Source organism: Anomaloglossus baeobatrachus, chromosome 12, assembly GCF_048569485.1.
Source record: "Anomaloglossus baeobatrachus isolate aAnoBae1 chromosome 12, aAnoBae1.hap1, whole genome shotgun sequence".
In the NCBI taxonomy this organism is placed as follows: domain Eukaryota; kingdom Metazoa; phylum Chordata; class Amphibia; order Anura; family Aromobatidae; genus Anomaloglossus; species Anomaloglossus baeobatrachus.
This window is the reverse complement of record NC_134364.1, coordinates 20,450,456-20,969,114: the sequence shown is the minus strand read 5'-3', so window position 1 is coordinate 20,969,114 and position 518,659 is coordinate 20,450,456. Positions and strand designations below refer to the sequence as shown.

Here is a 518,659-nt window from a genome sequence, read left to right as displayed (position 1 = left end):
CCTCCCATACACGTATTGTCTCTCCTTTGTGTTTGTGTGGAGTGTGTATGAGTTTTGCTTTTTTCCCCTGTCCGTCTTATATGTTATTTGTGTCCAGCCCACCCCTAGGGTGGGGGAACTAAGATCAGGGCTCGGACAGGAGTCAGGGTCACTCTGAGGGCTCAGACCTGGCTACCATCAAGCCTACCTCTGAGATAAGGGACAGAGCAGGGACCCCAGTCTGAGGGCCAGTATAGGTGTCCTTATTTAGTCATTTTATACCCCATGATAGTTCCCTTTATTTTTTGAGTAGTGTGTGTATACACACACACACACACACACACACACAAACAATATACAGTATAGTGAGATTGGTGCGGCGAGCACCCTATATATTATTTGAGCCTTTTCTCTAAAAGGGTTAATACAGCACTGGCAATGAGCCAAAGTGCAGCATTTATGACCATGACCGCTTTTCATTTTGTCATTATGTCATGAGTAATTCCCTGTGACCTTTAATCCTTTGTGCAGGGACATAGGAGTTTAAGGTGTGTAGCCGTCATATGACTGACTATCGCTGTGCACTGTCTAAACTTACAGATATCAATATGTTATTAATAATTTATTATTTATAATTGATAACACAGAAAGCAGTATTGTAAGTCACTAAGTGCAAGGAAGAAGAAAAAAAACTAAAGCTATATTTACCAGACAAGTTCAGAAGTACACGTAAATACATTTAATGCACGCTAACCCTTATATCAACCATGTGGGGAGATTCTAAATGATATCTTCATTTAGATCAGATAGGTGCAAATGCAATAATCAGAGTCCTATTTTCATGAATAGTGTTGTTTTTGCATTGTGCCAAGTTCTTCTTTAAGGCTGTGTGCACACACTGAGTTTGTTGTTGCAGATTTGGTGCAGTTTATCGAGCAGCTTGTTGCCCAGATCTGCATGTCTTTCCTTCCCCAGCAAAGTCAATGAGAATTTTGAAGTGCTGTACATACGTTGTTTCTTTTTTCCTTGCAGTTTGGGAGCAAGAAAAAATCTGCAACATGTCAATTGTTGGGGCTCATGCGCACATACCCGCTGAATATTCTGCAGCGATTTGACAGCACATGTGTGTGAGACGCCCTGGACTAGTCAGGTCGTCCCAGGTAGTCACATACACACACCACTCCTTCCCCGAGTAGGTGACAGCAGCCAACCAACAAACCCTTGTCACCATCCTCCAGGTTTGATGTCCACACCAGGGGGCGGAGCCAGGTGGTTGGCTCCACCCACCGAGGAGTTCACAGGCCTGGAGGCGGGAAAAGACAGAAGTTCTAGAGCAGTGTGAGGAGTAGCCTTGACAGTGAAGGAGGGAGGTTGAGTTCAAGAGCAGACCTGTGTCCAGGCCTGCCAAAAGTCTACTCAGGTGGCTGGGTTGGAGCCCAGTCACCTTTGGCAAGGAGGCAGACAGTGGCCGACTGCAGGAGCTGGGATTACAGCCGGTGGAACCGTAGGGACCGGGGTCGGGCGGTGGCCCGCCGGTACTGAACCGGGGAACCGACTGGAAACTGGAGCCCCAGGAGGGGTACTCAGACCCAGTACAAAGACCCGAAACGACAGGGCCGAGTCAAATCAACTGATTGAGGACTGGACTTAAGGACCTATCCCACACAAGACCCGTTAGAAGACAACAGCCCAACCATACAGGGTAAAGCCACCGCCCAGGCATAGAGACCCAAAGGGCCAGCGTCTGCGGACAAACAGGGCTCTTCCGACAATCAGCAAGCCGGGGAGCGGACTACCGTTGCTTAGGCATAGTAGTCAAACATTCATATAACAGGTGCAGGAGAAAGGCGGAAACCACCAACCCGTTCAGGGAGAAGCTGCAGCCGGCTGCGGGCCCCGTTCATCATCCCGTTTGCTTTACCAGAGACTCCAGTGTATTGTGTCATAGTGAGTACACCAGTGTCTTCGGGCCACGCACCGCGCCGCACCAGCATACGCCCGCATCCGCTCCCACGCCTCTGCACCTCACTCGGGCCCCTGGGACCATCACTCCCCTCCCCACGGAGGGGTCAACACCAAGCTACGCAACACCGTCCCCGGGAGGCCTAGTCAACGTCAGCGGTAGTGTCCATTTATTCACCACGACCCGTGGGTGGCGTCACAAACTTACCACCCTTACCAAGCCACCGTGGCCCCGGCCGTGGAACTCCCCACCGTAGTCCCTGCGTGTAGCGCCAACCCCCTTGCAGAGCGACGTGACCCCCGGGTCCGTGAGAAGCTCGAGCCACCACCCACCGTACGAGCACGGATCCAAGCGGCTCGTCGGTCGCAGCCGAGCCCGCGGGGTGGTACATGTGCACTTCAAATCGCTGCAGAAACACTGCGTAATGGATGCAGTTTTTTTGTAGACAAAAGCAGATTTCACGCGCTATGGCTGCTGCCCCCACCATAGACAGAGTGGGAGCTACATTCAAAGCGCACGGAATAATTGACATGCTGCTTTTCTGAATGCACGGATTTGGGTCAAAATTTTAGCACCCAAATCGCTACATTCAAAAAAGCATCGTGCGCATGTGTCATGCACAATCTACATAGATTGTGCAGGGGACGCAGGATGCATGCATTTACGCTGCAGTGCAATACGCAGTGTAAATGCCTGTAAGTACGCAACGTGCGCATAAGCCCTTAGCGCATTTTTTTCCTGCGTTTTTAGCTCTTCCAGGCATTGATGTAACAAAAACGCATTCATTTTTGGTGTGTTTTCCTGCCACAAGGAGTATTTTTGGTGTAGAAAATTTCTGCACCTAATCTGCAGCGTGCGCACATACCCTAAAGTTGCACCTATTTTCTATTTGTTCTGGGTTTTGTTTTACCTCTGTTCATAATTATGGGCATAACTTATTTTAATCCAGATTTTTGCAGCTGATTCTTTTTTTATTTTAAATGTACTTTCGTTCCCCCATCTTTTTTTTTGTATGCTAAAAATTTTTGTGTAAATGTTAAAGTTGCATCTGACTTTGTGTAAAAAAAATAGCATTTTGTAATTTCAAGTTCATGAACAACATGTAGAATTTTGAACAGAATTTGGCACAAAAAAATGTAACTTAATAGCACAAGACAAGAAAGAAAAATGACTTTAAAAAAAAACTGCAAATGATAAATTGGGTCCTTAACCCCTTCACGACCGGACGATTTTTCGCTTTCCGTTTTTTTTTTCGCCATTCTTTTTCTGAGAGACGTAACTTTTTTATTTTTCAGTCAATATGGTCATGTGAGGGCTCATTTTTTGCGGAACGAGCTGTACTTTTAAATGAAACCATCAGTTTTACCATATAGTGTACTGGGAAAACGGCAAAAAAATTCCAAATGCAGAAAAATTGCAAAAAAAGTGCGATAGCACTATTGTTTTTGAGATATTTTATTCACTGTGTTCACTATATGGTAAAACTGATGTATCTATGTGATGCCTCAGTGCGAGTTCGTAGACACCAAACATGTATAGGTTTACTTTTATATAAGGGGTTAAAAAAAAATCGGAAGTTTGTCCAAAAAAAGTAGCGCACGTTTTACGCCATATTCCATGACCCGTAGCGTTCTCATTTTTCGGGATCTATGGCTCAGTGACAGCTTATTTTTTGCGTCTCAAGCTGACGTTTTTAACGGTACCATTTTTACGCAGATGCTAAGTTTTGATCGCCTTTTATTGCATTTTGCGCAAAAGCTGTGGCGACAAAAAAACGTCATTTTGGCGTTTGGAATTTTTTTGCCGCTACGCCGTATACTGACCAGATTAATTGATTTTATATTTTGATAGATTGGGCGTTTCTGAACGCGGCGATACCAAATGTGTGTATATTTTTTATTTTTTTAACCCTTTAATTTTCAATGGGGCGAATGGGTTGTGATTTGAACTTTTAGGTTTTTTTTTAATTTTTTAAAACTTTTTTTAACTTTTTTTTTATTTTACTAGTCCCCCTAGGGGGCTATTGCGATCAGCAATCCGATCGCTCTGCAGTATCTGCTGATCACAGCTACACAGCTGTAAACAGCAGATACGCTCTCTTTCTCTTTTGCTGTGCCGCTGGCACAGCGAAAGTGAAAGCAAGTCAGGTGTAGTACAGGAGTCATCACATGACCCTGTGCTACCAGGACAACTATCGGAAGTCACGTGATCGCGTCACGTGACTTCCGGTATCGGGCGGTAAGTAAAAGTTTATCGCGATCGCGCTTATAATGGCGCTGTTACGTATTGACAGCGCCATTTAAGGGGTTAATCGGCACGAGCAGATAACGATTCTGCTCGTGCCTAGCAGGCACACATCTCAGCTGTGAAAATCAGCTGAGATATGCGCCGATCGCGGCATGCTGCCGCCGGAGGACCGCGGGCAGTAACATTATGACATTTAGGACGTAATTTTACTGCCCGCGGTCGTTAAGGGGTTAAGCCCCCGTCACACACAGCAACCTCGCTAGCGAGATCGCTGAAACATCACAGGTTTTGTGACGTATTAGTGACCTCGCCAGCGATATCGCTGTGTGTGACATGTAGCAGCGAGCGGGCCCCTGCTGCGAGGTCGCTGATCGTTACAAAACGATCAGGACCTTTTTTTGCTCGTTGGTCTCCTGCTGTGCAACATGCATCGGCGTGTTTGACTGCGGGAGAACGAGCACCGACTCTGTGTTAGCAGCGTACGCTGGTAATCAGGGTAAATATTGGGTACCTAAGCAAAGCGCTTTGCGTGGTTAGCCGATATTTACGTGGGTTACAAGCGTACGCCGCTTACAGGCTGCCAGCGCTGGCTCCCTGCACACGTAGCCAGGGTAAATATCAGGTAACTAAGCAAAGCGCTTTGCTTAGTAACCCGATCTGTTCCCTAGCTACGTATACAGGAAGCCAGCGCTGGCAGCCTGTAAGCAGTGTACGCTGGTAACCAGGGTAAATATCGGGTAACCAAGCAAAGCGCTTTGCTTAGTTACCCGATATTTACCCTGGTTACCAAGCGCAGCATCATTACACGAGTCGCTGGTGGCTGGTCGCTGGTGAGATCTGCCTGATTGACAGCTCACCAGCGACCATGTAGCGATGCACCAATGATCCCTGCCAGGTTGGATCGCTGGTGGGATCGTTGCTGAGTCACTACGTGTGACGGGACCCTTAGGGCAAAAACTCAGCTTTGCAGTTCAAAACTCAAATGGCAAAAACAATTGACATGTCAATTGTTTTTTGCCATTTGAGTTTTGAATTGCAAAGCTGAGTTTTTGCCCACATTTCTGCCACAAAAAGGCACCTTTTTGAACAGCATAGTGTGCACAAGAAACCCAAATTCCCATAGACTTTGCTTGAAAAGCAGAACACATCCATTTTGGCATTAAACACTGCAGTTGAAAAAGCAGGTAAGAAGCAACGTGGACACATAGCCTTAATGTACAATGTACATAACGTCTGTTACCCCGAGCACTACTTTATCTCGCATAGTAATATTGATTTCATGCAGACATTGGGGACTGCCATGGGTCTTACTACAGGCCACACATTCAAATCTATTTCTTATCACCAGCAAAAAAAGCTTACAACTATTACTGCATTATTTTATGAAAAATGGCTGTTCAAAGAGTCATAAATAAACAGGAGAACTTCATATATTATAAATGTAGTACAGAACTGTGTCTTATGGTTGTAAATCGGGCAGCATAGCTATAAAAGGAAATGTTATTTGTCCAAAGATAAGAAAAGATATGAAAGTTGTATGAATCAGAGACTCTTGACGTTACTTCTCTCTGATGCAATAACATAATCAAGGTCTGCAATATCACAATATTTCATTCTCAGACACACATCAGTGTATATATATATATATATATATATATATATATATAAAAATGTATATTAAAATGGAAATGGGGCCATACAGGGTCCGGACAGAGTAATGTCCAAATCCCAAGCTTCTATGCACACACTGCCTTGGACTTTTGCAAAAAGCATAAAAAAGAACAAAACATAGAAATCCTGCATTATCTGATTTAGAATTTTGTTTAAAGAGACTTTGGACACTGTATGGACTCTCTTCTTGGGCAAAGTGGGGACTGTCTATAACCTTTAAAGATTTCCACAGTAAGTATAAATTAGCACAAAGTCCCTCCTCTCACTATATATACCTGCCCCTTCCTGGTTATGCAGAGTCTCCACCTCCTCATTATATTCTGTGTATTTCCCCCTGCGCTGCAGCAGATAACACACAGACATCTGAGCTCAGCCTGTGGCCCCCACCATGACACTATGGGCTCTGATATCAGGGGCCCTCCTGCTGCTGCTGGGCCTGGCTGCTATCTGCTTCCTACTGTACTGCGCTTACATCCAGTACATCCACATGAAGTACGACCACATCCCCGGACCCCCCAGAGACAGGTGAGGACACTGTTATAAACTTTTTAAAACTTACTGACAGGTAGTATATTTACTGACATATCACAGTGCTGTAAGTAAAGATACTGACAGTTAATAAGTGCTGAAAAGGGAGAATTATATGTATTTAAGATACAATATTATAATATATATAGAATTTAAGCAGTGGTCTTCAGTTGATATGAAACTATAACTCCCACCAATCTCCCTCAAAGCTGTTTGTTTGTTTTTTTTTAAAGGGACCTTGTCACCAGAAAAGTCAGATCCACATGTGCTTATCAAACATACCCAAAATCCCTGATTGGTGGACATGTTGTGAGGGTGGCCAAACGTTTCACAACTTTTTAGAGTTGCTACTTTTGAACTGTTATATGAGATTTTACTTTTTTTGTTATTTATGTGATATTTGATTTGTTACTTTTTTCTGTTATTGATGTGATATTTGATATGTCATCTCTAAATTTCACAGCTTTTTAATGGGCCATTACCCTACAATAGTGAAGCTGACTGAAAACAATGAACTTATCTATGATTATTTCCTAGACTGGTAAGTAAATGATGGGGGGCGCTGCTATACAAAAGTCTATACAAAAAAAATGGTGGTCAAAAGAGGTACTGCAAGTGTCAGAAAAAAATTGTAAATTCCGAAAAATACATGTAAAGTTTGAGTCCAAAAAGCAAAAAAAAAATTCCTCATTTTAACACCAAGGTTGATTCTGAAATTCAGATAATTTTGTAGCGGTTTTTAGGTTCCTACTACTGTGGTTACATGCTGATTTGCTATTGTATAGGACGGAGAAATATGGCCCCGTCGTACGGATTAATGGCTTCCACACAGTCTTTGTACTTGTTTCCAACCCTGAAGCAATAAAGGTAAATTACAATGGTAAAACGAGGATGCAAACATTAAAGGGATTGTTCACACCAGGAAAACATGTCTGCTTGATTTATTGTAGGAACTTCTGATGTCCACAAAACACCCGAAGGACAAATCTTATGAAGATATATTTTATTTATTTGGTGTCAGGTGAGTGATAATAATGGAACAAAGTATTTATATGACTATGTATTTTAAGTTTCCTTATTTATTATCTTTTTGTTGTCTTAGATTTTTGGGAAATGGATTATTGACTGACAGAAATTACGACCGCTGGCACAAGCAGCGCAGACTCATGGATCCCGCCTTCAGCAGACCGTGCGTATAGTGCTGAATATCTCATTATCAAGAAACTCGGCCAGAATTAGCACAATTAAGATGGCTGCAGTCATAAGACTAAAACTTATTGTGACAATGTCTTCCAGGTATTTGATGGGATTAATGGGAACATTCAATGAAAAGGCAGAAGAGCTGATGGAGCGTCTGAATGAGAAAGCCGAGAAGAAGTCAGAAGTTGTAATGCACAACTTGTTGAATAGAATGACCCTGGATGTAATCGCCAAGGTTTGCTCCACCTGCACTACTAATATACTGCCCCTATATACAAGAATATATCTACTGTAATACTGCCCCTATATACAAGAATATAACTACTATAATACTGCCCCTATATACAAGAATATATCTACTGTAATACTGCCCCTATGTACAAGAATATATCTACTGTAATACTGCCCCTATATACAAGAATATATCTACTGTAATACTGCTCCTATGTACAAGAATATATCTACTATAATACTGCCCCTATATACAAGAATATAACTACTATAATACTGCCCCTATATACAAGAATATATCTACTGTAATACTGCCCCTATGTACAAGAATATAACTACTATAATACTGCCCCTATGTACAAGAATATATCTACTGTAATACTGCCCCTATATACAAGAATATAACTACTATAATACTGCCCCTATATACAAGAATATAACTACTATAATACTGCCCCTATATACAAGAATATATCTACTGTAATACTGCCCCTATGTACAAGAATATAACTACTATAATACTGCCCCTATGTACAAGAATATAACTACTATAATACTGCCCCTATGTACAAGAATATATCTACTGTAATACTGCCCCTATATACAAGAATATAACTACTATAATACTGCCCCTATATACAAGAATATAACTACTATAATACTGCCCCTATATACAAGAATATATCTACTGTAATACTGCCCCTATGTACAAGAATATAACTACTATAATACTGCCCCTATGTACAAGAATATATCTACCGTAATACTGCCCCTACAGTTAGGTCCAGAAATATTTGGACAGTGACACAAGTTTTGTTATTTTAGCTGTTTACAAAAACATGTTCAGAAATACAATTATCTATATAATATGGGCTGAAAGTGCACACTCCCAGCTGCAATATGAGAGTTTTCACATCCAAATCGGAGAAAGGGTTTAGGAATCATAGCTCTGTAATGCATAGCCTCCTCTTTTTCAAGGGACCAAAAGTAATTGGACAAGGGACTCTAAGGGCTGCAATTAACTCTGAAGGCGTCTCCCTCGTTAACTTGTAATCAATGAAGTAGTTAAAAGGTCTGGGGTTGATTACAGGTGTGTGGTTTTGCATTTGGAAGCTGTTGCTGTGACCAGACAACATGCGGTCTAAGGAACTCTCAATTGAGGTGAAGCAGAACATCCTGAGGCTGAAAAAAAGAAAAAATCCATCAGAGAGATAGCAGACATGCTTGGAGTAGCAAAATCAACAGTCAGGTACATTCTGAGAAAAAAGGAATTGACTGGTGAGCTTGGGAACTCAAAAAGGCCTGGGCGTCCACGGATGACAACAGTGGTGGATGATCGCCGCATACTTTCTTTGGTGAAGAAGAACCCGTTCACAACATCAACTGAAGTCCAGAACACTCTCAGTGAAGTAGGTGTATCTGTCTCTAAGTCAACAGTAAAGAGAAGACTCCATGAAAGTAAATACAAAGGGTTCACATCTAGATGCAAACTATTCATCAATTCCAAAAATAGACAGGCCAGAGTTAAATTTGCTGAAAAACACCTCATGAAGCCAGCTCAGTTCTGGAAAAGTATTCTATGGACAGATGAGACCAAGATCAACCTGTACCAGAATGATGGGAAGAAAAAAGTTTGGAGAAGAAAGGGAACGGCACATGATCCAAGGCACACCACATCCTCTGTAAAACATGGTGGAGGCAACGTGATGGCATGGGCATGCATGGCTTTCAATGGCACTGGGTCACTTGTGTTTATTGATGACATAACAGCAGACAAGAGTAGCCGGATGAATTCTGAAGTGTACCGGGATATACTTTCAGCCCAGATTCAGCCAAATGCCGCAAAGTTGATCGGACGGCGCTTCATAGTACAGATGGACAATGACCCCAAGCATACAGCCAAAGCTACCCAGGAGTTCATGAGTGCAAAAAAGTGGAACCTTCTGTAATGGCCAAGTCAATCACCAGATCTTAACCCAATTGAGCATGCATTTCACTTGCTCAAATCCAGACTTAAGACGGAAAGACCCACAAACAAGCAAGACCTGAAGGCTGCGGCTGTAAAGGCCTGGCAAAGCATTAAGAAGGAGGAAACCCAGCGTTTGGTGATGTCCATGGGTTCCAGACTTAAGGCAGTGATTGCTTCCAAAGGATTCGCAACAAAATATGGAAAATAAAAATATTTTGTTTGGGTTTGGTTTATTTGTCCAATTACTTTTGACCTCCTAAAATGTGGAGTGTTTGTAAAGAAATGTGACAATTCCTACAATTTCTATCAGATATTTTTGTTCAAACCTTCAAATTAAACGTTACAATCTGCACTTGAATTCTGTTGTAGAGGTTTCATTTCAAATCCAATGTGGTGGCATGCAGAGCCCAACTCGCCAAAATTGTGTCACTGTCCAAATATTTCTGGACCTAACTGTATATACAAGAATATAACTACTATAATACTGCCCCCTATGTACAAGAATATAACCACTATAATACTGCCCCTATGTACAAGAATATAACTACTATAATACTGCCCCTATGTACAAGAATATAACTACTATAATACTGCCCCTATATACAAGAATATAACTACTATAATACTGCCCCTATATACAAGAATATATCTACTGTAATACTGCCCCTATGTACAAGAATATAACTACTATAATACTGCCCCTATGTACAAGAATATAACTACTATAATACTGCTCCTATGTACAAGAATATAACTACTATAATACTGCCCCTATGTACAAGAATATAACTACTATAATACTGCCCCCTATGTACAAGAATATAACCACTATAATACTGCCCCTATGTACAAGAATATAACTACTATAATACTGCCCCATATGTACAAGAATATAACTACTATAATACTGCCCCTATATACAAGAATATATCTACTATAATACTGCCCCTATGTACAAGAATATATCTACTATAATACTGCCCCTATGTACAAGAATATAACTACTATAATACTGCCCCTATGTACAAGAATATAACTACTATAATACTGCCCCTATATACAAGAATATATCTACTATAATACTGCCCTTATGAACAAGAATGTAACCACTATAATACTGCCCCTATGTACAAGAATATAACCACTATAATACTGCCCCTATGAACAAGAATATAACCACTATAATACTGCTCCTATATACAAGAATATAACTACTATAATACTGCTCCCTTTGTACAAGAAAAAAACTACTATAATACTGCTTCCTATGTTCAAGAATATAACTACTATAATACTGCCTCCTATGTACAAGAATATAACTACTATAATACTGCCCCCTATGTACAGGAATATAACTACTATAATACTGCCTCCTATGTACGAGAATATAACTACTATAATACTGCCTCGGTATAGCTATACACGTTTCTCTCGCTTGTATAACTATACATTATATTGCAGCTTTTTGTCTCTTGTCTGTGTTACTGTACAGGTGGCATTTGATATAGACCTGAACACTCTACATGACGACCAGACACCTTTCCCACGAGCCATTTACATGGCTATGAAGGGCATGGTGGAGATCAGGAACCCTCTTGCACGGGTGTGTATATAGAACAGGTGATTGAAAGAACACAGTATGGTGTCTAGTGATGGGGTAGAGGGGATGCTGCATGGCACTCAGGTTTTCTCTCATCATTTTTTTTTCCTTTTTCTTTTTTTACTTTCAATTGTATCAAAATATTTAGCTCTATGACATTATTATTCTGATTTTTTTGACAGCTTATGCCCTCAAAACAAAAAATGATCCAAGAAACCAGAGAGTCAATCCGACTACTGCGTAAGACGGGGAGGGAATGCATCGAAAAGAGACAGAAGATGGTGCAAGACGAGGCGGAGGTCCCTACTGATATACTGACTCAGATACTCAAAGGAGGCGGTAAATATGTCACATGCCCTGTATTTATGTGGTCAAATCACTGCAACTATGAGGTCAGCATAACCTTATACTGAAATACTTTAAGCTTTGGGGTCTTTCTCTTTCCAATCTGTGTCTCTGGGACTGTGACCTCCTATGTTATGATGACTCCTTAACATCATCATTTGAGTAACAGTAATGATGAGCGGGCACTACCATGCTCAGGTGCTCAGTACTGGTAACTAGTGATGAGCGGGCACTACCATGCTCAGGTGCTCAGTACTCGTAACTAGTGATGAGCGAGCACTACCATGTTCGGGTGCTCAGTACTGGTAACTAGTGATGAGCGGCACTATCATGCTCAGGTGCTCAGTACTGGTAACTAGTGATGAGCGGGCACTACCATGCTCAGGTGCTCAGTACTCGTAACTAGTGATGAGCGGGCACTACCATGCTCAGGTGCTCAGTACTGGTAACTAGTGATGAGCGGGCACTACCATGCTCAGGTGCTCAGTACTCGTAACTAGTGATGAGTGGGCACTACCATGCTCAGGTGCTCAGTACTCGTAACTAGTGATGAGCGGGCACTACCATGCTCAGGTGCTCAGTACTCGTAACTAGTGATGAGTGGGCACTACCATGCTCAGGTGCTCAGTACTCGTAACTAGTGATGAGCGGGCACTACCATGCTCAGGTGCTCAGTACTCGTAACTAGTGATGAGCGGGCACTACCATGCTCAGGTGCTCAGTACTCGAAACTAGTGATGAGCGGGCACTACCATGCTCAGGTGCTCAGTACTCGTAACTAGTGATGAGCGGGCACTACCATGCTCGGGTGCTCAGTACTCGTAACTAGTGATGAGCGGGCACTACCATGCTCGGGTGCTCTGTACTCGTAACTAGTGATGAGCGGGCACTACCATGCTCAGGTGCTCTGTACTCGTAACTAGTGATGAGCGGGCACTACCATGCTCGGGTGCTCAGTACTGGTAACTAGTGATGAGCGGGCACTACCATGCTCGGGTGCTCAGTACTGGTAACTAGTGATGAGCGGGCACTACCATGCTCGGGTGCTCAGTACTGGTAACTAGTGATGAGCAGGCACTACCATGCTCGGGTGCTCAGTACTGGTAACTAGTGATGAGCGGGCACTACCATGCTCGGGTGCTCAGTACTGGTAACTAGTGATGAGCGGGCACTACCATGCTCAGGTGCTCAGTACTGGTAACTAGTGATGAGCGGGCACTACCATGCTCGGGTGCTCAGTACTCGTAACTAGTGATGAGCGGGCACTACCATGCTCGGGTGCTCAGTACTCGTAACTAGTGATGAGCGGGCACTACCATGCTCAGGTGCTCAGTACTCGTAACTAGTGATGAGCGGGCACTACCATGCTCAGGTGCTCTGTACTCGTAACTAGTGATGAGCAGGCACTACCATGCTCGGGTGCTCAGTACTCGTAACTAGTGATGAGCGGGCACTACCATGCTCGGGTGCTCAGTACTCGTAACTAGTGATGAGCGGGCACTACCATGCTCGGGTGCTCTGTACTCGTAACTAGTGATGAGCGGGCACTACCATGCTCAGGTGCTCAGTACTCGTAACTAGTGATGAGCGGGCATTACCATGCTCAGGTGCTCTGTACTCGTAACTAGTGATGAGCAGGCACTACCATGCTCAGGTGCTCGGTACTCGTCACTAGTGATGAGTGAACACTACCATGCTCAGGTGCTCGGTACTCGTAACTAGTGATGAGCGGGCACTACCATGCTCGGGTGCTCAGTACTGGTAACTAGTGATGAGCGGGTACTACCATGCTCGGGTGCTCGGTACTCGTAACTAGTGATGAGCGGGCACTACCATGCTCGGGTGCTCAGTACTGGTAACTAGTGATGAGCGGGCACTACCATGCTCGGGTGCTCAGTACTGGTAACTAGTGATGAGTGGGCACTACCATGCTCGGGTGCTCAGTACTCGTAACTAGTGATGAGCGGGCACTACCATGCTCAGGTGCTCGGTACTCGTCACTAGTGATGAGCGGGCACTACCATGCTCGGGTGCTCAGTACTGGTAACTAGTGATGAGTGGGCACTACCATGCTCGGGTGCTCAGTACTGGTAACTAGTGATGAGCGGGCACTACCATGCTCGGGTGCTCAGTACTGGTAACTAGTGATGAGTGGGCACTACCATGCTCGGGTGCTCAGTACTCGTAACTAGTGATGAGCGGGCACTACCATGCTCAGGTGCTCGGTACTCGTCACTAGTGATGAGCGGGCACTACCATGCTCGGGTGCTCGGTACTCGTAACTAGTGATGAGCGGGCACTACCATGCTCGGGTGCTCAGTACTGGTAACTAGTGATGAGCGGGCACTACCATGCTCGGGTGCTCAGTACTGGTAACTAGTGATGAGTGGGCACTACCATGCTCGGGTGCTCAGTACTCGTAACTAGTGATGAGCGGGCACTACCATGCTCAGGTGCTCGGTACTCGTCACTAGTGATGAGTGAACACTACCATGCTCAGGTGCTCGGTACTCGTAACTAGTGATGAGTGGGCACTACCATGCTCGGGTGCTCAGTACTGGTAACTAGTGATGAGTGGGCACTACCATGCTCAGGTGCTCGGTACTCGTCACTAGTGATGAGTGAATACTACCATGCTCAGGTGCTCTGTACTCGTAACTAGTGATGAGCGTGCACTACCATGCTCTGGTGCTCGGTACTCGTAACTAGTGATGAGTGAGCACTACCATGCTCGAGTTCTCAGTACTCGTAACTAGTGATGAGCGGGCACTACCATGCTCGGGTGCTCTGTACTCGTAACTAGTGATGAGCGGGCACTACCATGCTCGGGTGCTCGTTACTCGTAACTAGTGATGAGCGGGCACTACCATGCTTGGGTGCTCTGTACTCGTAATTAGTGATGAGCGAGCACTACCATGCTCAGGTGCTCGGTACTCGTAACCAGCAGTTGGATGCTCGGATGAACACAACTCGAGTACCGAGTATTATGGAAGTCAATGGGAAACCTGAGCATTTTTCATGAATATTTTCTGGAAAAATGCCCAAGTTCCACATTGACTTCCATTACACTCGGTACTCGAGTTGTGTTCATCCAAGCATCCAACTGCTGGTTACGAGTACCGAGCACCAGAGCATGGTAGTGCCCACTCATAACTAGCTATGAATACAGAGCACCTGAGCATGGTAGTGCCCGCTCATTACTTAGTTACCATTATTGAGCACCCGAGCATGGTAGTGCCCGCTCATCACTAGTTACGAGTACAGAGCACCCGAGCATGGTAGTGCCCACTCATCACTAGTTACCAGTACTGAGCACCCAAGCATGGTAGTGCCCGCTCATCACTAGTTACGAGTACAGAGCACCCGAGCATGGTAGTGCCCACTCATCACTAGTTACGAGTACTGAGCACCCGAGCATGGTAGTGCCCGCTCATCACTAGTTACCAGTACTGAGCACCCGAGCATGGTAGTGCCCGCTCATCAATAGTTATGAGTACAGAGCACCCGAGCATGGTAGTGCCCACTCATCACTAGTTACCAGTACTGAGCACCCGAGCATGGTAGTGCTCGCTCATCACTAGTTACGAGTACTGAGCACCTGAGCATGGTAGTGCCCACTCATCTCTAGTTACCAGTACTGAGCACCCGAGCATGGTAGTGCTCGCTCATCACTAGTTACGAGTACTGAGCACCTGAGCATGGTAGTGCCCGCTCATCACTAGTTACGAGTACTGAGCACCTGAGCATGGTAGTGCCCGCTCATCACTAGTTATAGACATAGCTAATGATCCTTTATAGCAGAGTTTTTTAACAGCACAGATCGATACATGGCTGCCATAAAATGCATACTGTACTCTAGCTAGAATCTCCTCTAAGAAGTAAGTACACCCCTAGTGTGCTACTGGTACTCACAGATCAAAGCTGCTTTTCTAGCTGCATGGATGAGCGCCTGTGCAGCTTGTAAACTCCATCCTGGCACAGAGATGGTCGCATTGGTCAGCGGAGTGGAGATGAGTAGACAAAGACCTGGGATGATATCAATGTCACGTGACCTGAGGGGGCGGAGCTTGTGTGCAGAGACTGGGAAAGAAAGTGAAACAGACCATCTCCTCATGTGGCTTGTGCGCTCTGAACTTGGGGAGTGCTGGGAGGCAGTTGTAGTCCTAGTTAATATATACCCTCTCTGCAGAAAATGTGTTTTATTACTGCAGAAATTGCATATTCCTGCTCACTAAAAATACTCTGCTTTATGGTCCGGGCATCTCACCAACTACGCTGAATTTCTATTCAATTTTTACAGCTTTGGAAGATGAATGTGACATCGAGGTGATAATAGACAACTTTGTCACTTTCTTCATTGCTGGTAAGTATCAATAATACTATAGACATTTAGTGGACCGCAATATACTCACCAGAAAAGGGGGTGTTAACAGTTTACAACCAATGATATTCTAACACAGGAGATGGCATAACATGGGTCACTTGCCTCTTCAGGTTTCTTCCATGCCCTGAATTAACCCTCCCTATCTTTGTATATCTTCACCACCGTGCGGAGCTGCCGCCCCACCACCGTGCGGAGCTGCCGCCCCACCACCGTGCGGAGCTGCCGCCCCACCACCGTGCGGAGCTGCCGCCCCACCACCGTGCGGAGCTGCCGCCCCACCTACACCCCACCTACTGTCTCCTCCCCAAAATCCTTTAGGATGTAAGCCCGCAAGGGCAGGGCCCTCTTCCCCCTGTGCTAGTCTGTCTATTGTAACGTGTACATGTATTCTGTATGTAACCCCCTCATGTACAGCACCATGGAATCAATGGTGCTCTATAAATAAACAATAATAATAATAATAATATATAGAATGTGAGTCTTTGTCTATGTTTCTGTGTTTTCTCTGCCTGTAATGTCCAGGAGTGCATTAGAGAAGAAGCTTCCCCCATCATTCTCAGTTACTACCTTTCTAAATACATTCCTGACATATATGTAAATTCAGTTCCATGTTGGGTGCGACTGTATGGAGCTGCTGTTTAACCACTTAAATATCGCTAACAATCCTGGACAGTGGCATGTCAGTGGAGAGATTGCGCCACGTAACCATTCTGCTCCCCTTCTCCTATCGGAGTTGCTGATAGGCTGCTCTGGCCATCACCGCAGCGCCTCCGGATACAGAATCTTGCTGCACCATGCAGTAGAATGGGGACCCTGACAACCTAGTGATTTTCCTATCAGACTCTGTATAGTGGAAACTGCTTCTCTTAAACATGGATATCTCCAATTAAGACACACTACATTGGAGGACTTCACCCCGTAATATATCTTTTGGTGAAACATCAGTATATAGGATTGCAGACGCCTATACTATATATGCATATGTCAGCTCTACATTATTCTGTGAAGTGTCGTGTCCCAAACTCTCTCTGGTGAAAGTTGTGTTTAGTGCTGCTTTTTGTTTGGTGCGGTTGTGGAGTTTACTCCTGCTGTTCTTTACTTCCTTCCTGCTCTTGTTTTCCTCCTGAATCTCTTATTGTCTTATGCTATGTGCGTGCGTGCTGTGTGACAGATGTTTGTTTTTTCCCTTGTCTCTTTTTTTCTGTGGTTTCAACACACTCCTGTTCCATCCCTCCCCGGGGGAGGGAGAGGGAGAATTAGATCAGGACTGGAGTCAGGAGTAGGGCCAGAAAGGAGACTCAGGCATCTCCACCATCAGGAGTATACCTGAGAATAGGAATTGCATAGGGCTCCCTAGCTTGAGGGACAACTTAGGAGCCCCGGTTCCTCGCTGCCCCAAAGTCATCATGACAGTGTACTTCATTAATGTGGAATCCATTAGATAAGTTTATTATTGTCACTCCTGATGAAGCCGTGTTGTAAGGTGGGAAACACGTTGAGCGGGGTTTTTTTTAAATCTCTTTTTATATATCTGTAGTTTTTTTGTTTATCCTGTTGTCTTGGTAGGGCCATCTAGGGAAAGCTGACGTGGAGCGAGGGCACCGCTATACCCTTAAGGGGGCTTTACACGCTGCGATATGGGTATTGATATTGCTAGCGAGCGTACCCGCCCCCGTCGGTTGTGCATCACGAGCAAATCGCTGCCCGTGGCGCACAACATCGCTTACACCCGTCACATGGACTTACCTTCCCTGCGACGTCGATGTGGCCGGCGATCCGACTCCTTTCTAAGGGGGCGGTTCGTGTGGTATCACAGCGACGTCACACGGCAGCCGTCCAATAGAAGTGGAGGGGCAGAGATGAGCAGCCGGAACATGCCGCCCACCTCCTTCCTTCCTCATTGCTGGTGGACGCAGGTAAGGAGATGTTCGTCGTTCCTGCGGTGTCACACATAGCGATGTGTGGTGCCGCAGGAACGAGGAACAACCAGCGGCATGCTCAACGATCGACGATTTTTGACGTTTTAGCAATCGTTGATCGTCGCTCCTTTGTGTCACACGCTGCGATGTCGCTAACGACGCCGGATGTGCGTCACTAATGACGTGACCCCGACAATATGTCGTTAGCGATGTCGCAGCGTGTAAAGCACCCTTTAGGGTGTTTAATTTCCGTTGTCAGTAAGATTTCAGTAAGGAAATATTTTGCTTTCCACTGTATCTAATGGTTCATATATCTTTATTTGCGGCTTACCTGGTGTGCTGATAACTAGTTTTTATGTTTTTGTGCACTTTGTTGCCACAGAGTTTGTATATCAGTGAAGTATTTTTTTTTTTACATTTATAGATAATTGTAATATTTATGTAGTTCTAGGTATACCTATTTTGTCAGCCCTTTTATGTTTAGTGGTATGGCCATCACCGCTATCTTTAGGCTATGACCGCACTTTGCGTTCACCTACTTGCAGTTCTAAACACAAGTTTTTGTCTTAATTGATTTAGCCAAAGTTGCCTTTTCCAGAAATTTAGCACTAAAAACGCATGCGTATTTACCGCGTTTTAGATGCGTTTTCAGCGCTTTTTACATGCTTTTTCACCTGCGTTTTGACAGATGTGTTTTGAACATCTAGAAACTGATAAATAAAGATTAAATAGTCAAACAGAATGAAAAAAGGAGAAAAAAAAGCAAAACATATATAATTTTTGAATTATTTAATAAATTTAATAAAATAGTTATTTCATGAAATTATAGTGGTTTTATAATATTTATTGCTAAAATAGCAATAAAATAAAAATTTTCAATAATTTAATTGTCGGACTATGTGTGTATGTAAAGGGACATATTATTCCAGTATTTTAATGTCTGAAAAGCATGCGTTTTTGAAGTAAAAAACGCAGTGTTTCTGCACCTAAAAAGCAGGTAAAACGCAGGAATTTTGATGCTTGTTGCTTTTTTAAACTTCTCGTTGACTTCAATGTTAGCAAAACGCTGCAGAAATGGCAAAAACAATTGACATGTTGCTTGTTTGAACGCATGGTTTTTGCCACAAATTATGCAAATTAAACGCAGCGTTTTAAAACGCAAAGTGGGGTCTAGAAATCTACATTTTCCATAGGTTATTATGGAAAAGCAAAACGCATGCCTTTTGGCATGAAAACGCTGCAGCTCAAAACGGACCTAAAAGCAGCTGAAACGCAGGTGAAAACGCAAAGTGCGGACACAGCCTTATAGTCCAGAGAAGACCGGGTTTCATAGGAGATTATTGTATGGTAAAGTGAGTGGTGCCGTTCAAACACTACAACGTGCCCCACAGAAATCAAGCCCTTTGACTTTGTCAATAGAGGGATTAAAAAAAAAAGAACTTTTGATTCTTTGAAGAAGGGCAAGAAAAAATAAAAGTGCAAAAATGAAAAGTTGCTGGTTTTTACGGGATTAGTGTATGCTGTCTCTTTACTCAGGGCAAGAAACCACGGCCAATCAGTTGGCATTTGCCGTCCAGGAATTGGCCCAAAATCCTGAGATTCTGCAAAAGTGAGTTATCCTGTTTCCTAATGGTAAACTTTGTGGGGGAAGGGTAGTGAGGGAACATTGTAGAATAGCTACCCGAATATTAAGATATCTATACAGATGGGGTAAATGTGCAAAAATGGCAAGTCCTCATCTATAATGATCACCGGGGATATGAGCCCGGGTCACATAACGACGCAGTCAGTACTTTTCTCTTTGCTTTCACAGGGTCCAGGCTGAGGTGGACGAGGTCATTGGTTCGAAACGAGACATTGAGTATGACGACCTTGGTAAACTGAGGTACCTCTCCCAGGTAAAGGAGGACGTAACCCGCAGGCTAATCATGCATAATGTAATACCAGAACAAGCCAGCAGGTGGTGCTGTCTCCCCACGTTTTGCATCAGCTGAGGCTTGCACACTGTAAGGCTCTGTGTGCACACTGCGTTTTTTGCCGCAGATTTGCCGTGGTTTTCGCGGCAGAAAAGGTGCGGTTTTTGTTCCTAACCTTGCTGCAGTCCTTCCCCAGCAAAACCTATGGAATACAAAAAAATGCTGTGCGCACACTGTGGGTTTTTGGTTTTTTTTTTACCTCTAGGTTTTGCTGCAGAGTTTCTGCAGCAAAAAGAATGAGCATGTCACTTCTTTTCCGCAGGTACCTGCGTTTTTTGCTATAGAAAAGGTAAAAAAAACGCAGGTACCAACCTGCGAAAAAAAATGCAGCAATACCGTGGCAAACCTGCGGGTGCGTTATTACCGCAATTTTTGCAGTGGGTGCGGTATGCTGCCAGAGGGTGCGGATTTTTCTTAAGAAAAAGCTATTTTCCAGTGCGCACAGGGCCTAGCGCAACTATTACTGTTCATCATGTAGTCCCAAAACAGTATAAATAACGCTGTTATATTTAGGCGGCATTAACTTTTTTTGTCTTCTCCAGGTACTGAAAGAGACTCTGCGGTTGTACCCCACTGCACCGGGGACCTCCAGATTATTGGAAGAGGATATGATTGTTGAGGGTATCAGGATTCCTAAAAACACCCCAGTGCTGGTATTTCTGCATTTTAATGTCTTATTTAGAAGAGCTGTACTTGCTGTCAGTGAATGGGATCATTCTTGTTCATAGTCGGAGGCTTTGACCAAGTCCTGATGGCTTTGTCACTATATATCGTTGCAGTATGGAGTCCAAAATCAGGAGAGGGATGTTTGCTGCTGTCAGAGATCTAATGTGAGGCTCATAGGACCTAATGCAAAATCTGTAATAGTCCCCACCTACCACGTGCCATTTATAATATTGGTGCCCTCTCTGTGTAACCACTGCTACTAATACTCATTTAATGGGTGCCCTGTGTTTAGCTCATAGAGGATTGCCAAGAGTGATACAATAACCAGTTCAGGATGGGTTTCAGCGTCTGTGTGGCGCCCCTGAGGCTCTGGTCGCCACAGGGTACTGTACCTCAATTAAGGTGCGGTATCTATTTCAGGTAAGGGGGGGGGGTAATCACCGGTGTTCCACATTCACATACTACATACAGCTTAGGGTGCTTTCACACATCCGTTTCTTGCCATCAGGCACAATCCGTTTTGCTCCTGATGCAACAGATCCATCTCAGATTGTGGTAAAACTGATGCGATGGAGCCAGTAAAAAAAAATGGATCCGTTGTAGCAGTTTGTACTGAGAATCCAGCTGTGGCCGCGGGTAACCTGAGTGACATCACCGCTGAAAGCGCGACTCACTTCAGTTGCTCCCTGGAGCTCACAGCGAGCGGCGGTGTTCTACGGCCGCTCCTGTCAGCTTCTGATGTAGCAGAGCTGAAAGAGTTGTGGGACCTCATATGGATTACGCCGGACCTGGAGGGGTTTTTGGGAATTTTAATAAAGTGGTGAAAGAGGGTGTTTTTTTGTCTTTTATTTCAAATAAAGGATTTTTCGGTGTTTGTGTTTATTCACTTTCACTGCAGATTAATCATGGAAGATGGCTCATAGACGCCTGCCATGATTAACCTAAGACTTAGTGGCAGCTATGGGCTGCTGCCATTAACTCCTTATTTCCCCGATTGCCACCGCACCAGGGCAATTCGGGATGAGCTGGGTAGAGTCCCGGGGCTGTCGCATCTAATGGATGTGGCAATTCCGGGCGGCTGCTGGCTGATATTTTTAGGCTGCGCGGCTCCTCATAATGTGGGGCTCCCATCCTGAGAATACCAGCCTTCAGACGTGTGGCTTTACCTTGGCTGGTATCAAAATTGGGTGGGACCGCACACCATTTTTTTTAAAATTATTTATTTCACTGCAAGATGTAGACTCGCCCACCAACGGCTGTGATTGGTTGCAGTCAGACGAGCCCTCTCACTGAGTGACAGCTGTGTCACTGCAACCAATCATAGGCGCCGGTGGGCAGGGAAAGCAGTGAATACGAGATGGAATAATGAGCGGCCGGCATTTTCAAAAGCAGGAGTAGCCGCCGGAGCAGTGTGACAGCTGTGCAGCGCCATGCCGCGCCGGTGATCGGCGAGTATGAGAGAGGGGGTGAGAGGGAGAGACCAACAGACAGACAGAGCGAGAGACCGACAGACAGAGGGAGAGAGAGCGACAGATAGAGAGAGAGAAATTTTCTAACCAGAATGGAAATTACGCATCTGAGCAAGCTCAGTTAAGAAAATCGGATCCATCAGTGCAATGAGTTTTTTGCCTCCTTACGTCGGATCCGATGCCCATAGGTTTTAATTTTACAACACGCCGCGCGGTGCCGGATCCGGCCCGTTTTTTTGCCGGTGACAAAAAACGTTCCTTTGTGCGTCCTTTCCAGCAGCTGGACACAGAAAGTCAGATGAAACGCGATGCTGTGCGGCACAATGGCACAATCTGGCGCTAATGCAAGTCTACGACGAAAAAAACAAATCCGGCAGCAACAGACGCCGGATCCGGTTTTTCCAGAAATTGCCAGATTGTGCCTGATGGCAAAAAACGGATGTGTGAAAGCACCCTTAGGAGCCTTCACATAGGCTGGGTTGGCTCAGGGTAGGCAGGGGGTGGTCATAACCGTCATGGGACTTCCCGATCACTGAAGCCAACCACCTAGGGGGCGGGTTCCACCTGGAGTAGAATTAGGCGCAACACACGCACATAAAAAAACACCAGACCCCTCAGGACCATAGTTCTGGCAAGACATTTCTGGAAAACTTAGACTTCACGGGGTCCTGGGCTTGGAGCAGGAGCTCAGCCAGGTTACCTAACTGAGGAGGGGGACACCCTAGAAATAGGACACTCTCTCTCCTCTCTCAAAACACCGGTGGTGGCCCCTTACCGGATTTGACTGGAGCCCATCACGGCAGTGACCAGTGACGGGGCTGGCAACTGAAAGTGATAGTAAACTACACCCTGAACCCGCAGAGAGTGTGTTGGCTCGTCCTTACCGGCACCGCCGCCCAGCGCTTAGGCGCTAATGGCCATTAAGCACCTCATCATCCACCTGGGCCCACTCTGCCTGTGGGGAGCGACACCATCCCAGCTGCCTTAGCACATGCCCCAGAGAGGAACCCGGCAGCGGCGGCTACTCCTGGCTGCATACCACAGGTGGCGTCACGACAAACTTTTCCCAATACCCCGCTTCTCCCACCATTTACTGTACGCCTCGGGGCAACGGAACCGTTTAAGGCCACCCCGTGACAACACCTGACCCGACCCGAAAAGGCCTGGCGACGAGTGGGTTAACTGCCTGCCTTGTGGGGCGTTACAGTTGTAATGCAGGATGTTTTCATTCACTGACAGAAAGCAGAGATCTTGTGCAGCCAAATGAGAGTAGGGTATGTGCGCACGTTGCTTTTTACCTGCTTTTTACCTGCTTTTTTGCTGCTTTTTCTTCTGCGCTGTTTAATGCCAAAATGGATGTGTTCTTCTATTCAAGCAAAGTCTATGGGAATTTGGGTTTCTTGTTCACACTATGTTGTTCAAAATGCTGCCTTTTTGTGGCAGAACTTTGGTCAAAAACTCAGCTTTGCAGTGCAAAACCCAAATGGCAAAAACAATTGACATGTTGCTTCTTTGAAAAGCTGAGTTTTTGACCAAAGTTCTGCCTCAAAAAGGCAGCATTTTGAACAACATAGTGTGAACAAGAAACCCAAATTCCCATAGACTTTGCTTGAATAGAAGAACACATCCATTTTGGCATTAAACAGCGCAGAAGAAAAAGCAGCAAAAAAGCAGGTAAAAAGCAGGTAAAAAGCAACGTGCGCACATACCCTAAATAAGTATACATAACATACACCAGCTGATATCTCAGCCCTTTCTTATTGTTTCCTATAGGCCTACTCCTATGTCACCGGGAGGATGGAACAATTTTTTAAGGATCCTCTCACCTTTGACCCTGACAGATTCAGCCGTGACTCCCCAAAGTGAGTGATAAGCAAATATGGATCATAGAACAGGCCAGACTAATGCACTGCATAAAACAATTGGTCATACTTAGGCTATGTTCACACAATGCGTTTTTGCTGCATTTTTATTTATTATTATTATTATTATCATCATCATTATTATAGCATCATTTATTCCATGGCACTTTACATGTGCAAAGAGGTATACATAATAGGGACAAGTACAATAATCATGAACAATACAAGGCACAGACTAGTACAGGAGGAGAAAGGTCCCTGCCCGCGAGGGCTCACAAGTCTACAGGGGATGGGTGAGGATACAGGAGGCGAGAGGACAGAGCTGGTCGTGCAGTGATATAGTGGACTGAGGGTTACGGTAGGTTGTAGACTTGTCGGAAGAGGTGGGTCTTCAGGTTCCTTTTGAAGGTTTCCAAGGTAGGTGAGAGTCTGTTGTGTTGTGACACAGTTCCAGAGTATGGGGGAGGCACCGGAGAAATCTTGCTTGTGATTGTGGAAAGAGGAAATAAGAGGGGAGGAGAGAAGGAGATAATGTGAGGATAGGAGGTTACGTGCAGGTAAGTACCGGGAGACTAGGTCACAGATGTAGGGAGGAGACAGGATGTCGATGGCTTTGTATGTCAAGGTTAAGGTTTTGAACTGGAGTCTTTGGACAATGGGAAGAAAGTGAAGGAATTGGCAGAGAGGGAGGTCGGAATAGCTGGGGGAGAGGCGGATTAGTCGGGCAGCAGAGTTTAGGATAGATTGTAGGGGAGTAAAGCGGGCTTTACACGCTACGATATTGCTAGCAATTGCTAGCGATATCGAGCGTGTAAGCACCCGCCCACGTCGTGTGTGCGATATCGTGCGATCGCTGCCACAGCGAACATTATCGCTACGGCAGCGTCACACGCACTTACCTGGTCGGCGTCGTCGCTGTGACCGCCGAACAATCCCATTTTGCATTTGGCATCACCGCAACGTCACTAAGTGGCCGGCCAATCAAAGCGGAGGGACGGAGATGAGCGGGACGTAACATCCCGCCCACCTCCTTCCTTCCGCATTGCCGGTGGACGCAGGTAGGAGACGTTCCTCACTCCTGCGGTGTCACACACAGCGATGTGTGCTGCCGCAGGAACGACGAACCACATCGATAATCAACCATTACCGATTTTTGGTTTTGGGACGACCTCTCCATGGTGAACGATTTTCACCATTTTTGAGGTCGCTGGTAAGTGTCACACGCTGTGATACCGTTAATGACGCCAGATGTGCGTCACTAACGACGTGACCCCGACGATAAAACATTAACGATATCGTAGCGTGTAAAGCCCCCTTAAGGCCCTGTGCGCACTAGGCCATTTTACCCGCGGTTTTACCCGCGGTTTTGCTGCAGAAATTTCTTGAAAAATGTTTGTACTCTTTCTGCAGACATTTCCCAGCAAAACCTATGGGGAAAAAAATAGCTGTGCGCACGCTGCGTTTTTTTCTCAAGAAAATTCTTTCTGAAGAATTTCTTGAGAAAATTTCTTGAGAAAATGAGAATGTCACTTCTTTTCCGCAGGTACCTGCGGTATTTCACTCCATTCACTGTAATGTAATCGCGAAATACCGGGGGTATACCGCAGGTAGCAAATGATGTGCGGTATACCCCCGGTATAGCTGCGATTTACCTGCGGTAATGTTCATCGCTGCCTGTGGTTTTGCAGGAAGTGATGTCATTATGCCAGGAAGAGGAAGCGGAGCAGAGTAAACACACACATCGCACTCCTTGGACACCGCACAGAAGCACTTCCGTGTCACGTCCGGCGGGTGCCCGTGCAGTCTGTGTCCCGCTCCAGCCCCGCCGCTGCCAGCACAGCAGTGTCTGCCCGCAGTATCAGCAGCTTGTCACGCTGCAGAGCAGGCAGACACTGACACACAGCAGTGCGTGCAGCCGCGGGGATGCCGAGCGCTGCTGTCAGGAGGAGAGATGAGATCATTACCTGCTGTGACGATCTCCTGCCTCCTGACGTCACCGCGGTCACTGCTGTCTATGCCTGTCTCGCGAGCGGCCCGAGACTGTCACTAGCGGTGACGTCACGGGCTTTCGCGATACTGCTGACAATGCGGCGGGCATAGAAGTCAGTGACAGCGCTGACGTCAGCAGTACAGGAGATGATCACAGCAGGTAATGATCTCATCTATCCTCCTGACAGCAGCGCTCATCATCCCCTGCAGTGACCTGGGCTATTGATGTTAGCTCAGGTCACTGCATTGCTCTCCCAGCCAATGGGGAACATTCTGTTCTTCATTGACTGGGACAGTGACTATGGTATGGATCGCCGTGGGACCCCCCTCCTTTATTGGATTACGCCGGACCCGGATTTGATTGTTCTTTTCAATAAATTGGTGAGAGAGGGAATGTGGGGAGTGTTTTTTCACATAAAAATTTTTTGTTGTCTATTTTTTATTTCTTACTGACTGGGTTTGTGATGTCGGGTATCTGATAGACGCGTGACATCACAAACCCCAGGGCTTGATGCCAGGTGACATTACACATCTGGCATCAACCCCATATATTACCCCATTTGCCACCGCACCAGGGCAACGGATGAGTTGGGGCGAAGCGCCAGGATTGGCACATCTAATGGATGCGCCACTTCTGGGGCGGCTGCGGCCTTCTATTTTTAGGCTGGGGAGTAGCCAATAACAGTGGACCTCCCTAGTCTGAGAATACCAGACCACAGCTGTCCGCTTTACCTTGGCAGGCGAGCCAATTTGGGGGGGACCCCACGTTTTTTGTTTTAAATTATTTATTTAATGTAAAATAACAGCGTGGGGTGCCCTCTGTTTTGGATTACCAGCCAAGGTAAAGCTGCCAGCTGTGGTATGCAGGCTGCAGCCATCTGCTTTACCCTAGCTGGCTGCAAAAGATGGGGGACCTCACATCATTTTTTTTTTTTTAATTATTTATTTATTTTATGGCTAACTACAAGGCTAGGCACCCTTTAGTGCCACATGAAAGTCACTAAAGGGTGCCAGCTTAGAAAATGCAGGGGGGTGGAACATTATATATGCCTTTCTCATCTATCTATCTCTCTATCTATTCATCTATCCATCTTTTCCTCTATCCATTATCTGTCTGTCTATCGATTATCTATCTATTATCTATATTATTTATTGCAGTTACAGCATAAAAAAAACGCAGGGACCAACCTGCGGAAAAACCGCGGTAAAACCGTGGCAAAACAGCATGCATTTTTCCCGTGGTTTTGGTGCGGTTTTTTACCGCAGGTGCGGTAATCTTCAACTCCCAGAAGTTTCTCAAGAAATTTTCTTGAGAAAAATCACTTTTCTAGTGCGCACATAGCCTAAGAGTGTTAAAAGAGAAGGCACAGAACACAATGCTGTAGAAGTCCAGGTGGGCGAGAATGAGGGCATGCATTAGTGTTTTTGCTGCTTCTTGGTTAAGGAATGTATGAATCCGGGAAATATTTTTGAGTTGGAGTTTATGCACATACATGCTAATAAAAATCTGCATTTCACAGTACCAGTAAAACCTATGAGATGCCAGAAATCTCATGCACGCACACTTGCTTTTTTTTCCCTGACTGAAATGGAAAAGATTTTGCTGGATTTTTGAAAGAAGCAGCAGGTCAGTTCTTTCAGCTTTTCTGCTGCTTTTTTTCCCCCATTGAAAGATTTGAGAGTGAAAAAACGCAGGTGCGTTTTTGGTGAAGGAAACAAACTTTATTTAAATATCTACTGAAGACAAATGACACACCAAAAATGCAACAAAAATGCAGAAAAAAACCCCACAGCAAAAATGCAACGTGTGAACATAGCCTTATAGAGGGGACCCTGCCGAAGGTTGTGCGCTGGATCCAAAAAGCTTCAAAAAGTGGCGTTACACGGTGCGATATATCGTGCGATCACACCCGCCGCTGTCGTTTGTGCGTCACGGGCAATTCGTTGCCCGTGGCGCACAAAGTTGTTAACCCCCGTCACATATACTTACCTCCCTAACGACGTCGCTGTGGGCAGCAAACATCCTCTTCCTGAAGGGGGAGGAACGTTCGGCTTCACAGCGACGTCACACAGCGGCCGCTCAATAAAAGCGGAGGGGCAGAGATGAGCGGGACGAAACATCCCGCCCACCTCCTTCCTTCCTCATTGGCGGCAGGCCGCAAGTAAGCTGTGTTCGTCGTTCCCGGGGTGTCACACGGAGCGATGAACAACCGGCACGTAGAAGAAGGAACGACATTATGAAAATGAACAACGTGTCAATGAGCAACGATAAGGTGAGTATTTTTGCTCGTTAACAGTCGTTCGGAGGTGTCACACGCTGACCCTGACGACATATCGTTAGATATATCGTAGCGTGTGACGGGGCCTAAACTGATTCCAAGATTTGATTGTCCACTGCAGAAATTGGGATTCAATAACACTTAAAGGGGTTGTCCATGTGAAGGAAGTGACCAGCCCCGGTCAGTGCGCCAAGGAGACTCCATGTGCAGAAGAGGCTGTGGGCGGGGGATACATGACACTTACTTGCTGCTTCTGGACCGTGCCTATCACCCCTGCTACTAGTCATCGACACTGACGTTCGCTTAGCCAACCAGTTTTGTTTACTTTTATTCTTCACACCGTTATGACAGACATGGCCTTCCTTCCTCTCTCTGTGGGTTACTAGTCTTCATTCTGTCCCCGCAATCTCGAACCTCATCTCAATACTCCGGGGTCTGTGCAATCTTCCTCCTTATGCCGCCCGCACACCTTCGTCTGTTTCTGGACCCTGGCAGCTTCTCTAGCCGGATGACTCTCTAAACCTTCTGGGGTAAGCTGTAGGCTCCAGACCTCCAGAGGTCACTTCAGGGTTCCCTGACTGACCCTCGCACCGAGATCGCGTGCTCTCTCTTTTGAACCCGGTTCTAGACTACCCTGCTCTCTCTCCTAGCCATCCATCCTGCCAATCACTTGACATAGCTAAGACATAGCATGCTTACATCATAGTACACGCCCTACCTATTACACATGCAAAGAAAAATTGATTCATATGACAACATAGAGGAAGCAGTCTCCTACCGAGAGGGCTGTGGAGGACTAAACTTTGGCCACCCACTGACTTCAATGAATGCGGTGTAATACTATATTTGTCCTGCAGGGGGAGAAGGATAAAGCAGCCAAACCACTGGCTAACAGCTCACAATCAGGAAATCTGTTTCAGGAAGGAGAGTTTACCTAAGTGGACTTCCCCTTTAAGCCATGATATACAGTATATAAGTAACTTACAAAATGTTTTAAATGCCTTTTATTTTCCTCCCCACAGACCGTACTTCACCTATTTCCCGTTCTCCCTCGGACCGCGGGCTTGTATAGGACAAGTATTTGCACAGGTACACCGATTTTTTATTTTCGGTACTATTCTTCATTTTCAACCTATTCATTTTAGAGAAATTGTGGCTGCAAAATATAAACAAAAATGTTCCATTCACTCCGAGCAAGCAGAGATCTGAAGAATCGAAAAACAAAGTGTATTAGAAAGTTGTAGAACTTTTCATTATAAAACGATTTAGGTTTTGTTAAAGAAAACTCCTTAGAGATCAAAAGGTCAAAAACTTTTTGGAGGGATAAAAACATTTTTCTTTTTTTTTTACTGCAGATGGAGGCAAAAGTGGTGATGGCGAAACTTCTGCAGAGATTCGACTTCCGGCTGGTGGAGGGGCAGTCGTTTAAGATCCAGGATACAGGAACTTTGCGCCCCATGGATGGTACGAGGTGTCGTCTCAGAGTCAGAGAGAAGCAGTAAAGCCCAGCAGAAAAGTGTGTTTTTGCACTTTTTTTGTATGCACCAAAATTACAAATTCTAAATATTTGTCCATCATCATTCAGTGTTCTGCTTCGTTTTTATGTTACTATGAAGGAATTTGACGGGCAAAACTGATCATCTACGTTCTCTCAATTGAATGGTCTGCAGGGGGGGGCTTGACAAAGGAATTCTTGTTTTGTGTCATGCTCCATCCATTCCGGCCGAGCAGTGCCCACTGAGCTTTATGCTCCCCCCCTCCCCTCCCTGCAGGGACCATATTATGGCACGTGGGGTCTGTGGCTCTGTCCTATGCACCTGGTACAGAGGAGCGAGCACGAGCCCTGACACAAAATAGCAGTGTTTCATGGAGTGTTCCTTTTATATATTGTACCATTTTACTATTTACTTGTAAGCTCGCCTAAAGGGGTTCATTACCCCGAGAATTTGTTCTTCTAATTTTTCATTCAATGATTTGCCAGGTCAGTGCATTTCTGAACGCCTTGGGTTAGGTCTTGTAGAAATCTCCACTGCGGCCAGAAGCTATTCTGCAGCTAATTGCGAGGTGATGGAGTAATACTTTCCCTAACAGCCGCTAGTTAAACAATTACAGAGAATTATTGTCCAGGCTTTGATGTTTCATTCCAATGAGCAGGCTGCATTAACCCTTCCTCATCTGCAGAGGAACCCATCCACTGTACTAGTGGGATTAAATCTTTTCAGGACTTGGAGTCTAACTGGACCTTCTGACCTTGTGTAAATATGCATGAGCGTGTATGTCAGGAGGAAGGGAAGACCAGCAGGTGCCAGACATTTCTCTATAGGTTGGGCAGAGAGATAAGCACAGCTGGGGCAAAGTATGGGGTTTAAACAATGATTTATGGATTTATACCCCCACCACTAGGAGGAGCTCACTAGCTACAGATTATACAGCCACCACCAGGGGGGAGCTCACTGCATATAGATTTTTACATATACAGCCATCACTAGGGAGAGCTCACCAAATACAGATTTATACACTCACCACTAAGAGGAGCTCACTACATACAGATTTATACAACCACCACTAGGGGGAGCTCACTACATACAGATTTATACAGCCACCACTAGAGGGAGCTCACTACATACAGATTTATACAGCCACCACTAGAGGGAGCTCACTACATACAGATTTATACAGCCACCACTAGTGGGAGCTCACTACATACAGATTTATACAGCCACCACTAGAGGGAGCTCACTACATACAGATTATACAGCCACCACTAGAGGGAGCTCACTACATACAGATTTATACAGCCACCACTAGAGGGAGCTCACTACATACAGATTTATACAGCCACCACTAGAGGGAGCTCACTACATACAGATTTATACAGCCACCACTAGAGGGAGCTCACTACATACAGATTTATACAGCCACCACTAGAGGGAGCTCACTACATACAGATTTATACAGCCACCACTAGAGGGAGCTCACTACATACAGATTTATACAGCCACCACTAGAGGGAGCTCACTACATACAGATTTATACAGCCACCACTAGAGGGAGCTCACTACATACAGATTTATACAGCCACCACTAGAGGGAGCTCACTTCATACAGATTTATACAGCCACCACTAGAGGGAGCTCACTGCATACAGATTTATACAGCCACCACTAGAGGGAGATCACTGCATACAGATTTATACAGCCACCACTAGAGGGAGATCACTGCATACAGATTTATATAGCCACCACTGTGTGGAGCTCACTACATACAGATTTATACAACCACCACTAGTGAGAGCCCATTCCATACATATTTATACAGCCACCACTAGAGGGAGCTCACTACATACAGATTTATACAGCCATTACTAGAGGGATCTCTCTACATACGGATTTATACAGCCACCACTAGTGGGAGCTCACTACAGATTTATAGAGCCATTACTAGGGGGAGCTCACTACATACAGATTTATAGAGCCATTACTAGGGGGAGCTCACTACATACAGATTTATAGAGCCATTACTAGGGGGAGCTCACTACATACTGATTTATAGAGCCATTACTAGGGGGAGCTCACTACATACAGATTTATAGAGCCATTACTAGGGGGAGCTCACTACATACTGATTTATAGAGCCATTACTAGGGGGAGCTCACTACATACTGATTTATAGAGCCATTACTAGGGGGAGCTCACTACAAATGGATTTATACAGCCACCACTAGAGGGAGCTCACTACAGCTATCACTGGGGGGAGCTCACTACATACAGATTTATACAGCCACCACTAGGGGCAGCGCACTATATACAGATATATACAGCTATCACTGGGGGCAGCTCACTACATATGGATTAATATAGCCACTGTATCTATTTACATGACATTTTTCACTACAGCAGTTTATGGTTTATGGAATGTACTTGATGTTGCATTTAGCCTTCATATTGACTGCAGTGGAGAGATCCAGCTGAAAATATGTGCTGTAAGTTGTATTTGCTATCACAGGCTGTAACATGAATCCACTGCTCTCTCCACACCTAGCAATTCATTACATCAACCACCACCCGCGACCTGCTAAAATGAACATCTGTACAGCACATTAAACAGGTGGAGCTGTGGCTGCCGCACGTGTACCGGAGTCTAAGGGGCACTTTGCACACTACGATATCGCCTGCGACGCCGGATGTGTGTCACTTTCAATTTGACCCCACCAACATCGCACCTGCGATGTCGTAGTGTGCAAAGTGCCCCTAAGTCTTGTGGCAAAGCACTTTAAAGGGTCGATATTTAGTTTTCGTATTGCTACCTCCAATAAGTGGCACTAGAGACCTCTTCCTCCCTGTTTATTTAAATTCACAGCTGAGAATTGCATGGCTTATAAGTCTCCTTACGTGACTTAGTGGTCTCAACAATGAGATAGTTTACCCCTAAGAAATGTGGGTGGCACATGTTGAATTTGGAGTATTATTTCCTGGGGTACTGTATGTATATTTTGGGGCTGCTGGTGCCATATGTTGGGGTAGGTTGATAGCATGCATTAGGAATGTGCATGGTACATGGTGAATGATAGATATACAAAGTGACATCAAGGAAATTCCAAGAAGTCATGCATTTGGCGTCCAATTTAAAGCACAAATAGCACATATGACTGTCTTTATTAGATCCTAAAATTCATATAGCTATCCAACCAATTCTCTGAATTAATGCAGACCCATACCTAAAAACAATGCCCAAATAATACCGCAATACAGTTTACAAATAATATTGCTGTACAATATATAAATTATAGGGTCCAAATAATACTGCTATAGATTATACACGTAATACCACCATATAGTGCACTAATAATATAATACGGCTATACAGTTTACAAATAATACTCCCCATATAATACCTTAAGTCAGTATACAAATAATACACCATGTAGTTGCCTAAATAATACCGCTATATAGTGCTCATATAATACTTAATATCGTATGTTGACCATAATGGCATAATTTGACAGCAGGTAGTCCTCTGAGGAATATGTCAACCCCCCTCCCAATTCCTTATAGTAGTATTAGTTTGGAGCCTCAGCTCGGCTTTCTAGGACCCTTAGGTAAATGTTTTTCATGCACGTTTTTGACTCCATGAGATCATAGCTGACACCGGGATTAATTTATCTCCAAACCAAATGTTCCCGGGGCCACGGAAATATTTCCAACTAGTATTCCATGTGAAGATTTGCCAGGAAAGTTGGGTGTTACCAGATGAATCACCTGGTGACATCAGAGGCCCCAGCACCTTCCTGTAAAATTACGGACGTGTTGGTGAGAAGAGGCAGAGACGTCAGGAGCGCGCGGATTTATTAAACTTCTTCATATAACAATGTTTTTTCTTTCCTGTTGACGTAAGAAATATAGATTATTACCACCAGTCACCTATAATGGAACTGGACTGGTACCAGTTTGACAAAGTTGGAAACCTACGATATCAGATATGACCATCTCATGGCAGAGTCTCAGTCTCCCACTTTGCTGAAATACTCTGTACTGCTGCCAATGGCTGCTCATCATTACTAGTCTGGGACCTTGTAGTTATCAGGAAGGAACAGAGACATCATAGAAGTATACAGTCACCAGGAGGAGGTCCCCGCATACACAGCGGATACCGATAACAGCAAATAAAAGAGTTTGCCCTGTCAATATTTGCATGTGAGAGTTAGTCGACAAATGCACAAACCAATCATGACGTGTACCAGGGCTATAAATACAGCTGGTGCCGCCCAGGGCATTGGTGCATCCCTAAAATAGCACTTGTGCCCTTAATATACTCAGCATGATCTGCTCATAGACGGCACTTTATGTTCACGAGATGGCTATATAGAAAATATGTCATTTTATATATATATATAGATATATATATATATATATATATATATATATATATATATATATTCACTGTGTATATACAGTATACTGTATGTGCATACATATCTATCTATCTATCTATATATATATATATATAAAAATATATAATGTATATATAAATATATATACTGTATACACTGTATATATATATAAAAAAAAAAATACATATATATATATATATATATATATATATATATATATATATATATATATATATATAAAATAATACCGCCGGAGTTTCCAGATTTAAACTGCCATATAGTGCGTACGCAATAATAGCAATCAATATCCAAGTAAATCTATTATTCTTTCCTTGGAATGAATGAATATGCTGCTATGCAATGCCTACAACTACTCCAACCCAAATAGTATCCCCATAGAGTTTGAACAGCTTAGCCACTCTTTGATGTGATTCACTGGTCTGTATCAGATAATATCAGCTCTGTGATGTATCCGTCATCATCTAATGGAGTCAGCAGAACATATCCAGAATTCACTTTTTAACGTCCAACAGATGGTTAAATGACCCAGGAATGTACCGTGATCGATGGCTCAAGGCTCAACCTACCGAATAGACTCATATACACGAATGTGAGAGTTTCCTAATTGATAGATTCCTTTCCTCAGTTCTCATCACACATTAAATTTTTATCTGCTTTTTCTCACCACTAGGGGGCAATCAATACACATTAGTATAACCCTGAGCCATTTCTAAAAATACACTGGTGATACACTCACATCTATAGAAGAGAAGGTGACTTTTTACTTGTCTGATCCCTTTTTTTCAGATAATCGGGGGCCACATGATGAGGTTTAATTTATGCTGTTAATAACCAATACAAGACTTTTTGTCTGATCTAAGAAAGGGAACACCTGTTTTTTTGGGGGGGTCACGAGACTATTGCCTTAGGGTCAAAGAGCAGAAAGGGTCAATAAGGTAAAGAGAAGCTGATGCTTGTGGTGGGGGTATAAAGAACGTAAATCTGCCATCCAGGTATTCCTATATCTATAGGATTGAGTGAAAATCCTAAATTCATCTATGTTATCTTATCTATAGTCTTTTCCTGAACTCTGAGGCTCAGGATGAACCATGTTATAATTCCTTTGGATGAAAGTTTCCTCTTTTATCCCATTATAATACCCTTTATCTCATTACAGACGAATGCATTATGCAAAAATAAACGAGATAATATAATTAAAATCCATGTAATGAGTCAGGTCGGGACATATTACCCCGGAAGCTGCAGTCATCTAATTAAGATTATACATAAATGCCTTATCAGATTAGCCAGGGGGGTTGTGCATCTGGAAAACTAATAACTTTGAGATGACAGACCCTGCTTGGAATATTCTACATGGTTGCAAATAGCAAAAAAAAAAAAAAATTGGGAAAGGGGGAGATGCAAAGAGGATCAACAGGACCAGGGGCGAATTCAGGGCTTTAAAGGAAGTTTCCTAAATGGGTTGATGTTGACCTTAATACTTACAAAATTCCCTAAAATTACGGACTTTGCCAATTTTTATATTTTTATCCATGTTTATGGAGAGATTTTGGGGGTTGAAATACATGTAACCTGACAAAATTCTGACTTCCTTTAGCGTCCACTAGGGGGAGCTGACTGCACTGGGATTTTTCAAGATGTGTCACACGTAGTGATGTCCATATGTAGCAGACTGAAAAGACAAAATGTGCTAATAGGGTACAAACATTACAAACATTTTTAGGAAATATCAGATGTGCTCACCTGATGCAGATGTGAAAAATAGTCACAACTGCTATTGAGAGCGTGAAGGTTACGGCTGCAGCAGGCACCACGAGGAGTTGGCATCAAAAGATAAATGTATATGTATGATTTATCTGAGGAAGGCGATGTGATCTCTTAAACATGTAATAAAATCACAATTTAACCATTATTGCTGATCATCTTCTTATGACAGCGCAAGAATCAACTTCTATTTTATCTTTTGACATGTAGTGATGGGCGGACTCGCAGGTAGCCGGAATCGGCAGACATAACCGGATTTAAAGAAAAAAATAAAAATCTGGCTCCAACATGGGATTGATCCCGGGTATCTTGCCGTATAAGTCTATGGGTTCCAGAATTCGGCGATTAAAAATAGTGGTAGAAGGGATAGGGGGATAGGAGTGTGAGGAAAGAGTTAACCTTTTTCACTGACTTAGAAAATAATAGAAATTCATTCTCCCTGACAAGACCGAACCAGACTTATTTGCGTAATAAACTGTGAGACCAACTTCAAGGACGCAGAATGTTTTGACTTAGAGACGACTGAAAAACATCTTGTTATTGGAGTATAAGTCATTATATTAATTTCTCTTGCTGGGAATATGTAATTCACGCCTTTAATGAATATGTATGTTGCATAGTTACGCCCTAATCAACTTTGTATAACTTTGTAATGTAAACAATACCAATACACTTTCTATTCGGAGCCGCACATCTCCAGTCTTATGTGTATAACGGCGTTCGCTTGTTTTCATTGAGACGGAGTAGCAGAGGGGGGGTCACCGGTACCTTCTCTGCATTCGGACATCGCTGGCAACAGCTGTGACCGTTAGGTCAACCTAACATTATCTGGCGCCCGAAAAGCAGGGACCCGTGTTTCTAATCCCAGGACGCAGTGGACTATCTTGCCATTCAGAGGAGGAGTGGACCAGACGTGGGGACCAGAAACACCTGGCCAGGTAAGAGTTGAACCTTATTCTTCTCTTTATGCTCCCCACATCTGATCTCCCCTCTCCTCAACGCGCAAAATGGTACACTGTGAGTAGAAACTGGGTTATTGGCGGGTTTCCACTGAACTCTGAGAGAGCCTTGCCAGCTGATGTTTTCTGTGCCTTGTTTGTTTGTTTCTCTGTGTTTCTCTGCCTCTCCGTGTGTCTGCTCTCCTGCGCTTTACTTCTGTGCTGTTGTCCTTGTTGGTTGTCATAGATCCCATACATCAGTGAGTGTTGAAAGGGAATAGTGTACCTGCTCTGTCCAATGGATGTGATATTCACTGCCCTAGTGTTAGTGGGAATAGCCCTGTTTGCCATTGCTATCGGATATAGAGTGTATCTCTGTTACAAGAAGGGTAACCCAGCGCCATTCAACATTCTCAGCCCCCTCTGAAGTTAGGACACCACCTTTCAGTAGGAATACACATCAAGAATCAGTCTTTGGGTACTTCCAGGAAAGGTGGTTCTAGACCTCACCTTAGGTAGGAATACAAAAGGAGTTAGTCTCTGAGTATCTCCAGGATAGGTAGGTTTAGTCCAAAGGACGTTCAAGGGTCTAAAAGCTGAAGAAGATAGAAGAAGAAGAATGGGCAACGAATATCAAAAGACAGAAGAGCTGGATGCACCCTGCAACATCTCATTACGTGTTATCATGGCAAAAGAACAGCCAGTCAGTCCAAGGAAGTTTTCAAGACATTTGGATTGAAGGGGAAGGATCAATTGGACCCCAACAAATGGGATACAATAACAGCTACTAGAGCAGGAGTGATAGCAGATAAATCATGGACTGAACTAGTCAGAACTCTTTCTGACATGGCAAAAACAGCCCACGATCAAGGTTGGATATACCATGAAGAATCAGACACATGGGAAGAAGCTGCGAAGAAGGCTAATAAGAATCAGCAGCCTCCTCCGTACCTGTCAGCTACTCCTGGAACAGCTCCAAAAATAGCAGGATCCCCGGAATGGACCTGCACAAACTGTAGCCAACAAAATCCGGACTGGAGTGAAACATGCCTAGCCTGTGCAGCCCCACAGCACAAGCTACAAGCCACAAGCCACAGCACCAGTGCCTCTTTATCCCGTAGTGGAAAGAAGAGCAAAATGCTCCAGACCCGACTAGAAACCCAGTCAGTTTTTCACGTTACCTGAACCAAATACAGGTCTCCTACAGAAGCACTTGGTTGGACATGGAAGGTTTGTGTAGAGTTAAAATGTCTCCCGAACTGTATGCCAAACTCACTGCCCACCTGACAGGACATGCTCCGGACGATACCCGTAATGTGGAATCGGGCCAAGACTTCATGATAAGACTCAGTCTCTTCTGCGCCCAGGAGCAAAGAACTAAGGGCACAATGGGACCAGTGCATCAAGGTCCTGTGCAGAATGTCAGCTTATTTTACTACAGATTGATGCAGTCATTCGCAAATGAAGGGCTGGACTTACAAGCGGGTGCAATACGTCGCCTGATGGTAAGATCCTTCATGGATGGAATACATGCACCTCTGGCAGAAAGATTGAAAGCGTGCTGCCCAGAATGGAGGAACATGGAAGACATAGATCTTCTAGTCAACAAAGCAAGTGGCTTAGAAACCGACGCAAAGGATAAAAGGAGCAACAAGAAAGTTGTCATAGCAGCAGTGGACGGCCAGCCAGAAGGTACAAGAAAGAAGGCTCCGACCTGCTACTATTGTGGAGTCAGAGGACGTGATCAGAGACTGTAGAAAGAAGAAGAGGGACACTCAAAACCGACCCGAGAGTCAGGAGGAGAAGACTGCCTGACTTGCGGCAGCACGGGATAGGGATGCCAGAGGTCCATTTATACATGTCCCCCTTCACATTGGCAACAAGGAAATAAGAGCTTTGGTGGACTCAGGAGCCTCACGCTCCTGAACCCCAGGAACCTAGTGCCTGAAGGATCCATCTCATCTGAAGCTACTGTAGTATCCGGATTTGATGGACAAGCCCAGATAATCCCAATAACACATCCACTGAAGGTGAAACTGGGACCACACATGTTCGTGTCTAAATTCTTAGTGTCCCCCCTGGGTGGAGATGCCCTAGTGGGAGCCGATCTACTATCAAGACTACAAGCTCAGATTGTCTACAATGAAGATGGATCTGCTATCCTGCAAATTCCAAAAGATATCCCAGAAGAAGTCCTGTGCACTCTCCAGATGATAGAAGATCAACCAGAATCTGATGTTACACGTGAAGTAAACACGGATCCAATACTTCTACAAGTTCCTGCAAAACTCTGGTCCACATAAAAAACTGACCTCGGCACACTACCCGTGCCCACAGTAAAAGTTTCAGTCAAGCCTGGAATTACGCCACCGCAGCTGAGACAATCCCCCCTCCCGCTACCTCTCGCAGTACATCTACCAGTACGTGGATGATTTACTACTGTGCTTCCCTAGTGAAGAGAAATGCTTACCTTTCTGGCAGAAGTAGGATGCAAAGCAAGCAGAGATAAATGCAGACGGTGGATTCCCAATGCGTCACTACTCATGCAACCGCTGTATGATTGCACAAAGAATGTTCCTTTTTCCCTTACAGAAGAAGCTTGACAAAACTTTCAAAAGCTCAAGGAACTAGTGATTGATGCATCTGCTCTGGCACTACCAAACTATGATCTCACCTTTAATCTGTTCGTAGCAGAGCTTCAAGGATTTGCCGTAGGAGTACTCACCCAGAAGACGGACAAACATCACATAATCGGGTACTACTCCTCTCAACTTGACGACGTCACAAAAGCAGCACCAACCTGTGTCCGTGCCGTTACAGCAGTTTCAAATATACTGCAGAAAGCATCTGAAATCTCACTCGATTTCCCGACTACCATCCTTACCAGCCATGACATCTATGCTGTTCTCAATCAAGTGCAGTTGAAACACCTCTCCATGGCAAGACAGGTCAGACTCCAGTGCACGCTGTTGCTACCCCCAAACATCTCATTTGCTCGAGTTACAAGTCTAAACCTTGCTGATCTGCTGATCTTTACAAGTTTAGAAGGGGGGACAGAAGAGAGGACAGAAGAGAGTGACAAACGTACCAGTGCACCATTTGATCATGATTGTCAGGAACTCATTGAACATGAGGCAAAGCCCCTGCACAATATACAGGCAACACCGCTTACAAATCCAGACTTTGAACTTTTTGTGGATGGTAGCAGATACGCTGATGAAGCAGGCAAGTTCCACACCGGATTTGCAGTAGTGACTCTATATGCAGTCTTAGCCAAACAACCGCTACCTCCACGCATATCTGCTCAAGAAGCAGAACTTCTTGCCCTCATCTGGGCAATTGAGTTTCTGGAAGAACGAACAGCGAACATCTACACGGACTCAGCCTATGCACACGGCATTGTGCACGATTTTGGCACTATCTGGCAGACAAGAGGATTCCTGACAGCAACAGGAAATCCCATCAGGCATGGAGCTTCAGTGAAGAAACTAATGGAAGTAGCCTTGATACCAAAACAGCTAGCAATCATAAAGGTTGCTGCCCACACCAAGGCTCAAACACCCGAGGCAAGGGGAAATCGCTTGGCCGACCAAACAGCAAAACAAGCAGCCTTACTCCCTTTGAAGGAGACGGAAACAGTGTCAACGACGGAGGAAGAAATGCAGAACCTCTTTGAGACACAAGAAAACGCCTCTGAGGAAGAAAAGGCCGGATGGCGGGCCAAGGGGGCAGAAAAGGTGGAGGGGATTTGGCGCTTAAACGGACTTCCCGTCCTGCCACGCAGTTGGTTCCCTGCCATTTTCCAAGTACTCCACTATCCCACACACGGTAGCACAAACTCAATCATGAACCAGATGCAACCATATTGGATAGCCCCCGGCTTCAGACAATACGCCTCCCAGAGAATAAAGCATTGTCACATCTGTCAACAACACAATCCAGGCCAGCTAACTAAATCCCTGCAAAGACACATGCCAAAGACGTTTGCCCCATTTCAAAGAGTATAAATAGACTATATACAGTTGCCAAAACATGGCATCTACGAGTTTGTACTTGTCTGTGTAGACCTCTTCTCAGGATGGCCAGAGGCCTACCCTGTCAGTTCAGCCACAGCCCGAATTACAGCAAAGAAATTGGCCTGTGAGCTGGTGCCTCAGTTTGGACTCCCTGAAGTCATAGAGTCAGACCGAGGTACTCATTTCACTGGACAAGTTTTTCAGAACACCTGTGCCCTGTTAGGCATGCAGTCAGCCTTACACACGCCTTACCACCCACAATCATCAGGGAAAGTGGAAAGGTTAAATGGCACTCTAAAGCTCAAACTAGCCAAGGCAGTGGAGGAGACTGGTAGACCATGGACAGAATGTCTCCCCATAGCTCTTTACTCTGTAAGGACCACCCCGCAGGGAAAGCACAGGCTCTCACCATTTGAAATACTCTTTGGTAGTGCACCCAGATTAGGATGCTACTTCCCGCAGGAGTTACACCTGCAATGTGATAGCCTAACATCTTATGTTGTTTCCCTGCAGAACAGACTAACTGAAACCCACCAAAGGGTCTACTCTTCTCTACCTGATCCTGATGCCATTCCAGGAACCCACTCTCTAAAGCCTGGTGACTGGGTCTACCTAAAGAAGCACGTGAGAAAGACCCTTGAGCCACGATTCGATGGGCCTTTGACTGTCCAGCTGACCACTCCAACCTCCGTCAAACTTGAGGGGAGATCGACATGGGTCCATGCCAGCCACTGCAAGAAGGCCTAATACTGCTGATAAGTATTTCTATGTGTACTCCCTTTTTGGGGCCTTCTACACCACGGCAGAATTCATTTGAGACCCATCATGAAGTGTTAGCTGAAAAAACTTGAGATCACAGACTGCTGGATATGTACACACGCACTTGTGACAGCCTCTTCCATGCCATACTTAGCCATACCAGTCCCAATAAACAAAGTGTTCCAATGGGGAGGCTGTTACAACAGACTATCAGTGTTCCAAGTGTTACTCTGTTTACTAGTTGCTTATGTAGTGTTCAAGTTGCTAATGGCTTTGTTTTCCCGCTGCTTGAAGCAATGTAGATACAATGATTATTCAGCACCCGTAAGAAATCACTAATATGCCTTTTTTCTCTTCTCTACTCTTTCCTCTAGAAATCACCTTGGCGTATCATGATGAGACTCCTATCGAGAGGCATGCAGGCAGTCCTGGGTGACGGATGTGAGACGACACTCCCTGAGCACACCCGCGGCTCAGAAAGTATCTGGAGGCTAGCCTGCTTTCTCTATAGTCCAAAGCTTCTCGATGGCCCCCTGTCCATCAATCACGCCAATAGGGGGGATTGTGAGGAAAGAGTTAACCTTTTTCACTGACTTAGAAAATAATAGAAATTCATTCTCCCTGACAAGACCGAACCAGACTTATTTGCGTAATAAACTGTGAGACCAACTTCAAGGACGCAGAATGTTTTGACTTAGAGACGACTGAAAAACATCTTGTTATTGGAGTATAAGTCATTATATTAATTTCTCTTGCTGGGAATATGTAATTCACGCCTTTAATGAATATGTATGTTGCATAGTTACGCCCTAATCAACTTTGTATAACTTTGTAATGTAAACAATACCAATACACTTTCTATTCGGAGCCGCACATCTCCAGTCTTATGTGTATAACGGCGTTCGCTTGTTTTCATTGAGACGGAGTAGCAGAGGGGGGGTCACCGGTACCTTCTCTGCATTCGGACATCGCTGGCAACAGCTGTGACCGTTAGGTCAACCTAACAGGAGCACGTGCTGTACTTACCGAGGCTCAACTGCTCCTGCGTCCACCCATTCAGTTCCGTGACCTCGCATTAGCCTTCATGCATATGCACTCTTTTACCCGCCCACCGGCATTTGTGATTGATTGCAGTCAGACGCACCCCCACCCTGAGTGGCAGCTTGTCAGCTGACTGCTTCCCATCACAGACGTTGTATGTGCGTCTATCGTAGTATAAAAATAAATGCATCTTGAGGCATCCTTACCCTTATTCGCAGATTCTGTATATAGCTGTGCATCCTTCCTCTTGTATCTAAGATAAGCAGCAGTCGGACACATCTCTCAGGCACCACTGGTGGAAACGGTTGGGGAAGTCAGAAATAGCCCAACCAACCTATTTCAACATTGGATCATTGACAGATCTGGTTAAAATTTCTACTCCCTCTGAATAAAGTGTCATCCACTAGGTTTGAGCCGATGCCGGAACTGGCCCTTCTATCCTTAAGCAATATTTCGATCGCCAACTTCAAGGGAAGCCTGTTAAGGCATTTTTTGACGGGGCAAGGAGATTAATCCCAAGGTACTGGAGGCAGACCAAAGTGCCCTCGCGGGCTGAACTGGTGGCCGAGATTAACCAGATCTATAGGATGGAGGAGCTGGTCGGCCAGGCGTCTGACTCGAGGGAGCGAGTGTTCAGGCTGTGGGCGCCGTGGATTATCTATAGAGAGACACCAGACCTGGTACTATGGCTTCAAGCTCCAGTTGGGGGTGTGAGACCTCTGTGATTGTCCATTCCACAAAACAAAAGTGCCGGGGGCTGCACACGACCCAGATGAGACATCTTCTTGGTCCTTCTTTTCTTTTCCCTCTCCCCCTACATTTCCTCTTTTCTCATCTTTCTTTCCTCTTTGTACATTTTATGTTTACATTGTTAGACAGGATTGCCATCTCAGGGACTTTGTGCATCTACGTTGCCTCCCCTTTCTAAACGAGGCTGCATACATTTTTGTATGGGGGTCGGATTGTTGGTCACCCAATGGGCATCATCTCCAAAGCAAAGCTATTACATGGGTGATGATGGTCTGACCTGAAGTGTGTAATCAAAGGAATTATTATGCAAGTAGAAAAGTGTTGTATTACTTATTAGCTCCAGGATTTGAGTTATTCTACTCTATATCATATATTGCCTATCCTATAACTTGTAAACATGTTCTTTATTCAAATAAAATCTGATTTACACAAAAATTTCTACTCCCTTCTTAAGCCTTCTCCAAATATATACTGATATCAGTGGGAATTCATGTAATACTCATATTAGTGCATGGGATGAGGTCATTGGAAGAGGATCCAAAAACACACCAAGATCACCGGACAAAATAAAATGAGTCTCTTCTGATATTGTTTGTAAAGCTCTTGAAAGATGGAGCACTGATTAATCATGAAATGAGCAGCGGCCCTCGCAGATCTGCAAGCAAATGGGACCTGGAGGTTTAGGCTATGTGTCCACGGTAGAATGTACCTGCGGATTTTTCTGTCTGAAAATCCGCGACTTTCGCGGCAAATCCGCACCCGCGGATTTGCCGTGGATTTGCCGCGGATTTACCGCGGATTTGCCGCGGATTTTGATGCGGATTTTTTTTTTTTTTTTCCCCATTCAAAACCAAAAATCCGCACCAAATCTGCACCAAACAATTGACATGCTGCAGATTTTTCCGGATCAAAATCCGCGGCAAATCCGCAGCGGAAAAATCCGCAGCATGGACACAGCATTTCCAAAATGCCATTGAAATGGCTTGGAAGTGCCGCTGCTGCAGATTTTCGGGAAATCCGCGGCAAATCCGCGGCAAATCCGCGGCAAAATCCGCGGTAAATCCGCAGCGTGGGCACATAGCCTTAAGCTGGTGTCACACTAAGCGACAGCGACAACGACGTCGCTGTTACGTCACCATTTTCGGTGACGTAACAGCGACCTTGTAAGTCGCTGTTATGATCGCTGCTTAGCTGTCAAACACAGCAGAAGCAGCGATCATAACGTCGCTGTGCTACATTGGCAGAGAGCAGGGAGCCGCGCTTAGCGCTGGCTCCTTGCTCTCCTAGGTACAGTACACATCGGGTTAATTAACCCGATGTGTGCTGCACCTACATGTCACAGTGCAGAGAGCAAGGAGCCGCGCGCACTGCTTAGCGCTGGCTCCTTGCTCTCCTTGCTACAGTATACATCGGGTTAATTACCCGATGCATACTGCAGCCACATGTCACAGTGCAGGAGCCGGCACTGGCAGCAAGAGCGGCGGAGGCTGGTAACCAGCGTAAACATCGGGTAACCAGGGAAAGGTCTTCCCTTGGTTACCCGATGTTTACGCTGGTTACAGCTTACCGCAGCTGCCAGTGCCGGCTCCTGATCGCTTCATTTCGTCGCTCTCTCGCTGTCACACACAGCGATGTGTGTGTCACAGCGGGAGAGTGACGACCAAAAAATGAAGCTGGACATTCAGCAACGACCGGCGACCTCACAGCAGGGGCCAGGTCGTTGCTGGATGTCACACACAGCGACAGCGACGGGACGTCGCTGCAACGTCACAGAAAATGGTGACGTAGCAGCGACGTCGTTGTCGTCGTCGTTATATGTGACACCAGCTTTAGGGACTTTGTATCTGTCTTGTTTGTTGTAGGGATCATCTCTGTGTGAGGAGTACATTGCAAGCTGTAGGTGAGAGGCAAACAGAGGCTCTCACCTACACAAACAGGGATTTATATAAGTACACCGTTATAAGTAAAAAAATAAACTCTTCTAAAACCAGCAGGTGTCCTAAATGGGCAGATGAGATGAGGGGCCATAGACGTTCCACAATCATGGCCAAAACCAACATATGACTTTTGATGGAGCATCTTTTGGACAAGTTGGATTTTTTTAATTTTAATTCTAGGGTTTTTCTGCTTTTGTAGAATCAAAAGGTAGCGTTCAACTAAAAAAAAATTAATTACATTTTTTCCTGTCAATGATCACCATCTTGTCGCTGTTTTGAAACTACGAATCCATTGTCACCATGTCTCTGCGCCTGCTATGAAGTTGTAGTGTGGCACCAGCAGGAGAGTCAAGAGTTGGGAGATTTCTTTGATATGTCCATAAGCGAGAACAACCACTGATTGCTAAAATGAAAAGACCTCCTTGTGCTTTCCTCTTTATGGTCCAAAGTTGAGGTTTCCCAACTACAATGACCTTATTTATACCCTTATATCAGCATTATCCATCTCATGTAGACCCAACAAAGTCATGAGAGTCTTGCACCACCTTTTCTCTATTAGTTACTCCATGAGTAAAGGCCCCAACACACATTAAACTAATGCCTAAAGAGTAAAATGACCTCCGACAGATGATTGTTGGGGGAGTAAAAGATCCGTCATATCTAATTTTGGACTGCCTATCCTTTTGTTCTCAAGGGATAAGCCCAGAGATATTTTAGCAGCAGCTCTTTCATGGAGAATGCAGAAGATGGCAGAGTGAGCGCTCCTGTGTATGGGAGAGTTGGGCGAGATACTGTAGCTGCCGACCAATTGTCTCCCCCATGCTAGCTAACCTGTATGGGGGGGTTTAGGTGTTCCCTCTAGAATCATGACCAAATCTAAATTATGATTTTTGAGGAGACATCTGTTGGATAAGCTGGATCTTTCCAGTGCAGTTCCGTTTTTTCCATCCTTTCATAGAGTCGATCAATAGTTTTATCATTACTCTTCTCAATCAGCTAAAAAAAATCTTTCAATCTTTTGACATATCGGTGGTCTCTGGAACGACAACTCTCGTGTCTTCAGTTCTGTGGGATGTTGTAGTTTGACACCAGCTGGATAGGCAAGGGTTGGAAATCATTGTCATAGAGATGTGTCCATGAGCTAAGACCACCACCAATTGACTAAATGAAGATGCCCCATCATTCTTGCCTTTTTATTGTCCCAAATTGATAGTCCCCACCGCCATGATTTTATATATGCCCATACATCTGCATGATCCATCTAATGTAGGTTCAAAAAAGTCAGGAGACTCTTCCACACCTATTTTCTACTTCTTAGGCTGGACTCAGAAGAGCGTATGGCATCGGATGCGACAACATCGGATGCGATATGCTAATGACTCCCGGCTCAGGCTCTGCTGCGAGCGTGAGGCGAGTGCAATCAGGTCACAGCTGTGAAGCTGAGGGCGGGCGCTGTGGAGAAGAGGGAGGGGTTAATCCCCCCATCTCCTCCATTGTCAGCCTATGCGTATATCGCACTGCACTGGGATAACATCCGAGCTCAGTCCGATGTATCTCTTGCACCCATTCACTTGAATGGGTGCGAGGGATACTGCTCTAGCAGAAAATGGCAGCATGCTGCCGCTTTTCTTGCATCCATAATCTGGATGCGAGAAAAGCTGGCTAACTGCTTTCCCTCATTGACTAACATAGGGGTGAGTGCAATGCGAGATTTTCTCGCATTGCACTCCTACGATTTTCACGCTCGTGTGAGCGTACCCTTACTTCTACTTACTTACTTACTTCTACTGTATATATTATATTGGTCCACTAGGATTCTCATACAGGTCCAAGTGCCACATCCAACTATCAGCACATACTTACCAACACCTGCATTTCTATGGCATCAACAGAACATTATGGGACATATACCGGATGCCAATTTGTACCCATTTTTGTGTAATGAAGAAAATCAATTATTCTCCCAGTCGTGAGTTACTTAATGAGTTAATACAAGGGCCACTCTGTTTTATCTTTGGGCAATCAAGATCCTTCAATACTCCAAGGTCCCACCATATTCTCTGCACAGTGATTACCTTACATCATAAAGTAATGAAGAGCTCCATTAAGGTGATTACTTAACTACTTAGCACAAGAATATGGAAGCATCTACATGAATATACATTAAGTTAGGTTAATGGGTGAGGGGTGGGCTATTGTCCCCATCTTGTACCTGGTAGGGAAGTAGACAGGGGGGCTCAATGTATCATTCAGAGGAGGGATAAGATAACAGCAAGTCACTTATCTCCCTTATCAGGATCCATTCACCAAGATAATCCATTCAACAGCTGCAAGCAGTGATGGCCTTATGGGCAGGACAATTTTCTCCAAAGGTCCCATTGTCCAATTGCTTACAAAATACGAATGTGCCCCTGGTCAAACACCACTTTTATCTCGGTGTTGGGCCTCATTTCTTATGTGCATGAACAAGTTCAGCGTTGTATGTATCCGTAATATGAAAACATAGGAATCTATGTACCTATACTGTACCTCCACACTGCAGATTTATTATCCCCTTTATGGCTCCCAAAATAAATACAAATAAAACCCTAAACCTGTAACTCACTTAAAAAATATAGACCCCCCCAGACTAGACCCACTAAATACAGTATATAGATGTGACGCCCTGGACTAGCCAGGTAGTCACATACATACCAACATACACACCCCCACCCTAGACAGTTACAACAGTCAACCAAAAACCCTTGTTGCCTCCCTCCAGAGTCTGATGTCCACACCAGGTGGGGCGGAGCCAGGCGGTTGGCCCCACCCACCGAGGAGTTCACAGGCCTGGTGGCGGGAAAGCAGTCAGAGGAGTTTAGGAGGTGGAAGAGAGAGTAGTTAGAGAGGTGAAAGTGAGAGGACAGGAACTGCAAGTGTCTGGGTCAGAGCCCAGGCACTGACAGCAAGGTTGTCAGACGGTGGTGGCCGTCTGCAGGAGTTAGCGGAACTCTGCAGAGCCGTAGGACCAGGGTCGGGCGGTGGCCCGTCGGTACCGAACCGGGGAGCGGAGTGAAGCTAAGCACACAGGCAGGGCCATCGGACCCCGACCAGGCTTGGAGCCACCGACAATAGTCAAATCCGAGTGTGACAGGAACCCCAGGGGTTTCCCAACAACCAAGACCCGACAGAAGGCAACAGTCCACACCGAGAGGATATACAGCCATCGCCACAGGCTAGAGATCCAAGGGCCAGCGCCTGCGGGCAAAACGGGCTCCTACGGCACCTATACGCCGGGGAGCGGACTACCGGTGGGCAACCACAGGAGTCAGAACATTCTAAAGGGTGCAGGGAAAGACAGCCACCATCAGCCGTCCGGGGAGAGCACAAACACTGCAACCGGCTGCGGGACCCGTCCATCCGGCCGTTTGGTGTACCAGAGACTCTGTCATTGATTGCCTGAGTGAGTACACCAGTGCCATCCGGCACCGCCCCTGCAACCCAGCCATCCAGTCTCCCCATTACACCATCGGGCCCCGGGATCACCAACCCCTACCCACGGAGGGGACAACATATTAGCTGCTCCCTACCATCTCTCCCAGGATCCCCGTCACCAGCAGCGGTGGTGCCATCATCACTACGTTCCGTGGGTGGCGTCACAAACTCTCACCCCAAACAAACCATCCCTTTTCACTCACGGGTGAGGAGCGCTGCTCGAGTCCCCGGGTCCGGCCCACCGCTCGAGCCACCGAGCAGCAACAGCAGAATCCCCGGACCCGAGCGTGGCGAGCGCGTCCCCTCCGCCCGCGACATAGACCACAGACCAGATTCTAATATCAAATATAGACCCCAAAGTAGACCCCTAAAAATGCTAACCAGACTACACCCCATAAATACAGACACCAGACTAGACCCCAAAATAAATACAGACCCCTGACTACACCCCCTAAATGAATAAACCCAAAACCAGGCACCCTAAATAAATACAAACCAGACCCTGAAATAAATAGAGAACCCAGCCTGGACCCCTAAATGAGTAGAGACCCTTAAAATAAATGTACACAAGACCACACCACTTAAATGAATACAGACCAAAGCAGTAAATAGAGACCCACAACAAAAACCTTTTAACTATAGACCCCCCCAGATCAGACCCTCAAAATAAGACCCCAGGCCAGAACCAGTAAATAAATTAACACCCCAGACAAAACCCTCTAACTAAAAAGTGGCCTCAGTCCAGACCTTTAAAATATAGATCCCAGACCAGACCCTCCAAATTGATACAAATCCCAGACCAGTAAATAGAGACCACAGACGAGACCCTCTAAATAAATACAGATCCCAGACAACACTCCCTAAATAAATAGACCCAAGAGCAGACACCCTAAATAACTACATAACTGAGTCAAGACCCCTTGAAAATTGCAACCTGGTCTCCCTGAATAAGAACAGACCATAGACAACACTCCTTACAAAACAGAACTCCTATGTTTAAATTAGACTTTGTGAACATGTGGCGCCCCTGAGGCTCTGGTCGCCACAGGGTACTGCACTCCACTTGGGGTCTAGTACTGATCATGGATCCAAAGGAGGTCGGTGCCAGTTTCACTATCCACAACCACATACACACACAGGTTGCCCTTTTCCCCACTGGGGACTGGGCTAGGGTCGGGTACCAAAGGGGTCGCCTACAGTGTGGCATTTACAGGAGAGTCATCATAACTGGGGCCCCAATCCACTAGCTTAGGACCTGGGTGGGGGGAGAAGCAGCCACCAGGGTGAGTTAGGAGTCACACACATAGCAATATAGGGAGTTCTCCAGCAGGAGTGACAGTGAGCAGACATCTTTCCCGGTAGTTCCTGTGGGACATAGGAGTTTAACGGTTGCTGTGGAGGATGCCATGTCAGTTCCCCTGGGATCAGTGCAGTTCAGAGTGCAGCACCCTAAGGTGGTGCAATTCCACGATGCATCACCAGACTCTGCTGGACGGAGAGGTTCTATGCTTCTCCGACCACACAAGTTACCAGAGCCAAGTGGCACCTAGGATTCCGGGGACTCGATCACGGTCAGACTCAAGGGGATCCACGCTACTGGAATAGGGAACAGTACTCTACCTAGTACGGAAGAGACTCTAAGTGCTTCAAGCCACAGGGACCGCACTACAAAGCACAGTAAAGAAGGGCCCACAGAGTACTGCACCGGTTCTGACCTCCTACGGATTCAGGATCGACCTGAGCCCATCACGGCAGTGACCGGTACCACTGGGCTGGCAACTGAAGTTGTGAGTAAAGATACCTTGAACTCGCAGAGACTGTGTCGGCTTGTCCTTACCGGTGTCGCCGCCTCGAGCTTAGGCGCCAACCGCCATTATCACTCACATCATCCACCGGGGCCCGCTCCACCTGTCGGGAGCAATACCATCCCAGCTGCCATAACACCTGCCCCGGCAAGGAATTCTGCAGCGGTGGCTACTCCCTGGCCGCATACCACGGGTGGCGTCACGATAAACATTCCCAACCCCTCCACTTTCCCATCATTTGCTGTACGCCTCAGGGCAACGGAACGGGGCAAGGCCAGCCGTGACATCGCCTGACCCGACCCGCGACTGCCCAGCAATGAACTGATTAACCACCTGCCCTGTGGGGCGCTACAAACAGGCAGATACACCAGATCAAACTTCCCAAACAACTGCAATCCCCAAATCAGTCCTCGGACCTGACTCCCCTTTCTTTTAGTGACAGGTGAATAGTTAGGATCTATTTGTAAATATGCGTATCTGTGAGGCAAACCCTGGGATATGAAGATGAATTATGACTTCCAGTCATAATCGCTCTCATCACTCCATGGCAGTGCCCCCTCCCTTCTTGTTCTCAGATGTCCAGCATCTGTGAAGGTGTCACATCCCATGGCCATCTCCTGTGATATGGAGATTAGGTGATGTGGGAACAATGGACACAGGATGACTCCCTGCCGTGACCCTGTGGTAGGGGCTGCTATCTAATTAGCAAGGCTATGGAAGTATCCAGACAGAACGACTCCAGTAAAAAATGGTTCATATCTCGCAAGCCATATTTCCGATAAATATGGCAACCATAAAAATGGTGTCTCCGCATGCGGACGATGCTGGCACACCCTTTTTATGGGAGCAGGACCTGGGGAAATACCCCAGGCGTGATATCAGCCAATGGGGAACTAGTAGGCAAGTCATGAGTCCTCTCGTTCTGTAGCTAAATTCATAGCTGTCACAATGAGAGCGTTGGCGTCCGCCTACGACGCTCCCAGGCAAAGTTATGGCCCATATTCCATGTTGGGATATTGTCCATAACTCAAGCCAGGGGTGGAGCAGTGCTCCCTCTGAGGTCACGAAGGTAGGAGGGGACCTGGATTTGCCCAGGTTGATAACCCTACTTCGGCCATTTTCCAGCGTTCTTTCGCTGGGGGTCACGTGTAGGAAACATCTGTGGGAAGGATCCTAGAAACCTGGCCTACAGCGCCCCCCTGTGGCCAGACGCACAAGGTAACTGCTGGAACTGTGTATGCCTGTTTGTAACCCATGCTTTGATTGTAACTGTACTCTGACATATGTATATTCTGTAGATTCCCTATTGTATATATTGTAGTTCTAGTGTGCTTTAGGCTGATTAAATTATATAATTAATCTTGGGCTGTTCTGTTATCTCGATCTTGAATCCCACGTCTGTGTGTTCGGCTAATAGTTACCGTGAAGCGGTTGGTGGCAGCGAGTTGTGCCAAGGATTATTGTGGGGAGGCCAGTGAGATTCGAGGAGGTTTTATATATTCCGCCCGCGGAGGTCGGGGGAATATATACCCTACTCTCACCGGGGACCCTTCAATAATCGGCATAAGTAGTATAGCGGCCTCCTTGCTTATTGTCGGGCAATTCCATAATTGGCCTGACTATAAGAGGGGCGCTAGAGAGCGCGTCACGTGCTCTGTCTGTCGGTCGGGAGGTATAAAGGAGGGGTGACCCCCACTTGTTACCCCCCGATTGTGACGTACTGGTAGCCAGCGCGGGGGATTTCTGAGTGACCCCCCCGGTGGTTCGTGACATATTGGTGGCATAGCGGTGGGATCGAGATAATAGTGTGTGTGAGTGTGAGACCCATACTCCCAGACACTAAAGACTGCCTGCAGCAGCTGTGGCTGCTGGGGTCTTCAGACTAGCTCAACACTAGAGTGTCAGAGTGCAGATACTGTAAGGTGTGTGGAGGCATCAGGTGTCAGTTCTGTGTCAGTGACCAAAAGTCTGCAAGAATGGCTGATGGCACCAGGAGCAGAGCTAGGCAACTGGCCAATGCTAAAGCAGGAGCCGAAGAGAGGGAGGACGGTGCTGTGGACAGTAATGAGGAGGTTGCCCACGAGTCCTCCAGGAGCTCGACGCCAGAAAACAGCTCTGCAGAGGACATTGCACAACCTGGCACTGCTGGACAAGATGAGGAGCAGCTCACCCAAGGGTCCTCAACGAGCCAGATGCCAGCCCTCCGCTCTGCAATGGACAGTGAATCACCAGGCTCCGCAGCGGGCCGCAGATCACCACGTGCCATTCCACCGAGCCTGGGAGGCTCGGATAGCCTTCTTCAAATGGCTATGGCCCTTCTCCAGGCTGGAGACCGGGAGGGCTACAGGGAACTCATGGCAGAGCGCAGGGCAGCGTGTGAGGCTGCGGAGCGGCAGGCAGAGCGGCAGGCAGCGCGTGAAGAGCGCCAGGCAGAGCGTGAGGCTGCGGAGCGACGGCAACAGGCAGACCGGGACCACCAGCTGCAGCTAGCTCAGCTCCGGCCCTCATCAGCCACACGTGACCTTCAAGACACCAAACTTCCAAAGGTCCGTGTTGAGGACTTCCCAGTGCTGGAGAAGGATGGAGACTTGGACTCTTTCTTGACTGCTTTTGAACGGACTTGCTTGCAGCACCATCTGGACAAGGACCAGTGGGCCAAATACCTGACCCCCCGTTTAAGGGGTAAGGCCCTGGAAATCCTTGGGGACTTGCCTGCTGAGGCAGATCAGGGCTACGACACCATCAAGCGGGCCCTGATCCAACAGTACAACCTCACTCCAGAGTCCTACCGCAAGAAGTTCCGGAGCCTACAGAAGGGACCAAAGGACTCCTGGGCTGACCACAGGCGGGCACTTGCCCGAGCTGCCGACCACTGGACCCAAGGCCTGCAGCTTTCCACCGGACCGGAGATCCTGGACTTGTTCATCACGGAGCAACTCTTGTGGAACTGCCCTGAGGATCTCCGCCAGTTCATCCGAGACCAGAAGCCAAAGGGGTCCACGGCTACAGCTGCCCTGGCCGATGACTACACCAACAATCGGGCTCCTGAGGCCAGGAGAGCAGCCACCAGCAGCACCTGGAGAGGGGGTAAGATGAATTCTGCGACTGCCCCACCTGCCCCTAGACTGCAGGGGGTGTCCCCCTCAACTCCCCTCTCCAGGCCCGTGGCAGAGCCAAGACGGTGCCACCAGTGCAACCTACCTGGACACTTCAAGGCCATGTGCCCTCAGCGTCCCAAGGCCCCGGCTCCGTCCCCGTCCCAAGGGCCGCCCAAGGTGTATTGTGTGGGTGGGGGTGGTGGTAGGTCCCTGGACAGCTTCCAACCTGTCACCGTCGGCCGGTCTGTGACCATAGGACTGCGAGACAGCGCCTCGGAGGTGACTCTGGTGCGGCCTGAGATGGTGTCCCCCCAAGACTTGATCCCTGGAAAAACCCTCGCTGTCTCCGGGATTGGAGGCATTGACCCGGCGCTGCCTGTTGCTGACATTTATGTGGACTGGGGCGCAGGGCGAGGGGTGAGGGAGGTGGGGGTAACTGATCGGATCCCCGCAAACGTGCTACTTGGGACAGATTTGGGGCAGATAACCTCCCAGTTTGGGCCCCCACCAAGGGCTGAACCTTCAGCCAGTACGGACATGACTCCTGACAATGTTAATGTGTTATATATGAATGATGTGAGAGAGGGGGGAGTGAACTCTGATATTTCTGCTTGCACAGACACCATAGACACACACACAGCTGCAGCTGTGACAGGGGAGGGGGTCAGAGAAAGGTGTGACAATGCCTCTACAAGTAATCAGCCTGTGAGCTGGGATCTGCTGCCCTCTGCAGGGATAAGCAGAGAGCAGGGTGCTGCAGGGGGAGGACCAGTGTGTGGGGTGGGGGCTACCACAGCAAATGTGGGGTCCCCAGAGATTTCACAGCGGGGTTCTGTTGCTGCAGGAGGGGAACAGGCAGGTGAGATTGGGGCCGGTCCAGGAGCGGAAGTGCTCCCAGGTAAGATCTCGGTGCATGGTTCCCCCACAACCGGGGTGTCAGGAAGCCAGGTCGGTCTGCCTGAACCGGCGACTTGGTCAGGAACGGAGGAGGAGCAGGCACGACCCACGGTCGCAGCGGCTGTGGCCGCTGTCACCCGCAGTGGGAGTGCTGGAAGCCAAGGGGCCTCCCGGAGGTCCGATAGCTCTTCCCCTTCTGACCAAGTGGCAGCCGAGTCAGGTGGAGGCCAGGACACAGGTCCCGGGGTACTGACCGAAGATGTGACAGTCTCGTCGATTCTGGCCACATCTAGTCAGGGGTTTCAGGCAGCGTTAGAAGCTGACGACAGCCTGAAAGCTCTTAAGGAGCAGGCGGCACAGCCTCCCTCGGACTCGGACCCGGAGCGAGTGGTCTGGGACCAAGGACGGCTGTACCGGGCCACGGTCCAGCAGGGTTCACCGGAGGCGTGGCCCAGGGACCGACAGTTGGTGGTACCCTATCCGTTCCGGACGGAGTTGTTGCGGATCGCACATGAGATTCCGATGGCCGGACACCTAGGGATCGCTAAGACCAAGGCCAGGTTAAACCAGCATTTCTACTGGCCAAAAATGGGGGCCGATGTGGCTGCCTACTGCCGTTCGTGTGAAACCTGTCAGAGAGTGGGGAAGGCGGGGCCACGCCCCAAAGCCCCACTGGTATCTCTGCCCATCATCGATGAGCCTTTCAGGAGGGTGGCTGTGGATCTGGTCGGCCCGCTGGCCATCCCCAGCAGCTCCGGGAAACGCTTCATACTGACGGTAGTGGACTATGCCACCCGGTACCCAGAAGCAGTGGCCTTGTCGTCCATTCGGGCTGACAAGGTGGCCACCGCATTGCTGGAGATTTTCTCCCGAGTGGGTTTTCCCCAGGAAATGCTCACTGACCGGGGGACCCAATTCATGTCCCAGCTGATGGAGGCCCTCTGTAAGCAAGTCCAGGTGCGACATCTGGTGGCCAGCCCGTACCATCCACAGACTAATGGCCTGTGCGAGCGGTTCAATGGCACCTTAAAGCAGATGCTTAAGATGTTGGTCGACTCCCATGGGCGTGACTGGGAGCGGTATCTCCCACACCTGTTATTTGCTTACCGGGAGGTTCCACAGGCCTCAACAGGATTCTCACCGTTTGAGCTCCTGTACGGGCGACGTGTGCGGGGCCCCCTGGCTCTGGTGAAAGAGGCTTGGGAAGGGGATTTGGCCACCCCTGGAGTGTCGGTTATCGAGTATGTCGTGCGCTTCCGGGACAAAATGCAGGCCTTGACGCAACTGGTACACGACAATATGGCTCAAGCCCAGGCCGATCAGAAGCGTTGGTACGACCAGAACGCTTGTGAGAGGACCTACCAAGTGGGTCAAAAGGTGTGGGTACTGGTCCCCGTACCACAGGACAAGCTTCAGGCAGCCTGGGAAGGCCCATACCTCGTGTACCAGCAGCTCAACCCTGTGACGTACCTGGTCACCCTGGACCCTGCCCGTGGAAGGCGGAAGCCCTTCCATGTGAACATGATGAAGGCACATCATGAGCGGGAGGCATGTGCGCTCCCCGTGTGCAACCTGCCCGAGGAGGGAGAAGCGGAAACCCTCTTGGATATGCTAGCCCAGGTTAGGGCAGGCGGATCCATTGAGGATGTGGAGGTTGGCCACCAGCTCTTGGAAGACCAACGGTCCCAGCTGTGGGCCACCCTCCTCCCCTTCCGGGGGTTGTTTACCAACCAGCCCGGAAGGACTGACTTGGCTGTCCATCACGTGGACACTGGGGATCATCCCCCGATCCGGCGTTCAGCATATCGGGTCTCCCTGGAGGTGCAGCAACACATGCGCCAGGAGATTGACGAGATGCTGAAGCTGGGGGTGATCCAGGCATCCAACAGCGCTTGGGCCTCGCCTGTAGTCCTCGTCCCTAAGAAGGACCGAACCACTCGGTTCTGCGTGGACTACAGGGGGCTCAATGCTGTCACGGTCGCTGATGCGTACCCAATGCCACGCATCGATGACCTGCTCGATCAGTTGGCCGGGGCTCAGTACCTGACCATCATGGATCTGAGCCGGGGATATTGGCAGATCCCCCTGACTCGCAAGGCCAGGGAACGCTCTGCCTTTATTACCCCATTTGGACTGTACGAGTCCACGGTGATGCCATTCGGGATGAGGAATGCCCCTGCCACCTTCCAGCGGATGGTCAACACCCTGCTCAAGGGACTTGAAGGGTACGCGGCCGCGTACCTGGATGACATTGCCGTCTTCAGTCCCACCTGGGAAGATCACCTAGAGCATCTAGCACAGGTGCTCAGGCGGATCCACCAGGCAGGTTTGACCATCAAGCCGGGAAAGTGTCAGCTGGCCATGAGCGAGGTCCAGTACCTCGGTCACCGGGTAGGCGGGAGAACACTGAAGCCCGAGCCTGAGAAAGTGGAAGCCATCGCATCCTGGCCCACCCCCAGGACCAAGAAGCAGGTGATGTCCTTCTTGGGGACCGCTGGGTACTATAGGAGGTTTGTTCCATGCTATAGTAGCCTGGCAAAGCCCTTGACGGACCTCACCAAGAAGAAGCTGCCCTCTGCAGTCGATTGGACAATGGACTGCGAGACAGCCTTCCGGGCCCTAAAGGACGCCCTGTCCAGCCCGCCCGTGCTACAGGCAGCCGACTTCACGCGGCCGTTTGTAGTACAGACCGACGCCAGTGACTTCGGCCTCGGTGCGGTGCTCAGCCAGGTGGACTCTGCGAGCCAAGAGCACCCAGTCTTGTACCTGAGCAGGAAGCTGTTACCACGGGAAGTGGCCTATTCCACGATGGAAAAGGAGTGCCTGGCCATAGTGTGGGCCCTGCAGCGTCTGCAACCCTATCTATACGGGCGCCACTTCATCGTGGAGACGGACCACAATCCCCTCAGCTGGTTGCACACCGTCTCTGGGACGAATGGGCGATTGTTGCGATGGAGCCTTGCGCTCCAGCAATACAACTTCACCATTCGCCACAAAAGGGGCCGGGACCACGGTAACGCAGACGGGCTGTCCCGACAAGGAGAGGTCGCGGACGGGCGCACGGGGGAACACCGGAGTGTGCTGCCCCCTAGCGCCCTCAAAAGGGGGGAGGTGTGAGGCAAACCCTGGGATATGAAGATGAATTATGACTTCCAGTCATAATCGCTCTCATCACTCCATGGCAGTGCCCCCTCCCTTCTTGTTCTCAGATGTCCAGCATCTGTGAAGGTGTCACATCCCATGGCCATCTCCTGTGATATGGAGATTAGATGATGTGGGAACAATGGACACAGGATGACTCCCTGCCGTGACCCTGTGGTAGGGGCTGCTATCTAATTAGCAAGGCTATGGAAGTATCCAGACAGAACGACTCCAGTAAAAAATGGTTCATATCTCGCAAGCCATATTTCCGATAAATATGGCAACCATAAAAATGGTGTCTCCGCATGCGGACGATGCTGGCACACCCTTTTTATGGGAGCAGGACCTGGGGAAATACCCCAGGCGTGATATCAGCCAATGGGGAACTAGTAGGCAAGTCATGAGTCCTCTCGTTCTGTAGCTAAATTCATAGCTGTCACAATGAGAGCGTTGGCGTCTGCCTACGACGCTCCCAGGCAAAGTTATGGCCCATATTCCATGTTGGGATATTGTCCATAACTCAAGCCAGGGGTGGAGCAGTGCTCCCTCTGAGGTCACGAAGGTAGGAGGGGACCTGGATTTGCCCAGGTTGATAACCCTACTTCGGCCATTTTCCAGCGTTCTTTCGCTGGGGGTCACGTGTAGGAAACATCTGTGGGAAGGATCCTAGAAACCTGGCCTACAGCGCCCCCCTGTGGCCAGACGCACAAGGTAACTGCTGGAACTGTGTATGCCTGTTTGTAACCCATGCTTTGATTGTAACTGTACTCTGACATATGTATATTCTGTAGATTCCCTATTGTATATATTGTAGTTCTAGTGTGCTTTAGGCTGATTAAATTATATAATTAATCTTGGGCTGTTCTGTTATCTCGATCTTGAATCCCACGTCTGTGTGTTCGGCTAATAGTTACCGTGAAGCGGTTGGTGGCAGCGAGTTGTGCCAAGGATTATTGTGGGGAGGCCAGTGAGATTCGGGGAGGTTTTATATATTCCGCCCGCGGAGGTCGGGGGAATATATACCCTACTCTCACCGGGGACCCTTCAATAATCGGCATAAGTAGTATAGCGGCCTCCTTGCTTATTGTCGGGCAATTCCATAATTGGCCTGACTATAAGAGGGGCGCTAGAGAGCGCGTCACGTGCTCTGTCTGTCGGTCGGGAGGTATAAAGGAGGGGTGACCCCCACTTGTTACCCCCCGATTGTGACGTACTGGTAGCCAGCGCGGGGGATTTCTGAGTGACCCCCCCGGTGGTTCGTGACAGTATCATATCGGACTCTTACAGGATCCACTCTCAAACAAGGGGGCACATTTGATTTGCAGCTCCTGTATTATTACAGAATATTAATATTTTGCAGGTTTGTGTTTCTTGTGCTGCTGAAGGTTAATAGACTTCTGTAAATATACCGAGTGCCCCGCGGCCGGCAGCTTGTGTCCAGGAGAACGCTGCCAATCACTCGTTTATTTTGGCCAGCAGACGTTCTGTGAAAGTGCTGCACTGAAACTGCTAATGCCGCCTTCCCTCCTACCAGTGTGGAGCATCTGGTCAATACCCATCGGTGCCAACAATGAGTGACTGCGAATAACGTTGTAATAACTGGGATTATTATATCCTTATATAGTGACAGATGTCAGTGAACGAGAAACCGTGATCTATCAGTCCCTGGGAAAGCTGGGTGTTATCCAATATGGGTGCCATCAGGAGCGTAACTTTACTGGGGGCCGTCACAACGGAGACTCTGCTATATTCAAAGTCATTGATTTGATATATGGGCGCGCACATTATAGAATTTATATTAGAGTTCAGAAAAAAAGGGGAAAAGAATTTGTTTGGGATTTGATTACATTCACCTGTCATAGACCCGTCACTCATGTGCCCCATCAGGTCCTTCCCTCCCTCCAATCTTTGCTCTTCAGCATTAGTATAACTTAAAGCTCATGGGTCCGAATGCAAAAGCTCCAATGGCGCCCTCAAATATTGCAAGTCTTTAAAAGCACTGGTCTGTTCATATAGGCCAAAGGGAATTTAGGGGTCCCCAGGCTCCAGGGCCTGGGCGCAATTGCAACCGGTGCACCTATTGTAGCAACGCCCCTGCTCATCTGATTATTATTGACGTGCGTCGCACCCCACATGACAGCGTGGGACCTAGTTAGCACCAGAAGATCTGAAGAGTAAAGGGGGTGTTACACTCAGCGATATCGCTAGCGTGGGTACCCGCCCCCGTCGTTTGTGCGTCACGGGCAAATCGCTGCCCGTGGCGCACAGTATCGTTAGGAGCCATCACATGGACTTACCTGCCTAGCCACGTCGCTGTTGCCAGTAAACCGCCTCCTTTCTAAGGGAGCGGTTCGTGCGGCGTCACAGCGGCGTCACTAAGCGGCCGCCCAATAGAAGCGGAGGGGCGGAGATGAGCGGGACGTAACATCCCGCCCACCTCCTTCCTTCCTCATTGCCGGCGGCCTCAGGTAAGCTGCAGTTCATCGTTCCCGAGGTGTCACACGTAGCGATGTGTGCTGCCTCAGGAACGACGAACAACCTGCGTGCTCAACAATAAACGATTTTTTAAAAAGGAACGACGTGTCAACGATGGACGAGTTGGTATTTTCCATCGTTAACAGTCGTTCGTGCATGTCACACGCAACGATGTCGCTAATGATGCCGGATGTGCGTCACAGAATCCGTGACCCCGGCGATATATCGTTAGATACGCCGTTGCGTGTGACGGGGCCTTAAAGGCCGCTTTACACGCAACGACATCGCTAACGAGATGTCGTTGGGGTCACGGAATTCGTGATGCACATCCGGCCTCGTTAGCGACGTCGCTGCGTGTGAAACACACGAACGAACGTTAACGATCAAAATTACTTACCTAATCGTTGATCGTTGAAGCGCCGTTCCATTCCCGATTATCGCTGCTGTTGCAGGACACAGGTTGTTCGTTGTTCCTGCGGCAGCACACATCCCTACGTGTGACACCGCAGGAACCAGGAACATCTCCTTACCTGTGGCCGCCCGCAATGAGGAATGAAGGAGGTGGGCAGGATGTTCGGCCCGCTCATCTCCACCCCTCCGCTTCTATTGGGCGGCCGTTTAGTGACGCTGCTGTGACACCGAACGAACCGCCCCCTTAGAAAGGAGGCGGTTTGCCGGCAACAGCGACGTCATTAGGCAGGTAAGTATGTGTGACGGGGACTAACGATATTGTGCGCCACGGGCAGCGATTTGCCTGTGACACACAAACAACGGGGGCGGGTACGCTCGCTAGCGATATCGCTGCGTGTAAAGTGGCCTTTAGCGTAGATCCTGGCACAGAGCTTCTGTGGTATCAGAATACAGGGGTATCATTTTTTTATTACTTTTTAACCCCGTCCCTTTATTTTGCTTAGAACATAATAAATGTATTTTCGGGGCATCTATGATAAACTCTGGTGATCGTTGCAAATGTGCAGAAAAACAAATTTTGAGGAATTTGCACATCTCCAGCTTCAAGTTGGCCACTATTCTAGCTATGAATATACATTTGTGCACGAAGGAGGTTTTACCCTTCAGAACTAGGCCGGAGCTATATGACGACACAGAACGGCCAGTGATCGCAGACGCAGTGTGCCAGTGCTACATGCCAGGACTGCGGTGTACGGAGGAGCTCCATCATCACAGGAAAGCGATTTCCGTTACATTTTCCAAGTAGCGGCTGATTTTTCTTATACAATACTGAAGTTTCTCAAAATAAATGCTAAATAAGACAAACCGATCCAGGAATGCGGCACTGAAGAGATCAATCAGTAGAGGTGTGCGAGGCGTCCATCTTTGAGGATAATCATGTCTTCAATCTTCATAGCTTTGAGCTTCACTCATTTTCCTACCAGTGAAAAAAAATAGTTGAGTGAAATCTGAAGGTGATTGAAAGTTACAGAGCGAGCCAAAGTGGAAAGCGAAGAAACATTGTGTAATCATGGGTAATGTAATTCATCAGGACACCAGATTGTGGCTTCTTACCGCCGTTCTCGAGCTGCAGCAAGGAGCTGCAGAGGCACAAACTTGCTTCCAGGGAAGGGGTTAATAGAATTCTGCCATCTTTATAGATAGATTATTGTCTTATCATAAATTACTGCATATTAAAAGCTGCAGCCGTTCTTGAGATATTGAAGCTTTTATTTTGCTTACAGCTTGTTGACCGACCACCGCTGATCGACAGCAGAACATGCACATGGCTTACAAGCTGTTTTCTATTATGCTTGTAGGCGCTGCGCTAAAGCCGGCCAGGCTCGCTGGAGTGGCTGTTAACTCCTGAACCTGCTCAGCTATGTACAATGACAGGGTTGTCAGTCTCCATTTTATTTTTTTCTGGACACCTGATCCAAAAATCACAAGCAGCAGCAAACCTTTAAGGACACATGCCAAACCCATTTATATAGGACACTCCGCTAAATACACCTTATACACAGGAGGCCGGCTTCTCATCCCCTTCCTTATATACAGGCAGCAGTCTTCAGCCCCTTATTATATACAGATGGCAGGATTCTCGCCCTCTCCTTAGGCCCTGTGCCCACGCTGCGGATTTTGACACGTATGTTCAGAAATCTGCAGCAAAATCTGCATGTCCATTGTGAAGCCAGCAAAGTCTATGAGAATTCAGAAGTCCTGTGCCCACGTTGAGTATTGTTCCCTTGCGTATTTGGTGCAGATGTCTTTTTTTCTGCACCAAATCTGCAAGGAAAAATAAGCAACGTGGGCACAGCACTTCTGAATTCTCACAGACTTTGCTGGCTTCCCAATGGACATGCAGATTTTGCTGCAGATTTCTGAACATACGTGTCAAAACTACACAGCGTGGGCACTGGGCCTTAAAGTCAGGCGGCAGGCTTCTCTCTCCCCTTCCTTATACAGTGTGTCCACCCATATCCTGTCCACCGCCATTAACTTGAGAACGGCGGCATCTATAGGCATAGAAGTGGTGTCTAGGTATAGTAAAGTAGCCATGCGCTACACAATGAAACCACCTATAGCGCCACCTGGTGGAAAACAACGGAGTTAGCATTTTTATCTCGAAAACAGAACGAGATAGAGAAAAAAAGTGAATTACAAAGTTGTAGGGCATCATCAATTCAATACGAATCGACACCTTGCATACAGAAATGCTATGATTCGAATGTGTAAAACTCACAAGGCTGTGGATGTGAAGCGATACCTCATGGAGACCTTCCTACAAGTCATTGGGTATGGTGGCTGTGTGGAGTGGCCTCCGCTCACCTGACCTGACCCCACTGGACTTCTTTCTGTGAGGTCACATCAAACAGCAGGTGTATGCGACCCCTCCACCAACATTGCAGGACCTACGACGACGTATCACAGATTCTTGTGCAAACGTGTCACCTGCCATATTGTACAACGTGCAGCAAGATACAATATGCTGTGCAGAGTCCAGATGTGCATTGCAGCTGACAGTGGCCACTTTGAGTATCAAAGTTAAATGAGCGCCATATGCGTGACCAGCATTCAATGTTTTTTTTTGGTGGGGTCATGGGTTTCATATCATAGCATTTCTGTATGCAAGGTGTCGATTCGTATTGAATTGATGATGCCCTACAATTTTTTAATTCACTTTTTTTCTCTATCTCGTTCCATTTTTGAGATAAAAATACTAACTCCGTTGTTTTCCACCAGGTGGTGCTATAGGTGGTTTCATTGCGATGCGCATGTCTACTTTACTATACCTAGACACCACTTCTATGCCTATAGCTGCCGCCGTTCTCAAGTTACTGGCGATCGACAGGATATGGGTGGACACACTGTATACAGGCAGCAAGCTTCTCACCCCTTATTTATTTTCAGGTGGCAGGCTTCTCACCCTCCTTATATACAGATGGCAGGCTTCTCACCCCCCTCTTTATATACAGGTGACAGGCTTCTCACTCCTTCTTTATATTCAGGTGACAGGCTTCTCACCCTCCTTATATACAGGCTTCTCATCCCCTCCTTATATACAGGTGGTTGGCTTTCCCCCCTTCCTTATTTACAGGCAGCAGGCTGCGCACCCTCCTTATATACAGATAGCAGGCTTCTCACCCTCCTTATATACAGATAGCAGGCTTCTCACCCCCCTCCTTATATATATTCTGCAGGCTTCTCAACCCCCTCCTTATATACCGGCGGCAGGCTTTTCCCCTCCTTCCTTTTATACAGATGGCAGGCTTCTCACATAACTATGTCCTCCATTGCTGGTTGGGATAAGGTCACATATAACCATTACCTCACACACTAGTAGGTGGCATTATGTTGCACATATAACATGTCCCCTCTCCCCATCTTCTGGGGGACATGAATGATTCTGCTCCTGACCTTCCTACTCTGCCATTTTCTCCTCAGATTGGGTTCAGATACTTTTCCCTTATTTGTCTGCGCTCAGCACCTCAGTGTGAAGCCCCACGGGTGTTGTATCGGTGCATACCTTCAGGGACTCCACGTAGCTGGTTCTGGTCACAGGTAGGAGATCTTCTTTGTAGTCGTGACGCCACTCTCAGTATTGCGGTCAGTGGGGACCGCCACTGCAGGTTGAGGGACGCCTGGGGCTGATGGTGAGTGCAGTTAGTTGGAATAGCCTCCTGAGAGTGAGGCAAGCCCCAGGGCCCTGTGTAAGTTTGTAGTACCACAAGGCGCAGAATAACTCCACACAGGCAGAATGTCTTTCAGGGTTTTTACTCACTTCAGGTGATAGGGTGAGTAACCCGGGCGTAGCTGGGATGAACCAGATGGGAACCAGGTATCCTTCAGACTGACTTTATGAGGGTGACTACTGACTCGCCTTCCTTAGCCCTTGGTGGTTTGGGGTGACCCCGACTTTGAGTCCCTATGGGGGTCACCCAGGGAAGATGCTGCAGCCTCTCTCCCCCTTTTGTTTGCCGTGTGCTTGTTCCCCGGACCAGGCCACTCCAGCTGCTTGCCTCCTGTGACCTATGGGCCCTCACTGCGGTTACGTGGCTGCGGCTTTTGTGGTGTTGTGGTGTGGGCTTTGAGAGCCCCACACCGGCAGGTTTAGCAAAAGAAAGCTGGATCTATCTCCGCTTCGGGATCTGCCGCCCGGTTGGGCCTGGTGCTCTCTAGCAGTCTCCTTACTTCCCACTCCGTGCACTCTCTAGCTGAAGCTGGCTTTCAGGCAGCACTCCTAGTTGACCGTTCTCCCCCGTCTGTAGCCACTGCGCGGACGCTGTCAGATTGCACAGCTCCAGGGATCTGCTCCTCACTTGAGCTCCCTGGACTCTACACTGAACTGGCTCACTGCTCCTCCTCTCCTGTTCTTGCCTACGCCACCTAGCAACCAGACTCTCCACCACACCCCTTGAGAGGAGATGGAGGCTTTTGGCCCCCTCCACTATTCCAGTGAAGGTCAAGGCTTTGCCCCCTCCTGGGATCCCCAGGGGTCCTCTCATAGGTACATGTGTGAGACCTGATCACTATGCGCCTGTGTTCCACACCCCTGTCAGCCTTCTGGATTACCTGTATTGTACTGTCCCCAGCATGGGTGCAGTACTCAGTGGTGCCTGACCAGGTCAGGGGCGCCACATCAGCTGTCACCTCTACACTAACAGCTCTTCTGATTGGCTGGTGCTCTTCTCTGCAGTACAGTGATTGGTGGACATCTCACGTCTCCTGTTACCTCAGAGCATGTGGAGATCAAACTTTGAAAAAAATATAAATGTCACACGCAGATTTTGTTCCTATCAAACACTATAGATGTCAGATAAAAAGCATCAATTTTTATTTGCAAAGTTATCAACCCCATAAAACTTTCTCTATGATCAGAACATGAGGTAAAATGGCCGCCTAAATTTATGTGAGAGATGACTTCACTATTAGACGCCTGCCTCCCCTATGATAGGAGCGTGATATAAAATGGCCGCCTCACATGATACAAAATGGCTGCCTCGGCTAATATAACAAAATGGCCCCTGAAGTCTGTAGTGTGAATATTTTACCCTTTTCAGACACTTACGTTGTGTGCCAGTGCTGCCAGCTGGCAAAATCCCACAAACTTCAATCTTTCCAACACATTCTCCAATTTAATTAAATCTTGCTTTACTGAAGTAAATTACATCAATTACGTTTATTTTTTTAACATCCAAAATCTAACGTTCATCCACAAATAACCTAAAAAAATAAGCATAAAAAAGAAGGAAAGAAAAATATTTACAGCGATAGAAAACTAAAGTAAAAAAACCCTCTACATTTCTTTATGCATTTTTTAGTTAAATTGTCATTATGTATATTGAACAAATTACAAAAAAAAATAATAATATATATTAAAGCTTAGTGTATATCCGCTACAGGAATCCACACCGTCGCATTTACAATCACAAACGTTTGCACAGACACCTCGTTTGACTCAGGGAACATCATAGTCTATGTAACACCACACATTACAGTTATTCGCCAAAAAGCCTGCTTACATAAATATCAATATATCAATGGAGCTGTTAGCTACAGGTCAGTAATAAGAGTTGTGTTGGTTGCTATAAGCAACGAAGGACATTCTTAGTATAAGAAGCTTATGTGTGAGGTAATATGATTTCTGTGGAGAGACGGAGAGAGACAGACACAGAGAGAAAGAAATGCAGACAGAGAAAGAAAGGCAGACAGAGACAGAGAGAAACAGAGAGAGAGAGAGAGGCTGATGGAGAGAGACAGACATAGACAGAGAGAGAAAGGACAGAGAGCTGGATAGAGAAAGACAGAGACAGAAAGAGAGACAGAGACGAGAGACAGAGAGTGAGAGACATAAAGAGAGACAGAGGGAGGGATAGAGACAGTGAGAGAGACAGAGAGACAGAAAGACAGAAAGGCAGACAGGGAATGAGACATACAGACAGAGACAGACAGAGATAGACAGATAGAGAAAGACAGACAGAGAGAGACAGACAGGGACAAAGAGACAGACAGAGAGATAGAGACAGAGATAGAAACAGAGAGACTGAAAGACAGAGAGAGGCAGACAGGGAATGAGACATACAGACAGAGACAGACAGAGATAGACAGATAGAGAAAGACAGACAGAGAGAGACAGACAGGGACAGAGAGACAGACAGACAGAGAGATAGAGACAGAGATAGAAACAGAGAGACTGAAAGAGAGGCAGAAGGATAGACAGAGAGCAAGAGGCAGACAGGGAACGAGACATGCAGACAGGGAGATAATGCCCTGTGTCACACAGAGATAAATCTGCGGCAGATCTGTGGTTGCAGTGAAATTGTGGACAACCAGTGCCAGGTTTGTGGCTGTGTACAAATGGAACAATATGTCCATGATTTCACTGCAACCACAGATCTGCCAAAGATTTATCTCTGTGTGTGGCGGGGCCTATAGAGAGTCAGAGAGAGAGACAGAGAGCGAGTGAAACAGAGACAAACAGAGAGGCAGACAGGGAGAGAGACACAGACATAGAAACAGACAGAGAGAGACACAGTGAGATACAGAGACAGACAGAAAGATAGAGACAGACAGAGAGAGACTGACAGAAACAGGCAGACAGGGAGAAAGACAGACATAGAGACAGACAGAGAGAGACAGACAGAGAGGGAGAGAGTGGGAAAGAGGCAAACTGCGAAAGAGACACTTAGTTACTATCCCGGGAAGTGCCAGGTACCACAGCTAGTAAATCTAATATATAAAGCTGAATGTGTGTGTATGTGTGTGTGTGTGTATGTATGTCTGGGATTGACATCTGCACCGTCGCAGCTACAGCCACAAACGTTTGCACACTTACATGTCTGGACCCTGAGAGCGTCATAGGCTATGTTTTGAGGGGAAATTTTTACCCCGCGCTTTACAGTTATTCACCAAAAAACCTGCCTCCATTAAAGCGAATGGAGCTGGGAGCCACAGTGCAGCCAGAACTTCAGAAGAATGCGCAGCCACGCCCTTATATGGAATGTTGGCGTGTCACAATGCAGCCAGGGAAAGAGGCAGACACAGACAGGGTAAGAAACAGACATAGACAGGGTAAGAGACAGACACAAAGAGACAGACACAGACAAAGAGACAGACTGACAAGGAAAGAGACAGACAGGGAAAGAGAGGGAAAGAGAGAGAGACAGGTTAAGAGACAGACACAGACATGTAACTAGACAGACACAGACAAAGAGACAGAGACAGACACAGGGAAACAGACAGACAGGGAAAGAGAGGGAAAGAGACAGACAGAGGGAAAGAGACAGACAGGGAAAGAGAGGGAAAGAGACAGACAGGGAAAGAGAGGGAAAGAGACAGACAGGGAAAGAGACAGATAGAGAAAGTGACAGAGATAGATAGACAGGCAGGGAAAGAGATAGATAGACAGGGAAAGAGATTGAGACAGACGGAGAAAGAGACAGAGACAGTCAGAGACAGTCAGGGAAAGAGACAGACAGACAAAGAGATAGAGAGAGAGACACAGAGAGATATATACATTTCTATCTATTTGTTTTGTGGTTTTTGTGTGCAGAATACATTTTTGTTAATACATTCTATTTTGTTAACAGCAGTTATTAACCCGGGCGAAGCCGGGTAGTACAACTAGTAAATAAATAACTCTGAATTTCTTTATGTATTTTTTTGTTAAATTGTCACTACGTATATGCCACAAATTACAAGAAAATAATCAAAAAAATAATAATTTATTACAAATACAAAACATAAATATTTTTTTTTCATGGTTACAAACATTTTTCAAAGAAATAACATTTTCTGACAATTTTTTCTGGTAATGTGCCAGTCGGAAATGCATCATCGTCACCTGTGAGTCCTTGACTCCTGTTCTAAAATTTGCTCAGCCCTTCTTTATTTTTTTTTTTTATTGGTTATGATCCTTACCATTAAACAGGGGGTGAGTGTCAGCTTACATGTTCCGAAATTTAATTTAATTTTCCACCCTGCTCCAACACACCTGTCTTATCAATATATCACCGCACCAGCGCCTCTCCCCTCCCCCCAATAAATGCCCAAGTCACTTAATTTAACATTTTAATCAGTCGCACCTTCAAAATTTCATATACAAGTATCTACCAAAATAGTGCATTGTAATTTTAGGGCTTGATCACATTGATGTCTTATTTATGTGCGTTTTTCCACGTGCAAAAAAACCCTGCAATATTCTACAGTAACAGCAAAATGATGAGTTCAAAAGCCTGAACGTATGATCAGAAGTGTTTTGTTTTTACATAGAAATAATAGGAAGATTGTGCACTTTAAAATACAATAAAAATACAAATTAAAAAAGGGATAAGGCATAAAAAAATCAGTACCTGCTAATATTAACATATGTAAATGAGTCAGAAAGAAAAAAAGGGCAAAAGGGGATACTGTTAGGGGAGGGATGTTTCCCCCCACATCTTAGTTTAGCCCCAGCTGAGTTAGTATGAGCTATTAACAGGAGTGGGTAAGGGAAATGACAACTAGGCTGAACACATCTTTGCTTCACAAAAGTAGTTCCTACCCTAGTACGAGAAGATAACTATTTAAATACTGTTCCTATGTACAAGAATATAACTACTATAATACTGCCCCCTATGTACAAGAATATAACTACTATAATACTGACCCCTATGTACAAGAATATAACTACTATAATACTGCTCCTATGTACAAGAATATAATACTGCCTCTATGTACAAGACTATAACTACTATAATACTGCCCCTATATTCAATAATATACCTACTATAATACTGCCCCCTATGTACAATATAACTACTATAATACTGCTCCCTATGTACAAAAATATAACTACATAATATTGCCCCTATGTACAAAAATATAACTGCTATAATACTGTCCCAATGTACAAGAATATAACTACATAATATTGCCCGTATGTATAAGAATATAACTACTATAATACTGCTCCCTATGTACAAGAATATAACTACTATAATACTGATCTTATGTACAAGAATATAACTACTATAATACTGCCCCTATGTACAAGAATATAATTACTATAATACTGCCCCCTATGTACAATAATATAACTACTATAATACTGCCCCTATGTACAAGAATATAATTACTATAATATTGCCCCTATGTACAAGAATATAACTACTATAATACTGCCCCTATGTACAAGAATATAACTACTATAATACTGCCCCTATGTACAAGAATATAATTACTATAATACTGCTCCTATGTACAAGAATATAACTACTATAATACTGCTTCTATATTCAAAAATATAACTATTATATAATACTGCTCTATGTACAAGAGTAGAACTGCTATAATACTATATGTAGAAGAATGTAACTTCTATACTAGCAGTAATTTTAGCCTATGAACACTAATGGTCGCTCTTCCGAAAACAAGAAGTAACCTTTATCGGTCTAGTATTCCAAGTTGCCTGAAGTCTTCCTCATCCTCACTGATTAGAGGTCATTGTCTGAGCTGCTTCTGTTCCATCTCATTTGTGATATCAGCGCTCCACAGATGTGTAGATATGGGGGCTGCAGAGATATCAGCTGCACCTGAGCCGCCGGTACCTGAGTGGGCTCAAAGCCTTTCTGCCCCATATGAATAGCTTGTGGTCAGTGAGGGGACAGGTTACAGATTTTGTGTTGGGTCCCAGGAGCTTCAATTACAGCTCTGGATATAACATGGGCTGCAGCAGCGGTGATGAGGTGTGGCGCTCTGCCTCATCCCTCCTGCATGTCGCTGTGACCCCATCGCTTCACGTAGACGCTGTACTCCTCATCTGGTACGAGCTGGAGGGCATTCTTGGTGAAAGCAGTAAGATAGCGGCCTGTGGGGAAAGGTGGCAACATTAAAGGGGGTGTCAAAATCGGTAAACAAATTACCTACCTATTAGTAAGAGGGTGCCGGATTAGGGAGCCCCATCTATTAACCAAGAAGGTGGGCTCTCTCTTTAGGACATGACCTCTCCATAAAACAGCCACATTTACACCAGGTAAACAACATTACATATGAATGGCAAGGATGTGAAGTCCGTCTCTTTGCATTTAGAGACTTGTGACAGGATCTGGGCCAGAATTTCTCTTTACCGTCTGTGACTCCTCATATTAAACGCATTTTCCTTTCTGTTGGTGCTTCTAGGGTTAATGGCAGTTTTCCTTTCCAGCAGCTTCAGATACCTGGTCTCTGGTGCTTCTGAGTGCTGACAACTCCCTCTCCCTTTATATAGTCACATCTCACAGTAGAGGGTGCCAGTTATTCTAAATCCATTCTGTAAGCTAGGCCTGGAGGTGGAAGGAGCTGCTGGAGCCCTCTGTTGTTGGAAGCGGTGTAGGCTGCAGTCCTGGTGTCTGACAGAAGCAGTGAAGTTGGACCTTATCCTTTGTTGTCTCCCCTGTCTGTTGTGCTTTCCCTTCATGTTGTTTTAGTGCAGTGTGAGACTAGCGATCCTCACCTGCTAGCTCACTAGCCAGGGATATCTTAGGGCTTTCTAAGGTTTCAGGTATCCTGATCGGCAACAGGTGCAGAACCTGTATAGGGCTTGCTAGGAATGCAGGGTTCAGCTGCAGGTGAGTACAGGTAATGTCCCATCATCCCCCTTCCTAGCTCCAGAGCTCACCGTTGTTAAAATGTCCCCGGAGTACCCCTTGTTTTTTTGTGGTGAACCCCCTGTTTGCTGTGTGTCTTCACCGTGCACCGCACCTTCCCCAAGCCCGTATGTGACAAAGGAACAGGTCTCCTATAAGTGGAATTAAAGGGTTCATTGAGGTGAAGTAGAAGTTAAAAGAGGGGGTGCCGAAGGCAAGATGCTCATTTATGATTTATTGTTTACTAAAGTCTGGTATACTGTATCTTTCTGGAGGACCCAGGATCGCCCATGCTTTACATGGCCGGTCATATGGTCACAAAGCAATTCTTCATGCCTCCTGCTGGGGGTCCTGCAGGAAAATTAAACACTATAAACATTCGAAAACCCCCAAAATATTAATAGGAAAAAAAATGGAAGACATTTAAAAAGTGGAGAAACACCCCCCCCCCCACACACACACACACACACGCACACACACGCATACACACGCACACACACGCACACACACGCACACACACACACGCACACACACACACACACACACACACCTGCTGCTTGGAAGACTTCCCCATGGGATTGCTAAAGCTCCTTAGGACAGGAACAGAGGCTCCAAATGTCCCTAAACCGTGGTATTCCAAACACAAACAGCCTGGCCCTGAGCCGAGATCCCAATCACAGCATATTCGTGCACGTAACCCTCACATGGGGACACGGGGCGTATGTAATGTATTGCAGAATTTCTCTGCTGAGCACTTTTCCAAAAATTAAAAGTGTGTACAAAGAGTTCTGAGATATTGTCAACACCATGAGCCCTGTGGCACATTATGTGCTGGCAAGTAATAAAAGCCTCCGTAATATAATCAAAGCGTCCCACTGCCAGGATCCACGTATCTGCACGAGCCATCGCACACCCCAAATATAATTACCAGGATAACTGCTGTGATAGGGATCTAAAGAGCAGCGACATGCTGGGAAACGCCGCTACAATGAAATGATCAGTAACTCAGCGCCGAGACCTCGTAAAGTGAAGGACTATCGGAAAATAACAGGAAATTGGATTAAAAGGGAAATTGAGGGTGAAATAGAGCTAAAATATAGAGGAGAGGAGGAGGAGTGCATGTCATACATGGATTAGGGGTGAAACCCAACGGTAAATGTGTGGCGTTAAAATCAATCTTAATCTTAGGTGTATAGCGGTATTATTTATACATTGTATAGAACGGTTACTACAGTACTTTATGCACTGAGCTTTTCTTTGGCCATTAAATGGCGGTACTATTTATACATTATATTGTTGTGTCATGAGAATAATTATGAAATTATTATTTGGCAATTGTACGGCGATATTATTTAAACATTATAGGACATTGTTATTGATTACTTTATGCATGGACCAGTTATGGGTCACTTTATGACGATATTATTTATACATTTTACAGCTTTATTATTAGATTATTTTAGGTATGAAGCTATTTGGTCACCGTATGACAGTATTATTTATATATTACATAGCACTTATTTGGTCACTGTATGATGATGTTATTTATATATTATATGGCACTTATTTGATCACTATATGAAGGTATATATGTATATATATGGTATATATTTTAATGCACAATGCATTTATATTAAATGACTTTATGCATGTGGACCTGTTATTTGGCCACCGTATGACGGTATTATTTATATATTACATAGCACTTATTTGGTCACTGTATGATGCTGTTATTTACATATTATATGGCACTTATATGATCACTTTGACAGTTATACTCAATTACTTCATGCAGGTACCTGTTATTTTGTCACTGTATGATGGTATTTTATATATATATACACATACTATGGCACTTATTTGATGATTTATATATTATATTGCACTTACATTCAAATACTTTATGCAGGGACCTGTTATTTGGCCACTGTATGATGGTATTATTTATATATTATATGGCACTTATTTGATCACTATATGATGGTGTTATTTATTATATGGCAGTTGTATTCAATCACTTTTTGCTGGGACCGGTTATTTGGTCACTGTATGATGGTGTAATTTATACATTATATCGCTTTATTATTACATTACTTTATGTATTAAGCGGTTAGTCACTGTATTATCATATTATTTATACAATATATTGCAATGTTATTAGATTACTTTATGCACGGACCTGTTATCTGTTATTTGGCCACTGTATGACGGAATTATTTATACATTATATAGCATTATTATTAGTGTCATTATTTGTGAAGCTGTTACTTGGGCACTACATGACGGTTAGATTTAAACGTTACACAAATTAACATTATCTTAATGTATGAAGCTATTTGTTAGCTGTATAGCAGTATTATTTATATATTTTATAGCATAATTATTAATTACTTTATGTATGAAGCAGTTATTTGGTCACTGTATGGCAGTGTTGTTTACATATTAAATGTCACTCCACTTCTATTAGATTACTATATCTATGGTGTTGTTATTTGGTCACTGTATGGCAGTATTATTTAAGTGTGCTATTTACCTAAGCATTGTAAGGCAAAACTATTATTTTAGCAGTATTTGGTGGTGTCTCGGTATTAGACGAGTGTATGGCAATATTTTTAGGTCACAGTATGTCCCTGTTATATGGGCGTTGAACTGTATGGAACTTACAATTATGGACTGTATGGTTATTTGTACACTATGACAGTACACTATATGACGGAAGAAAATACCAGTCCCCGGCTACATACCAGTCCATGTCTTCTGCTGACTAACGACAAAGTTTTGACACAGTGGACGACTGTCGCAAAATTCGGCAGCCTCTGCCACACTGTGCACGGATAGCAGACATCCCTGGTGATTATAGGATGGCCAGCATCTGAAATCTCCGTCTGTAGCATTCATGCGAAATCCTCTCCGCTCGGTGTAGTCTGGAAAACAGAGCCAAAGAGGATTAGGGTCATGTATGGAGGACTGGGTTTGGTTTTGGCAAACATAACTAGTGTATCTAATATCATACATATGTGAAAATCAATAGAAGACCCAAAGTGTTGATGTAGGGTGGAACAGTCTTGGAGTTCTTCAGTATTTGGTTTCTGCGGTGCACAGTCAACATATTAACATTTGATAACTTAGTGTAAACACGCAATAGGGTGAATGTATGCTCACCAGGTCAAATAGTACAGTAGATGGAATGATGCATACTAATGGGACATGTGGAGGACACTACTGATGGGACAAGTGGAGGACGCTACTGATGGGACATGTGGAGGACGCTACTGATGGGACATGTGGGGGATGCTACTGATGGGACATATGGAGGATGCTACTGATGGGACAAGTGGAGGACGCTACTGATGGGACATGTGGAGGACGCTACTGATGGGACATGTGGAGGACACTTCTGATGGGACAAGTGGAGGACGCTACTGATGGGACATGTGGAGGACACTACTGATGGGACAAGTGGAGAATGCTACTGATGGGACATGTCTAGGACGCTACTGATGGGATATGTGGAGGATGCTACTGATGGGACATGTGGAGGACGCTACTGATGGGACATGTGGAGGACGCTACTGATGGGACATGTGGAGGACGCTACTGATGGGACATATGGAGGACGCTATTGATGGGACATGTGGAGGATGCTATTGATGAGATTTGAGGAGGATGCTATAGATGGGACATGTGGAGGACGGTATTGATGGGACATGTGGAGGATGCTATTGATGGGACATGTGGAGGACGCTACTGATGGGACATGTGGAGGACGCTACTGATGGGACATGTGGAGGACGCTACTGATGGGACATGTGGAGGACGCTACTGATGGGACATGTGGAAGACGCTACTGATGGGACATGTGGAGGACGCTATTGATGGGACATGTGGAGGACGCTATTGATGAGATTTGAGGAGGATGCTATAGATGGGACATGTGGAGGACGGTACTGATGGGACATGTGGAGGATGCTATTGATGGGACATGTGGAGGATGCTATTGATGGGACATGTGGAGGACGCAATTGATGAGATTTGTGGAGGATGCTATTGATGGGACATCGGAAGGACGTTATTGATGGGACAAGTAGAGGATGCTATTGATGGAACATGTGAAGGACGTTATTGATGGGAAAAATGAGGAGGACGCCATTGATTGGATATGTGGAGGACGCCATTGATTGGATATGTTTGTTGGACACTATTAATGCTGCAGACACTACAAATGGAGCATATGAAGTACACTAATGATGGGGCATGTGGAGGACACTAATGATGTGGCATGTGGAGGACACTAATGATGAAGCATGTGGACGACACAAGTGGTGGGGCATGTGGAGGACACTGATGATGGGGCATGTGGAGGACACAAATGATGTTAAACGTGGAGGACACAAATAGAGGACACTACAGCTGGGGCATGTGGTGGACAATGTCAATGGGGCATGTGAAAGACACTATTGAAGGAGCATGTGGCAGACAGGGGATGTAACAGTCACTAATGATGAGGCATGTGGCCACTATGGTTGGCACTACTAATAGGTGACACATGCTACATTTTTTGCCAGAACTGCGCCATCTTTCTAGTAAGGTAGTGTAGACGTAACTTACTATGTAATTGATGCTCTTGGCTTTGAATCATCCCCGACTTGTACATGTTTAACACGTCTTCAAAAGCCTCCAGGGTCTCATTTATGCCAACGTGTAAATCCCCTGCAACGAAAACAGTGTCAGAGCCTGTAAAAAAACCTGTAAAAAATCTGTAGCCCACCCTGCACCTACGGAGGAGATGACAACACCTGTCATATTCATGATGTCTTCCAGCAGCGGCTGCAAGACAGGAGGAGCGGCGTGAGGTAACAGGTAAGTGAAGAAAAATCTGCAATACAGAAAATCACTGTTACCCATAAATAATGAATAACTCCCAAATATGCAAACGCACATAAACCCTGCCGAAACAGTCTTGTGAAAAGTGCCCCCGCCAAGCGGTGTCACCGTCTACAGGAGAGTTTATTACTGAATTTAGAGCGGTGTCACCCTGTACAGGAGCGGTTCTTACAGAATTTAGAGTTTTGTTTGCTATTCGTTGCCCGTGAGATGGTTCATTTGGGGGTCAACATTATACCTATATGCATTATAGAGGTTCCTCTTCTCGTTGGACCTCATGCATCTCCCCGTCTCTGCGCAGCTCATGGTAAACGTCTTGGCAGGGAAGGTGAGAGCGCAGTCTGCATCCTGTCTACACGCCGGCTCCGTGCTGCTGGCATCGTCCATGTCAGTCACTTTCAGGCTTCCATCCACCAAGACAAACTGTCTGGGCTGGAAATCCAGGAGGACGATGGAACCCATGGGGGAATTTGCCAAATAATGTAGCAACTGCACCAATTCCCAACAGACCTGTTCAAAAACAATCAAAATAAGAGTAAAACTATCATGGCGTTGATGAATAAGAAGGGCTGGAGAGGAGAAGCGTTACTAAGGAGAAGAGGGGCAGCTGGCCATAGCAACCAATCATCTTCCAGCTCTTATTTTCCAGAGGCCGTTTTTTAAATGAAAGCTGGAATGTGATTGGCTGCTAAGAACAACATCTCACAGAGATATAGAAATCTCCATGGTTTCTTGTAGCACAGGCCTTTCATTTCCCTCACACTTATGCATGTTCAGCTCGGCTGTGCATACATGTTATTTCAATGGACAGAGAGTTAATAAATGGCTGACCAAGATATATATAAATATAAAGTTCCCATTCCTCCTGACCAATCACAGCATCTATCTTTCACTTTCACTATGTTGTTATGGTAAATCCTAAATGGTTTTCCGCACCACACTTTCCAAATGTTTGGTTGACGTATCCGTTAGGCCATGTTACTGTGTGCGGAAACGCTGCATTTTCAGCATCTGGAAACGTACATCACCCATGAGCTTTTATCAAATCACCTCATTTTGCTTGAGTGGCGTTGAAAATGGCGACAGTCACTTTTAACAGCCATTAAACTCTTGCATTGCGCGATCGCTGTGTACCAGTTGGTTGCCATAACAGTTGGGGGACTGCTGAAGACCCTCATGTTTGCCATGTTAGAACTCCAATGAACACGAGCCATTTTATTGCATAGGGGATCAAAATAGAAGTGTCACAAGCATAAAAAAACAGAGTAAAAAAAAACCAGAAAATAAAAAAAAATCCCAGAAAGTGAATGTAATAAAAAAAGTATATTCACTTGTCAGAATTGCTGTTTTTCGAACACCACACTTTCTCCACGAAATGCAATCAAAAGCAATTATACATATAAAATATATATATATGTATATATATACTGTATATACGGTATATAATGATACCAATATTGCAAATTAACACAAAAAAGCCCTCCAACTGAAAATGTAAAAATTACGGGTTTCGGAAAATAACAAGAAAAAAAACCCAGTTATTCCTTACAAAGTTTGAGATAGAAAAAAACCCTCAAAAACATATTAAAAAAAAAAACTATACAAATTTGCCCTGTGGAAAACAAGGAAACGTCCTTTTAACCACATAATGAACACCTTAAAAACGAAACCCAAATCACTGTGGAGGACATTGTGTTTTTTTTTTCCCCCACACTTCGTATTTTTCATTATATGATAAAGTGAATGGTGACAGCGGCATTTAACAGTCGCCGACACGGGGGCGCATATATTTTGACTATATTATATAGCACAAGTGATCAGATGATCGCAGGTTATAGTCCCCTAAGGGGACTAACAAATACTGTGAAAAGTCAGGAAAAAAAACAACACAAAAGAAAAAACAAAGCAAAACATAAAAGTTCAAACCACCTCCCTTTTGCCCCCCAATGAAAATAAAGCTAATACATTTTTTTTTAAAAAATACACATATGTGGTAGTGCTGCATTCAGAAAAGTTTCATTTATCAAGAAAATAATTAACCAGATCAGTAAGTAAAAAAAATAACAATCAAGATCGCCAAATTTACGATTTTTTTGAGGGGGTCACTGCAATACCACAAAAACTTCTGTAACAAAAGATCAAAACGTCACATCTGTTCAAAAATGGTATCAATAAAAACATCATCTCACCCCTCAATAAATAAGCCCTCACACAGGTCTATAAACCCAAAAATAAAAACATTATGAGTCTTGTAAAATGTCGACAAGCCCCAATTATTATTATTATTATTTTATTTTTTTTGTTTTACAAACTTAATTTTTTTCCCCCTAAAATGAGAAAAACTGGACGTGTTTGGTATTACCTGGTATTGCCTTAATTGTATTAATGAGGAGCATCATATTCTCAGGTAATTTGTACCACATAGTTTACGACGAAAAAACAATTCCCGAAAAAAGTCAGAATTATGTTTTTTTTTTATTTACAATTTCACGACACTCATTTTTTTTCCCATTTTCTAATATACTATGTGGTAAAATGAATGGAGCCATCCTAAAGTACAACTCGCCCCATAAAAAACAAGCCCTCGTACCTCTATGTGGACAGAAAAATTAAACGTTATGGCTCTGGGAAGAAGGGGAGGAAAAAAACGGAAACGCAAAAACGGAAACTGGCAGCTTCGCGAAGGGGTTAAAAAGCTCATATGAAGTTTCCTGCCACGTTCTCCATTTTTAAAGATCTCTGCTTGTTGTCAGTGAACAGCAGCTTCTCGGTTGAGGGTTTTTTACACTGGTGTTTAGCAGCACTGTACATTGGGAGGATTCCTTGTGGTGCTAATGGGGGCTTGGGAAGGGGACATTGCCAAACAAAGTGTCAAAGTAGCCTTAGTTTCACGCTTCGGTTTCCATAAGTTAATATGAGGAATGTGGAGCCATAAAAATTCCCTTTCTGCCCTCTGCATCGTACAGTATAATGGCTTCCGCCTGACCTCTGACCTGTTTACAGGGTCACTTATACAAACACTGATCTGAGCTGTGAATTGTAAATGGCGCTCACCCACCCCCTGTGTCCCTGCAGAGGGGGGATTGCATGACGTTTAGCAGGGTGTTTGCACAAACCTCTATGGTAATCCCTTTTGCTTTGGGGGAATCCTTGACTCATTAACCATCACACAGCTGGAGGGAGATTACATTGGGCAGAGGTGCAATGGGCTGTTTGGATGGTTAATATCACCTACCATGCCTGGCCACTGGAACAATCACCATTGTTTGCCTTCACTTACTTTAAATCTCTCCTCCCAGGGCGTTTGCAGGAGCTGAATCATCTCCAGGGGAGATCCAAGTTCCAGCATTGCTGTGACCCTGATGTCAGAGGGGGCACTATTAACATAGCACTGGCCATGTAGCTGCAAAGAGAGAAAGAACTGTAAAGAGGTGGGCAACCATGAGGACATGCATTAAAGAGCTACTGCCATCTATAAGGTCACTCTAGAGGTATAATAGTGAATCCACATCTGTATCCAGGCTTGGACTGGCCCACTGGAGAGCAGGAGAATTCACTGGTGGGCCCCTTTGCAGTAGTACATCATAGGTATCATAGTATCATAGTTTTTAAGGTTGAAGGGAGACTCTAAGTCCATCTAGTTCAACCCGTAGCCTAACATGTTGATCCAGAGGAAGGCAAAAAAACCCCAATGTGGCAAACAAGCTCCAATGGGGAAAAAATGTCCTTCCTTCGTCCACATCCGGCAATCAGACTAGTTCCCTGGATCAATACCCTGTCATAAAATCTAATATACATAACTGGTAATATTATATTTTTCAAGAAAGGCGTCCAGGCTCTGCTGAAATGTTAGTAGTGAATCACTCATTACAACATCATGCGGCAGAGAGTTCCATAGTCTCACTGCTCGTACAGTAAAGAATCCTCGTCTGTGATTATGATTAAACCTTCTTTCCTCAAGACGTAGCGGATGCCCCCGTGTTCCAGTCGCAGGCCACGGTGTAAAGAGATCTTTGGAAAGGTCTCTGTACTGTCCCCTCATATATTTATACATTGTGATTAGATCCCCCCTAAGCCTTCGTTTTTCCAAACTAAATAACCCCAAGTTTAATAACCTGTCTTGGTATTGCAGCCCACCCATTCCTCTAAATTTGTGAATGTAATATTTGCATGTATATAGAGGTGCTCAACCATGCGTACATGCGTTAAAGAGCCAGTGCCATCTGTGAGTCATGAGGTCTGAGGTGCCTCTGTTATACCTGCATTGGATTAATATAATAGTGAATCCACATCTATAGCCAGGCTTGGACTGGCCCACTGGAGAGCAGGAGAATTCTCTGGTGGGCCCCTTTGCAGTAGTACATCATAGATAAATTTGTGAATGTAATATTTGCATGTATATAGAAGTGATCACGGGCGGCGCGGTGGCTCAGTGGTTAGCACTGTAAGGTGGCTCAGCGGTTAGTACTGTAGTCTTGTGGTGGCTCAGTGGTTAGCACTGCAGTCTTGCAGCGCTGGGGTCCTGGGTTCAAATCCCAACAAGGACACCATCTGCAAGGAGTTTGTATGTTCTCCCCGTGTTTGCGTGGGCTTCCGCCGGGTTCTCCGGTTTCCTCCCACGCTCCAAAGACATACAGATAGGGAATTTAGATTGTGAGCCCCAATGGGGACAGTGTTGCCAATGTATGTAAAGCGCTGTGGAATTAATAGTGCTATATAAATGAATAAAATTATCAACAATGAGTATGTGTTAAAGAGCCAGTGCCATCTGTGAGTCATGAGGTCTGAGGTGCCTCTCTTATATCTACATTGGATTAATATAATAACAGTGAATCCATATCCTGTAGCGAGGCTTGGACTGGCCCACTGGAGAGCAGGAGAATTCACTGGTGGGCCCCTCCACAGTAGTATGTCACTTAACTCCCTACATAATCAGTAGTTGGCACAGTACACATATCACTATGTACAGACAAAGGAAGCGTATCATCATTCATTTTACAAACCGCCCAGTATATTATATAGAAGCAGAGGTAAATGAGTGACTGTAATAATTGCATGTGGTTGATCAGTGCCCCCCAGTCACTGTTACAGGCGGGCCCCTGCCGCCCCAGTTTGACACTGATGAAGAACAAGAAAGGCTCCACCACTTTGCGCAATCACAATGAGTCGATTCATTTTTATATTTTCACCTTTTTTGTTTATTTTATTTGTGCCAAATGTCTTTTTTTAATGTCCTCCTTTTTTAAAATATATTTTATGTGTTTGCTTGTTTTTGGCACAGCTTTTCTTTTCCAGATGTATGCGGCTGTCACAAACCACCGGGGGGGTCACTCAGAAATCCCCCGCGCTGGCTACCAGTACGTCACAATCGGGGGGTAACAAGTGGGGGTCACCCCTCCTTTATACCTCCCGACCGACAGACAGAGCACGTGACGCGCTCTCTAGCGCCCCTCTTATAGTCAGGCCAATTATGGAATTGCCCGACAATAAGCAAGGAGGCCGCTATACTACTTATGCCGATTATGGAAGGGTCCCCGGTGAGAGTAGGGTGTATATTCCCCCGACCTCCGCGGGCGGAATATATAATATCTTCCCGAATCTCACTGGCCTCCCCACAATAATCCTTGGCACAACTCGCTGCCACCAACCGCTTCACGGTAACTATTAGCCGAACACACAGACGTGGGATTCAAGATCGAGATAACAGAACAGCCCAAGATTAATTATATAATTTAATCGCCTAAAGCACACTAGAAACTACAATATATACAATAGGGAATCTACAGAATATACAGTTATGTCAGAGTACAGTTACAGACAAAGCATGGTTTTCAAACAGGTATGCAATTCAATCAGTTACCTTGTGCGTCTGGCCACAGGGGGGCGCTGTAGACCAGGTTTCCAGGAACTCCCACAGATGTTTCCTACACGTGCCCCCAGCGAGAAGAACGCTGGAAAATGGCCGAAGTAGGGTTATCAACCTGGGCAGATCCAGGTCCCCTCCTACCTTAGTGACCTCACAGGGAAGCACTGCCACTCCCCCTGCATGGATCAGAATTATCCAGCAAAGGGGATTTTGGCTATAACTTTGCCTGGGAGCGTCGTAGGCAGACGCCAATGCTCTCATTGTGACAGTTATGAATTTAGCTACAGAACGAGGGGACTCATGACCTGTCTGCCAGTTCCCCATTGGCTGATATCACGCCTGGGGCATTTCCCAATGTCCTGTTCCCATAAAAAGGGGGTGCCGGCATCGTCCACATGCGGAGACACCATTTTTATGGTTGCCATATTTATCGGAAATATGGCTTGCGAGATATGAACCATTTTTTACTGGAGTCGTTCTGTCTGGCTATTTCCATAGCCTTGCTAACTAGCTAGCAGCTCCTACTACAGGGTGACGGCAGGGAGTCATCCTGTGTCCATTGTCCTAAAGCCACCTAATTTCCATATCACAGGACATGGCCATGGATTTGTTGCTAAACCAGTTGTGACAAGGGAAGGGGGTAGTGACACCAGGAGAGGGCTTCCTGACATGACTTGAATGTCATGATTTATCGTCATATCTCCGGATTTACCTCACACCTCCCCCCTTTTGAGGGCGCTAGGGGGCAGCACACTCCGGTGTTCCCCCGTGCGCCCGTCCGCGACCTCTCCTTGTCGGGACAGCCCGTCTGCGTTACCGTGGTCACGGCCCCTTTTGTGGCGAATGGTGAAGTTGTATTGCTGGAGCGCAAGGCTCCATCGCAACAATCGCCCATTCGTCCCAGAGACGGTGTGCAACCAGCTGAGGGGATTGTGGTCCGTCTCCACGATGAAGTGGCGCCCGTATAGATAGGGTTGCAGACGCTGCAGGGCCCACACTATGGCCAGGCACTCCTTCTCCATCGTGGAATAGGCAACTTCCCTTGGTAACAGCTTCCTGCTCAGGTACAAGACTGGGTGCTCTTGGCTCGCAGAGTCCACCTGGCTGAGCACCGCACCGAGGCCGAAGTCACTGGCGTCGGTCTGTACTACAAACGGCCGCGTGAAGTCGGCTGCCTGTAGCACGGGCGGGCTGGACAGGGCGTCCTTTAGGGCCCGGAAGGCTGTCTCGCAGTCCATTGTCCAATCGACTGCAGAGGGCAGCTTCTTCTTGGTGAGGTCCGTCAAGGGCTTTGCCAGGCTACTATAGCATGGAACAAACCTCCTATAGTACCCAGCGGTCCCCAAGAAGGACATCACCTGCTTCTTGGTCCTGGGGGTGGGCCAGGATGCGATGGCTTCCACTTTCTCAGGCTCGGGCTTCAGTGTTCTCCCACCTATCCGGTAACCGAGGTACTGGACCTCGCTCATGGCCAGCTGACACTTTCCCGGCTTGATGGTCAAACCTGCCCGGTGGATCCGCCTGAGCACCTGTGCTAGATGCTCTAGGTGGTCCTCCCAGGTGGGACTGAAGACGGCAATGTCATCTAGGTACGCGGCCGCGTACCCTTCAAGTCCCTTGAGCAGGGTGTTGACCATCCGCTGGAAAGTGGCAGGGGCATTCCTCATCCCGAATGGCATCACCGTGGACTCGTATAGTCCAAATGGGGTAATAAAGGCAGAGCGTTCCCTGGCCTTGCGAGTCAGGGGGATCTGCCAATATCCCCGGCTCAGGTCCATGATGGTCAGGTACTGAGCCCCGGCCAACTGATCGAGCAGGTCATCGATGCGTGGCATTGGGTACGCATCGGCGACCGTGACAGCATTGAGCCCCCTGTAGTCCACGCAGAACCGAGTGGTTCGGTCCTTCTTAGGGACGAGGACTACAGGCGAGGCCCAAGCGCTGTTGGATGCCTGGATCACCCCCAGCTTCAGCATCTCGTCAATCTCCTGGCGCATGTGTTGCTGCACTTCCAGGGAGACCCGATATGCTGAACGCCGGATCGGGGGATGATCCCCAGTGTCCACGTGATGGACAGCCAAGTCAGTCCTTCCGGGCTGGTTGGTAAACAACCCCCGGAAGGGGAGGAGGGTGGCCCACAGCTGGGACCGTTGGTCCTCCAAGAGCTGGTGGCCAACCTCCACATCCTCAATGGATCCGCCTGCCCTAACCTGGGCTAGCATATCCAAGAGGGTTTCCGCTTCTCCCTCCTCGGGCAGGTTGCACACGGGGAGCGCACATGCCTCCCGCTCATGATGTGCCTTCATCATGTTCACATGGAAGGGCTTCCGCCTTCCACGGGCAGGGTCCAGGGTGACCAGGTACGTTACAGGGTTGAGCTGCTGGTACACGAGGTATGGGCCTTCCCAGGCTGCCTGAAGCTTGTCCTGTGGTACGGGGACCAGTACCCACACCTCTTGACCCACTTGGTAGGTCCTCTCACAAGCGTTCTGGTCGTACCAACGCTTCTGATCGGCCTGGGCTTGAGCCATATTGTCGTGTACCAGTTGCGTCAAGGCCTGCATTTTGTCCCGGAAGCGCATGACATACTCGATAACCGACACTCCAGGGGTGGCCAAATCCCCTTCCCAAGCCTCTTTCACCAGAGCCAGGGGGCCCCGCACACGTCGCCCGTACAGGAGCTCAAACGGTGAGAATCCTGTTGAGGCCTGTGGAACCTCCCGGTAAGCAAATAACAGGTGTGGGAGATACCGCTCCCAGTCACGCCCATGGGAGTCGACCAACATCTTAAGCATCTGCTTTAAGGTGCCATTGAACCGCTCGCACAGGCCATTAGTCTGTGGATGGTACGGGCTGGCCACCAGATGTCGCACCTGGACCTGCTTACAGAGGGCCTCCATCAGCTGGGACATGAATTGGGTCCCCCGGTCAGTGAGCATTTCCTGGGGAAAACCCACTCGGGAGAAAATCTCCAGCAATGCGGTGGCCACCTTGTCAGCCCGAATGGACGACAAGGCCACTGCTTCTGGGTACCGGGTGGCATAGTCCACTACCGTCAGTATGAAGCGTTTCCCGGAGCTGCTGGGGATGGCCAGCGGGCCGACCAGATCCACAGCCACCCTCCTGAAAGGCTCATCGATGATTGGCAGAGATACCAGTGGGGCTTTGGGGCGTGGCCCCGCCTTCCCCACTCTCTGACAGGTTTCACACGAACGGCAGTAGGCAGCCACATCGGCCCCCATTTTTGGCCAGTAGAAATGCTGGTTTAACCTGGCCTTGGTCTTAGCGATCCGTAGGTGTCCGGCCATCGGAATCTCATGTGCGATCCGCAACAACTCCGTCCGGAACGGATAGGGTACCACCAACTGTCGGTCCCTGGGCCACGCCTCCGGTGAACCCTGCTGGACCGTGGCCCGGTACAGCCGTCCTTGGTCCCAGACCACTCGCTCCGGGTCCGAGTCCGAGGGAGGCTGTGCCGCCTGCTCCTTTAGAGCTTTCAGGCTGTCGTCAGCTTCTAACGCTGCCTGAAACCCCTGACCAGATGTGGCCAGAATCGACGAGACTGTCACATCTTCGGTCAGTACCCCGGGACCTGTGTCCTGGCCTCCACCTGACTCGGCTGCCACTTGGTCAGAAGGGGAAGAGCTATCGGACCTCCGGGAGGCCCCTTGGCTTCCAGCACTCCCACTGCGGGTGACAGCGGCCACAGCCGCTGCGACCGTGGGTCGTGCCTGCTCCTCCTCCGTTCCTGACCAAGTCGCCGGTTCAGGCAGACCTACCTGGCTTCCTGACACCCCGGTTGTGGGGGAACCCTGCACCGAGATCTTACCTGGGAGCACTTCCGCTCCTGGACCGGCCCCAATCTCACCTGCCTGTTCCCCTCCTGCAGCAACAGAACCCCGCTGTGAAATCTCTGGGGACCCCACATTTGCTGTGGTAGCCCCCACCCCACACACTGGTCCTCCCCCTGCAGCACCCTGCTCTCTGCTTATCCCTGCAGAGGGCAACAGATCCCAGCTCACAGGCTGGTTACTTGTAGAGGCATTGTCACACCTTTCTCTGACCCCCTCCCCTCCTGTCACAGCTGCAGCTGCGTGTGTGTCTATGGTGTCTGTGCAAGCAGAAATATCGGAGTTCACTCCCTCCTCCCTTACATCATTCCTAGATAACACATTAACATTGTCAGGAGTCATGTCAGTACTGGCTGAAGGTTCAGCCTTTGGGGCGGGGCCAAACTGGGAGGTTATTTGCCCCAAATCTGTCCCAAGTAGCACGTTTGCAGGGATCCGATCAGTTACCCCCACCTCCCTCACCCCTCGCCCTGCGCCCCAGTCCACATAAATGTCAGCAACAGGCAGCGCCGGGTCAATGCCTCCAATCCCGGAGACAGCGAGGGTTTTTCCAGGGATCAAGTCTTGGGGGGACACCATCTCAGGCCGCACCAGAGTCACCTCCGAGGCGCTGTCTCGCAGTCCTATGGTCACAGACTGGCCGACGGTGACAGGTTGGAAGCTGTCCAGGGACCTACCACCACCCCCACCCACACAATACACCTTGGGCGGCCCTTGGGACGGGGACGGAGCCGGGGCCTTGGGACGCTGAGGGCACATGGCCTTGAAGTGTCCAGGTAGGTTGCACTGGTGGCACCGTCTTGGTTCTGCCACGGGCCTGGAGAGGGGAGTTGAGGGGGACACCCCCTGCAGTCTAGGGGCAGGTGGGGCAGTCGCAGAGTTCATCTTACCCCCTCTCCAGGTGCTGCTGGTGGCTGCTCTCCTGGCTTCAGGAGCCCGATTGTTGGTGTAGTCATCGGCCAGGGCAGCTGTAGCCGTGGATCCCTTTGGCTTCTGGTCTCGGATGAACTGGCGGAGATCCTCAGGGCAGTTCCACAAGAGTTGCTCCGTGATGAACAAGTCCAGGATCTCCGGTCCGGTGGAAAGCTGCAGGCCTTGGGTCCAGTGGTCGGCAGCTCGGGCAAGTGCCCGCCGGTGGTCAGCCCAGGAGTCCTTTGGTCCCTTCTGCAGCGTCCGGAACTTCTTGCGGTAGGACTCCGGGGTGAGGTTGTACTGTTGGATCAGGGCCCGCTTGATGGTGTCGTAGCCCTGATCCGCCTCAGCAGGCAAGTCCCCAAGGATATCCAGGGCCTTACCCCTTAAACGGGGGGTCAGGTATTTGGCCCACTGGTCCTTGTTCAGATGATGCTGCAAGCAAGTCCGTTCAAAAGCAGTCAAGAAAGAGTCCAAGTCTCCATCCTTCTCCAGCACTGGGAAGTCCTCAACACGGACCTTTGGAAGTTTGGTGTCTTGAAGGTCACGTGTGGCTGATGAGGGCCGGAGCTGAGCTAGCTGCAGCTGGTAGTCACGCTCTGCCTGGCGCTCTTCACGCGCTGCTTGCCGCTCTGCCCTGCGCTCTGCCATGAGTATCTCGTAGGTATCCCGGTCTCCAGCCTGGAGAAGGGCCATAGCCATTTGAAGAAGGCTATCCGAGCCTCCCAGGCTCGGTGGAATGGCACGTGGTGATCTGCGGCCCGCTGCGGAGCCTGGTGCTTCACTGTCCATTGCAGAGCGGAGGGCTGGCATCTGGCTCGTTGAGGAACCTTGGGCGAGCTCCTCCTCATCTTGTCCAGCAGTCCCAGGTTGTGCGATGTCCTCTGCAGAGCTGTTCTCTGGCGTCGGGCTCCTGGAGGGCTCGTGGACAACCTCCTCATCGTCTCTGGCCTGAGCATCGGCCATTCCTTTGGCTTTGCTCCTGGTGCTATCAGCCATTGTTGCAGACTTTGGTCACTGACACAGAACTGACACCTGATGCCTCCACACACCTTACAGTATCTGCACTCTGACACTCTAGTGTTGAGCTAGTCTGAAGACCCCAGCAGCCACAGCTGCTGCAGGCAGTCTTTAGTGTCTGGGAGTATGGGTCTCACACTCACACACACTATTATCTCGATCCCACCGCTATGCCACCAATATGTCACAAACCACCGGGGGGGTCACTCAGAAATCCCCCGCGCTGGCTACCAGTACGTCACAATCGGGGGGTAACAAGTGGGGGTCACCCCTCCTTTATACCTCCCGACCGACAGACAGAGCACGTGACGCGCTCTCTAGCGCCCCTCTTATAGTCAGGCCAATTATGGAATTGCCCGACAATAAGCAAGGAGGCCGCTATACTACTTATGCCGATTATGGAAGGGTCCCCGGTGAGAGTAGGGTGTATATTCCCCCGACCTCCGCGGGCGGAATATATAATATCTTCCCGAATCTCACTGGCCTCCCCACAATAATCCTTGGCACAACTCGCTGCCACCAACCGCTTCACGGTAACTATTAGCCGAACACACAGACGTGGGATTCAAGATCGAGATAACAGAACAGCCCAAGATTAATTATATAATTTAATCGCCTAAAGCACACTAGAAACTACAATATATACAATAGGGAATCTACAGAATATACAGTTATGTCAGAGTACAGTTACAGACAAAGCATGGTTTTCAAACAGGTATGCAATTCAATCAGTTACCTTGTGCGTCTGGCCACAGGGGGGCGCTGTAGACCAGGTTTCCAGGAACTCCCACAGATGTTTCCTACACGTGCCCCCAGCGAGAAGAACGCTGGAAAATGGCCGAAGTAGGGTTATCAACCTGGGCAGATCCAGGTCCCCTCCTACCTTAGTGACCTCACAGGGAAGCACTGCCACTCCCCCTGCATGGATCAGAATTATCCAGCAAAGGGGATTTTGGCTATAACTTTGCCTGGGAGCGTCGTAGGCAGACGCCAATGCTCTCATTGTGACAGTTATGAATTTAGCTACAGAACGAGGGGACTCATGACCTGTCTGCCAGTTCCCCATTGGCTGATATCACGCCTGGGGCATTTCCCAATGTCCTGTTCCCATAAAAAGGGGGTGCCGGCATCGTCCACATGCGGAGACACCATTTTCATGGTTGCCATATTTATCGGAAATATGGCTTGCGAGATATGAACCATTTTTTACTGGAGTCGTTCTGTCTGGCTATTTCCATAGCCTTGCTAACTAGCTAGCAGCTCCTACTACAGGGTGACGGCAGGGAGTCATCCTGTGTCCATTGTCCTAAAGCCACCTAATTTCCATATCACAGGACATGGCCATGGATTTGTTGCTAAACCAGTTGTGACAAGGGAAGGGGGTAGTGACACCAGGAGAGGGCTTCCTGACATGACTTGAATGTCATGATTTATCGTCATATCTCCGGATTTACCTCACAGCGGCCGATTCAGCAATTGTGATTTTTTTTTTTTGGCTCCAGTCCCCTCAATTTTGAATTTTTTATTAAACAGGTGACTTTTTGCTGAATGGTTGTTCAATTGAGTTTTATAGATAATTCTTCTTGTGTTCAGATGAGAAAGACCTTATCCAAAGTCTGAGAAAACTGAGTGACAACCCATGTAAGGGCTCGTGCGCACGTTGCGTAATATCATGCGTCCTGTGTCCCCTGCACAATCTATGATGATTGTGCATAATCCGTGCGCACGTGGCTTTTTTGAACGCAGCGATTTGGATGCTAAAATTTTGACCCAAATCCGTGCGTTCAAAAATGCAGCATGCGAGTACAGTGCGATGTTTCACACGCTCCCATAGACTTGTATGGTTGCGTGTGAGCCGATACACGCTGATAAATGCAGCATACTGGAATTATTTTTCATGCCGATATGGCCTGAGAAATCAATCGCAGATGAAATGAATCATAGGTTTGCACTGGAGTAAGGCGGGCTTTGTATACTTTATTAAATTTGAAGGGGTTTACAATAACAGGGGAGGGGGTAATTGAAGTATTTAAAATGCATTCTTAAAAATATTGTTAAAATAACAAAGAAGGGGAAGAGGAAGGGAAGAAAGGGTAGGCTAAAAGTGGATGGGAAGGGGTATTGGAGGGGAAGTGGGAATGGAAGGAGTTAGGGACTATAAAGGGGGAGGAGAAAGGGAAGGAGGAAGACGTTGAGGTAATTCGTTAAGTTTCAAAGTCAAGCAAGATTATAAACTCATATTCATTTAGCACAGTATATAAACACATTCGGAAATAACATATTACATTTATATTATTTAGATAATGTCAAGGAACTAATTCAAAACAAGGTTTGGCATGTATTTCTGGGATCAAAGAGACCATCTTATTTTATATCTTTATTAGTTTTTTTTCTTTTAACGCAATATTATACTCATATAAATTATGAGCTGAAACCCTGTCCGTAACTTCTGAAATAGATGGGATTCTTTCTTCTCTCCAGTTGGCTGCTAATAAATTCTTAATAACTAAGAAAATGTGACAGACAATGTATCTATACTTTTTCTCATATTCTTCTAACCCTATGGAAAGAATGACCAATTCTGGAGTAAGATTTATATCTTTTGTAGTCAATTGCTTTGAGAGGTCTCTGACTTTCTTCCATAAGGGTTTAAGTAAAGGACATCCCCAGAAAATGTGGATAAAGGATCCATTTTTCCCGCAACCTCTCCAACATAGTGGTGAGTTTTCAGCAGAAAACTTGCACAACTTTAGAGGGGTATAGTACCATCTGGAATACACTTTATAATATGTCTCCTGAAGAGAAGCACAGGTTGCAGTTGTAAGGCGGGCTTTGCACGCTGCGACATCGGTAACAATGTGTTACCGACGCTGCAGCGATAGTCCCCGCCCTCGTCGCAGGTACGATATCTTGTGATTGCTGCCGTAGCGAACATTATCGCTGCGGCAGCTTCACATGCACTTACCTGCCCTGCGACGTCACTCTGGTCAGCGATCCGCCTCCTTACTAGGGGGGCAGGTCGTGCGGCGTCATAGTGACGCCACACGGCAGGCAGCCAATAGAAGCGGAGGGGCGTAAACATCCCGCCCACCACCTTCCTTCCGCATAGCCGGCCGGGACGCAGGTAGGAGATGTTCCTCGCTCCAGCGGCTTCACACACAGCGATGTGCGCTGCCTGCTGGAACGAGGAACAACATCGTACCGTCGCAGCAGCGGCATTATGAAAATGTCGGACCCTACACCGATCATACGATAACGACGCTTTTGTGCTTGTTAATCGTATGTAAAAGGCTTTACACACTACGATGTCGACAGCGACGCCGGATGTGCGTCACTTTCGATTTGACCCCACCGACATCACACCTGCGATATCGTAGTGTGCAAAGCCCGCCTAAGAGTAGTCAGATGTTTTATTGAATTGCACTCGTCCGTGCAAAACACAAGTGGAACCGAGCCCTTAGTCAAACTGTTTCGATTTTTTTTTTTTTTTTAAATATCAGGCTAAAAAAAATTTTTTTTGGAAATTTGTTCAAACTGTGCCCCCTAAAATTGGCCAGAAATGGATATAGTCTTATGACATCATTGCAGACTACACCACTATAAATACGGTGCCCACCCTATACACTTTGGGGCAAACTGATTGACATTGCAGTTTGATATTTCTCTCTGACCACCACTGAAGCCCCCCTCCTCTGTCCAGAGCTAAGTGGGGGGATGGGATGGGGGGAGTATAAAGATGACAGCAGGGAGGTGAACCACAGAGTCACTAATTACTTCTCGCATGTTTACAACTGTTACTTATGGGGCGGCTTTGATGTGTGGACGCTCTAATGATCCGTAATATCAAGAGGGGTCTACAGCAGAGCTCCTAGAATATGATAATGGGGTCTCATCTCATCACTTGGGTGACCAACCTCTGCCCCAATAACGTTTATGTAAAGCGCTGCGGAATATGTTAGCGCTATATAAAAATAACGATTATTATTATTATTCATTGTGTCAAGCATCTGTATCTAGATTTATTCAAATATTTAGGCTATGTTCGCACGTTGCGTTTTTTACCGCGTTTCTGCAGCGTTTTTGGCAGCAGCGTTTTTGGGCAAAAATGCATGCGTTTTTGATTTCCAGCAAAGTCTATGGGAAAAGCAGAAATCCTGTCTGCACTTTGCTTTTTGTTCAGCAGCGTTTAATTTGCATATTTGTGGTCAAAAACCATGCTGAAAAAGAAGCAGCATGTCAGTTGTTTTTGCCATTTCTGCAGCGTTTCCTTAACATTGGAGTCAATGAGAAATGGCAAAAAGCAACCAAAATCACAATTCCTGCGTTTTTCATGCTTTTTACCTGCTTTTCAACTGCGTTTTTGGCTCCAAAAACGCATGCTTTTCTGGCATAAAATTAATGGGTTCTAATGTTCCTTTACACACACACAATAACCGAAAATTTAAATGCTAAAAAATAATAAACTTTAGCTATTTTTCTGTTAAAATGTGCATAACCGCTATTATTACATTTAAATTGATAATTTCCCATTTAATTTTATTAAAAGTTAATTTTATAATTTTTTTCTCTTTTTTCAATCTTTTTGACTATTTCAACTTTATTTCTCAGTGTCTTGATCTCAAAAACGCATCTGCAGAAACGCAGGTGAAAACGCAGGTAAAAAGCGCTAAAAACGCACTAAAAACGCGGTAAAAACGCATGCGTTTTTAGCGCTAAAAAATGGTCAAAAGCCATTTGGTCAAAAACCAAGGGAAGGAAAACGTGCAGAATAAACTGCAGGTACTCCGACGCAACGTGCGCACATAGCCTTACAACAGATTTGTGTAAATAAAAAAATTCAATTTAATATTTACCCAAGATTTACTTTTTTTGGCACAATAGTTTGTTTTTGGCTCTACAAACCACTAATCTTTACCCTCAAAAAAAAAATAAATAAATACAATATAATGTCCCCCTCCCCCAATTAGAGGCTTCACAATGCAGATTATAATCCAGTCGGGACCGCCAAGGTTCTGTTCACACGAAGTTTTTGGAGGCATTTGAAAACGATGAGTCTAGGAGCCGCATTAGGAAACTTATTTTTTTGGAGCAGTTTCTCTTTTTCCGAAATGTTTTGGAATTATTAGTTTTTCAAAAGAGTTTTTTCTTTCTCGTTATTTTGTTTGCAGCCTCCTGATTGGACAGTGCCTGGTTATGGAATAGATTCCATGAGGATCTGTTTCATGCCCTCTCTTTTCTTTCCCCATAGATATTATTAAAAAAAAACCCCCAAAAACATTAAAAACCTAAATGAACAGTGGAGTGGATTTACCAGAGAAAAGAATAGGAAGTTTTCTAAGGCTAGGTTCACATTTTCGTTGTTTAAAATCCGTCAGGTCCGTCATTGCGACTGAGCGACGGAACCGTCGTCTTTTAGATGTCAACTGACGCAACGGATGTGTTATTTCACAGGATTCCGTTCACAGGAATCCTGTGAAAAAACGGATCCGTCGCGTCAGTTACATCCGCTGTGCATCCGTTATGATCCGTTTGTGTTTGGGACAGCCCAGTGGGCGTGCCAAACATGTTGGGCATGCTCAGTAGAGCATGATGGAATCCAGCGCTGTATTCCGTCGTAAGACGGATTACGACGGAATCCAGCACCATAGTCAAACATTACAAGCTTGACGGACTGCGGCGGATTCCTGTGCGGTGCGTTAATTTTGACGACCCAAAAAAAGTTACATTCTGCGTTGTTTCCGCCCGGCGGTCAGTCCAAAAACGATTGACTGCCATGCAGCGGATGCAACGCAAGGTCATCAGTCGCAATCTGCCACTCATACAAGTCTATGGGAAACAACGGAATCCGCCAAACGGATTCCGTTGTTTACCAGAGCCACGGATTGTGACTGATACAAATTGACGGAAATATGAACCTAGCCTAAGGGTTTTTGAGGAGGATTTTGGGGCTCCAAGAAGATCCTTATAAAGTTCAGTATTTTTTGTTCCTTGTGGCGTTTTCTTGTCTGGTGACCCTTCACCTTTAGATGCGACGTCATTAGGTCACCGATCAGCCACGTCATCTAATAAAACAATTTGTATGTCTACGAACCAGTGACCCCTGCACCAAAGCAAATAATCCCCCATAATTTGTAGCATCACAATGCAGATATTATCCAGTCTATAACCCCATTTTTTATACGTAATGCAATGACCTATTCGCCCCCTGGATGTGGCCATTAGTGATGCAGAATATTTTGGCGCTATAGAAATAAAAATAATTCTTATTTACCTGGATTATCCCCGGGTGTCGGAGGATCTGCAGCAGAGCAATCTCCTTCTGCAGCTTGTATGTGGCCAGTCGGTGGCATCCAGCGTGGTCCCCATACTGTTCCACGCAATGCTTCACGTCACTACCTTCCCCGTGGATGGACTTGAGGGCGATGGATTTGCCATTCAGTAAAGTTCCTTTTACAACCACCTTGGTAAAACCTGATCCGATATAATCCAGTCCTGTAATATGGGCAAGATCCTGACAGGTGAGACTCTGAGGAACCTCCATAAATTTCATGGCCTCCTCTTGGCCGGTCCCTTTAAGTTCCAATAGGATGTCATAAAGAAATACCAAATCCTTACGTCTTTCCGTAATTTCCCGTCTCATTTCCCGGCTGCGTTGGGAATACAGAAACGGCTCGTAGGAGAATCCTCCTGGGAACGAGAACTTCAGATATAACGTTATGAGAGCCAGGCCGGCTGCAGAGAAGATGATTTGTGCTTTCATTGTGCTCTTCTGGGCAACTTGTCACCTCTGTCCTCTTACTGTAAATGAGTTCATTAGGAAAGCAATGCCTGCCCCTGTTTGGTTTAATGGGGTGGGTTAATGGGACTGTGGACACCCACTGAGGAGGGTCTAATAAAACTCATCCCTTACCTGACCCCAGGCTGCAAACTTTTGATCCCTGAATACAGTCAGCTCTGTGCTGCCACCTAGTGGGTATACGTGAGAACTGCAGCGGAAAAGATGCAGCAGGAACATTACAGGGTCCTGACAAAACACACAAGACAGGCAAATATTTGCGGTTTTATTATCACAATCCTATGGTATTTTCAGCCTCTTAAAGGGAAACATTGGGATGTGTGTGACAAAGTTTCACTAATCACATTGCAATTAATAAAACTGGAATAGTCAACATTTATCGGAAGTGCAATAAAATATCAGGTTACCTGCGCAATAAAAATCTCATACGAATACGTCAAGAAGATTAATTATTGTATAACTTAAAAATATCTGCAACTTTAAATTTACTTTATAATACACTGTGTGTGATGTACCTCACAGAGCTGAGAGTTTGCTGCAATGTATCAGTGCAGGCAAGAACATCAGTTTTGTACTGCTGTTCTTATTCCATAATTTCCTGGACTGATACAGTGTAACAAACTCCAGCTGTATGAACAGAACATGAAAAATGTTGCAATTCTACCAAGCAGATAATTTAACATATAAACATGGGCGGCACGGTGGCTCAGTGGTTAGCACTACAGTCTTGTGGTGGCTCAGTGGTTAGCACTGCAGTCTTGTGGTGGCTCAGTGGTTAGCACTACAGTCTTGTGGTGGCTCAGTGGTTAGCACTGCAGTCTTGCAGCGCTGGGGTCCTGGGTTCAAATCCCACCAAGGACACCATCTGCAGGGAGTGTGTATGTTCTCCCCGTGTTTGCGTGGGTTTCCTCCGGGTTCTCCGGTTTCCTCCTACACTCCAAAGACATACAGATAGGGACTCTCGATAGTGAGCCCCAATGGGGAGAGTGTTGCCAATGTATGTAAAGTGCTGTGGAATTAATAGCGCTATATAAATGAATAAAATTATTATTATTATTATAAACACAAACTGTGGCTGTTAGTGCCACCTGGTGGCTGTTAATACGTACTACAGGCAATAATTTACCTACAGTTTCTTTTATTATTAGTGCCTGACAATTTTTGCTTTGTGAAGAAGACCCCATTATTGAGATTGAAATTTCTTAAATTGAAGCAGCCCCTGCCTATCATGGCACCTTTGGCTGTAGGTTTGTATGTGGACATCTTCTGATTTCTTAATGAAAACCTGAATTGGACAGATGCAGAAAAACAAACATTAAAAATAACAAAGGTGGGAGGATATATTTTTTAGATAAAACATTTGAGTAAACTGATGAAGATATATTTTTTCAGTACTGTTTGGTGGAATTATTTCGCCACTTTTGAGTCTCTTACATTAGTTCTGTGTGATGATATAAGTGAAAATATTTCAGTCTTGTGTGTGCGGTATTATTTAGGCACTTGTGCTAGTATTTCAGCAATGTATGATTGTATTATTTAAGAATTGTGGGGTGCTATTATTTCAGTAGTGTATGTGGCTTTCATTTAAGGACTACATGGCGGTATTATTACAGTACTGAGTAGTGGTATTATTTAGATACTGTTGGTGGTATTACTTCAGTATTGTATGATATCATTATTTAAAGGGAACCTGTTACACAAGTTATGTTACCCAAACAATGGGCAGCACAAATTAGAGCCTGATTACACGATTCCAGCCCCCTACATTTTCTCTGGAACATTCCGGCATTTCAGAGAGTATATAGTTAGAAGGGGACGGCACCGGTATAGTCTGATCTCTGCCTATGATGCTGACTGATTTGTGCCAATGATGCTCCAGGTGAATGATAGGTCTGTCGCTATAGGAGAGATCTGACCATCACCTGCAGCAGCACTAGGAAAAGTGGACCCCACCAAACTAGTCTCGTCTCTGCCTATCATCATCGTCCGGATCTTAAAGGGAACCTGTCACCAGATTTGGCAACTATAAGCTGCAACCACCACCAGTGGGTCTTATATACAGCATTCTAACATGCTGTATATAAGAGCCCAGGCCGCTGTGTAGAACATATAAAAAGACTTTATAATACTCACCTAACGGTCGGTGCGGTGCAAACTGGTCAGATGGGTGGTGCCGTTCTCCGGTACCGGCGCCTCCTGTTTCGGCCATCTTGGTCCTCCTTCTTCTGAAGTCGGGGTGCATGACGCGTCCTACGTCATACACACAGGCCGGTATTGAGGTCCTGCGCAGGTGCACTACAATACTTTGATCTGCCCTGCTCAGGGCAGATCAAAGTGCACCTGTGCAGGACCTCAATGCTGGTGAGGGTGTATTACGTAGGACGCGTCATGCACCCCACCTTCAGGAGGACAAAGATGGCCGAAAGAGACGCAGGAACGGAAGAACAACGCCACCCATCTGACCTGTTTGCACCGCACTGACCCCCTAGGTATTAGAAAGTGTTTTTTATGTTCTGAAAAAATAGGATTATCACTGGCGCTCAGATCAAAAAACCTGTCACTGCACGATTGATTAAAAAGTTACACTAGAAAAACTTTGATAAAGTGTACAAGAATGAAGGTGCTGGTAGGCAGGGGATACCGTGTGAATATCTCCAAAAGGTTCAAGTATATAGTTTATAGTATGCGCTACTGCACTACACATTCAATTTACACATAAACACACTTTATTTACCTGTTATATTGTGATTGAGGCACTGAATGGCATTTAAAGTGTTAATACTTAGCTTATGATGGCTTTAGAAGCTAAGTATTAACACTTTAAATGCCGTTCAATGCCTCGATCACAATATAATAGGTAAAGTGTTTTTATGTGTAAATTGAATGTTTAGTGCAGTAGCGCATACTATAAACTTTTTATGTTCTAAGAGCCTGGGATCTTATACACAGCATGTTAGAATGTTGTATATAAGAGCCCAGTGGTGGTGGCCGCAGCTTATAGGCCCAAACCTGGTGACAGGTTCCCTTTAAAACTATAATTTACTCTGAAACACTGGATATAAGGGCCAGGATGGGGAGCATTCTGTATGTCCCCCATGCTGAGCCTTTGTGTCCCCCATCCTGGGTCATTGTGTCCACCCTTGCTAGGCTCTCATGTCCCCAATCCTGTGCTCTCTTGTCACCCATCCTGAGCCCTCATGTCCCCCCTTCCTAGGCTCTCATATCCCACCCATCCTGAGCCCTCATGTCCCCAATCCTGTGCTCTCTTGTCACCCATCCTGAGCCCTCATGTCCCCAATCCTGTGCTCTCTTGTCACCCATCCTGAGCCCTCATGTCCCCCCTTCCTAGGCTCTCATATCCCACCCATCCTGAGCCCTCATGTCCCCAATCCTGTGCTCTCTTGTCACCCATCCTGGGCCAGGGGCTAGAATTAGGACCATAGATTATTGGTTTATGGTGGCAACTGGCTGAAGTAATTAGTGTAAGATCCAATTAAGGGACATAATTTCTGCTGTAATATACTGCATTTTAGTTTTGAGGGTATTGTTTTCCATGGACGGAAAAAAAGGGAGGTCCTGATACTGTGCAGGGGACTTTTCTTCTTTGTCTGGCAGTGTACAGTAGACGTTGGGGGAAAAAGTGGGGAACGTGTACAAGAAGGGGTCAGCTATGGATGTGTGTGGTATTTTCTGCAGACGAGTCCTGGCTGGAAAAAGTGATAGAGGTCTGCGCCGGAGACAGATGGACACGAGGTCGTCCTTTCTAATTTCAGCAGGTTCCTTTAGTACTAATTTTCAAAACTTGTAGAAAACCCTTTAATACTATTCATCATACTAAGAAGTGACTGCGACAATGTGGACCTGACAGAAAGCAATAAGACTATACACAAAGGTAGGAAGGGGAAAGTATTCCAGCATGGTGTGATGGTATTATTAATGCATTATGTTGCGGTAGTATTCCAGCATGGTGTGATGGTATTATTAATGCATTATGTTGCGGTAGTATTCCAGCATGGTGTGATGGTATTATTAATGCATTATGTTGCGGTAGTATTCCAGCATGGTGTGATGGTATTATTAATGCATTATGTTGCTGTAGTATTCCAGCATGGTGTGATGGTATTATTAATGCATTATGTTGCGGTAGTATTCCAGCATGGTGTGATGGTATTATTAATGCATTATGTTGCGGTAGTATTCCAGCATGGTGTGATGGTATTATTAATGCATTATGTTGCGGTAGTATTCCAGCATGGTGTGATGGTATTATTAATGCATTATGTTGCTGTAGTATTCCAGCATGGTGTGATGGTATTATTAATGCATTATGTTGCGGTAGTATTCCAGCATGGTGTGATGGTATTATTAATGCATCATGTTGCGGTAGTATTCCAGCATGGTGTGATGGTATTATTAATGCATTATGTTGCGGTAGTATTCCAGCATGGTGTGATGGTATTATTAATGCATTATGTTGCGGTAGTATTCCAGCATGGTGTGATGGTATTATTAATGCATTATGTTGCGGTAGTATTCCAGCATGGTGTGATGGTATTAATGCATTATGTTGCGGTAGTATTCCAGCATGGTGTGATGGTATTATTAATGCATTGTTGCGGTAGTATTCCAGCATGGTGTGATGGTATTATTAATGCATTGTTGCGGTAGTATTCCAGCATGGTGTGATGGTATTATTAATGCATTATATTGCTGTAGTATTCCAGCATGGTGTGATGGTATTATTAATGCATTATATTGCTGTAGTATTCCAGCATGGTGTGATGGTATAATTAATGCATTATGTTGCGGTAGTATTCCAGCATGGTGTGATGGTATAATTAATGCATTATGTTGCTGTAGTATTCCAGCATGGTGTGATGGTATTATTAATGCATTATGTTGCGGTAGTATTCCAGCATGGTATGATGGTATTATTAATGCATTATGTTGCGGTAGTATTCCAGCATTGTATGATGGTATTATTAATGCATTATGTTGCGGTAGTATTCCAGCATGGTGTGATGGTATTAATGCATTATGTTGCGGTAGTATTCCATCATGGTATGATGGTATTATTAATGCATTATGTTGCTGTAGTATTCCAGCATGGTGTGATGGTATTATTAAATGCATTATGTTGCTGTAGTATTCCAGCATGGTGTGATGGTATTATTAATGCATTGTTACGGTAGTATTCCAGCATGGTGTGATGGTATTATTAATGCATTATGTTGCTGTAGTATTCCAGCATGGTGTGATTGTATTATTAATGCATTATGTTGCGGTAGTATTCCAGCATGGTGTGATGGTATTATTAATGCATTATGTTGCTGTAGTATTCCAGCATGGTGTGATGGTATTATTAATGCATTATGTTGCGGTAGTATTCCAGCATGGTGTGATGGTATTATTAATGCATTATGTTGCTGTAGTATTCCAGCATGGTGTGATGGTATTATTAATGCATTATGTTGCTGTAGTATTCCAGCATGGTGTGATGGTATTATTAATGCATTGTTGCGGTAGTATTCCAGCATGGTGTGATGGTATTATTAATGCATTATATTGCTGTAGTATTCCAGCATGGTGTGATGGTATTATTAATGCATTATGTTGCGGTAGTATTCCAGCATGGAGTGATGGTATTATTAATGCATTATGTTGCGGTAGTATTCCAGCATGGTGTGATGGTATTATTAATGCATTATGTTGCAGTAGTATTCCAGCATGGTGTGATGGTATTATTAATGCATTATATTGCTGTAGTATTCCAGCATGGTGTGATGGTATTATTAATGCATTATGTTGTGGTAGTATTCCAGCATGGTGTGATGGTATTATTAATGCATTATGTTGCAGTAGTATTCCAGCATGGTGTGATGGTATTATTATTGCATTATGTTGCTGTAGTATTCCAGCATGGTGTGATGGTATTATTAATGCATTATGTTGCGGTAGTATTCCAGCATGGTGTGATGGTATTATTAATGCATTATGTTGCGGTAGTATTCCAGCATGGTGTGATGGTATTAATGCATTATGTTACGGTAGTATTCCAGCATGGTGTGATTGTATTATTAATGCATTATGTTGCGGTAGTATTCCAGCATGGTATGATGGTATTATTAATGCATTATGTTGCGGTAGTATTCCAGCATGGTGTGATGGTATTAATGCATTATGTTGCGGTAGTATTCCATCATGGTATGATGGTATTATTAATGCATTATGTTGCTGTAGTATTCCAGCATGGTGTGATGGTATTATTAAATGCATTATGTTGCTGTAGTATTCCAGCATGGTGTGATGGTATTATTAATGCATTGTTACGGTAGTATTCCAGCATGGTGTGATGGTATTATTAATGCATTATGTTGCTGTAGTATTCCAGCATGGTGTGATTGTATTATTAATGCATTATGTTGCGGTAGTATTCCAGCATGGTGTGATGGTATTATTAATGCATTATGTTGCTGTAGTATTCCAGCATGGTGTGATGGTATTATTAATGCATTATGTTGCGGTAGTATTCCAGCATGGTGTGATGGTATTATTAATGCATTATGTTGCTGTAGTATTCCAGCATGGTGTGATGGTATTATTAATGCATTATGTTGCTGTAGTATTCCAGCATGGTGTGATGGTATTATTAATGCATTGTTGCGGTAGTATTCCAGCATGGTGTGATGGTATTATTAATGCATTATATTGCTGTAGTATTCCAGCATGGTGTGATGGTATTATTAATGCATTATGTTGCGGTAGTATTCCAGCATGGAGTGATGGTATTATTAATGCATTATGTTGCGGTAGTATTCCAGCATGGTGTGATGGTATTATTAATGCATTACGTTGTGGTAGTATTCCAGCATGGTGTGATGGTATTATTAATGCATTATGTTGCAGTAGTATTCCAGCATGGTGTGATGGTATTATTATTGCATTATGTTGCTGTAGTATTCCAGCATGGTGTGATGGTATTATTAATGCATTATGTTGCGGTAGTATTCCAGCATGGTGTGATGGTATTATTAATGCATTATGTTGCGGTAGTATTCCAGCATGGTGTGATGGTATTAATGCATTATGTTACGGTAGTATTCCAGCATGGTGTGATTGTATTATTAATGCATTATGTTGCGGTAGTATTCCAGCATGGTGTGATTGTATTATTAATGCATTGTTGCTGTAGTATTCCAGCATGGTGTGATGGTATTATTAATGCATTATATTGCTGTAGTATTCCAGCATGGTGTGATGGTATTATTAATGCATTATGTTGCGGTAGTATTCCAGCATGGAGTGATGGTATTATTAATGCATTATGTTGCGGTAGTATTCCAGCATGGTGTGATGGTATTATTAATGCATTACGTTGTGGTAGTATTCCAGCATGGTGTGATGGTATTATTAATGCATTATGTTGCAGTAGTATTCCAGCATGGTGTGATGGTATTATTATTGCATTATGTTGCTGTAGTATTCCAGCATGGTGTGATGGTATTATTAATGCATTATGTTGCGGTAGTATTCCAGCATGGTGTGATGGTATTATTAATGCATTATGTTGCGGTAGTATTCCAGCATGGTGTGATGGTATTAATGCATTATGTTACGGTAGTATTCCAGCATGGTGTGATTGTATTATTAATGCATTATGTTGCGGTAGTATTCCAGCATGGTGTGATTAATAATACAATCACATAATGCTGAAATACTAAAGCAACATAATGCATTGTATTGTTATTTCAACAGTATGGGATTATATTAATGCATTATATGGCAATAGTATTCCACCTGTTGTGATGGTATTATTAATGCATTATGTGGCGGTAGTATTCCAGCATGGTGTGATTGTATTATTAATGCATTATGTGGCGGTAGTATTCCAGCATGGTGTGATTGTATTATTTATACGCTATATGTTAATCTGTTTGACCATGACTAACTAGGAAAACAAACATTATATTAATGTGAGATTTGTCACAAATTGCACCAAAAAACCACCAATTTGTAAAATGTGGACAGAGACTGAATTGCTTGAACCTGAGTCCATTATCAGATAAAAATAAAACATCGCACTTTGACACCTTTTGAGGCAGAATAATATTTTACTATACATTATTATTAGCCCACACAGCTGCTATCTGGTTGCACATAGTGATATATTGTAACGCAGAATTTGCTTTTGTAACATTTAGAGTCAGGGGAAGCCGGCGGAGGTCTGGATTATTACTGCTTCTACTGTGCGAGGACTTCAGCCCTATGGTACATATAGTGTGCGTGACCGTCCCTCCTTCCCCCATAAACATCAGCCCCTTCCTGGTTGCACAGAGCCGTCCCCTCCTCATTATATTCTGTATTTCCCCCTGTGCTGCAGCAGATAACACACAGACATCTGAGCTCAGCCTGTGGCCCCCACCATGACACTATGGGCTCTGATATCAGGGGCCCTCCTGCTGCTGCTGGTCCTGGCTGCTATCTGCTTCCTACTGTACTGTGCTTACATCCAGTACATCCACATGAAGTACGACCACATCCCCGGACCCCCAGAGACAGGTGAGGGCACACACCGGGCACAAGCTTTCCTGCACATCTTGTAAAAGGTTTCATAACTAGTGATGAGCGGGCACTACCATGCTCGGGTGCTCAGTACTGGTAACTAGTGATGAACAGGCACTACCATGCTCGGGTGCTCAGTACTGGTAAGTAATGATGAGCGGGCACTACCATGCTCGGGTGCTCAGTACTCGTAACTAGTGATGAGCGGGCACTACCATGCTCAGGTGCTCAGTACTGGTAACTAGTGATGAGCAGGCACTACCATGCTCAGGTGCTCTGTACTCGTAACTAGTGATGAGTGAGCACTACCATGCTCGGGTGCTCAGTACTCGTAACTAGTGATGAGCGGGCACTACCATGCTCGGGTGTTCAGTACTCGTAACTAGTGATGAGCGGGCACTACCATGCTCGGGTGCTCAGTACTCGTAACCAGTGATGAGCGGGCACTACCATGCTCGGGTATTCGTAACTAGTGATGAGCAGGCACTACCATGCTCGGGTGCTCTGTACTCGTAACTAGTGATGAGTGGGCTCTACCATGCTCAGTACTCGTAACTAGTGATGAGCGGGCTCTACAATGCTCGGGTGCTCTGTACTGGTAACTAGTGATGAGCGGGCTCTACCATGCTCGGGTGCTCTGTACTGGTAACTAGTGATGAGCGGGCACTACCATGCTCGGGTGCTCTGTACTGGTAACTAGTGATGAGCGGGCACTACCATGCTCTGGTGCTCAGTACTGGTAACTAGTGATGAGCGGGCACTACCATGCTCAGGTGCTCGGTACTCATAACTAGTGATGAGCGGGCACTACCATGCTCGGGTGCTCAGTACTGGTAACTAGTGATGAGCGGGCTCTACCATGCTCGGGTGCTCAGTACTCGTAACTAGTGATGAGCGGGCTCTACCATGCTCAGTACTTGTAACTAGTGATGAGCGGGCACTACCATGCTCGGGTGCTCTGTACTGGTAACTAGTGATGAGCGGGCACTACCATGCTCGGGTGCTATGTACTGGTAACTAGTGATGAGCGGGCACTACCATGCTCGGGTGCTCAGTACTCGTAACTAGTGATGAGCGGGCACTACCATGCTCGGGTGCTCAGTACTCGTAACTAGTGATGAGCGGGCACTACCATGCTCGGGTGTTCAGTACTGGTAACTAGTGATGAGCGGGCACTACCATGCTCGGGTGCTCTGTACTGGTAACTAGTGATGAGCGGGCACTACCATGCTCGGGTGCTCTGTACTGGTAACTAGTGATGAGCGGGCACTACCATGCTCGGGTGCTCTGTACTGGTAACTAGTGATGAGCGGGCACTACCATGCTCGGGTGTTCAGTACTGGTAACTAGTGATGAGCGGGCACTACCATGCTCGGGTGCTCTGTACTGGTAACTAGTGATGAGCGGGCACTACCATGCTCGGGTGCTCTGTACTCGTAACTAGTTACAAGTACCGAGCACCCGAGCATTGTAGTGCCCACTCATCACTATTCCTGCCCCTCACTTTGAAGTGGAGTAGTACTGAGCATGTGCGATCACTGCTCCCTTTACTCTCTATAGAGTTGGAGGTCGCACATGCTCAATACAGCTCCATTCACACAAGGGATTTTGGAACTCTTGTTCTAGAGATCAGTGGGTGGTTATAGCCTTCAATTATAAATTTATCATCCACCCTGTGTATGATTTTATATATATAATTTTTTTTTTGCAGTTTTTTACTGGGTAGTTTACCCACTTTGATGAGGTCAATGAAGGATGACGACCTGGTGCATGAACTGTTTCTGCGCTGGTGAGTCTGATACCGTTACCTGAATTACAATATTTTAACCCGGTTATCCCATAGCTATACTCCATGCATCTATCCTGATGGTTTGCTACAATGTATCAGTGCAGGAAACATGTATCAGGTTATTGCACTGGGGATGATCGAGACTTGAAACATTTGTAGCAAACCACCATCTGTGAAAAGTATTGTCTGTACAGGTTCTTTACTCTCTGCATGAAATACGTTATACCGCCACCTAATGGTTGAAGCCAGTTGCTGGGTTTCTTTGTGCTTCCTTGCCAGGGCTCAGACATATGGCCCCGTCGTCCGGATCAATTCCTTGCACAACGTGATGATTCTTCTCACCAGTCCTAATGGAGTAAAGGTACTGGACTAACAATGAGTCATTTAAAGGGGCTGTTCAGGATTAGAAAATCAGGTCTCCTTTCCTCCATAAATGGCACCACCTCTCTCCGTGGGTCGCGATCAGTTTTACTGACTTACCTGGCTGAGTTGCAATACCCTACACAACCTGTAGACCGGGGTGGCGCTGTGTGTCTTATAATCCTGGATGTAAAAACATTTCTTGATCCTTTTTTCTTATTATAATTCTACACAGGAAATTCTGATGTCACCAAAATACACAAAGGACGTCATCTACCGGCGGGCGTTCAGCCTCTTCGGCGTACGGTTGGTCAGATGGCCAGCGCCATCCAGTGGTGAAGCTTCTTTATGGAATTTCAGATGTATTTACCCTTTTTTCTTCTCCAGGTTTCTGGGGAACGGTTTGCTGACTGATTGCAATTATGATCATTGGCACAAACAGAGGAGAATCATGGACCCCGCGTTCAGCAGAACGTAGGTTAAAGGGATCCTCTAGACAGAGCCATGGAAATAAAGAGGATATTGTAAAAATGATCAATTGCGTTTGTCAGGGGGTATGTATGAGACATCTACTGGTGTCAGACATTTCAGCAATGTACTACAACCATGTTGAATATTCAGATATATGGAAGGAAACATCAGGGGGCGCTGTACAGCCGGACCTCTACAGAAGGTTAACCCTGCAGCCATATTGATGTCATCATGCTCGTCTATGTACATTATAAACGGCTTCCATCCATCCTTTCTTCCTTCAGATACTTGATGGGACTGATGGGGACCTTTAACGAGAAGGCGGAGGCGCTGATGGAGAGATTGTCGGAAAAGGCGGACAGCAAATGTGAGTTCTCCATCCACCAGATGATGAGCAAAGTGACGCTGGATGTCATCGCACAGGTAAACTAGGCCGGTGCTGGTCCTACCGGGCCCCAATAATGAAGGGGAATCCTTTGGATAGGGGGGGGGGCAGGAGGCTCAACTTAGGGGTCATAACCCTGGTATAACCAATTTTATGAATCACAGGTGGCATTTGGGATGGACCTGAAGGCTCTGCAGGACGATCAGACTCCATTCCCACCAGCGATCTCATTGGTGATGCAGGGGGTGGCAGAAACACGAAACCCACTGGCACAGGTCGGCAAAAGGAATGGACAACTATTGGATACCCTGTCAGTGTATCTAAGCCTATCATGTGTAATACTGTCTGATGAACTATGTATTCATTGTTGTGTGAAACAGTACATTTACTCAGCAGAAAGTATCTAATCTTATGTATGAAACTGTCTTATGATCTGTGTATCTAATCATAACCTGTGTGATACAGTCTGAGCTGTGTACCTGATTCTATCATGTGTATACTGTCTGATGAACTTTGTATTTGAGTGATACAGTCTGCTGAGCTGTGTATCTAATCCTACCCTGTGTAATCCTGTCTGCTGAGCTGTGTATCTAATCCTAACCTGTGTGATACTGTCTGAGCTGGGTATCTAATCCTGTCTGCTGAGCTGGGTATCTAATCCTGTCCTGTGTGATACTGTCTTCTTAGCTGTGTATCTAATCCTGTCCTGTGTGATACTGTCTGCTGAGCTGTGTATCTAATCCTATCCTGTGATACTGTCTTCTTAGCTGTGTATCTAATCCTATCCTGTGTGATACTGTCTGCTAAGCCGTGTATCTAATCCACTCCTGTGTGATACTGTCTTCTGAGCCGTGTATCTAAGCCTATCCTGTGTGATACTGTCTTCTGGGCTGTGTATCTAATCCTATCCTGTGTGATACTGACTGCTGAGCTGTGTATCTAATCCTCTCCTGTGTGATACTGTCTTCTGAGCTGTGTATCTAATCCTATCCTGTGTGATACTGTCTTCTGGGCTGTGTATCTAATCCTATCCTGTGTGATACTGTCTTCTGAGCTGTGTATCTAATCCTATGTGATACTGTCTGAGCTGTGTATCTAATCCTATCCTGTGTGATACTGTCTGCTGAGCTGTGTATCTAATCCTATCATGCGTGATACTGTCTTCTGAGATATGCGTCTAATCCGATCACGTCCGATACATTCTACTGAGCCGTGTAGCTAATCCGATCAAGTGTGATACTATAGTTGCACTAGTGTATCTAAGTATATTGTGTATCATGCTATCTACTGACCTGAAGTATCTAAACCTATCATGTGTGATAGAATCCTTGACAATGATTGGCCTGTTCACTATTCAGTACACCCCGGGAAAACGAGCTTTTATCAGAGAGGTGCAGGAGAGCGTGAGACTGCTCCGCCAAACGGGGAAGGACTGTATAGAAAGGAGGCGGAAGGCGATACAAGATGGAGACGACGTCCCCGCTGATATATTATCACAGATACTTAAAGGGGCAGGTAAAGAACAGCAGCTATGGCCATTGCTATAACACTAGGTGGCGCTGTATTATATGTCTATAGAGAGCCGGGCCGTGCTTTGTTCTGGAGTCTGAGTGACTCTGTGACTATATGATTGCCCCGTACCTGTGTATAATGGCGGCAGTATATTAGCTGCTTCCAGGACCCCAGCTACACAACGAAGAATTCAGGAGGAGAAGAGGACACAAGATAAGGAATAACTGTTGTCTTCTGAATCTTTACAGCCGCGGAAGATAATTATGACCTGGAACGTTTACTGGATAACTTTGTGACTTTCTTCATAGCAGGTGAGTCTAATGCTATATCCGGTAATGTCAGATTGTCATTGCTGTGACGTCTCTGCGGGGAGTGACCTATATACTGGATTATCATTCTAGGCCAAGAGACCACAGCAAATCAGCTGTCTTTTGCAGTGATGGAGCTGGCATGCTATCCTGATGTACTGGAAAGGTGAGTCCAGCAAATCCTGTGCTTATCATCTGGAGCTGCACTCACTATTCTGCTCGTGCAGTCACTGTTTACATACATTACTGTGAGGTAAATCCGGAGATATGACGATAAATCATGACATTCAAGTCATGTCAGGAAGCCCTCTCCTGGTGTCACTACCCCCTTCCCTTCACACAACTGGTTTAGCAACAAATCCATGGCCATGTCCTGTGATATGGAAATTAGGTGGCTTTAGGACAATGGACACAGGATGACTCCCTGCCGTCACCCTGTAGTAGGAGCTGCTAGCTAGTTAGCAAGGCTATGGAAATAGCCAGACAGAACGACTCCAGTAAAAAATGGTTCATATCTCGCAAGCCATATTTCCGATAAATATGGCAACCATAAAAATGGTGTCTCCGCATGTGGACGATGCCGGCACCCCCTTTTTATGGGAACAGGACATTGGGAAATGCCCCAGGCGTGATATCAGCCAATGGGGAACTCGTAGACAGGTCATGAGTCCCCTCGTTCTGTAGCTAAATTCATAACTGTCACAATGAGAGCATTGGCGTCTGCCTACGACGCTCCCAGGCAAAGTTATAGCCAAAATCCCCTTTGCTGGATAATTCTGATCCATGCAGGGGGAGTGGCAGTGCTCCCTGTGAGGTCACTAAGGTAGGAGGGGACCTGGATTTGCCCAGGTTGATAACCCTGCTTCGGCCATTTTCCAAGGTTCTTCTCGCTGGGGGCACGTGCAGGAAACATCTGTGGGAGTTCCTGGAAACCTGGTCTACAGCGCCCCCCTGTGGCCAGACGCAACAAGGTAACTGCTGGAACTGTGTATGCCTGTTTGTAAACCATGCTTTATCTGTAACTGTACTCTGACATATGTATATTCTGTAGATTCCCTATTGTATATATTGTAGTTTCTAGTGTGCTTTAGGCGATTAAATTATATAATTAATCTTGGCTGTTCTGTTATCTCGATCTTGAATCCCACGTCTGTGTGTTCGGCTAATAGTTACCGTAAGTCGGTTGGTGGCAGCGAGTTGTGCCAAGGATTATTGTGGGGAGGCCAGTGAGATTCGGGGAGAGTTTATATATTCCGCCCGCGGAGGTCGGGGGAATATATACCTTACTCTCACCGGGGACCCTTCAATAATCGGCATAAGTAGTATAGCGGCCTCCTTGCTTATTGTCGGGCAATTCCATAATTGGCCTGACTATAAGAGGGGCGCTAGAGAGCGCGTCACGTGCTCTGTCTGTCGGTCGGGAGGTATAAAGGAGGGGTGACCCCCACTTGTTACCCCCCGATTGTGACGTACTGGTAGCCAGCGCGGGGGATTTCTGAGTGACCCCCCCGGTGGTTTGTGACATATTGGTGGCAAGCGGTGGGATCGAGATAATAGTGTGTGTGAGTGTGAGACCCATACTCCCAGACACTAAAGACTGCCTGCAGCAGCTGTGGCTGCTGGGGTCTTCAGACTAGCTCAACACTAGAGTGTCAGAGTGCAGATACTGTAAGGTGTGTGGAGGCATCAGGTGTCAGTTCTGTGTCAGTGACCAAAAGTCTGCAAGAATGGCTGAGAGCACCAGGAGCAAAGCCAAAGGAATGGCCGATGCTCAGGCCAGAGACGATGAGGAGGTTGTCCACGAGTCCTCCAGGAGCTCGACGCCAGAAAACAGCTCTGCAGAGGACATTGCACAACCGGGCACTGCTGGACAAGATGAGGAGCAGCTCGCCCAAGGGTCCTCAACGAGCCAGACGCCAGCCCTCCGCTCTGCAATGGACAGTGAAGCACCAGGCTCCGCAGCGGGCCGCAGATCACCACGTGCCATTCCACCGAGCCTGGGAGGCTCGGATAGCCTTCTTCAAATGGCTATGGCCCTACGCCAGGCTGGAGACCGGGAGGGCTACAAGGAACTCATGGCCGAGCGTGAGCGGCAAGCAGCGCGTGAAGAGCGCCAGGCAGAGCGTAACTACCAGCTGCAGCTAGCTCAGCTCCGGCCCTCATCAGCCACCCGTGACCTTCCAGACACCAAACTTCCAAAGGTCCGTGTTGAGGACTTCCCAGTGCTGGAGAAGGATGGAGACTTGGACTCTTTCTTGACTGCTTTTGAACGGACTTGCTTGCAGCATCATCTGAACAAGGACCAGTGGGCCAAATACCTGACCCCCCGTTTAAGGGGTAAGGCCCTGGATATCCTTGGGGACTTGCCTGCTGAGGCGGATCAGGGCTACGACACCATCAAGCGGGCCCTGATCCAACAGTACAACCTCACCCCGGAGTCCTACCGCAAGAAGTTCCGGACGCTGCAGAAGGGACCAAAGGACTCCTGGGCTGACCACCGGCGGGCACTTGCCCGAGCTGCCGACCACTGGACCCAAGGCCTGCAGCTTTCCACCGGACCGGAGATCCTGGACTTGTTCATCACGGAGCAACTCTTGTGGAACTGCCCTGAGGATCTCCGCCAGTTCATCCGAGACCAGAAGCCAAAGGGATCCACGGCTACAGCTGCCCTTGCCGATGACTACACCAACAACCGGGCTCCTGAAGCCAGGAGAGCAGCCACCAGCAGCACCTGGAGAGGGGGTAAGATGAACTCTGCGACTGCCCCACCTGCCCCTAGACTGCAGGGGGTGTCCCCCTCAACTCCCCTCTCCAGGCCCGTGGCAGAACCAAGACGGTGCCACCAGTGCAACCTACCTGGACACTTCAAGGCCATGTGCCCTCAGCGTCCCAAGGCCCCGGCTCCGTCCCCGTCCCAAGGGCCGCCCAAGGTGTATTGTGTGGGTGGGGGTGGTGGTAGGTCCCTGGACAGCTTCCAACCTGTCACCGTCGGCCGGTCTGTGACCATAGGACTGCGAGACAGCGCCTCGGAGGTGACTCTGGTGCGGCCTGAGATGGTGTCCCCCCAAGACTTGATCCCTGGAAAAACCCTCGCTGTCTCCGGGATTGGAGGCATTGACCCGGCGCTGCCTGTTGCTGACATTTATGTGGACTGGGGCGCGGGGCGAGGGGTGAGAGAGGTGGGGGTAACTGATCGGATCCCTGCAAACGTGCTACTTGGGACAGATTTGGGGCAAATAACCTCCCAGTTTGGCCCCGCCCCAAAGGCTGAACCTTCAGCCAGTGCTGACGTGCCTCCGGACAATGTTAATGTGTTATCTATGAATGATGTAAGGGAGGAGGGAGTGAACTCTGATATTTCTGCTTGCACAGACACCATAGACACACACACAGCTGCAGCTGTGACAGGGGAGGGGGTCAGAGAAAGGTGTGACAATGCCTCTACAAGTAATCAGCCTGTGAGCTGGGATCTGTTGCCCTCTGCAGGGATAAGCAGAGAGCAGGGTGCTGCAGGGGGAGGACCAGTGTGTGGGGTGGGGGCTACCACAGCAAATGTGGGGTCCCCAGAGATTTCACAGCGGGGTTCTGTTGCTGCAGGGGGGGAACAGGCAGGTGAGATTGGGGCCGGTCCAGGAGCGGAAGTGCTCCCAGGTAAGATCTCGGTGCAGGGTTCCCCCACAACCGGGGTGTCAGGAAGCCAGGTAGGTCTGCCTGAACCGGCGACTTGGTCAGGAACGGAGGAGGAGCAGGCACGACCCACGGTCGCAGCGGCTGTGGCCGCTGTCACCCGCAGTGGGAGTGCTGGAAGCCAAGGGGCCTCCCGGAGGTCCGATAGCTCTTCCCCTTCTGACCAAGTGGCAGCCGAGTCAGGTGGAGGCCAGGACACAGGTCCCGGGGTACTGACTGAAGATGTGACAGTCTCGTCGATTCTGGCCACATCTAGTCAGGAGTTTCAGGCAGCGTTAGAAGCTGACGACAGCCTGAAAGCTCTAAAGGAGCAGGCGGCACAGCCTCCCTCGGACTCGGACCCGGAGCGAGTGGTCTGGGACCAAGGACGGCTGTACCGGGCCACGGTCCAGCAGGGTTCACCGGAGGCGTGGCCCAGGGACCGACAGTTGGTGGTACCCTATCCGTTCCGGACGGAGTTGTTGCGGATCGCACATGAGATTCCGATGGCCGGACACCTAGGGATCGCTAAGACCAAGGCCAGGTTAAACCAGCATTTCTACTGGCCAAAAATGGGGGCCGATGTGGCTGCCTACTGCCGTTCGTGTGAAACCTGTCAGAGAGTGGGGAAGGCGGGGCCACGCCCCAAAGCCCCACTGGTATCTCTGCCCATCATCGATGAGCCTTTCAGGAGGGTGGCTGTGGATCTGGTCGGCCCGCTGGCCATCCCCAGCAGCTCCGGGAAACGCTTCATACTGACGGTAGTGGACTATGCCACCCGGTACCCAGAAGCAGTGGCCTTGTCGTCCATTCGGGCTGACAAGGTGGCCACCGCATTGCTGGAGATTTTCTCCCGAGTGGGTTTTCCCCAGGAAATGCTCACCGACCGGGGGACCCAATTCATGTCCCAGCTGATGGAGACCCTCTGTAAGCAAGTCCAGGTGCGACATCTGGTGGCCAGCCCGTACCATCCACAGACTAATGGCCTGTGCGAGCGGTTCAATGGCACCTTAAAGCAGATGCTTAAGATGTTGGTCGACTCCCATGGGCGTGACTGGGAGCGGTATCTCCCACACCTGTTATTTGCTTACCGGGAGGTTCCACAGGCCTCAACAGGATTCTCACCGTTTGAGCTCCTGTACGGGCGACGTGTGCGGGGCCCCCTGGCTCTGGTGAAAGAGGCTTGGGAAGGGGATTTGGCCACCCCTGGAGTGTCGGTTATCGAGTATGTCATGCGCTTCCGGGACAAAATGCAGGCCTTGACGCAACTGGTACACGACAATATGGCTCAAGCCCAGGCTGATCAGAAGCGTTGGTACGACCAGAACGCTTGTGAGAGGACCTACCAAGTGGGTCAAGAGGTGTGGGTACTGGTCCCCGTACCACAGGACAAGCTTCAGGCAGCCTGGGAAGGCCCATACCTTGTGTACCAGCAGCTCAACCCTGTGACGTACCTGGTCACCCTGGACCCTGCCCGTGGAAGGCGGAAGCCCTTCCATGTGAACATGATGAAGGCACATCATGAGCGGGAGGCATGTGCGCTCCCCGTGTGCAACCTGCCCGAGGAGGGAGAAGCGGAAACCCTCTTGGATATGCTAGCCCAGGTTAGGGCAGGCGGATCCATTGAGGATGTGGAGGTTGGCCACCAGCTCTTGGAGGACCAACGGTCCCAGCTGTGGGCCACCCTACACCCCTTCCGGGGGTTGTTTACCAACCAGCCCGGAAGGACTGACTTGGCTGTCCATCACGTGGACACTGGGGATCATCCCCCGATCCGGCGTTCAGCATATCGGGTCTCCCTGGAGGTGCAGCAACACATGCGCCAGGAGATTGACGAGATGCTGGAGCTGGGGGTGATCCAGGCATCCAACAGCGCTTGGGCCTCGCCTGTAGTCCTCGTCCCTAAGAAGGACCGAACCACTCGGTTCTGCGTGGACTACAGAGGGCTCAATGCTGTCACGGTCGCCGATGCGTACCCAATGCCACGCATCGATGACCTGCTCGATCAGTTGGCCGGGGCTCAGTACCTGACCATCATGGACCTGAGCCGGGGATATTGGCAGATCCCCCCTGACTCGCAAGGCCAGGGAACGCTCTGCCTTTATTACCCCATTTGGACTGTACGAGTCCACGGTGATGCCATTCGGGATGAGGAATGCCCCTGCCACTTTCCAGCGGATGGTCAACACCCTGCTCAAGGGACTTGAAGGGTACGCGGCCGCGTACCTGGATGACATTGCCGTCTTCAGTCCCACCTGGGAGGACCACCTAGAGCATCTAGCACAGGTGCTCAGGCGGATCCACCGGGCAGGTTTGACCATCAAGCCGGGAAAGTGTCAGCTGGCCATGAGCGAGGTCCAGTACCTCGGTCACCGGGTAGGTGGGGGAACGCTGAAGCCCGAGCCTGAGAAAGTGGGGGCCATCGCATCCTGGCCCACCCCCAGGACCAAGAAGCAGGTGATGTCCTTCTTGGGGACCGCTGGGTACTATAGGAGGTTTGTTCCACGCTATAGTAGCCTGGCAAAGCCCTTGACGGACCTCACCAAGAAGAAGCTGCCCTCTGCAGTCGATTGGACAGTGGACTGCGAGACAGCCTTCCGGGCCCTAAAGGACGCCCTGTCCAGCCCGCCCGTGCTACAGGCAGCCGACTTCACGCGGCCGTTTGTAGTACAGACCGACGCCAGTGACTTCGGCCTCGGTGCGGTGCTCAGCCAGGTGGACTCTGCGAGCCAAGAGCACCCAGTCTTGTACCTGAGCAGGAAGCTGTTACCAAGGGAAGTTGCCTATTCCACGATGGAGAAGGAGTGCCTGGCCATAGTGTGGGCCCTGCAGCGTCTGCAACCCTATCTATACGGGCGCCACTTCATCGTGGAGACGGACCACAATCCCCTCAGCTGGTTGCACACCGTCTCTGGGACGAATGGGCGATTGTTGCGATGGAGCCTTGCGCTCCAGCAATACAACTTCACCATTCGCCACAAAAGGGGCCGTGACCACGGTAACGCAGACGGGCTGTCCCGACAAGGAGAGGTCGCGGACGGGCGCACGGGGGAACACCGGAGTGTGCTGCCCCCTAGCGCCCTCAAAAGGGGGGAGGTGTGAGGTAAATCCGGAGATATGACGATAAATCATGACATTCAAGTCATGTCAGGAAGCCCTCTCCTGGTGTCACTACCCCCTTCCCTTCACACAACTGGTTTAGCAACAAATCCATGGCCATGTCCTGTGATATGGAAATTAGGTGGCTTTAGGACAATGGACACAGGATGACTCCCTGCCGTCACCCTGTAGTAGGAGCTGCTAGCTAGTTAGCAAGGCTATGGAAATAGCCAGACAGAACGACTCCAGTAAAAAATGGTTCATATCTCGCAAGCCATATTTCCGATAAATATGGCAACCATAAAAATGGTGTCTCCGCATGTGGACGATGCCGGCACCCCCTTTTTATGGGAACAGGACATTGGGAAATGCCCCAGGCGTGATATCAGCCAATGGGGAACTCGTAGACAGGTCATGAGTCCCCTCGTTCTGTAGCTAAATTCATAACTGTCACAATGAGAGCATTGGCGTCTGCCTACGACGCTCCCAGGCAAAGTTATAGCCAAAATCCCCTTTGCTGGATAATTCTGATCCATGCAGGGGGAGTGGCAGTGCTCCCTGTGAGGTCACTAAGGTAGGAGGGGACCTGGATTTGCCCAGGTTGATAACCCTGCTTCGGCCATTTTCCAAGGTTCTTCTCGCTGGGGGCACGTGCAGGAAACATCTGTGGGAGTTCCTGGAAACCTGGTCTACAGCGCCCCCCTGTGGCCAGACGCAACAAGGTAACTGCTGGAACTGTGTATGCCTGTTTGTAAACCATGCTTTATCTGTAACTGTACTCTGACATATGTATATTCTGTAGATTCCCTATTGTATATATTGTAGTTTCTAGTGTGCTTTAGGCGATTAAATTATATAATTAATCTTGGCTGTTCTGTTATCTCGATCTTGAATCCCACGTCTGTGTGTTCGGCTAATAGTTACCGTAAGTCGGTTGGTGGCAGCGAGTTGTGCCAAGGATTATTGTGGGGAGGCCAGTGAGATTCGGGGAGAGTTTATATATTCCGCCCGCGGAGGTCGGGGGAATATATACCTTACTCTCACCGGGGACCCTTCAATAATCGGCATAAGTAGTATAGCGGCCTCCTTGCTTATTGTCGGGCAATTCCATAATTGGCCTGACTATAAGAGGGGCGCTAGAGAGCGCGTCACGTGCTCTGTCTGTCGGTCGGGAGGTATAAAGGAGGGGTGACCCCCACTTGTTACCCCCCGATTGTGACGTACTGGTAGCCAGCGCGGGGGATTTCTGAGTGACCCCCCCGGTGGTTTGTGACAATTACTGATCCTGAGTTACCTCCTGTATTATATTCCAGAGCTGCACTCACTATTCTGCAGGTGCAGTCACTGTGTATATACATTACTGATCCTGAGTTACCTCCTGTATTATACTCCAGAGCTGCACTCACTATTCTGCTGGTGCAGTCACTGTGTACATACATTACTGATCCACAGTTACCTCCTGTCTTATACTCCAGAGCTGCACTCACTATTCTGCAGGTGCAGTCACTGTGTATATACATTACTGATCCTGAGTTACCTCGTGTATTATACTCCATCCAGAGCTGCACTCACTATTCTGCTGGTGCAGTCACTGTGTATATACATTACTGATCCTGAGTTACCTCCTGTATTATACTCCAGAGCTGCACTCACTATTCTGCTGGTGCAGTCACTGTGTATATACATTACTGATCCTGAGTTACCTCCTGTATTATACTCCAGAGCTGCACTCACTATTCTGCTGGTGCAGTCACTGTGTATATACATTACTGATCCTGAGTTACCTCCTGTATTATACTCCAGAGCTGCACTCACTATTCTGCTGGTGCAGTCACTGTGTATATACATTACTGATCCTGAGTAATCTCCTGTATTATACTCCAGAGCTGCACTCACTATTCTTCTGGTGCAGTCACTGTGTACATACATGTAGTGATCCGGTTACATTCTGTATTGATCTCCAGAGCCGCACTCACTGTTCTGCTGGTGGATGTGACATACAGACAGTTTCTGCACTTACAATTTCCTTTTGTAATCAGAGTCCAGGGTGAAATAGACGATGTAATCGGCTCAAAAAGAGACATTACATACGAGGATCTGAACAAGCTGCAGTATCTGTCCCAGGTAAGTGTGAATTGTCGCTTATATCGAAGGTATCTCATATTTCTGATATCTTTCTAATTTTGTCCTAGATTCTCAAAGAGACCCTGCGATTATATTCCACGGCCCCGGGAACATCACGTCTTCTGGATAAAGAATTAGTGATTGAGGGATTCAGAATCCCACCTAACGTCTCCTTGGTGGTAAGTGGCCAGACAGGAGGGTGGACTACACGGCTCAGCCACACATCCAGGGACCAGGTTTGAGGCAGCTGCTTTCTCTGCACATTTGGTGCCACTGCAATAGTATCAGATGATTCTCACTAATTGCAGAATGTAAAGGCCCCTAAAGTGTAAATCTGTAGAAAGGTCCCCGGCCTATCACGTGCAATGCTGGTGTTATAAATGGTTGAAGGATCCGTATGAGAGAGCAACACTAAGGGTCCCGGTGCCTCTGCTACCCCCCTAAAGATACATAGCTGATTAAACTGCTTTAACAGATGTAAAATACATAAAGATGTTCCCGCTATTAACCTCTGGTGTCATCCACTGCACAGTTTAATTCCTATGTCTATGGTAGACTGGAGCAGCATTTTAAGGATCCTCTCATCTTTGACCCAGATCGATTTAGTCCTGAATCCGAGAGGTGAGTGCATACAGTATATATGCTTTATATTATCCTCTAGTACGGGGGGCTCCAACTACAACCCCCCCCCGCGTGTAAGCAGACTCCCTCATGTAATAACGCATCTCATTGCTCCCAGGCCTCACTTCACCTATTTCCCGTTTTCCTTGGGGCCCCGGTCGTGTATAGGACAGGTGTTCTCACGGGTAAGGACACATCTGCACTGTGTGGGATCAGGCTGCAGACCTGCTGACTGTCTCCCAGTACGGCCCGGTCCACGGCCGCTCACAGTCAGGGATTGCTGGAAACTGACGTATTCAACAATTTTTTTTTTTTTTAATAGATGGAAGCAAAAGTTGTGATGGCGAAATTTTTGCAAAGATTTGAGTTCCAGCTGACAGACGGCCAAAGCTTCCACATCATAGACACCGGGACTCTGCGACCAAAAGATGGCGTCATGTGCCGGCTGCGGCCGCGAAGTGCCAAGAAATAAATGGCCCCTGAACCTTCACTCAACCTAATCTCATTTAATATTGTCATAAAGAGACTTAATAATTATGGAGTCTCCGTTCTTTGATTTGTTGTTCACTCCCTGGCATGAAGTGTAATCCACTAACCTCTAAAACGGATTACCGGAAGTGGGGCGGAGCTTAGGGTCTCTACCGGAAGTGGGGGCGTGGCTTTGCTGCGCTACAGGAAAGGGCAGTTGATGAGAGCAGGGTCTAGGGTCTCTAGAGGTAGTGGGGCTTTGCAGCTCTACAGCAAGAGGCAGTTGGTGCAAGGATTAGGGTCTGTAGAGGAAGTGGAGGTGGGGTTTGTGGCTCTACAGTAAGTAGCAGTTGATGGGGTGGGGCTTAGGGTCTCTAGAGACAGTGGCGTGGGGCTTTGCTGCTGTACAGGAAGTGGCAGTTGGTGGAGGTGGAAATATGGGTCTCTAGAGGAAGGGGGCGTGGCTGTAGCTCTACAGGAAGTGGCAGTTGGTGGAGGTGGAAATATGGGTCTCTAGAGGAAGGGGGCGTGGCTGTAGCTCTACAGGAAGTGGCTGTTGATGGGGTGGGGCTTAGGGTCTCTGCAGGAAGTGGGGGCGTGGTTTTGTGGCTCTACGGGAAGTGGCAGTTAGCGGGGCTTTGTCTCTACAGGAAGGGAGGGTGGCAGTGATGGGAAATCTAGTTCATTTTGGTGATTATTCACCATGAACTAGTTCACTGAAAAGATTAGTTCAAAAGATTAGTTCATTTAGTTCAGTATTTCTCTCCACCCTGTCCTGTGAGGAGCGGACAGGAAATGCATCATGTGACCGTGAACTAAATGAACTATATGAACTGAATGTTCTATTGAGAATGAATCAGGACAGCCTAGTTCAATCTGATGCATCTCACTGAGCCCAGCAGCGCCCCCTGTGTAGAGTGTAGAGTACTGACTCATAATGAATGTGTATGAGGGAGCTGAGAAGCAGTTCAGCAGCCACCATTTTGAGAACAGAACAGGAGCCAGTGGTAAAGATTTTAGCAAGACTGATCTTCTAGGCTACAGGAGGCCCATCCCCTACAGGAGGCCCATCCCCTACAGGAGGCCCATCCCCTACAGGAGGCCCATCCCCTACAGGAGGCTGATCCCCTACAGGAGGCCGATCTTATCACACAGACAGGTGAGGGGCATGAACCACACACAAACACTCTCTCTCTCATACACACATATGAGCTGTGTCTGTCTACTGTGCAATTTCAGTTTTATTAATATTATTATTACTATTATATTTGTATTTGATGTGAGGTATAGTGTTTTACTACCTTCTTTTCCAGCATCAGGAGCTATAAAGAGCGAGTATGAGAGCAGGAGCCTCCTGGAGCTGTAGAGGGGTCTGTCTCTTCACACTGCTGTTTAGTTCATAATGAACTAATCTCTGTCAGGATGGTGACTAGATGAACTAATCTCTGTCAGGATGGTGACTAGATGAACTAATCTCTGTCAGGATGGTGACTAGATGAACTAATCTCTGTCAGGATGGTGACTAGATGAACTAATCTCTGTCAGGATGGTGACTAGATGAACTAATCTCTGTCAGGATGGTGACTAGATGAACTAATCTCTGTCAGGATGGTGACTAGATGAACTAATCTCTGTCAGGATGGTGACTAGATGAACTAATCTCTGTCAGGATGGTGACTAGGTGAACTAATCTCTGTCAGGATGGTGACTAGGTGAACTAATCTCTGTCAGGATGGTGACTAGGTGAACTAATCTCTGTCAGGATGGTGACTAAATGAACTAATCTCTGTCAGGATGGTGACTAGATGAACTAATCTCTGTCAGGATGGTGACTAGGTGAACTAATCTCTGTCAGGATGGTGATTAGATGAACTAATCTCTGTCAGGATGGTGACTAGATGAACTAATCTCTGTCAGGATGGTGACTAGATGAACTAATCTCTGTCAGGATGGTGACTAGGTGAACTAATCTCTGTCAGGATGGTGACTAGGTGAACTAATCTCTGTCAGGATGGTGACTAGGTGAACTAATCTCTGTCAGGATGGTGACTAGATGAACTAATCTCTGTCAGGATGGTGACTAGATGAACTAATCTCTGTCAGGATGGTGACTAGGTGAACTAATCTCTGTCAGGATGGTGATTAGATGAACTAATCTCTGTCAGGATGGTGACTAGATGAACTAATCTCTGTCAGGATGGTGACTAGATGAACTAATCTCTGTCAGGATGGTGACTAGGTGAACTAATCTCTGTCAGGATGGTGATTAGGTGAACTAATTTCTGTCAGGATGGTGATTAGATGAACTAATCTCTGTCAGGATGGTGACTAGATGAACTAATCTCTGTCAGGATGGTGACTAGGTGAACTAATCTCTGTCAGGATGGTGATTAGGTGAACTAATTTCTGTCAGGATGGTGATTAGATGAACTAATCTCTGTCAGGATGGTGACTAGATGAACTAATCTCTGTCAGGATGGTGACTAGATGAACTAATCTCTGTCAGGATGGTGATTAGGTGAACTAATTTCTGTCAGGATGGTGACTAGATGAACTAATCTCTGTCAGGATGGTGACTAGATGAACTAATCTCTGTCAGGATGGTGACTAGATGAACTAATCTCTGTCAGGATGGTGACTAGATGAACTAATCTCTGTCAGGATGGTGACTAGATGAACTAATCTCTGTCAGGATGGTGACTAGATGAACTAATCTCTGTCAGGATGGTGACTAGATGAACTAATCTCTGTCAGGATGGTGACTAGATGAACTAATCTCTGTCAGGATGGTGACTAGATGAACTAATCTCTGTCAGGATGGTGACTAGATGAACTAATCTCTGTCAGGATGGTGACTAGATGAACTAATCTCTGTCAGGATGGTGACTAGATGAACTAATCTCTGTCAGGATGGTGACTAGATGAACTAATCTCTGTCAGGATGGTGACTAGATGAACTAATCTCTGTCAGGATGGTGACTAGATGAACTAATCTCTGTCAGGATGGTGACTAGATGAACTAATCTCTGTCAGGATGGTGACTAGATGAACTAATCTCTGTCAGGATGGTGACTAGATGAACTAATCTCTGTCAGGATGGTGACTAGATGAACTAATCTCTGTCAGCATGGTGACTAGATGAACTAATCTCTGTCAGCATGGTGACTAGATGAACTAATCTCTGTCAGGATGGTGACTAGATGAACTAGGTCACTCTGAAGATTAGTTCATTTGAACTAGTCACTCATGAACTACCCATCACTAGAGAGTAGGGCTTTGCTGTTTCACAGTATATGGGGGACATGCATGTCTCTCTCTTTGGTGGGTGGGGGCCTGTACAAGACTGAAGGTGTAGATATGTCGCTCTACAGTAAATTGGGGCAGGACTTGGTCTCTACAGGAAGAGGGAAGGGTCTTTGCGTCTCTGTGCCATTCTCCTCTGTGTCTCAGTAAATACACTCTTAACATAGAGGTGGGATTTCAGTGCAGGGGAGGAACATCATTGTACAATGGCAGAAGTACTGTATGTGTGGAAGAGAAAATAATTTCCAGCAAAGAGATATTAGAAATTGCTAAACTTTCCATTTAAAACTGGCAAACTGGTTCCAATAGTAAATGCTTATAATAAATGCAGAAAATTCCAGGATGTCGCTGATCGGAAAGCAATGGCTGTGGTGAGACTACAGCTCCCGACGTGCCCGCTGGGGGTTGTAGTCTCACAATAACTGGAATGACACCGATTGGAGACTAATGTAGATGTTGAATCTTTACAGGGGCTACAGCTGATTCTCAGCAGAGTTCCCCTTTATCCGGACCTCTATGGATCAGTATAGCAGATTTATTGCAGGAATTTACAAAGTATCTTCATGGAGTCCAGTAAAAGGATCCCGGCTAACGGCCAATACCTGGATCATGCGGGAACAGAACTGTGCAAACTGAATCTGTGCCGCCGCTGAGATTGGGAAAAGTCGCTAAAAATCGAAGGCCAGTTTCCTCGGAGTCATGAACTGTTTGACCGCGTCCTCGGTCAGCAGCTTCCTCCGCGCCTGGTGCTCTGCAATTATCGGCTGTAACGTTTCTATCAGGATCTTCTTCAGTTCTCCGGTGAGTAACGCTCCGCTGGTGTAATCCTGAAGGACAGAAGATTGGTAAAGTACAGCAGGCGTGCACAGATCTAGCAGAGCCGAGCATGCGGCACTCACAAAACCAGGGGTTTTACAGGAATTAAGTCATTATTCAGGGTGCACAAAATAAAGTGCTAAATCACAAACTCCTCATCTTTAAAACACCTTAAAATACAGACTTTTTATTTTAACTGTTTATGATTCAAACCAAATAATTGATTGAATACATTTTCCATGTTATTATACAGTCATATAGGTACCTAATATGTGCAGGTTTTTTGTGGTTTTCTGTTATATTTAAAGAGCATTATAAAATTTCATCCTTTATTAATATAAATATTAAAAAAGAAAAAAACAATGGTTTTTCCTTCAAATATTACAATCTACTCACTAAGGCTAATTTCACACATCAGTTTTTTTCCATCAGGCACAATCCGGGAAAAAACGGGTAAAGCAGATCCGGATCCATTTTATCCCCATTGATTTGTATTAGCGCCGGATTGTGCCTGATGGCCTTGCGTTGCATCTGGCTTTTGCCGGATCCGTCATAATTGCCTAAAGCGGCGGCAGGAGGAAACGTATCTTGTAACGTTTTTTTGTCCGGCAAAAAAAACGCACCGCGCCGGATCCGGCGTATTTTACAATGGAAGCCTATGGACGCCGGATTCGGCGTAATGCGGTAAAAAACGGATGCACCTATTGTGAATGGTGGATCCTGTGTATAGAGGTGATATTGGCCTTTGTAAAGGAGGAGGAAATGAGCTGTGACATCATGTATTGGAAATGGTGGATCAGGTGTTATCTGCTGTATATACAAATGTTATCAGTCATTGTACAGGAGGAGGAGTACGTGAGCTGTGACATCACCCATCTCAACTGGTGGATCCTATGTCATCAGTCATTGTAATCCTGGCCTCACCTGATAATGAGCCTGCTGAAAACTCTTCCTTAAAGGACAGGAAGTAGCAGTCTAAAATAGCCCCAGTGACCAGTGGAATAATTGCAAGATTAGTAATAATTTTTTAAATATAGATATATTGTGATAAATACAAAACAAAAATAATAAATGCATGTAACAGAAAAAAGTAAAGCCCAGGACTGAGCACTGTAAATGATCAGAGCTTGGTCTTTACCAGATTAAGTGATGGTGCTGGGTAAATGTACGGGGTAATCAGTGGTTTCCCAGTGTTTAGGTGGTAAATGCTCCAAGTCCCATGAGGCTCTGACAGGTGCATGCTGATGCTTATAGTTCCAGTGTATGTGCAGTAATGGCCTCCGGTGACGGCCCCCCAGGCACCCCCCCCAGGCATCCATACATATAAATCTGCTTTTATCTCACCTGCTTGATCTTTTCCAGCTTCTCATCGTCTTCTAGGAAGAAGGTCAGGTACATATAACAGACATCGACTTCGCAGTTGCCGCCATATTTCCGGTGGTCCTCGATTGTATCTTTGCCTCCAGAGAATGCGTGTTTATTGATCTGGGAAAGGGTTAATGACAATTAAACTGACAGTCACAAATCGGGCTCCTCCGTCCTCTCTGCAAGACATTGATGGGGTCGCGCCGTGACATTGATGGGGTCGCGCCGTGACATTGATGGGGTCGCGCCGTGACATTGATGGGGTCGCGCCGTGACATTGATGGGGTCGCGCCGTGACAATGATGGGGTCGCGCCGTGACAATGATGGGGTCGCGCCGTGACAATGATGGGGTCGCGCCGTGTCCTGATCACTTGGATGCCTTATGTTGGAGAAGACGGTGCTATAAGGCAGCACACAAAGGGGGATTTTACCAGTGACTTTGTATCACTCGGCGCCGATGATTTGCACTTGCGTCGTCGGAAATATAGCACAGGCGCAGTGCACTTTCACTGCAGAGGCCGAGTGTCTGGTCAACTGCTGCCGTGTGGATGAGAGGACGGGCATAAGCCGGTCAGGGGAACATGGATCCCCGAATGTAAAACATTTTTTGATTGTACTTTGCAAAAATGTGGCCGACCCTTTCAATTTAAAATGACACCTGCTCCATTCTCAGAGCCGTACCTTATTCTTGATCTGCTTGGGAGTGTCTGTGAGAAATATGGATGAATTGGCATCGCTGGCGCTCATTTTTGTCTGTGCCCCTTGCAATGCAGGAAAGAAGGTTGAATGCATCAGGGCTGGTTTAAGGTAACTGATCCTGGGCGCTACATCCCTGGTCATCCTGAAGTATGGATCCTAAAAGGGAGGACAATATTTGAAAGCTTTTTTTTTTTTTTGCTCGCGGATCATACATTAGTGCAATAGATTTTTTTATACTTTTTCACAGATTCCACCCCCTCATTATATGCGCACAATAGGCTGTTCCACACTAAACACAGTAATTTTGACTGCGCTGGAGAGGAACAAACCACTGCATGCAAATAATAGGGGTCATTCGTGTGGGCGGGTTTTGAAATAGTGCCCTACCTGGTCGATGGCGCAGGGGATGAGACACTGAATGTCCTTTCTGCCATTGAATATTTCTGGGAAGGAGCTGCTGAAGGACGGGGCGGCCTGAATGGCTGGAAAACTGATTTTACCTGAAAGACGAAGGGAATTTTGTTTACTTACCGTAAATTCCTTTTCTTCTAGCTCCAATTGGGAGACCCAGACAATTGGTGTATAGCTTCTGCCTCCGGAGGCCACACAAAGTATTACACTTAAAAGTGTAAACCCCTCCCCTCTGCCTATACACCCCCCCGTGCATCACGAGCTCCTCAGTTTTGGTGCAAAAGCAGGAAGGAGGAAACTTATAAATTGGTCTAAGGTAAATTCAATCCGAAGGATGTTCGGAGAACTGAAAACCATGAACCCAGAACAGTTCAACATGAACAACATGTGTACACAAAAGAACAACAGCCCGAAGGGAACAGGGGCGGGTGCTGGGTCTCCCAATAGGAGCTAGAAGAAAAGGAATTTACGGTAAGTAAACAAAATTCCCTTCTTCTTTGTCGCTCCATTGGGAGACCCAGACAATTGGGACGTCCAAAAGCAGTCCCTGGGTGGGTAAAAGAATACCTCGGTAATAGAGCCGTAACACGGCCCCTTCCTACAGGTGGGCAACCGCCGCCTGAAGGACTCGCCTACCTAGGCTGGCATCTGCCGAAGCGTAGGTATGCACCTGATAGTGTTTCGTGAAAGTGTGCAGACTCGACCACATAGCCGCCTGACACACCTGCTGAGCCGTAGCCTGGTGCCGCAATGCCCAGGACCCACCCACGGCTCTGGTAGAATGGGCTTTCAGCCCTGAAGGAACCGGAAGCCCAGAAGAACGGTAGGCTTCAAGAATTGGTTCCTTGATCCACCGAGCCAAGGTTGACTTGGAAGCCTGCGACCCTTTACGCTGGCCAGCGACAAGGACAAAGAGCGCATCCGAGCGGCGCAGGGGCGCTGTACGAGAAATGTAGAGTCTGAGTGCTCTCACAAGATCTAACAAGTGCAAATCCTTTTCACATTGGTGAACTGGATGAGGGCAAAAAGAAGGTAAGAAGATATCCTGATTGAGATGAAAAGGGGATACCACCTTAGGGAGAAAATCCGGAACCGGACGCAGAACCACCTTGTCCTGGTGAAACACCAGGAAGGGGGCTTTGCATGACAGTGCAGCTAGCTCAGACACTCTCCGAAGTTATGTGACTGCCACTAGGAAGACCACCTTCTGCGAGAGGCGTGAAAGAGAAATATCTCTCATTGGCTCGAAAGGTGGTTTCTGAAGAGCCGTTAGCACCAGGGCTGTGGAGTCGGAGTCGGAGTCGTGGAGTCGGAGTCGGAGCTCATTTTGGTGGAGTCGGAGTCGGAGTTGGAGTCGGTATAAAATGCACCGACTCCGACTCCTAAAATATATAATAAATTGGGGACAGGAGTGCAATGCAGAATGTGCTGAATATTTTACTAAATAATAACATTTAGTATAATGCTTATATTTAAGTGAAAAATTTATTGTAGTATAATGTGAACATCAGACATTTAATTGTTTTTATGATACAATAATCAAGATATTTGGATAGAACATAAAATATTTATTGGATACAACTTTAGAACACAAAAAACTAATAAATTGTAAATATGTAATATTATATATATATACACACAGTGTATATACACACACAAGATATATATGTAATCTACTGTATATTACATAGTGTATTACATATTTACAATTTATTACAGTTTTTTGTGTTCTAAAGTTGTATCCAATAAATATATTTTATGTTCTATCCAAATATCTTGATTATTGTATCATAAAAATTATTAAATGTCTAATGTTCACATACACATATTCATGTACTACAATAAATTTTTCACCTAACTATAAGCAATATATGTAGGAGTCGGAGCCGGAGTCGGAGCCGGAGTCGGAGTCGGAGTCGGAGCCGGAGTCGGAGTCGGAGCCGGAGTCGGAGCCGGAGTCGGAGTCGGAGTCAGTGCAAGAGAATTTGAGGAGTCGGAGTCGGAGTCGGAGTCGAAGGTTTGGCTTACCGACTCCACAGCCCTGGTTAGCACCCTGTTCAGATCCCAGGGTTCTAGCGGACGCTTGTAAGGAGGGACTATGTGGCAAACCCCCTGCAGGAACGTGCGTACCTGCGGGAGCCTGGCTAGACGCTTTTGAAAAAACACAGAGAGCGCCGAGACTTGTCCCTTAAGAGAGCCGAGAGACAAACCCTTTTCCATTCCGGATTGAAGGAATGACAGAAAAGTGGGCAAGGCAAATGGCCAGGGAGTAAACCCCTGATCAGAGCACCAGGATAAGAAGATCCTCCACGTCCTGTGGTAGATCTTGGCTGACGTTGGTTTCCTGGCCTGTCTCATAGTGGCAATGACCTCTTGAGATAACCCTGAAGACGCTAGGATCCAGGACTCAATGGCCACACAGTCAGGTTGAGGGCCGCAGAATTCAGATGGAAAAATGGCCCTTGAGACAGCAAGTCTGGTCGGTCTGGTAGTGCCCACGGTTGACCCACCGTGAGATGCCACAGATCCGGGTACCACGACCTCCTCGGCCAGTCTGGGGCGATGAGGATGGCGCGGCGGCAGTCGGACCTGATCTTGCGTAACACTCTGGGCAGCAGTGCCAGAGGAGGAAACACATAAGGCAGTCGAAACTGCGACCAATCCTGAACTAATGCGTCTGCCGCCAGAGCTCTGTGATCTTGAGACCGTGCCATGAATGCCGAGACCTTGTTGTTGTGCCGGGACGCCATTAGGTCGACGTCCGGCTTCCCCCAGCGGCAACAGATCTCTTGAAACACGTCCGGGTGAAGAGACCATTCCCCTGCGTCCATGCCCTGGCGACTGAGAAAGTCTGCTTCCCAGTTTTCTACGCCCGGGATGTGAACTGCGGAGATGGTGGATGCTGTGGCTTCCACCCACAGCAGAATCCGCCGAACTTCCTGGAAGGCTTGCCGACTGCGTGTGCCGCCTTGGTGGTTTATGTATGCCACCGCCGTGGCGTTGTCCGACTGAATTCGGATCTGCCTGCCTTCCAGCCACGGCTGGAACGCCTTTAGGGCTAGATACACTGCCCTTATCTCCAGAACATTGATCTGAAGGGAGGACTCTGGCTGAGTCCAGGTACCCTGAGCCCTGTGGTGGAGGAAGACCGCTCCCCACCCTGACAGACTCGCATCCGTCGTGACCACAGCCCAGGATGGGGGTAGGAATGATTTCCCCTTCGACAAAGAAGTGGGAAGAAGCCACCACTGAAGGGAGGCCTTGGCTGCCCGAGAAAGGGAGACGTTCCTGTCGAGGGACGTCGACTTCCTGTCCCATTTGCGGAGGATGTCCCATTGAAGTGGACGCAGATGAAACTGCGCAAATGGAACTGCCTCCATTGCTGCCACCATCTTCCCTAGGAAGTGCATGAGGCGCCTCAGGGGGTGTGACTGACCTTGAAGGAGAGATTGCACCCCTGTCTGTAGTGAACGCTGTTTGTCCAGCGGAAGTTTCACTATCGCTGGGAGAGTATGAAACTCCATCCCGAGATATGTCAGTGATTGGGTCGGTGTCAGTTTTGACTTTTGGAAATTGATGATCCACCCGAACCTCTGGAGAGTCTCCAGAGCAATGTTCAGGCTGTGTTGGCATGCCACCCGAGAGGGGGCCTTGACAAGAAGATCGTCTAAGTAAGGGATCACTGAGTGTCCCTGAGAGTGTAGGACTGCTACCACTGTTGCCATGACCTTGGTGAAGACCCGTGGGGCTGTTGCCAGGCCGAAAGGCAGTGCCACGAACTGAAGGTGTTCGTCCCCGATGGCGAAACGCAGGAAGCGCTGATGCTCTGGTGCAATTGGCACGTGGAGATAAGCATCCCTGATGTCGATTGATGCTAGGAAGTCTCCTTGGGACATCGAGGCAATGACGGAGCGGAGAGATTCCATCCGGAACCGCCTGGTTTTCACGTGTCTGTTGAGCAGTTTGAGGTCCAGAACGGGACGGAAAGATCCGTCCTTTTTTGGCACCACAAACAAGTTGGAGTAAAAACCGTGACCCCATTGCTGAAGGGGAACAGGGATAACCACTCCTTCTGCCTTCAGAGTGCTCACCGCCTGAAGAAGAGCATCGGCTCGCTCGGGGGGCGGAGATGTTCTGAAGAAACGAGTCGGAGGACGAGAAATGAACTCTATCCTGTAACCGTGAGACAGAATGTCTCTCACCCATCGGTCTTGGACATGTGGCACCCAGGCGTCGCAAAAGCGGGAGAGCCTGCCACCGACCGAGGATGCGGTTTGGGGAGGCCGAAAGTCATGAGGAGGCCGCTTTGGGAGCGGTTCCTCCGGCGGTCTTTTTAGGACGTGACTTAGACCGCCATGAATCAGAGTTCCTCTGACCCTTCTGTGGCCTGTTGGACGAGGAGAATTGAGACCTGGCTGAGGGCCGAAAGGACCGAAACCTCGATTGTACCTTCCGTTGTTGAGGTCTGTTTGGTTTGGACTGGGGTAAGGACGAGTCCTTTCCCTTGGATTGTTTAATGATTTCATCCAATTGCTCGCCAAACAGGCGGTCGCCAGAAAATGGCAAACCGGTTAAAAACTTTTTGGAAGCAGTGTCTGCCTTCCATTCACGTAGCCACATGGCCCTGCGGACTGCCACTGAATTGGCGGATGCTACCGCCGTACGGCTCGCAGAGTCCAGGACAGCATTCATGGCGTAGGACGCAAACGCCGACGCCTGAGAGGTTAAGGACACAACTTGCGGAGTAGAGGCACGTGTGACTGCATTAATCTCAGACTGACAAGCTGAGATAGCTTGGAGTGCCCATACGGCTGCGAATGCCGGAGCAAAGGACGCGCCGATAGCCTCATAGATGGATTTCATCAGGAGCTCTATCTGCCTGTCAGTGGCATCCTTGAGTGATTCACCATCTGCCACTGCAACTATGGATCTGGCCGCCAGTCTAGAGACTGGAGGATCCACCTTGGAACACTGAGCCCAACCCTTGACTACGTCAGGGGGGAAGGGATAACGTGTGTCATTAAGGCGCTTAGTAAAGCGCTTATCCGGAAAAGCTCGGTGTTTCTGGACTGTATCCCTGAAGTCGGAGTGATAAAGAAACGCACTCCGTGTACGTTTGGGAAACCTAAAATGGAATTTCTCCTGCTGAGAAGCTGACTCCTCACTCGGAGGGGCTGGAGGAGAAAGATCTAACACCTGATTGATGGACGCTATAAGGTCGTTTACTATGGCGTCCCCTTCAGGCGTATCAAGGTTGAGAGCGGCGTCAGGATCAGAGCCCTGATCTGCCACCTCCGCTTCATCCTCCAGAGAGTCCTCATGCTGAGACCCTGAACAGTGTGATGAAGTCAAGGGAAGCTCCCAGCGAGCCCGCTTAGTCGGTCTGGGACTGCGGTCCGTGTCGGAGACCTCACCGTGGGACCTATGAGTCGACCCAGGAGCACTCTGCTGTGCCGACCGAGGGGGGCCTGGGGGCAATGATTCAACAGTGCCCGGGGCCTGTGTTACCGGTCTGGACTGCAAAGCTTCTAGTATCTTAGCAGACCATCTATCCATAGACTCAGAAAGTTTGTCAGCGAATACTGCAAACTCTGTCCCTGTCACCTGGACAGTGGGAGCCGGTGGTTCCACCTGGGCCGAGGGTCCCACCAGTGGCTGAGACTCCGGCTGGGTGAGTGTCACAGGGGCCGAGCATTGCACACAGTGAGGGTAGGTGGAACCTGCAGGTAGCATAGCCGCACATGAGGTACAGGTTGCAAAGTAAGCCTGTGCCTTGGCACCCTTGCTTTTTGCGGACGACATGCTGTTGTCTCCTCTTAGCGTAATCAGAGAGGGTATATAGCCAAAAGCAAATAGTGCGGCCGTACAGAGTAAATGTATACGATATAAGCATATAAATATACACTTCGGCACCCAGGGGGGCCAGCACCTAGTAACAGGTGCGGCTTACCGACCGCCCTCAGCGGTTGTGTGACCACCAGATTCCCTGCCTGGGCCTCCCAGAGCTGTGGAGCTCGGTGTTATCTCCCCTCTGAAGTTCTTCAGCGTCAGAAGTGCTGATAGGAATGGCTGCCAGCGTTCTGAGAGGAGGAGGGAGCCGTGTGCGTGCCTCAAAGTGCGGGAATCTGGTGCCCCACGGTGCTCAGTGAGGGGGGAGGAGGATACTAAGTATGCTCCAGCCCTCAGCGCTGACGTCCAGTGCAGCGTCCCGCCCTTACCCCTGACTGGCAGGCCCGGGGGCGGGAGTATGCGGTACTAGGCCGCAAAAGCCGGGGACTAAAGTTATAAGCGCGGCCGGCAAACAAGCGCGGTCAGCGCGGTAGTCCCGGCGCACAAACACACCCAGCAGCTGCTGCAGCGTCCATTACACAGGCGCTCTATGCGCCGTCCCCAAGGGGACACAGAGTACCTCATAGGAGCAGGGCCTGTCCCTGACGATACCCGGTCTCCTGTCCAGCAGATTCCCTCAGGGGCTGCGGAGGGAGCACGGTCCCAGTGCCTGGTGACCGGTTAGGATCCCACTTCACCCAGAGCCCCTAAGGGATGGGGAAGGAAAACAGCATGTGGCTCCTGCCTATGTACCCGCAATGGGTACCTCAACCTTAACAGCACCGCCGACCAGAGTGGGGTGAGAAGGGAGCATGCCGGGGGCCCTGTTATGGGCCCTCTTTTCTTCCATCCGATATAGTCAGCAGCTGCTGCCGACTAAATTGTGGAGCTTGCATGGATGTGTGCCTCCTTCAACACAAAGCATAAAAACTGAGGAGCCCGTGATGCACGGGAGGGTGTATAGGCAGAGGGGAGGGGTTTACACTTTTAAGTGTAATACTTTGTGTGGCCTCCGGAGGCAGAAGCTATACACCAATTGTCTGGGTCTCCCAATGGAGCGACAAAGAAAACAAGATATTGAAAAGCAACAGGAACGATAGACAAATTTCAGGGCACTAAGGCGAGGACAACTACCCCCAGCAGATTGCTCACACCAGGGGGTGTGCACACAATAATAATAATAATATAATAAGTTTTATTTCTATAGCACCAACATATTCCGCAGCGCTTTACAATTCAGAGGGGACTTGTGCAGACAATATGAGACAATAAAAAATAACAAAATTAAGATACCAGGAGGAGTGAGGGCCCGGCTCGTAAGCTACAGTCTATGAGGAAAATGAGGTGATAGGCTAGTCTAAAGAAAGGTTTTTAGGGCCCAGTTAAAGGTGTGGATGTTGGGAATTAAGTGGATTGTTCTTGGTAGTGTGTTCCAGAGCATAGGCGCAGCTCGTGAGGAATCTTGAAGACGGGACTGGGAGGTTTGAATTATTGAGGATGTCAGTCTTAGGTCATTAGCAGAGCGGAGGGCACGGGTGAGGTGATAAACAGAGAAGAGAGAGGAGATGTAGAGCAGTGCGGAACTGTGGAGAGCTTTGTGGGTGAGAGTGATAAGTTTATAGTGGATAGGCAACCAGTGCAATGGCTGGCACAGAGCAGAGGCATCAGTGGAGTGGTTGGAGAGGAAAATAATCCTGGCTGCGGCATTCAGAATGGATTGGAGAGGGGAGAGTTTAGTAACACGGAGACCAATTAGTAAGGAATTACAATAATCCAGGCGAGAATGAAGGAGAGCGACAGTAAAGGCTGCTTTACACACAGCGACATCGCTAGTGATGTCGCTGCCGATCACACCTGCCCCCGTCGTTTGTGCGTCACAGGCAAATCGCTGCCCGTGGCGCACAATATCATTAGTCCCCATCACACATACGTACCTGCCTAGCGACGTCGCTGTGGCCGGCCAACTGCCTCTTCAGGGGGCGGTTCATGCAGCGTCACAGGGACGTCACACGGCAGGCAACAAATAGAAGCTAAGGGGTGGAGAGCAGCCGAAAAAAGACACGCCCACCTTGTTGCCGGAGGACGCAGGTACGGTGTTGTTCGTCGTTCCTGGGGTGTCACACATAGTGATTTGTGCTGCCTCAGGAACGACGGACAACCTGCGTCCACAATGAGCAACGATATTATGAAAATGAACAAAGTGTCAACGATCAACGATTAGGTGAGTATTTTTGATCGTTAACACTCGCTCGTAGGTGTTACACGCAATAACGTCGCTAACGAGGCCGGATGTGCGTCACAAATTCCGTGACCCCAACGACATCTAGTTAGCGATGTTGTTGCGTGTAAAGCGGCCTTAAGAGTTTTTGCAGAGTCAACGGTAAGAAAAGGTCGAGTTCTAGAGATGTTTTTTGAAGTGGAAGTGACATAAACGAGCGAGTGAACGAATATGGGGAGTGAAGGAGAGATTGGAGTCAAATATAACCCCAAGACAGCGGGCGTGCTGCTGGGGCGTAATGGTAGAACCACACACAGAAATGGTAATATTGGGTTTCGGAAGGTTGGGAGAGGGAGGAAACGTGAAAAGTTCAGTTTTTGGCAGGTTCAGTTTTAGATAGAGGTAGGACATGATGTTGGAGACAGCGGACAGACAATTGCTAGTAATTTTCACTTACCAATGCAGTCGCTGTCCGTGAAGCCAAATATCCCTTTAACTTGGTTGAACGTTACATGTTTCTGGACTCGAACAACATTTTTGTAGAAACCTGAACTCGCCCTGTTGAATCCATAAATATATAATGTTACAAAATGTTCATGATCCGTTGGGTAACCCCCAAGACTCTTTCAACTATCCCCATACCAGGGGGACCTTCCTGCCTACTGAATTTAGATTACTCCATAATACAGTATACAGTGAGCTCCCCCAGTGGTGGCTTCTGCCACACCACGAATGTAAGGCTGTAGGGTTAATATCCCTTTAAATTTTGATTCAAAAAATTCTCTCACCCCATATATTCCAGGTCGGAGAAGATGAAGGTTTTATTAACATCGAAGCCGCACGCTATAATGTCCTTGGCGTTTTCTATAGTATACTGATAAACTTTCTCTAAGGTCAGGTCTTTCCATAGATACTTCTCATCATCGGTCATCTGGACGACCAACGGGACATTAAATACTTCCTGTAACCACCTGTAATAAAAAATAAAACTTGTTATCCCCTCAAAAAAAGACCCTAAAGTGAAGGTAAACGTCACATGCTGGAGGGGGAACCCTCCCTTAATGGGACAGAACTATAAAATTGTTTCTCATCACTATAAAGAAAAGGCTGAAAACAGAAAGCAATAGCATAAAGTCACCTGCAAAGTTTAAATACAAGTTGGTGCCTGTATAAAAACTCCGCCGCTGACTAGCTCTTATATGAAGGTTTAATTAGTAAAGAACGGCGACTTACTTGGTGAAGATGAATGGCACAAGGTGACCGACGTGCATCGAATCTGAAGATGGACCTCTCCCGGTATAGAGGTAAAATGGCTTCTTTTTCTCAACCGCATCCAGAATCTGGTGCATGTCCCTAGTAAATAAATATATATAGTGATTACTATCTGTGCTGGGTATGTAGACTTTCGCAACCATTTAATTTTTGCTCCAGGTCATCCATAGATAACAAAAAGCAACTTTACAAACAGGCGTTATTAACAATCCCCCAACCGTTTTAGGTACGGAGCCCCAATGTAGACCCATGTGTCGCCATGGTTACAGACTACAAACAAACCCTTTCAGGCTAGTACTTATAGTCTGCCAATGAAGTGATGATACATAAGACTTGGTCAGCGCTGGACGTCAGTTCACCATTTCCCCTGCAGAGCAGCGCTCCTGACAACACACTGTGCAACAAAGGGCAGGTCAGCTCCATTCAAGTGAAGGAGGAAGACTACATACCCCAGCACAGCTGCTTGGGCATGAGCGCTGCTGTACAGAAAACCTAGATGAGGAGGCATCACTGCTCCTGCTCGGAGGCCGCTCAGTCCTCAGGATCAATGATGGACCCTCGAGGTTAGACCCCCTAAGTACAAAATGGTTACAAAACTTGAGGTTCCTTTAAAGAATACATGTACCTGTGAGAAAAGAAGATTCCTCTCCGTAAGAAGTGGTGCGCCTTGTTCCCCGTAACTCGCTCGATTCGATCAATCAGATCCTTGTCGATTTTGCTGCTTCCAAACCGAACTGCAGGAAAGTTATAAGAAATATATGGTACAAAGCCTCTCATAAAAGAGACACTGCTTTCAGATGAACTCAGGCAAGACACTGGACAATGCAAGGAGCAATGCAAGTTGGGAGTTCCAGTACCTATAGTGCTGGCAGAATGACGATCAAGAAGTTACATTGCAGGAGAGTGGGGACAGTTTTCAGACACGACACGGGTATTGTGTATCATTCTCACTTACCTATAAGTTTATCGTAGTCTACACCCTTGGCGCTGCCGGTTTGCACGGTCCAGGGATCCACAAAGTCGTCCCCGTCATTTGCAGCGGGCAGCCCGTTGAAGGTATTTGGAGTGTCATTGGTGGGTGGGGAGCCCGGCTTGTAGTCCTCTCCTGTTGCATTCTTATATTCGACTTTCAGAGCCAGCAGAAGCTTCACCGCAGCATCAATGTCGTCCTACAGCAAAAAAACAAGGTGTGTTATCTAAAAAGCTTCTCCAGGGGGGGCGTGTCCTGGCTATGAAGGAGTGAGGACGTGACTTGTCTTAGCTCCTGCCACTGGACTTTATAACTGATGATCCACGCAACTGAGGACTCTGTAACACAGGCTATGCAGCGGAGGAGACGAGGGAGATCCCAGGGGTGCAGCAGCAGAGCTTCACAATCGGAGGAGAGAGGGATCAAGCACTTTTTATCCAGGCCGGGGCAGAGAGAAGCTTCACAGGTGGCACCCAAGATGGCTGCTAAGGCTACACACGAGGTGAGCTCAGCGTGCAGCAGTGAGATGGCAGCTATGGAGATGCAGGGAAAGGCTCAGCAGCTGACGGGACTGAGAGGAGAGACCACCCGGAGTGAAGAGGAGATACAGAAGATAAGGCCAGACAGCCCAAGATTGCAGGTACAGGGGAAACCCGGAGTGAGAAGCACGGGGGAAGTGCCTGCTGATACAAACAGTAGCCCTGAAGCCTGGAGGCCTCTGGAGGGGGAAGTAACGTCCTCTCTTATAACACACATGCAGGAGTGTGAGGAATTTCAGGAGGGGGGACACTGCACTGCAAATGAGTTACAGGTCCCTGACAGAAGTGAGACTGTACCCAGGGAGAAGCACAACATAAATCTAAAGTTACCAGATGCAGACAAGCATGCAGGAGTGTGAGGAATTTCAGGAGGGGGGACACTGCACTGCAAATGAGTTACAGGTCCCTGACAGAAGTGAGACTGTACCCAGGGAGAAGCACAACATAAATCTAAAGTTACCAGATGCAGACAAGCATGCAGGGTCAGGCCCAGCCATAACAACAACACAAGAGTCAGGAGTTCTGACAGAGCTTAATGAGATGCGGGCACGTTTCTCAGCTATACCCACCAGGGAAGATATGGAGGCATATATAACCAGGCTGGAGCAGGCGTACCGCACAGAGCTGTCAGCCCTGAAGGGGGAGGTGGAGAGAGTGGACACCCAGAGTCAAGTGCAGGCAGCTAAAATTCAGAATATGGAGGACACTTCACAGGCCCACGGGGCACTATTAGAACAACACTCCCGCCAAATACAATACGTGGTTGAAGCAATGGATGATGCTGAAAATAGGGGCCGAAGAAACAATCTCCGAGTGCGCGGCCTGCCTGAGTCTGTCGAGTCCAAGGACTTACATGGTACCCTTCAACTGATCTTCAATAATATTCTGGGTGAACCATCAAGCCAACCCCTGGAATTGGATAGAGCGCATAGAGCGTTGGGCCCCAAACCAGCCCAGAACGACCGACCTCGGGATGTGATCTGTAGGGTCCACCGCTATGTTATTAAGGAGGCCATTCTGTTTAAGCTCCGCAGTGGAGTATCACCATCGTATGAGGGGAGCCAAATCCAGATTCTACAAGATCTATCCCGTTTTACCTTACAAAGGAGAAGAGCTCTTAAACCTCTGCTGGACATTCTCCGCTCATACGAGTTTCCATATAGCTGGGGGTACCCCTTCCGCCTGCAGGTTCGGCACGCGGGACGAATGCATGTTCTTCGGTCTCCGGCGGATTTACCCTCGTTCACCGCGGCCTTGGACATTCCATTAGTGCCTATAGAGGACTGGCCGGACTTTCCAATGGGGGGGGGGGTCACCGTCCCAGCCGGTGATCGGATGCGTGGCTCTCATAGAGAAAGAGGAGGGAGGCCGGTCTGATGTATAAGAGAATGGTGGATTAAATTGTTCTAGTATGTTTTTGGTTATAGGATCACAGTACGATGGAGTCTATCCTCTGGTCCTGATGGGAATTTCGCGTTGTGGGGTTATTGTATCGCCCTGGACAGGGGGGTGGGGGGTTCCCTCCTTCCATCCTGGGTGTAATGGGGGGCGCCCCTCAACATTATAAGGTACAATACCCTCTCAAAGCCCCTTCTCCCTTCTTTATACAGAGCTTTAGTTGCAAATCAAAATATATATAGTTAAAAGCTGTTTTTTAGTCCAGGGCAGGGGGCTCCTTTGTGGAAAGTTCCCTCCCTGATTGGGATAACACGCCACAGGGTAGTGGCGTAGGATTAACATCCCTGGTATATAGAGATTCTTATTTTTCTGCATTTACCTCTAGTCTATTTGACCAAGTATAAGGGTCACGTTACGACCCTACAGGCAAGAGGTGCTTTGACCTTTTTGCCTACGGTACTCTCTCTTTGTTTGTAGTTTCCTTCATATACTTAATCCTTCTACCCCCCCCCCCCTCCTTTTTTTTTTTTTTTTTTCTCTCCCCCTCTCCTAACCTTCTCTATTCTCTCCACCCACACCTCTCTTCCCATCCCCATCTTCCCGGTTCCTCACCGTTCCTCCTCTTCAGAATGACGCAGATTACCTTTGGCTCATTGAATGTGAGAGGCCTCAATGTCCCGCAAAAACGGTCTCAGGTATTCTTTGACATGCATAAGAAACGAGTCCATATATTATTGATTCAGGAAACACATTTCAAAACTGGTCACCTCCCTAACTTTAAAGACAGATATTACACCAAATGGGTCCATAGCACCAACCCAGAGTCAAAATCAAAAGGGGCGTCTATAGGCATCCATAAAGCCCTGGTGCACACGGTTCTGGACACGAGAGTGGACACTGAGGGAAGATTCATTTTTCTGAAAATTAATGTTAATTCATCTATCTTTACCATTGTCAATTGGTATTTACCAAACAGAGATCCGGCGACGTCCTGCTCCTCTCTCCTGTCATCATTGGATGAATTCGCAGAAGGGACCGTGATCGTGGGTGGCGATTTAAACTTCACTTTGGACCCTAAGGTAGATACAACTTCGGGACACAATTTTCTCTCTCTCAGAAAGCTAACAAAAGTTAAACGCTCAATACAAGAGCTTCGATTGGTAGATGTGTGGAGAACGTTACACCCAGTGGAGCGTGACTACACATACTTCTCCCCGGCTCACTCCTCGTACAGCCGCATAGACCTGTTTCTTGTGAGCCAAAAGGCTCTGACTTGGCAGATACAGGCCTCTATAGGCAGTATATCCTGGTCTGACCACGCTCCTATATTCCTGAGCCTTACTATCCCAGATGGGGCAGGGAGGCCTTGGTCTTGGCGGCTGAACGATAGTCTGCTTGGGGATCAGGGGTGCATGAAGGATCTACAGAACACGATTGATGAATTTTTAGAAATACACTCAGAAGACCCCACAGCCCTTCCCGTGCAGTGGGAGGCACTTAAATGTGTGTTGAGAGGGGTTTTGATCAAACATGGGGCTAGGCTTAAGAGAGAGAGAGCCCAAACCATTTTGTCCCTACTTCAGAATATTTCAGATCTGGAAAGGGCCCATAAGAAGACATTATCACCTTTGACACTGGCGGAGCTAGTCAAAAATAGAGAGGAGCTTAAATCGATTCTCGACCGACAGTATGAGCGACATAGGACTAGAATAAAAAGATTCCTCTATGAGTATGCAGATAAATGTGGTAGACCACTAGCTAGGATTCTACACCCTAGGGGAGACCCCAGCCACATTCCCATGATTAAACAAGCAGACGGCTCTTCGACTCAGAACCCAACTCTCATCGCGGAACAGTTCCAAAAGTATTATAGAGACCTATATAACATAAAGGGCAAATTTGGAGACATGCCACATGACGCATTAGAAAATAAAATAAACGACTACGTATCCAGAACGGCCCTACCGGTTATACCCAGTGCTGAGGTTGAAAATTTAGAGACGGACTTTACAGAAGCAGAAGTGGCATCTATCATTAAAGAATCTCCCTCAGGCAAAAGTCCGGGTCCAGATGGGTTCACCCCTAAATTTTATAAAATATTCCAAACTCAGCTATCCCCGTTCTTGACTAAAGTATTTAATTCCATCTCAGAAAATTCCCAATGGGTGGCGCAATCTCTCGAAGCCCATATATGTGTTATCCCCAAACCGGGGAAGGATCACATGTTAGTTACAAATTACAGACCCATTTCACTGATCAATCTAGACCTAAAACTTTTTTCCAAAGCCTTAGCCAACAGACTTGCTCCTTCCTTGCCCGGGATAATACACACAGATCAAGTGGGGTTCGTACAAGGTCGGGAGGCGCGTGACAATACCAACAAACTGTTCCTCCTGATGACCCGGTCGAGGGCTCATTCTCTTCCCATGTGTTTACTCTCAGTGGATGCGGAGAAGGCCTTTGACCGGGTCAGTTGGAATTTCATGATGGCCGCTCTAAAGCAGGTGGGTTTGGGCAAAAAATTTTTAGATAGGATTGCGTCCCTTTATTCGAGACCCTCAGCAAAAGTTAGGACGAATGGGTTTCTGTCGTCATCGTTTCAGGTCCACAATGGAACAAGGCAAGGATGTCCATTGTCACCTCTGCTCTACGTCATTGTCATGGAGCATCTAGCGGTCGCCATAAGAAATAATGCTAGTATCCATGGGATAGAGGCCGGGGGAGAGAATCGCAAGTTAGCTTTATTTGCTGACGACCTTCTCATGTTTATTTCCCAGCCACACATATCCTTCCCGTCTTTGCTCAAAGAGTTCGAGGAGTTTGGTAACTTAAGTAATTTTAAAGTGAACTTCTCTAAATCGGAGGCTATGAATGTGACCCTGTCGGCGGAAGATCTAGCCCGTACAACCCAAAATTTTCCCTTTAAGTGGCAACCGTCAGCTATAAAATATCTGGGGGTAGTTGTACCTCGGGATCCAACAAAAATTATGCATCATAATTTTCTACCCCTGTTAGAGAGGACAATTAGGGATTTAAAGAAGTACGACAAAAAAAGACTATCGTGGTTTGGGCGTATCAACGCTATTAAAATGGATGTTCTTCCTAGGTTTCTTTTCTTGTTCCAAACGGTACCTATTCAGCTGCCGGGGAGTTACTTTTCCAAAATTCGGACGGCTTTGTCAAGGTTCGTTTGGGGGAATAGGAGACCTCGGACAAGCATAAAAACTCTTACCAGACACAAAAATAATGGAGGGGCAGGGCTCCCAAATTTCCAGTTATACTACAGGGCAACTATTCTAACGAGGATAATGGATTGGCACTTCCATAGGAACTCGAAACAATGGGTCGCGATCGAACAGGACGGATTGGGAGTCCCTTTGCACTTCCTCTCATGGATGGGAAAGGAGAGTAGGTCACAGATAGAGAAGGGAATGGAGTTTATTTGGACAGTGATGGGGACGTGGGACGGTGAGGTTAAGAGGGGTTCTCTCTCACAGGGGAGGGGTCCACTTACCCCCCTCTTTGGCAACCAGGAGTTCCCTCCGGGGCTTCATTCCAATAAATTTCTGGGATATACTCGGGTGGAGGAAACTCGTTTTTTTCATGTGCTCCAGGGAAATACCCTGCCCCCTTATGCATCTCTACGGGCCACAGGGAGAGAGGTTTCCTGGATAGAATATATGCAGCTGAAATCGTTTCTATCCAACCAGGACAGGGAGAGGAAGTTGAGGACCCCCCCTACTCCATTTGAGAAATTGTTCTTGCAGGGTTCGTCACCTGGGCATGTCATCTCTCTTATTTATAAAATGCTGAACCAGAGAGACATGTCGGACAAACCCAAATTTGTCTATAGATGGGGAGAGGAACTGGGAGAGGACATTTCGGAGGACAGATGGAGCAGGGCGTTTCTGTGGACCCACAAACTTTCTCTGGCTTGTGCCGCCCAAGAGAAAAACTATAAAATTCTCACAAGGTGGTACCAATACCCGACCAAATTGCATGCTATCTTTCCCTCAGTGTCCGACATGTGCTGGAGATGTGGTACAGAAAAAGGGTCTATGTTACATATATGGTGGAGCTGTGCTAAATTGCAACCATTCTGGGACTCAGTGTTTTCTCTGTATAAAAAGATGAGTGGGGGTGAGGTGGAGAGATCTCCCCAGGTGGCCCTCCTCTCTATCCTCCCAGGTTCATTCAAGTCACAAAAGAGGGACCTGCTGCGATTTTGTTTAGCGGCAGCCCGTATAATTATTCCCAGATACTGGAAACAGACTAGATGCCCCACGTTAGCTGACTGGGTAGAGGAGATGGCAAACCTCCAGAGAATGGAGGAACTCACAGCTGAACTTAATGGGCTCACGGAAAAATTTATCACAGTGTGGGGACCGTGGATTACGTTCATGGAGTCTCCTGAGTTCACGGTGAGTCTGGCAGGTTATTTGGGATGAGAAATGGTGACATACCTTGTCTTCCCCTCTCCCCACACACTTTTTTCCCCCACCCCCTCTTTACCCTACTTTCTTCACTCTATTTGATTCCTTCTTTTCTAAGCTTATATCTGTTGTTTTTTTTTTTTTCTAGTTTTCTACTTTTTCTTAAATGTTTATTCAATAACTTAAAAGGGGATTGTTTTATGCTGAGAGTGGTCTTGTCAATTATCAGGAAGACATGTTTAGCTGGAACTCTGATTTCTAGTGTATGGTTTGTCATGGAGTGTTAGCATAAGGATAGCTTATAGAGTTCCAATGAAATCTACAATGTGATGTTATTTTTGTCATTCCGAAACTGAGAGATCACTGTTTATGTATTATAATCTTTATAAATGTTCAAGATGTATGCTTGATTTATAAACTTAATAATAATAAAACAGATTTGAAATAAAAAGCTTCTCCAGCTCAGGGGACCGAGAGGTAGGGGAGCAAGTGACGACGGGCAGGGGAGCAAGCGACGACGGGCAGGGGAGCAAGCGACGACGGGCAGGGGAGCAAGCGACGTCGGGCAGGGGGGCAAGCGACGACGGGCAGGGGGGCAAGCGACGACGGGCAGGGGGGCAAGCGACGACGGGCAGGGGGGCAAGCGACGACGGGCAGGGGGGCAAGCGACGACGGGCAGGGGAGCAAGCGACGACGGGCAGGGGAGCAAGCGACGACGGGCAGGGGAGCAAGCGACGACGGGCAGGGGAGCAAGCGACGACGGGCAGGGGAGCAAGCGACGACGGGCAGGGGAGCAAGCGACGACGGGCAGGGGAGCAAGCGACGACGAACAGGGGAGCAAGCGACGACGGGTAGGGGAGCAAGCGACGACGGGCAGGGGAGCAAGCGACGACGGGTAGGGGAACAAGCGACGACGGGTAGGGGAACAAGTGACGACGGGTGGGGGGCAAGTGACGACGGGCGGCCTCCAGGGATGAGGAGTAAATCGCAATCACAATGATGAAACTGTATGAGATTATTACATCCTCTCAGACCCACTAGTGGCCACTGCAGGAGAGATGTGGTATTACATCACACCTAGTGGAATGAATAGACGACCAGTCACCCATAGATGTGAGTCCGGCAGACTGGAGGCCTGAGGCGGAAATTACACCAAAGCTTTCTTAATAGGGAAGAAAAGTTTCTAATTTACTTTACTTTTAAAATGGAGGCCCCCAATTACTCAGGATTCGCTGCTGATCACTTCAGGTCCATGACCATGATATCGAGGGTCACGTTAATCCTATTCAAATTGCAATTGAGCATGCGCCATCTATAAGACGTCTATGGGACTGAGAAAGCCAAGAACAGCGCTCTGCTTCTCAGACAGTCCCACACTCAAAGAATGGAGCGGCAATAGCACGTGACCGCTGTTCTCATTATTTATGGGGGTCTCAGAGGACACATGGAGAACCTAAAGACACATGGCGTACACACACAGAAGCTACAGGCACATGGCGTACACACACACAGAACCTACAGACGCGTGGCGTACACACACACAGAACCTACAGACGCGTGGCGTACACACACACAGAACCAACAGACACGTGGCGTACACACATGCAGAACCTACAGACACGTGGCGTACACACATGCAGAACCTACAGGCACATAGCATACACACACACAGAACCTACAGACACGTGGCGTACACACACACAGAACCAACAGACACGTGGCGTACACACATGCAGAACCTACAGACACGTGGCGTACACACATGCAGAACCTACAGACACGTGGCGTACACACATGCAGAACCTACAGGCACATAGCATACACACACACAGAACCTACAGACACGTGGCGTACACACACACAGAACCAACAGACACGTGGCGTACACACATGCAGAACCTACAGACACGTGGCGTACACACATGCAGAACCTACAGACACGTGGCGTACACACATGCAGAACCTACAGGCACATAGCATACACACACACAGAACCTACAGACACGTGGCGTACACACACACAGAACCAACAGACACGTGGCGTACACACATGCAGAACCTACAGACACGTGGCGTACACACATGCAGAACCTACAGACACGTGGCGTACACACATGCAGAACCTACAGGCACATAGCATACACACATGCAGAACCTACAGGCACATAGCATACACACACACAGAACCTACAGACACGTGGCATACACACATGCAGAACCTATATACGGGTGCGGTACACACAATACTTACTTTTGTTGCCTTCTCTGTTTTCAATACCCGGACTTTATCCCCTTGCTCTGACACCCGGTTATACAGCTCCAAAGGTGAGAGTGTGCCTCCGGATCCAGGGTCGGCCATGATGGTGTGAGGAGAGAGAATCCGCTCAAATGTCCAATAAATCAGCAACACCGGGGATCCCTGAAAAACCTGCAGATAAAAGTCCCATCTGAAGTGTGATAATGATCTGTAATGTAGCATTATACATATATGTCTGTATTAGTATACAGAAGATCAATTACTCCTTCCCCCACAAAAAATAAATATACTGCTACACATTTTCTTCTATGTGCTTCATGGACAAAAGTATGTGAACCCCCTTCAGATCAATTCTTGTGGGACGATTGTGTGCTGCCTCCTGTTCGCTGGCGACTTATAACCACTTGTCAAGCTGAGAGCACCGAATCCTCATACAGAGAGATGTTGGCTTATCCCTGCGGCAGATCGCAACACAAAGGCCGAGAGGTCAGCGCTGCTCAATGTTGTGTCCCGGCGGTTGAGAGAACAGATCACAAGGAGCGAATAAGTTTATAGTGATCCATTTTGTACTGCAAGTGAATCTGGAAGTCACACACTGGGCCCCCCGGGCGGCTGCAGCCTCTCCGCGCCGGCCCCCCCCAGGCGGCTGCAGCCTCTCCGCGCCGGCCCCCCCCAGGCGGCTGCAGCCTCTCCGCGCCGGCCCCCCCAGGCGGCTGCAGCCTCTCCGCGCCGGCCCCCCCCAGGCGGCTGCAGCCTCTCCGCGCCGGCCCCCCCCCAGGCGGCTGCAGCCTCTCCGCGCCGGCCCCCCCCAGGCGGCTGCAGCCTCTCCGCGCCGGCCCCCCCAGGGCGGCTGCAGCCTCTCCGCGCCGGCCCCCCCAGGCGGCTGCAGCCTCTCCGCGCCGGCCCCCCCAGGCGGCTGCAGCCTCTCCGCGCCGGCCCCCCCCAGGCGGCTGCAGCCTCTCCGCGCCGGCCCCCCCCAGGCGGCTGCAGCCTCTCCGCGCCGGCCCCCCCCAGGCGGCTGCAGCCTCTCCGCGCCGGCCCCCCCCAGGCGGCTGCAGCCTCTCCGCGCCGGCCCCCCCCAGGCGGCTGCAGCCCTCTCCGCGCCGGCCCCCCCAGGCGGCTGCAGCCTCTCCGCGCCGGCCCCCCCCAGGCGGCTGCAGCCTCTCCGCGCCGGCCCCCCCCAGGCGGCTGCAGCCTCTCCGCGCCGGCCCCCCCCAGGCGGCTGCAGCCTCTCCGTGCCGGCCCCCCCAGGCGGCTGCAGCCTCTCCGTGCCGGCCCCCCCAGGCGGCTGCAGCCTCTCCGCGCCGGCCCCCCAGGCGGCTGCAGCCTCTCCGCGCCGGCCCCCCCAGGCGGCTGCAGCCTCTCCGCGCCGGCCCCCCAGGCGGCTGCAGCCTCTCCGCGCCGGCCCCCCAGGCGGCTGCAGCCTCTCCGCGCCGGCCCCCCAGGCGGCTGCAGCCTCTCCGCGCCGGCCCCCCCAGGCGGCTGCAGCCTCTCCGCGCCGGCCCCCCCAGGCGGCTGCAGCCTCTCCGCGCCGGCCCCCCCAGGCGGCTGCAGCCTCTCCGCGCCGGCCCCCCAGGCGGCTGCAGCCTCTCCGCGCCGGCCCCCCCAGGCGGCTGCAGCCTCTCCGGGCCGGCCCCCCAGGCGGCTGCAGCCTCTCCGCGCCGGCCCCCCAGGCGGCTGCAGCCTCTCCGCGCCGGCCCCCCCAGGCGGCTGCAGCCTCTCCGCGCCGGCCCCCCCCAGGCGGCTGCAGCCTCTCCGCGCCGGCCCCCCAGGCGGCTGCAGCCTCTCCGGGCCGGGGCTCCTGCACGTGGATCACACTCCAGACGTTTTGGGGGTTTTGTTTCCATTTTTCTATCAGGAATGTCTCCATCCTCGCATTTCCCTCATTCTAGGACCGTTCTTTCCCGGTGATATCGTTTCCATGCGGAGGACAGCACTATATGATCCATCGCTGCCATATGGGAGACTGTGCTGACGAATACACCGGATCGGTAATCCTGCCCTCCCGGGTATCACACACGGACACGCCGCCCATACACAGCCGCTTTACCTCTCCTCAGCCGCCACCTTGCCTTCCCCGTGTGATACAGCAGCCGGTGTGTGGATTCTGGATGCTGCAATCCCAGGTTCCGCCCACCGTGCACCCCGTAATACAGTCCCGTGGAAACATGACGATGACAAAGGTTCCTACACCCTTCTCAGGATCCCCAGTGCGGAAGAGGAGGTGATAGAACTGACAGGCGGAGTGGAATAGATTCCCAGTATACGGGGCTGCGAGTAACAGATCGGAATTCTTTGTTCGGTGTTCATGTTTCCAGAGGGAAGAAATTTGTTGCTGGACATGATCAGTGTGTGTGTCAGTGATGGACTGGAGCGGTTCTCAGCATGCGCAGTGCAGCTGTCACTGAGTGAGTGGAGTCCCTGTGTGTGTACACTGGAGAGAATGATGGTGTCCAGTGTGTGCACTGGGGGGAGATAATGGGGCCAGTGTGTGCACTGGGGGGAGATGATGGGGTCCAGTGTGTGCACTGGGGGGAGATGATGGGGTCCAGTGTGTGCACTGTGGGGAGATGATGGGGGTCCAGTGTGTGCACTGGGGGGAGATGATGGGGGTCCAGTGTGTGCACTGGGGGGAGATGATGGGGGTCCAGTGTGTGCACTGGGGGGAGATGATGGGGTCCAGTGTGTGCACTGGGGGGAGATGATGGGGTCCAGTGTGTGCACTGGGGGGGAGATGATGGGGCCAGTGTGTGCACTGTGGGGAGATGATGGGGGTCCAGTGTGTGCACTGGGGGGGGGGGAGATGATGGGGTCCAGTGTGTGCACTGGGGGGGGAGATGATGGGGCCAGTGTGTGCACTGGGGGGGAGATGATGGGGCCAGTGTGTGCACTGGGGGGGAGATGATGGGGTCCAGTGTGTGCACTGTGGGGAGATGATGGGGGTCCAGTGTGTGCACTGTGGGGAGATGATGGGGGTCCAGTGTGTGCACTGGGGGGAGATGATGGGGGTCCAGTGTGTGCACTGGGGGGAGATGATGGGGGTCCAGTGTGTGCACTGGGGGGAGATGATGGGGCCAGTGTGTGCACTGTGGGGAGATGATGGGGGTCCAGTGTGTGCACTGGGGGGAGATGATGGGGGTCCAGTGTGTGCACTGGGGGGAGATGATGGGGGTCCAGTGTGTGCACTGGGGGGAGATGATGGGGTCCAGTGTGTGCACTGGGGGGGAGATGATGGGGTCCAGTGTGTGCACTGGGGGGGAGATGATGGGGCCAGTGTGTGCACTGTGGGGAGATGATGGGGGTCCAGTGTGTGCACTGGGGGGGGGGGGAGATGATGGGGTCCAGTGTGTGCACTGGGGGGGGAGATGATGGGGCCAGTGTGTGCACTGGGGGGGAGATGATGGGGCCAGTGTGTGCACTGGGGGGGAGATGATGGGGTCCAGTGTGTGCACTGGGGGGGGGGGATGATGGGGCCAGTGTGTGCACTGGGGGGGAGATGATGGGGGCCAGTGTGTGCACTGGGGGGGAGATGATGGGGTCCAGTGTGTGCACTGGGGGGGAGATGATGGGGTCCAGTGTGTGCACTGGGGGGGAGATGATGGGGTCCAGTGTGTGCACTGGGGGGGAGATGATGGGGTCCAGTGTGTGCACTGGGGGGGAGATGATGGGGTCCAGTGTGTGCACTGGGGGGGAGATGATGGGGTCCAGTGTGTGCACTGGGGGGGAGATGATGGGGTCCAGTGTGTGCACTGGGGGGGAGATGATGGGGTCCAGTGTGTGCACTGGGGGGGAGATGATGGGGTCCAGTGTGTGCACTGGGGGGGAGATGATGGGGTCCAGTGTGTGCACTGGGGGGGAGATGATGGGGTCCAGTGTGTGCACTGGGGGGGAGATGATGGGGTCCAGTGTGTGCACTGGGGGGAGATGATGGGGTCCAGTGTGTGCACTGGGGGGAAGATGATGGGGTCCAGTGTGTGCACTGGGGGGGAGATGATGGGGTCCAGTGTGTGCACTGGGGGGGAGATGATGGGGTCCAGTGTGTGCACTGTGGGGAGATGATGGGGGTCCAGTGTGTGCACTGGGGGGAGATGATGGGGTCCAGTGTGTGCACTGGGGGGAGATGATGGGGTCCAGTGTGTGCACTGGGGGGGAGATGATGGGGCCAGTGTGTGCACTGTGGGGAGATGATGGGGGTCCAGTGTGTGCACTGGGGGGGGGGGGGAGATGATGGGGTCCAGTGTGTGCACTGGGGGGGGAGATGATGGGGCCAGTGTGTGCACTGGGGGGGAGATGATGGGGCCAGTGTGTGCACTGGGGGGGAGATGATGGGGTCCAGTGTGTGCACTGGGGGGGGGGGGGATGATGGGGCCAGTGTGTGCACTGGGGGGGAGATGATGGGGGCCAGTGTGTGCACTGGGGGGGAGATGATGGGGTCCAGTGTGTGCACTGGGGGGGAGATGATGGGGTCCAGTGTGTGCACTGGGGGGGAGATGATGGGGTCCAGTGTGTGCACTGGGGGGGAGATGATGGGGTCCAGTGTGTGCACTGGGGGGGAGATGATGGGGTCCAGTGTGTGCACTGGGGGGGAGATGATGGGGTCCAGTGTGTGCACTGGGGGGGAGATGATGGGGTCCAGTGTGTGCACTGGGGGGGAGATGATGGGGTCCAGTGTGTGCACTGGGGGGGAGATGATGGGGTCCAGTGTGTGCACTGGGGGGGAGATGATGGGGTCCAGTGTGTGCACTGGGGGGGAGATGATGGGGTCCAGTGTGTGCACTGGGGGGGAGATGATGGGGTCCAGTGTGTGCACTGGGGGGAAGATGATGGGGTCCAGTGTGTGCACTGGGGGGGAGATGATGGGGTCCAGTGTGTGCACTGGGGGGGAGATGATGGGGTCCAGTGTGTGCACTGGGGGGGGGGGAGATGATGGGGTCCAGTGTGTGCACTGGGGGGAGATGATGGAATCCAGTGTGTGCACTGGGGGGAGATGATGGAATCCAGTGTGTGCACTGGGGGGAGATGATGGGGTCCAGTGTGTACACTGGGGGGAGATGATGGGGTCCAGTGTGTGCACTGGGGGGAGATGATGGAGTCCAGTGTGTGCACTGGGGGGAGATGATGGGGTCCAGTGTGTGCACTGGGGGGAGATGATGGGGGTCCAGTGTGTGCACTGGGGGGAGATGATGGGGTCCAGTGTGTGCACTGGGGAAAGATGATGGGGTCCAGTGTGTGCACTGGGGGGAGATGATGGGGTCCAGTGTGTGCACTGGGGGGAGATGATGGGTGATCTCCTGCTTCATCGGGACTATGGATGTGATATTATGCAGTGGAGCAGTGTGGTGATCTCTCATTACAGGGGCTTTACAGGTTCATGGAGAGTTATGTTCTTGCACAGCTGGAGGCCTGGAGCTGTGGGGATGACTTTGGGGCTGTATTTGTTTTGTGGGTCTACATATTTTTTTTTCTTCTTAAAGGGCCTGCCTTTGTTGTGTGTTTTTGGGGCTGGGCCACGGTTGTATATGGCTAGGGGGCTGCCTAGGACAGGGGGGGGGAGGTCTGTATTTGTTTTGTGATGATGCTCTGAATTGTAAAGCGCTGCGGAATATGTTGGCTCTATAGAAATAAAGTTTAATATTATTGATGCAGGATCTGTATTTCTTTATGGGGTGAGGCTCAAGGTCTCTTATCTGTTTATGGGGCTTACCTGGTTGTTTATGTGTTTTTTGGTCTGATTAGGGGGTCTATACTAATTTCTTGAGTCTATATTCATGTTTGATTGTTATGGGGGGGTCATGTATGTAAATGGGGGGGGTCATGTATATCATTTGTGATTCAAATGCCATAGAAGTCGACAAATATGATGTAAACTCCCTATCTATTTTCTGTAATTAATAAAGTCTTTTGATCTGCCATTATCTAGGGTCCCTCCTTTTTATTTCCAAGAATGAATTCATTAGTGGCTTATGACGACTCTGATTCAGAGACCGAAGATGATAGACGCCACCATACGACCCAAGTCACCGATGCTCCTCCCATGCATGTTTTGCAGCACCAGCCACAAAGTGATGCTTCCCTGCACTCTACAAGCCTTGCTGCACCGTTTGGCTCCTCGTCTTGCGGCACGGACTTCACGCTGACAGATCAGTATCCTGCGCAAAGTGCAAATTATAATCCTACATATAAGAGGGGACTGAGTAATTCTGCAATGAAGGCCTCCATCTTGTCCTATCAGAAACGACCTCAGGCCAGTGGTGGGGTGGTGGTGAAGCCTTACGTACCTAAAAGACGTAAACTGGAGCAATCTAATATGGCTGCAGAGGTTGAGAGTGATGAACCCACAGGGTCGCATGATCACATAAGCCACTCTGCCAGGAATATCTACAGAGTCTCTGAGTATCTCGGACCTCATTTATCCCTAAAGTACAGCAGCAGTGGGATTCCTAAAAAGCTGATTTTCCAGATGAAGGAGCATGCGGGTCCAGTGAACCGGGTCCAGTGGTGTCCGGTGAAACCTTCCAGTCATTTACTGCTCTCCGCATCGATGGACGGAACGTGCAAGGTAATAATATTACTCCTATATACATTGTATAGCTATTTAAAGGGTTTTCCCATCCGAAAAAGTGGTGACATATGGTGATGGTTTGACCTCTGGGACTTTGCTAGTCCCGAGAACCAATGTTTTCTTGTATGGTGATTTCATGGCCACCCACAGCAATTTTCAGGTATATGGAGCTGTGCTACAATTCCCTGCACAGTGGGAAGCAAGGGTGGCGCTGTGCAGGGAGCTCCGGCGAAGGGGATGCAGCTGTAAACCAACTGCGGCTCCTTCATTCCCAGTATTGGTGAGGTTAGACCCCCTCCGATCATAAATGCTAGATCTCTAGAATATGGCATCACTTTATGAGATGGGAATACCCTTTTAACATGATATTGACTTATTTGAAGGGAATCTGTTACTCTGCAAATGCCGAGGATATAGGGTATTTAGAGGTTTACTTGGCATTGTATGCCAATGAGAGGGGGTGCACCTTTGGTGTGGCCAAGTCCACCGATACACCCATTCAATTTGCAGCCTTTCAAATCTTGCCTGAATTCTGCAGTCGAGCGTACATGGTGTTACTGCTGACTGTCATCACTGGCTCCTGTCTGCAGTACAGCACCGAGTGGCGGCCACAGACAGGGGCCAGTGATGGCAGCCGGCAATGACACTGTGAGCGCGGCTGCCGTGTCTATAGGGCACTTTACACGCTGTGACATCACTAACGATATATCGTCGGGGTCACGGTGTTTGTGACGCACATTCGGCGTCGTTAGCGACATCGCAGCGTGTAACACCTCTGAGCGACCTAAAACGATCGCAAAAGAGGTAAAAATCGTTGGATTTGGAGAGGTCGCACCAAAACTAAAAATCGTTCACAGGTGAGTAGCGAGGTTGTTTGTCGTTCCTGCGGCAGCATACATCGCTATGTGTGACACCGCAGGAACGAGGAAACTCACCGTACCTGCGTCCCGCCAGCAATGAGGAAGGAAGGAGGTGGGCGGGATGTTACGGCCGCTCATCTCCGCCCCTCCTCTGCTATTGGGTGGCCACTTAGTGACATCGCTGTGATACCGAACGAACCTCCCCCTTATAAAGAAAGCGGTTCACCGGTCACAGCGACGTCGCTAGGCAGGTAAGTCCGTGTGACGGGTGTTAGCGATGTCGTGCGCCACGGGCAGCGATTTTCCCGTGTCGCACAACCGATGGGGGCGGGTACGCTTGCTAGCGATATCGGTACCGATGTCACAGCGTGTAAAGCAGCCTTATGTGGAGGAGCACAGCCGTCAATTGAGTTCAGGGCTGTCAGTCAGATATGACAATTGGCAACTCTGCACAGATACTGCCTTGATCGCCGTCACTCAACAAATGACAGTGCTCAGTATGCCGACTGAGGGGTGTAACGGTGCACTGAGCTCTTGATCTTGCCAAGGGTGCACAAAAGCCCCTCATTTGTGTACAAAATTTTGCAACATGCCATAAATTGGAAAATTAATGTTAAAACTCAAGTCTAAGCAGTAGGAGCAAATTAAATATTTGTATTTCATATACTGCTTAGAGATGACCGCTGTATACTTTTCTACACCGTTCGGCTTCAGCTGAAAATAGTAGCACAGTACTGTAGAATAGGCATTAAAATGTCTTCCAGGCAGTCTCATGTGTACCTTCTCGGGAATACTTGTAGTAAGCCTAAATTTTGGCAGCACCTGCCCTATTGGGGTGAGACTGGCCAGCCATCTTACGAATGTAGGAAGCCTCCCAACCTACCCTTGATGGTGGAAGTCAGAGGAGACAAGGATTGGACTGCCACTTTCAGCATGCTCGATACCTTTTTTGGTTTTCTGCCAGTTGAGATATCTAACAGCAGCTTAGGCCGGGTACACGGATGCGGCGCACGCCACTACAGTGTATACAGTACACTGGCAGCGCAACAAGCGCTGGTCATGTGACCGGAGCATGTGACCGGAAGTTGCGGCACTGCCACTGTACTGTATCATACTGTACTGGCGTGTGCCGCATCCGTCAAACCGGCGAAAAGCTGGATATGTGTACCCGGCCTTACCCCCTCCCCATTCAGCATAATACGACATGGTGCTGATATTATATCCCATGGGTCTTTATAATGTGTTTTTCACATGGATTTAAGTATGAATTCTGCTCCAAAATCCACATCAAAACTGCTTCATACACTATTGAATTCCCTCCTCGATTTTGCTCTGGATTATCCGATGTGTTAAAACCCATAAAGTATCAGTCCTGTAAAAAATGATGACCCTTACATTACTTTTTAAGTGCATTTTGAAGTAGATTTGCTTTCAAGATCCATGTCAAAATCTGCATGAGCTCAACCTAGCTATGTTCTCACAGATATTACTGGCAGGAAAATATAGCTTAAAAACCATGTAAAAAAAAAAAAAAACTAAAAAAAAAAAATCCTCCTGATTTGTCATGTCTAAAATACACCATATCCATTCGCAGGTGTGCGCCTCCTAATAAATGTGGTGCATCGATCATCTCTCATGCGCCAGCGTAAACACTGTTTGCTAATCAGGACAGGAGAACATTTTTGATGTAATGTCTGGCATAAATAATAAAATTTGGGGTTTTGTTTATCTTCTACCTCAAGAGGGCGCCATTTGCTTAAAAAAAAATTATATATTTTTTCCAAGTGTTCGGTATTATTAGTGACTTCGGCAGCGTTTCATGGTCAAACCTTCCACCAGTGTCCCATTGTCATTTTGCATTAAAAACATGTCGCGCATTTCTCCAGAATGTACTGGTTTTGATTAGTCGGACGCAGCATGGAGACATTTATTAACATCTTCATGGTGGCCAACACCGCGGGCCTAGAGTCACTAAACTGCTTCACTGAAGTAGGTAACTTGTTGCTAGTGGCAACCAATCAGATTGCAGCTTTCATTTTGTAATCTGTATTTGAAAAATGAAACGTGAGTTCTGATTAGTTGCTATGGGTGACCAGATGAGCGATCTCTGTACACCAGGCCCTGTGTAGATAACGACAGGGAACCATATTCATAGAAGCCAAATTATTAACACTAGAACTACTGAGGTAGTCATTTTGACTACTTTGCACCATGTATTTCTGTATAGGTGTCACGAGTCCAGTAGTTCTAGTGTTAAGAAGGGACATCGGAGAGACTCCACAGGGGAAACTAAAGAGCGACAATTTATAGGCTGTATGCCCATCCCATATATCTATCTATCTATCTATCCCTCTATCTATCTATCTATCTATCTATCTATCCCTCTATCTATCTATCCCTCTATCCCTCTATCCCTCTATCCCTCTATCTATCTATCTATCTATCTATCTATCTATCTATCTATCTATCCCTCTATCTATCTATCCCTCTATCCCTCTATCCCTCTATCCCTCTATCTATCTATCTATCTATCTATCTATCTATCTATCTATCTATCTATCTATCTATCTATCTATCTATCCCTCTATCTATCTATCTATCTATCTATCCCTCTATCTATCTATCTATCTATCTATCTATCTATCTATCTATCTATCTATCTATCTATCTATCTATCTATCTATCTATCTATCCCTCTATCTATCTATCTATCTATCTATCCCTCTATCCCTCTATCTATCTATCTATCTATCTATCTATCTATCTATCCCTCTATCCCTCTATCTATCTATCTATCTATCTATCCCTCTATCTATCTATCTATCTATCCCTCTATCCCTCTATCTATCTATCTATCCATCTATCTATCCCTCTATCCCTCTATCCCTCTATCTATCTATCTATCTATCCCTCTATCTATCTATCTATCCCTCTATCTATCTATCCCTCTATCCCTCTATCCCTCTATCCCTCTATCTATCTATCTATCTATCTATCTATCTATCTATCTATCTATCTATCTATCTATCTATCTATCTAATATATATATATAATAATTAATTACCTTCTCACCCCCTGTGGGTGGTTATTTGTCCTTCCTCATCCTCGGGTCCTCTACCAGAGGCCTGGGAGTTTGAGGGTTCTGCGCAGGATCTTAGTTGTTCCTGCGCTTTTCTGGACAGAGAGCTCAGATGTTGCTCCTGGAATCTGTTGCAGCCATTTTTCCAACTTAGGGGTCACTGCTCCAAGTGCTCCTATCACCACTGGAACCACTGTTACCTTCACCTTCCACATCTTCTCCAGTTGTTCTTTAAGGCCCTGGTATTTCTCCAGCTTCTCATATTCCTTCTTTCTGATGTTACTGTCATTAGGCACTGCCACATCTATTATCATTGCTGTCTTCTGACCCTTGTCTACTATCACGATATCTGGTTGGTTAGCTACCACTTGCTTATCCGTCTGGATCTTGAAGTCCCACAGGATTTTAGCCCTTTCATTCTCCACCACTTTTTCTGGGGGTCTCCCACCTGGATGTAGGGGGACTTAAGGGGGCTTTCCACGCTACGACATCGCTAATGCGAACTCGTTGGGGTCACGGATTTGGTGACGCACATCCGGTCGCGTTAGCGATGCCGTTGCGTGTGACACCGATGAGCGATTTTGCATCGTTGCAAAAACGTGCAAAATCGCTCATCGGTGACATGGGGGTCCATTCTCAAAAATCGTTACTACAGCAGTAACGAGGTTGTTCCTCGTTCCTGCGGCAGCACACATCGCTGCGTGTGACACCGCAGGAACGAGGAAGCTCTCCTTACCTGCCTCCCGGCCGCTATGCGGAAGGAAGGAGGTGGGCGGGATGTTACGTCCCGCTCAGCTCTGCCCCTCCACTGCTATTGGGCGGCCGCTCAGTGACGCCGCTGTGACGCCGCACGGACCGCCCCCTTAGAAAGGAGGCGGTTCGCCGGTCACAGCGACGTCGCCGGGCAGGTAAGTATGTGTGACGGGTCTGGGCAATGTTGTGCGGCACGGGCAGCGATTTGCCCGTGTCGCGCAACAGATGGGGGCGGGTACCCACAGTAGCGATATCGGGACCGATATCGCAGTGTGTAAAGTAGCCTTTAGCCCATACACTGTACAGATATTCCTGTATACAATTCCCGCTACTTGGTTGTGGCGTTCGGTGTACACTGTTCCTGCTTGCATTTTGCATCCTGCCACTATATGTTAGATTGTTTCCGTGGTTTCTTTACATAGTCTACACCTTGGGTCTTGTCTTGTGTGGTAGATCCCTGCTTCTATGGATCTGGTACTTAGCGCCTGCTCTTGTGCTGCTATGATTAGTGCCTCTGTGCTGTCCTGGAGTCCAGCTTTCTCCAGCCATTGGTAGGATTTCTTCATGTCAGCCACCTCCATTATCTGTCTATGGTACATCCCATGCAGCGGCTTGTCTTGCCATGGCACTTCATGTTCTTGTTCTTCCTTCTCGGACTGTTGTTGCTGTCTTAGGCTCTCCTTCAGCATTTCATCTTTTGGTGCCATTTTTCTGATGTATTCCTGGATACTTCTTGTTTCATCTATGATGGTGGCTTGGACACCTATCAAGCCTCGACCACCCTCCTTTCTGTTGGTATACAATGTTTGGGTGTTTGACTTGGGGTGGAGACCACCATGCATTGTGAGGAGCCTCCGGGTCTTCACATCTGCAGCTTCCATTTCTTCTTTTGGCCAGCACACTATGCCAGCAGGGTATCTGATAACTGGCAGAGCGTATGTATTGATGGCGCAGATCTTATTCTTCCCATTGAGCATATATATATATATATATATATATATATTAGTACAGACCAAAAGTTTGGACACACCTCATCTCTAGAACAACTGTTAAGAGGGGACTTTGTGTAGCAGGCATTCATGGTAAAATAGCTGCTAGGAATCCACTGCTAAGCACAGGCAACAAGCAGAAGAGACTTGTTTGGGCTAAAGATTACAAGGAATGGACATTAGACCAGTGGAAATCTGTGCTTTGCTCTGATGAGTCCAAATTTGACATCTTTGAAACCAACCACCGTGTCTTTGTAGAAAAGGTGAACAGACGGACTCTACATGGCTGGTTCCCACCGTGAAGCATGGAGGAGGAGGTGTGATGGTGTGGGGGGGCTTTGCTGGTGACACTGTTTGGGATTTATTCAAAGTTGAAGGCATACTGAACCAGCATGGCTACCACAGCATCTTGCAGCGGCGTGCTATTCCATCCGGTTTGCGTTAGTTGGACGATCATTTAATTTTCAACAGGACAATGACCCCAAACACACCTCCAGGCTGTGTAAGGGCTATTTGACTAAGAAGGAGAGTGATGGGGTGCTACACCAGATGACCTGGCCTCCTGTCACCAAACCTGAACCCAATCGAGCTGGTTTGGGGTGAGCTGGACCGCAGAGTGAAGGCAAAAGGGCCAACAAGTGCTAAGCATCTCTGGGAACTCCTTCAACACTGTTGGAAGACCATTTCCGGTGACTAAGGGGTACTTTACACGCTGCGACATCGCTGCCGATGTATCGTCGGGGTCACGTCGTTAGTGACGCACATTTGGCGCCGGTAGCGACATCGCAGCGTGTAACACAAATGAGCGATGCTCAACGAGCACAAAAACGTGAAAAATCGTTGCTCTTTGACACGTCGTTCATTTCCATAATATCGGTGCTGCTGCAGGTACGATGTTGTTTGTCGTTCCTGCAGCAGCACACATCGGTATGTGTGACGCCGCTGGAACGACAAACATCTCCTTACCTGCGTTCACCGGAAAAGGAGGAAGGAAGGAGGTGGGCGGCATGTTCCGGCCGCTCATCTCCTCCCCTCCTTTTCTATTGGCCGGTGGTTCAGTGATGCTTCTTAGAAAGGAGGTGGTTCGCCGGTCACAGCGACGTCGCAGAGCAGGTATGTGCGTGTGAAGCTGCCGTAGCAATAATGTTCTCTACGGCAGCAAGCACCACATATGGCATGTGCGACGGGGGCGGGTGCTATCGCGCTCGACATCGCTGCAATCGCTAGCGATGTCGCAGCGTGTAAAGTACCCCTAACTCTTGAAGCTCATCAAGAGAATGCCAAGAGTGTGCAAAGCAGTAATGAAAGCAAAAGGTGGCTACTTCGAAGAACCTAGAATATAAGACATATTTTCAGTTGTTTTACACTGTTTTAAGTATTTCATTCCATATGTTTTAATTCATAGTTTTGATGCCTTCAATGTGAATCTACAGTTTTCAGAGTCCTGAAAATAAAGAAAACTCTTTGAATGAGAAGGTGTGTCCAAACTTTTGGTCGGTACTGTATATATTAGACACACTTCTGATATGCGCCATTTTAATCACAAATAGTACATATGACCACCTCCAAAACACCTTAAATTGAGTAGAATCTTAAATGCGTACAGACCCCCATGAATAAACCAGATCCCCTAAAAAAGATCCTAAAAAAGATCTCTTAATACATATCTCTGGCTTCGCCCCATTAAAATAACAGAAGCTAAATAAAAGGAGACCCCCTAAATAAATTCTAGACTCTCTCTAAATCACACGCAAAGCCCCCAAAATAGACCATAGATCCATAAATAAATATATATCTGATCCGTTTAAAACACAACCTCAGCACTGACCCCTAAAACTAAAGAACCCAAGTTAACCCCCTCCCCCCCCCCCCAAAAAAAAATTCTGTCAACGGCAGACCAGAGCCCCTAAAGGAATACAGACCTAAAACAAGACCCAAGGAGTCTTTAGGATGGGCTCTAGCAGCTAGGCCGCCATCAATCAGTCCCTTGTTAAAAGAGCGCCTCGATTTGGCGGAGGTGGGGTTGGACACCCCCTTTAAGCAGCCGTTTAGTGTTTCGTCTCCTGCTTTCTTACATGTTGCCTGCATAGCTGGTATAGAAGGAAATTACCGTAAGCCATTCAAATAATTTATCTGTTGTTTATTTTGCGCTCGCAGGACACTTAGTCTTAATGATGGCTGAATTGCCGGCTGTTTATTTTGCTTGTTCGCAGCAGAATAATCGTTACTTTTCTTATGAAGTGTAATTTCTCTCTCTCCTACAGAAACGCCAATAAGTTCCCCAATAAATATACATTTTTGAATTTTTCTCTTTTGAAGAGTTGTTAAAAAAATGATATTCCAGCAGAGCTGAGTTTGTCACAGAGTTGCAGTGCTATGGCATTGTTGACCCAGTAATGTAGCAGAGCTGAGGTTGACGCAATCCAATGCAGAGCATAGTACCCAGTGATGTAGCAGAGTTGGGTTTGCCACATAGTCCAATGTAGAGCTAAGGCTGCTTTCACACATCCGGTTTTTGCAGTGCGGCTCAATCCGGCTGAAAAACGTATGCAACGGATGCGGCGAAAAAAACGGATCCATTGCATAAGTTTTCCCATGCAGCCCGTCCGTTTTTTGACAGATGCAGCTTGATACTGAGCATGCGCAGTTCAAAAAACCGCATCCGGTGGCCGGATGCGTTTTTTGCCGCAGGACGCCGCATCCGGCGTCCATAGGCTTGCATTGTAAATCGCGCCGCACACAAAAACGTGCCAGGCAACGTTCCATCCGGCTGCCGCATGGGCTAAATATGCCACATCCGGCAAAAAACGGACGCAACGCAAGGCCATGCGGCACAATACGGCGCTAATGCAAGTCTATGCGGGAAAAAACGCAACCGGCGGCAAAATAAACGGTTGCGTTTTTTCTGCAAAGTGCCGGATTGTGCCGCTCAGCAAAAACCGGATGTGTGAAAGCAGCCTAAGTTTGTCACAGAGTTGCAGTCCTATGGCACAGTTGATTCGGTAATGTAAGGGAGCTGAGGCTGACACGGTCCGATGCAGAGCAGAGTACCCAGTGATGTAGCAGAGCTGGGTTTGTCGCAGAGTCCAATGCAGAGCTGAGTTTGTCACGCAGTGCAATGTATAATTGGCTAATGTCATAGCAAAGTACTCACAGATGTAGCAGATGTACAGGGAAATGGTGTGGGCACCAATCCGCGGCCCATGCGGGCGTTGCGATCCGTGCTTGGTCCGTGTTGCACAGACGTCTCTCGACACTTTCCTGATCATCTTGGCTGACAAGTAATTCGCTCCTGAGAGGCCAGGGGTTAAAAATCCGTTTTTTGCTACTCGCCTGTTTAACAAACAAGGGCAGACTTCATTAATTTTCAGCTCCATAGTCTAGAAATGATAGCGCAGGATTTCCAAATGTAATTAAAACAGACCATTATTATAACTCTCGGAGGAGGCTCAATTATGCCCTTCTATCGTGCCAGGGAGGATTGCTGCCTGCCAGTCACTGTGTCACATTTGATGACTTTGTTTGCAGACGTATGCAAATCCTCCGCTTGTTTATGAATTGACAATGAAGCTATAATTTCTTGCAATTAGCGGATTGAACGCCGCTCGTTAATAAGCCAAGGCTGAGAAATCACCAGAGGTGTGCGAATGTATAGATATACATCACCTGCCTCCAGGCCTCGGATACGTCCTTACCAAGTGGGGCTTTACTGCAAAAGCCGCAGGTGACGTCACTTCTGGCCACGTTCTAGCACTGCAAGAATTTCCTAATTAGTATTTGCGAACACGATTATCTAGTGGCCGCCTTATTAAAGGGTTACCAGCTTTTAGAAATATAGTTTACAGCCACCAAATGGACCATGGGAAACGGTAGACTGGAGATGTACCTGTCTTATATGGGAAAATGTTTACGTGTGTGCATGCTCCGAGACCTTTCCAGGGAGGGGAGGAGGTGGGCTGTGACATCATCTATTGTGAATGGTGGATCCTGTGTTTTCTACTGTATATAGAGATATTATCAAGTCATTGTACAGGAGGAGTAGGAGGAGGTGAGCTGTGACATTACCTATTGTGAATGATGACTCGTGTTATCTACTTTAGGCCTCAGTCACACTCACGTGAAAATCACGCACGTGCCGAGAGACACATATTTTCCCTGCGTGTTGCGTGTAGGTAAGTACATGTCACCGGTACGTGCGTGTCACATGTGTTCTACATGTGCTATCCGTGATAATACACGGAGAACCGGTAATTTGCATACTCACGTGGTCCTTGCTGCTGTCCGTGATGCTGATCTTCAATCTCCGGTCCTGCCGACTCCCCGCTGCTGCTGCTTCCGGCCGCAGTGAAGTGAATATTTAATGAGCATAATGAGCGGCAATCGGCAGCAAGTGACAGCAACGGCAGAGGCAGGAGGGCTGGAGAAGGTGAGTAAAGATTTGTTATTTTTTTCTCTGACACGTGTCACACGGGACCGCATCCACACTACATCCGTGTGGTATGGGTGCGGGCCGTGTGACACCTGTGATGCCGGAGAAAAACGGACATGTCACCCTGAGAAACAAACTGACACACGTAAGTACGGAATGGACACGTTCCGTTCCAAAATACTTACTTGTGTCCAAACCATTAGGAATACATAGGTCCACGTGTGTACGTGACTCCAGTACGTGAGAAAACTGTCAAACACGTACTGGAGGCACGAACGTGTGACAGAGGCCTTATATGGAGGTGTTACAAGTCATTGTACAGGAGGAGGAGGTGAGCTGTGATATCACCTCTTGTGAATGGTGGATCCTCTCTTATCTACTGTATATAGACGTGTTATCAGTCATTGTACAGGAGAAGGAGTAGGTGAGCTGTGGCATCACCTTTTATGAATTATGGATCCTGTATTTACTGTATATAGAGATATTATCAGTCATGGGGAGGAGGTGATCTGTGACATCACATATTATGAATGGTGAATCCTTTGTTAACATCTTTATATACCGCAAATAACACAAGATCCACCATTCACAATAGGTGATTTCACAGCTCTCCTCCTCCTCCTCCTCCTGTAAAATGACTGATAACACCTCTATGTATAGTAGATAACACCGGATTCGTCATTCACAATAGGTGATGTCGCAGCTCACCTCCTCCTCCTGTGCAATGACTGATAACACCTCTATATACAGTAGATATCAGTTCTTGTACAGGAGAAGGTGAGCTGTGACATCACCTATTGTGAATAGTGGACCATGTGTTATCTACTGTATATAGAGGTGTTATCAATCATTGTACAGGTGGGGGAGGTGAGCTGTGACATCCTATTGTGAATGGTGGATCATGTGTTATCTCCTGTATATAGAGGTGTTATCTGTGTAATCCTTTCTGTGATGATGATATGACCGCTGAATTTTCTCTACAGAACATTCTCATTGGTCATAATGAAAACGCCACAATTTCTGAATATTTTTTTTTTTTTTAAATATAGGTTTCATTAAAAAAAATACTAAAAAGTTTAAAAAAGCTATTTTTTTTAATTTAAACAGTGGATCATTTTCTGATGACACATTCCTTTCGTGTTTCAGTTCTTCACCATTTTCAGGATCTCTGCTTGCTGTCATGGAGGGCAGTCATTCTTTTATTGCTGACAGAGAGAGGACTCTATTACAGACCTAATACTACTCGCAGCAGAAGGTTTGTTTCACTGGTATCCAGTGCTGACAATCCTGCGCTATAATCCGTGACTCCAGGCTGATTGTAGCACATTGGGTCAGCAGAGAGGCGCGCGCTGCGGTGATAAATATTCTGTCCCTGTGGATTTTATTGACTTTTAATGTTTCCCGTTCACTAACAGGAAACTGAGATGGAAAGTAAAGAATTGAGCAAAAAGTCTGAGATCTCTGAGTATTAACAAGAAAAACCCTGTTGCATAAAGCAACCAATCACAGATCAGCTATCATTTACTGCTGCGGCCTTTAAAATAATAGCTGTGCTATGATTGGTTGCATATGCAACCTAACTGCCACCCTATATTACATGGTCACTCAGTCTGCACTGATACATTGTAGGAAACTAAGGCCATGAGAGAGGTTGTGCTGCTGTGTGCAGCTCCCATAGGATCTTCTAGACTGGATCTCATTGTATCAAATCCTCAGCAGTGAAGAGTTAGGTCTTACATTCACTGACAGAAAGCAGAGCTAACCAGGAGTCAGAAAGTGCTCCACCAATCACTGCACTGCCGAGAGAAGTTTTAGCCAGTCAGAATGTTCACCACACAGCAAAGAGAAGCAGAAGCCAATTAGAGCATTGCACAGAAGAGCCAATCAGGAACATAATCACCTCATAGCAAAGAGTAGCATCAGCCATTCAGATCATTGAACACAAGAGCCAATCAGAAGAATAACCTCACAGCAAAGAGAAGCATCAGCCATACAGAGCATTGCACATGAGCCAATCAAAAGAATAATCACCTCACAGCAAAGAGTAGCATTAGCCAATGAGAGCATTGCATACAACAGCCAATCAGAAAAATAATCACCTCACAGCAAAGAGAAGTAGCAGCCAATTAGGGCATTACAGGCAAGAGCCAATCAGAAGAATATTCACCACAAAGAAAAGGATCAACCTATCAGAGCATTGCACACAAAAACCAGTCAGAAGAATAATCACCACACGGCAGAGAGAAGCATGAGCCAATCAAAGCATTGTACACAAGACCCAATCAGAAGAATTATCACCACACAGCAGAAGTGGCATCAGCCAATCAGAGCATTACACACGAGAGCCAATCAAAAGAATTATTACCACACAACAAAGTGAAGCATCTGCCAATGAGAGTATTGTACACAAGAGCCAATTAGAAGAATAATCACCTCACAGCAGAGGAAGCATCAACCAATCAGAGCATTGTACACAACCCAATCAGAAGAGGCGTTAGTGCAGAGGTGGCTTCTGAGGTGCTGACCATGGACGAATGAGAGAAAGAATCTTCCCCATAAGAAGCCGATCCCAGGAGGAGGCCGCAGAGCAGGAAGGTCGTGTGATCTGTGGTAAATCGTCTCCCTGGTGGGTTATAGTCACTGGAAGGATTTTTTTTGAGCCTGTTAAAAATGATGACTTTGTGGTGTGTAAAATGCTTCAGTGAACGCTCTGTTATATGGTGTTTTCCTTTTTTTTTTTTTTTTTTCTATTTCCTGATGCGTTTTATTAACTCTTTTCTTCAAAGTTTCCTGTAAACACTTTTGAGCAGATTTTTGAAAGGTTTTATGAGGTAAAAACGTGGACAAAATGCTTCAGCGTCTTTGTGGTGTATTTGTAGCCTTCCCGTCAACTTTTGTTAAGTATGGAGCGGCTTCAGAAAACGCCTGAAGAATGGTGCGCTCACTTCCTGCTAAATCATGATCATATTAATTTTTATTTCATAAAGCATTAGTGCATATGAAAATAGGCAACTTTGTATTATATCTTATCAGAGAATTTCTATGTAGATTGAAGGGGGTGAGGAGGCGGTGCTCTGCCTCTAGCTCCTCCCTCTGCCTCTAGCTCCTCCCTCTGCCTTTAGCATCTCGCTCTGCCTCTAGCTCCTCCCTCTGTCTCTAGCTCCTCCGTCTGCCTCTAGCTCCTCCTTCTGCCTCTAGCATCACCCTCTGCCTCTAGCTCCTCCTTCTGCCTCTAGCTCTTCCCTCTGCCTCTAGCATCACCCTCTGCCTCTAGCTCCTCCCTCTGCCTCTAGGTCCTCCCTCTGCCTCTAGGTCCTCCCTCTGCCTCTAGCTCCTCCCTCTGCCTCTAGGTCCTCCCTCTGCCTCTAGCATCTCGCTCTGCCTCTAGCTCCTCTTTCTGCCTCTAGCATCACCCTCTGCCTCTAGCTCCTCCTTCTGCCTCTAGCTCTTCCCTCTCCCTCTAGAGCTTCCCTCTGCCTCTAGATCCTCCCTCTGCCTCTAGCATCTCCCTCTGCCTCTAGCTCTTCCTTCTAGCTCTTTCCTCTGCCTCTAGCATCTCCCTCTGCCTGTAGATCCTGCCTCTAGCATCTCCCATCATCATTGCATTGAATCTTATCAGCACCAACTGCCATCTCCTATCTCAGTAATGGGAAAGTCTTCATTGAACACAGATTTTCCCTCAAAATTGAGGATTTTTATAATGATCAATTCTGGCAGAGAGAATCAGATTTCTCTGATAAGATTATTCCAAAGTTGCTTATTTTCATGTGCACTATTGATCTATGAAATAAAAAGTAAAACCACGGTTACACTATAAGCATTTGCCGTCTTTGGAAACCTGAAGCAAAGTAAAAGCGACTAAAAGACTGAACATAAGGACAGCAAGTCAGAAATGCCTCAAAAAACACTCTGTCTGCAAATGGCCTAAAACTCTAGCCAACAAATAAGGAGGGGCATGAAGCCTGCCGCTTGTATATAAGGAGGGGCATGAAGCCTGCCGCCTGTCTATAAGGAGGGGCAGGAAGCCTGCTGCCTGTCTATAAGGAGGGGTAGGAAGCCTGCCCGCCTGTCTATAAGGAGGGGCAGGAAGCCTGCCGCCTGTCTATAAGGAGGGACAGGAAGCCTGCCGCCTGTCTATAAGGAGGGGCAGGAAGCCTGCCGCCTGTCTATAAGGAGGGGCAGGAAGCCTGCCGCCTGTCTATAAGGAGGGGCAGGAAGCCTGCTGCCTGTCTATAAGGAGGGGCAGGAAGCCTGCTGCCTGTCTATAAGGAGGGGCAGGAAGCCTGCCGCCTGTCTATAAGGAGGGGCATGAAGCCTGCCGCCTGTCTATAAGGAGGGGCATGAAGCCTGCCGCCTGTCTATAAGGAGGGACAGGAAGCCTGCCGCCTGTCTATAAGGAGGGGCAGGAAGCCTGCCGCCTGTCTATAAGGAGGGGCAGGAAGCCTGCCGCCTGTCTATAAGGAGGGGCAGGAAGCCTGCCGCCTGTCTATAAGGAGGGGCAGGAAGCCTGCCGCCTGTCTATAAGGAGGGGCAGGAAGCCTGCCGCCTGTCTATAAGGAGGGGCAGGAAGCCTGCCGCCTGTCTATAAGGAGGGGCAGGAAGCCTGCCGCCTGTCTATAAGGAGGGACAGGAAGCCTGCCGCCTGTCTATAAGGAGGGGCAGGAAGCCTGCCGCCTGTCTATAAGGAGGGGCAGGAAGCCTGCCGCCTGTCTATAAGGAGGGGCAGGAAGCCTGCCGCCTGTCTATAAGGAGGGACAGGAAGCCTGCCGCCTGTCTATAAGGAGGGGCAGGAAGCCTGCTGCCTGTCTATAAGGAGGGGCAGGAAGCCTGCTGCCTGTCTATAAGGAGGGGCAGGAAGCCTGCCGCCTGTCTATAAGGAGGGGCATGAAGCCTGCCGCCTGTCTATAAGGAGGGGCATGAAGCCTGCCGCCTGTCTATAAGGAGGGACAGGAAGCCTGCCGCCTGTCTATAAGGAGGGGCAGGAAGCCTGCCGCCTGTCTATAAGGAGGGGCAGGAAGCCTGCCGCCTGTCTATAAGGAGGGGCAGGAAGCCTGCCGCCTGTCTATAAGGAGGGGCAGGAAGCCTGCCGCCTGTCTATAAGGAGGGGCAGGAAGCCTGCCGCCTGTCTATAAGGAGGGGCAGGAAGCCTGCCGCCTGTCTATAAGGAGGGGCAGGAAGCCTGCCGCCTGTCTATAAGGAGGGACAGGAAGCCTGCCGCCTGTCTATAAGGAGGGGCAGGAAGCCTGCCGCCTGTCTATAAGGAGGGGCAGGAAGCCTGCCGCCTGTCTATAAGGAGGGGCAGGAAGCCTGCCGCCTGTCTATAAGGAGGGACAGGAAGCCTGCCGCCTGTCTATAAGGAGGGGCATGAAGCCTGCCGCCTGTCTATAAGGAGGGGCATGAAGCCTGCCGCCTGTCTATAAGGAGGGACAGGAAGCCTGCCGCCTGTCTATAAGGAGGGGCAGGAAGCCTGCCGCCTGTCTATAAGGAGGGGCAGGAAGCCTGCCGCCTGTCTATAAGGAGGGGCAGGAAGCCTGCCGCCTGTCTATAAGGAGGGGCAGGAAGCCTGCCGCCTGTCTATAAGGAGGGGCAGGAAGCCTGCCGCCTGTCTATAAGGAGGGGCAGGAAGCCTGCCGCCTGTCTATAAGGAGGGGCAGGAAGCCTGCCGCCTGTCTATAAGGAGGGGCAGGAAGCCTGCCGCCTGTCTATAAGGAGGGGCAGGAAGCCTGCCGCCTGTCTATAAGGAGGGGCAGGAAGCCTGCCGCCTGTCTATAAGGAGGGGCAGGAAGCCTGCCGCCTGTCTATAAGGAGGGACAGGAAGCCTGCCGCCTGTCTATAAGGAGGGGTAGGAAGCCTGCTGCCTGTCTATAAGGAGGGGTAGGAAGCCTGCCCGCCTGTCTATAAGGAGGGGCAGGAAGCCTGCCGCCTGTCTATAAGGAGGGACAGGAAGCCTGCCGCCTGTCTATAAGGAGGGGCAGGAAGCCTGCCGCCTGTCTATAAGGAGGGGCAGGAAGCCTGCCGCCTGTCTATAAGGAGGGGCAGGAAGCCTGCTGCCTGTCTATAAGGAGGGGCAGGAAGCCTGCTGCCTGTCTATAAGGAGGGGCAGGAAGCCTGCCGCCTGTCTATAAGGAGGGGCATGAAGCCTGCCGCCTGTCTATAAGGAGGGGCATGAAGCCTGCCGCCTGTCTATAAGGAGGGACAGGAAGCCTGCCGCCTGTCTATAAGGAGGGGCAGGAAGCCTGCCGCCTGTCTATAAGGAGGGGCAGGAAGCCTGCCGCCTGTCTATAAGGAGGGGCAGGAAGCCTGCCGCCTGTCTATAAGGAGGGGCAGGAAGCCTGCCGCCTGTCTATAAGGAGGGGCAGGAAGCCTGCCGCCTGTCTATAAGGAGGGGCAGGAAGCCTGCCGCCTGTCTATAAGGAGGGACAGGAAGCCTGCCGCCTGTCTATAAGGAGGGGTGAGAAGCTTTCTGCCTGTATTTCCGGAGGGGCGAGAATCCTGCCTTCTGTATTTCCGGAGGGGCGAGAATCCTGCCTTCTGTATTTCCGGAGGGGAGAGAATCCTGCCTTCTGTATTTCAGGAGGGGCAAGAAGCTTTCCGCCTGTATTTAATGAGGGGCGAGAAGCCTGCTGCCTGTTTGTAAGAAGGGGGCAAGAACCTTGCTTATAAAGAGAGGGTAAGATGCCTGCTGCCTGTGTATAAGGAGTGGGCGAGACGCCTGCCGCCTATGTATAAGAAGGGGTGACACGCCTGCCTATAAAGAGGGATCGAGAAGGCTACCGCCGACGTATAAGGAGTGGACGAGAAGCCGGCTGCCTGCGTATATAGGAGATGGCGAGATGTAGTCTGGCACTATCTGACTGTTATAACCTGTGGATATGACCTATATGAAGAGGTTGGTCTCCTACTTGTTAGTGCAGCTTTTCTCACAAACTTGACAGCATTTCTGTCTATATAATGACTGCTGATGGAGGAGCATGTGACCAGCCCATGTGAGCCGTGGCCAGTCTCTCTCTCATGGTCCCTACTCTGACCGTGACATATGGATGCTGTGGGTTTATTCAGCCATGCTTTTTCCCTGTAGTGGCCTCTTTTTGAGAGGTGTTGTATTACATACAGAGCTGATATACAGTAAGGCGACCCTTGACATCTCATCATGTGACCAAGCTAATGGCGTCCCTATCTGTAATGTTTACACATCTTATAGTGACCCCCTTAAAAAGTACTTAGTACCAGAGCGCCCATTCTATCCGTGTGGCTTAATGCTGCTGCTCATTGATTCGCCGCCATGTGGGAATGATGACAAAATCCTTTTCATTTCTTTTATCTTCGCCCCGGGATTGATGTTGATTCTTTGTTGCTATGACAACACAAGCTTCCACAGCTCTGGTGGTAATGAAAGAATATGTTGGGTTGTTTTTTGTCCTCTAGTCGGCACCATTAGCACACTTTTTCGGTATTTTCTCCAGCTGATCCTTTATCTCGTTCTGTCAAATAAAGAGCATCTCCCCATAGAATAAAAAAATCCTCTGTAAATAGAAGTTGCCAGCCGCCGTTCACTATTGCATTACCGTTAGCAGTTTGGATCTTCATTCTATTAGTTTTGGGGAAAGCTGAATGACAGCTAGTAGTGAAGTCATTATAACCAAGTTAGGCTACTTTCACACATCAGTTTTTTTCCATCAGGCACAATCCGGAAAAAACGGATAAAACAGTTCCGGCTCCGGATCCGTTTTATCCCCATTGATTTGTATTAGCGCCGGATTGTGCCTGATGGCCTTGCGTTGCATCCGGCTTTTGCCGGATCTGTCGTAATTGGTTAATGCGGCGGCCGGATGGAACTTCTCTTGTAACATTTTTTGTCTCTGACAAAAAAACGCATCGCGCAGAATACGGCGTGATATGGTGTGATATACAATGGAAGACTATGGACACCGGATCCGGCGTAATATGGCAAAAAACGGATGCGGCCGCCGGATCCGTTTTTGTAAACTGAGCATGCTCCATTTTATTGAAAAAAAAACGGATCCAGCAAAAGAACGGACGAAACGGATGCACCAGATCAGTTTTTTATGGATCCGGTATATCAGATCCGTAAAAAAAAAAAGGATCAGGTACATCTGTTTTTGCATATTTTGCACCGGATCCGTTGCATCAGGCACACGCCGGATTGTGCATGACGCCAAAAAACTGATGTGTGAAAGTAGCCTTACTAGCATTCAGATTTACGTGAGTGGCAGAAGTACCTTGTTATGTAGTAATTATACCTAAAAAATATCACAAGAAATATCCTGGAGTGTCCCAGTAAAAGTTGGGCATTACCTGCCACCCTGAAGAGCTTGCCTGTTTTCTGGGCAGACAGATTCTCGTCACTCCTTGTTTCTGCAAATGGCCCATGGTCCGAGGGAGAAGGTGCAGGTACTCTGTAAATGATTGAGTCTGATCTGGGGTCAGTTAACAGGACAGCCTGTAGACGGGTAAAGTCTGTTTGTGGTTTTGCAAATGGGTTGGGGAATTTGGATATTTTGTATAAATTGGGTTCAAGGAAGGTTCTGGTCCAGGGTCTGTAAATTGAGGTGTCTTGGCTGGAAAATGTGTGTGTGTGTGGGGGGGGGGGGGGTGTTTCTGGTCTTTGGGGTGGAGAAGACAAGTTTTTGGCCTATATACAAGAGGGGTCTGGCGTCTTCAACCTGAGGTTGGGGTCTGGGGGTTGTAACCAGGGCCTTATGGTGTTTGTGAATGGAATGGTTTGGGGTTTGTAAACTGTGATGGTTGTTTTGAGTCTGAAGCTTATACATGGAGGTTGGGAAGAGGGTTGATTGAAAGAATGTTATTTAGTGTCTGTACCAATGAAGATCTGTTTGTTTTTTTTTGTTTGTTTTTGGTTTTAACCTGGTGTGGCTCTCCAATGAGAGGGGATTTTGCTCTGTGGTCTGTGAATGGGGCGTTTTTTGTCTAGGCCTGGGTCTGGAAATGGGGAGATTGGGTAAGAGTCTGGTTGGTTATCTTGTTATATAGTAGGGGCTGGTGCCTGTTTTCATAAGGAGTCTTGGGGGGATTCTGGTCTTGGGACTGTAAACAGGTGTGGAGGTCTGGTGTATAATGTGGTTTTAGTTAAAAAATGTTAAAGGGCATCTGTGACCAGGTTTTTGCTCCCCCATCTGAGAGCAGCATAATGTAGAGACAGAGACCCTTATTCCAGCGATTTTGATAAAATCAGTGTTTTTTCTGCTACACATCTAGCAGTTAAACAGAGCTCATGAATATGCTGGACTACCTGGCAGCACGCCAAGTAGTCCTCTAATGATAATCTACTGCTGATTAAACAGTGATTTTATCATAGCTACACTAAGGAGCCCAGTAAGCAAAACGCCGCTGGAATCAGGGTCTCTGCCCTACATTATGCTGGTCTCAAAATTAGGTGGCAAAAACCTGGTGACAGATTCCCTTAAACTGCTTTTGTTTCTGCAGCTTACACACTTCACATTGCAATGCTTGCCCTAAGTACCCGGTGACATTCACTGTTAATTCTGACAGCCAGATCGGATTCTAAGTTCAGTTCTGATCTTATCAAGTCATAGTTGAGCTTAGACTTGCATTCATGAGAAAAGATGGAGGACTGGAGACTTAGCTAAGCAGGGAGCCAGCTACCGAAATAGACATTGAACAGTATTGAGCAGCTTGCAGTGTATCATAATGCATGCATGCTACAGAAGTTTAAAAGGTTAATGATTTAATGCAAAAGAACAAAAATGTTTGTTTTTTTTCCCCCACATAACATTGTATGTTGTTACGGGGGGCTGTCTGATATTAAAACCTAAAGGAATATCAGACAGTCAGGGTCCACCGTGCAAAGACTCTGCTGCAGACTATGGCAGAGTGCAATACCTCTGTTAAACTCACAGAGGAATATAATTAGTAAATAAGGCAATTCCTCCCTTACTTGGAGGGTGTGTGGAATGATCTCTGTTAATGATCACAGAGACAAAAGCAGTGAGTGTGAAATGGCACCTACCTAGGTCCGCTCTTCTAGTGGTGCAAAAGAGACGGACAGCAGCGTAAGCCGCACAAAGCTCCTACCTGCGTTCGCTCCACTAGTGTGCGAGGACACGAACCACTAGATATGGCACCTGCCTAGGTCCGCTCTTCTAGTGGTGCAAAAGAGACGGACAGCAGCATAAGCCGCACAAAGCTCCTACCTCTGTTCGCTCCCCTAGTGTGCGAGGATACGAACAACTGCCAGACGCAGTATAAGGAACGTTACCCTAGCGGCAACGTCCACCTACGAGTAGAATCACAAGGCCCAGCCGGACCATGTGCCTCAGGCACCTGCCTATGTCCGCTCCACTAAAAGGTAAGGATACGGACTCCAGCCGAAGCTGTAAGGTATAAGAACGCTACCCTGCCGGTAGCGCTCACCTAACATAGACAGAGAGATGCCTAGAGGGACGTGCACAGGGCGTCTACCCTCATGCATGAACCAAGAGGACTGAGCGCCGGGCGGCGTGCGTCAGGGTCTTATATAGACTTTGTGCCTCATCCAAGATGGAGGACACCAGAGCCAATCCGCTGCCAGAACGACAGGAATGACATCACGCTGGCTTATCACCGAGCAAAGCGTCACAAGCACATGACCAGCGACCAATCGGCATAGAAGGTGTCAGAGACATGTGACCACGTGTCACAAGCACATGACCAGCGGCCAATCAGCTTAGAAGGTGTCAGAGACATGTGACCTCGTGTCAGCGATGATGTCACCCGCACATGTGCAATGGCTCCAAGATAGGACTTAGTCTCCAGCGCTTGCACATGTGCAGTAGCAAGAAATCCGAAGATAGTCTCCAGAGCCACAGCAACTGTAACATATGTGGAATAAAACCTATAATAAGCCATCTAGAAATAATAAATGCCATTTGTAACAAATCTTATGGAATGTAACGAGGGAACACAAACTGTTAAACATCGCACTTCCTTGCTGTCAACTATTTGTGCCGCTTGATTAAAACAGTTTGTCAATGCCTTTTGTCAGCACCATATGGCGGTCCAAGTTTCACAAATGTTTCAAATCTATGAAGAGAGACCAAGCGGTAACCGGGTGGAGGAATACACGGCTACAGCGTGGTGGAAACATATGTTACTATACCACCGTAATCATGACCTAATCAGCCAAAGAACATTCTAGAGGGATTTATCACATAATGGAAAGCCGGGTACGAAATGTTTAACACTTTATGAAACAAATGTAGATGTGGAGTCACCTGTAGTATTGATCGCAGCTGCATTCATGGTCATTTCATGGTTTAAATATAAGTCCCCTCATTCTGGCCCCATTATGGTTCTCATATTCTCATAGAGATGCATTGAGAGCTTGTGATGTAACTTGTGACTTACCGCCAGTCTGAAGTTTACACTCACAAGATGGTGCCGTGGGACCGGAGCAACACTGAAAAAAGGTACAGACATTGGAAGGGGAGTATAAGACCAGGGGCAGGGACTTAGATTTAAAGCACCACTACAGCGCTGAAAAAATTTACATGCTGGAACTGTGCTTTACTGTTTCTCCAATGAGTCCATGCTCCTTTTCCAACACTCTGCTATTTGGGTGTAGCTTATCACAACCCTCACCCGGTACGTAGTGGTTTGTAAATTCTTCCTTCATTTGGTAACGTCCTAGTGACATCTAAGGATTTAGACTGAGAACTGTCGCACCATTGGGCCTTCTAAGACGAGATACAAGAGTGCTGACTCGATGTCAGCACAGCGAAGGTCTTAATTAAGGCATAGATGTCTGGCATGATAGTATTCGTATTGAGCTTTGAGTGACGGGACAATGCACAGCAATTCTAAAGTAGGGTAGTGTATCAGCGATCAGCAGGGTCAAGTCACTTAGGGCTCATTCAGACAAGCATATTTTCTAGCTGAGTGCCATCCATGACAGCACATGGGCCAGTTGTTGACAATTTGCTAGCCGATGGATTGTGTGGAAAGAAGAAAAGTGGCAGCATAAGTTAGTCTGGTTTAGTTCATTCAATAGAAGGCCGATCCTGTATCCGTCCATGATGTAGGATGAACATTTTTAATACAGTCTTCTCAATCCTGCCTTAAAGGTGTTATTGGAAGGGAGCGTTACCAATGATGATATGACCCCCTCCCACCAAGACTTGTACACTTGCCCTATCCTTCTAAACAGATCACATATGCGATAACCTACAAATACTACACACTTTTCGCCTGGTCATCATGTTTTTGACACCGCAAGTTAGTGGCTCTAGACAATTCAGGATAACGCATTTAGTCTGAATGCCAAAAATAAAATCTAAGAAGAAAAATAAATCCCAAAACATAAAAAAATGTAAATGGCAAGCATTTTCCCCCTAAAAATATAGACATATTTTAATTGTTCCGACTCTTACGCACACGATGATATTACATATTTAGAATTCCTTGCGTTCAATCTTCTCGTCTCCCAAATATGTAATAAAAAGTGATACAAACTTTTATGATTGCCAAAATGGTACCGATAAAATCTAAAGCTGATCCCAAAGGAAAAAGACAAAAAGGAAACAAACGTCACATGGCTCCATTACCGTAAAGTTAAAATATATAGTCTCAGAATCAATTTTTAAGTTTTCAAAGGTAGGAACAAAATAAATTTGCTCTCACGGTAAGTGCACTTACCCACAGAATAAAGTAATCATGTCATTTCTTCACAGTAGAAATTAAATTAAAAACAAAGCTATTTTATTTTTATTTATTTTTTTCTCATTTTCAGTACATGATATGTTAAATAATATAGTAGTGGCTTTACAAACAAGTCGTCCTGCAAAAAAACAAAAAAATAGAACATATGAACCCTCCTACAACTAAAAATGACATAAAAAAGGTTAATGGTTCTTGGTAGACGGGGAAAAAAACAACCAAAAAACGAACAACATACGAGATACGACAAAGGTCGGTTTTACAATGTAATTAAGCTTTCGCTCTACAGTAAGGTGGTCTACCTCCCATATAGGCGTTATTACAAGTAGACCGCTCCTTCAATTTCCTATTTCTTTAATTAAAGTGATGGTCACAGGTTATGATAGGAAATTTTGGTCGTACGATGATTGGTACCAGATTTGTAAGGGTTAAAATTGTTTTTAATTTGCCTGAAACAAAGTGGAAATGCATAATGAATATGCGAGAACATGCCTCCGATACAACCATATGCCACATAGTGCTGCCGCGGCGGAATAATATCCTTGTGGTCTTCCCGCACCCTCTCCGGCGATGCTGTTGTCATAGTTACGGGGATTGTTGTGCAATTTGTCTGGAGATTTTTACTTGTTTATCCGTTGTGTCTTATTTATCCCGAAGGCAACCCCTTCTAAGCGAAGAGACAGTGCGGCCTTCAGCTGTTATAACCTAGGGAATGGCCCCTTATATAATGTGTGGATTAACTGAGCCCATCGCTCTTCAATTTCAATATACTGTATTATAATTTTTCTTTTGGTTTTGTGTGTGTGTTTTCGGTTTTTTTTGCTGGCTTATAAAAGGTCTTTTTAAATAAGTTATCCAGTGAACCATGCTTTCGCATTGGGACATGAGAGGCGCTACTGAAGCGACCGCCGATTTGTAATTTAGCAGGTATTGCACATGTCATGGTCATGCTCTAATTAACAGGACAAGTGCTCAAGACCTGGCAAATGGTTGCCCATCGGCATGTCGGTTGTGCCTCCCGGTGGCAGAAGTCCTCTGACCATCATGCATTGGATAACCCTTTTATTGGACTTTTCCCAAGATTGAAAGTTATTTGCTATCCATGGTAGAGATTGCTGTGCGTCCAACCACTGGGACCATTAGGGGTACTTTGCACGCTGCGACATCGCAAGCCGATGCTGCGATGCCGAGCGCGATAGTCCCCGCCCCCGTCGCAGCTGCGATATCATTGTGATAGCTGCCGTAGCGAATATTATCGCTACGACTGCTTCACATGCACTCACCTGCCGTGCGACGTCGCTCTGGCCGGCGACCCGCCTCCTTATTAAGGGGGCGGGTCGTGCGGCGTCATAGCGACGTCACACAGCAGGCGGCCAATAGGGGCGGAGATGAGCGGGATGCAAACATCCCGCCCACCTCCTTCCTTCCGCATAGCCGACGGGAGCCGCGGTGACGCAGGTAGGAGATGTTCCTCGCTCCTGTGGCTTCACACACAGCGATGTGTGCTGCCGCAGGAGCGAGGAACAACATCGGACCGTCACGTCAGCGTAATTATGGAATTCGCCGACGCTACACCGATGATACGATTACGACGCTTGCTAATCGTATCATCTAGGATTTACACACTACGATGTCGAGAGCGACGCAGGAAGTGCGTCACTTTCGACATGACCCTACCGACATTGCACCTGCGTGATGTCGTAGTGTGCAAACTACCCCTTAGAGATTCCAACGAGGACAATCATTCCACCACTGCTGCATTCATTGCCTATGGGGCTTCCAAGAGAAAGCAGAGTGCAACGCTCAACCGTCTCCAGTAGTCTCATGAGCAATGAATTGAGGCCGAGATGTGTGTAGCAACCCCATTTTTCGAATCTCTGGGGGTCTTAGCAGTCAGACCCCCTAGTTAATCAGTAAGTTATCCCCGGTAGTATGGATAAGGGGATAACTTTCAATCTTGGCAAAAACCCCATTACTAATTTTGGCGCTACCCACTTGTCTTTTTCTTTGGCATAAATCTTGTTAATTAGATATCCAAATATGTCCTATAGAAAAAACAATTGGGGAGAAAAACGGCAAGAAAAAAAAAAATCATACCCAAATCATGCTGCTTTCTGGAGGAAATATAAATGAATTCTGCAAAAACTGTGAATCCAATGTAAAAATTCTTAAGCACAACTTTATTTTCCTCGATTGTTACAAACTAAAACTCGAACTTCCAGTTTTTTTTTCGTGATTTTTTTTTTATGTCATGAGCGTTGAGAATAAAACGCCTTACCCAGAACGTGCTGTGCTTTGACGCATGACCAGATAGCGAGCGAGCAGTGTTTATGTTTGCTGCAAGGTGTGATGTCCGCTGTATCATCTGATCTTATTCCCACAGATGATAAAACATCATAGGCTAACTTAATGACTCTCACCTGTAAAAGAACTTATTTTAATAATATTCCACTGGAGAATCACTTATATTGCAATTCCCTAATATAATTTTCCGAGCGCATTGATTGATGTTGGTCAACGAGGGGACTTCGATGTGAGCAGTCAGTATACAGATTATCAAGGCCAAGCTGTCAAAAGTGTCAGGAGCCGCTCATCTCCAGTGACAGCCTGTCATTTCATTATGATGCGTGGCATTTTAATTTTCGGTCTCAGGGCAATCATGGTAACATCTAATTAGTTTATATTCACATTCACCGGCACTGTCAGAAGAGACACGAAAATGTGACGCTGCCTCTAATCTTTTCAAACAGCAATACCACCCAGTTTATAAATACATTCGGCTGTAAACAGAATACCGTTATATAAGATTAAGGGCAATTCCTGCTTGCAACTTTCTTAATTCATTACCATTTTCCAGAACTTTTAGTTTTGGAACGATTTATCCTGGCCGACATTATAAGGGGAAGGTGACGGAGTTTTGGCACAATGTGTAATACGTGTGGGGACGGCAGGTTTTTGCGGACGCTGGGAATGTACTAGAGCTTTAGTGACATGAATACTTTCCTGATTTCCTCTGTGCTGCTATAAAGTATATAATTGCACTGTTGTATCAGGGCAGGATTTGGAGGACGTCTATCGTTGTCCAGTTTCTATGACATCCACTTCTCGTCTTGTATGCTCAGTAGTCCTGGCCAGCAGAAAACAAACCTTTCCATGGTATTATGTTTTTATTTATAGACTGAATTCATTATGCACTGTATCGCCAAAAATATGCTCCCCCCTGCACATTCCTCCTCCAGGAGGTCTTATGACCTCCTGTTCCAAATATATAGACATTAATATAGAACTCTACTCTTCTGGGAAGTATTTCTACAAGATTTTTTAAATGGCTGTGAGAATTTCTGGCCCACCTCTAAGAGCATTGGTTAGGTCAGACACTGAGAGTGCCAGGCTCATAATCTCCCTTCTAATTAATCCCAAAGATGTTGCATGGGGTTAAGATTAGGGTTTTGAGCAGTCAGACATGTTCTTCCATCCCCAAACTCCCCAACCTTGTTGTTATGGGACTTGTGCAAAAAAAAAAAAAGGTTTTCCACCAAATCTGTAAACTGCAATTATTTCAAATGTCTTGCATGCTGAAGCATTATGATTTTACTTCACTCTAACTAAGGGGCCGAGGCCAACGACTGAAAAACAAGTCCATAGCATTATCCCTCCACATCGGGTACAATGCACTCCTCTGCTCTAGAGTCTAGTGGTGGCAGCTTTACTCCGCTCCCTTCGATGCTTGGCTTTGTGCTTGGTGATTTACGGTTTGGCATTGTGCTTGGTGATCTATGGCTGATGCAGCTACTCAACCATGAAGCCTCTGGTGGGCACAGTGTTTGTGCTGATGTTATTACAGGAGGTCTGGAGTCTGCAGTTATAGGGTCATCAGAGCGGTGGGGACTTTCATGCCCTCTGCTCCTCAGCACTCAGTGACCGCGCCTTGTAATGTTATGTCATCTCCACACTGTGTCTGAATTGCTACTGTGGTCTCAAAGCTTCCAAAGTGGTAGTGTAGCGCCCCACGGGGTAGGTGCATTTAACCTACTCGTCGTCAGGCCGTCAACTGTCGTGGTCACTGGCGGCCTAGCCTGGCTCCGTCGCCCCGAGGCGTACAGAAGATGGCAGGGAAGAGATGATGGGGGTAGTTGTGAGTTGTTTGTCGTGATGCAACCTGTGGTATGCAGCCAGGGAATGGGCCGCTGCTGCTGTCGCTGTCCTCCGGGGCAGATGGTAATAGCAGCCAGGGATGGTATCGCTCTCCACAGGAAGAGTGGGCCCCGGGGAGGATGATGAGGGGAGTAGTAATGGAGGCATGGAGCGGCAGTATGGGTAATAAAGAGTCAGAGTCTATAGCTGCGGTTCCAGGTTGTTTACTCACTTTTGTATGATGCCGCTCACCCAGCTAATACCGTTCACTCGCTATGATGGCTCCGTCGAACCGAATCTCTTTAGAGATCAGTCCGGTTTGGTGTTCGGTGGGTTTCTCCTTGTAACGCCTGTCTGTGGATCCCCTGGCTTGAAGCTACGAGGGGACCCTGGGTTTCATGAGATGTACTCTTGTCCTTATCTGCAGGTGCCATATGGCACTATGCTGTTGGGCGCTGTGTTGACAGGGAAGCTTGAAACTTTCCCTGTCCAGGCAGATTTTGGAAAACCAAGGTGAAGTATGATCTTCCCTAGGGTCCTGCCGCCCTGTGTGGCGTTGGTTCCGAGGGGAGCAGGTTTACTCTCCCCACAGCAACCGTCTGAACTTTCTCCTTCTTCCCACCGGAGCACCTGTGAGGCACTTCTGCTCTGTTCTGCTCTCCTGCTGGAGATAGAACTCACTAACTGTTGTGTTGGCTCCTGACCCCCCCCCCCCCCTACTGGCTGCTCCTCCCCCCTCCCAGGTTCTAAGCTAGTGGGTCTGGGGCCCCTGTTGAGGGCATCCTATAAATGCCACTCTGTCGGCGACCCCTTTATTACCCTAACCTAGCTCAGTCCCCAGTGGGAACAGGGCAACCTGGTGTGTATTTGAGTGTGTAATATGGTGAAAGTGGGACTGACCGTCTCAGGAACCGGGTTTAGCATTACACCCATTGTTGGGTGCAATACTCTGTGGCGACTGAAGTCTCAGGGGCGCCACAGTAGCACCCCCTAATGTCGGCTCTGAGGGATGATTCAGGAGTGTGGCAGCTGTGGTACCACACACTTCTCTGGCCCCAGTGTACTGTACTAAGCAGGCAGCAATAATCTCTGCATTGCACTCCTATGAGTAGAAACAACATAAAGCAGCAGTATATGCCCATATTGTGAACCCTAGGATCATGTATTGCTGTGTGCACCGTATCACGGTCTGTAGCACTATACTCCTCAAGCAGCCGCTTCCTCTAATGCTGCAGATTAACGTGCAGGTTCCTGGACACACGTCAAGCTCTGCTTTCCCCAGGGAGATGCGCATCCACAGCTGCAGCTTTGTACCTCTGCTCCCTGCTTGTCAGGTCAGGTACTCTCTTTTCACACTCCAATTTCTGATAATCTTGTTTGTTATCAGAGCAGAGGATCCCTGGGGGCCGGACGAGACTTTCCTTCCCGACAATGTGCACTGGGCTCAGTAACACCATATGCTATAATAGTTTTTTCCTGAACATCAGAAAGTTTTGTTAATCGTTTCATATTTTGCTTTTAGTTCTACTTTTTAGTGCTGTTTTCCTTGTGCCATATTAATGTAAATGTATTATGTATGCATCTTGTAATACAAAATCCTCTGTGCTGCTGTGGGCGGTCACATACAGAGTATACTAGTCTCATTTACACTTTTTACATCCTGACACTAGTGTCATCATTGCATTATCTCATGAATGGACAGATCGCTTCCTCCCACCATGTCCACCTCCCCTCTGCCAAAAGCTTTCGACCTTGCTCCTTTAATATTGCAACTTTGTGACGTCCCACCTGTCTTTGCATAAGTCCTATAGAAGTGAACAGCACAGCACAAACCTTCCCTTGGCCGCAGCAGAACTCTACATCTTATAAGAGGTCAGTGGGTGAAATCATATCCTTCTAGACAACAGCTTTGTTTCCTTCTCGGAAGGAGTTAATTTCCTTTTTATTTTCTATGGAACTTTGCCAATAAACCTCCATAGACAGTTTGTACCCCATCCCTCAAAAGTTAATAGGAGGCTTTTGAATGGAGAACTTTGTCCAGTCGTTCCGTTTTTATATTTATTCACCTTTTGAAAATAATGTTACTATGCAAATATTAGTTTCTAAAAATTACCTACCGTTTTGTGTCCACAGCTCACTCTGCAGATCTATGCGTCTCCATGGTAATAGACAACAATCCTGCATTCACACTGCCTTCTTCCTGCAAATGCACTAAAGACGTAGGATGTATGACCGCAGGGTCAGACTACAGAGGGCTTGTTTGTTGTCTGTTACCATGAAAACGCTCAAGTAGACAGAGAATGGCAAAACTATTCATGAAGACCATTTTGCCTTTTTTTTTTTTTTTTTTAAAAAAAAATTTTTTTTATTACTTTAGCATTGACTGCAAAGGTGAAGACAACCTGACAGGCATCATGAATCGCGCACCTGCCAAACTGGGGAGAGGGGCTAATGATGTCTAAGAGCAAAATGAATAATGGATTCCGCTGCCTACGCAGGAGCATTAAGTACGGGACTAAGCTGAGAAAATGTGAACAAAAAAATTGCAAAAATATTTCGGGACTGATGTACAGCAAGTCTAGGAGCAGAAACAATGGAGGAAGCTGTCGGGTACATGTGTAGGAAGGTCACAGGCAGATGGAAAGACCGACCCTATCAGAGAAAAGGAAGCAGCAGGAAGGCCTTTACTTTCGCCTTTTATTAGCCTTGGAGTTAGGATCCGGCGGTGGTAATCCATTATTATGCCTCATTGATACGTTCTCTTTTTCTCTGCGGCTTTTGACCCAAGATCGAAAATAAAACCTGCGAATAATAGAGGCTTGTGTAACACACTGGTATAGAGGCTATAGGAATCTTAGCAGCAAGTTTATAATAGCTGCCGTGCTGGCATCGCAACTCCCCTCTTGTACAAAGATATGAAAAGTCTATTTATAGATTCAGATTAAATACTGAATTAAGGGCCATTAATGAAAAAAAAACCCTTCGATGGTGCAGTTTTACCAGGCTGGACCTCTGGCTGTAAATCAATTGTTGAGGTCTCATGGGGAAACCCCATTAAAGTATCGATTTTTGGGGATTTGGTCACTGCTGGGGGCCTCAGGTTGCTTTTGCCTGATTTCCATCTCCAGCAATAGCCATAGATGTGAGATTGTTCTTCAATTTAACCTAAAAGCTTCTCCATCGTACATTGTAAAGGTATTCAAAGTTTGAGGGGTTGTCCATTACTCGAGATGTATTCAAGGTCTCTGATTGCTATAAGTGAATACAAACTTTTTTGTTTAGATTTAAGGTGGTGTCACACACAGCGACAACGACGTCGCTGCAACGTCACCATTTTCTGTGATGTTGCAGCGACGTCCCATCGCTGTCGCTGTGTGTGACATCCAGCAACGAGCTGGCCCCTGCTGTGAGGTCGCCGCTCGTTGCTGAATGTCCAGCTTCATTTTTTGGTCGTCGCTCTCCCGCTGTGATGCACACATCGCTGTGTGTGACAGCGAGAGAGCGACGAAATGAAGCGAGCAGGAGCCGGCGTCTGGCAGCTGCGGTAAGCTGTAACCAAGGTAAACATCGGGTAACCAAGGTGGTTACCCGATATTTACCTTCGTTACCAGCCTCCGCCGCTCTCACGCTGCCAGTGCCGGCTCCTGCTCTTTGCACATGTAGCTGCAGTACACATCGTGTAATTAACCCGATGTGTACTGTACCTTGGAGAGCAAGGAGCCAGCGCTAAGCACTGTGCGCGGCTCCTTGCTCTCTGCACTGTGACATGTAGCTGCAGTACACATCGGGTTAATTAACCCGATGTGTACTGTAGCTAGGAGAGCAAGGAGCCAGCGCTCAGTGTGCGCGGCTCCCTGCTCTCTGCACATGTAGCGACGTTATGATCGCTGCTTCGGCTGCTGTGTTTGACAGCTAAGCAGCGATCATAACAGCGACTTACAAGGTCGCTGCTACGTCACCATTTTGGTGACGTAACAGCGACGTCATTGTCGCTGTCGTTTAGTGTGACCCCAGCTTTAGAGACTGAGTCAAGGCCTCACCGGAAACGTATCTTGTACTATTGTTTTTTTTTAATCCGCATAAATATGCATCATAGATGGGTTTAACTTAAAGAGAACCAACCACCAGGATTTTGCGAAATGTACAAAAGAGAGTGCCATACTGGCACTAAGATGCTGAATGCAGGCATACCTGTTGTAGAAAGATCGGATACTTGGTTGATGAAATATCTTTAATCAAAGTTGCAGACATGCACTGCACTTTGACGGTTGCAACGGAGCTGACCTTTGTGGGTCGGGTCCTCGGTGTCTATTCCTCCTCCGGCGTCCTCCTGTCTTGCCCACTTTTCTTTATTTGAAAATCGCGCTGCGCCGCTATTGCTGTTGTTGGCGGCACGTGCGCATTGCCACAGTAATTCTGTCTGCATTAAAATGGCACCAGAGCCTACGCATGCACGTACCGCATGGGGACACTTGAGGGGGATTATGCCCTTCTGGCACGTAGGGGCTTTGAAAATGGAGTCTGCAAACTATTATAGTAAAATCTGTGCTTCAAGAGTCACATATTGCTCTTTCCCTCCTTCACAAATCTCACTGTGTAGCTAAGCAGTTCTCTATAGCCACATATATTGCCACATTGAGCAGATACTGTGTCACAAATTTTGGTGCCATTGTTACCCATTTTCCTCTGTGAAAATGTAAAGTCTGGGGCGAAGACAACATTTTTATGGTGTAATTAATTTTTATTCACCACCAACGTTATAAAATTCTGTAACACACCAGTGGTGTCAATGTGCTCACTGTGCTCCTGTTACCCTTGTGAATATTGAAAATTTGGGGCAAAAACAACATTTGTGGGAAAAATTTATTTTTTTCATCTTCACGGGGCTCAATGCACTAAAATTCTGTGAAGCAGCTGTGGATTCAAGGTGCTCACCAAACATCCAGAGAAATTACTTGAGTGGTGTAGTTTATAAAATGGGGTCACTTGTGGGGGGTTTCCCCCTATTTAGGTACATTAGGGGTTCTGCAAACGCAACATGGCGTCCACTATCTATTTCAGCCAATTTTGCACTCTAAAAGTCGAGTGGCGCTCCTTCTGGGCCCTGCCATGCACCCAAACAGTAGTTTTGCAGCACATATGGGGTATCTGTGTACTCAGAAGATATTGCACAACAAATTATACGGTGCATTTTCTCCTGTTATCCTTGTGACAATTAACCCATTCACTACCTCAGACTTGTATCTATATATATGTCCTAGGTCGTGTCCCCTCAGTAACCACGGGCTCTAGCTGCGAGCCCGCGGTAATCCCCACACATGTCTGGTGATCTGATGTGCAGACGCACGGGTGGAGCTCTGTTCATGGGAACTGCTGGACTACATCGTGGAACGTCGTGGGAACTGCTGAACTACGTCGTACCGGCGTGGAAACTTACATTTCTAATAAATTGGTGAACAAGGGACAGGGTCTTGTTTTTATTTCCCTCTTTTTATTTTATTTATTTATCCATTTTTTTTTTTTGCATTAGTCAAGGATCCCTTTTTTTCTTACTTGATCCATTTGAAATGGAAGATAAATAGCAATCCGTTAACGGATCTGTTCTTCATAGACTCCAATGTAAAGGATCCTGTATAAACCTTTTATTTAACAACGGACAAAAAAGTTTTGTTTGCAAAACTTTTTTGCCAACTGATCTCTGCAGGATCTATCTATTCTAGCGGACGATTACTGGACATGTGAACTCAGCCTTACATTGCTCTTTAGCTGATTCTAATCCATTTATTATGGAGGTGCTCTTTTTAACATAAAATGCAGATCTAGGTACAGTTACCTGCTTTATGTATCATATTTTATCTGTTACTGTACCAAATCTAGGATGATAGAAAATATATTCAATCTACCTGTGGACAATTGTGGTGATCTAAAGACCTGCTTCTGTGGCGCCCCTGACCTGGTCAGGCACCACTGGGTACTGCACCCATGCTGGGGACAGTACAAACAGGTAATCCAGAAGGCTGACCGAGGTGTGACTACACAGGCGCATAGTGATCAGGTCTCACACATGTACCTTTGAGAGGACCCCTGGGGATCCCAGGAGGGGGAAAAGCCTTCACCTCCACTGGAATAGTGGAGGGGGCCAAAAGCCTCCATCTCCAATCAAGGGGTGTGGTAGAGAGCCTGGTTGCTAGGTGGCGTAGGCAAGAACAGGAGAGGAGGAGCAGTGAGCCGGTTTAGGGCAGAAGTCCAGGGAGCTCAGAGAGGAGCAGACCCCTGGGGCTGTTGCTGTCTAACAGCGCCCGCGCAGTGGCTACCGACGGGGGAGAACGGTCACCTAGGAGTGCTACCCGAAATCCATCTCAGCTAAAGAGAGAGCACGGAGTGGGAAGTAAGGAGACTGCTAGGGAGAACCAGGCCCAAACGGGTAGTAGGTCCCAGTGCAGGGATAGATCCAACTTTCCTTGCCAAACCTGCTTGAGGGGGTACTTTATGCCCCCAAGAACACACTAAAAGTCCGCAGCCACGTCGCCACAATTAGGGCCCATAGTTCACAGGAGGCAAGTAGCTGGAGTGTCCTGGCCCGGGCTACAAGCAAACGGACGAAACGAAGGGGAGAGAGGCTTGAGCATCTTCCCTGGGTGACCCCCATAGGGACTAAAAGTCGGGGTTACCCCAAACCACTAAGGGCTAAGGAAGGCGAGTCGGTAGTCACCATCAGAAGTCAGCCTGAAGGATACCTGGTTCCAGCCTGGTTCATCCCAGCTACGCCCGGGTTACTCACCCTGCCATCTAAAGTGAGTAAAACCCCTGAAAGACAATCTGCTTGTGTGGAGTTATTCTGCGCCTTGTGGTTCTACACCTCTACACAGGGCCCTGGGGCTTGCCTCACTCTCAGGAGGCTACTACACCCGACTGCACCCACCATCAGCCCCAGGCATCCCTTAACCTGCAGTGGCGGTCCCCACTGACCGCAATTCTGAGAGTGGCGTCACGACAAATAGAAGATTTCCTACCGGTGACAAGATCCAGACTGACAGCGGAGTCCCTGAAGGTAATGCACCGACACTGCACCTGTGGGGCTTCACACTTCATCCACTAACTTGGTGATTCCTAACCTTATTTCCTACCCTAAAATATGTTTTATAGTCCTAGGAACTCCCAATGTTGTCCCTTTTTGGAGAAGCTTGGTGTCAGATTCTTGCCCAGCATTGATACTTTAGCTCAGATATGTTTACTGCTTTGAAAAGCATTTCTGAGCAGGATGTAAGGAGTTTACATTCCATATTAAAGAGTGACAGATCTTGTTGCTGTGTTTAAGAAAATCCTAATCAGGGTTGAAGGATCACAGGCTGGGAAATATTGCACTAACTTGATAAACATATTCCACTAAGCACATTTAGGTCAGTGCTGGAATATGTGATTATAGTCTCTACAATTCATGAGGTTACTGCCAGGTGAGCCACTCTGCCTAACAGCTGTTGCTGGACGGCTGTCTTTTCTCTAGAGAAAATATAGTTTGCATATCATACATTCCTGCCAACTTTCTTTTCCACCATGTTGCTACTTCTTAACATTTGCTACCTAGAGACAGGCGCGCAGGAATCCTTCATGTCTGTGTGTGCTGTATATGGGAGACTGCATGGCAGCTAATCTCCACCCACTAGCTCAGAGACAACTGAAACTTAGAGATAGAGGTGCAGAAGGGAAAAATGCTCAAAAATGCAAGTGATTGTGTTATTCTACTTATATACACATGACAACTTATTCGGAAAAGTCACCCGAAACACCAGCTTTAAATCTGTGGTTATGCAGGGGACTTGGAGCTGTACATTAGACTGCTAAGATAATCTTTGTGCATCATTTTGATATTTTTAGATGAAGGTTTATAATGAAGGACCTTCTCTAATTCCTTTTTATTATTTTTATCTGAGATACTGTGTCCTGTCCCTTTAAGGAACCTGCAGAGCAATTTTACATAAGCGCATAGTCAAACCCTTTAAATAAGGTAGCGGTAATTATTTTCTAACAGGAGTTGATACATTTGAAGATGATGTTAAGCCGCTCAACAATTAATGCCGATTGACAGTAAAAGAAGCTGCAGCCGATAACGGGGAGCGCGGATGGGAGGGGGGAATTTGCATTGTCAGACGGTTATATAAGGTTGGCTTCACAATGCTGAGGGGAATTTATTCCTAATCTGAAAGCTTCAAGTTTAAATGGCTTCTGCTTCTTTCATCTCTTGGGAAACGTTCGGCTCATTTCATTTTCCGTTTGAAGGCAATTCAACACATTTTCTTTAGCAGGAGCTGCGCATTCCTCTTTAAATGTCCCACTTTAATTGCTTGTAAATCGCCTACTTGGAGCTTGTGCCAGTGGACGGTCGCAATTGTAAAGTATCATTCACAAAAGAGAAGAATGAGAGCTACAGCCACCATCAGACGCTCCGCAAATGTGTCGATAGCTTTGTGAATGGAAGTTCTGTCTGGTTAGGTAGCACTGAGGGTGTCCAATGGTTGCAGGTGCAGCTAAGATCCAGTGCCCAAGGGTGTCAAAGACCTCTTCAGCCACACAAGATAATACCAATGTTATCAATAGCACCTTGTAGGTTAGGGCTTTTGTGAGGATCGGTGTCACAGGTGACAGACAGTCATATGTTTTCTGCTTAGAAGGCTCCCTGACTTTTCATTGTTCTTGCTGTCAGTATTCATTGGTATAGTTAGGTTTCCTGCTGGATTCATCGCTCCCCTTTCAGACCTAGCAGGAGCTCGCCTTCCTCCCAGCTGCTGATCATCAGTATTCTCTTGGTGCTTAAATAACCCTTCTTTCCTTTTACTTGTGCTGGGGATATTTTTCAGTTCATTCATGCCTTGGTTGCAAGCAGGTGACTTGTACTCCTCTCAGGTGTGTCGTTGCTGAAAACTTTGCTGAACTTGTCTTCTATAGTGTTTAGTGGGGTTGATGAAGAGCTCATCCCGTCCGTTCCCTATTTAAGGACCAGTACTAGGGATACCTAGGGTCAGGTATCCGGCTGGGTGCATAGGTGCGGAACGTATTTAGGGTGGTGAGAGACCCCAGCGACCAGCAGTTGGTTAGGTCAGGGGGTCACCATCTTTCCCTTCCCTATACACAGGGTTTCCCTTCCATTTTGCCATTCGCTTGGTACTTCCCCGTACCTAGAATCACAATCGAGTAGCGAGGAACTTGCTCAAGACCTCTATAGCAGCCTCCCGCAATGGTGGCCATTACTTTGCCATTTTATTGTTGCTCTGTGTGGGTGGGAGGCTGTGTCCTCAGACTCTGCCCAAGGGTCTACAGTAGATGAACATTCATGGGGAGTGAATAAGGCATAGATGTGGCATAGCCTATGCAAAGAAGTGTGTGTTTATGTAAATAAAAATCTCTTGAGCATCACAATCCTCAATCTCCCAGAAAAAAAGAAAATGGCAACAGTGTCATGGCAAATTTGGTGTCCCTAATATGTCTTGTGCAATGAGAACCTACTAAAGGTGTCTCATTGTCAAATAATAGGGTGAAATTGGTTTGTGCCAAAGATGGAGAAATTGACTAACAGAATGAAGGATTTCTTTGATTAAGTGCAGTATAGAATATGGGGTGTAGCTGTAGGGGCAGCAGAAGGATCCTATACTCCTGACCCTTATGTCAGAGGAGGTAAAAAATTGCTATTTCCCCAAAGAAGATGGCAGAATTTTGTTTCCTTTGGCTGGTGTAGAGTTTGTATTATTTCCAGCTATTTTGGGACTTGTCCACTGCCCTTTATATTTGTGCTTGTCACTTCTTTTTTTTTTTTTTTTTTTTTATTATAGAGAAAGGTCGCTTACATCACTGGCAAGATTGTTTTTGTCACCATAATTCACGCGCAAAGAGTAGATGATCATTACATAGTATGTAACTGTTCCGGCGATATTAAAGGGTACCTGTCACTAGATTTGCCGACTATGAGCTGCGGCCACCACTAGAATACTGTATGTAAGTGCACAGGCCGCTGTGTAGAACTTAAAAATTACTTTATAATACTCACCTGAGGGACGTTGCGGTGCAGACTGGTCGTATGGTTCTCTCCGTTCTTCGGTATTTTCGACTCCTCTTTCGGCCATCTTTCTCCTCCTTCTTCTGAAGCCTGGGTGCATGACGCGTCCTACGTCATCCACACAAGTCAACACTGGGGGTCCTGCACACTTTGATCTGCCCTGAGCAGGGCATATCAAAATTTTGTAGGGCTCCTGCGCGGGACCTCTATGCCAGCTCGAGTGCATGACGTAAGACGCACCATGTACCCAGACTTCAGAAGAAGGAGGACAAAGATGGCCGAAAGAGGAGGCGTCGGTACCGGAGAACGGAGACGACCATACGACTAGTTTGCACCGCAATGCCCCTCAGATGAGTATTATAAAGTGATTTTTACGTTCCACACAGTGGCCTGGGGTCTTATATACAGCATTCTAGAATACTTTATATAAGAGCCTGGGTGGTGGCACTGGTGGTGGCTTCAACTTATAGTCGCCAAATCCGGTGACCGGTTCCCTTAAGAGCAGGGACATAATCCACCACTGCTGAGCCAGGAATATTGGGTGGAGAAGCCAAAAATGTCTTCATTTAAAAAAATAAATAAATAATTCCATGTGTTTATTTTAAAAAAAAAAACTTTATATGCTTAAGTGAATATATATATGCTTAGGTTTCAGTCATAGGGGCAGCACCTTTGCTGGCATCAGTCACTGTCACTCAAGTTCAAACATGATTCTTTTTTTTAACTTGAGCTTGCCCCCAGCATTGTAATTGCTTACACCACAGGTCCTTCACCATCACTTCTCTGCTGAGCTCCGCCAATTACAGTCACATGATCGTGACATCAACACAGGTCCTGCACAACCACTTCTCCAATGTTGAGCACTACTCTGCTTTTGAAATATGGTTGTTTCTTCTCAAACTCATCCAAGACTTATTTGTTGTTAAATATCTTTACTTGAGCAGCAGCAATTAGGATAGTACTATGAGTAGACAAACTGGCCCCCTATGTAGAAGAATACAACTACTATAATACTGCCCCCTATGTACAAGAATATACTGTAGCTACTATAATACTGCCCCTATATACAAGAATATAACTACTGTAATACTGCCCCTATATACAAGAATATAACTACAATAATACTGCCCCTATATACAAGAATATAACTACTATAATACTGCCCCTATATACAAGAATATTACTACTATAATACTGCCCCTATATACAAGAATATTACTACTATAATACTGCCCCTATATACAAGAATATAACTACTATAATACTGCCCCTATATACAAGAATATAATTACTATAATACTGCTCCTATGTACAAGAATATAACTACTATAATACTGCCCCTATGTACAAGAATATAACTACTATAATACTGCCCCTATATACAAGAATATAACTACTATAATACTGCCCCTATGTACAAGAATATAACTACTATAATACTGCCCCTATGTACAAGAATATACCGTAACTACTATAATACTGCCCCTATATACAAGAATATAACTACTATAATACTGCCCCTATGTACAAGAATATAACTACTATAATACTGCCCTCTATGTACAAGAATATGAAATATATAAAATACGAGAATTTTCATATTTTTTACATCTTTCACAAATTTACTCTGCTTTTCTTTATCTTGGATTTCTATAATGTTTTTTTTAGTTATCAGTTTACATTTATCGTTGCTTTGTAATGATGTATGTCACCCGCTTGCACAGTGTGAGTGTTGTATTATCAGTAGATTCTTTCGTGGCAGATTTTTCCTGCGATTCCTTTAAGCAGGGGTCAGCTCTTCATTTTTCATTATCTCTCCAGAGTCGGGGAGAGTTTATAACTCATTGAATGCTTTAGCTGTGTAAGAGATTTATATCTTAATGTTCCCCGTGGGAGGTGATAGCGCTGGTCGTGAGTCGACCATTCATACATCGGTAATTACTGTATCAAGAAAAACCTTCAGAAGGAGACAGATCTGTAACTTCGGTTTTTGATGGACTCCTGTAATGAGCCTCATGATGATGGGCATTATCTATTGGCCATGACTGGCTATTAGTCTGTCCATCTATCTCTGCCGTCTTCACGGGTGCCCATTTCATTATGTCCAATTAGGCATAGGTTGGATGTAAGAAATGAAAACTGGCCATGGCATGTAGGGGTTAAAAGGTGGCGACAAGAACAGAAAAAAAAATGCATCCTGAAAAAAAAAGTACAATTTTGATGAAATATTCCATGAGTGCACAATGTGATTCTTAGCTCTCAGCACATCTCGCTTCTTTACAAACCCTGAACATTTTTTTTATATTGTTCACTTTATGGGGTTAATTTTGTAAGACTTTTTCGATGAGATTTTATCTATTTTTGTTTACGTTTCTTCATTTTAATACAGAGGCGTTGGATGACAATATTCGGTCTTTCCAATCTGCGACCTTCACTGTCCGCACAACGTGGCAGCCGCCTGTAAATTTAGCAACCGCTATTTTATGCGAAACGACCTTCCTGCAAGTTGTCACTCACGAGCGGACGTCGATACTGGCATATTTATTTCCAGGGGAGAACCATATTTTAGGTTTTCACTAGTAACATCCACTTTTTCTAATTAAACTTTAGCAGAGAATCTGACTTTCTGGAGTGTCTTATTCTCTTAGTTTTTCAGAAATATATAATTTTTTTTAAATCATATTTAAAGGGGAATTTCATTGTTCTGGTCAACAAATGTAAAATCCACCATTTTTTATTCAATTAGGCTTTTGTTTTTTTTTAATCACTTCTCTACAGAAAGCAACAGATTGTGAAATGGAAACTCTAAGCAAGCTAATATTTATGGATCTGGTATATTCTGGATGCAACTTTAGTATTTTGAGTGTGGCGTTCTTAAAGGGATGAGCACCTGATTTGTTCTTGAACATGTTAATATCTTTTTTGCAGCGTAAAAATATTAAGGTATTAATTTTTTAATGGAGAATACCCATGTTATTAAGTAATGTTTTTTGCTATCACTCTGTTCTCATTCGGTGGGGGTCTCAGAGGTCAGCTGCAGTGATAGTGTTGCAGCCCCTTCACTGTTTCTTTATCGTAGCCCCCCAGCCGTCCTTTATGCAGGAAAATGCAGCTCTGTCATTGAATTCAGTAGGGCTAGTGGCGGTACCTTTTATAGCCGGATGGCCAGGAGTGCGTTGTGCTGACAAATGGAACACCTAAGCCACCTCTCTGCTTCTTCACTTGTACAATCAGCGGGGTCCCTGAGGTCTGACCCCCATTGCTTATAAATTGAAGGGAATATTCTTTTGTTTAGTTCTGTTATCCTGGGTGATCTATGCAAGCTATAATAAGAATCAAAGTAAATCCTAAGGCTCAGTCTGCGGCAGATCATCTACTTGCTGATAATTTCCATATAGTGGTAGTTTAATAACTTTGAACTGCACACAGGAAACATTGACTACAAAATCCGTTAAAATGACCCCTAGGTATTAGAGGAATATTTGGAATACATTCGCTTTTAGATTTGCTATTAATTGTTAAAGAAACACAATGGGCAACACTGAAACAACGAGTGCAGGTCCTTAGTGGCAGAACATGACATTTCATTTTTACATATTCCTTTAAAAAAAAATGAAAGGAGGGTTTCTAAAGGCAACTTTACACGCTGCGATATCGGTGCCGATATCGCTAGTGTGGGTACCCGCCCCCATCGGTTGTGCGACATGGGCAAATCACTGCCCGTGGCACACAACATCGCCCAGACCTGTCACACTACTTACCTGCCTAGCGACGTTGCTGTTGCCGGCGAACAGCCTCCTTTCTAAGGGGGCGGTCCGTGTGGCGTTACAGCAACGTCAATAAGCGGCCGCCCAATAGAAGCGGAGGGGCGGAGATGAGCGGGACGTAACATCCTGCCCACCTCCTTCCTTCCTCATTGCCGGCGGACGCCGGTAAGGAGAGGTTCCTCGTTCCTGCGGTGTCACACGGAGCGATGTGTGCTGCCTAGTGATGGGCAGTCCAACTCTTTTTGGTGATCCGGTTCCCATGGCTCCGCTCACCAAAAAGAGCCGGATCTTTCAGATCGTTCTCAGCTCCTTATTAAATATGTGTTCACCCCAGGTGAACACATATTTAAGATTATAGTGACACCGCTGAAACCCCGCCCACCCATGGCAAAACCTCGCCCACTTACAAGTGACCAATTAGATTGTTGAGTAGGCGGAGTTTAGCCGCGGGTGGATGGGGTTTCAGCGGTGAAAAGAGCTTTGTGTCGGATCGTTCGCGACCGACACATCACTAGTGCTGCCACAGCAACGAGGAACTACATCGCTACTGCAGCAGCAACGATATTCGAGAATGGACCCCCATGTCACCGATGAGCAATTTTGACCGTTTTTGCGACGATTCAAAATCGCTCATAGGTGTCACACGCAACGGCATCGCTAAAGCGACCGGATGTGCGTCACAAATTCCGTGACCCCAACGAGATCGCTTTAGCGATGTCGTAGCGTGTAAAGCGGCCTTAAGAATTGATTTTCTTTTATCATCCAAATTTGCAACCTTGCAATGTACACTCAACATTGAAAACACAACACCAATCCACGCTTCCCGTCCCACCACAGCTACGCCCATTAATGTACCTGGAATGAAGATTAAAGGGGTCCGATTAATGTACATTATGCCGTCCCACACTATAAACCCAAAAATAGGACCAGTGTGATGTTACTTCGTGAAGACCTTCATGGCATTGCCCACTTCATTTCCAGACCAATCTCTGGCTATCATTTGCATCCAAGACAAACGTGGGATTCATCGCTGAAGTGGATAGATACCCAATCCCAGCCTCTATTGCTTTATTTCAGCCTCCAGTCTCCATTTGTAGACAATGTCATGGAGAGGCCTTCACTCGGAAGGGTATTGCTCCTGCTCTTGGGAATATGGTGCATGGGACAGTATTTCTGACCATGGCACTAATATTTAATACTGTTGTTCCATTCAGGAGGGCCAATAGAGTAATTCTAGCAAATAGGCATATTTGTTTTCAGCAGCAGTGTGTTACAACCGCCACAGGGGACAGCGTGCAGCAAGGCGGCATAGTAGGTGCATGATTGGAGCTGTATTTTACAGCGAGACTTTGTGCAGACACTGAAACAGCAGGGGCTACTGTGAGATATAATGTCTTCAGGCATAAGTTTTTTAAAAATTAAAAATAAGCTGGCAGAATTCTGACTGTGGCTTGGGATGCGACTATAGTAGAATAAAAAATTAGTAAAATATTTACAAAGTTATATGACATAAGAAGATTGATGTGGGAAAAATAGAGCGACACATCCTGCCTTGTGCTGTTTATATTACCTTGTGCGGATTTTATCCAGTACTACAAAGGATCCGTCACCTGCTGCTACAAGCCTTCGGAAGACGCCAATTTGTGGAATCCTTCTGTGTTTCATTCAGTATTGGTAAGGACTAAAAATAGTTCAGAAAACTGTCATACTGTCATGGATCTGCGCTTCAGACCCCGTGCTTTATTTCTTTGCTCGAGAGGAAGCCGGTGACTGAGCGTTGATATTCTAGCGGCATCCCCTCTGAGCGGAGCGCCAAATAATTTAATTTTAGTCTGTTAAGAATTTTTTTATTGTCTTGCAGAACATTCTGTACTTCACACAGCCGAAGAAACGAAATAAGTGTTTACATTATTTATGTCACGCAAGACCGACTGCAGCTCTGCACTGCGCACAAGTCGCACATAGCAGACGCCCGTCATGTGGAATAAAAAAAAATATCTTGTCTTCTGGTCATCAAAACTCACTGTGCCCCATAATATTTATCATAGTCCTGTATGTAAACTAAATGCTAATCATCATCTTGTAACTAGGGGGTGGTATAATAGCAATTATATTCTTGCACATAGGGGGCAGTATAGTAATATTTATATTTTTGTACCTAGATGGCGGTATTATAGTAGATATATTCTTGTACATAGGAGCAGTATTATAGTAGTTATATTATTGTATATAGGGGCAGTATTAGAGTAGTTATATTCTTGTATATAGGGGCAGTATTATAGTAGTTATATTCTTGTACATAGGGGCAGTATTATAGTAGTTATATTCCTGTACATAGGGGGCAGTATTATAGTAGTGATATTCTTGTACATAGGGGCAGTATTACAGTAGTTATGTTCTTGTACATAGGAGCAGTATTATAGTAGTTATATTTTTGTACATAGGGGCAGTATTATAGTAGTTATATTCTTGTATATAGGGGCAGTATTATAGTAGTTATATTCTTGTATATAGGGGCAGTATTATAGTAGTTATATTCTTGTACATAAGGGCAGTATTACAGTAGTTATGTTCTTGTACATAGGAGCAGTATTATAGTAGTTATATTTTTGTACATAGGGGCAGTATTATAGTAGTTATATTCTTGTACATAGGAGGCAATATTATAGTAATGTTCTTGTACATAGGAGGCAGTATTATAGTAGTTATATTCTTGTATATAGGGGCAGTATTATAGTAATTATATTCTTGTATATAGGGGCAGTATTATAGTAGTTATATTCTTGTATATAGGGGCAGTATTAGAGTAGTTATATTCTTGTATATAGGGACAGTATTATAGTAGTTATATTCTTGTACATAGGGGGCAGTATCATAGTAGTTATATTCTTGTATATAGGGGCAGTATTATAGTAGTTATATTCTTGTATATAGGGGCAGTATTATAGTAGTTATATTCTTGTATATAGGGGGCAGTATTATAGTACTTATATTCTTGTACATAGGGGCAGTATTATAGTAGTTATATTCTTGCACATAGGGGCAGTATTATAGTAGTTATATTCTTGTACGTAGAGGCAGTATTATAGTAGTTATATTCTTGCACATAGGGGCAGTATTATAGTAGTTATATTCTTGTACATAGGAGCAGTATTATAGTAGTTATATTCTTGTACATAGGGGCAGTATTATAGTAGTTATATTCTTGTACATAGGGGCAGTATTATAGTAGTTATATTCTTGTACATAGGGGGCAGTATTATAGTAGTTATATTCTTGTATATAGGGGGCAGTATTATAGTACTTATATTCTTGTACATAGGGGCAGTATTATAGTAGTTATATTCTTGTACATAGGGGTAGTATAATAGTAGTTATATTCTTGTACATAGGGGCAGTATTATAGTAGTTATATTCTTGCACATAAGCACAGTATTATAGTAGTTATATTCTTGTACATAGGGGCAGTATTATTTTAGCTATATTCTTGCACATAAGCACAGTATTATAGTAGTTATATTCTTGTTACACTGGTTTCTCATTGCGGTTTTGTTTCTTTATGGTGATTATCTTGTCTTGCAGGTGTGGGATGCCGTGGACTCTGGTAAATCTCTATGCACAATCTCTTGCCACCGGGCCGCAGTACGAGATGCACAGTGGTCACTCTGCGGAAAGAAAATCCTTACTGGGGGTTTTGACTGCTTCTTGCATTTAACAGATGTAGAAACAGGTCAGTTGAATCAGATGTGACAACAGATCACAATGTTACTTGGTGTCTAGATGCGTTTTATGAGGTGAATATCTCCTGCTCCTCCCAGAATCCACCATGAATCATCTGACAAGGTAATAAATAGAATGCTAAATATTGTAACGACTGACACCGAGCAGATGTTGGGGAATGTAAGGTTTTGCGTGGACCTTAGATGATGGCTGTATCGGTGATCACTTGAGGGGGTTTTTACACTAGAGATAAACCAGTGTTTGTGTTTTTTGTGTTTTTTTGCCTCTGAGTGATTTATAGTTCATTGTCCTTTAAATTTAACACCAAGGCTTTTAGCTCTGTGACGTTACTGTGATTTCTACTTGACTGTGATCTCATCTGATTTTGTACACACAATTACCTTCTCCATTTCGGCGCCTCGCTTTACTGCGTGGCAGCACTGGTAGGCTAATTACTAAGTCAGGTGCAATTTGTTACATTCTGTCAGTACAATGCCGGGTGTGAAAACATGACAGGACATCAGAACATGCGACAGCTCCACCAGCGATACCGACATACGCTGCCGAAATATACTTCATACAAGGCAAAGCACACGTCCGTAACACAGAGAGTGCAAAGTACCAAATACCGTATATTCTGTATAAATAATAATAAATTAAAAAAACATTAAATCTGATGTATGTGGGTGTTTAACTTCTCCAATATTTCTCAATCTGTGGTTTCTGAGCAGATCTGTGTCCAGGCTGTGGTGGAAGCTGCTCTCTCCTCCAGCACCACTCAATAGATGAAATGTCACTAGGTCTTATAAAAACTGAGTCGAATTTTTATTTGACCCCAGGTGGCGATACTCATCAGTTACTAACCCATTAACACTTCATGTTTATTTAGCATCCATGCTCGATCAGGTTGTAATATTAAACTCTATGTACTTTTAGAGGTAAAGCTGAAACAAATTTGTAGTTTACCACATGTAATGTGCTAATTCTGAATACTGCACTACTGGCCTAAAATGCCACCTCCCCTCCTGCAGCCCAGAAGCTCCAAATCAGCCAACAGACAGACCTAGCAAGACAGCTTTCTTCTCCAGTGTGTGCTGTTCCTTTGCTAAGCCAGCCACCTTCTGTCTCTATATCAATTGAGACAGAGAAGGGCGTTAGCTTAGCATTTAGGCTTGGCCATGGTAACAATCCCCTTCTCTGTCACAATTAATGAATGGAGCCATATTGTGGTGGTGACACAATGAAGGTTGCTGGCCCTGGCTCATATTTCTTATCTATACTAGCCTGCTTTTGTACAGCAGCCTTGATATAAAAGGGGGCTGGCTTAGCTATTAAAGGGAATCTGTCAACAGGTTTTTGCTATGTAAACTGAAGCCAGCATGCTGCAAAGGTTAACACAGAAAATTCAGGGATTGTCTTTTCAAGGTTATATTTTTTTTCTAGTTGCTATGTTTGGTTAAAGCAACAGGACCCTTATCATTGCTGGACTACAATGTGAACGCACACTGCAGTCCGACACAATCTCTTTTGAGAGCCTGGTGTGAGTGGAGAAGTTCATTCAGCTCTACTACATGACTAAATCTAACAATTCTGATTGTGTCAGAACAGCTGCACCCAGTAATCTTCAGTGATACATCCTTGGATTCAGGATCTCTTTGCCTACATCATGCTGCTCTCAGATAAGGTAGCAAAAACCTGCTGACAGATTACCTTTAAGTTTATCTAGATAACCAGCCATCTTGTCTGTCATTTCTGATGCAAGGAAAGTGAAGGGAGTATAAAGGGGGCTGTCTTAACGAAGCGTTCTCCCCATCGATCACTGTTTACTGTTCTGCAGTGATGACGTCATGTGGACAAATGAGCTCCCTCTAGTGGTGGCTGAAGTGATGTCACAAGAACACATGATGCGCCCTCTAGTGGTGTCTGAAGTGATGTATGATAGGCACATTATGGACTCTCTAGTGGTGCATAAGTGATGTCACATGAACACATGATGAGCTCCCTCTAGTGGTCTCTGAAGTCATGATATCACGTGGCCACATGATGAGCTCCCTCTAGTGGTGCATAAGGGATGATGTCACATGGACACATGATGAGCTCCCTCTAGTGGTGCATAAATGATGATGTCACATGGACACATGATGAGCTCCCTCTAGTGGTGCATAAGTGATGTCACAAGAACACATGATGCGCCCTCTAGTGGTGTCTGAAGTGATGTATGATAGACACATTATGGACTCCCTCTAGTGGTGCATAAGGGATGATGTCACTTGACACATAATGAGCGCCCTCTAGTGGTGCATAAATGATGATGTCACATGGACACATAATGAGCGCCCTCTAGTGGTGCATAAGGGATGATGTCACTGGACACATAATGAGCGCCCTCTAGTGGTGCATAAATGATGATGTCACATGGACACATGATGAGCTCCCTCTAGGGGAGGCTTCAAGTAATAGAGTTGCAGTGTTATCTCTATCTATGCAGATTTGGAGCTCTGTGTAGGAATATCTGGTGCCAGAACTAGTTAATACAATTGCCAGGAGGGTGGATTGTGACATCAGAATATGTCACTGCAAACACAAGCTGTAATGAGACTCGAATGCCTTTATAAATTACAGTGGGCGCCGAGTCGCACGCCGCCGCTTATACGGCGCAGTCTTCCTCAGCTGTCAGACACTTTGCCAAAGGTTTTGTTAATAAACTTTTTGTATCAAACTGCGGTGTTCATAATTCCATACATAATTACATCTCAAGCAGCGTCGGCATGGTAACCCGCACCCCCCTTTCTTTAATATCGCTATGCAATTTTCCGTAGGGAAATTAAGTGAGTCCGTTCACACATTTAGTTTTGTACATTAAAACTCGGGATTGAATGCAATTTGCTCTTAATTTGATGCATGGATGAAAAAAAATAAAAAGGGACCTGAATTCACACACTGACTATTTTAATAGTTAATTACTAAAGAAGTTGTGGAAGTTAATCAGTCATTTGCACTTTTTTTTTTTCCTCTTCAAAGGGGAAGACCTATTCACTGCCAAGAATGACTGCAAGATTAGTGCCGTCCGGTTTCACCCACGCGACCCAAATATGTTTATATGTGGAGGTTTTTCTCCCGTGATAACTGCCTATGACATTCGGATGAGTAAGGTAAGGAATCTGTTCGTTGATAAATGGATTTAATAATACCGATTGGTCAGAAGTGCGATCCTTGAGCTTAGCACTAATGAGGGCTGGCATCGGATCTACTATATGGACTACAAGTCTCCAGTACCGTATTTTTCGGACTATAAGACGCATCGGACCATAAGACACACTCTGGTTTTAGAGCAGGAGAATAGGAAAATAACATTTTTAAGCAAAAAATGTGGTCATGACACACTGTTATGGGACGAGGATATGCTGCTGACACTGTATGGGGGTAATTTAAAAAGAAAAAAAACGGCGTGCGGTTCCCCCAATTTTGATAACCAGCCAAGATAAAGTCTCACAGCTGGGGGCTGGTATTCTCAGGCTGGGGAGACTCACGTTATTGAGAGCCCCCCAAGGCTAAAAATATCAGCCAGCAGCCGCCCAGAATTGCCGCATCCATTAGATGCGACAGTCCTGAGATTTTTCCCAGCTCATCCCTATTGCCCTGATGCGGTGCCAATCGGGGTAATAAGGAGTTAATGGCAGCAGCCCATAGATGCCACTAAGTCCTAGCTTAGTGATGTCAGGTGTCTATGAGACATCACCTCTCCACTATTCTGTAAGTGAAAGTAAATAAATACAAACACATAAAAATCCTTTATTTGAAATAAAAGACAAAAAAACACCCTCTTTCACCACTATTTTAACCCCTAAAACACCCAGGTCCGATGTAATCCACACGATGTCCCACGACGCATCCACCTCTGCTACATCTGACAATCACAGAGAATTGCCATAGAACACGACTGCTCGCTGTGAGGGTCAGGCCGCAAGTGAAGTGAGCCGCCAAGATCAGCAGTGACTCCAGCCGTCACCGCACATCATCTGACTTGAAGTCACCGGGGATCTCGCGGTGACTCCAGCCGTCACCGCACAGCATCTGACTGAAGTCACCGGGGATCTCGCGGTCACTTCAGCCGCGGCCGGATTTGCGGTAACAGGTGGAGGATTCCCGCTGCATTCTCACCTCTCCTCACTCCATGCAGTATCACTCGCTTCCTGTCTGTGCCAGCAGCAGCACCGCTGACCTGTGTGGAGCCGTGTGTACAGCGATGACGTCATCCCTGCGCTCACCACTCTCTACACAGATCAGCTGGCCGGCAGACAGGAGTACACCGCGATGCCGCAGGGGAACAGTGAGTATACCGTACTTATTCACTGCCCTCCGCGCTAATGATGGTGCACGGGGGGCAGTGAATACAGCCGCACATGATCACTCCTGGCTGTAGTTGCCTGGGTTGATCACGCGGCCCGGCTGTTTAGTATGCGCGAATCCCCCGCCCATCATTCCACCCACCTGTCAGCGCCGGCTTCAGGGCTGAGAGATGGGTGGGATGATGGGCGTGCATATCAAATGAGCGGGCCAACGTGGTCAGGGTAGTTCTGCTAAAGCCTGCTCCTGCCTCTGATGACCCCGCTCCACTACCACCGCACCCGCCTTCACCCTCTCCACCACCACCGCACTGCAGCCATCGGACTATAAGACGCACCCCCCACTTCCCCCAAAATTTAGGGGGAAAAATGTGTGTCTTATAGTCTGAAAAATACAGTATTTGTCCCACCTGCCTCTGCATTATTAAATCATATATGGGAGAAATACAGTAAAGTCTGTGCGGTCTGATAATATCTGCATTTTCATATTATAAAACTTGCTTAAAAATTTATTTTTTTATTTCTCCTTTAAATGTAAGTAAAGACATTTTCTTTCACTTTGATAAACTTTCAATATCAATGTACACAAGAAAAGAAAAGCGCAGGGAAATAAAAGGGTTGACAAAGGCGCTCCTCCGTGCAATATATGCAAATTGGTAAATTGTAACTTCAGAGGCGTCGTCATAGTTACTACTCTGCTAATGATACTTGTTTTTTTAATACATATAAAAAAAGTGCCATTTTCCCCCAGTTTTCCACTATTTGTTCTTTGTATGTTCATGATTCAGGGGCGGCTGCAAGTTTTATATAAAACCCGATGCAGCGGGAGAAACCATGATTAATTCTGGGGATCAGGTAAGCTGAGGAGGCGACCGATTGCTTCATGTATTTTGGAAGAAAATTTAGAAAATAATAATTAGCGCTCGTTGTGACAAAGGGTTAAAGGGAACCTGGCATCTGCTGTGTGTGTATGTGTGTGATAAAGCAGAATGATCAGGTGCACTAGGTAGCTTTTTTAGAGGCCGATTTAGCTGTTGATCAGGGGCTGTCACATATTTGCCTCTTTCTACCCTCACAAACAGGATAATTGTTTTTTTCTTCGGCGCTCCATTGGGAGACCCAGACGATTGAGACGATTGGGTGTATAGCACTGCCTCCGGAGGTCACACAAAGCAATTACACTAAAAAGTGTAAGGCCCCTCCCCTTCTGGCTATACACCCCCAGTGGGATCACTGGCTCACCAGTTTTCAAGCTTTGTGCGAAGGAGGCACACATCCATGCATAAGCTCCACTGTTTAGTCAGCAGTAGCTGCTGACTATATCGGATGGAAGAAAAGAGGGCCCATACTAGGGCCCCCAGCATGCTCCCTTCTCACCCCACTTGCGGTTTGTAAGGTTGAGGTACCTATTGCTGGTACGGAGGCTGGAGCCCACATGCTGTTTTCCTTCCCCATCCCCCTGAGGGGCTCTGAGGAAGTGGGATCTTTCCGGCCACCAAGCCCTGAGGCCGGGCTCCATCCACAGACCCATAGAACCTGCTGGATGTGGAGCGGGAGTGCCGTTCAGGGACAAGGCCCTGCAACTTTCAGGTACTCTGTGTCCCCGTATGGCAGGCCACGCACACTCCAGGCTTGCTGGGTGTGCTAGTGCGCCGGGGACTGTAGCGCTGTGCGCTGGGCTTATAGTCCCTGCAGATTACTGGGGGACTTTACGTGTGGGGACCGCCGCGCCGACCGCCCCTGGAGCGGCGGCGCAGCTGCGACTTGTAGTGCGCCGGGGACGCGCCGACCGCGCTTTTACGGCGGCGGCGCTTCTAACTTTAGTCCCCGGCTTTTGCGGCCTAGCGCCGCTTCGTTCCCGCCCCCACCCTGTCACTCAGGGAAAGGGAGAGACGCTGTTCTATAGCAGCGCCGAGGGCTGGAGCCTTATTTGCATTCTCCAGCCCCCTTCACTAGACACAGTGGGCGCCGGGTTCCCGCTCTTGTCTCGGGCACGCCCTCGGCCCGCCCCCTCCTCTGGACGCCGGCAGCCATTCCGGCACGCAGAGCGGGAAAACGGAGACAAGCGCTGAGCTACCAGCACAGGATTCCGGCGCCACACAAGCGCTTTTGTGCGGGCGGTAAGCGGCAACTAAAGTGCTGACCCACTAATGCCGAAGTGTCCTGTTGTACTTTTGTACGGTCGCTATTCAGGATGCAGACCTAGAAACAGCAGCAAAAGATCAGGGGTGCTAAAGCACAGACTCTATATGCTGCTTGTCTTGCATGTGCTGCAGTGTCATGTGTCCTTTATGCTTGTATGCTTTACATTGCACTGTAAGGGCTATTCTTGGCTGTCTACCCGCCTAGATGGCTAGACAGCGGCAGCAAACAGCAATGGTGCTAAGGCACAAGCTTTCAATGCTGCTTGGATTGCATGTACTGCAGAGTTTATTTTCATGCTTGTACATTCACTGCATGTCGCTATTCTTGGCTAATGCTCCTTGATGACTAGACAACAGCAGCAGAAAAGCAAGGGTGCTAAGGCACAAGCTTTCAATGCTGCTTGGATTGCATGTGCTGCAGTGGTTATTTTCATGCTTGTATGCTATACATTCACTGTATGTCGCTTTTCTTGGCTAATGCTCCTGAATAACTAGACAACGGCAGCAGAAAAGCAAAGGTGCCAAGGCACAGGCTTTCTATGCTCCTTGTACTGCATGTGCTGAAGTGTTTATTGTACTTCATGCTTGTATGCTATACATTGCACTGTACGGTCGCTATTCTTGGCTAATGCTCCTAGATGGCTAGACAGCAACAGCAAAAAAAAAAAAAAAAAAAAAAAAAAGCATGGGTGCCAAGGCACAGGCTTTCTATGCTGCTTGTACTGCATGCGATACTGTTCCAGGACCCCCAGTGTGTGCAATTACTCAACGGGGTCTCTGCTACAGGTGGCCAAAAGAACCACCTGTGATCCCTGTCCAGGGACAGGGACGGAGTTGCAGTTTCCGCTGATATATTGTCTGTGACTATGACTAACATCTTACAGACTTTGCAGTCCAGACAGACCTTGGGCAATGTTGATTCAATGCCCCTGGCCACCCTGATTTCGAAACAAATCATGGCTCCAGGAGGGTCCCATGCATCCCAGGGTGCAGGCTCTGACACGGACGACAGTCCCAGACGGCCTAAGCGAGCTCCCTAAGAACGGCCCTCGACTTCATCACAGTACTCTCTGTATGCTGATGCAGACGTAGCTGTTCAGGACTCTGATCCTGAGACCGCTCTCAATCCGGATACACCGGATGGTGACGCTATAGTGAATAATCTTATAGCGTCCATCAATGGAAGGTTGGGTATTTCTCCCTCAACTCCTCCAGTGGAGGGGTCAGCTTCACAGCAGAAGAAATCCCTATTTCGGTATCTCAAGCGTATATTGAGTACTTTTCTGGTCACTCTGACTCCAGAGAAGCAGTCCAGGAACACCACGCTTATCCCGATAAGCGTTTCTCCAACCGTATTGAGGATACGCGTTGTCTCTTCCCCCCTGACGTGCTCAAGCGCTCCAAGGGTGGATCCCCCAATCTCCAGGCTTGCGGCTAGATCTATAGTTGCAGTGGAAGATGGGACTTCACTTAAAGATGCCATTGACAGACAGATAGCCCTCTGGTTGCAATCTGTCTATGAAGCTATCGGCGGGTCGGTTGCCCCGGCATTTGCAGCCATAGAGGCACTCCAAGCTATTTCAGCTAGTATTGCGCAGAGGGACGCGGTCACATGTACATCTTGGCCGCAGTAGCGTCCTTCACCTCGCAATGTCGGCATTGCGACTCAAGCTGTTTATGCTGTCCTGGACTCTACGAGCCGTACGTCAGTGGCGTCCGCCAACTCCGTGTTGTTACGCTCCTAGTGTTAAGGGATTGGAGCAGATGCTGCTTCCACAAAAGTGCTTAACCATATTGCCTTTATCTGGTGACAGACTGTTTCGTGAGCGGTTGGATTAAATCATTCAACTGTCCAAGGGTACGGATTCTTCCTTACCCCAGCTATCAAACAAGACCCATCAGGAGAAGGGACAGTCGAGGTTTCGGTCCTTCCCAGGCTCGGGCACGTCCCAATTGCCCTCGTCCAACAGGACTCAAAAGGCTCAGAGGGGCGCAGGTTCCTGGCGGGCTCAATCACGCCCGGAGAAGGCAGCCGGAGGAACCGCTACCAAGGCGGTTTCCTCATGACTTTCAGCCCTCTCTCTCCGCGTCCGCGGTCGGTGGCAGACTCCCCCGCTTTAGCGACATTTAACTGCCACAGGTCAATGGCCGGTGGGTGAGAGACAGTTTGTCGCAAAAACTTCCTCACCGGCCGAGCCGAGGCTCTTCTGCAGGCAGTAGGAGTCGTAATCCCGGTTCCTCCTCAGGAACAAGAGACACTTTTTACTCCGATCTGGTCGGGGTGACAAAATAGGACGACTCCTTCCGTTCCGTTCTGGACCTTAAACTGCTCAACAAGCACGTGAAAACCAGGCGGTTCCGGATGGAATCCCTCCGCTCCGTCATTGCCTCAATGTCTCAAGGAGATTTCCTAGCATCAATAGACATCAGGATGCTTATCTCCACGTGCCGATTGCTCCAGAGCACCGGCGTTTGCTACGATTCGTTATTGAAGACGAGCATCTTCGGTTCGTAGCCCTACCCTTCGGTCTGGCGACAACCCCACGGGTTTTCACCAAGTTCATGGCAGCAGTGGGACCACTCCCGCACTCTTAGGGTCACCCTGTGATCCCTTACTTAGACCATCTACTTGTCAAGGCACTCTTTTAAGAGGCATGCCAACACAGCCTGAACATGGCGCTGGAGACTTCCCAGAGTTTCGGGTGGGTCCTCAACTTTTCAAAGTTAAACCCAATCGCTGGCATATCTTAGCTTGGGGTTTCACACTCTCTCAGCGATGGTGAAGCTTCCACTGGACAAACAGCGGTCACTACAGACGGGGGTGCAGTCTCTCCTTCAAGGAGACACCTCATCCAGAGGCAGTCCCTTTCACGCAGTTTCATCTGCGTCCACTTCAATAGAACATTCTTCGCTAATGGGAGGGGAAGTCGATGTCCCTACACAGGAACGTCCCCCTTTCTCAGACGATCAAGGACTCTCTTCAGAGGAGTCCACTCTTCAGATCAATTGTCTGGAGCTCTGGGCAGTGTATATTGCCCTGCAAGACTTCCTGCAGTGGCTGGAAGGCAAACAGATCCGAATTCAGTCGGACAATCCACAGCGGTGGCATACATCAACCACCAAGGCGGGCTACGCAGTCGGCGAGCCTCCCAGGAAGTCCGCCGGATTCTGCTAGGGGTGGAAGACAGAGCATACACCATATCCGCAGTTCACATCCCGGGCGTAGAAAACTGGGAAGCAGACTTCCTCAGTCACCAGGGCGTGGACGCAGGAGAATGGTCTCTGCACCCGGACGGGTTTCACGAATCGGCACAACAGCAAGGTCCCGGTTTTCATGACGATCAAAGAGCTCTGGCGACAGGCATCTCACGGTCGGTCAACCGTGGGCACTACCAGACCGGCCAGACTTACTGTCCCAAGGGCCGTTTTTCCATCTGATTTCTACGGCCCTGAACCTACTGTGTGGCCATTGCGTCCTAGATCCTAGTGTCCTCAGGATTATCCCAAGGGGTCGTTGCCACCATGAGACAGGCTATGAAGCCCACGTCTGCTAAGATCTACCACGGAAGTGGAAGATTTTCTTTTACTGGTACTCTGTACAAGGAGTGTCCCCCTGGCCATTGGCATTGCCTACTTTTCTTTCCTTCCTGCAATCTGGGTTGGAAAAGGGCTTGTCGCTCGGCTCCCTTAAAGGGCAAGTCTCGGCGCTATTGGTGTTTTTTCAGAAGCGTCTAGCACGACGTCCGCAGGTACGCACGTTCCTGCAGGGGGTTTGTCATATCGTCCCCCCGTACGAGCGGCCGTTAGATCCATGGGATCTGAACATGGTACTAGTTGCTCTCCAGAAGCCGCCTTTCGAGTCTCTGACGGCTGTTTCACTCTCTCGACTATCACGGAAAGTGGCCTTTCTGGTAGCGATCACGTCTCTTCGGAGAGTGTCTGAGCTAGCAGCGCTGTCATCCAAGGCTCCCTTCCTGGTGGTCCACCAGGACAAGGTAGTGCTGCGCCCCATTCAGGAGTTTCTCCCTAAGGTAGTATCCTCGTTTCATATTAATCAGGATATCTCCTTACCTTCCTTTTGTCCTCATACGGTTCACCGGTATGAAAAGGATTTACATTTGTTAGATCTGGTGAAAGCACTCAGAATCTACATTTCCCGCACGGCGCCCCTGCGCCGTTCGGATGCACTCTTTGTCCTTGTCGCTGGTAAGCGCAAAGGGTCGCAGGCTTCCAAGGCCACCCTGGCTCGATGGATCAAAGAACCAATTCTTGAAGCCTACCGTTCTGCTGGGCTTCCGGTTCCATTAGGGCTGAAGGCCCATTCTACCAGAGCCGTGGGTGCGTCCTGGGCACTACGACACCAGGCTACGGCTCAACAGGTGTGCCAGGCAGCTACCTGGTCGAGTCTGCACACTTTCACCAAACATTATCAGGTGCATACCTATGCTTCGGCGGACGCCAGCCTAGGTAGAAGAGTCCTGCAGGCGGCAGTTGCCTCCCCGTAGGGGAGGGCTGTCTTGCAACTCTAACATGAGGTATCTCTTTACCCACCCAGGGACAGCTTTTGGACGTCCCAATCGTCTGGGTCTCCCAATGGAGCGCCGAAGAAGAAGGGAATTTTGTTACTTACCGTAAATTCCTTTTCTTCTAGCTCCTATTGGGAGACCCAGCACCCGCCCTGTTGTCCTTCGGGATTTTTGGTTGTTTTTCGGGTACACATGTTGTTCATGTTGAATGGTTTTTAGTTCTCCGACGTTACGTCGGAGTGAATTTGTTTAAACCAGTTATTGGCTTTCCTCCTTCTTGCTTTTGCACTAAAACTGGTGAGCCAGTGATCCCACTGGGGGTGTATAGCCAGAAGGGGAGGGGCCTTACACTTTTTAGTGTAATTGCTTTGTGTGACCTCCGGAGGCAGTGCTATACACCCAATCGTCTCAATCGTCTGGGTCTCCCAATAGGAGCTAGAAGAAAAGGAATTTACGGTAAGTAACAAAATTCCCTTCTTTTCTTGCCCCTAAACTCGCTCATCATTATCTAATGCAGGGGCGTGGAACCTTTATTTCTGCAGGACATGGGGACATGGACAGGACTAAGGGGGCACAGACATCACCAACAGGGCACAGACAGCACTGGGGGGGAGGGACACAGCACTGGGAGGGGGGCACATAGCACTGGTAGGTGTTCACTGTACTGGGGGGGGTTCACAGCACTGGGTGGAGGGCTCCCAGCAGCAGGAGGCTCACAGCACCACGGGAGGCAGGAGGCTCACAGCACCGCGGGAGGCAGGAGGCTCGCAGCAGCGCGGGAGGCAGGAGTCACGCAGCAGCGCGGGAGGCAGGAGTCACGCAGGAGTCACGCAGCAGCGCGGGAGGCAGGAGTCACGCAGCAGCGCGGGAGGCAGGAGTCACGCAGCAGCGCGGGAGGCAGGAGTCATGCAGCAGCGCGGGAGGCAGGAGTCACGCAGCAGCGCGGGAGGCAGGAGTCACGCAGCAGCGCGGGAGGCAGGAGTCACGCAGCAGCGCGGGAGGCAGGAGTCACGCAGCAGCGCGGGAGGCAGGAGTCACGCAGCAGCGCGGGAGGCAGGAGTGACGCAGCAGCGCGGGAGGCAGGAGTGACGCAGCAGCGCGGGAGGCAGGAGTCACGCAGCAGCGCGGGAGGCAGGAGTCACGCAGCAGCGCGGGAGGCAGGAGTCACGCAGCAGCGCGGGAGGCAGGAGTCACGCAGCAGCGCGGGAGGCAGGAGTCTCGCAGCAGCGCGGGAGGCAGGAGTCTCGCAGCAGCGCGGGAGGCAGGAGTCTCGCAGCAGCGCGGGAGGCAGGAGTCTCGCAGCAGCGCGGGAGGCAGGAGTCTCGCAGCAGCGCGGGAGGCAGGAGTCTCGCAGCAGCGCGGGAGGCAGGAGGCTCGCAGCAGCGCGGGAGGCAGGAGGCTCGCAGCAGCGCGGGAGGCAGGAGGCTCGCAGCAGCGCGGGAGGCAGGAGGCTCACTTCACTGCGGGAGGCAGGAGGCTCACTTCACTGCGGGAGGCAGGAGGCTCACAGCAGCGCATGAGGCAGGAGGCTCTCTTCACTACGAAAGGCAGGAGGCTCACAGTAGTGGGAGGCATCTACAAAAGGGAGGCTGGTAAACCGAATACTTCCCTTCTTCTGTGGGATGGGAGTGCAGCGCATCTCACGCTTACCCCAACCACAAAGTACATCATCATCAGCAGGCTGGCACAGGCCAGCAGGCTGAGGACCTAATGGTATGTGCACCACACATGGTGATTTAAAGGGCCAGCAGCAGGCAAGACCGCTGCCGCCCAAGTACTGCAGTCCCCGGGAATGTGCCCATGGGCCGCATAAAAAGTCATCTGGGGTCCGCATACGGCCCGCGAGCTGGAGGTTCCCCACCCCTGATCTGTTGGTTTGTATAGGTTCTGGGCATTACTGAACTGGATCTTGATGTGCCAAGAGTGATTTGGCTAATGGATTTTGCCTGGTCTTGGGGAAGTGTAAGGGCAGAGGTAGTCTTGATTTATAGTATGGCGTGTTAATTTAGGAGTCCAAAACCAATGTAGGGGTCTGATTTGCAGTCTTAGGCACTGTGCGCACACTGTGTTTTTGCCCGCATTTTTTGTGCGTTTTTGCTGCAGAAATTTCTTGAGAAAATGGTTGAACCTTTCTGCAGACATTCCCCAGCAAAACCTATGGCAAAAAAAACATTAGCTGTGCGCACACTGCGTTTTTTTCTCAAGAAAATTCTTTCAGTAGAATTTCTTGAGAAAAAGAATGAGCAGTCACTTCTTTTCTGCAGATAGCTGCGTTATTCACTCCATTGACTTTAATGTAATCATGAAATAGCGAAGGGAATAATGCAGGTAGCAAATTATGTGCGTTTCATTGCATTTTCCTGCGTTAATTCCGCGTTATTTCACGTTTTTCGGGACATAATGTTCAGCACTGCCTGCGTTTTGCAGGGAAGTGATGTCATTAGGACAGGAAGAGGAAGTTGAGCAGAGAATAAACACACACAGATCACACACACACACAGACATATAAATATACAATGCTCATAGAAATCAAACGTACATATCAAAAATAAAAGACGAAAAAAAACCCCGTGGGCTCCACCGTATTTTTACCGTCCAGCAAGGGAAACACACAGTGGCGCCCCGGCATTCTCAGGCTGGGGAGGGCGAGGGCCAGGGTTAATGTCCCCTTCCCTCCCACAGCCGAGAATATCAGCCTGCCACTGCCTCGAGAATGTCACATCCATTATGCGACAGTCCCGGAGTGTTAACGGCCCTTCCCGATTGCCGTAATGCGGTGGCAATCCAGCTGCCTTTAAGTCCTAGCTTAATCATGGCAGTGTCTATGAGACAGCTTCCATGATTAACCCATAAGTAAAATGAATAAACACACACAACGAAAAATCCTTTATTTTAAATAAAATAACAAAAAAGCCCCCTCTTTCACCACTTTATTAACCCCCCCAAACACAGCTCCGGCATAATCCACACAGGTCCCACGACGCTTGCATCCAGCTGTGTCTGACACATACTCAATACAGCCTCGTTCAGTGAGCGATGCTTCAGGGGTAACTACAGGTCATTTCTGACGGTCGGTAATATGAACACGCGAGAACTGCAGTGTGTCCTCACAGGGACTCTATCTATTAATTATCTATCCATATATCTATCATTCTATCTATTCATCTATCCATCTATCTATCTTATCTATCTATGTATCCATTATCTATCTGTCTATCCATCTATCTATTATCTATCCATTATCTATCTATCTATCTATCCATCTTTCTATCTATCTATCTATCTATCTATTATCTATTTATTTATCTATCTATCAATTATCTATGTATTATCTATATGCGCAGGGACCAACCTGCAACAAAACGCGGTAAAAACGCATGCATTTTTCAGTGCATTATCGGTGCATTTTTTTAACGCAGGTGCGCTAATCCTTCACTCTCAAATTTCTTAAGAAATATCTTGAGAAAAATCCTTTTTCTAGTGCGCACATAGCCTTAAATTGATTTTGCAGTCAGGTCTGATGTCTGAAATTAATTTAAGAGTCTGGTCTGGGGTCAAGTATTAATATAGAGGTCCTTAATATACGGTGGACAACCCATTCCATACACCCTAATATCATAAGTTTGTTTTTGTGGAGCTGTTGTCAATGATCCATGACGGAGACCACCTTCCTGGAGGAAGGACCCGCTATACTGATTTTAAATTTTTTAACCATTGATTTTACACATGTCTGCATTAATCGATGCCTCTCGGTGTTCGGCCATACCCCATCAGGAACGCCGCAGCCTGCTTTAAAATCTTTAAAGTTTCACATGCAAATGCTTATGCCTCCATAATTGCTCAATGGCTCCTCCACGAGTCGAATTTCACTTGTATGACGAATGTGCACATGAAGTTCATGAACAAAGGCGAGCGATATTTGGCCACAGTTCTGAGCTGAATTATGCTGGCCAGGAATAATTCTGATTAATTACCGTGGACGCGCGACTAATTACTATAATGTTGGCTTGACAAACCCAGATAAAGTCCTGGCTGAGGTCTCTCTTGTTCCAATGCGGATATGTAGTGTACACAATTGTCATCATTGTTCTCCTTTTTTACACCATTTTATACACGCAATGTTAGACTGGGGAACACTGAGCTTCTGACTGAGGGCTGTGACAGGAGGGGTCAGAGTCCTCCTAAAAATGTCTCCTGCAGTCCAATCTAGCCTTTTTTGTAACTAACAAATCCCGTTCCAGAGTTGAATGATATTCAAAATGTGTCTATATAGCCGAACCACGTTGCATAGAGACACTAGAGAATGAAACGTGTGGAGCAAATAGGGGTGTGAAGACCTGTCTCTTCCGGTGGTTCCGAGTCCTCGCCATTCTTGGACTAAAGGGTTGAATGCTTCCTCCATATCATGACTCAGCTGAAGAGAAGGTTCTTGTGGACCATCTTAAGACTGAGCCCCATCTGTTTGATTCCCAAAAAGTGGGTCCCGATCTGACTATTCCGCAACTTTTACAATTGAGTAATTTAAGAGGATTCTTTGTGAACTTTGACGATCTATCGATACCATGTGCCAGTAACATCCAATTTGTGGAAATCTCCACTATAACTTCCAGAAGTGACCATGGATTTAGCAACGTGCACTTCCAAGTCATCTCAATTTAATTCTGGTTTTGTTTTCTTTTTTTATAGGTGCCTGTATGGTTGGTCATTGGCCATAATGTTCCAACTATGACTGAAAAAGTAGCCCAAGTAAAAAAAAAAAAAAAAAAGGAGCCCAAACTTGTCTTCATTTTATAGATTACATGGTGTGACCCACTGATCAGAGTGGAGCAGGTCACCAATGATTGGACATTAGTAGACAACCCATAGACCACCAAATATTACACAAAGACATCCCCCTAAATTGCTGGGTTTCCCTACCATCCTTCATTCACTGAGGGGACATGGAAAGGGCTGTACTGACGTGTAGATCCAGTAGTGGCTTCGGGACACGGGCCAATGGCGTCTGCTCAATTCCACTTCCTTTATCGTGATAAAAGAAGAGATTTCACCTAGGACTTGTCATTTAATTTTACAGTAATAAGTTCCAATTAGGAGAAAGCGATTCCATTTTGCTCGTGGCATAGGTGACGCCATATAGCACTTGTCAGTGTGTAGCACCATGGGTGTCATTTATACATAATGTGTAATATACTGTAACATGAACACTTTGACATGAAATCCACACTTTCCCCAAATAGTTTTCACCTTTCTTCAGGTACATGATAGCAGTGAAAGAAGTCAGGTTTTATGTCAGTCTCAATGACGACACTTTCTGCCCTGTGCTCTTGCAATTCATTCTTATCCTAGGAGTATTGTGTAGATTCATTTCACTATCTAAGCTAGCTACCGTAGTATCAGAACACTGTGGATGGTTATTTGAATCTCAAATGTGTCCCTATGACAAACCTGTACTGGAAGGGCACATAGCAAGGAGTGTTTCTTCAGCGCTCTATTGGGAGACCCAGACGATTGGGGTATAGCTACTGCCCTCCGGAGGCCACACAAAGCACTACACTAAAAAGTGCAAGGCCCCTCCCCTTCTGGCTATACCCCCCCGTGGTATCACGGGTTCTCCAGTTTTCAAGCTTTGTGCGAAGGAGGTCAGACATCCACGCATAGCTCCACAGATTTTAGTCAGCAGTAGCTGCTGACTATTTTGGATGGAAGAAAAGAGGGCCCATATAGGGCCCCCAGCATGCTCCCTTCTCACCCGTGGATGGTGTTGTAAGGTTGAGGTACCTATTGCTGGTACAGGGGCTGGAGCCCCACATGCTGTTTTCCTTCCACATCCCCTTGTAGGGCTCTGTGGAAGTGGGATCCTGCCGGCCTCTAAGCTCTGACGCCGGGCTCCATCCACAGACCCATAGAACCTGATGGATTCGGAGCATGAGTACAATCAGGGACATGGCCCTGCATCATACAGGTACTCTGTGTCCCCGGCAGGCACAGACACACTCCGGGCTGGCTGGGTGTTGTAGTGCGCCGGGGACCGTGACGTGGGAGTTAGTGTCCCTACAGTTTACTGGGGGACTTTGTAGTGTGGGAACGCAGCGCCGACCCCCACTGGACCGGGCGGCGCTGCTGTGACTTGTGGTGCGCCGGGGACACGCCGACCGCGCTTTTACGGCGGCGGCGTTTATAAATCCAGTCCCCGGCTTTTGCGGCCTAGCTCCGCTTCGTTCCCGCCCCCACCCTGTCAATCAGGGTAGGGGAGAGACGCTGTTTCACCGCAGCGACGAGGGCTGGAGCCTGATTTACATGCTCCAGCCCTCTCACTAGGCACAGAGGGAAGCAGGCTTTCCGCTCTTAGCCAGGAACGCCCAGGGCCCGCCCCCCTCCTCTCTCAGAACGCCGGCAGCCATTACATGCAGTCTGGCTGGAGGAAGGACGCAAGGCTCTGGGAGACCTGGACTAGGGGGCTTTTGGAGACCACACACCCGCTCTTAAGCGGGCGGTAAGCGGCATTTCAGCTGGCCCCTCTAGTGCCTCACTGTGTATTGGTGTACTGTGTCACCAGATATATATATTTAGTGATTTCTTGCACTGTGAGGTCGCTTCCTGGCTGGATACCCCAGATCGCTCTGAGGAGGCAGCAACATGTCATCCACAAAACGCAAGGCTGCCAAGGCTAGGGCTGTGTACACTGCGTGTGCTGCATGTGGGGCTGCTCTACCAGCAGGTTCCAAAGACCCACATTGTGTGCAATGCTCAGATCCGGTGCTGCTTCGCCAGCCGGAGTCCGGAGGGGTAGTGACCCAGGCTGAGACGCTTGTAAGTCCTGCCCCGGTGTCAGGGACAGACTTTGCAGCTTTTGCTGATGGAATGTCTGTGACTATGGCAAAAATCCTTGAAACTTTGCAATCCATGACTGGGGCTCAGTCTATGGACACGGCGAGGTCTCTGTCCTCTAATCCCCCTCAGTTGGAATTAGTCCAGACTGCAAGGGGGTCCCCGGCTTCCCAAGCTGAGTATTATGACTCAGATGATAGCCCCAGCCACCCTAAGCGAGCTCGCTGGGAAAGACCCTCAACGTCATCACACTGCTCAGGGTCTCAGCGCAATCAGTCGCCCTGTGATGCGTCTGAAGAGAGTGATCAGGAGTCTTATCCTGGAACCCCTCTCAATCTGGATACCCCGGATGGGGACGCCATGGTAAACGATCTTATCTCAGCCATCAATAGGCTGTTGGATATTTCTCCCCCAGCCCCTTCTGCAGAGGAGGCAGCTGCAGAGCAGGAGAAGTTTCGTTTCCTCTATCCCAAGCGTAAATTGAGTGCTTTCTTGGATCACTCTGACTTCAGAGAATCAATCCAGAAACACGACGCTCATCCAGAAAGGCGTTTCTCTAAACGTTCTAAGGATACACGTTTTCCTTTCCCCCCTGATGTGGTCAAGCGCTGGACCCAGTGTCCAAAAGTAGACCCCCCGATTTCCAAACTTGCAGCTAGATCCATAGTTGCAGTGGAGGATGGCGCTTCACTTAAGGATGCCAATGACAGACAGATGGACCTTTGGTTAAAATCTGTCTATGAAGCTATCGGCGCGTCGTTTGCTCCAGCATTCGCAGCCGTATGGGCACTCCAAGCTATTTCAGCTGGTTTAGCAAAAGTGGATGCTATCATACATCCAGCGGCGCCGCAAGTGGCGTCCCTTACCTCGCAGATGTCTGCGTTTGCGTCTTACGCTATCAATGCGGTCCTAGAATCTACCAGCCGCACCTCAATGGCGTCCGCCAATTCGGTAGTTTTGCGCAGAGCCTTGTGGTTAAAGGACTGGAAAGCAGATGCTGGTTCCAAAAAATGTTTAACCAGCTTGCCTTTATCTAGAGATAGACTGTTTGGCGAGCCATTGGCTGACATCATTAAACAGTCCAAGGGTAAAGACTCTTCCTTACCCCAGCCCAGATCAAACAAACCTCAGCAGAAAAAATGGCAGCAGAGGTTTCAGTCCTTTCGAGGTTCGGGCAAGACACAATTCTCCTCGTCCAAAGGGACTCAGAGGACGCAAAGAGTCTCAGATTCCTGGCGGGCTCACGCACGCCCCAAGAAAGCAAATGGTGGAACCGCTTCCAAAGCGGCTACCTCATGACTTCCAGCCCCCCCCCTCCGCATCTCCGGTTGGGGGCAGGCTCTCCCGCTTTTCCGACATTTGGATGTCACAGGTCAAAGACCGGTGGGTGACAAACATTTTGTCTCGCGGGTACAGAATCGAGTTCAGTTCTCGTTTTCCAGCTCGGTTCTTCAGAACCTCCCCACATCCAGACCGAGCAGATGCCCTGCTGCAGGCGGTGGACTCCCTAAGAGCGGAAGGAGTAGTGGTTCCTGTACCGCCTCAGGAACAAGGGCGAGGGTTTTACTCCAATCTCTTTGTGGTTCCAAAAAAGGACGGCTCGTTCCGTCCTGTTCTGGATCTAAAGCTGCTCAACAAACATGTGCACGCCAGACGGTTCCGGATGGAAACCCTCCGCTCTGTCGTTGCCTCAATGTCTCAAGGAGACTTCCTTGCCTCAATAGACATCAAAGATGCTTATCTCCACGTGCCAATTGCTACAGAACATCAACGTTTTCTACGTTTTGTGATAGGAAACGACCATCTTCAGTTCGTAGCTCTGCCATTCGGTCTGGCGACAGCCCCCCGGGTCTTCACCAAGGTCATGGCGGCGGTGGTAGCAGTCTTGCACTCTCAGGGACACTCGGTGATCCCTTACCTGGACGATCTACTTGTCAAGGCACCCTCTCAAGAGGCATGCCAACTCAGTCTACATGCTACGCTGGAGACTCTACAGACGTTCGGATGGATCATCAACTTTCCAAAGTCGAATCTGTCACCGTCACAGTCGCTAACGTATCTTGGCATGGAGTTTCATACTCGAGCAGCGAGAGTGAAGCTTCCGCTGAGCAAGCAGCGGTCCCTACAGACAGGGGTGCAATCCCTCCTTCAAGGCCAGTCGCACCCCTTACGGCGCCTCATGCACTTCCTCGGGAAGATGGTGGCAGCCATGGAAGCAGTTCCCTTTGCGCAGTTTCATCTGCGTCCACTTCAATGGGACATTCTCCGCCAATGGGACGGGAAGTCAACGTCCCTGGACAGGAAAGTCTCTCTTTCCCAGACGGCCAAGGACTCTCTACAATGGTGGCTCCTTCCCACCTCATTGTTTCAGGGAAGATCCTTCCTGCCCCCATCCTGGGCAGTGGTCACGACAGATGCGAGTCTGTCAGGGTGGGGAGCAGTGTTTCTCCACCACAGGGCCCAGGGGACGTGGACTCCGCAGGAGTCCACCCTTCAGATCAATGTTCTGGAAATCAGGGCAGTGTATCTTGCCCTACTGGCCTTCCAACAGTGGCTGGAAGGAAAGCAGATCCGAATCCAGTCGGACAACTCCACAGCGGTGGCATACATCAACCACCAAGGAGGGACGCGCAGTCGGCAAGCATTCCAAGAAGTCCGGCGCATCCTAATGTGGGTGGAGGACACAGCCTCCACCATATCCGCGGTTCACATCCCAGGCGTAGAAAATTGGGAAGCAGACTTCCTCAGTCGCCAGGGCATGGACGCAGGGGAGTGGTCCCTTCACCCGGACGTGTTTCAGGAAATCTGTCGCCGATGGGGAGTGCCGGACGTCGATCTAATGGCGTCCCGGCACAACAACAAGGTCCCGGCATTCATGGCGAGGTCGCGCGATCAAAGAGCTCTGGCGGCAGACGCATTAGTTCAAGATTGGTCGCAGTTCCGGCTCCCATACGTCTTCCCACCTCTGGCACTCTTGCCCAGAGTGTTACGCAAGATCAGATCCGATTGCAGCCGCGTCATACTCGTCGCCCCAGACTGGCCGAGGAGGTCGTGGTATCCGGATCTGTGGCATCTCACGGTCGGTCGACCGTGGTCACTGCCAGACCGACCAGACTTACTGTCCCAAGGGCCGTTTTTCCATCAGAATTCTGCGGCCCTGAACCTGACTGTGTGGCCATTGAGTCCTGGATCCTAGCGTCCGCAGGATTATCTCAAGGAGTCGTAGCCACAATGAGACAAGCTAGGAAGTCAACGTCTGCTAAGATCTACCACAGAACGTGGAAGATTTTCTTATCCTGGTGCTCTGCACAGAGAGTATCCCCTTGGCCATTTGCATTGCCCAAATTTCTTTCCTTCCTGCAATCGGGGTTGGAAAAGGGCTTGTCGCTCAGCTCCCTTAAAGGGCAAGTCTCGGCACTATCCGTGTTTTTTTCAGAAGCGTCTAGCACGTCTTCCTAAGGTGCGCACGTTCCTGCAGGGGGTCTGTCATATTGTGCCCCCGTACAGGCGGCCGTTAGATCCATGGGATCTGAACAGGGTACTAGTTGCTCTCCAGAAGCCGCCTTTCGAGCCTCTGAAGGAAGTTTCCTTTTCTCGCCTGTCACAGAAAGTGGCGTTTCTTGTTGCGATCACATCGCTTCGGCGAGTGTCGGAGCTGGCAGCTCTGTCATCCAAGGCTCCCTTCCTGGTGTTCCACCAGGACAAGGTAGTGCTGCGCCCCATTCCGGAGTTTCTCCCTAAGGTCGTATCCTCGTTTCATCTTAATCAGGATATATCCTTGCCTTCCTTTTGTCCTCATCCGGTTCACCGGTATGAAAAGGACTTACGTTTGCTAGATCTGGTGAGAGCACTCAGAATCTACATTTCCCGCACGGCGCCCATGCGCCGTTCCGATGCACTTTTTGTCCTTGTCGCTGGTTCGCGCAAGGGGTTGCAGGCTTCTAAAGCCACCCTGGCTCGATGGATCAAAGAACCAATTCTAGAGGCCTACCGTTCTGCGGGGCTTCCGGTTCCTTCAGGGCTAAAAGCCCACTCAACCAGAGCCGTGGGTGCGTCCTGGGCATTACGACACCAGGCTTCGGCTCAACAAGTGTGTCAGGCAGCTACCTGGTCGAGTCTGCACACTTTCACCAAGCATTATCAGGTGCATACCTATGCTTCGGCGGATGCCAGCTTAGGTAGAAGAGTCCTGCAGGCGGCAGTGACACCCCCGTAGGGGAGGGCTGTTTTGCAGCTCTAACATGAGGTATCTCTTTACCCACCCAGGGACAGCTTTTGGACGTCCCAATCGTCTGGGTCTCCCAATAGAGCGCTGAAGAATAAGGGAATTTTGTTACTTACCGTAAATTCCTTTTCTTCTAGCTCTTATTGGGAGACCCAGCACCCGCCCTGTTGTCCTTCGGGATTTTTTTGTTGTTTGCGGGTACACATGTTGTTCATGTTGAACGGTTTTTCAGTTCTCCGACGTTATTCGGAGTTAATTTGTTTAAACCAGTTATTGGCTTCCTCCTTCTTGCTTTGGCACTAAAACTGGAGAACCCGTGATACCACGGGGGGGTATAGCCAGAAGGGGAGGGGCCTTGCACTTTTTAGTGTAGTGCTTTGTGTGGCCTCCGGAGGGCAGTAGCTATACCCCAATCGTCTGGGTCTCCCAATAAGAGCTAGAAGAAAAGGAATTTACGGTAAGTAACAAAATTCCCTTCTTCCATAGGGAAACTTCTAAAATACCATTACATCTTGGCGTTTATATTCTGCTTTTGAAGCCAGTGGAAGTCTTATTAGGACGGAGACTTGTGTGATTTGTACCCACGTCACGTTGTAGTGAGTACACTTGCTCTGATTGGTCATCATAGCGCCATCACGTAGACAGTCAAAGATTAGGGTAATATCAGAGTTATTATATTTTGTATTATTTATATTTTAGTGGTTAAAAAAAATTGAAATTTTGTAAAAAAAAAAATAAAACCAATTTGGGTTTGTGTTGCCATTTTGAGATCCATAACTTTGTAATATTGTCATCCATGGAGCCGTGTGAGGACTTTTTTTTAGTGGGTTGCCTTTTTTTTATTGATATCATTTTGGGGTTGCAAACAGTAGTTTGATCCCTATATTTTTATATTATTTTTTTTACTGGGGGGGATGCAGCAGCCGAAAAAAAAACCAAAAAAACAATTCATGCTTTATAAACATTTTCACATTTAAGCATTTTATTCACCTAGTAATATGATGCAGAAATAATCCACACAAAAAAAAAATCCCGGTTTACTAAAACAAGAACCGAATCCTCAGTTTCCATAGTAACCATTTGTGCACATTAGGGCCGAATGTTACCGAATCCTCCCCCTCCCGGGTGAGCGCGCGTGCAGTAATTGTTTTTGCTCGTGAGCCCACAGTAAACCCCTTAGAGCGGCCATTTTTGACCTTATTATCTCCTGCACTCCTATCTGTCATCGTAATTACATTTACCATTAAAATCTACCAAATAAGGTATTGGGAGTTAATGTACCGCGAGTCATTTCTACAAGACGTCTGCGAAATGTCCTGAAAATAAGACGAGGTTGGTGAGAATTTAGTTGCGAGACATCGGCAGGATTCACAGCATTCACACAGGAAATACTAACATTCCAATGATTTAGCAATTAGAAAAAACTGTGGACAAAAGAAGCGCAATAGGGTCTTACCCCGGTAGATAGGGGGGGTGTAAAGAGGAGTAATGGTACTCACCTATAGGGGTTGTGACAGTCACAACGCCTATAATCGCATGTATGTAACTCCACAGTCACGGCAGCGGTCCCCGGGTTTGGCAGATAAAAGAGAGTAGTAGAATCGGGTGTCAAATCCGCGCCAATAACTGATCGATCATGGATGTAGGAGATAATTGTAACTTTAATTGAGCATAAGTCAACGCGTTTCAGAAGCCACCGCTTCCTTCCTCAGGACAAAGATAGCAAAGGTACAACAAATCACAAACAATCAGATTTGTTGTACCTTAGCATGTTAAACACACCCCTGTGGGCATGCTAAAATGCTAACGAAAGCGCAGCATAAGAGGAATGGTCGCTCACCGCTCTCCCGCCACCGCTGATTTTCGGCTCCGTGCACATGATCAGAACGTTCCTGGACTTGCGGTCACACTGGACTGCTACACCAGTTTTCTTTTTTTTTTTTTAGAACAAGAGAACCAAAAGGGGAATCTTAGTCCTGGTCATATCATGACCATAAATAATAAATCCAATAACACTTTCTTGCAAAAAATATAGAATATTTATTAGAAAATATTAAAGCAAGGGGTAAAATACAACATCAGCATATTACAATAAAAAATAGAAGGTTTTTATAAAAAGACCCTGAAGATAATTCACATAGGGCCAGCAAAACCACACATGGCAAAAAGTTCTTATTTAGAATGATCTACAAACACATAAATAGTAGTTTATGTTAAATATAAGACAATAGACTAGCACATATATGAGGTATGATAGTAAAAAATGACATTCTATATATAAATTATGGATTTAAGCCAATATATTAGATAGTCTTTTTTAAAATACCCTTTCATTGAATACAGCCATCAGCTGGAGCAGGGTTTCAAATGAAAAATGCCCATATTAATATAATGCTCCAGATATTCAACAAGCTATGACACAATATAACGCACAGGGATCACTCACCATGGTGGTTTGGTATGCCTAAGAAAAACGTGCTATTTTTGATTGTAATATGCTGATGTTGTATTTTACCCCTTGCTTTAATATTTTCTAATAAATATTCTATATTTTTTTGCAAGGAAGTGTTATTGGATTTATTATTTATGGTCGTGATATGACCAGGACTAGGTTTCCCCTTTTTGGTTCTCTTGTTATAAATGTATTGTTTAAGGGTTTAGTCCACCTATATATAGTTTTGATATGGTTCCACATTCTGTTCCTATTGGCATAATTTATGCACTACACCAGTTTGAAGCCGGGACGCGCACACCCGGCTTCATAGTACACATGACCGGAAGTCTGGGACTTCTGATCATGCGCACTGAGCCGAAATCCAGCGTTTGGCATGGTAGCAGCATAGAGGTAAGCAACCGTGCTTCTGACGCTCCTCATTCATTAGCATGTTAGCACGCCCACAGGGGTGTGCTTACATGCTAAAGGGGCCAACTAGCCAAGGGAAGTAACGCTCTTGTGACTAGTCGCTGGCATCATTAGCATATCATAAAGGATCCTTAGAAATACTTTTTCTGAAGATCTCTTTATGCCTACTACTAGATGCAGGGATTAGAAATATGCACCCAGGACTGCTGATGGGTCTCGGTGCATATTGCACTTGATAGGTTCACTTTTTAAATACCAATATTCCCAAGCTTGAAAGTTATTACATATCCAAAGGAGTTCTTGGTGGCCTGACCACTAGTCTCATAATGCCCTGCCAGAATGTGCCACCGCTCCATTCATTCTTTACAGGAGTGCCAAAGATAACTGAGGACTTTTAGAAACCGAAGACCTCTCTTGACCTTGTTCTGCTGGGGACGAGAGGCTTGAGCCTGGTTTCAATGCAAATGTGTCCATCCATGGCAACGGTCACAAGGTTTCAAAGATAAAGTACAATTTTAACCACAAAATTACTTGTTCAGTGGGCACAGTGGCACAACCATGATATAATGTAAAGGGCCATTCAGCAGTTTCTCTTTGACATGAGCAGGATGGTTTTTCTGTTATTTGACCACTGGAAAAAAAAAAGTTTTAACACCAAAATAAAAATCTCCTTTTTCAGTCAATGATCCAGTGCTAACGCTTCGGTGGTCCCCATGGTCTATGATTACAAAGGTCCAACAGGTGACTGATTCCTGTCAGTGGGTCCAGCTATATTATGAGAGTTTTGGTGTTTGGTTGCTGCGGACCACCTGCTGGCCGATTGGGAACAAAACCCTGAAGGATCTGTGGAGCGTCAGTGTGTGATCATTTTGGGTGGAGAAGGAGCAGTATTATTAATTTATTTTTTTTTACGCTACCTCTTTTCTAAAAAGCTGTCTTGGCAAAGAGGACGTGGCCAATCAACAGATAGGTTTATGATAATCTAAACAAAATTGGACTAAATTGTCGCTGAAATCTACGCCTGCTTGTGGCTGATGCCAATTTTCTGGTGAACAGACATCTTAAAATATGCGCCAATTTTATTAAGAGGAAGCTGTTGATGAAACTATATTTATCTAACACAATTACTATGTAACTATGTAAAAAAAATTCACTTCAGGATGGACTTCATTTCAAGTCGCCAATATCCGCTCATATCTATAATAAACGGGATGCACGATACATATACATGGCAATATTGTATCTAGAAGAGGGGATGTGGGATTCAGGATCTTTTGATCAAACTACACAGACACTTGACCTTCAAGGAAATGTTCCACTTTTATTCCTACAGCCCTGGGCTATGTAGCAAATCCACTGACCTCCAATTACTGCACAATCAATACGTGTCCATTTAATTATCTGCTGACACATGAGGACGTACAAAGTAAATGCACTGTATCTGATTATAGAAGTATTGGCCTGCACGCTGCTGATTATAAACCAACATTACAGGGGAGCAGAGTTAGAATAACAGTGGCATTCTTCTAGAAACCGAGCTACTCTATGGACACAGATTGTCAACTACTACAACCTATCTCCAAAGAAGTGAATGAGGCTAAGGGTACCTTCACACTTAGCGATGCAGCAGCGATCCGACCAGCGATCTGACCTGGTCAGGATCGCTGCTGCATCGCTACATGGTCGCTGGTGAGCTGTCAAACAGGCAGATCTCACCAGCGACCAGTGAACAGCCCCCAGCCAGCAGCGACGTGCAAGCGACGCTGCGCTTGCACGGAGCCGCCGTCTGGAAGCTGCGGAGACTGGTAACTAAGGTAAACATCGGGTATGGTTACCCGATGTTTACATTAGTTACCAGTGTGAGCAGGGAGCAGGGAGCCGCGCACACTGAGCGCTGGCTCCTTGCTCTCCTAGCTACAGTACACATCGGGTTAATTAACCCGATGTGTAATGCAGCTACATGTGCAGAGAGCAGGGAGCCGCGCACACTGCTTAGCGCTGGCTCCTTGCTCTCCTAGCTGCTGTACACATCGTGTTAATTAACCCGATGTGTACAGCAGCTACATGTGCAGCGAGCCGGAGCCGGCAGCACAGGCAGCGTGAGAGCTGCAGAGGCTGGTAACTAAGGTAAATATCGGGTAACCACCTTGGTTACCCGATGTTTATCTTGGATACAGCTTACCTCAGCTGTCAGACGCCGGCTCCTGCTCCCTGCTCGCTTCATTTGTCGCTCTCTTGCTGTCACACACAGCGATCTGTGTGTCACAGCAGGAGAGCGGCTTTGAAGAAAACGAACCAGGGCTGTGTGTAACGAGCAGCGATCTCGCAGCAGGGGCCAGATCGCTGCTCAGTGTCACACACAGCGAGATCGCTAATGAGGTCACTGCTGCGTCACAAAAAGCGTGACTCAGCAGCGATCTCGGCAGCGATCTCGCTGTGTGTGAAGCACCCCTAAGTCTGCAAACTCAACCTGTGTACAGGGGGGGTGGTTCCTGAAAGAGATTAAACTTTTCTTTCTAGTGCTGTACTGCTTCTTTTAAAGGGGTCACTCATCTTCTATGCCTCATTAAAATGTTATTGCAAGGGGAAGCAGCATCTGCCCATGCATTGCAGGGCGGCCATCACTCAGCAGCAGATTTACATCTTCATTGCTCCTGGCACTCTATGGCAGATGCATCATTCTGTTCCCCTATCCTTTCCGTGGCACTCTGACGCAGATCCCCCATCCTTTCCCCGACACTCTGCCGCAGATCCGCTATCCTTCCCCCGGCACTCTGCCGCAGATCCCCTAACCTTTCCCCGGCACTCTTCCGCAGATCCCCTATCCTTTCCCCGGCACTCTGCCGAAGATCCCCTATCCTTTCCCCGGCACTCTGCCGCAGATCCCCTATCCTTTCCCCGGCACTCTGCCGCAGATCCCCTATCCTTTCCCCGGTACTCTGCCGCAGATCCCCTATCCTTTCCCCAGCGCTCTGCCACAGATCCCCCATCCTTTCTCCAGCACTCGACCGCAGATTCCCCTCTCTTCCCCGGGACTTCGTGGCAGATCCCCCATTCTTTCCCGGCACTCTGCGGTAAATCTCACATCCTTTCCCCGGCAGTCTGCAGCAGATCCCGCATCCTTTCCCCAGCACTCTGCCGCAGATCCCCCATCCTTTCCCGGCACTCTGCAGCAGATCCCCCATCCTTTCCCGGCACTCTGCGGCAGATCCCCTATCCTTTCCCTGCACTCTGTGGCAGATCCCCCATCCTTTCCCTGCACTCTGTGGCAGATCCCCCATCCTTTCCCAGCACTCTGTGGCAGATCCCCTATTCTTTCCCGGCACTCTGTGGCAGATCCCCCATCCTGTCCCTGCACTCTGCGGCAGATCCCCCATCCTTTCCCAGCACTCTGCGGCAGATTCCCTATCCTTTCCCTGCATTCTGTGGCAGATCCCCCATCCTTTCCTGGCACTCTGCAGCAGATCCCCCATCCTTTCCCGGCACTCTGCGGCAGATCCCCTATCCTTTCCCTGCACTCTGTGGCAGATCCCCCATCCTTTCCCTGCACTCTGTGGCAGATCCCCCATCCTTTCCCAGCACTCTGTGGCAGATCCCCTATTCTTTCCCGGCACTCTGTGGCAGATCCCCCATCCTGTCCTTGCACTCTGCGGCAGATCCCCCATCCTTTCGAAGCACTCTGCGGCAGATCCCCTATCCTTTCCCTGCATTCTGTGGCAGATCCCCCATCCTTTCCTGGCAGTCTGTGGCAGATCCCCCATCCTTTCGAAGCACTCTGCGGCAGATCCCCCATCCTTTCCCAGCACTCTGTGGCAGATCCCCTATTCTTTCCCGGCACTCTGTGGCAGATCCCCCATCCTGTCCCTGCACTCTGCGGCAGATCCCCCATCCTTTCCCAGCACTCTGCGGCAGATCCCCCATCCTTTCCTGGCAGTCTGTGGCAGATCCCCTATCCTTTCCATGCACTCTGTGGCAGATCCCCCATCCTTTCCCGGCACTCCTGATGCTCTGTAACAAGTTGGGCAAGATTTTTTTTTCTCCCATAGGCCTAAGAAGAATTTGAAAACACTTTATTTTGGGGGAGGGCCCTTTAATTTTGGACACATCAAATTTTTCCATATTGTTAATAAACTCAAGGAGTTGTCAGCAATCAGCCGTCACATCAGAGGGATGAGAGTTTTGCTTCACCCTCCCAGCAGCCGCCTCTTGGTGACATATTGCAGAACAAAGCCTTCCTGAGCAGAAGCTTTCATCTCTACTAAGGTGTTTTATTTCTGCTCAGCAGGAGCAAAATGGAAGAAAGTTAAAACTGTGCCTTGTGTAGTCTAAATATAGAGCTGAGCAGGGGGCTTCACGTTCCCTGGTGTAAACCTACAAGCAAATATTAGCAAGCATCCCAAATGTATCCTAAGAATAGCGACTGTAAGTCTGTGGTAATGTAGAAGCTGCTGCTCGTGTGTGCAGGCGGCTGGGTGATTGGCTCATTTAAATATCTAAGGTGACTTTTCAGAATAAGAATTTGTGTTTAGGTCAAAAGAATATTTCTCCCCTTTTTCATCAGTTTTCCCCTTTACAGGCTAGTTATATTATTTTCAGTTGTCTCTGACCTGCAGTGATCTGATCACACACCCGCACACATCAGCTCTCACACACACACACAATCAGATCTCACACACACACTAGATCTCACACACAAACATCGGATCGCACACATAATCAGATCACACACACAAACATCGGATCACATGCAAACATCAAATCACACACACACACATCGGATCGCACACACATCGGATCGCATACACACTCACCTCATCCAGCGACACCGATCTCTTCTCGCTGGCAGAATCCTGAGAGGCAGTGCAGTGGAGCGCAACAAACAGGACCTGCGGCCGGATACGTGACTTGCTCTCATTCCCTCCGGCCGTAAGTGCTGGATGTGATGTGATGTGATGTGTGTGTGTGTGTGTGTGTGTGTGATATCTGCTGTGTGTCTGCAATCGGCTGTGTGTGTGTCTGCGATCGGCTATGTTTTTCTGCAATCGGCTGTGTGTGTCTGCGTTCGGCTGTGTGCCTGTGATAGGCTGTGTTTATCTGTGATCTGCTGTATGTGCCTGCGATCGGATGTGTGTATCTGTGATCGCTGTGTGTGCCTGCGATCGGATGTGTGTGCCTGCGATCGGATGTGTGTAACTGTGATAGGCTGTGTGTGCCTGCGATCGGATGTGTGTGATCTGCTGTGTATATCTGCGATCTGCTGTGTGTGTGTGTGCCTGCGATCGGCTGTGTGTATCTGTGTTCAGCTGTGTGTATCTGTGATCGGCTGTGTGTATCTGTGATCGGCTGTGTGCCTGCAATTTGCTGTGTGTGCCTGCAATCTGCTGTGTATATCTGCGAACTGCGTGTGTGTGTGTGTGTGTGTGTGTGTGTGTGTGTGTGTGTGTGATCTTCTGTGTATATCTGCGAACAAATTTCCGCAACCTCTCAAACCTCATACCCATTCACCCAGCCCCCGCTCCCCCAGTCCCACTAACAGGAGCTCTATGGAACGCTCGCTCTGTCTGCACCAAACTTTCCTACATTCATGATCTTTTCATCACTAATAAACTTTCCTTCCTCGCCATCACAGAGACCTGGCTCACCCCCTCTGACACAGCCTCTCCTGCTGCACTTTCTTATGGCGGTCTCCAACTCTCTCACACCCCCCGCCCCAGCAACAAGCATGGTGGAGGAGTTGGTTTGCTCCTGTCCGACCAATGCTCCTTTACACCAATCCCACTACCACCCTCTGTTACTCTCCTATCTTTTGAGGTGCACTCCATACGCATCTACGCCCCCTCCAATCTTCAACTGGCTGTCATTTACCGCCCTCCAGGGCCAGCCACTGGCTTTTTTGATAATTTCACCACCTGGCTACTACACTTCCTTTCCACCGACATCCCCACCATCATTATGGGTGATTTCAATATCCCCATTGACACTTCCCACTCATCTGTCTCCAAACTTCTAACACTCGCTTCCTCCTTCGGCCTCACCCAATGGTCTTCTGCAGCTACTCACAAAGATGGCCACACGCTGGACCTCATCTTCACTCGCCTCTGTTCCCTATCTAACCTCTCTAACTCGCCTCTCCCCCTGTCTGACCACAACCTACTCACATTCTCTTCCCTCTCTTCGCCAAGTACGCAACCACCGCTCCACAAACTTTCACACCCTCGCAGAAATATCAAACACCTTGATTTACACGCACTTTCTCCCTTCTCCCTCCTGCAGACATTGCTTCCTTACATGACGCAGATGCTGCTGCAACTTTATACAACACTACATTCTCTGAAGCTCTCTAATCAGCTGCCCCCCTCACACACAACAAAACCCGCACAATCAACAGACAACCCTGGCACACGAGGCAGACTAAAGAACTAAGACGGGCTTCCAGAATTGCTGAGCGCAGATGGAAGAGGTCTCATTCCACTGAGCACTTCATTGCATATAAAGAGTCCCTGACCACTTTCAAATCCACACTCACTGCTGCAAAACAAACCTACTTCTCATCCCTCATATCCTCTCTCTCACAACCCTAAACAGCTATTCAACACTTTCAATTCTCTCCTCCGTCCTCCGGCACCACCTCTGTCTCCTCTCCACTCAGGTGAAGACTTTGCCTCTTTCTTCAAGCAGAAGATTGACAACATCAGAGCAAGCTTTGGCCCACAATCACCACAGCCACTTCTCACAACTACTCAGCCTTCTTCCTCCAAATCCAGCTTCATCGCCATGACAGAAAACAATCTTTCCACTCTACTCTCAAGATCACATCTAACAACCTGTGCACTGGACCCGCTCCCATCCCACCTCATCCCCAACATCACCGCAGTCCTCATCCCAGCCCTAACCCATCTCTTCAACCTATCACTAACAACTGGTGTATTCCCTTCACGTTTTAAACATGCCTCTATTACACCCATCCTCAAAAAGCCCTCCCATGACCCATCCTTTGTGTCAAACTATCGCCCCACATCCCTTCTCCCCTATGCCTCAAAACTACTGGAACAGCATGTCCATCTTGAACTGTCCTCATACCTCTCCTCCTGCTCCCTCTTTGACCGGCTGCAATCTGGCTTCCGACTGCATCATTCCACTGAAACTGCCCTAACTAAAGTCACTAACGACCTACTAACCGCCAAAGCCAAGCGACACTACTCTATCCTCCTCCTACTGGACCTGTCCTCTGCCTTCGACACAGTAGACCATTCTCTCCTACTACAGATTCTCTCATCTCTGGGCATCACAGACTTGGCCCTATCTTGGATTTCTTCATACCTAACCGACCGAACTTTCAGCGTCTCCCATTCTCACACCACTTCCTCATCTCGCCCCCTATCTGTCGGTGTCCCCCCAAGGCTCAGTTCTAGGACCCCTGCTGTTCTCCATCTACACCTTCGGCCTGGGACAGCTCATAGAGTCCCACGGCTTCCAGTATCATCTCTATGCCAATGACACACAGATCTACCTCTCTGGACCTGACATTACCTCTCTACTAACCAAAATCCCACAATGTCTGTCTGCTATTTCATCCTTCTTCTCTGCGCAATTCCTAAAACTTAACATGGACAAAACGGAGTTCATTGTCTTTCCTCCTCCTCAATCATCTCCTCCAACAAGCCTTTCCATCAAACTCGATGGTTGCTTACTCTCCCCAGTCTCACAAGCTCGTTGCCTTGGAGTAACCCTCGACTCTGCTCTATCCTTCAAACCACACATCCAAGCCCTCTTCAACTCATGCCGATTACAACTCAAAAACATCTCCCGGATCAGTGCTTTCCTTAACCAAGATTCAGCAAAAACATTAGTACATGCCCTCATCATCTCCCGCCTCAACTACTGCAACCTCCTGCTCTCTGGCCTCCCTTCCAACACTCTTGCACCCCTCCAATCTATCCTAAACTCTGCAGCCTGCTTAATCCACCTCTCCCCTCGCTATTCCCCAGCCTCACCACTCTGCCAATCCCTTCACTGGCTGCCCATCGCCCAACGACTCCAGTTCAAAACATTAACCATGGCATAATCTGTCTTCTCCCTACATCTGTGACCTAGTCTCCCGGTACCTACCTGCACGCAACCTCAGATCCTCACAAGATCTCCTTCTCTGCTCCTCTCTTATCTCCTCTTCCCACAATCGCATACAAGATTTCTCCCGTGCATCCCTCATACTCTGGAATGCTCTACCTCAGCACATCAGACTCTCACCTACTGTGGAAAGCTTCAAGAGGAACCTCAAGACCCACCTCTTCCACCAAGCCTACAACCTACAATAGCCCTCAGTCCAGTAGACCACTGCGCAACCAGCTCTGTCCTCACCTATTGTACCATCACCCATTCCCTGTAGACTGTGAGCCCTCGCGGGCAGAGTCCTCTCTCCTCCTGTACCAGTCTGTTTTGTACTGTTAATGATTGTTGTACGTATACCCTCTTTCACTTGTAAAGCGCCATGGAATAAATGGCGCTATAATAATCTATATATATAATTGCCTTATTCTGTCTGTCTGTCTGTCTGTCTGTCTTGCTCCAAAATTGTGTCCTTATGGTGACACAAAGCTGATTGGCCGCTGGGCTCGCCATGGCCCCGCCCCCCCGCACGGATTGGCCGCTCGCCCAGGCTCCGCCCGCACACGGATTGGCCGGCCGCTCGCCCAGGCTCCGCCCCCCCCACGGATTGGCCTCTTGCCCCGGCACTCTGCACGCATTGGCAACTCGGCCACGCCCCGCCCCCCTCACGCAATGCACGCTCGCTCTGGCCCCGGCCCCCGCACGCATTCCCCGAACCGACACGGAGCCACGACTCCCAGGTGAGTACTGTACCCCCGGGAGCCCACATCAGCGTACGCCGCCAACCCAGCCGACACATACCCTCGCATTGCTGGGGTTGCCGCCGTATGCTGGTGTGGGCTCCCGTGCGAGCGGGGGACGGGATACGCTGGTAACCATGGTAGCATAGTTACCAGTGCATCAAGGTCCTGCAGCGGAGGAACATACACACGCACACACACACATCAGATCACACTCACTCTCACACACACATCACATCGCATCCACACACTCACAACATCCTGGGATATCGCTTGCTTCTCGGCGGCGATACTGTGGTGTGACCTTCCAGGACCTGCCGGAGGATCACATGGCCAGAAGCATGTGGTATCTCCGGATGTTGTGAGTGTGAGCGCGTATGTGCGATATCGTCAGTGTGTGTGTGTGTATGCGATCGGATATGTGTGAGTGTGTTCTGATGTGTGAGTGTGTGTGTGTGAGTGTATGCGATCGGATCTGTGAGTGTCGGCAGAGGAGCACGGCGTGCTGGGGGAGGCTGGGAGGAGAAAGGCTGATGCTGGGGAAGGCTGGGAGGGGGAGGCTGATGCTGTGGGAGGCTGGGAGGAGAGAGGCTGATGCTGGGGTAGGCTGATGCTGGGGTAGGCTGATGCTGGGGGAGGCTGGGAGGGTGTAGGCTGATGCTGGGGTAGGCTGATGCTGGGGTAGGCTGATGCTGGGGGAGGCTGGGAGGGTGTAGGCTGATGCTGGGGGAGGCTGAGAGGAGAGAGGCTGATGCTGGGGGAGGCTGGGAGGAGAGAGGCTGATTCTGGGGGAGGCTGGGAGGGGGAGGCTGGGAGGAGGGAGGCTGGGAGCAGAGAGGCTGATCCTGGGGAAGGCTGGGAGGGGGAGGCTGATGCTGGGGGAGGTTGGGAGAAGAGAGGCTGATGCTGGAGGAGGCTGAGCGGAGAGAGGCTGATGCTGGGGGAGGCTGGGAGGAGAAAGGCTGATGCTGGAGGAGGCTGGGAGGAGAGAGGCTGATGCTGGGGGAGGCTGGGAGGAGAGAGGCTAATGCTGGGGGAGCCTGGGAGGCGAGAGGCTGATGCTGGGGGAGGCTGGGAGGGGGAGGCTGATGCTGGGGGAGGCTGGGAGGAGAGAGGCTGGGAGGGGGAGGCTGATGCTGGGGGAGGCTGGGAGGGTGTAGGCTGATGCTGGGGGAGGCTGAGAGGAGAGAGGCTGATGCTGGGGGAGGCTGGGAGGAGGGAGGCTGGGAGTAGAGAGGCTGATCCTGGGGAAGGCTGGGAGGGGGAGGCTGATGCTGGGGGAGGCTGGGAGGAGAGAGGCTGATGCTGGAGGAGACTGGGAGGAGAGAGGCTGATGCTGGGGGAGGCTGGGAGGAGAGAGGCTGATGCTGGAGGAGGCTGGGAGAAGAGAGGCTGATGCTGGGGGAGGCTGGGAGGAGAGAGGCTGATGCTGGAGGAGGCTGGGAGGCGAGAGGCTGATGCTGGGGGAGGCTGGGAGGGGGAGGCTGATGTTGGGGGAGGCTGGGAGGGGGAGGCTGATGCTGGGGGAGGCTGGGAGGGGGGAGGTTGAGAGAAGAGGGGCTGATGCTGGGGGAGGCTGAGGCTGGGAGGAGAGAGGCTGATGCTGGGGACAGAGAGACTGATGCTGGGAGGAGAGAGGCTGATGCTGGGAGGAGAGAGGCTGATGCTGGGAGGAGAGAGGCTGATGCTGGGAGGAGAGAGGCTGATGCTGGGAGGAGAGAGGCTGATGCTGGGGGCAGAGAGGCTGATGCTGGTGCAGCATGGAGGATGGAGCACGATGGGGGGTGCGCAGCATGGGGGATGGAGCACGTTTGGGAGTGCGCAGCATGGGGGATGGAGCACGTTTGGGAGTGCGCAGCATGGCGGATGGAGCACGTTTGGGAGTGCGCAGCATGGCGGATGGAGCACGTTTGGGAGTGCGCAGCATGGCGGATGGAGCACGTTTGGGAGTGCGCAGCATGGCGGATGGAGCACGTTTGGGAGTGCGCAGCATGGCGGATGGAGCACGTTTGGGAGTGCGCAGCATGGCGGATGGAGCACGATGGGGGGTGCGCAGCATGGGAGATGGAGCACGATGGGAGGTGCACACCTCCCCCCAACACACACACAACACACCACACACACACTGGGAACCACAAACACCGCCCTACACAGACACCCAACACACAAACACCGCGGCATACATAAATATACGCACATACCACGCAACACACACACATTGCACAAAACATACCTCCCCCCAAAACACACCACACCCACACAAACCGCGCAACACACACAACGCTACAGACACACAGCGCTCCACAAACAACGCAACACACGCCACACACATACAACAACGCTCTCACCCCCCGCCACACCCAGACAACACCTAGAACATGTACAGCTCCTACACAAACACTTGGTAACTACACACAACAACATCTATATATATATAACAAAAATCATACATTAACTACACAATACGTAAATTCTAGAATACCCGATGCGTAGAATCGGGCCACCTTCTAGTAAATAATAATAATTGCAGTGTGTGTGTGATCTGCTGTGTGTGATCTGCTGTGTGTGTGTGTGTGTGTGTGTGTGTGATCTGCTGTGTGTGTGTGATCTGCTGTGTGTGTGTGATCTGCTGTGTGTGTGTGTATCTGTGATCTGTGTGTGTGATCTGCTGTGTGTGTGTGATCTGTGTGTGTGTGTGTGTTTGTGATCTGCTGTGTGTGTGTGTGTGTGTGTGTGTGTGTGTGATCTGCTGTGTGTGTGTGTATCTGTGATATGCTGTGTGTGTGATCTGCTGTGTGTGTCAGCTAGCAGCAGGGTAGGACGGCGAGCACACCGACCGGAGATCACAGGGAGGACCTGGGAGCCACGCAGACGCCCTGGTCTGGTGAGTATGAGTCTCCTGGGAAGTGGTGGGGTCTGCTTTTTTGGGGGGTAAACTTACCCCCAACCGTGTTTCTCTAAGAATAAGACCTCCTCCAAAAATAAGCCCTAGTTCTTTTTTGGGGGGCAAAAAAAAAATATAAGACAGTGTCTTATTTTATTTTTGGAAAAACACGGTATGATGTCTCCCATACACAACACACACAGACATGAGATTCCTACTCGCTTGTATCTATGTACCACCACATGTTCAGAAGCAGCAGGTAGCATATTATACAGCAGTACTGAGCAGTGTAGCTGTGAATCCAACTCTGGGGTGAGATAAAACGCTCACTAAAAAGCAGCGATATGATTTGTCTTTATGAGTTCACTCTGCGTAGACTTTATTCTTCAGCTGTGATCTGACCCCTCAGTGAGCTTTCAGTCCGTCTTGTATTAGTCAGGACAAATTTTCGCAGTTTTTCTGAGTAGATGGTTAGTTCAGGAGGAGATGAAGAAGTAGCTTAAAAGTGAAGGAAGCAGATTTCTCTGAGATATATTACGTTTCCTATACTTGTTGTATTATTTATTTCTGCAAAGTTTGTACAAAAATTTCTTAGCTATTTAATTCTTTATTTTCCACAGTACCATACAATGCCTAGAGAACTCCTACAGTACCTGGGTCTTCTACATTTACAGAAAGCACAATTATTTGCCAACACAGCGGTACAATGCCCAACTGGGGCTATACTATTCACAGATAAATAATGTATGTAGTGCCAACAGTGCCATACTATACCTAGCGTCAAATGTGCACAGTAAGTGCCATACGTTTTCTTTATCATAGTGCCAATATAGAGACAGTGCTATACTATGCACAGAATAAAAGTGCATCTGGTGCCCTGGAGTCCTGTTAATCTCTGTTACTATTGCAGTAATGTTAGATACATTTGGTTACCCTGTAGCCGCCTCTCTTTTTACCCCCTTATTCGCCTATGGTCGGTGTTACCGTCGATAGATCTCCGGGCTACGAACATCAAGAGCGTTGTGAGTATTTTGTATTCCACGCTCGTTTCACATGCAAAACAAATGGAGCAGATTTCTCAGTGATCCAGAAGCCACTGCCATGGACTCACCGTGTTATTATTCCGGATCCCCGTGGTGTGGCGATGCACTCACTGAATTTTGTCTGTAAAAATCACAGCTGGAAAACACATCAAAATGTTTCAAAAATAGATAAAAAAAAAATAAAAAATCTATAGAGCGGCAGCTCCAGTCCTTTCAGTGATTCCGGCTGTGGAAATATTCTTGTGTGATGCATTAATTGTCCTCTTTATAGTGTTGCCTTTTTTCGATTTATATTTCTATGGGAATATACACTTTATGTGGGCGCTGTATAGCACTCTCTGTGCACTGTATGGCACAAGGTGGCTTTTCTTTAGCAGTGGCTTGCAGAGTAAGGCTGCTTTCACACATCTGGTTTTTGCCTTGCGGCACAATCCGGCAAGAAAACTGATGCAACGGATCCGGCGTAAAAAAAGGATCCGTTGCATCAGCTTTTAACATGCGTTCCTTCCGTTTTTCGGATCCGTTGTGCTACTGAGCATGCACAGTTCAAAAAAACGGATCTGTCATTGGATTCCGTTTTATGCCGGATGATGACGGATCCGACGCCATATGTTTTTTTTGCCGGAGACAAAATACGCTGCAAGCAGTGATCCATCCGGCTGCTTGATCAGCAATTTACGCCGGATCCGACAAAAGCCGGATGCAACGCAAGGCCATGCGGCACAATCCGGCACTAATACAAGTCTATGGGGGAAAGAACGGATCCGGCGTCAATAAATGCCGGCACCGTTCTTTCCGTTTTTTACAGGATTGTACCGCATGGCGAAAAACGGATGTGTGAAAGCAGCCTAATGAGGTCACCATACTTAGGCTCTAAGCGCGAGGCACCAATGGTGCTAGATGATGCCCACCACTTGAATTCTTATTCTTGGGAACGTTTAGCCCCAATCCACTGTCAGTGCCACAGGTGCATTAACTCTGCCCCATTTGAAGTTCATTTTGCAAGGACAATTCTGCCAGAAAATGAGATGTTTGTAGGATATTTGGGATTGCCTTCACTTTTGTCTATATCATACTGCTTTTATGCCTCTTCCTGCAATAGATGCTTGTTGCAATAGTACTGCTTCCCTGTCTCTATGCAAATTATGTAGAAACAGGAAGTGCTGCCTCCCTGTCTCTGCCTTTAAATGATGTAGATTGCAGTAGTTTTACCTCATTTTCTTGTACCTAATATTGATAGAGAGACAGCTAGCGCTCAGCTCTGTGCCTAAGATTTGTTTATTGATTGTAATAGCTCCTTGTTATTCTCCGTAAATGATGCAGGCACACATACTACTGCATCGCTGCCTTTCCTTGTAAATTCTGTACAAACAGAAGCTGCCTGCTCCTTATACCCACTTCATCTTGTAAATGTAGACATAGATAGTAATGCCTTCTTGCATCTCACTGTAAATGTAGCCAGCATGGGTGGCACTGTCTCATTGTCTCTTTGTGAAAATGATGTATATACAGATAGTACTGCTTCCCTACCCCATGTACTATTGCAGTTAATGATGATACTGCCTCCCTATCTCTCTGTTAACGATACCCCCTACCTCAATAAAAGAAGGAAATGTTCATATTGTTGCCTCCTTGCTGCTCTCCTAATAATAGGATTATGTCTTGCTCAACTGTTATCGTAGTGGGTGCTCAGAGGTCAAAAGACGTATGCAAATCTGTAATGAATGTACATGGCACACCTGGGGTGTGAGACTTCAAAAAGTGATGACGGAGAATGGATTTCCTTTTTAGATTGCTTTATTGTGCTCAAAGGCAAAAAAAAAGTGTGACATGTTACATTAACCAATGTTTCGCCATATTCCGTCAGCCCTTCTCAAGGAGAACTTGTCTATTAGAGTAGTGTAAGGAATCTCATACTGGTGAGTGATAAACGTATTCGTGATTGATGCCTCAATATGAGCTACTGGACAAAGGGAAAGCTTCAAAGTGAAGGGACCAGTGTCAAAGGGTCTCTCAACCAGGGTGGTACATAGACGAGAAGTAAGGGCAGTAGTCCTTATAGTGGAGGGGCATGTATCCGTGTCTCTACAGGATAGAAACGTAATGCTAAGGTGTAGCTCTGGTCTGTAATAGAACGGACCTCTCTGTATCACATGGCGTTTGTGCTGTTTTGGGCCTTTGAGGGTTAATACTGGTACATAAAATGGGTACAAGTCCAGTAGGCCTTTGACAATTTTGATGAATGCAAGGTCATGGCTTCCCAGACTGCGGTCTCTCTTGTGAGAATTCTGTAGGGGTATTGACAGGCTGTCAATGAATATACAGGAGGTTTTGAGCATCAAAATGTTCTGTCCTGTTGAGGATGCAGAAAGGATAACAGGGTCACCAGAGGAGATGGTTGTGAGCCGGGGTATGGGCGTCACCCCCGTGTGAGGACCTCCTTGCAGTGTTGGTTTCTGGGCAGCAGTGGTAACAGTGAATGTTTAACGCGCTGCTGGATTGCTGAGAGGCCATGTCCCGCAATCTGACAGTCCGACAATCCAGCAGCGGGTTCCACATTCACTGAGGGCAGCTGGGAGCCCACAGTGTGATCTTTCGGTGACCTGACTGCCGGATTGTTGGACTTCTGTGGCGCTGTGTCTGACAATCCGCTGTCGAGTTCCTCGGTGATCACACTTGGTACCGTAGGAACCTGGCTGTGAACTCTGGTGACCTGACTGCTAGTTACAAAGTCAAGAGGAGAAAAACAAGCCTCACCATGACATCTGAATCCTGACCAGGTGCATATTAGGTGAGACTCCAGCCCAATCCCGGATAAGGGCAATTCCAAAAATCAAGTTGGTTGCAGGCGAATCTCCATAAAATCACAGTTTTATTTATTCAAAGTTCAAAGTCCATAATGGTGGCAATAGATTTTTTGACCTAACTGCTGTCACCGCTGCTCACAATCGAGTCCTCTGCTTCCCTCAGTGTGTCCCAGGAGCTGCAGTGAACGGTCGTTTCCATCACTGCAGCTTCTGGATATAGCAGAGCAGGGATTGTCATGGGACCTCTTGTGGATTACGTCGGACATACGGGGATGTTTTGGGGGTTAATAAATTGGTGAAAGGGAACCTACCTCATTTCTATCAATTATTTATTTTTACTCTCCACCAATCACTGACACCAGCAGAGAGGGTGTGCTACATTAGCAGGACTTCAACCAATCACAGACACCTGTACAGAGGGTGGGTGGGGGAAGCAGTACATATGCATAAAGGTTAATGAGCGGACCAGGAAGTAGCAAGACAGGGAAACTCGGTAAGTATAATTTTCCTGTTTTAATGACTGGAAGTTTTTTCGTTTTTTTTCACTGCGCCTCCCAAACACAGTAATGTCAGTAGCAAAGATGGCTACGGCTTTACTCTGATTGGCAAGCAATGCCAGAAGAGGTCTCAAAACCCACGAGGCGAATACCAAAATACTTGACGAGTAAAAAATATTGCAAATACTTTAATATTTGTGCGAGTAACGAGTGGTGCCGAGCATATTCGCTCATCATTATAGACCATTGGAAGATTTCTCACAACCTTTCTAGGTCATATGATATATTAATAAAGAGAAATTCCCCTGGATATTTTTTTTAGTTGCGCTTTTTTTTTAAAATTCTCACTAAATTGTAAGACGTAAAATGTAGCGAATGAGCGGTGAGTGTTATCCTCCAGCCCGATTATCTCTGATGTCAGAGCAGGTGCATTATTGTTAAGGGGAAACATCTCAATAAGCGGCAATTTTGTTTTCTGCAGGATTATTTTCTGCTCATCTTGTGCGTTTCTCTCCTGAGGCAAAAACCAAGCAGTTATTTCCAGAAATACCAGGTGGAGCTGGCATTTAATTGTGTGTGAACCTGGCACCCCGAGCACAAATCAGTCCCTGAGAATATAAGGCTATTTCTGTGTACAAGAACTGCTTACAGGCATCATCCTGACACCAGAACACATACGTGCAGTGTGCATGCTCAGCCTCTTCTATTTACTGCTGGCTCCCGAGGCCAGGTCATGACAATTTATTATGGGTTTTGGTCCTGGTATATTATGTCGCGCTACTATAGAGGACGTGTCACTGGCCATAAATACATATATATATTTTTTACCTGCTGTCATTGCCGATTTTCTCCTTAATATGACGGTGTGTTTTTTTTATTCCTGCTCCACTCACTCAGTTCCTAAAATATGACCACCTTCTTCTTCCTTTATGTAAATTTAGTCCTCTTGGTTAACTAGGTGTGATCCTCAAGAAGACTTTAATAGAGAAGAGTTTTTGACCACATCTACTTTATAAGCATAGGGGAGCCTATCTCACCTATGAGGAGGCTCATGTACCTAAAAAGAGCAGTACATAGAGACAGGATTATAGTACTATAATATAGTCTTATGTACAAGAATATAAATGCTACAATACTTACTCCTATGTACAAGACTATAACTACTATAATACTGCACCATGTACAAGAATATAACTTTTATATCGTAATACTGTTCCCTTTGTACAAAAATAACAGTTATATGCTTGTACATAGAGAGCAGTGTTACATTAGTTACATTCTTGTACATGGGGGCTGTATTATAGGAGTTATATTCTTGTACATATGGGCAGTATTATAAAGTAGTTATATTCTTGTACATAGGAGCAGTATTATTTATATTCTTGTACATAGGAGCAGTATTATAGTATTTATATTCTTGTACATAGGAGCAGTATTATAGTAGTTATATTCTTCTACAAAGGGGGCAGTATTATCGTAGTTATATTCTTGTACATAAGGTGCAGTATTATAGTAATTATATTCCTGTACATAGGAGCAATATTATAGCAGTTATATTCTTTTATAAAGGAGGCAGTATTATAGTATTTATATTCTTGTACATAGGGGCAGTATTACAGTTAGGTCCAGAAATATTTGGACAGTGACACAAGTTTTGTTATTTTAGCTGTTTACAAAAACATGTTCAGAAATACAATTATATATATAATATGGGCTGAAAGTGCACACTCCCAGCTGCAATATGAGAGTTTTCACATCCAAATCGGAGAAAGGGTTTAGGAATCATAGCTCTGTAATGCATAGCCTCCTCTTTTTCAAGGGACCAAAAGTAATTGGACAAGGGACTCTAAGGGCTGCAATTAACTCTGAAGGGGTCTCCATCGTTAACCTGTAATCAATGAAGTAGTTAAAAGGTCTGGGGTTGATTACAGGTGTGTGGTTTTGCATTTGGAAGCTGTTGCTGTGACCAGACAACATGCGGTCTAAGGAACTCTCAACTGAGGTGAAGCAGAACATCCTGAGGCTGAAAAAAAGAAAAAATCCATCAGAGAGATAGCAGACATGCTTGGAGTAGCAAAATCAACAGTCGGGTACATTCTGAGAAAAAAGGAATTGACTGGTGAGCTTGGGAACTCAAAAAGGCCTGGGCGTCCACGGATGACAACAGTGGTGGATGATCGCCGCATACTTTCTTTGGTGAAGAAGAACCCGTTCACAACATCAACTGAAGTCCAGAACACTCTCAGTGAAGTAGGTGTATCTGTCTCTAAGTCAACAGTAAAGAGAAGACTCCATGAAAGTAAATACAAAGGGTTCACATCTAGATGCAAACCATTCATCAATTCCAAAAATAGACAGGCCAGAGTTAAATTTGCTGAAAAACACCTCACGAAGCCAGCTCAGTTCTGGAAAAGTATTCTACGGACAGATGAGACAAAGATCAAACTGTACCAGAATGATGGGAAGAAAAAAGTTTGGAGAAGAAAGGGAACGGCACATGATCCAAGGCACACCACATCCTCTGTAAAACATGGTGGAGGCAACGTGATGGCATGGGCATGCATGGCTTTCAATGGCACTGGGTCACTTGTGTTTATTGATGACATAACAGCAGACAAGAGTAGCCGGATGAATTCTGAAGTGTACCGGGATATACTTTCAGCCCAGATTCAGCCAAATGCCGCAAAGTTGATCGGACGGCGCTTCATAGTACAGATGGACAATGACCTCAAGCATACAGCCAAAGCTACCCAGGAGTTCATGAGTGCAAAAAAGTGGAACATTCTGCAATGGCCAAGTCAATTGCCAGATCTTAACCCAATTGAGCATGCATTTCACTTGCTCAAATCCAGACTTAAGACGGAAAGACCCACAAACAAGCAAGGCCTGAAGGCTGCGGCTGTAAAGGCCTGGCAAAGCATTAAGAAGGAGGAAACCCAGCGTTTGGTGATGTCCATGGGTTCCAGACTTAAGGCAGTGATTGCCTCCAAAGGATTCGCAACAAAATATTGAAAATAAAAATATTTTATTTGGGTTTGGTTTATTTGTCCAATTACTTTTGACCTCCTAAAATGTGGAGTGTTTGTAAAGAAATGTGACAATTCCTACAATTTATATCAGATATTTTTGTTCAAACCTTCAAATTAAACGTTACAATCTGCACTTGAATTCTGTTGTAGAGGTTTCATTTCAAATCCAATGTGGTGGCATGCAGAGCCCAACTCGCGAAAATTGTGTCACTGTCCAAATATTTCTGGACCTAACTGTATATTATTTATATTCTTGTACATAGGAGCAGTATTATAGTAGTTATATTCTTGTACATAAGAGGCAGTATTATAGTAGTTATATTCTTGTACATAGGAGCAGTATTATAGTAGTTATATTCTTGTACATAGGAGCAGTATTATAGTAGTTATATTCTTACAGTTAGGGGGCAGTATTATCGTAGGTATATTCTTGTATATAGGAGGCAGTATTATAGTAGTTATATTCTTGTACATAGGAGCAGTATTATAGTAGTTATATTCTTATAGTTAGGGGGCAGTATTATCGTAGGTATATTCTTGTATATAGGAGGCAGTATTATAGTAGTTATATTCTTGTACATAGGAGCAGTATTATAGTAGTTATATTCTTATAGTTATGGGGCAGTATTATCGTAGGTATATTCTTGTATATAGGAGGCAGTATTATAGTAGTTATATTCTTGTACATAGGGGGCAGTATTATATTAGTTATATTCTTGTACATAGGAGCAGTATTATAGTAGTTATACTCTTGTACATAGGAGGCAGTATTATAGCAGTTATATTCTTGTACATAGGGGGCAGTATTAGTTACGGTATATTGTTGTGCTTAATGTATAATAATCTTATGTATTTTAGATGATCCATGAATACAGAGCTGCTGTACAGCAACACTTTGACATCCTCTTCCTCCATGATGGGAGAGAATTTTTGAGCACCACGGACTGTGTGAGTCAAGACTCTGCTGACCGCACCATCATTGCCTGGGATTTCACCACAACCGCCAAAGTCTCCAATCAGATATTTCATGTATGACTCTTTTGTATATACTTTTGAGCAGCACTTTGGTGTAAATTTGTAGCGTTGCAGGACGGATGAATGGTTGGATTTTCTGTGAATGATTTAGAAAAAGTTTGTCTTCTGCCCCTTTCAGAGTTTCTATGGCAGGAGTAATGGCTGTCACTCCGCTTTCTTAGAAACAAATCTAATAGAAGGATGAAAAAAGTTTGGTTTTAACACCTTGAAAAAAAGAATTCACTTATGGACTAAGAATTTTATTTGTATATGATTTTGTGTGTGCTTACTTCTCATAATGTTTTTAGGGCTAAAATTCTGTACTTTGTAACTTTTAAAATATATCTTAATAGGCGTAGGAGCTTTGTTTTTCCCTTCCAGGGCTCTAAAACCCTGCTTAGGCTACTTTCACACATCGGTTTTCTGCATTCAGGCACAATCCTTTTTTTTCCTGATCCAAAGGATCCGGCAAAAAAATGTAAAACCGTATCCACCGGATCCGTTTTTTAACGGATCCGTTATGCCGGATGCGTAAAAAACCGGATCCATTGGATCCGTTTTGCATCCGTTTTGTCCGTTTTGTTTGATGGATCAGTTTTTTTAATTAATTTGGTGCATGCGCAGTTTACAAAAACAGATCCGGCAGCCGCATCCGATTTTTACCGCATTGCGCCGGATCCGGCGTCTATAGGCTTCCATTGTAAAACACGCCGTATCGCGCCGGATACGGCGCAATGCATTTTTTTTTTGCCGGACAAAAAAACGTCGCAAGAGACGTTCCATCCGGCCGCCGCTTTAATTAATTTTGCCGCATCCGGAAAAAAATGGATGCAACGCAAAGCCATCAGGTACAATCCGGTAACAATGCAAATCTATGGGGATAAAACTGATGCGATACCGGATCCGTTTTACCTGTTTTTTTCCGGATTGTACCTGATGGAAAAAAACTGATGTGTGAAAGTAGCCTTAGCTGTAGTTAAAGGGCCTCTAACAATGACTGTTAAAACCAAGTACAGGTGCTCAATGCCCCCTTGACATCCAAAAATTCAAGTGCACCTTCCCACCTGCTTGTTTTTGATCTCTCTCCATTCTTCTCTGGCGCCATAAAGCCAGTGCTGAAATGAAAAAGAAGAGGGGATGGAAATTAGAGGGGAAAACAAGTAGGTGGGAAGGTGGATTTAAATTTTTGGACGTACCAAGTGTGCACTGAGCGCCTGTATTTGGTTTGAACAGTCATTCTGTGCTGACAAAGACCCTTTAAATAACAATATTCTGGCTAAATATAGCAATCACTCCAGGGAGCTTACTGCATTGAGCTCGGGAATAACACAGTGCGCTGTGACCTCCACCTTGTAATGACTGTTTGCAAACAACAGTTTATATTTCATCTAGTAATGTGGAGCAGTCTGTGAGAAGGAAGGGAGGAATGGGGATCAGTCTATGAGAAGGAAGGGAGGAATGGGGATCAGTCTGTGAGAAGGGAGGAGGAATGGGGATCAGTCTATGAGAAGGAAGGGAGGAATGGGGATCAGTCTATGAGAAGGAAGGGAGGAATGGGGATCAGTCTATGAGAAGGGAGGAGGAATGGGGATCAGTCTATGAGAAGGGAGGAGGAATGGGGATCAGTCTATGAGAAGGAAGGGAGGAATGGGGATCAGTCTGTAAGAAGGGAGGAATGGGGATCAGTCTGTGAGAAGGGAGGAATGGGGATCAGTCTGTAAGAAGGGAGGAATGGGGATCAGTCTGTGAGAAGGGAGGAATGGGGATCAGTCTGTGAGAAGGGAGGAATGGGGATCAGTCTGTGAGAAGGGAGGAATGGGGATCAGTCTGTGAGAAGGGAGGAATGGAGATCAGTCTGTGAGAAGGAAGGGAGGAATGGGGATCAGTCTGAGAAGGGAGGAGGAATGGGGATCAGTCTGTGAGAAGGGAGGAGGAATGGGGATCAGTCTGTGAGAAGGGAGGAGGAATGGGGATCAGTCTGTGAGAAGGGAGGAGGAATGGGGATCAGTCTATGAGAAGGGAGGAATGGGGATCAGTCTGTGAGAAGGGAGGAATGGGGATCAGTCTGTGAGAAGGGAGGGAGGAATGGGGATCAGTCTATGAGAAGGAAGGGAGGAATGGGGATCAGTCTGTAAGAAGGGAGGAATGGGGATCAGTCTGTGAGAAGGGAGGAATGGGGATCAGTCTGTGAGAAGGGAGGAATGGGGATCAGTCTGTGAGAAGGGAGGAATGGGGATCAGTCTGTGAGAAGGGAGGAATGGGGATCAGTCTGTGAGAAGGGAGGAATGGGGATCAGTCTGTGAGAAGGGAGGAATGGGGATCAGTCTGTGAGAAGGAAGGAATGGGGATCAGTCTGTGAGAAGGGAGGAATGGGGATCAGTCTGTGAGAAGGGAGGAATGGGGATCAGTCTGTGAGAAGGGAGGAATGGGGATCAGTCTGTGAGAAGGGAGGAATGGGGATCAGTCTGTGAGAAGGAAGGAATGGGGATCAGTCTGTGAGAAGGGAGGAATGTGGATCAGTCTGTGAGAAGGGAGGAGGAATGGGGATCAGTCTGTGAGAAGGAAGGAATGGGGATCAGTCTGAAAAGGGAGGAATGGGGATCAGTCTGTGAGAAGGGAGGAGGAATGGAGATCAGTCTGTGAGAAGGGAGGAATGGGGATCAGTCTGTGAGAAGGGAGGAATGGGGATCAGTCTGTGAGAAGGGAGGAATGGGGATCAGTCTGTGAGAAGGGAGGAATGGGGATCAGTCTGTGAGAAGGGAGGAATGGGGATCAGTCTGTGAGAAGGGAGGAATGGGGATCAGACTGTGAGAAGGGAGGAATGGGGATCAGTCTGTGAGAAGGGAGGAATGGGGATCAGACTGTGAGAAGGGAGGAATGGGGATCAGTCTGTGAGAAGGGAGGAATGTGGATCAGTCTGTGAGAAGGGAGGAGGAATGGGGATCAGTCTGTGAGAAGGAAGGAATGGGGATCAGTCTGAAAAGGGAGGAATGGGGATCAGTCTGTGAGAAGGGAGGAGGAATGGAGATCAGTCTGTGAGAAGGGAGGAGGAATGGGGATCAGTCTGTGAGAAGGGAGGAGGAATGGAGATCAGTCTGAAAAGGGAGGAATGGGGATCAGTCTGTGAGAAGGGAGGAGGAATGGAGATCAGTCTGTGAGAAGGGAGGAGGAATGGAGATCAGTCTGTGAGAAGGGAGGAATGGGGATCAGTCTGTGAGAAGGGAGGAATGGGGATCAGTCTGTGAGAAGGGAGGAATGGGGATCAGTCTGTGAGAAGGGAGGAGGAATGGGGATCAGTCTGAGAAGGGAGGAATGGGGATCAGTCTGTGAGAAGGGAGGAATGGGGATCAGTCTGTGAGAAGGGAGGAATGGGGATCAGTCTGTGAGAAGGGAGGAATGGGGATCAGTCTGTGAGAAGGGAGGAATGGGGATCAGTCTGTGAGAAGGGAGGAATGGGGATCAGTCTGTGAGAAGGGAGGAATGGGGATCAGTCTGTGAGAAGGGAGGAGGAATGGGGATCAGTCTGAGAAGGGAGGAATGGGGATCAGTCTGTGAGAAGGGAGGAATGGGGATCAGTCTGTGAGAAGGGAGGAATGGGGATCAGTCTGTGAGAAGGGAGGAATGGGGATCAGTCTGTGAGAAGGGAGGAATGGGGATCAGTCTGTGAGAAGGGAGGAATGGGGATCAGTCTGTGAGAAGGGAGGAATGGGGATCAGTCTGTGAGAAGGGAGGAATGGGGATCAGTCTGTGAGAAGGGAGGAATGGGGATCAGTCTGTGAGAAGGGAGGAATGGGGATCAGTCTGTGAGAAGGGAGGAATGGGGATCAGTCTGTGAGAAGGGAGGCGGTATGGGAAGCTGCCTGTGAAAGGGAGGGAGGATGTGGGGCAGTCTGCATGATATATGTTGGATGATGGGAGCAGTCTGTGGGAGAGATTTAGGATTATGGAAGCGGTCTGCTGCACAATCTGCTGCCATGATCCTGAGTCTATAGCACAAATAGGGCAGCTGCTCCCATGGTCTTCCATCTCTCTCCTACAGACTGCTCCTGTGACCCCACTATTTCACACACACTGCTCCTGTGACCCCACTATTTCACACACACTGCTACAATATTGCATCTGTCTTGTACAGTCTGTGTGAGCTTCACCAGGGCTCATAGTGCAAAGGTAACCCAAGACCAACATTTTGATGATCTTGTCTGTAGGATAGGATATCAATATCAGATTAATTTGGGGTCCAAAACCCGCACTCCTCTGATAATCATCTGACCCACATCAGCAGGGTGCAATGTACAGAAGTGGAATAGTTCAGCTCTGTACATTGTTTAGTGGCTGCTCCCGAGTCCTGCAACTTATAACTAGTGTTGAGCGGACCCGGATCCGCAAAATCTGGATCCGCACGGTTTGAGAGCCCGATTTGAGTCCGACCAGTACCCGGGATTCGGGGTGCACGATCCGGATCCGTTTTTGTTTTTTTTTTCTTTCTCTCCCTCTCTCCCTCCCTCTCTCCCCCCCTCTCTCCCTCTCTCCCCGGGTCGGATCAGATCCGGACTTCATCGGTAACCCGATCCAGATCCGCTGGACCCGGATTATGACCGATTCGCTCAACTCTACATATAACCCATTCAGGTGAAGCTGCCACCAAAAAATGTACAGAGCCGCTCTGCTCTTCCTACATACATTTTTTTTACATCCGGCCGCAGCAGATGACTGGGTCCAATATCCAACATCTGTATCAATGTTGGTCTCAGACACCCCTTTAAGTACCGCGTCTGATTTTAGCATTTGGTGTGTATCACATGTTCATTACTAGATTTCATCAACATTGAACGTTTTTAATGACATACTGCAGGGAAATAAATGAAAAAATAAACTGACAAAACAAAGAAATCTAAAGCCTAAAAATTGAGAAATGTACATTCACGCAGGGCTGAGAGCCGCCTCCATAAAGCCTTGATAGTTCTTATATAATGAACATCTATACCAAGCCTACCATGTGGAAATTAACAGTCACTTGTAGTAGACCCTATTAATATTCCCCCGTCCCGCCGCCACCACCGCGCCCGATACTGTGCGAGTGTTATTTATTGATTGCAATTCATGAGATTTTATTAAATGTGAATGTGTCAGGCTCTTGTCATAAGTGAAGTAGAGAATGAGGCACACTTGACTTTCATCTTATCGCTGGAGCTTGAAACTGATATTTTATTTATTTTCATTTTTTTTCCCCCAGAAAGTAAGATTTCCAAGCTGTTCTTTGCTTTTAAGGCCTGCCGTATGCAACTTGTTTGGAAACAACTTATGCTACACTACAATTCCCAGTATGCTTATTGGAGGTGTTACCATAGTTTTTGGGTTTTCTTAGACTACAATATTGCAGGCTTATGTTTAGGTTCAACTCCCACCTTCCCCCGCCAACAAAGTGGAGCACCACAGTCTCATTAGTCATTTGACTAGACCAGGGGTGGGCAATTAAATTTCTCATGGGGCCGCATGAGAACTTGGGATCCTTTTAGAGGGCCGGACTAATATCATTAACTCAATTCTAACCAATATTGTATATATTATATATATATACACATACATACACACACACACACTACATCATTACATACTGCACCTGTAATAAATTACATCACTATATACTGCACCTGTAATAAACGACATCACTATATACTGCACCTGTAATAAACGACATCACTATATACTGCACCTGTAATATATTACATCACTATATACTGCACCTGTAATACATGACATCACTATATACTGCACCTGTAATACATGACATCACTATATGCTGCACCTGTAATACATGACATCACTATATACTGCACCTGTAATACATGACATCACTATATACTGCACCTGTAATACATGACATCACTATATACTGCACCTGTAATACATGACATCACTATATACTGCACCTGTAATACATGACATCACTATATGCTGCACCTGTAATAAACGATATCACTATATACTGCACCTGTAATAAACGACATCACTATATACTGCACCTGTAATAAACGACATCACTATATACTGCACCTGTAATAAACGACATCACTATATACTGCACCTGTAATAAACGACATCACTATATACGGCACCTGTAATATATTACAGCACTATATACTGCACCTGTAATACATTACAGCACTATATACTGCACCTGTAATACATTACATCACTATATACTGCACCTGTAATACATTACAGCACTATATACTGCACCTGTAATACATTACAGCACTATATACTGCACCTGTAATACATTACAGCACTATATACTGCACCTGTAATACATTACAGCACTATATACTGCACCTGTAATACATTACAGCACTATATACTGCACCTGTAATACATTACATCACTATATACTGCACCTGTAATACATTACAGCACTATATACTGCACCTGTAATACATTACATCACTATATACTGCACCTGTAATACATTACAGCACTATATACTGCACCTGTAATACATTACATCACTATATACTGCACCTTTAATACATTACAGCACTATATACTGCACCTGTAATACATTACAGCACAATATACTGCACCTGTAATACATTACAGCACTATATACTGCACCTGCAATACATTACAGCACTATATACTGCACCTGTAATACATTACAGCACTATATACTGCACCTGCAATACATTACAGCACTATATACTGCACCTGTAAAACTACATCATTACATTCCCATATACTACATCACTACACCCAAATATTACACCAGTTACCCCTGCAATTGTCCCCCCCCCCCTCAGGTTATTAGTGACCACTCACCTCTCCCTCCTCAGGCACCTTCGTACGGGTCCCCCGCTGAGCTGCTTCTTCCCGGGTACGGGCCCTGACTGTGCTGCTGCTCCTCTCTGTACAGGCACCGGCTGGTGCCACTTCTCTTGCCGGGCGGGAACTTTTCAAATGACACACACGCGCTGTACTGCCGACATCAGCGCGTGTGTCACAGAGAAAACTGCCGGGCAAGGAACAGAGGACCGATCCTGAAGCTCCGCACAGTGTAGCAGCGGAACGCAGGAATCTGTCCTCTGTTTCCTGCCCGGCAGCTTTCTCTGTGACACACACGCGCGCTGATGTCGTCAGTACGGCGAGCGTGTGTCATTTGAAAAGTTCCTGCCCGGCAGGAAAAGCAGCACCACGTCTCCATCTCTGATCTAATGGGCGGGCTGTTCACAGACAGTAGGCGGGCCGGATGTGGCCCGCGGGCCGCCCCTTGCCCAGGTCTGGACTAGACAGTTAGACCCTCACTGATCCGATAGATTAGTGACCTAAACTAAAAATAAACCCCCGATATTGTAATTCTTTTTTATTAGTCTGTATTCTGTGCCTTGCATCCAGCTAACAAGCACATTTGGGAGGAGCACTGAGGGCTGCTGTCACTTAGCTGCTCTCCGCCAATCACCATTTCCTGTACTGTTCTCGAAAATGCTGAGTGGATTAGAACGGTTATTAGGTAGCTCTCCTCCAAGTGTCCTTTTAAGTTGGAGGCAAGGCACAGTATACGAACTCTATAATGGAAATGGTCTAAAATAATATTTACCTTTCTTTGTCGCTCCATTGGGAGACCCAGACAATTGGGTGTATAGGCTATGCCTCCGGAGGCCGCACAAAGTATTACACTAAAAGTGTAAAGCCCCTCCCCTTCTGCCTATACACCCCCCGTGCTCCCACGGGCTCCTCAGTTTTTTGCTTTGTGCGAAGGAGGTCAGACACGCACGCACAGCTCCACAGATTGGTCAGCAGCAGCTGCTGACCATGTCGGATGGAAGAAAAGTGGGCCCATATAGAGCCCCCAGCATGCTCCCTTCTCACCCCACTCTTGTCGGTGGTGTTGTAAGGTTGAGGTATCCATTGCGGGTACGGAGGCTGGAGCCCACATGCTGTTTTCCTTCCCCATCCCCCTCAGGGCTCTGGGTGAAGTGAGATCCTATCGGTCTCCAGGCACTGAGACCGTGCTTCATCCACAACTCCTGTGGAGCCTGCTGGATAGGAGCCGGGTATCGTTCAGGGACATGGCCCTGCTACTTGGAGGTACTCTGTATCCCTGTGGGGACAGCGCACAGCAACACTCCAGCTTTGCTGGGTGTGCTAGTGCACCGGGGACCACGGCGCTGACCGGGTTAATATGTGCCATTACACACTCAGCGTTGCTGAGTGTGTTTATGTATAGGGACTGCCGCACTGACCGCTGCGGCCATGGAAACACTGCGGCGCGGCTGGGACTTGTAGTGCGCCGGGGACTTTCACGCCGGCCGCGCTTTTACGGCGGCCGCGTTTATTACTAGAGTCCCCGGCTTTTTGCGGCCTAGTTTCCTTTCCTCCCGCCCACAGACCTGACAGGCAGGGGAAGGGCGGGACGCTGCACAGAACGAGCAACACTGAGGGCTGGAGCATGCTTTGCATACTCCACCCCTCTCACTGTGCACAGTGCGGGCACCAGTTCCCGCTCTTTCTGGGTCACGCCCACGGCTCCCTCCTCTCCTCAGGACGCCGGCAGCCATTCCTGTCAGCTCCTCGGACGCTGCAGAGGGGGACAAAGTCTGGGAGACCCAGGCAGGGACTCTGGTGGCCTCACAACCGCTTTAGGCGGGTGGTAAGCGGCACCTGTGGTGCTAGCCCCATTGTGCAGTAGTGTAACATTATATGTTTATGGTATATATGTTTTACACTGTATGGTGCACAGTTGATTTCTGGCTATATACCCTATTGTGTTACTCAGGGAAGATAATAGCATGGCGCCCACGAAAGGCAGGGGTGCCAAAACACAGGCTTATTATGTTGCCTGCGCCGCATGTACGACCCCGCTACCGGCAGGTTCCACTGACCCTCATTGTGTGCACTGTTCGGCCCCTGTGGCACTTACTCAGCCGGAGCCTTTGCTAAGAGGGGCCCAGGGGGAGCCACCTGCTAACACTGTTCAGGTGACGGGGACGGAGTTTGCAAAACTCTCTGAGACTATGGCTAAGATACTAGAAGCCTTGCAGTCCAGGCCGGTATCTCAGCACAGGGACTCTGTTGAATCTTTGTTCCCTGGCCCACCTCAGCTGGACCAACAATGTCCTCCCGGGGTATCTCATGGATCCCAGGCTGAGGGTTCTGACACAGACCCCAGCCCCAGACCGACTAAGCGAGCTCGCTTAGATTTTCCCTCGACATCATCATATTGTGCAGGGTCTCAGAGGGGGGAATCTCTGGTTGATGATGCGGAGACAGCTGATCAGGATTCTGATCCTGAGGCCGCTCTCAATCTTGATACTCCGGACGGGGACGCCATAGTGAACGACCTTATTGCGTCCATCAATCGTATGTTGGATATTTCTCCCTCAGCTCCTCCGGTGGAGGAGTCAGCTTCTCAGCAGGAGAAATTCCGTTTCAGGTTTCCCAAGCGTACACCGAGTATGTTTCTGGACCACTCTGATTTCAGAGAGGCAGTCCAGAATCACCATGCTTGTCCAGATAAGCGTTTTTCTAAGCGCCTTAAGGATACACGTTATCCTTTTCCCCCTGACGTGGTCAAAAGTTGGGCTCAGTGTCCCAAAGTGGATCCTCCAATCTCCAGACTGGCAGCTAAATCCATACTTGCAGTGGAAGATGGGGCTTCACTCAAAGATGCCACTGACAGGCAGATGGAACTCTGGTTGAAATCCATCTATGAAGCTATCGGCGCTTCTTTTGCCCCAGCGTTCGCAGCCGTATGGGCGCTACAAGCTATCTCAGCAGGTCAAGCGCAAATTGACGCAGCCATACGCACGTCCGCGCCACAGGTGGCGTCCATAACCACTCAGACGTCGGCATTTGCGTCTTACGCTATTAATGCTGTCCTGGACTCTGCGAGCCGTACGGCGGTTGCAGCCGCCAATTCGGTGGTACTCCGCAGGGCCTTGTGGCTACGGGAATGGAAGGCAGATTCTGTTTCCAAAAAGCGCTTAACCAGTTTGCCAATTTCTGGCGACCGATTGTTTGGCGAGCGTTTGGATGAAATCATCAAACAATCCAAGGGAAAGGATACATCCTTACCCCATCCCAAACCGAACATACCCCAACAGAGGAAGGGGCAGTCGAGGTTTCGGTCCTTTCGGGGCGCGGGCAGGTCCCAATTCTCCTCGTCCAAAAGGCCTCAGAAAGATCAAAGGAACTCTGACGCATGGCGGTCTAAGTCACGTCCTAAAAAGGCCACCGGAGGTGCCGCTACCAAAGCGGCTTCCTCATGACTTTCGGCCTCCTCACTCCGCATCTTCGGTCGGTGGCAGGCTCTCCCGCTTTTGCGACGCCTGGCTGCCACGGGTAAAAGACCGTTGGGTGAGAGACATTCTGTCTCACGGTTACAAGATAGAGTTCACCTCTCGTCCCCCGACTCGATTCTTCAGGTCATCCCCGCCTCCCGAGCGAGCCGAGGCTCTTCTGCAGGCGCTGGGCACTCTGAAGGCAGAAGGAGTGGTGGTCCCTGTTCCTCTTCAGCAACAGGGCCACGGTTTTTACTCCAACTTGTTTGTGGTCCCAAAGAAGGACGGGTCTTTCCGTCCTGTCCTGGACCTGAAACTTCTCAACAAACACGTAACGACCAGGCGGTTCCGGATGGAATCCCTCCGCTCCGTCATCGCCTCAATGTCCCAAGGAGATTTCCTTGCATCGATCGATATCAAAGATGCTTATCTCCACGTACCGATTGCTCCAGAGCACCAGCGCTTCTTGCGCTTCGCCATAGAAAACGAACACCTGCAGTTCGTGGCACTGCCGTTCGGCCTGGCAACAGCCCCACGGGTTTTCACCAAGGTTATGGCTACTGTAGTAGCGGTCCTCCACTCTCAGGGTCACTCGGTGATCCCTTACTTGGACGATCTCCTGATCAAGGCACCCTCTCAAGAGGCATGCCAACACAGCCTCGACGCTACCCTGGAGACTCTCCAGAGTTTCGGGTGGATCATCAATTTTCCAAAGTCAAATCTGACACCGGCCCAATCGCTCACATACCTTGGCATGGAGTTTCATACCCTCTCAGCGATAGTGAAGCTTCCGCTGATCAAGCAGCGGTCACTACAGACAGGGGTACAATCTCTCCTTCAAGGCCAGTCACACCCCTTGAGGCGCCTCATGCACTTCCTGGGGAAGATGGTGGCAGCAATGGAGGCAGTTCCTTTCGCGCAGTTTCACCTGCGTCCTCTTCAATGGGACATCCTACGCAAATGGGACAGGAAGCCGACGTCCCTCGACAGGAACGTCTCCCTCTCTCAGGCGACCAAAGCTTCCCTTCGGTGGTGGCTTCTTCCCACTTCATTATCGAAGGGGAAATCCTTCCTACCCCCATCCTGGGAGGTGGTCACGACGGACGCGAGTCTGTCAGGGTGGGGAGCGGTTTTTCTCCACCACAGGGCTCAGGGTACGTGGACCCAGCAAGAGTCCTCGCTTCAGATCAATGTTCTGGAAATACGGGCAGTGTATCTTGCCCTGAAAGCGTTCCAGCAGTGGCTGGAAGGCAAGCAGATCAGAATTCAGTCGGACAATTCCACAGCGGTGGCATACATCAACCACCAAGGCGGCACACGCAGTCGGCAAGCCTTCCAGGAAGTCCGGCGGATTTTGATGTGGGTGGAAGCCACGGCCTCCACCATCTCTGCAGTTCACATTCCAGGCGTGGAAAACTGGGAAGCAGATTATCTCAGTCGCCAGGGCATGGACGCAGGGGAATGGTCCCTTCACCCGGACGTGTTTCAGGAGATCTGTTGCCGCTGGGGGGTGCCGGACGTCGACCTCATGGCGTCCCGGCACAACAACAAGGTACCGACGTTCATGGCACGGTCTCAAGATCCCAGAGCTCTGGCGGCAGACGCCTTAGTTCAGGATTGGTCGCAGTTTCAGCTCCCTTATGTGTTTCCTCCGCTGGCACTGTTGCCCAGAGTGTTACGCAAGATCAGGGCCGACTGCCGCCACGTCATCCTCGTCGCTCCAGACTGGCCGAGGCGGTCGTGGTACCCGGATCTGTGGCATCTCACGGTCGGCCAACCGTGGGCACTTCCAGACCGACCAGACTTGCTATCTCAAGGGCCGTTTTTTCATCTGAATTCTGCGGCCCTCAACCTGACTGTGTGGCCATTGAGTCCTGGATCCTAGCGTCTTCAGGGTTATCTCAAGACGTCATTGCCACTATGAGACAGGCTAGGAAACCAACGTCCGCCAAGATCTACCACAGGACGTGGAAAATTTTCCTGTCGTGGTGCTCTGCTCAGGGTTTTTCTCCCTGGCCTTTTGCCTTGCCCACTTTTCTGTCCTTCCTTCAATCTGGACTGGAAAAGGGTTTGTCGCTCGGCTCCCTTAAGGGACAAGTCTCAGCGCTCTCTGTGTTTTTCCAGAAGCGCCTAGCCAGACTTCCACAGGTACGCACGTTCCTGCAGGGGGTTTGTCACATCGTTCCTCCTTACAAGCGGCCGTTAGAACCCTGGGATCTGAACAGGGTGCTGCTGGTTCTTCAGAAACCACCATTCGAGCCTATGAGGGATATTTCTCTCTCACGCCTTTCGCAGAAAGTGGTTTTCCTAGTAGCAGTCACTTCACTTCGGAGAGTGTCTGAGCTAGCAGCGTTGTCGTGCAAAACCCCTTTCCTGGTGTCTCACCAGGACAAGGTGGTTCTGCGTCCGGTTCCGGAATTTCTCCCTAAGGTGGTATCCCCCTTTCATCTCAATCAGGGTATCTCCTTACCCTCTTTTTGTCCTCATCCAGTTCACCAATGTGAAAAGGATTTGCACTTGATTAGATCTGGTGAGAGCACTCAGACTCTACATTTCTCGTACGGCGCCCCTGCGCCGCTCGGATGCACTCTTTGTCCTTGTCGCTGGCCAGCGTAAAGGGTCACAGGCTTCCAAATCAAGCCTGGCTCGGTGGATCAAGGAACCAATTCTCGAAGCTTACCGTTCGGCTGGGCTTCCAGTTCCCTCAGGGCTGAAGGCCCATTCTACCAGAGCCGTGGATGCGTCCTGGGCTTTGAGGCACCAGGCTACGGCTCAGCAGGTGTGTCAGGCGGCTACCTGGTCGAGCCTGCACACTTTCACCAAACACTATCAGGTGCATACCTATGCTTCGGCGGATGCCAGCCTAGGTAGACGAGTCCTTCAGGCGGCGGTTGCCCACCTGTAAGGAAGGGGCCGTTTTACGGCTCTATTACGAGGTATTATTTTACCCACCCAGGGACTGCTTTTGGACGTCCCAATTGTCTGGGTCTCCCAATGGAGCGACAAAGAAGAAGGGAATTTTGTTTACTTACCGTAAATTCCTTTTCTTCTAGCTCCAATTGGGAGACCCAGCACCCGCCCCTGTTTTTTTGTGTACACATGTTGTTCATGTTGAATGGTTTCAGTTCTCCGATATTCCTTCGGATTGAATTTACTTTAAACCAGTTTATAATTCTTTTTCCTCCTTCTTGCTTTTGCACCAAAACTGAGGAGCCCGTGGGAGCACGGGGGGTGTATAGGCAGAAGGGGAGGGGCTTTACACTTTTAGTGTAATACTTTGTGCGGCCTCCGGAGGCATAGCCTATACACCCAATTGTCTGGGTCTCCCAATTGGAGCTAGAAGAAAAGGAATTTACGGTAAGTAAACAAAATTCCCTTCTTTTAGGGTCTGTGCGCACTGGAAAAATATGTTTCTTAAATAAAATATGCACCCTCTGGCAGAATTCTGCACCTGCCGCAAAAAACCGCATCAAAAACGCACCCAAAATCCGCATGCGGTTTTACCGTCGCTTGTTGCGGTTTTGGTTCGTTTTTTCCGCGGGTTGGTCCCTGCGGTTTTCAACCATTATTTACTGGCAAAACCGCAAGTACCTGCGGAAAAGAAGTGACATGCTACTTCTTTTTGCTGCAGAAATTCTGCAGCAAAACCTATAGGGAAAAAAATTGCAATGTGCGCACAGCATTTTGCATTTCTCATAGGTTTTGCTGGGGAAGGACTGCAGGAAGGTTATGAAGAAAAACTGCACCTTTTCTGCAGCAAAACCACGGCAAATCCGCAGCAAAAAGTGCAGTGTGCGCACAGCTAATGGTTAATGGCTCATGTCACTATTGAATACTACGAGTCACTTAATGTGTGTACTAATCAAGAGAATATTATGCACAACTTAATGAGAAATGTAATTGTGTGTTTTTCTATATTTTAGGAACGATACACCTGCCCAAGCCTCGCACTGCACCCAAAGGAGAGTGTGTTCGCTGCACAGACTAATGGGAACTACATTGCTTTATTCTCTACTCAACGCCCATACAAAATGAATAAGAAGAAAAGGTTTGAAGGACACAAGGTAATAAATGTATAACACAGAGTTCTACCATTCCTATACATAGTGGGCAGTATTATAGTAGTTACAGTATATTCTTGTACATAGGAGCAGTATTATAGTAGTTATATTCTTGTACATAGGAGCAGTATTATAGTAGTTATATTCTTGTACATAGGAGAAGTATTATAGTAGTTATATTCTTGTGCATAGGAGGCAGTATTATAGTAGTTATATTCTTGTACATAGGGAGCAGTATTATAGTAGTTATATTCTTGTACATAGGGGCAGTATTATAGTAGTTATATTCTTGTACATAGGAGCAGTATTATAGTAGTTATATTCTTGTACATAGGAGCAGTATTATAGTAGTTATATTCTTGTACATAGGTGCTAATATTATAGCAGTTATATTCTTGTACATAGGGGCGGTATTATAGTAGTTATATTTTTGTACATAGGGGCAGTATCATAGTAGTTATATTCTTGTACATAGGGGCAGTATTATAGTAGTTATATTCTTGTACATAGGAGCAGTATTATAGTAGTTATATTCTTGTACATAGGGGCAGTATTATAGTGGTTATATTCTTGTACATAGGGGCAGTATTATAGCAGCTACTTCATTGTACATAGGGGGCAATATTAGGGCTCGTTCAGATAACCGTATACAACAGATGTGTGGTCTCTGATTTTTTTTTTCGGATAGTACAGTGCCCCATGTTATTCAGTGAGGCAGTGCAGATGACCAATTTTTCTTCTGTGTCTGAAAAAATCATAGCATGCTGCAATATTCATCTGAAATCGGATGAGACTCACCCATTCAACTCTACATCCGATTTTTATGGATTCATATAAATTCTGTAGCATTGTAAAGTGTAAATGATTAATAACTGCTGTAAAAAAAAACAAAACAGATTACACAAGGATGACAAGTGAGAAAAAAAAGTCCCACTTTTTTGGTTGAAAATCGGGCGGATTTTTTGTACTGTCGAGTGAACCTAGCTTTATAGTAGTTCTAGTCGTCTTCCGTAGTCTTTTCTTAGCTTTGATCAGTGGCCGTTGTCTTTCTCTTTCCCCTGTTCTGGTAAGCCGTTTGTACACAGTAATACATTACTCCACAAGGGTTGACATTGTCCACAGTTTCCATGCTTAGAATACAGGATAGAAAACGTATGTAGATGTTACATGCGACCGTATTCTGTATTATACCTAACAGCAGATTTAAGTGTTGGATTTGTACGCTGCACTGAAGTTTCTATTCTTTGCTGGCAGTGTTGTCTTTTTTTGAGCAGAAGTCACAGTAATACCCTGATAGTGGTATAAACATATCATCTACTATTCCCCTTTAAATCCTTGCTAGATATAACAAAGGTAGTCTTTAGTGCGTTTCCTGGACTGCGTACATGAAGGGAGCGCCGAAGGTTATAGACAATAGACCTCCGCCATTCAGTAAGCAGCGCTCTGCAATCCATGTCTGGGTCATATATTATTCATGCAAAGCTCGATGTCGGAATGTAAATGTTTTACCTGTGGCTGTGAATGCAGGAGGCTCCGTGCCTTTGTGCCACTCAGTAATACAAGTTTAATATTTAGTTTCTTAGATTTACTTGCAGTCTGTAGGTTTAATGTCTAATGTATTTTTTGGTTATTTTACTGTTCATTTCTGCTCCATTTTTCCACCGCAAATGAATTCTTGTATAATGAATAGTTTTTCAACTTTCTAATCGGCTTTGTGCTTCACATCGTCTCCATTTCGTCTCTGCTTGTTGAAAGTAAATTGAAACAAAATCACTGATATCGTAAAGCTTAAAACGCCCCTCCAGCGTTTTGTTTTGTTTTTTTTCTTACCGAAGGAGTAAGCCACCCGCCCCCTGTCATATACCGTATTGTTCGCTTTATAAGACGCACTTTTGTTCCCCCAAATTTTGGGGGAAAGTAGGGGGTGCGTCTTATAAGCCGAATATACGGGGGGGTATATATATATATATATATATATATATATATATATATATATACATACACACACTGCAGGGTATATATATATATATATATATATATATATATATATATATATATATATATATACATACACTGCTCTAGAGCGCTGCTGGGGGCAGGTGAACGCTGCGGGCGGCAGCGTTAGATCTCCTGCTCCCGCTCATATCATATGCACAGTCGCTGTCAATCACCATGGTGATGAAACCGCACCGCAGTGACGGGCTGGGGCAGTGGTGCATATTATATGAGCCTGCGTCCCACTGTGATGGCACATGCCCCCTCCTGTGTTAGATATGGCCCCCATGCTGCTGCTCATCCTAAAATAAAAAAGCTTTACTTACCCCCTCCAGCGTTTCTCCCCAGTGTCCCTGCTTCCACTGTGATCAGGCACGCAGAGATGAAGTCACTCTGCTGTGCCGATCACATGACCGGCACCAAGAACCAGGAAGTGGAGGAACGGCACGGAGGGAGACAGGAGGGAGATCAGCGCTGGAGGAGGTAAGGAAAGAGTGTTTTATTTTACTATGGGCAGCAGCATGGGGGCAATATCTAACACAGGGGAATGTGTGCAATCCATAGGGGGCCATAGGCAGCACAGGGGAATGTATGCAATCCATAGGGGGCCATAGGCAGCACAGGGGAATGTGTGCAATTCATAGGGGGCCCTAGGCAGCACAGGGGACTGTGTGCAATCCATAGGGGGCCATAGGCAGCACCGGGGAATGTGTGCAATCCATAGGGGGCCATAGGCAGCACCAGGGAATGTGTGCAATCCATAGGGGGCCGTAGGCAGCACAGGGGAATGTGTGCAATCCATAGGGGGCCATAGGCAGCACAGGGGAACGTGTGCAATCCATAGGGGGCCATAGGCAGCACAGGGGAATGTGTGCAATCCATAGAGGGCCATAGGCAGCACAGGGGAACGTGTGCAATCCATAGGGGGCCATAGGCAGCACAGAGGGACGTGTGCAATCCATAGGGGGCCATAGGCAGCACAGGTAACGTGTGCAATCCATAGGGGGCCATAGGCAGCACAGGGGAACGTGTGCCAGCACAAGGGGGCTATATTCAATATAAGGTGGCCATATCCAGATTAAGGGGGCTAATTTTAGGATGGGGGCTATGAGGGACATATACCCTATATGATTTGTTAGACGGACACTGGCATTATAAGATGGACCCCATTTAACATTAAAAAAAAAGAAAAATCTTTTCCTTCACCAAATTTGGGGGTGCGTGTTATAATCAGGTGCGTCTTATAAAGCGAAAAATACGGTACTTCTTTTCCAGCGTCTTTACCTCTTACCATTGCCGCTCAGGTCCCAAGAGTCAGGAGACTTAGGGCGGCGTCACACGGTACGATATATCGGGCGATATGTCGTCGGGGTCACGTCGTTTGTGACACACATCCGGCATCGTTAGAGATATCGTAGCGTGTGACAGCTACGAACGACTGTGAATGAGCAAAAATACTCACCTTATCGTTGCTTGTTGACATGTCTTTCATTTTCATAAAGTTGTTCCTCCTTCTGCGCACCGGTTGTTCGTCGTTCCCGAGGCAGCACACACCGCTCCATGTGACACCCCGGGAACGATGAACACAGCTTACTTGCGTCCCGCCGGCAATGAGGAAGGAAGGAGGTGGGCGGGATGTTACGTCCCGCTCATCTCCGCCCCTCCGCTTCTATTGGGCGGCTGCTGTGTGACGTCGCTGTGACGTCGAATGTCCCTCCCCCTTCATGAAGAGGATGTTCGCCTCTCACAGCGACGTCGTTAAGGAGGTAAGTACATGTGACGTAGGTTTAATGACTTTGTGCGACACGGGCAATGAATTGCCCATGACGCACAAACGATGGGGGCGGGTGCGATCATTCATGCGATCGCACGATAAATCAGAGCGTGTAACGCTGCCCTTGGATTTAAAGCAGCACCCTAGCCATGACTTAAAAAAAACAAACTCTTGAGTTGTGCTTTTAAAGGAACTGGTCACGTTGTACATGGAATCAGACCTGTGGACAGCAGGATACAGAGAAGAGGAAGCTGAGTAGAATGATATATAGGTTTATTGGAAAATTATTCCGTAAAACATTTTATTTATTGACATTCCTGGTGTTTATAGTCATAGGAATCTTTCACATAGAGCGGAGATCTTGAAATTTTCACAAAATGAAAGTGTAAAGTGTGTTATAGGGGTTGTCAACACAATTTACCCAAAGGGCAACTAGAGGTACCCTAAACTAAAGATTAATAAAACTTAACTTTTAATCCTAACAAATTAACACAGATCAATCTAAAATCAGTAGCAGGTAGAGCAATAAAACATATACTACCGGAAATCATGTATCCGGCCGGACCGGACACTATGAGTAAGTGAACAACTGTCCTACAATAATTGCCAGTGATATTGCCCTGCCTAATAAAAGCTAACTAATAGCCTCCCCAACATGTTTCACCATGTCTGGCTTCATCAGGGGGCTAAGACTAATATATATATATATATATATATATATATATATATATATATATATATATATATATATATATATATATATAGATATATAGATATATATATTATATATATATATATATATATAAGGCAGGGTAGGGTAATGTTAGGGTAGGGTACCTCTAGTTGCCCTATTGGCAAATTGTGTTTGCATTTATGACCCTACGCTGATTATGGGTATGGATTGAGGTTTAGTTGTTTATAGGGGTTTTCCACTCCAATTTTATTTTCTTTTTCTTTTACAAAGTGACCCATAATGATCTTAAAATGTGAGGAAAATAAATATACAAGTAAAACGTATACTCATCAACTAGACCCCAGCGTACATCCACAGCTTTGCCTGTTCTCTCCACCGGTCTCCATGCTTCTTCGGGCGGGCACATCACATGGTGCTGAGGCCATTGATTGGCTGCAGTGCTGATTTTCCATCTGGGCCGGAAGAAACCATCTTCTAACGTTCTCTTCTGGCTTGGATAAAGGAAGTCACCTCGTCATGTCCACCGCTGAAGAGGAACCGAGAAGACTTGTATGGACACTGGTGTCCGACAGGAAAGTATCATTGTAAAGATGTTGCTGTTTCAAAAAAATAAAATTTCTTTGTCGCTCTATTGGGAGACCCAGACAATTGGGGTGTATAGGCTATGCCTCCGGAGGCCGCACAAAGTATTACACTTAAAAGTGTTAAGCCCCTCCCCTTCTGCCTATACACCCCCCGTGCTCCCACGGGCTCCTCAGTTTTTTGCTTTGTGCGAAGGAGGTCAGACACGCACGCATAGCTCCACAGATTGGTCAGCAGCAGCTGCTGACCATGTCGGATGGAAGAAAAGTGGGCCCATATAGGGCCCCCAGCATGCTCCCTTCTCACCCCACTCTTGTCGGCGGTGTTGTTAAGGTTGAGGTATCCATTGCGGGTACGGAGGCTGGAGCCCACATGCTGTTTTCCTTCCCCATCCCCCTCAGGGCTCTGGGTGAAGTGGGATCTTACCGGTCTCCAGGCACTGAGACCGTGCTTCATCCACAACTCCTGGGAGACTGCTGGATAGGAGCCGGGTATCGTTCAGGGACATGGCCCTGCTACTTGAAGGTACTCTGTGTCCCTGTGGGGACCGCGCACAGCAACACTCCAGCATTGCTGGGTGTGCTAGTGCACCGGGGACCGCGGCGCTGACCGGGTTAATATGCCATTACACACTCAGCGTCGCTGAGTGTGTTTATGTAGGGGGACTACCGTACTACCGCCGCCGCCATGTTTTTAACACTGAGGCGCGGCTGGGACTTGTTGTGCGCCGGGGACTTCCGCGCGGCCGCGCTTTTATGGCAGCCGCGCTCATTACTTGAGTCCCCGGCTTGTACGGCCTAGTGTTTCCTCCTCCCGCCCACAGCCCTGACAGGCAGGGGAAGGGCGGGACGCTTTACAGACGAGCTGCAGTGAGGGCTGGAGCATGCTTTACATACTCCACTCCCCTCACTGCACTGTGAGGCACCAGTTCCCGCACTTTCTAAGGGTCACGCCCACGGCTTCCTCCTCTCTCAGGACGCCGGCAGCCGTGCCATTACACACTCAGCATCGCTGAGTGTGTTTATGTAGGGAGACTACCGCGCTGACCGCCGCCGCCATGTTTTGACACTGAGGCGCGGCTGGGACTCGTAGTGCGCCGGGGACTTCCGCGCGGCCGCGCTTTTACGGCGGCCGCGTTTACTACTCGAGTCCCCGGCTTTTGCGGCCTAGTCTTTCTTCCTCCCGCCCACAGCCCTGACAAGCAGGGGAAGGGCGGGACGCTGCACAGGATGAGCAGCACTGAGGGCTGGAGCATGCTTTGCATACTCCACCCCCCTCACTGTCCTCTCCTCAGAAGCCGGCAGCCATTCCTGTCAGCTCCTTGAATGCTGCAGAGGGGGACAAATTCTGACAGACCCAGGCAGGGACCCTGGTGGCCTCACAACCGCTTTATGCGGGGGGTATGCAGCATCTGTGGTGCTAGCCACATTTGTGCAGGAGTGTAATTTTAAATCATATGTTTATAAGATATGCTTTACACTGTATGGTGCACAGTTGATTCTGTATATATATTGTGTTGCTCAGGGAAGTCAACAGCATGGCGCCCATAAAAGGCAGGAGCGCCAAACCACAGGCTTACTATGCTGCCTGCGCCGCATGTACGACCCCTCTGCCGGCAGGATCCACTGAGCAATCCAGACCGGTATCTCAGCACAGGGGCACTGTTGAATCATTGCTCCCTGGCCCACCTCAGTTGGACCAGAGGTCTCCCCGGGGTGTCTCATAGATCCCAGAGTGAGGTCTCTGATACAGACCCCAGCCCCTGACCGTCTAAGCGAGCTCGCTGGGAAATTCCCTCGACATCTTCATATTGGTCAGGGTCTCAGCGGGGGGAATCCCTGGATGATGAAGCGGAGACAGCTGATCAGGATTCTGATCCTGAGGCCGCTCTCAATCTTGATACGCCTGACGGGGACGCCATAGTGAACGATCTTATAGCGTCTATCAATCAAAGATGCCACTCACAGGCAGATGGAGCTCTGGTTGAAATCCATCTATGAAGCTATCAGCGCTTCTTTTACACCAGCATTTGCAGCCGTATGGGTGCTACAAGCTATCTCAGCAGGTCAAGCGCAAATTGACGCAGCCACACAGACGTCGGCATTTGCGTCTTACGCTATTAATGCTGTCCTGGACTCTGCGAGCCGTATGGCGGTTGCTTCCGCCAATTCGGTGGTACTCTGCAGGGCCTTGTGGCTACGGAACTGGAAGGCAGATTCTGCTTCCAAAAAAGCGTTTAACCAGTTTGCCAATTTCTGGCGACCGACTGTTTGGCGAACGTTTGGATGAAATCATCAAACAATACAAGGGAAAGGATACATCTTTACCCCAGCCCAAACCGAACATACCCCAACAGAGGATGGGGCAGTCGAGGTTTCGGTTCTTTCGGGGCGCGGGCAGGTCCCAATTCTCCTCGTCCAAAAGGCCTCTGAATAGATCAAGGGCTCTCCGATTCATGGCGGTCTAAGTCAAAAAGACCACCGGAGGTGCCGCTACCAAAGCGGCTTCTTGATGGCTTTCGGTCTCCTCAATCCGCATCCTCGGTTGGTGGCAGGCTTTCCCGCCTTTGCGACTCCTGGCTGCCAAGGGTAAAAGACCGTTGGGCGAGAGACATTCTGTCTCACGGTTACAAGTTAGAGTTCGCCTCTCGTCCCCCGACTCGATTCTTCAGGTTATCCCCGCCTCCCGAGCGAGCCGAGGCTCTTCTGCAGGCGCTGGGCACCCTGAGGGCTGAAGGAGTGGTGGTCCCTGTTCCTCTTCAGCAACAGGGTCACGGGTTTTTCTCCAACCTGTTTGTGGTTACAAAGAAGGACGGGTCTTTCCGTCCTGTCCTGGACCCGTAACTGCTCAACAAACACGTATAGACCAGACGGGTCCGGATGGAAACCCTCCGCTCCGTCATCGACTCAATGTCCCCAGAAGATTTCCTTGCATCGATCGATATCAAAGATGCTTTTCTCCACGTACCGGTGGCTCCAGAGCACCAACGCTTCTTGCGCTTCACCATAGGAGACGAACACCTGCAATTCGTGGCACTGCAGTTCGGCCTGGCTACAGCCCCACGGGTTTTCACCAAGGTCAGGGCTACAGTAGTTGCGGTCCTCCACTCTCAGGGTCACTCGGTGATCCCTTACTTGGACGATCTGCTGATCAAGGCACCCTCTCAAGAGGCATGCCAACACAGCCCCGACGCTTCTCTGGGGGCTCTCCAGAGTTTCGGGTGGATCATCAATTTTCCAAAGTCAAATCTGACACCAGCCCAATCGCTGACATATCTTGGCATGGAGTTTCATACCCTATCGGCGATAGTGAAGCTTCCGCTGATCAACAAGCGTTCACTACAGAAAGGGGTGCAATCTCTCCTTCAAGGTCAAGCACACCCCTTGAAGGGCCTCATGCACTTCCTGGGGAAGATGGTGGCAGCAATGGAGGCAGTTCCTTTCGCGCAGTTTCACCTCTTCATTGGGACATCCTACGCAAATAGGACAGGAAACCGACGTCCCTCGACAGGAACGTCTCCCTCTCTCAGGCAACCAAAGCTTCCCTTAGGGGGTGGCTTTCTTCCCACTTCATTATCGCATGGGAAATCCTTCCTACCCCCATCCTGGGAGGTGGTCACGACGGACGCGAGTCTGTCAGGGTGGGGAGCAGTCTTTCTCCACCACAGGGCTCAGGGTACGTGGACTCAGCAAGAGTCCTCGCTTCAGATCAATGTTCTGAAGATCAGGGCAGTGTATCTTGCCCTAAAAAGTGTTCCAGCAGTGGCTGGAAGGCAAGCAGATCCGAATTCAGTCGGACAACTCCACAGTGGTGGCTTACATCAACCACCAAGGCGGAACACGCAGTCGGCAAGCCTTCCAGGAAGTCCGGCGGATTTTGATGTGGGTGGAAGCCACGGCCTCCACCATCTCCGCAGTTCACATCCCGGGCGTCGAAAACTGGGAAGCAGACTTTCTCAGTCGCCAGGGCATGGACGCAGGGGAATGGTCTCTTCACCCGGGCGTGTTTCAGGAGATCTGTTGCCGCTGAGGGAGGCCGGACGTCGACCTAATGGCGTCCCGGCACAACAACAAGGTCATGGCATTCATGGCACACTCTCACGATCACAGAGCTATGGCGGCAGATGCCTTAGTTCGGAATTGGTCGCAGTTTCAACTCCCTTATGTGTTTCCTCCGCTGGCACTGTTGCCCAGAGTGTTACGCACGATCAGGGCCGACTGCCGCCGCGCCATCCTCGTCACTCCAGACTGGCCGAGGAGGTCGTGGTACCCGGATCTGTGGCATCTCACGGTAGGCCAAACGTGGGCACTACCAGTCCGACCAGACTTGCTGTCTCAAGGGCCGTTTTTCCATTTGAATTCTGCGGCCCTCAACCTGACACTGTGGCCATTGAGTCCTAGATCTAGCGTCTTCAGGATTATCTCAAGAGGTCATTGCCACTATGAGACAGGTTAGGAAACCAACGTCCGCCAAGATCTACCACAGGACAAGGAAAAATTTCCTGTCGTGGTGCTCTGCTCGGGGTTTTTCTCCCTGGCCTTTTGCCTTGCCCATTTTTCTGTCCTTCCTTCAATCTGGACTGGAAAAGGGTTTGTCGCTCGGCTCCCTTAACGGACAAGTCTCAGCGCTCTCTGTGTTTTTTCCAGTAACGCCTAGCCAGACTTCCACAGGTATGCACGTTCCTGCAGGGGGTTGTCACATCGTTCATCCTTACAAGCGGCCGTTAGAACCCTGGGATCTGAACGGGGTGCTGATGGTTCTTCAGAAACCACCATTCGATCCAATAAGGGATATTTCTTTCTCACGCCTTTCGCAGAAAGTGATTTTCCTAGTAGCAGTCACTTCACTTCGGAGAGTGTCTGAGCTAGCAATGTTGTCGTGCAAAGCCCCTTTCCTGGTGTTCACCAGGACAAGGTGGTTCTGCGTCCGGTTCTGGAATTTCTCCCAAGGGTGGTACCCCCCTTTCATCTCAATCAGGATATCTCCTTACCCTCTTTTTGTCATCATCCAGTTCACCAATGTGAAAAGGATTTGCACTGGTTAGATCTGGTGAGAGCACTCAGGCTCTACATTTCTCGTACGGCGCCCCTACGTCGCTCGGATGCACTCTTTGTCCTTGTCGCTGGCCAGCGTAAAGGGTCACAGGCTTCCAAATCAACCCTGGCCCGGTGGATCAAGGAACCAATTCTCGAAGCTTACCGGGCTGCCGGTTCCCTCAGGGCTCTAGGCCCATTCTACCAGAGCCGGGGGCGCGTCCTGGGCTTTGAGGCACCAGGCTACGGGTCAGCAGGTGTGTCAGGCGGCTACCTGGTCGAGCCTGCACACTTTCACGAAACACTATCAGGTGCATACCTATGCTTCGGCGGATGCCAGCCTAGGTAGACGAGTCCTTCAGGCGGCGGTTGCCCACCTGTAGGAAGAGGCCGTTTTACGGCTCTATTACGAGGTATTATTTTACCCACCCAGGGATTGCTTTTGGACATCCCAATTGTCTGGGTCTCCCAATAGAGCGACAAAGAAGAAGGGAATTTTGTTTACTTACCGTAAATTCCTTTTCTTCTAGCTCTAATTGGGAGACCCAGCACTCGCCCCTGTTTTTTTTTTGTGTACACATGTTGTTCATGTTGTTTGGTTTCAGTTCTCCGATATTCCTTCGGATTGAATCTACACCAAAACTGAGGAGCCCGTGGGAGCACGGGGGGTGTATAGGCAGAAGGGGAGGGGCTTAACACTTTTAAGTGTAATACTTTGTGCGGCCTCCGGAGGCATAGCCTATACACCCCAATTGTCTGGGTCTCCCAATTAGAGCTAGAAGAAAAGGAATTTACGGTAAGTAAACAAAATTCCCTTCTTTATCTATCTATCTATCTATCTATATATATATATATATATATATATATATATATATATATATATATATATATATATATATATATATATATATATATATATATATATATATATATATATATAATATATTCCTACCCAGCATCAGACAGAAGGGCAGTCTTCTGATTTACTATTGGTGAATGAGTCCCTGTGGATAGGTTCGTTGTAGGTGGCAGATTTTCTTGCCGGAGTTCAAAAATACACAAAAAAAAGTGTGGATAGAGGCTTTGGGTGATGACATCCTAATAATAAATCAATTTAGCATGTGCTGTGCCCACCAATCAGTGGGTGATTGAGCTTATCTGGTTGACTGACAGCGATCACACGACCTGATCTTAACCTCCAGATGCCATCACCAGCTTCCTCTGTATTATAGAGTCAGTCTTGGCTCTGAGAAGTGATTTATTATATATTTTTTCTGTTATGTGTTTCTTAAGCTGTTTTTAGTAGGGAATGAAGAAATTGGGGGGGAACCCGGCAGGAGATACAAGTGCCGGAGGTTGTAACAAAAACTACTGTAATGTTTCCCTCTGTGTATCCCATAATCTCCTCACCGACTTGTAAAACAACAACAAAAGATGTGTAGCAAATTGAATTTATGCCGTTGATTAGGAGTCTGCCGGTGTAAGGAGCCGAGATGAGGGAGAAGAGACGCCTTCCAATTGTTTACAGGAAAAAAGAGATTTTAGTGTGATTCCCAGTGAGAGGGAAGGATTATTGAAGCAGGAAAACTCATTAAGACGCTTCCTCTCTTTCACACAGGTGGAGGGATTTGCCGTGGGATGCGAGTTCTCTCCGGACGGATCCATCATTGTAACGGGAAGTTCTGAAGGAAACGTCATATTCTACAATTACCAGACATCCAAAATCATCCAGACTCTCCCCAGCCATGGGAGTCCCTGTGTAAGTGTCCAGTACCACTCGGTCCTCCCATCTCTGCTGGCAACCTGTTATTGGGATGGGGAGATCCGAATCTGGGAATGAGCAGCTATGAACTGATATTTAGTTTATTTATTTTTATTCCTAATTTTCTGTATCCTTAATCTGTTGCTAACTCCTGAATTAATCTTAATTGCCTCTATAGGTGTGTCTAGTTTGCAGAATTGGGGTATTTTCCTTCCCTCCTCTGGTTCCATGCAGACTTTCTTTCTTACTGCATGCGGAGCCGGCGGAGTCTTATTGGTGCGGTGTCAGAGGGGTAGGTTGTGCTGCTCTTTCATTCAGATTCTGCCGCGGCATCCTCACACCCACACTCCTTTCTCTTTAAAGGCAATCTGTCAGCACAGAATGACACCTCAAACCAAGCACAGGTACTTGATTCACCCTCAGTGAGGACACTCAGTTCACTTCATGTTCTCACATACTGTTTTCCCCAACATTTTGAACCATTCACTTTGGGGAAGTCAGACCTGTCAATCGAGGAAGAAGATGTCAGAGATGGACACAAAACAAGTTGGTGGGAAGCTGCAATAAACTGTTTGACCAATCCAAAGTGACTTGAGCGTTTGTGCTTCATGTGAATGGTCATTTCGTGTTGACAAACTTCCTTTAAACAGTTGTTCACATCTCGACTTTTCATGGCTGAGACAGGAAGAAGAGTATGTGCACATTTTCTGCACAAAATCTGCACCTTCTGGCAAAAAAACGCACCGAAAAACACATGCGTTTTCTGGTGCGTTTTTTTATGACGTCCGTGGCTTCAGGATAGGCATGCAGATTTCTCAGAAAATGCATCAAAATCTGCATCAAAAAATGCACCGTGTGCACATAGCCTAACTGTCAAGTTCCAACCGCTGGAGGTGACACTACAAAAATAGCCAAAGCGGCTGTGCTGCACTACTTCTGTAACTCCTTCTTCTATGTGAGTTTTGAAAACAGCAAAGCTGTGCCACACCAGGCAGTGTGCAAAGTTTAACCTCCCGTGCTCAGAAGTGGACGAAATTAATCTCATTACATCTATGAGATGTGAATAATCATTTATTAGTTTACACTGAGTTCATTGTTAGGCTATATTCACACAGGACGTTTTTTGCAGCGTTTTTTTTCTGACCAAAACCTGATCTTGTGGCAGGATGTCTCTCGGGAGTTATTTGCGTTTTTGGTGCATTTTTTTGTGGCGCTTTTACAGCATTTTTTCTGTGATGTCAAGACCAGCAAAGGTTCAAAAGTACTCGACCGCTGGGCCGGGATTGACCTGGTTCCAGCACACAGGTAGTAAGATATATAAAAAAAAAAAAAAGGTAGAAAGGAAAAAAATAAATAACGCGCGCGTGTTATACTTACCAGTCTCCGGCAGATGCTAGCGTGTATGGACTCCTTCCAGATATGCTGTCATTTAACAGGCCCCTATCACCTGGGGGGCAGGGGGGCGAAGCATGATTATAGTGGAAGGTAGAAAACATCTCCAAACTCACTAACCAAGCCAGTCATGCCCACTAGCCCAGCTGCTCACGCCCACTAACCTGGAAGGAGCCTATACATTCTAGGCTCAACCGTACCTGCTCCCGCGGCCCCTCCTACTTTCGGTGCTGCTCATTAGCCTCATGCATAGTCACTGCCCCCCCCCCCCCCTGGAGTCTGTGGGTCTATCGAACAGTAAAGAATAAATTGAAAAAAAAAATGATGTAGGATCCCCCCATGTTATGATACCCAGCACAGATGAAGCCTACAGCTACAGGCTGCAGCCCCCAGCTGTGTTCTTATCTTGGCTGTGTATCAAAATAAGAGGGACCCCATGCTGTGTTTTAATTGTTTTAAATAAATAATTAAGAGAAAAACAAAACAGCATGCCTGTGGTCCCCCCAATATTGATACCCAGCCAAGATAAAGCCCACAGATAAAGGCTGCTATTCTCAGGCTGGAGAGACCCAGCCTAAAAATATCAGCCTGCAGCCGCCCAGGATTGTTGGACCCATTAGATGCGACAATCCCAGCACTTTACTCGGCTCTTCCCGGATTGCCCTGGTGCAGTGCAATCAGTGTAATATCGGGGGTTAATCGCAGCTCATAGCTGTGACTAAGCCCTAGATTGGTAATGGCAGGCGTCTATGAGACACCCCCCATCACCAATCTGTAATAAATGAAAAGAAATAAACGCAAACACTGGAAAAAAAACCTTTATTTGAAATAAAATGAAAAAAGCCCCCTCTTTCACCACTTTATTAACCCCATAATCACCCCTACAGGTCCGACATAATCCACACGAGGTCCCACGGCAATTCAGCTCTGCTATATCTGAAGATCACAGCGAGCGGCTATAGAACAGGACTGCCCGCTGTGAGCTCCAGAGAATGAATAAGCCTCACGATAACCGGTCACTTCACTCAGGTGATTTCCGGTCACAGCTGGCGATACCTGTGACCGCAAATAGCCTGAGTGAGGTCACCGCTGAATGAATGGCTCATTCATTCTCTCTACACTAGACTTGCAGACCAGGTCTGTGATTGGTTGCAGTCAGATGCTGGGGGCACGTCTGACTGCAACCAATCACAGATGAAAGCAGTGAATATGTAATGAGCGGGGAAGTGTAGAAGCCATGGGAGCGTACAGCTGTGCCTGTGATTCAGTAAATATAGTGCACCTGCTCCAATCCTCCTATCCCCACCACCACTTATAAGTGCCAGATACCCTGGATCAATTCTGGGCCTAACCGGGTTTTTTATTAACCTGGTTAGACCCGCCGATCCAGGGTATCTGCAAATCCACTTGTCACTAGGTTGAAAATCCGCGGCAAAAGCCCTGAAAAGAAGACATGTTCATTCTTTTGATAACGCAGCAAAACCAAAGGTGGTTCACAAAACCATCAGGAAAAAATCCGGACGTGTGTGTGTTTGTGTATGTGTGTGTGTGTGTTTGTGTATGTGTGTGTGTGTGTGTGTGTGTGTGTGTGTGTGTGTACATGAGATTTCAGAAATCTCATAGACTTTGGTGGGACTGTAAAAAGCAGTGTTTTATAAGCATGGGTTTCCATGAAACCAAGGCAAATCCGTAGCTAAAAAACGCTGCAAAAAAGCCCAGTGTGAACATAGCCTTAGTAACTAAGAGACTATAAAGACTGAAAGTCACTCTGATCATAATGTAGCACCCAGATGGTTGTGAATTCTCTTCCCCTTTACAGTAAAAGTAGTCTAATGTACTGTTTTTTAATTCTTCCTTTGTCCACATCTTGAAGATCTGAAAAGGATTGATTCTATTAGGTGTATATTATGTCTGTACATTTAAACCTGTAAAAGTGGCCTAATTAATGTTTAACGGGGGCCAATCTCAATTTCATTTCAAGAATATCGTCTCTACTAGAGTTGAGCGCAGTTCGTGATTCGAGGTTCTCCAGTTCGCGCCTCGAGTGATTTTGGGGGCTGTCCTAGATCGAACTAGAACTCGAGCTTTTTGCAAAAGCTCGATAGTTCTAGATACGTTCGAGAACGGTTCTAGCAGCAAAAAGACCAGCTAATTACTAGCTGGCTTTCCGCTGTAATAGTGTAAGTCACTCTGTGACTCACACTATTATGACATTTCAGTGTATAGTGTGCGGGAACAGCGCATTCAGATCACTGCTGTATGGATAATGGCGATCGCCATTTTTTTTTTTTTTTTTCCTTGTCTTCCTTCCCTAAGCGCGCGCGTGTAGTGGGGAGGGCCAGCATGTCAGCCAATCCCAGACACACACACAGCTAAGTGGACTTTTATACAGAGAAGCAACGGCATGTGTGATAGGATGTCCATGTCACATGTCCCTGCATTATAAAAACGAGTATCTGCCCGTCCGGACGCCATTATCTCTTTTGCGTCCTTGGTGTCAGACATCACTGGCGCAGCTCCTATCGCCGATACTGCTGTATACGCTCCATACACAGCGCTGTACAGCATAGGGATAGCACTTTCTATCAGTCCTTTTAAGGGCTCATACCGGCAGGGTCAGAGCCATAGGTGACAGGTCCTGAAAACAGAGTTTAACAGCTACACAAGATGACAGCGTCTGTGTAGCTAAGGTCAGGGATTTCCTCGCTGCATTTCCCCATTAGGAGGGATAGAAAGGCAGGCTTCCTTTCCTCTACCCAGAGACCCACAACCCTGGCACTGTACCCTCCTGCCCTTTGCACACTCAAACTCATTGTTACTAAGCCATTATACTAGCAAACACTGAGTGTACTTAGTGGCATCCTAAACGTGGCTATTGGACTTCTGTATAGTCCCACTAGTGCAAAGATATTTGCAGCACCTCTGCCTGCATTGCACACTCAAACTCATTGTAGCTAAGCCATTATACTAGCAAACACTGAGTGAACTTAGTGGCATCCTTAACGTGGCTGTTGGACTGCTGTATTGCCCCAGTAGTGCAAAGATATTTGCAGCACGTCTGCCTGCATTGCACACTCAAACTCATTGTTACTTACTAAGACGTTATAATACCAAAAATTGAGTAAACTTAGTGGCATACAAGAAGTGGCTGTTATACTCCATTAGTGCCCCACTGGTGCCAAGCTATTTCTAGCACCTGTGCAGGACACCCTCCTGCTCTGTTTTTAATAAGCTATAATGATAGCAAAAAATACTGCCATTTAGTGGCATCATAGAACTGGCTGTTGTATTCCATTAGTGCCCCACTGGTGCCAAGCTATTTCTAGCACCTGTGCAGGGCACCCTCCTGCTCTGTTTTTAATAAGCTATAATGATAGCAAAAAATACTGCCATTTAGTGGCATACAAAAAGTGGCTGTTGGACTCCTTTATTGTGCCACTTGTGCCAAGCAATCTCAAGCACCTCTGCATTCTACCCTCATGCACATTTAGCTATGCTAATTTTATAGCAAACTCAGGGAATTCATTGCTGCATTTGATCATTAGGAGGGATAGAAAGTGAGGCTTCTTTTACTGTCCTGGTACCCACAGAACACGGCCACTGTACCCATCTGTCCACTTTTGCCACGCTATTTAATTTGCCCAAAGAGCTGACTCTTTTTCTGCCATCCTAAAATTGTCTGGAATACTAAGTTAGTGTTCCTTTGCTGCCAAGCAAGGTACAACACATGTGCATTCTACACTCCTTTCCATTTCTGGAATGCAATTATTAACTGCAGGTAGTCCAGCCAATCTGTGACGAAGGTGCAGGCGTGGATATAATGTAGCCTGCATCCAATGATGGTTCTCTCGATGTCTGACAGCTCAACAAAACCTCCTGTTTCCACTTCCAAAACAAGTGCTGACCTGCCAATCACACTCCCTGTTGCGGGTAAAGGAGTGGAAGTTCAGTGTGAAAAACCATGTGTGACTGCTGTCCCCACAGTCACAGAGGATGAAGAGCACGCAGATGCACTTGATGGGGCAGGCGGTGGTTGCACAGGCACGCTAGGCCGCATTGTAGCACAGTGAAATTCACATTGCGACTTATGCTTTATTTTAAGTTGTGTACAGGGTGGCCTACCCAGTATGCAGCAAAACCAGGCAACAGGAAAAGGACTCTAGGCAGTTGGGTTGATAAATGATTGTTTAACTTTAACAAAACAAACAATAAGAACCATGCATACAATTTAAATAATTGAACAATCTATTCTGTTGCCTACTACCTGCTAATCCCTCTGTGTAGCAGTAATTGTGTGTTTGTGCGCGTGTGTGTGTGTGTGTGTGTTTGAACACGACTTACCAGTGGCGCATCACAAGAGCTTCCAAGTTATCTACCTAAACGTAGTCAAAACACATTACCCCCCCCTGAATACCCTTGTTAGCTGAAGCCTCACAGATAATGCAGATGATAACAGTGTGAATGCAAACCACACAGCTCTGCAACACAGTCATGGAAATCTTGAAAAGCAACAGTCAATGCAAACATGTGTTGCTGTCCCTCTATGATTTAAACTGTACGTGACAATTTGACAGTGCAGAGGCAGCAAGTCTTATTGTCTATATAGTCGGCCTACCCAGAACAGATATGTGTTTTGCTAATAAAACAAAGTGTTGCGTGCCCGCATTATTGTCTGGGCACAGCCTACCGTACTCGGGTACTCTGATGTCCAGTTTCCAGAAATACAGACTTTACGCTCCTCTCACGGTAAACAGTATAGACAGCACTGTAAGAATGTTGGTCTGTGGCACAGGATGCTGCTCACTGGCATTACGGGGCTCATCATCAAAGTACAACATGACTCCCCTCACAATTGAACAAAGTGTTTCTGTGGCGCCCCTGAGGCTTCCGTCGCCACAGAGACATTGCACCCCAGTCAGAGGTGTGATGTCCCATCCTGGGTAAGGTAAGGGGTACATGCCAGTTCACAGGTAAAACTGCACTACACCCATTGCTAGGCACACACTGGGACAAGGGATAGTGGCAGTAACCCTCCCATGCTGCATGCTGGGAGGGGTCGTAAGACCCATCCCTGCTCCCATAGGGTGGTAGCTTAGCAACCGGGGGGTGGGGAGAGCCAGCCGAGTGTAGAGCAGAGAGGAAGGTCAGAGTTTCAGTTTACCTCAGAGAGTGAGATAGTGAGGAGCCAGCATGTAGCTGTGAAAGAGAAAGGAGCTCTGTGAGTTCAGAGTGTCCGCAACAGAGAAAGAAAGCAACAGAGAAGGAGAGAAACAGAGAGTGGAAGAAGAGCTCTAGTCAGGCAGGAGCTAAAGAAAGAAGAAAGTGACGCTTCCTGGTGAAGACCCTGGGACTCGGAGGGTCCAGGTGACACCAAGCAGGGAACGAAGGGATTCCAGGGCCACAGATAGCTTCAGAGCTGGTGGCCAGTGAAGTCAGCTGAGAAAGGACACAATTAGAGGGGTGCACTGGCATCAACCCCCAGATCTACCCGGGATCGGCGGAGGTCCCTGACGGTGGTCCCAGCAGTCCAAAGGCTCCTGCAGGCCTTGACAAGAACTGTGAGTAAAGACCTTGAAACTGCACCCCTGGTGTTGCCTCAGTTATTTCTCTGCATAGACACGAATAAGCACCAACAGTGTCCCCGGGGCACCGCTCCACCTGTGGGGAGCAGTACCACCATTGCTGCCATATCATCACCCCGGAGGCCTCACACAGCAGCGGCGGCTTAATAGCCGCATACCACAGGTGGCGTCACGAACACAAACCCCAAGTCATCAGCCATATTTAACTGACACCCACCAGGGCCACGGAGCCGGGCCCCCTCACCACTGACTACCTCTGGACTAGTCCGGCCCGGCACCGGGTGTCCCATAGCCCTGGGGTGGGCGAGTCATTTCCGCGGTGGCTCCTTGCTGTAACACACACCTTTAGCTTTTCCTTCTGTTCATAGACAGCATCTCCAAGTCCACATCCGAAGAGCAATTTGATATTGCTATAGTGACCAAACAAAGGCAGATCCAAAAAAACAGCAGCCCCTTGTGTGTAGTCTGCAACAATGCATGCAATGGCAAATAAGCATGTTGCATTGACAGTGGCTAAAGCTGAGCAATACACCTTCACGCTATCAATTCATATCCATGTGACACTTCATGGAGGAACTACTCAAAGGTGTGAGTTTTTGCCTTCTACTTACAGATTGTTGACAAATCTTACAGATTCCATGACTTGGGTGATCCTTTGCGATGTCCAAAAATTCACAGGCTAGGCAAGGCTTACAGCCCATGCGACCTGCATAGCCAACACGACTTCTGCTCAGAGTCAAAGTTGTGGTCCAGGATTCAGTTGTTGACGTGCTTCCAGTACTTTGTCTCTGGCCAGGAAGACGCAACGTAACCTCGTCGTCAGTAGCATCCTCCTCTGCTGACCTCATCGACTGGCTGACTTTGGTTTGACAGTAAGTGTGGTCTCCAACCTCATCAATAACCCTGTGTGTTTTCATTCCCCTCGTCCTGAGTCCTCCGAGACAACCTCTTCCTGCCCTGACCGAATAGTAAAGTTGTCATTCCAATCAGGTATCTGTGCTCCTCATCATGTTCCCCATTGTCTCCACCAGGAGGATTTACTTTTTGGAAATGAGGGTGTAGATTAGGCTCAGCACCTTCTTCATCGGGGCCTGGATCCCACTCACAAAGCTTCTGGCCATCTGCGCAGATCATTTCCCCTGTGTCATGGAACTCGATACCTCAACACGTCAGATTATCTGCTACACCCGCAAGCTTCAAACTGAATCTGAAAACTCATCTGTTCAGAAATGACTATAACCTTCAATGACACCACCACCATACGTACTTGACGCTCAACCTACACCACTCCTACTGTCTCCTCCCAAAAATCCTTTAGATTGTAATCCCGCAAGTGCAGGGCCCTCTTCCCTCTGTACCAGTCTGTCTATAGTTAATTGTATATGTATTCTGTATGTAACCCCCTTCTCATGTACTGCACCATGGAATCAATGGTGCTCTATAAATCAATAATAATAAAAATAATAATAACTTCCTTGTCTGTACTTATTGCAGCTTTGGAGCAGACCTCTGATTCCCAGGCTATAGTGCGACTGAACAGCTATGCAAACTCAACCATCTCTGTTACCCCATACTCAGCAGGGCTGGTGGAAACTTGAGAGCTGTTAGGAAGCAAGTGCGATTGGATTGACACCACAGAGGAATGGAGTATTTGGGATCTTGAAATTGGGGTGGAGGAGAGGCCACTTTATGGAGCACTTCAGATCCATTGAAGCAGCTGCTGTTTTGGCCTCATCTACATTTGTTAGCGATGGTTGTGTCCGTGAAAAAAAGGATCATATCAGATTATCCATGGGAAGAAGTACACCTGTTCTTTTGGATGGTATTTGTTGTTACAAAACCTGTAACCTGAAGCCTGCTGCGGTTTCATTTGCGCCCAGGCGTCAGCTGCCATTTAGGGATGTGCCTTGGGTTGTCCAGCTGGCTACTTTCTCCTCCACGTATGTGTGGAGAGGCGGCTAGTGCGCATGCGTGTGCCGATTTACCCCAGCCGCAGCCTAACTACAGTGTTTCGCCTACTGAGTATGCTCAGCCTGACTGTGCCATTGCTGAGGCTAAGTCTTCATTTCGGGATACAGCGCATGCTCCCACACTTAGTGCGAAAAGCCTCTTTGCACAGGTACTTGCACTATGTGCCGGGTCTAGGTCCTGTGTTGTGCCTAGACACCATAAAGCTGATAGTCTTTTTTCAGACACTGTATTTCATGCTACTGAGCATGCTCAGGCACTTACTGCATCAGAGACTATGTCTGGTAATGAACTCTTTGGCCCTGCCCCTGATGTGGGGGTCCCATATAGACCACAGGGCATCAGGTGTCCTGACGATGTGGCCAGGCCACTCCCAAATGGCTTGCAGAGGCCCGCCCCTATGACTTGTCACCACATTATTGATGGTCAGACAATGACTGGTGAGGTGTTTGGGTCATGGCAGCCATGAGGTCATCATTGAAGTTGCGGTTCCAAATAGGACGCTAGTTATGCCACTCATGACGTGTCACTCTGCTTTTGTCTCCAGGAGGTGCATTGTGGTTCACCCTGGTTTGGGGCGGAACCAGGTTATAAAAGGGGCTGGAGCCAACAAGGAGGTGCGCAGTCTTCTATTATGCTCCGAAAGAGCACACCTCCATGTGTTGAACCCATTGCGGCTTTAGGCCAGAGGTAGGCAGGGATAGGGTGTCGATGCAGGCCGCCACCACAGTTGGTAACGCAAAACGGTTAAGACCAGCTCCTGTCCTACCAGTCCTGCTTGTGCAGCCCAGTGGCATTAACAGGCCTGCTGCTGCTGATGCGCCTGCTGTCCACAGGTGTGGCCCCTACGCACATGGTCAGCGTACTCAATGGCCCCTGTGTTGTTAACAGGGAGTTCCTGGGCTGGGTGGGCGTGTGGACCCTGTGACGCTAACAGGGCTCCCAGTCTCCAGATCCGAATGGCGTCTAACTCGGTTCAGGCTACTATTAGTTTCATAGCCACACAGCTCTGTATCCCCCACCAAACCTTCCAGTTGCCAACCTCTCCTTTTCCATCTGGGAGCACGGTGGACACTGACTTCTGATGGGGATATATACCTTTCTCTTTCTTTTCTTAATAATTTTCGGTATATAGCGGTAACATAGTATATACCACCTTATCCAAATCTGCCAGTCCCACTGTAACAGATGGTGTTTCTTCAGCAAATGTTACTGTTGCTTAGCCACCAAATCCACGGACAAAAACTTTTTTCCCCTTTCCAACACACCTGTTCCCCTTTCCACCAGCATCTGTCCTTTTTCAACTCATTTTGGTATATGACCAAAAGTGCAACTCTGCAGGGACACCGTACTCAACGCCATCTCAGCACAGCAGCCAGCCCTCGGTCCCTCAGATGTGGACAAGTAAAAGCCCATTTCCTCCTATCCATGACAAAGCGTTGAGATTCACTCTGTGCAGCACTGGTGTTTAGTGGAAAAGCAGATCTAAGATTGCGTACCACATTCTGCAGATACTCCTGTATACGTGCGTCCCTTTCTATGGCAGGAATTATTTTGCCAAATTTTGTCTTGTACCGGGGATCTAACAGTGTGGCAACCCAGTAGTCAGGATTACTTTGAATTCGTACAATCCGAGGGTCATGTTGTAGGTAGTGCAGCAAGAAGGCGCTCATGTGTCTTGTGCATCCAGGAGGACCAAGTCCTTGGTGTGTTGGTGGCAGAGAGGTGAGAATTGTGCCTCCTTCCTCTGCCCTCTCCCCACAACCTCGCACAACCGAAATGTGAGCAAGCTCTCACTCATCTGCTGAGTCTTCCATACCCATCGCCAGTTCGCCCTCCATTTCTTCATGGGCTCCTGCACCTTCCTCAACACTTTTTGCTGATACTATGCGCCCTTGTTAATCCCTCTCCCTCACCATGACTGCCGCCTAGGTGCCGCTGACCATCTGGACCTCGTAGATCTTGTTATCCCTTCCGCATATGACTCCTCCTGTACTTCCTCCCCTTCCTCTTGTCCCAACACCTGACTCCGAATAATAATTACAGTGTGCTCCATCATGTAGATGACCAGAATTGTCACGCTGAGAATGGCATCGCCAGTGCTAAACATCTTCGTCGACATTTGTAAACTGTGTAGAAGGGTGCATAGGTCCTTGATCTGACACCACTCCAGCAGCGTGATCTGCACCACCTCTGGATCAAGTTATCCCAGGCTATATGTCATAACGTATTGCAGCAGGGTTCGGCGGTGCTGCCACAAACGCTGCAACATGTGCAGATTCAAATTCCTGCGTGTCGGCACATCGCATTTCAGGCGTTTAACCACCAGACCTAAAGACTTCTGTAGCGACGAAAGTTGTTGAGCTGCTGTGTGGGCACGATGGAAGTGAGCACATAGCGAGCGTGCCCGCTGCACAAGGCCATGTAGGCCGGGATGGTGTTTTAAAAATTGCTGGAGAATTAGGTTCAACACGTGAGCCATACAAGGCACGTGTGTCACATTGCCCTGACGATGGCCCGCAGCCAGGTTTGCATCATTGCCGCACACGGCTGTTAAGTCACCAACGGAGTCCGCTCCGTCAATTTGTACTCCGGTCGCCAGGTGACAACGTGTTCCTTTCATGCATAGTGCTGATGATGGGAGAGGAGTCGATGCCAGCGGCGCAGGTGGACGCAGGTTATGCTCACCCACTGGGCTGCATTACCTTGACAGATGCAGAATCTCTGGCTGAATGTAGTTGGTGGGTATCTCACAGATGAAGTACCATCATTCAGCTACAACCAATGGGAAGACACCACACCCTTTTTTATGCCCATCCTGTCTGCAGACCACTGCCAGACATAGCTATGAACCTCTGGTTACTTTTACCCCCAGTTCAGTTTTATGATTTTGTGTGCTTGTTACCTGACTACTTTTCCTGCTTGCTGTTTATGTACCTTGTTGGCCGATCCGCATTTCACCTCTGCTTGTTTTCTGATTAAGTCCTGGCCGTCCCATTCTGTTCCTGTTCCTCAATTAATGTTTTGACCCTGCCTGACTACTATTCTCTGGAACTGCAGCCTTCCACAGGTATTGATCACCTTGGGCCCTGTGTAATTCCTAATCCCTGTATAGGGGTTAAAGGGTTTCAGGGTTCTAGGGGTCGTGCTTGGTGAGTGGCTTCCCTCTAGCCTATCATTTACAGCCCATCTGAGTGTGTGGATCAAGGAAGGCGTTACACCGTGCTCTCTGCAGAAGGCCATGTGGGCCAGGATAGTGCTTTAAAAATTGCTGGACAACCAGGTTCAACACGTGAGCCACACAAGGCACGTGTGTCACATTGTCACAGCGAAGGGCCGCACCCATGTTTGCATCATTGTCGCACCCGGCCTTCCCTGGCTGCTGGTTGAGTGGAGACAACCATTGATGAAACTCGGTCTCCAGAGCTAACCGTCCACAACTTCTCAGCGGTGTGACTCACATTTCCCATACATTTCAAAGTAAACCTTTGACCGCCTGAGGGCATTGAGCTCTGCTGCCAGCATAGTAAGGAGGTTTGTGGTATTCCTTGTGCGCAGTTACAAGGAAGGGTGGCCTGACCACACAGGGTTTGCGCCAAGGTGGAGGACCCACACGAGGTTGAAGAGGCAGAAGCAGTGTATTAACTTCTACATACAGAAGAAGGATTGACACAACTCGTGGGGACGGCAAGACTTGTACAGCAGACCCTTCTCCATCTCTCCCCACATTAACCCATTGCCCAGTCAGCGACATGTAACGCCCCTGTCCATGCTTACTGGGCCAATTATCTGTGGTGAAATGCACCCTGTCACACAGAGTTTCTCAAGGAATCAGTGATGTTTAGTGCGACATGCTGGTGTAGCGCGGGCACGCCTTTGTTGGAGAAGGAGTGGCGCCTGGGCATCGGCTCTTGGGGCACTGCGATGGGCATAAGGTCTCGAAAATCCTCGGTTAAAAAGGTTGGAAAGGCAGCATTTTGGTAGCCAACAGTTTCCAGATGCTGAAAGTCAACCTCTAAGCCATGTCATGCCCTTCTAAAAGCATGTAAAACACAGCGAGGGGACTCCAACCACAGTCTCCCTCGTTTCCACTAACTGGGCCACACACACCCCACTTGACTGGCATCAGTTGACCCCCATTTTCAAGCTTACAAAGATGCTTTGCATGAAGCACTCTCAAAAATACGCGTGCCTTTCGCCTCCCCTGGATGACCCAGGGGAAGAAAAGTCCTCTGAGAGCCATGTCCACATTGTCAGTGGACAGACACGTGTGCTTATCTGCCAGCAGACCCCCAGCAGCACTGAAGACAGGTTCCGAGAGAACGCAGGCTGCAGGACACGACAAGATCCCCAAGGCGTACGTGGCGAGCTCAGGCAATTTATCCAGATTGGAAGCCTAAAATGAGCAGGGCTCAAGTTGCACAGTAATGGCATCGACGTTTCCTTGCATATACTCATATATCTGTGTGTCCTCCTCTTTTTCCTTGTCCAGCTCTTTTGTTTTCGCATGAGTATATGTCCTTGTCACTTTCCCATGTGTTTGTGTTGTGTTGTGAGTTGTTTGTCACCTTTTGGACACCTTTGAGGGTGTTTTCATGTGTTTGTGAATGTCTGCCATTGTTTCCTATGCGGTTCGAGTTCGGTTCGTCGAACCGAACTCAAACTGGACCTCCGTTCGGCGAACCGAACTCGAGCCGAACCGGGACCGGTTCGCTCATCTCTAGTCTCTACCCTTCTGACTGCATACATGACCCTGCATCTGAAAGAAATGCAACATCACTGGGGACCGCACACCGTCCTGGATAACGGGCCTGAAATTCTGATTACAAGTTCCATTGAAAGGAGCTTAATAGATTAATTGTATAATGACATTTTATGCAGCTTTGTATCGTACTGTGTGTTTCAATTTCTCATCCTTTCATTTTCAAGATCTCTGCTTGCTGTGAATGAGGGATATTTCTGTGGCTTTTCGAAGTCTGTACCCGTTATTCACAAATTGATAGGTCGTTACAATGTATAAATCAGCCTGTGCGAGAAGTGATAAGGACTCCATATTGATACATTTTACCTGCTCTGATGTTTGTGACGCTCACAGAGGTTTGTTTTCACTGGACACAATTGTAATAAACCCTCAGATGTGAGAAGTATTATGGCTGTATGCGCTGTCAGCCTCCAGATGTCTTTTCTTTACAGGTCAATGACTGTAGATGACTGTATATTCTGTCTGGGGTTTTATAATCATCAAGTTGTATTAATATGAAAAAAAAATGTATTTTTTAAATGATATATTAAAATTTTTAAGTTGTGCTTGTTTGTGAACCATTTATCTTATCTCTATTTCGTTACTAGAGGTTTAGTTGTTAGCCATCTTTTCACATGGAAAGCGACAAAGTAGCAGCCAAAACTTTTGTTGAGAAAGAAACCGGATTTTTTTTTAACTTACAGTCCAATAGACAATGCAGTCACTTATTGTTGTGCCTGTAAAAAAGCATTCATAACTGATTTTAAAAGAGAAAGGTAAGCATCACCCATAATTAGGTAAGGTTTGGATAGGATCCCTGCTTTACATCTGTTAAGGCTAAACAACATTTTCACAAGAGCATTTGATGACGGTGACATACTGTGTGGAAGGTCCTGGAGGAGTAGTAGTGAAGCATCTGCTGATACAGAATACACAGAAATGGATGAAGAAACAATGTGCTGCTAATCTGTGACACGGCAGTATGAAAGGTCCTGGAGGAGCAGTAGGGAAGAAATGGAAGAATCAGAGAGACAATCAGATGCAGGTAAGAAAAAAAATATTTTTATTATGTTGTAAATGTCTTCTGAACCAATCCAGTTTGCAAAACTAAAAGATACCCTTATTATGCATTGTGTGCACAGCCAGAATCTGTTTGCCATTGCTTTCATGTCTTGCAGGAAGTCCAGCACAATCTATATCTTGTATTTCTCATGATAGCACTGCATCTGATTGACAGGAAGAAGCAATTATTGTGCCCGTACTGCTGAGAGGTACAGACAACGGTCAGTAATCAGCCGTACAATGCGCAGTTTGATGATTCTGTGAGGCGCTGTGCCACTTACCTCTGCCGACCTCTGGAGTCTGCTGTAAAGCCCTTGCTTTGAACTGAATTGCTTCTACTTTACATAGCTAATTACATGGCTTACTGAACGCTCGGTACATTGTGACATTGAAGGTGATTGTTACTTTCATTCAGTTATGGCTCCTTTAATAAAGGCAAACGAGCACTTAGACAAGGTTGGAACTTACTGTCAATCATCTCAGTGAGTTACCGTAAAGCGACTGTCAGCGCAAAATGACTGTTTGCAGCAAGTCCAGGTGCTTGGAGCATCATGGCGTGGCCAAACATTTGCATACATCATTTCCCCTGCTTGTTTTCCATCTGTCTCCACCCTTCTCTGACCTTATCAAGTCAGACCTGTCAATCAAAGAGGGAGGGTGGTAATTGAGGGACAACAAGGAGGGGAAAAAGATGTAATTAAATGATTGGCATTGATGCACCAAGTGCCTGTACTTGGTCGAAACAGTTATTCTGTGCTGACAGTCCCTTTAGTACTTGTGCACATGAGCGTGTACATGAGAAGCGTGCAATGTCAATGACGCAGAACAGATCTTTCAGTTTTTCCTCAGCTCTAATTAGACTGAGGAAAAAATAGCAGCATGCTGTGATTGGCAGCATGTCTCTGATCACTCGCACCCTTACAAGTGTATGGGTGCTTGTGAAACATTGGACTGCACTCGGATGTCATCAGTACAGTCCGATATACTCTGAGACAGACAATGGAGGAGATGGAGAAACCAATGTCTCCATCTTTTTCTCACCTGTGCTCCGATTCTCGCAGCAGATGACACTCGGCTCACGGCCGCAGCGGGTGTCACTCGGCTCACGCCCGCAGAGAGTGACACTCGGCTCACGCCCGCAGCGGGTGTCGCTCGGCTCACGCCTGCAGCGGGTGTCGCTCGGCTCACGCCCGCAGCGGGTGTCGCTCGGCTCACGCCCGCAGCGGGTGTCGCTCGGCTCACGCCCGCAGCGGGTGACGGTCGGCTCACGCCCGCAGCGGGTGACACTCGGCTCACGCTCGCAGCGGATGACACTCGGCTCACGCCCGCAGCGGATGACACTCGGCTCACGCCCGCATCAGAGTTTGAGCCGCTTGTTATTAGCTTGTCGTATCGGATGCTATGCACTTAGTGTGACCCCTGCCTTCAAGTTTCACACCTCTCATTAGGATCGACCTTCAATGTTTGGTGACAACCCTAAATTCCCTACTATGGTTACACAGACTGTGACTCAGTTTCATTGAAGTGAGCACCAGGTATGGTCATTCACCATAAAATATTGATATTTACATCCAGGGAAATGCTTGCAATCTGACCCCTTGATGCAAGCATAGGTCAGCATCCATAGCGTAGCATATTCAAATGTAAAGGGGTAGTACTGGAGTAAGGAGAAATGGATTTATTATTGCACAAAGAGCGCCACTTCTCTCACAGGTTGTGTGTGGTATTGCAGCTCTCTCAGCCTAATGACTACTCAAACCACACAGAGGCTGTCAGGGCACCCTTGGCAAGGCTGAGCAGTCCAGCGCACCTTCACACCCCCTCGTTTTGTATTAATCTCTGCTCATCTTCCTATGCTTTATAGGAACCAAAGGACGGCAGAGATGGGGAAACAGGAACAAGCAGGTGGGAATGTGCACCAAATCGCTTGGACCTACAAGGAGTGCACCAAGCACCTGTGGTTGGGTCGAACAGTCATTTTGTGCTGACATAGTCCCTTTAGCTCAGTGAGGCTGGGATATATTATCACACACAACCTGTGGACAGGCGTGACGCTACTTCTGGAAGAAAGCACCTACAGCATTGTGTGAACTAGGACATCTACCAAGTACTTTAATGTATGGGTATTAAAGGTGCCCAAACTATTCCATTAGTGTTTCCTTATATTCTCCTTACCACACATCTCCTACAGTCACCCGTCCTTTTCTCATCGCATCCTCTTATACCTGCTGCGAGTGCTGAATCTCTGGCCTCTTCACGCTAGGCCAAGACTTTTGTCAATGAGGAGGCCAGGGAGGGTTCTACGTATGCATGCAAAAGGTTACGGTGTTCCTTATGAGGTTATAACCTTTTGATGGCTGACGACAAGGAGCGCAGGGGCCAGAGAGGAGTATAAGGATTTTCTTTTTAACCTTTTAATGGCCCTTTATGGTTGGGGAAAATGGCGGCCTGTGGCCACTAATTTGCTGAATGTGCGCCAATGTAAATTACAAAAAAATGAAAATTATTGTAAACAGCAGTAATAACAGAATTGGATTCCACTGGAATATATTCAGTTATCTGTAATACACAGCTGACCTCAGAATCCACCATTAACAAAAGGTGATGTAACAGCTCACCTCCTCCCCCTCCTGTACAATAACTGACATCTCTATATACAGTAGATAACACAGGCTCCACCATTCACAATAGGTGATGTCACAGCTCACCTGCTCCTCATTCTGTGCAATGACTGACACTTCTTCTATATTCAGAAGATAACACCGGATCCACCATTCACAATAAGTGATGTCACAGCTCACCTCCTCCTCCTGTACAATGACTGATTTTTTCCTTTATATATGTAGTAGATATCACTTATTGTAAATGGTGGATCCTGTGTTGTCACAGCTCACCTCCTCCCCATCCTGTCCAATGACTGATTTTTCCTCTACATATATAGTAGATAACACAGGATCCATCATTCACAATAGGTGATGTCACAGCTGACTCCACCATCCTGTATGGCCTATGCACACGCTCATTAGATGCTTCAATGCAAAAGATAGGGTCGGGATCTAGTCACTGCTGCTGATGTACATGTGAATTTCATGAAACAACAAGAAGTTTCAAGTTTCTTATTTTTAAGTTACCACTTGAGGAAAAGAAACACGAAAACCTGATTTAAACAATAGGTGATTTTCTGATGAAAATTTCCCTTTAAGCCAGTCTTTATTTCAATAGCTTTTCTCATATTCCATGTGAGCCCTCTCAGCCAATTACTAGAGCTTATCATAGTCACATGACATATCTTTTAAACAAAGTTATATTTCATGTTCTGTTCTTCCAGTCCCTTTAAATGCTGCACTTTTGGACTATTTGATGCAGTTGCACCCACTTATTTATCTTTAGTAGGATATCCTGCCTTAAATTGCCATGCTGACAGTATCCCTTTAATTTGAAAACAACTGACATTACACAAAAAAAATGTTTTTCACAGTAAATCGTAGTGTGCCATAATATAATCTGAAATCAAATACCTGGTTGTCGGACTCGGGAGTGTGGCCTCCTCCCTTGTAGTCTGATCATTAGTGGTAGTCAGACTATTAGGCACCAGATATGGAGAATTTCACAATATTGGGAATAGCGGTGGCTGTAGTTAATAATATCCTCAGTATATTGGTGTTCTCCATTCTTCTCAGCCCCTGTAGTTTCCTTATTTGTTATAATGTCTGGAAATGTGAGCTCCTGGGACCAGCTATAATAAGGAATAATGAAAATGTCAATGATGTGGAGCTGCGGACGTATCTGGGACAAAGGAATGTGTGTAATATATAACAGTCTGTGCTGCGGAGCAGGTAAAGATGTAATGTGGCCTGCCGCACCGCTGGATGTGAAGGTCAGCTAGATCCTCTGCAGCTGGAGCATTGTCTCTAATTACACCCATAGGAAATATATGTTTGCAGAGATGTTCTTTTCTCGTATAGGTCGTCACAAATTGAAAGTATTTCTGAGCTCGCCAGAAAGGAGTCTCTGATGATCGCATTCACTATTTAGCGCTAGATCAGATTACCCAATGTAGACAGACCCACCTCGATATGCATATATTGCATAAAATAGGTGACTGTACGGGTTTAAGGGAAATTGCCTTTAGGAAAGCCTCCATGATTGAAGACGCAAGCATCGGTGAGCTCTTCTGAACCCCTGTAGGCGTCATGAGGCCCTTTTGATCTGTGTATTGTCAGGGGTACTTTGCACACTACGACATCGCAAGCCGATGCTGCGACGCCGAGTGCGATAGTCCCCGCCCCCGTCGCAGTTGCGATATCTTGTGATTGCTGCCGTAGCGAACATTATCGCTACGGCAGCTTCACATACACTCACCTGCCCTGCGACATCGCTCTGGCCGGCGAACTGCCTCCTTACTAAGGGGGCGGGTCGTGCGGTGTCACAGCGACGTCACACGGCAGGCGGCCAAAAGCAGCGGAGATGAGCGGGACGTAAACATCCCGCCCACCTCCGTCCTTCCGCATAGCCGTCGTGAGCCGCGGTGACCAGGTAGGAGATGTTCCTCGCTCCTGCGGCTTCTCACACAGCGATGTGTGCTGCCGAAGGAACGAGGAACAACATCGTACTGTCGCTGCAGCTAAATTATAGAAATGTCGGACACTACACCGATGATACAATTACGACACTTTTGCACTCCTTAATCGTATCATAAAGGATTTACACACTACGATATCGACAGCGACGCCGGATGTGCGTCACCTTCGATTTAACCCCACTGACATCGCAGCTGCGATATCGTAGTGTGCAAAGTACCCCTTAGAGAAGTCAGAGGGGGGTATCTTATGGTATTGAACATTTGTATAATATTTTGATATATTTGTCACGAACTATTGGTGTTTGGGCAGGGGCTGGGGGTGGGGTAATAGGGCAACTACAAGATATTTCTATCCAATTACGAATGTCGTGATAAAGCAGTTGTCAGCCCAATAGTAAACACTGTTTACAATGTGACCCCTACCTTCTGTGTGGATAACTGATACATTTAATAATAGTTGAACAATAAGTATAAAAAAATATAATTGTGCACAGTTGCATCCTGTATTATACACCAGAGCTGCACTCACTATTCTGCTGGTGCAGTCACTGTGTACATACATTACTGATCCTGAGTTACATCCTGTATTATACTCCAGAGCTGCACTCACTATTCTGCTGGTGCAGTCACTGTGTACATACATTACATCACTGAACCTGAGTTACCTCCTGTATTATACTCCAGAGCTGCACTCACTATTCTGCTGGTGCAGTCACTGTGTACATACATTACATTACTGATCTTGTACTGATAAAAAAAAGTGCACCAAAGGACATAATCAAAATAAGTTCACAGAAAAAAACCTCACCAGAAATAAAGCCACCAGCCAAAAAAATGGTCAAATAACGGCAAAAGCACATGCAAGATGCATACGGCCCTCCATGATAAAGGTTGGAATTGCAAAGGTGCAGAATACCTATAAAACAACCACCCACAGCCTAATATGTCAGGAGGGGGTGGTTACCGGCAGTAAAACTGCACACTAATAAGATCTAATATAGGACGTCAGTCACACGGATATGTGCAATGCACAGCGTCCAGGCAAAGCCTATTGATCACGCCTTTCTATTAGATCAGGAGGGCTGCCCAGCACCTAAAAGGTGCACTGGCACAATGGACAGACATCCCAGGGGGCCGGCTGCATCCTGCAGAGATTGTGCGATAAAAAATGATAAAAATTATGAACTTATTTTGATTATGTCCTTTGAACTTTGCTAATGTAGTTAAGGACTCGTAAGCGTGGGGACCCTTGACGTATGGGTTACAAGCTTATGTATTTTGGCCAAAATATGACCAATACCTCACATTTATTATCATAATTTTTATCATTTTTTATCGCACAACAAAAAATCCTGTGCGCACTAGGCAGAATTTGACAGCTGCATGTTTTGCTGCAGGATTCCTGCAGCAAAAACAATTGCATGTCACTTCTTTTCCGCACGTCACTGCGGGATTTCACTCCATTGACTGCCATGTAATCGTGAAATCCCGCAGGGAATAACGCAGGCAGCAAAATCTGTGCGATTCATTGCGTTTTCCTGCGTTATTCCCTGCGGTATTGCGCGGTTTACCTCCGGTAATGTACATCGCTGCCTGCGGTTTTGCAGGGAAGTCATGTCATTACAGGAAGAGGAAGCAGAGCAGAGAGTAAACACACACACGTCACACTCACACACACAGACATAGAACACAAACAACAAGGTTGGGGATGCACAGCAATAAATAATGTTTGATTAATAATGTGAGGGTGCATGAGCCCAAAAGGGAATTAATGAAAAACGATGAAACAGGTTTGGGCTAAGAAATGCACTCCACTCACTAATATACTTAAATTTTCATACGTTTATTTAGACAAAAAGATAAAAACATATTAAAAACAAAGTGCCATCCATCATAAATTCAGCATAAATAGAATAAGGTTGTCATGAGCAAAGTCCGTATGCAGCAATAAATAAACAGTGGATACAATATCTACACCAGGCATAAACAGTCATGAAGATTATCCACATATAAAAGCCCTCAAAAAAGACATCAAGGCTGGAAATAATCTATGTTATCCGATAGGTAATTATAATTCATAGCAAATATCACCCAAAAGTATTCAGTATACAACCTGTATCAGATACCCATGCTGCCACAACCAGACGGACAAAGACATCTCATCATAATGCAAAGAAAAATGCTGACATGATGTGGAAGTTAGTAAATCCCCACTCATGACAACCTTATTCTATTTATGCTGAATTTATGATGGATGGCACTTTGTTTTTAATATGTTTTTATCTTTTTGTCTAAATAAACGTATGAAAATTTAAGTATATTAGTGAGTGGAGTGCATTTCTTAGCCCAAACCTGTTTCTTCGTTAGACATAGAACACAGACACAGACACATAGAACACACATAGAAAGCAAACGGAAATATAGAAAACAAAGCACGTGGGCTCCACTGTATATTTACCGTCCAGCCGAGGTAAGCACACAGCGGCAGCCCGGTATTCTCAGGCTGGGGAGGGAGAGGGGCAGGGTTAATGTCCCCCGCCTCCCTCCCACCTCCCGCAGCCGAGAATATCAGCCGCAGCTGCCCCGGGACTGTCGCATGCATTATGCAGCAGTATCGGAGTGTCCCCGGCTCTTCCTGCTGCCGTGTAGCAGTGGCAGTCGGGGTAATACAAGGAGTTAATGGTGGCGGATCACCGCCATTAACTCCAGGCTTGATCATGGCAGCGTCTATGTGACAGCTGACATGATCAACCCGTAAGTAAAGTGAAAAAACACACACACCGAAAAATCCTTTATTTTAAATAAAACACAAATAAGCCTCGTTCACCCTTTTATTAACCCCTCCCGAAACAAAGCTCCGACGTAATCCACAGCTCCGGCCTAATCCACAGGTCCTGCGCTGCTTACATCCAGCCGCGACTGACACTGTCGCAGCGCTGAATGAATGCAGCCTCGCAGCGAGACAGCAGAGGTAATTACCGGTCATTTCCAACGGCCGGTAATGTGAACTTACTACCGACCGTGAGAAATGCAGCGATTTGTCCTCTATCTATCTATATCTATCTATCTCTCTATCTGTCTATCTATCTATCCCTCTATCTATTCTTCTGTCTCTTTATCTATCTATCTACTAAGAAGGAAATGATTTTTTTTTTTCAATGTGCTTTATTGCATTGAATGCAATAAAGCACATGTACCAACCCGCACGCGGCAAAACCGCGGCAATACCGCGGTAAAACCGCAGCAAACCGCATGCGGTTTTCGGGTGCGATTTGCCGCGTTTTTTTACCGCGGGTGCGGTAATCTTTCGGTGCCTGCGGAATTTTCTTGAGAAAATTCCATTTTCCAGTGCGCACATAGCCTTATACTGCAGAGCTGCACTCACTATTCTTCTGGTGCAGTCACTGTGTACATACATTACATTACTGATCCTGAGTTACATCTTGTATTATACTCCAGAGCTGCACTCACTATTCTGCTGGTGCAGTCACTGTGTACATACATTACATTACTGATCCTGAGTTATCTCCTGTATTATACTCCAGAGCTGCTCTCACTATTCTGCTGGTGCAGTCACTGTGTACATACATTACATTACTGATCCTGAGTTATCTCCTGTATTATACTCCAGAGCTGCACTCACTATTCTGCTGGTGCAGTCACTGTGTACATACATTACATTACTGATCCTGAGTTATCTCCTGTATTATACTCCAGAGCTGCACTCACTATTCTGCTGGTGCAGTCACTGTGTACATACATTACATTACTGATCCTGAGTTATCTCCTGTATTATACTCCAGAGCTGCACTCACTATTCTGCTGGTGCAGTCACTGTGTACATACATTACATTACTGATCCTGAGTTATCTCCTGTATTATACTCCAGAGCTGCACTCACTATTCTGCTGGTGCAGTCACTGTGTACATACATTACATTACTGATCCTGAGTTATCTCCTGTATTATACTCCAGAGCTGCACTCACTATTCTGCTGGTGCAGTCACTGTGTACATACATTACATTACTGATCCTAAGTTACCTCCTGTATTATACTCCAGAGCTGCACTCACTATTCTGCTGGTGCAGTCACTGTGTACATACATTACATTACTGATCCTAAGTTACCTCCTGTATTATACTCCAGAGCTGCACTCACTATTCTGCTGGTGCAGTCACTGTGTACATACATTACATTACTGATCCTGAGTTATCTCCTGTATTATACTCCAGAGCTGCACTCACTATTCTGCTGGTGCAGTCACTGTGTACATACATTACATTACTGATCCTAAGTTACCTCCTGTATTATACTCCAGAGCTGCACTCACTATTCTGCTGGTGCAGTCACTGTGTACATACATTACATTACTGATCCTAAGTTACCTCCTGTATTATACTCCAGAGCTGCACTCACTATTCTGCTGGTGCAGTCACTGTGTACATACATTACAGTACTGATCCGGAGTTATCTCCTGTATTACACTCCAGAGCTGCACTCACTATTCTGCTGGTGCAGTCACTGTGTACATACATTACATTACTGATCCTGAGTTATCTCCTGTATTATACTCCAGAGCTGCACTCACTATTCTGCTGGTGCAGTCACTGTGTACATACATTACATTACTGATCCTAAGTTACCTCCTGTATTATACTCCAGAGCTGCACTCACTATTCTGCTGGTGCAGTCACTGTGTACATACATTACATTACTGATCCTGAGTTACCTCCTGTATTATACTCCAGAGCTGCACTCACTATTCTGCTGGTGCAGTCACTATGTACATACAGTACATTACTGATCCTGAGTTACCTCCTGTATTATACTCCAGAGCTGCACTCACTATTCTGCTGGTGCAGTCACTGTGTACATACATTACATTACTGATCCTGAGTTACCTCCTGTATTATACTCCAGAGCTGCACTCACTATTCTGCTGGTGCAGTCACTGTGTACATACATTACAGTACTGATCCGGAGTTATCTCCTGTATTATACTCCAGAGCTGGATGCGTGAAGCAGTTACTATGCATCTTCCGCTCAGGGCTCTTCCTAATTCCTGTGTTTGAGTTGCAGGAATTCCTTTGCAATAAGTGCACATCCTCCTCGGATACATCTCCCTATGAATGCGGCACCAGGCCAAGTGATTCACCGTGTTACCATCTGCCCACAGAAGAATTCTCAAGACGTCAAGCTATAAACAAACAGTAACAATGCAAAGTGGAGCATAAGAAGTAAGAGCGAGGCCCGGGCACTATGCAGCAATAATCACATTATCATTACAATAGACACAATGCTCAGGGCAGGCGACAGGTGAGCAGACTGATACTATAAAAAGCAGTGTCTGCGGTTGCTCTGGGAGACCAGCGCTGAGGATTAGGGCGACTCGCGCTGTCTCGGTTGATGACATTTGCAAGCATTGTGTAAATGACATTTGCTGCACAGAGAGCGATGGAGCGTTTCTATGGCTCACTTCCATCTCATAGGTGATCAGAGCCACAAATTGGCAGCATCGCCTTTCTTGCAGGAGATAGGAGTAAGAATCTGGTGTCAGCCGCAGCTGCCGGATGTTATGATCTATGAAGTGTCAGACTCATCGTGACTCACCGTGTCGGTCATGTCATGCATCCAAATTACAAACTGATGAGTGCACATTGCTAAGCGAGCGGCACAAAACAGACATCAACGGCATATCACTAAGGTACACGATCAATGATCAATATGTGTGGATCTGAAAAGTGGGACCCACCTTACTCTTTAGAATTAAGTTGTAGGGATGCAGTTTTAATAGACCTTTTGGGGGGCAAAACTGTTCATGACGTGAGATTTTGTAAGACAAAAAAAAAATATTTCTAGCATCAGAATTTTAGTTTTGCGCCTCTGCACCCACATAAATTCAGATGCACACATGACACAGAGAGGACACATCGGCCCCAGTATTGTTCTGTGACTTAACGCAATCACAAGGAGGCGATTGTTGAAGCCTCTAACTCACAGCCCTGGCATCAAGATTTTGTCAGAAAGAAGTGGAGCATAAGAATGATAGATCGGACCTGGCGTAGAGCTCGTGCTGCAAGATCTGTCATGAATATGAAAAACATTACCAGGAGCCATAAAAATGACAAAAAACCTTCAATGCTTAAAATTGTCCTTTAGTTATAACCTCTCCCTCTGTAGATGTCTACCCTTCTTTTACTAATGTCATGAAGTGCAATGTGTCCTGACCTCATCCGTGTCACTTGGATACTAAGACAGAAATGCTGCAGCTGCAGCTCCCCCCTCTCCCCACTCATTATCACATGATTTTCTTTGTAGTGGCGCTTAAGAAACCTCCTCGGTCACCAAACGTCTAAAAGGTGAGGAAGTCTATTTATAAAGGCTGCTATAAATTCCTATACAAGTATTTTAAAAATGAAGCTCTAACGTCTGTCAGAAATGTGTAACGAAGACATATTACAGCAAATAACTACTGTATGGCTGATCATATATTTTCCTAATTGTGCTCCTCCTCCCCTCCCCTTTCATGGCATACAGAGCCAGAAGAAGACTGCAGCTGCTGCATCCCTCTTTTCCCGGTATCTAAATGGATTGTTTGAACTCTGGTGTTTCTGCTAATTTTTTGAAGCGTTTGAAGACTCGCCAAGAGGAACTACATAAGATAAGGGAGATGCCATTTTTGTTTGATGACGTGTACTGCAAAGTGTATATTCACACTTAACACTAATGCACTTATACATACCATACATACCTGTACAGTGTCTCCTAGTCTTGCCTGTTTTTCATCCTGAAGCTCCACTTTTATCTGTTGACTCTTCTTCATACCCATTACTTAAGTGAGAGAGACTGAAATCTGGCTTCTGCAATTTAGAGAGGTATTCTGTTGTACGGCAAATTAAACACAACCAGAAGAGACGCCTGTAGAATTCACTGAGGACTCAGAAGAAAATTATCCTTTTTTTTTATTTTCCTTTCACAAAAGTGATGCTCAACTAATTTTTTTTTTTACATGTATGTTCACACAGATGGTTCTCACCCTCCCCTGGTCCAGCGCTGGATTTCCATTACTGTACTGGTTTTTGTGTTTTAGCTGCAGCGGTGACGTCATGACTACAGTGTACATATATCACCGCTGCAGTCAATCACTTGAGTCGATGCTTTACCCATTGAGGGGGGAGTACTATCTGTGTTTGTTGTTTTACAAATATGCAATCATTTGGGCCCCAGTTTTGTGAAAGTGGAAAACCCCCTTAGAAGTAACATTACATATGTGCACAGAATCTTTTATAGGCGAGAGTTGTAGTAGAAATTAATAAGGAACGGGTGTTTTCAATACCGCGCCAACGACCACTCATGAAGATGAAGATATTAATGTGACTTTATTTCATGCTCAGGTCTGGTCTACGCGTTTCAGGAGACTCTGCTCCCTTCCTCAGGACAATACAGGCACAAGAAACATCAAATCTCAGTAGGCGAGAGTTGAGCAGATTCACAATATCCTGGTGGCATCAGTAGTCTGGGGCCACCAGACCAGAACCCTGTGAACCTCCGCCTCCCTGCCAGCATTCCCGGTGCCCCTTGTGATTGGTAGGCCTGGTGCAATATTATCAGCGCAGCATCATGCATGACGTCGCACCACCCAGTAATCAATAGAAGTACCTGGGCTCTGATACGACAACCATGCAATACAGATATGGCTGCTAGACCAGGATCATGCAATTATTTTTGCTCAATTCTACGTGTATAGGAGCCTTTAACTCTGGGAACGCCAATGATCCCAAGAATGGTGTGAAGAGCCCCATCTGAGTGGAGCAGAGGTCCAGCAGTAACTCCACTCCACTTATTCTCTATGCTACTGGGGATAACATCCAAAGCTTTTAAAATAGTACTGAACGCTAAATAATTATTGTTCATTCCAGATATGTGCTCATTTGTATGGTCCAAGGGCCAAGCTAAATCCCTAATGGGTATTCTGATCTGCGGTATGAATTGACTTGTATATGATAATGATAAGGGCAGCTATCCCTACCGTAGTGGTGACGTCGGCGTACGCTCTGCCTCTCCACTCGAGTCTATGACAGTAGTGAAGAAAGCCCAAAGTGCTCACCTATATTTGGGTATCTTCTGTGTCATAGACTTGAATGAAGTAGCATAATCATCTTCTGGAGTGTGGTGGCTTCAAACAACCTGCAGACATGGGTGCCACTTTTTTTTTGGAAGAAGGCAGCCATATGTTTGTGAAACTTGGAAAACCCCTTTAAGCATTTGTCGATTGTAGGAACAGAAAGAAGTCTGATAATTCAGGTATTTTTTTTATTCATTTAAGAGTTTTCATCATTGAAAATTACAAAATATTTCAAAATGCATTCTTCATGGTTTTTTTTCCCCCCAAAAAAGGGAATTTCACAGTTAGAAGACTAGAAGAATAGACAATTTGGGGATGGTTTAGGAGGGGTGAAGAAAAAAAATGGCAGCAAAAATCTATAATCAACCATGTATCTAATGTGTTAAACCCACCTGGTATGGACCAGTATACAAGGCAAGGATTGTTAATGACAAATACTAATTATGATAATGCAAACTGCATATATCTCAAATGCAAGACCACGAGACCATAGGATGTGCACAGCCTTCCGGCTCGATGAAGATTCTACCTCTATCTCCATTTTCAAAGTGCAGCGTTTTGGAAGAGGCAGAAAAAAAAAGTCAGTTAGTAAAAACTCATGTCCCAGTTGGTCATATGGATGTCTTACGGGGAACGTATTCCTGAGAAAAGAGTGTCAAGATTAAAAAAAAAAGAAAAGTAACGCTAATGTGCACTGAATCTTCTCGGCTTTTATCGGAGCCGGAGTAGAAGATGTCGAGTTTTTTAGAACCAGAGTTTCTCAAGTCATTGTCCTCCCTCATATGCAGTCAAGTGATCAATTAGAAACACGTCCTCATTAGAAAAAAAAAAAGGAATATTTCAACTTGTTGCTTTCATTGAGTAATGCAAAATACAACACCATTAAGGACAGTTCATGCGTAATTACCAATATAAATGCAAGCGTATAGAAAACATATTAACAAAGAGCTCCTCAATTACTTCTGAGGTAGTACATGAGGAGCCGTTGGGGTCTTAGCTCTCGTCTCTCCTGCACTGAGCACATAATATCTCGGTAAACCACTATACTGGCTGTGATGTTGGCCTTGAAGAATACAGAATGTGATTAGTGGCAGAACTAATACCAAGTTTCCCTGCAAGACAACTGAGACGGCCTCAGGGCCAACTTCATATTGTTTGTCTGAAGAATTAACGAGAATTCTACTTAATTCTTGAATTAGTAGCTGTGTGTCACAAGCATGTAACAGGTCGTAATGCGGATTTCAACAGATTAATAGGGGCACTTTATGTTTTTGTCACCTGTCCTCTAAATCTGACAGGATAGGACAAAGGCATGGGTCGAACCAGGGTCTGAGGGACCTCCCTCTAGGCACTATAACATTTCAGAAGTTCATCAACATTGTAAACGACTTGGAACAAAGTTTAAATCCTTCACTAAAACATGGATGTCTGCCAATGAATGTTTTTCTTTTTCGCCCTGTTTCTCTTGCCTATTTTTCTCCAAATCAACTTAGATGGAACTAAAGCATAGATGGAACTAAGTTTAGGGACCTTCTCCGTAGGTACTGTTACACTTCAACCAAAAGTCAGGTAGCCAATGAAACATTTTACTACTTGGAGGTTTACCTTTTTCAGAAGATACTGGTCTCTAGGCACACTTTGTTAAAACCCCCACCAGTGAGTGTTGCCACTGCTCCAGTTGTGTGATATTGGCTGACTGCTTTGCATGAATCATTGTGTCTACATGGGCAGAGCCCGCTGTCGACGTGATGTTATCATTGTAACCAATATCAGATTCCAAGAGCAGCTGCGGAGACTCACCGGTGGGGACAGTTAGTAAAGGACGGTTTGTTTTTATAACAAGCTGCACCCTGGGACTGGGATTTTCTGAAAGGGAACAACCCATTTTAAATTTTTATAAAAAATATTTTTACCATTATCAAAATGCTCAATCTAAATCAACCAGTGACACAGGATGAAAGAGTCTGTCCACAGTTAAATGAGACTCAACATAAACCCGGTCATTTCTTAACTTTTGGCAAATGGCCTCCAACTGCAATGCAGTAATTTTAGAGTTTTCGGTACTCTCTCGGGGCCCAATGAGGGCTCTTTGAAAGTTGCTAAACTTTTCCACAACTCAAAGCTGCCCAAAAAAGTTGCGACTTTTTGATATTTTAATAAAAGTCATCGGAGCCTGGACAGGGTGTGACAAGGTGCTACAGGCAAATCCTCCACAATTTTTGCAGCAATGTAGTGTACATTGTGTCAAATATACACCCGGCCCCAACTGGTGCACGTCAGCCTGATTTGGACGGCAATTCAAAGCTATGCCAAATTCATGAAGCTGCGCATCTTACTACAGTACTGCTCCCTTCATCATCACTGGTGTGCAAACTTCAGTCTTAATAAATCCGGGCCTTAGTCTTTAAAGAACAGAAATAAAGTCTTGAACCTATTGAACCCACCTGCTTACTTGCCAATCATGGCTGTGAATTTCCTGTAAACTTACTTCATGTGCCATACAGCGTGAAAAAATGTGCATACTGTGCCTTCACAATAAAATACGAGGCCCTAATTGAAGTGGATTTTGAATAATGATTGTAGCCAAGATTTGCTTTGGTTCAAGGCATTTTTATACATATACCGTATATCTATATAAAATAAAGATATTAGCATAGGGTCAGGTTTCTGGCTGGATAGCCAATATGGAGATTTGCAAGCTAAGGCTAGGGAAGCCATAATCTTAACTCTAGAGGTGAGTTACTAAATCACTGGCACATACCATACAGCACATGTGAATGGGAACCCTGATACATCTGTTTTTCCTGCTATAGGACTGTGACCTTTCCTGTGTATTCTTAGATTTAATGGCTACTGCAATAGTTTTATTGATTTTTGTTTTTACTTTGGTTATAACCTTTCTATATTTCTGATAGACCCCTCCCCCCTTTATATTTATAGAATGGCCTGATGCACATATGCAGCGAGGTAATTCTCATATGTACAGGGTCATACTTTGTTGGATACTGGAAGCTTTCCACAAAAGTGCAATATACACAAACACTTAATAGAGAAATGTTAATACTGGCTCAATAGAAACTCTACAAATATTCCCAGAATCCATTGTCTGCTCTCGGCAATCTTATTGCAAGTTGGAAGATCGCTAATTCAACAGTGTCCCGTATAATTGTGCTTTTGTAAGACTATCTTTCCTTGTTAACCCAATGCTTCCAGTTCTTTGGAATTGCTGGGGCTTTCCATGAAAGCTTGCATGTCCTTGGTCAATGGAAGACTGATGTACGTCCGAAACCTCCATAGGGCTTTGACTGAGAGATTCTGCAGAGCTATTGGGACTAACATCAACATATTCCCTCTTGGCTGCCGCATTGGGGTCTACGTTCTTATTCCCTATCTGAACAGACATCCTCTCACTTATTTGGTCTCTTGCTTCTTTTGACTTAAAGGTAGAAAGCATTTCTTGTTTGCAGCTGGCACTGATGTCAATCTTCAAGCCAGAGTCTGTACGGAGAAAACACGAGTCTCCCATTCTGCTTTGACAAACTTCTTCCCCTTCTGAAAAGCTGTCCTGTTTATAGCTTGCGTACAATGGGCTCATCCTGCTTTCCAGCTGTTTAACTGGACTGGGGGCAAAATACTGTTCCGTGAAACTACACTGAGATATTCGACCATCGTTGCTGAAAGAGTAGGCACCGATGTCTTCCACACTTAGTTGCCTCCACCTGGTCGGCAAATCGTCTTCCGAGAGATGGGAACTTCTACACTCGCTGTGTGACTTGTGAGCACCTAGTGTTTGTTGTGTACGGATTCTGGAGAAATGGAAAGGCTCCTCTACATAGGAGGAGGACCTGGTGAAGTGCGGAGATGCCGCATTTTCTGGACTGTGCTCCATGTGCTGGACAGACTTGGACTTTACAAATCTTGGACTTGCAGTATGCTCATAGCCCGTGGTTGACTTCCTTTCGAACAGGTCATCCCTGTTGCCCATGTAGATGGCCTGCTGGGAGGCAGTTAAAGTGTTTGCTTGGTTGTTTTCCTTCTCTTCGGATGTAGCACTAAAGCTCGAGTATGAACTGGAGGTGGGTAAGGAGGCTACATATTCATTGAAGGCTTCATGTGAGAAGCTCGAATGGAATCCATCCTCTACAGTGCTGTCTGTAGAGTTCTGGGATCTTAAGAAGACTTCATCTTTAACTTGCACATCAAAGCTCTGCCTCCGATCTCTTCTCCTTTCCTCTGGGCAATAGAGAGCCGTGTCGCTGCAGTATATTTCAGACTTGAACTGCTGTCTCTGCCGGAGTTTCTCCTCGGGCTCTTGAACGCGTTCATGCTCATAGCTAAGGTCTCTCATTGAAGCACTTGACAGATGTGAAGACAGGCTACTGGGATCGGGTTTTTCCAACACCTTAGCAATGACACAAGTAGGAATGCTGTCAGCATATGAGGTGTTAGACAAGGGCACACTTAGTTTACACCCATGTTTTTCCAAGTGTTCACTTACTCTTTCCTGAAAGTCAGCAGGGAGCTGCAGAAAAAGAGAAGACGTGTAAGAAATCATATCCATCATATACCAATGCACAAAAAAAATCTGATCAATATTACTTTTCTGGTCAAGTTTTTCGAGGCTCTATCCACTAGATGACAATTTTCTAAATGCAGCAACCTCGGAGATGAGATCAGTTAATAACGACTGGAGCCGCTGTGAGATGCCACTAATGAATGACTAGTTAATACATGGATGCACCTAGTCCAACACAACGGGTACTGCCCTTTCCAATCTCTTACAATTTTCAATAATGAAACAAAATCTTTACAGGGTTAAAGCGGGAATTCCAGCATTTATATCCACAGAATAGGGGATAACTTACTTGGTGAGGTTCTGACCATCGCAATCCTAAGAAAATGGCATTGCAGAGCCCTTGGCTGAATGGAGCGGAGGTGCACATGCTTGACTTCTACTACATTTATTGTCAATGGGACCGTCAGAGGAAGCAGGGTATGATGCTCAGCTATTTCTAGTAGCCCCATCGAAAATACATTAATTATAATTAATGTAGTGGAGGTGAGTGTGCTCAACCTCTGCTACATGTGAAATGCAACTTGTCAGAACCCCATTGTCAGGATCATTAGATCAGTAAGTTGTCCCTTATGCTGTTGACAGAATAATTTTCAATTCTGGGAATGCCTCATAAACACATCTCCCCTTCACCTTCCGTATGCACTTATCCCAAATAAGAAATATGGACAGGGGTTAGCCTTGTTGGGCAACCAACGAAAAATATTTAACTGAAAAAAAAATTAATGAACTTTTCCACCGTTTAATACAGATTATTATTATTATTATTATTATTTATTATTAACACCACACAAACTAACTGCTTTCTATCTGTTGCAATGTCTCACAGGGTGTGGACTATGAATCGTCACCCCACGTACCCACTGCCCAGAACTGCCACACGCCAAGAAATGTCATTTTATTTCTGACTCATCCTATTCAAAGCAATTAAGAATTGTAGCATCATCTCTAAAAAATATAAATATATTGTAAGATGTCAGTCGGACACATCATGGAGGGGAGATATGTGTCACAGAGATGATTATCCTTTGTGATATGAGCTTGAAGGCTAGCTCCAGTACATACAATGCTTAGAGGGTTAATAGGGCTGACATGGGCCCGGTTGACGAGCAGTTGGAGAGCTTGGTGGGACTGGCTGCTCACATATTCCCACACCAGGGTGTGGTATGGTGGACATAAGAAAGTCTAGGCGGAGTCATCATTAGCTGTCTGTGGCTGTAAGAAGTCAGCCTGTGTGAAATGTCCATGATTGGACCAATATCCTGGTTTATCTCTGAAGTGTTACCTGTGTACTCGGCTGTCCTGCCAAGAAAGGCCATTTATTTCGCTTGCGTCTGGCTTGCTTTATGGAGTTTTAAGCTAGCAGCCTGAACGTTTCGTGTAAAGACACCTCCCGTTACTACCTCAAACACTGCTGAGTGAGCTGTATCTCAAACAATATATATAAGCCTACAACCTACAACAGCCCTCAGTCCAGTAGACCACTGCGTAACCAGCTCTGTCCTCACCTATTGTACCCTCTCTCCTCCTATACCAGTCTGTTTTGTACTGTTAATGATTGTTGTACGTATACCCTCTTTCACTTGTAGAGCACCATGGAATAAATGGAGCTATAATAATAAATATATACATGCAGTAAGTATATATATATATATATATATATATATATACTCACACATATAAATATATTTTTATATATATATATATATATATATATGTGTGTGTGTGTGTGTGTGTGTATGTATGTGTATATATATATATATATATATATATATATATATAATATATATACACACACACACACACAGTATATCACAAAAGTGAATATACCCCTTACAATTTTGTAAGTATTTTGTTATATCTTTTCATGGGACAACACTGCAGATCTGACCCTGTGATACAATGTACAGTGTCAGTGTGCATCTTGTATAACAGTGTAAATTTGGTGCCATCTAAATAACTCCACACACAGCCATTAATGTCTAAACCACTAGCAACAAAAGTGTTTTTGGCGACATTTTTTTCGAGACCTGTAACATTTTAATATTTTGGGATCTGGGACTGTGTGGTGGCTTATTTTTTGTGCCCTAAGCTGACGTTTTTAGTGATACCATTTTTTGGTAGATGCAATATTTTGATTCTCTTGTTTGCATTTTATTGTAATGTTGCAGGGTTCAAAAAACAACTTTTCTGGCATTTTTTATTTTTTTTCCCAATCTTTAACGATCAGATTAATTTATTTTATTTATAGATCAAAGATTTCTGATAGCGGTGACACAAATGTGTATTTTTTTTATTGTTTTATTTTCAATGTGGCAAAATCATGGTTATTTGAACTTTTTTTGGGGGGGGGGGGGGGTTGGGTTTCATATTTTTTAAAACTTCTTTTTTTTTCCTCACTGGTTTTGGTATTTACTAATCCCCTTAGGGAAGCTGCGATCATCCAATTGCTTGTACTGTGGAGAGCAGTGCATCAGAGTTCTTGTACAGCAGAAATCATCTATAAACACCGGCACTCGGCTGACGTTCACAGAAAGTTCATCATGACTGACACAGGGGTCATCAGCTGACCCCTGGCTGTCATGGCAACCCATGTTATCACGGGGTGTGACAGGGTAACTCAGAATGGGGGCGCCTAGACTGGTCCTCAGGCTAGGGACCCTAAGCTGTTGCTAATTCCAGAGGTACTTCAGATGGTGAAGAGGTCTGGACCGCCAGCGTGGCCCTGACTCTGATCAGCTCTGGTCTAACACCTCCTCTCCACCATTCCAAGGGAGGGCCAGGACAAGGTAAAGACAATACATGGTCAGGGAGAAATAAAGTACAGGGAGGAAATAAACAACGAGTATATTTCCACAGCACACCAAATAGCACTCAGCCATTTTCCAATAGCTGGAACACAATGCACAATAACAGTTATTGCTAGAGCTATAATCGGCATGGAGGAACAGATTACACCATCTTTTAAAGCAGAGGCGGCTGTGATAGGTCTTTAGAAACCTGTGACCGGAGCAGCAATTCAACACCAGTGAGAATAAAACTGGTCAACGCCCGGCTCTGACTGAGCAACTCAAAAGCACCAGGTGGCATGTCAGACTCTGCAGTGTGAACAGGGTCAGAAGTCTCCATGACACCTGGTGACATAGAGCAAAACACCGCATGACACCTGCAAGGAAAGGTGCAAACCCGCATCAAAGGCAGGGACATGACCTGGTTCTGGTACGTCCAAGGTCGTGAAGGCAGTGCAATAATGGTGGTCGCACAAAATATTGACACTTGGGCAGAATTTGGACATTTTCACTTAGGGGTGTACTCACTTTTGTCGTCAGCTGTTTTGACATAAATGGCTGTGTGTTGTTATTTAGGGGGCACCAAATTGTTATACAGGCTGCACACTGACTACTGTACATTGTATCAAAGTGTCATATCTTCAGTGTTGTCCCAGGAAAAGATAATATAATATACAATTATATAATATAATTTACAAAATTGGGTTGGGTGTACTCAGTTTTGAAATTACACTGTATGTGTGTATGTTCATATATGTATGTATAGTAAAGAAAAAGAGAGAGGAAATTGCATTAATAGCAATTCAATAAAATTATTGTAAATTGAATTACTTGTTTTAAATAAGGAGGAGAGGTAAATCCTCCAGCACTTTCCAACAACCAATGTCTTCTACCATTGCCATAAGCTATCAGTGAGTTGCAAGCAAACACCCTAGCAGCATGTAATCTATATATTGCCGAGATAATACATCTACCTCACAGGTATGGCATATCAAAATTAGAGCATGATTATTCCACAGGTGTGCCTTAGGCTGGCCACAATACAAGAGCACTCTATAATGTGCAGTTTTACAGTATACAGTTGTCCGGGGGGGGTCAGAAAACCAGTCAGTATCTAGTCTGACGACCATTTGCCTCACACACACAGTGCAACACATCTCCTTTGCATTGAGTTCATCAGGTTGTTGATTGTGGCCTGTTGAATATTGGTCTGCTCTTCTTTAATGGCTGTGCGAAGTTGCTGGATATTAGCAGGAAGGTAGACCCGGTGTTGTAGATGCCGATCTACAGCCTCCCAAACGTGCTCAATGGGTGACCGGTCCGGTGAGTGCTCGCCATGCAAGAACTGGGATGTTTTCAGCTTCCAGGAATTGTGTACAGATCCTTGCAGAATGAGACCGAGCATTATCCTGCTGCAATATGAGGTCGTGATTGTGGATGAATGGCACAAAAATGGCCTCCGGATCTAATCACATGTACCTCTGTACATGTCAGACGTCTGCCCATACCATAACCCCACCTCCAACATGGGCCACTCCATTCACAACGTTGACAACCACAAAGCGCTCGCCCACACAGCACCATATATTATACACAGTCTGCCATTTGCCCTGTACAGTGAAAACCAGTATTCATCTGTGAAAGAGAACAACTGTGAGTTTTTTTCCACTCAAGTTGGTTACGATGAACTGCAGTCAGGTGGAGACACCGATGAGGAGGACGAGCAGCAGATGAGCTTCCTTGAGACGGTTCTGACAGTTTGTGCAGAAATTCTTTGGCTGTGTACTGATGGTTGCAGTCGCTGTCCGGGTGGCAGGTGTCAGACAATCTTGGAGGTGAAGATGCCGGATGTGGAGGTTCTGGTCTATAGTGGTTTCATGTGGTCTGTGGTTGTGAAACCAGTGGGATGTTCTGCTAAATTCTCTGAAGTGCCTTTGGAGACGGCTTATGGTATTTAAAATAACATCCAATGCACAGGCAACAGCTCTGGTGACATTCCTGAAGTCAGCATGCTAATTGCACACTCCCTCAAAATGTGCGACATCTGTGGCATTGTGCTGTGTGATAAAACTGCACATTTTAGAGTGGCCTTTTATTGTGGCCAGCCTAAGGCTATGTTCACACAGGGCTTTTTTTGTAAGTTTATTTCCTGACAGGGCTTTTTTGTAAGTTTATTTCCTGACCAAATCTTGATCTGTGGCAGGAAATCTCTTTTGAGTCATCTGCATTTTTGGTGTGGTTTTAGTGGCGTTTTTTGTGCATTTTTTCTACAAAATGGGTTGTATCAATGAAAAAAACGTTGAAAAAGCGCTGCAAAGAATTAACATGCTCCTTCTTTGAACTGTGCAGCAAAAACGCAGGTATTTGACAAAACAGTCAGGAAAAATCTGCATGTGTTTGTGTGTGTGCGCATGAGATATCAGAAATCTCATAGACTTTGCTGGGATTGTAAAAAGCAGCTTTTTATTAGCATGGATTTGCATTAAACCAAGGCAAATCTGCAGCTAAAAAAACGCAGCACACACTTACCAAAAAAGCCCTGTGTGAACAAACCCTAAGGCGCACCTGTGCAATAATCATGCTGCCTAGTCAGCATCTTGATATGCCAGACCTGTGAGGTGGATGGATTATCTCCGCAAAGGAGAAGTGCTCACTGGGAGTGGAAACAAATGTTTTATATTTTTGTGTATGTATATATATATATATATATATATATATATATATATATATATATATATATATATGTGTATGTATGTATGTATGTATGTATGTGTGTATATATATATATATATATATATATATATATATACATATATATATATATATATACATATATATATATATATATATACATATATATATATATATATATATATTTATGGGGCGATCCAAACGTAATGATGATCGGTTATTTCTATTACACACAGAAATTAAACTAAAATGTTTTCTTCTCTCTTAGGTACCCACTAGTCCAGGGAAAAAAATCACTCAGGGTATGTGCGCACGTGTGCGTATTACATGCAGTTACGCTGCGTTCTGCACCGCAGCGTAACTGCATGCGTCCTGCGTCCCCTGCACAGTCTATGGAGATTGTGCAGGGGCCGTGCGCACGTGGCATGTTAGAACGCAGCGATTCGGCTGCTTGCCGAATCGCTGCGTTCTAAGAAGTGACATGTCACTTCTTTCGTGCGTTCTGCATGCTGTCTATAGGGAGAGGCAGCATGCAGAGCGCACGAATCTGCCGGTACCATGCGCTTCAGAACGCAGCTTTTCAGCTGCGCTCTGAAGCGCACATTTTCGGTGCGGTGCAGAGCGCACACGTGCGCACATAGCCTAACATAGGCCATGATTCCCGGGAGCTACATTCATTTGAATATGAACTGTCGAGGAGTGAACATCAAAATGGAAAAAAACGAGCTCAGAGCTGTCATTAAATACCTCTGCTTGAAAAAAATTACTACCAAAGACATACACAGCGACTTGGTGGAAACATTGGGGGACTCTTCTCCTCCATATTCCACAGTTGCACGCTGGGCCAAGGAATTTAAGGTGGGAAGAACATCGATGGAAGATGAACATCGTGAAGGACGCCCATTCACGTCCCTCAATGAAGAAAACGTGAAAAAGTTGAAGTTGTATTGGCAGATCGAAGAGTGACTATCAGGCATGTAGCTGAGGTCACAGGGATCTCATATGGCAGTATTCAAAGAATCCTTGCAAAAGAATTGCATATGAGAAAGGTCTCCGCGCGTTGGGTGCCAAAAATGTTAACCGACGAGCAAAAGAAGAAACGAGTTGACATTTCAATAACAAATCTCGAAAAGTTCCAAGCAGACAAGGAGAATTTTTTGTCACGTTTTTTGACTATGGACGAGACCTGGATCCACCACTTTGATCCCGAAACTAAACAACAATCGATGACATGGAAACGAGCCGACGAACCGACGCCGAAGAAATTCAAAGTGTCAAGCTCAGCAGGGAAGGTTATGGCGTCCGTTTTTTGGGACGCTGAAGGAATTATTAAGGTGGACTATTTGGAGAAGAGAGCCACTATTACGGGCTCCTACTACGCAGAACAAATAAGAAGATTGCGGGAGGCTATCAAGGAGAAAAGGCGCGGCAAACTGCGGGCTGGAGTGCTGTTTCACCAAGATAACGCGCCGGCTCACAAAGCTGCAGTTGCCATGGCAACCATTCAAGAAGCGGGCTTTGAACTGGTGGAACACCCCCCTATTCGCCAGATCTAGCCCCCAGTGACTTCTTTCTCTTTCCTCGCCTCAAGGAACCCCTCCGGGGCAAGAAATTTGACGACAATAGCGACGTGATAACCGCTGCTGGGGATTTTTTTGAGCGTCAAGATAAAGAATTTTTTTCGAAGAGCATTCTAAGGTTAGAAAAGAGATGGACTAAATGTATAGACTTGTTAGGAGACTATGTAGAAAAATCAAAAATATTTTTCAATATATTCATTGTGTTTATTACTGATTATCAGTACTTTTGGATCGCCCCTCATATATATATATATATATATATATATTTAATTCTGCATTAGTTACATTGGATTTAAAGCTGGAGTAGGTACATTTAAAAAGAAATGCAACTAGAATCTAAGAGCTTCTCGTGAATGATATTTAAGGGTCAGTCAAGTCTATACAGCACATACTGGAAAGGTGATAACTTGTAGATGGGTGTGAGTCTCCTCAACTGGAGCCCAACCGATTGCCAGAACAGGTGGACCTCTTTTGTGTTTACCTTTGCTGCAAGATTGTGAACAGAAGGAGTTAAATGATATATCAGCCTTTCTGCTCCATTCAAATCTATGACATTGCGGTCGGCTTTCCTCATCAGTGTCCTAGACATGAATGGAGCAGCTGGAAACATGCCTGAGCTGCTGCACCACTCAATTCTCTTTGGTTGTGGTCTGAACTCTGATCTCGGGGACTACAGCTGAGTTTTTCTGTACATAAACCTCCTGTATTGTCAGATATTTGCATCAATTTCAAAGGACGAGTCTCACCTCGGATAGTTTGTGTGCTCGGTAGTAACTTTTGCTGCACTGCAACAGCTGGGAGGCCAGGTTACAGTCTTTCCTGTACAGCTCCTGAGGGGAAAAAAAGGCACAGCAGGTCATAAGATCATAGCAACCGATAAAAGCGCCACACTTTTATCTATAGATTGTGTCTGGTATTGCATTCAGCCTTTAGGAAAGTGTGGCTCCTTTTAACAATGAAGCAGAATTAAAAAAAAATTGGCTGCTGATGTATCCAGGCTTCAATTCATTACAAAAGAAAAGTGAAATAGTGAAGGGAAAAACCTTTTTGTAATCATCACAAATGTTAAACTTGAGGCTGATCCGGCATTACATGTCAACGAATTGTTTGTGTGTGTGTATACATACTGTGTGTGTGTGTATATACTGTGTTTATGTGTGTGTGTGTGTATACATACTGTGTGTGTGTGTGTGTGTATACTGTGTGTGTATATATATATATATATATATATATATATATATATATATATATATATATATATATATATATATATATATATATAATTTCTCGGACCTCTGGCTCCTGTATTTGATGGACGGGTCACCGGTCTACCAGTGACCCATCTCCTCTGTGTAAGTGCTGTCATTGCCTGAGTTTGTTTCATCAGAAGGGGCGGCACATGCACAGAATGTTCCATAATACATTGTGAGATCAGTCGACCGATTCCTGCAACATCATCAGAGGCCTAAAGTGCATGTGGTGCCCCTTATGGTGAGACAACCTGTGCAATAACCACACAGGGGAGACAGGTCACTGAGAGAAGAGAGCCCTGTCAATCAAAGCAAAAAATAAAAATTACACCAATTACACCATTGAGCCGTCAGACTGCATCTGCTGTATATTAAATTAGATTAAGCGCCAGATGTACCATCTCATGTTAGAATTAGATGCCATTTATTACTATTGGTACAACCTAAAGAACCATAAATTTCATTTCTTTTTGCAGTTTGAGCCACACACAGGCACCAGTTATGTGATGCCCTTAGGAAGTGCCCAGCAGTTACCATGCTCAAAATGAGGACTTACATTATCTTCTGATAGTTTGTCAATTGTCACCTTGGCCTCCAGCAAATGGTTATTCAGGGCAATCACCTCGTGACCCAGCGCTCGCTTTTCCTCTTCGTAATGTTGTCCCTGAAAGTACATAGTGAAACCGTTTTTTCTTTTGTGCAGAAAGAGAACAGGTCACTTTACTTAGTTTTTTCTTTTTTTAGCATATAAATAATCTAAAGGATTACAAAGGGGAACGAAAGGAAAAAGTATTACAGATCTACAATGCAATTATTATTGAATTGTGAGGAGGTGAGAAAAAAAACAATAGACTAACAGCAAATTGAAGGGAAAAAAGAGAAAATATTCAGAAAAAGAATGCAAAATATTTAAAACATTGCAGGGTGCCTATAAATTACTGAATAATTCTTATGACAACAATGGATTAAAGTAACCAGTTGTTCATATGGGAAAAAAAAAATTACATATAGTATTTTCTTTAGTCTATTAGTGATCTTTACAGTGTGATGAATTAGATCCAGAAAGGTAGATTGAAAATAGTATTGATAACTATTTCTCTAGGATAGGAGAGACTGGAGACTTTCATAAATTAGGAAATGTGATTTTTCAAGATAAATATGATGCATAACCACCGCAGTACACAGTAGGACGTTTTCCAGGTGAATATATTGTTAAAATCTGGTTTTCAACAAGAATGCAGACACCACATTTTCAGAAAACAAGTTGAATACCTCCTGATAGTGTCCCTGAGCTGGCATCCAAGTGTGACAAAATCTCTCCAATATGATTTAGAGGCGTTAGCACCATTTACACAACGTTCATGTGCGAGCTTTGTATTTGACTGAACTCTGACAAAGACCAGGGACAATTCACATGTGCGATTATCTCACTTTTGGGGAATTTCACAGTTCTCAGTAGGTTGGTCTGATTTCTGGAAAAGTCTTTTCCTAATAATTCAGTGGATCAATGAAAAACCTTATGCACTAGGAAACCAAACTGATTCAACTCTGGTGAATAATAATTTGTCTGAACTCACTCTTAAAGTACCACGTATGGTAAATGTTGAGGGGTTAGGACCCTCAGAGTGCACATAGTGACAGATCTTAGGAAGGGGATGATTCGAACATATCTGTATGGTCAGGACAGAAGATCAAGTATTCATCTAAGGGTGCAATCAGAAGACCTTATAAATCAGACCGCAATAATCAAACTGGCGGTGCGTCTCCCAAACAGAGCGTGACCGCTGCATAGAAATTTATAAAGTTCTCACACTTGGGTGGGGAGAGCCAGCGACAGTCCAAGCATTACGGTCTAATCTTTGTCCAAATTGTACCATTGTCTGAATGTACCCTAAAATGTACTGTGGACAAGAAGAGTATCGATCTATGTTCCTGTTACTAATGCTTTCCGAAAAAGTTGATTAAATAGTGGTACTAGGGTTTAGGATAAGCTATCAATGAATTTTCATGTAGACTTCCTTTAAAGAAAACAAATCACCTGGTGAAAAGTGTCCGATTTCCTTTTTTTTTATTTTACTTTCATTGTTCTCCTGAGTGTTGTTATCTTGTTTTCATTTATTTGTAAATCCTCCATACTGTTCCAGAGATATGGGCTTTTCTTATTTACTATTAATATTTAGTATCTTTACAAGGGGGTGTGGCTCACAGAGTAATTATGCAGAGTTGCCTAAAGACACGCCCCTGAGGATCCAATGATCCTAGTAAACACCATAAAATAATCTGCAAATAAAAAGGCACAGATTTCTGGAGCTCTATGGTGGATTGAAAAAAGTCCTGAGTTCTCAGGGGAAAAGCAGGAATGTAATAGAAAACTGCCCATCTGTGGCCTGGTTACATGTCCTCTTTAAACAATGTTAGTATTCTGTGAATTAATTGCTCTGCATATTATAATATAAATTCATACAATGTGCAAAGATAGCACTGGTGCCTGCAAGAAGCTGCCGCAGCTGGACCATGCACTATGCAATTCTTTAGGATCCTCAGTTATTTTGTTTTTTGGGCAAAAATGCCTATAGAAGGATACTAGAGAAAGAAAGAATGAATGAATGAATATATGTATATATATATATATATATATATATATATATACACACCGTATTTTTCGCTTTATAAGATGCACCTGATTATAAGACGCACCCCCAAATTTGGTGAAGGAATAGAGAATTTTTTAATAAATGGGGTCTGTCTTATAATGCCAGTGTCCGTCTATCAAATCATATAGGGTATATGTCCCTCATAGCCCCCCATCCTAAAATTAGCCCCCTTAATCTGGATATGGCCACCTTATATTGAATATAGCCCCCTTGTGCTGGCACACATCCCCCAGTGATGCCACATGTCCCCTATTGCTGGCACACGTCCCCTATGGTTGGCACACGTCTTCTATGGCTGGCACACGGCCACTATGGCTGGCACACGGCCCCCTGTGGCTGGCACACGGCCCCCAGTGATGACACATGTCCCCTATTGCTGGCACACTTCCCCTATGGCTGGCACACATCCTCTATGGCTGGCACATGGCCCCTATGGCTGGCACACGGCCCACTGTGGCTGGCACACAGCCACCAGTGATGCCACATGTCCCCTATGGCTGGCACACGGCCCCCTGTGGCTGGCACATGGCCCACTGTGGCTGGCACACGGACCCCTATTGCTGCACATGGCCCCCTGTGGATGGCACACGGCCCACTGTGGCTGCACATGGACCCCTGTGGATGGTACACATCACCCTGTGTTAGATGTGGCCCCCATGCTGCTGCTTTTAGTAAAATAAACTCTTTCCTTACCTTCTCCAGTGCTGTCCTCCCTCGTGTCTCCCTCCATGCGGTTGAGCTCCGGCCTCCTGCACTTTCTGGTTCTCGGTGCCGGTCATGTGATCGGCACAGCAGAGTGATATCATCTCTGCGTGCCTGATCATAGCAGCAGGAGACCGGGAGATCAGCGCTGGAGGAGGTGAGTAAAGAGTGTTTTATTTTATTATGTGCAGCAGCATGGGGGCCATATCTAACACAGGGGGGGCATGCGCCATCAAAGGGGGGCACAGGCAGATATAATATGCGCCGCTGCCCCAGCCCGTCACCGTGGTGCGGTTTCAGCACCACGGTGATGGACAGCGGCTGTGCATATTATATGAGCAGAAGCAGGAGATCTAACGCTGCCGCCCGCAGCTTTCACCTGCCCCCAGCACCGCTCCAGAGCTGCCCCCACCTCCCCTGGACTCTGTAGTGTATATATATATATATACCCCCCCGTAAAAGTGCGTCTTATAAAGCAAAAAATACGGTGTGTGTGTATAATATATATATATATATAAATCCAAAGGAGAAAGAAAGTCGCACTCCAGATGATCACCATATCACTCCGTCTTTATTGCAGGGGAAACATGAAGGTACAAGCGGTGGGGAGGGTGAGACAAGCCATACAACGCCGGAGTTGTATGGCTTGTCTCACCCTCCCCACCGCTTGTACCTTCATGCTTCCCCTGCAATAAAGACGGAGTGATATGGTGATCATCTGGAGTGCGACTTTCTTTCTCCTTTGGATTTATCTTGGTCTTCACCGCAAGTCTGCACCATGATCCCCTCCATGGCTCAGTAGGGCTCAAGTAGCTGAACGTGTAGTAACACGCGGAGTAGGTGGTGCACCGGGACTCTTACCTCTTTCATATATATATATATATATATAATATATATATATATATATATATTCTATTATTTTTATTTTTTTATTTTTATTTGTTCCGTTCCCTTTTTTCTGGTTTTGAGCTTAATTGATCCTGCGATGTCGTTTATTTGCAGAGCCGTGGAGATAGGCATGTCCTTAAATTCAGCCCGCAGAGACAATTGCTTGGTGTTACACTGGTTGAAAATAGGTAATTTGTGATGGAGTCTTTCTGAACACAGAAAGAGAAGTAAATGGGGAAGGATGTTGCTGCACCTGGCCTCCTGCTAAACCTGATTCATCTATAATGCAGGCGGTACAAATCTCAGGCCATCGGCTCAGGGCCGGAACAAGGGGCAGGCGACCACCTCACAACAGGTATTGTGGGTGGAGTGGGAGCAGTTCTATGAAAAATATAATTATAGGAAACTGATGTAAGGCTCAGTTTACGGTTTGTGTGTGGGGTCTGAGGTCAGGATCAGGAGATTGTATTTATTTAGGGGGCATAGAAATGGGGTCTGCATTTAGAGGTTTGTATTTCTTTAGATCGTCTTCATTTGGGATCTATATTTGTTTAGGGCTTCAGATTTTAAATATATCCTAAACGAATTATTAGGTATAAAGTATGAGCCTTTTTAAATATAAGCATATATTAAGAAAACAAAAACTACTTAAAGGGAATATGTCCTTAAGAATGTCACTGAGTGAATACATATAGCGCAGGATAAGGATGAGTGAGACATCTTAAACCATATCTTTTTTTTATTGCCCTTCAGCGTCACAGTTTATCGAAACCAGTTTTTTATTCATATGCAAATTAGCTTCACAAGTTGCAGGTAGGTGGATCGATGCACTTGCAGTCCATAGCTTCTCTTTGCTCCTTCCTGCTGGTGCCAGCCTTCTCTTCTCAATTAACATTGGAGAGCAGAGGTAATGTTACAATGCAGAACCTCTGTCTCCATTATCAATCAAGAAGCAGAGGGAAGCGCCAGCAGGGAGAAACGAAGAGAAGCTGAGGACTGCAAGTGCATTAATATGCCCACAAGTGCACTTGCTAAGCTAATAAGCATATGAATAAAATACAAATTTTGGTAGGACACAGCACTAGAGGGTGATGACATTGGTATTGTTGGTGATGTTTCACACTACCCTACCTTGTGCCTCTTAGGCCCCCTTCACACGCACGTGTCTCCGGTACGTGCTAGGTCCGTGCCCGCATGTACCGGAGACACGGGCACACGTAAACTCATTAAAATCAATGGGTTTATGTGCACGCATGTGTTCAGCCATTGTCCTGTGCCTCCGTATGGAGCAGACGTGAGCACGTGTGCTCCATACGGAGGCATGTCCGTTTTTCTCCGGCAGCACGGGTGTCACGCGGCCTGCACACGCACCACATGGATGTAGTGTGGATGCGGGCCCACGTGACACGCGCCGGAGAAATACACGTGTCAATTTAAAAATTAAAAAAACACATACTCACCTCCACCAGCCCTGCAGTGTCTGCCGCGGCTGTCACCTGCGTCCGTCCCCCAATGAATTTGAACAACGCATCTTCTTCACTGGGGGCCGGAAGCAGCGTGAGCGGGGCATGGCCTGTGCCGGACACTGTCATTCAGCACCACAGACAGCTCCTGAAGAAACAGGTAAGGCGGGGCTTTCCGTTCTCCGTGTGTTATTACGTATAACACACGGAGAACACGAATGTGCCACAAACACGGTACATGGGGAGCAAACCACCCCTTTAATACGTACGTAAAAAAACGGTACGTTTTTTTCACGTGCTTGTGAAGGGGACCTTAGTGAAAGTCTTACCGAGAGGTTCCAGTTAATACATGTAAAGAGAGTAGAATGGCTATAATGTCAAGATGTTGTGTACAATACGACTGAAGACTGTCTGTCATGCGGAAAACCAGAATAGATTAAAACCAATGCTAATATCTGTAGAGTAGCAATTCACATTTATGTATTACTATCAGTTACCATACCAGTAATAATTATACACCAAAAGAAGAAAATAAAGGATAAAGTCATCCAAAAAAAAATGAAGAGCCCAACAAGCAAAGTGACGTGGCATAAATGTGGATCACATTACCTTATGACATAGTGAAACGCGCTGTACCAACAGACTGGGAGGACCCTTGACACACATTGCGCTCTTCTAAAAGCTTACTCAGGAGGTGTCAATTATCAACCCTCCCCACCACAGCCAATTTTCTAATTTGCATTTTCATTATTTCCTCCCCTTATTCCAAGAGCTATAACTTTAATTTTTTTCATATGATGGCTTGTTTTTTGGTGGTACAAGTTGGACTTTTGAATGACATTTTTCACTTTACCATACAATTTGGTGAAAAACCTGAAAAAATATCTAAGGCTGCATGCCCACGATCAGTGTTTGCAGCATTTTGGATGCAGTGTATTTTTGCTGTATCCAAAACACTGCGTTGTACAGTACAAGCATAGTGGATGGGATTTATAGAAATCCCATGCCCACTGTGCGTGTATAGCCCGCAGCGAAAACTGACCTGCAGTGCAGCTTCCCGAGCCGCAAACATGTCAATTCTTTGCTGCGGAGTCACAAGCGTCCCCTGTAGGGAGAACACAAGCGACAGACCGCAGCGCTCCAAACCCTGATCTTGGGCACGTACCCTAAGTGAGTTGATATAGTGGAAAAAAAAAGCAAAAAACACCCCAATTCCTCCTTTGTGTTTTATTTTCACAGTGTTTATTATGCAAAAATAAATGGCCATGATTCTTCAGGTCAGAACAATATTTTATTGATACGTTTTAGGGTGATTACTATGAGGCTAATTTACCAATACTGGCATAGCGCAAGCTCATGCTGCGCCAGTCATGACAGAGTACACGGTGATGGATTCATTAAGAAGCGCACGCCACTTATTGAATTCAGCACCTCTTGTAAGGAATGTGCACTGGGACAGAAATGCTACTACAGTCAAAGACTGGAATAGTATACACTGGCAGATCGATGGGGGAGGGGGGACCTAGGCACTCCTCGACTCCTCCGTGTGAAAATACCTAAAGTACCTACATTTTTGAGCAACTCCGCATTGTGCAAAATGTTTGCGACGTTTCAAAAAAACGTACTCCACAAAAGGTTTTACGTATCGGTCCTATGTTTTGGTTACTTATGTGTTTTTTCTTTTTTTTTTCGGCGGGGCGGAAATCAAAAACAGGATTTTTATGTTTTATAATTTTTCTTGTTCTTTCACACTTTAACCATTCTGTTTAATTTTACACTTTGATAAATCAAACTTTCACAGAATGGTGATGGCAAATATGTCTTTTAATAAAAAAAAAAATACTTTCTATCTTGGTAAAAAAGGCTGAGTAAATCCAATTTGTATGTTTTTGTTGTCTTTTATGTTTACTTTAAACTTTTGTAATTTTCTCAGTTTAGTTTTTATTTTATTTAAGTCTAAGGGTATGTGCGCACGTTGCTTTTTACCTGCTTTTTACCTGCTTTTTTGCTGCTTTTTCTTCTGCGCTGTTTAATGCCAAAATGGATGTGTTCTTCTATTCAAGCAAAGTCTATGGGAATTTGGGTTTCTTGTTCACACTATGTTGTTCAAAATGCTGCCTTTTTGAGGCAGAACTTTGGTCAAAAACTCAGCTTTTCAAAGAAGCAACATGTCAATTGTTTTTGCCATTTGGGTTTTGCACTGCAAAGCTGAGTTTTTGACCAAAGTTCTGCCACAAAAAGGCTGCAGTTTGAACAACATAGTGTGAACAAGAAACCCAAATTCCCATAGACTTTGCTTGAATAGAAGAACACATCCATTTTGGCATTAAATAGCGCAGAAGAAAAAGCAGCAAAAAAGCAGGTAAAAAGCAACGTGCGCACATACCCTCAATGTTCTACCATAGCCTGAAGCGTCACTAGACTCGTCTCCCATCGAGCACATCTGGGACATCAATTTTTGGTGATTACATAGGAGCTGCCAGGAGCCGATCCTGATGATTTGCCCAAATGTATTCACCGACAGAACCTTCCTCTGACAACTATTAACAACCTCCTTAATAGCAATCAAGGTGTGAAAAAATATGCAATGCGCACACAGCATGTGCACAGCCTAGGATTTCCAATGCAAGCCGCAATTTACCAAAAAATGCTTTAAATAGCTGTATTTTTACTATGTTTTTGGGCCATAACAAAAAATGCATTGTAAATGGATCGTGTGAACACACCCGTAAGCTAGGTTCACAAAGGGCTTTTGGACTTATTTGTGGACCTATTTCAAATTTTAGGGCGTCGTTCCCATGTAGCGAAAATATAGTGGGAAATCTGCTGCCACCATAGGGCAGAAGATCTTAAGAAATATTATGTACATGCTGCAAAAATTGTCTGCAGCGTAAATGTGTTGGTTTAGTGGGAGTCTGATACCCTCAAAATGCTCAGTAACCCTCTTATACAGGTGTGTAGGGGACTTTGCTTTAACTGTTTTCTGTATATTGAGCACAGTCCTATGATAGTTGGAAACATACAAGCAGGAGCTGCGCACAGACACCGCAGCTGCGCACAGACGCCGCAGCTGCGCACAGACAAGGCAGCTGCACTCACATAGTGTAGTTTATGGAGTCTTAATCTATTTAAGGGTTCTTGAAATATTGTCTGTATTGGTTTATGGGCTCATGATAATTTAGTTTGGGGTCAGGTGTTTGTGCTTATTTTGGGGTCCAGTCTGAAGTCGTTATTTCAGGGTTAGGGTCTATAGTAATTGCACTTATGCCGGGAACCACATTTTTCTGCTTAAGTAAGAATTTGTCTCAATGGAAAATCTCTACAAATTCATTATATTTTTAACCAAGCAAATGTCATGAAAACCATGAACTTTCCAGGTGAATCAGCCCCCGAGGAGATAATGAAATATATTCATCGCGTCTTGCAGGAATTGGAGAATATTTGTCTAGGAAGGGAAAAAGCTTCTTGACACGTTAATAAACCCCACAGAAGAATATAATGGAGAGGAATATGCTTCGGCTACACAGAGTTAAATGTATATCATCTGAGGTTCCGGGTTGCTTAGTAACAACACAGAAGATGGATTATAACGATTAATCATTAGTCAGGGGTTCAGGAACGAACAATAAAACATTCGCAGCCGCAATCCTTTCATTTACTACAAAATACGGTAACTTCCAAACTTGCCGTCAAATCCATCCCAGAGCCGCCTGAGAAATCACATTCTGTCTTTGTTCCCATTACCTGAGCGCGGTGCATGGTTCTGCCGTGTGGACAGGATCCAGTATTAACACTATAAGGACTGCAACATGCAGTGGATGGCCAATGCAAATAGGACAGTATGGAATAGGTAAAAATATAGCATGAGTAACAATCCCTTAGTGTCTTAGTTGCCAATAAATGACAGCAGAGCTTATAGAAATCCTACATGCAGCCGCCAAAGCAACATACTGGCCTTGCCACAATAGAAACATCCATACTCCTTCCATATTCAGCTCTGATCCACCCCCATAGTAGCAAGACAGAAACTGCCCCCACACCCAGTGCACTCACAGAGACTACCCACACAGAGCGCCCTCACAGAGGCTGCCCCCACGCAGAGCACCCTCGCAGAGATTACTCCCACCCAGAGTGCCCTCACTGAGACTGCCCACCCAGCATAGCAAACTCAGAGAGTGTGCGCACATAGACTACCACCACACACTGCGCCCTCGCAGAGACTGCTCCTCAATCACAGCACTCTGACAGAGACTGCTCCCCAACACAATGCCCTCACAGAGACTGACCCCCAACACAATGCCCTCACAGAGACTGCCCCCCAACACAATGCCCTCACAGAGACTGCCCCCCAACACAATGCCCTCACAGAGACTGCCCCCCAACACAATGCCCTCACAGAGACTTCCCCCTACCCAGAGCGTCCTCGTCCCCAGCACAACGCCTTCAGAGAGAATACCCACACACACAGCGCCCTCACAGAGACTACCCACACACAGCGCCCTCACAGAGACTGCCCCCCAACACGGTGCCCTCACAGAGACTTCCCCCTACCCAGAGCGTCCTCGTCCCCAACACAGCGTCCTCACAGAGACTGCCCCCAGACACAGCGTCCTCACAGAGACTGCCCCCAGACACAGCGTCCTCACAGAGACTGCCCCCAGACACAGCGTTCTCACAGAGACTGCCCCAGACACAGCGTCCTCACAGAGACTGCCCCCAGACACAGCGTCCTCACAGAGACTGCCCCCAGACACAGCGTCCTCACAGAGACTGCCCCCAGACACAGCGTCCTCACAGAGACTGCCCCCAGACACAGCGTCCTCACAGAGACTGCCGCCAGACACAGCGTCCTCACAGAGACTGCCCCCAGACACAGCGTCCTCACAGAGACTGCCCCCAGACACAGCGTCCTCACAGAGACTGCCCCCAGACACAGCGTCCTCACAGAGACTGCCCCCAGACACAGCGTCCTCACAGAGACTGCCCCCAGACACAGCGTCCTCACAGAGACTGCCCCCAGACACAGCGTCCTCACAGAGACTGCCCCCAGACACAGCGTCCTCACAGAGACTGCCCCCAGACACAGCGTCCTCACAGAGACTGCCCCCAGACACAGCGTCCTCACAGAGACTGGCCCCACACACAGCGTCCTCACAGAGACTGCCCCCAGGCACAGCGTCCTCACAGAGACTGCCCCCAGACACAGCGTCCTCACAGAGACTGCCCCCAGACACAGCGTCCTCACAGAGACTGCCCCCAGACACAGCGTCCTCACAGAGACTGCCCCCAGACACAGCGTCCTCACAGAGACTGCCCCCAGACACAGCGTCCTCACAGAGACTGCCCCCAGGCACAGCGTCCTCACAGAGACTGCCCCCAGACACAGCGTCCTCACAGAGACTGCCCCCAGACACAGCGTCCTCACAGAGACTGCCCCCAGACACAGCGTCCTCACAGAGACTGGCCCCACACACAGCGTCCTCACAGAGACTGCCCCCACACACAGCGTCCTCACAGAGACTGCCCCCACACACAGCGTCCTCACAGAGACTGCCCCCAGACACAGCGTCCTCACAGAGACTGCCCCCAGACACAGCGTCCTCACAGAGACTGCCCCCAGACACAGCGTCCTCACAGAGACTGCCCCCAGACACAGCGTCCTCACAGAGACTGCCCCCAGACACAGCGTCCTCACAGAGACTGCCCCCAGACACAGCGTCCTCACAGAGACTGCCCCCAGACACAGCGTCCTCACAGAGACTGCCCCCAGACACAGCGTCCTCACAGAGACTGGCCCCACACACAGCGTCCTCACAGAGACTGCCCCCAGACACAGCGTCCTCACAGAGACTGCCCCCAGACACAGCGTCCTCACAGAGACTGCCCCCAGACACAGCGTCCTCACAGAGACTGCCCCCAGACACAGCGTCCTCACAGAGACTGCCCCCAGACACAGCGTCCTCACAGAGACTGCCCCCAGGCACAGCGTCCTCACAGAGACTGCCCCCAGACACAGCGTCCTCACAGAGACTGCCCCCAGACACAGCGTCCTCACAGAGACTGCCCCCAGACACAGCGTCCTCACAGAGACTGCCCCCAGACACAGCGTCCTCACAGAGACTGCCCCCAGACACAGCGTCCTCACAGAGACTGCCCCCAGACACAGCGTCCTCACAGAGACTGCCCCCAGACACAGCGTCCTCACAGAGACTGCCCCCAGACACAGCGTCCTCACAGAGACTGCCCCCAGACACAGCGTCCTCACAGAGACTGCCCCCAGACACAGCGTCCTCACAGAGACTGCCCCCAGACACAGCGTCCTCACAGAGACTGGCCCCACACACAGCGTCCTCACAGAGACTGCCCCCAGACACAGCGTCCTCACAGAGACTGCCCCCAGACACAGCGTCCTCACAGAGACTGCCCCCAGACACAGCGTCCTCACAGAGACTGCCCCCAGACACAGCGTCCTCACAGAGACTGCCCCCAGGCACAGCGTCCTCACAGAGACTGCCCCCAGGCACAGCGTCCTCACAGAGACTGCCCCCAGACACAGCGTCCTCACAGAGACTGCCCCCAGACACAGCGTCCTCACAGAGACTGCCCCCAGACACAGCGTCCTCACAGAGACTGGCCCCACACACAGCGTCCTCACAGAGACTGCCCCCACACACAGCGTCCTCACAGAGACTGCCCCCACACACAGCGTCCTCACAGAGACTGCCCCCAGACACAGCGTCCTCACAGAGACTGCCCCCAGACACAGCGTCCTCACAGAGACTGCCCCCACACACAGCGTCCTCACAGAGACTGGCCCCACACACAGCAAGCTCATAGAGGCTGTGCTTGTTTTCCCCCTAATCTAGGGGGAGTCCATAAATTTATATGAGTTACACAAAACAAGGATGTTTAATAATTTATAGTCAAGTTTTCCAAAAGACTATTTCCTGCTACAGTCCAAGTAAAGCAAAAATAAAAATCACAAGGTGACTCTCATGCGTTTTAAAAACGTTTTTCATATTGGATCATATTCTAGTTACTATCAAAGCTGCATTTATTAAAAGCAAACCTTATACTTAAGGGTGTGAGACCAGAGTAGCTGGATGATAGGAAGCCCTGGTGATAATCTGGGAGCTGTCCATGCTGATTTGGTGCTGAAAGGGAGAAATTTACAGTGGCGTTTCAGCCTACTCCTGCCTGTAATCCGCTGTACATGGTTGTGTTGCCCTGTGCAGTATTGATGCAAATGTGCAATATACAAATTAATATGTAGTAAATTAGATTGCTCGAGAGACAATATTTTCTACCGCTGCTACAGCCCAACTCTCAGTATATGATATATCATCATTTCTTCTACAGTCATCAGAGATTTAGCAGAGCAGAATAGCAGTATTTATCCACTCTCAGGTCCTCTTTAGTCGATCACTTTTATTTTTCTCTTACTTATAACTTGCCGTTAGAGATGTATTGCTAAACGGCAAACTCCAGAGCAGGAGCCGTGAGCCTGGAGGATGATGGGAGGTGTAGACTGTCCGTGTACAATGTGGCTCTAGAATATGAAAACACCAATTTTGTAATAAGCCAGGCGATTCACAGTGGCACGGAAGTTACATTGTGGTCTAAAATGGTATTCATCCAAAAAGCCATAAGGTTTAGATTTTCTGCAACTGTTGCATTATGATAAGCCATGAGAACGCATGATCGCTGCCATTGATTAGATGCAATATCGCACTGTGAAATTCGTCATATTGCATCGCGTTATTTTATTGCAGAAGCTGTAATTTAAAGGAGGACACAAATATAAAGTTAGCTGCAGTTGCAAACAATTATTCAACCCCCACTGCAAATTACATTTATTATCAAAATTAACAAACTTTCTGCAATAAACTAATAAATGACATATACACTAAGGAAATAAACGTGTATAACAAAACACGTGTAATTGCAATAATTTTCTGGGAGAAATACTTCATGTTCTGTGACAATTTCAAGGATGCCAACACTTTTGGCCAGGATTGTAAATAGTCTAAATTAACTAATATAACAAATGCTTTCTCCAAATTCAACACAAAGTGCCACATTTTCTGACTCCTTCAGTCTGAGAATTATTCTCCTGCTTCATAACAAGTGTTTTTAGTGGTTAGTACAGCCCCTTTGGCTGTTATGGCCATTGCAAATGTGATGTAAAGCCAAACACCAGATTCTGGCAGTGTTCCTGAGGAATCTGACTCCATTTCTCATATGCAATGGTCTCCTCTTGCAATGGCCCCTTCATATGCAGTGGTCTCGATTTGCTCGAACCACCTTCTTCAAATCGCATTAAAGATTTTTGATGGGGTTTAAGTCGAATGATTCTGACTGCCTCACCAGAATGATTCTGAAATCAAGCCTTCGTTGACTTTGAGGTCTGCATGGGATCATTGTCATGCTGAAAGGTCCAATGACGTATAAGCTTTAATTTATTACTGAAGGCAAAATTTTTCTCCTAGGATTTCCTTATTCTTGATTGAATTGCCATGCTGCTGCCATGCTTCACTGTAGGCGTCACTGAGCAACCGCCTTGCTTCACTGTGGGCAGGGTGTTTATATGATATGCTTCATTCTCCCTCTTCCAGACATACTGAAGATCCATGAGCAAAATTATATATTTGTTTAATCGCTCCATAGAACAGAATTCTAAAACTTGTGACTTATTGATGTGGTTTTAACCATATTGGAACTGAATTATCTTGTGCTTTCGGGTTGGTGAAGGCTTGTGTCTTAGGAGTTTAGTATGTGCTTTACTGTGCAAACTGAAATCTCAGTACCCACTGACACCAAATCTTGGTGTAGGTCTTCTGCAGTCACTCAAGAGTTTTTGCCCCCTGTCTTCTCAGGAATGTGGTGGTAGTCAGTGATCTCTTCCCCTTTTTCCACATTCAGGTACTGTAGCTGGTGCTCCTATGTAACCTCTGATTCCAGCAGTATCTCTAGGAACATTCAATGCCTTTGTATCTTTTTGTATCCTTTTCCCTGTTTGTGGAGTGCAAGGCAATGATCTCTTCTCTTTAAGGGAATCTGCCACCAGGTTTTTGAGACCTGATTTGAGAGCAGCATAATGTATAGACAGAAACCCTGATTCCAATGATGTGTCACTTACTTGGCTGCTTGGTGGAGTTTTGATCACAATACTGTTTAATCAGCAGGAGATTTTCATTAGAGGACTAGTACACCTGGTGCCAGGTAGTCCAAGCTCTTCTCCACCAAAGATTGACAGCTTTCTGCCTATGCACAGTGTAAACAGAAAGATGCCAATCAGTGGTGTGGGTGAGGTTATACAGAGCTCAGCATTCAGAGAAGCGATAGATCTTCAGCAGAGAAAAATTATTTAATCAACTGTACAGCAGCCAGTAAAGTAAGTGAAACATCATTGGAATTAGGGCCTATGTCTCTACATCATGCTGGTCTCACATGGGGTAACAAAAACCCAGTAACCGATTCCTTTAAACTTTTTGGACAACTTTCTTCATAGCCAAAAAATACCCAGTTTCACTTAAATAAGACCTACACTAAAAATAAGCCCTAGGAAGATTTTGGGGGCTTAAAAGGTAACCCTACTCTAAAAATAAGCTCTAGTTGCTGTTCCATAAAAAATCCAAGCGGCTAAAAAAAATACAGCAGAACTCGTCATTAAAGAAAGCACACCCCCTCCCCCTCTCACCTCCCCCAATAAAAAAAAAAAAATCACACTCACATTTACAGTTCGCAAGTACGGATGATGGTGGATGGCCTCTCAGACAGAGATCTGCGTCACTGTCAGGTCCTTGCCATTGCGCACTGCAGCTCTCACAAACAGATCGGATACCAGTATCACTCCACACGAGGGATACTGATTCCAGTCACCAGGAGGAGCCAACTGCTGTACAAAGTAAGGGGTCCCAACAGCAACACAGATTTGTGAGAGCCCATTCACTTACCATACCCCAAACAGTTGGTAAGTGCGTTCTTTTAGGAGGTGTCTGCTTTCTTTTGGGGGTAAACTTAGCAGTATGTAGAGAATAATACATTTAAGCCGGTAATTTCAACCTTTGTAAACATGGTCTGTACCCACCACTATAGCGCTGGTTCTTCACCATGAGAACAGCAGATCAGATAAGAAAATGTGCATCTGAACCAGTAATAGGAGTAACACAAAATATTGATGTTCCACAATGTGATAACATGATTAGATTTGAATAAGTGTTGAATTTTTGTTTAAGAATGTGGATTGTTGTTCATGGGAAAATATAAGGCAACCCCTGAAAATAAGCCCAAACACATCTTTTGGAACAAAAAATAATATAAGACCCTGTCTAATTTTAGGGGGAAACATGGTATTAGTTGATTAAAATAGCAAATATGCAAATATGGTTCTACTAGGGCAAAAGAAGCTGGTCATGAAGGGGGTAATCATTCTGAGACTACAGTAGTCAAAGCGGCATTTTGTGCTTAATTTGGAGAAAGCACTTGTTATAGTAGTTGTGTTTTTTGCCCTTTATTTTATATTGTTCTTTTTTTCATTTGTTTATTGCAAACAGCAGGACATTTGTACATTTTGGTTGGAGAATGTTGACTGTAAATGTCTGTACGTTAAATGATGGGAGATGGGTGCATGGTGGGAGCTCAGAGGATCGTACATAGCGCCAAGCTGTTAGGTTGCATAGTGGACAATATACACCAGTCTTGTCTCCGTGAGCAGCCAACAGCTTTAGATGTGAATGGAGTATTATGTAGTAAAGAAAAATGAAGCATTATCAGAAATGCTCAACCTCTTATGTAGTTTAGTAAAAGAGTCAGGCTTTAATGTGTTCTTAGTCAGCGTATGGAAATATAATGCTCTGCTCACATCAAAAGCTGCATTCAGAATTTCCTGGTTTAACATCTGTTTGTCAGCTTTTAAGTAAACTATAAGTTCCATGCCCTGTGGCCTAATGTGAGGAGAATGCAAGGCTCTGAGCTTTTTTTATGCATTTTGTTTGGTGCAGTTTTGTCACAATACTGCAAGCAAATCCTTTCTTACCAAGAGATGCAGAAATGGTGCACACATAGTCTAAGGAGGCACAAAGCGAAAAAGCCACGAGGGTGTCCGGTATAGGGACCCCATATTATACAGTGTGGAGATAATACAGGGGCAAAGGGGGGCAGCAGTTATAAAATGCCACTAAGGCTGCTTTCACACATCCGGTTTTAGCAGAGCTGGCCAATCCGGCTCTAAAACCTATGCAACGGATGCGGCGACAAAACCGCATCCTTTGCATAAGTTTTTGACATGCGGCTCGTCCGGTTTTTGCTGCTTGCGGCACGCTACTGAGCATGCGCAGTGGAAAAAACCGCATGCAGCGTCCGGATGCGGCGCGATGCGTTTTGTTTTTTTTTGCCGGACGAAAAAACGTGCCAGACAACGTTCCATCCGGCCGCCGCATCGGCTAAATCTGCCGCATGCGGCAAAAACCGGACCAAACGCAAGCCCATGCGGCACTAATGAAAGTCTATGCAAAAAAACCGCAAGCGGTGGCAAAAAAAAAACGGTTGCGGTTGTTCTGCAAAGCGCTGGATTGTGCCGCACAGGAAAAACCGGAGATGTGAAAGCAGCCTCATGCTCCCTTTCTGTTCTGCATTACACAGACAACCCGTCCATATGATTAGCTGCTTTATTTTTCCCGTGGGGGTGCTGCACTAAATGCTTGTATCAGGTTTCACCACAGATTAAGGTTAATCTGTGGGGGTTACAGTTAGGGGGACACTCTGTGATCAATTTATTCCTAAAGCAGCCGTCTAACAAGTAAGTAAGCACTGTACAAAATGGAGAGGACTGGATGATGGAAAACATAGTGATGACAGGAGAAGGGGAACTGTCCATACCAATTAGTTATTGAAAGAAAAGGGCTATCCAAACTGACAGGGTCCTAAATCCGTACATATTGTTACATTTTGCTGACATGAATCGTATACCATTTAAATGAAGATTTGTGAAATTAGCACAATTGTCAGATATGATATATAGGGGCTCCATTCACTGAGCTGGACAGATGTTTATACAACACTGCTATATGTGAGATCATCTGAGTAATATTATTATTATATATATATTTTATATAATATCATTATGATCACCGAGGAGTTCAGTCTACCAAGGATGGTATAGGTGAGCTGTCCAGCATGATGTATGGAGGATGCTGCAGGTGCCCGCTATGATAGTGTCACAGCAAACAAGGTAAGCAGGTCACAGCTTGGCCCCCTGCTACAGTGGGCGCCATAGCCTCCACCGCCCCGCCTTTATGGCCCATCTGTTACAGACAAGGACACCAGGACGTGAAGAATTGAATGTTAATGTGGTGAAAACCTGAAATATCCACTAACTTCAGGCACCAGATTCTGGAGGATTATTATGCACAGGGAAGGCATAAAACATTTTGTCAACTGTTCTGACAATTGCTAGCAAGGCTTCCTCTTACTGAATTTACATTCTACTTTCAATTTGTGCAGCTCTCCTAAATTAATGGAAGTAGTAATGAGAATACGTCAGCATGTTTTTACATATGGTAGTAGTTGCATGTCCTGTAAGAATGATCTTTTTTGTAGAGATCCAATGTTAATCAGAAGAAATCTATTGCAGAAGCCATATATCAGCTATATGCACATCAGGCTGCAAGTGCACTGGGGATGTGTCACTGGACTTATACTGCTTCTTACAAATACATTGGCATGGTCCCAGTGCACTTGCAGCCTGATTTGCATATAGCTAATATATGGCATCTACAGTAAATTTCTGATCATTGTATTCTAATTTATATCGGAGGATAAGTAACTATACAGCGATCTACTACTTCCAGATATAAAAACAAGCTGATAGGCTCCTTTTTATACCTCCATTAATTCACAAATCATACAAAATGAAAAAAAAAAAACTGCCATAAAAAGAGAAAATTCTGCAGCAAATTACATGTTGAAAAAGGAAACATTTTAGGTACATCAGGAACCAAATTCTGTGTTTTCTGAGATATGGAGGGGTTTGAAAGGGTTCCTGAGAGTCTGACCGCTCTGTAAAGTCCAAAATTTCAATAATTCTATTCTGTTTATCCAGATAGTGAGGTGTAGGGGTTTTAGAATATTACAGTCTTGTACATAGGGGCAGTATTATAATAGTTATGTTCTTGTACATAGGAGCAGTATTATAGTAGTTATATTCTTGTAAATAGTAGCAGTATTATAATAGTTATATTCTTGTATATAGGAGCAGTATTATAGTAGTTATACTCTTGTACATAGGGGCAGTATTATAGTAGTTATATTCTTGTAAATAGTAGCAGTATTATAATAGTTATATTCTTGTACATAGGGGCAGTATTATAGTACTTATACTCTTGTACATAGGGGCAGTATTATAGTAGTTATACTCTTGTACATAAGGGCAGTATTATAGTAGTTATACTCTTGTACATAGAGGCAGTATTATAGTAGTTATATTCTTGTAAATAGTAGCAGTATTATAATAGTTACAGTGCCTACAAGTAGTATTCAGCCCCCTGCAGATTTAGCAGGTTTACACATTCGGAATTAACTTGGCATTGTAACATTTGGACTGTAGATCAGCCTGGAAGTGTGAAATGCAGCAAAAAAGAATGTTATTTCTTTTTTTATTTTATATTTTTTAAATTGTGAAAAGTTTATTCAGAGGGTCATTTATTATTCAACCCCTCAAACCACAAGAATTCTGTTTGGTTCCCCTAAAGTATTAAGAAGTATTTCAGGCACAAAGAACAATGAGCTTCACATGTTTGGATTAATTATCTCTTTTTTCCAGCCTTTTCTGACTAATTAAGACCATCCCCAAACTTGTGAACAGCACTCATACTTGGTCAACATGGGAAAGACAAAGGAGCATTCCAAGGCCATCAGAGACAAGATCGTGGAGGGTCACAAGGCTGGAAAGGGGTACAAAACCCTTTCCAAGGAGTTGGCCCTACCTGTCTCCACTGTTGGGAGCATCATCCGGAAGTGGAAGGCTTATGGAACTACTGTTAGCCTTCCACGGCCGGACAGCCTTTGAAAGTTTCCACCCGTGCCGAGGCCAGGCTTGTCCGAAGAGTCAAGGCTAACCCAAGGACAACAAGGAAGGAGCTCCTTGAAGATCTCATGGCAGTGGGGACATTGGTTTCAGTCAATACCATAAGTAACGTACTCCACCGCAATGGTCTCCGTTCCAGACGAGCCCGTAAGGTACCTTTACTTTCAAAGCGTCATGTCAAGGCTCGTCTACAGTTTGCTCATGATCACTTGGAGGACTCTGAGACAGACTGGTTCAAGGTTCTCTGGTCTGATGAGACCAAGATCGAGATCTTTGGTGCCAACCACACACGTGACGTTTGGAGACTGGATGGCACTGGAAGAATACCATCCCTACAGTCAAGCATGGTGGTGGCAGCATCATGCTGTGGGGCTGTTTCTCAGCCAATGGGCCTGGCCATCTTGTCCGCATCCATGGGAAGATGGATAGCACGGCCTACCTGGAGATTTTGGCCAAGAACCTCCGCTCCTCCATCAAGGATCTTAAGATGGGTCGTCATTTCATCTTCCAACAAGACAACCACCCAAAGCACACAGCCAAGAAAACCAAGGCCTGGTTCAAGAAGGAAAAAATCAAGGTGTTGCAGTGGCCTAGTCAGTCTCCTGACCTTAACCCAATTGAAAACTTGTGGAAGGAGCTCAAGATTAAAGTCCACATGAGACACCCAAAGAACCTAGATAACTTGGAGAAGATCTGCATGGAGGAGTGGGCCAAGATAACTCCAGAGACCTGTGCCGGTCTGATCAGGTCTTATAAAAGACGATTATTAGCTGTAATTGCAAACAAGGGTTATTCCACAAAATATTAAACCTAGGGGTTGAATAATAATTGACCCACACTTTTATGTTGAAAATTTATTAAAATTTAACTGAGCAACATAACTTGTTGGTTTGTAATATTTATGCATCTGTTATTAAATCCTGCTATTGTTTGAAGTTTGCAGGCTCTAACTTATTTGCATCTTATCAAACCTGCTAAATCTGCAGGGGGTTGAATACTACTTGTAGGCACTGTATATTCTTGTACATAGGGGCAGTATTATAGTAGTTATACTCTTGTACATAGGGGCAGTATTATAGTAGTTATACTCTTGTACATAGGGGGCAGTATTATAGTAGTTATATTCTTGTAAATAGTAGCAGTATTATAATACTTAGTGGCAGTATTATAGTAGTTATATTCTTGTACATAGGGGGCAGTATTACAGTAGTTATATTCTTGTACATTTGGGCAGTATTATAGTAGTTATATTCTTGTACATAGGGGCAGTATTATAGTAGTTATATTCTTGTAAATAGTAGCAGTATTATAATACTTAGTGGTAGTATTATAGTAGTTATATTCTTGTATACAGGGGAAGTATTATAGTAGTTATATTCTTGTACATAGGGGCAGTATTATAGTAGTTATACTCTTGTACATAGGGGCAGTATTAATAGTAGTTATATTCTTGTAAATAGTAGCAGTATTATAATACTTAGTGGCAGTAGTATAGTAGTTATATTCTTGTACATAGGGGGCAGTATTATAGTAGTTATATTCTTGTACATAGGGGCCAGTATTATAGTAGTTATATTCTTGTACATTGGAGCAGTACTATAGTAGTTAAATTCTTTTGACATAGGGGCAGTATTATAGTAGGTATATTCTTGTACATAGGGGGCAGTATTATAGTAGTTATATTCTTTTTACATAGGGGCAGTATTATAGTAGTTCTATTCTTTTACATAGGAGCAGTATTATAGTAGTTATATTCTTGTACATAGGAGGCAGTATTATAGTAGTTATATTCTTGTACATAGGGGGCAGTATTATAGTAGTTATATTCTTGTACATAGAGGGCAGTATTATAGTAGTTATAATCTTGCACATAGGGGCAGTATTAGGCTGGACTCACACGAGCGTATGGCATCCGATGCGAGAGCATCGGATGCGATATGCTAATGTCCCCCGGCTCAGGCTCTGCTGCGAGCGTGAGCCGGGTGTCATGCGACTGTAACCCGATCTTGCGATCGGGTCACAGCTGTGAAGCTGAGTGCAGGCGCTGCGGAGGAGAGGGAGGGGTTAATCCTCCCATCTCCTCCACTGTCAGCCTGTGCGTAGATCGCACTGCACTGGGATAACATCCGAGTGCAGTCCGATGTATCTCTCGCATCCATTCACTTGAATGGGTGCGAGAGATACGGCGGTAGCAGCAAAACGCAGCATGCTGCCGCTTTTCTCGCATCCAGAATCTGGATGCGAGAAAAGCTGACCAACAGCTCAACCTCATTGCCTAACATTGGTCAGAGTGCAATGCGAGAATTTCTCGCATTGCACTCGTCCGATTTTCACGCTCGTGTGAGCGTACCCTTATAGTAGTTATATTCTTCTACATAGAAAGCAGTATTATAGTAGTTATATTCTTGTACATAGGGGCAGTATTATAGTAGTTATATTCTTGTACATAGGAGCAGTATTATAGTAGTTATATTCTTGTACATAGGAGCAGTATTATAGTATTTATATTCTTGTACATAGGGGCAGTATTATAGTAGTTATATTCTTGTACATAGGGGCAGTATTATAGTAGTTATATTCTTGTATATAGAGGGCAGTATTATAGTAGTCATATTCTTGTATATAGGGAGCAGTATTATAGCAGTAATATTCTTGTACATAGAGGCATTATTATGTTTTATAGTTCCATATATTTTTAGGCTTACACTCTGTAGATTTGAGTAACAGTTTAGACACCTAATTTGCCACTCTTGTTTGAGTGGAGCAGATATTAGATGCCGTGTTGACGTTGATGCCATGGATAGGAGTCTCCAATCATCCTAAACAGTCGTTAAACTAATTACTTAAAATTAAATAAAAAGATAAATTTCCTGCATTATTTGTTCAATAGGGAAAATCTAATTTGCACTTAATACTGAAGTCACAGCTAATTCTCTCAAGGGAAAATAATTACCTGCAATGATTCACGTTGTACAGGGTAAGCAGCAGTTTTTATTTAGGATGTGAACAGTGTAACCTGATTACATCCAGTAAGGAAAATATGATGGAAATCATCCATATATTCAGCTCTGCATCCTAAAGGATCTGGACAGTGCACAAGAAATGAGGAGGAACCAGTGATGTATCCAAAAGTAACGTACAGGGAAAAGCCGGTCCCCCATGTACTGCAAATCTACAGCCCTGACTCTTATAGTCCCCCTCCCTCGGTTTCTGTTCAATCATTATGTGTCTTACTTTAGGCTTTTTGGTCACTTGTTATTTAGTTGTTTATAGTTTGTGCAAAATGCCTATCTATAGAATCAGACGATTGGGGAAATTTGTAATGAAACCTATTAGTTTGTCTGATGTTTGTGTGCCGCCCCCGTGCCAGCAGCCGGGCTGCTCAGATCTGGATCCGCAGTGTGGCTCGAGGGATTTTATGGGACCCGGGGGTCGCGTGGACACTTCAAATAAAAGGGGACGTATTTGTACGGCATTTGCCGTAAACAGTCTGTGACGCCACCCACGGTGTGTGGTGAAGTGTGGCACCACAGCTGCTGTTGTGGGGCTCCCGGGGGCGATGGGATGGCAGCTGGATGTTAACCCCTCCGTGGGTAGGGATGGATGCCCCGGGGCCCAGTGTCTCTGTGCTGAGTGTGGTGATTGCAGGAGCCGGCGCAACAGGTCAGACCGGGGAATGTTAGTTTACTCACGATTGAATGAATCACACAAGTCCGATGGTAAACCAAGGTGCTGGTGGCCGGCCGCCGCGGCTGGGTGTATTCTGGTCCCACACCTGGGCTGATGATCTGTGTCACTTTCCTCTGCACTGTGTTTTTGGTGTAGTGGACTTTCCGGTGTGAAACACGGGAGTCTGCTCCCGGTACTTTGGTTGGGAGCCGTGCCCGCTGACGCTGACCCTTGCGATCTACCGGGCCCTGGCGGATGCCCTATCCCCGCGGTGGGCTGTTGTCTGCTTTTGGGACTTTGGTTGGGACAGGACCTAAAATCCTGCCCTCAATTGGTTAATTAGCTAGGTCGTTGGTTCCGGTCCTCGTTTCAGGGTCCAAGTACCCCCTCTGTGCACGGTTTCCGGGTCGGTTCTCCGGTGTCTGTACCGGCGGGCTCCAACCCTGCCCCGATCCACCTCGGATCTCCGGCAGCCGTCTTCCCGTCTCCTGACAGACACGGACCACAGTCTGCCACCTAGCCAGTTTGCCGCGGCTCCAACCCAGACGCCTTTCCTCTCTGACTCCGCACTTTCTCCTCTCAACTCCTCCACTCTCAACTCCCAACGTCCAACTCCTACTTTTTCCTGCCCCGGGTTCTCCAGACCCCTAGGTGGGCGTTCTCCATCCGCCTGGTTCCGCCCACTGGTGTGCCTTTCCTATCCTGGGGGGTGACTAGGGTTTTGTTGGCTGGTGTGACCCTGTGTGGGAAGGTGTTATGCGGGGGCCTATTCTGTATGACCACCTGGCGGTGCCAGGGCGTCACATTTGCCCCTATTTTGGTGGCATTTCTTACTCTTCATACCCAAAAGTGTTCAGAAATATAAGCCACATCACCCTCCTTTATGTCGTTTAGTTACTATTTTAAACCAGATGGTTGATATTTTACCTTTTACAGGATAATACACGTTCCAAGATGGTGAGGAAGATGTTAATTTCCCGGAAGACTTATGAGATACCATGTGACTCACATTTGCCCATTTCTAGCAAAATAATAAGTATGGTGCAAGGCATCACATCCAGGTAGAGGATCCTTAATGTCACTGATATATTTTCTTGCACTTTTGAAAATAATTTCCTTTTTTTATTTCAGAGAAATCTGCCAGAATCCTTGTCAATCTTCGTAGCCAAAATGATCTTCTTTCCCGGAATCCCGTTTATTAATTCACATTTATGCTCCGAGCGGTAACAGACTCTTCTGTTTTATGTGGTGGGAATTGACTTCTTCTCATCAGCTCTCCGCGCTGCGCAGTTATAATCCCTCATTAGCTATAAATGTGCATCACATGGATACAGTTATCAGAGAAACTCTACCTGTAAATCTGCATTAAATTTAATGATCAACATGCCCAGGAAAGAAAGGTGTAATTCTTCGCTGTCTGGGCTCGTGCGGAGGGGGCTCTGGGGAGACGGGTTTACAACATGATGGGATCTGCATTCTGCTGCGGGATTTGGATATTTACAATTGGTGACAAAGTCACAGCACAGTATCACCACAAACCTCTACATAAAGGGATTGTCTCATTTTTTTGATTGTAAAAACAAGCAATATTCCAATAAAAATGTCATCTGCTCTCAAGGATGGAAAGAGTTTTAATTTTGTGTACCATTGCCATTGCCTAGGTTACCGGCCACCTCTGCAGTCTATCAGTGGTGGCAGGTTTCCTAGGCAAGGCGCACAGTGATAACAGGCTGTTAGCTATAGATCTTGCAAGCGCTGCTCTGAAACTGGATGGATCACTGGATCTGGCCAACGTTACTGCTCGTCCAATGCTGCAGAGGCAAGGCTATCTCCTATACGCTCAGTTCAGGCCAGTGGTGCAATAAGATCAATGTCCCAAGCTATCATCCATCACGATCGCACAGCTACCCCCGGCAAACATGATGATGGGGAGCAGTGTGCTCCTGAAGAATAATGTGAAAACCGCTTTAAAAACTCTGCTCTCCATCCACTATCTTATACATCTCTCTTCTCACAAATACACGTATGGGGACTGGTCCCTGCCTCCACAAGATAAACACACTTTATGTTCCTAAAATGCTTTGTGCTACACCTTCACAAAAGCGTTTTTTTTCCTGAGATATTCAGGTATATTCTTATGTTAATAAATCTTCTACAGTCAACAAAACAAGATTTGTGCTAAAAGCATTGAAATAACCTAATTGGCAGTGTCTAAGAATGAATACAGCAGTTATTCTTGGTACAGAAGTATGTAATCTGCCAAAAAGGTGTTTTTTTACAGGCACTTTGTTTTCCAGCACATTGCAAGCTGTAGAATGACAGAATGATTTAACGGAGAACCCGTCAGTGAGCTTGATCTGATGGGAAGTTTGTAATTTATATCTATCTTTTTCTGAACTCCTTTAGGCCTTGTGCACACACTGCGTTTTTACCTGTGGTTTTACCCACGGTTTTGCTGCAGAAATTTCTTGAGAAATGTTTGTAACCTTTCTGCAGACATTTCCCAGCAAAACCAATGGGGAAAAAAAATAGCTGTGCGCACACTGCATTTTTTCTCAAGAACATTCTTTCTGAAGAATTTCTTGAGAACATTTCTTGAGAAAATGTGCATGTCACTTCTTTTCCGCAGGTACCTGCGGTATTTCACTCCATTCACTGTAATGTAATCGTGAAATACCGCGGGTATACCACAGGTAGCAAATGATGTGCAGTATACCCTCGGTATACCTGCGGTTTACCTGCGGTAATGTTCATCACTGCCCTGCGTTTTTCAGGGAAGTGATGTCATTATGACAGGAAGAGGAAGCTGAGCAGAGTAAACACACACACATCACAGACATAGAACACACACACATCACACTCACACACAGACACAGGCATATAGAATACACATCGAAATCAAACGTACATATAAAAAAAAAGAAAACAAAACGTGGGCTCCGCCGTATTTTTACTGTCCAGCCGAGGTAAACACACAGCAGCGGCCCGGTATTCTCAGGCTGGGGAGGGCGAGGGCCAGGGTTAATACCCCCCCCTCCCGCAGTCGAGAATATCAGCCCGCAGCTGCCCCGGGGCTGTCGCATCCATTATGTGGCAGTCCCGGAGTGTCCCCGGCTCTTCCAGATTGCCGTGATGCGGTGGCAATCCAGGTAATAAGGAGTTAAATGGCAGCGAATCGCTGCCATTTAAGTCCAGGCTTAATCATGGCAGTGTCTATGACACAGCTTTCATGATTAACCCGTAAGTAAAGTGAATAAACACACACCGAAAAGCCTTTATTTTAAATAAGACAAAAAAAAGCCCCCTCTTTCACCCCTTTATTACATCCTCTAACACACAGCTCCGGCATAATCCACACAGGTCCCACGACGCTTGCATCCAGCCGCGACTGACACTGTACAGAATGCAGCCTCGTAACAAGACTACAGAGAGGTAATTACAGGTCATTTCTCACAGTCGGTAATGTGAACTCACTGCCGACCATGAGAACTGCAGTGTGTGCTCACAGGGACTCAATCTATTGATTGATAGAGGACAGATCAATCTATTGATTATCTATCTATCCTTCTATCTATCTATCTATCCATTATCTAATATCTATCCATTATAACTATCTATCCATTATCTATCTATCCATTAATCTATCTATCTATCCATTTATCTATTTTATTTTTTTTTATTTTTCAACATGCTTTATTTATATATTATTGCAGTTACAGCACAAAAAAAACGCAGGGACCAACCTGTGGAAAAACTGCGGCACAAACGCACCAAAACAGCATGCGTTTTTCCCATGGTTTTTGGTGCGTTTTTTTACCGCAGATGCGGTAATCTTCAACTCCCAGAAGTTTCTCAAGAAATTTTCTTGAGAAAAATCACTTTTCTAGTGCGCACATAGCCTCATAATGATTTCTGACCAAGTCACAGTTGAGCTCCAATATAGTGGGGTGTCCTCTTTTTAAGCAAGCTGATATGAGCTCATTAAAAGACCTAAAAGCATCAAAGAATCAGCTGACTCATATCCATACAGCCCTCCATAGTGGAGCTCAACTCTGATGGGGTCGTAGCTCATCTGAGAGTTGTTAAAGGGAACATGACAGTGGATCCATGCAGACGATCCCTGGCAGCATGTATCAGACCATGGCTGCTTGATTTCAGCCAGGCATATAGTGCTCTGAATTGCTGCGGTATTTCAGAAATATACTTTAAGAGCCGCCAGGGACCGAGCCGAGCAGGAGACAGCAGAGTCCCTTGCGGCTTCTTTCGCTTAAAATGATAGCACTAAGATGATTCTATATATTATGCATCAGATTATTACTTTTGGAAATATTAAATATCAGAATATTTAACCTTCATGTTTTTTGTAGGACGTGATGAATTTCACGTACAAACCGGACGTCATCTGAGTTGAATAATTCACCGTGGCCATGAATGATTTACAAGTTCAGGAATTATGTGTCACAGAGAAAATATCCAAAGGGAGAAGTATTCTTCGCCTGAATTTTCAGAAAAGTTCATTGAAGTTGTCAGGTCAGGCTCCAAAACACCAGTGAGGTGGTGAAGAGTTCACATAAGAGGAAGGCAGGACCCAGGGACCAAGTCACATCTGGACCTACGGACAGACGAGCCTCTCATGGTTACACTGACTTCCCTTCCATTCCTTTATATGTGAGAGGATTAGTAAAGGACAGGCTGGTAATGGCCAATGTGAGTTGGGCTGGAAGGTCACTGTCCAGCGCACAACTATCATGACAACCTTTCTGGAGAATCAGGTTCCCCCATCCCTCCCGGTGAAGTGGTGGCAACCCCCCTCATCTAGCCAGAGAAGGAATAGAGATGGCCGCCTCTTGAGGGTGGTCCAGGGAGCCACATGTTCTTCTTTAACAATCTAATAAAAAAGCTATGTCAATGAAGAAGACCTTTCATAGGATGTATGAAGCCAATCGGAGAGGCAGACGCTGCCCTCTATAATTAACCCTTCCCACATTACATCTACACCCAGCACTTGGCCGTCATGTGTTGTCCAGACCCGGACTGGGTGTCAGGATCGTATTGAGCTTCTGCCAGGTTTGTCAGGGTAATTCGTACCCTCTCTATAGGTGCGGCACAGGTCATCTCAAATCCATTTTACTTCCACTAAAATTAGATTGAGGGAAATGTAACTGTAATAAAGCGTTTGACAAGAACATTTCCTGACCGAGCATGAAATCTCTCTCACTCGCGGTAATTTATTTTGTTGCTGTAAATGAAGTAATCCTGTAGAATATAAAATTAATCCTGTATGGTTTTGTCACAAACCACCGGGGGGGTCACTCAGAAATCCCCCGCGCTGGCTACCAGTACGTCACAATCGGGGGGTAACAAGTGGGGGTCACCCCTCCTTTATACCTCCCGACCGACAGACAGAGCACGTGACGCGCTCTCTAGCGCCCCTCTTATAGTCAGGCCAATTATGGAATTGCCCGACAATAAGCAAGGAGGCCGCTATACTACTTATGCCGATTATTGAAGGGTCCCCGGTGAGAGTAAGGTATATATTCCCCCGACCTCCGCGGGCGGAATATATAAAATCTCCCCGAATCTCACTGGCCTCCCCACAATAATCCTTGGCACAATTCGCTGCCACCAACCGATTTACGCTAACTATTAGCCGAACACACAGACGTGGGATTCAAGATCGAGATAACAGAACAGCCCAAGATTAATTATATAATTTAATCAGCCTAAAGCACACTAGAAACTACAATATATACAATAGGGAATCTACAGAATATACATATGTCAGAGCACAGTTACAATCAAAGCATGGGTTACAAACAGGCATACACAGTTCCAGCAGTTACCTTGTTGCGTCTGGCCACAGGGGGGCGCTGTACCCAGGTTTCTAGGATCCTTCCCACAGATGTTTCCTACACGTGCCCCCAGCGAAAGAACCCTGGAGAATGGCCGAAGTAGGGTTATCAACCTGGGCAGATCCAGGTCCCCTCCTACCTTAGTGACCTCACAGGGAGCACTGCTCCACCCCTGGCTTGAGTTATGGACAATATCCCAACATGGAATATGGGCCATAACTTTGCCTGGGAGCGTCGTAGGCGGACGCCAATGCTCTCATTGTGACAGTTATGAATTTAGCTACAGAACGAGGGGACTCATGACCTGTCTGCCAGTTCCCCATTGGCTGATATCACGCCTGGGGCATTTCCCAATGTCCTGCTCCCATAAAAAGGGTGTGCCGGCATCGTCCGCATGCGGAGACACCATTTTTATGGTTGCCATATTTATCGGAAATATGGCTTGCGAGATATGAACCATTTTTTACTGGAGTCGTTCTGTCTGGCTACTTCCAGAGCCTTGCTAATTAGATAGCAGCTCCTACTACAGGGTGACGGCAGGGAGTCATCCTGTGTCCATTGTTCCCACACCACCTCATCTCCATATCACAGGACATGGCCATGGAGGTGTAAGTGGAACACTGAGAACAAGAAGGGAGGGGGCACTGCCAGGGAGTGATGAGGGATTATGACTGGAGTCATAATTCATCTTCATATCCCGGGATTTGCCTCACACCTCCCCCCTTTTGAGGGCGCTAGGGGGCAGCACACTCCGGTGTTCCCCCGTGCGCCCGTCCGCGACCTCTCCTTGTCGGGACAGCCCGTCTGCGTTACCGTGGTCACGGCCCCTTTTGTGGCGAATGGTGAAGTTGTATTGCTGGAGCGCAAGGCTCCATCGCAACAATCGCCCATTCGTCCCAGAGACGGTGTGCAACCAGCTGAGGGGATTGTGGTCCGTCTCCACGATGAAGTGGCGCCCGTATAGATAGGGTTGCAGACGCTGCAGGGCCCACACTATGGCCAGGCACTCCTTCTCCATCGTGGAATAGGCAACTTCCCTTGGTAACAGCTTCCTGCTCAGGTACAAGACTGGGTGCTCTTGGCTCGCAGAGTCCACCTGGCTGAGCACCGCACCGAGGCCGAAGTCACTGGCGTCGGTCTGTACTACAAACGGCCGCGTGAAGTCGGCTGCCTGTAGCACGGGCGGGCTGGACAGGGCGTCCTTTAGGGCCCGGAAGGCTGTCTCGCAGTCCATTGTCCAATCGACTGCAGAGGGCAGCTTCTTCTTGGTGAGGTCCGTCAAGGGCTTTGCCAGGCTACTATAGCATGGAACAAACCTCCTATAGTACCCAGCGGTCCCCAAGAAGGACATCACCTGCTTCTTGGTCCTGGGGGTGGGCCAGGATGCGATGGCTTCCACTTTCTCAGGCTCGGGCTTCAGTGTTCTCCCACCTACCCGGTGACCGAGGTACTGGACCTCGCTCATGGCCAGCTGACACTTTCCCGGCTTGATGGTCAAACCTGCCCGGTGGATCCGCCTGAGCACCTGTGCTAGATGCTCTAGGTGGTCCTCCCAGGTGGGACTGAAGACGGCAATGTCATCCAGGTACGCGGCCGCGTACCCTTCAAGTCCCTTGAGCAGGGTGTTGACCATCCGCTGGAAAGTGGCAGGGGCATTCCTCATCCCGAATGGCATCACCGTGGACTCGTACAGTCCAAATGGGGTAATAAAGGCAGAGCGTTCCCTGGCCTTGCGAGTCAGGGGGATCTGCCAATATCCCCGGCTCAGATCCATGATGGTCAGGTACTGAGCCCCGGCCAACTGATCGAGCAGGTCATCGATGCGTGGCATTGGGTACGCATCGGCGACCGTGACCGCATTGAGCCCCCTGTAGTCCACGCAGAACCGAGTGGTTCGGTCCTTCTTAGGGACGAGGACTACAGGCGAGGCCCAAGCGCTGTTGGATGCCTGGATCACCCCCAGCTTCAGCATCTCGTCAATCTCCTGGCGCATGTGTTGCTGCACCTCCAGGGAGACCCGATATGCTGAACGCCGGATCGGGGGATGATCCCCAGTGTCCACGTGATGGACAGCCAAGTCAGTCCTTCCGGGCTGGTTGGTAAACAACCCCCGGAAGGGGAGGAGGGTGGCCCACAGCTGGGACCGTTGGTCTTCCAAGAGCTGGTGGCCAACCTCCACATCCTCAATGGATCCGCCTGCCCTAACCTGGGCTAGCATATCCAAGAGGGTTTCCGCTTCTCCCTCCTCGGGCAGGTTGCACACGGGGAGCGCACATGCCTCCCGCTCATGATGTGCCTTCATCATGTTCACATGGAAGGGCTTCCGCCTTCCACGGGCAGGGTCCAGGGTGACCAGGTACGTCACAGGGTTGAGCTGCTGGTACACGAGGTATGGGCCTTCCCAGGCTGCCTGAAGCTTGTCCTGTGGTACGGGGACCAGTACCCACACCTTTTGACCCACTTGGTAGGTCCTCTCACAAGCGTTCTGGTCGTACCAACGCTTCTGATCGGCCTGGGCTTGAGCCATATTGTCGTGTACCAGTTGCGTCAAGGCCTGCATTTTGTCCCGGAAGCGCATGACATACTCGATAACCGACACTCCAGGGGTGGCCAAATCCCCTTCCCAAGCCTCTTTCACCAGAGCCAGGGGGCCCCGCACACGTCGCCCGTACAGGAGCTCAAACGGTGAGAATCCTGTTGAGGCCTGTGGAACCTCCCGGTAAGCAAATAACAGGTGTGGGAGATACCGCTCCCAGTCACGCCCATGGGAGTCGACCAACATCTTAAGCATCTGCTTTAAGGTGCCATTGAACCGCTCGCACAGGCCATTAGTCTGTGGATGGTACGGGCTGGCCACCAGATGTCGCACCTGGACCTGCTTACAGAGGGCCTCCATCAGCTGGGACATGAATTGGGTCCCCCGGTCAGTGAGCATTTCCTGGGGAAAACCCACTCGGGAGAAAATCTCCAGCAATGCGGTGGCCACCTTGTCAGCCCGAATGGACGACAAGGCCACTGCTTCTGGGTACCGGGTGGCATAGTCCACTACCGTCAGTATGAAGCGTTTCCCGGAGCTGCTGGGGATGGCCAGCGGGCCGACCAGATCCACAGCCACCCTCCTGAAAGGCTCGTCGATGATTGGCAGAGATACTAGTGGGGCTTTGGGGCGTGGCCCCGCCTTCCCCACTCTCTGACAGGTTTCACACGAACGGCAGTAGGCAGCCACATCGGCCCCCATTTTTGGCCAGTAGAAATGCTGGTTTAACCTGGCCTTGGTCTTAGCGATCCCTAGGTGTCCGGCCATCGGAATCTCATGTGCGATCCGCAACAACTCCGTCCGGAACGGATAGGGTACCACCAACTGTCGGTCCCTGGGCCACGCCTCCGGTGAACCCTGCTGGACCGTGGCCCGGTACAGCCGTCCTTGGTCCCAGACCACTCGCTCCGGGTCCGAGTCCGAGGGAGGCTGTGCCGCCTGCTCCTTAAGAGCTTTCAGGCTGTCGTCAGCTTCTAACGCTGCCTGAAACCCCTGACTAGATGTGGCCAGAATCGACGAGACTGTCACATCTTCAGTCAGTACCCCGGGACCTGTGTCCTGGCCTCCACCTGACTCGGCTGCCACTTGGTCAGAAGGGGAAGAGCTATCGGACCTCCGGGAGGCCCCTTGGCTTCCAGCACTCCCACTGCGGGTGACAGCGGCCACAGCCGCTGCGACCGTGGGTCGTGCCTGCTCCTCCTCCGTTCCTGACCAAGTCGCCGGTTCAGGCAGACCGACCTGGCTTCCTGACACCCCGGTTGTGGGGGAACCATGCACCGAGATCTTACCTGGGAGCACTTCCACTCCTGGACCGGCCCCAATCTCACCTGCCTGTTCCCCTCCTGCAGCAACAGAACCCCGCTGTGAAATCTCTGGGGACCCCACATTTGCTGTGGTAGCCCCCACCCCACACACTGGTCCTCCCCCTGCAGCACCCTGCTCTCTGCTTATCCCTGCAGAGGGCAACAGATCCCAGCTCACAGGCTGGTTACTTGTAGAGGCATTGTCACACCTTTCTCTGACCCCCTCCCCTGTCACAGCTGCAGCTGCGTGTGTGTCTATGGTGTCTATGCAAGCAGAAAAATCAGAGTTCACTCCCTCCTCCCTTACATCATTCATAGATAACACATTAACATTGTTAGGAGTCATGTCAGTACGGGCTGAAGGTTCAGCCCTTGGTTGGGGCCCAAACTGGGAGGTTATCTGCCCCAAATCTGTCCCAAGTAGCACGTTTGCAGGGATCCGATCAGTTACCCCCACCTCCCTCACCCCTCGCCCTGCGCCCCAGTCCACATAAATGTCAGCAACAGGCAGCGCCGGGTCAGTGCCTCCAATCCCGGAGACAGCGAGGGTTTTTCCAGGGATCAAGTCTTGGGGGGACACCATCTCAGGCCGCACCAGAGTCACCTCCGAGGCGCTGTCTCGCAGTCCTATGGTCACAGACCGGCCGACGGTGACAGGTTGGAAGCTGTCCAGGGACCTACCACCACCCCCACCCACACAATACACCTTGGGCGGCCCTTGGGACGGGGACGGAGCCGGGGCCTTGGGACGCTGAGGGCACATGGCCTTGAAGTGTCCAGGTAGGTTGCACTGGTGGCACCGTCTTGGTTCCGCCACGGGCCTGGAGAGGGGAGTTGAGGGGGACACCCCCTGCAGTCTAGGGGCAGGTGGGGCAGTCGCAGAATTCATCTTACCCCCTCTCCAGGTGCTGCTGGTGGCCGCTCTCCTGGCCTCAGGGGCCCGGTTGTTGGTGTAGTCATCGGCAAGGGCAGCTGTAGCCGTGGACCCCTTTGGCTTCTGGTCTCGGATGAACTGGCGGAGATCCTCAGGGCAGTTCCACAAGAGTTGCTCCGTGATGAACAAGTCCAGGATCTCCGGTCCGGTGGAAAGCTGCAGGCCTTGGGTCCAGTGGTCGGCAGCTCGGGCAAGTGCCCGCCGGTGGTCAGCCCAGGAGTCCTTTGGTCCCTTCTGTAGGCTCCGGAACTTCTTGCGGTAGGACTCTGGAGTGAGGTTGTACTGTTGGATCAGGGCCCGCTTGATGGTGTCGTAGCCCTGATCTGCCTCAGCAGGCAAGTCCCCAAGGATATCCAGGGCCTTACCCCTTAAACGGGGGGTCAGGTATTTGGCCCACTGGTCCTTGTCCAGATGGTGCTGCAAGCAAGTCCGTTCAAAAGCAGTCAAGAAAGAGTCCAAGTCTCCATCCTTCTCCAGCACTGGGAAGTCCTCAACACGGACCTTTGGAAGTTTGGTGTCTCGAAGGTCACATGTGGCTGATGAGGGCCGGAGCTGAGCTAGCTGCAGCTGGTAGTCACGGTCTGCCTGTCGCTCTCGCTCTTCACGCGCTGCCTGCCGCTCTCGCTCCGCAGCCTCACGCTCTGCGTGCCGCTCTGCCCTGCGCTCTGCCAGGAGTTCCTTGTAGCCCTTCTGGTCTCCAGCCTGGAGAAGGGCCATAGCCATTTGAAGAAGGCTATCCGAGCCTCCCAGGCTCGGTGGAATGGCACGTGGTGATCTGCGGCACGCTGCAGAGCCTGGTGATTCACTGTCCCTTTCAGAGCGGAGGGCTGGCATCTGGCTCGTTGAGGAACCTTGGGTGAGCTCCTCCTCATCTTGTCCAGCAGTGCCAGGTTGCGCAATGTCCTCGGCAGAACGGTTTTCTGGCGTCGAGCTCCTGGAGGACTCGTGGGCAACCTCCTCATTGCTGTCCACAGCACCGTCCTCCCTCTCTTCGGCTCCTGCCTTAGCATTGGCCAGTTGCATAGCTCTGCTCCTGGTGCCATCAGCCATTCTTGCAGACTTTTGGTCACTGACACAGAACTGACACCTGATGCCTCCACACACCTTACAGTATCTGCACTCTGACACTCTAGTGTTGAGCTAGTCTGAAGACCCCAGCAGCCACAGCTGCTGCAGGCAGTCTTTAGTGTCTGGGAGTATGGGTCTCACACTCACACACACTATTATCTCGATCCCACCGCTTGCCACCAATATGTCACAAACCACCGGGGGGGTCACTCAGAAATCCCCCGCGCTGGCTACCAGTACGTCACAATCGGGGGGTAACAAGTGGGGGTCACCCCTCCTTTATACCTCCCGACCGACAGACAGAGCACGTGACGCGCTCTCTAGCGCCCCTCTTATAGTCAGGCCAATTATGGAATTGCCCGACAATAAGCAAGGAGGCCGCTATACTACTTATGCCGATTATTGAAGGGTCCCCGGTGAGAGTAAGGTATATATTCCCCCGACCTCCGCGGGCGGAATATATAAAATCTCCCCGAATCTCACTGGCCTCCCCACAATAATCCTTGGCACAATTCGCTGCCACCAACCGATTTACGGTAACTATTAGCCGAACACACAGACGTGGGATTCAAGATCGAGATAACAGAACAGCCCAAGATTAATTATATAATTTAATCAGCCTAAAGCACACTAGAAACTACAATATATACAATAGGGAATCTACAGAATATACATATGTCAGAGTACAGTTACAATCAAAGCATGGGTTACAAACAGGCATACACAGTTCCAGCAGTTACCTTGTTGCGTCTGGCCACAGGGGGGCGCTGTACCCAGGTTTCTAGGATCCTTCCCACAGATGTTTCCTACACGTGCCCCCAGCGAAAGAACCCTGGAGAATGGCCGAAGTAGGGTTATCAACCTGGGCAGATCCAGGTCCCCTCCTACCTTAGTGACCTCACAGGGAGCACTGCTCCACCCCTGGCTTGAGTTATGGACAATATCCCAACATGGAATATGGGCCATAACTTTGCCTGGGAGCGTCGTAGGCGGACGCCAATGCTCTCATTGTGACAGTTATGAATTTAGCTACAGAACGAGGAGACTCATGACCTGTCTGCCAGTTCCCCATTGGCTGATATCACGCCTGGGGCATTTCCCAATGTCCTGCTCCCATAAAAAGGGTGTGCCGGCATCGTCCGCATGCGGAGACACCATTTTTATGGTTGCCATATTTATCGGAAATATGGCTTGCGAGATATGAACCATTTTTTACTGGAGTCGTTCTGTCTGGCTACTTCCAGAGCCTTGCTAATTAGATAGCAGCTCCTACTACAGGGTGACGGCAGGGAGTCATCCTGTGTCCATTGTTCCCACACCACCTCATCTCCATATCACAGGACATGGCCATGGAGGTGTAAGTGGAACACTGAGAACAAGAAGGGAGGGGGCACTGCCAGGGAGTGATGAGGGATTATGACTGGAGTCATAATTCATCTTCATATCCCGGGATTTGCCTCACAGGTTTTATCTACTGAGAGATACTTTGCGGCTTTATGTTCTCTAGATTATTCTTATAATGAAATTAGTTTACTTAAAGGGAGCAGTCCACCTTAGAAACGTTGATAAACTATCCCAATTCCATCCTAACTGGTGAATAAATACCACAACTGGAAGATATTGGCCTGTATATGACATCCTGTATTATACTCCAGAGCTGCACTCACTATTCTGCTGGTAGAGTCACTGTGTACATACATTATATTACTGATCCTGTACTGATCCCTAGTTACATCCTATATTATACTCCAGAGCTGCACTTACTCAGAATTGCAGGAAGTAATATACAGTTAGGTCCAGAAATATTTGGACAGTGACACAAGGTTTGTTATTTTAGCTGTTTACAAAAACATGTTCAGAAATACAATTATATATATAATATGGGCTGAAAGTGCACACTCCCAGCTGCAATATGAGAGTTTTCCCATCCAAATCGGAGAAAGGGTTTAGGAATCATAGCTCTGTAATGCATAGCCTCCTCTTTTTCAAGGGACCAAAAGTAATTGGACAAGGGACTCTAAGGGCTGCAATTAACTCTGAAGGCATCTCCCTCGTTAACCTGTAATCAATGAAGTAGTTAAAAGGTCTGGGGTTGATTACAGGTGTGTGGTTTTGCATTTGGAAGCTGTTGCTGTGACCAGACAACATGCCGTCTAAGGAACTCTCAATTGAGGTGAAGCAGAACATCCTGAGGCTGAAAAAAAAGAAAAAATCCATCAGAGAGATAGCAGACATGCTTGGAGTAGCAAAATCAACAGTCGGGTACATTCTGAGAAAAAGGAATTGACTGGTGAGCTTGGGAACTCAAAAAGGCCTGGGCGTCCACGGATGACAACAGTGGTGGATGATCGTCGCATACTTTCTTTGGTGAAGAAGAACCCGTTCACAACATCAACTGAAGTCCAGAACACTCTCAGTGAAGTAGGTGTATCTGTCTCCAAGTCAACAGTAAAGAGAAGACTCCATGAAAGTAAATACAAAGGGTTCACATCTAGATGCAAACCATTCATCAATTCCAAAAATAGACAGGCCAGAGTTAAATTTGCTGAAAAACACCTCATGAAGCCAGCTCAGTTCTGGAAAAGTATTCTATGGACAGATGAGACAAAGATCAACCTGTACCAGAATGATGGGAAGAAAAAAGTTTGGAGAAGAAAGGGAACGGCACATGATCCAAGGCACACCACATCCTCTGTAAAACATGGTGGAGGCAACGTGATGGCATGGGCATGCATGGCTTTCAATGGCACTGGGTCACTTGTGTTTATTGATGACATAACAGCAGACAAGAGTAGCCGGATGAATTCTGAAGTGTACAGGGATATACTTTCAGCCCAGATTCAGCCAAATGCCGCAAAGTTGATTGGACGGCGCTTCATAGTACAGATAGACAATGACCCCAAGCATACAGCCAAAGCTATCCAGGAGTTCATGAGTGCAAAAAAGTGGAACATTCTGCAATGGCCAAGTCAATCACCAGATCTTAACCCAATTGAGCATGCATTTCACTTGCTCAAATCCAGACTTAAGACGGAAAGACCCACAAACAAGCAAGACCTGAAGGCTGCGGCTGTAAAGGCCTGGCAAAGCATTAAGAAGGAGGAAACCCAGCGTTTGGTGATGTCCATGGGTTCCAGACTTAAGGCAGTGATTGCCTCCAAAGGATTCGCAACAAAATATTGAAAATAAAAATATTTTGTTTGGTTTATTTGTCCAATTACTTTTGACCTCCTAAAATGTGGAGTGTTTGTAAAGAAATGTGACAATTCCTACAATTTCTATCAGATATTTTTGTTCAAACCTTCAAATTAAACATTACAATCTGCACTTGAATTCTGTTGTAGAGGTTTAATTTCAAATCCAATGTGGTGGCATGCAGAGCCCAACTCGCCAAAATTGTGTCACTGTCCAAATATTTCTGGACCTAACTGTAGATACCACTAGAGGGAGCTTACTGCACAATGTTTTATGTGATTAATATATAAACACAATACACTAAACTCACTCCCCTCTTTCCCAGTAGTGGCTGCTGACAGAATATTATCATGTTTCTCTTTATACAGGGAGCTCCCTCTAGTGGTGGCTGCAGACAGAATCTTATCATGTATCTCTATATACAGGGAGCTCCCCCTAGTGGTGTCTGCAGACAGAATCTTATCATGTATCTCTGTATACAGGGAGCTCCCCCTAGTGGTGGCTGCAGACAGGATCTTATCATGTATTTCTGTATACAGGGAGCTCCCCCTAGTGGTGTCTGCAGAGAGAATCTTATCATGTATCTCTGTATACAGGGAGCACCCCCTAGTGGTGGCTGCAAACAGAATCTTATCATGTATCTCTGTATACAGGGAGCTCCCCCTAGTGGTGGCTGCAAACAGGATCTTATCATGTATCTCTGTATACAGGGAGCTCCCCCTAGTAGTGGCTGCAAACAGGATCTTATCATGTATATCTGTATACAGGGAGCTCCCCCTAGTAGTGGCTGCAAACAGAATCTTATCATGTATCTCTGTATACAGGGAGCTCCCCCTAGTAGTGGCTGCAAACAAGATCTTATCATGTATCTCTGTATACAGGGAGCTCCCCCTAGTAGTGGCTGCAAACAGGATCTTATCATGTATCTCTGTATACAGGAAGCTCCCCCTAGTGGTGACTGCAGACAGAATTTTATCATGTATCTCTGTATACAGGGAGCTCCCCCTAGTGGTGGCTGCAGACAGAATTTTATCATGTATCCCTGTATACAGGGAGCTCCCCCTAGTGGTGGCTGCAGACAGAATTTTATCATGTATCCCTGTATACAGGGAGCTCTCCCTAGTGGTGTCTGCAGACAGAATCTTATCATGTATCTCTGTATACAGGGAGCTCCCCCTAGTGGTGGCTGCAGACAGGATCTTATCATGTATCTCTGTATACAGGGAGCTCCCCCTAGTGGTGGCTGCAGACAGAATTTTATCATGTATCCCTGTATACAGGGAGCTCTCCCTAGTGGTGTCTGCAGACAGAATGCTATTATATAACTATGCTTATGCAGGATTATTTTTTTCTCCATATCAGAAAACCTTTGTTGTTACCGCTATCACTATAAATTCAGAAATCAGTATGATGGAAGGTGGAGACGCACAGTAAAGGTGTGGAGCTGATGTGAGTGCCTTCCAGCTCTCTTTTGACGCTATCCATTATAGTATACATATCCACTTGATGCAGCTCAGGCTGTTACCCGCATATATGTAAGCGAAAGAACAGGAATAGAACTGAGCGACAGACGCTCATAACGGAACATTTATTATATTTGCTCTATTTACAACAATTTATCATCTGCCTGACAGTCCTAGCGGAATAGTGCTTCAGGCCACATTGAAATCTGACAGATGAGGCCCCACCTCACTCGCCTTCAGCTCCACAATGGAAAATGTTTTCTGAAACCAAAGCCACATGTACAAAAAAAAAAAAATCCAATGTGGCAGTTTGAGATTTCACAGTATCAGATGCTGTGCTGGCATAAAAACGCCCACACACCAGAGTAATTGAGATTTCTTGGGTTTCAGAAGAAAAAACTAAACAGAGAAAGGTCTTTCATCGTGTTCATTGAGTATCTGCAGAGCTATTCCCTGAAAACACATAATTCAAGCAACACAGCCCGGTTGATCGGCTGTAAAATCATGGGACAGTCCCAGAACCTCAATATTTCTCTGTGGGGAGTTGCAATAACACCGATATATTTATTATCCATTAAAGGGGTTATCTCCTACTTTTACATTGATGGTCTATGCTTAGGATAGGTCATCAATGTCTGATCGGCAGGGGTCTGACACCCCCGCACCCCTGTTAATCAGCTGTTCTCGGTCTCGGCAGCAGGCAGCCGGAAATGCTCAGTTCCAAAACTGCTCTGTCACCTGATAGAGGCCGCGGCCGGGTACTGCACATCCGCCTCCCATTCTAATCAATAGGAGGTGGATGTGCAGTACCTGGCCTGGCCACTATGAGAAGACGGAGCCGCTCCGGAACTGAGCATTTCCGGCTGCCTGCTGCCGCCACCGGGACCAATAATAGCTGATCGGCAGGGTGTCTGACCTCAGCCGATCAGACATTGATGATCTATCCTCTGGATAGGCCATCACTGTTAAAGTAGCGGACAATCCCTTTAAATACAGTGGTCCCTTTAAACTCTTTGCTAGCAGGAGTGGTCTTTATACCCACACCTTGCTTCTCTGCTCTCCTCTGATATTTGGACATTACTTCTTCTTTGTCTTTGCACCTTTTCAATGGAGTTAATTTGTGCATGCTCAACTATTGCTCCATTTAACACTAGAACTACTGGACCCGTGACACCTATATAGAAATACATAGTGCAAAGTAGTCAAAATGACTACCTCAGTAGTTCTAGTGTTAAGCGGTGAAAATGCCAGAATCCCATTCTGCAGATCAGTGGGGGTCCTAGTTGTAGGACTCCCAATGAAAAGATTGTGTCCCGTGGATAAGTGGTCATAGTGAACAACCCCTTTACATAGGTTATGTCCAGTTAAAACATGTTATCAGCTTTCTGCACGATAGGTGGTAACTTGTTGATCTGTGGGTGTCCCACTAATAACCCAAAATGGTGCGGTAACGCAAATGGTCATATGCCAATCTATTCATTCTTTATGGGGCTGCCACAATAGTTTAGTGATCTGATTACAACTGCCTATTGTAGTGTATGGAAAGTGTAAGGAGCAGAACGAGACCCGGAGAAACACAGATTAGGCTGCAGCTTTCTAGTAAGGGTTTTATTTCACCCCAGTGACACTGCTCAGTGCTGCTCTTTCTGATCATGTGATACATAGCAATGGAAGGGTAAGAATCCCTGATGTCTGTGTGGGCTGTGTATGGGAGACATCAGAGAAACTCAGAGGCAACTGCAAATTCAAGATTAAGCCTGGAAAAATGCAGGATACAAGTCATACAATGGTGCAACATAGTGTTATTTCTCATGTAGTCACATGACCGCTTTAATATGACAGGACTGCTTTAATTTACGTTTGAGTAGCTGGTATCGGACTGTAATTTCAAGGGCCTCATAGCAGCCACCTAGGCCTCCTCTATGTGCTCCTTTGCAGACATTATTTTCTTTTGATGGGACCAGATGAAGAGTCACAAATCGTGCTTCCCACGCCCCCATCTTGGTTCTTTCTTAGTTACGATTCCTTTTTCTGTTGCCGACTTCAGCGAAGAACACAACATTTCATTATGTTATCATATTTCCATACTGAAAAGTGCGGCGGTGATTTGCTCTGCCTTTGTTGTGACAAGGTTTCTCTCGGCACAGCTGCACCAACCTTCTACGCAGAGATGTATCCTCCAATTAGGTTCCATGGGGAGGTTGTCTTCTATGGACTTCTTGCATATTCATGTCTTGGTTCACCAACCTTATTATGAAGACTGCTTTGCATAAAGCTCTTTTCGGGTTCCTTACAGAAAGCTGGAACACAGGGAGCGGCATCTGTAGAACTTTTAAAACCTATATGAATTGATTGTGTTGATTCCCTTTCATGCAACCCATCTGCACTGGATAGAGAATAACATCACGGCAGCTGTTCTCTTCTGCACCAATATCTTCTGTGCAGAGAAGAAAGCACGGGAGGAGCACTTAGGTGGACTTGTCAATGGAGGAGAAATAATGAGTGGCTGCAGCTTCAAAAGGAGAAATTGCACATTATCTACAGTACTGTAAATAGGGATGCAAATGAGTTTCCCTTCCCCACAGACAAAAGTTTGTCTTTTCTTTTCAGTTGTGTCACAAAACAGCAAGTGTCAGGATAACCTGCACAGAAGCTTCCCAGGAAGGTACTGATGTATAAGGAGCGGCTGCATCTAAGAAATAGAATCTTACTGGTTGCCATGGGTAACTGCACCTCTTATTGTGTCCATTTATAGAATGTTCTGCTGCTGTAACAGGATATAATAGAACATATCTCCAGTCTTAGGCTGCAGTCACACCCAAAGCTGCATTTACTCTCTATCTAGCTCTATACTCCAGTCACGCCCAGTGCTACATTTACTTTCCATCTATCCCTATACTCCAATCACTCCCAGTGCTGCATTTACTCTCTATCTAGCTCTATACTCCAGTCACGCCCAGTGCTACATTTACTTTCCATCTATCCCTATACTCCAATCACTCCCAGTGCTGCATTTACTCTCTATCTAGCTCTATACTCCAGTCACGCCCAGTGCTACATTTACTTTCCATCTATCCCTATACTCCAATCACTCCCAGTGCTGCATTTACTCTCTATCTAGCTCTATACACCAGTCACGCCCAGTGCTACATTTATTCTCCATCTATCCCTATACTCCAATCACTCCCAGTGCTGCATTTACTCTCTATCTAGCTCTATACTCCAGTCACGCCCAGTGCTACATTTATTCTCCATCTATCCCTATACTCCAATCACTCCCAGTGCTGCATTTACTCTCTATCTAGCTCTATACTCCAGTCACGCCCAGTGCTACATTTATTCTCCATCTATCCCTATACTCCAATCACTCCCAGTGCTGCATTTACTCTCTATCTAGCCCTATACTTCAGTCACACCCAGAGCTGCATTTACTCTCTATCTTTCCTATACACCAGTCACGCCCAGTGCTACATTTATTCTCCATCTATCCCTATACTCCAATCACTCCCAGTGCTGCATTTACTCTCTATCTAGCTCTATACTCCAGTCACGCCCAGTGCTACATTTATTCTCCATCTATCCCTATACTCCAATCACTCCCAGTGCTGCATTTACTCTTGATCTAGCCCTATACTTCAGTCACACCCAGAGCTGCATTTACTCTTGATCTAGCCCTATACTTCAGTCACACCAGTATCACCAGTTGTCACTTCAATAGTCTCATAGACTGTACTGGTCTGTCTACTTCATTCCTTCATGGTGGGAATCAGCACCTTGGACAGCGGGGAAGAAACAACCAGATTATTTTGTCTTTGCCTTTCCAACGTATTTCTGTTTTGTTTATAGGATAAATAGTTGTGGACTGGGTGATAAATTGAATGGATACAAGCCTGTGTTTCCAGACGAGTGCTGCTGTCGGGGTTCAGAGCTGATCATCATTCATACACGTCAGTCCCATATCCAATCCTGGGCTTTGTTACTGATCCTGAGTGCTCTCATGTTTAGTTCTGTAGTGACTCCTAGAGCTGCATCCTCTCTCATAATTACTCTAGTATGAATATGTATCATATACATAGTGGTGAATTCATTCTCATAGTCACTCTATTGTCTTCTCGTCTAGTCAAAGTCAGCGCTGCATTCACAATCTTATCTTTCACATATCTTATCCGTTTGTTCATAAAGTGTAGACAAGGTGGCAATCAACTGGCACATAAGGCTAAGTTCACATTTCCGCTAAAATGTATCAGTCACAATCCGCTGCTCTTGTAAACAACGGAATCCGTTTAGTGGATTCCGTTGCTCCCATAGACTTATATGAGCAGCGGATTGTGACTGATGATGCTGCGTTGCACCCTCCGCCCGACTGATCAGTCGTGGAACGACTGACCGCCGGGCGGGAGGAACGCAGCATGTAACGTTTTTTGAGCAGCGCGATCCGTCGGATTTCGCTGCGCATGCTCTCTGGCTCCCTGCACACATCACCAGCTTTGGTTGGTTACCCGATATTTACCCTGGTTACGGTGCAAGGAGCCAGCGCTAAGCGGTGTAGGCCCGTAACCAAGGTAAATATCGGGTAACCAAGGTAAACATCGGGTGCTTTGCTGTTACCCGATATTTAGTCTGGTTACGTGTGCAGGGAGGCCGACACTTCCCCACTCGGCCCCGCCCCCTCCCGCACTCCGCACATGTATGTACACACACACCTGTCCCCAGCCATGCAGACAAGCACTGCCACTGACACCCTCGTCTGGCCTTGCCCCCCGCTCGGCTCCACCCCCTCCCGCACTCCGCATGTGTACACACACACACTCACACATACACTCACCTGTCCCCAGCCATGCAGACCGCAGCACTGCCACTGACATCCTCAGCGCCTGGCCCCGCCCCCAGCTCGGCTCCACCCCCTCCCGCATTCAGCATGTGTATACACACACACACACTCTCACACACTCACCCACACACTCACCTGTCCTGCAGTCCCTGCGGCACTGACGTCCTCAGTGCCACGGCCCCGCTCGGCCCCCCCCCGAACTCCGCCCCCCGCACACAACGGAATCCGATAAAGAATTCAGTTCTTTGTCATCCGTTGTACAGCGTTGTAAAGCGCAGCAGTCACATGCGTCAAGCGACGCATGTGACTGATACAAAACAACGGAAATGTGAACTTAGCCTAAGCAAAATGCTCAAATGTCAGGCATCCTTCTCGGTAGCACATTGTCCCGTGTATGTGCTTCCGAGAACAAAGACAGTTTAAGTGCACAGTACAATCTGTTACTGACTGATCTGTGTGCAGTGGAATGGCATCTATGTAGCAGATCAGTAGTAGCTTAATGGTGGTCCTCGGCCAGTGTAAGCGCACCCTCACACTATCTATCCTGCCTTGTACTCCAGTAACACCGTGCATTCTCCTGCACAGTCTGGATCCACTCTGATGCTCCAGTCACACCCAGAGCTGCATTTAGTCAATATACTCTGTAGTCTGGTTCAGTAAAACTACAGCTGATTTGGGTTATAATAGCCAGAATACAGTACACATCACTTCGCAGTATAATAGTTATATTCTTGTACATATTGGCAGTGGTGATTATGTATGCTCACATTGCAGGTCATCCATGACAGGATGCTCCAGGGTATTGAATTTTGAACAATACAATAAGCTGTAAAACGTGGCACTGGAATTGTATCTTCCTCTGGGCATGGACGGAAAGACAGGACAATCTGGTGTTGGCTGTGAAGAAGAAGCAGCAGCAAGTGTTTGTAAGATTACCTGGCTATATTCATTAATGTACTGGAGGAGAGCTGATGCCAAAGTCAGGAGCAAGCATTGCTTTATTACAGGGCTGGGGTACTGCAATGCTCTATAAGGAACCAATATAAAGGAGGGAGATGCCACTATCCAAGTGCCACTGATTAACTACTGATCAATAAAATTAAGACTTCCCTCATTTTTCTATCAGCACCTGCAGTTACTATCACCTGAGCACACATCATGCAACCACCTATAACTGTTTGGCATCATGTCTGCAGAAACACCTTATTAGCCACTGAGTAGACAATCAGTTCACCTTCCTAACACCGGAATCTACAGGTTACAGGGACGTACATAGCAAGGATCAAACTGGACTCCAATATGGAGCCAAACGTCACCCAGGGCATTGGAGCCTAGTTTGTTTCCAACTTTCACAATGATTTGATGACTCTGTGGCCGATTCCCTTTGCTCTTTTCCGCCAGTACTGCAGTTATTCTATGGCGGGAAGTCTCACACAGGTTCTTACCCCAAATAGCAAAGATGATGGTACCAAAGAGGTTTGGCCCCCTTATAACTCACTGGTGACATTTAAGCATGTCACATAACTTAAAGAGAGATGTGCCACCCCTTTCAGTTTTCTTAAATCCTTCAATGTGATAAAAATTAAGAAATAGCTATAGCATATACTCTCCTATCAATCCCGTGCACGCCTCAGTGCCTCAGTTCCTCTCGTCTTCTGATCTGATCGGCATGTGCCACTGCAGCCAAGTGGTGGCCACAGCTACTGTCTGACCATGCCAAAAGAGAAGACAAAACTGGTGAGGAATGGGGGGCACGGACACCAAATCGTGCCTATGGGTCCATGGAAAACCTTGGACCACGCTCAGATGACATCCGAGTGCGGTCTGATTTTCACAGACTGACAGGATGGTAAAACTTATTTATTTAATTCTCCACATCCCAGAAAAACGGATCCAGAGTCTGATTAGCATAATTGGACCGTTTTGCTTGGATGGAGAATATACCGATGTCTGCACCTGCCCTGACTCCGCCATTGAGAGCAAATTTGGGCAGAATATTTCCAAAGCCTTCAAGAAAATAAAACATCTGTTGGTTACATGCTTGATTTGTTGCCTCAATTCAGCTCCAAGAGATCGCCCCTTGAACGTTGTGTTTATACTCAACAGTGCCAATAGAAGCAAAGAGAAATTAAAGGGGTTGTCCACGACATTTACATTGATGGCTTATCCTTACTATAGATCATCAAAGTTTGATCAGCTGTTCTTGGTCCAGGCAGCTGGAAATGCTCAGTTCTGGAGCTGGCCCATCTTATGATAGTGACCGCTGCCGGGTACTGCACATCTGCCTTCTAAAATCTGCCTATTTTAATAGGAGGCGGATGTACAGCACCTGACTGTGGCCACTATCAGTTGACGGGGCAGATCTGCAAGTGAGCATTGCCAAGAACAGCTGATCGGCGGGGGTGTGGGGTGTCGGACCCTGGCCGATCAGACATTGATCCTCAGAGTAGGCCATCAATGTTAATGTGCTTGACAACCTCTTTAATATAAATGTATGCACGATCATAAAAGACGTTTTTAAAATTCACTTCATGCACTGTGTGCTCTCTATTTAATAATAAAAATTGATATTGATTTTGCAAAATATTGTGTATCTATGTAATTTATTAGACTGTATGATTGTATACTAGTGGTCATATATATATATATATATATATATACACATATATATATATATGATCATAAAAGACGACAGTCAGGTCCTGTATTGCAACACTGAGCTCAGATAGATAAAAAGAAGCAGAATTCCAATAGATTGTGCAAAGGTGAAGGGGACATTAATTCGCCCATGTGGCAATGTTTCTTTTGGTTCACAGACCCTTATTTAATGGCTTGGGAAAGGTTCGGTGAACCGAAACGTTGCCACTTGAGCTAATTAAAGTCACTCCTTTGCACAATTTATTGGAATGCTGCTTCATTTTATTTTTTTAATATTGCTATATGCAATTGGATTTTGTCTGCGTGACCTTGCTCCCAACCCATCGCTTTTGGAGCTGTTCCATAATTAGATAGATTGATATACAGCTCTGGCAAAAATTAAGAGACCACTGCAAAATTTTCAGTTTTTCTTATTTTTCTCTTTATAGGTATATTTTTGAGTAAAATGTAAATAGTTCTTTTATTCTATAAACTACTTACAACGTCTCCGAATTTCCAAGCAATAAATGTTGTATTTATTGTCAGAAAATGAGAAATGGTGAAAATAGCAAAACAATGCATTGCTTTTAGACCTCAAATAATGCAAAGAAAACAAGTTCATAATAATTTAGACACAACAATACTAGTAATGTTTTAACTCAGGAAGAGTTCAGAAATCAATATTTTGTGGAATAACCATGTTTTTAATCACAGCTTTCATGCGTCTTGGCTGCTTTCCACTAGTCTTTCACACTGCTTTTGGGTGACCTTGTGCTACTCCTGGTGCAAAAATGTAAGCAGCTCTTCTTTGTTTGATGGCTTATGACTATCCATCTTCCTCTTGATTACATTCCAGAGGTTTTTAATGGGGTTCAGGTCTGGAGATTAGGCTGCCATGACAGGGTTTTGATGTGGTGGTCCACCATCCACACATTGACTGACCTAGCTGTGAGGCATGGCACATTGTCCTGCTGGAAAAACCAGTTTGCCCAATTCCAGCCTTGCTGAAGCATCCCCAGATCATCACCAATCATCCACCAACTTTCACAATGGGTGCAAGACACGGTGACTTGTACGCCTCTCAAAGTCTCCATCTAACCATTTGACGACCAGGTTTTGGGCAAAGCTGAAAATTACTCCAATGGTCCAATCCTTATAGTCTTTGGCAAACTTCAGCCTGGCTCTCCTTTGCGTCTCATTGATGAAAGGCTTTTTTCTAGCTTTTCATGACTCGAGCCCTGCCTCTAGAAGCCTGTTACAAATAATTCTTGCGGTGCACTTAACCCCAGCTGACATTTGCCATAACTTTTGTAGGTCACTTGATGTCATCATGCAGTTGCTTTGTGACATTTGAATAAGATGACGGTCATCCTGGTCAGTGGAGAGTCGCTTTTGCCCCCAGCCGGTCTGTACTCTGGTTGGAATTCATCTGACACTGGAATGGAATGGCTGCCAGACATGTTTTTTTTTTATAAAACTGTGCAGTGGTCTCTTAATTTTTGCCAGCGCTGTATATAATTTAGCTGAGTTAAGGAAGGATATAGCTAGAGTTGAAGCAGAGGATTATATTAGAAAGCTGCTACTTCTTCCTAGTTTACGCATTTTAGCCACATTTACATTAGGGAACCCAGTCCTGCATACATTTTGTATGATAGCATATACAGAGCCCTGTGCGCTGCGGCCCCTCTCATCCTCCATTCAGCGGGCAGTTTACCACCATATCCGGCTGGTCCCATATCTTATTTCCTAGTGCAGGTTGTGAAAGTGAACTGCGGCTATATTGTACAATTTGCAGTGCAGAATAGAGCTCTGCCTCCTACAAATATAAATATCCCACCTAAAAAAAACAAAACAAAAAACTATTGTCTACACTTGGGTTAATAATTGTGATCATTATGCACCTTCTGTATATTCCACACCACAAGTATAGAGAGAAGATGATCACGTCTTCTGCAGGACCAGACCCAGGATGAGCATAAACTACAAAGAAGAAGAAAAATCAGAAGATTCACCATACATCTACCAGTATGGGGCGGTACAACAATCGAGATAAAATATAGCTTCATGCTTCACTCAGGGTTATAGTCACTAATGGATGATGAGAACTCAAATACCCAACCAGAAAGAGTACCCCAAGTGTCAGGGAGATATCATGGACCTCGAATGTCAGTGTCATTATCTTATACTTCAGGTTTGTGTCATTAAACGCTATCCCAACTGTCAGTTTCATTTTTCTCTACCCCTCTTTAGCCTATTCCACAAGTGTCAGTGTTTCATTGTTTTGTACCCTGTCAATGCCATTACCTGTACCCCAAATGTCGGTCGGTTCCAATATGCTGAAGATCATATATTAATCCAGAGAAGTTCTGCGTTCTGTTCTGTGGAACAATGAATCAAAATTGGTTCTGATTTGAGGATTAGCGGTATCTGGAGGAGGAACAATGAAGCATCCATGGAAAAGGACACACCGCCTGCAGTGAAAAATGGTGGTGGTTGTTATTCTGTCACATGGTGATATTGATGACCAAGCCAGAATATAGCTCTTGCATAGCATGGTAGCTCAGTGGTTAGCACTGGGGTCCTTACTTCAACTGGAACAAACAATGAGATTCCACCTCTCAGGTACACTTTTGAAATCGAAATAAGTGAACTGATTTTATCTAGCTTTCTCTTTCACGATCTGCTGATTGCTTCTGGTGGTCATGTTGATGACCTACTGTACCTATAGGTTATCTCCTGGGCAGCATGGTGGCTCACTGGTTAGTGCTCCTGCTGAGGTTCTCGGTTCACCTCTAACTGAGGGCAATGATATTCCATTTCTCAGGCGCTCTTTAAAAATTGAAGTGAATGACTGTAGAGCACCAGCTTCCCTTTTTCACGATCTTGTCATAGGTGCTAAGAGTCATATTGATTACTTAGCCTGCAGACAGCATTTGGGCAGCTCAGTGGCTCATCCGTTAGCACTGTTGTATCTATTGCAGGGGTCATTGGTTCAAATCTAACCAAGGACCATCATATTCTGATTTATTTTATAATATTTAACTGATTGGATTGATGTGTTGTTCTCTATTTCTCTTTTTCGTGACCTTCCCATAGCTTCTGGGACTCATATTGATAACTTACCCAGAGGTAAGCTCTTGGGCACAGTGGTTAGTACTAGTGCTGTTCAATGCTGGGGTTCTGGATTCAACACTGGACTGAGGACAATGAGATTCCTCCTCTTGTTATAGATTTATATTTTATTTATAGATATATAACAAAAATTGAAATCAATAAATGGAAATGGAGCCTACTCTTCCTTTTCACGTCCTGACCATAGTGAGAGTTATGTTCAGGACCTGGCCTTTAGTTAGCTCTCGTGCTCAGTGGTTATCTTTGTTGCCTTGCAAGACTGGGGTCTTTAGTTCAACTCTGAATAAGGTTCATGAGATTACACCTGTTAGACACAGCTTTACCTACACCGGGAACCAGCTTCTCTTTTTTGGTAACCTTGGTACTGTGAGTCACGTGGATGACTTACAGAGGTAAGCGCTTGGTAGCAGGATGGGTCTGTGGTTACTACTGTTGCGGTGCAATGCTGGGGTCCTTGGTTCAACTCTCAACTATGAAATTCCATCTCTCAGGTGTAGTTTAGAATTTGCAGTAAGTGACTACAAATGGAACCTGCTCTAGTTTTTCTTGACCTTCCTATAGCAGCTGGGAGTTCTATTGATGATCTGGCCAGAAGCATGCTCTCAGCTAGCATGGTGGGTCAATGGTTAGTGCTTTTGCCTCGTAGTGCTTAGGTTCTTAGTTCAAATCTGACTGATCTGACAAATAAGCATCTACCTCCCAAATGCACTTTATAAATTACAATCTGGAACATTTTCTAGTTTTTCATGACATTCCCATTGGTGCTGAGAGTCCTATTGATTACTTAGTCGGAGTTTAGATCTGGAGTGACACAGTAGCTCAGTGGTCAGCACTGGTGATTTTCTAGCAGAGAAGTCCTGGTTTCCAATCCCACCCTGGATGGCATCTGCCAACAATTTTCTACCAAGAGCAGCTCAGTATCTCAGGTCCCGCAAAAATAAACAACTACAAGAACATAAAGTTTAAAAAAAAAAAAAAAAAAAGAATTCAACTGTGGATGCTTTGACTTCTTATTCCAGATACTGCATTGTATAGACTGAGCAGATGTCGTGCAGCATGGCGGCTCAGTACTTAGCAACTTGCATTTCGCAGCACTGAGAACCTGGGTTCAGATCTCACTGAAGACATCGGCTAACAGCACTTGCTTCTTTTTTTTTTTTTTTTTTTTTAAACTATCTAGAAGAAACATAAAAAATCCCCTGGGCATCTCATTGATTATTTATAGATTCAAATATTTTGCGGCCCTGAGTTCTAATTGTCCAAGGAAAGTTCTGTTGATCTACTTTGTGAACTTGGGATGATTTGTTCTCTTGTTGTAGATCCTGCAATATTCATTACATAGAAAAAACAAACACTTCCTGTCTAGGATGGATGGTGGGTCAGCGGTCAGTGGTTAGCGGTCGTCAGCGGTGAAATTTTGCAGTACTGAGGTCCTGGGTTCAAATCCCACCAGCGAGAACAACTAAAAGCATAAAAGGTTCTGTCACTGACATTATATAGAAGAAACGAACATCCTCCGTTCAGGACGGCTCAGTGGTTAGTGGTGAAGGGTTGCAGCACTGGGGTCCTGGGTTGTAATCCTGACTGTAAAGTTTTTTTGAACTTGGGAGGATTTGATTTCTTGTTCTAGATCCTGCAATATTCATTATATAGAAGAAACAAACACCATCTCTCCAGGGTGGCACAGTAGCTCAGTGGTTACAGCTGGTAGCTTCCAACACTGAGGTCCTGGGTTCTAAAATAGCATGGAAAGTTCTTTTGAATTTGGGAGGATTTGATCTCTTGTTCTATATTCTGCAATATTCATTATCTAGGAGAAATGAACATCTGCTCCTGAGGGTGGCACAGTAGCTCAGTGGTTAGCGCTGGTGCTTTGCAGCGTTTGTGTTCTGGGTTCCAGTCCCACCAATGACAACATCTGCAAGGAGTTTGTATGTTCTCCCTGTGTCTGGGTGGTTTCCTCTCCACCATTGCCCCAAAGACATACAGGTAGGGTGATGGTGTTACCTGTATCAAGGCTTTGTGGAGCGTCCAGGAGGCTGCTACTAGGGGCTGCTTGTCTCTCTGGTTTCTTGGGCAAGTATCCTGAGTAGTGTTTGTCCTTGTTGGATGAAAGTGTTGATCTGATCATTAAGCAATTAAATTGCTATAAATATATATTCAGCTCAGTTGTGCAGGAGGCATCTGAGTGAAAATGGGTTTTTGGACTTATGTTTTATTTAGACAATAATAACCCAAGTCCAAAAACCCATTTTCACTCAGATGCCATCCTGCACAACTGAGCTGAATATATATATATATTATATATATATATTTTATATATATATATATATATATTTATTAACCTGTTTGCATCAAGCCTTTTACCCCAACAAGGACAGACACTGCCCCCAATAAACTGGGAAGGTCACTACACACAGCAACAGCCAGCTCACAGTCAGTCTGCCCACACAACATCCAGACAGCTCATGCAACAGTCAGTCCCTTACATGGTGAGCCTAGAACCCAGGACTCTCCTGCTGCAAAGCACCAGTGCTGACCACTGAGCTACTCTGCTGCTTCATAGTTAAACTCCTCTGGCTAAGTCATCAATAGGATCTCAGTATCAATGGGAAAGTCATGAAAAACTAAAACAGTTACAGATTGTAATTTCTAAAGTGTAGACTCTTATTGACCTCAATCAGATTTGAACTAAGGACCCAAGCACTACAAGGGAATGGCACTAACCACTGACCCACCATGCTGCCCATGAGCTAGTTTCTGGCCAGATCATTAATTGGACTTCCAGTGTGCCGCCCGGAGACCAGGGGGGTACTCAGATCCGGGCCACGGGGTCACTTCTCTGGGTATCACGGTGGCGTGACCCGGTCTGTGATCCCAGGCTCCACAGTAAAAGGGGGAGATTGTCCGTGACGCCACCCACGGTTGTGGTGAGATTGGAACACCACCGCTGCTCTGGACGGGGATCCCGGGAGTGATGGTATGGAGCAGCTAGATGTTAGTTCTCCCCTCCGTGGGTAGGGGGTTGGTTGTCCCGGGGCCCGGTGAGGTAGGTGGATGGGTAGCAGGCGGGTTACAGGGCCTGGTGAGGTGCAGGGTCGCAGGGGCAGCGCTGTGCCGCACGGCACGGGGTACTCACTCAGCCAGTAATCACGACACAGTCCTTGGTAAAACACTCGGCTGGATGGACGGGTGCCCACAGACGGCTGCGGTTGTTGTTTCTCCACTGACCCAGTTTGGTGGTGTAAGTCCTTTCTTCCACCTCCGTGCACGCTCCTCCTGCGCTCCGGCTTCCAGGTTCGGTACCGGTGGGCCACCGCCCAGCCCCGGCTCCCTGCAGACGGCCACTACCGTCTGCCTGACTCTCTGCTGCACGAGGGCCCTAGGCTCCATTCCTAGGCCCCAGTCTGCGTCTGCCTCTCTGCAGACCTCCTCTCTCTTCCTCTCCTAGACTTGTCTGTGCTTGTTTCCTGCCTCAGGCCAGCTAACTCCTGGGTGGGCGTCTCCATCTCCTGACTCCGCCCACCTGGTGTGTCAGTCTGAGCCCGAGGAAAGGAATCAAGTTTCACTGGGGATGTCTGCTGTGAAGCTGCTGGGGGTGGGGGTGTGTGTGTGTTGTTATCTGTGGCCCCTGGCTTGTCCAGGGCGCCACACCAGCACCTAAAGAAAGGTCATGAAAACGTCAAGAACTGGATTCCATTTGCAGTCACTTACTGCAAATTCTAAACTACACCTGAGAGGTGGAATTTCATAGCCCAGATTTGAACCTAGGACCCCAGCATTGCACAGCAACAGTACTAACCACAGTCCCATCCTGCTGCCCTAGTAGTTACCTCTGGGTAAGTCATCAATATGACTCCCAGCACCAATGGGAAGGTCACAAAAAAAAGAGAAGCTGTCTCCTTGTGCAGATAAAGCTGTGTCTGATAGGTGTAATCGCATGAACCTTATTCAGAGTTGAACTAAAGACCCCCAGGCCTGCAAGCCAACAGAAATAACCACTGAGCCACCATGCTGCATGAGAGATAACTACTGGCCAGGTCATTAATATGATTCTCACTATGGTCGGGACATGAAAGGGAAGAGGAGGCTACATGGCAGTTTCTGATTGCAATTTGTAAAGCAGACCTGAGAGGAGGAATCGCTTTAATCTCGTTCCAGATTTGAACTTAGGACCCGAGTGCTTGAAAGCAACAGAACTAACCACTTAGCTACCGTGCTACTCAAGTTACTTGATGGCTAGGTCATCAATATGTCTACCAATACCCATGGACAGGTCATGAAAAGCAAGAGGCAGTTCCCTTTGCAGTCACTGATTTCATTTTCTAAGATGTGTCAGAGTTGAACCAATATAGAAAAAAGATTCCGGTCTTTGTGAGCGCTAGTAATAGATCTTTGGTCTTTGATCTTTTAAGAAATTTGGCTTTATTATTAATAACATAAAGCTCTTGTGTTAACACAACGCGTTTCAGCAAGATACACTTGCCATCCTCAGGTGTAAGTATCTTGCTGAAACGCGTTGTGTTAATACAAGAGCTTTCTGTTATTAATAATAAAGCCAAATTTCTTAAAAGATCAAAGACCAAAGATCTATTACTAGCGCTCACAAAGACCGGAATCTTTTTTCTATATGCCTACTCCCGTAAGGGAATCCGGGTAGAGCTGCTGTGAGTAATAGAATCCATCAGATCATTTGAACTAACAGCGGGAGGACACAGGTCCGCACAGAGCTCCAGGATTCAAAAAGTCGGTCAATCTGAAGCCAGCAGCGGCAACAAACCTGGATCCACCCAGCAAAACAACGGATAACGCCAGCTGAGACAGTCCCTCATCCCCCAGAGGAATTATACATCTAACACCGGGGTTGTGCGAGGGCGCACAACCTAACCAGGTGAGCAATTCTATAAAATAAATATACAGAAATCACTCCACGGGTGCTTCTCATATGCGCTATATTTTTATCTCTACAGAGTTGAACCAATGGCCCCAACAATGGAAAACCACAGGGCTACCATGAGCTGCCCTGAAAGGCTACATCTCTACGCTGCATTTTGGTGGTAACCACAAAACTACGCCATGTGGCCAAAAAAATAAAATGCATCTTGTGGCCAAAAAACGCATGCGTTTTGGTGCATTTTTTACCATGTGTTATTGATGCATGGGGTTTTTTTTATCACCAATGGGTTAAGATAAAAGAATCGACATGCTGCATTTTTGCGTTCACCACAATAATACAGCAAAAAAAAAGCAATGTGTGCACAGCAAATCTGAAATCTCATAGACTTTGCTGGGGAAGGATAAGCATGCAGTTTGTGGTGACAAAAAAGTCACCACAAAAAGAATCAAAAACTGCAGTGTGTGCATGGGGCCTAACACCCATCTAAACCCCCATCAGGAATGTATGCTTATCTATGAAGATGGGAAAAATAATTATTAAAGTGAGTTTATCAGCACAAAATGATTGTTTACACCTACGGTAGTACCAGCGCTTGTGCATCATGGCGGGCCTGACCATTTAAACACATAACACCTGCTTACTTCCATCTATCTCCACCCTCACCTCTTCTTTGATTGACACCTCTGACTTCATAGAGTCAGAGAAGGGAGGCAGCAAATGGAAACCAACCCCAGGTGGGAAGGTGAAGTTACATTGGCGTAACTAGAGCTCGAGGGCCCTTGTGCAATACTTGAATTTGGGTCCCCACCCCTTATGTTGGTTAGATATGCTGTATGTATGTGTATGTATACATTAGGAATTCTAAATCCTATAAAGACACACGAGTTGCCCCCCATTATGTAGTTATGTCCTCCACCCTGTTCTAATGTCCCCTATCCTGGGCTCCTTTCTCGTAAATATGCCACCCATCCTCGTATGTCCCCCATCCTATTATATATGTTCCCCATTCTAGCCCACATCCTGGTATACATATATATATATATATATATATATATATATATATATAACCGTATCCTGGTAAAAATGTCACCACCCTGCTGTATATGTCCCCCTCCTGGTATATACTGTCCCCCTCCTGGTATATATGTCCCCATCCTGGTAAATATGTCTCCGTTCTGGCTAATGCAAAAAACAACAACATTGTACTCACCGTGCCTGACTCCCATGTCACACAGTGTCCTCCTGTGTAGCCAGCGTAGAGTGACCAGCAGCGTTCATCAGTGTCAGTGCTATTGCCATGCGCCACTCTCAGTCATTGGGAGACAGATAAAAGCTGACGGCTGCTGTTTGGCTGGCAGCAATACCCGACGGGTCTCTGCACCACGATGCATTTCAGCTGGATGTACAGTCTCGGACACACATCCAGCTGAAGCATGGGCTTGGGCCGGCGAGCCCTCTGCACCCCCGGGCCTGGTTCCGCCCCTGTGTATTTAAATTATTTGCCCCGTCATGATGCACGAGCGCCTGTACCCACTGTGAACAGTCCCTTTAAGTCTCAGTATTCGCAGACAAGAGACTGACATTTTCATGAAAACATCACATAATAATCTCCATGAGCTGCTCGAGCACGATGTACAAGTGTTCGGGATCCATCCCAGTCTTGAATGTAACGGAGATAGGTATCCATGCTTATCCTCCACTGCATTCAGTGTCTACAGGATTGACTGGAAAAAGTAGAGTGCAATGATCTGTTTTCTCAGACAGTTTCATAGACTATGAATGTCACAGACGCAGCACCTCTCCTAAAGACGTACTGATAAGATGTGAGTCCTACTGGGGGCAGTAATGTCTGTGAAGGAGCATAATAAATATGCATTATGATTGCTGTGCCCATCAGTAGTCGCATCCCCTATAGGACTATTTTCAGAATGTAGAAGAAAACCCACACGGCCACAAAAGTCACTCGCAGATATAGCCCTTGGTGGGAATTGAACCCACGCCATTAGTGTTGCAAAGCACCAGTGCTAGCCACTATGCTGCACACAAGCTACAAAGACATCACTATCTCAGCCATTCACAACTGTGCTAACCACTAAGACACTGTGCAGGAAAAGAACAAACCTCCACCATGGTTCACTGCAGGAAGGTGGTGTGCTCCCTTCTCCAGATACTGATGATCAACGGCCGGACTGGCCACCTGCACATGCTAGATGGGCCGATCCGGCTGTGGGCTGCATTGATTGTGAAACTCTTAAACATACTAGTGCCCTCAAGATGCCAATACTGTGAACAGCTGTGACGGAGCAGTAAGGCACTGTCATCTACTCTAGCAGGACACAGGCTACAGGCGGCCAGTTGGTACTACACAGGGGTCATTGGTCAGTGTGATGAAGTCACTGAATCACACTGCTATGGTTTTCTGTGGGGCAGGATAGAAGAAGAGATGGCAACTGCATACAGGGACAAAAAGCCTGGATTCGGCGAATATACATTTTTTTTGGGCTCAGAGAGGACCATGATGCTGTGTAGGATGCTGAGGAGAGCATCATTCTGTGTTGGGGCATTTTTTATGGCATCATACTCTATGGGTGCGATGGAAGAGGCATAATACTGTATGGGAGGCCATCATACTCTAAGGGGGACATGAAAGGGGCATCATACACTTATGGAAGGGCCATGGAAGGGGCATCATACACTTATGGAGGGGCCATGGAAGGGGCATCATACACTATGTAGGTCATGAGAGCAATAATACTCTATTGGGGCCATGAAAGGGATATTTTAGTGGGTGAAAACACTAAGGGACTTCGTTAAGGGCACACTAACTGTGTGAATGACACAATATATATATCTGTCTCCATGTCTTAAATGGTCGGGAGTTAAATACAGTAAATACATATCACACCACAGTGGAAAGTAAAGAAAATTGTGAAGAAAAAAAAAAGAAAGTTCCCCCATCCCATAATAATCCTAAGACATGGGATACAGGATAAAGAAACATTGACACTTTGGGAACAAATTTTACCCTTGGTGGAGTTTGAACTGAAAGGGAACCTGTCACCAGTTTTGGGGCCTATAAGCTGCGACCACCACCAGCTACCCCGACTTCAGAAAGAGGACAAAGATGGCCGAAAGAGGAGGCGCCGGCACCGAAGAACAGAGACGCGTCTCTGACTCAACTCCACCGCAGCGACCGGTATTATAAAGTCATTTTTACATTATACACAGCGGCCTGGGGTCTCATATACAGCATGTTAGAATGCTGTATATAAGAGCCCACTGGTGGTGGCCGCAGCTTATAGGCCCCAAAACTGCTGACAGGTTCCCTTTAAGGCCTGAACACTGAAAAGCAACAACACTAACTACGGAACCACTCCACAGAAAACACCACTACAGCTTCCATGAAGAATTTATATGGTTTCCAGTATACTGGAGTTAACTTTTCTTGCTTTGGGTCAGAACATAATGACACCCACAGTTGGGCTACAGGATAATGACACTGACACTTGGGCTACAGGCTGCTGATGATGATAATGATGCTGGCTGTCTGTGTCCAGCTTGATGCTCTAGTCACACCCGGACCTGCATTTATCTCCCCATACTCTCATGTCTTGTTCAGTGACCTGCAGAGGATCCTTAATGCAGCAGCCAGGGTCACCCATCTGGCTAATCGCTACTCGGATGCCTCTGCTCTGTGCCAGTCATTGCACTGGCTGCCCATATATCACAGGATCCAATTCAAACTGCTTGTTCTCACCCACAAAGCTCTCCACAGTGCGGCACCCCCCTACATCTCCACCCTCCTCTCTGTATATCACCCCACCCGTTCTCTACGCTCTGCAAGCGACTTTCGACTAACATCCACACTAATTCGAACCTCCCACTCCCGGATCCAAGACTTCTTCCGAGCTGCACCAACCCTCTGGAACGCTCTACCCCAAGAAGTTAGGACAAATCCCAACTTACTCAGCTTCAGACGCACCCTAAAGACGCATCTTTTTAGGGCGGCCTATCACACTCCCTAATCAGATTCGATTCACATAGTCCCTCTACAACTTCTCACAACATAACTCCACATCAAACTCCATGGCACCCAGAGGCATCTCCAGGCTCTGGCCCACTGGTCCAGGAAACCATTATCTATCCCCCATTTCCGTGAGATGGCTGGATTGTCATTGTAAATAAGCACTTGTACCTTTCCCCCCCATCTCATTGTAGATTGTAAGCTCTCACGAGCAGGGTTGTGTTTTTTTCTTCTTTTCTCCTCTAAATATTGTATTTCTATAACTGTTACTTGTTTGTATATGATCCTCCTGAATTGTAAAGCGCTGTGGAATATGTTGGCGCTATAGAAATAAAGATTATTATTACTATGTCTGCACACAATCAGTAACACAGGAATCTACAGGTTACAGGGACCTAAATAGCAAGGATCAAACTGGGCCCCCAATATGGAACCAAACTTTGCCACCCAGGGCACTGGAGCCTCGTTTGTTTCCAACTTTCACAATGATTTGATGACTCGATGACCAAGGGCCAAGCTACAATACCAGACACAGCCTGTAGACAGGAGTGGCGCTGTTTTGAAAGAAAGAAGCCATTTTTTTTTTCGAATCCTGGACAACCCCTTTCAGGTGGCCGAACACCATTGCTGAAGCCTGCGTATCCACCAGCTGTTCCTCTCGACTCCAATAAACATGCCGGGCTCGGTTGAAGTGACAGCATTGGGAAACCCCTCCACCATTTCCTGATGTCGCATCTGCTGTCACTTCGTCCATGGCCTGTACTGTGACATTGTATATTGCAGCTCAATTATCGAATCCAGTGTTACTGGCATTCATCGACCCAAGTCCTTTATATAGTGCCAGAACCAGCGGGTCACCGCCAGCCAGAACGCCACACTTTTCTCGTCATTCCCACTGCAGAAGTGCTTGTTTCCAGTGTTTGATATGTAAACTCCAGCACAAAGCCACCCCGGAGAAAGCACAGAACTGACATCTATAAGAAAGCTGATTTCTAAATTGCCCGTATAGAATTCTTCACAAACACAATTCACACGGCGTAATCAAGCGCTGTCACCGGTTATAACACATTGTACCCGTCACCAGGAATCACTGCCGCAGGGTAATGTGTCTCCACAAAAGCCTACAAAACTCAGGAAAAAAACAGGAAGGCTACTTTCACACATCAGTTTTCTGCATTCAGGCACAATCCTTTTTTTTCCTGATCCAAAGGATCAGAAAAAAAAATGTAAAACCGTATCCACCGGATCCAGTTTTTAACGGATCCGTTATGCCGGATGCGTAAAAAAACGGATCCGTTGGATCCGTTTTGCATCCGTTTTTGCATCCGTTGTGTCCGTTTTTTTGATGGATCAGTTTTTTTAATTAATTTGGTGCATGCGCAGTTTACAAAAACGGATCCGGCAGCCGCATTCATTTTTTACCGCATTGCGCCGGATCCGGCGTCCATAGGCTTTCATTGTAAAACACGCCGTATTGCGCCGGATCCGGTGCGATGCGGTTTTTTTGCCGGACAAAAAAACGTTGCCAGACACGTTGCCTCCGGCCGCCGCTTTAATTAATTTTGCCGCATCCGGAAAAAAACGGATGCAACGCAAAGCCATCAGGTACAATCCGGTAACAATGCAAATCTATGGGGATAAAACGGATGCGGTACCGGATCCGTTTTACCCGTTTTTTTCCGGATTGTACCTGATGGAAAAAAACTGATGTGTGAAAGTAGCCGAACAGAGCAAAGAAAAACCCAAGATAAAACATAGCTACAAAATGTGTTCAGATATTGTATATAAATGTAATATCCATCCATCTACAACGATCGGCCAAAGCATCATCAGCTATTAGCCATCTAATGTATATGGCCGGATTATCTAGCTATATCTAGTCATCTCATCTATCTGTCCATCTATCCAACTCATCTTTTTAGCTGTCTGTCCATCCATTTTCAGATCTCTGTCGCTATCTCCTTTTATGTGGAGCAAGGCACACCACCTATAATGTAGAGTTGTACCCGCTGTCAGCCGCAGTCACTCTAATCCATTAGATAAATCATAAGATGTTTCATGAATTGTTGACTATAATTATCTTTTGCTGATTAACACTTTGTGAGCGAGTATTATGTACGTCTTGTAAGATGTGCTGTAAAGCAGACAGCAGCCCCCTGCCGTGCCCCGGTGAGACTCCACTACACCTTGAGTGGTATTGAATTGCTACAACGTATCGGCGCTGCAGGGAATGAGACAATACGGCATCTCATAGTGTAACGTTCCCATACCACACACCGCCTTTAATAAATTGGTTGAAGACTCAAATATCCTGATGAAGCCGAACAAGACACAATATTGAGCCGCTATCACCAGTCGAGGATTTCAGACTTTTCATTTTATGTGGAAAAAAAGTTGCAGGAAGGCGCAATTTGTGAGACAAGGATGAATGAAAGCTGAATGTCTTGGCTCTTGGAGGCAGATATAGATTGATCCCTCTGAGCTTTCATGATCCTTGACTTTTTCTGAAAACACATCATGCTGACAGGATTCTCTGTCCAGATTCTTAGCCTGGAAAGATCTCGTATTTCTACACTTTGAGTAAAGCTGGGAAGTTGGCTTTAGGTAATGAAAGTATCAAAGAGGAAGAAATGTGAGGGGATTGTGAAGTAATTATCCTATCTACAATGAGAAGTAGGATTTCTAGAGTCTTCAAAGAGGATGCTGTATGTACAGTCATTAGGAAATGATGGGGAACAATCCTGCTGCATCTAGTACACTTTATAATACTGCTCTATATCTGTCACTTACAAGGAGCTTTATATGGGGCAGTATAGCAGTTATATTCTTGAAAATAGGGGGCAGTATTATAGTAGTTATATTCTTGTACATAGAGGCAGTATTATAGTAGTTATATTCTTGTACATAGGGGGCAGTATTATAGTAGTTATATTCTTGTACATAGGAGCAGTATTATAGCAGTTATATTCTTGTACATAGGGGCAGTATTATAGTAGTTATATTCTTGTACATAGGGGCAGTATTATAGTAGTTATATTCTTGTACATGGGGGCAGTATTATATTAGTTATATTCTTGTACATGGGGGCAGTATTATAGTAGTTATATTCTTGTACATAGGAGCAGTATTATAGTAGTTATATTCTTGTATATAGGGGGCAGTATTATAGTAGTTATATTCTTGTACATAGGGGCAGTATTATAGTAGTTATATTCTTGTATATAGGGACAGTATTATAGTAGTTATATTCTTGTACATAGGAGGCAGTATTATAGTAGTTATATTCTTGTACATAGGGGCAGTATTATAGTAGTTATATTCTTGTACATAGGAGCAGTATTATAGTAGTTATATTCTTGTACATGGGGGCAGTATTATAGTAGTTATATTCTTGTACATGGGGGCAGTATTATAGTAGTTATATTCTTGTACATGGGGGCAGTATTATATTAGTTATATTCTTGTACATGGGGGCAGTATTATATTAGTTATATTCTTGTACATGGGGGCAGTATTATAGTAGTTATATTCTTGTACATAGGAGCAGTATTATAGTAGTTATATTCTTGTACATGGGGGCAGTATTATATTAGTTATATTCTTGTACATAGGGGCAGTATTATAGTAGTTATATTCTTGTACATAGGAGCAGTATTATAGTAGTTATATTCTTGTACATGGGGGCAGTATTATATTAGTTATATTCTTGTACATGGGGGCAGTATTATAGTAGTTCTATTCTTGTACATAGGAGCAGTATTATAGTAGTTATATTCTTGTACATGGGGGCAGTATTATATTAGTTATATTCTTGTACATGGGGGCAGTATTATATTAGTTATATTCTTGTACATGGGGGCAGTATTATAGTAGTTATATTCTTGTACATAGGAGCAGTATTATAGTAGTTATATTCTTGTACATAGGGGCAGTATTATAGTAGTTATATTCTTGTACATAGGGGGGCAGTATTATAGTAGTTATATTCTTGTACATAGGGGCAGTATTATAGTAGTTATATTCTTGTACATAGGGGGCAGTATTATAGCAGTTATATTCTTGTACATAGGGAGCAGTATTATAGTAGTTATATTCTTGTACATAGGGGCAGTGTTATAGTAGTTATATTCTTGTACAGAGGGGCAGTATTATAGTAGTTATATTCTTGTACATAGGGGCAGTATTATAGTAGTTATATTCTTGTACATAGGGGGCAGTATTATAGCAGTTATATTCTTCCACATAGGGGCTCCCCCTTAAATGAATAATAAAACAGTTATAAAAAAGAAGCCAGATCAAATACCATAGCGATGGCAGTAAAGTAGCTGTATTTATACAGGCAGCTTATACCCACACATTGATAAATGGTTTGTAGACGGCTGAGATAGAAGCGTCTAACACTCACCATTCGGTGCAGCTTCTCCTCAAGTTCTTGGTTTATTCTTTGCAATGACAAGTAATTGGTTTGGATTCTGGAAAAACAAAATACAAAAAAAAATATTCAACAGGTCTGTATTTTACTTAAAGCCTCAGAACATTATTTTAGTTTGTAAATAAAACCTACCTAAAATGTTGAGCCCTACAGATGACAGAAAGCAGAGATTAAAAACAAAAAAAAAGAGGAGGCATTCATTCACAGCAAATATTCATAGAAACTGTAACTTTATAATACACAATGAATAAGCCTGATTGGCTGAAGCTGTACTGCCCCTTTAATAGCCAGCGCCTGCAGGTTATGAATATTTATCATGCATTTGTGAATCGCGGCAGAGTGATGGCAGTGATACCTCCCGCCGCCTCTTTAATGACTTACTGTGTCCGCTAATTATTCTTAATATTGCAGAAACAATGAATCAGAGCTGTTTTTTGTCAGGCGGCAAAAAAATTCTGGCAGACGGGAGTCATTAGGGCCTCGCCTCGGATGAGTCTCACTGACAGACGTGTTGTGGGGGTGGGGGGCTGTTTTAATTCAGCTCTACAATTCATCAAAAATAACTAATATGGAGTCTATGTAATGTGTATGTATAGAGGAGGCAGCCAGACAGTAAACGAGGGCCATGTTCGGTATAAAAGGCAATCGCATGTACAGCAATTTCCCTACACACTGTTTGCTTGAGGCCAGGGTAAGACGAGTGTACAGCATCCGATGCGAGAGCTAATGACACTTGGCTCAAACTCTGCTGCGAGCCGAGAGTCATCTGCTACGAGCGACTGTCATCTGCTACGAGCGTGAGCCCAGTGTCATCTGCTGCGAGTGTGAGCCCAGTGTCATCTGCTGCGAGCGTGAGCCGAGTGTCATCTGCTACGAGCGACTGTCATCTGCTACGAGCGTGAGCCGAGTGTCATCTGCTGCGAGCGTGAGCCGAGTGTCATCTGCTGCGAGCGTGAGCCGAGTGTCATCTGCTGCGAGCGTGAGCCGAGTGTCATCTGCTGCGAGCGTGAGCCCAGTGTCATCTGCTGCGAGCAAGAGATGAGAGTCATCTGCTGCGAGCAAGAGCCAAGTGTCATCTGCTGCGAGCGTGAGCCGAGTGTCATCATCTGCAAGCGTGAGCCCAGTGTCATCTGCTGCGAGTGTAAGCCGAGTGTCATCTGCTGCGAGCGTTAGCCGAGTGTCATCTGCTGCGAGCGTGAGCCGAGTGTCATCATCTGCAAGCGTGAGCCCAGTGTCATCTGCTGCGAGCGTTAGCCGAGTGTCATCATCTGCAAGCGTGAGCCCAGTGTCATCTGCTGCGAGCGTGAGCCGAGTGTCATCTGCTGCGAGCGTGAGCCCAGTGTCATCTGCTGCGAGCAAGAGATGAGAGTCATCTGCTGCGAGCAAGAGCCGAGTGTCATCTTCTGCGAGCGTGAGCCGAGTGTCATCATCTGCAAGCGTGAGCCCAGTGTCATCTGCTGCGAGTGTAAGCCGAGTGTCATCTGCTGCGAGCGTTAGCCGAGTGTCATCTGCTGCGAGCGTGAGCCGAGTGTCATCATCTGCAAGCGTGAGCCCAGTGTCATCTGCTGCGAGCGTTAGCCGAGTGTCATCATCTGCAAGCGTGAGCCCAGTGTCATCTGCTGCGAGTGTAAGCAGTGTGTCATCTGCTGCGAGCATGAGCCTAGTGTCATCTGCTGCGAGCGTGAGCCGAGTGTCATCATCTGCAAGCGTGAGCCCAGTGTCATCTGCTGCGAGTGTAAGCAGTGTGTCATCTGCTGCGAGCATGAGCCTAGTGTCATCTGCTGCGAGCGTGAGCCCAGTGTCATCTGCTGCAAGCATGAGCCTAGTGTCATCTGCTGCGAGCAAGAGCCGAGCGTCATCTGCTGCGAGCGTGAGCCCAGTGTCATCTGCTGCGAGTGTGAGCAGTGTGTTATCTGCTGCGAGCATGAGCCTAGTGTCATCTGCTGCGAGCGTGAGCCCAGTGTCATCTGCTGCGAGCAAGAGCCGAGCGTCATCTGCTGCGAGCGTGAGCCCAGTGTCATCTGCTGCAAGTGTGAGCAGTGTGTTATCTGCTGCGAGCATGAGCCTAGTGTCATCTGCTGCGAGCGTGAGCCCAGTGTCATCTGCTACGAGCGTGAGCCTAGTGTCACCTGCTGCGAGCGTGAGCCTAGTGTCATCTGCTGCGAGCGTGAGCCGAGTGTCACCTGCTGCGAGCGTGAGCCTAGTGTCATCTGCTGCGAGCGTGAGCCCAGTGTCATCTGCTACAAGCGTGAGCCTAGTGTCATTTGCTGCAAGCGTGAGCCTAGTGTCATCTGCTACGAGCGTGAGCCTAATGTCACCTGCTGTGAGCGTGAGCCTAGTGTCATCTGCTGTGAGCGTGAGCCCAGTGTCATCTGCTGCGAGTGTGAGCCTAGTGTCACCTGCTGTGAGCGTGAGCCCAGTGTCATCTGCTGTGAGCATGAGCCTAGTGTCATCTGCTGTGAGCGTGAGCCCAGTGTCATCTGCTGTGAGCGTGAGCCCAGTGTCATCTGCTGCGAGTGTGAGCCCAGTGTCATCTGCTGCGAGTGTGAGCCCAGTGTCATCTGCTGTGAGCGTGAGCCCAGTGTCATCTGCTGCGAGTGTGAGCCCAGTGTCATCTGCTGCGAGTGTGAGCCTAGTGTCACCTGCTGCGAGTGTGAGCCTAGTGTCATCTGCTGCGAGTGTGAGCCCAGTGTCATCTGCTGCGAGTGTGAGCCTAGTGTCATCTGCTACAAGCGTGAGCCTAGTGTCACCTGCTGTGAGCGTGAGCCCAGTGTCATCTGCTGCGAGTGTGAGCCCAGTGTCATCTGCTGCGAGTGTGAGCAGTGTGTTATCTGCTGTGAGCATGAGCCCAGTGTCATCTGCTGCGAGCATGAGCCCTGTGTCATAATAATTTCTCCATATTCTCCATTGCCTGTCTCTGTGTATTTCAGACTGATGAAATATGAGTGCAGTCCGATGGCTCACACACACACCCATAGATTTGTATGGGTGCGTGTGATTTGATATACGCTGCCAATAACATCATGCAGTGATGTGAAAAACTCACAGATTTGATCTAGCTCATTGAATAACATTGGTCCAAGTGCAACGTGAGATTTTCTTGCAATGCACTCATCCAATTCAAACACTAATATGAGCGAGGCCGAAAGGTAAATCCTCCCCCTCACTACTGCCTCTGAGTAGGGGATAAAATCATGGGGAATCCTCAGGCTTCACCTCTGTCTATGTAGAACATGAGAGAAGTGAATAACTGAACCTCCGAGGGGACAAGATTTACGTAATTTATTTAATTGGGCATTACAGGTCATCTTGGGCACTCACATCAGCATTTTCTCTGAAGACATTATAACGTGCACCATTAGCAGCCATTGTCCCTGGCGGGCTGGGGGGGGAGGATATCACTGTGGATGACCCCTCTGTGGTGTGACCAGGAGAATATTACCCCAGTAAGCATGTATGAAGAGGTCCTATTGTCATTGTCCTCATTACAGAAACCACACCCTTATGCAAATGAACATATCCTTAAAGGGTATAGACACCTTCTAGCAATATTATTTTTAGTTCTTACATATGCGCATATATTTTGGTATACAAATAAAAAAATGACTCCAGTTGGACTTTATCTGCTTTTTGTTTCCCAGTACATTGCTGGTTCCAGAATGAGCACACTGTGAATCTGACAGGGAGTTTTTCGGAACTCCTCCTTGTTAATTTATGACCAAAGACCACATCAGAGTTGAGCTGAACTTTGATGTAGTCTAAAGGGTGCTTTACACGCTGCGACATCGCTACTGATATATATCATCGGGGTTACGTCGTTAGTGACGCACATCCGGCGCCATTAGCGACATCGTAGCATGGGACACCAAGGAGCGACGATCAACGATGGCAAAAACGTCAAAAATCGTTGATCGTTGACACGTCGCTCCTTTTCATAATATCGTTGGTGGTGCATGCCGCTGGTTGTTCCTCGTTCCTGCGGCAGCACACATCGCTATGTGTGACACCGCCGCAGGAACGACTAACATCTCCTTACCTGCGTCCACCGGTAATGAGGAAGGAAAGAGGTGGGCGGCATGTTCCGGCCGCTCATCTCCTCCCCTCCTCTTCTATTGGGCGGCCGCTTAGTGACGCCGCAGTGACGTTGCTATGACGCCGAACGCACCTCCCCCTTGAAGGAGGGATTGTTCGGCGGTCACAGTGACGGCGCTGAAAAGGTAAGTGCGTGTGACGCTGCCGTAGCGATAATGTTCGCTACGGCAGCGATCAATAAATGTCGCACGAACGACGGGGGCGGGTGCTATTGCGCACGATATTGCTAGCGATGTCGCAGCGTGTAAAGCACCCTTTAGGCTATGTGCCCACGGGAGATCATACATGTGGACTTTTCTGCAAGTATTTCCGCAGGTTCACGCTGCAACTCCCCGAAACCCACAGCTATCCATTGCTGTGGTATATCTGCGGAATTGTTGTGGTAAACCTGTGGAAACAGTGCGGATTTCATGCGGAATTCCTGTCGACTTCGCGCCCGGAATCTTCATAGTGGAGGAGCGGGAATTCCGCAGATATTTCCGCATGAATAATGGACATGTAGTTACGTGCGGCTGCGGGAAATCCGCAGCATTTTCTGCAGCCGCAAACACCACAGCATTGATACAGCACTCCCCAAATCCCATAGGATAATATGGGGAGTGTATTTGCAAAATCCGCGGTTACTTTCTCCCGTGGGCACATGGCCTAAAGGCCCCGTCACACACACAGATAAATGTTTGGCAGATCTGTGGTTGCAGTAAAATCATGGACATATTGTTCCATTTGTACACAGCCACAAACCTGGCACTGATTGTCCACAATTTCACTGCAACCACAGATCTGCCGCAGATTTATCTCTGTGTGTGACAGGGCCTTAACTCTTCACTCGTCTGAGAAGAAACATAAGAGTAACAAACTGATGATTTCTCAGTGAACTCATCAGTTCAAGCAAATATAAGGGAACATAGAGCCTGTAACAGGCAAATGGTGCTAAATTTTCATTTAAACCCAACTGCAAAAATTATTTTAGACCCAAATTCCTACACTTAGGTAATGTAAAAAAAAAGAACTACGGAACTATAATTTGTCCCATACCCTGAGGATCTGCTGCCCTTGTGCATATGGCAATCCGTAGGGACGGGCCTCTTGTGTCTGGTGGGACCCCAGCCCTGGGCACACTTACTATTTTTTTCTAGAGCATAGCGTCAATTACAGTCCCCTCAAGGGCGTCCTCCTGGGCAGGTCATTACATGGTGGTCTTAGAGCCTTTTGAGGTCACTTTAAATTAAAGCATCTTCTGAGTTCAACGCAACAAATCCCACGTAATGTTCATCTATCAGATCCAAGTCTACAGTTTCTTACATGTATTGTTCTCTCTTAAAGGGGCCCAATAATGTTATTAGCGTCCTACTTTGCAGTTTTCTGTCTCTTTGGCCCACAGAGCTCCTATTGTAGGGACTGATGATGACAAGTGACACCAGGCAGCACAGGAACGGTTATTAAATGGAATAGAGATGATCTACAATGTATCACAATATTTGAGATTGCTATGAAATAAAAGACTGACCGCCTCAGCTTCTCCGTCACTTTCTCCAGTTCCTCCTGCGCTCTCCTCAGCTCCGTCTCCAGGTACTGCCTGGTGGAATCAAACTCGTTTTCCAGCATCTCCAGCTTGTGTGTTGTGTACGACAGGCGTTTCTGCAGCTCTTCCTTATGGTCTTGTAAGCTGCTGGAAAGAAGAAATATTCCACAAAGTGTAATTAGCAGTGAAGCAAACGCGCAGGGCGAGGAGAAGGCTGCCTGCTGCTGCCTGCTGCTGCCTCCCCGCGCCTCCACAAGCCAATCTCACACACTGCACATTCTCAGGTATGCAAATAAATGAGCATTAAAGGGGTATTCCCATCTCCAAGGTCCTATCCCAATATGTAATAGGCGTAATAATAATTATATTAGCAAATACCTCCTATTAGAAATGTAATATAACTCTCCTGATGTAACCATGTAACTTACCTCAGCTGCAGGGCATTGCAGCTTAGGTATCCATGGTAACAACCACAAGCTACTAACTAACTGTCACAATATGAGTGAACGTAACCATGGATACTGGAAGCTGCAATGCCCTGCACATAAGTTAAGAGACCTGGCTATATCAGGAGAACTATACTATATTCCTAATTGGAGGTATATGCTAATATTCTTATTATTAAATCAACTACATATTGAGATAGGATTTTGGAGATGGGAATAGTCCTGTAAGTATTAATGCTCCCGACCTATAAGTGGCAGATTCTTGAATTGGGTCTTTTCTTGTACAGTACAAGTGACTGAGAATCACCACTAATGTGGATGCCCAAGGCCCAAGCACATGGCGTTTTTGCAGAGTTTTTTAGCCTTGTTTTATGCAAATCCATGCTAATAAAATGCTGCTTATTACAGTCCCAGCAAAGTCTATCAGATTTCTGAAATCACATACACACACCCACACACACCCACACCCACACACACCCCCACACCCACACATATACACACCCCCACCCACACACACACATATACACACCCCCACCCACACACACCCACACACCCACACACATCCACCCACACACACCCACACACACACCCACACACACCCCCACACCCACACATATACACACACACACCCACACATATACACACCCACACCCACCCACACACCCACACACATCCACCCACACACACACACACACACACATACACCCACGCACACCCACCCACCCACACCCCTGCACCCACACATACCCACACATAACCACACCCCTGCACCCACACACACCCACACATACCCACACACACACCCACACACCCACACACACCCACACACACACACACCCACACACACCCACACACACCCCCACACCCACACATATACACACCCACACACACACACCCACACCCACACATATACACACCCCCATCCACACCCACCCACATCCACCCACACACACACCCACACACACCCACCCACACACACACCCACACACACACCCACGCACACCCACCCACCCACGCCCACACACACCCACACACACCCCCGCACCCACACACACCCACACATAACCACACCCCCGCACCCACACACACCCACACACACCCACACACACCCACACACACCCACACACCCACACACACCCCCGCACCCACACACACCCACACATAACCACACCCCCGCACCCACACACACCCACACATACCCACACACACACCCACACACACACACACACACACACACACACCCACACACACCCACACACACCCACACACCCACACACACACCCACACACACACACCTGCAGATTTTTTTCCTGACTGTTTTGGAAAATTCCTAAATTTTGCAGTGTTTTGAATGAACGAGCATGTTAATTCTTTCTGCGTTTTCCTGAGGGTCTTGATAAACCGCAGCAAACACGCCACAAAAAAACGCCACTAAAAAACAAGGCAAAAACAGATCAAAACCGCCGATGACTCCTAGGAGATTTCCTGCAGCAATATCAGGTTTCGGTAAGGAAAAAAACGCTACAAAAATGCCATGTGTGAACATAGCCTAAAAGGGAATCTCATGTATCTGATTTTTACTTATTTATTAGATGCAAGGCTTAGCTCTATCCATACAGGTTGCGGTTATTTAGGCGGCCATATTGTATAATAGTGCTTTATGGCGGCTGGAATGAATGGAATTAGCCAGGCCTCAATCAGTAAAATTCAGCTGTCATCAGTCATAAGTCTCCAAGTCTGAGGATAATGAGATCAATGGGTGATAATGATCCACCCAGTAGAGATGAGATCACTTTGCTGACCTTCCTAAAGAGAATAACATGACTTTGCTGACGCCGCCTACTAATGACAAAAAAGTGACTATTAATACCCCCCCTTATTACAAAGACATACCTAGCCTTCTTATGAAGTTGAGATGATTCTGCCAACTTCACTCTCTTATAATAAAAAAACTTTGGGGACCCTGTCCTCTAATGGTACTAATGTGTTATGTGACCAAAACTCTGACCACTGCTATAGATAACTGCCATGGGTGATCACAGCTCACTGTGTCTGCGCTGTCACCAAACCCTTAAACCGTACCCTAATGACCCTTCCCTCTAATGATAATGTAATGACTCTGCTCACTTTCCTGTCTACTGATTATGAGATGACACGGTTTCCCTTATCCTCTAATAATCTGATGACTCTGCTGACCCCACCCTCCAGTGATAATGAGATCACTGCTGATTCCACCCTCTAATGATGAGATGACTCTGCTGATCCCACCCTCCAGTGATAATGAGATCACTGCTGATTCCACCCTCTAATGATGAGATGACTCTGCTGATCCCACCATCTAATAATATGACTCTGCTGACCCCATCCTCTAATAATAAGATGACTCTGCTGACAACACCCTCTAATAATAAGATGACTCTGCTGACAACACCCTCTAATAATAAGATGACGCTGCTGACACCACCCTCTAATAATGAGATAACTCTGCTGATCCCACAATCTAATAATGACATGACTCTGCTGACATACCCTCTGATAATAAGATGACTCTGCTGACCCCATCCTCCAATAATAAGATGACTCTGCTGACACCATCCTCTAATAATAAGATGACTCTGCTGACCCCGCCATCTAATAATGAGATGACTCTGCTGACCCCAGCCTCTAATAATAAGATGACTCTGCTGAGCCTGCTCTCTATGAGATGATTCTGCTGACACCACCCTCTAATAATGAGATGACTCTGCTGACCCCGCCCTCTAATAATAAGATGACTCTGCTGACCCCATCCTCTAATAATGAGATGACTCTGTTGACCCCACCATCTAATAAGATGACTATGCTGACCCCGCCCTCTAATAATAAGATGACTCTGCTGACCTCATCCTCTAATAATGAGATGACTCTGCTGACTCCGCCCTCTAATAATAAGATAACTCTGCTGACCCCATCCTCTAATAATGAGATGACTCTGCTGACCCCACATTCTAATAATAAGATGATTCTGATGACCCTACCCTCTAATAATGAGATGACTCTGCTGAATCCATCCTCTAAGGATGAGACAATTCTGTGACTTTGCTACAGTGCCTACAAGTAGTCTTCAACCCCCTGCAGATTTAGCAGGTTTGATAAGATGCAAATAAGTTGGAGAATGCAAACTTCAAACAAGAGCAGGATTTATTAACAGATGCATAAATCTTACAAACCAACAAGTTATATTGCTCAGTTAAATTTTAATAAAATTTTCAACATAAAAGTGTGGGTCAATTATTATTCAACCCCTAGGTTTAATATTTTGTGGAATAACCCTTGTTTGCAATTACAGCTAATAATCGTCTTTTATAAGACCTGATCAGGCCGGCACAGGTCTCTGGAGTTATCTTGGCCCACTCCTCCATGCAGATCTTCTCCAAGTTATCTAGGTTCTTTGGGTGTCTCATGTGGACTTTAACCCCTTAACGACCTTTGACGTACTGAGTACGTCATGGTGACATGGTGCTAAACGACCCATGACGTACTCAGTACGTCATGGCGAAATCGCGGTCCCGGAGCCCCGGGGAGTGAAATTTGTTTACTTAAACGGTAGATTCGGGAAGGAGGGGACCTCTGCCTGACCTCAGGAGGGGTGGTGCCTCCTCCCCGAACCTACAGAGGCTGTGATTGGCTGACGAACGCCGCTCAGCCAATTACAGCCACTGTAATGTTCCAGCCATTGAAAATGGCTGGAACATTGAAATCCAGCCCTGATCAGTGCTGCTGTAGCACTGGCCATTGGCTGGAGCTGGGTGATCGATGCTTCACCCGCCCCCAGCTCTGATTGGAGAGACCGGTCTTGTGACCGCTCTCTCCAATCAATGTGGATCTGCGGCCTGTGACCGTCCCTGGAAGCCGAGGAGAGCGGTAAGTTGCTGTCCCCACCGCCCGCCCCTGTCCCCGATCGCCCCGCCGCTGCTCCCGATCCACCGCTGTCCCCGCCGCTGTCTCCGATCGCCCCGCCGCTGCTCCCGATCCACCGCTGTCCCCGGCGCCACGCTCCTGATCCACCGCTGTCCCCGGCGTCATGCTCCCGCTCCACCGCTGTCCCCGCCGCTGCTCCCGATGCACCGCTGTCCCCGCCTCTGTCTCCGATCGCCCCGCCATGCTCCCGCTCCACCGCTGTCCCCGCTGCTGTCTCCGATCGCCCCGGCGCCATGCTCCCGCTCCACCGCTGTCCCCGCCGCTGTCTCCGATCGCCCCGGCGCCATGCTCCCGCTCCACCGCTGTCCCCGCCGCTGTCTCCGATCGCCCCGCCATGCTCCCGCTCCACCGCTGTCCCCGCCGCTGTCTCCGATCGCCCCGGCGCCATGCTCCCGCTCCACCGCTGTCCCCGCCGCTGTCTCCGATCGCCCCGCCATGCTCCCGCTCCACCGCTGTCCCCGCCGCTGTCTCCGTTCGCCCCGGCGCCATGCTCCCGCTCCACCGCTGTCCCCGCCGCTGCTCCCGATGCACCGCTGTCCCCGCCGCTGTCTCCGATCGCCCCGCCGCTGCTCCCGCTCCACCGCTGTCCCCGCCGCCGCTCCCGATCCACCGCTGTCCCCGGCGCCATGCTCCCGCTCCACCGCTGTCCCCGCCGCCACTCCCGATCCACCGCTGTCCCCGCCGCCATGCTCGCCACTGTCCCCGCCGCCGTCGCACCCACTTTTTTCAGCCGCTGCTGCCCCCGAATCGGCCCCCACTGTTCCCGATCGGCGGCCGCCGCCGCCTCCTTCATCGGCTGCCCCTTCTCCATCGCCACACCTCCTATCCCTCCATGTGCTGCAAGCCACCCTCCCCCAACGTGGGGGGAGGGTGGCTTGCAGCACATGTGGGGGGAGGGTGGCTTGCAGCACATGTGGGGGGAGGGTGGCTGGCTTGCAGCACATGTGGGGGGAGGGTGGCTGGCTTGCAGCACATGTGGGGGGAGGGTGGCTGGCTTGCAGCACATGTGCATGTGCGCTTCACATCGCTGCAGAAACACTGCGTAATGGATGCAGTGTGTCTGCAGAATAGATGCCGATTTCATGCGCTCTGGATGGCATGTTTCTTTTTTGAGCGCAACGATTTGGATCAAAATTTCAGCATGCAAATCGCTGCGCTCTCAAACGCAACGTGTGGATGCATTATGCACAATCTTCATAGATTGTGCTGGGGACACAGGGCGCATGCGTTTTCGTTGCAGTGCAATATGCAGAGTAAACGCATGAAATCAGGGCCGGCTCCAGGTTTTTGTGGGCCCCGGGCGGAAGAGTCTCACTGGGCCCCATCCACACACACACGCACATACAGACACGCACATACAGACACGCACATACAGACACGCACACACACATACAGGCACACGCACATATACATATTTGAAGACAAACTCACAAAAATACTTATAAACAGACAAATCTATAGTCATACACACTGACATACATAGATACAGATCATTGCATACAGACACATACCCGCTTGTCTCCATCCAGCTCCTCCTAGACATGTGGCTGTGCTGCATGATGGTCGTAACAGACATGGCCGTGCACAGTGCACACTGACACTGCTGTATATACATCACAGGAGGGGCAGGGGGTATAGACATTACTGGGGGGCATAGATGTTACTGGAGTAGCAAACAGCTCTGGGGGTATACACATTACTGGGGTGGGTTGCACATACGGCTCTGGGGGGCTGCACACATGGCTATGGGGGGGCGCACGCACAGCTCTAATCCATACATACACACTCACACAGCTCTGCTACACACACCACTTGATAGCACTGTTGCACTCATCTCTGCTGCATATGTACAGACACAAACACACACACACAGCTCTGCTGCATATATACACATCACTGCTGACCGAAGACTATATACACACAGCTTTGCTGCACACATCTCTGCTACGCTGCCCAAACAGCACATAGTCATAAAGCTCTGCTGCCCAGAGTAAATACACACTCGGCTGCCCAAAGAGTATATATACACACAGCTCTGCTGCAGACACATACTCGGCTCTGCTTCACCCAGACACACACTCGGCTCTGCTTCACCCAGACACACACTCGGCTCTGCTTCACCCAGACACACACTCGGCTCTGCTTCACCCAGACACACACTCGGCTCTGCTTCACCCAGACACACACTCGGCTCTGCTTCACCCAGACACACACTCTGCTCTGCTTCACCCAGACACACACTCGGCTCTGCTTCACCCAGACACACACTCGGCTCTGCTTCACCCAGACACACACTCGGCTCTGCTTCACCCAGACACACACTCTGCTCTGCTTCACCCAGACACACACTCGGCTCTGCTTCACCCAGACACACACTCGGCTCTGCTTCACCCAGACACACACTCGGCTCTGCTTCACCCAGACACACACTCGGCTCTGCTTCACCCAGACACACACTCGGCTCTGCTTCACCCAGACACACACTCGGCTCTGCTTCACCCAGACACACACTCGGCTCTGCTTCACCCAGACACACACTCGGCTCTGCTTCACCCAGACACACACTTACTGTTGTAGTTATCTCCTTTTAATGCAAGGGGTTTTAGATTATGATGGGACATGATCTGAGACATGTGCAAACGCGGCTCTGGGGGGCCCACACACGCGGCTCTGGGGGGCCCCACACACGCGGCTCTGGGGGGCCCCCCACACGCGGTTCTGGGGGGCCCCACACACGCGGCTCTGGGGGGCCCCACACACGCGGCTCTGGGGGACAGCACATAGTTGGGGGCCAGGACATACATCTCGGGGAAAAAAGCCCATGCAGCTCACTGGGGCCCATAAATCGGGGGGCGGGGAGGGTTGTAGAACATACCACTCAAATCACTGTGGAGAGGGGGCCCACACAGCGCTGGAGGGCAGCGTTGTGCTGGGGGTCGCTGGCTGGCACTGTTCCTTGTCTTCATCTGTGGGACAGTGACTGGAGCAGGACGCTGTGTGATAGCTCCGCCCACAGATGAAGTTCAGAAAAGGAGTTTACAGGGAACGCTGTGGACAGCGTGCCTTAAAGGGACAGCACCTGCAGTTTCCTGCAGAGGACTGTGGTTCCCAGAACTCGCGAATGGGCCCCCCCGGCTGTCCAGGGCCCCGGCATTTGCCCGGGTATGCCGGGTGGTGACGCCGGCCCTGCATGAAATTACGCAACGTGCGCACATAGCCTTAACCTACTTAATGGTGACCACTGAGCAGACCTTCTTCTGACCTGTGACTACAACACTCTCTCAAGATAGTGATGTCTTTCATAGTCACACTATCCTGGATCCCCGGAGAGATGCCATTAAAATCCACCAAAAGCCTCTAAATCAATTTAGCATCAGAGCGATCGGCAACCTGTCATTGGGGATTCTTAATAGAGAAGGATCCGTCTCAGATTTCTAGTAGATGTTCCAGTTATGGTGCTGCAAGCAAAAGTATTTGCCCCCTCCAAAGTAAAAAAAAAAAAGTGGACTAAAATCCTCAACAGATATTACAGAGATTAGAAACGAGCTATTAAGTACGTGGCGGCACTTTCACATCCTTAATGCAAATTGCGGTGTCTGCTTCATCATGCCAATATTCCCACTAAACTCGATTATTGGGAACTAAGTACACTGCAAGTTAGGCCTCTGTCACACGCCCGTGAAAATCACTCATGTGTTTCACGGATGTGTCAAAGATGTGGATTGTCCTCCGTGAGTCGTGTTTATGGCACACGTGTGTTCTCCGTGTGTTATCCGTGATAACACACGGAAAACGGGAACTTTCTACTCACCTGTCCCTGGCGTCGCTGTCCGTGGTGCTGATCTTCAATCTCCGGTCCTGCCGACTCCCCGCTGCTGCAGCTTCCGGCCGCAGTGAAGTGAATATTCAATGAGCATAATGAGCAGCGGTCGGCAGCAAGTGACAGCAGCGGCAGCGACAAGAGGGCAGGAGAAGGTGAGTAAAGGTTTTTTTGTTTTTTTTTTTAAAAGACACGTCTTTTCTCCGGTGCGTGTCACACGGAACACATCTGTGTGGTCCGTGTGTGTTACGTGTGACACGTTTGCGTTCCATGTGACACCCGTGATGCCGAAGAAAAATGGACATGTCGGCGTAAGGAGCACACGGGCACATGTAAGTACGGAACGGACACACGTTTCGTGCAAAAATACTTACTTGTGCCCGAAACGATAGGAAAACATATGTCAATGTGTGCCCGTGTCTCCGGTACGTGAGAAAACTGCCAAACACGTACCGGAGGCACGAACGTGTGACAGAGGCCTCAGACACAGGGTCTCTCTGCTGATTGGTTATGAGAAATCACCTGACTAGTTCTAGAACTTCTTTACAACACATGTGCCTTGGAGTTAGTCATGTGATCTATATTAGCCAATCATTGAAGAGGAATTATTTAGCCACATCAAACACTTCTCTGATTAGTTATTAGAACATCCTCATTCCCTTTGTTAAAGGGCATGATTTAGTTAAGAGGTAACGTGACCTCCAGCCCCATCCACCTCATGGAGGCTCCAACTTTTGTCTTTTTGTCCTTTAGCAGCAGCTTTCTAATCATCGATTACTCCCTGGTGGTTTATCATCATTCACTCCTTAAAAGAATAAACTCTCCATGCAGTGACTTGTTGCTGAGCTTTTTCTTATGCATAACAGCCGTTCTAAACAAGCATAGCTGCAGTGTAAATGTGGCACCCTGGACTAGCCAGGTAGCCACAGACAAAAACACACACCCCCACCCCCGGACAGTTACATTAGTCAGACACAAAACCCTTGTTGCCTCCCTCCAGGGTCTGATGTCCACACCAGGTGGGGCGGAGCCAGGCGGTTTGCCCCACCCACCGAGGAGTTCACAGGCCTGGAGGCGGGAAAAGTGGCAGTTTAGTTCAGGAGGTGGAAGTGAGAGGAGTGAACACTTGAGGTGTCTGGGTCGGAGCCCAGACACTGACAGCAAGGTTGGCAGACGGTGGTGGCCGTCTGCAGGGGTTGGTGGAATTCCGCAGAGCTGTAAGGACCGGGGCTGGGCGATGGCCCACCGGTACCGGACCGGGGAATGGAGTGAAGCTAAGCACACCCAGGCAGGGCCATCGGACCCCGACCAGGCTTGGAGCCACCGTTAACAGTCAAATCCGAGTGTGACAGGAACCCCAGGGGTTTCCTAACAACCAAGTCCCGATTGAAGACAACCGCTCACACTGTGAGGACATACAGCAACCGCCACCAGCTAGAAGTCCAAGGGCCAGCGCCTGCGGGCAAAACGGGCTCCTCCGGCATCCATACACCGGGGAGCGGACTACCGTTGGGAACCCATCGTAGTTAAGACAGTACACAAAGGTGCAGGGGGAGACAGCCACCATCACCTGTCCGGGGAGAGACACTGCAGCCGGCTGCAGGACCCGTCCATCCAGCCATTTGGTTTACCGGAGACTTTGTGCCTCATTTGCTTAGTGAGTACACCCGTGCCATCCGGCACCACGCCGCGCTGTCCCTGCAACCCTGCACCTCACCGACCCTGCCTCCCCGTCTCACCACCGGCCCCCGCGACCACTAACCCCTACCCATGGAGGGGGAAAACAACATCCCAGCTGCTCCCTACCATCGCTCCCGGGATCCCTGTCACCAGCAGCGGTGGTGCCCATCTTCACCACAACCCGTGGGTGGCGTCACGGACTAAATCCCCAAACCAACCACCCCCCTTTTCACTCACGGGCGAGGAGGGCCGATCGAGTCCCCAGATCCGGCCCACCGCTCGAGCCACCGAGCAGCAGCCGCAGCGCCGGACCCGAGCGTTAGCGAGCGCAGTGCCCCGCCGCCCGCGACATAAAGCATGGCCTATAGAGCAACAGCTTGAGCCAGGAAGTGGATTTGATACTTCCTCTGACTCCAATAGTCATGCAGCTAAGGTAGAGTCATTGATCATAGCTTGATACAGAAGAGCTAAAAACTAACCTCTCTAGTTTAGCATCACTCATAGAGAGCGTCTTAAGAGGGTATTCTGGACTTTACAGACAGGGGCAAGAAAATGGTGGCGACTTGCTTCATGATGTCAGGTGGCTGAGCCCTTTAAATGGTATCAGCGTGCGCACAGTCACACGCTGGCTGGGCCTTTATTGTAACCCCCTCCCCATTTACTAACATGATCTCTAATGATACTTTAAGCCTCAGTTCTCACATACAGGGTGGTAATTCCCTTCTCCTTCGGAGAATTAGCTCTGAACGGCCCCAATTCATCACTGAGGATGGACGACACCTCAGGATGTCAGACGGTGAAATGCTGAGTTTAGATTATATTGTATCCTATTTATCAAAGTCAGAAAAGCTAATGAATTATGCTCCTGTGGGGTGAGCCTCTGTTGTGCAAAAATTGCAAACCTTTGGAAAATCATCATGGACGCCTGTAGATATAAACCTCCTAACTCCTTAGACTCCTCTCAATAATATGTCCAAACCCACAGCTATGGGATTCACAACCCACTGCCATACATTGGACAGCAGCATGACCAAACAGTAAGCACATAAGGCGAATGGTGCCCGCGGGCACAGAGCCCTGATCCTACAATGACCAGTATTGCTGGCATCTAGGTAAGGATCCCACTGCGCCAGCGCAAGAAACCCAGCAGTGCAAACACCTACATCAGAAAATAAGACCAACCTTCTGTTTGGATTTTGTGATTATTGGGATTTGGGTTTCCATAATTTAGTCTTTTTTTTGTAAAGTGTTACTTCTAGCTCCTCTGATGCCTTTGCCATGTTATGCATAAGTCATTCACGGTTAATATAATCCCTGTGACCTGCTTAGATTCGCCTTATATAATTGTATTACAAGTAACACTATTCATCTTTTATATTGCTGGTGATACTGTTCTCAATTTAGGCTGCTGCACAAGTGTAAGGCCGGGGTCACACGGTACGATCTATCGCACGAGCGATCGTACCCGCCCCCGTCGTTTGTGCGTCATGGGCAATTAGTTGCCCGTGGCGCACAAAGTCGTTAAACTCAGTCACACGCACTTACCTACCTGACGACGTCGCTGTGGGCGGCGAACATCCTCTTCCTGAAGGGGGAGGGACGTTCGGCATCACAGCGACGTCACACAGCGGCCGGCCAATAGAAGCGGAGGAGCGGAGATGAGCGGGACGTAATATCCCGCCCACCTCCTTCCTTCCGTATTGCTGGAGGACGCAGGTAAGCTGTTGTTCGCCGTTCCTGGGGTGTCACACGGAGCGATGTGTGCTGCCTCAGGAACGACGAACAACCGGCGCGCAGAAGGAGGACCGACATTTTGAAAATGAATGACGTGTCAACGAGCAACGATAAGGTGAGTATTTTTGCTCGTTCACAGTCGTTCGGAGGTGTCACACGGTACGATATGTCAAACGATGCCGGATGTGCGTCACTAACGACGTGACCTCCGACGACACATCGCCCGATATATCGTACCGTGTAACGCCGGCATAAGTGTCTTGAGCATGCGCGGTGGAATTATCCTTACCTATACTGACCGTGAAGATTTTTGCATTCTGCCTCCAGATTTAGGGGGTGAACATAGATTACATATTCTACTATTGCAATGTACTGGTTACCTTTACTCTGTATAAATTATTATTTACCCAACCATTTTCATGTGTGCCATTGCCAGTGGTCAGGTTTGTTTGGGCACTGGACGTCACTAGCGCGATGGTGGTTTGCCCCTCGCTGCATGATTTTGAAGATTTAATCTCCAGCCATAGTGGATGTATAATTTCTGAAATATAGGCAAGTAAAGTTTGTGATTTACACTGTTACTTGATTGATAGCAGCTACAGAATATCTAATAGGTGGGTCAGGTTTTAGTAGTTATTCCCGCCCCTGTTTGCTTCCTGTCCTTCCTCCCCCTGTCTCTGTTTTTACATGGGGAGGAAGAACAGCCAGGCAGACAGGGGTGGGAATAACCAGCAAAACCTGACCCACCTATTAGATATTCTGTAGCAGCTATCAATGTACTTCACAAACTTTACTTGACTATATATGAGAAAGTATACATCCGATCTCACAACTAAAAGTATGTATAGAATCAGCCTGATCGTGCCAGTATAGCACTGGCTTTAGTTTATATAGGAAAATCCTGGTGGTTGGTCCTCTTTAGGCCTAATACTTATCTGCTCCTGCTATAAATTCCATTTGTTTCTGTGGCTCACAATTCATTTCTATGTGCAGCGCTCGTCCAGTCTTGTATTTGTCTACAATGTTGAGTGGCAATGACTTATTCTGTGCCTGATTAGCAGCCGACCTTGCCCGGCGAGGAGCTGCCTATGGACACATGCTTCTCAGCCCTGATCAGTAATACACAACAAAACTCCTCAGCCATTTATTCATTTCTCTCCATCAGAGGTGTATCGCACCTGGCTTCTCACAATGCGAGATACATAGCCCTCCTGTCCAGATCTAGTATCGGAATAGGACACTTTGCTCACCTTTGGGACTTGTTTGGCCATTTAACCTCGTCCGGGCGCTGCTCAGCTAGCTTGGCCCCTGCAGAGATCGTTTCTTGCAGCGTCTTGCTCATAAATAATGACCAAGGTAATGCTTATAATAAAGAACAATGAAGTGAACCGCTCTACAGTCTCTGTGATTACATCACATTAAGATCACGGGAGGAAAATGAATTTCTTCCTCCGCAGAGACGTCTGAATGGTTTCATAATAAGGTTTCAGTATAAAACGTCTGCACATAATGCAATGTTTATCACCTCCGCTCCTATAGTGTGTATATAACCCTGGACTTGTAGAATAATGAGGGCACAGCGCTGCCCATGGGGTTACAGGGATGCCTATCATGGAGCACCACAGATCTTACAATAATGTAGCCACCATTTGGGACGCCATCTATTAGTGGAAAGTTACTGTGATGACCTAGAGGACTCAGCTTTCCTGAGAACAAGGCTCTGGATTCCTGAGAACACTGATTTATTTGTATGAATGAGGTGGAGGTCTGTATGATCAGCCTCTGCTCCATTCATTGTCTATGGGCCTACCAAATGCTGCTCTCGGATATTTACTCCAGTCCCATAGACGATAGAGTAGAGGCACTGCAAGCACAAATCCATTCAGGATGGGACAGCAGACCCCAATCTCAGGATCACTGCAGGTCCCAGCATGGGGAGCCTTAATTATCCTCTATCAGAAAGAAATAGTGGATAACCTAGTTTATAGGAATTTTAAAAGACTGATCCTTAAAAATCATCACTTTATCCAGATATTACGTCATTTCAGGGAATTTCTCCAAACAAAAGGACCATGTAGAGAAATGAAGACGCATTGCGTCCTTAGAAGTCAATAAATCTCATCCATTTCCCGTAGACGACGCTTCCTTTCATGGACAATCGGCAAAGTAACGCTCATTTCAGTTATGTCTCAATAGGTAGAGAATTCAAAAAGACAGCAATTAGTGTAAGAAATCGCTACAAATTACAGACATGCTGAAATGCAGAATCTATACGAGTCGTTTATCATGGAGCAAGACAAAACCATGAACCACCATTGATTCTCAAAGAAAAGGTGCTCTAAGACTGAAGTCTTGCATATGTGATCCCAAGTGTAAACAGGTTTTCTAGGATTAAAAAACAAAAACTAGGCTGTGTTTTTTCAAAAACAGCACCACACCTGTCTACAGGTTGAGTGTGGACCTGCAGCTTAAGTCCATTGGGTTTTTCCATAAACAAAATTCATTTTAATTAATAGATCTTAGCATTTTAATAATTTCCACAATTGGATGTGATTAAAAAAAAAATGTTCCTGTGCTGAGATAATTTTATATATGAGTCTGGGGTGTGCTGTGTAATGTACATGGTCTGATCATACCACATCTCCAAACGTAAAAGAGTATACAGACATTACAGCACAGGATCACAGCTGATTCTTTTTGTAAGGCCCCGCTCACGGGCGTATAAATCGTACAAGAGAAAATCTCACTTGGCACTCAGACCAATGTAATGTAAGTTAATGAGGCATGAGAGAACAAGCGCAGCATGCTGTGATGGGTAACGTATCTTGGATCACGCGCACCCATACAAGTCTATGGGTGTGTGTGAAACATCTGATGGCACTCGGATGACAACCCAGTGCAGTCTGGTATATGCCGAGACAGGCAATGGAGAAGATGGAGAGATTACGGATAGACATGGCCATTACACAGCACATAGCAGGGGCACATTTATAAGATTATTATTTTTTTTAGTCACATCCAATTGTTGAAATTATTTTTATTCCAAGATCTATTGATTAAAATGAACTTTGTTCCTGAGAAAATCCCTTTAAGGAAAGAGTACATGACTGGATTACGTTTGCTGGAGATCTGATAGAAAAAAATTGGCATGGGGCACACAAACACCTAGTACTTGTGTAGAGTGGCACAGGGCAGTAGTAGTCAGTGAGGGGTTGACCCGCACGCTACATGAAAGGACTGGTCCTGGCTGGCTGTGTGGATTTGTGTCGTATGGACTGGGTACCCATGCCACATACTTCTGCTGGCCAGGATCGGGTGATGACTTACACTCACAAGGAGACTTTTAGTTCACTATGAGCAACAATTCTTTACTGAACAGTTCATTCTCTGTCACACCTTCACGTTCCAGATAGCGGGCACATATCTTCCAGCATGATACAGTATTACACAGAATTATCAGACAGTTGTAGTTCGCGCTAGGTTGCTTCAGCTCTAACTGGTCCTGTAAGTCCCAGCACAACCCAGTCCAGCGTTACAGCACACACTGTGACGGTCATTTTCCCTTCCTGCAATCCCACGTCCAGTCTCCTTCAGGCTCCCACCATGATCGGAATTAGGCTTAGCACTCCCAGAAATTTAGGAGAAAAACTGCTCAGGTAGTAGACTACGTTTCCATGCCAGTTAAGGTCAAAATGGTACCATGACGGTTGAAACACCGGGTCACTAGTGTCCTGTCCTCTGGCTCCTATTGTCTGGGGCCACTCCGTTCAAGGATCGGTCTCTCGTTTCAAAGCTGTTCACACTCAGTGATTATGTTAACACTGGAGGTTAACGCTATCTAACCTTCCGCCTCCTCAGCCTTCGTTGCCACAAACCACCCAGTGTATGCGACCTTCACGGCCAACTGACTGTTACGGTCTGTTACTTTCGCTCACTAGGTCTTCACTGACTATTCCAGAATGAACTTTCCCTTTCACTTGACCCCTCCTATGGTGGGCTAGTCCCAACACTTAACTGTTACTGACCCTACAGTCCAGCGACTTCCTTCACAAGTGCTATGCAACACATTACCACATACAATATTTACTATTCACTATACTTTACATCACATATGTACATATACAGGAACACATTACAGTACATTACAATTCACATGACACAATATTTACACAAGACCCAGGACACTGATCACATTACAAGACACTAATGTGACTGGTGCCTTCAGGGGTAGGAACGAGAAGGCAATTGTCCACCACCCTTAAGAGGGCTTTACACGAGACGACTGATCGTGCGATGCATCGTCGGGGTCACGGTTTTCGTGACGCACATCCGGCATCGTACACGACGTCGTCTCGTGTAACACCTCCTAGCGACGCAGTATCGCTCACAAATCGTGAGTCGTGTACTCGTCGTTAGGTTTCATAAAATTGTTTAATTAAAATGGCGGCGGTTGTTCATCGTTTCCGTGGCATCACACGTTGCTCCGTGTGACACCACGGGAACGATGAACAGCAGCTTTACCTGCCTCCCGCGGCACCCGACAGCTTAATGGAAGGAAGGAGGTGGGCGGGATGTTTACGTCCCGCTCATCTCCGCCCCTCCGCTTCTAATGGCCGGCTGCCGTGTGACGTCGCTGTGACACCGAACGTCCCTCCTACTTCAGGAAGTGGACGTTCGTCGCCCACAGCGAGGTCGTCCGGAGGGTAAGTATGTGTGACGGTGGTTAAACGAGTTTGTGCGCCACGGGCAATTAATTGCCCGTGACGCAAAGACGATGGGGGCGGGTACGATTGATTGTGCTATCGCACAATCGGTCGTCTCGTGTAAAGCAGGCTTTACACTTGGACTAAGTTTTATGGGTGTTATGGTTCTAGCTGAGCCTGCAACAACTAATAGATCCTACAATACAGAAAGCCATCAGAATATGTCTCTGACTCTCTTGGCTGGAGAAAACTATCACATAGTCATTGAAGAATACGTGGCCAGGAGGTAAATGGTGTCTCTACTGCCCATTTTATTAGTGAGGAAGGAGTAGAGGATAAAAGGAATGTAAGATGAAGTGTAGAGGAAGGAAAAAATGCGGGTTGGAGGGAGGAAGGGAAAAACAGATGGAAAAGAAAGGAGATGGAGAGAGATAGATAGGTATACAGTGGGGAATGAGGTAGGGAAGGACGAGGAGGGAGGGAATGAGGGAGAGAAGGAGGAAGAGAAGGAGGAAGAGAAATGGGTGGAGGGAGAAAGGCTGGGGAGGTGGGAAAGGAAGGGAGAGAGAGGGAGAAAGAAGGGGAGAGAAGCAGAAAGGGGGACGGTAGAAAAGGGGGGTGAGAGGGGGAAAGGTGGAGAAAAGGAGTAGAGCGAGAGGAATAAAGGAGGAGAAGAGAGAGAGAGAAAGGGGGGAAAAGCAGAAACGAGGAGAGAGAGAGGGAGAAAGGAAGAAAGAGAGAGGGAGAAAAGAAGAAAGAGAGAGGGAGAAACGTGGGAGAAAAGGAGAAAGGAAGGAAGGGAGAGAGAGGGAGAAGGGCAATAGAGAAGGAGGAAGAGGAGGAGAAAGGATGAGATAGAGAGAGTAAGGGGGAGAGGTAGAAAGGAGAGGTGAGAGGGAGGGAGAAGAAGGGAGAAAGGAGAGGTGAGAGGGAGAGAGGAGAAGAGAGACAAGATGAAAAAGGGAGAGTGAGTGAGAAAGGAAGAGAGAGGGGGAAGGGGGAGGGGAAGAGAGGGAGAAAGGAGGAGAGAGGGAGAAAGGAGAAGAGAGTGAGAGAAAAGAGAAAACAAGGAGAAACTTGAAGAGAGAGCGAGAGGAAGAAAGGAGTTGAGAGAGGGGAAAACAGAGGGGGAGAGGGGAGTAGGAGAAAAGAGGAGAGAAGAAAGGGAGGAAGAAAAAGGGAGAAGGAGGGGGTGAGGGAGGGAGAAAAGGGGACTGAATTGGATAGGGAGGTAAAGAAAGGGAGGTTAGAATAGCTAGAGAAAAGGGTGAAGGAAGAGAGAAGGTAAATAGGTAAGAAGGTAGAAATAGAGGGAGGATGGCAGAAAAAGAGAGGAACAAAAGAAGAAAAAGGAGGGAGGAAAGAAGAAGGAAAAGAGAATGAGGAAGAAAGGGAGAGAGAGGTAGGATAGGAAAAAAGTAGAAAAGGATGGAAAGCAAGGAAGTGGGGCAGAAGAAAGGGGAAATGAGAGGGAGAAAGAGAAAAAGGAGAGAGGAAGGGAAAGAGGCAGTGACCTAAAGAAAAGGAGGAGAACAGGAGTAGAAACATAGAAGAGAGAGTAAGGTAGAGAGGGAGGGAAGGTAGAAACAGAGGGAGAGTGAGGTTTAGGATATATTGCCCCTTTCCAATTTCTTGCTAGGTCTTGTAGTCTACACATAAACATTGTCATGCTCACTGCTGCCTCCTCACAGTCACTATGTGAATCATCCAAGTCTGAGTAAAAAAATGTAAAAATTCAAAGACGATCATCACATTGTTCATTACGAGGGTCGACTCAAAGCTTCAACTCTCTTGAACAAAAATTACCTATCTCTAAAATATCGATCAATTTCATGCTTAAAGAGATACTGGGCGTCCCAGGGTATTTTCCTCAGTCCTCAGCATTGGTCGTCTTATTCTGGAGATGTTTTCAAGAGCTCATTGATTTTCATTGTTAAATTTTGCCTTGAAACTCAGGACCTGGGAGATCGAGGAGACTTTCATTTGGAAAGAAAGTGAATCATTACTATTGTACATAGAGTTCACTCCACTTCTTGTGTAACATTGTCAAGGTGAATTTTTTTTTTTCTCCTTTTTCTTTCTTTTTTTTTTTTTTTTTTTTTTTTTTTAAATAAAAAAAGCAGAGTTTGCATTTTAATAGGCTGGGTCATGGGAAATATGCAACACTTTTATAATACATTCCTTTTGTTTAGAAATGCTTTGGGGCATATAGATTTTAATCAAACAGAAGACATTCCTAAAATAAATATTTCCGTTTTTTATGAGTCATTTTTGAAAATTAAATGCAATAATAAAAAAATATAAGAAAAATCCAAAAATGTAAAAAAAATAAATAAAAATGAACTAGAAGTTTGCAGAGGAGGTTATTGTCCCACTAGGGACCTGGAGTGCTCCCAAATCCCTTCTGTTCAATATGAGGAGATTATTACTAGGTTGACTTGTAATCATTGAAAGCCCCTATTACATATGTTGAATCAGGGGCCCATCTGACATCATTATAGCCATATTAGGGGCCCCTCTGGACGACATGGATTGAAATTAAATAAATTATGGCCTCCAAATAAGATTGAGAGAGACCTCCAATCTGACCCAACCAAACCCCACAACAATACTTTCATCGCGTGCAATTCTGGCTTTCCTGTCATACATCATTACACAATAGCTGTCAACTTTTGGAAATCGCTTTCGGGGAGATTCTATAAGGTGGTGTGTGGAGTCCTCGACACATCTTTCTTTACAGGTCAAACCCTCCTTACAAGGCTCCTTTTTACATTAATGTAGTTGGGGAAATGATGTGTGGCGCCCCTGAGGCTTCAGTTGCCACAGAGTATTGCACACAACATTGGGTGTATTGCCAAACCCGGTTCCTGAGGAGGTCAGTCCCAGTATAATCACATTACACACTCAATACACATCAGGTTGCCCTGTTCCCACTTTGGACTGGGCTAGGGTCGGATAATAAAAGGGGTCGCCGACAGAGAAGCATTTATTGGATGCCCCAAATTGGAGGCCCCAGTCCCACTAGCTTAGGACCTGGGAAGGGGGAGGTGCAGCCAGTAGGGGGAGTCAGGAGCCAACATAACAGTTAGGGAGCTCTCCAGCAGGAGAGCAAGAGAGCAGTCGCATCCACAGGTGCTCCGGTGGGAAGGAGGAGAAGTTCACAACGGTTGCCGCGGGGAGAGGGATCTCTGCTCCCCACGAAACCGACGCCACTCAGGCCGGCAGGACCCTAGGGAAGATCATACTTCACATTGGGTTTCCATAATCTGCCTGGTCGGGGAAAGTTTCAAGCTTCCCTGAACACACAGCGCTCGATAGCACAGTGCCATATAGGATCCAGGGCCTCGCTTGAAGCTGGACCCCACATCGGAACCGCAGCACCTGCATATAGGGACAAGAGTACATCTCGTGAAACCCAGGGTCCCCTCGTAGCTTCAAGCCAGGGGATCCACAGGCAGGCATTACAAGGAGAAACCCATCGAACACCAAACCTGGCTGACCTCTAAAGGGATTCAGGATCGACGGAGCCCATCATAGCAAGTGACCGGTATTACCTGGGTGAACGGCATCGTACAAAAGTAAAACAACCTAAAACCGCAGCCATAGACTCTGACTCTTTATTACACGTACTGCCGCTCCCCACCGTCATTACTACTCCCCTCATTATCCTCGCCGGGGCCCACTCTAGAGCGATACCATCCCTGCCTGCTACTACCATTTGCCCCGGAGGACAGTGACAGCAGCGGCGACCCATTCCCTGGCCACATACCAGAGGTGGCATCATGACAAACATGCCTTCTTCTGTACGCCTCGGAGCAACGGAGCCGGGCTAGGCCGCCAGTGCCCACAACAGTCGACGGCCCGGTGACGAGTAGGTTAAATGCCCCGTGAGGCGCTACAGATGGACCTGAGAAAATTGGCCAGGGAGTTCAGGCAGTCTTCCTTTTTTCCAGGAGAGTTCTACTTTTACCACAGCATCTTTCATGGGAGTCAGGAGATCAGCTTTCCTTCTCTTATCCCAATGAGAGCGAGTTTCTGTGGGGTCTTGCCTTCAGGGGATGTTGCTAATCTCCAGCATTGGGGAGACCTTTCATGGAGGCAAGATCAGCCTCTCCCCAGTCATCTGATGTCAGGACACAGGAAACTTCTTGAAAGTGGTGACAGGTCTTGACAACTCAACAGGAAAGCGTTGCTTTTTTTCGAGCGGTGTAGTCATGAAAGTAAACCTGTCACCACCTCCCATCCTCACTATTAGAATATAAACTGTAAACCCTGAGAGGTAACAAGTGACCCAGTCCTGTTCTGTGCTGTAGCTCCAACATATAATGTAGTGTTGGCACAATGGCAAAAAAGAAGGCGAGAGACACGTGCTGGTAAGTGCAACTATTGGAGTTAGCTAGGATCACAGACGTTTAACCCTTAGATGCCTCCAGAAACTGCAACGATGGCATCTAAGCAGTTATACAGGGAGGGGGCCTTTACAACACCCAAGGGGCCTCCATGATATGGTCAAGAGAACCCAATGGGTTTTAATAAAGATCTGAGAGTTTGGGGGGCCCAATTTGGGCATTTGTTATGGGGACCCTGGATTAAGCCTTGCTTGTGAACTATGTACAGATTCAAAAACAATGCAAAATAAAATGTTGATTCAGGATTTGGAGCTCTTTATATAATCCCTTTTTGTTGGGGGGCAGAGGAGGTTCATGACTATAATCTGACCAATGAATGTCCTTTGGCCAAGCTCTTCATCAATCAGCTGTAATCGTGAGAACCTTCACATCTCCTGCAGCGCCTCCGCAGGGGGAACGAGGTATTACACTGATCTTTTAATCAATGTGCTTTACACATAATGTACGAATATGCTGAGCCCTTGTGTTACTACCGGATCTGGAGCCAGGAGATCTGGCATCGATACTTGCCGGTAGTGGTGTTTGTTGCTATGCAACAAGCCTGAACATATTCCAGTTGCTTCTTAGAAAAAAAAAAGATTCATTATAGACTAATAATTAATTACAGTGGGAAATTATAATTTGCCTGTGTCTCCCATTAAAGAGCAGAGACTTGGTTACCTGGAAATAGGCGTCGATGTAAATACTGGGTGACAATCACTAATGGCTGCCATTAAAGGGCCATAATGGTTGTCAGCTAGTTTTGGACAGACCCCAAATACCATTTTTTTCTTATTATGCAGAATTTCTTCCTATACAGAGGGAGGATGATTAGATGATGATATTTTTTTTGTAAGTTTCATTATTACGCAACATCTTGGAAGATCTCCTGGAATAGTAACCCAATTTTTAGCATTTTTCATATATTGCAGGCATTTTAATTGCCTGCAGATTGGTGGGGGTCCAGGTCCTGAAATCCCCACCGATCACTTAATAGATTAATAGACCCCCCCAAGAAGTGTGCAGCTCAAGGGACAGGCGCTCACAGAAGACACTTTATAATCTCTCTTCTGTCTACTTCTGACTCCTGTCCACCTCTCGGGGATTTATTAAGCAAACGGTGGGGATCTCAGGACCCGGACCCCCACCGATATGCAGGCAATTAAATATGAATAAACATGGTGAAAGTTTCATTGCCATTAATAACCCACAGAATCTCATTAAGAGAAGTCTACAGTTTTTCTCCAAAAAGTAAAGGACTAGTAAAGCGATTTCTTCAAAGAACAGATTTTAGATGGTAAAAGGACACTATTATGGGATACTGTATATTATCACAAGGATATAAAACTTCCAGAAAGCAAACCATAACTCACTGCAATAGTGAATGAGAAACGTTGCAGTGTCAGACGCAACCCTTCATACAAGTAGTGGAGGAATGCTCAGCAATATGGAGTTGGCATCGCACCAATCAACCACCGATGCTTTACTCTAAGGGGTACTTTGCACGCTGCGACATCGCTAGCCGATGATAGAGATGCCGAGCGCGATAGTCCCTGCCCCCGTCGCAGCTGCGACATCTTGTGATAGCTGCCGTAGCGAACATTATCGCTATGGCAGCTTCACACGCACTCACCTGCCCTGCGACGTCGCTCTGGCCGGCAACCCGCCTCCTTCCTAAGGGGGCGGGTCGTGCGGCATCACAGCGACGTCACACGGCAGGCGGCCAATAGAAGCAGAGGGGCGGAGATGAGCGGGACGTAAACATCCCGCCCACCTCCTTCCTTCCTCATTGCAGCTGGGACCATGGCCGTACACAGCGAGGGGTAGGGGGGAACAGCTGCTCCCCCCTAGAAGCAGGGGCACGGTGTAGTAAGCCGCTGTATCTGCAGTCACCGGCACCGGAGCGCTCCTCTGCACTGTGTACATGTCGGGCACACTAGCTGCAGCAGGACCAGGAGGCAGCGCGCTGTGCTGTGCCGGCCCTGCTGTGTGCCCAACATGCACGCAGTGCAGAGGAGCGCGCCGGTGCCCATGACTGCAGCTTCCTTCTTCCTATTCAAATGTATTTGCGTCTTTCAGACGTAAATACATTTGAACAGCGCGCCGGGACTGGGCCCCGCCCCCGACGTGCAGCAACGTGATGAGATCAGCACATTGCTGACGTCATCACAGTGCTGCGGGCGCCACACAGGAGATATCCGGATCAGGCAGCGGTAAGCGCTCCATGAAGGTGCCAAAGAGACAGGTTTAATTAATGGGGATGAGTGGGGAGGGGCTGAGGACACATAACGGGGAACATTTGTAAAGGAACACAGCTATGTAACAGGCAGAGGAGGAGCACTGTATTCCGAGGGAGGGGGGAGGCAGGAGTGTGTAGTGATGGGGTAGTGTAATGTGTGTGTGTGTGTGTGTAGTGGGTGATGGGAGGGGATGTATTGTATTGTGTGGGGGGAGGGGTAATGGAGCGTGCATTGTATTGTGTGTGTGTGAGGGTAATGGGGGTGCATTGTAGTGTGTGTGTGTGTGTGTGTGTGTGTGTGTGGAGGGGCGCAGAGTCATTAATCGAGATATAATTGCATTTAAGGCTATGTGCCCACACTGCGTTTTTTTGATGCTGCGTTTTTGGCCGCTAAAAATGCACAAAACGCACCCGCGGCAAAAAACACATGCGTTTTTACCGCGTTTTGGTGCGTTTTTAGCTGTGTTTTGCTGCGTTTTTGATCTCTGCGTTTTGCTGCTTTTTTCCAATGCATTGCATGGGGGGAAAACGCAGAAAACCGCAGGAAAGAATTGACATGTCCGCAGCTTAAAAAAAAGTGTGCGGACAGCAAAAATGAAAACTCATAGACTTTGCTGGGGAAGCAAAGTCATACAGTTTTGAGGCCAAAAACACGCCCGAAAAACGCGCAAAAACGCACTATGTGTACATAGCCTTATTCTCTTAAATTTTTCGTTTCATTCACCTTTTCCGTTCTAATATTTTACAACCTGAACGACCATGGCTTGCCCCCCTAGTTTTGATCCTTGGTATGCCCATGGCCGGGACGCAGGTAAGGAGATGTTCCTCGCTCCTGCGGCTTCATACACAGAGATGTGTGCTGCCGCAGGAACAAGGAACAACATCGTACTTGTCGCTGCAGCGAAATTATGGAAATCTACACAGATCACCGATTTACGACGCTTTTGCGATCGTTTATCCGTGCATCTAGGCTTTACACGTTGCGACGTCGTTACCGGCGCCAGATGTGCGTCACTTTCGATTTGACCCCAACTAGATCGCAGTAGCACAGTACACTGTCTACGTCACTGGTAACCTCCTTTTTACTTGCCGGCCATTATTAGCCGAAGGTGATAAGAATTTTTAAGGGGCTTAACCATTACAAAGCAGGACTGACTCAGGGTGTGGACTTCAGTCTCATTGTCCCCCTTGTCTACCATGTTTTTGACTCAAGGTCCTGTTTTTTTTTGCGTAGAACTTACAATGGGGGCCTTGCTATTTGCTCATGTTTCTTGGGCACGGGTAAATCAGCTCGTTCTTATGTCTCTTCAATAATAATATTCATCTGGTCTTTGATTTAATAATCCTTCAGAGCTGTCGCCTTCTGTCGGCCTCGCAATTCAGAAACTTAACTACAATTTAAAGACTTCATTTTCGAGTCAGTTCTTTTCACTGTCAGTTCATGTACTGTCTATTCACTTCTGAAATTGCTGCACTCATTTTTTTCCATTTTTATTCTCCGAACCTTCAACCTCTTAAAGGGGATTCCAAAACACTCAGTATTTTTGTAGACACATGACTAATATGGCGGAGGAGCTGGAGAAGCCTGCAGTGGAATAAAATGAAGCCTGCGCAAAGCCTCCTACAAGCCCTCAACTATTATGGGTCTTCGATAATATTGCTCTTTTTACAGTAATGGCCGAAAGTGTAAGCACCCTTGAAATTGTTCCTGAAAATTAAGTATTTCTCCCAGAAAATTATTGAAATTACATATATTTATTTGGTGTGTATTGGAACAGCACAAAAAAAAACAAAACAGAGGAAAAAATAATAATTTCACACAATGCCAAAAATGAGTTGAACAAAATTGTTGTCCTCCCTCATCTTAATATTTGGTTGCACACGCTTTGGAATTAATTACTGCAATCAATCGCTTCCTATAACCATCCATAAGCTTCTTACACCTCTCACCTGGATTTTGGACCACTCTTCTCTTGCAAACTGCTCCAGGTCTCATAGACACACAGCGCAAAGATTGAGTCAACTTCTCCCCTTTTTATCTGGTTTCAGGTGTGATTTCCATATTGCCCACACCTGTTACTTGCTTCAGGTGAGTTTGCATGAGTATCACATGCTTGAAACAAAGTTGTTTACCTGTTATTTTGGAACGGTGCCAACAATTTGTACGATCCATTTTTGGGGGTTTAGTGTGAAATTATGTCCAATTTGCCTTTTTTGTGTTTTTTTTTGTTGTTGTTTTTTTGTTTTTGTTTTTTGTTCCAAAACACACAAAGGAAATAAACATGTATATGACAAAACGTGTAATTGCATTAATTTCCTGGGACAAATACTTCATTTTCTGGAACCATGTCAAGGGTACCAACACTTTTGGCCATGACTGTATTAGGGTCAAAATGACTTTCTGGGTTGTCCAAGCCCCACAAAGCAATTCTAAACCTCACACCCACTATAGTTATGTAGTGACAAAGAAATTTTGAAACAAAATGGTAGTTCCTATCCTTATAAATAAAGAGGTTGTAGACATTAATTATCAATTCTGATTGTCCAATACATTAATTACGTTGAGTAAAATTCATAGATTGCATTGATAAGTCATACCAATATCTGGATCAATGACCCATATTCTTTTTACTCATTTTATTCCCCTTTGTATATCCTTATGTTCGGTCAATCCACGGTTACTCATTCATTGACACATCATAGTTTCTGTCTTACCTGGTGCAACTATGAGAGGAGTTTGAGGCATCTCACCACCATGAATATTTGGCTTATGGGATAATGATGATTATTGATTATTCAACTGAAACTACCCTAACCAAAGTCACATATGACCTAATAACCACCAGAGCCAAGTGACACTAGTCTGTCCTCCTCGTGGACCTGTTCTCTGCCTTCGACCACAGTAGACCATTGCTTCCTATTACAGATTCTCTCATCTCATCACAGACTTGGCCCTATCTTGGATCTCTTCATACTTAACCGACCAAACATTCAGCATCTCCCACTCTTCAAACAACTTCCTCATTTTGCCCCTTATCTGTCAGTGTCCCCCAAGGTTCAGTTCTTGGACCCCTCCTCTTCTCCATCTACACCTTTAGCCTGGGACAGCTCATAGAGCCCTATGGCTTTCACTATCATCTTTAGGCTGATGATATGCAGATCTACCTCTCTGGACCCAATATCACCTCCATTCTAACCATACTCCCACAATGACTATCTACTATTTTATCCTTTTTCTTCTCTCAATATCTAAAACTTAACGTGGACAAAACAGAATTCATCACCTTTACCAATCTCACTCAACGCCCCCAACAGACCTATCCATCAGAGTCAATGGCTGCTCACTCTCCCCAATCCTGCAAGCTTGCTACATTGGAGTAACCTTTTGCTTTCTCCTTCAAGCCACATATTCAAGCCCTTTCCACCTATCTGCTGATTCCAACTCAAAAATATTTCCCGGATCTGTACATTGCTTAACCAAGATTCTGCATAAACACTAGTGCATGCCCTCATCATCTCCCGCCTTGACTACTGCAACCTCCTGCTTTGTGGTTTCCCTTCTAACACTCTTGCACCCCTGTATTCTATCCTAAACTCTGCCACCCAATTAATCCACCTCCCCTCTGCCAATCCCTTCACTGGCTTCCCATTGCCTAAAGACTCCAATACAAAACCCTATATATGACATACAAAGCCATAAAAAACATGTCTCCTCCATACATCTGTGACCTAGTCTCCTGGTACCTACCTGCACACATCTGATCCTCACATAATCTCCTTCTCTACTCCCATCTTCCCACAATCGCATACAAGATTTCTGCCGTGCCTCCCCCATACTCTGGAACTCTCTACCATAGCAGGAGTTCGCCTACCGTTAAAATATGCAAAAGGAATCTGAAGACTTACCTCTTCCAACAAGCCTACAACCTGCAATAACCCTCAGTCCGATATAGCGCTGCATGACCAGCTCTACCTACTGTATCCTCACCCATCTCCTGTAGACTGTGAACCCTCGCGGGCAGGTCCTCTCTTCTCCTGTACCAGTCTGTGTTTTGTATTGTTCATGATCATTGTACTTGTTTTTATTATGTATACCCCTTTTTACTTGTAAAGCGCCATGGAATAAATGTTGGTATACAGTCATATGAAAAAGTTTGGGCACCCCTATTAATGTTAACCTTTTTTCTTTATAACAATTTGGGTTTTTGTAACAGCTATTTCAGTTTCATATATCTAATAACTGATGGACTGAGTAATATTTCTGGATTGAAATGAGATATATTGTACTAACAGAAAATGTGCAATCCGCAGTTAAACAAAATTTGACCGGTGCAAAAGTATGGGCACCTTATCAATTTCTTGATTTGAACACTCCTAACTACTTTTTACTGACTTACTAAAGCACTAAATTGGTTTTGTAACCTCATTGAGCTTTGAACTTCATAGGCAGGTGTATCCAATCAAGAGAAAAGGTATTTAAGGTGGCCACTTGCAAGTTGTTCTCCTATTTGAATCTCCTATGAAGAGTGGCATCATGGGCTCCTCAAAACAACTCTCAAATGATCTGAAAACAAAGATTATTCAACATAGTTGTTCAGGGGAAGGTACAAAAAGTTGTCTCAGAGATTTAAACTGTCAGTTTCAACTGTAAGGAACATAGTAAGGAAATGGAAGAACACAGGTCCAGTTCTTGTTAAGCCCAGAAGTGGCAGGCCAAGAAAAATATCAGAAAGGCAGAGAAGAAGAATGGTGAGAACAGTCAAGGACAATCCACAGACCACCTCCAAAGACCTGCAGCATCATCTTCCTGCAGATGGTGTCACTGTGCATCGGTCAACAATACAGCGCACGTTGCACAAGGAGAAGCTGTATGGGAGAGTGATGCGAAAGAAGCCGTTTCTACAAGCACGCCACAAACAGAGTCGCCTGAGGTATGCAAAAGCACATTTGGACAAGCCAGTTAGATTTTGGAAGAAGGTCCTGTGGACTGATGACACAAAGATTGAGTTGTTTGGTCATACAAAAAGGCGTTATGCATGGAGGCAAAAAAAACAAGGCATTCCAAGAAAAGCACTTGCTACCCACAGTAAAATTTGGTGGAGGTTCCATCATGCTTTGGGGCTGTGTGGCCAATGCCAGCACTGGGAATCTTGTTAAAGTTGAGGGTCGCATGGATTCAACTCAGTATCAGCAGATTCTTGACAATAATGTGCAAGAATCAGTGACGAAGTTGAAGTTACGCAGGGGATGGATATTTCAGCAAGACAATGATCCAAAACACTGCTCCAAATCTACTCAGACATTCATGCAGAGGAACAATTACAATGTTCTGGAATGGCCATCCCAGTCCCCAGACCTGAATATCATTGAACATCTGTGGGATGATTTGAAGCGGGCGGTCCATGCTCGGTGACAATCAAACTTAACTGAACTGGAATTGTTTTGTAAACAGGAATGGTCAAATATACCTTCATCCAGGATCCAGGAACTCATTAAAAGCTACAGGAAGTGACTAGAGACTGGTATTTTTGCAAAAGGAGGATCTACAAAATATTAATGTCACTTTTATGTTGAGGTGCCCATACTTTTGCACCGGTCAAATTTTGTTTAAATGCGGATTGCAAATTCTCTGTTAGTACAATATTCACCTCATTTCAATCCAGAAATATTACTCAGTCCATCAGTTATTAGGCTAAGTTCAGATTTCCGCTAAAATCTATCAGTCACAATCCGCTGCTCTTGTAAACAATGGAATCCGTTTAGCGGATTCCGCTGCTCCCATAGAGTTGTATGAGCAGCGGAATGTGACTGATGATGCTGCGTTGCACCCACCGCCCAACTGATCAGTCGTGGAACGACTGACCGCCGGGCGGGGGGAACGCAGCATGTAACGTTTTTTGAGCAGCGAGATCCGTCGGATTTCGCTGCTCATGCTCTCTGGTTCCCTGCACACGTCACCAGCTTTGGTTGGTTACCCGATATTTACCCTGGTTACGGTGCAAGGAGCCAGCGCTAAGCGGTGTAGGCCCGTAACCAAGGTAAATATCGGGTAACCAAGGTAAACATCGGGTGCTTTGCTGTTACCCGATATTTAGGCTGGTTACGTGTGCAGGGAGGCCGACACTTCCCCGCTCGGCCCCGCCCCCTCCCGCACTCCGCACATGTATGTACACACACACACACACACACACCTGTCCCCAGCCATGCAGACAAGCACTGCCACTGACACCCTCGTCTGGCCCCGCCCCCCGCTCGGCTCCGCCCCCTCCCGCACTTTGCATGTGCACACACATACATACATACATACATACATACATACATGCACATACACACACTCACTCACTCACACATACACTCACCTGTCCCCAGCCATGCAGACCGCAGCACTTCCACTGACATCCTCAGCGCCTGGCCCCGCCCCCCCCCCCCCGCTCGGCTCCGCCCCCTCCCGCATTCAGCATGTGTGTATACACACACACACACACACACACACACTCTCTCACTCACTCACTCACTCACCTGTCCTGCAGTCCCTGCGGCACAGACGTCCTCAGTGCCACGGCCCCGCTCGGCTCCCCTCCCCCCCGAACTCCGCCCCCCGCACACAACGGAATCCGACAAAGAATTCTGTTCTTTGTCATCCGTTGTACAGCGTTGAACAGCGCATCAGTCACATGCGTCAAGCGACGCATGTGACTGATACAAAACAACGGAAATGTGAACTTAGTCTTAGACATATGAAACTGAAATAGCAAAAACCCAAATTGTTATAAAGAAAAAAGGTTAACATTAATAGGGGTGCTTAAACTTTTTCATATGACTGTAATTATAAATAATAATACAGTGGAACCATGGATTAAGAGTAACTTGGTTAAAGAGCGTTTTGCAAGATAAGCAAAGCCTTTTAAAAAATTGTAACTTGGTTTAAGAGTAATGCTTTGTAAGAAGAGCAAATACTCAATGTCCACACATCTGATTCCGTCCTTTCACTGTGCTCTGACCCGCCCTGGAGGTAACTTTCTATAGATATGTTCTGTGTACTTTACACAGTATACATTGTACAGTACAAAATTTCAGGAATCTGGCACGGCTTTCTTGTCCGTTTTATTGGATTTTAATGGATCAATAAAATTCGATTTTTTTATGAAGATGCCGTGCGGATTCCTGAATTTTTGTGCTAGCCTCTTGGCTGGAGATTTTCCGTGCACCATCTAAAAGGACATCCAAGTGCACATGGTGAGCTGGATTTAGGAGGATTCCTCCACCTGCTTGTGTGCATTGTACAGTACAGTATATACTGTATAACATGTCTATCAATTTGCATTTGTGGACATAGTATTGTACTTTCTTTCTGCTAACCAGTACAGCACATTGCTTGTAGTGTAATTGTCGCGGGCGGAGGAGGGGACGCTGCGCTCACCCACTGCTCGGGTCCGGCTGCTGCTGCTTGGTGGTGGCTCGAGCGGTGGGCCGGATCCCGGGGACTTGAGCGGCGTTCCTCGCCCGTGAGTGAAAGGGGTGTGGTGTGTGGTTTGGGGATATTGTCCGTGACGCCACCCACGGTTGTGGTGAGGTTGTGACACCACCGCTGCTCTGGACGGGGATCCCGGGAGCGATGACAGGGAGCAGCTTGGATGTTGGTTCTCCCCTCCGTGGGTAGGGGGGTTGGTTGTCCCGGGGCCCCAGTGAGGGTTAGGGATGGCAGGCAGGTTACGGGGCCTGGTGAGGTGCGGGGACAGCGCTGTGCCGCACGGCACGGTGGTACTCACTCAGCCAGTAATTTACACGGAGTCTCTGGTCAAACAAACGGCTGGATGGACGGGTCCCACAGGCGGCTGCGGTATTTTTCCCCTGGCCCCAGGTTGGTAGTGTAAGTCCTTTCCTTCACCTTCGTGTACACTCCTCCTGCGCTCCGGTTTCCAGCTGGCTCCCCGGTTCGGTACCGGTGGGCCACCGCCCAGCCCCGGCTACCTACGGTTCCACCAAGACTGTCTTCCCGGCTCCAGCAGACGGCCACTACCGTCTGCCTCACTGGCTACACGAGGGACCTAGGCTCCAACCGAGGCCCCAGTCTGTGTCTGCCTCTCTGCAGACCTCCTCTCTCTTCCTCTGCCTGGACTTGTCTGAGCTGGTTTTTGCCTCAGGCCAGCTAGACTCCTCGGTGGGCGTGCCCATCTGCCTGACTCCGCCCACCTGGTGTGTCTGTCTGAACCCGAGGGAAGAAATCAGGTCTCACTGGGGATGACTGCTGTGAACTGCTGGGGGTGGGGGTGTGTGTGTGTTATTACCTGTGGCCCCTGGCTTGTCCAGGGCGCCACATAATCAGTATTCCTACTTTACATTTGGCTTAGTTCTGCCCTTATTTTGGGGAGAATAGATTTGAGATGTGTTTTTTGTGTATTGTACTAGAATAAAGGTTGTCATATTTATACATCATTTTTTCTCTCTATAGGACCTCCCGCACACCAACAATTCTATTATAAGCTAACGTGCAGTTTAATTTGCTCTATATGTTTTTACTGTAGAGTATTTTGTATTAGTGTACTGTAATAATTGTATATGATTACAGTACATTATTTTGTATTACTGTAATAAATTTATATAAATGCAGTACATATTTTTGGGTTGTAGAATGAATTGTCTTCGTTTCAATTATTTCCTATGGGAAAATTTGCTTTCATATAAGAGTAACTTGGTTTAAGAGCTCACTCCTGGAACCAATTGTGCTCCTAATCCAAGGTTCCACTGTAATGGTTAATGGATTAAAATAATGAAAATGAATTTAGGTTGAACAGTATAAAAAAAGTAGATTCCTCCTCTATTTTAAAGGGAATATCCAGCTTATTTAGCCTTTTTTTTTGTAATTTCACTATTGGGTCACATGCAGGTAAGTAGATAGCAACTACCTACCTGCCCTGCTGTCAGAACCTCTCCCCCAGCTCATAGCGGATATGTGACTGCTCCTGCCGTGATTTTGCTGTTTCCTGTGAGGTCACATCGACAGGGGCAGGACCTTGTTGATGGGCAACACAGCAGATTCCATGTTGCCACCCTGCTGGGCGGGTATAGTGTGTAGAGTCCCCACCCCCCCTTCCCCCGCACCCTCCCACATATCTCGTACTGTAGTGGTCTCACAGACTCTGCCCGTAGGCCGCATGCGGCCCCTGATGCTGCTTGCGGTGTGAAGGTCCGCAGCCCCCTTAATGATAGCTGACTATGCTGGGGCCACACAGTCAGCGCTTTATATCAGAGGACAGATTCCCGGGAGCTGCGCAGGGACGAGCTCTGTATACAGCTACTGCAATGATCAGCCACCGGCCAATCAGAGGCAGCAGCTGATCACTGAAGAAGCTGTCCCTGTGCAGCGCCTGCGAATCTGTCCTCTGATATAAAGCTCTGTGAGTGGCGGCCCCTGCATTGGCAGCGTTCAAAAAGCAGGAAATAGGTCACCGAGGGAATGAGGACAGGTGAGAAGAATTTGTCTTTGGTTTTTTTTGCGTGTGTGAAGAGTAGGGGACAATTCTACAAGATGGAGCATTGCTACAAGAAGAGGACCAGGAAAGGGGACATTACTATAGGATGAGCAGGAAAGGGGACATTACTATAGGATGAGCAGGAAAGGGGGGATTACTATAGGATGAGCAGGATGGACACAATACTATAGGATGGGCACAAAGATAGGGCACATTAATATAGGATGGGCGCAATACTACAGGATGGGCACGCGGATTGGGCACATTACTATATTATGGGGACAAGGATGGGCACATTACTACATTATATGTGTGGTGGATGTGAAGTGAGGAGATTGTGCTGTCACAGATGAGATGCAGTATAACTGCTCTGTATTTCCAATGCTGGAGCGATCAGTGCTGAGCAGAATACTGACAGCCAATGAATGTGCAGAGGGCGGGGCTGGACAGTGAGGTCGGGCGGTGCCAGCTCTGACTGAGGTTTGGCAACCAAGGAAAGGAAAAAGTCAAGTTTGCTTGAGCTGCAGGTAAATAAAGTGATAATTCAATAGGAACAAAAGTTAAAAAAAACAAAAAAAAATATGTAGGAATGTTTTAGATGACAATACAGCACAGATTAGCTTAAAAATTTTTTTTTAGTTTAAGTCAGACAACTCCTTTAAGTATGGTCTTATACCCTCATACTCGACTAAAGCTTTGGAACTATGGTGCAAACAATGAATTTGATAAGATACCTGCTGAATGGATTTTTAAAAACTAGGAAAACTATGACCTACATTACTGAAAAAGACAACCATCCCTGCAGCGCCCCTAAAGGAAAAGTAAAGCAAAGCAGCCGCTCTATGGTAAATTATTAATACTCCCAGGTCATAGAAGGTCTCAAAATTCATAACTGGTTTGTTCAATGCAAAAATGAACAAAATATTTGGAATTATACCTGCACCACCCTCATGTTCCTGAGCCTGTACCCATTGTTCTATGTTGTATATCTTGTAAGCAGCAGAAATAAAAAATGCCTCTAACAATCAATTTAATTCTGACAGCAAACATGGCTGATCCGGTTACATGTAGCATCGAGAGACGCATCATAAAACAGATATCCCCAAACCAGGAGTGGCCCATTCACCAACGGGACCAATTAAATCTTGTTTGTGTTGTACAAGAGATAGAGTTTACAGGAGGCTAAAAAGAAAAGCCTATACAGAAATACAAATGAAAACAAACAGCCGAAGAGAGAAGATTATACAGCAGTTCAACGGAAAAGGCTATGGGATATACAGTGGCATGCAAACGTTTGGGGACCCCTAGTCAAAATTACTGTTATTGTGAACAGTTAAGCAAGTTGAAGATGAAATGATCTCTAAAGTTAAAGAAAGTAAAGACACAATCCCTTTGTATTTTAAGCATCTATTACATTTGAGAAATTACAAAAAGGAAAATGAGCTGATGCAAAAGTTTAGACAGTGTTGGAAATTTGTGTGCTCGGATAACTCTGACCAAGGTTTCTGACCTTAATTATCCTGTTAGGGTTATGTCCTGTTCACTATCATCATTAGTAAAGGCTGGTAATGCAAATTTCACAGCTTTACAAAAACCCAGCCTCCTCTAATCTTGTGCCAAAAAAACAGCAGCCATGGGTTCTTCTAAGCTGCTGCCTAGCACTCTGAAAATGAAAATGGTGGATGCCCACAAAGCAAGAGAAGGCTTTAAGAAAAATAGCAAAGCGTTTTAAAGTTGCTCTTTCCTCGGTTTCAAAATGTCATTAAGAAATGGCAGTTACCAGAAACAGTGGAGGTCAAGATAAGGTCTGGAAGACCAAGCAAAATGTCTGTGAGAGCTGCTCGTAGGATTGCTGGAGAGGCAAATCAGAACCTCCTGTGTGACTGTAAGGCTATGTGCGCACGTTGCGTTTTTTCCCACGTTAACGCTACGTTTTGAACTGCAGCGTTTCAGTGCCAAATTGCAGGCGTTCAGCTTCCCCAGCAAAGTCTATGAGAAGTCCGAAAATTCAATGAGCACGCTGCCAAAAATCGCTGTGGAAAAAAAAGCAGCATGTCACTTCTTTTGTGCATTGTAGCTGCGTTCTCCACCCATTGAAATCAATGATGTGGGTCAAAACGCAACCAAAATGGACTTGGACTGCATTTTTGTTGCATTCCGCATGCTTTTTTGACAAGCAAAACGCAGGTCTTTTCAGTCTCTCTCTGTCGATGTCGGTCAATCTCTGTCTGTGGAGGTCGGTCAATCTCCCTTTGTCTGTCGGTCGATCTCTTTCTCTGTCAGTAGGTTGCTCTGTCTGTCTCTCTCTCTCTGTCGGTCGGCCTCTCTGTCTGTCTGTCCCTCTCTCTGTTCGACGGTCGGTCTCTCCCCTCTCTCATACTCACCGATTCCCGATCACCAGCGCGGCGCTGCACGGCTGTCACAAAGCTCTGGCGGCTTTTCCTCTTTTGAAAATGCCGGCCACTCATTATTCAATCTTGTATTCCCTGCTTTCCCCGCCCACCGGCGCCTATGATTGGTTGCAGTCAGACACGCCCACACGCTGAGTGACAGCTGTCTCACTGCAACCAATCACAGCCGCCGGTGGGCGGTTCTATATCTTGCAGTAAAATAAATAAATAATTGAAAAAAAACGATGTGCGGTCCCCCCCAATTTTAATACCAGCCAGGGTAAAGCCACATGGCTGAAGGCTGGTATTCTCAGGATGGGGAGCTCCACGTTATGGGGAGCCCCCCAGCCTAACAATATCAGCCAGCAGCTGCCTGGAATTGCCGCATCCATTAGATGCGACAGTCTCGGGACTCTACCCGGCTCATCCCGAATTGCCCTGGTGCGGTAGAAATCGGGGTAATAAGGAGTTAATGGCAGCAGCTTATGGTTGTCACTAAGTCCTAGGTTAATCATGGTAGGCGTCTCCTTGAGATAAATTCCAGGATTAACCTGTAAGTTAAAGCTGTCAGTGGGCATGTAGCAGAGCTCAATTGCTGTGGGACCACACTGCAAAAAATGCATCCAAAACGCATGCAAAATACATGCGTTTTGGATGCTTTTTTTTGACAAACGCAGTGTTTACAGTTTAGAGGGTGCGTTCTTTTCTGCACTGTTATGAACGAAACGTGCTCACATACCCTAAAAGACCTTCAGGAAGATTTAGCAGACTCTGGAGTTGTAGTACATTGTTCTACTGCTCAGAAACACTTGCACAAATATGGCCTTCATAGAAGAGTCATCAGAAGAAAACATGTCCTGTGTTCTCATCATAAGATTCAGTGTCAGAAGTCTGCAAAAGAACATCTACACAAGCCTGATGCATTTTGGAAACAATTCCTGTGGACTGATGAGGTTAAAATAGAACTCAGGCCACAATGATCAAAGGTATGTGTGGAGAAAAAAAAGAACACAGAATTTTAGGTAAAGAATATATAGCTAACCATTAAGCAAGGGGGTGGATCAATCATGATTCGAGGTTGTGTTGCTGCCAACGGCACAAGAAAATTTCACGGGTCGAGGAAAGAATGGATTCATTGAATTTTCAACAAATTCTTGATGCAAAGATAACACATCTGTAAAAAATCTGATGTTGAAAAGAGTAGAAAAGAAAAGGGCTTCTACAGATGGATAAATGTCTTAAACAGAAGTCAAAATCCACAATAGACGACCTCAAAAGGCGCAAGCTGAAGGTTTTATAATAGCCCTCACAGTCCCCTGATCTTAACATCATTGAAAATCTGTGGCTAGACCTCAAAAAAGAAGAGCATGGAAGACGAGCCAGGGATCTCACAGAACTGGAAGACGTCTCTAAGTAAGAATTGATGAAAATCCTTCAAACAAGAATAGAAAGACTCTTAGCTGCTACAAAATTTGTTTACTAGATGTGAAACTTGCCAAAGGGGGTGCTACGAGGTACTAACCATGCAGGGTGCCCAAATTCTTGCATTGGCCCTATTTCCTTTATTGTCAATTTAAAAATATCAAAGATGACAATAATGTTTGGTTTTTTGCCTAAACTACAAAGGAAATAAGTCATCTTTGACGTTATGCCTTTTAGAGATCATTTCATCTTCAACTTGCTTAACTCTCACACAAAAACAGTAATTTTGACCAGGCGTGCCCAAACTCTTGCATGCCATTGTAGATACTCTGACATTTTTTATGGGTTTTTGTCACCCTCCAAAAAGCCAATTATGAACCCATATCTTAGCAAAAAAATCCAAAGCGTTTGATTATACTTAAGTGGGAATAAAAAAAATACTAAAATATTACTACATCTGCCCGCCTAGTCTTCTCTTCTCATGGATCGTTGGTAATGAATCTTGGACATAGGCCAACAAAAGCATACCTCCCAACTGTCACGTATCCAGTGTGACAGTTCCGAGTTTTGGGAGCCTTCCAGAGAAGTGGGTGCATGTCTGCAGGTTTAGGACACCGGGACAGTTTAAAGGGAACCAAACACCAGGATTTTCGTATATAACCTAAAGCCAGTGCTATACTGTCACTATCAGGCTGATTCTCTACATACCTGTAGTGGTCAGCTAGGATATATAGCTTTAGAAACACAAGCAAGTAAAGTTCAGAAGCTTGTTGAGTAACAGCAGCTCAGGATCAGATAATATCTGGGGAGGTATTCATAGTTATCCCCTTCCCCTGTTAGAATTAGTATAAGTACTGTATTATACAATCGACCTAGCAGGACCTGTGTTGAGGTCATACCCATGTGACCAGAAGGGGCGTGGCCTCAGCAAACAAAGCTGATATCAGGAAGCAACATTTTTCTGTTGGCTGAGGCCCCGCCCCTTCTGGTCACATGGGTACGACCTCACCACAGGTCCTGCTAGGTTGAGTGTATAATACGTATGCTAATTCTAACAGAGGGAGGGGATAATTATGAATACCCTCCCAGATATGATCTGATCCTCAGCTGCTGTCACTCAAGAAGCTGATGATTTTATAAACTTTACTTTCTTGGATTTCAAAACTTAAACATCCGAGCTGACCACTAAAGGTATGTATAGAATCAGCTTGATAGTGCCAGTATAGCACTGGCTGTAGGTTATATACGAACATCCTGATGATTGGTTCCCTTTAATATAATGGTGGTGCAGAGAGCATCCATCATTCTCCTGTGCCGTCTGTGGCCCAAGAGACATGCTGAGGTCCATTCATACTGAGTGGATATCTGCTCCGCTCATGTGCTGGTGGAGTGGAGGACATCATATTGAGCGAGTGTTTGTGAGGGTATCTTACATACTGTGTGTGGGCTCCTAGGGGCATCGTAATGTCTGTGCAGGGGTCTTATTCTGTGTGAGGGCATCATAATGTGTGTGGCGCACCTTTGCATGGGTGAGTAAATGAGGAAGGGCACTGTGGGGACTTTAAACTATGTTGGAGGCACATTGGGAGCAACCTTGGGGTGTCAAATTGCATGGAGGCAATAAAAGGGGCAATAAACTGCATGGGTATACTAAAGGGCTTCAAAATGCGCACAATTCGGTGCATAAAAATGATTGGGCATGGTTAAGGGTGAAGAGAAAATCGACAAAAAAAATATCTCCAAAAACAAAATGACTAGTTCAATGTAATAGATTAACAAGCCCCCATTAGGACACATCTGATAATGCAAGTACATTGGTAATTTCTGTATTATTAGGAACACATCTGAAAATACTTTTTTATCTAGTGTGAGGCAAATCCCGGGATATGAAGATGAATTATGACTCCAGTCATAGTCCCTCATCACTCCCTGGCAGTGCCCCCTCCCTTCTTGTTCTCAGTGTTCCACTTACACCTCCATGGCCATGTCCTGTGATATGGAGATGAGGTGGTGTGGGAACAATGGACACAGGATGACTCCCTGCCGTCACCCTGTAACAAGAGTTGTATCTCATTAGCAAGGCTATGGAAATAGCCAGACAGAACGACTCCAGTAAAAAATGGTTCATATCTCGCAAGCCATATTTCCGATAAATATGGCAACCATAAAAATGGTGTCTCCGCATGCGGACGATGCCGGCACACCCTTTTTATGGGAGCAGGACATTGGGAAATGCCCCAGGCGTGATATCAGCCAATGGGGAACTGGCAGACAGGTCATGAGTCCCCTCGTTCTGTAGCTAAATTCATAACTGTCACAATGAGAGCATTGGCGTCCGCCTACGACGCTCCCAGGCAAAGTTATGGCCATATTCCATGTTGTGGATTTTGTCCATAACTCCAGCCAGGGGTGGAGCAGTGCTTCCCTGTGAGGTCACTAAGGTAGGAGGGGACCTGGATCTGCCCAGGTTGATAACCCTACTTCGGCCATTTTCCAGCGTTCTTTCGCTGGGGGCACGTGTAGGAAACATCTGTGGGAAGGATCCTAGAAACCTGGGTACAGCGCCCCCCTGTGGCCAGACGCAACAAGGTAACTGCTGGAACTGTGTATGCCTGTTTGTAACCCATGCTTTGATTGTAACTGTACTCTGACATATGTATATTCTGTAGATTCCCTATTGTATATATTGTAGTTTCTAGTGTGCTTTAGGCTGATTAAATTATATAATTAATCTTGGGCTGCTCTGTTATCTCGATCTTGAATCCCACGTCTGTGTGTTCGGCTAATAGTTACCGTGAAGCGGTTGGTGGCAGCGAGTTTGTGCCAAGGATTATTGTGGGGAGGCCAGTGAGATTCGGGGAGATTTTATATATTCCGCCCGCGGAGGTCGGGGGAATATATACCCTACTCTCACCGGGGACCCTTCAATAATCGGCATAAGTAGTATAGCGGCCTCCTTGCTTATGGTCGGGCAATTCCATAATTGGCCTGACTATAAGAGGGGCGCTAGAGAGCGCGTCACGTGCTCTGTCTGTCGGTCGGGAGGTATAAAGGAGGGGTGACCCCCACTTGTTACCCCCCGATTGTGACGTACTGGTAGCCAGCGCGGGGGATTTCTGAGTGACCCCCCCGGTGGTTTGTGACATATTGGTGGCATAGCGGTGGGATCGAGATAATAGTGTGTGTGAGTGTGAGACCCATACTCCCAGACACTAAAGACTGCCTGCAGCAGCTGTGGCTGCTGGGGTCTTCAGACTAGCTCAACACTAGAGTGTCAGAGTGCAGATACTGTAAGGTGTGTGGAGGCATCAGGTGTCAGTTCTGTGTCAGTGACCAAAAGTCTGCAAGAATGGCTGATGGCACCAGGAGCAGAGCTATGCAACTGGCCAATGCTAAAGCAGGAGCCGAAGAGAGGGAGGACGGTGCTGTGGGCAGTAATGAGGAGGTTGCCCACGAGTCCTCCAGGAGCTCGACGCCAGAAAACCGTTCTGCAGAGGACAGCGCACAAGCTGGCAATTATGGACAAGATGAGGAGCAGCTCACCCAAGGGTCCTCAACGAGCCAGATGCCAGCCCTCCGCTCTGCAAGGGACAGTGAATCACCAGGCTCCGCAGCGGGCCGCAGATCACCACGTGCCATTCCACCGAGCCTGGGAGGCTCGGATAGCCTTCTTCAAATGGCTATGGCCCTTCTCCAGGCTGGAGACCAGGAGGGCTACAAGGGACTCCTGGCAGAGCGCAGGGCAGAGCGGCAAGCAGCGCGTGAGGCTGAGGCTGCGGAGCGGCAGGCAGCGCGTGAAGAGCGCCAGGCAGAGCGTGACTACCAGCTGCAGCTAGCTCAGCTCCGGCGCTCATCAGCCACACGTGACCTTCAAGACACCAAACTTCCAAAGGTCCGTGTTGAGGACTTCCCAGTGCTGGAGAAGGATGGAGACTTGGACTCTTTCTTGACTGCTTTTGAACGGACTTGCTTGCAGCACCATCTGAACAAGGACCAGTGGGCCAAATACCTGACCCCCCGTTTAAGGGGTAAGGCCCTGGATATCCTTGGGGACTTGCCTGCTGAGGCAGATCAGGGCTACGACACCATCAAGCGGGCCCTGATCCAACAGTACAACCTCACCCCGGAGTCCTACCGCAAGAAGTTCCGGAGCCTACAGAAGGGACCAAAGGACTCCTGGGCTGACCACCGGCGGGCACTTGCCCGAGCTGCCGACCACTGGACCCAAGGCCTGCAGCTTTCCACCGGACCGGAGATCCTGGACTTGTTCATCACGGAGCAACTCTTGTGGAACTGCCCTGAGGATCTCCGCCAGTTCATCCGAGACCAGAAGCCAAAGGGGTCCACGGCTACAGCTGCCCTGGCCGATGACTACACCAACAATCGGGCTCCTGAAGCCAGGAGAGCAGCCACCAGCAGCACCTGGAGAGGGGGTAAGATGAACTCTACGACTGCCCCACCTGCCCCTAGACTGCAGGGGGTGTCCCCCTCAACTCCCCTCTCCAGGCCCGTGGCAGAACCAAGACGGTGCCACCAGTGCAACCTACCTGGACACTTCAAGGCCATGTGCCCTCAGCGTCCCAAGGCCCCGGCTCCGTCCCCGTCCCAAGGGCCGCCCAAGGTGTATTGTGTGGGTGGGGGTGGTGGTAGGTCCCTGGACAGCTTCCAACCTGTCACCGTCGGCCGGTCTGTGACCATAGGACTGCGAGACAGCGCCTCGGAGGTGACTCTGGTGCGGCCTGAGATGGTGTCCCCCCAAGACTTGATCCCTGGAAAAACCCTCGCTGTCTCCGGGATTGGAGGCACTGACCCGGCGCTGCCTGTTGCTGACATTTATGTGGACTGGGGCGCAGGGCGAGGGGTGAGGGAGGTGGGGGTAACTGATCGGATCCCTGCAAACGTGCTACTTGGGACAGATTTGGGGCAGATAACCTCCCAGTTCGGGCCCCAACCAAGGGCTGAACCTTCAGCCAGTACTGACATGACTCCTGACAATGTTAATGTGTTATCTATGAATGATGTAAGGGAGGAGGGAGTGAACTCTGATATTTCTGCTTGCATAGACACCATAGACACACACACAGCTGCAGCTGTGACAGGGGAGGGGGTCAGAGAAAGGTGTGACAATGCCTCTACAAGTAATCAGCCTGTGAGCTGGGATCTGTTGCCCTCTGCAGGGATAAGCAGAGAGCAGGGTGCTGCAGGGGGAGGACCAGTGTGTGGGGTGGGGGCTACCACAGCAAATGTGGGGTCCCCAGAGATTTCACAGCGGGGTTCTGTTGCTGCAGGAGGGGAACAGGCAGGTGAGATTGGGGCCGGTCCAGGAGCGGAAGTGCTCCCAGGTAAGATCTCGGTGCATGGTTCCCCCACAACCGGGGTGTCAGGAAGCCAGGTAGGTCTGCCTGAACCGGCGACTTGGTCAGGAACGGAGGAGGAGCAGGCACGACCCACGGTCGCAGCGGCTGTGGCCGCTGTCACCCGCAGTGGGAGTGCTGGAAGCCAAGGGGCCTCCCGGAGGTCCGATAGCTCTTCCCCTTCTGACCAAGTGGCAGCCGAGTCAGGTGGAGGCCAGGACACAGGTCCCGGGGTACTGACTGAAGATGTGACAGTCTCGTCGATTCTGGCCGCATCTAGTCAGGGGTTTCAGGCAGCGTTAGAAGCTGACGACAGCCTGAAAGCTCTTAAGGAGCAGGCGGCACAGCCTCCCTCGGACTCGGACCCGGAGCGAGTGGTCTGGGACCAAGGACGGCTGTACCGGGCCACGGTCCAGCAGGGTTCACCGGAGGCGTGGCCCAGGGACCGACAGTTGGTGGTACCCTATCCGTTCCGGACGGAGTTGTTGCGGATCGCACATGAGATTCCGATGGCCGGACACCTAGGGATCGCTAAGACCAAGGCCAGGTTAAACCAGCATTTCTACTGGCCAAAAATGGGGGCCGATGTGGCTGCCTACTGCCGTTCGTGTGAAACCTGTCAGAGAGTGGGGAAGGCGGGGCCACGCCCCAAAGCCCCACTGGTATCTCTGCCAATCATCGATGAGCCTTTCAGGAGGGTGGCTGTGGATCTGGTCGGCCCGCTGGCCATCCCCAGCAGCTCCGGGAAACGCTTCATACTGACGGTAGTGGACTATGCCACCCGGTACCCAGAAGCAGTGGCCTTGTCGTCCATTCGGGCTGACAAGGTGGCCACCGCATTGCTGGAGATTTTCTCCCGAGTGGGTTTTCCCCAGGAAATGCTCACTGACCGGGGGACCCAATTCATGTCCCAGCTGATGGAGGCCCTCTGTAAGCAAGTCCAGGTGCGACATCTGGTGGCCAGCCCGTACCATCCACAGACTAATGGCCTGTGCGAGCGGTTCAATGGCACCTTAAAGCAGATGCTTAAGATGTTGGTCGACTCCCATGGGCGTGACTGGGAGCGGTATCTCCCACACCTGTTATTTGCTTACCGGGAGGTTCCACAGGCCTCAACAGGATTCTCACCGTTTGAGCTCCTGTACGGGCGACGTGTGCGGGGCCCCCTGGCTCTGGTGAAAGAGGCTTGGGAAGGGGATTTGGCCACCCCTGGAGTGTCGGTTATCGAGTATGTCATGCGCTTCCGGGACAAAATGCAGGCCTTGACGCAACTGGTACACGACAATATGGCTCAAGCCCAGGCCGATCAGAAGCGTTGGTACGACCAGAACGCTTGTGAGAGGACCTACCAAGTGGGTCAAAAGGTGTGGGTACTGGTCCCCGTACCACAGGACAAGCTTCAGGCAGCCTGGGAAGGCCCATACCTCGTGTACCAGCAGCTCAACCCTGTGACGTACCTGGTCACCCTGGACCCTGCCCGTGGAAGGCGGAAGCCCTTCCATGTGAACATGATGAAGGCACATCATGAGCGGGAGGCATGTGCGCTCCCCGTGTGCAACCTGCCCGAGGAGGGAGAAGCGGAAACCCTCTTGGATATGCTAGCCCAGGTTAGGGCAGGCGGATCCATTGAGGATGTGGAGGTTGGCCACCAGCTCTTGGAAGACCAACGGTCCCAGCTGTGGGCCACCCTCCTCCCCTTCCGGGGGTTGTTTACCAACCAGCCCGGAAGGACTGACTTGGCTGTCCATCACGTGGACACTGGGGATCATCCCCCGATCCGGCGTTCAGCATATCGGGTCTCCCTGGAGGTGCAGCAACACATGCGCCAGGAGATTGACGAGATGCTGAAGCTGGGGGTGATCCAGGCATCCAACAGCGCTTGGGCCTCGCCTGTAGTCCTCGTCCCTAAGAAGGACCGAACCACTCGGTTCTGCGTGGACTACAGGGGGCTCAATGCGGTCACGGTCGCCGATGCGTACCCAATGCCACGCATCGATGACCTGCTCGATCAGTTGGCCGGGGCTCAGTACCTGACCATCATGGATCTGAGCCGGGGATATTGGCAGATCCCCCTGACTCGCAAGGCCAGGGAACGCTCTGCCTTTATTACCCCATTTGGACTGTACGAGTCCACGGTGATGCCATTCGGGATGAGGAATGCCCCTGCCACTTTCCAGCGGATGGTCAACACCCTGCTCAAGGGACTTGAAGGGTACGCGGCCGCGTACCTGGATGACATTGCCGTCTTCAGTCCCACCTGGGAGGACCACCTAGAGCATCTAGCACAGGTGCTCAGGCGGATCCACCGGGCAGGTTTGACCATCAAGCCGGGAAAGTGTCAGCTGGCCATGAGCGAGGTCCAGTACCTCGGTCACCGGGTAGGTGGGAGAACACTGAAGCCCGAGCCTGAGAAAGTGGAAGCCATCGCATCCTGGCCCACCCCCAGGACCAAGAAGCAGGTGATGTCCTTCTTGGGGACCGCTGGGTACTATAGGAGGTTTGTTCCATGCTATAGTAGCCTGGCAAAGCCCTTGACGGACCTCACCAAGAAGAAGCTGCCCTCTGCAGTCGATTGGACAATGGACTGCGAGACAGCCTTCCGGGCCCTAAAGGACGCCCTGTCCAGCCCGCCCGTGCTACAGGCAGCCGACTTCACGCGGCCGTTTGTAGTACAGACCGACGCCAGTGACTTCGGCCTCGGTGCGGTGCTCAGCCAGGTGGACTCTGCGAGCCAAGAGCACCCAGTCTTGTACCTGAGCAGGAAGCTGTTACCAAGGGAAGTTGCCTATTCCACGATGGAGAAGGAGTGCCTGGCCATAGTGTGGGCCCTGCAGCGTCTGCAACCCTATCTATACGGGCGCCACTTCATCGTGGAGACGGACCACAATCCCCTCAGCTGGTTGCACACCGTCTCTGGGACGAATGGGCGATTGTTGCGATGGAGCCTTGCGCTCCAGCAATACAACTTCACCATTCGCCACAAAAGGGGCCGTGACCACGGTAACGCAGACGGGCTGTCCCGACAAGGAGAGGTCGCGGACGGGCGCACGGGGGAACACCGGAGTGTGCTGCCCCCTAGCGCCCTCAAAAGGGGGGAGGTGTGAGGCAAATCCCGGGATATGAAGATGAATTATGACTCCAGTCATAGTCCCTCATCACTCCCTGGCAGTGCCCCCTCCCTTCTTGTTCTCAGTGTTCCACTTACACCTCCATGGCCATGTCCTGTGATATGGAGATGAGGTGGTGTGGGAACAATGGACACAGGATGACTCCCTGCCGTCACCCTGTAACAAGAGTTGTATCTCATTAGCAAGGCTATGGAAATAGCCAGACAGAACGACTCCAGTAAAAAATGGTTCATATCTCGCAAGCCATATTTCCGATAAATATGGCAACCATAAAAATGGTGTCTCCGCATGCGGACGATGCCGGCACACCCTTTTTATGGGAGCAGGACATTGGGAAATGCCCCAGGCGTGATATCAGCCAATGGGGAACTGGCAGACAGGTCATGAGTCCCCTCGTTCTGTAGCTAAATTCATAACTGTCACAATGAGAGCATTGGCGTCCGCCTACGACGCTCCCAGGCAAAGTTATGGCCATATTCCATGTTGTGGATTTTGTCCATAACTCCAGCCAGGGGTGGAGCAGTGCTTCCCTGTGAGGTCACTAAGGTAGGAGGGGACCTGGATCTGCCCAGGTTGATAACCCTACTTCGGCCATTTTCCAGCGTTCTTTCGCTGGGGGCACGTGTAGGAAACATCTGTGGGAAGGATCCTAGAAACCTGGGTACAGCGCCCCCCTGTGGCCAGACGCAACAAGGTAACTGCTGGAACTGTGTATGCCTGTTTGTAACCCATGCTTTGATTGTAACTGTACTCTGACATATGTATATTCTGTAGATTCCCTATTGTATATATTGTAGTTTCTAGTGTGCTTTAGGCTGATTAAATTATATAATTAATCTTGGGCTGCTCTGTTATCTCGATCTTGAATCCCACGTCTGTGTGTTCGGCTAATAGTTACCGTGAAGCGGTTGGTGGCAGCGAGTTTGTGCCAAGGATTATTGTGGGGAGGCCAGTGAGATTCGGGGAGATTTTATATATTCCGCCCGCGGAGGTCGGGGGAATATATACCCTACTCTCACCGGGGACCCTTCAATAATCGGCATAAGTAGTATAGCGGCCTCCTTGCTTATGGTCGGGCAATTCCATAATTGGCCTGACTATAAGAGGGGCGCTAGAGAGCGCGTCACGTGCTCTGTCTGTCGGTCGGGAGGTATAAAGGAGGGGTGACCCCCACTTGTTACCCCCCGATTGTGACGTACTGGTAGCCAGCGCGGGGGATTTCTGAGTGACCCCCCCGGTGGTTTGTGACATCTAGACTATTATTTTAAGTAAATAATAAGTAGTATGGAAATTCAGCTTGACCACAATTAATGTCCTATTACAGAGGACTTGTCACATGGTCCAAATTGACCAAATGTTATTATTCTCACTGCTCTCCTGAGTATAATGAGGGGTTTTTTTTATATCAACCATTCAGTTCTTAAAACATAGGACTTTTTATTTAGTGCCCATTTTCTTATGGTTTTAACCAATAGGAAGTTTCTCATAGGCTGATATTGAAAAGCAGCCTGAAGACCCGCCCCAGAGGATCCGATTGGGAATGCCGCAAGGGATGACCACTAAATAAAAAGCCTCATATCTCTGGGGCCTTATGGCAAATTAGAGAGATCAAATAAGAGCAAATGCTGGCCACTTTTGACATGGTGACAGGTCCTCTTTAAGTGCTTGCAGCCTTTTCTTAGGATGGCATACTTTCCTAAAGACACAATGTAAAATCCCTTTGTTTAGCAACCCTCTCCCAGCATGCCCTGACAGCGATAGGATATCAAGGCATACTGTGACGTGTAGTTTAGCAATAGATAAAAAAAACCACAGACTTTAGACCACTCACATGGATAATATAATGCTATATTATCAGGAGATTTGTGATTTAGTGGTTGTTTTTTTACACCTTGGACATGGATCATAATGACTGATGAGATGACTATGTACAAAAACATATCACTAGAATAGGTGCCTCCCTGAATACATAGGGTCAGTGGTCACACAAAAAAAATCACCAACACAACATTACATGTAGTTACCTGTCCCAGAGGTTAGGAGAAGATTTTGCGTGACTGTCTTGCAGAATTTTAGGTTGCCACAGACAGGTGGGTACCCAGGAATTTCGTACCCTGCAGCATAAAGGATAAACCATGGCTAGATATGGCTCATACAGTATCAGACACCATCACGAGGCTCTACCATGTAAATGACATAACGGAATGCATCTCTTGGGGCCGCTACTTACACATAATGGAAGCTTGTCCCAAAAATCAGGAAAATAGAAGCGTGTGAGGGTCTTATCCTTTAATCCAGCTTTCAAAAATAGTCCTGTCCTCCATTAACCTGGCACTTAGACCATAAACTCCAACTTCTAATGCTATGGTCTTTCCTTGGGATATCTCCCTTGGGAATAATTAATTTTTCCAGCTTATTTTACAAAAAAGTTGGCCAAAATTGTGCTTTGCTGATTATATCTTTGGTTACCATGATTCAAGAAGATCTCCCTAGTCCTGGTAGGTCTAAGAAATGGCAAAATATTCACTTTGGTCTCTATTGCCCTCACTTGCGAACCCGGGACCATGATGAAGCCATTGTTAAATTGAAATGCTCTTCACCTTTTAAGACTGGATTCAGACGTGCAGTTTTTGATGCCTTTTTGGAGTGGATCAAAAAGAAAGTCAAGACCAAAGCGTGCAACTGTAGCCGGAGTATAAATAGGGGATGCACCTTTATCCCAGTGCCAGAGGGGACCCAAAGGGTTAATCTCCACTTAAGACACCAATATTATTAATGGTAGCAGGGTCTCTCGTAAAAGTTTGCATTGGATCCAGAAGCTATACAGCGTCACTAATCTTTTTTTTATATTAAAATTTGAAGTGTAATTTTGGTACAGTATATTCTGTAATAGGGTTATTTAGCCAATCATGGTTCCTAAATGCAGAAAATAGGTGCTATAGTGCGCATTACCAAGTGCATCGATGCAGAGTCTCCCCCTTCACTCATAGTTGGGAGATCCATACTCAAGTTTTGGAGTCCGGATTTATGCACTTGGCCCATATTCTCTGCATGAATTAATATAATTAACCCTAAAACAAAATGTACCCAAAGTTTAAAAATAAATAAAAATAATTTAGTTACTTATGCCACCGCTCTAACGACAGCATCAATGACCACATTTGTGAATCCAGTCTGAGCTTCCACTTTGTGTAGTTTTGCGACCCCTTCTAGAAATAATGGCGCAAGTGAAAAGATCAATAATGGTTGTCATGTTATAAGATGTCAGTGGTGGCCATAATGGTCACAATGGAAAAATGCAAGTAAATAAAATATGTGATGAGGCCTCTCGTATCCGTGCTATAGGTACAGTATACTGAAGTAGACTGTCCATGATGACAGGACCGCACTTACTGCTCTTTCCGAATAAGAAATTCTGAGGGTCTGGAAAGGAATTACAGGTACCCACCTCTCAGGGGGATGATGCCATATAAAAACCAAACTTAGATATAGACGGATGCACTTCGTTAATAGACCATTCATAAGTATGTCCTCCCCTAAAAATAATAAATTTTTTTATAAGTAATTAAAAAAAATATATATATATCAGACAAACACAGAAGCACACAATGTGCGTGTCAAGTGTGATTAATACACATTAGGTAGTAAGGTATTTGGGATCAGTTGTAAGGAATCAATGTGCAGTGATGGAATATACACAGTATATTACCTAATGTAGGGACTCCGGGGGTATTTCCTCTCCTTCCACTTGGTCCTACCTAACAATGGAGCTTTAAGAACCATAGATGTGTGGTGCCCCCATTCCACGACGACTGTCCCTTTTGTCCCTAACTACCTTCTAGGATGATGAGGGGCAATACCTCGAAACAGCTGTCTGTGGATGGATACCTTGGGCCTTGGTATTTCCCTTGTCATATCTTTAAACTTGACAAAAAGTTGGATATTGACTAAAAAGGGCCACTTAATATGGTGGTTATGGTGGTCTCATAAAAAGAGTCACCCCTTGGCTGGGCCCTTCCCGGAGGGATATCTGGCTGGTTTCTGTGTTGAGACTCCTAACAGAGGCTCCACGGACCTTTTTGATTTGCATATTTCCCAGGAGGCAATGTACCTAGGATTTCACTGTGTTGAGCGCCCTCGCTGGCTGCCGGCAGTGTTTTCTCTGGCTGGTCTCCCCGAGATCAGCGATTGTTTTGTCTTGTTGGTCTACTAGGCATTGCTCCCACCCAACCAGAATCCTACTCCACACTGATGAGGGGCAATACCCCGAAACAGCTCTCTGTGGATGGATACCTGGCCTTGGTATTTCCCTTGTCATATCTTTAAACTTGTCAAAAAGTTGGATATTGACTAAAAGGGACACTTAATATGGTGGTTATGGTGGTCTCCTAAAAAGAGTCACCCCTTGGCTGGGCCCTTCCCGGAGGGATATCTGGCTGGTTTCTGTGTTGAGACTCCTAACAGAGGCTCCTCGGACCTTTTTGATTTGCATATTAATCACACTTGACATGCACATAGTGTGCTTCTGTTTGTGTCTGTTATATATATTTTTTAATTACTTATAATAAAGTTTAATATTTTTATGGATGATGCCATATACTTGGCTCCTGAGGGGTCACTTCGAGCTTCTGAGCAAAGGGGCCACCCCAGGGACTTGAACCCGGGTGCAACTGCTCCCTCTTCAACCTTTGTGACTTTCAGCTTCCAAACCATCAATACTTAGTAGTAAACAGATGATGGGATTTCACAGCTTTTTACGTATAGGGAATGATCAATAGAACCTAAAGACTGCACCAGTCTGTCTATTATAACTTGTATCTGTATTCTGTATGTAACCCCTTCTCATGTACAGCACCATGGAATCAATGGTGCTCTAGAAATAAATAAATTATTAATAATAATAAAAAAGATTGTGGCCACATTAGAAGAGCCAAATAACCCAAAACACAACTATCTTTCAAGACTTGCGCCATATTTATTGTGATTTAAAATGTTGACGCAAATTTCTGGCACAAGGTAAACCGACTAAATTGAGGTGTAATGGCCCCGATTCACCAATAAGGCTTTTTTAAGTACTTTTTCTGCAAAGTAATATAGTACCAGCAAAGTACATAAGATTTCCTAAATCTTATCTGCACACGGTGGAAATGGTCCATGCAGAGACAGTTTCGAAATCCGCCACATGTCAATTCTTTGTGCTGAACGCAGCGTAGCTCCAGAACGCCGGGTCGGTTTATCCTGCAGATTTTGTTGCAGAAATTTCTGTTACTGAATTTGTTCATTCAGATTAATAGAACAGCTGCAGAACTTTACGCAACAATATCTGCAGCGCTGAACGAGACAGCCAAAGGGCTAAAATCAATGGACCGCGGCCACACCATGCCCTCTGCTGACAGCGGTGAGTACATTGGTGGAGAAGGGACCGCTGGCTCCGTCTTCCATTAATCTGCATGAGACACAGCAGACGCAATGACATCCCATCATCTCATGTAGTGTGCGGAGTCAGTGCACCGGAGGCCAGAGCAGAGCGGCAGGGAAACGGGAGCGAGGTGAGTATGTGGTGTTTTTTTACTTGTAGTTGGGATGTTTGCATGTATATAGGAGATTGTGGGGGGCTGATAAAGTATATAGGAGGCTATTCAGGGCTCATAAATGAAGATAGGAGGCTATGTGGGGGCTCATACTGTGTATAGAAGGCTATGTGGGGGCTCATAAAGTATATAGGGGGCTGTGTAGAGACTCATGCTGTATTTAGGAGGCTATGTGGGGGCTCATACTGTGTATAGAAGGCTATGTGGGGGCTCATAAAGTATATAGGGGGCTGTGTAGAGACTCATGCTGTATTTAGGAGGCTATGTGGGGGCTCATACTGTGTATAGAAGGCTATGTGGGGGCTCATAAAGTATATAGGGGGCTGTGTAGAGACTCATGCTGTATTTAGGAGGCTATGTGGGGGCTCATACTGTGTATAGAAGGCTATGTGGGGGCTCATAAAGTATATAGGGGGCTGTGTAGAGACTCATGCTGTATTTAGGAGGCTATGAGGGGGCTCATAAATGTATTAAGAATTTGTGTGGGGGCTCATAAAGTATATATGAGGTTATATGGGGCTCATAAAAGTATATAGGAGGCTATCTCGGGGCTCAGAAATGTTTATAGAAGGCTATGTGGAGACTCATGTTGTATTTAGAAGGCTATGTGGAGCTCAAAATATATATAGGAGGCTATGTGAGGACTCATACTGTATATACAGTATAAGGCTATGTGGGGGTCATAAAGTATAAAAGTGGTGACTCATGCTGTATTTAGGAGACTATGTGGGGCACATAATGTATATCAAGGCTATGTAGAGCTCAAAATGTATATGGGAATCTATGGATTGTTCATGCTGTATATAGGGAGCTTTGTGGGAGTTCATACTGTTTGTGGGGGCTCACAATGTATATAGAGAGGCTATATGGGGGCTCACGCGATATACAGAAGGGCGATGTGAGGGCTAACATTGCATATAGCGGGATTATGTGGGGGTTCACATAGTATATATTGGGGGTATGTGGGGGCTCATAGTGTATTTAGGAGACTGTGGAGGCTGATAATGTATATAGAGGGCTATGTGAGGGTTCATAATGTAAATAGAGTGGCTATGTGGAGGCTCACATTGTATACAGAAAGGCTATATGGGGGCTCACATTGTATATACTATATATAGAGAGGGTATGTGGGAGCTCAAATTGTATATAGAGGGGCTATGTGGGGCTTATACTGTATATACAGAGGCTATGTGGGGGGCTAATACTGTATGTAGTGAGCTATGTGGGGGCTCAGACTATATATTGAAGGTTATGTGGGACTCATACTGTATATACAGAGGCTATGTGGTGGCTAATATTGTACGTAGTGAGCTATGTGGGGGCTCAGACTATATATTGAAGGTTATTTGGGACTCATACTGTATATACAGAGGCTATGTGGGGGCTAATATTGTATGTAGTGAGCTATGTGGGGGCTCAGACTATATATTGAAGGTTATGTGGGACTCATACTGTATATACAGAGGCTATGTGGGGGCTAATATTGTACGTAGTGAGCTATGTGGGGGCTCAGACTATATATTGAAGGTTATTTGGGACTCATACTGTATATACAGAGGTTATGTGGGGGCTAATATTGTATGTAGTGAGCTATGTGGGGGCTCAGACTATATATTGAAGGTTATGTGGGACTCATACTGTATATAGAAAGGTTATGTGGGGGGCTAATACTGTATGCAGTGAGCTATGTGGGGCTCTTGCTGTATATCAAAGGTTATGTGGAGGTTCATATTGTATATAGGGGGAATGTTTGCATACTTAATTCTGCTCAATATTAAGTGATACAATTATTATTAATATAAAATAATAAATATGATTCATATGTTTATATTAATATTGAGCAAACTTAATTTCAGCCTATTGGTTCAGTCCTTCACACCAGTCACGGTCTCTCATGTGGGCCCTCTGGAAAATGAATTGTTCACCCCTGGTCTAGAACATACTGTTGCATTGTAAATAGTGAAAGCTAAAATAAAAATGGACAGAATTAACATGCGGCACATTTCATATATCCACGCTTGGAGTCTCTGGCAGAAACGTTTCCGCCAGGTGGAGGTGACATTTTTAAAATCTCATCAAATTAGTTGGTACTATATCATGCTGTGGAGAATCTGTAGGCGGCATATGCCGTGCGCATTTACCCTAAAATGACACAGTGACAAACAAACCAGCTCCATTAGAACAAATATGGCTGCCAGTAATCGCTGGCAGGTAGCTACATCCTATTTAAAAGAACAGCTTAGAACATGGTAGAAATAAACATTTTCGATCAAAACCGAAACATTTGAAAAACATTGCATCATCATCACTAAATGACAATCATGAAAATTCAAAACATTGCAGATTTCTACTGTTTGAGATAACAGATCTGCAATGCAATATATGTCCATGAGAAGAAAGCAAAGTGTTAAGGTGATACATTGTTGTTACTTTCCTTAATTTCAAGACATTGATATACAAAGCATATGCCACAAACAAAGCAACAGAGATACAGGCTGGTCCACAACATAGGCACACGCTGATATAATTAGGTGTAATGACTGTAAAGAGCATCTACAGCTCCGGATTACGCTCCACACATTTACACAGCAGTACATGAAATGTGATAGGTAAACAACAAAGGTCCCCGGAAGACACACACAAGCGACTGAACCAGAAAAAATACGTCTGATACTTCTCACTGAATATGAGAGGTTAAGAAAAGAAATCTCTCCAATGTCTAAAGCACAGACTTCATGCTATTTTAACCATGGAAGGAACATTAACCAATCCTCAGTGCCACCCCGACTAAGCTATGGAGGAAAGAAAAAGAAAGCAATAATCGATAGATAATAAACTACTGATAAAATGCAATAAAAAATGTATAACTATAAAAGACCTATGCACAAGAATATAACTACTGCCCCTATGCACAAGAATAAAACTGCTATAATACTGCCCCTATATACAAGAATATAACTACTATAATACTGCCCCTATATACAAGAATATAACTACTATAATACTGCCCCTATATACAAGAATATAACTACTATAATACTGCCCCTATATACAAGAATAAAACTGCTATAATACTGCCCCTATAAACAAGAATATAACTACTATAATACTGCCCCTATGTACAAGAATATAACTACTATAATACTGCCCCCTATGTACAAGAATATAACTACTATAATACTGCCCCTATATACAAGAATATAACTATAATACTGCCCCCTATATACAAGAATATAACTACTATAATACTGCCCCTATATACAAGAATATAACTATAATACTGCCCCCTATATACAAGAATATAACTACTATAATACTGCCCCTCTGTACAAGAATATAACTACTATAATACTGCCCCTATATACAAGAATATAACTATAATACTGCCCCCTATGTACAAGAATATAACTACTATAATACTGCCCCTATATACAAGAATATAACTACTATAATACTGCCCCTATGTACAAGAATATAACTACTATAATACTGCCCCTATATACAAGAATATAACTATAATACTGCCCCCTATGTACAAGAATATAACTACTATAATACTGCCCCTATATACAAGAATATAACTACTATAATACTGCCCCTATGTACAAGAATATAACTACTATAATACTGCCCCTATATACAAGAATATAACTATAATACTGCCCCCTATGTACAAGAGTATAACTACTATAATACTGCCCCTATGTACATACTATAACTCCTATAATACTGCCCCTATGCACAAGAATAAAACTGCTATAATACTGCCGTTATGCAAAAGAATATAACTACTATGATACTGCTCCTATGTAAAAGAATATAACTACTATAATACTGTTCCTATGTACATACTATAGCTCCTATAATACTACCCCAATGTACAAGAATATAACTACTATAATACTGTTCCTATGTACAAGAATATAACTGCTATAATACTGCCTCCTATGTACAATAATATAACTACTATAATACTGCCCCTATGTACAAGAATATAACTACTATAATACTGCCCCCTATGTACAAGAGTATAACTACTATAATACTGCCCCTATGTACATACTATAACTCCTATAATACTGCCCCTATGCACAAGAATAAAACTGCTATAATACTGCCGTTATGCAAAAGAATATAACTACTATGATACTGCTCCTATGTAAAAGAATATAACTACTATAATACTGTTCCTATGTACATACTATAGCTCCTATAATACTACCCCAATGTACAAGAATATAACTACTATAATACTGTTCCTATGTACAAGAATATAACTGCTATAATACTGCCTCCTATGTACAATAATATAACTACTATAATACTTCCCCTATGTACAAGAATATAACTACCGTACTATAATACTGTTCCTATGTACATACTATAGCTCCTATAATAATGCCCCTATGTACAAGAATACAACTACTATAATACTGTTCCTATGTACAAGAATATAACTGCTATAATACTGCCTCCTATGTACAAGAATATAACTGCTATAATACTGCCTCCTATGTACAAGAATATAACTACTATAATACTGCCCCCTATGTACAAGAATATAGCTACTATAAGGCTATGTGCGCAAGTTGCGTACAGTTCACTGCAGAAATTTCTGCAGCGATCTGAAGAGCACATGTGCGCTTTAAATCGCTGCAGAAATGTCCGTAGTGAGCACCGATTCCATGCGCTCTGCCTGCAGCTCCTCCCATAGACAGAGCAGGAGCTGCCGGCAAAGCGCACGGAAGAAGTGACATGTCACTTCTTAGAACGCAGCGCTTTGGCAGTAGCCGAAACGATGCGCTCTAAAACGCCACGTGCGCACGGCCCCTGCACAATCTCCATAGACTGTGCAGGGGACGCAGGACGCATGCAGTTACGCTGCGCTACAAAGCGCAGCGTAACTGCATGTATTTACGCAACGTGCGCACATAGCCTAATACTGTCCATATGTGCAAGAATTTAATCTGTATAATACTGCTCCCTATTCAAATAAATATAAATACTGTAATACTGCCTCCTATGTACAGGAATATAACTACTATAATACTGCCCCCTATGAACAAGAATATAACTACTATAATACTGCCCCTATGTACAGGAATATAACTACTATAATACTGCCCTCTATGTACAAGAATATAACTACTATAATACTGCCCCTATGTACAGGAATATAACTACTATAATACTGCCTCCTATGTACAAGAATATAACGACGATAATACAGAGCTCCCTCTAGTGGTGTCTGCATTTATCCAGGTTATTGTCATTTAACTTTAAGTACCGTATCTGTAGAGGATTTGAACCTCTGTATAACTGAGCCCCGATCACTATAAATATAGAACAAGTAAATTAATAATCAGACAAATTTAGATCTGCTTAAAATCCTTTTTTTGCTACATTTATCCGTAAATACTATTAATCTGTGTCCATGGACTGAGTCATTTTTCAGCCTGTGCATCCAAACAAAATACATGACATTTGAGGTCATGCATGGCTGTTGGTCTTAGCTCATTAACTGGCAGAGAAGGGACAGCGAGCAGTAAATGTAACGAGACACGAGTGCATGCGAGGTTAATTTTCATCTGCAAGGTCTATGGGAATGCTAATGTAGCCTTAAAATACCTAGCAAATTACGGACGAATATTTTGTTGGTGTAACTTTATGCTTGGACCCTGTAACAAAGGAGCTTATAGACGTTCAGGGCAATACAAAGGTAACAACGGGAATGGTATAGTGGGAAGGCCCTGGTGATAGGCAGGGGCTCACCTAAGTCTGTACCCTGCAAGGCAAGATAGACACAAAAAGGAAAATACTTTAACCTCCTCCAATACAGCTAAACACCACAACTGCAATAATCATGACTCTTCAGCTTCTTCTACAGACAGGCTCCTTCTAAAGTGGTCAGCATGAGAATGAGATTCTATAACCGTTGTCGGATGATAAGACGCGTGACGTTTTATACCAAAGGGGAGAGGCCACAAAAGAACTACACCTGAAATTAGGGCTACAAAAACCAGCCAAATAGGAAAGAGTTCTTAACCCCTACAGCACTAAAAGAAAGTAGTTTCACTTAAATACAAGTTATAGACTTGCGCCTAATAAGACATTGTGACCTTCTGGTCCCAGACTTGCCAACCAGAGGTATCCCCAGAGCGAGACACACTCATTAAAGTACATCCCCACACCTTCTACAAGGGGTCTCTGGACCCTTAGGACTGGGCTTGTATGGATTAGAAGTATAGAATGAATGCACCAATCTACTGGTGGTCACTTCTGATAACAGTAGCCATGTCCTTTCCTCTGGGCCATAACCCCTCCAGTGTACCAAATATTGGGGATAACTGGAGAGGCCATCAATTCATGCCAACCGAGAATCCACCATATTGGCTCCAGAACCACTATCTAAAAGAATATACGGTATATGATCTCAGTTTTAGTACCTATGACAACCTCAGCAGGTAAAATAAACTGAGATGATCATGTGGAAGAAATATATACACCCAGGTTGTCCTGGGGTCCGAAGTTTTCCAACGATTTCCTTTGCTTAGGATGCAATGGACGTACCCCTATAAAATGACCCTTATTGCCACAAAAATAAACACCCCTGTCTTATGGTGAACCGCAAGGGATCCAAACTGAGAGAAATCTCCCCCTAACTGCATGGGTTCATCAGAGCTCACGGAAAGGACTTCAGTGTTAGTAAGCCCAACAGGAGGCAGAGTCATCATAGGTCTATCACTGAGGCATCTATCGATACGTAAGGCTAGAGCCATGGTGGCTTCTAAAGTCTCAGGGGTTTCATATAAAACTAATGCATCCGTGAGCTTTTCTGACACTCCCTGGGAAAAATGACTCCTAAGGTCCAGGTCATTCCACCTAGTGTCAGAGGCCCATCTAGAGAACTCAGAACAAACTCCACCGCTGGCCGGTCTCCCTACTGTAGATGAGACTCAGCAAGGGAGACTCAGTCAGGGTAGTCATAGACTAGGCCTAGGGCCACAAAAAAACTCGTTGACCGAGTGGAGCGACAGAGAGTCAGTCGGGAGAGAAAAGGCCCAGGATTGAGGGTTTCCCTGAAGGAGGGAGATCACAATGCCCCCTGTTGTTCTTCACTCCCAGAAGAGAGTGGGCGGAGCTTAAAATAAAGCTTGCAAGCTTCATGGAACACAGAAAACATATCCCGCCCTCTCGAAAATCCATCTGGGAGTGCCACCTTCGGTTCGGGTATGATATAGCTGGCTGACAGACTCGTGGCCCGCTGTTGTGTTTGCGAAACACTGGATCGCAGGTTTACCAGACCAAAGGACAGGCTCTTTACTCGTTCTGCAAGGGCTTGTACAGGATCCATTTAAGGTCTGGGGGGAAAAAAGTGGACTAATTATAATTTCACACCGGAGTGTACAGAAGCTCAGCCTGCAGCGCAATACAAAGGTAACAACGAGAATGGTATAGAAGGAAGGCCCTGGCGATAGGGAGAGGTGAGAGGGAACACCTTCTGATACTCACCTGAGTCTGTAACTTGCGCTCCCTAATGTCCCTATATGGGTCCTTCCCCATGTCGCTGCCACATGCCTAGGCCCTCGCTTGCCTTGTACTCACCCTGGCTAATGAGAAGGCCAGTGAGAACACTAGTCTCGACACTGGAATAATACAATACAAGGTAAGGGAGACAAACAGAGGCAAGATAGACAGAAAAAGGAAAATACTCCAAGCTCCTCTAATTCAGCTAAACACCACAGCTGCAGTAGTCATGACTCTTCAGCTTCTTCCACAGACAGACTCTTTCCAAAGTGGTCAGCATAAGAATCAGATTCTAAAACCGGCGTCAAATGGTATGTCACTTTTTATAGCAAAGGGGAGTGGTCACAAAAGAACTGCACCTAAGATTAAGGCTACAAAGGAAAGCCAGACAGGGAACCCCTATAACCCCTACAGCACTAACAGAAAGTGGTTTCACTGAAATACAAGTTATAGACATGCTCTTAATAAGACATTTTAACCTTCTAGTCCCAGACTCGCCAGGAGGTCTCTCCAGAACGGGACACATTTATCACAGACCCCCAGCAATTAGTTGTAATCTGTAGGGAACCAAAACATCAAGTGAACAAATGTTGAATTTCACTACAGCATCACTAGAGGGGAAATTAAGAAATACACACTTTCCTTTCAAATAAACATCTATTTCCATAATGCATTAATGTGTCAAGTCCTCCAGCACAAAACATTCTGGCTTATAGATTAGGGTCCTGAATTGGGGATACTCACTTAACCCAAAATTCCCCTATATAGACAACTGCCTACATCTCCCATGGACGTCTTTTGAGATTAATGGACTTACACTGGTTTTATGATTCTTTTGTGCTTCTTCATCATATTTTGTAGGTAGAGCGATAAGCGCTCTCCTATTACAGCAATGACTGGTGTAAAAATGTTACTCTGAAGGCTAGGTTCACATTTCCGTTGTTTTGCATCAGTCACATGCGTTGCTTGACGCATGTGACTGATGCGTTGTACAACGGATGACAAAGAACAGAATTCATTGTCGGACTCCATTGTGTGCGGGGGGCGGAGCGCGAGGGGGGCGGAGTTCGGGGTGTGTGGAGCAGAGCGGGGCCGTGGACCTGAGGACATCAGTGCCGCGGGGACTGCAGGGCTGGGGACAGGTAAGTGTGTGTGTGTGTGTGTGTGTGTGTGTTTATATATGTGTGTGTGTGTGTGTGTGTGTGTGTGTGTGTGTGTGTGTGTGTGTGTGTGTGTGTGTGTGTGTACATGCAGAGTGCGAGAGGGGGTGGAGCCGAGCGGGGAAGTGTCAGCCTCCCTGCACATGTAGCCAGGGTAAATATCAAAAGCAAAGCACTTTTTGCTTGGTTATCCGATATTTACCTTGGTTACCAGCGTACACCGCTTAGCGCTGGCTCCCTGCACACGTAACCAGTGTAAATATCGGGTAACTAATCCAAGCGCATTGCTAAGTAACCCGATGTGTATCCTGGTTACGTGTGCAGGGAGCCAGAGAGAGCATGCGCAGCGAAATCCTACGGATTGCGCTGCTCAAAAAAGTTACAGGCTGCGTTCCTTCCGCCCCGCGGTCAGCCGTTCCACGACTGATCAGTCGGGCGGAGGGTGCAATGCAGCATCATCAGTCACAATCCGCCGCTCATACAAGTGTATGGGAACAACGGAATCCGCTAAACGGATTCTGTTGTTTACCAGAGCAACGGATTGTGACTGATACAATTTAACGGAAGTGTGAACCTAGCCTTAAACAGTCGAAGAGGTTGTCCACCCAATTTTATATTTTTATTGAAGAAATGATTCAAAATTTAAAGTATACTCACTTTACCAATCCCCTGCTGCTTCCCTTCAGCGCTATGGGCCACAACCGGTCTCCTGTCTCTGCCATACGGAAACCGAGCCTCAGACGTGACACGCTGGACACCACTGTGGCCAGTGATTGTCTTCAGTGGTGACATGTCAGTTCCATCTCTGGAGAATGATGGGGGCCAGGGCAGCGCTGAGCTGCTTTTGGAAAGAAATTCAGGGGGGGACAACTAACCTTTAATAATCCATTTCACTGTGTGGATATAAATGGATACATGCATTAATTGTCTATCAGTTACAAATCAGAAACATTCCTGGTAAATTACTGATGGACATGTCCTATAACTAGACTCCTCCGTCACGGCTTCTCAAGTCCTTTCTCTATGGAGATGTTAAAAATAAACACAAATGGAGAAATGTGCCCAAATTATGTAGACAAAGAGATTTAATGTTCCAGATCTGTAATCAAAATCAAAGCGTACAATGCATCGCATTGAAGTCTGTGCTTTCCTGCGTGAAGCCTCATTATCCCCATAGGCTGGAGTCACATGGAGCAGTTCTCGTTAGTGACAGACACATTGATGAATGCGTCAGGCTAAGAATCGCTCCTGGCGGAAGCGCCGTGCTGTCAGGTGACATTCCTGGCAGGCTCCGGACTTGTGGAGGCGCAGGTGCCAGGGATCTGCTTACACAGCTAAAATTTAAGTGATGGGAGTCTTGGGAATGAGAATGGCAAATCTAAGAGGAACATGTGGGACATTACAAGAATAGCAGAGCAACTCGTATCACAGCCCCACAGTGCCATCAACACCTACTAAGGACATAACAGACAATATCCAAGAAGGTACTTCACCTATATCTATCATCATGTGGCATCATAAAGCTGGGATTTCAATAGGAGTATCCGGGATTGGAGGAGGGGCACTAACATGCCACACTGTCTTGCCATGATATTTATCTAATCGGCTGCAGCCCCAAAGTGAATATTTATCCCAGATGAAAGAAAGCCTGATTATGGCTCCATGTAAGGCTGTAAGAGAGACACATAGTCTTCTTCACCAACCTTTATCCTTAATTTAAATGGTTGTCCTACTATAGACATTACTAGTGATAAGCAGGCACTACCATGCTCGGGTGCTTGGTACTCGTAACTAGTGATGAGCCAGCACTACCATGCTCGGGTTCTCGATACTTGTAACTAATGATGAGCGGGCACTACCATGCTCTGGTGCTCAGTACTCGTAACTAGTGATGAGTGAGCACTACCATGCTCTGGTGCTCAGTACTCGTAACTAGTGATGAGTGAGCACTACCATGCTCAGGTGCTCAGTACTCATAACTAGTGATGAGCGGGCACTACCATGCTCGGGTGCTCAGTACTGGTAACTAGTGATGAGCGGGCACTACCATGCTCGGGTGCTTGGTACTCGTAACTAGTGATGAGCGAGCACTACCATGCTAAGGTGCTTGGTACTCGTAACTAGTGATGAGTGGGCACTACTATGCTCGGGTGCTTGGTATTCGTAACTAGTGATGAGCCAGCACTACCATGCTCGGGTTCTCGATACTTGTAACTAATGATGAGCGGGCACTACCATGCTCTGGTGCTCAGTACTCGTAACTAGATTTGAGCGCGGTTCGAGGTTCTCCAGTTCGCGGCTCGAGTGATTTTGGGGGCTGTTCTAGATCGAACTAGAACTCGAGCTTTTTGCTAAAGCTCGATAGTTCTAGATACGTTCGAGAACGGTTCTAGCAGCAAAAAGACCAGCTAATTCCTAGCTGGCTTTCCGCTGTAATAGTGTAAGTCACTCTGTGACTCACACTATTATGACATTTCAGTGTATTGTGTGCGGGAACAGCGCATTCAGATCACTGCTGTTTGGATAATGGCGATCACCATTTTTTTTTTTTTTTCTTGTCTTCCTTCCCTAAGCGCGCGCGTGTAGTGGGGAGGGCCAGCATGTCAGCCAATCCCAGACACACACACAGCTAAGTGGACTTTTAGCCAGAGAAGCAACGGCATGTGTGATAGGATGTCCATGTCACATGTCCCTGCATTATAAAAACGGACATTTTCCTCCAGGACGCCTTCTGCCTTCTGCGTCCTTGGTGTCAGACATCACTGGCGCAGCTCCTCTCGCCGATACAGCTGTATACGCTCCATACACAGCGCTGGACAGAATAGGGATAGAAGTTTCTATCAGTCCTTTTAAGGGCTAATACCGGCAGGGTCAGAGCCATAGGTGACAGGTCCGTGAAAACAGAGTTTAACAGCTACACAAGATGACAGCGTCTGTGTAGCTAAGGTCAGGGATTTCCTCGCTGCATTTCCCCATTAGGAGGGATAGAAAGGCAGGCTTCCTTTCCTCTACCCAGAGACCCACAACCCTGGCACTGTACCCTCCTGCCCTTTGCACACTCAAACTCATTGTTACTAAGCCATTATACTAGCAAACACTGAGTGAACTTAGTGGCATCCTAAACGTGGCTGTTGGACTGCTGTATTGTCCCACTAGTGCAAAGATATTTGCAGCACGTCTGCCTGCATTGCACACTCAAACTCATTGTTACTAAGCCATTATACTAGCAAACACTGAGTGAACTTAGTGGCATCCTAAACGTGGCTGTTGGACTTCTGTATTGTCCCACTAGTGCAAAGATATTTGCAGCACGTCTGTCTGCATTGCACACTCAAACTGATAGTTACTAAGCCATTATACTAGCAAACACTGAGTGAACTTAGTGGCATCCTAAACGTGGCTGTTGGACTTCTGTATTGTCCCACTAGTGCAAAGATATTTGCAGCACCTGTGCAGGACACCCTCCTGCTCTGTTTTTAATAAGCTATGATAGGAAAAAAATACTGCCATTTAGTGGCATCATAGAACTGGCTGTTGTATTCCATTAGTGCCCCACTGGTGACAAGCTATTTGTAGCACCTCTGCATGACACCCTCATGCACATTTTGATACGCTAATGTTATAGCAAACTCAGGAAATTCATTGCTGCATTTGATAATTCGGAGGGATAGAAAGTCAGGCTTCCTTTAGCTTTTCCTTCTGTTCATAGACAGCATCTCCAAGTCCACACCCGAAGAGCAATTTCTCCTCCACGTGTAAGTGTGGAGAGGCAGCTAGTGCGCATGCGTGTGCCAATTTACCCCAGCTGCAGCCTAACTACAGTGTTTCGCCTAGTGAGTATGCTCAGCCTGACTGTGCCATTGCTGAGGCTAAGTCTTCATTTCGGGATACAGCGCATGCTCCCACACTTAGTGTGAAAAGCCTCTTTGCACAGGTACTTGCACTCCGTGCCGGGTCTAAGTCCTGTTTTGTGCCTAGACACCATGCTAAAGCTGATAGTCTTTTTTTCAGAGACTGTATTTCATGCAACTGACCATGCTCAGGCACTTACTGCATCAGAGACTAGGTCTGGTAATGAACTCTTTGGCCCTGCCCCTGATGTGGGGGCCCATATAGACCACAGGGCATCAGGTGTCCTGACGATGTGGCCAGGCCACTCCCAAATGGCTTGCAGAGGCCCGCCCCTATGACTTGTCACCGCATTATTGATGGTCAGACGATGACTGGTGAGGTGTTTGGGTCATGGCAGCCATGAGGTCATTATTGAAGTTGCGGTTCCAAATAGGACGCTAGTTATATTACTCATGACGTGTCACTCTGCTTTTGTCTCCAGGAGGTGCATTGTGGTCCACCCTGGTTTGGGGCGGACCCAGGTTATAAAAGGGGCTGGAGCCAACAAGGAGGTGCGCAGTCTTCTATTATGCTCCGAAAGAGCACACCTCCATGTGTTGAACCCATTGCGGCTTTAGGCCAGAGGTAGGCAGGGATAGGGTGTCGATGCAGGCCGTCACCACAGTTGGTAACGCAGAACGGTTAAGACCAGCTCCTGTCCTACCAGTCCTGCTTGTGCAGCCCAGTGGCATTAACAGGCCTGCTGCTGCTGATGCGCCTGCTGTCCACAGGTGTGGCCCCAATGCACACGGTCAGCGTACTCAATGGCCCCTGTGATGTTAACAGGGAGTTCCTGGGCTGGGTGGGCGTGTGGACCCTGTGACTCTAACAGGGCTCCCAGTCTCCAGATCCGAATGGCGTCTAACTCGGTTCAGGCTACTATTAGTTTCATAGCCACACAGCTCTGTATCCTCCACCGAACCTTCCAGTTGCCAACCTCTCCTTTTCCATCTGGGAGCACGGTGGACACTGACTGCTGATGGGGATATATACCTTTCTCTTTCTTTTCTTAATAATTTTCAGTATATAGCGGTAACATAGTATATACCACCTTATCCAAATTTGCCAGTCCCACTGTAACAGATGGTGTTTCTTCAGCAAATGTTACTTTTGCTTAACCAACAAACCCACGGACAAAAACTTTTTTCCCCTTTCCAACACACCTGTTCCCCTTTCCACCAGCATCTGTCCTTTTTCAACTCATTTGGTATATGACCAAAAGTGCAACTCTGCAGGGACACCGTACTCAACACCATCTCAGCACAGCAGCCAGCCCTCGGTCCCTCAGATGTGGACAAGTAAAAGACCATTTCCTCCTATCCATGACAAACCGTTGAGATTCACTCTGTGCAGCACTGGTGTTTAGTGGAAAAGCAGATCTAAGATTGCGTACCACATTCTGCAGATACTCCTGTATACGTGCGTCCATTTCTATGGCAGGAATTATTTTGCCAAATTTTGTCTTGTACCGGGGATCTAACAGTGTGGCAACCCAGTAGTTAGCATTACTTCGAATTCGTACAATCCGAGGGTCATGTTGTAGGTAGTGCAGTAAGAAGGCGCTCATGTGTCTTGTGCATCCAGGAGGACCAAGTCATTGGTGTGTTGGTGGCAGAGAGGTGAGAATCGTGCCTCCTTCCTCTGCCCTCTCCCCCCAACCTCGCACAACCGAAATGTGAGCAAGCTCTCACTCATCTCCTGAGTCTTCCATGCCCATCGCCAGTTCGTCCTCCATTTCTTCATGGGCTCCTGCACCTTCCTCAACAATTTTTGCTGATACTATGCGCCCTTGTTAATCCCTATCCCTCACCATGACTGCCGCCTAGGTGCCGCTCACCGTATGGACCTTGTAGATCTTATTATCCCTTCTGCATATGACTCCTCCTGTACTTCCTCACCTTCCTCTTGGACCAACACCTGACTCTGAATAATGCTTACAGTGTGCTCCATCTTGTAGATGACCAGAATTGTCACGCTGAGAATGGCATCGCCAGTGCTAAAGATCTTCGTCGACATTTGTAAACTGTGTAGAAGGGTGCATAGGTCCTTGATCTGACACCACTCCAGCAGCGTGATCTGCACCACCTCTGGATCAAGTTAGCCCAGGGTATACGTCATACCGTATTTCAGCTGGGCTCTGCGGTGCTGCCACAGACGCTGCAACATGTGCAGATTCCAATTCCTGCGTGGCGGAACATCGCATTTCCGGCGTTTAACCGCCAGACCCTAAGACTTCAGGAGCGATGAAAGTTGTTGAGCTGCTGGGTGCGAAGGATGAAAGTGAGCACATAGCAGCGTGCCCGCTGCACAAGGCCATGTAGGCCGGGATGGTATTTTAAAAATTGCTGGAGAATCAGATTCAACACGTGAGCCATACAAGGCACGTGTGTCACATTGCCCTGACGAAGGGCCGCAGATAGGTTTGCATCATTGCCGCACACGGCTGTTAAGTCACCAACGTAGTCCACTCAATCAATTTGTACTCCGGTCACCAGGTGACAACGTGTTCCTTTCGTGCATAGTGCTGATGATGGGAAAGGAGTCGATGCCAGCGGCGCAGGTGGACGCAGGTTATGGTCACCCACTGGGTTGCGTTACCTTGACAGATACAGAACCACAGGCTAAATGTAGGTGGTGGGTATCTCACAGATGAAGTACCATCATTCAGCTACAACCAATAGGAAGACACCACACCCTTTTTTAGGCCCCTCCTGTCTGCAGACCACTGCCAGACAAAGCTATGAACCTCTTGTTACTGTTACCCCCAGTTCAGTTTTATGAGTTTGTGTGCTTGTTACCTGACTACTTTTCCTGCTTGCTGTTTATGTACCTCGTTGGCCGATCCGCATTTCACCTCTGCTTGTTTTCTGATTAAGTCCTGGCCATCCCATTCTGTTCCTCTTCCTCAATTAATGTTTTTGACCCTGCCTGACTACTATTCTCTGGAACTGCAGCCTTCCACAGGTATTGATCACCTTGGGCCCTGTGTAATTCCAAATCACTGTATAGGGGTTAAAGGGTTTCAGGGTTCTGGGTGTCCAGCTTGGTGAGTGGCTTGCCTCTAGCCTATCCTTTACAGCCCATCTGAGTGTGTCGATCCAGGCAGGCGTTACACCGTGCCCTCTGCAGAAGGCCATGTAGGCCTCGATAGTGTTTTACAAATTGCTGGACAACCAGGTTCACCCCGTGAGCCATACAAGGCACGTGTGTCACATTGCCCTGAAGAAGGGTCGCAGACTGGTTTGCATCATTGTCGCACCCGACCTTCCCTGACTGCTGGTTGAGTGGAGACAACCATGGATGAAACTCGGTCTCACTCTCCAGAGCTAACCGTCCACAATTCCTCAGCGGTGTCTCACATTTCCCCTACATTTCAAAGTAAACATTTGACCGCCTGATGGCCTTGAGCTGTGCTGCCAGCATAGTAAGGAGGTGTGTGGGATTCCTTGGGCGCAGTTACAAGGAAGGGTGGCCTGACCACACAGTGTTTGGGCCGAGGTGGAGGACCCACACGAGGTTGAGGAGGCAGAAGCAGTGGAGGAACTTGTACATACAGAGGAAGGATTGACACACAAGTCGTGGGGACGGCAAGACTTGTACAGCAAACCCTTCTCCATCTCTCACCATAGTTACCCAGTGTCCAGTCAGCAACATGTAACTCCCCTGTCCATGCTTACTGGTCCAAGTATCTGTGGTGAAATGCACCCTGTCACACACAGAGTTTCTCAAGGAATCGTTGAGGTTGTGTGCGACCTGCTGTGGTAGCGCGGGCACGCCTTTCTTGGAGAAGGAGTGACGACTGGCCATCGGCTCTTGGGGCACTGCAATGGGCATAAGGTCTCAAAAATCCTCGGTCTCAAAAGGGTGTAAAGGCAGCCTTTCTGTTGCCAACAAGTTGCAGATGATGAAACTCAACCTCTTAGGCATGTCATGCCCTTCGAAAATCATGTAAAACACAGTGAGGGGACTCCAACCACAGTCTCCCTCGTTGCCACTAATTGGGCCACACACACCCCACTTGACTGGCATCAGTTGACCCCCCTTTTCAAAATGAAAAAGATGCTTTGCATGAAGCACTCTCAAAAATACTCGTGCCTTTCACCTCCCCTGGCTGACCCAGGGGAAGAAAAGTCCTCTGAGAGCCATGACTTGTTCATCTTGGTTCTTTTAGAAACACAGCAAGGGGACTCCAACCACAGTCTCCCTCGTTGCCACTAATTGGGCCACACCCCCCACTTGACTAGCATCAGTTGACCCCCCTTTTCAAAATGAAAAAGATGCTTTGCATGAAGCACTCTCAAAAATACGCGTGCCTTTCACCTCCCCTGGCTGACCCAGGGGAAGAAAAGTCCTCTGAGAGCCATGACTTGTTCATCTTGGTTCTTTTAGAAACACAGCAAGGGGACTCCAACCACAGTCTCCCTCGTTGCCACTAATTGGGCCACACACACCCCACTTGACTGGCATCAGTTGATCCCCCTTTTCAAAATGAAAGAGATGCTTTGCATGAAGCACTCTCAAAAATACACGTGCCTTTCGCCTCCCCTGGATGACCCAGGGGAAGAAAAGTTCTCTGAGAGCCATGTCCACATTGTCAGTGGACAGACACGTGTGCTTATCTGCCAGCAGACCCCCAGCAGCACTGAAGACAGGTTCCGAGAGAACGCAGGCTGCAGGACACGACAAGATCCCCAAGGCGTACGTGGCGAGCTAAGGCAATTTATCCAGATTGGAAGCCTAAAATGAGCAGGGCTCAAGTTGCTCAGTAATGGCATCGACGTTTCCTTGCATATACTCATATATCTGTGTGTCCTCCTCTTTTTCCTTGTCCAGTTCTTTTGTTTTCGCATGAGTATATGTCCTTGTCACTTCCCCATGTGTTTGTGTTGTGTTGTTTGTCACCTTTTGGACACCTTTGAGGGTGTTTTCTAGGTGTTTTTCTGTGTTTGTGATTGCCTGCCATTGTTTCCTATGCGGTTCGAGTTCGGTTCGTCGAACGTTCGACGAACCGAACTCGAACGGGACCTCCGTTCGACGAACCGAACTCGAGCCGAACCGCGGCCGGTTCGCTCATCTCTACTCGTAACTAGTGATGAGCGAGCACTACCATGCTCGGGTGCTCAGTACTGGTAACTAGTGATGAGCGAGCACTACCATGCTCGGGTGCTTGGTATTCGTAACTAGTGATGAGCCAGCACTTACCTGCTCGGGTTCTCGATACTTGTAACTAATGATGAGCGGGCACTACCATGCTCTGGTGCTCAGTACTCGTAACTAGTGATGAGTGAGCACTACCATGCTCAGGTGCTCAGTACTCGTAACTAGTGATGAGTGGGCACTACCATGCTCGAGTTCTCAGTACTCGTAACTAGTGATGAGCAAGCATTACCATGCTCGGGTGCTCAGTACTTGTAACTAGTGTTGAGCGGGCACTACCATGCTCGAGTTCTCAGTACTCGTAACTAGTGATGAGCGGGCACTATCATGCTCTGGTGCTTGATACCCGTAACTAGTGATGAGCGAGCTCTGCCATGCTCAGGTGCTCAGTACTCGTAACTAGTGATGAGTGAGCACTACCATGCTCGGGTGCTCGGTACTCGTAACTAGTGATGAACGAGCACTACCATGCTCAGGTGCTCTGTACTCGTAACTAGTGATGAGTGAGCACTACCATGCTCAGGTGCTCAGTACTCGTAACTAGTGAAGAGTGAACATTACCATGCTCAGGTGCTCAGTACTTGTAACTAGTGATGAGTGGGCACTACCATGCTCGAGTTCTCAGTACTCGTAACTAGTGATGAGCGGGCACTACCATGCTCTGGTGCTCGATACCCGTAACTAGTGATGAGCGAGCTCTACCATGCTCAGGTGCTCAGTACTCGTAACTAGTGATGAGCGGGCACTACCATGCTCAGGTGCTCGGTACTCGTAACTAATGATGAGCGCGCACTACCATGCTCAGGTGCTCGGTCTCATAACTAGTGATGAGTGAGCACTACCATGCTCGGGTGCTCGGTACTCGTAACTAGTGATGAACGGGCACTACCATGCTCAGGTGCTCTGTACTCGTAACTAGTGATAAGTGAGCACTACCATGCTCGGGTGCTCGGTACTCGTCACTAGTGATGAGCGGGCACTACCATGCTCGGTACTGGTTTTGGCGGATGCTGAAGAGACCTAGACTGAAGAGTAAGGCTCTGTGCGCACTAGACCGTTTTACCCACGGATTTGCCGCGGAAATTTCTTGAGAAATGTCTGCAATCTTTGTGCAGGCATTTCCCAGCAAATTCTATGAGAAAAAAAATAGCTGTGCGCACTGTGCAGATTTTTCTCAAGAAATTTCCTTGAGAAGAATTTCTCGAGAAAATTTCTTGAGAAAATGAGCATGTCCATTATTTTCCGCAGGTACCCTGCGGATTTCGGCAGTACAGCCTGCAAAATCCGCAGGGAACCACCCGTGGGAAAATCGCGGCAAATTCGCGGCAAATCCGTATGCGGATTTGGTGTGGATTTTTTCCGGAGGTCCGGAAATCTTTCACTCCCAGAAGTTTCTCAAGAAATTTTCTTGAGAAACTTCACATTTCTAGTGCGCACATAGCCTCAAACCAGCCAAAATGTAATTTTCTATCCGCATCTTCAGTGCAGGACTTCAATGAACGGCCGAATGAGTCACAAGGGTAACCCTAATTTATACAAAAGCGGAGGAATCATATATGGTTGCCATAGCAGCAGAAATTCGTGCAAGACAATAGCTGACGTGCCAGGGTCATGTGACATCTCTGCAGATACCGACACCAAAGATTGTCTTTTATCCAAGAAATACAGGTTATCATTATCAAAGGATATTCCACGGATCAGTAGATTGGAGCAAATTAAAAGCTCGAGGTTAAGTAAGTGAAACCTCCAAGTGTTTTTTATCCTATTATATTGGCAAATAATGAACGTGAATACTTAGTAAATATTAATTCTGGGTCATATTGTAATTTCTCCTCCAATCCCAATCAACGCTGCAAGCTGAATCACCTGTATCTGGTTTCTAGATACAGTAATCAAGAATCTAAGTACGGTGTCCGGCTGTAACCGCACACTGCGGCCGAGCGCATTCTCCGTGTCGTCTTTCTGCTAATGCCACTGGCTACACTAATACACCCGGAAATGTAGCACGTCGCTTCAGAGAACGGCTCGCTACACTTTGAGGTGTATTAGTGTAGAGAACGGCATTTGTAGAAATAAGACACGGAGGAGCACGCGCCCGGCCACTGCGCGCGCACCCAGGGACAGGCACACATGCGCGTTTCATGTCGGCAGTGTTTAGATAGTGCTCGCTTAGGGAAATCAGCAACGTCAATCAGAAGCGGGGAAAGACCTCAATATGCAAATGAGGAGTAACAGTGAACTCAACACTAGCGATATCAAGGATGCACTGAAATCTCCTCATTTGCATACAAATTAAAAGTTATATTCTCAGGCACTTTACCAGCAACAGTTACAGTGCTAGGGTGGTTTTTTATAAGGGCTAAGTTCCTTTATAACATTGTATAGCCTATTTCAAATGCATTTTGGGGCTGACGGGCTCGCTTTAAGAACCAACAGTATACTGTTGAGGGATGCAATGTTGCTTTGATAAACTATCTTCCTGCACTTGAGTTACATTGTATCTTGTTTAGTAGTAATGTCCAAAGCTGCTTTTGTCTGCTCGATTAGATTGCATGTAGACTTACATCTCGGCAAACTCCTGCTGGTACAGGGTTGCGCCAGTGAGCTAAATGCGCAGGCACAAGATTATGGGCTGGTACGAGTATGGTGATGGTGAGGTCGCATGACCTCACCAGCGCCATGCTCATACCCGCCCATAATCTGCGCATTTAGCTCACTGCCGCGAGCTAGTGCAGCTATATTTTCTGCTCTGGCCGCGATATGGCAGAGCGAACTGCGCCTGCGCAAGCAAACCTAACTGCACAGGTGCGAGATGTGAAAATGCGACGAGGAGGATCACGGAGGGCATCATTCCATCAATCAAGGAAGGAGGACGGCGATCAGCAGTAGGAAGGTGGACAGGAGCAGAAAATGAGCCCGCCCATCTGGCCAACCAAGGTAATTAGCATACCTAACGGCCAAGTTTTATAAAGTTATTTTTGGGGTCTGGAAGGGGAGTCAGGGCCAAGGTGCACCTTCATAGAATGCAGCCCACGAGCTGCAAAAGGTGATTCTTTTAGTTTAATAGGGAAAAATCTGGTGACAGGTTCCCTTTAAGGTTGGATAACATGAAGTTTGGTATAAAATCGTTGGGGAGACCTTATAGACTTCTAGAAAAGAGGCCACCTACCAAAGGTTGTAGAAGCCTCCCAAAACCGCAAGAAAAGCCAGACATCTGAAATCTTGTCTGTGCATGATACCAGGATTCACCATCTTATGTTTCCAAACGCACATTTATGGTGCAGAAAACGGGCGTAGGTGGAGTGCGGCCTTACAAGCATCAACTTGCCAAGTATGTGTATTATACCGATCTCTTCCCTTATTGCAAGGGCCCAAGGCCTCAATACAGCTGCTACCTATAGCATTGCCCCTGCCTAGGTATGGGGTAAATGAGTAGGTACTTAAGGCTGAATATATTAGTTTATCATATAACTTCCACATGATCCCAAATCTTCACAACATTTAAATCCACATTTCTGGGATATTTTAAGGCTCTGCCACCTACTATAGTTGCCTTACATTGAGACACATTTGCATTAGTCCTGCCCCCAAAGATCCATTTTCCTGGAAAACAAGCCATTTACATGTAAGTAGTCTTATATAGAATCTGTAAGTATGAAAATTACCTAAAACACCAAAACTTTCTTTCAAATAGGCATCTCAGGAATTTCCCCGAAATTATAAATTAAAGGGCCAGCGTCCTGAAATATTTAGCCATTATTGATCCTGGGTGTACGCAGAACATAATGCATTTATTATCTATGGCCGGAATAGATTACTCCACTCCTGGTCTCCCCTTCGCCGGCTCGTTCTGTGCTTCGTAGCAGGTGTTCCAATGATTTCTTCATTAACTATTTATGATTCAATCTAGATCGTGCATCTTGCGGCCCCAGAGAGGTGGTGGCGAATACTAAGCTGGGAAGCCTCTGTGTTCACAAGCAATGCATCATCTTAATGATGGCAACCTGGCGATGTGCTGCAACAACCGCATTGATTTAATAAGAGATATGTAAACCTGGCCGGTTATTGCGACTTTTAATCATTACAGGATATCCTGCGAGGTTTTACTTTATTGATCTCATCTGTTCTCCCAGGAGATGGAAGTTTCCCGACATCTACATTATACTCTACAGGAGGAAGAACCAGAGCTCTGTGTATAGAAAAATATAATATATACCTATTCATGCTTTGATTTCACACAATTTTCAGGATCTTTGCTTGTTGTCAGTTACTGGAAGCAATATCTACATGTCAGAAAACCCTGTGCAGACCTATTACTACTCACACATGGGCTGATTAATGTACGGTTCACTGACTTATATCAGCTTGACATGGAAGCAGTGCAAATTTTCCATAGTAAAAAATTGTTACAATGTATCAATGCAGGGAGAATCAATGTAATGTAGTAAATCAGTCTGGAAGCCAAGCTATAAAAGGGGTTTTCTATGTTAATTCTTTTTTATTGTATAGCCATCATCATCTTTGGCATGGATAACATCCCTTACTTCAGATTTCACTTTTTCGCTGCTCACCCAAAGGCTGATGTATGCTCTGATATTACTTCAATGGTGTGAGCCGACAGAACGGGAAATGTACGTACAAGATGTCTTCATCAATGGCAGACAAAGGGGCTGGATTGCTAAGAGAGTAGCGCTCAAGGCCGGTGCAGAGCCAGTGAGCTGGATTACTGGACCCACTGGACCCGGTACTTAACGACAGGTACCACTCCCAGGGCATTGACTGGGACTGTGGCAGCTAAGGGCTACTTTGCACGCTGCGACATCGCAAGCCGATGCTGCGATGTCGAGCGCGATAGTCCCCGCCCCCGTCGCAGCAGCGATATCTTGTGATTGCTGGTGTAGCGAACATTATCGCTACGGCAGCTTCACACGCACATACCTGCCCTGCGACGTCGCTCTGGCTGGCGAACCGCCTCCTTCCTCAGGGGGCGGGTCGTGCGGCGTCACAGCAACGTCACACAGCAGGCGGCCAATAGCAGCGGAGGGGCGGAGATGAGCAGGATGTAAACATCCCGCCCACCTCCTTACTTCCTCATTGCAGCCGGGACGCAGGTAGGAGATGTTCCTCGCTCCTGCGGCTTCACACACAGCGATGTGTGCTGCCGCAGGAACGAGGAACAACATCGTACCTGTCGCTGCACCGGCATTATGGAAATGTTGGACCCTACACCGATGATACGATAACAACGCTTTTGCGCTCGTTAATCGTATCAAAAAGGATTTGCACACTACGATATCGACTGCGACACCGGATGTGTGTCACTTTCGATTTGACCCCACCGACATCGCACCTGCGATGTCGTAGTGTGCAAAGCCCGCCTAAGCCTTAAGACAGGTGACGGACTCAGGAATAGACAGGTAGAGGCGGGGTGACTGAGGCAGGCTGGACAGGCGGGTACGGACAGGAATGGTGGGCATGGCAAGAGTAGTCAGGTATGGGAAGGCAGGTACTGGAGACAGACACAGGGGTAAACGGGACAGGAGCAAAGGACCTGAGTACTAGCTAGGTAGTATACTGACTAACTGAAGGCGTTACGCAGGCACCTCCCCTAATGAGAGGGTGCCTTAAATACACAGTACACCTCAGCCATAGGCTGAGAGGAATTTCTGGGAAATGGCGCCCTGGCATTTTAACTGGAGGGCCGGTGTGCGTGTGCACGTCTTGGGTGCACTCCTGGGAGCCCTGTGCGCTATGTATAGGGCCTGGGAGGGGAAGGAGGCAGCTGCACATGTGGGTGACCGGGGGAGTGCGGGGGAGGACGCGACCCAGCCGAGGCGCTGAGTAAGTCGGCGTCTCTGCAGGGATGCCGTTGCTACAGAGAGCCTGAGGAAGGGGACGTTTTTACTGTGGGTCCCAGAACCGCGTTGTGTTTTATTCCAATAATTTTAGAATAAAAAGTTTTTTCATTGTCTCAATTGATCTGTAGCACCTCTTTTTAAGCTTCTATTTTTTCCCCTCATCCGTTGCCACAGAGAGCAGAAGGCACAAAGGATGGTTCGGGGTTACATATATAAAATACTTTTGGTCATTTGGTCATTTATGACATATTCACAAAGCTGTTTAAAGGGAAAACAACAGGGTGGCAGTAGATTAGCACGGGGAGACCTAGTGACAGGTTTCCTTTAACTAACAGCAATTGGAGATCTTGATAAAGTAATCTTTCTTGATATAACTGAGCAGTATAAGGTTAAGGCTATGTGCGCACAGTGCGTTTTTTGCGGCGTTTTTGCGCGTTTTTCGGGTGCATTTTTGGCCTCAAAACTGCATGACTTTGCTTCCCCAGCAAAGTCTATGAGTTTTCATTTTTGCTGTCCGCACACAACTTTTTTTTTAAGCTGCGTTTTTGAGCTTGAAAAAAAAATGGACATGTCAATTCTTTCCTGCGTTTTTCTGCGTTTTCCACCCATGCAATGCATTGGAAAAACGCAGCAAAACGCAGAGATCAAAAACGCAGCAAAACGCAGCCAAAAACGCACCAAATCGCGGTAAAAACGCATGTGGGAGGCTCTGTGGTCACAGGGGACATCATTCTGTTTGAGGAGCTGGTAGGGGACATCATATTGTGTTGGTAGCTGTTGTTCAAGGTACAATGGCTGAATAACACGAGCAGAAGGATTTACTGATTTACAGTGCTGGCCAAAAGTATTGGCACCGCTGCAATTCTGTCAGGTAATACTCAGTTTCTTCTTGAAAATGATTGCAATCACAAATTCTTTGGTATTATTATCTTCATTTATTTTGCTTGCAATGAAAAAACACAAAAGAGAATGAAACAAAAATCAAATCATTGATCATTTCACACAAAACTCCAAAAATGTGCCAGACAAAAGTATTGGCACCCTTAGCCTAAGGCGGGCTTTGCACGCTGCGACATCGGTAACAATGTGTTACCGATGCTGCAGCGATAGTCCCGGGTCGTGCGGCGTCACAGCGACGTCACACGGCAGGCGACCAATTGAAGCAGAGGGGCGGAGATGAGCAGGATGTAAACATCCCGCCCACCGCCGTCCTTCTCATTACAGCCGGCGGCAGGTAAGGTGAAGTTCCTCGCTCCTGTGGCTTCACACACACAGCGATGTGTGCTGCCGACGGAGCGAGGAACAACATCGTACCTGTCGCTGCACCGGCTGCAGCGATGATACGATAACGACGCTTTTGCGCTCGTCCATCGTATCAAAAAAGTTTTACACGTTGCGATATCGACTGCGACGCCGGATGTGCGTCACTTTCGATTTGACCCCATCTACATCGCACGTGCAATGTCGCAACGTGCAAAGCCACCCTAATACTTGGTTGCACAACCTTTAGCCAAAATAACTGCGAACAACCGCTTCCGGTAACCATCAATGAGTTTCTTACAATGCTCTGCTGGAATTTTAGACCATTCTTCTTTGGCAAACTGCTCCAGGTCCCTGAGATGTGAAGGGGCCTTCTCTGCCATTTTGAGATCTCTCCACAGGTGTTCTATGGGGTTCAGGTCTGGACTCATTGCTGGCCACTTTAGTAGTCTCCAGTGCTTTCTATCAAACCATTTTCTAGTGCTTTTTGAAGTGTGTTTTGGGTCATTGTCCTGCTGGAAGACCCATGACCTCTGAGGGAGACCCAGCTTTCTCACACTGGGCCCTACATTATGCTGTAAAATTTGTTGGTAGTCTTCAGACTTCATAATGCCATGCACACGGTCAAGCTGTCCAGTGCCAAAGGCAGCAAAGCAACCCCAAAACATCAGGGAACGTCCGCCATGTTTGACTGTAGGGACCGTGTTCTTTTCTTTGAATGCCTCTTTTTTTTTCCTGTAAACTCTATGTTGATGGCTTTTCCCAAAAATCTCTACTATTGTCTCATCTGACCAGAGAACATTCTTCCAAAACGTTTTAGGCTTTCTCAGGTAAGTTTTGGCAAACTCCAGCCTGGCTTTTTTATGTCTTGGGGTAAGAAGTGGGGTCTTCCTGGGTATCCTACCATACAGTCCCTTTTAATTCAGACACCGACGGATAGTATGGGTTGACACTGTTGCACCCTCGGGCTGCAGGGCAGCTTGAACTTGTTTCGATGTTAGTCGAGGTTCTTTATCCACCATCCGCACAATCTTGCGTTGAAATCTCTTGTCAATTTTTCTTTTCCTTCCACATCTAGGGAGGTTAGCCACAGTGCCATGGGCTTTACACTTCTTGATGACACTGCGCACCGTAGACACAGGAGCTTTCAGGTCTTTGGAGATGGACTTGTAGCCTTGAGATTGCTCATGCTTCCTCACAATTTGGATTCTCAAATCCTCAGACAGTTCTTTGGTCTTCTTTCTTTTCTCCATGCTCAATGTGGTACACACAAGGACACATGACAGAGGTTGAGTCAACTTTAATCCATGTCAACTGGCTGCAAGTGTGATTTAGTTATTGCCAAGACCTGTTAGGTGCCACAGGTAAGTTACAGGTGCTGTTAATTACACAAATTAGAGAAGCATCACAGGATTTTTCAAACAGTGCCAATACTTTTGTCCACCCCCTTTTTTATGTTTGGTGTGGAATTATATCCAATTTGGCTTTATGACAATTTTTTTTTCTTCATTGAAGACAAATTAAATGGAGATAATACCAAAGAATTTGTGATTGCAATCACTTTCAAGAAGAAACTGAGTATTATCTGACAGAATTGCAGGGGTGCCAATACTTTTGGCCAGCACTGTATATAAACCTCAGTAAATTATTTGGTGTTGATTTGCTGTTACAGGTAACAATGCAAGTTACAATAAGCCTTATCATCATAACATATATTAAATATAGGAGCGAGTTACAAAACTCAAATCTGCTCAGTATTAAGTGATAAAATGTCATATAAAATAATGAAAATGAGCAGAATAAGGGGTGCTTTACATGCTGCAACATCGCTAGCATTTGCTGGTGATGTCGAGTGCGATAGTACCCGCCCCCGTCGTACGGCCGATATGTGGTGATCGCTGCCGTAGCGAACATTATCGCTACGGCAGCGTCACACGCACATACCTGCCTAGCGATGTCGCTGTGACCGGCGAACCGCCTCCTTTCTAAGGGGGCGGTTCGTTCGGTGTCACAGCAACGTCACTAAGCGGCCGCCCAATCAAAGCGGATGGGCGGAGATGAGCAGGACGTAACATCCCGCCCACCTTCTTTCCTCATTGCCGGCGGACGCAGGTAAGGTGAGGTTCCTTGTTCCTACGGTGTCACACAAAGCGATGTGTGCTGCCGCAGGAACGACAAAGAACATCGCCCAAACATCAGCAACGATAATTGGGAATAGGAGGGGATGTCACCGATGAGCGATTTTGAACGTTTTTGCGGCGATTCAAAATCTCTCATAGGTGTCACACATGAGATCGCTAAAGCGGCCGGATGTGCGTCACAAATTCCGTGACCCCAACGAGATTGCTTTAGCAAAATCGTAGCGTGTAAAGCCACCCTTAAGATTAACTGGTTGGTTCGGTCGTCCGAAATAGTCACATTCTTCATGTGGTCCTTTGGGAAAATGAATTGTTCACTAGAGTTGAGAGAGTAGCTAACTATTCGTACTCGCTATACTCATAACGAGTACTGTCTAATACTTGCGTATTCATTCCGAATACCGTGTGCAATGCAAGTCAATGGGTAAAAGTCGCAAAGTAACGAGTAACCCGAATGCCGTCCTATTTGTGCGAGTTGCAAATAGTTTAGATTTCGGGTTACTCATTACATTGCGAGTATTCCTCATTGATTTGCACTGCACATGCTATTCGTAATGAATACGCGAGTATTAGACAGTGCTCGTGGTACGCGGTCAGGGATTAGCCGCCGCTGCTGTCGCTGTCCTCCGGGGCGGATGGTAATAGCAGCAGAGATGGTGTCGCTCCTCACAGGTGGAGCAGGCCCCAGGGAGGATGATGAGGGGAGTAGTGGTGGTGGCGGTGGCCGTGGGCACCGAGGCGCGGGGTACCGGCACCGGAAATAAGAGTCCGAGTCGGCTGCTGCAGTTCCAGGTGTCTTTACTCACAGTTCTTTTTAAGTAGCCTGGTCGCTGCCACAGAAGCACTGGTCACTGCTGTGATGGGCCCCGTCGACCTCGGATAAGTTGGAAGAAGCCACCGGTGTTTGGAAAATGTTCTTTGTAAGAGTTACCCCTCCAGCAATGAGGAACCCGGGCTGAGCGTTCCGCTCCAAGCCTATGCCCCGTGAAAGAAAAAGATGAAGAGAAGATGGTGATGTCATGTCCCAGAATTGATGTCCCGGGTAGACTGACTGAAAATTGTGTGAGTTAGTCCTACTTTTACCCCAAGTTGAACCCGCCTCCGAGGTGGTGGTCCTAGTGACCGGGAAATTGCCATACTTCGTTATGGCCTACCCCCTGCCTACCCTAGTCCAACTCCCCAGTGAGAAGGCTCCTAAGCTGTATGTAAAGTGTGAATGTGAAACACCGGTGATTAACCCACTCCTTACCTGAGGTGAATACTGCACCTTAACTGAGGTGCAATACTCCATGTCACATCTCACCCTGAATTGTTCCCCATGCATCTCCCTCCATTCAGGTTCCAAAAATAGCTGATTATGTTAGGACTCATTCACACTTTGTGGAGCAGCAGAAGATCCTTTGATCCGTCCAGGCTCTTTCACGAGAGGTCCAGCCCATATGAATCCAATCACTTGCCACTAGGGTTTACTTCGCATGGGTTACTTTAATCTACAGACACTATCAACAAGATGTAAAACTTTTTAATTTGTAATTTCTAGTTTCTGTGCATTCTCTGCTACATTAGCCGAATCGCTCTGCCCAGGGTTTCCATTATTAATTACAAGCATCCATCAGATTATGATCGTTGTTTTTTTTTGTGGTCTAGCACATTACTCCTCTGTGCACTCTGAGGATACTAAACTAATTGCATGCTTGTTGGATCACATAATCTGTGTATAAAGGCAAAAGTCAAACAGGGTCATCTTTTCGAGGAGTTTATCACGCGCTTTGTACTCTCTTGCACACTTCATAACATCCTTGTTCTATAGGACACGATGTAACCATCAAGAAACACCGAGTGATGACTTGTATCATCTATCCAGTATAGATGGATATAAAGAGTGGCTACTGAACATGGTCATGAGGTTCTAAAACCCACTGAGACTCAGAGAAGACTATGAGGGTACTTTCACACTTGGGTTCAGCGGAGTCCGTCCGTTAACGCACTGCGCTATTCTCCATAGACTTGTATGGACAACGCACAGTAACGCAAGTGTCTGTGTTGCATCTGCTGGACGACGCAGAGTCGTCATTTTGACACTGCATCGGGCGGATGCAACGCAGCATGTAACTTTTTTTGAGCAGCGCAATCCGTAGGATTTCACTGCGCATGCTCTTTTTTTTTTTTAAATCACAAACTTTATTTTGTCTCTCGGTGGCCGAACATTCAGCTGAGCTCCCGCCCGCCGGCATGCCTGGCCGCCGGCATGTGAGAGCGCTCAGCTGAGCGCCCGCCGGCATGCCCGGCCGCCGGCATGTGAGAGCGCTCAGCTGAGCGCCCGCCGGCATGCCCGGCCGCCGGCATGTGAGAGCGCTCAGCTGAGCGCCCGCCTGCCGGCATGCCCGGCCACCAGCAAGTGACAGCGCTCAGCTGAGCGACCAGACGCCGGCTATTGAGAGCGATCAGCTGATCGTTCACAATAGTCTGCTGCCGGTAACACTGTAAAGAAAAAAAAAAGCTTTCCGTTGTTTTGTACGATCCGTAGCATCCGTTGTGCCACTATATGCAACGCATCCGTTGCATCCGTCACACAACGCAATGCTACGGAAGCCGTCCAACGCAAGTGTGAAAGTAGCCTGACTTGTGATGAGTTTGAAGCTTCTATCACGTGCCATGTTTATCAGACTATCTTAAACTGCCAACCGCTCATTGATAACCCATCAGACAGGCTAGAAAAGTTCATTAGGCAAAAGTCCTAACTACCAGAAACTGCAAATCCCTTTTCTTGGGCAGTGTGAGCAAGCATCGTCTCTCCCCATAGAGATGAAAGGTATTTACAGATATAAGGGCAGGAATATGGGGAGCTTCATTGTCAGCAATGGTGGGAATCACAGACACAAGACCCTGACTTAATTGACTTTTATGATCAGTCATAAAAAATCAGGTTATGGAGGAGAAACTGGGGATTTTTCCATTGCTTGGTGTCACGAACCACCGGGGGGGTCACTCAGAAATCCCCCGCGCTGGCTACCAGTACGTCACAATCGGGGGGTAACAAGTGGGGGTCACCCCTCGTTTATACCTCCCGACCGACAGACAGAGCACGTGACGCGCTCTCTAGCGCCCCTCTTATAGTCAGGCCAATTATGGAATTGCCCGACAATAAGCAAGGAGGCCGCTATACTACTTATGCCGATTATCGAAGGGTCCCCGGTGAGAGTAGGGTATATATTCCCCCGACCTCCGCGGGCGGAATATATAAAACCTCCCCGAATCTCACTGGCCTCCCCACAATAATCCTTGGCACAACTCGCTGCCACCAACCGCTTCACGGTAACTATTAGCCGAACACACAGACGTGGGATTCAAGATCGAGATAACAGAACAGCCCAAGATTAATTATATAATTTAATCAGCCTAAAGCACACTAGAAACTACAATATATACAATAGGAGATCTACAGAATATACATATGTCAGAGTACAGTTACAATCAAAGCATGGGTTACAAACAGGCATACACAGTTCCAGCAGTTACCTTGTGCGTCTGGCCACAGGGGGGCGCTGTAGACCAGGTTTCCAGGAACTCCCTCACAGGTCTTTCCCAACCAGGCCCCCGAGCAAAAGAACACTGGAAAATGGCCGAAGTAGGGTTATCAACCTGGGCAAATCCAGGTCCCCTCCTACCTTAGTGACCTCAGAGGGAGCACTGCTCCACCCCTGGCTGGAGTTATGGACAAAATCCACAACATGGAATATGGCCATGACTTGGCCTGGGAGCGTCGTAGGCGGACATCAATGCTCTCATTGTGACAGTTATGAATTTAGCTACAGAATGAGAGGACTCATGACTTGTCTACTAGTTCCACATTGGCTGATATCACGTTTGGGGTATTTCCCAATGTCCTACTCCCATAAAAAAGGTGTGCCAGCATCGTCCGCATGCGGAGACACCATTTTTATGGTTGCCATATTTATCGGAAATATGGCTTGCGAGATATGAACCATTTTTTACTGGAGTCGTTCTGTCTGGATACTTCCATAGCCTTGCTAATTAGATAGCAGCCCCTACCACAGGGTCACGGCAGGGAGTCATCCTGTGTCCATTGTTCCCACATCATCTGATCTCCATATCACAGGAGATGGCCATGGGATGTGTTGCTGGGATGTGACACCTTCCCAGATGGTGGACATTGAGAACAAGAAGGGAGGGGGCACTGCCAGGGAGTGATGAGAGCGATTATGACTGGAAATCATAATTCATCTTCATATCCCAGGGTTTGCCTCACACCTCCCCCCTTTTGAGGGCGCTAGGGGGCAGCACACTCCGGTGTTCCCCCGTGCGCCCGTCCGCGACCTCTCCTTGTCGGGACAGCCCGTCTGCGTTACCGTGGTCCCGGCCCCTTTTGTGTTGAATGGTGAAGTTGTATTGCTGGAGCGCCAGGCTCCATCGCAACAACCTGCCATTCGTCCCGGAGACAGTGTGTAACCAGCTGAGGGGATTGTGGTCCGTCTCCACGATGAAGTGGCGCCCGTATAGATAGGGTTGCAGACGCTGCAGAGCCCACACTATGGCTAGGCATTCCTTCTCCATTGTGGAATAGGCTACTTCCCTCGGTAACAGCTTCCTGCTCAGGTACAAGACTGGGTGCTCTTGGCTCGCAGAGTCCACCTGGCTGAGCACCGCACCGAGGCCGAAGTCACTGGCGTCGGTCTGTACTACAAACGGCCGCGTGAAGTCGGCTGCCTGTAGCACGGGCGGGCTGGACAGGGCGTCCTTTAGGGCCCGGAAGGCTGTCTCGCAGTCCACTGTCCAATCGACTGCAGAGGGCAGCTTCTTCTTGGTGAGGTCCGTCAAGGGCTTTGCCAGGCTACTATAGCATGGAACAAACCTCCTATAGTACCCAGCGGTCCCCAAGAAGGACATCACCTGCTTCTTGGTCCTGGGGGTGGGCCAGGATGCGATGGCTTCCACTTTCTCAGGCTCGGGCTTCAGTGTTCTCCCGCCTACCCGGTGACCGAGGTACTGGACCTCGCTCATGGCCAGCTGACACTTTCCCGGCTTGATGGTCAAACCTGCCTGGTGGATCCGCCTGAGCACCTGTGCTAGATGCTCTAGGTGGTCCTCCCAGGTGGGACTGAAGACGGCAATGTCATCCAGGTACGCGGCCGCGTACCCTTCAAGTCCCTTGAGCAGGGTGTTGACCATCCGCTGGAAAGTGGCAGGGGCATTCCTCATCCCGAATGGCATCACCGTGGACTCGTACAGTCCAAATGGGGTAATAAAGGCAGAGCGTTCCCTGGCCTTGCGAGTCAGGGGGATCTGCCAATATCCCCGGCTCAGATCCATGATGGTCAGGTACTGAGCCCCGGCCAACTGATCGAGCAGGTCATCGATGCGTGGCATTGGGTACGCATCGGCGACCGTGACAGCATTGAGCCCCCTGTAGTCCACGCAGAACCGAGTGGTTCGGTCCTTCTTAGGGACGAGGACTACAGGCGAGGCCCAAGCGCTGTTGGATGCCTGGATCACCCCCAGCTTCAGCATCTCGTCAATCTCCTGGCGCATGTGTTGCTGCACCTCCAGGGAAACCCGATATGCTGAACGCCGGATCGGGGGATGATCCCCAGTGTCCACGTGATGGACAGCCAAGTTAGTCCTTCCGGGCTGGTTGGTAAACAACCCCCGGAAGGGGTGTAGGGTGGCCCACAGCTGGGACCGTTGGTCCTCCAAGAGCTGGTGGCCAACCTCCACATCCTCAATGGATCCGCCTGCCCTAACCTGGGCTAGCATATCCAAGAGGGTTTCCGCTTCTCCCTCCTCGGGCAGGTTGCACACGGGGAGCGCACATGCCTCCCGCTCATGATGTGCCTTCATCATGTTCACATGGAAGGGCTTCCGCCTTCCACGGGCAGGGTCCAGGGTGACCAGGTACGTCACAGGGTTGAGCTGCTGGTACACGAGGTATGGGCCTTCCCAGGCTGCCTGAAGCTTGTCCTGTGGTACGGGGACCAGTACCCACACCTTTTGACCCACTTGGTAGGTCCTCTCACAAGCGTTCTGGTCGTACCAACGCTTCTGATCGGCCTGGGCTTGAGCCATATTGTCGTGTACCAGTTGCGTCAAGGCCTGCATTTTGTCCCGGAAGCGCATGACATACTCGATAACCGACACTCCAGGGGTGGCCAAATCCCCTTCCCAAGCCTCTTTCACCAGAGCCAGGGGGCCCCGCACACGTCGCCCGTACAGGAGCTCAAACGGTGAGAATCCTGTTGAGGCCTGTGGAACCTCCCGGTAAGCAAATAACAGGTGTGGGAGATACCGCTCCCAGTCACGCCCATGGGAGTCGACCAACATCTTAAGCATCTGCTTTAAGGTGCCATTGAACCGCTCGCACAGGCCATTAGTCTGTGGATGGTACGGGCTGGCCACCAGATGTCGCACCTGGACTTGCTTACAGAGGGCCTCCATCAGCTGGGACATGAATTGGGTCCCCCGGTCAGTGAGCATTTCCTGGGGAAAACCCACTCGGGAGAAAATCTCCAGCAATGCGGTGGCCACCTTGTCAGCCCGAATGGACGACAAGGCCACTGCTTCTGGGTACCGGGTGGCATAGTCCACTACCGTCAGTATGAAGCGTTTCCCGGAGCTGCTGGGGATGGCCAGCGGGCCGACCAGATCCACAGCCACCCTCCTGAAAGGCTCATCGATGATTGGCAGAGATACCAGTGGGGCTTTGGGGCGTGGCCCCGCCTTCCCCACTCTCTGACAGGTTTCACACGAACGGCAGTAGGCAGCCACATCGGCCCCCATTTTTGGCCAGTAGAAATGCTGGTTTAACCTGGCCTTGGTCTTAGCGATCCCTAGGTGTCCGGCCATCGGAATCTCATGTGCGATCCGCAACAACTCCGTCCGGAACGGATAGGGTACCACCAACTGTCGGTCCCTGGGCCACGCCTCCGGTGAACCCTGCTGGACCGTGGCCCGGTACAGCCGTCCTTGGTCCCAGACCACTCGCTCCGGGTCCGAGTCCGAGGGAGGCTGTGCCGCCTGCTCCTTAAGAGCTTTCAGGCTGTCGTCAGCTTCTAACGCTGCCTGAAACCCCTGACTAGATGTGGCCAGAATCGACGAGACTGTCACATCTTCAGTCAGTACCCCGGGACCTGTGTCCTGGCCTCCACCTGACTCGGCTGCCACTTGGTCAGAAGGGGAAGAGCTATCGGACCTCCGGGAGGCCCCTGGGCTTCCAGCACTCCCACTGCGGGTGACAGCGGCCACAGCCGCTGCGACCGTGGGTCGTGCCTGCTCCTCCTCCGTTCCTGACCAAGTCGCCGGTTCAGGCAGACCTACCTGGCTTCCTGACACCCCGGTTGTGGGGGAACCATGCACCGAGATCTTACCTGGGAGCACTTCCGCTCCTGGACCGGCCCCAATCTCACCTGCCTGTTCCCCTCCTGCAGCAACAGAACCCCGCTGTGAAATCTCTGGGGACCCCACATTTGCTGTGGTAGCCCCCACCCCACACACTGGTCCTCCCCCTGCAGCACCCTGCTCTCTGCTTATCCCTGCAGAGGGCAACAGATCCCAGCTCACTGGCTGGTTACTTGTAGAGGCATTGTCACACCTTTCTCTGACCCCCTCCCCTGTCACAGCTGCAGCTGAGTGTGTGTCTATGGTGTCTATGCAAGCAGAAATATCAGAGTTCACTCCCTCCTCCCTTACATCATTCATAGATAACACATTAACATTGTTAGGAGTCATGTCAGTACGGGCTGAAGGTTCAGCCCTTGGGGGGGGCCCAAACTGGGAGGTTATCTGCCCCAAATCTGTCCCAAGTAGCACGTTTGCAGGGATCCGATCAGTTACCCCCACCTCCCTCACCCCTCGCCCTGCGCCCCAGTCCACATAAATGTCAGCAACAGGCAGCGCCGGGTCAATGCCTCCAATCCCGGAGACAGCGAGGGTTTTTCCAGGGATCAAGTCTTGGGGGGACACCATCCCAGGCCGCACCAGAGTCACCTCCGAGGCGCTGTCTCGCAATCCTATGGTCACAGACCGGCCGACGGTGACAGGTTGGAAGCTGTCCAGGGACCTACCACCACCCCCACCCACACAATACACCTTGGGCGGCCCTTGGGACGGGGACGGAGCCGGGGCCTTGGGACGCTGAGGGCACATGGCCTTGAAGTGTCCAGGTAAGTTGCACTGGTGGCACCGTCTTGGTTCTGCCACGGGCCTGGAGAGGGGAGTTGAGGGGGACACCCCCTGCAGTCTAGGGGCAGGTGGGGCAGTCGCAGAGTTCATCTTACCCCCTCTCCAGGTGCTGCTGGTGGCTGCTCTCCTGGCCTCAGGAGCCCGATTGTTGGGGTAGTCATCGGCCAGGGCAGCTGTAGCCGTGGACCCCTTTGGCTTCTGGTCTCGGATGAACTGGCGGAGATCCTCAGGGCAGTTCCACAAGAGTTGCTCCGTGATGAACAAGTCCAGGATCTCCGGTCCGGTGGAAAGCTGCAGGCCTTGGGTCCAGTGGTCGGCAGCTCGGGCAAGTGCCCGCCGGTGGTCAGCCCAGGAGTCCTTTGGTCCCTTTTGCAGGGTCCGGAACTTCTTGCGGTAGGACTCTGGAGTGAGGTTGTACTGTTGGATCAGGGCCCGCTTGATGGTGTCGTAGCCCTGATCTGCCTCAGCAGGCAAGTCCCCAAGGATATCCAGGGCCTTACCCCTTAGACGGGGGGTCAGGTATTTGGCCCACTGATCCTTGTCCAGATGGTGCTGCAAGCAAGTCCGTTCAAAAGCAGTCAGGAAAGAGTCCAAGTCTCCATCCTTCTCCAGCACTGGGAAGTCCTCAACACGGACCTTTGGAAGTTTGGTGTTTTGAAGGTCACATGTGGCTGATGAGGGCCGGAGCTGAGCTAGCTGCAGCTGGTAGTCACGGTCTGCCTGTCGCTCTCGCTCTCGCTCTTCACGCGCTGCCTGCCGCTCCGCAGCCTCACGCGCTGCTTGCCGTTCCGCAGCCTCAGCGTCACGCGCTGCTTGCCGCTCCGCAGCCTCAGCGTCACGCGCTGCCTGTCGCCCACGCTCGGCCATGAGTATCTCGTAGGTATCCCGGTCTCCAGCCATAAGCCTGGCCAAGGCAGCTTGAAGGAGGGCCTCTGCACCTCTCAGGCCGGAGGGATTGGCAAGTGGTGATCTGCGGCACGCTGCAGAGCCAGGTGATTCACTGTCCATTGCAGAGCGGAGGGCTGGCATCTGGCTCGTTGAGGACCCTTGGGTGAGCTGCTCCTCATCTTGTCCATAATTGCCAGGTTGTGCGCTGTCCTCTGCAGAACGGTTTTCTGGCGTCGAGCTCCTGGAGGACTCGTGGGCAACCTCCTCATTACTGTCCACAGCACCGTCCTCCCTCTCTTCGGCTCCTGCTTTAGCATTGGCCAGTTGCCTAGCTCTGCTCCTGGTGCCATCAGCCATTCTTGCAGACTTTTGGTCACTGACACAGAACTGACACCTGATGCCTCCACACACCTTACAGTATCTGCACTCTGACACTCTAGTGTTGAGCTAGTCTGAAGACCCCAGCAGCCACAGCTGCTGCAGGCAGTCTTTAGTGTCTGGGAGTATGGGTCTCACACTCACACACACTATTATCTCGATCCCACCGCTATGCCACCAATATGTCACGAACCACCGGGGGGGTCACTCAGAAATCCCCCGCGCTGGCTACCAGTACGTCACAATCGGGGGGTAACAAGTGGGGGTCACCCCTCCTTTATACCTCCCGACCGACAGACAGAGCACGTGACGCGCTCTCTAGCGCCCCTCTTATAGTCAGGCCAATTATGGAATTGCCCGACAATAAGCAAGGAGGCCGCTATACTACTTATGCCGATTATCGAAGGGTCCCCGGTGAGAGTAGGGTATATATTCCCCCGACCTCCGCGGGCGGAATATATAAAACCTCCCCGAATCTCACTGGCCTCCCCACAATAATCCTTGGCACAACTCGCTGCCACCAACCGCTTCACGGTAACTATTAGCCGAACACACAGACGTGGGATTCAAGATCGAGATAACAGAACAGCCCAAGATTAATTATATAATTTAATCAGCCTAAAGCACACTAGAAACTACAATATATACAATAGGAGATCTACAGAATATACATATGTCAGAGCACAGTTACAATCAAAGCATGGGTTACAAACAGGCATACACAGTTCCAGCAGTTACCTTGTGCGTCTGGCCACAGGGGGGCGCTGTAGACCAGGTTTCCAGGAACTCCCTCACAGGTCTTTCCCAACCAGGCCCCCGAGCAAAAGAACACTGGAAAATGGCCGAAGTAGGGTTATCAACCTGGGCAAATCCAGGTCCCCTCCTACCTTAGTGACCTCAGAGGGAGCACTGCTCCACCAATGGCTGGAGTTATGGACAAAATCCACAACATGGAATATGGCCATGACTTGGCCTGGGAGCGTCGTAGGCGGACATCAATGCTCTCATTGTGACAGTTATGAATTTAGCTACAGAATGAGAGGACTCATGACTTGTCTACTAGTTCCACATTGGCTGATATCACGTTTGGGGTATTTCCCAATGTCCTACTCCCATAAAAAAGGTGTGCCAGCATCGTCCGCATGCGGAGACACCATTTTTATGGTTGCCATATTTATCGGAAATATGGCTTGCGAGATATGAACCATTTTTTACTGGAGTCGTTCTGTCTGGATACTTCCATAGCCTTGCTAATTAGATAGCAGCCCCTACCACAGGGTCACGGCAGGGAGTCATCCTGTGTCCATTGTTCCCACATCATCTGATCTCCATATCACAGGAGATGGCCATGGGATGTGTTGCTGGGATGTGACACCTTCCCAGATGGTGGACATTGAGAACAAGAAGGGAGGGGGCACTGCCAGGGAGTGATGAGAGCGATTATGACTGGAAATCATAATTCATCTTCATATCCCAGGGTTTGCCTCACACTTGGCCTCAGTAGCTCGCGCACGCGTCGTGTGGACCGCAATCAACTTTCAGCAGGCAGGCATGCTCATTCCCTATCAAATGATTCAAAGACACATCCAGTGTTATACTACCCCTTGGAAATAGCTGCCTTTTTTCCTGGCCATTTTACGCGACCATACGCAGCATCCGATTACTCCTGAGGAAAAACTCACAGATCCGCACTGACTCACTGAACAACATGGGCCCGAGTGCAATGGGATTTTTTTCTCACATTGCACTCGTCTGTTTTATACACCAGTGGGAACGGGCATACAGTTAAGCGGGCTTTACACGCTGCAACATCGCTAATGCGGAGTCGTTGGGGTCACGGATTTTGTGAACGCACATCCGGCCGCATTAGCGATGCCGCTGCGTGTGACACCGATAAGCGATTTTGCATCGTTGCAAAACCGTGCAAAATCGCTAATCGGCGACACGGGGGTCCATTCTCAATTATCGTTACTGCAGCAGTAACGAGGTTGTTCCTCGTTCCTGCGGCAGCACACATCGCTGCGTGTGACGCCGCAGGAGCGAGGAAGCTCTCCTTACCTGCCTCCCGGCCGCTATGAGGAAGGAAGGAGGTGGGCGGGATGTTACGTCCCGCTCATCTCCGCCTCTCCGCTGCTATTGGGCGGCGGTTCAGTGACGTTTCAGTGACGTCGCTGTGACGCCACACGGACCGCCCCCTTAGAAAGGAGGCGGTTCGCTCGTCACAGCGACGTCGCCGGACAGGTAAGTATGTGTGACGGCTCTGGGCGATGTTGTGCGGCACGGGCAGCGATATGCCCGTGTCGCGCAACAGATGGGGGCGGGTACCCACACTAGCGATATCGGGACCGATATCGCAGTGTGTAAAGTAGCCTTTAGAGTCCCAGAGGAAATAATATGCCATCACTTAAAGTCTATAATAGTATATATATGGTACTAAACATTATATATTGCGCGCATTCCAGGCCTTTTCTCACACTAGACCATATTTATTGGAGGCATGACTCCAGGACCCCTGATAATTGCCAGAGCTCAGTCCGGGATACTGATGCAACATGTTTAAGAGCTGTTCACACAATACATTTATGATGCATTATTGTCATTATTTATAAATAATATTTGTTACTTTACACAAACAAAGGTATCTGTCATCTCCACGTGCTGCTCTACGCACAGGCAGGTCTGTACGCCTATTAGTCCAAACATCACAAATTATTTTTCCATTTATATTGATTACTTTGTTTCTTCTTTTTTCTCCAGGCTCCCCTATAATGGCAGATCTTCAGGATTTAATATATAATGAGACGATATATTGTGACTTGGGTCCCCGGGTGTTAATATACAGAGCAGCACATTAGGTTCTCAGGCTGATGTATTGCACGTTGCTGGGTGCTTTATGGCTGCCTTGGAGGCCTTGGATCATGCCGTGATGTTAAGCCTCTGGGGCAAGATGAAATTAAGTGCCCGGCCAACCAGAATCAAATTAATTTAGTCAGGACTGACTCATTTCTGGAGCTGTAATTGTAATTAGGGGAACTGTGCCCTGGAGCATGGAACGGCCGTCCTGTAAAAATATCCGGATCTCTGATGTGTTTTAGGATATCCCAGCATTTGTATCTGATTTTATGCACATTCTTCATCTCTTTATGGCTTTTCTCACTATTTTCCTTTTCCTTGATATATGTATTACTACAGCGTTACAATCATTTTCTGATCAGAAGGTAATGGCAGCTTTTTAATTGAATATAAAAATAAATTGTATTGAAAAAAAAACATCTCTGCGCTAATTCATATAAAAGTGAATGAATGAATTGAACATAATAAGTAATGAATGGTGAATTAATCAGACATAAAACTAGTTGCAAAACCAAATCAACTATTGATGCATAAATGTAAAACACCAAACCACACCGGACTTGGAAGCGGTGCGTGCCCGGGACTCCACAGAAGGGTAACGAGGACTTGTGATTTGTTGAGATACCAATCAGAAAGTGTTCTCTTCCCTTACAGCGCCTCCACAGGACAACTTAAGTATTACCGTTTATCTTAAAATCAATGGGCCTACAAGACAGAGATGCCTTGGTGACCTCTTGGTCTCATTAATACATGCCCAAGCACTCTCCACCTTGTAGGCCCTTGAGTCTGACGCAGAAGGCACAAAATGATGTCAATGCATTGCGAAACGTGTTCTGACCTTCTGTGTGTGAAGACGTCTTGGCTGCTGTGGTCATTAAAGGATTATTTTTCAGAGGACATAAGGTTGACAATATTATTTGCAAAGCTGTCAGGGGGCATTACTACTTTTTAAGGGGACGGTATTAATTTTTAATGGTTAAAGGGGAAGAATTGCTCATTGAGAAAGCACTCAGCAGCAGTATTAATTTAAGGGGGTACTTTGAGGTTGTTACTTTTAGGCTATGTGCCCACAGGAGATCGCACCCACGGATATATCCGCGGGTACGTCAGCAGGTTTCCCGCAGCAGATCCCCGGAATCCGCAGCTATCCATAGCTGCGGGATTCCAGCGACACAGCTGCGGTAAACCTGCGGACATTCATGCGACTTACCTGCGGAAGTCCCGGCCTCTATCTCCATAGTGGAGGGCCGTGATTTCCGCAGGTATTTCCGCAGGAATAATTGACATGCAGTTATGTGCGGCTGTGGGACATCCGCAGCATATTCTGCAGCCGCACATACCGCAGCATGGACACAGACACTCCCCATGTCCCATAGGATAACATGGGGAGAGTCTGTACTTGCTAAAACCTGCGGATTTATCTAGAAAATCCAGATAAATCTACAGGTTTTCTGCGGCAAAATCCGCGGCTACAGAGTCCCATAGGCACATAGCCTTAGAGGGAATTTAAGGGGCAGTTAATTTAAGCGAACACTTGGGGAATTATTACCTTTAAAGAAGCACACGAGGCATTATTACTTTGTAAGGCGCACTATGGGGCATATGTCATGCCTTGGGTTTGGGACTCGATCAGTTCCTTTCCCTGCTGAGCCACAGCCTGGTCAGTCCCTGTCTTAATGCTGATGGTCTTTTACCTTTGCTTCTCTCCTTTTGGTTTGCGGTTATCAGGTGTTCTCATTTGCTCATTTTCCCTGCCCGATCACATCCCGGGTGGGCTTATTTATACTCTCCCGATACTAGCCTTCTCTGCTGGCTATATTTCCATGTGAGTTCAGCTAAGGCATTCCAGGCCCGCTGCTAGGGATTTTTGCCTGTTAAACATAGACCACTATGGTATTTGCTCTGTCCTTCCTCATTTATCTAACTTACACCTTTCTCCTCTTTCCTGTTAGGTTGCAAGAAGCTATCCTAGCTTGCATTTGCTACTTCCCCTTTTTTACTTGAGCTTGTGTTTTATGTTTCCTCACCTTAGGTCCCTGCCAATCTTGGTTTATTATGTGTAACATCTGCCCCTCTGGCTCCTCAGGAGGTATACAACTTGACAGCCTTTTAGGTAGACAGATAAATAGGATTCACAGCACACGCTAGGATTTATGCAAATAAAAAAAAAAATATTTTGATACTTTCCACAATAGATAAACAGGCATATTTCTTTATACAGGCGACCAAAATGTAATGTTTTGACTCTCCCGAGTCTTTTTCGCACAGTTGCAGCACAAAATGGTGAGTATGGATAAGCCGTGATTCAGCTTGAGGAGCGCAAAAGCAGGAGATGTGAAATACGGGAAGTCACAAGTGTCTGTTTCGCAAACTTCTCCAAGGACAAGTCAGGTAGAAGTCGTCATTAGGGTCTGGGCCAAGAAGAAAACAGAGGAAAAAAGAGAACGACTCCAACCACAACTGTGAGTCACTGGATTTTCTTGAATGGACAGCCTTTATTTGGTCTGCAGAGTTATTATCTACCACTATATGGTCACTGTATGGTGTTAATATTGGTCTTTTTAAAAGCGTTAGGATGGGGTCTGTTTTGTATCGCAAGGAGAAAATGACTATGGCCATCATTGCAAAGCAAATTAGAATTCCATGTAGTCTTGATTCTTGTTCCGCATGAAAGGTTACTACAGCTCGTTTAATTGGGGAAATGTTCTTCAGCAAGGTATTCAGTCTCGAGAATTTATAGACAAGTTAAATTATGGATGTCCGTGTCTTTTATGTAAGAGGCCGGCCCGACAGATCAAGTCTAATTTGAATTAAAAAAAGGACAATTCCTGAAAAAGCAGATCCACCTAAAAACTCATGTGCACAGCAAAGCTGTATGCAAGGAAAATGTATGTCAGCGTCCCGATGGCTTAGCATTACGGAGCCTGAGGACACTGTGTGCACCATATGGCGCTTTTTCACTGAGATATTCTCCCACCCCCAATTCTTTTTCTGCTCAATTCTGTATGAATCCAAAAGAAAAATCAAAGACATATGGAGGATTAGTTAGGCCCCATCGACTTATGAGTGCCATTTAAAGCTCTTTTACAATGAGAAACTTGTACAAAACAGGAGCACAGCCAAGTATTGTACATGAGCTTTCACTAGAACAAATAGGTACTCGATGGCCACCTATTCTATACCGTACACACATCTATACACCTTTTAAGAAAGAACAGGAAATTTTCCATCAATACAGTCACTGTCACGAGTGTGTCATGATTGACAGATAGTTCTGTGGTGTCCGGCTGTAGAAGGTCGCAGAGTTTGGCTACACAAAATGCTCTCTGACCTTCTAAATTTCTGCTGTGGTATAAATGGTATCCTATGGATCTCCTCTGCTTTGGATTAATTCCTTTCTTTTTAGGACCCTGCAGATATCTTCCCCTCTCACTGTTAATCATCATCACTTTGCCTTGTGTCCTTAAATACACACATTCCCCCTTGGTGTTTGCTGGTGATTGAGTTATATTCCTATACAGGACTTGGATGCAAGCAGTCGGATTTTTTTCATCTGAAGAAACATTGTTGTTTGTTGCTGTTCCTCTCACCGACTCATTTTGGAGATAAATTGTTTGTTCACTTCCCCGTTTGTGCTCCCTGTGTGTTCTTTAGAGCTTGTTGACTAAGCGCTCATCCCATCCGTTCCTTACCTAGGGCCCAGATCAGGGTCAGCCAGGGCCAGGTATCCTGCTCAGCACATAGGTGCGAAACCTATCTAGGGTGGTCAGGGGAGCCAAGGGCTAGCAGGAGATTTGGTCAGCGGTCACTATCTCCCCCTTTCCTAGACACAGGGTTTCCCTTCCATTCCCTGTTGCTGTACGAGTGGTACTTCCCCATACCTAGCTTGACATTCAGCTTAAAGATTATAAAACTGTATAAGGCCTAAAACACACTTCCGCAAAAAAAACGTACGTGTCTCACGGTCCGTTTTTCGGGTCCGTGTTCCGATTTTTAGGGGCGTTTCTCCGGTAGGTATGGCATCCGTTTGATGGCGTATGCGAGCCGTGTGTGCGTGTGGAATGTCCGTATTGACATAAAATACGTACGTGTGCTGTCCGTGTGCTGTCCGTTTATAAAGGCCCGCATTCTTAGCCAATTAACGTTGTTAATCATTCATCATGAGATCCTGGTGTTTTTGTTTGCCATCAATTGACCTGATAGATTGGTAACACGTGTTTCAGATTTCGTGATTAAAAGCGGACACGGACGATACGTGCTAAACACGGACATACTCCGTGTGCGGTCCGTGCAGGCACGGACCCATAGACTAAAGCGGGTCCGTGCCTGCGTGCTGCCGGCCAAAAACGGACATGTCGTCCGTGTAGAAAAGCGCACACACGTACTTACGACACGGACACACATTCCGTGTGATTTTACGTGGGTGTGCCATCTACCATTGAATAACATGGGTCTCCGTGTGTACGTGTCTCCGGTACGTGCAAATACGTACCGCACACGTACAAAAAAAACGGATGTGTGTTGCGGGTCTAAAGGATAAAGACACCTTGAGGCAGGTATGGACATATCATTGATGCAAGAGGGTTCCAAGAGGTAAGGGGCGCTATTTTACCTCAACAGTTTCACAATGGCCTCTTGTGTCTGTGCCCACCAGTGCCAATTTTGGCAAAGTGTTTTATTAAAAACTTTGAACCATTTGGTGTCTACTTCCTTTATGTATAATTTTACAGAACAGAATGTAAAAGAAATTACTAGGAAATCAATCAGTGAGGATTTATCAGCAGCTGAACTTTGATCAGGTCATAAATTAACTTACAAGATGATTCAGGAGAAAGTAAGGTCACAGTCCCAAACGATAACTCATTCTGCAGCCTGCTATGTACTATGATACATATAGGATGCAGAAGACAAACGCTCCACATTATTTACTCAAACACAATCTGAAAATGTTTAAGTCAGAAGCGCATTAATTTAGGAAGGAAAAAAAAAAAGCCTATAAAAAGGTTTCCAGATTCTTTAACATTGCAAATGAGTGGGATATACTAATAATGGTTGCTATAAGAGTGATCCAAAAATAGAGCAAGACAAGCAAGGGAATTTCAAAAAATCCCCAGCTCCTGGGAGTATCTGCCAGATTGCTAAACACTGCCAATCTATAGTCTGCGTATGTAAAGCAGTCTGGTAATTCTCCAGGCAGCCCTGCTCTATTACGCTAAAATGTTTTTGGAATATAGACCTTATGAGCTGCCATGGGGCCGAGAGGCTGAGGGGTCTACTCAAAGAAGGTCAGGAAATCAGATTTTTCTTCTTTTTTTTTTTCTTTCACGCTTTTGATGCATTGAATTTTGACAAAATTGGTTCCAACAATCCGGTAATTCTGGGATTGAAATTTATACAAGAATAAAGTTGAGCAATAAGATTTGTGCTGCCCTGTTGGCGTTCGGTCCTGTCCTCTGTGGCATCCTTCACTTCTACGACCGGCATCTTGGGCAAATTTTGCACTTACTAGGCCCTGCAATGTCATGATGTGAACCACAGAGCCCGCTACGTGTAAGAGGGGCCCCGAGGAAGTCACAGATTAATGACAATATGAGTTGCATTTCTCTTCATCCCGTCTCTGCCTTTAATTTAGGTCCTTTTATGCTCATAAATCTGGTGGTCAGTACCTTTTGTGTCTTTATATACACCACCATTATTTCTGGTGTAATTATGTCTGAGGCAATTGTGCACTTTATATTCACTATTATCTGACCATTGTTTCCTCTGCTGAATATATTGAGACATTTACACAATACACCACTCGATTGATTATGTGTCGCCCAGGGAAGGGGGTACTTGGTCCCGAGCGGTTGCAAATGGGAATGTCACTCTGGTGGCCGTTGCCCGGTCCCGTGCCCTGGGGCTTCTCTTGTAAAAGGGGAATTATGTTAAGAAGGGATGAAAGTTTGTGTACGTGACGCTACTTGCGGGTTGCGGTTAAGGGTGCAGAACCGCCGCTGCTGAATGTTGGTACTCCCAGGGCTGGTGGTGGTTGCAGCAATGATGTAGGGCCCTCCGCAGGTAGAGCCGTGCCTGGGAGTTGTGAACGGCAATAACGGAGACCACACAAGGTTGTATTGCACAGTCTCTACTTACTCCAATCCGTGGATGACTGGTTCAGGTCCCATGTAGTGACCCAGGTTGCTCTGTCCTCGGCACTCTCTGTTGATTGGGTCCCCATAGCATAGAGCTTTTGGGGGCTAGACTGTCCCTTTTGGGTTATCAGTCTCCTTCTCCGTACGGCGGGCAGTGCGGACCCTGTGGGGAGGTAAGTGTCCGAGCCCCGATCCTACTTTACTGCTGATGCCCCTGGATTATTTGGTTCAGTGAAGTCCATGAAGCTGTCCACACCGTGCAGGAGATTATCAAGCCATGTAGAACTGGCGCCTGATCTAGGGCCCTGTGCCCCGTGCGTGCTTCGGTCGCAGCGGTACTTGTCCATACCCGCCCTGGCGACCTCTCTCCTGTGCCCCTGGATCCCCGTTGCACGGACCCAGCTCGAGCATGTCCGCACACCTCTCTGTGTGCCACGGTTCTCTTTCTCCCCTCCCACCAGGTTGGCTAATCCCTGGACTCGTTCCTAACTCTAGGCAACCATCCCCTTACTTGATTAAACCTTTAGTCCCGGTGTGGAGTGGAGAACTAGGATTTTGGTTGTGCTTTGGTGGTATCGGCACTGGTACTCCAAGTCCCAGGGGGTAGGTCCTGCATCCTCAAGAGGATGCAGTTCCTTGTAGTGCCCTGAGTGGCTCAGGGCACTACAATTGCATATTATCTAGTATAAACGCATTATTAGTTTTATATTATGGTGATCGATATATCATGCAAGGTACCTTGTAATTTGTCATTTCTCTGGTAGAGGAGGACAGCTGGCTGCCTTATTTTGGGCACACCTGACCTGATGAGTATGTGTAATTGTTTCACTTATTTTTGTCCTTTTCATGTTTGTGCAAAAAAATTAGATATTTTATAGATGATCCCTATGTATTTGCATCCTTTTTCATTTTTTCCCTCTTTTCTAGGTATTTAGCATAAAATATATACTGGGGACAAACTTCCCACTTCATCAGGAAAAGCAACCCAACAATAGTCAAACACCTTTTATTGAATTACCTCCACAAGGGGGTGGGAGGGCACACTAGGGTGGAGTGGCCTCCAGCCTCCTGCATCAGGCATTATCCCGGGCACCAGTTCCATAATACACATAGTAAACGTATGATGGTAGCATGTATTTATTTATTTTACTCACTTATATACTAGTATTATGTCTATTACGTACCCATATTATGGGGTCGATGTTCAGGATTATAGCTGGGAGTACTGCTCCAGCCCAGTGTGAACTCTTTCCCCAGTAGTGGTCGTGCGTTGTACGCCAAACACCTGAATTAATAATTATTATTTTATTTATGAATTTATTTTGAAGCCCCCTTATTAACCCCGAGACATTAGAACCCTACAAGCTTCTCTTCTCTCTTTCCCATCTTTACCAGTATTATAATGCAGCTCCGTTGGCGCAGCTCGTAGTTATAAATACCACGTCAGAGGTCCCCCTGTGGGTAAGTATAGAGTCCTCCTGACTTAAGTCCTTAAATATTCCATCTCTTTCCTGGTCTAGAAACCCACTGCAACTTAATCTAAAAACACTCCACACCCACACCATTTTGCACCACTCCATGCATACTGTGGAGGCACTTAAGACATCACTTCCATCTTATTAGCAACTCTTCACTGCATACCTAGAATACTTCCTAATACTAAGTTGCCTGCAGCCTTCACACTTCATTTGGTGACTAGTCACGGGGCTCAGTTTCTTTAAGATTGTTCACATCAGACAGCAAAATCAAATCAGATCAACAACTTATCAAAAATACAGCACCCCTTGTGGTGCAGGGCACTTTATATGCAGTAATTTTTTTTTTTTAAACACCAAATTTTATTCCAAATTTTCATATGCATTACATCTTGTTAAACAGTATCGCAAGTATGGCTTCACCATGTCCATTAACAGGTTATTGGCAATTAACTATTCCTCCTGTTTCCCTTGTTTTCCCCCCTTCTATTCTAAAATAACCCCCCCAACAACTTACCACACTTTTTTCCTCCTGTCTAGCCCCCACGAAGAATACCCAGCCATGCCACATTTTGTCATTTAGTATGCAGTAATTTTACTCATTATCTCATAAAAGGGAACTCCTAACCCCCCACTCCATTTCAGTTTTTATGCCATCTCTCCCCAATTAGCCCCGGCCACATCTCCAACATACTGTATATGCAGCTATGAACTAACCCCCAGTGGATACTAAACGACCGTCCAGGCTGGGATAGGAGCAAGATCTGGCCTCGATTGTTGGCTGCACCCCAATTGCCAAAGGCAATCATCAGTTTGGCTGAATCTTTCATTAAGATATCACAGAGGACCTACTTTGTTCCTACCAAGATCCACGACTTTTTCCAAGAGTCATTTCCAAGTTGTTCAGAGGATGCCCAGATCCTGGCTTTTTGGCATATACAGTTGCATTGCCCATAAATGTCTGCCTTCTGGTACCTGGTAACTCAATTATATCTCACATCTTATAATGATGTCACACGGAGTTTTGCACAAACTTCGCCGACTGTTATGGCGGCATTCGGCACTGTTCATATTGCTCAATCTGACACTCCGCCCAATGGTTTCTCTGGTGTCTGGAATCAACACCGGTAGACTCATTTTTCAACCTGCTGTGTGCTGATTCATAGGCAGGCTAGCAAGAGTTAACCTCCGATCATCTGCTTGCTCCTTTGGTCACATGTTGTGGGGAGGCCTATCACATCTGCTCCCCTCCTACTTATGCTGGTTGAAACTTTCCACCTATAGTTTATTCTATGTTGGTCTGTGAGATGTGGTGTCCCAGACGTACTTGTGAAAGTTGTGCTCATTGCTTGGTGCGGTTATGGAGTTTACCCCTGTTTTGTAGCTTCCTTCCTGCTCTTGTTTTTCATCCTAAATCTCTATTTGTCTTTCCTTTTTGTGTGTGTGTGCGGTTTGACAGAGTTTTGGTATATCTTTACATTATCTGTGAGGTATAATTTCAGTCCTATCTGTCCTCCCTGGGGGAAAAGGGGAAGGTGGAATCAGATCAGGACTGGTCAGGAGCAGAGCCAGGAAGGAGACTCAGGCCTAGCATATGGCCACCTAGCTTGCAGATCAGCCTAGGAGCCCCGATTTCCCACTATGCCATAGTCATCGTAACAAATCACCATTTCCTAATTCCCCATCAGCTCTTTTATCCAGTAAGCTAATAAATCTCAAGGTTATTTGACCCAAACTAATTACACTACATCTGCATGACGGGATGGATTCATGTCACCTCAGTGTGGATATGGTTAAGTCGAGAGTAACCTTCATAATGACTTACAAAAAAATAAATACCTTCCTTACAGACTCGATGGAGTTGTTTCTGAAAACTTGGCAGTCTTGGGTCGATTTTATTGATATTTCTTGTCTCCGTACTTGTCTTTACCCTTAACTTTTGGATTATACACCCTTAGGCCTACCTCCTGAATACTCCTATTAGGTCACTTTTCTCCCTTCACCCTGTGGATTCTTTAGTGTAAAGTTTGTACTCTATTTTTTACATATACGGTTATTTAAAGGGGTGGTTCACCCATTTTTTTTATTTTCTGTATGAGCTATACTTACCTTTCTAGGCGTCTTCTCCATTGGCTTCTGTTTCCAGTTCTGGCACTGAGCGGCGCTATCCTGCACGCTCAGTGCCAGTCACATGACCCCCTGGAGCTGTGGCCGCCGGCATCCTCTGACGTCCCGGCATTTCCGGGCTCTCAAACAAGACGGGTACGTCACAGGATGCCGGCGCCACTCAGATTGAGTGACAGGGCTGTGGGCGGTGACTACCGCACGTCACAGCCCAGCATCGAGGGGAGGAGCCGGAGGACGTCACTGTGGAGCCGGCGTCCTGCAGAGAGGCTGAGACACGGGGCGCCAGGGTGCAGTACAGGGGGGTCTTTAGCTGAATCCCCCCCTGCACGTAAGTATGTGCTCACACTGTCCACCCGCCCGCTCTGCTGCGATGTCAGGAGAGCGGCCGGTGTCGGGCAGTGTGATCATCTGCTCCTCCCAGCAGCAAGACACTGGCAGGCATGTCACCGCTGTGCTCTGCCATCTGTCCTGCTGCATGGGACCAACTGTCTGCACTCTGTCACCTGCACCACAAGTCACAGAGTGGAGACAGTTGGTGACAGAGCACCTCTGCCCCCCCCCCTGTTCTTTCCCCACTCTCTTCTCTCCCCCCACTCTTCTCCCCCTCCCCTCTTCCCCCTCTTCTCTGCCCCCCTCTTATCCCTCTCTCCCCTCTTATCCCTCTCTCCCCTCCCCTCTCTTTTCCCTCGCTCTCTTCCCCCCTCGCTCTCTTTTCCTCCCCCCTGCGCTCTCTTTTCCTCCCCCCTCGCTCTTTTTTCCTCCCCCCTCTCTCTCTTTTCCTCCCCCCTCGCTCTCTTTTCCTCCCCCTGCGCTCTTTTCCTCCCCCCTGCGCTCTCTTTTCCTCCCCCCTGCGCTCTCTTTTCCTCCCCCCTGCGCTCTCTTTTCCTCCCCCCTGCGCTCTCTTTTCCTCCCCCCTCGCTCTCTTTTCCTCCCCCCTCGCTCTCTTTTCCTCCCCCCTCGCTCTCTTTTCCTCCCCCCTCGCTCTCTTTTCCTCCCCCCTCGCTCTCTTCTCCCCCCCCGCTCGCTCTCTTTTCCCCCCCCGCTCGCTCTCTTTCCCCCCCCCGCTCGCTCTCTTTTCCCCCCCGCTCGCTCTCTTCCCCCCCCTGCGCTCTCTTTCCTCCCCCCTGCGCTCTCTTTTCCTCCCCCCTGCGCTCTCTTTTCCTCCCCCCTGCGCTCTCTTTTCCTCCCCCCTCCGCTCTCTTTTTTTCCTCCCGCGCTCTTTTTTTCCTCCCGCGCTCTCTTTTTTTCCTCCCGCGCTCTCTTTTTTTCCTCCCCCTCACTCTCTTTTTTTCCTCCCCCCCTCGCTCTCTTTTCCTCCCCCCTCGCTCTCTTTTCCTCCCCCCTCGCTCTCTTTTCCTCCCCCCTCGCTCTCTTTTCCTCCCCCCTCGCTCTCTTTTCCTCCCCCCTCGCTCTCTTCTCCCCCCGCTCGCTCTCTTTTCCCCCCCCCGCTCGCTCTCTTCCCCCCCCGCTCGCTTTCTTTTCCTCCCCCCCTTGCTCGCTCTCTTTTCCCTCGCTCTCTCCTGGCATGGTCAGTACAGAAATCTCTCCATCGTGGAGGGGTGAGAGGGAGTAATAAACATGGAGTCCCTACTGTGTCTGTGTATTTATTTCTAATAAAGTATTTTTCTCTGTGTGGTCTTTTTTTTTTAACCCTTTATTGGAGATTCTTAATGGCCAGGTCAACCTTGGCCTGACATTTAGAATCTCGGGCTTTATACCAGCGGGTAAAACATAGCTGGTATTAACCCCTTATTACCCAGCGTGCCACCTGCCACCAGGGCCACTGGAAGAGTTGGATACAGCGCCAGAAGATGGCGCTTCTATAAAAGCGCCATTTTCTGGGGCGGCTGTGGACTGCAATTCGCAGCGGGGGGCCCAGAAAGTTTGGGCACCCTTCACTGCGGATTCCAATCCCCAGCTGCCTAGTTGTACCTGGCTGGACTCAAAAATTCGGCGAAGCCCATGTCATTTTTTTTTTTAATTATTTCATGAAATTCATGAAATAAAAAAAAAAAAAAGGGCTTCTCTATATTTTTGGTTCCCAGCCGGGTACAACTAGGCAGCTGGGGGTTGGGGGCAGCCCGTAGCTGCCTGCTGTACCTGGCTAGCATACAAAAATATGGCGAAGCCCACGTCATTTTCTTAAAAACGTTTTCAGGGAAAAACCTTTATAAAAAAAAAAAAAAATGCTTCCCTGCATTTCTATTGCCAGTGAAAGTAACACCAAGCAGCGGGGGCTAGCAGCCAGTAGCTGCTTTGGTTACCCTTAGCAACAGAAAATGCAGCGGGAGCCCACAAACAATGTGATTTTTTTTATTTTTTATTTTTAATTAATTTTTTTTTAAAAAAAACGGCATGGGCTTCGCCCATCGAGCACCAGAGCATTTTACTGCTCAATTCATTCCAAGTAATCAGATGACTCCAGTGTCGGCCGATTACTTGTTCTGTGTCCCCCTGCATCCATCGCAGCGTGTACGGGCTGTGAGGTCAGCGGAGTGGAGACAGTGACATGCTCTGCTCTGACACATAGTGTGCTGCATGTCACTATCTTTCTCCACTCTGGCACTTGTAGTGCAGGTGACCGGATGCTGCATGTCACGTTTTTGCCGCGATTTGGTGCCTTTTTTGCTGCGTTTTTGCTCACTGCGTTTTTAATCAGTGCACAATGCCATTAAAGATTGTTGATGAAAAAAATAAAAAAGGTCTGATGTCATTTCCTTATTCAAAATGTTCATTGTATGCAGGAGAGCAGACAGCAGCTGCAGAACTACAAGGCTCAGCATCCTCCATCCAGGACTGTATGCAGTTTTTTACCCAAAAAGAAAAAAAAAATGACGTGGGCTTCGCCATATTTTTGTATGCTAGCCGGGTACAGCAGGCAGGTACGGGCTGCCCCCAACCCCCAGCTGCCTAGTTGTACTCGGCTGGGAACCAAAAATATAGAGAAGCCCTTTTTTTTTTTTAACTATTTCATGAATTTCATGAAATAATTTTAAAAAAAAATGACGTGAGCTTCGCCTAATTTTGGTGTCCAGCCGGGTACAACTAGGCAGCTGGGGATTGGAATCCACAGTGAAGGGTGCCCATGCTTTTTGGGCACCCCCACTGCGAATTGCAGTCCGCAGCCACCCCAGAAAATGGCGCTTTCATAGAAGCGCCATCTTCTGGCGCTGTATCCAACTCTTCCAGCTGCCCTGATGCCGGGTGGCTAGCCGGGTAATAATGGAGTTAGGACTAGCTGTATATTATCAGCTAGCCCTAAGCCCGAAATTCATGGTGTCACGCCAATATTAGACATGGCCACCATGAATTTCTAGTAATGATAAAAAAAAAAAAAACACAACACACAGAAAAATATTTTTATTAGAAATAAAACACAACACAATTAGTGACTCCATCTTTATTGAAATAAACCCCCCTCCGCAGTAATCCTGGGTCAGGGTCCCGCGCCGTCCAATCCGGATCCAATATCATCTGATCGGTTTGCTGGAAGGAAGGCAAAGCGATCAGATGATGTGTCAGGATAAAGGATGTGAATCACATCATACATCAGCTGATTGTATAAAAGCCGATTATACAATCAGCAGATGCATCAGTGCAAAAAAAAAATAAATAAATAAATACTCACGTCTGTGCTGATGACCGGCAGCTCCTGGAGCGGAGTCTGATCCTGGCCCATCACTGCAGGAGCTGCCGGTAATCAGCTGATGAAGTCCCCTGACGGCAGGATCAGCTGATAGCCGGCCGGGCAAGAAAAAGCCGGCGAGACTACGATCAGCTGATGCGTCAGGTGACTGCATCAGGTGATCCACGGCCAGGTCCTGCAAGCTTCGTGCGTGCCCCGGGGAGACTGCACACAGCCGGAGCGGCGGGACCGAGACAGGGGCTGGAAGCAGGCATGGCACCCGGACCCTGCAGACAGGTGAGTATGACATACACACTCACATACACACTCACTCACACACTGTATATACACACACACACACTGTATATACGCACACACACACTGTATATACACGCGCACACACTTTCTTCCCCTGGCTGTGCAGAGCTGCTGTATCTGTGATTTCTCTGAGTGCACATCCACTGGGAAGAGGCAGGGAGGAGGGTTTGGGTGGGAGCAGAGTGGGTGTATTAGACACAATGGGTGTGTTAGATAAGCCAGACACCGCCCTAGAGCCACAAAGAATTCTGGGACTTGTAGGAACTGAACACAGGAAGTCAGAGGAGAGATTAACCCCATCAGAGCTGGAGCCAGCAATGAGCATGTGCTGCTAGTGCACAATGAAAGGTAATTTTGCTGAAAAAACATAATAGATGTGTTGAGGGGCACATATTAGCAAGATTTATCAGAAAAAAAAAAATCAGTTTTGGTAACTGGACCACTTCTTTAAGGTAAAAAATACATTCAGATAGGGAAACTTGTTTGCGCACTAGATTTGTTTTACAACAATATTTTTTTTTCTAAATAAAAGAGTTTACTGAAAAGAAATAAATTGCATAAAATACATTGAATGCTTGGACTCTGAGTTAATGTGTGTGAGAACCGAATATGGCAGCTGAACCCGTCTGACCTCCAGATCTTCTAATATAATCGGAGCATGATAGTAATTATCTTTACGATCTCATGCTGTTTGTGCAGCTGACAGTGATATCATTTAGGTCTCCGCCATTAGTGAGTGCGAGTATTCCTCTCTACGCTCCTTATTGCAGATGTGATGGGGGGATGAGGAGATTTGTAAAAATTGACACTCCTGAATGTAGCCTGCTGCCTGCACAGTGTACGCAATTGCAATAAGCCCCTATATCATCGGGAGCCACTTATCAAGACGAGTGTGAACCAGCCGTATCCAAAAAGTTCATAAGGTATAAAATCCTTTTGCTTGGCTATAATCTTAATTACAGGTACATATTATTTTAAAGCCACCATCTAGTTTGATGGGATGATCACGACCATCTAGGGGCTCAATTTAGGGTCCTTTTCCATTCTGCAGATAAGACCCCCATCTCTTGAGAACAACAAATGGTGGTGGTGGTGGCATGTCGTCCACGGGTGCAGACTTTGTCATCTGATGGTTATGGCACCAAATGTTATTAATGAATTTTAGGTTGACAACTTGTATACTGGTCAATCAATGGTCTCCAAACTAAGGCCCTCTGGTCTGTGGCAGTCAGAGCATGCTGGGAGTTGTTGTTTGGCAGCACCTGAAGAGCCACAGGTTAGATCTCTACTCTACTACATTGTTCCTCCATGTATATCACAAATAACCATGGCCAAATAACCTAATGTGTCAGAGCGAATGCCTGAGCTGCAGTGGCTGATAGTCACGGCTGGCTCTGGATTCGGATCAGTGACTACAGAGATATCTCTGCAGCAGGGAAGCCTCCGCTCCCCATCAATGAGTCATTCTGTTCTGCGGTTCACACTAGGTACCGATAATTATACAAGAAGAACAAATCTCTACCATGGCCGAAAGAGTCACAGGAAGGAGTTAGCTACAGCAGCACATACTGTACATAGTACATGTTATATTTGGCACACTGAGATCAATCTATCCATCTCACATCTCTCCACAGTATCTACCTATATATTTATCTAATCTATACAGAGAAAAGAATTGGGATATCTGTCTGGAATCATAGAATTGGGGGTTTTCACTTGCTCCCAGTGTAAACATGAAGGCTCCTTGCACACCCATGTACGACAATAAGACCTATTGTCCCCCAGTGTATAACATCAGTCCCCATCGCCCCTCAGGTGTATAACATCCAGCCCCATTGCCCCTCCAGTGTATAACATCCAGCCCCATTGCCCCTCCAGTGTATAACATCCAGCCCCATTGCCCCTCCAGTGTATAACATCCAGCCCCATTGCCCCTCCAGTGTATAACATCCAGATCCATTGCCCCTCCAGTGTATAACCTCCGACTTCATCGCTCCTCCGGTGTATAACCTTTGGCCCTATTGCACCTCCAGTGTATAACATCACGCCCCATTGCCCCACCAGTGTATAACACCCAGCTCCATTGCCCCTCTGGTATGTAACATCCAACCCATTGCCCCTCTGGTATAGAACATCCGGCCCCATCACCCTTCCAGTGTATAACCTCAGGCTCCATCACCCCTCCAGTGTATAACATCCAGCCCCCTTGCCCCTCCGATTTATAACCTCAGGGCCTCAACGCCCCTTTGATTTATAACCTCTGGGTCCCATCGCCCATTGGATATATAACCTCTGGCTCCATTGCCCCTCCGGTATATAACATCCGGCCCATCGCCCCTCCGGTGTATAACATCCGGCCCCATCGTCCCTCCGGTGTATAACATCCGGCCCCATCGTCCCTCCTGTGTATAACATCCGGCCCCATCGTCCCTCCGGTGTATAACATCCGGCCCCATCGTCCCTCCGGTGTATAACATCCGGCCCCATCGTCCCTCCGGTGTATAACATCCGGCCCTATCGTCCCTCCGGTGTATAACATCCGGCCCCATCGTCCCTCCGGTGTATAACATCCGGCCCCATCGTCCCTCCGGTGTATAACATCCGGCCCCATCGTCCCTCCGGTGTATAACATCCGGCCCCATCGTCCCTCCAGTGTATAACATCCGGCCCCATCGTCCCTCCAGTGTATAACATCCGGCCCCATCATCCCTCCGGTGTATAACATCCGGCCCCATCGTTCCTTCAGTGTATAACATCCGGCCCCATCGTTCCTCCAGTGTATAACATCCGGCCCCATCGTTCCTCCAGTGTATAACATCCGGCCCCATCGTTCCTCCGGTGTATAACATCCGACCCCATCGCCCCTCCAGTGTATAACATCCGGCCCCATCGTCCCTCCAGTGTATAACATCCGGCCCCATCGCCCCTCCAGTGTATAACATCCGACCCCATCGTCCCTCCAGTGTATAACATCCGGCCCCATCGTCCCTCCGGTGTATAACATCCGGCCCCATCGTCCCTCCAGTGTATAACATCCGGCCCCATCGCCCCTCCGGTGTGTAACCTCCAATCATCGCCATGCCGACTGCTTTTACAAACTTGCTACAGAAGAGCTAGAGGTGGAGCTCACTGGCCACATCCAAACCTTAGACAACATTTTGAGCCCGGCCTCTCACCAACATCAGTATCTGATATCTCATATCTATGAAAACTAACAAGATTACTTAATGGCTAATATTTTTCTTCCATTCAGCAATTTCATAATCCAATAGCGAATTCTGGAATTTCTTGCAGAACAACTAATCTAATCATCAGTTGGCAGGAGACTAGGAGTCTCTCACCGTTATCATGCAGTTGTGAGAAGCACATCACAGACCTTGTCCATCAACAGACTCTCTTACGACATTTAACTTCCTTTTTCATCAGCTTAATTGGTGTATAGGATAATGACACTGACACTGGGGGTAAAGGATAATGACACTGACACTGGGGGTAAAGGATAATGACACTGACACTGGGGGTAAAGGATAATGACACTGACACTGGGGGTACAGGATAATGACACTGACACTGGGGGTAAAGGATAATGACACTGACACTGGGGGTACAGGATAATGACACTGATACTGAGGTTACAGGATAATGACACTGACACTCTGCGTACAGCATAATGACACTGACACTGGGGGTACAGGATAATGACACTAACACTGGGGGTACAGGACAATGACATTGACACTGGGGGTACAGGACAATGACACTGACACTGGGGGTACAGGATAACGACACTGACACTAGGGGTACCGGATAATGACACTGACACTGGAGGTACATTATAATGACACTGACACTGGGGGTACAGGACAATGACATTGACACTGGGGGTACAGGACAATGACACTGACACTGAGGGTACAGGATAACGACACTGACACTGGGGGTACCGGATAATGACACTGACTCTGGAGGTACATTATAATGACACTGACACTGGGGGTACAGGATAATGGCACTGACACTCGGGGTACAGGATAATGACACTGACACTTGGGGTACAGGGCAATGACACTGACACTTGGGGTACAGGATAATGACACTGACACTTGGGGTACAGGATAATGGTACTGACACTCGGGGTACAGGATAATGACACTGACACTTGGGGTACAGGATAATGGTACTGACACTCGGGGTACAGGATAATGACACTGACACTTGGGGTAGAGGTTAATGACGCTAACACTCGGGGTACAGGATAATGACAATTTTGTACCTAGGAAACCAACACTTGTGGTATAAGAAAATTAGGTTTTGGGAGCTGAGAGATTAGGGGTCCAGGTCTATGGCACAATATAAAGTCCCTGAAGAGTCGTGCCCACACAGGAGAGCAGCCATTAGTCCTGATGCCTCCATTGTCTCTGCAGGTGACGTTGAATTTCATCCTGACCTTAGTACTGAAATGAATATAGTGTTAGGTTTGGACAGAACAATGCGGTGCCTTCTAGAAGATCGTGTGAGCACTGAGTGCCATACAAAAGACCTTGCCTTGACTGGATCCTTGATGAGAATTCATTGTGCCGTATCTGAGGCTGCAGCCGGTGATGACTAAGACAATGCTAGTTGAACTGTCTACCCCTATACACTAGAACACAATAATAGGTTCATTGTTGTCAGGACGCTCGAATTCAGAAACCGATGTACGAGCTGTAACAATGTACAGGGTGCAAACTGTAACAAAAACCTTTTCTTAAAGGAAAAACATACATAACCGTCACTGCTGATAATAGTCGCCATTTAGCAGTACTTCTGGGTCCTTGAAATTATATTTATGAACCAGGAAGATCAGGATGAACAGGACTGAAAGGTCCAAAGTTTTTAGCCAAGTGGTAAATAGAATTGCGTGAAATCATGGGTTTAATATGGAAACTTTTCTTAACGAGAACCCAACTTGCACCACGTTGTCTACCACGGTCCATCTATATCAATCTGTATTTCATCCCTCTTCTATCATATGTAATCTCTCTCATATCTGGTCTTTCTCTTCATCATTTGGTTGGAAACACATTTTTGCTATGACTATATCATATTCTTCATGGAGTGACAGATGCCCTTTAAGATAGATGACCCAGAGAAGAGAGATTTTGCCGTGTCACCCATGACATTGGACTGTGTCACGATCCTTATATGATGTGATGCCCTTTTCCAAAATTACATTTCCTCCTGTGATTCGCCTAAAGAAATGTACGGAGAGGCCTCGCACGTCCCAGTGAAGGGGAAAATTGTATCACAATATGGGGATGAAGATCAGTGGCGAAGGGGCCCTGCATATCACAGCCATGGGCAGCACGAGCCCCTCCATCCTTTCAGTTTTCCTTCCACCAAATTAGTCATTGTTTCGTTGATTTCCCTATGGTAAGGCAAGCAGCAAAACAATTTACTTCCTCTTGAGAAAGCAAGTAGCTCATTGAGCTTTGGGACGGCGGATCTCGCTAACAGCGGCTGCAAGTTTCCATGTGGTCAGGTTTTTATTAGTCTGAAGTGAAACAAGAAATATTACCAGTCGCCATGCACATAGCATGGAGGAAGCCCCCAGGCCCAGCAACCTCTCGTACCACAGGGGTCTGCCACCTGCCGCTCTCCAGTGACTGGTAAATTACAACTCCTAGACCCTGACAGCCGCAGGCGTCACATCACTGCCCTCCCCAATATTCAAGCAACTAATAGGTGTAATAACTAATGGATGTAAAACAAATAGATAATTGCCATGTATATGTCTGAAGCTGGTCATACACATAGTTGTCAGACGCCATCTCTCCCGACTCCACCATACACATGAACACTCGGCTCGGCCAGAACATTCATGTGTTTTCAACATGAAGAGAGGAGAAAGTCACTGCCAAAAACCTCTAGAAACAGCTAATTTGCCCTGAATATAAAAAGGAATGGGCATTGAAATCTCAACTGTCCCATCTTTCTCTTTCCCCTATATCATATGTTGGGGGAGAGTCAGAAGCCCCCATACACAGAGGTCCACCATTCCCGCCTTTTCTGTTGTCTTGGGCATCAGTGCCCTGGGGCGACCGCTATCGCTAGATACCCAGTTGATACTCCCCTGAACTTAGTACTATCAGTCTAACATCCAATATACCCAGAGTAAAAGAGTAGACTATGCCCATGACATATAGTTACATACTGTAATTAGTAGGGTTGAAAAAAGACACGTGTTTCTGGTTCAACCAAGGGAAGGGAAAAATGTATGATCCAGTCTGTGCTAGCGAGCAAGCTTTTCCCTCCTGATCCTGAGTGTTGATCACCTAGCTTAGCATCCAGAACAAGAATTTTATACATGTACGTAAATATTTATAGTACCTTCAATTCTAGAATTTATGTAGAATGGCACATGGGAAGAGCTTGTCTTACAGAAGTCTCATGAAGTCAACCCAAGTCATAACATGATGTCCCTTCATGATCATTATAAAGAGATGTCTCAATGCTCTCCTCCCAGCTTGGCCTCCTTCATGAGGTAGGGTCAATCTGTAAGTCCAGCTTGCATTCTGGCAGACTTAAACAGTCATCAATATAAAAGACTGTGTAATATTACTGTGCGCCTGTGCAATTCTTATGAATGGCTATCCCGCCTCCTGACCACTTAGACCTCCTCATAGGCAAGAGATACGCCCCGAACTCTATGTACACACATGATCAACACTCTCCCATGTAGAAGAAATATGACCACAATGGAGGGTCTGATAGTAAGACAACATGACGTGGACTTTTGAGGGTAGAAACAGATCATTTCCTACAAGTATCACAAGGTATGAGGTACCTGGTGGTGTCCAGATAGAAATAAAGCACTACTGACTCCATCCACAAGATACTGCAAGGGTCAAGATTCTTCAAACCTTAGGTAAATCCACGTCTTTGATCCATGCATAGTGACGGGCTGTAGGGAGTGAGGAACTGAATGATCACATAATCCCCAACCCAGCCCATATATACTAAAATCTGAATCCCAAATTGAGAGACATTTTAAGTATCATCTCCAAATTGCTCAGCATAATGATTTCTGTGCACATTTGCACAAGCACTGACCTTTATGAGCTCCTGTTTGAGGGATACTTGAGCAAATAAATGGGACTGTTGGAAAGTAGCCATTATAATGAGAGCGAATTGGATCTGCAGGGAATCGCTCTTTCCATTCATTTATTACACTAAGACAGCAGCGGCTGTGAGGACATCACAAGCCGGGATGCACCAGAGTCTTACTCATCATCAATGGCTGCGGCCGGCAGACTGCTGATCACACATTGTGTGTGCTTCCTACAACAAGATGTTTGCAATCCAGATAATTCCTGTATAACACAAGAAGCTCATTACGAGAAATGTCCTGAACCTCAGTGGGGCAATGGACCATGGATTCTGTAAGGTACGCTATATCACTTCATATTGCCAATGAACCACGTGACAACGTGTCTGGTGGTGCCCATACGTTCTTTGTATGAAGAGAGATACAACTACTTGTAGCGATAGGACATTCATTCTCCTGTTCAATATCTCTATAATTGTCGTTGCGACTCTTCCAGAGAACCTGTACAGTGACAATCATTTGTCTGTAGACTCAATGATGATCAGGAGTCAAGCACAGATATATACCCACTGATGACCAGAATGGATATTATAACTCCTGATGTCAGTACAGTACATCAATATCAGCTACTATAGATATTATCACCAAAGGCATAATACCCCACAGAGCGCACGGGTCGGGACTCCAAATATAGCTGTAATCAATACATTATAATATAAGGGAGGATATCACTAACCACAATATCCAGATAAATATATGTGTCTAAGAATGAAGAGCTTTCTCCCACCTACCTATAAATGTGAATACTATCCATCCACACCACTCATTCATCTCCTATTTACCTTTATATCCATTCATCTACCCAACTCATATCGATCTACCCACCCAATCAACTGTCCATCCATAAATTTACTACCTATCCATCCACTTTTTAGTTAATTACCCTCTTATCTATCTTCTATTTATCGACCTATCCATCGTCTAGCTAAATCCCATCTACCTACCAAACAATTTCTCATCTACCCATTCAGCTACCTCCCATCAATCCACCTATCTATTCATCCACTTCTTATCTACCTACTTATCCAATTCTTATTTATCTACCTATCAATCTACATACCGCACCTATATGCTATCTGCCTACCAGTCCAATCAACTATCTATCCATTTCCAATATATCCATCCATCTATTACCTGTATAACCATCACTCTATCTGCCTCCTATCTGCCTACCTTGGCATTCATTCATTAGCTATCTGCCTACCTAGCTATCCCATTATGCACTTTCCATCCACCTACCCATTCAACTCATATTTATGGTACCTACTTATCCATCTACTATGTACCTCCTACTTGTCTACTTAATTAATCAACCATCCATCCACTTCCTATCTACCTAGTTTAATCTTGGACACCCATCCCTCTATCAGTCCATCCATCTCACATCTGCCTTCCTTCTCATGTAGTTTTCGTCTGCCTACTAATACATCCACCTATTTGCCTTCTTATCCATCTGTTTGCCTCCTATCTACACATACTTCATCCATCACCTACCTGCCTATCTATCTTTCTGTCTATCCATCTGCTTCGAACCTGTCTTCCCATTCACTGTAGCTACCGATTGCCTGTCCACCTACCTACCCATAACATCTACTCATTTCACAGCGAATTACCTATCCATCTGTTTTCCTATCCATCAACCCATTTAGCAGATCACTAGATAGATAGATAGATCTATTAGCAATAATACAGGGGTTGATGTGATTTCTATCAGAGATGGATGTGATGAAGTGTCAGCACACTTGCCCAGTGATGATGTTACTATCTGACATTGTAGCCGTGCTGCGCATCTCCCCGCTGTACACAACTGCTCCCGACTGCTTAGTGACAGCTATTTCCATAGCAATGGTGCACACTGGCTTACGTGCAGCTCATTAATCGGGAAGGAAGCTTCTTCTCTAGCCAGATTATCATTAGAAACATCTTTTTCATGACCTGTTGCCGGAATTATTATTTTTCCCTATTTTCCCTTTTATTGCATCTTAGGGGTATTTTTCTCATACAAAATAATTGTGTCTTGTTTCAGAGGCATCAGGCTTGATTTACCGTGCACAGGTCTGACAGGCGAGTCCAATGGGGTGTTAAACTGTTCACTTAATGCAGGAAAACAGATGCAGCCAGGGGCATATGAATCAGGCTGCATAAATAATAGACGTCATTATTGCAGCTCCATCCAAAAGGAAGGCAAGCCAGGGACATGGTGAGGATGCAGATTTACCATATTCTGAAGAGAAAACGAAAGATCATGGGCCATAAATAGGTCCTAAAATATGGACCACCATTTCTCCTACTGTCATCCAATAATCCGTGCTGATTATTTTCTCAGTTTACTTTGATGGAAGGCAGAACTCCAAAACAATAAAATTGTCTGTATGCAGGGAGCTCACCCTAGTGGTGTATGCAGACAGGATCTTATCATGTATCTCTGTATACAGGGAGCTCCCCCTAGTGGTGGCTTCAGACAGAATCTTATCATGTATCTCTGTATACAGGGAGCTCCCCCTAGTGGTGGCTGCAAACGGGATCTTATCATGTATCTCTGTATGCAGGGAGCTCCCCCTAGTGGTGTATGCAGACAGGATCTTATCATGTATCTCTGTATACAGGTAGCTCCCCCTAGCGGTGGCCTATCATGCATCTCTGTATACAAAGAGAGCTCCACCTATTAATGGCTGCAGACATAATCTTAAAATGTATCTCCGTATACAGGGAGCTCCCCCTAGTGGTGACTGAAGACAAAATCTTATCATGTATCTATGTATATTGGGAACTCCCTCTAGTGGTGATTGCAGACAGAATCTTATCATGTATCTCTGTATACAAGTAGCTCCCCCTAGTGGTGGCTGCAGACAGAATCTTATCATGTATCTCTTTATACAGGGAGCTCCCCCTAGTGCTGGCTGCAGACAAAATCCTATCATGTATTTCTATATATAGGTAGCACCCCCTAGTTGTGACTGCAGACAGAATCTTATCATGTATATCTGTATACAGAGAGCTCCCCCTAGTGGTGACTGCAGACAGAATCCTATCATGTACAGTATCTCTATATACAGGTAGCACCCCCTAGTTGTGACTGCAGACAGAATCTTATCATGTATCTCTTTATACAGGGAGCTCCCCCTAGTGGTGGCTTCAGACAGACACTGTCTTATTTAATATTTTGTTGATGTAGGAGATTTGGAGCCCTGTTTCAGAATAGACAAACTTCAACCACTATAGAAACATTGAAAATCTCCATCAGCCAAATTACCTATTGAGATTTTGAAAAGTTAGAATGGGGTTCGAGCCTGGACATAAAGGCATAGAAATTCACACCTGCATTCTGGAACACTATGACTTGCAGTATTAATTTATTTTAAATAGCTTTATACCAAGGGATTTAAATTTATCTAATTAATTCTCCTTACTGGACGAGAGTTGAATCTATGGTTCAAAAAGAGGGAGGACAGATACGTGGAATTGTAATAGAGATTTTTGCAATTTTGAAATAATTCATTCTGTACATATTTGAATAAACTAAAATATCCTTATGTTCTTTTATTCTGCATTCAAAGCTAATTCCTAAATTCTGCTGGTTGTCATTAGAATCAGACAACCATTTAGTACCACCCCATTGTCAGTCATGTGACTGAACAGCATTGAGCATACAGAAAATGTATCTCCCATATTTTTTCCCACAATGCACTGCTCTGTTTAACCGAAAAAGAAGAAGATGTCTGAATATTCTTTTGATTCTATACAAGATAAATGCAGCACTGGAGTCATTCAGTATCCCGGCACCCCATGTAGATTTTAACCTTCGGATGTTAAAAACTGATGCTTAAAAGTGGTGTTTCCTTTAAGCCAGCAACAGTTGTTCATAAAATAAGAAGGTATAAAGAAATATATGAGAAATTTGATATTTTATATTTAACAGAACACGAGTATGTCCTCTATTGATTGCTTTTCAGCTGTTGCAAAAACTCAAACCTCAGGATGCCCTGAAGGCTTCAGAGAGGTGTAGTGTTACAATAGTTGGAGAAAACTAATGAGACGCAGTGGTAGTTTTCTATATGTGCGCTGTGTTTTTCTCACATAAATTTCAGTTTTTGTCAAAAAGGTGACATTATATAGGAAACCCTCATAAAAGTGTTAAAAGGGAATTTCAAGTAAAAAATGTTAAAAACAAAAACTGTCCTAGTATGATAGGTCTTTGATGTTTCTAGCATCTCTACCTTGTCCATTCACCTCTAACCCAACACCTTACTGACCATGCTAGAGAAGACCCAAACACAACACCTTCAGACCTTTCATCAGCTTGACCATCCTACAGATGAACCAACCACACTAACCGACCAACACATCACGGACCATCACACAGATAACTCAACACTTACCATTACTAACATTATGACCAACACCTTACTGATCATTCCACAGATGAGCCAACACTTACCATTACTAACCCTGCAACCAACACCTTACTGACCATGCTAGAGAAGACCCAAACACAACACCTTCAGACCTTTCATCAGCTTGACCATCCTACAGATAGACCAACCACACTAACCGACCAACACATCAATGACCATCACACAGATAATCCAACACTTACCATTACTAACATTATGACCAACACCTTACTGATCATTCCACAGATGCGCCAACACTTACCATTACTAACCCTGTAACCAACACCTTACTGACCATCCTAGAGATGACTCAAATATAACGCATTCAGCCCTTTCTCCATCTTGACCATCCTACAGATGAACTGACTACACTAACCAACAATGAGCATCCTATAGATGACCCAACACATACCATTACTAATCCTATGACCAACACCTTACTGACCATCCCACAGATGGAACAACCCTATTAGAACCTTGGGTCTGAGACTTCACTCGCCACATATGAAAATAACAACCCCATGCTCAGCAACACACTGGCCATCCAACAGATGAAGCAGACATAACCACACTGACTAACTTGTAAAAGAATTAATTACACATACAGATGAACCCCCTAGATATTGGCACTGTGCCCAAGAATACACTCCTCAAATTACATAGGAACCAAGCATTATCAATCTGATCTCCCAAACTTCACAATGACTGAGCCACAAATGAAATGGCCACAAACATCCCACAGATGAACTAACCATATAACCTTGTGCCACAGGCTAAAAGGTGGATTTATCTGTGACCATCTTACAGATGCACGCACCATTTACCAACCCTATGCTCAAGTGACCAGGTTACAGACAACATATCAGCCTTATAGCTAGCACCACTCCTGACCTTTCCACATAGGAACCCACCAATTACCAACATTGTATTCAGTATAACACTGACCATCCCACAGATGAGCCCACCATTATTGTGTCCAGAACACTAACCGTTACAGCGTACTGACCTGCTCACCCATCTCTTATCAACCCTCATGGATATTAAACTACTTCCAAAAACCAACTAACACCATAACAATCTCACATATGATTCCAACACTTATCAATAATATGCCCAACACATTGACCATCACAACAAACAAGTGAACCAACCATACAGCAATCCTGTCCCAATAGCATCCAATCTTACATATCATTCTACCACTTATCATACCCGGCAACACAGTGCTCATCATACAGATAAACTTACCACCCATAAAACCTATGCCGCACACATTGATCGTCATATTCTACAACAAAAAAATCACCACCCATTAGCTCTGTATCCTATAACACACTGACCGTAGTCTAGTAAGGATCCCCACTAATACATCCCGAGCATGCGACCAACCTACAAAAACCATTGCATGTATAAACCAACCACTTACCACCCCTGTCCATGTTCCTGTTTTCTGTCCGGTTTGAAAAAAAGACCCAGACAGATGTAGTTTCTGAAAAGTTGAAGTAAATGGCTACAAGATAATGATCAATCCCTAAGTGAATCCACCATTTATCAAGTCTCATCCCGGCACACTGGCCACTGCAATATATCAGCCACAACCTGTCAAGCTGTTCAACATACCGGTGTTCATCACTTATCAACCCACTGCCCACACATGATGAGCACTCCTGATATGAACCCACCAACTATCAACCCTGTCCTTAAAAACTAATCCAACAGGTATAAACGAACAAGAATCATCCTGTATATGAACCCTTTTTCCAGAACATTGACCAGCCTCATATATTGGTCCCCCACTTTTCAACCTATTCCCCAACAATAATCACTCTTGATATAAATTCTGTGCCCATCTCATCAGTCTTCCAACAAGGCTTCACCTCCTCTATTCCCACACACAGTCATCACCCTTGATGTGAACCCACAATGTATTAATCCTCATCAGATATTCTACATATAAACCCAGTGCTCAACATTGTAGTCTTCACCCTTGGCTCCACCACCTATCTAGCCATTACCCACATATGATAACCATCCCTGACATGAACTCCCCACCATCAACCCTCTCCCAAAGAGACTGACGATCTAACAGGTATAGCTCACCAAGAAACAACCCATTAAACCTTTTTCCAGCACACTAACCACCCTGATATAAGGGCCCACCATATGTTAAACCTGACCCTAACAATAATTATTCTACTTACAAACCCTGTGCCCAACACATTGATCTTCTTCTATGGCTTGACCACTCCACAATGCCCACTTTTAAAGACCACCCATGAAATGAACCAACCAGTTGTTAACACTGTCAACAAGAAACTGACCAGCCAATAGGTATAATCCACCAAGATCTACCACATATATGAACCCACCACTTATCAACCCTTAGCTCAAAACACACACTAACTACTTCCATATATTAGCCCACCACCTATCAAGCCTGTCCCCAATAATAATCATTCTAAATAGAAACACACTGGTCTTCCACCATGGATTCACCAAGCATCAACCCTATCCCTAAGAGATTAACCATCCAACAGGTATAACTCACCAAGAACCAACCCACCATTTCTCAACTCTTTTCTCAGCACACTTACCAACCTCATATATTAGCCCATCACCTATCAACTCTGTGCTTAAAAGACTCACCATCCAACATGAATAACTCACCAACAATCAACCCACCATTTACCCAGCACACTGCCAACCCCCATGTATCATCCCACCACTTGTCAAGCCTGTCCCCAACAGTAAGAGCTCTTAATAAAAATCCTTTGCCCAACACATTCATCTTTCACTATTGCTTTGCCGTGCCAATGACCACACACAGTCATTATCCTCAGTATGAGCTCACATATTATCAACCCAACCCTCACCATTGACCACCCCACACTTGAATCCTCCACTTACCAACCCTTTATCCAGCAAGTCACCAACCACCCCCATATACAGTGTGACCCCAACACTCCTACAAAACCTAAAACTTCCAGCCTTGTGTTTTAAAGAACTTAGGTAATGAAATTCTCCAAACTCTGGAGCCATAAATCACTGTGATTTAGGCATCACTGCCACCGAATTAGGAGACTGAGTGCTATTTATTTAATGTTTGTACACGAGCAAGGGTCTGTGGATCCAGTAATTAGCCTTGGAGGCTCCGGTGGCTAGAACGCAGGGTGCTTATTATACAGCAACGCTCTGAGAGCCTTCTATGCCTGTAGAGCATCAGATCTGGAGTCAAAACACAAGGCAACTGCTACAATACAAAGAGACGGTTGTACACAGAGATACATATACATTTCTGCTTTACAAAAATATACAAAAAAACACATAACACATGCCAGCAAGCATATAGCATAGACAGAAGTGGACCACACGGCAGGGGGTCTGGAAGCCTCATTCTAATAAAAGGGATTATTCTATGACAGACCCCATGGAAAGGTTTCTGCAGATAAGCATTCATTGTATAAAATGCATAGATCAGATATCACATACTCCATTGTATTGAGTCTATTGCATACTGCATAAGTCGATGCAATATATAAATCCCCCTCCCCCAGTGCAAATTTTCATTCTTAGAAATGACAGTTGCAAGAGAACCGCAAGACTTAATAGGAAAATAAATAGTCACTTACCTGATTTTCTCCATCTCTGCAGCAGAGGCCTAAAAGAAATGAAACAGGAGTCTCATATGAATGATAGGCAGAAGCTTCAGTCTTGAGATTTCTGCATAGCCCAAGCCTTATTGAAGGTTTTTTTTCCCCTCGTCTCTCTTTAAGCGAGTGTATAGAGAGCGACAGTGAAGGGAATCACATCTGCATTAGCAGAAAATAACATTGAACGATTAACTCGGGAGCAAAATCCGCACTGTGCAGAAAAACCATGTAAGACCCACGAGCCAAAAGCAGCACAATGACTCAGTAGTAGAGCAAAGACTGAATAAAAAAACACACAGAGCGAAAGGGAGTGCGAGAGAGGGAGAAGGAGAGAAGGCAAGTAACAGGTTTGCTGCTTGCTGGATTGCTAGAGGGGAAAAAAAAGGTGAAGCATATTTTCTATAAAAATGATGTACCCATGGCAGTGAGGTTATAGTCCTGCTCTTTGGATATCAGAGAATGTAATATCAGCAATTTCTTAATCTAATTCCAGAAGTTCTAGTAACATTAGGCAGCGAGAACAAATTTATAGTCGACTACTTTCAGTTGGCACCACAGATTTCAGGAGTGATCAAACACATGGTGAGTATATAGTGGATCCGTCAGCTCTCCCGGGTGGTGTAATATATAGAGGATCTGACAGTTCTCGTGTGTGGTGTAATATATAAAGGATATGCTAGCTGTCCTGTGTGATGCAAAATATAAAGAATGTGTCCCGTGTGGTGTAGTATTTAGAGGATGTGTCCTGTGTGGTGTAGTATATAGAGGATGTGTCCTGTGTGGTGTAGTATATAGAGGACATGTCCTGTATTGTGTAAAATATACAGGATGTGTGGTGTAGTGTATAGAGGATGTGTCCTGTGATGTATAGTATATAGAGAATCTGTCAGTTCTCCTGTGTGGTGTAGTATATAAAGGATCTGCCAGCTCTCCTATGTGGTGTAAAATATAAATAATGTGTCCTGTGTGTGTAAAATATAAAAAGATGTGTGCTGTGTGGTGTAGTATATAGAGGATGTGTCCTGTGTGGTGTAGTATATAGAGGATGTGTCCTGTGTGGTGTAGTATATAGAGGATGTGTCCTGTGTGGTGTAAAATATAAAGGATGTGTCCTGTGTGGTGTAGTATATAGAGGATGTTGTCCTGTGTGGTGTAAAATATAAAGGATGTGTCCTATGTGGTGTAATATACAGAGGATCTGTACTGTGTGGTGTAGTATATAGAGGCTCTGTTCTGTGTTATGCAGGATGTGTCCTGTGTGGTGTAGTATATACAGGATGTGTCCTGTGTGGTGCAGTATATAGAGAATGTGTCCTGTGTGCTGCAGTATATAGAGGATTTTTCCTGTGTGGTGCAGTATATAGAGGATGTATCCTGTTCGGTGCAGTATATAATGGATGTATCCTTTATGGTGTAGCATATAGAGGAAGTATACGGTGTGGTGTAGTATATAGAGGATGTGTCCTGTGTGGTGTAGTATTTAGAGGATTTGGCCTGTGTGGTGTAGTATATAGAGGAAGAGTCCTGTATGGTGTAGTATATAGAGGATCTGTCAGCTCTCTTGTGTGGTGTAGTATATAAAAGGATGTGTCATGTGTGGTAAAGTATATAGAGGGGGTGTCCTGTGTGATGTAGTATATAGAGGATCTGTCAGCTCTCCCATGAAGTGTAGTATATAAAAGATATGTCAGCTCTCCTGTATAGCACAAAGAACCAAGTTTATCTTGGTCTCAGCAGAGCACAGGACATTGTTCCAGTAATCCTTATCCTTAGTCTGCTTCAACAAACTGTTTGTGGGCTTTCTTGTGCAATTCATCTTCTTTATTTTTCTATTTTGAAAAAACAAGCTCTCAATTTGAAGCTGAGTACATGCGCACAACTTCTTTAGTCAATCATGGTGAGGAATGTGGTGATTGGAACCTGTCTTGTTAAACCGCTGTATGTTCTTGGCCACTGTGCTGCAGCTCAGATTCAGGGTGGTGACAATCTTTGTATAGCCTCGGTCATCTTTATGTAGAGCAACAATTCTTATTTTCAGATCCTCAGAGAAGTCTTTGCCATGAGGAGCAATGTTGAATTTCCAGTGACCAGTATGAGAGAGTGTGTGAGCGATAACACCAAATGTAACACTCATGCTCCCCATTCATAACTGAGACTTTGTAACGCTAATGAGTCACATAACACAGGGAGAGGGAAAATGGCTAATTGGCATAATTTGGCCGTTTTCGCTTAGGGGTGTACTTAGTTTTGTTGCCAGTGGTTTAGACATTAATGGCTGTGTGTTGAATTATTTAGTGGACATCATATTTCCATTATTATACAAGCTGCACACTGACACTGTACATGGTATGAAAGTGTCAGATCTTCAGTGTTGTCCCAAGAATAGATCTAATAAAATATTTCCTAAAATGTGAGGGATGTACTCACCTTAGGAACTGTCAGCTCTCCTATGTGGTGTAGTAAATAGAGGATCTGTCAGTTCTCCTATGTGGTCTAGTAAATAGAGGATCTGTCAGATCTCTGGTGTGTTGTAATATATAGTGCATCTTTCAGCACTCTCTTGTGGTGCAGTATATAGAGGATCTGTCAGCTTGTAGTGTGTTATATAGAAGATATGTTAAATCTCCTGTGTGGTGTAATATGTAGAAGATCTGTCCTGTGTGGTGTAGTATATAGAGGATGTGTCTCGGGTGGTATAGTATATAGAGGATGTGTCCCGTGTGGTGTAGTATATAGAGGATGTGTCCCATGTGGTGTAGTGTATAGAGAATCTATGCCGTGTGGTGTAGTGTATAGAGAATCTATCCCATGTGGTGCAGTACATAGGAGATCTGTCCCATGTGGTGTAGTGTATAGAGGATGTGTACCATGTGGTGTAGTATATATAGGATGTGTCCTGTGTGGTGTAGTGTATAGAGGGTGTGTCCCATGTGGTGTAGTGTATAGAGGGTGTGTCCTGTGTGGTGTAGTATGTAGAGGATGTGCCCTGTGTGGTGTAGTATATAGAGGATGTGTCCTATGTGGTGTAGTATATAGAGGATGTGTACCATGTGGTGTAGTATATATAGGATGTGTCCTGTGTGGTGTAGTATATAGAGGATGTGTCCCATGTGGTGTAGTGTATAGAGGATGTGTCCTGTGTGGTGTAGTATATAGAGGATGTGTCCTGTGTGGTGTAGTATATAGAGGATGTCTCCTGTGTGGTGTAGTATATAGAGGATGTGTCCTGTGTGGTGTAGTATATAGAGGATGTTTCCTGTGTGGTGTAGTATATAGATGATGTGTCCTGTGTGGTGTAGTATAAAGAGGATATGTCCTGTGTGGTGGAATATATTGAGAAGCTGTCCTTTGCGATGTAGTATATAGAGGATGTATCCTATGTGGTGTAGTATATAGAGGATCTGTCCTATGTAGTGTAGTATGGTATATAGAGGATCGGTCAACTCTTTTGTATCTGTTGTCAGTTTTAGAAAAAAAATATTTTCCATTAATTCTACTTTTTGTTGTTCCTCTGCTATTTCTACCTCTTGCAAAGTACTGGCTTCACTGTCCCCGTTTTCAGACAAATAAGTAATCAATAGGCATTCAGAGCTGCGGCTGACCACTCACTTCCTGTTGATTACTTATATGTCCAAAGGCAGATCAGTGAAGCCAGCATTGATTGGGTGCTGGACTTGCGCGATGTAGCAATGTCACATGAGCCCCGGGAGAGCGAGTGCAGGTGCAGCTGGAATGGTGCTGGTATAGTAGGCAAGTATAAGCTATTTTATTTTAATGGGGGCAAACATGGGGCAAGGAAAGGGATTGTCAAAGTGATAGATAACCCCATTAACAATGCAGTTTGAATTGTGAAATCCAGTGCCCAGAGATGAGTGAATCAATTTGCAGGGCCTTGGCCCAACGGCCACATTAGTAGTAATACAAATTGCCTTCTACCTACAAGAATCCCTGGTGCCACTTCTCATTTATCAGTCTTGCACTATGTTATTGTTGTGACATTACGTTGCGCTGGGGTGTACTAATTAAAAGAGGCATAAAGAATGCCGGCTGGAAGCAGAAATTTCATAGGGTTCCCGTCTTGTGGCCACAGTCTACTGACATGGCCAGCAGACCAGGGTCCGTTAAATTGATTCACTCATCTGTACTGGTGACTGATTTACTTTTAGGCTATAATGTACCATTTTTTGACTTCTTACATCTGTACGGCTCCTGTACAGTCTCTATCCTAGAAGACTTCAATAATGAGTTCTCTATGGGAGTCATGTATCTGCAGAGCAGTGGCTGCTTTCTCTAGTTGGGTACATACGTCGTCGATGTACCTCTAGGCATCCTGGCAATTCATGACCTTTATTTTGACATCTTGGTCATCACCGTTAATGGAATCTGTTGGAGAATGATTGTTTGACTTAAACTACAAGATGGGAAAACTTCCCGGCGTGACATTTGCACTATTTCTGTGCTAGGACTGGCCAAATCTTAACACATACAACCCGAAGCATAGAAATGGAATTGCATGCAGCGGTGCTGTGCAGTGTGTAACAAATTGCAATTCGTCCAAGCTGAACATGGTAACAATTTGCCTGATTATTATTCTAGGTAAGATTTTCAGGTATGCAGATGAAAATGCAGAATCGTTTTCCAAACTATTATTTTTTGTTCCAATGTATTTAATAAAAAAGCAACTTTGAAAAAAAATAATATTTATGTTTTAGAGTTCCAATACAGATCTATATCTTTATAGTAAAGGATTGTGTGTAGCCTGTAAATATGGAGACACATGGGTTCTGTTTGCATAGGAGCTATATACACAGTATGGTAGTATATACTGAGACTTAAATACGCCTCCTAGTATATATATTTTTTAACATTTTCAATCCCTCTTTACCTTGAAATTTATAAGGCCCCCCTTTCACATGGGATTATCAGTTGATCCCACCAAAATGGTCAAATATCCACCATCTCTGATGCAACACATTCTGAAACCAAGCGACCTGGTGATCACTTAACCCCTGCCCGCAGCGGCCAATTTTAGTTTTTTGCAGTTTTGTCTTTTTTTCTACAGTCCTCATCCAAAAGTCATAACTACTATACTTTTTGTTGCGTTGTCAAAGCTGTAGGGGGTTTGTTATTTGTGGGGTTAGTTTAAAAAGGAAAAAACAATTCTGCCATTGCTTTTTTTTCTTTTTACGGCTTTCATTGTGTGCTGATAATGACCTGCCCACATAATTCTTCAGGTGAGTACGCTATGGTGATAGTAAACGTATATAGTTTTATTTTTATTTAAAAGTGTGAACATTTTGTTTTTAATTTGCAAAAAAAATTAAAATATTGGTTTACATCACTATTTTTTTGAGACTTGGAACTTTTTTTATTTTGCCGTGGATGAACCCATATGAGGGCTTGTTTTTGTGTGCTGAGCGGTTATATTTATTATCAGATTTTTTGAACACTTGGTTGCAATTTTTGGGGTAGCGTGCAGCAAGAGAAAACTGACAATTCTGCCAATTATGATGGTTCAGACTTTTGTGGATGTAGCAATACCCAATATTTTCAATTTCCTATTTCTAGCTTTTTTTAAAATGTATTATTTATCTTATTCTTTGTATTTTAATCGTAATTTGGGGACAGCGCCTCTCCTGTCTATGTGTGGTGTGAGGTATTACAGCTCAAACCCTTTCACTTGAACTCATATGAGCTGCAACACCTCGGCCTGAGGACAAGAACGGTGTTATTTCTAGCAAAAAGCAGTCAGGTTTTTCTTGTCTCATGCACCATTTAAGTACAGTTTTATTCCTTTAGTTTGATAACCACGGAGCAGGAAATTAATAGAAGCCTCCTATGACTGCAATGTTCTATAAATCCTGGCATGTGGTAATAATTGTGTGCATTGTTAGAAAATAAAGCTGCCTCATGGGCATAAGGGAAAACTACAGAGAGCAGCCAATTAGATGGAGGTGGCAGCGTTTGCCTGATGCTCAGCTGTGTATTGTACAGCATACATCAACCTTATGCAAAACCATCAATAATGAGGCCAACTCGACATGGACCTGAAAATAGGAGCATTAAAGACGCTTTACATGGAAAGAATTGGGGAACACAGACTTCACTTAGTTACAAGGACAAGATATTAGTGATGCTCCATCCCTTGGGTCCTGCTCTAGATATAACTGGTTAAATGAAAATGTATCACTTATCCACAGGGCACAGCCGATAAGTAGTTGATCACCGGGGCTTCTGCTATGCTTTTTCGGATTTTTCTACTAACCAACACGTATAATTTTTTCTTTCACTATTTGAATACGTCGTGAGTTTTTTTTGGGTAGGAAAATAGAATTTATAATTTTATTTTATTTGTTTTAACCCCTTACCAACCTATGACGTACAGGTACATAATTTTCCTGACCTTGATGCGAGGTAATTTCCATGTTGGAAAGGGGTTAATAAACTTTGCCAGATTCCAATAAAGTCAGACGTTATTTTCTCTGTGAAGACCTTCTTGTCATGTTCCTGTTACAGCTGAAGATACCGTTCCTGACAGCAGGATAGCCTGTTAATCAGCTCAAAGTGTAGCTGTTGTTTCATGTGACTGTGTAGAATAAGCAGCCATGTGCGTACATAAGGAATAAACCCAACTCTGGTTATTATATGACTTGTATGATGCTCTTTCACCAGGTTTCCCCTTTGAAGGCTCTCTGACATTTTCAGTTGTCTCTGAGCTAGTGGGTGAAGACTAGCCACTATGCTATCTCCCATACACAGCACACACAGACATGTGGAATTGCAGCTCTCCTGTCTCTATGTACCACAGATTCAGAAGCAGCATGGAGGACATAATACAGAAGTACTGAGCAGTGTAACTTGGGGGACATAAACAATTACTAGAAAGCAGCAGGATGGATGACATAGAGCCGACTGAGCAGTTAAGCGGTGAATCCATAACTGAGGCGAGATAACACACTTGCAGCAAAATCTGTCTCTTTTCGATTCTGCTTCTCCCTCTTAATCACCCTTTCCTCTGTAAGGACATGAATAGGCAGCAACAATCTGATCCCTCTGTATGCTGGCAGTCTGTTTTGTCTTGAGCAAAACTAATTTTAGCTTTCTTTCAGAGTGAATATAAGTGGTGGGGGGATGTGGCTCATAAGTGGAGAAAGAAGCATATTTATATACCACAAAGGTTTTGTTTTTACTTTCCTCTGACAGAGGTGGACAAACCATTGGTGCAACCTGTGCAGCCACACAGGGGCCCAATAGATGGGGGGGCCACGTCTACCTTCAAAGCAAGTGGGATTGTGCAGTATGTTGAGTTTTTGGACTGCCAAGGGTCCATGTATTAGTCTTGCCCCATTCTGTCTGTGTCTACCTCTGATTATTGATTGTACAAAGCTTCTTTAAACATTTACTATTAAAAATGTGGGTATCACAACAGATGTCACAGAAAGAAAATTGGTTTAGTGAGATATAGTAATGTGTGGTTTATTCAATATTGGGTATAGAGATATTAAAATGATTACAGATGAACTCACCATATCTGGTCCTTCAGTAATAAAAGTATGGCTATAGACGGGGAGATCACTATCATACGTTCCATCCAGTCTGCAGAGGCTTCCACTCTTTGAAATAAAGCCATCATGGAAATACGCAAGGTCGTTGTTGAATCCCTTTTTGGTCTGGGACATGGACAACTCTTGGCATGGGTAGTCCATCCTCCTATCTGTCTCGTGGTAGCCTTTGCAGGTAGCATCCTCTTTCCACTTTGTACTATTCTTTGTCCTGTGTACATCGTCTAGGCTTTTTGTGCTGTACCTTAGAGTTTCTTCAGCTTTTCCACCAGCCTTTCCACTACACTTCCAGTCGAATTTGTTCTGACAGATTGGATTGATGATGCTGGCTGTAACCTCATTGAGGAATTTTGAAAATGGAAGTTTAGTGCAGTTCTCTTCGGCTCTGCAATTCAATGTATCTGGCTGACTTATGTCTGAGGAAGATGAGCTCAGTCGGAACCGAAGCTTTCCCTTTTTCACAAACATTTTTGCTTGATTTGGCTTTGGTTGATCTTAAGTAATAATTATTCTGTAAGCTTGAAGTTTCTTGGGACTCTTCCCTAGTTTAATCTTTTTGATGTTAACTAAGATGAAGACTAAGACATGATCTTGATAGTTTCCAGGACTCACAATTGGATCCAGTTACTGGCAGAAGACAGGATCCTTTATCTTCATCCCTAACCTGGTAACAGGTCCAATCTTAATGTTGATTGAGAAGGTTCTTGAAGTTAGAAAATTTGAAGTGATATTTTGAGATTCTGCTGCTTTAGGAGCTTATGATCACTTCGAACTTTGCAAACAGCACCCAATCAACTTCATGAAATAGGGTCCATAACCATTAATCTCCTAAGTGGTCTTCTAGAATAAACACCAGCTACGTAGAACCTTCACAAAAATATCTGTTGTTTTTAGACTTGCTACATTGCAATCTGAATGACACCTAATGAGGGAGGTCTAAAGAGTCAACGTGCTGCCGTACAGACCCGCAATGTCAGAATGGTGATCGAACTGCAGGCAGATGCACACGTTAGACGAGAATCAATTCTTTGGCGCGTAGTGGAAAAGTTGTCACTTGGCTTTTTAAAATCAGATATCAGAGAAGGTCATGTTTTAATTAGTCTTCATGACTTACTGCAATTAGCTGTCAGTGCTGGAGGCAATCAATTGGGTCTGGCATTAGTTCAAATGAGAAAACATGTAGACGAGAACAAGGAAAATTAGAGATATGGTCCAACATTTGTGATATCTGTAAATCTACATTAAAAGGGGCTGTCAATATGAAATTTATGTAGCAAGAGGTTCCAAAAACGATCTTATGTTTATGGACTCGACAAATACGGGCATTTCCTTGGTAACCCATTTATTTAAAATTAGCACAGTGTATACATCTTTTCACCAGTGATGGCACTGAAGGGAAATTGAACTTTGTAAGATTCCCTTTATATTGTAATACATCACTGGGAGTCAGAAATTATGGGTTCACGTATAGAAGAAGGGTGTCTGACATTAAGCTGATTGACTAAAGTAGACAATCCCTTAAAGCTACATCACCATAATAATAAGTATCCTAATCTAAGTTTGATAGCCAAGGCTGCCCCATCCCATGGTCTACTATAAGGCAGAAGTCTCACCAAACATTGGAATTGGTGCTTTGTCTTGAGCTATATAGTCTCTCTTAAACCTTTTGTACCGCCTGTACTGCCCTGTCTCTCCCCAGCAGGGATGCAGACTCACTCACCACCGCAGCCGGACTGCGTCCTCAACCACACTCCCACGGCCGTCCATGTGTTCCTCTGCCTCCTCCTCACGGGGCCTGTGAATGCCTCACAGGTCCTCTGGGAATGCACTTAGGGTGCATGCGGGCACGCCTACCCTGCTCTTAAAACGGCCGACACGCCATTTCTTGGAAGTGCCCCTCAGCCTATGGCTGAGAGGCACTACGTACTTAAGGTATACCCCCACTAGGCAACGCCTTTATTCAGTCTTTCCGTTTGTTAGCTAGTTGTCAGGTTCCATACGCCTGCTCAGTTATCTATTCCTGTGCCCGCCTACCCAAACCTGTCTTCCCCTGTCGTGCCCACCATACCTGTCTGCTAAAGCTGTCCTGTCTGCCTCAGCCATCCCGGCTGAGCCTGCCTGTACCAGAGACTGTACCCACCAGCTGGGGGTCAGCTGCCAGAGTCCCGAACACTGCTCTGGGAATGGCACTTGGTGGCTACCTCGGTGGTCTCTTAGTTTGGTCCCCTCCCACGTCAGAGTAACACCCAGGTCCGCCTTGTGGTCCAGTGGGTCAACTCCTACTACTACTTGCCCCAACAACGGCAAGCGTTACATCTTTCAGTACTATGAAATTGGGGCGGCTAAAGAAACTGACAGAAGTCAACAATGGAATTGATAAATGCACAGCCTATATAAGTTGTGTACTTTGCAAGTAAAAAGTCTAAATGGTTTTTTTTTGTTCAATTATTGATATATGTTTCCACTTAGCTCCACTGAATTTTTACAATGGGCCAATAAAGGATGAAGTTATTGATTGAACAATTGTGTAATCGGGTTTAATCATTCCCAAATGCCAGGGGCAACGAGAACGGTGTAGAGAAGCCTGGATTCTTTCTTTAGCTTGATTGACACATCCTATTAATTCTCATGTTTCTAAATAGGACGCCATATTGTCCTTTAAAACCAATTTGCCACCCCGATCAGCTTTGGAGGTTATTTTATCCTTTTTACTCCAGTCAGGATGGTAGTACATATATAAAGTAAAATTTCCACTTGTGAAAATGTTAGATTTTATGGTTTCTATATGTTCAGAAAAAAAAAGAAGATTTTGTCAGGCTCCACTAAATTTCTGTCATTCATAGCAATCACCTCAATAACTTTAGGTTCTGAAGAGGAATTGAATAAGGAAATATTCTGCAGAAAGAAGTTGAGTTCATCGTGCTTTTGCTGAGGGTCCACACAAGTCTCTCTACTATTCCCATCCATGTCTAAAGAAAAACCAGTACCATAAACAGTCACCCATTTTGTAAGAATGACCAATCCAGATGTTATGCACCTGTTTCTTTGAAAATAAGACCTACCCTGAAAAATAAGCCCTTGTAGGATTTTTTCGGTATGCTTAAAATATAAGCCCTACTCCAAAAATAAGCCATAGTTGCAATTCCATAAGGAAGTCCGAACAGCTAAAAAAGTTAAACAATACAGCAGCACACTTCTTCAAAGAAAGCAGACATCCACAAAAGAAAGCAGACACCCCCCTCCCCCCACAAAAAGAAAAAAAAAAAAATCGCATTCACCAGACCCAAAATAATTACAGTTGGCAAGTGCTGATGTGCCGATGGTGGATGGGCTCTCACACAGAGATTTGCATCGCTGTCAGGTCCCTTGCCGTTCCAGCGACATTGCATTGCAGCTCTCACAACACAAATCGGGTACCAGTATCATTCCACGCGAGTGATACTGCTTCCAGTCACCAGGGGGAGCCAACTGCTGTAGAGCACAGGGGGATCGCAGATTTGTATGTGAGAGCCCATTCACAACTCCAATTGTTTGGGGTCTGGTAAGTGCGATTCTTTCAGGGGTGTCTGATTTCTTTTTGGGGTAAACTTAAATGTACATAGAGAATAATAAGTTTAAGCAGGTAATTTAAACCTTTGTACATATGATATATACCCATCACTATAGGACTGATTCTGCACCATGAGAACAGCAGATCAGGTAACAAAATGTGGATCTGAACCGGTAATAGTATTAACATAAAATGTTGATGTTCCAGAATGTGATGTGATTATTTTATTCGAATAAATGTTGATTTTTTTGTTGAAGAATAAGTGTGGATTGCTGTTTATGGGAAAATATAGGAGATCAACTAAAGATAAGCCCTAGCGCATCTTTTGGAGAAAAATATAAAATAGGACCCTGTGTTATTTTTGAGGAAACATGGGTATTATATTATTAAAAACCCACTTTTATGTTTAATATATATTTATTATTATTATAATATTTGTATCAAAGCAAGGGTACAAAAAGTATAATTTTCAATCAAAAGTTACAAAAACCCACTTTTCAACCATAAATGCTTCCATAAATACTAGTCTTTTGGTGTCTCAGAGCGCAGTGTGTGTGTGTATGAGTACATATGTGTCGGGCCAGGGGTTGAAGCATAAGTAGTAGCTGTGGCAGAACGTGCCAGTGGGTTTGGGGGACAAGACTGCCGAATGACAATAGTTTGAGGAGAAGCAAAGTCAATCTGACTGTCAAGAGAGTCAGAAAGATTTACAGGTAGACAGATAAAGAGCCACAAAACCTAACAAGTCTCACACAGTGACTGTGTATTGTAAGGAGCATCATGTAGGATGAAATAAATTAACCAATACGCCTGGTAACTACCAGAACTCTGATCAGGATCCATTAGCGTCTTAAGCCCGCTTTACACGCTGCAATGTATCTTACAATGTGTCGGCGGGGTCACGTCGTAAGTGACGCACATCCGGCATTGTAAGGTACATTGCAGTGTGTGACAGGTACGTGCGATTGTGAATGAACGTTAAAACGTTCATCGCACGCACATCGTACCTTTCTCTAGAATTGCACGTCAGATTGTTCATCGTACCTGGGATAGCACACATCGCAGTGTGTGACACCCCGGGAACGATGAACAGATCTTACCTATGTCCTGCGGCTCCCGGCCCACAATGCGGAAGGAAGGAAGTGGGTGGGATGTTTACGTCCCACTCAGCTCCGCCCCTCCGCTTCTATTGGCCGGCTGCCGCGTGATGTCACTGTGATGCCGAACGTCCCTCCCACTCCAGGAAGTGGACGTTCGCCGCTCACATCGAGGTCGTATGGAAGGTAAGTACGTGTGACGGGGGTTAATCGTTTGTGCGGCACGTTCAACAAATTGAACGTGCCACACATACGATGGGGGCGTTGCAAATCGCATACAATATCGTATGCGAAATTGCAACGTGTAAAGCAGGCTTTAGACAGGGAGATCATGTGCTGAGAGTTTGGAGAGAAGGGGTTGAGCATTCAGGCGACCGCACTAGGGAACTTACTGATATATGATCAATATCTGCAAAAATTCTCCTCCTGCTGGGCGAAAAATGTAATCCTCCAAAGAAAAGGAGTGTAAATGCCAAAGAGTCAGTGAGAGGATTGTGAAAATTCCTCAGTTTTTCCCATTTCAATTCTACTGTTGAAGAGACTGAGTAAACCAAGTGTGAGCCTTACCAACAAGCATCAAACCTCTTTAGAGACTGTAATAAAGCTTGTCTCCATGGCCGGTGGTAGAGCCTCCGCTTTATCTTGGAGCTGAGAACAGTGACATCTGTTGTTCAGAGAATAGATTACAATAATTCAGCTGTTGGCCTTCTAGTGAGAAAATTAGGATTCTTCTTATTTGTACTCAAAAGTGTACGGCATAATCCAGCATGGATATGTAGCACCCACGGGGCAAGGGGTTAACCTTACTTGTCGCCAGGCTCGGTGATGTCGGGTCAGGGGATGTCACGGGTGGCCCTGCCTAGTTCCGTGGCCCCGAGGTGTACAATATAAAAAGAGTTGGGGAAAGGGTGATGATTTAGGATTTGTCTCGTAACGCCACCTGTGGTATGTGGCCAGGGAATAGCTGCCGCTGCTTTCGCTGTCCTCCAGGGCAGATGGTTATAGCAGCTAAGATGTTTCTGCTCCCCACAGATGGAGTGGGCCCCGGGGAGGATGATGGGGGTTGTGGTAATGGCAGACACCAAACAGCAGGAACAGGCGGACACAGTCTCTGCGGGTTCAAAGTGTTCTATACTCACAGTCCTGGTTTTACCCGGAAGATGCCGGTCACCGCCGTGATGGGTCCCAGCCGATCCCGAGCAATTTGAGGTCACCGCAGGTGTTCTCACTGTGAGTCCTTTCTGGTCGTGGTCCCACCAAATCCCGGTGTATGTGGAATGGGCTGCGGGTGTTTCCTGCACTTTCCGCAGACCCTGGAATCTCGTGTCGTTGTGGAGAACCCGGGCTGAGCTGCCTACTCCAAGCCACGGGTCCTATGGACCTCCTAGAAGTGTGAGGTAAAAGAAGATTGGACCGAGGTCCCAGTGAGTGTCTCACCCTAAGCTGTGCCCAGGGCTAACTGACCATTTGTAGAGATGCTCCTTCCCTTTTCCCCAAGTGGTGCCCGCCCTCCAGGTGGTTGTCCTAGTGACCGGGAAAGGGTCATGCTTTGTGACGGCCAACCCGTATCTACCCCAGGCCTTCCCCCGGTGGGAAGGCACCTACCTATTTGTGGTTTGTGATTGTGAGACACACCAGCGATTAACCTCTCCTTACCCGGGATGAGTACGACATCTTAAAGGAGATGCAGTACCCTGTGGCAACTGGAACCTCAGGGGCGCCACAGATACAGTGGATACAGTTCACCCCAAATGCATGTTTGTCTGTTTGCCATTGCTAAACCAGCAGACCAAACAGCAGCAGTGATGGCGGTGCAACTACTGGAGGTAGAAAGCTTATACTGGACCCTGGCCTAGCAACCACTCCAAGAGGACAGCGGTATTAGGTCCAGATTGTGCACTGGGACCTAAAATATTTAAGTTATGCATGTGTTCATCTATGTATGGTGTAACTGCTAGGCTAATGTCACAAGGAGGTTTTTACAAACATTGGAGTCAGGATCTGTGGAGACTACAGATTTTAGCACTCTGCCTGCTAACTTCTCTGATGCCTGTGATCAGTGCAGGCAGACTCAGTTGGCAACCCACAGATTTGCTAGCCTGCCTATGAAGTAGCAGAGTTAATCTCTGCTAGGCTGCTTGGTAATCTCCTTTAATCACATGTTGTGGGGGAGCCAGTCACATTTGATCCCTTTCTATAGATGCTGGCTGGACCCTTCCTATGCCAGCTATAGTTTATCTATACTGGTCTGGTGAAATGTTGTGATCCAGACTTAATGGTGGTTGTTGTACTTTATTGCTGTGAGCGCTTGTGGTATTAACCCTTGTTGTTATTTTGTTGATGCCTTCCTTCTCTTGATTTTCTTCTTAGTCTCTATTGTTTGTTCTTATGAGTATGTAGTGTGTCTGAGTTTTGTTTTTTTGCCCTCTGTTTTGCATTATCTGTGTTACCTTCTCATTCCTGCCTCTTCCTTCCTGGGAAGGGGGGAGTAGGGACAGATTAGATCTGGTCAGGAGAACAGTAAGGCATAAGACGCCGGCATCTCCCCCATCAGGGCAAATCTGGAGGTTAGGGATAGTCTCGGGTCCCCTAGCATGAGGGACAATATAGGAGCCCCTGTCCCTTGCTATCCTACAGTCACATTGTGACAGCTGATAGGAAAGGTGCACTGGCGGACAAAGACAGAAAGGGGTTCCTGTGCAAGAACAATATATAGGTTCTTCGCAGTCCACTATCCCATTGAAATGTGCAATTTTTGATGCTTTACCTCTTGGGCCCCTGTGTAGCTGCATAGGTTGCACCAATAATATGTCAGCTCCTGGCACTGGGGTTTAGAAATCCAAGTAATTTGACTATTGTGTGCATGCAGGGCTGATATATTACTGATTTTCAGCCCAGAAAATCTCTGTATGAAAGTATCAGCATTGTAAATAAGATTTTATAAAATCTCATCCACGTGCTATGGGGACAATCTGAAGCATAAACCAACCGTCATTGTGGATTTTAAATCTACAGTATATCACTCCATTGTACGACATTCTGGTGCAGATTCCACCAATTGTGATACAGTCCCTGACAGAAGTTCTGTCACTTATCCATGTCAGGCTGGGGCCACATGGGGCACTACTGCGATGCTCGCATGAGACTCGGCTCGCGCTGGCAGCACAGCAGGAGCCGAGTGTCATACGAGTGTGCCTGCATCTGAGGTCCGATCATGTGAGCAGACCTCAGCTGCGAGGGGCGGGCTGGCACGGAGGAGGGGCAGGAGGGATTTCTTTCCCTCTCTCTTCCGTAGCCGGCTATTGCCATTATCGCACTGCACTGGCAGTACACCAGTGTACCGCGAGTGCAGTGCGATTTTTCTCTCGCCCCATTCACTTGAATGGGTGCAAGAGAAAGAGTCTCAGCTTACAATCGCAGCATGCTGCGATTGTTTTCTCGGTGCGACTAGGGCTGAGAAAATAATCGCTCACGTGTGCTGACACAGGCTAGAATTGGTCCGAGGGGAATGCAATGTTTTATCGCACTCCACTCGCACCGATTTTCTCGCCATGTGGCATAGGCCTTATGTAAATAAAAGCTTGTAACCTGACTTTAAATTCATCCATTGGTTTCATAAATTACTCTTTTGAAAGCTAAAACCCTCCCATATTTGGTTTAGGTTATGAAAATAAAGTTGCTGAAATATTGATCATTTAATGAACACAGAAAAGTCAGATTTTGGTAAGACAAAAGTTTTGTCGCCTTGTCATATAATGCACCCAATCCTAGTTTACATGTTTTCACCTGTGCTCACTAAATGATCGGTTAATTAGTGTGTGTGTATAAAAAGAATCCCAGCACCCCAGACCTTCAGTTGAACTGCAACTTGACCTCTGACAACATGCCAAAAATCTACCCTGCGACCAAAGCCTTGATTATCAAGAGGCTGTAGACCAGATCCACTGCAGAGGTGGCTGGCACCTTTAATGTGTCTCAGCTTAAAGTACAAAGAATTAAAAATAGATTTGAAGAGAATGGAGATGTTTTTGACAAGCCCAGGTCCGGCAGACCCCACAAGACAACTGCTCAGGAGGAACGTTTGTTTGTTAGAAAATCCAAAGCCAGCCCCTCTTCCACTGCAGCAGAGCTCCAAAAGGCCTGGTCACCTCAACTCCCTGTGTCAACTAGAACAGTTTGTAGGATTCTGTCTCGAAATGCCCTCCATGGTCGAATCAGTGCCCAGAAGCCAGCACTAAACAAAAGGCAATTAAAAAAATGTGTAGCATTTGCCAAGTCCCACAGCATGCTAAACAGATGGACGCTGGAAAAGTGGCAGAAGGTGGATTTCTTTGATGAATCTTCAGTTGAATTACACCACAGCCGCCGCTAATACTGCAGGAGACCTACTCCCGTATAGATCCAGAGAACAGTTAAGTTTGGTGGTGGAAAGATCATGGTCTGGGGTTACATTCAGTATGGGGGTGTGCAAAACATTTGCAAGGTGGAAGGCAATATCAATAGCTTAAAATATCAAAAAGTATTAGCTACCTCTTACATTCCCAATCAAAAAAGGGATCAAATTCTGCAGCAGGATGGTGCTCCATCTCATCTCTACAACAAAGTTCCTCCTGGCAAAGAAGATCAAGGTGCTCAAGGACTGGCCAGCCCAGTCACCAGACATGAACATCATTGAGCATGTTTGGGGTAGGATGAAAGAGGAAGCTTGGAAGACAAAACCAAAGAATCTAGATGAACTCTGGGAGGCATGTAAGACTGCATTCTTTGCTATTCCTGATGACTTCATCAATAAATTGTATGAATCATTGTTGAACCGCATGGATGCAGTCCTTCAAGCTCATGGAAGTCACACAAAATATTAAATATGTCTCTAATAGCACCACAACTTCATTCACCAATGTTATGCAACATATCTTTGTATTAGAAGTTAATTCTTTGTTTGAATTTCACATTACTTTCTGTGGGCGACAAAACTTTTGTCTTGCCAAAATCTGACATTTCTGTGTTAATTAAATGATCAATATTTCAGCTTTGCAGCAACCTTATTTTCATAACCTAAACCAAATTTGGGAGAGTTTCAGCTTTCATAAGAGTAATTTATAAAACCAATGGATGAATTTAAAGTCAGGTTATAAGCTTTTATTAACATAACATGGATAAGCGACAGAACTTCTGTCAGCGACTGTACAATAAACTTATATCAATTGTTTCACCATGACATCAGCTGATCGCTGCAGGTCCTGATACTCCAGACAAACGGCACTTTTGGCTAGTTATACAATTGCTTTACAGAGACCTCTACAAGGAAAAATATCCTATTACGAAATATGTTACTTGCACTTCGTTTTCCGGGTGCAGAGAGTAATTGGATGTCTTGCTGCAGTTGAATATTTCTATTTTTTTTTCTTCTACTCTTTGAACAACAGATGTCACTGTTATCAGCTCGGAGATAAAGCGGAGGCTCTGTCGCTCTGCTGCGGCCGCGGTGACTCACATCACTCAGTAGGGATCCTGCGTATAGACCTAATGATGATTACCTAACATTACCATTCACGCTGCATGGGAAATAATATTTAAGTTTTATTAACTCCGTGCTGTCATATGTCACCGTCAGTGCTCCGTGATTGCACTGATCATTGTATATACTGTATACAGCAGTATCCTGGGGTCTCTACCTAAAATGCTAAATTCTCAACGGGAGGTTGTCAGATCTGGTCCTTGTTAACAGCAATACTGAATTGTAATATCAGCTTGCTTCAAGTAATTTTGAATCTATAGAAAATGTATTTTACTCACTTATATAGCACCATTAATTCCACAACGCTTTACAGACATTATCATCACTGTCCCAGTTAGGGCTCACATTCCTTATCAATATGTCTGGAGTGTGGGAGGAAACCAGAGAACACATACGCAAACATGGGGAGAACATACAAACTCCTTGCAGATGTTTTCGTTTGTGGGATGTTAACTCACAACCCGACTGTCTACAAAGCACCAGTGCTAACCATGGAGCCATCGTACAGTGCTAACCACAGAGCCATCGTACAGTGCTAACCACTGATCTATCATACAGTGCTAACCACTTAGTCACCGACAGGGCTAACCACTGAGCCACCATACAGCGCTAACCACTGAGCCATCGTACAGTGCTAACCACTGAGCCACCATACAGTGCTAACCACTGAGCTAGATGTAATCACAGGGTGACAGGAGACAACTAAAGTGGCTATCAGGCACCTCTGAATTGCTCACATCTGCATTACTGAGCAGAATGTGTTGCGAGCATGATTGGCAAGTGCGTGGGGTCATAACGACACCGCAGAAGTGGTGACGAATAACCTCCTTAATTATCTCCATTGTTTTCCCCAATAGAAATGATGGTAAGAATGATTTTAACCCCACCCAGGACACCCCTAGCCCACCTGGAATGCCCGATTTGGGATTTATTTTTTTTGGGGGGGGGGCAATAACGAGCAGCAAAAATTTGACTTATAGCATAAAAAGAGGGTCTGCAGTGCTGCTCACAGCCTGGTGCAGACTTGAGCAGCATCGGCAGATAGCAATCAGGGTGTATGCAGAATTGAAAAACAGTCTTTTTTTTTGTTTCTTTGTATTCATCCGAATTCCCCAAATACATGCTCCAATCTGCTGACTATGCAATAAACTTTTACTAGACTCCTTCAGTAATGATAACTTATGGTAACAATGCATCTTAGGCCCCCTTTACACATCCGTGTAAAAAACACATGTTGCACTGTCTGTTTTGGACATCTGTATGGCCATCCGTGTGTCTGTGCATGTCATCCATGTAACATCCGTGTGAAATCCATATGTCCGTGTGACATGTCCGTGTGACATCCATGTGACTGGTACTGATAAAACCTGCATGATATTGACATGAATGTTTTTTTACGTGTAAAAGCTGTGTAAAGCCTGAAAAATTTTAGATATAATAATCTTTGTTTCTATAGCGCCAACATATTCTGCAGCGCTTTACAATTCAGGAGGATCATATACAAACAAGTAACAGTTAGGCTATGTGCGCACGTTGCGTATTTGCATGCAGTTACGTTGCGATCTGCACCACAGCGTAACTGCATACGTCCTGCGTCCCCAGCATAATCTATGAAGATTATGCAGGAGACGTGCGCACGTGGCGTATTAGAGCGCAGCGCTTCGGCTGCTGCATGAAGCACACGTTCTAAGAAGTGACATGTCACTTATTCCGTGCGCTCTGCTTGCATTCCCCGCTCTGTCTATGGGAGGGGCTGCACTCAGAGCGCATGAAATCGGCTTTTTTTTTTCCATTACGGACTCTTTCTGCAGCGATTTGAAGCGCACGTGTGCTGTTCAAATCGCTGCAGAAATTTCTGCAGGGACAGAACGCTACGTGCGCACATAGCCTTATAGATAAATGCTAGATCACCTCTCGCGTTCTCATACAAAGGACTCTCATGATAGTTATGTGAGAACCACAAGCAGTGAACTGAGTTGAACTCATGAAGTCACCGCTTGTCCCTGCTGTGGCGGCTCACACACTACTGTGTGACTTGCTACTGTTACCTGGGGTGACCTCATGAGGTCATCTTAGTTCACTGCAGTGGTTCTCACACAGATTAGTGTAGTAGTGCAGTGGATGCTCTCCCAGCCTATTATAGAGGAATATTCTGTTCTTCATACTCTGTGACAGTGACTATGGAATCGTCATGGGATCTCCTAATTGGATTATGGTGGACCTGGATTAGGGATTTTGCAGGGAAATAAATTGGTGAATAAGGGTGTCTCTTGTCTTTATTTTCTTTACTAATTTTCTCTGTTTATGTCTTTCAGATTCACTTTTGGGGAACCTCGTGGTACCTCACTATGGAATACAGCAGACCTTTTTTTTTTGCAAAAAAACTGTTAAATAAATTGGTGAACAAGGGCTGTAGTCAGGGCGTGTTTGTTCAAATATTTTTTTTTCTTAATTTCAAACTATTGGATTAATAATTGGGGTGTCTGATAGACGCCCACCCATTACTAATACCAAGGCTTGATGCCAACTGTCAATTTACAGCTGGTATCAACCCCATATATTACCCCATTTGCCACCATACCTAGGCAGAGGGAACAGCCAAGTACAGCTCCAGATTTGGCGACTGTGGGCTGGGAAGGGCAAAATAACTATACCGCTTCCCACTCTAATAATATCAGTCCCCTGTTGTCTGCTGTCCCTTGGCTGGTTTTGAAAAAATGGGGGGATCCTATGCAGTTTTAAATTATTTTTTAAAATAATTTACAAAATCAGAGTGGGATCTCCGCTAATTTTCACAACCAGCCAAGGGACAGCTGCTGCTTTACCTGTGCTGGACATGAAATCAGTGGTGACCAAATGTAATTTTTTTTTTTTAAATATTATTTATTATTTCCGCTAAATAGCTCTACAAGCTATCTAGCTATCTCACCATGTCTACTCTATCTATTCTATCTAGCATTTATCTTTCTATCTATCATTTTTCTATTTTGCACATCTTTTACACATAAACATTTATTTTAGTATCATCTGTTTTTTCCGGTACGTGTCACATGGATGCCATCCGTGTGCTGTCCGTATTTGACCCGTGCTGCCGGAAAAACTGCCTTGTCGCCGTGTGAAGCAACTCCGTGTTTGGGCGATTCTCAGGGACACTTAGTCCTTGTGAAAACACAGAGGTGTGAAGGAGGCCTGGAGGTGGACTGGAGACACAGAGGTGTGAAGGAGGCCTTAAAGGGAACCAATCACCAGGATTTTATGTATAATCTAAAGCCAGTGCTATACTAACATTCAGATTTTTTACATACCTGTAGTGGTCAGCTCTGATAAATAGGTTTTGAAATCCAAGAAAGTAAAGTTTATAAAATTAGGTGCTTGTTGAGTGACAGCAGCTGAGGATCAGATAATATCTGGGGGGAGGGGGATTCATACTTATCCCGTCCCGCTGTTAGAATTAGCATAAGTATTATACAATCGACCTAGCAGGACCTGTGTGAGGCCATACCCATGTGACCTGGTATCCAGCTTTGTTGGCTGAGGCCCTGCCCCTTCTGGTCACATGGGTATGACCTCACACAGGTCCTGCTAGGTCGACTGTATAATACTTATGCTAATTCTAACAGAGGGAGGGGATAACTATGAATACCCCCCAGATATTATCTGATCCTCAGCTGCTGCCACTCAACAACCAGCTAATTTTATAAACTTTACTTTTTTGGATTTCAAAACCTATACATCTGAACTGACCACTAAAGGTCTGTATAGAATCAGCCTGATAGTGCCAGTATAGAACTAGCTTATATACGAAAATCCTGGTGACTGGTTCCTTTTAAAAGCAAATCTGTCCAATTCATTTTTAACCCTGACACAGGTCCTGAGTAATGAGTCAGCCCTCCCCTAAATAATTGGTCAATCTAGACAGATTGAACCAATTTTCATTTCATGTCTATGGCCACATAGTTTTTTCGGTACTGTATTCTTTTCCATACAGGCAACAAACAGTATCTTGTGATTCACATAGTCACTGTGATATAGCACTTTATCTTTGAGTGTTAATATTTTTGTTTAGGGCATTCATGAAAAATTTTGTACCGTTTAGAATTTCAGGCCCTTTTTTTCTTTGCACATTGAAGGCTGCAGAATAAGTTAACTAAGATTCTGTCAGCGAGCTTGTTCTCATGGTAAATCTTTTATCTGTCTTTTCTAAACTCCTCTGTGCTGAAGTATAATCACAGACCACATTAAATCAGCTGAGAGAATATAAAAAAAAAAACAAACAAAAACCTCATGAGAGCTATAAACTCACTATCGGAAGAGCTCACTGATGGATTCTGAGTTAACATTTTTCAGCCATCAATAGAGAGGACGTTCCATCGGAAGAGCTCACTGATGGATCCTGTGTTAACTCATTCTGCAATCAACAATAGAACAATGCGGAGGCTGCAAAAGCCAAATGATACATAATTTTTAACGACATCCCACTATGGTAACTGCAAACTATATTTTTTTTAAACAAAAATACACTCATATGAAAAACTTTGGGCACCCCTATTAATGTTAACCTTTTTTCTTTATAACAAATTGGGTTTTTGCAACAGCTATTTCTGTTTCAGAAATCTAATAACTGATGGACTGAGTAATATTTCTGGATTGAAATGAGGTTTATTGTACTAACAGAAAATGTGCAATCCCCATTTAAACAAAATTTGACCGGTGCAAAAGTATGGTCACCCTTATCAATTTCTTGATTTGAACACTCCTAACTACTTTTTACTAACTTACTAAAGCACTAAATTGGTTTTGTAACCTCATTGAGCTTTGAGCTTCATAGGCAGGTGTATCCAATCATGAGAAAAGGTATTTAAGGTGGCCACTTGCAAGTTGTTCTCCAATTTGAATCTCCTATGAAGACTGGCATCATGGGCTCCTCAAAACAACTCTCAAATGATCTGAAAACAAAGATTATTCAACATAGTTGCTCAGGGGAAGGTACAAAAAGTTGTCTCAGAGATTTAAATTGTCAGTTTCCACTGTGAGGAACATAGTAAGGAAATGGAAGAACACAGGTACAGTTCTTGTTAAGCCCAGAAGTGGCAGGCCAAGAAAAATATCAGAAAGACAGAGAAGAAGAATGGTGAGAACAGTCAAGGACAATCCACAGATCAAATACCTGCAGCATCATCTTGCTGCAGATGGTGTCAATGTGCATCCGTCAACAATACAGCGCACATTGCACAAGGAGAAGCTGTATGGGAGAGTGATGCGAAAGAAGCCATTTCTGCAAGCACGCCACAAACAGAGTCGCCTGAGGTATGCAAAAGCACATTTGGACAAGCCAGTTACATTTTGGAAGAAGGTCCTGTGGACTGATGAAACAAAGATTGAGTTGTTTGGTCATACAAAAAGGCGTTATGCATGGAGGCAAAAAAACACGGCATTCCAAGAAAAGCACTTGCTACCCACAGTAACATTTGGTGGAGGTTCCATCATGCTTTGGGGCTGTGTGGCCAATGCTGTCACCGGGAATCTTGTTAAACTTGAGGGTCGCATGGATTCAACTCAGTATCAGCAGATTCTTGACAATAACGTGCAAGAATCAGTGATGAAGTTGAAGTTACGCAGGGGATGGATATTTCAGCAAGACAATGATCCAAAACACCGCTCCAAATCTACTCAGGCATTCATGCAGAGGAACAATTACAATGTTCTGGAATGGCCATCCCAATCCCCAGACCTGAATATCATTGAAAATCTGTGGGATGATTTGAAGCGTGCTGTCCATGCTCGACGACCATCAAACTTAACTGAACTGGAATTGTTTTGTAAACAGGAATGGTCAAATCTACCTTCATCCAGGATCCAGGAGCTCATTAAAAGCTACAGGAAGCGACTAGAGGCTGTTATTTTTGCAAAAGGAGGATCTACAGAATATTAATGTCACTTTTATGTTGAGGTGCCCATACTTTTGCACCAGTCAAATTTTGTTTAAATGCGGATTGCACATTTTCTGTTAGTACAATAAACCTCATTTCAATCCAGAAATATTTCTCAGTCCATCAGTTATTAGATATATGACACTGAAATAGCTGCTGCAAAAACCCAAATTGTTATAAAGAAAAAAGGTTAACATTAATAGGGGTGGCCAAACTTTTTCATATGACTGTACATGTCTTAAGTAAAAAGAGAAAAAAAATTACTCAAAAAAGGTGTCCATATCTTTTCGTAATGGTCTGCTTGCAGCCAGTGCTACAGGGAGCTTTAGAGCTTTCCTGTATGCAGTGAGCTCCTAGGCTCCCCCTAGTGGTGGCTATGTATATAGGTAAATCTATGTATATCCAGGTAATATTATCCATACCTGAAAAATGTCGCACTGACTGCTAGAAAAACACACTAAGAAATATTAGGCACATCATTTTGAGCCCACTGTAATTATTGCCCTGTACTTGCGCTTACACTATAACACTATAGGATTATAGCACATAAAAATTAAACCACTTAGTAATCCCATATTCTCAGTAATGACCCTTCACCTGTATCACCGCTTTTAGTTTGTAGCCATGCAACATTTTAATTACTGCTGCTATATCACAAATGTGACATCTCGTTTACGGTACTGTCGCCGTGCTTTCAAATAACGCCACCGTCGTAAAAGCCCATCTATAATTAGTGCTAATGGTGTGCCATAGAAATCAGAACCTGAGGGAACACGACTATTTTTATTTGCATGCGGCCCAATTATGAAACATCTAAAATTAATCTTTTTTAATACGGTGATGGGTTTGATTTTACTCCACAGTATTTTCTGAAGGGTCTTTTGAGCGGGCGGCACAAAGAGGCGACGCTTCAGAAGCTGCTGATTACTGCCTGCTGTGCCTACCGTAACAGCTTAAGTATTAGAAATGCCGGCTTTC

At 46.7% G+C, this 518,659-nt stretch overlaps 6 protein-coding genes across 17 annotated transcripts; 3 read left to right on the top strand and 3 right to left on the bottom strand.

Annotated features, from left to right (window-relative positions):
* Positions 1-6,178: 6,178 nt before the first annotated feature.
* Positions 6,179-29,854, top strand: LOC142258155 (cholesterol 24-hydroxylase-like). Its single transcript, XM_075330638.1, has 15 exons — positions 6,179-6,385; positions 6,852-6,929; positions 7,174-7,255; positions 7,339-7,409; positions 7,491-7,577; positions 7,685-7,823; positions 11,281-11,391; positions 11,571-11,727; positions 16,034-16,096; positions 19,573-19,645; positions 19,850-19,934; positions 20,555-20,665; positions 23,921-24,009; positions 29,300-29,366; positions 29,633-29,854. Exons 1-15 carry the CDS (start codon positions 6,249-6,251, stop codon positions 29,777-29,779), a joined length of 1,497 nt encoding a protein of 498 aa, XP_075186753.1. The 5' UTR covers positions 6,179-6,248; the 3' UTR covers positions 29,780-29,854.
* Positions 29,855-69,588: 39,734 nt separating this feature from the next.
* On the bottom strand, positions 69,589-94,632 carry LOC142257524 (extracellular tyrosine-protein kinase PKDCC-like). Its single transcript, XM_075329668.1, has 7 exons — positions 94,142-94,632; positions 79,502-79,624; positions 76,460-76,731; positions 76,134-76,213; positions 75,946-76,047; positions 74,082-74,261; positions 69,589-70,580 (listed from the first exon to the last, which is right to left on the bottom strand). The coding sequence occupies exons 1-7, from the start codon at positions 94,628-94,630 to the stop codon at positions 70,474-70,476; spliced, it is 1,353 nt and encodes a 450-aa protein (XP_075185783.1). The 5' UTR covers positions 94,631-94,632; the 3' UTR covers positions 69,589-70,473.
* An 8,389-nt stretch (positions 94,633-103,021) lies between these two features.
* Positions 103,022-118,100, top strand: LOC142258391 (cholesterol 24-hydroxylase-like). The gene is given in 16 exon segments (XM_075330982.1): positions 103,022-103,210; positions 103,213-103,225; positions 104,940-105,017; positions 105,297-105,378; positions 105,613-105,683; positions 105,765-105,851; positions 106,133-106,271; positions 106,398-106,508; positions 107,592-107,748; positions 107,994-108,056; positions 108,147-108,219; positions 116,858-116,942; positions 117,011-117,121; positions 117,475-117,563; positions 117,682-117,748; positions 117,886-118,100. Coding segments are annotated over 16 exon segments (1,497 nt in total). The 5' UTR covers positions 103,022-103,089; the 3' UTR covers positions 118,036-118,100.
* Positions 118,101-121,591: 3,491 nt separating this feature from the next.
* Positions 121,592-145,690, bottom strand: WARS1 (tryptophanyl-tRNA synthetase 1). The gene is made up of 11 exons (XM_075330989.1): positions 145,593-145,690; positions 143,537-143,713; positions 134,901-135,114; positions 134,571-134,679; positions 133,907-134,026; positions 133,462-133,644; positions 133,131-133,231; positions 124,603-124,715; positions 124,198-124,371; positions 123,495-123,635; positions 121,592-122,161 (listed from the first exon to the last, which is right to left on the bottom strand). The coding sequence occupies exons 2-11, from the start codon at positions 143,642-143,644 to the stop codon at positions 122,003-122,005; spliced, it is 1,422 nt and encodes a 473-aa protein (XP_075187104.1). The 5' UTR covers positions 143,645-143,713; positions 145,593-145,690; the 3' UTR covers positions 121,592-122,002.
* A 107-nt stretch (positions 145,691-145,797) lies between these two features.
* Positions 145,798-331,116, top strand: WDR25 (WD repeat domain 25). 6 transcript variants are annotated; one of them, XM_075330983.1, is made up of 8 exons: positions 145,798-145,950; positions 149,463-150,101; positions 194,439-194,586; positions 197,598-197,728; positions 239,473-239,643; positions 253,826-253,966; positions 265,660-265,800; positions 330,733-331,116. In XM_075330983.1, the coding sequence occupies exons 2-8, from the start codon at positions 149,487-149,489 to the stop codon at positions 330,826-330,828; spliced, it is 1,443 nt and encodes a 480-aa protein (XP_075187098.1). In that variant the 5' UTR covers positions 145,798-145,950; positions 149,463-149,486; the 3' UTR covers positions 330,829-331,116. The 6 variants fall into 6 exon arrangements, with proteins under 6 accessions (XP_075187098.1, XP_075187099.1, XP_075187102.1 ...); XM_075330984.1 differs by lacking the exon at positions 145,798-145,950 and adding an exon at positions 148,794-149,208; XM_075330987.1 differs by lacking the exons at positions 145,798-145,950; positions 330,733-331,116 and adding an exon at positions 273,809-274,428 and having other exon boundaries at positions 148,794-150,101.
* On the bottom strand, positions 293,431-494,818 carry BEGAIN (brain enriched guanylate kinase associated). Of its 7 annotated transcripts, none has more exons than XM_075330976.1 (8): positions 494,441-494,818; positions 494,004-494,032; positions 422,282-422,371; positions 375,506-375,667; positions 369,880-369,946; positions 306,696-306,803; positions 305,636-305,719; positions 293,431-297,778 (listed from the first exon to the last, which is right to left on the bottom strand). In XM_075330976.1, the coding sequence occupies exons 2-8, from the start codon at positions 494,015-494,017 to the stop codon at positions 296,399-296,401; spliced, it is 1,905 nt and encodes a 634-aa protein (XP_075187091.1). In that variant the 5' UTR covers positions 494,018-494,032; positions 494,441-494,818; the 3' UTR covers positions 293,431-296,398. The 7 variants fall into 7 exon arrangements, with proteins under 7 accessions (XP_075187091.1, XP_075187096.1, XP_075187094.1 ...); XM_075330981.1 differs by lacking the exon at positions 494,441-494,818 and having other exon boundaries at positions 293,431-297,658; positions 297,755-297,778; positions 494,004-494,404; XM_075330979.1 differs by lacking the exon at positions 422,282-422,371 and having other exon boundaries at positions 494,441-494,468.
* Between the last annotated feature and the right edge of the window lie 23,841 nt (positions 494,819-518,659).

What these genes read in the sequence shown, in the direction of transcription:
- LOC142258155 (XM_075330638.1), top strand. Translation starts at nt 6,249, where the DNA reads ATGACACTATGGGCTCTGATATCAGGGGCCCTCCTGCTGCTGCTGGGC. An exon ending in TTTTATTTATTTGGTGTCAG is followed by an intron (nt 7,410 to 7,490) that starts GTGAGTGATAAT and finishes TTGTTGTCTTAG; the next exon opens with ATTTTTGGGAAATGGATTAT. An exon ending in TCAGGAACCCTCTTGCACGG is followed by an intron (nt 11,392 to 11,570) that starts GTGTGTATATAG and finishes TTTTTTTGACAG; the next exon opens with CTTATGCCCTCAAAACAAAA.
- LOC142257524 (XM_075329668.1), bottom strand. Translation starts at nt 94,630, where the DNA reads ATGAAAGCACAAATCATCTTCTCTGCAGCCGGCCTGGCTCTCATAACG. An exon ending in CCTGGGAGGAGAGATTTAAA is followed by an intron (nt 76,732 to 79,501) that starts GTAAGTGAAGGC and finishes GTTTTTGAACAG; the next exon opens with GTCTGTTGGGAATTGGTGCA. An exon ending in CCAAGAGCATCAATTACATA is followed by an intron (nt 74,262 to 75,945) that starts GTAAGTTACGTC and finishes TCTGTTTTCCAG; the next exon opens with ACTACACCGAGCGGAGAGGA.
- WARS1 (XM_075330989.1), bottom strand. Translation starts at nt 143,644, where the DNA reads ATGGCCGACCCTGGATCCGGAGGCACACTCTCACCTTTGGAGCTGTAT. An exon ending in TCCCCTGCGCCATCGACCAG is followed by an intron (nt 124,372 to 124,602) that starts GTAGGGCACTAT and finishes CCTCCCTTTTAG; the next exon opens with GATCCATACTTCAGGATGAC. An exon ending in CCAAGCAGATCAAGAATAAG is followed by an intron (nt 123,636 to 124,197) that starts GTACGGCTCTGA and finishes ACCCTTTCCCAG; the next exon opens with ATCAATAAACACGCATTCTC.
- WDR25 (XM_075330983.1), top strand. Translation starts at nt 149,487, where the DNA reads ATGAATTCATTAGTGGCTTATGACGACTCTGATTCAGAGACCGAAGAT. An exon ending in CGATGGACGGAACGTGCAAG is followed by an intron (nt 150,102 to 194,438) that starts GTAATAATATTA and finishes CTTGTCTTGCAG; the next exon opens with GTGTGGGATGCCGTGGACTC. An exon ending in ATGACATTCGGATGAGTAAG is followed by an intron (nt 197,729 to 239,472) that starts GTAAGGAATCTG and finishes TATGTATTTTAG; the next exon opens with ATGATCCATGAATACAGAGC.
- BEGAIN (XM_075330976.1), bottom strand. An exon ending in TCTCCTAACCTCTGGGACAG is followed by an intron (nt 375,668 to 422,281) that starts GTAACTACATGT and finishes TCTTCTTTCCAG; the next exon opens with CAGCTTACAAGACCATAAGG. An exon ending in ACAAACTATCAGAAGATAAT is followed by an intron (nt 305,720 to 306,695) that starts GTAAGTCCTCAT and finishes TTTTCCCCTCAG; the next exon opens with GAGCTGTACAGGAAAGACTG.